At 38.4% G+C, this 576716-nt stretch overlaps 1 protein-coding gene across 1 annotated transcript; it reads left to right on the top strand.

The window, feature by feature from the left end:
* Positions 1–98072: 98072 nt before the first annotated feature.
* Positions 98073–473024, top strand: LOC133996982 (CUB and sushi domain-containing protein 3-like). Its single transcript, XM_062436511.1, has 72 exons — positions 98073–98313; positions 181394–181616; positions 213942–214054; positions 243173–243370; positions 280236–280443; positions 305308–305420; positions 328102–328179; positions 332497–332584; positions 332732–332856; positions 342658–342779; positions 351876–351979; positions 359897–360009; positions 374378–374560; positions 374895–375221; positions 376963–377157; positions 380871–381009; positions 383939–384126; positions 384505–384693; positions 391121–391237; positions 391637–391852; positions 395379–395567; positions 401775–401875; positions 402809–402877; positions 403016–403172; positions 404802–404993; positions 407441–407567; positions 408088–408290; positions 408764–408955; positions 409231–409369; positions 410094–410281; positions 411236–411354; positions 412600–412675; positions 412848–412964; positions 416734–416847; positions 416959–417054; positions 417469–417672; positions 417799–417923; positions 418476–418572; positions 421377–421481; positions 421582–421700; positions 423498–423567; positions 424115–424231; positions 424479–424688; positions 425849–426037; positions 427202–427379; positions 430233–430378; positions 435239–435319; positions 435595–435708; positions 435838–436026; positions 436495–436653; positions 438950–439138; positions 440093–440278; positions 440753–440947; positions 441826–441999; positions 445852–446025; positions 450291–450476; positions 451245–451430; positions 451977–452150; positions 457252–457434; positions 457622–457798; positions 459377–459556; positions 460221–460394; positions 460835–461008; positions 464733–464806; positions 465821–465932; positions 466034–466213; positions 467899–467958; positions 468951–469109; positions 470538–470674; positions 471295–471382; positions 472129–472264; positions 472865–473024. Exons 1-72 carry the CDS (start codon positions 98073–98075, stop codon positions 473022–473024), a joined length of 10920 nt encoding a protein of 3639 aa, XP_062292495.1.
* Positions 473025–576716: the final 103692 nt, after the last annotated feature.

The raw sequence follows: 576716 nt of genomic DNA, 5'->3' as shown, positions 1-576716 counted from the left end.
TTTTTTCAAGGTGTCTTTTTTTTTTTTTAAGGAGTTTAAACAACTTTAAAGGAATAGCATACTTTCATGGGTAGTTTTACTGTCCTGTCAAGACAATAAAATTGACACTTAATTCTAGTAAATTTTGTATTTCGGTCTGTACTGTAGGACACCAACTCAAAGCTGCTGGCAAAGCATAACAAGATTATGCTGGGAATACTTTGGGTAAGAAGAGAGTTTATTACAGTAAATATGAGATGAAATTTGTACTCTTGTCTGTTCTCATTAAGATCAATATGTGTTTTTTATAGGTCCCTCCTGGTTAAGAAAGCACTACGCTGTAGACATAGTCAGTGGCATTTGAAAAACAAATGAAGCAAAGCACACAAAATAGTTGAGGCAGACAACTCAAGCACTGTGTACAGTCACATGACATGCTTTATTCGATGCATAAACACTGTGCTCTTTGCAGTCGGGCGATATATTAAAGCCTACATGCGCTGATGAACCGTTGTGTCTGCTGTGCCTTCTGCTGCATTGCTCACCTGAAAACTCTGTCACCTGCAATCATTCGCTTCTGCTGCTGCTGTTGCAGTGATTCATAAAGCATTTCATGAGCCAAACCTCCACCACAGCATCTCTGAATCAAAGTTCCCCTGTGTTTATGGTGATGTGTCCTTGTTGGAATGCCAAATATCCTGCATTCGTGTTCATGTAACGATTTGTGAATTCACTGATTGACACCGGTCAATACTGAAGAGACAACTTAAGCTATTTGAACCTTCTTTTCATACACAGTGACTGAAAGCAGTGAAGGTTTTTAATCTGTAACTAAAGTGTCTTTTCCTCTCTCTCACTTTCTCTCGTCGATGTCTCATTAATGTGTGAAGCAGCCCCCAGGTGTTGTCCCCCTATCACACTTTGCCTTGTTATCTCCCCTCTTAATTGACCTGTGCTCGTTATCTCTTCTAAATTGAGGACCTCTAAACCACTGTTTAACGAGGAGAGGAAGAAAGAACAGAGCAGAGGTGTTAGGGGCGTGACCTATGACATCGCAGCTCCCCGTGTGGTTTCGATCACTCGCACGCACAAACGCACACACAGAGAATGAGCAGGAGAGAAATGTAGATGTTCGGCATACACATCTATATGCAAACGTTAGACGCACACATACAGAGTGACACATAGTGACACACACACAGATGTGCAATTATTCATGGGTCAAGTCAGATCTCGGTGTGCCAAAGGTAGGAAACAAGAGGTCACACTCCAAGAGATATAATCAGAACAGAGACAAGAAGCAAAGGAAAGGAAGATGGGAGAAACTAAGTGACAGAAAAAAAGATATAAAATGGGGAAGGTCATTAGAAAGAGAGAATAGTGAATGAGAAACAGAAGAGAGGATTAAAAAATAATGATCATGTGTTAGAACACGTAATCATTAATTAGAGAGTGGGAAAGATTGCTCTTGTGCTTTCCAGTTTTTCCCACTCTGGCAAAAACAGTGCAGTGAAACATACAAAAATGGAAAATGTTATATAGATTATATTTACAAAGCAGTGGACAACTATTACCATTATTGTGACCTTTGCATATGATGCTGCTGCTGATTATTGATCTACTTCTATTTTTGCAATTAGGCTGTTGATATTTTGTTAACAGATGAAAGTACATTTGATCATCATTTAAATACTGAAAAAGTAGCAAATCATAATTACTTCCCAAATAGCAATCTCAGATCCAAAACGCCAGTATTAGCTGCTTCCTACTGTGTGTTGTGGATGTGAGTATCTTCTGTGTGGATGTGTGAGCGTGATAAGTACTGTGTTTCTTTGATTGTTCCCTCTCTTGAACTGTGCTCCACGGAAATCACTTTCACAGCTCAGTTGGCATCTGATTATCTCCCTCTCGCATACAGAAATACAAATACAGACACACACACACTCGATATTTGCATACTGCTTCCATCTTGAAATTGCTATTTTGGTAATCAGACAAACAGAGAGGAAACATAATTATGGAACCGGCTTCCACTTAGTAACAGCAAGGATTTGTGAGCGCGCATGTGCGAGCATGTGTGTATGTGATAAGTGCCATGTTTCTTTGTCAAAACTGTGTAGCAGAAAATGTCAGAATCCGCTGTGTAAACAGGAATCAGCGCTCACTTTGTAAATTAACCTCTAAAACACAATGTCAAGCCAGCTTATTTTCACCGGTTGAACTAGGATTACTGTTGGAAGAAACTGCATTCTTCAGCAGGAGACACAAGATGGTGGAAAACAGTTTGGAGTCATGGTGAAAGTGGCATACTTCTTCTGATATCTGAGACATGCCACAATATAATACAATAGACACCCCCCCCCCCATGTGCTTGTGCTTCTCTTTTTCACCAGTGATGCCACACACACACCATCATATCACCCATTATTCTCATGGTATTGTTTTTTAAAGTTTTATCCAGTCCTCGCAACATTTGGTACATGGTATATCATTTGTTGATATTATCAAGATTCTTCAATATATTTTTGCCATGTCATGGTATTAATGCAGTTTTCCTATACAGATGGTGGTGCTGAAGCAGAATCACAACTTTAAATAGTAATGTGCCAGAAACTTTGAGGCTGTCCTTCCAAGAAAAATTACAGTCATAAATGCCCTTGGCACAAAACAGCCTTTATTTACATTCAAGTGACAGATGCCAGCTAGCAGCTGTAGTAATAATGACCAGAGCAAAGTAGGAAATTAGATGATGTAAATATATAGTGACCAATTCTGCATAGGGAGGGTAGTAGTGGATTGTTGGGTCAAAAGAACACCAGACTTTGCCATGGGAGATTGTGATTTGCACTAGTGTTGCGTGACTTCCACTAGCTGGTTCTGTGTCATACAATGTAGCCAGCTGCTGGTGGTTAGCGGCTAGGCTAGCAGTTTCTAAAAGTTTAAAATAGTACATTTTGGTGACTACTACTACACAATGGGCCATATGCAAGAACCACTCATACGCACAGATTCGTTCTTAAACCATGCTTACGAGTGATTTACGAGGATTTGCCACATTCACCAATTTCCTCGTATTTTGGATTTTCTCTTAGGTACGAACAAAATTTACGAGTGATGCAGACCTGTCGTACCTGTCACGCACAACCAACCTGCAGTCCTCCAAAGCAATAAAACACGACTGTTACTGTCTAATTGTCTAATGGCAGTGTGCCAACGATATCATGTCTTTTGGGGGAACTCCATTTTTTTCCGGGGGGGTTGACATCATATACTATAAGCAAGATATGATAATCACTTAATGAACACATAACACCTCCACACGGGTACCCTCATCTCCAACTTCTTCTTCCGGCTTGCCCTGCGTTGTCATCCCGGGTGTTAGCAGGTCTGTGCTGACAGCAATCCGGCAGCAGGTGTAACATCAGCAGTTGAGCTTCAGAATCAACTGACTTGGATTTTCTTTTTAACATCACTGTATGCTGACTACCACTTAACAGAGAAATGAATAATGTCGATCCGCAGGCTGAGCGATTATTATATTGTCAGTATTTTAGAGACCCCTGAGTAATGGGTGTGAACTACGGGGGATGTAGAGAAGGGGGGGAAAGTGTATACTATCTCCCGTTCATTAAATTGCACTTCTGAATCCATAATCATGATGACATTACTCTGTTTGTAAAATAATTAGGCTATTTAGTATAAAGAAGTAGGCTATTTAACAATTTAGGTAGATATATCAGTCATTTGAATTGACAATTTAAACTATGATATAATGCAAGCGTACAATATAAATATTAGCGGCCGAAACTACAAAGCGACTTGTCCACAGTTACTTTTCCACAGTTACTTTTCCACAATATAAACTGACTATTTATTAATAACTGTTATTCATTTAATTGAAATATTGCTTATCGAAGTAATAGTTTAACTCCCTGACATCCCCTGGCATAAGTCATGCTCAGTCATTTTTGCTTTTATTTCTGTGATGCTGTGGCAGCATCACAGAAATATGCATGCTGAGACAGCATTCACAGCACGGGTCATTTTTCCTCATTCTTTGTCTTTCTCAGGACCTTTAATTCCACCACTAACACTAAATAATAATATGTGTTTCTGTTGATCTATTTCTGAGAGCGGGACCTCAGTCTGAGAGCTCGTAAAGTACTTATTCTTAGTCTTTAGTGCCATGTTCATGAATGGAGCTTCTCCACAACCTGCCGGTCGTCTGACCTTATTTGGTATTTTGGGGGCGTCATTCATGTTAATTTACTATTCTCGGGAACGCGCGTTCATTTAGAACAGGTGGTATTCATCATGTTTACGAAGGTCATTAACGACTGTTTCCTGGTGATACGAGTGTTTGGTGAATCCGACGTGGCACACTCGTAAATTCCACCTCACGAGAAAAGTACGACAGATTTAAGAAGAAAAATACGAACATATTCTTGCATCTGGCCCAATGTACGTACATGTTTTGCCTGCCTTCAGGGGGTAAATATTATCTGATAAGGAAGAAGCAGCTAGATGGAAAATCATCAAATCTGGCAACATTTGATGGGTGTAAAGTTTTGCAACCCATATCCTTTTATTTTCAGTGTGCAGTGTCAACCAAAAGTATGCCTTTTTATTCGATTGTAGGCGGCACTTTTCATGAATCATACATTACAGAAACATGCAAACAACTGAAATTTGTACACACACACACACACACAGACAACAATAACACAAATGATTTTTCAATCAAATATATACCACAAACATCATATGCTATGCTTTTTTAATTTGTCTTGCAATAAATTGACTGAGTCATCTTTTCATATCTAGTTCTCTATTAATCTGTGGGAATAAATCACATTATGAACTGTATTTGTGTATGTACTGGAAGCAAAGGCATATGTACACGCGTGGACAAAATTGTTGGTACCCCTCTGTTAATGAAAGAAAAACCCACAATGGTCACTGAAATAACTTGAAACTGACAAAAGTAATAATAGATAAAAATTTACTGAAAATTAACCAATGAAAATCGGACATTGCTTTTGAATTGTGATTGAACATAATAATTTTAAAAAACAAACTAATTAAACAGGCCTGGACAAAAATGATGGTACCCTTTACTTAATATTTTGTTGTACAACCTTTTGAGGCAATCACTGCAATCAAACGATTTCTGTAACTGTCAATGAGACTTCTGCACATGTCAACAGGTATTTAGGCCCACTCCTCATGAGCAAACTGATCCAGTCTCAGGTTTGAAGGGTGCCTTCTCCAGACGGCATGTTTCAGCTCCTTCCACAGATGTGGGACCGAGGATTTAGATCCGGACTCATAGAAGGCCACTTCAGAATAGTCCAATGTCTTGCTCTTAGCCATTCTTGGGTGTTTTTAGCTGTGTGTTTTGGGTCATTATCCTGTTGGAAGACCCATGACCTGCGACTGAGACCAAGCTTTCTGACACTAGGCAGCACATTTCCCTCCAGAATGCCTTGATAGTCTTGAGATTTCATTGTACCCTGCACAGATTAAAGACACCCTGTGCCAGATGCAGCAAAGCAGCCCCAGAACATAACCGAGCCTCCTCCATGTTTCAAAGTAGGGACAGTGTTCTTTTCTTGGTATGCTTCATTTTTGCGTCTGTGAACATAGAGCTGATGTGCCTTGCCAAAAAGCTCCAGTTTTGTCTCATCTGTCCAAAGGACATTCTCCCAGAAGCTTTGTGGCTTGTCAATATGCATTGTGGCAAATTCCAGTCTCGCTTTTTTATGATTTGGTTTCAACAGTGGTGTCCTCCTTGGTCGTCTCCCATGAAGTCCACTTTGGCTCAAACAATGATGGATGGTGCGATCTGACACTCATGTACCTTGACCTTGGAGTTCACCTTTAATTTCTTTGGAGGTTGTTCTGGGCTCTTTGGTTACCATTCGTATTATCCGTCTCTTCAATTTGTCATCAATTTTCCTCCTGAGGCCACGTCCAGGGAGGTTGGCTATAGTCCTGTGGACCTTACATTTCTGAATAATATCTGCAACTGTAGTCACAGGAACATCAAGCTGCTTGGAGATGGTCTTATAGCCTTTACCTTTAACATGCTTGTCTATCATTTTTATTTCCAATCTCCTGAGACAACTCTGTCCTTCGCTTTCTGTGGTCCATGTTCAGTGTGGTACACACCATGTCACTAAACAGCACAGTGACTACTTGAAACCCTTTAAATAGGCAGACTGATTACAAGTTTGAAGACACCTGTAATGCTAATTAGAGGGCACACCTTAGTTTAACATTTCCCTATGGTCAAATTATTTTCAATCTTTTCTAGGGGTACCATCATTTTTGTCCAGGCCTGTTTAATTAGTTTTTTTTTTTTAAATTATTCTGTTGAACCACAATTCAAAAGCAAAGTCTGATTTTCATTGGTTAATTTTCAGTAATTTTTTATTCATTATTACTTTTGTCAGTTTCAAGTTATTTCAGTGACCATTGTGGGTTTTTCTTTCATTAACAGAGGGGTACCAACAATTTTGTGTACATGTGGGTGTTTAAGTAGCTTAACTTTACTGAAAAGTAGTTTTTCATGATTCATACTTTTCTCAAGGTAGCAGTTCACTTCACTTCATAGACACTATAAATAGAAAATAGGAAAGTACACATGGTTATAGTCAGATGTACACAATAACGTTGGCGCCCGCCTACACACGCACACACATGCATGTTGAAAGGACAAAGAAACCATTCCAGACTCTATTGATGATGCTGCAGAAACTGTAATTGATAAGCAGTCAGCGAATAATACTCCACTCACACACCCAGCGGCACCATCACACACACAACGCATTGTTTCTCAGTGTTTGGTGTGATTATGGCTATGGTTGTTTTCTTTCAGTGACAGTCATGATGGTCCAATTACCATCTCGTTTCCTCTCCTCACACCTCCTCCACTGCAGCTGTCTCCTTTCCTTCCCTCTCCTGTCCTCCCTCCTCTCGATTTTGACAAGGCAACAACAATATCTGTCGCGTGTCCCGTTGACCATTTGGTAAATTGCTGTGTTTTGCCCTCGCTCTCTCGCTCCCTCTCTGTTTTTATCCCATCACCCTGTTCCTTTGCTCTGGATCTCCAGGCCATTTGTTGAATTTTTCAGTATATCTGTCATTCAGCCATTTGATATTATGCTATCTTTCTGTCATTTATGGAATGATTCTTGCAATATCCATTTGCCGGTACAACCTCATAATCATCTTCTCTTCTTCTCCATTTCTCCCGTTCTCTCTCATGCTCTGTTCCTCTCTCCAGCCCTCTCTCTGTTGCTAACTAAATGATTTCCACTACCTCTGTCTGCTATTTGTTGTTTAATAATCATGCATCAAGGTTGTGCATGTATATCCATAGACAATTTTCTCCAGTGGTGATGGGGAAATCCATTACACCCTTGAATGTGTCTGTCTGTCTCTCTCTCTCTGTGTCTGTCTCTCTCTCTCTGTGTTTGTCTCTCTCTCTCTCTCTCTCTGTGTGTGTGTGTGTGTGTGTGTGTGTGTGTGTGTTTGTGTTTGTGTGTGTGTGTGTGTGGGGAGGGGGGAGGGGGGGAGAGAGATGGGACTAGCTATTTATTTTGTGGCACACTGAATGAAAAGGCAAAGAGTTCTTGTGTCTAGAGGGTTGTGTTTGTGTGAATGTGAACATGTCTGTGTATGCCAGTATTTGATCACTGCTGTTTTGCCAAACTGTAAGCTTAAACACAGCCTGAGCGCAGTAAATATGGCCTGTGTTTAAATTGCGGATGATTGGATTTGTTCTGAATTCAAGTGAAATAAATGCAACACTGACCTTGTTAAGAGTTTACCTGTGAAGCGGTGTCTCTTAGCTGAATAAAATATCAGGTTCTGGTGTACAACGGACAGTAATTTGATACGAAATAGGCTATTTTCTCTCAGTAATGTGTTAAACAATGTTGTTACTGGTACAATTTGGGACTGCAGGAAAACATCACCTGTTGAAAATAATGTCCCCATGGTTCTGGCTTTGTTTATTACATGATTTCTTTCACCCTGGCCTTATTGTGATGAACACAAACAGTATGTAACAGTCACTTTCCAGATCCACACTGTTAAGAATGTAACTTAATGCACACCAATTTAAATTATGATGACAAAACGTTATGTTATAAAAATCATTATCATCAACTAATTTTAATTACATGATCTTGACATAATTCCCCATTTATATATCATAATGTTGAAAAATAGCATCATTACCATTGGCAACAGTGTCATGATTTAAGTCTGACACATTATGAAATGATCAATCAAATCTTTCTGGTCTTGCTGCTAAGTAGCCTACAGCATGCATGGAAAATTGGTACAATTTAAAAAAAAAACTGAACATGCAACACGTTGCAATGCAAGGCGGAACATGAATTAAACATGAGCAAATAACGTAAATAATGACTGTATATTACATGTGTGCATGACAACAGATCATCATGCCGTAAATATCATGGGATTCCTTTCTCTGATGCTTTGAAATATTTGTTGATGCATAATCAAGTTCCTATTTACACTCAAATTGTTTCAAGTGACAGTGAGCTAATCCCGTGGCCCTGAATAATGTATCTGGAACCTTTCCCAATAGAGCATAATCAAGTTCTATCAGTATTAGATCAAAGTTTGAGGTCATCTGGTAGCTTAAAAAAAATGGGGGTGCCTGAGGTGCCTGAGGGATCACATCATCCCAAGACATGTGAATTATAGATTGGTTTGGATCTCATAAAGAAATCACAATTGGCACAGACAATACACATGTGAGACACATATGCATTCACACACACAAACATGCAGCCATGTTAATAATACATGTTATTTATTCTGCTACACACCGCATTTCTTCATATTTTATTCCTATGTCTGTTTAGTTTAAGGCTGCATGTAACAATTATTTTCATTATCCAAGACTGTTTATTGTTTCATCTATAAAATAAGAGAAATAAAAAATGGAAAATGTCCAAGTTGAAATGATGTCCTCCAATTTCTTTTTTTTCTGACCAAAAGTCCCAAACCTTAAAATATTCTATTCACAATAAATTAAAACAGAGAAAATCCTCACATTTGCAAATTGAAACTGAAATGGTAGAAATTATGTTCAACAGCTTGTTGAAAATACACCTTGGTTGCTCCATATTACGTGTGACATATGTTTGTGCCCCTACAGCAAACATACATTCTGTACGGTATGTACTTTTGACACGATTCACCCACAGAACATATGCGCAAACACATTTCGACTGATTTGTCTGTTCCAACTGTAAATGTTATTCCACAAAGGACTACATGACCACAATATGAAAACTCAAAACATGTGAGCGCAGCACTGGGATTTATGTTTAATTATGTACCCCACATATCTAGAACTATTAGATTGAATGTGAAGTAACCTTTCCAAGTCTGTCATGTGGAATAGTCTTACTTATGTGTGGACGTGTTGCATGTATGTGTGAGTAATTTACATGGAATATGGTGGCATGCACCGCTGACAAGGATGTCGCATGGGAGATGCCCAGTGAATCAGTCCCAATGCTCAAGTGTTATTCTCTCCTGCATTTGTTCATGTGTGTCTGTGAGGGTTTGTGAATAAATTGGTCATGTCAAGAAGCCTCAGTGGAATGCCAACAAGCCTGAATGTCTGCGCATGAATCATATCAAACTGTCTGGCTGTTTTTATGTGTGTCATGCAGACTTTACAGCAGCAGTCTAATGCGTCTCTGTAGGTTAAGACACACACCAGGTACTTACTGTATCATGTTGAGAGTCTCCAAACCAGTGTCCCTGTGTCTTATTAAAAGCAGGACAGTGAGGTGTGGAGCAGTGTATCATTATGAGGAGGCTGAGAATGGACCAGAATGTTGATTTCGCAAATTAAACGAGATTCTGTAAAAGCAGGAAGTGCAGGAAGTGAAGGAAGTTGGACCACGAATATGGATGCTCTATTTATGGCACTGGAGAAACCTTTATTATGTTTATATATTGAATATTTTCATTCAGTTTATTCACAGCAGTGCTTTTCATTAACTGCCGGTTTTTTTCCATTGTTGTTGTTATTAGGCAGTATTTCTAAAATAGTGTTACATGGTTTTTCAGTAATTATGTAACTACTTGCAAAATATTCAAAAAGTAAAAATGTCTCTATTTGGTGAGTCCACTGTCTTTATCATATTCTGCACTCAGGCATTTACTCTACAAGTTCTTGTAAAATGTGAGAATCCACAAGCAACTTCTTCAAGCAATCTCAGGTTGAGCCCTGTAGTGTTACAGTATAGCTTCTACCTTTTGCCTTTGCAAATCTTCCCAAAGATAAGCAAGGTTGATGTCTGGTGACTGTGAAGGGAAAAAGCCATGCGTGCTGGTAATCTTTGCTCTTTGCTGGACTTCAAACAAGCCTGACACAGCATCATCAGCATTTTGAGCCTTTGTCCAGTTGGAAAATGAATCCCTTGCTGGATGACTTTATGCCAGAAGGGATGGCATGCTTCTGAAGAATAGAGTGGTTCTATTCCATAGTTCATCCTGCGTGAGTCACCAGTTCCTGAAAAGGCAAAAACATCCCTATTTTTCCACCACTATATTTGACTCTAGCCTTTATGCCCTGTTGCATTAACCTCTGATGTGGTGCTTTAGGTCGGCTTGCTTTGGATGAAAATGACTAGGCCTGTGAAAATCTCCCCAGGGTGGGCTGTACTGCCACTGCACAAAGTTTCATTGTAGCTGCAATGTGGAGCTGGGGCAGTTTGAAATAATTAAATCCTTGACTGCTCTCCTGACAACATTACAATAAAATAAAAACATTTTCAGCTGAAATCTAAATTTGTGTTTAATGATTAGCAGGTGCAACAATACACTGCATAGACATCTTATTATTTTAGAAGAATACTTTTTACATTTACCAGATGTGATTTAGATGTACTGATTTGATGCAGTTTCATTAGTACAGATTCTGATGTACTGTATATCAGATCAAAATCATACAGTACAGTATATTAAGACATGATCACAGTTGTATGTATAAAGTATATAATCTACCTGATATGCCTCTCAGAAAATACAGTATTATAAAACATTACCTAGTTCAATATCTCACACAACAAGCATATTTTAGCAGGGGTTTGATAGCATCCAGGAACAAAAATATGAAGCGTCTCACCTCTGACTGTCTGACCTAAATGTGCCTGTTGATGCCCACGGCATTGAAGCGCAGGGGGGAAAAAAGGCTATTTCAGATTGTCATCTGCCTCCATCCATCTATTTTACCTTGCTATTCCAACAAACAAAAAGTGCTGTACATTCTGCTGATCACTGAACACGGTGTCATTCTGCCATTTAAACCTTGTATGTGTGTGCCCCCTCTCTCTTGCTTTCTTTTGGCTAATATAAAAACTGAGGTAAATAAAAATGACACTATCAGAGAATACAAATATAACAAATTTGCTGAAGGGCATCTCAATTTAACAAGCAATTCAGTGGTTGCTGATTGGATCAAGAGCAATTATTGCTTATTTAATGCAATTAGCCAAAATTATACTGATATGATAAATGTGTTATGATACATGTTTGACTGTCTTCTACACAGTGATAAATAAACAATAGAATCACACAGCAAACATTCAAAGTACATTTAGCAACAAAACTCAATTTACAGAGAGTGACTGTAGTTGAAAGCAGTGTATCTATGTTCACTTTACAATAAGGATTATTGTTTTTTGACATTTCATTTATTTGGCTGAATATTGTGATATGAGTTGTAATATTCTTATACTAGCACTGAAGATGATGGTGATAAGTGATAAGTCTACTTTTTAAAAATAATGAAATTATGTATTTTGTTGAAGGACTCAACCTCTTCTCACAACTATGTTGGTGTGCACAGATCATGCTTGATTGACATCTCTTTCCCAACAAATATTTTATTACACTCGTGCAGGACAGCTTCCAACTTTTATCAGTTATAATGGCACATTTAGTTTGTTGACCTCATGTAACTCCCATCATGACTCTGTCCATCTTTAAACTGAGCAGTGGTCTGATCAGCCAGAATAACTAAAAACAGCTGTGTGAACACAGATCAAGTGGGTCAGTCTTATACAGATTGACCCACTTGAATCAATCAAATTAATAATTGATGAATTCATGCAATGAGTGACCATTATAATCAATCATCTTTTCAGCTGCACAGTAAAATTCTGGGTCCTTCAAGTTTTCAGGTGGTGTTGTGGTAGATTGAAAGAGGGAAAGAGAAGTCTACTAAACAAAGAGAGAAAGAGCAGGTTAAAGACTTGATGTGCTGGCATCATAGGGATTTGATAATGGAAAAAAGGTGAATGTTACTCTGTATGCAGTGTGTATGTGTGTCTGAGGGAGAGGAATAGAAGGAAAAGGAAAAACCACATTGTTTCCTGTCCGAAATGTCGACAGTTTAATATTGCATCTGTATCTCATCTTTCTTCTCCTTTGGCAAGGTGTGTGTAAGAGTGTGCATGCAGGGAAGTCCAATCCTCTTGCTCTTTCACATTACATGCTCAGTAAGAGGCTGTGTGTGTGTGTGTGTGTGTGTGTGTGTGTGTGTGTGTGTGTGTGTGTGTGTGTGTGTGTGTGTGTGTGTGTGTGTGTGTGTGTGTGTGTGTGTGTGTGTGTGGACATTTGAAAACCCATCTCAAGCTTTTAAAGCCAATAAATCTTGTTACAAGGTAGGTGCGTATGTGTGTGCACATCTGTATGTGTCTACATGCGAGTATGATTGTGCAGACTCTTTCTGCAAGGTGTACTTACAAACACACAGAGATCAAAGTAACTTACTATCACATAAAATTGAAGCACAGTAGGGTGGAATCAGCAGTTTCAACCTAGCAGGCTTGGCCCTCCAGGGGGTCGCCAGATGCTTGTTGTGGGTTGTAAGAATATTTAAGGACATGGGTAGACATTCTCTTCTTTCCTTTACACTTATCCTTTCTGAAATCATCTGTCCTCTCTTTTTTCTGATGTTGCTGCTTCCACTCTGTTATCAGGCACTTCAATACTTACCAAATAGATCATTACTCACTCACTTTATTATCATCACTGGTGTGTCTTTTTGGAAATCCATACACAAGCAAAACAGACACACAAACACACATGCACACACTTTCCTCAAAGATTCTCTGTTTCTTTACCCACCGCAGTCAAACAGCAGTGAACTATGTGATCATGGGAATGGAAATCAAACAGTAAGCTGAAATGCTCATATAATTAAAATATGCAAGAAAAATGTGAAACATAAAGCAAACAAGAAACTTGTTGGAAGTTATTTTGAATAATTCTGCATACATGAATAGATGAACTGAATTTCAGTACTAATGCATTGTCTAATGAGTCCAAACAAATAGGCATTCCCATTCTGTAGCGATGCAAATCACACACTCTCTTTCATCACAATCTCTTTACGGCAATATTTTTCATCATTTGAAGTCTGTCCATGTTTTGTGCAGATTACACTGATAAATTACTCTTCTTGTTTTTTTTGCACTTAGAGTAACGTAACAAGTTTAGTTGTCATCTAGTCTCCACCACTCTGCTGCATACATGGAGGGCTCAGCCCAGCCCCCACTGAGAAAGAGCAGAGAAGAGGAGAGAAGCAGCGAGATGGTGACTATAAATGACAGAAAAACAGTAGAGACTGTTGTTATTTATGTTATTTACCTAATTTATGTGCATGTGTTTCATTTCAGCTCAGTGTGAGAATCTTTGCTGTGTTTTGCTGTCATTTATGGTCATGCTACTCTCCTCGGGTCTCTATGGTTCACCAGGGGCGGGGCTGAAGTACTTGAGCTGATGACAACTACAGTTGTTATGTTACTGTAAGTGCAATAAATGCCACTGGAGTAAAAAGCCAAGAAAAGTAATTTCATTTAATCCGTGCAAAGGCTAGACATTAAAGGACTTGGATCTGTGCCAAAAAATCGTAATCAGCACAACTCCTCACTTAAACAAATGTGGGAAAGTAGGAAATATAGAAACAGAAGTGTCAAAGTGTACTTTCCAAAACAAAAGTCCCTGCCCAGTCCACCAGGAAGGACATAACTCTATTACGCATATATATTATGATACTGTCAGCAAAAACAGCATTTAGAAAATAGCCAATTTTCACTTGTTAACTATATATTGTCTATTTTCATTGGCTATTTTGAGACAATTGCAATACAAACATAGCAGAAAAAGATTTCACCTCAATATAAGTAAAATCCTTTCTCTCTCAAGAAAGGTAACTGGTACAGTACAATAAGGAAAATATATTCACTTAAAGCTACCCTTACCTTTGTTACATTTTTACACATTTTTTTGTTTAGGTTAAAATGCTATTGATAAGGTAATGGCAATCTAAAATGTTAGAGAGATCCACCAGGCATAGAAACTCATCATTATTCCATTCTCATTATATTTTGTGAAAACTCTGACCAATCATATCATTCAGTCTGAATGATATGATTGGCCAAGCGACCTGCCTGTTTTCCCCTTCCGCATTACGTAATCGCGCACACCCAACAGAGTCTGTTGTGGATCCAAAGCATTATAATACATCCATGATCCACGGAGATAGCAGTAAACAGCCAGTAGCAACTGACAATGACCGACAAAAGCGGGCCACGGCTTCCACCTCCAGCTGCTCCGACGGGGAAAAAGAAAACAATTTGGTCTTCACTATTGTAGTGCGCATTTTTTTTCCCAGCAACACTTCACTCTGACAAACGTTTTTCATAGGAATACTTAAGAAGAACTAAAGCCATGAATTTTGAGTCTCGTGGGACTGCTGAACAAAATGAGCGTCTAATACCATCAACTCCGCATAAACCCCAGAATTACTTAACGATTATGCCTCAATTAACACTAATATACACATGAATATTAACACAAGTGAATGCTCATACGTTTATCCTACGATCAACATGACAACCATGGCTAGCATGGCCAGCGGAGCAGCAGATATGGCTAACAGAGAGAGACACCTCGATGTACAGCTCTTTGGACTGAAAGAAAATCCTGAAAATAAGGTTAAACTTTGGGAGTACATGAAGCAATTTCATTCCGAAGCTCTCAGAATGGATCCAGACAAATTAGAGCTGCAGATAGTGCACTAGTCTATTTATTACATGGGTTTGACATGTCTCTAAGATGGGAAATATTTCTGGTTGTTGCTCCTCACAGACCATGTGTGGGCAGGGATATACTTTCTATATGACCTGTTGTCATGTGAAATCTACCAAAGCAGATATGGATTTCATTAAGGAGACACAAATGGAGGGCAAAGAAGAAGACACATTTAAGTGTCACTGGGTAGGGCAGGTATTTAATAACTCATTTATTAGCAAAAAGAATGGGGTGGCATTATTAGTACATAAGAAGCTGGCATTAGTTGTACTTAATCTAAAAAAGAATGACCAGGGCAGGATGATATGTATACTGGCCCCATTGATGAAGTAAAAGTCAATCTAATAGGTATGCTCTAAACAAAGATGATAGCAATTGTATTCATATGGTTAACAAGACTGTGGGAGAAATTGAGGAGGTTCAGATGTTGATTGCTGGGGACTTTAATCAGGTGCAAGATGCCCAGTTAGACTGAACAACATATCATAAAGGTGTGCCAAGGGATAAATTAGCCATACAAATGATGATGAAAGACCTAGACACATGGAGGGAGGTCGGCCAGTCCCTGAGGAAAAGAGTACACCTTCTTTCTACATATGCATAAATCACACTAAAGGATAGACTAATTCCTGGTCTCTAGAGAAATGATTGACGAAGTGGCAGATTGTAAGATATGGGTGATAGCTTAGTCTGATTATGCCCCAGTGGAGTTAAACATAGTGATTAAGTTGAGTGAAACTATGCTAAATAGGTGGAGACTAAATGCTTCAGGATTTCATATTTAATGCTGCTATGGAAATTACCGTAATTATTTTTTTTAGCATAATATTGGCTCAACGGACAGACTGGGGATGGTTTGGGAAGTTTCAAAGGTGTACATAAGGAGCAGGATAATTTCACACAATCATTCCCTGGAAACACTGACAAACACGATAATTAAAGAACTAGACTCTCATATTAAAAACATGCAGAATTCATTGTCACAACTCTACAGTGACAACCAGTTAAAATAGATTTGTAACTTGAAATATCAAGTTTAATATCAGCTAACGTTAAAAATGAGCTTCTATGAAAGTTGAGAAGAATCTGGCAAACTGTTGGCAAGACAGTTGCAACAAAAAGATGCCGCTTTTTAATTCTAGTGATTAATAATTGGAATGGGGAGTGGGCGAGGGGGGGTCAACTAGGTCTTTAAAAAAGTTCCTGTGAAAATTTGGATAAGTCAGTCATCTGTAGATTAATGCAAATATCAGAAGTGTTTTTTTTGGGTTTTTTTTAAACAAAAAAAACTCAGTGCAGTGTTCCCAGCCCAGTGGAGATATTGGATGGGTCTGAAGTTAGGAAGGTCATAATGTCAATGAAATCTGATAAATCATCAGGTGTAGTTGGCTTTTCAGCCAAATATAAAAATAACTTTGACATAGTAGCACCTATTCTGACTGAAGTGCTGGCAGAGAGACAGCTCCCACCAACATTCAATGTCACAGAAATCCTGGTACTCCTGAAAAATGGCAAAAACCCCTATGAGCCAAGGAGCTTTTGGCCAATTAGTCTGGAAAACATAGATTACAAGATATTGACTAAGGTTTTAGCAATGAGGATGCAGAATGTTCTACCACAAATTATAACCAGGTCGATTTTTATTCAAGGTTGATATTCAGCTGCCAACCTGAGACGCCTACTCCATCTTATGTGGTTGAATTTTAAAGTTGTCTTTAGACAAATCTGTTCTACTGGCTGGATTTACAAAGGCACATTTTGTGTTAGCCATTGCAGGCTTTCTTAATGCAGCTAGGATTATACTGAGAAATGATACAAGTACACTGTTATAAGGTCTGGATCAAACTTATGACGTTTACAGTCTCATATGAGTTCATGCTAAATTCACAAAGATTTGGGGGAGAGCCTCCACAGATTTATAAGTAGCGGAGTCCACTAGATAGTAATATATAATAAAATGCCTTGATATATTTCATGTGTTGTGTGGATGGGGAGATACTCATCATACAGTGCTGTTGTGTTTGCTTTCCTTTTTTGTTTTTGTTCTTTGTTTGTGTATATTGTTACCCAAAGACTACTACGTGTAAAGTATGTTTTGTACTTTAATGTAGCAGGGTGTTTGAGGAAAAATAAATAAATACAAAATTTAAATGACAAAAAAAGGCCTACATTTTCATTCATTATTCACAAATCAGTGTGGATTAAAGCAGTGGAAGACCCCAAATGCAAAAACATAAAAACCTTGGAGCCAAGCTTGTTTAAACATAACATGTTGGGACCAAAACTGAGTAAGCTTTCACCCTGGGACCTATAGGCTCATTAGACAATACCACCATTCTTCTCACAAGGAGATTCTAATGAGTAAATGTTGTCTTCGCATCTCATTAAAACATATTAGCACTCATGTCATTTGGGGACCCAAACGGAGCAAATTAGTCTGTTATCCTGGGCGCAAGGCTCATTACAACATACTAATACTAAATGAGTACATGCATTGTGTCACTGTGCGAACAAGGCTCATTAAAACATATTAGTACCTTTGTCATATGAGGATAACTGAGTCCAACCCATTTTGGGTCCTGACCTGCAGTTTAAAAAATGAGAGCCGGAGTTGGCCATAAGGGAGCAGCAACACTATCTTCTGGTCCAAACTCTTTTGGCACTCACTGGACTATATTTTTCCCATCAGTCATTCTGTTTCTAATAGCGCTGAGAGAGGGTTGGCCCAGAGGTCATTCAACCAATCAGCATCTAACGCTGTAAGTGGAAAGTGGGATGATTATCTCTTTTTCTTCTCGCCTGCTCTCATCGTGATTACATCTTTCTCTCCTTCTCTGATTATCTTTGTCTCTCTCTCTCTATCTTTCCCTCTTTCATTCTGTTCCTGTCCCACTCTTATTTTTCTCTCAGTATATAGTTATCTCTTCATATCGCCCCTCCTCAATATTTTCAAAGTCTCCCTCTCTCCATCTTTCATTAATCACTGTGTCCTTCTCCTATAGAAAATGTAGTTAACAGACAGATGACTGCAATCAGCTCCAGTTCACCCTCAGGTCAGTCAGCACATATAGACTGTGTGTGTGTGTACATAGATGTGCACATGAATGCATGCGCATACACCGGTGTGAGTTTGTGTACGTGCACATGCACATACAGCCTAGTGTGTGGTTGTGCATGCATTTATGGTTTTACCGTAGCAGTGAAGATGTGAATTCCACATATGTGTGTGTGTGTGTGTGTGTGTGTGTGTGTTAGAATGTATGATTGTGTCCATGCTACGACAGTGATTGAAGCATAGTGCTCTCCTCTTCATGAGTTATATGTTAATTCACAGTTCTATTAAATCCCACGGTACACTGGATGGCATATGATCTGCATATATCAGCAATATTATTATTGCCAGTGTTCTGATGAAACCTCTTCTCTTGTATTTAATAATTGAAATATGATTTACATGTATTAAATGTATAGTGACCCTACAAACATGCCAGGCTGTGGTACTTTCTAAACTGTAAAATGTCCATTTTAGAAGCCAGTTTTTGTAATTCATATAATAGAAGGTTTCTACAAAATAGTGATGATGTGTTGAGATCTCTTCGAGGAAATAATTAGAAGAGAGGAGATGAAGAATGAAAAGGAGAGGCACAGAGGAAATATGAGAGAATAAAGGGGGGGGGGGGGGAGGGGTAGAAGGAAATTAGATAGACTTTCAGAAGGAAAAACAGACTAAAAGAGAGAAAAGGAAAGAGGTCACCTAAATCTGGCCTGGTGAATCACGGTCCTTAATTTAACAATATTTAGTCACTGACCCTGAAATGATCTAAATTTTGTAATTTGGACAGTGTAGTCCTCTATGACGGCAGCTGTACAGTCAGAGCTCTGTGGCCTGATGATACCGACATGAAAACAGCAACCATTTCCTTCCTTGATCGGTTGGGAGTAGGGAGTATGATGACACTTAAATATGAATGGGCCAAGAGATGATGAGTTTAAAGAAGCTGCCCCCAAAAGACAGCCACACCAGTAACATGAATTCAAAATACCACATTGTTAAGAAGAAAATATGAGCAGCGGTGGAGACAAATGATTCATGTGGTAGGATCCAGGCTACATGAAAGGAGAATAGGGGATTTGCAATGTTAATAGATGTGGGAACAATATGTCTAATACTTTGAGACAGAGATGGGTGTAGTTGCAGGAGTGGTAAAGAGAAAAAGCAAAACAGGAGATATGACAGGAGATTACAAGAGAAGGGGAACAGAGAAGGAATGAGAGAGTTCAAGAAAGAAAAGGTTTGAAAAAGTCAGGGAAGCGAAATTATTGTAGGAGAAGAGAACAACTGAGAGAAAGCAAGATATAGAGGAGAGATGGTGGGGAAATACAAAGCAAGGATGGGATGACCAGAGAGAACAACAGTAGTAGAACTATTCTCCTCTGAAGGGAGGAGGTAACTAGGGGAATAGGATAAGAAGGGAGAGGATGACGGGATGGGTGAAAAGGACAGAAAAGCCAGATGGAGTCAAAGGAGGAGAAAAGGAGAAGAGTACAGAAATTGAGGAGGGGAAGAGCAGATGAACAGGAAAAGGGTGGAGAAAATCAGGGAAGAAGTGTCCTATTTGAGAATAGATGATGTAATTTATGCTCCAGAAAAGAATCCAGGCATTTTATGGTGACGCCCCCTGAAGTGAAACAGGTCAGTGGAGACTACAGGTCAGGGGAGAAGTTAAGAGTAAAGCAAAAGGGTTGGTGTGTGGCGTGGTGTAATTTAAGTAGGGGTTGCATGACTCCCATATGATTTATAATAACATTGGAGTATAATCTGTTTTTTTTTTTGTTTTTTGTTTTGGGACTGTATAAACATTTTAAGCCATGCTAGCATCATGGCAAGGAGTGATAATATTGGTCAGTCGGTTGGTTCCCCCAGGATTAATCCTAATGACTTTAATGGTCTTGGGGCTTTTCCTTAGGTGCTGCCATGAGATTGACATTTGTGGTTTTTTATGAAATGTCTCAAACTCTTGGATTGAATCCCATAAAATTTGGTGTCCCTCAGGATAAATTGTAATCACTTTTGTAGGTACCGTACATCTAGCACCAGGTCAAAATGTTATTATGTCCAGTAATTCAATTCATGACCAAATACCTGCAGACTTTTCCATCAGTCTCTGCTTTTCTTAGTGGTAACTTGCAAAGGTTAGCATGCAAAAGCAGTAAAGATGACAAATATGTAATAACATCCACATGTTAGAATTGTCATTATGAACACATTGGTGCTGGTAGAAGTATTTAGCCCAAAATGCAATGCTGCCTTAATAAACAGAATTGCTGCTGAAGCTATAGCCCCAAGGTCACTATTAGGTGCACCATGGTCAAGGACCAGACCCAGACATCATCCTATCTGGACAGATACATTATTGAGTAATATTACATTTTAATGCTGCATTTCTGTTTTAACCGGCACAGCTTTAATAGTCTTTATGACAATGGTTTACTGGTCTAAGAAACTCACAGACCAAGTGTATGTGTTGTAAATCATCTCAAGTGTTGCTACTCAGCCAATCAAATCTGTGCAACTAGAGTCAGTGGGTGAGATACACATGCTGAGGGGAGATACTAAACAAGATGCAACAGTCAATAAGTGGCATAATCTTTTATATCCATGCCTATCACAGGCAGTTCAAAACCAGTATATCTCATGTGTTATGTTCAGAGACCACAGTGATTACTAAAAGTGGCAATGTGAACTAGACAAAGCATATATCTTTGGTGCAAACATTCCCACTCAAATCTGTACTTAGGGCACATAAAACAAACAAACTGAGAGCCCAATATGCTCGATCCACCAAAATCCTAACACATTTCAGATTTAAAGGTCAGGACAAGCCAGAGCTCACTTCTCTGACTGAACAAGAGAAAGTGGGGGATTTGGAAAATAAGAGGGTAAGAAAAAGAAAAGGAGATGCTAAAGCTGTTCAGTTGTTAATATGTGTTGAGACAGCGAAGATATAAATGGAGTTAAAACAAAGAACAGAGAAGAAAACTTGCCAGCCTGTACACCTAGTCAGCTACTATCCAACCAGTAAAATTTCATCATGCAGGTAAATGGAGTGGACTATAGCTTACAAAAGAGGATTGGTTTGCAATATAACATGATTAATACAGTAAGCTTTGCTATCTAGGTTAGTATCCTTGTTTATTGTCTGACCTGAAAGCTGGTGATATTGCAACATGGTGCTCTCCTCATTTATCTGTCTCTATCATGCTCATGAAGATGTGTATAATTCAGGAAACCCATATAAAATCAGCTCCTGCATTGCCTCCCATGCTGTGGTTCTTCTTGTTGCTGCATTGAAAAGTTGAAGAAGTTCAACCATCATATGGAAAACTCAGACAGCAGTGGCAGAGCTGTGTACATTAAGTTGACGACCTCCCAAAAATAAGCCAGAACATAACAAGCACTTAACTACATAAACCTTACCCTAACCTGCCTAACCCTTTTTGTAATCCGGACTACTGTTCACCGATTTGCAAAACTTTTCTGGATTAGAGAAGAGAAGGTAATATCGAGTTAAATGAGTAAAAACAAGAGAGAGAAGTAACAAAGAGGTGGTAGCTTCACAGGTTTGAAAAGAGGAGAGAATGTAAAGGATTATAGGATAAGGAAAAAAACAAGGCTTTTCAACATCAGCACCAAAAAAGCAGACCAGACTGTGCATATGAGAAGAAAAAAAGAGAGTAGGGGAGGGCAGTTGATGAAAAGAACACATTAAAAGATGTGATGAGTAGAGAGATGACTATAAATACATGTCAGTGGTAGATGGTGAAGTTGAGGGCTGAAGAGCCGTATTGGGGAAGAGAAGGGTGAAGGGATGTAAGAAAGGAGAGAGGGAGAAGGGGGAGGGGCACAAGGTTTTATATGTCAAAGCTTTCACATGTAATGTGTCAACTTAGAGGTTCCATGTGTCTGGGCAGAAGATGGGATAGTGAGGAGAAGAAATGTCACAATGACAAACAAACACAGTTATAATTTACAGTTAATGAAAAGAACCAAGCGGGGAATAGAAGAAATTGGAGAGAGGAAAGTTGAGACACAGCAGTGGGAAGGGAAGGACAAGCAGAAGCAAGAAATGAGAGCATTAAGATGAGCAGAGGAAATGTGACAATGGGAGAACGAGAGAGGGGAAACAGTAGTCACAGGAGGTGAAGGATGTGTCTATGGTGGTCATATGCATGGTTTTCCCTGCCTATCTGACTCAAAACTCAACTGTGAAGGCAGTGCAGCACACAAACAGTCTACATCACACATTTTTTGATTTAGTGACTTAATAATTACCTTTGCTAGATTAACGTGAAGTTGCTTTCTACCCGGTCACTCAGAGGCTAACATTAGTGGAGCACAGTGGCGAACTCCAGCAGGAATAAATGAGAACAGCCAATGAACACACACACTGCAGCATTAAACAATTTAAACCAATGCTGAGGTGAAGAAATAACTCAGTGCTCAGTCTATTTTACCTCAAAAACCCTGCATCCACTCAGTGTGTTGGAAAGCAATGTTTTTCCCTGGGGCTAACGGTGCAGCAGAGAGGCTGCTCTCCACTGCTGGAGACATGACGTTACTAACACAGCGGAGGACTCTGCCTTTCCCTCAGTATGTTATTCTCAATCTGTAAAATGCTTTCAAATTAAGTCGAACATTGTACACTGTAGCAAGAGGCTGAAAAGAGGCCTTTTCTATTCATTCATATCAGCTTCCAAGTATGCTGATAGTATAGTATAGGAGATAGGCATATAACCCAAGGCTTTACTTTTTTTTTTTTATGCCTATCTTTTATTTTTCATCTTTTTGTTCCATCTTGGTATGAAAAATTTAATCTCTATGGAGACTTTTTTTCTGTAAAATCATAGGTTTTTTTTTTTAACTTAAGATGTTCTAAAGGTGCATGATTGTGTGTGCAAATTGCGTACCGCACCACGCACATTCCCCAGCCTTTGCCACCTTTGTCTCAAAAAATGCGATGTGTGTTTGCTCCACAGGTGCCACAACTGGCTAACCATTCCTTTCTGTATTGATCACTCACATTCTGTCTGAAACAAATTCTTAATTAATGAGCCATTAAAATTTATAAGAGATGGGGAAATTGAGAGGGGGAGATGAGAGAAGTCAGAGAAACAGAAATGTCATTTGTCACCAGAAGGTGTAATTATTTGCTGCAGAGCAGGATGAAGCAGCATTTTTTTCCTTGTATGAGGATGAATATTAATGAAACATTAGTGCTAGAGAACAGACTGATGGGGGCTGTATACTGTAAATATGTGTAAAAAAGCACACAAGTGTCATTAAAATATTGGCTGTGAGCCATACCAACCATTTTGTAATTATTATTTTTTTAGTAATTACAACACTTCTGCAGTTTAATTAATCTGGGTGGACACCAGAAAATGAAACCATCAGTCTAATAAACCTTCAGTTATGTGAAACAGGTTAAAGTTAAGTGTGCAGTATATAGCCACATAGTCAGTCTATAATGAGAGTACTGTGCAAAGCCCTGTAATTCAAATGGTAAATGGACTGCATTTACATAGCGTCTTTCTAGTCTTCCCACCACTCAATGTCGACATTCATCCATTCACACACAAATTCATACACCCATGGCAGAGGTGGCCAACCTGCTCATCAGGATATGATTTAATGCACATTCACACACATACTCCCACACCAATAGCACAGCCATCGTTAGCAATTTGGGGTTCAGTGTCTTGCCCAAGGAAAATTTGACAGGCAGACTGGAGGAGCCAGGGATCAAATTGCAGATCTTTTGATAGTGGAGAACCCACTCTACCTCCTGAGCCACAGCCGCCCCGAATCAAGACAAGATACCAACAATACTAAATATGATACTGATGAATGTTAGGAAAATATGTTAAGACTTGCATATTTGAATACTACCATTGCTCAATTCCAACCACATATGGAAGTACAGTAAGCGTGTCCTTGGTTTGAATCTACTGGCCAACTGTGGCCTCATTCAACTCTAATGTGTCAAATTACTGGCTAGATGTTGCATGCATTGTCTGAATAAATATTACACCATAGTTAATGCATTTTATTCCAGGCAAAATTCTCATTAAATAGGTAACACTAACCCTACTATGCTCAGACAAAAGGATGTCTTTGCATAATTCTGCAAGTGGCTAATACTCACACATATAATACAAAACCGCCCCTGGTGTGTGGGTGCTTTTTTGTCTGCAATCAATATCAAAGTTCACTCGGGGGACAAGCCTTTGGGGTGAAAAAGTGATGAGAAGAAAGGAAAGGCAAAGGATCTGAAGAGGGAAGTAGGGAAAAGGCAGAAAGAAAAGGATCGAGACAGAACTGCAAGAGACTGATTCATAACTTAAAGGAATCCACATTGATAAAAGGAAGATTGGGTGGCAGAGAAAACATTTCAGAACATTTCATGAATTGTTACTGAAATCACTTGAAGCCTTGATTGCCTCTTGTGCTTTTTACCTTTGATGAATTGTATCAAAAGTTCCTATTGCATTCTCTCAGCTTTTGTTCTTTCTAATATTCTGTCAACAAAATTGACTCCCATGTGTTTCTGCTATACTTGAGTCAGCCCGTTGACCCGATGAACAGTTCATTCTCTTTAACGTTCCTATTAAATGTTAAATGCATACATTAGTAACGATGGATAAGAAAAACAAATGCGATAGCACAACCAATAGCCTAAAATTTGCTTGGTTGTGCGTTCCAGTCGACACAATTAGCAGTGATCTTGAATGGGAAGCCAGGGAGAAATCGTGTCCTGGTCTTTTTAATAGTGATTGGTTCATACTGGTTAGGTCAGGCTTTCATAGAACATGTGCAGAGTTTTTGTAATGCTGTGTGGCTAGAATGCAGTTTGTATTCCTCTGATCCGCTGCGATCAGGAGTGACATTTTGTAAATCACATGCACTGTTAAAGTGGGTGCAGACTCAATTTAATAATGAAGCCATTGTGAGAGTGGTGTGGCCATTTTTCAACTGCAGTTTAGGGTTTCCTTTATTCTAAACCTTTTCCAGGTTTTCTGTTTGGCATATGTGCTTTCCAAAGCCACACTGAACCATCATCAGCCATTTTGTTTTCAATTTGAGGTCCGTAAAGTTAAGCAGTCTAGACAGACAGGCCAGCAGTGACAGTATGTGTTAATGCATTCTCATGATAGAGTCAGAGAGTTTAACTTTCAGTCAGTTTTACCTTAACTGTTAAAAGTGAGACCTCACATTGAGTGGTGACAATTACAGCTGTTTTCCCTCTAGTAATAGATGAAAGAAGAGCACACCCAAATTAAGATGATAAATTGAATTCTAGTCAGAATAAAGCATAGATTTGCCTCTGTGTTTAATTCTGTTTCATAATGATCCAAGAATTGTTATGTTTCACTTTAATTCTCGATCTCCCTTGGCTGAACTGAGGTATTGAGGCCAGAAGCAATGCGACTACAACAGCTTGTGTAGGCTAGGTATAGCTCTTAGCAGTAAAAGTAGGGTTAACTATTTTCCATAGCACATGGTAACAACCAGTGAAGTGCAATTGATTGTAACAAGACACAAACAACTGTGTACCTCTGCATGCTTACCAGGATAAAGCCGAATACTCTAATGAAATGAGTACTCTTTATGAGTATGAGTGTCATTTGAATAAAATGTGTCAATATCCACACTCGTGAATGAAGGAAAATCCTCATTGGGTAACTGTGTCTACATCGTTACGTAATAGGCCAGGCAGCCTCACACGGAGCTCCTCCGCTACCCAGAGCCTATTAAAAGCTTCTCTGCTGGTGTGCCACACAACACAATCTTGCCATCAACACAGCGACTCTGTCCACAGGGATTAACGGCTTGTGACTCTCACTGCTTCTACTCTCTTACTCATGCATTTTGATTCATACTTCTGTAGCAAGTCCCAGCCATCAGAATTACATCACCACCCAGAGTTCATTAATGTTTCTCACAGTTAATACCTAACCTCTGGGAAATCCACTGGTGTGTCTCAGAGTTGCCAGTGTTTTTGGTCAGTAGAGGAGAAATACACCAACTTGAACCTCTGCATCAGATCATGTTGTAAAGTCTGTATCATTGTAGCCAACTCATGGTAAAACATGAGCCTTGTCTCTGTATAAGTCTCTGTCTCTGTCTCTCTGTCATATATAAGGAGAATAAATATTTTGGTGGATGTGTGTATTTGGAGTTTTTTTCTGGTCTTGGTGGAGCTAAGGCCAACATGCAAACCTGACTGACTACTGTGAGACAGATTTAAAATAACATATTCCGTAACACAACTAACTTACTGATTGACGGTATCGAGAGACCCGGTGTATACACTGTAAATAACAACTAGGGCTGCAGCTATCTATATTTTGGTAATCGAGTATTCTATCGAATATTCCATTGATTAATCGAGTAATCGGTTAAAACATACTTTTGCTTAATTAAAGCCCAAATATACAACAGAAAACAAGACAGATCACTTAATAATAACCAATTTGTTTCCTTTTTAAGAAAAATTGACATTTATTTATAATACATATTATGCAAAGTTGTAAAATGTTTCATACAAAATTTCCAATAATAATAATAAATACAATTACTTCAAACATAACATTTCCTGAGACACAAAATGAAATAAAAATAAATAAAATCGTGCTGTTCCATCTTGCTCCATCTTGCAATGTACACACACCACGATGTTGTCCTTAATGTTTAATTTAAAATGATCCCACACATTCGACTTCTTCTGTCTCTTCCTCTTATTACTTTCGCTTTGCTGCGTTTGTTCATTTTCGCTGTTTTCACTGTTTTCGGTCCCGGCATCTGCCATTCTGTACAGCAAAACTGTCCACACACGTGTTACCAACAGCCTGCTTTCCTTTGCAGGGGACGCATAGCCTGTGACGTAAGCACGTTGTGTCACACTAAAAAGAATCCGTACGAAACGTGAGCTTTAAATTTTATTAAACGAGGCTTCGAGGCAGAGGAAATTCCTCGATCATTTTTTGTAATCGAGTTATTCGAGGTACTCGAGGAATCGTTGCAGCCCAATAACAATTATTACTGAACTGCAGATACACACACCAATATTTCATATTGTTTTTTATTCCTTTGATTTGGTTTACTAGTGCAGTGCCCATGCAAAATCAGTTTTTGCGTGTGTTTTTACTATATTGTTGGTTTGATGTGTTTGAATGCTCATTGTTACAATTACACAACAAAAGTTCACATTCTGTCTGCCACTTGTTGTCTGCAGCTGGTTGTGCTTTGCATGTGTGGGATAATGAAACGTCCTTAAATTCGGGACCATTAGGCCTATCGCTTGTTTCAATTTGAGACCTTGCAGTCGGAATTGTTGTTTGTTTATTCAAAGTCTAAATACAGTCCAAAGTAGCCTGGGCTATTCAAAGTGTTTTCAGTTTCATCCATATTTTTGAGGGTCTGAAGTGTATTTCACATTTTAGCTGCCAAAGCTTGGCTGCCTTATACCCCCTCTAACTCTGGTCCTGCGCTGTGCTCAGTGTGCTGTGTGAGAGGGGGAGTGGCCAGCGGCTAGAGCGGCAACAGCAAATATGTGCTTCTTTTAACGATATATGTATTTATATCTTTTACATTTCTTATCCAAACAACGTCAACTTGGCACTGCACTTACTTGTGCCCATAGCAAGACACCTGTCACGTTTGAAATCAATCGGATGAACAGACAGACCGACATTCCTATCATTTATAGATAGATGGAGCTCCGCAGTAAAACGTGGAGCTGACTTTTGAGTTGTCTTTCTTTCTGTGGTTTTGAAGTGGATTGAAATGAACTAGTTTGGGGTTGTGGGGAAAACAAAACAGACACTTTAACAAGTGGATTGACCTCTGAGACTGGGATGAGTCTTTTACACGCACACACTCATACACAACAATATTGCTTTGCTTGCTTGATTTAATGCACCTATTTAAAACTGAATTGAATTGTGGTCTCTTTGTTTTTGAAGTACTGGTTTTTGGTGATCTATCGTTCATTGTTACTTGCTGTTTGCTTTATTGTTTTGCATGGTTTGGTCTGCCTTCATTGAAAAGTGTCAGACTTGCTACATTTCCTAACACTGCATGTGTTGTGTTCATTGATTCACTGAAGTTTAGGTCTATTCATTTAAGTTTATAAAAAAAAGCTTGTTCTATAGATCTCTTGTGATCAAAAACATTGATCTGAAGCTCAATTCTGAGGCTGTTCTGTAAATAGTTTTTTCTTTTTTATTGTGCAGTGTAACATTACAAAGAGACAGCACAATTCTCTAATAATAAATATAGCAACCTCTTACCAATCCATGTCCATTTCAGGCTTAAAGGACTAGTGTGTAAAATTTAGGGGAATATATTGTCAGAAATATTGGAAATGGAATATAATATTCATAAGTATGTGTTCATTCGTGTATAATCCCATGAAAATAAGAATTGTTGTGTTTTCATTATCTTAGAATGAACCCTTTTATATCTACATCTCCTCCATAAGCCGGCCATGTTGCACCGCCATGTTTCTATAATAGCCCAGAGTGGACAAACGCAACACTGGCTCTAGAGAGGGCTTTTGGTGTTTTTCATGAGATTCGCAGCCACAAACTTCCTGTAAGACTATGCCCACCTCCAATTTATGCCTTTTCCATTCCAAGTATGATTAGAGATAATTTAGTTGGTGTAGTCGCTCATCCCTAATGCATATTGAGTATTGTCAGTCCCGGTAGAATAGTTTAACCAGCCTTTTCAAAGAATATAGCTTTTGTAACTGTGTAATTTGTACCAAGCACCCCCCTGTTAGCCTTTTTAGTAACCTGTTGCAGCCAATATGTTTCCCAATCCTAACACATCCACCTAGTGGGAGATATTGACCAACAACTTTAAGACCCAGACGAGCTGAAAAGCCGCATACTTGAAGTGATAACAAACACCCTGGCACACCACCTGATCAACCAGCTGAGGCAGAGTGAAAGAGAGATAGCTTGGCTAAAGCAGCGAACTGAGACACTGACTCAGTGTTGCATGTCCACCTACATTAGGAGCTGTTCCAAGCCAGGCAAACGACTCAGGTATAAGATTGACCAGGAATTCAAACACTAGATTCAGACAACAATTCCATGATAACCACTTTGTAAAGCCAGCTTGCAGATGACAGAAAAAAGGCAGCTGACCTTAAACAAGAACTGAAAGAAGCTCATAACCAAATTAAAGACTTTCATAGGTATATCAGGCGGATCGGAATGAACTTGACTCTTTGAGGAGAGACTCAAAACATCCTTTGGAGTGAGGCTTGAGTTTTGGTTAGACACAACTAGGTCCTCACCGGACAGCAGATATCTTTGGGCTACCTTTAAGCAGCTGCATCATACCTCAGTAAACTACAGCCACAAAGACAAACAGCTTATTTTCCCGGAAGCTACTTTCACCTCAACACTAAAAAGAGACTCCCCAGAGGCAAATTACAACGCTTCCCAAGCATTGACACCTCCCTGAGACACCAGCACCAGCATGGAGTACCTACTCTAGAGACCTGGACAAAGAGGCCCACCACATCAGTCATTTCGTGCCACGTCTCTCCAGTGGCCACAACATCCATGCTTACCTGCAAGACATCAATGTCTTCCTCCAGAGGTTAGACAATGCCACCACAGGAGCCAAGGTCTACCTCATTAGGATGGCCTCTAACCCTGAGAAACACAGCCTCCTTGACCGTCAGCCAGACCATGTCTAGGCTGACTACCAGCTGCTATGCCAAGCATTAATTTAGGACTATGGATAATCACAAGCTGGACAAGGTCTCAGGCAGCTCTAGACATCAAGCAGAGCAGGAAGTGAACAGACTCCAGAAATGAACAGAACATAGAAAAAGACCCAGACTTCAAAGCTCTGTTCCTTAGAAACTTGCATCCTACAATGAGTCATCACCTAGGTGTCATGGCCTACCCCCGCACCATGACAAGTGAGCTGCTGCATTACCTAGTCCTTAAAGCCTACAGCAAGAGGAGGTTTAGAGCAGAGAAGACATTTAAACAAATAACTTTCCTATGCCATGGCTCACACAAACAAGGGCCCAGGATAGCCCATTCTCCAGTAAAGCAAAAAACACAACCAATGATACCCCCTGTCATCAGTAAGAACACCTTCCAAACCACATGGCACCTCATGGCAAAAACACAACTTAGACCTCAACCTCTGCATTAAGCTACAGGCAAAAGCAGTCCTCATATAGCTCCAAGCAAAACCATACCGGTTCCAGGAGGGCTAGCCTCACAGAAAAAACAAACAAACAGCTGGATGAAATGATGCAGATAAATGTAGAATTCCTGAAACAGACTGCCCCAAACCTAATCTCTGCACATGAATTGGCATATCGCTGACAGAAACCAAACCCTATCACTACTCTCATAAAAACCACCATCATGGTAAGGTCATGCTCTGTTCCCTCCTTAAACCCCATAACCAAACCCTGAACGACTCGTGTCAACACATGACTTAAAATCTCAAACCCTTACCCGAACCTTAACCACTGACCCAAGTATTCACTAACTGGGGACATGGCTTTTGTTCCTAAGTGGTCTTGAGTTTGGTGTGTGCCTTAAATCACACACATACACACATGTAACACATGGCATGTACCTGCTGTTTGTAGTCAAACCAGAGAGAGCAAAGGCTAGATAACCAATGAACTCATCGAAACTAGGAGAACCTAATCCAGGAGCTCTCTTTCAATGGAAACTTTACTGACTTACTGATACTCATCATTACAAGATCCAGACTCCAGCTTCTCATCCTAGTACATCACACTCTCCACTACATGCCACCCTATGGAGCAAACAAGATTTTTTATTTTTTTTTTATAAAACCTTCATCAACTTATTTAAACCCTGGTGCTTTCATAATTTGTCAATAAATTGTCAATACAAAACTAAGATGAGATTTGACCCACTGCTTCTTAGGTTAGTCATCTTATCTGTTTATCAGGTCTGTCATACCAACTACACAATAGATAACTTCTCCCTCTTGTGTCTTGTGTCTACAATATTGTACAATGTTACAGTGTTTACTACATGTTGCTGTAGTATTAACACCAAGTCTTTGTTTTGGTGTATACTTTTAGAGCAGAGATCAACAGTCCTGTAACGAGAGTTCACAACTTCCATATATTGGAAGGTGATGCCCCAATTATTAATGAATAAAAAAATGTAAATTCTAGTGTTGTGATCATGCTGCGGTCATGATGTTCAGAATGAACACTGAACATGATGATGAACTTGCTGGAGCAACCATTAACAGTGAATTTTTGGGATGAGCTCTACTTTCCAAACCACAAGTGCCATACTGCTAAATATTGACATCAATCTTTTAGCAACTGTTAAATCTCTATGAGCATGCTGTATCTCAGCGGATCAAGTTATCAGACTTTGTAAAAGCTGCTCTGGATCCAGTAAGTTTGCCACAGCAATATTGCTAAAAATTGCGGAATTTCATGATTACTTTGTTTGTCATCCAAAATTTCATGGATGTTTAAAATAAAATTACAGCAATTGAATGTTCATTCAAACTTAAACATAGATGGTGTATTAGGAGAAGCTTTTACCTCATGACAAATACTTGTAAAGATTGGTTGGGCAAATTACAATACTTATATATAATATTTTGGATATACACCCTTGTTAATGCAGTACTTCATACAATATTTTGCTATTCTGCATGTTATATGGTTTTTGAGCTTTCCGCTGAAGTTGTGTTGAATCTAGCTCGCCTTGTAAAATAATAATAATCATATTCTCACTTGTTTAAATTACAACACTACAAGAAACCCCATGTTCTTTCAACTACAGTGTTAAAGGGAACATGCGGTACAGAATTATAATACAGGAAATTTTGAGGTTAGACTGAAATGAAGAATTATACGAGAGACCCAATTTCAACTGCAAAGTATTTCACATATCTTCAGAATGGGAACTAACTTTTATGTTTAAAAAAAGCAAATACATTTTTAATAAGTGATTTCACAAATACATTTGAGAAAGATTCTCTCCAGTCAAGCAAAAACATTTCTGTAGCTGTTTTATGGAACAGATATATATTTATTTATTGTTTGCTTATTCTTATTGATATAAAAGGGACAATAGGCAAAAAGGACAATAGGCAAAGCAGACAATTTGACTTGTCATATTAGTTTTATACTAATAACACTACCAAGTGTTGAATTAACAGTGAGCAAACAAAATGAAGCCAACATCCACAATACCAGGTGCCTGAAATTAAAACAGCTGAATGGAATTCATCCATCATTAATTTTAGTACCTGTGCTTTTCCTACTGTGACATCTCAAAATTCTATCATCAAACAGGTCCATATATGTAGTAAATACTAACTTGTTAAAAACCATCACTGTAAATGTGTCAGAGTAAGTTAGACAGCTAAGTGTCACTCATATTCCTATAAAACAAAACAAAAATTGTGTGTATATACTGTATAGTTATTAGTAAATGCAAGTAATGCATTTCTTTTAAGTTTATGCCTGTTTTTGGTTCAGTGCCATCGGAAGAGCGTGTCCCATGCTGCCTTGCTAAAAGATAGCTGAGGCTATGAAGCGGTCCTCCTTTTAAAAATGTATTTTAAAAAATGGGAGAAAAAAGAAGCATATTCATATTCATAATCATGAATCATGAAGCACTTGAAGCATCCTACTGAGTGTCATATTGTGATTACTCTGCTGATGGTACACACACACAGACACACACACACACACATAGGAAAAAAACACACACAGATAGCAATCATGACAACCCTCCACCGTGTTTCTGTCTCTTTCTGTCTCACTTTGTATCTTTTGCATCATCTTATTTTTTCACGCTGGAGAGAATGAAAGAAAGATGAGGGAGATATGATGGTATCAAAGAGTTGAATGGATTTGAGATGTGACTTGATTTTAAATAGTCTTGTTTAATAGCAGACATTTTATTGATGTCACACAAATTTGAAGGGTCAGAATACAATTTTCTGTTGTTTTTTTTTGTTTTGTTTTTGCTTTTCTGTTTTTTTGTTCTTATTGAGAATTTGTAAAGCAGCTGTTTTTAATGGGGTTTTTTTTCCTACTGGCTGCCCTGATTAAATAAAGGTCTATCCAGTAACCCAAGTGGCCCTGTGCAGGAAGATGGACACAAAAACACGAACAAACTGTTCAAACAAACTGAATGTTAAAAGGCACAACAGAAATGTTATATTTCCCATCTTGAACTTGATGTAACATTTCACAACATACCTATGACTTCCAACAACTTGACTGAGTGCTTCCATAATCTGGAAAGTTTCACATTCATCTTGACACATTTGTCATTTTTCATCTCAGACACCTCCAGGGATATTGCACATACAGTAAGTGTAACATAGCTGCTCGTACTCATAAGCACCTAACCCTGTCTCCTACAAATTACTATTATACACTGTTAAATTGGAACAGCAAATAAGATTTGAGGGAAACATAATGCAGCTTGACTTCAACATGATGAGAAAACATGGTTAATTACGCAATGGGGTCAAGTCGCAAAAGTGTTGATACTAAATGTAGAAATAAAATGTTAACCGACAACATATTTCATTCTTCAATCTTGTGGCAAAATATTTTGCTCTAATGGAGTGTCCGCTTATAGTGACTACAGTATTATTAAGTTTTTTATGGTTATGTTTTGGCACTGAAAGCATTTGGCCGTGGTGAGACTGTGGTCTTGGTTTAATACAGAAAAAAACCCTGTGACTTAAAGCACAAGACGTAACATGTTTATTAACATTCAACATAAACTTTGCTCTTTCACTCAGCTTAACCATAGTGCCATCCACCATGCCCCTTCCCTATAATGTCATTACATGAAGTGCTCAATTTTTTCCCAGAAGCAATATCTGTGGACATAATTCAGGTAGCGATTATGTTTGCCAGCACAACATAATTTGGTAAACTATTGTAACTGTTTCCTAGAAAGCATAATTGTTTAGGAAACAAGGCTTTCTCCTGTATTTTACTGTGTTCGTTGAGTACTTTTCAACATTTTAATTCAGTGATTTCTTCTGAACAGCTCTCTCTGCATAAAGCTTATATCAAAAGGTCTATAGTTTAAAATTAAAAATAAGGTCCTCAGTGGAAATGTTAAGCAAAGGAGGGGAATGAGGTTTTAATGAGTTTGGAGTTAACACTATTGAATACAGTGTCTTCAGTGATGGCTGATGAGATGTGTGGTGTCTCCAAAGTTGTTTACAAAAAGCATTTGCTGTAATAGCATACTCTGTCTCAACTTATTCAGTCTCCAGACTTCTTTTTCTATAAGTTTCGATCCTTCTCTCTCTCTCTCTCTCTCTCTCTCTCTCTCTCTCTCTCTCTCTCTCTCTCTCTCTCTCTCTCTCTCTCTCTCTGTCTCTCACTTGTTGTTAAACAACATGGTTGCTATAACAACTGAAACTAATCTCCTTTATAAGTTGTTGGTATATTTGACTCGATAGTTAACCTTTTTAAATTGTACACAGCATCCACGCATGTATATAGAAATTCAGCTGCACTGACCTTTCGCCCCCTGAGCCCACAAAAAGGAATAAGCAGGCTTAAAGGAGTTTCTTTTGCTTTTTATTTAAAGACCCACTAATGCACTAATTTTTTTTCTTCTTCGCATTTATTTATTGTCATCTATGAATAAATACTGGAACCACATTTGGCTGTAATTGGAACCCATAACGTCTTGGGTTGTATTTAATTACTCCAGTGTCAGGACAAGTAAATAATCATAATTCTGATTCCCATGAATGTGTGTGTGTAAAGGTTATAATGAAAACAAAGAATATGTACTGGCTCTCCCATGATATGTTTCTCTACTCAGTGTGCTACTATAATTAATTCAGCCCTCTGATAATAAAGGTATGATCCAGACTTAACCAGGTTAATGCAACAGACCATTCACAGGCACCAAAATGAAAAACAAAATGCTTGAAAGATTTGAAACAGACTGTATTATTAGTGTGTATGTAAATGCACCTATTGCAATGTTTTATGTCAGGGATTAATTTACTGATTTGGGTAATTTGTATTTGTATTTGCCAGCACACATATTATCTTACATAAAATAGTCATAATAATGTGCATATAAACCCTCAACCATGGTACACCTGCCAGTGTGTGGTTACTCAATTTCTCGTCATAATATTTTATCTATTTATGACACATGCTGTTGTGTCTGTCGAGGGCCTGACTTGAATTCACAGTCATCCACTTTGCACATTCAGCACCCACCTACAACACTGGAAACAAAAATTATGCAGCAGTGACAGATAGACCTCAGGAGAAATGACAAAGTGGTGAAAATAATTTTCATTCATATAATTAAAAGGCAAATTATGTGCAGTGGATTGCCAAATGGTAGGCCACTTTACTGAGCTCTCACTGTGAGACAGTGAGGAAAAAAAAGATAAAGCAAAAGACATGAAATTTTACTCTTCTCACGTATTGTTTAGCTTGCAGTCTGCAGTGTTCTGATATCAAACAAAGTCATGTTTTGTTATTTTGATCAAAGCAGTCTGATTAATTAGCTCTTATCTCATTTCAAAGCAGTGTATCAGAGCAGAAATGTATTGACGCTGTTGTTTGGATGTTGTTTTTGTAGTTTTTCTCATCCGCTGGTTTTGCTTTGTGTGATTCCATATTAGGATGTTAAAAGCATGAGAGAGTGTATATACACCCACACATACACAGAGATCCAAGTATAGCCTTTTCAGTCTGGATTCATTTCAACACATAATTCTTTGTTCAGCAAAAGCAGTGATTTAGCAGTCATTAATATACGATTAATTTCACTCACAATAAGAAATATAGTACAATGAAGGAAATAAGAATGAGATAATAAGAATATGAGACGGAGGGAGAGAGAATGTTATTATTTTATATTTATTCAATTCCTTAAGGATACAACAATTCAGCACAAGTGTGTATTTAACATGGCAAATAAACAAAACGAAACACAAATCAATAAAAAAACTGCAGTTTTCGGAATTGATTCCATTTACACAAGATTGGATGTCATCAAAAATGACAACAAATATCCAGAACCAAACAGTTCCAAACACCCCTTTACTATGTTGGAAAGCTGAGGTCCGAAGCACCCTCCCAGTTATTCTTCTGCAACTCATCTGGTAACTGGCGTTTCCTTACCTTCCCATTGCTCAACCTGCAAAACTACACTTTTTTCCCCAATTCACTTAAGCTGAAGATGCCCTTTCATATCCAAACTACTAACAAATGCATCTATCTGATCCCTGACAATCATCATAATGACAATGAAATAACCACATGCCAACAGGATGCTGGTAACAAGCCTGTCTGAGAACTCTCCTGCAGCACCTGTCTCATCTAAACCAGGCCAGTCATCACTGCACCATCAGGGAGGCGGAGACAGACCATCTGTTTAGTCTGAAAGACAGACTTCTCCTGGTTAGGAGGAGTAGGTTGGAACATCCATGTCTTTAACACTGGTGAACTGTGACCTGACCAAAGTCCCTTTAACTAACCTAAAAATGAACCTAATTCCACTTTCTTTTGTTGAAGTCTGTAACAGTCTTTGCTGTTGTGAGTGTTTCTGCTCTGACCAATTTTTTCACCAGCAGCCTGACTTTTGTCAGGTTCAGCTTCCGGACCTTTTTCACAGCTTTCTTCACTTTCACTACTAACTTTCTCTACTCCTGCTGTTGATACCTCCTCTGCTGCTGTCTCTCTGCCTAAAACAGCTTGTTCCCCAGTCTGACTGTCTGCCTGCTTGCTGCATCCATCTCCTGCCTCAGGCTCAGTCAGCAGGGAGCTGCCCCCCCACAGAACAGCAGCATCCGCCAGCTCCTCAATCAGGGGAGCAGTGATGTCAGTGCACTCCCCGGCCGGGCTGGCTCAGGGAACCCCATAGCCTGCCAGTGAGGACAAGCAGTCTGCTTGTGCCCCATGTCCCCACACTCAAAGCATTTCAAACTGCCTCTGCTTGCGTACACCATGTAATATCCCTCCATTTGTCTTAAACTCAGTACCGTTTAGAAACATGAACAGCTGTCTCTTAAAAGACTGAACATAAACTTAAGCTTATCAGTCTCATTGCCTGAGCTCACAGTCCTAGAGCAACTCACCAGCTTCTTAAGTCGTTGCAGCTCCTGCCACAATGCCTCGTTGGTAATGAACGGTAGAACACCATAAACAGTGACTTGGGTGGAGGGCACTGCAAGCAGGGACACCAGTGGATAGATGCTTTCAGAGATGCGCAGCTAGCTATGAATTAAAAAAATAGGATACATTTTGGTAAGGGGAAAAACTGGCATGGCCATTTTCCAAGGGTTCTCTTGACCTCTCACTTTAATATATCTGAATGAAAATGGGTTCTATGGGTACCTAGTATGAGTATCCCCTTTACACACATGCCCACGTTATGCTAATCCCATGCAGTTTTTGGTTAATACACCCAACTGGTATGGTTTAGTGTGACACATAAAATTCTCTGTATAACAATGAGTAGTAAAAAAGGAAACCAGCTCACCCACTGCAGTTTGATTGCATATACAAGAAGTAATGACTAATATCACTGTGCTGTGGTGGCAGGTTTCCAGACCACAGGGGCTGGTGAGGGCATGAACAGCAGGTGTGCATGCAGAACATACAGAGGACACCTAGCGGACAGGTGAAGAATAGCCGCAAACAGCACACGCACACTTTCACACAGAAAAGGAGCTGAGAGAAATGGAAGCGGAAGGAGATGGAGCTGATGTTGCTGTGACACACACAGTGCTGGAGATTGTAGCCCCCAGGCTTACAATTGGGAAATATTTGCACAGTTCACTACCACTGACAATACTCAGAGCATTTTGGAACCGAATTGCAATAAGCTATCAGCTACAGGCACCTGGGACAGAAAAAAATATGTTATCAGTAATATGTCAGGAAAAACTGGCATGCATATGGGCAGAGTAACACAAATATACCTCTGTCGTATGTTTTTATGAATCATAAACCCACAGAGAAGGAAGTAAGACTTTCAGGCAGGGAATCACTATCCCAACCTTACTCAAATAAGTAGGGTACTTGTCTTACTTGCAGGCGCAGTTTGCAGAAGATAAAGCAGCTCTGAAAAACTTAAACTCCAGGTTACAATAATACACTAGACACTATTCACATAAAATAAATCCTTATCTTAACTCACTGATATCCTGGCTCTGAAAACATCCACCTTAGTATTTGAAATCAAATATGTGCTAGGTCCACATTTATTGTTAAAATTGTCATGGGTTGTTGCTGGAAATCCCAGCTTCAAACAGCCAGAAAAAATCTTTAATCCTTTTGGCCAAGGTCTACCTGTCTGCCGAATATCATGGGAAACCTGTCAGAAGCTTAATATAGCCAAGAGTCAAAACAGACAGATTAACAAACAGGAGCAAAAACATTATCTTGTTGATGAAAGTTTCATTAACAATAGAAGCTGAAAGTAAAGGGAAAATACCACTAATAACTCCATGCCCCTTACTATGTCATTTCAATCTCACCTTGCTCACGATAACTCTGTTAGCCAGCAGTGGCAAAAAGGTTGAGTGGCAGCCAGGATGTGACTGTTTGATTTGTGCAAGTATAAATGGGAATGAATGAATAATAAATGATGATAAATAAATGCGGTGAGTTTTGAATGTTGCATATGTATCTTACAGACGTTGTGTCTGATGTCTGAGAGATATAGGCGCGTGTATGTTTTTGAATTGATTAGTGTGACGAGTTGAATATGTATGCTTTTGTCTGCCTAAATATACCTTTGGGTCTTTGTGTGTGTTTGTATGCCAGCTGTAGACTTGAAGAGGAGACAGTGGATTGTTTTGTGCTGTTACCAGGGTAACGCTAATACTGGCCCCTGGTGTTTTAAAGAACGGTTTAGAAAAGTGACCATACAATGCCTGGAGAAAAAGAAATTGCTTTCCATCTGTTCCCCTGTGTCTGAATACCTGACAGTCTGCCTGTCTGTCTGTTTTTCACAGTGCCTTTCTTCCCCGTACATTTGTCCACTGTCTGACATTTGTGAAAGTGGTAACTTTTTACATCAGAACTGGCAAATTTCGGCCCTCTGTATGAGAGCAATTTCAAAAGTGACTCTATTGGCTTTTCAGAAGTCCACTTATTTGCCAGATGATTCACTAAAAACCCAATTTGGCTGGAGCTGTGTTGATAGGTTCAGATATTATAAACCCCTGAAATAATTAAGAATCAGAATAAAGGCTTTTTAATTGCTCTTGCATGGCTTAGTTTCGACTGCTCCCATCACTGGCAAATGCCTTGATTGTGTATGTCAGCCAATGCTTGAAGGAGCATCTTTTAGATGTCAATTTTTCTGTAGTTTTTATAGCGAGTATCCTATAGAAAGTTGCTGATCTTGTTTTTGTGTCACTGAAATTAAATCAGGAGAACAACACATCAATGGTGATTACAGAGAGACTGAGTGAGTGTAGGAAAGTGAGAGTGATCGTCTGTGTGCCCATCTGTTTGTCTGTTTCAATGTGTATTTGTGTGCCTGTATGTTTTTATGTGGGTACTTGGATAGTTTTCAGTGTGTGTATTTGAGGCGTTCTTTCTGTTTCTGTGGATAAATGTGTGTTTTTGTTTGGTGTGCAGTCCTGTGCAGCATGTATGACTATCTCAGAGGGACAGCAAGCTTCCTTTCTTTCATATTTGGTCAACAAAGCAAGACTGTGTGTCAGTGTTTGCGTAGGCTATGTGTACAGTTAATGCATGTGTGCACTGGGCCTTTACGTAAGACAAGCCTCACACTAAGGTGACCTAAGAGAACTGTTATAATGGTTACAACAAATCCTTTTTATTCCTCTGTTCTCAAACAGATTGAACAAAACTTAGCGTGACAGCTAACATGCTGAATGTAATGTTTATCATGATCATCTCAAAATAATACTACTGACGCTGGCAGGAATGACATTAGTTTTGCAAGTAATTGTTCATAAACAAAATTATTTTGACACATTTGGGATTACCAAAGTTATTACCCTTCATCCTGATGGAGATGTGAATGTTTGTACCACATTTCATAGAAAGCCATCCAATAGTTTTCAAGATATTTCACTCAAAAGTCACAGATGTCAAGCTGATGATTATAAGTTAGGGGATCACCAAAGTCATCATCTGGGGACCATGAATGTCTGTAAATGTTTGTGGAAATCCATCCAATTGCTGTTGAATTTTCAGTCTGGACCAAAGTAGTGGACATTAATGTACAGCTGTGTTGCTAGCTTGACTGAAAAAAAGAAGTTCTTTACTTCACAGAACTACCAAAGGAGCCACAGTTTAGACTTGTCACTAATAAATGATCTAGTACCAAGCAGCTGCAGGGAGTTCAAAGCAGAATCCTGCAACTGCCTGAAACATGTGAGAAAGTACAGAAAACCATGTTCTCTAACAATTTTGTAGGACTGAACTGAATTTGGTGTACATCTGAGTTCATTTCATGTTTGCCATGCTGACAAAAATATCATTTCCTTCCATTTCACATCCTGTTGACAGCCAGAGAATTGTCAGAGTTGACAAAGACAACATGACGTTGAGCGGGTAAAAATAGAAAGCATTTGCCAAGACCTGAGTCACAGGAAATTTAAATTCAAAGTTTTGAGGGGAATTTAGGGGATGAGTGTTGATCCTGCTGACACACTTTTGCCACGTCTCTCCGTACGGATTTGTAGGCAAACTTTCTACTTATAAGGGATCTAACAATTTTCTCACAGTTACTGTACATCATCTTCTTCCTTTTTACCCACCCCCTCTTCTCCTGTCTGTCCCTCCCTCTCCTCTGGCCTACTGCCTTCTCCAGCTCAAAATCTGTGTGCGGATTATCGCTGGATGAGCAGTCATACTATGAGAAGTCTAATCCGTCATTAAGAGACAGAGGAGTTACACAGGATTTAAATGACACAGAACGACCTGACGTGCGCCTAGACACACAAATACCAAGTTCAAGAAGGATACACATGCAAATGAACTGAAGAAAGATGTGTATTCCCATTATTAGTTGCCACATTTTACATTTCAGATGGATGTAAATGAACAAAACACACCCAAAAACGATTTAAGGAATAAAGCACCTCTTTATTCCTAAAACACCTCTTTATTCCAAACACCCTCTTTATTCCAAACATAATTTGTCTGACAATAACTGCATTCCATCAAGAATCAAATAAGTTAATATTAAAGTTTCTCTCAGATCGATGGAAAATCCAACAATGATTATAAATGACATGCAGAAATATGTGGAATGCCGGCCATTTTCTTTTAGATTTTTGTCTTGTTGCTGCATATTATTGTTTTCTGACATAATTGGCAATTTCATACTTAATGTCATGGCTGTGAAATATGGAGGGTTGTGTTCCACCTGTTTAACTGAACTGGTGCACTGTTCACCCTGTTGTGAACTCAGTTACTGATTGCAAAAACTTCAGAAAGAAACATGAACACCTTGTGCTTAATTAAGAACAGCTAAGGAGGATTTTCTTGCTACAGTAGGTGACAGAACTCAACATATCAACCTTCAAATGCATGCTGACACTGTATTACAGCCTGCCTCTGCTCTGTCTCCTCCATTACCAAGGATGAGTTCCAACTTGTTCATCCTGCTGGGCGGCTGATTGGCTGGCAGCTGCCCTTGATGATGGGTGAGTAAAAGGACAGGAAAGACTGCACGACCCTGCACAGCCAGGCAACCACCTGTTCCAAAGCTTTTTTTTTGTTTTTTGTGGAGGGGCTACTGCAGCCATGTTTAAGTCCAAGGCCACCTGCCACCTCCACAATTTCCTCACAAGGGCTGTCACACATCAGTCAAAGTCAACATTCTTTGTAGAACTAATGTTTTATTCTTTATTCCTCTACAGCCATAAAGCTAAAGCTTCCAATTCTCATTGAATGGACACTGCGCTGAGTCATGTAAAAAAAAGAAGAAGAAAAGATCCATGCGTTTTATCTCATTTTATGTACTCACATACATACTGCCAAGTGAACAGCATTAATTTTGCAGTATAAATGAATTGATTCTGTTGTAGAATGGGCTCAGCCACAGATGTTATTTCAGTTACAAAATGAAAGTTTTGAAAATAACTCTCATCTTTCTTAAACTTTCATTACTTGTGTCGGTCGCTTAGGTCATTTAGGCAAGTAATCAAAAATTGTCGACACTTTCATATTCTTCGATTTAAATTAATATTAAATGTTCCTTTCCAGATTTATTGTCATCAACAGACATTGCAAGTCGTCCTCACTTTGTGTAGGGATAACAGCAGTTTTATCGCAGCTTTGTAATATTGGGGTCATGTGTATAGAAGCCAGAGTGACCTATCTCTTCAAGAGAAGCCTGTCATGCATGTCACACACTATTGTAAGGGTTACATTTCTAAAATTCAAAATTCACACGTGAAAAGGTTAAGAGACTTTGGGAGCAGCATGGAATAACAGCCCCAAGGTTGTGCCAGTGTTTGAGCCTGTCTGTGACTCTGTGTCTCTAAGCGTTCGTGATGGTATTGTGCATGTGAGTGGTGTCACAGTCTGACCTTTAGAGAAAGGTCAGTCCATTTGGAAGAGGAATAGAAAGACCATGCACAGACACACATGACGAGCAGTGATATAGATCCACTGCAAACGACAAAACCAGACTTTGTTGACCTTTATCTATCTATATATCTATATAAGTAAGGAGTTATCTGGGAACTGATATAGTTCCTACCACGTTCATGTGTGTGTATGTCTGTGTATTTTTAACCACCCTGTGATATCATGGTTGTTGCTTTTCTCACGCTTCAATGCTCTACCTTTCCGTGCATGCCTCTCTGTACTGCTCTCAAGTGCCTATGCTCTACACAATTAGGGAACGGTCAATAACCTTTCTAAAGAGGCAGGTTTGACACACTAACATGAAATAGTGAGCTGATGATATTATCACATGCCAGAATTTTTATTTATTAAATATCTCCCTGTCTGTCTTGGTCTGTATCTTTCATTTTTTGCTGATGAAACTTACAGTATTGATCATATGAGTTGCATTAATTGTGCAGTAAATGTCAGTGTGTATCTTGTTGGCTTTCATCAGTGTCAAACAAATGTTTATGCAACCACGTGAATGTGCATATTCTGAATGTGTATGTTTGCTGCTTGCACTTTCTATTTGTGGCACTGCTTTTACAGTTCACTGTAGTATATATCAGTAACTTGGATAGTCACTCTGTGACATTGAAGTTGAATTTGTGCAACACATTATGTGTAGTTTTTGCACATTAACAGCCAGTGTATTGAATTGGCATTGTGTTTTTACATATTTTTTTGTTTGTTTTGTTTACTGTGTTACAGATCATGAAAGATTAATATTTATGTGTCTGTCATAGGAAAGCAATGACAGTTGAGATGCTAAATTATATATGAAACAATAATTGCCAGAAAATATTATCTAAACATGGCATTGAAGTATGGTTCATTATGGGGTGGATTATTTGTATACACAAACACGCAGAGACAGAAAGCCAACAAGAAATGCACTGGCGCAAATGATGGTGTAAGGGATGTAAGGGATATGTTTAATTCTCATTTGATGAATCCTTAATTACTGTTATTATGTTTTTTAATCACACACACACACACACACACACACACACACACACACACACACACACACACACACACACACACACACACACACACACACACACACACACACACACACACACACAAACAATGAAGTCATTATGGTTATTTAATTCATTGATATTGGTGGTATGCTAATGATAATGTTATCATGATATATATGTGTTTGTGTTTAATAGGCTGCAGGATAGTAATAGGGGGTTTATCAGAGTCAAAAAGGCATGAGTTAGTTATGCATGGAACACTACTGACATTATGGTAATTGAATGTTGATTATACTTCTATTAACAGAGGTGTGGACATATCATCTTTTTTTCTCAATGACCAAAGATCTATTTGAAATATGTCTTTAGTAGCCGTCAGCTGTCTGTTGAAAATGGTCTTGCAGTTTCAGAATATTTGAACTGTGAAGATTATTAGCATTGGCTAAATTGATTTCTCTGATTTTTTCCCCTGTTTTAACCCATATGGTTTTACCCAACCTAATTGTTTTTCAAATGCACGGTGCCAAAGAAGAGAAGAAAGTCTGACAGAGAACTAGAGAGATGGTGTGTTAATTAGATTAATTAACTGGCTAATTAACAAATGATAAAGTGTCTCGATGCCCCTGGGAGACGCACACAAACACACCCATGCACACACACAACAGCTGTTGAGGTCTTCCACTGAAATTTGATGAGGCCAGTTCTCATGGCCAAGCAAACCCACATCCATGTACAGTCTTAGCACTGATACATATTCATCTTGACAACTAGACTTGTGTATTTTTGCATTTGACATCTGCAGCTTTAATTGACAGCTTGTGTGTGTGTGTGTATGTGTGTGTGTGTGTGTCTGCCTGCCTGCCTGCCTATCTTGGTGTGATTTTCCTCAGTGTGCTTTCTATTTTCAGCTGGCTGATGTTAAAAAATAATGTGCTTTTAGTGACGTTTCCTGGTAAAATTAAGCTGTCTTCAGATTCTGCTCTTTGATTAAAGCCACAGTAAGAAAGAAAACCAGCAAGACAAACTTCCTTTTCCTCTCCCCTCCCTCAAAGAAAGCAACAATTGACACACAGCTTTGCTCCATTAGCCAGATGCAGAAATTGACTAAAAATGTATAGAGCAGTGACACTATTAATATTGCATAGATGGCAGCCTGTGATCCTTCTCATTCATATTTACACAATATACTGTACATTTCTCTTTTTCTGAATTCTTGCAAAATGCCATCTCATAAGACTCACCATCAGTAGCTTTTCAGTGATTTGTTTTTTATGGTAAGTCACTGCTGTTGTGGTTTTGCACAGACCCTTTTTGAGTAATTATGTGTGAGGAGAACTTAGTTACAAACTATATAGCTACATGATCACAAACTGTAAACGGGGTCTATAGGCTTAGCCAGCCATTTTTGGAAATCCGTACACTTAATTTTGTATGTACAGGATTAGGCCATTCAACTGTATGGTGGCTACCCCTAAGAAAAGGCAGCAACAAGCTTACCTCTCATCCACTACATCCTCTGGGAGTTGTAGAACAGCAGGGTGACTTGTTAGACAGCTTTGCAGGGAGTCTGATAGCTACACCCCCTGCCATGACACCAACTTGACAACATAACGTTAAGATGTGTAACATGTCAGGCTGCAGAAAGTTACCAATCTCCTGCTATTCCACCTTCAAGGCAGATGGAGCCCAACAATATCGGTCATGGCATTAATTTTTTTTGAATACTTAATGACCAAAATGAAAGTTTAAATGAGACAGATGGAGAAGACAGAGACAGAGGCAGACACAATCATGTGTGAGTGTGTTTTGTGGATGGCTTTTTCAGTGGGAGGTGTTGGCTTTGTAGTGATGAAACATTTTGTCAGTTTTATCTGACTTTCTTTCTCTGTGAGTTTTTTAAGATAAGCACCATTGCTCTGTTTGCTGGTCATGGCAGTTGCCTCATCAGTGCAAACACCCACACACTGAGACTAGTCGGCTCCATTTAACTCCATGTACATGTTCTAACAGTCTGTACTTTTTCCATTGACCCTACCTTTTGATTGATTTTGCATTAAAGTAGCCTATTAAGACCACAAAATTCTCATTCAGGGGAAACCAGGTCTAAATAAACAGCTGTGCAACATCGTACATGCTCGTCCTTTTATTTAGTTGCAAAGGAGATGGGCACTCCCCTACTCCAGAAGCTGACATTATACCTCTTTATCTACCTCAGATAACCAATTCATAATCAAACCAGTTCCAGTATAACCTCTATCTTGTATTGCTGGTTTGAATAGAAACCAGAGGATGGCTAAAGTAAAGAAGCAATTTCTTAATCTTCCAGAAAAAGGAAACCCGCATCAACTTTATGGGGGAAAGGTCTTTGCCTTAAAACAGCTTTACACAGGAAACCTAGTTAGCGTAGCTCAGTTGCTGCCTTCCTCCCCATCCATCCTATTTTAGTGCCACCACACTCCTGCTGGGATATGAAAAGCCAGATGTGTGGTAAGAGAGCTCCCTCATTTGCAAAGTGTGACAGTTATTGTTTTTGATAGAGAATGAACGGGAGATATAAACTATTCACATATACCATGCACCCATCATGTACCCTTTATAGGAATAAATGACTAATTCCACTACATTTGCTGTATCCATCAAGGGTATGGTGCTTCTAAACATCTGCAATCTTTCTTTAATTAACATTTTAATAAGGTACGTGATACATAGATATATTTAATTCCAAGTTAATGTTATGGTCATGAGTTGTTATGTTTTTAGGTCTCCTTCTCTAGTTTGCCATATTTTCTCAAAACATTTTGCATTGAACGCAGCTGTCAAGGCTTCCATCATTCCATGGAGGCCTTTGTCATATGGAGGTGTGTGTGGTTTCATCTGAACTGGGTTGGAAAAGGGATAGACACTGCCAAGAGATCAGCCCATAGGGGCCTGCAATTTAAAGGGCACTTCCTGTACAGCAGCCAATGAATTCTGTTTAGGTATCGGTGATCATGCCTTTGCTTTCAAGGGACAGTCTGCTCAAACACACCTGCTCACTGCTTAAGAGCCAGCCAGCTTTTGAGAAAAAGGGAATGTCAGTTGGGTGACAATCCTGTCTCAAGAAGCCGGTGCTCAAACAGGTCTGCTTGCTGAACAGCAGAATGGCACGATTACACAAAACACACACAACCCTGTCCTCTTTGTCAGAGCTGTAGGCCTCACACGCCTCCAGGCTAATGTACTGGGGACAAGAGAGGGTTTTTACCCCTGCCTGCTGACGGTTGGCGGTTGCGGTTGCCTCCTTTGCCAAGTCAGGCTCTTGAGCTGAGACCCCATTATCGGCAATGTCCCTCACCCTAAACACTGGTGCCCAGACTCAGTGGAGCATGGAGCAAAATGCTGATGGCAAAAAATGCTGGCAAAAATGCTGTATGCTTACCAGTGAGGTACCATACCAGGGAACAGTAGTCACAATAATATGTCCAAGGTGAGCGCAGTTGCAAGAGAATGAGATAACTTGAAACACCTGTGCTATTGTCAAAGGAGACTTAGAGAGGGGGGGGCGGGGGGCGGGCGATTTGATGGTATTGGAAATTTACCTTAGGATTACAATGTTTACCACTCATCTGCATTAGCCCCTGCTCCCTGTTGGGAGGAGTTGGTACTGCCACCATTAAAAGGAACCCCCACTATTAAGACTTGTATGCCTTAATACATTGTATTTGCCCTCTCCTACTAAAATATGTCATTATAAAACACATTAAATATTTTGATTATTTAAAAATCATTATTCATAATTTAAAAATCCTAATCTCAACGTTTAATACATGTTTTGACATACAGTGTACAGTGCTATCCTCTTCTCCAGTGTTCTCCAAGTAAGACCAATGCAGTTTTATTTTACAACAATAATTTGATCCAAATGCTTATCTTGAACAGCTGCTGACATAAAGCAGAGCTCTTTACAACACACAAACAGACTGGGACCCAAGACCATTGCAACCATTTGATATCACTACCCAGACTGCATTGCGACATAAACAACAATGACGACCTACGAGTTAAATCATTTTTTCTAATTTTAGGAAGAATTAAGACACCAAGAGGGCTTTATATCACATTTATACAGTTGACGACAATGCCAATCCAATAAGGCCTACAAGTCTTAATAGTTGAAGTTCCTTTTAATGCATAGCTGGAGTTGCCAGTCAGGCTACTATAGGGCAAAGCTAACGTGATGTAGCAGTATGGGTGAGACTATACTGCTAATTCTAGATTAAATTGTTTAATGATTGTGTTGCACGTCTTTCTGACTACCTATCTTCTGTTAATTAAGATCTTTTTCCCAAGAAAAATCCTCCACTGGGTTTTAAGGACAGCAATGTGAAATCTTTAAAGGGTGAGTTTAACATCTTGGGAATAGCAAAACAAACAGATTGTATAAAAATGTTGCAGATTATCCCTGCAAATTATGTGTCATTCTTCCCCTACTGGTCAACTGTGCTTTTAGTCAGCCGCCTGGGATTAAACAGCATTGTCAGTCGGTCAGGTTAAATAAGAGTACTTTAAAATATGTTACTATAGCAACCTTCAGATGAGCTTCTGGTTAATGAAGCTACATATACACAAGTTGTAGGATCATAATTAGCTCTGTCCCTCGGGAAGAAGGAGGTGTCAGTTTTACACTGCTTATTTGCTGTGTGAGCTGCAGAGATTTCAGCTGCAGCAGTGTAGAAATATCAGGCTTCATGCTTATGATTAAGAACTATGAATTAATTTAAATCACATGCACTTAAGTGTTTCAATGTTGAAGAGTCTGTCTGTCTGTCTATCTATCTATCTGGTTCCTTTCCTCTCAGTTTTGGTTGCCTACAGTAGATCCACTATGCCTGTCTCTGTAGAGCAACTGTTTTAAAAGACAAGGGAGGGTGTTATCATTTGGATAAATGTCAAATATTCAACACTTAGGGCCAAAATCCAACCCTTGCATCTCTCTATCTCTCTCCCCGTTCATCCCTCTCCCTCCTCATTAGCAGTCTCCTCTCTCTTTCCCCCATCAGTCCATCCCTCCTCATTTCTTAGTCAGACAGGGCTTTGCAAGGCAGAAGGTCACAGAAATGTCTCTCTCTCTCCTTCTCTCTCTCTCCTCTCTCTCCTTCTCTCTCTCCTTCTCCTTCTCTCTCTCCTTCTCCTCTCTCTCTCTCTCTCTCTCTCTCTCTCTCTCTCTCTCTCTCTCTCTCTCTCCTTCTCTCTCTCTCCTCTCTCTCCTTCTCTCTCTCCTTCTCCTTCTCTCTCTCTCTCTCTCCTTCTCTCTCTCTCTCTCTCTCTCTCCTCTCTCTCTCTCTCTCTCTCTCTCTCTCTCTCTCTCTCTCTCTTTCTCTCTCTCTCTTACCCCTGTTTCTCACAGTCTCTTCCTGCTCTCCCTCACATGAGAAGGCATACATTATTACATTTATCTTCTTTGTCCCTCATTTCCCCTATTTCCTAATAGTCTCCCTTCCTCTTTCTTTCTTTCTTTCTTTCTTTCTTTCTTTCTTTCTTTCTTTCTTTCTTTCTTTCTTTCTTTCTTTCTTTCTTTCTTTCTTTCTTTCTTTCTTTCTTTCTTTCTTTCTTTCTTTCTATTATTCTTTTGGTCAGACTCACTGGGCTGATAGAGGTGATACAAGAGGTGACAGACTTTGGGTGGTGAGCTAAAAGCAACACTTTCTGGTGCCTGCAAGCAACTTCACATCTCCACTGTAGTAGCATATTGGTTACAGTTATCTAGCATTCACCAGTTTATGGCAACACGCTTCACCTTTCTTTAACTGATAAGAAGTTAGCAGCAGGATGAAAGAACAGCGTTTTAATGAGAGTTTCTTTGGACAGTACTTACATGCACTTAATTCCCTTTGGTTTGCTTTTGGTTTAGTTTGGCTTGCTAGTGCTTTGGCTATTGGTGTAGGACATTTTGAATATGAAAGACGGACAAAATACTTTATTAAAAAGGTTGTATGGGAAACTTGATCATTGAAAATGGCAAAATAACCCTGCCAAAATCATAATAGATGCACCATTGCCCCACTAAGAAATTATCAGATATTTGAGTTCCTGTAGGGCCCCCCAAAGGTTTGATTCTAAGTCATTTCTTAAATTCTCGTTATAAATGATTTACCCAGTGTATGTCAGAACATCAACACGTTAATGTATGCAGATGATGCTGTCATTTTCACTCATGCCAAAAATGTCCAAGAAGCCTCCTTAACACTTACATCAGCAATGACCAATATCTAGGACTGGCTTACTAATTCATGTCTTTTGCTGAACACCAAAAAAATGTACTCACTCTAAAGTAGGCTAAGCTTAAGAGGGGAGGAACTTAAGACTGTGAATGAGTTGGTAGGAGATGTGTCTATATTTGATACAAGAAACATGAAAGCTCAAGAAGCCTGGCTTTTACATACGGCATGTATTCAGCTGTGAAACATAGGAAGCTCAGACAGGTTACAGTCTTGTATTACATTGTATTATTATTATTATTATATAGTGTTATGTTATATACTATTATTAATAGGGGTGTGTATTAAAATGTGACGATATTTCTTGTCGAGGTGAATGCTGTCTCGCGAAGCAGTATTCAGCTGCAACCACCATAAGTGCCGGATTTAGATATGGGCAATATGAGCATCATATGGCAGGTAGCGTGCACATAAAAAAAAAAAAAGTAAATAAAAAAAAAAAAACGTTTTTCTAACGCTCATTTGCACTTCAGTTCTTCTTTTTATAATGTCACAGTGTGGGTCAATTAACCTTGTTAGAGCAATTTCTACCTGCTGAGAAGATCTGACAGTCAGAAGTAGATGAGGAGAGGTGCAGGGGTAGGTTGTCCTCAGGTCTCTACACTGAAAGCGTGAGATAGTAGGAGCAGGGGAATCTAGTGTAGCTATGTTTGCTTAATGATGCAAACAGTACAATTAGTCACAGTATCTAATTAAAACACAAGTATTTTGTTCTACTTGTTTATTTCTGTGCTATAGGATTTGTGCAATTTACTTTTCTGTTTTATATAGTGTTAAAATCTCATCTCGTCTCCTTCTCATGAACCCAATATCGTGCATAATCTTGTCTCGTGAGCTGAGTGTATCGCCACACCCTTAATTATTAATATTTAATTATATTTAAATTATAGTAGGGAACACATCCAGCTAACTTATGCATAAACAACTCAAATTTAAGATCTTCCTTCTTAAAACAGTAATTTTATCCACTATGTCCAACATCAACAAGGCACATGTAGCTGTGATATTAAATCTAAACTGTGTCATAGCCTGCATTCCCTAATTTTTTGATGAAAAATTATGTTTGGAATTTTTTAATCCTGAAGCACCTGACATTGTATTTCAATGAGTTTGTTTGAAGTGCAATGTAACTTGTGGAATCACACTGATCTTGAAGGTGAAGAGAAAGGTAATTGTGCTATTGGTTAAAAATAAATCAAACAAGCACACACGCACACACAAAAACATTTGTGAGTGACAGGAAAGAGAGGGAGAGGTAGGCATAGGTGTATAGCTGTGTTGCACCAACAAAAGACGACAACAGAGACTAGGAATCAATAGTCCTACTCTGTGTTTGCACTCACTAAGACATCAATGATGTGACCTCACCATAACCATAGAGATTAGTTGTCACACACTTGTCAAGTCTGCTCTCGCCATGTACAATGATGGCCGATTCTGTGTATGTGTGTGTGTGTGTGTGTCTATACTGCATGTCATGCTTTTTTGAAAAAGTTTGAGCCCAATAACAATGATGTTTTTCTGGCCAACTGTCTTCTTATCTGACATACTTTTGGAGGAATCAAAAGCATGAATCAACGCCTTGGTCTCCCAACAGTTAGTCTGTGATCGAGAGATTGTTTATGTCAAATTATGTTTGTTACATATCGGATGACCCAATAAACACTAGGAATTGTATTTGTTTTCAGACTTATTGGGCTGTGCCTAAACTTGACATACTGTAGTTTGATGCCTGTAATTGTAAGATGATGATTAGAGGAAAGCCTTAGAGTGAGTCCCCAATGCATCCTTTGCAATAATGTTGTTTATTTAAGCTGACAGCTGACTTTTCATCTCTGTTATGCTGCTGCTCCACTGCTCATTAGAAAACACTGCTACTGCTGCTCATATTACGTTGCAGCAACCACAGCATCCACCTGAGCACTCTGATTTTAAGTTCTCCACTGGGGGTTATTATTGTCACTCCCCAGTTTTCTCAGTACTGAGCTTGGCGCATGATCAGTAATGGAATGTGATCTTCATAAAAGACATTTTTCAGCTATGGTACATGATTCAATTATATGGTGTTGATAGGACAATTATTTATTTAAAAGATCATTTTAACACACATAACTCATAATGTTAGTTGAGGGAACTACTGGATTTGTGCTTGCATTAGTTGATTGGCATTAGCAGATTCATTCATGCCACTATCACAGGCTCATTCTTCAGCTATTTGGCTATCAGCTTAGTATCAAGTCACGTTCATTCAACTGACACTTAAAACCAAAGACATTTCTTGATAGCTTCCTTCTCCAATGTAACCACTACCTTGTGTGCTATATTTTTTTGTTATTGTTGATTTAATAATGTTCATTTATGAGTTGATTAAAGAGGGGGGTTGTACCATCAGCAGAATCCTTATTGCTGCTTGGACTCTAAAATATATCTGTTGTGCAGTTAAACAATAGATGGATGAGAAGACAAGAAAGATCACAAACATTATCTACGGTTGGTAGATAATGTTTGTGATCTTTCTTGTCATGTCCCTCCTTGCAGTACATCCTCTCATTAAGCAAAAGTGTCTTGCAGCTAATTGTTCAAATATGGTGACCCGCAAGTTTTCTTGCCACCCTGTAACCTAGCAACTTATTGTTCTGCCATTTCTTCTTCGTGTTTACAAACTCTGTGTAAAACCCTAAATGTTGTCTCCTTACCTTAACAACCATGCTCAAATAAGCAGCCTCTGTCCTTCCAAAAGTGCGTCTACGAGTGTGCGCGCCCTCATCCATGTGTACGTGCATATGCATGTGTGTGTTAGCACCAGCAGAGCAAGTGAAGTTAATTGGCTTCAGCTGAGAGGAGAAGCAATACAATAGCTTTAAATACACACATACACAATTACACAAACACCTACACACAATGTAAGAAAAACTCTCATAGAGACATACACCAGACACTTTTCTCAGAAACACATGCACACACACTCCCACTGCGTAGCTCGGCTGAATCCAAACACTGAAGCGTATTGTTGTGTCTTTATTTAGACACATGGCTTACATTGGCCACAACAGCGTCTGATAACAATGTGTGTGCATGAGTGTTGAGGTCACTAGGGTAATATCTGGGCAATAAAAAAGGCTCTGTGGTTAAATGGCTGTGATACATGGCAAGACAATTTTGCTAACCAATTATATTTTTACCTGCCAATCTTAATAGTAGATGGGCTGTTAAAAAAGTCAAATGGAGCCCAAAAATCCCACATATTTTCCAAATACATTTTCCACACAAAGCACATTTCTCACATCTTGTCTATCCTTTCTGATTCTTGCTTGCTGTTTTCTGATTTCCTTTTCTTCCTTCCTAATCCAGCACCACTGCCTCTTAGGCACTGCATGGTGAAAAGAGACAGGGAGAGAGAGGGAGAGAGAGAAATAAGTGAACTTAGAGTTGAGGTGTTTTGTCTGGATTTTCTCCAGTGGGTTTTACTCTCCATCTCTCTCTCTCTCTCTCTCTCTCTCTCTCTCTCTCTCACTCACTCACTCACTCACACACACTCATACATATATACAGACATACTCATATACACACACACACACACACACACACACACACACACACACACACACACACACACACACACACACACACACACACACACACACACACACACACCAAAGTCTTCCGGTGGAAATGACTTTCAGATTGTTTCCTCACAAAAACACTTTAACCAGCAGAAAATCAAACTGGATTCATCAGGGTATCAGATGGCTAAGGTAGGGGTAGATTTCACTTAAAATAGCTGTGCACATTTGTACATTTTAACACTGTGTATTTGCAGAAACAATACATTTTCTTTTACGTTTACTTTTTTTGTAATTCAGTGGCAATCTGAGACTGGATACTACCTTAGAACAAGGCAAAGGTACATGGAGATGACACTCACAGCTACCAGGATCTACCACTAAAACTGAAGCAAACCCTGTTTACATTTGGATTGTCTCTGAAATGTAAATTCATTTCCACTTGGCATCCATGGATTCCATTTAAGTGTTATTTTTTACATTGTTAAATGACTTTGACTGTCAGATAGCAACAGTGTAAGAACTTTGTGTGAAAAGTCTCTTGGCTGCTCTTCCTGTCGCTGCCCAGAATGCTGATCCTGATCCTGTCAGCAATACAGGAACTGTCCGAGGTGCTAGCCCTGGTCTGTGCCAGCATGCAGGAATGCTACTGGTAAGAGCTAATGGCCAATACAGACATTCAGTCAATCTGCTTGTCATTGCTTTCTCCTGTTTTTTTCTTCCCGTAGGACAGTGTGTCTTTTAGTCACTGATGGCTCAGTGTTTGAATAGACTACACCAGGCATTGCCAGTCAAGCCAGTCTTATTAGTTTGTGTCTCCTTGTGTGGTGGGAGGGATAATTAGCTTCTGTGTAGTTGTTCAGAGTGGTTCTTTTGTTTTTCTGTTTTTTCCTCACAGCTGTGTGTCTACAGTCTGTGTTCACTTTTGCTCCTGCCTTGTTGTCAGTAGTGTTTTGTTGTTTTGTATTAGTTGTCCTGCTGAGTCATGTATAAAGAGAATTTAACCTGTGCCAGGCCCCTTTGTCATCTCTGTAATTGGGTACAACCCACGCAATACTGCAGCATGCTCCTTTTTCTACCCAATGCCCTACTTCACATTCTCTCTACATTTCAAATCAGACATTTTGTAATGCTAACAGGCAAAAAGCCAAATCCATGAGTGATTGAGTGAACACCCAGCATATACCTGCGTGGCATCTATAAACCCAGGGCCCGCAGAAACTCCATACTTTCATTACAGCTTTTCCAATGTTCTATTTCCAAGAGAAACCTTTTACTTTTCCCTTTTTCCTAATGTAATTGACAGCTGGCATATCTATGTTTCTGAAGTGAACTAATCATAAGACAACTGAAAATTAATGACTCCTTTCTATTTTTTTCCTTTTTTCGGCTTAGATAATATGCCTTTTCCTTCACCTCCTTTAACCTTTTTTTGTCTTGAGGGAAGATTATTGCATGCCTCTTTGGCTTTACACATTTGCTGTCAACAGCATTTATCTCAAGACAATGTACTAAAAAAATAAAATTTGTGGGACATCAAGTATGGAAGATTGTCTCATGTATATACAACATATTCAGGATACAGTGTCTGCATAATGAGCAGTTTCAATTTATGCACATATATTTGGTACCTTCAGTGTATGCTCATAGATGAATATACACCATTATTAATGACTTAACAAAACTAAAAGGTGATGAATTTTAGCTGGTAAAGTTACTTGACTTGAAATTCAGTGCACAGTCTGGTCAACTATCAGCATTGATCAGGAAAACAGCCTGAGGTTAGGCCCTGCTCCTCAATGCAGAGGTCTGGACGCTAATCCTACAATATGAATCACTGAGACACAGGCTGGGAAATCAGTGTTTGACCAGGATGGTCTGAGTCCTTACAGGATAATGTAGATGAGTGCAGTTGGATCAGTGCTGAGTGGCTGTGGACGGGAGTGTTACTGGGATGCTGGTGCTCTCTGCTTTAGCCACGTGTATCAGCCTGATTTAATAGAATATGTGTGGTAGGACAAGCTCCATTTACAACACCTCACATCACTGGCCACCAAACTTTGAATCATGTCCACTACATGTATGCACAGACCAACAATTACATACAGCTGCTGATCAACTTTTAATTTTTTATTCATCTGCAAGACCTGCATAATATAGCATCCTGTAGTTCAGATGTACACAGTAATACAATAATAACCTCTGAAACCCAACACTCAAAACTACCCTTTACTTTGAGTGTTTGCCTTGCAGATAAACAAACTTGTAACTCCCTGTAATTCTACAATACAAATAAACAATAAATAGTTTATGTTGAACCAGCTTTATGGACTCAGTAATTCATAAGAAAATGGAAACCTGCGGGTCTGAAAATTGAAGCTAATGCAGAAGTTCTTCGAATGGCCACTTGAGGCTGGCTCCAAAAGTGAGCTTTAATCCTCATAGTCTTATTATTATTTTTTAAATATTATTATATTAAAATAACCAACTTTATAGCAGAAATAAACAGGTTTACTGCCTGACTGTTTACTTGATGGGTGACGTCACAGTGGCTATCAATTATTGTTTACAGTCTATGGTCACAAGCCAATTTAGTTTGTTTGTTTTTTATACAATTTTTTGTATAAACCTGTGCGCCCTGAATCTAATTTAATTTTGACCAAGGTAAAATAGATAGGTATAAATATATTTGGTTAGTTATGTCTTTCAGCAAGTTGGAGAAGGTCCTTAAAGTATACTGTATATCTTCTTTCCTTGAAATGCTTACAGAGTCAGAACAGGTCTAAAAAAACCTTGTTTCTTTGTTCAGTGTTCCTACTCTGGCTTTTAGTCAGCTTTACAACTGACTTTGCAACCTGTGCATTCATTGTCTGTGGAGCCTTTACAACACCCTTGGGTCTCTTTGGTAGTGTATGCTTTGGATACCTAGTCAGTGCCATTTTTAAATACTGATGGCAAATCATTTTAGTCCATTTTAGTCCATGGCCATTCAGCGTGGCTTACGTGTTTGTAATTGACCTGTTTTTTTTTTTCTCTTCTGATTACTGCACATCATTTCTTCCATAATGTTGAATTGATTTGAAAGTCAAAAAGGGCATTTTTAAATGTGCAACCAACTCTATTTTTCTTGGAAGAAAATGTTGTGCTCCAGAAATGGACAATGTAATTTAGTATTATGGTTTGGAGTTATGTTAGCATATGCTGCGAAATCTTCATCCTCCAACAGTTTTGTTAGCAGTTGTCTGTCTTACTGGTGAGCACAAGACAAATCCCTGTTATGGTGTAACCGCTTCATGAATCTGCAAGGATTGTTATTTTACTAAGATTTTAGGTCATGTACATGGTTGTACTGAGGACTGTTTTCTGTGCCAAAACTCTTTAAGCCGAATTTTAAGCCCAAACTCCACTATTGTAACTAAGAGCCTCACTTTGCTGCAGCATGTTACTTTTACTCTCTCTGGGTCCTCGACAGGCAGAAAAAATTGAAGAGGCTCTCGTCTCACATTCAGCTCTGCTTACAGAATGATAACTACACACACATGCCAAAGGCTGAGTTAGAACAATATACTGACTGCAAGATTTTGTCCTGTGTGTGTGTGTGTGTGTGTGTGTGTGTGTGTGTGTGTGTGTGTGTGTGTGTGTGTGTGTGTGTGTGTGTGTGTGTGTCTGTGTGTGTGTGTGTGTGGCTGTGTGTCTGACGTATTACTGCAGACATGCTTGGGAGGTTTTCATCTGCTGAAGTCTGTTGCCTAAATCCTGCAGTGCGAGGGATACAGAGGAAGGGAGAAAACAAGAAGGTGAAGCGGAGAAACCCGACAATGGGGAAAGTGAAGAAGAGAGTGGTGGAGAGAGGTGTTTTTAGTGGAATTAGATTGTTCCTGAGTGTGAGTCAGGCTCTGTGCTTCAGCTTAATGGTGATGGATGGTCCACCACTTTGAAACAATGGAACACACAGAGATGTACAGCACAGCGAGGCTTTTCACATACCTTCACAATGCAGTCTTTCACAACCTGTGAAGTTTCAAGCTGAGTTTAGGTTACTTGATAAGATTCCTAGGATCGGTTCATTAAAATCATATTTTATACAAATTTGGTTAAAACACTATAAAGGACATTGACGTTAATACTATTTCTCTAAACTTAACAAAAGTTGGTTTTGGAAACAAATTGTAAGTTAGATGTTCATATTGCATCACCTAAAGCTCACCTGAATGACAATAGATAAAGAGTTTTTGATCTAAAACACTCAGTACAAACTCAGGAATGACTTCTGTAAGACATCAATTTACCACTTTGTGAAGCAATTGTTCACTCCCTGGTACTGATCAATACTGTTGTTTAAAACATAAAAATAGTCTGCAGAGCCAGTATGCACAGGAATTAAGAACACTTGTAGGTATATTGCAGTGAGAGTGAATAGATGAGATGTGGTGCCAGGCCGAGAAGCGGCATGCACTGTGTACATGTGATGCATTCGTCATCAAAGTTTGTGTGTGTGTGTGAACTTAAATCAGGAACTTATATCCAAGGCAAGGAGTGTTAATTATGGTATTCAATTACAAATTATGAAATCATATATTTTATATACCACTGGTAAATATAAACAGATTGGCCACAATAAAAATTAATTGTCTAATGCAGTTTCCTTTTACTTGTGTTGCTGAGCTTTATATTAATGGTTTATATGCACATGTAAACAAGAGGCTGCTATGTAGTATTTGCTCAAGACATTTCAGCAATTACCAATATCCAAATGGTTAGTCTATGATGAAAACTTTGACAATGAAGAGACTTTATTTCTTATAATTTTGAAATATAAAACATACATTTCATGCTTCCCATCTTAGTCTTTGTCTACCTGAAAACCTCAATCTTTTTTATGTGTACCTGCCTTCATTGCATAAGTCATTTTTTTCACCTGTGAGAAATATGAAACCACTTCTGTGCCTAGTCACTCAATAATTGCACATAATGATATGACACGCTTTCGCTCAATTCAATTTCTTTCACATCACCAGTGTTTAATAAAAATATGAACTTCAAAGGAAAATTTTAAAGTTGATATTTCACAGAGATACATTCTTTGAGAATGAATACTTCCTCTATTCTTTGAAGGCAGGTAGACTTTTGTGTAATGGCATATATGTCTGTATGTATGTATTTAGTGTCTGTGGATGTGACAAGGGGCACCGTATATCCTTCAATGAATCATAGCAAAGGCTATGACAAGGCTGCTCGGACTGCTGCTCGACAGAAGACGGTGACCCTGAGACACTGTTGACCCCTTCACAGTAGCAAAGAACAAGCTTATTCCACAGCCATTCTAACTCGAACCCAATCAGTTTCACACAAACCTCACTGCACTGGAAAGTAATGTGAGTAATTAATTTCATTTAACTCATGCATGGGATAAATGACACAAACTTTTACTTTGCTGAGATGTTGTATTTCTGCATGATGCTGGAATACATGAATACATGAAAACTGAAGATAAATATAAACAACTTCTTGTGTGGTACAATTGACAACAGTCAAAACCATAATACTCAACTGGAGTTGTCACTTATTTTTAATACACAGATTTCATTGTATTTATTTTGTCACACAATATTTTTTGACCTTGTATCAGGCAACTTTCTCTGGTATCCAGGTTGTTTAGGGCAACAGCGTGGGCTCTTGTGAACAGAGAGCCAGTGATTTTCTCATCCTCCTGTGTGTGATAAGGCATAGAGTTCTCCTTGGTTAACTTGAAACAGACTGTAAAGTGAGAAAGATGATGTTGTGTTGTGTTTAGTTAGTTGGAAAGGCCAAATATTTTAATATTAGTAAGGTGTTATATTTTTCTGTTCTCTCAGTACACAACATATACGGAAAGATAAGCCCCCATGTATATCAAGTGAGCTCAAAATATTAAAACTTTGGAAAGTATTGATAGGTGGAAAAGTTGGATGTGTAGTGGGAAAAAAAACCCTGAATAAATGTTGAAAGCATTTAAAAAATGTTCTAATATTGTATAGCAGAGCTTTTCGGGAGTACAGCTGTTCTCTCCCTCAATCAGTTGGTGTGTCTGGCTGACATCCTGTGGTAGCACCACAACGAGAGGGAGAGCAGAAGTGGAAATAATTGCACCAGTAGCTCTGTAGCCCTGACACCAGAGAGGTAGAGCTCCTGAAGCCGTTGTGCATGTGTGCTGTGATCATTTGTGTCTGAGCCATCTGTCCCATACTCGAGGAACTAACAAAAATTGGACATGTTGACTCAAATGTGCACACTCAAAGCTGATGAAAAAATAAGAATAATACATGATATAGTCAAAATGTTAATTTAATAAATGTATTATTTTTTGCATTTATATTCATGTACAAAGTGATTACACATTACTAAAAACAAATATGGCGACGTGTATACATGTGTCACTATATAAAATGGATAAACCAAAATCTGTACTACTTTTGGGTGAAAAAATAAGCAATAATGTACAAAAGGTAAACGATGATACAAGGCACAGGTCATATAAGACAAACTGAGATTCCAGGACCAATGGAGGTGAAGATGGGTTGTGTGCAGAAATGATTTAAGTGCTTCAACAGAAAGATGGTCATGTTACTGAACTGCAAGGACAAAGAAGCACCAACCATAAAGAATATTTTCACCAACTGATTCCTGTACGTAGCTGTTGAGAGAGTGTAAGAAATCACAGGGGTTAGCTGGATGCCTTTGGTTCAGGTATTAATATTGAATCATCACATGCTCTTTGGGAATGCAATAGCTGAAATCTCAGCACAATAAAAGAGCTTTTCTATGCAGTGTTAAAAAGCTGCAGGACAAACAACCGTGACGGGCTGTCGCCAAACCAAATCTCTAGAATGTGCTTTTTTTATTTCTGTTAGATGAAAGTATGTGGAGAGTGAGCAAAGCTGAAGAAGCTGAATGTGAATCATGTTCAGTACATGTGTCACAGCTGGGCTCTCTTACTTTGATAACTTGAAAAAGCATTGCCCTCGCTTTCACTATTTTTAGTATTCTTAATGTTACGTTAAAGCTAATTTAATTTCTCACTTATGTAATTGGATGAAATTGGATTAAAATGTGTACATTTGACATATGAATATAGATCATATATTGCATATTATTTTATATGAAAAGCAGGAAACAGTCTTTTCTATTCAGCTGTGCATGTACTCGACCTTCTCTAGCACTTCTTGCTCAAAGCAGCATTTCCGTGTGTCAGTGGATTGCATTGCCACTGTAGCGTCTACAGATGTTAGCGCTGGCTGACGTCCTATCTGACACAGTGTTTCCACCTGGCAGTGGATGCAGGTGCTCGCCTAGCTTCTGTAGATGTTGGCTGAAAGGCCCTCTGCTGCATCATTGTTGTCCATTTGTTCTGTATCTCATAGCCATTGTGTATTTTGTTGCTTTGCATATTTTCTTGGTCAGATTTTCTTAGTGGTCTGAGGGCCTAGGGTGTACTGTGCATTTGTTTACTTCACTGTGTTTTATTTTCATGCAACTTTGCCGACTAATTCTGTACTGTCATTGATTATTGATTAGTAAGCTTGGCTCTTTCTCCCCATAATGATACGTCTATACAAATGAATGAACATGACTAGTTTTGGTTACTGTGGCATGTTGCGGTAGCTTCCCACATCATGAAAAGCATGTTCAGCTAGTTCAAATACATAATTAATTGTTTGTTTCTTAGTATCCTTCACTTCAATGTACACACGGTTTACAGTGGCTTATTCCAACAAGTAGAAATCAGCTGCAAATTCCACATTGACCAGGCTCTCCTTTTTGTCTGGATTTATAGCACATCACAAACCAATTTAACCTCTGCTGTCAATCATGATAAAAACAAAATGACAAATGACAATTTTATCTCAAATACATTTGTACATCCCTCTTACAAGAGCTTTAATTTAAATACAAATTTCTAAACTGTTCAAAGGCAACTCAAGCCTAAGATGTTGTGGGTATATAAACTCTGGTCTTAAAACTACTGTGTCTAAATCAAGTGGTAATGTGCCCTCCAGCTAATCACACTTTTTAAAGGAGATGTCATGTTCAGTACACGTTGATTACTAATTCTATGTCTCTTTCTCCGTCTTTTTAGCTTAACTCTGTGATTCATTTTCTTTTTTCAGTTGTTTCTTTATTGATCCAACCTGGCCTTGGGGTCTGCTAAGTAGATGCCCTCACTGTCAGTCACAGAGTGCAACCCATAACACACAAACCTGCACACACACAATACACAGAGACAGATACGCGCACAGTGGTCCTTCGAAGAGTCATTTCGCCAGGGGCTATGTAACGTGCCACCTGCGTGTGTATCTGTGTGCCCATGTGTGTGTCTGTGTGTGTGTTCTGCCCTTTGCAGATGTATGTCTTATGATTAATTCCTGTCATTCATCCCCATATTCCCAAAACTCATTTTCTGTATCTAGCCCTTTATCTCCTTCTCTATTTCTCCATCTCTCTGTTTCTCTTGCTATTTTGCACTCATTTGCTCTCGTCAGTACCTCAGATTCTCCCTGACATTTTTCCCATAATCCTCCAGTACCAGGAAGTTAAGCCCTGCAGGGGCCAGACTGACATTTAGGAACTGCTCTCTAAGCAGGATGACTGAACTGTGGACTTCTACATACAGAGGCACACACACACACATTAATGCATGGGCACTCAGACAAATGCACACTTGTAGATACGTCCCCCCCACATATTCACATATTCCCACACAAACCTTCCCACATACATGCACACATGCAACTCTATCATAGATCTATTTCAGAAGATTCTTGAAACAAAGGGAATACATCTTGAAAGAAGTAGAGGCAACGTGTGAGCCATATATTATGCTGTCCAAGACACAAAGAAATATAGACTGTTGGCAATATTTAACTGCATCATCTATTGACCATACAGTACAAAGGAGACCTTTAAATACCAAACCAACTGCTCAGACACTTCTACAAGGCTACAGTTGACAAACTTCATCAATAGCAATAGCAGTTCAATTAATCAAGTCATTAATGAAGAAATAAATGTATCCATATCCATAACTGAAAAATTACATCACTTAATATTCACTTAAAATAATGAATAGAGGAACAGCAAAAGGAAGCATTTGAGTTTTCATTGCATCTTTTTTCCCAAAGTCTGTCTCAAATTACTTGAATGAGGCTGTTTTTTTTAATGTATGTCTGTCTGTCTGTGTCTGTCTGTCTGTCTAGTTATCTGGCTATATATCTAGCTAGCTATAGATATAGATCTATTATATATATATAGGGGACATTTTATGTTTTCATTGTAGGGACAGTGGAGAGATGACAGGGATTAAGGTGAGAGAGTAATGGGGGGGTAACATGCAACAAGTTCCAATATCTGAGACTTGGCATATAGGAGTGCCTGAAAACCAGGTCAAGTCAAGACAAAGTCCATAGTTCATTTTGTAGATAGAGTATAATTTGGCCAATACACAATGAGCTACTCAGCTGTCATAAACCTTCCTGAGTTGTCAGAATATGTGAATTCTCGAATCATTCCCATTTATCCAACATAGTAATAACGGGGCATAAGCCTGTGTCTGTTTGTCTTTATGTTCTCTTTATATAATTTACAATTTGACATTTGGATCTAGTAAAGCACAAAAACATGCCTTTTTTCTGTATTGTTTAGGTCAAGTGTCACTGACCCTTAAGTGAGCCAGAATATCAAAACAAACCTCTTGTGCTGTTGGTCCAAATGAAGTTTACTGTTTACAACCTTGCTTTTGGAGTTTAAGTTGACAAAAGATGCATTAGACCTGGTTTGATAAAGCAGTTAGCTAAGCATCCCAACATTACAACTGCATTTAAAAAAGGAAATCCAGCCATTTTAGGCTGTGTTGACTACGCTGTGCTGTCATCATATCAGTACTCACAACTACTCTAAACTGCTGACACAGAAGGTAAACAAGCCAGGATAAAAGACAAGAAAGGACAAACAATAGATTTGATGAAATATGAAGAAAATGTGCAACAAAACTTGTTGAAGGCTAGAAGGAAATAAACATTGTGAGAATGAAAGATGTGACTTAAAAGTATAATGGCAGAGGAAGCAGAATGGACGAGCAATGGATAGAAAGGGAGAGATTGAATCAGCAATACGAGAGGTGAATGAAGAGAGTGGGATAAAATGGGCTTTTAAAGTTGTTGACTGGCCAGGTCGAGTAAATATTTCCGTTCAACACAAAAACACTCACTTTGTGAAGCTCTAAGGAAACTAAGTGGTCACTATGGTTCCATTATCTACTGAATTCTAAAATATTACAAGCTTGAAAATCACTGTTTCATTTCTACTACTCTGATTTAAGAATATGAAAAAAGGTGGCCACTGAAATTAGCCTTACTGGGTGATATATCTCCCATCCTTTTCAGCTTCACCCTCACCACCCCCCCCACCCCACCCCCCCCCCCCCCCCCCCACCCCCAAATAACAGCCTCTGGACATGAAAAGTTTTACAGATGTGAGTTGGCAGACCTTGTGTGGTTCGGTTTCTGTCTGTCTATGTGTGTGTGTGTGTGTGTGTGTGTGTGTGTGTGTGCGTGCGAGCGAGCATTTGAGTGTGTGTGTAAATTGGCAGACCTTGAGACCTGTCAGTGTCTCACTGTGTCAAACGAGGACGCTGGCATCCTGCCACCCCTCATCTCCCCTCTATCTCTCCAACACACACACACACACACACACACACACACACACACACACACACACACACACACACACACACACACACACACACACACACACACACACACACACACACACACACACACACACACACGCAAACCCAGTGACAGTTAACACATCCCTCCACAGTGGCCTAAGCTGGGAACAGATCTGAATGCTACAAACTAGTTGGTAACCGCCCTGCAGATACTATTTTTTCAGAGAGGCAGAGTTAGCCATAAAATGCTATTTTGTTGCCTGGCACTTGATTGGGTGAGCCGGAAGATATGCCTTTATGCAATTCAACTTGTTGCCCATGCTTTGCCTTTTTTGCCAGCAGTCATTTCTACATGTGCTGCACTCCAATTTGGCCTGCAGAGTGATGGCAATTTGAGACCTGCACTGTTAGGTTGAATTAGAGTCTGGTTTGTTTTTTGGCCAGGTTTGAATACAGCAAACTGGTGTCGACCAAAACAACTGTACTGAGACCCTTTGAGATGTAGTCTCAGTATCTGTGGAAGACAAACTCTGAAAAGGCTTGTTCATGATGGAAAAGTCTACACATTTATGCTAAATAGCTCCTGTAGCCAGATATGCCTTGCATACTGGGGTGTGGATTACTCTGCAGTTGTAATCCACACCAGGTCTGACCTGGTCTAGTGCAATGAAGAATGTTGCATTTGGCCAGAGGATTTTTAGACCTTCATTTAATTAAATGCAGCAATCCACAGATGTTGTCAAACCAGAAACTGAATGGGTCAGGATGCTTCAACCAAAGAGCTTCTCAGATGATCGACCAGCAGCTGACACCCCCCCCCCCCCCCCCCCCCCCATTCATAGTTTTAAATATTGTTGTAATTCAAGTGGATGGCACAGTCCACACCACATCTATAACGACAACGATAGAGGAGAACAATATCCTTGGGATCACTTTCAGAGCAATTTGATGAATGATAAAACACTTGACAGCCTATCAAAATCCTTCCCCTGACTGTATGTGGAGATGAAAAGGTAGACAGGATTGATTGATTTCAACTAGTTAACCAGTCAACTTTTGTATAGTAGCGGAACACAATGGATGCATTCAAGAAGAGCCTGACCATCCTTGACTATGCATTCAAGGAGGGAATAAGGTATAAGACTCATCATATGAAGTAGACTATTGTTAGTCTAGCTAATGTGCGGCACAAGAGAAAAGTGTACCTATCATCTGTTCATCCAATTTGACCACCGGTGGAAAATCTTCTCAGCAATCAAGGATAAGGTATCCAATGAATCAGTGTGCCATATCATTTTTTATGTTTTGTTGTATCTTGTGTGCTTCTCTTTTTTGTAAGCCTATCGTACGAAAATGGTGAGACGATCTCAGCTGAAATAACGACAGCCTGTCAGTCACCCCAACCTGCTGCTCAGCTCCAACACAGTGCTTTGCACACACACACAGCCGACTCTGACTCTGTGTATATACAGTTTTTCTATTTTCCACTCTCCGAGTTTAAATTTGCTTTAGTGAAATGGGACTGAACCTGGAAGAATTGTGCTTGATATATCCTCACCAGAACTCTAAGTGATAGTATAATGAAGAATACCATGTAGATTAAATTAAATACAATCTAGTCAATGGTCTTCATCAAATTGATTTTGGAAAGATAAAAAGGACAATAAACCATTTGTAACTCACTAAAGTGCCAAGCTGTGATTTACATGCAGGTGAGAGCAGCTTCTTAGGATACACAAAAAGTGCTTGCACAGCATTTTAGGAACAGTTTTTATGAACCTTAAAAATGGGCCCAGACCTCACTGCCAAGAAGAGAAAAACAGTTTAAAATATATTAAGTTTGCTCTTTTTTTAGGAGTAAGGACATGTTAAGACTAAAGGTCCTCACATTTTGGACCAAATCTGAAACTGACCCTTTGAAAACCTACTCGAACATGACATACATACATTAATTAAAAAAACAAAAAAGACAGATGCGGTTGATCTGAACAGCCTCACCCTACCTGACCTGATTAGACTAAACTTGAGCATAATTTGGACTCAGTCCAGCTGGGGATCTGCATCAGGATTTGATGGGGAGCTGAGTGGACCCATGAAGACAGACAAAAGCACTGTGTGTGAAAAAAACAAATGCAAGGGGCTGCAGTGAAAAAGCACAAAGCTGTCCAGGCAAAAAAGTTGAACCTGGCTCAATTTTTGCCATAATGCAATGCTAAGTCATCCAGCAGGACTGTTTGCCAATCAAATGCCTTCAAGTGAACATTCCCGATAGACTTTGTAATGTGGACTCTGCATGTCTACTCACCTCATAATCATCACCAAAACAAAACAATGGAATAACTGCCATTGTGATAACTGGCCATAGTTGTAAAATCCCACCTTATTATATTAAAAACTCATATTATCTCATATCTCAAAACTCATATAAATGTACTTATTGTACTAATGCTAGTCAACCAAAATGCTGGGTATAATTTACATTTATTTAGCTTGGTCCAGTTTTAAATATGTCATATACTGCAGAATGTAATTTATTCTTGACAAACTCCATCTCTCACACACTTACTTTAACATCATGTGACATCTGGACACTGATGTGACCTTCCAATATGAAACAGACAGTTGCCACAGGGAAAATAAATTTATAGTCATCACGCTCCTTTTACATCTATTATCTCTTTCTCTCTACTTTTTTTGTGCCTTCTTTCTTTCTACTTTGTTCTCTTACACTGTCATTTTCTTATAATCTTTCTTTCCTCAACCTTTTCTTTGTGTGTCTGTCACTTTATCTCAGTCTGTCTCTGTTTCTCTCGATCTGGCTGCTGGGAGAGCAGATGGCACTGATCCATAACTTAGTTAAGTGACTGACTTTAATGAGGAAGGACATACACCCAGAAAGAAAGAGACAGCAAGAAGGATGGAAATTAAGAGAGAAAACCAGATGAGAGTCGGAAGATTCTCGATACGTGGAATCATAACCCGGTCAGGCAACACTTCACTTGCAAAGTTTAAAACCTTTTATGATAACAAATGGTAATAAAGAAATATCTGGCCTTCAATACTCTGCTCTCCAATGTGCCCTACACAAACCATGCAGCATACTGAAGTCTTGGCAGGAAGCTGCAGTGTATAGATATAACTCTCATACTGTCAGAAAAATCATTACACACCGCTCAGGGACAGGAGCAGTGAGATGAAGTTAGATAGCTAGTGAGTTAAGTCAACTAACGTTAAGAGGTAACTGTTTGCTTTACTAGTCAGTTTGGTGTGCATTGTATATTTAGAGACTGCAGTAATGTTTAAAATAAACTAGATGACAGGTGTCCATCACTTAGGGTTAGGGTGCTCCTGTCTTCCATTAACTGATAAGATGGACAATGCTAAAATCAGGAGAGGGTCAAGGCAGCCAGTAATTACAGAGTTTCCCCAGTATCAGTATAGAAATAATACATGACAGGGAAGTTAGAAAAGCTTCACAGATGCAGATAATCAGAAACATGAATAATAAGAGCCTCATTGATACAGGGATTTGCTTTACCAGGTTTATTGTATGTTCCAGGGAGACATCATAGTCTGGAAAAACAGGATCAAATTATAACTCAAATACTAGAATACAAAACACTCAAAAAACAAATATGCAAAGTATCACTCTTAAACTGGTTGATTAGCATTGAGAATTAATAAAATATGTTTGATGTGGAAAGAAAGCTAAGTTTTTTGCATAAATTGAGGGGAAAAAACTGCATCAGACTACACAGTGTTGGGTAGATATTTCCAGCGGTGTGTTGAAACGATGCTGCATGATAATTGCCTTTTTGTCATATGGAAGATCTGCCTTTTAAAGCCACTAAAGGTTTCTAGTAGTAATTCCCGTTTCTTTTCATTGAAATTGAGAGTCCACTGCACTCCTCATAGAGGACACACTGTTTGTACTGTTCATACTTCTTCTAGCCAGTGTGCCTTTTGAAATTTCTCAATTGTGTATCAGTTCTGCAGGTTTTACATGCTGCAGTCTGTATCCTCTTGCTTGATACCAAGGTTTAGTTTTGTCTTCCCTATTCTACTGCAGGGACTTGCAGTGCAGTCTCCCATGGGGAATGAACAGGCAGGGGCTAAAACACTTTCATGGGGGTGTGTTTTAGACACGCTGTTCTTTGGATCTGCTGTGTTACATGTACAATAACTGTTATGGACCTAAGCTGTTTCATTGGGATTTGGTCAAATTCCAGTCCTGATTATCTGATCAAAGACAGGTCAATACTTTCATCAAGAGATTAGACACTGAGTCTGCCTCAGGGCTGCAATCCTGCCTTCAGGGGAGCTCACAATGCTTTCAGGTGGACTGCAGCTAATGGTCTGATTTTTTCATTTCATATCACACCTATATGAAGTGACTTATTTCAGGGATTCTCCTGCCAGAAAGTAATGTAGGCATCAGGTTGTTGTAAAAAATAAAAGGTGCAGGGACACCACAGCAACAGAGTGAGATCAGAGCTTCTCTGAACAGTACCTGTTTGCAGTGAAGTGGGCGTGTATATTTAGCCTGCCAGTTACATATAGGACAAGCAAAAAGTAATGGAGTGAAACCTCTGAAATTAAACAAAATATAAATATTCAAAATACCGGTCCTCTGTGTGTGGTGATTGGAGTCAATAAGAAACAGACAATAGAACAGAGCTCAATAATAGGTGGATCGCTGTCCGGATCAGGACCCAGATGCCATCCTATCTGTACTTGGACTTGTAACTGATGAAATATTGAGGATTGTTAAATTTTGTCCAAGCGTTTGTATATTAACGGGCGCAGCTTCTCCAGCTATTATGGTTAAAGAGGAGTGGCCCTCGGAAACTCATAAACCACTGTGCATAGCAAATCTTTTCACGTGACGCTAATCAGCCAATCAAATCCATGCATTCGAACATGTGGAGAGACTCGACTGTCAGTGAGATACACACAAAAAAAGGAAAGACATAGAGGTGGCTGATAGGAGGTAGTTATTTCACATGGCGTGCTAGAAGAAAAGGAGAATGGACAATGGAAATAGGGGTTTTAATCCAGAATGGATAGAAAGCTAATTAAGCTTTCTAAATTAAATTGAAAATTAAAAAGGGATTTTTTTTTTTAAGTTTCTAAAACTAAGCAATTTATTTAAGAAGCACAATCAAAAGCTTCCTATAATGCACTGTATTTTAAAATGACATGGTATAAGAAAATAAAACGTATTTACCTTATTCTTTTTGTGTTCTTATTTTATTTGTTTTAATAATTTATTTGAATCCCACAAGTTCAGTGTAAATACTGATAAATGTTGTTGCCATACTATAGAATTGTACTGCATTTATTTGACAGTCTATACAATTTACCCACTAGACACAGATGCTGATAGTCTACTGAAAAATAACATGGACATTATGATGTTCCGGACCTTCACGTGAGGAAATTTTCACAAATTGGACCTCAGTCAGTTTTAATTGAATACCCCTTCAATAGAACACCATGTTCCTCAGGAAAATAAAAACATCCCAGAGCAGACTGGAATAATAATTATATCTTTTCATTTCATCTCATTTCCTTCTTTTTATGAACCATTCGTCTTTTCAAACTGTCCACATTTCTCTTCTCACATCTTTCTTTTTTCCACTCTTCATTTTCGTCGTCGTCTGCTACTCTCTCATCTCTTTCACACCTCCTTTCTCCCTCCTCAGCTCTCTTTTTCTCCTAACAATGGGCGGCTACGCTTGGAAAAAAAGGATAGTGTGTATGTCTAAATCTCTTAGCAGTAAACTGAGAGCTAGCAGTAGTTATAAACCTTTCTGTTTCCTTCTTAAACACAAACTTAAAGAGGTTGTTAAAGGATGGAAAGGATGTCATGCTGCTGCCTCACCATCAACTTTATCAAATACAGTAAAACATGAGATAAGGATGAATATGTAATAGTATATTAGCTCAGCAGAAGACAGAGGACATGTCAAAACAGATAAAAAAGACGTTTCTTTAAAGATCAAAATGTTAGTCAACTGTTTAGAATCTATAAACACTCCAATATACACTTGAAGAGCTTTGAAGGATTTATTTTAGACAATTTAACATCTCATTATTTAAAAGTTTTACCAATCATTGAAAGGTTCTCACTTGGGACATGTTCATCTCCCTATCGCATCATGCCAGGCTTGCTCATGGCGCATGAAAACAATTCAACCTGATCTCCTGAAGCATAACTTAAGCTGTTATGTTCAGTTTATGTTTCCCATGTTGAAATAACTCAAGTTGAAATGTGAGCGATTTTGTTAAATTCAGTTAGTGGTAGAAAAAAGATAACACTTCCTAATTTAAATCAGTGCTTTTGTATTCTAAATGGCAACATAAAGACACAGATCATGAGCCTTTTTAAGTTCATAACAGTATTCAACCCACGCAGTCAGAATATAAAGGGAAAGGTGTGAGGTGGGCTATGCATACGTAATATTTTTGAACACCCTCCCAGCTGGCAACAACTAATGCTGCTGCTGATTTTGCTGTGGGAGGAGGCACTGTAGGGTTGGCTGGTAGTTGTCGCCTGATGGGCTCTTTGGCATAACTTTGTGAAACGAGCAAATGACTGAAGGTCCTCCACTGAATTGACAGCATGTCATGGAGAGGTATAGAGGTCATTGCCCATTATAACAGAGAGTTTTGCTAACATCCTTTCCTCTAACACTGCCAGTAAGCTCAGGCTCGGTCCAATGTCACAGCTACTGTCTTTCTCTACAACTCGTTCAGACTCCATGTGTCCCCTGAGCTGACGTTGCCAGGCCTGCAGCATACAATAGCAGAAAAAGGACACTGGCTGCAGCAGTGTGATAGAACATGCACAACACTGTATTGTACAAGTTGAGACACAAGAGCCTCCTTAAGAAAACAAGCCTGTTCTTTGTACATAACATTCCCGCTCTAATCCATTTTTTAGTCCAACTGTAAAACACTTTTACTTGTCTTTCCTTAAAAGTTTATACTACACTTTTTTTTCAAATGTTAATGAAGTTTGCACAAAAAACGTTAAGTCAAGTATACACAGTCTCCAATGAAATTGCTCTCAGCTGGGAGTAACTTTCTCCAAGGATGTCAACATTAAGATAGATAAAATCCTCAAATTTCATTTTAATCCATTTCCCCTTCATTGGAAACATAATACTACATAATGCTTTATTTCAAACACTAATAATTATCTACTCACCTTGTGTGCCTAACAGGGAGAGAGAAGATAAGAAGAAAATGAAAGCTGGTGGATGACCTTGATGTCATTTATGTCCAAGTGGGGGAAGGTACAGTAACTCATTTCTATGTGAGCCTTTAGTATTACATTTAGTTTCACTTTTTAGGTTCAGAAAAGGTCGAACTGAAAGTCTATATTTGATGAAGATACACAAATAATGAATAGAATGACCTATGTAGAAACAAACTAATTAAGAATCAACGAGGTGAAGGCACAGTATGAACTGAAGTAGTGTTTTCTTTACCATTTTGGTCTTTCTTTTTTGTTCTAGTCAAAGTCTATTATTTCATAAGTTGCCACAGAAAAACAAAGAGTCTTTGAATAAAATCATCTTCCTTTGAAGACAGTTTCAACAGATCTCGATATACCAGATACATACCAATGCTAGTTTTGAGGTATTCTGATTTATGATCTCAACAGGCATCTTCCAGCCAATCAGAAAAGAGTATCTCCTGTGAAATGAAAAATAATTGCAGATTTGTGTAGCATCTAAATCAGCAAACGAGCATGTGTCATATGTTTCTTAAACTTTCATATATGTCATGAAGTAGACTCTACTGGAATTAATTCTAACTGTATAGCATACATGTGGTGAATATACATACACTGAATTGCCATTATTATAAATATGTTAATGAAATTGCACCATATTGATGATTTCATGTATATCGTATAAACAATTTCATAGTAAAACAATTTATTAAAGCTAGAAAAAAACAAAAAACAAATATGTCAATGAGAAAAAGGATTACTGGTATCATGAAACTTAATCACCAAAGCAATAGTGCTTAATGATTGATTTACAGTCAAATCTAATGCTTTCAAGGTTTAAAGCCTTGAAGACCTCCAAGCCCTTTATCAGTAGACCTTAAACTCATTCATATTCTCATCCTGTCACTAAACAAATAATGTGAGGACAGCTATGGAGTGTAAATGTTTAAATCTATACTGTAACATGCATTGTATACCGGCAACGTAAAGGCATTGACAAGAGTAACTTTGAGTGGTTATCGCAGCATCTCTGTTAATGGAATAAAGGATTTGACTTTGAGGCTTTAGGTTCTACACTGTTAACCATCAAAACAAAGATTATTGTTGCATGAATAAATAATGGAACAATGTTTTAAGAACTACCTTGACATTTTTCTTCAGTAGTTACCTTCAGGTTTTATTGAAAAAGCACAATCTATTAATAATATATTAGGGAGGCATTGAAACACATCACATTTGTTCTTTTATGCCACAAATGAACATCAATCAACATAATAATGAGGCATTAACTGTGAAAATGTAGAGATGTTATGTTCTTAAAAATCCATTCAATTGCGACTGATTTAAGTAATAAGGTATTATTTAGCTAAACTACATTCTTTTCATCTCAGCAGCACAGTAAAGGAAAATAAGCTGTGGAGTGAAATGTTTGGTTAATGAATGGATAGATGAATGCAGGATGGATGGCAGTTTGACGGAAGGGAGAACCAGCTTTGAAGCATGGGGGAATGGATGGATATATGGATGGATGGAGGTGAGGGTAAAGCAGGGAGGCATGAACAGACGGAGAGTGAGTCACAAAATCAGAAAGTTGGTGAAGTAGGGATTGAGATGAGACAACATCAACAACTTTCTCATCTTTCTGTCTCCCATTTATTTTTTGAAAGTGTAAAATCTATGACATCAGCAGGGTTTTGTGAACAACATGAAATAACAAAAAAAATCTATCTGTTTGAAACCTGTCAACCAGGGTATATGCAATTTAAGTCAGAATTATTATATATTAATAATTACATATTCTGAGGATGCTTAGAGAAACAAGTTTCTCTAAGTTGACCACACAAACAATTACATGGTTGAAATCTTATCTTGGAGAGATTGGGAAACTCATATGCATATTTATTTATTTTATATTTTTACCACAAGTGTTGGTTGCAAAGTTTCAAGTTTATGTCAAAGGATGTGTCAATTATCCCTATAGGTTGTAGTTGTTGGTGATAGCCTTGCTACAAGGCAACCATACATGTAAGAGTAGAAAGAAATGTGTGATACAAGAACAGGATGCGGATGTCACTGCCCGATTTCCGGAGCTGCCCGATTTGCTGTACGGACCGTCTGCGCATGCGCGAATGAGCCGCCATCTTGTATGGTAACTCCACCAGGACAAACTTCATTCCGTCTCTGCCCGATTTCCGTACGGCCCGTTCGCACCCTTTTGGACACTTCATTACATATATTAAAACCTCAATTTTAATAGCTTTGTTGTGAATCGTTTATATGTATATATGTGTATATATATATATATATATATATATATATATATATATATATATATATATATATATATATATATGTATATATATATATGTGTATATATATATATATATATATATATATATATATATATATATATATACACAGTACCACCAATTATTAAATATTATTATTTAAAGTCCCTGCTATTGCTCTAGTGCAGAGAAGGTTTTTTTTCCTTTTAATTTTTAATTGTATTGTTGTATATAGCCTACTATATGTTATAACTGCAGTTTAAGGTCCTTTTTTAGTTTTAATTTTTATTGTGGTATACATTTGTTTTGTTTTTTTCTCATATCACTATCTTTTTGAGCTGCTGTAGTGGTGAATTTTCCCCACTTCATTCCGTCTCGGGCAGAGACAGAATGAAGTTTGTCCAAGTGGAGTTACCATACGAGATGGTGGCTCGTTCGCGCATGCATCCACATACAGCAAATCGGGCAGCTCCGGAAATCGGGCAGTGACAGCGGATGAGGGACAGTTTCCGCTGAACAAAATGGCGCAAGGGCGCCGACTCGTGATCAAAGCTCCAAAACACACCGGCTCAGCAACACACACGGCGAATGAATGAGGCTAGGATGTAGCTTAGTTTGTATCCTATTCTACCTCATCGACACCGGGTGTCGGAGTGGTGTGGGATGTGAATATGTGTATGTGTGTGTGCGTGGTTAGTAGGAGAGAGAGAGAAAGAAAGAAGATGGTGATCAAGAGAGCGAGAAAGTGGCAAGCTTTGCACACAGATAAACGTGCACAGCAGGGAGCCATGGACACACATGTTACCTGATACTGGCCGACAAAGCAGTTGTTTCTCTTGCTCAAGGTAGCGTTTCCCACAAGCAAGCTAACCTGCTAACACAGATAGAGACGTGATTGTAAACAAAATGTAGTTGATGGTCTGCCCACAGATATTCGTGAGCCACAGCGGAGCCTGTGGTGGCTTTATCCAATCTTTCCATTCGACAGGGCGGCTTAATTCCTCTACAAAAAATATTAGCGCAAGCCCTGGTGCGCTAGCAGAAACAGTTAAGCATATCACTATGACAACAACTGTAAACAAAGACTCGGTCGGAGTCAAACAAAGCATATTAGGGCCAAGAGGTCCTAAAACATAAGCTTAAGCAGCAATACAAAATAATATTAAGCTAGAATTACACACACTAATAACCCTACCCAGACAACAACCTCTTACTGTCCATTGATCTACCAGTGTAGATAGATGGAGAGTGGTGTGTTTAATCCGTTAGAGGGATGTCCAACGCTATCCTCAAGCGTTCCGGTCCGTCGGGCTAACAGCACTGATTTTGTCTCTTTGTTGGCAGAAATCAGCCAGCTCTCGTTGGAACGAAACATCCACGGGCTCTCCATGGGAATTAATCATCCACGGATTCAAAATGGGGATTAATCCAGCATTTTCTTCTGCAGGAATAAAGTTTCTAGTTAGCGGCTCTTCAGGATCCAATTGCTTTCGATTGCTTGTTACCTTTCGATCAAACAGATGAAATCTTGTCTCGTCCAGCGAGGGTGGAGATGCTCCAGAGCAAACGAAAGAAGGGGGAAGGGTAAACACATGTTCGTACCTTCTTTCAGTCACCCGCTTGGCGGAGTGACGAACGTCTCTCCAGCGGAATAAACAATGAACAGAGTTTTTCTCTCCGTGCAACACACTTTTGTAAACACGGGTGACATCAACGGCCGGAAATGACATCAGTTGTCTCACAGCCAATCAGGGACGAGAATCCCCCGGGGGGGGGATTATGGGATTTTTAGTTGAGCTTGATTTTACCCCAGGCCAACTGGGCTGGGTGGAAAGGGCGCTGCTTGCCCCCTGGGGATGAAGATGGGGGGACGGGTCACTCAAATCAGGCCATGATCTTCCCTGCTAGGCCGCAGCTTGTCTTTCAGCAGACAAAGAAAAGCCATGTGCTTTGGGCCATGGCACTAACGCCCAACATACTGTACATTTTAACTTTATATATTGGCCAATGCATCTTTTTGATGCTATTTATAGTACTGTTTTGTACACGGTGGTTGGAAAGCTCACCACCTTCTGTGTTCATATGAATTATTAAATGGTGGGAAGGTTGAGAGACAGAGAGAAAAAGAGAAAGCATGAGAGATATTTCAGAGTAGGGTGAGATTAATTTTCTGGGAAACATGTTTGGAGGAAATCCAGTTATTCCAGTGGAAGTGTTCTTCAACCTCTGCAACATCACTGAACACAGTCTGCCTGTAATCTTTACACATGCATCCCAGTCATTTTATGCATATATATATCTGCAAACTTGACGTACACTTAAATATTTAGTTTGACTTGTTCTAGAAAGTAAAGGTGTTTTCAGCGATTGGTTACCAGCAGCAGTACCAAGGAGTTGGCTGCTGCTCGGCACAAAATAAGTCTTTCTTTTGTTGTGGTGTTTGGTCTATATTGTTTGCCAACAGCTATGTCTCATACAACTTATATTTGCATTTATACACTACTAATTTTCAACAGCTAATATATTTTGTGTAGCAGTTTGTTGTGTCTAGGCAGTCATGAAACTTGGATAAGGTTAGAAGGAGATTGTGGTCTTGGTTAAATTTTTAAAAAGTTAGAAGTTGTTTTTTTTTTTTTCTCTCTCTCTCTTGTGGTCATGTATATTTCCCGTGGCTTCTTTGAAATGATGTGTATGTGGTGATCTTGTTGGGTTTGTGTTGTATTGTAACACATAGGGGTATAAATCATGCCAAACATTCAGATTAATGAAAAAGTCATGAACAGTGTGCAGCTTTGAGTAAGACGTCATTATGTATGTGCAGGTTCCACTCAACACCTCCAGCTCCAACTGCCCGGCAGTGCTCCTGCTGTATATTTCATGTATGCACAAGGCAGCAATTTGCAACTGATATCACAAGTTTCAAATTCTACATGCTGAATTACAGAAAAAGTAAATGGGCTGCATGGGTTTTTTACACCTCCTATCTGGACTGTGCAATTTCATCTCTATATGTGCTGTAATACGCTACCTGCATATTAATGCTTCAATCTAGATTCAATGCACATTGATTCTAAGCATCGGTATTGTCTGAAATAAAACATCCCCATAAAAAATAACAAAAAAGATGTGCTTTCAGATTGATGGGTATTGAGGTATAAAACATAAAAAGAAGGTTTGGATGGATTTTGTTGAGGTCAGGGATTCACTGAAACACCAGCACCACCTTTAACATCTTAAAAAACATAAAAGCTGGTATTTGGATTGTTTAAAGTGTTTTGCATTGTATTTTGTGCTATATACTTTAACTTTAACGATTAGCAAATTGTCACATCTTATTTGACAGGTTGGTTTAAAGTTATGTTTCATCAAAGGAAAAGAAAAGGGACTGAAGGAGGCACATACAATACTTGGACATACACACAGGTCCCTTGGCTTGACATAATAGCTGATATGCTGGGTCACGCTCAGAAGACACTGAGTGTGCGGTTGTGTGTGTGTGTGTGTTTGTGTGAGAACAATTTGAGGACATACAGCCTGGAGCAATGAATTCCAATAGCTTGGTACCCTAAGGATACACACATATACACCACCATATTGAGAGTGCACACACACGCACACACTAATTCAAACTATCCCACTAACACACAGCTTTGTATACAGCTGGAAACTAAACAATGTTTTATTCAGAACAATACGGGTGGCTAAAGAAAATGCTAATGAAGAACTATAAGATTTTTTTTTATTTTTTTTTTTTACATCCTGCATACTCAGAGATGGATTGATTTGTTATGTGAGTTTGTAAGAGGGTGTGTTTTTTGTTTGAGTCCTTGCATTGCATTATTCAATACATAGCCACAACTACACACAAAGCCGAATACTCAGTGGAGCTTCAGGACGAATATGAATCCATGACATTGCTTAGAAGGGCTTTGGTGTTTGTTGGCTTTGTTGGAGTAGTCAGAGGTAAGTGCTTTGCTTCAAGGACAGATAACAGGTGTTGAGGAAACTGGTTTAATCTCAACTTGTCTGACTAGGGCCAAATATCACATTTCTGAAATTTAACCCACTGTCATCCCTCATAAATGTGATTACAGTAAACTGAAGTTTAGTTGGAGGAGAGACAAACGGATGGGGAGAGATGCAGAAAGAAAGGCCAAGTACAAGGTAAAATATGACATTTTCCCTTATTAAGGTAACACACAAAGATTTCGGTATTTGGGCCTGAAATATCTAGTGCATGATGGGGTTGGCTCCCACTCATATTGACGCTTTTTGAATTGGAGTAAATTGCAACCAGGGATGGGGCTGTTATGCACACAAATGCACACACACACACACACACACACTTAAACTCCAAGCAAAATTGACATTGTTTCTCATCGTTAGGTTGTGATCTTAATGTTTTTATTCCAATTTGCTTGGCCCACAAGCTTGCCATTAGCAGTGCCTCCAGCCGTGTGCCTTTTGATTTGAATGAGGCATGCTAATAATGCCAAGAGGCTAAGTGAGATGTAATATTGAGATATCATTTTTTTTTTGCTAGTGAATGTCACAAAAACGTCAAAGTTTTGTGTCTCTCGCTTCATCCTGCAAACTGCACACAATCTTTGTGTGATTCTACAATTCTGCATGAAGACTGTCTGTGTTTTCCTTTCCAATGTATGGTTTTGTTTGAGTGTTCAAAGTGCTCTAGTTGTAATTGTTATAATTATGATGTGAGCAAAGGAAGAAATCAGGTGAGACAGGTGAGTGAGAAAGGAAGTTGGGATGGGGCGGGCTGATATGGTCAACTGAACATCAGACCATGTGTCAACATTGTTGTTGTTGTTTTTTTAACCATGAGCACTTGATCATCCCCTAACCTTAATCATATGGTTATTACTTCAACCAAGTCAACACAGGTCCCTTAACAATGTTGCTATTTGAACCCACACCACAATTTACTTAATTTTAACCAAACCATTCCCTAAAAGTCATTTTTGTGCCTAAACAAATACTAGAAGGCACAGACCAATTGTGTTGTCCTGTCGATGGGGGCGACATATCAGTAAATGCTTCAGTGTTTTGCTTTGGAGTGCATAGACCAACATCGTATTTAGTCATTTACTTTGGTGGACCTGTTACATTTAAACGGACAACATGTAATTTCTGCCGCTAGGGGTGTCTCAATCCAACAGTAACAAAAGACAGAGCTTGATGATGATGTGAAGTAGTATGGGATGGTGGGAGTTGTATTCATTATTACAACAACCAGCTTATCCTGGTTATGATTCCTTCAGTGTTTATTGTTGAGGAGGCTTTTACTGGAAGCCAAATTTTCCACAGTGGAATCGGTTTCTCCAAGGCTGTTCGATGGAGACAAGATACAAATGTTAGCAACATCTCACCTCACACAGGGCATCTGTGTGAGCAGAGATGCTGCTAATGTTTGCTCAGCTTGTTTCTCTGATAACTTAAGATCCAGATGTACGATGGCTAATATTCTCCATCTGGTTGGGGGACTTAAAACAACCAAGATCTAAAAAATGTAGCTTGAAACTGTATAAAAGTGGGCAACCACAATGCTGACATATTTGCTTGTACAATGGCCTGTTACCTTGATTAAATTACGGATTTCTCAATTTGGAAACATTTGTGATAATGTAAGACAACTGAACAAAATATATAACATTGCTTTGAGACATTTAAATGTGGAATAGTCACATTTTATAGCTTTAATGTGGGTCAGTGTTTGATTACATAATATTGTACATGGGTTTTAGCTTTTATTTCTACCCCTATACATATACAGGTATGTTTCAAAAGCAACACCAAATACAACAACAAAAACAACAGGAAACCTATTGCCAAAATCTTCCCATTCAGATCATGTCTCCAGGAGGCCACACTCTGCTCTCTCAGACACCTCTGCCTCTGATCATCAATTACATATTTAAGAGCCTTGAGGTTTCTGGTCTTGACCACTGCAGCACAGAACACCTTACCTCCTGGAGGGTAAGTCTCGCTGGCTACGAATCAGCCACATTCAATATGTTCCTTTAAAAGAAAATGTTGCTGTCTGCACCAACTATTTGCAGGCTGTAGCTTCAGCTCCATCACTCATGCATTAGCACTACCTGAAGCATTGTTCTATTCCTGAAATCTGTGTTTTTCTTTTACATGCATTCATAAACCAAAGTCTCTGGCCTACATTTATCTCCTATTCTTATGATGTTCTACTCTAGACTAAATGTAGTCATTAGGCCATGGAGAGGGCAAGTGAGGGAAATATGAGGCAGACAGAGAACTAAACAAAACCTTCAGTAACATTTGAAAATAGTTTTCAATACACAAAGCACACACTGCATTTGGGAAATTCCATGGACCCTGAGGTAAAGATGGTACCAACACTGGAAGCATATGTTATTAGCTGTCTGTCAGCATTACTGGTCACTGCATTGACTGGAAAGGGGTGAAGATCATGAACAAGAGGATAGTGGACAGCCTTAGAAAACAAAAGGAGACCATACACATCCAACACTACAGACCAACCTTTAAGAGAGGTACTCTAGGATTTATGAAAGCAAGTATGTGAACCTTTGAGTTTGGATTCGTTTTGACATGTAGGATTTGTAGCAATTATATCATGGCTATAATTCAGTTACATGTTGTCATGTACCTCTGATTTGATAACACTTTCAGATTTATATACATAATTCCCCTCTATATCTGGCATCTAATAAAAAATAAATGTTAACTTTACAGAAATCTATAACTCATACTTAATTCAGTCTTCAGTTTATATTTCTTCTCTCTCAAGCTTCTTTATACAGTCAGAATAGTTAGTTGCATTCCCTAAATATTTGCTAGACTAGGCACACTACTTTGCTTGGTGGCTACACACAAAATAAATAAATAAATAATTTAATGATATGTTAACAAAATGATCCTGGCCATGGAAATCCTGGTGATTTTCTTTGTTACTTGGGAGTGTGGGAGAATATGTATTAATTTTTGGCTAATTCTCAGAAATTCCTAGAGCATTAAAGCATCTCTGGATGTTTTTTGGAAGCACTTGATCCCCTTCCGACCAAAAAGGCCAAGTGGGTAGCATAGTGTAGCCACTGCTGATGCTAAAATGTAGATAAAATGCATCTCAATTCTCTACCTTGACTTGAAATAAGTATGTTGTGAAATGAAGGTATAGGTCTGTATCCCCCAGTCATATAGACACAAGCAGATGCCAGACCCAAGCAGTGGGAGTTAGGGATCCTTGTGATGTTTTAGCCTGTCAAGTTACATCCAAACAGGCTGGCAGTCCAGCTCTAAACACGCAGTACTCCCTACCGGTGCTAAAACATGATCTGCCAAACCAATGACTGAACAATAGAGCTGCCTGGAGTATTAAAGTCAACGTCTTTCTCTCTGGTGCACAAACCCCTGCCCTCAGTCATGTACTGGCAGGTGTAAGGCTGCTTCGTTAAGTCAGTGGTGTCTGGTTCAGAGGTTTTCTCTGAAGGCTCAGCAGGAGGATGGTAGTTCAAAACAGCCAGCTGGTGTCACAGTCATGATGCTGCCAGATTATTAATAATCTGCACCCATCCTCTCTATGACAACTTGGAAAGCAGCCACTTTCATTTAATCAGTTTGGAACCAAATTACAGTAACATTCCTTCTACTTCATTTAGATGCCAGTCTCTGAGCATTGATACACCCCAAAATCTTTATCTCCCTTTATTCAGCTGCAAAACCACTGACTTTTATGGCAATGCTCTCCCCTTTCAACATTGTAACTGTTTGTACTCCAAGAGAGTCCTGAAAGTGGACATCACTCCTGAATACTTTGCCCCACCTGTACAGGCCCACTTACCTTAAATAGACATGAGGCTCCAGCATTCAATAATTTATTTCAGAGACACATTTGTCTCCAAACTCGTAAGCTGAATAGGTATGACAAATTCAGTTATATCCAGATCTGAAAGACCAAAGATCTCACATGACAATGTTGCAGACAGATTACATTTAAAAATACTCAAAAAGCAAAGTCACTGTTCTCCATCTCTTCATATTGGTACATTCATGCAACACATTATGCCAGTACTGTGCAGTGCTGCCTCAGACCCTTTAAAAGGTCCTTGCAAGCATTGTTTTATTATTGTTGTTATTAATTATTATTATTATATTTTTAATTCATGAGAGGCACTGAGTAAGTTCAGTTCAATTATTTACTGATATATATGTGTGTGTGAGCGTTTGGGTGTTTGCGCGTTTGTGTGTGTGTGTGTGTGTGTGTGTGTGTGTGTGTGTGTGTGTGTGTGTGTGTGTGTGTGTGTAAGGGAGGTCAGGCCCTGTTCAACAATTTGACAGCTTTGTGGATGAAGCTGTCAGTCTTTTGGTGTGTGCATGTATTGTCCTGTATCACGATTAGTGAGAAGAGGTGATGGGCAGGGTGGGTTGGGTCATGGATAATGTTGTAGACCCCGCCCTGACATCGGGCCAGGTAGATTTCCTCTACTGCCAGCAGCAGCTGATGTTTTGGGTTGTCTTGTTGACCCTCTGCACAGCTTTCTGCTCTTTCCTGGTGCAGCTGGCATACCATGCTGTGATGCAGTAAGTATGTTTATCTGGCAGTTGCAGTTCTTGGTTTCTTGATTTCACATATTCCATGAATATGATCAGCTCATTAGGAACTATGCATTGTCTGGAATACCCATTAGTAAATACAGTATACATTTTAGTACCCCACTGGTAACTGCAGGAATGTCATTTTTATGTAGTTTGGAAATGAAAAAGTACTATATTTCAGCTTCACATCTTGAATTTTAGAAGTTGTGAGTGTGTCAGATGTCATGGGCTAACTGACAAGAGAGCTCCTTGTCCAAAACTTTGTCTTAAATTAACAGAGGGACGTGCCATATGACATCTCTTAAAGCTGGAGCACTCCAAGTACTCAAATACCACTGCTTTTACCCCATCCTTTGTAGCACTATTGACAGGTTCTCATCACTGTCATTGGCAGAGCAACACATCCTCCTTTGTGACCAGACTCTGAGAAGCCTTTAACAACCCTGTTCCTAAAGTGCACCAAATCTACTACTTATACCAATGTAAAATAACCTTTCAAGTGAAAGTAAAGAAGCTGGAGTTCCTCTACAGTTTATATACCTGTAACCACCAGATCAGTCAACAGCAGGTGTGAGACAGAGGAAAAGAGTATGTGCTTTATTTAGGCTTTTTGGGGACTAATTGATTCAATCCTGCACAGATACCTTTCCACCTTAATATAAGTGGGTTTTTTTAATGATACCTGGCAAAATGTCTGAGCATGCCACGGCCTGGTTCCAGTTTACTGTAGAGGATGAAAGGTAAAACATTAACTGCAGCAGGAGCACCTGACCTTTCAGTAGGAGATACCCCCCCCCCCCCCCCCCCCCCCCATCCATCTATATTTTCCTCCTCAGTCTTCTGCACCATCCCTCACTCCCTCTTACTGTAACTCTCACCTTTCGATCCATTTCTTGTCCCTTCTTGTATAAACCTGTATCTGTTTGATTGTATCCTTCTATATCACTCCTCCTATTTTGTTTAGTAGGAGAGACATTTGATCTACAAATTTGTTGATAGTTGATGTGAAGCTAATTATTAAAATAGATAAAACAACATTTTGGGAGCACTGTTCTTTCGATATTTTAACATTGTGGAATTAGTTGTCATGCTGCGTTAACACATTCAGATACAGAGTACAGCAGTAGGTAGTCTCTGACCTCTCATGAATCTGTAGCTCCTTGGGCGTGTTGCATTGAGCATGTAATTTATACTCTGCTCCATCTGAAGTTATTTTCGGATGTAGCCATTGTACGGCATACAAGGAACTATCGTAGCACAGAGTAATTGTTTGTTTTGTTTTTCACCTTTTGGTTCATGTTGAATCTGGTTTAATACAACGATGATGCCAGAGCTTGCAAGACAGATTGGCATCGTTATCCTGTGTTTTCACTGGAAGCGATCTCTGTCCCGGTGTTGTTCAGCATGGGTCCATCCTATTTTGCACAGTCACAAACTACTGGCAGACTATTGCTGACTGGTTCAGGAACTTTTTCAGCAGTATTTTCAGCTCGATGTTGACCAATTTGATGACCTGCTGCAGAGAATCTGACCCATAATAGAAATAATGAATATGAGGTGGCAACAAGTAATTTTCTCAATTTTGGCTCCACAGTTTCCTCTCGTCTGGTTGCCGCTTGCCAGAGGAGATTTGCATGAAGTTTCACCTCCTTTACTTTTCCCCCATAGTGTCACTGAATACCTTTTGAGGCTCTGTGGCTCAGCGGCCAGCGTTGGGCTACAATACAGACCCCATTCCCAGTCAATAGCAGCCCAAATCAACATCCCAATTATTGAGTCTGCATATGTGAAACTCCAGTGTTACATTTCATCCATCATTCCCCTTTAATGGACACCCACACATTAGTTACCCCGCTGTGCCACTACTTGTTTGAACATCCAAATAGATTTAATACTGCAAAAGTTGAATGTTCTTTTATTTCAGATGTGTGCCACTTCACTGCTGCGGGTTAAAGGACCATATAATGATAATACTGTCTTTGTTGTTGCTCTTTTGTTGGTGATTTCAAACCCATATTGTTTGCTCCTTATCCAGCATGTGAATCGTGTCATTCTTCTGGTTTCACCAAGTGAAACCAACTGGAAATGAGAAGCTATATTCATTTTCACTGGGCAGAAAATTACTTTTTCTGAGTGGCACATTATCACTCTGCTGACCAGGTATCTGTCTATAGGTGTACTTAATATGAGCAAGCCTTTTAGCACTCTAAGTGAGACATCAAACACCCTTTCCTGCACATTAAGCCATTTTTGATGAATATAAGAGCCTGCATTCAATGCAGTTTCTCTAAGAAAAACAGCTCCTGATTTGAAGGTGTGAAAAGGAAATGTGTTTAAAGACAGGGTGTAACAGTTCAGTCACCTCTGTAACAGAACATAGTTTGATGAATGTACAGGACATCATGTTTACCATTGATGAACTTGAACTGAGTGAGCAGGCAGGCATTTACTGTCTATCTCAAGGACCATTTGACAGGATTCATGGTTGTTGATAGACACACCTTGACTTTTTCTGTGATCAGACCTGTGACCTTTCAGTAATTGGATGATTTCTTAAACCACTAGGTCATCCTGCCCCCTTGATTTTTTCCTGTGGAGAGTATTATGAACTGACTTTAGAAATAAAACATCAGCAGTAGTTTTTAAAAAAGATATGTATTTATTTATTTATTAATTGTAGCCTGTTGCTTCTCTAATTTCATATTTATTATGCTTTCTATCTTTTATTTCCAGTTTTTAAAACCTCAACCTGAGATGTTTTTGCAGAGTTTTATACACTTGCATTGAGTGGCTGCTCGCATAAGAGCATGCAGAAATATGAATATTTCTGGTATTTGTGAACATTTTAGTATTAAGTTTCCTCAACCTGGCTTCCAGGAGAGTCCTCAGGAAAAGTTTTAGTTATCTTTTCTTTGCAAAGTCCTGAAATGTACAAATCTAAAATATAGAACTCGTATGATTACACACTTCCACACATGCATAGACTCACTTACACATGTTGCATTCATTTACAAACTAATTGAAAGTGATATGGAATGGGATGGATGGAAATTTGATTATGATTGTATTTCTAAATGTGCTTTGTTGGGTTCCGACTGTCTGAGAAGTGTGCTGTTGTGTGATAATTAGATCAATTATGTGTACTCTGGCATTAGCAGGTTGACAGGGTTGCCGACCAACGACCCTGAACACTTGAGCACCTGCCTCTTCTTGTCTTTGATTGGCTTTGCTTCTCTTTTGCGTAGCTGTTCCCTTTCTGTCTGTCACAGTTTCGACCACATCACCACACTTCTCACACCTCATCTTTTCTCTCTTCCTCTCCAGATAATTCTCATAAGTCCCTTACGCAGATACTGTAGGCCTTTGTGGAGAATGGTGCAGTGCACACTGTCCTTCACTTGATGATGTGCTCCCTAACAATCGAGATGATGGGATACACTTTAGCAAAATGTTAAATAAATGTGACAATATATGTGTCAAATCAGGGATTGGAAATCCCAGAAAAATGATCTAATCTGTGATCATGTAATACAGTGCATCTTTTTTCAGTTCAGAGGGTGGAAGGGAAAGTATTTCATTTACTAAAGTCAGATCTATGGAGGCAATTTTTGTAGAACTGTAGAAAGTGTAATAAAATGGATGCTTATGGTTTTACACCGAGGAATAAAATCATGAGAAAATGGGATTTGTGCAGCAGTAGGATTTTTTTGTACCCTTGGTGTAAAAAAGAACAATTCTTTCTATGAAGTTTAGCGAGAGATTGGATAGATTATTTTGATGCCTCAGGTGTAAGTGTGGAGTGAATAGAATAATTTTAGTGTTTTCAGTCTGTGGGGTAATAAATAATTTGGCCTAATATAAAAATATAATATATAGAAAATGGAAAATAAAATGTTAAATATCAATATCACATACACATCTTAATCACACACAATACAATTTAAAACACATCAGCATCTCAGCATCACTTATTCTCAGACTCATGCACTGGAGTCACCACATTTCAGAGGTACATATGCAGCTTTGCCAATGCTTCTGTTATGCAGTTCTTTCCCTTATACAGCCTTACATTTACACACAAGGTTGCTTATCACCGCCTGACATATGGGTACATTTATGCTGACAAGCATAAGAGTCACAGTGTAAGATCTTTGCACACACAATAGCATCTTCATGGCATCCTTGTTAGCAGCTGTAAGTCTCTGCATAGTGCTCTTTTTGTACCTATACCGTAGCTGAGCAGGGGGCTTTAGTAATCCCTGAACAGTGAGATCTTGACATGGGCTGAGCACATATGAATTTACATACAACTGAGTCTCAGCATATATTTTTTTAACATACAGTGATGAATATGTATTTTTGTTATCCATCAAGTTGTAGAATTGATGACCAAAATAACTCAAGAAATAATTTCCCCTTTCTATCATCTTGGCATTTAATTATAATATAATTGTCTTTTTTGCCATTAAGTCTTAAAGGATTGGTTCACAATTTTGATAACTGACACATGTTTTTCTTGCTGTAATCATTCCTCCTGTTCATTCTGCCAATTAAGAGATCCCTTCATAATTCACTTTAATTGTAAATGATGGGAACAAAATCCCTCTGTGCAAAAATGTATTTAAAAGTTTATTTGAAGCTAATATGAAGCTTCAGCTGTCCAAGTTAATCAAATCAAGTTAGTATCTTTCAAAGTTAGTGTTTTTAGTGCTGATTCCCTCTTTTTGATAAGACAGCTGGACAAGAAATAACTGTCCATAGAGACACTCAGACTGTAACTGTAGAAGATATCTGCTTTATTTGAAGAACTCAGATGGCTATAGTCTCATATTATCTTCAGATAAACTTTTAAATACAATTTTGCACAAAACGAGGACTGTGAATTTTGTCCCCCATCACTGTTAAACATTTTTGAAGGAGATTATCTAATGGTCGGTATGAGCTGGAGCAATAATTACAGCTAGCAAAACCTGCTTCAATGTTCATATAAGGCACCTGAGTATTGTTTCAAAACAGATGTGACAAATTGTGAACCTATCCTTTAAGCATGTTCTAAGCATTTGTCATACCTCAAGGAGAGCTATCAACCTATCTGCATTTTTGTGTTTAACTACCTTCACAAGTTATTAATATACACATTAAACAAGAGTGCAGATATCCCACCCTGCCTAACCCTAATAATGACATCAAAGTCTAATGCAGCCCTCCCCCATCTTGCCCATGTGGGCTGATAGTCATACTACCTTAACACTCACTTTATAATGATTAATATAACATAACAAAAATCCTGTTATGGCGGAAGGGGTAAAAATAACTAAACAGGCAGGAAAAAGACATGTTGCACACATTCAGCAAACCCATTGTAACACAATTCACACCAGAGCTACAGAGAAAGTGACTTCCAGTTTTCAGTGGCAGCATGGTTGTTGCTAGGTAACTTGTTATCCTGTGCTTTTTGATCTTTAGAAATTGGTCATCTCGACATGACAATGTCACTGTGGTCACTGCTACAGTACATGATTGAAGCTCAAACTTGTATTTTTCCGTATGGTCAATCTGGACAGTGATATGGTGTCTGCAGCACAATGGATCTGATTCAAAGAGCTGCTGTATGACTCATTCAAGGACACTAAGGTAGTTGATGAGCCTTCATGCACATATAATGAGTCTTCTCAGTGTATAGGTTGTCTTGTAAATATTCATGCTTGGGATTTGGACCTTCAGATCAACACTGGCTGAGTTCTTCTGTTAAGGCAATGATCAGGCCAATGATTAGGAGATTAGGATCATAAGTATGTAATGTGCACATACACTTTTAGTAATGAGGACAAAAGAACAAACACAATGTTGAAACAATGACTATTTATTTACATACAAGTTTCACATTTTGCTTTACACATGCTTGCACTGCAGATATTAATTAATGCAAGAGATTTCCACACACTTTGGTCCATGCAGTGTTTCACTATATTTTGAGCTTTAGGACTGAAAGTGCAATTAAAAAACCAAAACAAAGCTCAAATAAACACTGCATAGTTCTAAGTGTGCAGACATCTCTTCTATCAGTTTTTTATTCATTGATGCTTTCAGTACTATAGCAAAGATTTAGCCAGGTGGAGCTGTGATGATCCTGCATTATCTAAAATAGATAATAGTAATTAAAAGATTTGATTATTGCTAAACCATTAGACAATGGCTTTCAGCTTTTACCTTAAGTTCATCATGACAGAGCTGCAAGCACAACACATAGTCTCCTGTTTTCCCTATTTGACTTGTTGTAATGGACAGATGTGCTTGTACTCCACTCTCTGCGCCTCCCTCTCTCTCTCTTTTGATGATTTTCTAAGTGTGACCTCATTGTTCACTTCATTAAATTGAAAGCTATAAATTTGACCCCCCTCATCCAAAACCCACACAGCCCTACACATTCACACACGCGCACACTCACATACACTCCTTATTTATCAGGTGTGGCTGGTGACAGCTTCTCGGTTGGTGCTGGATTTACAACCTCAAAATGCACTTCTGGTGAGTGCGTGTTTGCAAGTGTGTGTGTAATTATGTGTGTGTTTGTGTCCTACTCTTGATAGTGTGGAGAGGAAAGACATAGTGAAAAGAGGGAATGAGATGTAGATAAATAACCGTTTTAGAGGATTCTTCCTTTCCTGTGGGCAGTGTATGAGACTGAAAAAGAGAAAACCAGTGAGAGGGAGAAAAAGTGGGAGTCTAAGGGAAAGACAGGGAGAGATGAAGTATCAGAGCAAGATTCAGACCATCATACCACAGTCCATCATTGCTTTATTAGAGATTACACGTAAAGCACCTATGACCACTCACACACATGGTGCAATGGGGTGCAGTAGATTGCATCCAAATCACCACTATCTGAAAGTAATAGGAACTGATGGCTAGGGGCCACATCCCCTTCACCCCTTAAAAAACAGATGACATCAATATCCCACTTCGATGAGCAACAGAATTGTTTAAAACTCAGAATGTTTTTGTTTTCTGGATCACTGCCAACAAAACACCTTTCCTTTTATCACTTGGATCATGCTTTTTGTGATTTTTTTGTGTTATTTTTATATTGTTATGATGTTGAATGTCTGTATTAAACATGGTCAAAGTTCAAAAACGTGAAGTAAACACAATGTGAAAATGCTTCCTGCAAGTCAAAAGTCCTGAAAGTGCGTTTGCAGAGTTACCTGTATTTCCTCTGCATGGTATTCAGACATGCCCACAAACAGCTGTTCTCTCAGTAGCCTTTGTTTCAAAGGTTGTCCCTTTATTGTTATGGTTTATTAAATAGAGACAGATACAATATATATAAACAGACTGAAACAGCTGTCCGAAGCAAGTACCAGTGTTTATAGTGGATGCTAATTTGCAACACCCGTCCCTAGAAGGGCTTTTGTGAAAAATAGATTAAAATAGTAAAGTAAGAGGGGGGTAAACTGATAAGCAAAGTACAACACGATACAATAAAATACCTATAAAACTAGACATGATTACAGGTTTGTTTCTGGATTAACCAGGATTTGGTGAGTCTCTTAAAATTGATGAAATGTGCAGCACATTTCAAAAGGTCAGGTAGCGATTTCAAGATCTTTGCTTATTTCACAGAAAGAGCTGTCTGGGCAAAATATGTATTGCAGAATGAGACTTTACTGTTTCCACTTGAAGCTCCTTTTTTTTTTTTCAAAACCTAAAATTTTGTATTTACTAGGAATGTGGCAATGATGGTACCTTATTTGCTTTTCATTGATGCTTGTCAGGACCTGATTGTAAATAACGGATTGAATTACTGACTGGTTGGCCTGGTACCATTTGGTTAAACTATAGGACAGATGTGAGAATATCATTGAATTTAGGAATATTAAGGCACAGTCAAAAGTGAGTCTATTTTCATCTTGAAACTGCTGAAGTTAGCCTTAAACGTTCTACAAATCCTTTTAGCATGACTTTTAAGATTTAACTGAGAGTCTAAAATTGTCCCCAAATACTTCACCTCTGTTCCTTGTTCAGTAAGCTCACCTTTAATTCTATCATTCAGTGATTTTGTTGCAGGTAGCTTTTTAATGGAGAAACAGATGGACTTTGTTTTCTTAGTGTTTAGTGTCAAACAGGAAGCGTAAAGCCAAGCTGATACTTTCCCACATGTTGTCCGCGTTGTCTACTATCACATATTGGATCAGATCATGCACATATATATTTGAGAAGTTTACATATTGAGTAAAGAATGAGAACATTTTTTAAAATATAAATTACAACAACTGTCATAGTTTGAAAATGAACATGTTCTTACCAAACAAGGCTTCCAATAATTAATTGTAAATGTCAAAAAGATGCATATATAGTAGCTCTACTCAAGTTCTCAAGGAACATTTCTTTGACATGCATTTTCTTGCATCACATCAGTGAGGTCCGACAAGGGTGAAATCACTAAAGAAAACTTTTAGAACATATTTTCATCAGTCACAGGACGTACTCAGCACACACATTACTATAATATTGCCCTTCATATTAACATGAATATGAAAAAATGTTGTCTGAGAAACCTCTTATCACCACTGAAAAGAAGAAGAGGACAGGAATGGCATTACTGTCAATGTTCTGCACAAACCAGCATGTGCAAAATTTAATCAGATGGCATCTGTATCTATCCTCACAATATCCGAGGGTAACACTCCTGATGTTGTCTGCCATGTGTGAAGCTAATCAGAGTCCTAAACTGGTCTGTATGCCTGCTTATAGCCAGTGGCACCTTGTTGCAATCTCGATGCTGCTGCTTGTTGCACATTGCCCCTCTTCACACAGTCAGACACACATCCATACACCCATCCATACACCCATATACAATCTGTCTCTCTGCATACATACCCCACAAGCAACATTGCTTATACACAGGCAGCTGGTAACAAACAAATATTCTCTCAGTTGTAGAGTATGTGAGTATAAATGTGTGTGTGTTTGCAGAATGAGAATCACTCTATCGTGTCGACAGCAGCCGCCTTCCCGCCCTTCGGCACTGTGGCTCCTGATTGGATATCTCATTAGTCAATTACCTCATTAGTGGACGTCCCGTTGAGGGACTGTGCCTCGCTGATAAATAAATAAATCTGTCCCTTTGTTTTGCTTGGCCGCTGTTCTTCAAAAGCTTTCTTGCAAAATGTGATGCCTAAATTCCACCATTGCCCTTAAGCCGCTTGCTCATTTACAGCTTCGACCGGTTTATGCCAGTCCCAGATGGACTTGAGTCAAATAGTTAGAATATACATCTGGCGGGGTCCTGTTGGTACCCTGCTGTGAGAAGGTCGATGCCCCGCTGTTCCTGAGCAGTGTTACTGCATCTGGATGGAATATTGTCAGCAGCAAATATGCTTGATATTTGTGATGAGTCAAGGATCCTGTCACTCAGTGGCATTTTAGCATTAAGCAGTACATAAAATCAACTACCTGACTGTCTGCTTATTGGCCAATTTTTCAACTACAGCTTGCTTGTTAGTTTGGTGAGTGGATAAATAGAGGAGATGAATAAAGATATAGAGCCAACCAACACATGCATGATTTTTGAAAATACAAGTACACTTTTATTCCTTATGGAGGGGACTCTGTGTCATTCACTGTTTTCCCAGAGTGTGTAATATTTTTGTCTAAAATGAACAATGATATTTGACGAATCACTGTTGAATGGGCTTTAAGCCATTCACGGACCTTTAAGTGGTTGTTGGATGGTCAAATAGTATCTGAAACTACCATCTCTTATCTAGCCAACGTCAAAATTAGGATTACTGTATCTGTTACCGATAATCCAAAAATTACTCCTACTTTACACAGCGATCAGCCAGGTGTGTGGAGAAGAGAGATGGCTAGATTTGAATACCTCTCTCAAGCCCTAGTTTACATTCTTCACACAACTGCTTCTGTCAATTTTCATATGCGCAAACTAGTGTGAATGCCTTCTAGGAGAGAGTGTCCCAAAATGTGTGCATGCAGCTATCTCAATTTTAATTATATCTCACTTCTTTCTATGGAAACTGTTGCCTTTTGACTATGTCCATTGATACATTTTGTTTTGTAACTGGTTAAATGTATAAGGCGAGGTAAGATTATACAGAGATCCAACAATTGAAATCACTCACAATTTGTGAATCGGCAGCTCATAATTATATAATCCACCTAAATGACAATGCGAAGTATTGATTATAACATATACTTTTTTATACGAAGGAAGCATTTTATTTTTGACTGAAAATACGATTGTCAGTTCATGGAAACAGAGGGACAGTGCTGCTCCTTCATGCATGTCACTAATAAATTCCCTTTAAGTTTTGCCTGCTGCACTGTGCGCTTTGCTTCAGGAAAATTCGGAGACATGACAAACACAATACAAGCCTAATCTGTGTAAAAAGGTTGTTTAAAGATTTGGCTTGTTTCATTGTTCCTTTCACTATAACAACAAATAGGGCAAAGAAAAGAAATTGCACACTGATTTAAAGTCAACCGTCAGCTTCAAGAGCCACATAGACAGGATGTGTCATCTCAAATCATATAAACAACGCTGATTGCTAGGATCAGAGAAATTGCACAGTAATGGACACAAATAAATAGGCTTTTGAAAAAATAAGCATCACATATGTAAACTTGAACCCAGGGTAACACTGCAGAGTTTTAAAATAGAGATAAACAAGGACAAGTTGACAGGTTCAGTTCTGTCAACAGTGTTACTTTGAACAAGACACTGACACCTCTACCTGCTTGCAATCTATAAACTGCTCTGGATCAGGCTTAATATACAGAAGCATAAGTTAAGTAGTAATGTGAAACTTAGATTCCTGGGTCTCTAAGACATGCTGGAATACATTACATCTGCCTGTTCAGTCTCCTTTTGGGGCAACTGCAAAGAGCCATTGAGGAAAGTGGATTACTAATGCAAGTCTCTCCAGCTCTATACCAGCCCGAGCATTTCATTCCTTCTTATTTTCTCTTTCCATGGCTCTTTCTCCTCCCTCCCTCTCTTTCTTTCTTTCTCTTTCTCAAACATGCATTTTTATTTAATTTTTTTGGCACAAACTTGTTCTCTTCGCTCCCTAACTAGAATTCTCCAACCTGAATGTTTTTGAACATTTTCCCTTCACCATCTTTTCTCTATCTCTCCTCCTTCCACCATCCTTTCCCTCTTTTATCTTTTTTCCGATACAACTTTCAACCTCTTTCTCCCTTGTTTCCATTTCTCTTTTTTATTCTCCTCCTACTCTTTTGCTTCTCCCCTCTTGTTTAATTGCCTTGCTTCTCCTGTTTGCTCCCTTCCTTCTCTCTTGGGTCCCTCTCCTTGTCTTATCCTATATTCTTCCCTCCTGCTTCTTCATACCCTTGTATATCTCCTACCTTACACCCCTCCCTCCTCTCCTCTCATCTCCTCTCCTCTCCTTTCCTCTCCTCTTTAGCTTCCCCTTTCCCTCCGGTCTCCTCTCTTGTTCTTTTTCCTCCTGTCTCTCTCTCTCTCTCAGGACATGGACCTCACACATGGCTTATTGATTTCTGAAAGCAAGAACACGCAGATGTACAGCCACTGTAGGACCCACAAATCTGCACACAGGGGCTTTGAGACACATATACAGTTCGGTACATGCATATACAGTGGTTACAGTATGCAAGCGCACTCCCAAAGACCGCAGCCGTGCGATGAATATTTAGATGATGCCAAAATGATTAACACCAGTGTTTGTGATGGGGGAAAAAGAGAGAGAGAGAGAGGAGGAGGAGGAGGGAGACAGAAATAATGTGCCTGTAGATGGCAGAAGAGTGCTTTGAGGAAACGTGTAGGAGCACACACACACACACACACACACACATGCAAGCACACAAACGCTCAGACACTCTCTCCCACTCATTAACCCTCATACAGGCACATTTATCTATCAACACCTGTGAGGATATTTCACCAACTTCCAGATATTCCCTAAACTGATTTCAGCCCAACACGCATACGATGCCCCCATGACCCTTCAGCACACACACACACACACACACACACACACACACACACACACACACACACACACACACACACACACACACACACACACACATAGCCAAACGCACACACACACAAATGCTTTGGATCAGACAGATGATACACTCAGACTGAAAATGCATGATCAAGAAACCAAGAGCAGCGCTGCTGATTGAACACAATAGTTTAGATATGGGAGTAAAATTGACCAATAACGTGACTGGTTGGCCAAATGAAGTTTGGAATTTCCCTTTGTGACAAGGCTATGAAAGCCTCCTAACATTTCACTTATACTTTTTTAAACTCACTATCCTACTGAAAATCTATCTATCCATCTCTTTTCTAACATACTGATTTTAATTTGTTCATGTCTCAGGCTGGAATTAAAAACATTTTTATCGTATGTAATGTTATGTCATTATCTTTATGGTTCCCATAAAGGTAACGACATAACATGACACTATAGATTTGTAAGATCCAGACACAAAGTAGAAGGTTGACTGACAAGTGTAATTAAAACTTTTACCCTTTTTACAAACATCTGAGTCAGATTATCCAACAGCTATGCCCACTAAACTCTTAGTTCTTTAAATTGTATGGCCTCAAGATCAAGGACTCACCATCGTCTCAAGTCTGAACACAGTCCATTCATAACCTTGGAGAAAACCACATGCCATGCAGCAAGAAACGGATGGTCAGAGATGGGTTCTGCTGCGATGACTTCCTCTGAGGGTAAATAAAAAATGGATGTATGTGAAAAATAGATACCCAGAAACTTGATCCAGTGGTTAAAACCAGCTTAGAGAGTCTCAGAAACAAAACTCCACATCAAATTGAATCGTTTATTGTGTGAATACTCATGTCCACAATAAGTTTGGTTATATCATGATGACAAATACAACTTATGCTACTGTTTTGGGAAAGAATTCCACAAATCCACTCACCTTAAACCATGAAAATGTCAGCTGACATTCCTCAAACACAATTTCCTGTTATGACTAATTTCCTGTCTTGTCGTCTTGTACATTTGTTTAGCCCATTAAGTGGGCAGCAGCACTTTGACTCTTTGTTGTTATTGACTTGACAGTTACTTCAATGCGTTTGACAAAAAAGGAAACAAGCAAATTGCAACACTTAACATCATATTTCTTTCCATTAAACTGAAATATGTGATAATATTTTGAGTTTGAGATGAATGAAAGTCTTCCCTTCCCTTAACCACTGAGTTGTAACTCAACGCAACCAACTTTAATAATGACTAGCTATAGAGATGACACCAACAACCCAACAATGTCAAAAATGTAACTAAAAAGGTGCTATAAATTTCGAGGATATATGGTGTTGCTAAGATGTGACATTTAAGGCTCAGTGAACATACAGTTTTAACAACTAATATAATAATTAGGCTATTAAGCATAATTGATATTTGTATATTTTAATGGAATTAATAATGAGTCAAGCTGTATGTAAGTATTTGGAATATCAGACAAATTATGAATATGATAATGGTCCTTTGTTGACATAATGCATTTGCAATTTTGCCCATGACTGCATTAATACCAAAGTTAAAGGACCCGTGTGTAACATTAAGTGGCATCTAGTGGTAAGGTTGCAGATTGCAACCAAGTGAATACCCCTCCCGTTTCCTCCCCTTCCAAGCGTGTAGGATAACCTACATTGGCTGCGAAAAACGCCAATGACCCTCTCTACAGCCACTGTTTAGTTTGTCTGTTCTGGGTTACTCTAGAAACATGGAGTGCAGCATAGCAGTTTATGTGAATGAGGACCCACTCGTTATGTAGATATACAGGGCTCATTCTAATTTAACAAAAACACAATGATTTCTTATTTTTATTGGGTTATACACTAATTAAAACATTAATATTAATCAATTTCTGCCAAGTCGGTTCCGCTATATGCAACTAAATTCTGCACACTGCTCATTTTAAACATTGGTCATACAGTTGAACTGTGTTGCTGCTAAACATACACAAGTATTGGCTCAAAATCAATTAGATGCCACCAAGAACTCTGGAGTGTCAATTCATCAGAACAATAGTTACTATCAAGTGTCTGTATCGATCATTTTACACCAAATTCCAAACTCTTCCTTGTACTGACTTAATTTCAAAAGACAAATGGAGCAACGAGTGATGACCAGCAGGCCAATATTGGTTGGTCAATGCCATTAGTCATTGGACATATTGCTCACCACATCATGTTGCAGAAACTGTTGAAGTATTCTCCTTATGTGGATTTTATTTTATTTTAGACTAGATTTCTGGCTATAAATCCTTCCCTCTTTCTTTTGATCAAATTTGGACTTTTTTAGGTAAAGTTTTAAAAAGTGCCCATTCCTCAGTGCCAGTGCCATTAATTGTATCCTTTCCATTCATCTGCTATGGCACAGAGTATCCTCTGCGTAGCTTGGTATTCAAAATAAACCAACATCGACCCAAACATCCTAGATTTAACAGGTCCATTTTAGGCTATTATTTCCGACCAAAAGCACGTGAATGAAAGCGGGAGCTTACGAGCAGTACTTGAAGGCAGCATCTCTATACCGGCGGGGAGAAGGAAGAGACGCACCAGCCGCTACACCGCGAGGAAAGACCTGAACCAATACACCAAGCAGAGGGGATGATACACGTCTCCTCTGGTTTCTGACAATAAGAAGGATTGACATTTTATCTTTCCTCGTTGGACTTCCAGAAATAACTAAAAGAGGACATTTCTACAAACCGTAGCAAGCTGGTTTGGCTTGTTTGGTAAGGAAATTAAAGAGACTGACTGGTGGTGATGCTGCTGGTTTGAAAAATAAGTCAAACGAATGAAAGAGTGACGAGAGAGTGACTCATTTCTCTTATTTAAGGGGATAAAGATGCTACATTTTTCTCGTCGTTGAGAGGAAAGGAGGAGAAGAGGAGGAAAAGAAGAGGAAGATTTGACAGACGCACGAGACAAGAGACGGAGGAGAGGAGAGGTATCCGGCCGGGGGGTAAAAAAATAAATACAGAAAAGATATCCCCTGTCAATTTTTGAAATACCAGGGGAACAGAACAGAGCAGAAGGGATTTTTTTTAAAGACTTACACGGAGGACAGGAGACACACAGGACCAAACGGCGCAAGAGGAGAGGCATATAAGGAGGAGAACAAGCCAGAGAAAGATGGATATTTCATAATGAAGAGGGGATGCAGATCTGAGGAAGTGTGGATTTGAAGCTCTCCCTCCCTCTCAATCACTCTTTGCACGGGAACGGGACGGAATAGAGATATTGACGACAAGCATCGCTAAAACCCAGCGGAGAGTGGATTTAAAAACAGAGACAACCTGTGCACTCGTCCCTTCTCCGGCTTGTTTTTCTGTGCTTTTCAATCTCTGGATGTTGACTGAAATCATTTTTTTCGGACATGAAGGATTTAACTAGTCTATGTTAGAAGGAGGAGGCAAAGAAAACGCACGCGTCCCCCCTCCCTCCCTCCCTCCCTCCCTCTCCCCTTCACTCTCTCTCCCTCTCTCCCTCCGTTTTCTGGATGTGAAGCAGCATGCGGCCCGGTGAGAGCTTAGAGGGCTCGCGCTCGGCTCGCGGAAGATGTATTGATGCTAATAATATTACTAATAGCGGCACGGAACGCTGTCTCGCGCACCCCTCGTCGGAAAAGAGGAGGATGACAAGGGGGACGACGATGAGAGGGATGAACGAGGGGATGACGGACGGAGGACTGACGGTGATGCGCTGTTTTCTGTGGAGTCTCGTTCTCTGCTCGCTCTCCTCGCGCGCGCAAGGTAAGGGGATGCGACACGCGCACGCACACACACACACAAACACACACACACACACACACAAACACACACGCAGTGAGATAAACGCCCTCACCCACGCGCGCACAGTCACGGATTGGGTGAAACTGGTTTCTGACTTTTTATTTTTAATTTTTTTTTACTGCAGTCTAAAGAAAGATGCTGCTTTTTCTGTGCATGTTAGGGTGCGTGTAAAAGAGAAGAGTTGGTGTGTGTGTGTGTGTGTGTGTGTGTGTGAGGGTGTCTAAGTGCGCGTGAGAATGTCTGTTAGGTGTCTGTGCATGTGTGTGAGTGAGAGGGAAGGTGTGCGTGTGGGCGCGCGGGATGCGTGCGTGGAGTATGTATGGTGTGTTGCAGAGGAAAGCGGAGAAATTGGCTTACAGGGAGGATGAGAGGAAAAGAGGTAGATAGGGACAGAACCTGCAACAGCCTCTTTCCCTCTTTTCTGTTTGCTTCAGTTTGCGCTCTCTCTCTCTCTCTCTCTCTCTCTCTCTCTCTCTCTCTCTCTCTCTCTCTCTCTCTCTCTCTCTCTCTCTCTCTATCCTTCTCTTCAATACAGCCATTGAGCTGGTAGCCAATAAATATTCTTGCGGTAGCTCTTGGGCTGTGGCAGCGAACGTGAGCTGCTTATACCAAAGTGTGTGCGTGTGTGCAGCAGTGTGTATGTCTGCTGAGTGTGTGTGTGTGGAGGCGTGCGTGTGTGTGGATGTGTGCATGTGTGTGTGAACGTGAGTTGTTTATAGTGATGAGGCCCAAGGCTTACACAGCATTTTCTTCCCCAAATTTCTTCCCATATGCCCATTTATTAATTTTCTACTGTATTTCAGTCAAAAGATGTTATATAATGGTGGTATCTCTCTCTCTCTCTCTCTCTCTCTCTCTCTCTCTCTCTCTCTCTCTCTCTCTCTCTCTCTCTCTCTCTCTCTCTCTCTCTCTCTCTCTCTCACATTCACACTCACACACACACACACTTTCTGTCCTTGTCACCCCCTTTCTCTCACTCCCTCCCTCACTCTTTCTTTCTCTCTCTATCTCCCTCTCTCTCTGTCTCTCTCTCCCCCTCCCTTTCTTCTCTGTCTTTCTCTTCGTCTCCTTTCTTGAGTGAAATAAAATGTTAAAATATTCACAGAATAGCACACGCTCTCTGCCGCTTTCTTTGTCTGTCTGTATCTTGGTCTTCCTCTGCTTTCCATTTTTAGTTTCTCTTTATGATCTTGTTCAAAAATGTATGCTGTATGAACTTCCACATTAACAAAAGCGCACTTCCACACACATATGATTATGTGCACTCTGGCAAACACACCCAGTGCTTTGTCAGGTGAGTCTCCTGTGGCATGGAAACAAACTGACCATTGATCACTGCATCTTGAAATGGGGAAAAGAGAGGAAGATGGAGTATAGAAGACGGAAAAGAAAGAGAATGAGAGAGAGGAAAATGAGCTTATAAGGAGCAAGGCAGGAGAAAGAGAGAAAGTGAGTGACAGAGAGAGAGAGGAAACAAGTTTGGAGACACGTGCAGAAACAGGACTGGGTCTTCATAAACATGCACCAAGGTCTATGAGCTTCTGATAATACCTAGCCTGGCTGACTTTGTCAGAAAACTTGCCAAAACGGTTTGCAAGTACAAATGGGGAGACAGAGATTGGGAATTGTACAAGAACACAAAGGAAACCTCAAAAAGCCAAAGACTTTGATAACTATTTGTCATTTTCAGTGTAAAGTCTGCATGATCCTCCAGTGTATGGAGATTGTGTGTAGGCTGACTGAGCAGAAATACTATGGATTTATATAGTGATTAAACAAATCAGCACAAGGAATGTCTAGACACTTGGCTTTGTACCATCACAGACTATAGGACTGTAGATTCTCTCTAATAAAAACAGGAATCTCCTGCCTTTTTGTAGCCTATTTCCAAAGTTTTGTTTTAATGGTTTTGTTTGATGGACAGATGAGATATTGTGATTTTTAGGGTGTTGAATGAAGACAAGACAGGTGGGATTTCTCCAGGCATAAAATATCAAATTTTAAACCCTTTGGGACACAGATCCTGGCACTGATCTCCTCATGGCTGTCTGCATGTGAGAGACCTTATAGTATCAGATATTTTTAAACTCCTCATGGCATAAGTGTGGTATATTCAGAGCTGGATGAAGAGCAGTTTTAGTTCAATGCAAATCGCAACAAAGATTAATAAAATGTCAAACATTGATATAGAAGTTGGCCAAGCAAGGAAGCGAATAAAAAGAGTAGAGGCTGAACAAAAATAGAAATAAATGTGTAATTAAATGTCCCCTTGATCCATGCTGACATTTTGGGGACCAAGACTTTAAAAGGAGGCTGGAAAATTAAAACCAGCCAACAGCTGTTATGTTTTGGCTGTGGCTAGTAAATTAATCTACTCTACCGGCCACTGGCAGGTAACCAATCATTGTATGGACCTGCATTTTTACTCTAAAAAGCGATCTACAAGGGTAAAATAATGTAAGTAATGGATTTGCACGCTGCTGTAGCTTGTGGTCAAAAATGCAGAATTTTTAACTTGTTGAACAGATTTGACTCAAATTAGTTGCATATTTTGTCATGCAACAATATTTCATTCTAATTGAGGAGTCTTTTTGTATTAAAATGAGGACATTGATGGAGATGACTGATGAAACGTTTTAAGACTTCTTTGGACCCTGTCTGACAGATTATTATGAATGTGTTTGTATATTTTTGAATTCCTTGTGAAAATGTTATTTTAAAAATTGTTGAACTTTCATCTCAAATGAAGTTTCCCTCTGTCAAATGTTGAAAAACTGTAGTACTTGTCCTTTGCTTTTTTCCCTCCCCTGATCCCCTCTGTTTTATCTGTTCTCCTCTCCTCCTCCTCATCCTCCTGCCTGCTGCTCTCCTCAGCTTAACTCTACCTCTCCTCTCTTCCCTTCTACTGTCCCCTGCTCCTCTGTTTTCCTCTCCTCTGCTCAGCACTTCTTCTCTGCTCTCATCTCCTTCTCAGCTCCCCCTCTCTTCCTGTCTGTCAGATTTGTCCTGTGGCTCCAGAGGCTTAATTTACTCACCAAACATACTAAATCGCACATGTGCACATGCACGCAAGGAAGAAGAAAAAAACCCACACACATTTTTCACCGTCTCCCAGACCTAAATGTATTCTGGGCTACATTCAGCCTGTCGGAATCGAAACGAGAGCTGTGTCCAACCTCAAAACCTGCACCTTTGTAACATATCTATGTTTGAGCCTCTTTTCAACACCATCCATGAGATTAACCTTAATGCAGATTTTTACTGACAGGATGTATTTCACCAGGACTCAATCAGAACACAAATCAATCAACTAGCACTAATTATTTACTGGACAGCCGGTCAATCTATTTATGGTCATCAGTGGGGTGAGGAATTGCAACTAGTTCTACTGATGTCTAGTCTTTAGCAAGTGACCAAGCAATTAACCCAGAAGGTTAAAAATATCTAATTTAATTTATATTGACAAGCCATGGAAATGTAGTGCTTTGTTCTTGCAACATGGCTAAATTGAAATTTATCAGTCATCCCTTGGTAGCGTCTAGTAATTTAATGCTGGTCATCAGTGTTAAATTGAACAGGCTGTCAGACGCAGTGAAATGGTCCTCCAACCAGGTTTTATAACCCATCACTGGATATCAGAGATTGATTGGTTCGGTGTGGAGCTTTGATGCTGATTATAAGTCATTGATTGATGTTATCCATTAGTACACCGCTACTAATCATTTACCCGGTTTAGTATTTTGGTAATAATTTTTCTGTCAGTTATCGATTGATATTCTCCGTACAATGAATACTGTGGGTTACTGGTGAGCTTGGAAGCAAATAATGATTGCTGCATGAACAAACACATCGTCTTTTTGTCTTTCTCTGTTACATTATGCACACACATTTGGTTTGTTAGTACACTGTTACACACACACTGAGGCAGAAGAGTACTGTCACGCTGAACATTAGCGCAAGACTCTCTGCCACACATTTAATCCTGTGGCTTATGGTTGGTTTCTCAGGGAGGGAGATATATCTGTCGCACAGTCAGCCTCTTGATCATATAAATACTTGTGACTTACTGAGGGAGAGTGAAAGAGAAGGGGGCATGATGAGGGGAGGCGAGACTGAGAAAAAAGGGGAACTGGGAGAGGGTAATGCTGTTATGTGTGTGTGTGTGTGTGGGATTGGATTGAGGATTTTAACATTTGGGATTTCACCTACATTCAGCACTGGGCATTGATATTACCAGCCTCTTACCTCTGTCCTCTCACGCATTTTTAATCCTTTATTCCTACCTTACTCTCCAATCTTGTCTTTTATGCATACACTTATTTTATCCATTATGTACTGTTGTTTCATTCTCAGCTCTGTTCTCTCTTCATTTGTCTTGACTTTCATTCACCTATTCCTTTCATCCACTGGGGCAGCTGTGGCTCAGGAGGCAGAGTGAGTCGTCCACTAATCCGAAGGTCGGTGGCTCAATCCCTGACTCCTCCTGTCCGCGTGTCGAAGTGTCCTTGGGCAAGATACTGAACCCAAATTGCTCCCTATGGTTGTGCCAGCACCCTGCGTGGCAGCTTGCCACCATTTGTGTTTGTATGTGAGTGTGTGTATGTGTGAATAGGTTTAGTGAGCAGCAGAAACATTGTAAAGTGCCGGATAAAAGTGCTATATAAATGCAGCCATTTATCATTTTACCATTTCCAGCCTCAAAACGGTTAATTTGTAATTACTTGTTTTTTCACCCCCTTAAACTATCCTCTCCTCCTACTTCACTGTTGTCATTTAATTCATTCACATAGCACAAATAAATGTAGAGTTAAAAAGAAGAATTAAAAGTTTTCTCTGAACCTTAAATTAATGATTTTAGTTCCATAGTTGTAACTTGACGTGAGTTTCCATGAGCAGTAAACATGTTACAGATATGTTCAATATACAAAATACATTTGCATACTAACTACTCTTCAGAGAGAGAGCAGACATAACTTTTGGGGACCTGCAAGGTTTGTCCAGTTCTTTTTAGCTTTTATATACTACCACTTGTTGATGTCAACAGAAAACGTAAAATTGAGTTGCATAGCTACACAGATGACACCCAACTATACATTTGTGTATCCCGAGATGATTTTAGCCCCATTGATAAGTTGGTACAATAAATGCATGGATTTTTTTTATACAAGTTTCTACAGCTGACAAGACAGAAATCATAATATTAAGGGTCCAAAGAGAGCAACTGCCAGTGCACTTCAGTCATTAGCCCCTCGTACCAAGGACAAGGTCAAAAACCTTTGAGACATCTTTGATTCTGACCTCAGTTCTGAAGCCCACATATGAAATGTCACCAAAGTGCCCTTTTATCCTCTTACAGACATTGCTTTCTCTCTCAGGCTGACACAGAAAAAAACTAATGCATGCTTTTATAACCTCTAGGCTCAACTATTGCAATGCTCTCTTGTTTGGTCTACCTAAAATGGGTGTTGGCCGCCTACAACGTGTTCAGAATACAGCAGCCTGGATACTGACAAACACCAGACGGACAGCACATAACACCTAATTTATAGTCATTGCCTATCAGTTTTAGTATTGATTTTAAGATTTTCTTACTAGTTTTTAAATTACTAAATGGCCTGGAACCAGCATATCACTCATACAGGCTTTTTAGATATGTGCCTAGTAGGTTCCTTAGATCCAGCTGGCCTAGTGATCCCAAGGATTTCAACAAAAATGCATGGTGAGAGAGTTTACCCCCTGTGGTCCTGGTCTCTGAAACAGTATGCCTGGGGATCTTAGAGACTCCGCCTCTGTGAACATTGTTAAAAGAAACCTTGAGTCATATCTTTTTTAGCCTGGCTTTTACTTAAAGTGCCTCGTTATTCGTTTTACTCATTTATTGTGCTTCATTATTTTATTTGTTGTATTACTCTTTTGTGCCTTTACTCACCACTGTTAGATTGCTTTTGTTTTTGTCACAGTCTTTTGCTCATGTGCTGTACATTGGGCTACAAGCCTGGCATGAAATGTGCTATAAAGATTGATTGATTGATTGATTGATTGATTGATTGATTGATGGATGGATTGAAAGTAAGTAATCAATTACATTTAGCATGAACCTTCAGTACATGCAAAATATGTTGGAATTGTTGTCATATTTTCGTTATGATCTTGGTCTGATAATAATCTGTCTCAAAATGCCATTATTCCTAATGCAAAATAGTTGCATATGAATGTAACCTTTCTTAGGATAATGGTTGCCCCCAAACCTTAGAGCAAGTGCAAGTATGTGTTAGTTCATATTTTTTAATGAAGCTTTTTCTGAAGCTTTTGATATTTTCCAACATTAGAGGGCATTGCACTTTGACTATGAGTTTTCACCCTGCTATGTTTTCTGTTTCAGTTGCGCTCTCTTTTATGTTTTCATTGCCTCAAAATCTTGTATTCCGCTTTTTTACTACTGTTACTAGATTTCTCTCTATTTATCTCCAACCCTAATTGCCAATTCATGTCTTCTCCTGCCTCCTCCTACAAACGTCAACCCATGGTGACTGTCTTATGACCACCTGTCTTTCTTTCCACATCTGTTGTCTGTCCTCTCCCCCCTTCCTCTCTATTGTCTTTCCATCTTTTCTATTCTCGATGAGTCTTGCCTGTCGTCTTCCTCTCCCCTCTCCCTTCTCCTCCCTCCACCCGCTTTCCTAAGTGAATTTGCTGTACGTGTTGATTGTAATAGGTGGATACTCACAGGGTAAGGCTCTGTTAATCTGTCATGTGTGTTTCCTCTGTTTCTCAACAAGCAGGGAGCACATTTAATTCAGGCACAAAGATTGCCACCCAAATTGTGTGCTTTTAGATTGCTGAAGAGCCAAAGCTACTCAAGTATTTTAGATTTGTTTTTGCCTGCTATACAATTTTTAGAAATGTCAGCTTGCACACATTGGGCTGGCTATGCCATCAGCAAACTGTTAAATTGCAAGAAGTGATAATCTTCCCAGGAAATGGAATAAATCTAGACCGCACTCCAGTTACCTATTCCAGCTGTTCCTGGGCCCTGTAGATCCATGACAGCTTTTTATATACAATCCCTGTTTTTCTCCAAGGTCTTGTGCAAATGTGCATTTACAGAATGGCGTCATGAGGTATAATAAGTATAATTATAATTCATCATAATTGAATACAAAGACACGGTGGCTTCCTGCAGGAGCCATTATTATGGTAGCACTGCAATGGGGGCTAACTGTAACTAAGTGACTAAGTGTATAATGTGTAGTTCTAATGTGTCTTCAGTGTATTTCTTCACTGAAATCACATTGTGTATTTCATCCAAATATACACTAAATGCACGTATACATATGCATACACAATACAAATGCTAAGACTGTGATGAAACAGCCCAAATATGAAACAAACTGATTAAATTGGAAAAATCAGTGGTGTTTCACAATTACGAAGATGACTTTTGGGAGATGTGACATTTGTACTGAACTCTGGTACTTTGCACAGCTCTTTCTCACGCACACACACACACACACACACACACACACACACACACACACACACACACACACACACACACACACACACACACACACACACACACATGCATGTACACATGCACACGCAATCTGTCAGTATTCCATTGCCTCTTCATTATTTCAAAGATGATTAGAAGTAGACATGACGTGAACATGTTGAATAGGCACACACACACACACACAAACTAATAAATACACACAAATATGTTGGGCACACCAAGATAGCATGTGTTACCCTGAGGGTGTGACTGCAAACACATAGGCACAGGGACAGGAGACCCAAACACACATACAGACACACACTAACATGCATACACACACACTTGCATGCATGCACACAGACTCTCTCTGATGCGTTACGAGAAAGGCAGATGAGAAATTAACAAAGACAGACAGTCTTGTATCCAGCTGGTGCTTCCTTTTGGTGTGTGTGTGTTTGTGTGTCAGATATTCTAGCCTATGTAAAGAAACACGCAACATGCCAGTATAGAAATAGGTGTTTAATTGAAGATGGAAGCTTGAAGTAAAATAGGAAATAGTGTATATAGGAAAATTGATGGATGGACACATAAACAGCAGTGTCGGTCAAAGGTTCGATCCCTGGTGACAGCCAGAGTCTGTCCCTGTCAGACTGTCCTTGAGGAAGATACTGATGCCCTTAATAGCCGTGTGCCGCCCTCTGGGGAAAATACACAGCTGACATGAAATTCCTACAAGACCAACACTACAGAACAGGACTGAAAATACACAAATAAGGAAGAATAGTAGAGATATTGTCCATAAATAATTGTGAAAGCAGGATGTGTTCATCACAAAAGCACCCCTCCTCTTTAACAGAGCAAATCATGTTGATGTCATGGTAACCAAAAATTACCTTGAACTAAATAAATTTGGTACCAGTCTTGTCAGTATGCCTTTGATTTGTACCTATTTTTGCTAATTTGTCTGACAGTTTCTTCACTGCCTGCTAGGTTACTCACCCTGGAGGTGGAGGGTAGAAAAATGTCAAGCAGCATTTCTTTGAGCCATTTGTTGAAGCCAACAAATGACTAAAATTGCACTAAATACGAATTACTTACTCAATAATTTTACTGCTATTTTTGACAGTTAAATATATGCTTTGTACTGAATTGTGATGTGCAAATCAACTTCATTGAAGTTTAGGATTACCAAGTTTTAAGGCTTACATATGGCTTACAAACACTTTTTGAATACTTGTGAATTATACATTTCAGAGATGCTGCAGAAACCTGTCAAACATGAGAATAGTACATTTCAATAGATGTCTAAAAATCTACTTGCAAAATGTTTAATGTAAATAAAAAAAGAATGCAATTCATCATTATTAATACATCAATATTCATATCATCAGTAATTTCTATCTTGTATCCTTAGCATAGGTAGGTTAGTGTTAACTGAATTACTAATGAATGAGTTTACTACATGTCTAGCCACAACTGTACAAATGTAGTAGGTAATAATGTGCAAATGATGTACCAGCAGTGATTATCCTTACTCATGCATGATATAACACTTTGATTAATGGCATTACTAATGATGTGCTATCCTCATTAAAAATGTTTGTAATGTGATTCGTAATTTGACATTGTTATTTAACTCATCATTAACTTAACTTCTATTTAAGATCTATCATCATACAATTCTGCAAGTCCCCAGTTTCTTTATCTCTTGGAATAACACAAGTTTATGTATGCTTATTTTAATACTTTTTGGTACCTTGCTCTGGTTGTTATATCTTATTTTACCCTGAGGTATTTCTCTAATTTAGCATTGAGATTGTGGATATCACATTTTTGGAACATGTTGCCACGGTGACCATGTGAATAGTGCATTACTTATTACTAGCATATCCCATATACTAACTCATATACCGTTACTCCATAAGAACATGTTTGTCAATTGTTTTACATGCAAATTAAGTATGTGAGACCAGTATGTACTTGAATCTAATACCAGAAAAATCTTGTGTGGACACTATCATGGTTCCTAGTTACTTATATGCAAATTAGTGGCTGATAAGATTTTTTAACAAAAACAAATGTTGAAATGATTTGTGTCAGTAAATACCAGAATGTGATGTGAGTGCTTTAACTACATGTAAATGTAAAGCCTTAAGGGACTTCAGGGAATTATTCAACAGTTGCACTCACTTTTTTGTTTATTCAATCTTATCTATTTTTTTAACGTTTGTGGAACGGACCAGTTATTTAAATATTTATTTAGTGGTGGTAAAGAATAGTCGGGTCTCTAAAGACACAGACGACTACACAATACACAGACACACAAGACACGAAGACACACACGCATGAAGGTAATTTGATTAGTCATTTTGCTAGACCAATGAACCCTCCATGAACCCAACCACATTCTTTGCTGTCAGTTGAGAAAATCTTTAGGAATCAAGTTTTCAACAATTTTAATTAGCTTCATGTATGGATTACAGTTGACGCATTTTTTAAAACTAAATAAAGTTCTGTAATTAATCTAATTAATCCTGTGAGGGTCGTTGACTACCTATAACAGTGTTTTGTTTTTCCCAATTTTAGAAAATTAATAGTTTTTCTGGCACAACTGTGTACTGGGGGTGGGTTGTTCTTATGTGTATGTGTGGATCTGGTGTGATGACAGATATGCCCATGTGCCCCAAACCCACAGAAACATGGCTGTCAGCTAACATCACACACAGCTTGCTATCTATACAAACACTCTCAAGCTCATCTCTTCATGCAGTAAATCCCATGAGAATAGTAGATTGTCTTATTATACTGTTACATTTATTTGTCATTCCCTGCTCTTAAAGGTGCTATATGTAAGAATAGCCCCGTCCCCATCCTGTCTTGTAATACCACTTTGCACCTCATGAGGCAATAATGATTCACTGTAGCGTCCAGTCTGCCCTCAGTCTGACATGAGAGGATGAAGAAGCCTGCTGTTCATAGTGAATCTATGCTATGCGGTTGTCAAGATATCAAAATGCTACAGAGACATTAGAACCAGTGTTAAATTACCAAAGAGCTGCACAGATCAGTTCATCAGATCATGAGATCATGTTCTCCCTGGAATGTTGACAGATGTTGACCGGCCAATCATCTCAGGTGTTGGGCTGCTTGTGGCTGAGGTGACCGGCTGGTCTCACCTGGCCAGTGGCTCCTACTTGGAATTTAAATGGTTACTCTCTTGCCTAAAAAAAAAATTAAAACTTAATAAAGTGGAGCGCTTGGGTTATCGAGTGTTTAGAGAGCGTCACACATGGGGGCAGTGTTTCTGGTTCGAACCCGTCCAGGGACCTTTGTTGCAGGTCTTTCCCCCTCCTTCTCTGCCTGCTTCCTGTCGGCCTCTCTGCCACTACCACACTTATAAATGAAGGCAAAAGCCCAAAAATAAATCTTTAAAAAAAACTTAATAGTGACATAATAAGGGTCCCAAGTTGAAAATTAAAACTGCTTTTAGCCTGGCTCAAGATGTCTGCCATTGCTGTGAGTTTGCTCGGGGCAGTGTTACTTCTTCATCGTAGTTGTTCTGAGTGCAGACTGGATGCTACAGTGACTCAGTATGGCCCTGAGGTACAAAATGGCATTACAAGACAGGACAGGCTGGGGCTATTCTTACATTAAGCACCTAAAGGATTGAGAAATGAGGTGCTTGCATGTGTACGCACACTCACCTCCTGCAGTCTTATTGGCTATGCGTGTCAGAGCACTGCAGACGATGCATTTCCTCCCTGAGTGATGATGTATTTCCTGCCTGGTTCTTGCGCCTTGGGAGCCTTTTTATACTGTTGTTCATGCTGTTTATGTATGTGTGTGTCTCTCCGTCTACAGGATACCTCTCTATATGTATGTATGTATGTGTGTGTGTGTGCATGTGCATATACACACATGCTTGTCTGCTTCATTTCCAGAGAAGACTCATTTCCCCAGCAGGCCCTGTCAGGCTGTTTCTGGGCACACTCAGTTCACAGCTGGAGGCTACTGCTGTCACCTGCTTACCTAACATCTCTCCTCTCCTCAGTTTTTCATCATCCACTTACCATCATGTCAGTCAAAAGACTGGTGAACTACGTCTCCCCATATAACACCCACTAAGTCATTTAGGGCAACTTTCTACAAAACAAGTAAAGTGAAGGGATCTTTTATAGTTGGCAATAAAATTACTCCAAATAGACTGTTCAGCCAAATGATTGCATGAGTCCAAAATACCTATTTTTACACCAGTATTTAGTGCAAGTCTTCACTAAAACTGCTATTTTCAAAAGCTTTCATGCTTCGGTAGCCAACAACATGCCCCAAAAAGGAGGACATCTCGGCAAGCAGAAATGGTAACTAAGACAGCCACAATTGCTTCTAGTGTGTGTGCACATTTACCACACACACACACACACACACACACACACACACACACACACACACACACACACACACACACACACACGATTGTGATGAACAACAACACACATGCCAAATAGGCTTTCTATTTGGCTTCTGCATATGGACACACACAAGCCCAAACAGCCTAAAACAGATTGAAATTTCCACGTGAGCAAAAAAAGGACAGAACAGAAAGTGCATGCCAGCCAATTAAAAAATGGAAATGATTGCATTTAATAATAATAATAATGATAATAATAATAGTACATTGTTTTTATTAAGTTTTATTAGGTTATTAACATGTAGAAACATAAATTTGTAGGTGCAAGGAAACATTGTTTGTATACACAAATATTGTACATCCCAGAGGTGGCTTTTGTCCAGCTCGCAGACAAAAACTCAGCAGGGTGATGCAGTGGACAACATTAAACGCTTTGATCTTTGACACTGACCGTCTGGTTCTCTCACACACTGACCCCACTGCTACACCCATCACGCACACTCTCTCTCAGTCTCCCTCAACCTTCCTCGCTGAGGGTCACTGGGTCAGACAGAGAGCAGATGCTGTACCACATGACCCCCAACCAATCATGACACCACAACATGCATACTGCCATTCTGTCATATCCCCTTGTTAAATGTCTGTATGGAAGACATTTGTCAACTGTTTTATTGTCCATCTTGGATTTCCACAGACATAGAGCAAGCAGTGTTTAACTGAATGCATTGCAATTCGATTGTGCCCTACTGGTTGATATATCTGTGCTTTGTGTTGTAAATGGTTGACTCAGTATTGATATTTTTATTGCTCCTTTACCTACATGTGTTATGTTAAGATGTGGATACAATGCACTACTTTATTGTTTGAACTCACTCAGTACAAGCAAAGTTTTCAGCTGCTTTCTCTTGCTATTTACATGCATCAACTCTCAAAGAAGGTTCATGTGAATACAACAGGCACAAATAAACAATATTGATAATCATTATGCTAAAAACATGTATTTTGCCTTTGGCAACTTCATGCTATACACATTGTTTCTGTTGCACTTGTAGCCAATGTTCCTTTAGGTTTTATGTGATTTTACAAAAAAAAAAAAAAGAAGAAGGAATCCAAGAATGAAGTGCCTCTTTGGCTTGAAAAGCATGGCAAACAATTTAATTACCTTTTTATTGCTAATAGAATGCTGTAACCATGTTTTAATTGAAGCAGATCCATGAAACTGTGTCCTGTTGTCTAGTGGACGGTAGAAAAGGTTTTTGAGACGAACAGAGATCTTCCCCAGGACGTCTCCGGGACAAAATTAATTAATTAATTTATTCATTCTAAACTATCACATGGCAGATGACAAACTGAACCGAGCGCTGACTACAACAGAGCACGTCTTTTCATTCTGGTATACTTACAAGCGATGCACGCCTTGCACTTATATCCACGAGCACCGTGGTTAGTCTGCGGGATCAGATGGGTCAGGTCATAAAAATTAACATACTGACTTATCGCAGATAGGTCGCGGGTGGTAAAAAAAAATACATCAAAAACTTAATTAATGAGGAAAATAATGGTATTCCTTAAAATGTGAACATAGCAGAGCAAAGCTGAGATCATCTGCTACTATTTATGTCATATTTTATATAATAATAATAATATTAATGCATTTTATTTAAAGGTGCCTTTTAAAGCACTCAAGGACACCTTACAAAGCACACAAAACCCAACAACAGTACATCAAACAATATAAATCAGGTAACATTTAGTGCAAAGATAAAGAATAAATATGAATGTGACTACAAAGTGCATTAGTACAATAAATAAGTTAGTGTGAGACATAGTATGCTACTCTGAATAGGTGCGTTTTCAGGCGGGATTTAAAGGTGGAGACAGAGTCAGAAGTGCAAATGTCTGGTGGGAGAGAGTTCCAAAGGCGGGGGGCAGATCGGCTGAAGGCTCTTGACCCCATGGTAGTTAAGTTGGCAGATGGGGCAAAGAGCTGGTTGGCAGAGGAGGATCGAAGTGATTAGAAGTAAATCCTCAAAGAAAAGTACATACCTGTAAGTATATATTAAACATCATAGGATATCTCATAACAGTTTATCTACAATATCAAATACTTTAAGGAAAAAAAAGATTAAAACATTTAGCATTAAATATACTGTTTATTAGGAGGAAAACAATCTGAATCAAAAGCAGAATTATAATAAACTGTATCATCCCATCTTCTTTTAAAGACTGATTAGTATTGTATTAATTGAATATTATTCTGTCCCCTGACCCTAACCCTAAATGTATTAAGCACATCAAGAAAATCCTAATGTCACAAGTAATATGGTCTCAAAGGAACTGATAATTACGAAATGATGCTTTCACTTTGTTTCTCCAGTCTTCTGGAAGTAATTTACTGTATATCCTCAAACAAACAAAGGAAGCAATTCTAAGTACAAGTCAATGTCGACTGAAATTAGTTTCTGAGATCAAAAGAAACAGAACGATAAAAGGGATTGAAAGATAAAAGGATTTGAGTCACTGGATCAGAATTGTGCCTTTATAGAACAAAAATCAACAGATTTAAAATCCTTTCGACCACAAGGTACGCTGGCTTTCACATATGTGTTGAAGGTCGCTGCGTTCAAAGGGCATTCTGCTGTACTTCACACAACTTATGAGGTTCAGTATCCACATATTGTTTTCTGTTACTCCAGATCAAGATGATAAAAATCATGGTTCACAAACCATCTCTGTTCAGATCTCTATCTGAGATATAAAGTTTGAGCTCTTCAGTTTTCCTCTTCTGTGGTTTTGTTTTTTTCATTTTAAAGAAACAGGTGATGGGAAAAGGGATGACATCAGTGAGAAAAAAATCACAGTGGAGGTTGCTGAACTGAAAGGTCTTTTACAATTGAAAGACATGTACCCTTTATAATGAGTCCAGGTTATATGGATTTTGTTATACATGCCTACTAACATAAAGTGGTTGAATTCAACATAATAGCTAAAAGTGAAATGTGAGTAAATGTTTACTGCTGATGGGAAACAAGCCAGCATGTCTGACTAGTTTGTTCTGTGATCTAAAAGCCACTTCAGCTGTAAATCAAACAGGCTGGGAACATTTAGACATTTAGCAACCAATGTTTAAATATTAATTTGATGCCCTTTGCGTACACATGCAGTATTTAACTTAAATGACTCTACACATTTAAGCACTCATGCTGTTCTGCTTGAGCCATTAACCTATTTCAGCAATTACAGTTATAATACAGGCCAACTGCTGTCCCACATGATGAAATCAAGGAGGATTATGGATTATATGAATTACATCCATTAATCTGTTCATTTGTCCTTCAAATGTATGTAAGACCCTGCTAATTGGAGAGCGATGTATCTCACCCTTTTACATAAGCTGATGAGAGGAGGTGCTACAGGTCAAACTAAAGTGGTTTATTTGTTAATGATGGGAAATTACATGTTGACTACGTTGGCTTGTGTTTGATACAAAACAGTCGTCAAACTACAAATAAAATGATCTATGTTCAAGCTGAGGAGAAGAGGTTTGCGCTTTTGTGTCATAGACTGAGCATGTGAATTTATGTGTTGGGTATGCAGTACTAACTGACCTGTCCACTGCATTTACGAGGGAAAATACACATATAGTAGATGCTGATGAATTCTGATGAATGACTTTTGTTTCCCTGAGACAGTTGTAATAAACTGTGCAATGCAATTTACACATTATACTATATTGCTTATTAATTAATATTGCATACCATTTTCTGACAAAGTGAAATGTTAGAATCAGCTATTGTGGAAAAGCTTTATTATAGACTATAAAAATAAAACAGCATTGAGGTCAATAGATGGGAAAAACTACATGAGGAATGTGGCTATAATGAAGTGACATATTTATAAAGACAACATTTAGAAGTTGATCATTAAGTGTCATCGTGGCAATTGAAGAGGAAGTAAACACAAACTATTTAAAAAGAATACTGCCTGAGTTCAAGCTTCCACTTCAGCAAGTACCCTGCCTGCTTGAGGGTCCTTGAGCAACACAGACAAATTGAGTGAGAAAATGGAGTGACAACAATGTCAACAACAATGATCATGATGTAATAATGTGGCCTCATGTGAAGATTTTGAGCAGCTTGTGAACTCAGCCTTGGAAGTGCCACTGTGTAACGGTGTCTTATTGTCTTGCAGGCTTTGAGCAGTGCTGACAACAAGCCAGTGGCTTAAGGTAGTTAGGATGGGTCCCAGTGCACACTATTATGACATACCCTAGTACACACTAGTAACTAGTTGTGAAGCCCCTGCGTGTGTACACACATTTGTCTTTATATCCTTGTGAGGACACTCATTGACATAACGCATTTCCTAGCCTCTAACCCCAATCTTAACTATCACAACTAAATGCCTAAACCCAACTCTTATCCTAAACTAAATCTGAACTAACCTTAATTGCCATTTGAAGTTGTGAGGACTGGCCAAAAAGTCTTCTCAACACAGAAATGTCTTCACAAGACTGGTTTTCAACTGGTTCTCCCAAAGATAGAAAGACATCCACGCACACAGACCCCATTAGGCATATATATGTGTATGTATATGTATGTGAAAATATATATGTATATTTTTTTCCTTTAACCAATAATGTCTTGGATTTTACAGTCAAATGAATTACTTATTTCTTGTCACAAAGTAGCAGCAAATGGGTCCAAATGCAGACGTAGGCAGGATGGACTGAAGAATAGTCTTTATTTAGCAAAGCAAAAGCAAAACTAAATAACAGAGAACAAAGAATCCAACCAGACTGAACAGAAACACAACTGAAATACTAACTGCTCTAACAAGGAGATGAGGTGCAGATGAGGAGATGTGCGAATAAACTCAAGTGAAAAAAAGCTGATAGGCTGGGGAAAATACTGGGAAAAGGGCAGGGCTAACACGGTTGATGTAGGGCAAGTGTGGAGAGAAAGGCAGGCTGTGGATACAGGAGGAAAAAAACCAGCAAACAGAAACTATAAACCAAGAAAACCATAAGTAGGCTTAAGAAAGCCTAAAATGCCACCAGGCCAAATTAACTCTGTGCTACAGAGTCAAGTGTGCCGCAACCTAACCTGAGAGACATGCAACCCTTAAAGTCTAAAACATAGATCTGTTCCATTACCCAGGAACTGATTTATCACCATTTGGCATGAGAATTTCCTTTGCCCTTTAAATACATGTACATATCTGTACTGTATAGTAGTTAGGGATTCATAGCTAGAAGTCCAACGGGTGGGGCATAGGTTGCTTCAGTGTTACATGCGAGTGAGCTGAGAAGTCTGTGCAGATGATGACAGTAAGCATGGGTCACCTTTTAATACTGTGGCCAAAGAACATTCACAAATGTTTTGAGTGTTATACAAACTGTTCCATCACTGAAAAAGTTTTCACTTATTCTGTCCTATACCCCTGAATAAACCCCACTCATATTGGCCACTCCATCATAGCCCTGCTCATGACATTTCGAAATATCAAGGCCATTTTTCGTAATGCTGCAGATTTTGTATTCCAGCTCACTTGCAGATGTGTCATCTGTGTCCTCATATCCCCAAAAAACCCTCAGTTACTTTGATATCGACTGATATGGATTTGATATGGAGTCCATACTATGGTGATGTGTCTGTGTACTTGGCTAAGTTGGTCTTGCTTGGGCGGATCATGAGTAGCCTCCATAATCACTAAAAAAATGGTGCTTCGTTTATTTCAGCCATAATGTCATGTTGAACTCGCTGTAACAAAATATATATTAGCTTATTCAGGATGGAAGGCCTGAGGTACTTAACTGATGCCTCGGGCCGTTTGATCAGCTCTTGCAGCACTGGGTCATAGCTTGCCAGCAGCTCGATAATGGCAAGGACTTCCCTACTGTTTGGCTGCCTCAATATATCCCTATGCCCCTAGAACACTAGGTTTCAAGTAGCCATTGCATTTCAGCACCGTATCCAAAAGAGCACATGCACATCCCTCTCCGACTGCACATCAATGGTGCCATGGAGTTTCAAACTGAGACTTGACTTTGGACAACGCCATACATATTACCCAGAAAACATCACTGCACATCTGTATATATCAAAGATACCAAAGAAAATACATATAAAATATTGATTTAATTGAATAATGTTTTATAGTTTATTCATAGTTTATATAGAATAAGAGTATAATTTTGTTATAGATTGCTATTGACTGTTTTACCAAGAAGATCGATGAAAACTGTTACAGGGAGAGGTTTGCATTTTTGATGGCATATATAGCAAGTGGCACTAATTTTAATTTAATATAGACACTGTCGTCTTCTCCTTTAAGTACAGTTCTTCTTTGAGCAAAGGCGTATTTCTGAAGTGGTAATCTGAATCACTTGTAAGGGCCTGTTCTCTACCCAACTCATTGGAGGGGCCCCTTTCTCCAAGGGCCCCAGTGCAACTGCGCTGCCTGAGCTATCTACATTTACCCTATTTGCCCCTGGAACAAGCAGTCATATTCAGTTTTAGACGGACAGTGTTTTGTTTATTTTTGCTATTGAAAATTGTTAGTTATGTTATGTTGCTACTGATGTGCAGCCATTCAACTTAATGCACCATGATATAATGTCAACTGAGTGTGAGCTGTTGGCTATCTCTGCTTGAACTGCAGACTTCTTATAAGCAGTTGGCAACCGTGACATTTTATGTAATCATCATGCTGGTTAGTTTACACAACACAGGAAGATCAGGGGTTAAATTTAAAGGCTTTTAAACCAAAAGCCATTTAGGAGTCGATTGACAGACTCAGAGGGTGAGGCACTGGTATATTCATCCGTCCACTCCAGCATTTGTGACTGTGTCTGAATATATAACAGTTGTCATGTCGGATCTGTGAGATTTTATTACAGCTTGGTTAAAGCGTGTCACCTTGCTGCATAGCGTGCTTAGTTGCAGATAATGTCATTACAGGTAGTTTCTAATGCGCATCATGAAAATTCAATCATGCAGTATTTTAGTCTGTCAGAATAAAGGAACAAGGTTAAGAGTAGCCTCTTAATAAACCTCATTCTCTCTGCGGGGGTATCCCCGTCCCTGCAGCTTCAGTGTATTTATGCCTACCTGCTTGATCTTATCTTTTTCATTTCAACAGCAAAAGGCTTTGTATGAAACCCCCATGTAACTTAATAGCCCAGAAATCCCCTTTGAAATGGTTAATACTCTTTCTTAATTGGTCCTATTGTTGAACATTTTGAAAACCAAAGTATGTATGAAAGCCAAAGACTTTGCACCCTCCTCAGCAATCCTGAAAAACAGAATGTAGATAAACTAATTCTACAACTAATAACAATATGATATCAGAAATGAGAAGTAAGAGTTGGTGAATTTGTAGAGGTGATAAGAGAGGGAATATTACTGTGAATTTGCAGCTCTCATTTTGAATCTAATATTAGAAAAACACATTTCAGTGAATGACTAGTGGTTCCTGTCTATACTTGCTGATCGCTGTAGTTGTCCCCACTTTAATTTGGTCTAGATGGAAGTATATTGACCCCTGATGTTGCTGTCTGTGCCCTTGGAGGGAAGAGTTATGAGGAAGATCACCAGGGGAAATAGGTGTAGCAGGTACTAAGTACCGATGTAACTGTGGTGGAAACAGTGGGGAGCTGAAATTATGATCGCACCTCCTCTTCACAGCTCAGCGGGCTTTCTGGAACCTGCCAAGAACACATTTAACACACACACAGACACAGACACACTCAGCCACTTATACACACATGTAGAAAGCGGCAGACAGTCCGCTTGGAACACCAACAAATAATGTGCATCCACCCCCACACACACACAGACACAGACCTCCCACTAAAGTGATATGGCTGTTCAGTCTTTGGCCATTGCCCTTGTTTCTTCTGCAATTTGACTCAAAACTATCAATGGGAGTCAATATTGAATATATTTGTTCGTAGCAAATATGTAATTTCATTCACGCAATAATCTAACTGTTGCCAGTATTGCGATTAAGGCAATACTCTGATTACTGAAAGCATAAATCCCCCATAATAAATCTGTTTATTTTGATTATCTGAACCATACTGTGTGGGTGGCCTTTTTATTTATTTTTTAAACCACATCATGCTTATTCAGTCCATGTGCTTTCTGTAATTGTGAAGTGCCATCAATCAAACACTGCTGGATATATTTTGGAAATCTGCAGTTATTTTCACTCTCAGCAGTTCTATGTTTTCTGGTTTAACATGTAGGATCTAGGAGATCTAAAATGTAGCATCTTACGAGAGTAAAGTGGGTGTAACCGTGGGCACATATATCTCAGTTGCTTTTGTTTAGCAGACACTCTTATCTGAACTATAAATAAGGCCATTTTTTTTTACATTTGTGTTCTTCCAGAACACAATGGGCCAGTGGAAATAAATCTTAATGAACACTAAATGTTAACATGAAGAATTAACTTACAAGGGATATCAGATTGGGAAAGCAAACAGGGTAAAGCATAGAATAAAACTAGGCTTGAATCCATCCATCTATTGTATGCAATGGATGCAGACAACATATGTCTTACACCAATCTGATGTCTTAAGTTTTTCTTTTGTTAGTTAATTGAAAAATAGTATTTTGTGACGATATTTAAGTGAAACCTAAAGAAATGTACTAATTATATCAAATAAAATGACCGGGTTATTTACCGCTGAAAAATAAACTCCAGTTCTACTCGTTACTTCCATCACCTCCAATATGGTGTGTGTACCAAAGACAGGCTTTAGTATTGATTTTCTGTAAAAGTTTGTGTGTGTTTCTGTGCAAGTGGCTGCTTGTGAATGTGTATTTGTGGTGTGTTAGTGAGTATATGTACATGTGTTTGTGTGTGTCAGTCAGGTGGTTTATCTGGGCTTTGTGAGAGAAGCAGCAAATCTCCCTGTAATTACAATCTGAACAGCCCTGACATTTTAGCAAGACTCCCCCCGGGTGTGTGCATGTGTCTATGTCTCTGTGTGCGCGTGTGTAGGTGTGAGTATGCTGAAGGCCCTTTGTCTTGTGGGGCTGAAACAGCTGGGTGCTCCTCGCTAATTAAGGAGAAACCTCATAATTACTGTTAACTGGCCTACTATAGCTGACAGAGAGCGAGAGAGAGAGAGTCTGGACAAAAGAGAGAAAGACTGAAGAGAAACATTACAATAGGCATATATTTCTTTAACATCAGCTTACTTTAGTGTCACTGTTTAGTGGGCTTGAATGTCAGGACAGTATGAAAATACAGCACAAATAAATGACTAGTAACAATTTGCAACATGTAAGAGGAACACTGAACTCATTAAAGAAGAAAAAAAAAAGTTTTAGGTCTCAAACTTTAGGTTTTACACTCAAAAGATTACAGTGAAATACAGTCATGAACTTCCAAAAGATCATTACATATTATTACCAAAAGAGTCTAATTCACATACTTTTAGCCATAATTGATTATAATAATGCTGTTCTCATTAAAGTAATTGCTGAAATCTCGTCATTAGAATAAAGTCAAAAGGGGAAATAATAGCAGTCAGAAGATTACAGGTTATTTCAAATAAACCATCATGTTGCATATATTATCTACCATTTCATATCACATATTAAAGTAAAACCAAAACTTAGTGCATTTGTCTGTAATAGCCCCTTGATTGTAGAAAGCTGAGTATGCACATAACTACAACAAGTAAAGCCAAAAGTTGGGCCGTAAACACTTATGGATACTTATTAGTTAGGGTTTACACCACCATTTTAAAAAGGGTGTGTTCAATATACAGTATGTTGCAGCCAGAGGAGTATGCCATAGGTGTGAAGTGGCGACTGGAGTTGGGCTGCCTGAACTGGATCGCAGGCTTATATTCATATCAGAGTCTTTATTGATACAGGAAATGTTATCAGTCTGAGTGTCTGTTGGTGTAGCCAATCACAAAAGACTATCCAATTAGGAAGAGCTGTTGAGTTACAGTGAAGAACAGATGCACAATGAAAACATACCCCACAGTTGATGCCCCTGGGAAATGATATAAAAGGGACACACAGTAGCAGTGCTGCTGGGAGAGAAAAAGAAAGAGACATACCAAAAACCGACAGAGACCAATATGAATATAGAGATAAGAGAGAGACAGAGACAGGAAGGGTGGTTTTCTCCCTGGGCTAAATGTCACTGCTGCCACATTGTTTTGGTCACTTGGAGCAGCATTACTAGCCTCCAGTGTGTGTGTGTGTGTGTGTGTGTGTGTGTGTGTGTGTGTGTGTGTGTGTGTGTGTGTGTTTGTGTGTGTGTGTGTGTGTGTGTGTGTGTGTGTGTGCGTGTGTGTGTGTGTATGTATATGTATGTGTGTCAGCAACATGTAATGTCAGGTTTACCCATCTCACCAACCCTCTTATGTTGCCCCCAGAAGACTTATATAAACTCTACCTTAAAAGGTCAAGTAGATCAGTTGAGAGTTGCACGCACACTCGGATTCCATGTCATGAAAAAATAAAAATCACATTCAGTTATTTTTTTTTAAATTTTTTGAAATTCACACAATGCTGACAGCAGCATCTAACCATAAAGGACATTTTCATCCAAAATAAAAATCTCATCCTGCACAAGAAGGCTGAAACTTGTATGCACATATTCACTGTTTAATCAGAAGCTTGTGAACTGAATGCATGTTTCTACTGTTGTTGTGAATCAAAGAGGACACTGAATCGTCCTTGACTTAATATATGTGTGTGTGCCTATGTTGTATACATTTCTGTCTGTTTTTTTTTTTTCTCCAAATAATTTGCCCGAGGTCTAAGCAGTTGGCTATTGATCTGTGTGTGTGTGTGTGTGTGTGTGTGTGTGTGTGTGTGTGTGTGTGTGTGTGTGTGTAATGGTCATGTCACGCTTTGTTGATTTTCATGTCAGACAGCAGCGTTCTTTCCTCACTCCATTACTTCCCATTCTGTCGCTCTGTGTGTGTGAGTGCGCTTGTGTATATGTCTGTCTGTCTGTGCCTGTGATTTCTCACCCAGAACAGTTCTTGTGCTTTTTTTTCTCTTCTTCTTCTCTTCCAGGCTTACAGCTGTTTAATTGTTCCTTTACCCGAGCTCTTGCACACATTCACACGGACACACTATTACAAGGTGAAGTAAATGAAAAGCTAAAAACACTGCGCCACATCATTATGCAAGCGGACTGTACACTGTCACAAGAGAGTTGCAAAAACTGCTGAATTCAGATAGTTCCAAAACAAAAATGAGCAACTCTGTACAAAATGCTGTATTTAAATACAGAAGCACAGCTATTAAAAACACTTAAAATACAGCTTGTTCTTTATTACACAGCTTAAATTTACTCAACAGTTTATTATTGTCCCCTCAAGATGCATCATCCATTCAAATGTCGAGCTGCAGGTTTCCACTAATCTGTTTTCATGTTTGAGTTGTATAAATGTATAAATGTATAAAATATAAAACATGTTCAAGGAGAGTGCAGGGAAGATAGAGATTGATGAATCATTAAAAAAAATATGAAGATACTATCATGGTAGCAGCCATTTTAGGTTTTGTTTTAAATACAGTGTCTCTACTCTAAGAAATAGCAATTTTATGTGAATGAAATTAAATGAAATAGCTTTTTACCATTCTACTGCTCCATGTAGATTCAAACTAATTACAGTTTATATTTTTATATTATATGATAAGGGTGCAACAAATTATTTTCCTCATTGCTAATTAATCTATTATTTTATAAAGTAATGGACTTTTTAAAGACTAACAGTAGTATACAATGCCTACAAATGGTAAAAATGTTTTCCTTAAGTCCAGTAACATGGTCAAATGTCTTCTTTAGCCTAATTAACAGTTCAAACCCCAAAACTCTTCAGTTTACAATGATATTAAGCAATGAAAAGCAGTGAATACATACAATCAGATTATTATTATTCTTAAAAGTGAGTTCAACAGTAGCTGGTGATTCATTTTCTCTTGATCAATTAATCAATTTATTAACCGTTTCAGCTCAACATTGGAACATCTTAGTGCCCACATCACCCAATTTAAACTGCAGTGATGAATTAAGAACACAGATAATTGGAATCAGACGAGCCATGACCACAGTGGACACAAAGGACGATCTTTTCCAACTTTTGAACTTTTTTTTTCCCTCCATGGAAAGTACACAACAAAAATGAATTCACATCAATGTTATATTTTGGACAGTGAAGTCAGTATCTTCAAAAAGATTTTGAAATCAAAGCCATGCTTGACTTGATGAAGTCAACAGGTTACACTTGTCAGAGTTGTTCAATTAACACTCAGTTAGGGACCTAGTCAGTGGGCCCAGTGGGAGTTTTTGTTTGATATGTTACTCCCAAAGGAGTTTGACTTAAACGTACAGTATGGCTTACTGCTGTGACTCAGAAATCTGCCACATATTCCAGTAAAATCTCCATGGGTGCTGTCAGAGAGTCCAAGTAGTTGATGCATTATTCACTGTATGTGGAGCAGCTCCAGGATTCATCTTAGGATGACATCATCACCAGAGCCTTTCTCTTTAGCTGCGCTCCGTTACACAGTGTACATAAACAGTATTCCCTGCTCTTTGTTCAGGGATTTAAAAGGAACTTCCCTCAACAAAATGTCTCCATTCAGAACACTCTGTAATGTTACCAGTGCAGATATAATTTCCTCTGTGTTATACCCTGGTAACCTAAACACCCTGGATACCTGTTGCTGCCACTGTGGAAATTTTACACTCTTGAAATAAAATATTGAGTATATATTGAAACAAAACGGGTAACAGTATAAAACTTATTTTATTGAAATATCTAATAAATAAATATATTGATTATTTACAGATTTTGTAATATTATATATTGATTATTTACATACTATTATTATTATTATTATTATTATTATTATTATTATTATTATTATTGTTGTTGTTATTATTATTATTATTATATTGATGTTATGTTGTCCTTGATAATTTATTATTTATTATTCATGCTGTAAATTATTTGAACATTGTTGTTTTTAGTTTACTTAACCACTTAAATAGTCACACCAATAATGATAACATTATTTACAACGACAGGGGTTACAGCTCCTTTTTTTGTTTTTGATGCTCCAGTGAGACACACTGATTGATGTATAATCTTGCTTGTCGACTTTGGGTGAACTGATGAACCGTTCTTCAGTTCTTGTCTACACAGTTCACAGTTCCCTTTGAATGGAGCACTTTCTGCTCCCTACAGTTTGGAATTTTACTCAACATGGCTCAATAACCTGTGCAGGGAACTACTATGTCATTGGAGTGCACCTTTTGTGAACTCCTGTGCCTTTCAGGGGTTCTCTTGTGATGAAGTGTTGTAATTTACTTTCATGGTGTATCTTCTTTACCTTTACTGGCCTTGTCTACTTCCACTTCACTTAGTGATTGCCTACACAGAATGCCTTTCAACAGTCCCCAGACAATAAGCCTGAACTTCTTCTATTGCAGGTGGAGAAAGCAGTAGCACTAGACTGAAAGTTTTCCCTCAAGACAAAGCAAGAGTCACAACTCTTACAATGTTATTTGTCTCATGGCTGTGTTGCATTCATGTCTATGGACGCTGATGTCAGGGTTAGGTATTCATGTGCCTCTTCTTGTATGATTTTTAAATGTTGGTTCAAAATAAATCTAGCAAGAATACTGAAGAACTAAATTTTACATTAAACTCTTATACCCATGCCCCTTTTCAACCTCAACTACAGTTTTCTTTGGATAACATACTCTATCATAGTATCAACATTAATTCAGATGTCAGTTCTAAACCTCAAACAAAATTGATTAATAAAGGCAAGATGTGCCTCTTCACCCTGAGGTTTTTAAGAGGACTGAAATGTTTTAGGTTGCATTTTCTTCTGTAATAACATTTTCTTGTGGGTCTTATCACTTTACACAGCAATTTACAGAGCCCTCTCCTATAATATAAAAAGCCTAGTCCTTGTAAACCTGTTGAGTCACTAGTCTTCACAGAGAGAAACCTCAGGTCATTGGGCTTCATACAAGAAAATGTTCATATCTGTATCCTAAAATTCTCTTACCTTTTTCTGTGAGGTTTGCTTGTATAAGTGTTCCAAGTAGGATACCACAAACTCTCTTAACTTCCTGAACTTGTAAATTACTCGTTTCAGCCTGATGTTACCTGTTAATGATGCGCATTCATTAGATGTGATCATTGGCATATCCACGTCATAATCCACTCCCCTAAAATTGCAGTAGAAGGGTCACAAACACAACATTAATAAATACCGGATGCTCACGGTTTTAAAATAGAAAACTCCAGGTGAATGCAAGGTGCTCTGTCAACTATAACTAACACCAAGCCAAGGATGTAGTTAAAATGCCTTTATTGATCAGGACACAAGAAGAATAAAACTCCTTATGTGAGCATTCAGAATTACTAATGAGCTCCACATGTGCTTATTATCTGTGTAGAGCTGCCATTAAAATATGATCTTGCACTTAACATCTATAGCCGTTTTCATTTGCTGGCTTTTTAACAACTGTAAGGGATCCTGAAGACCTGGACTAATATCTATACACAGAGCACTGCTAATATATAGTGATCCTTCCGCTAAGCCCTTTATCGCTGCAATTAGCTGGATGTCTCTTAACAGCCAGAGGAGAAAAGGGCTTTAGAGGGGCCGGCATAGGTGTGAGGGAGAGGCAGGAATGAAGAATGGATTTGGGAACCGATTCATTTACTGGATGACTGACTGATTGAGTGACACATGGGCTTTTTACCTGCTGACTGACTGACTGATGCTGTAGCAGGTTGGCTGGCTGGGTAGATGATGAACAAAGTAGAATAATGACTACCTGCCTTGTCTTCCATAGAGGTCTTACATCAGAGGATTTGGTCCTTAGTACTAAGATACTTTTAGAAAATCAACAAGGCCAAGGGGAAATCTGTTTGCTGAGATAATATACTCATTTTCTTCACATCTTATCTCCTCTTTCTCCTTCTCTTCTCTCCTCTCCTCTCCTCTCCTCTTCTATTCCCTGCTGAACAGGCAGGACACTGTACAGAATGTGAAGGTCTGAAGCTTAATGTGAACACCACTTTTGATATATGAAGATAAATTATTTCCGTACATGAAACAGGAATAATACAAAAAACGACATATATTGCACGTACAATTATGCCATATGTCCCTTTCTTCTTGGCTTCTAGTTTCTATTTCAGCTCATAGGACAGTTTTAAAATACTAATTTCTTTCTGTTTTTTTCTATTCTGTGGGGATTTTATCTGCAAGATTTGTGATTGATTTGTGTGTGAGTGATTGAGTGTGTATCTGCACTGTTGGTATAGATGCTTGTTGTGTATAGCAATGCTTGAGTGGCTGTTTTCTGAGTGAAATTTAAATGCTTGAAAACATGCACAGACACACACACACACACACACACACACACACACACACACACACACACACACACACACACACACACACACACACACACACACACACAGTCATTTGGTATACCAGGGGGACTATACTTGACTAAGAGACAAACTATGTTTTCTAAATGTGACACCATATTGCTGTTAACACACACTCTGTGTTTGTTTGTGTGTGAGAGAGAGACAGAGGAGGGAAGAAGAAGAAAGACGAGACGGACAAAGAGGTGCGATTGTGTGTGTGTTGTTAAAGCAGAGTGACGGAAGATTATATTTGTGCAAAGTCGCTGAGGAGATACAAACACCAAACGAAACAGATAAGAACGTACAGTACGTCGACTGGTTATCTGCGGTGAGAAAGAAATTCTGATTCAAAGAAGGCGAGTTCGGCTTGTGTATCTACTCTCTCAGACTCTCTTAATCTTGGCCTGTAGTTTCAGCACTTTTAAAGGTTCATGACACCACACTAGCAGGCTGAATTAGATCTCTGGAGTCAGATTACTGCTGTGATTTGAATCTGGTTCATCTTGTTTCTTTTTTCTTTTTTTTGTCTTTTTTCTGTCTATAGATGTTTCCAGTCGGTATTCCCTCCTCAGCCGCATTGTCAGTTCTCTTGATGTAGTCATGTTTGCATTGCCAGTCAGTGCTATCCAGGGACTCTTGAAAGCGTCTTTTCAATCAAGCTCATTTCTTTAAAAAAGCACATTCACACTCATTTCGTTTTAGCTTGAAGCTGAATATTGAACAATATTTGACTCTGTCATGTTGGTTATGTTGAAACATTAAATCACCCATAAGTGCTGTGTTTGTTTATTGTTATCAGTATGGTTAGTTATTGTTTATTTGGGGTAATTAGGTTAGTTTCGTAATTTGAATAACATGGGTTCTCATTATGTGATTATGTCATTTTATGATAATTTAACACCACCCAAATATGCTAATCTTTTCCTCTAATACACATTTTCAGTTTAAATTTCAGACTGATTTATACTGATAGCCATGCAAAGCAAGTAGTGTTCTAAAACATACCTAGATTATTAATCAACCAACCAAAGCACAAATGATAATTAAACAAACCTATATTTTGTGACTTTAGACATTTCTTTGTGAAAACAATGCCTTATTACAATGAGTACATCTTTTGGTTTTAGAAATGCGGTAGCCAGGTACACGAGTTTTAGGTGTTGGTGGTTTTATGTGTATAGCGACCCCTGGCAGTTCTGGTGATAAATATGTCAAGAAGATGCATAAATAAGCTAACCTAAGATTTACATTGTATAATCCTGAATTTTCTAATTAACCAAAGCCATAAATACACAGTTGATGTGCCTGTTTTTCTCTCAGTCCATCTGTCGACTGGGCTTTCCAGTTTTAAACTTGACCAAAGTCACTTCAATAACACAAACACACACACACAGACACACACACCCACACACATACACAAAGAGACTCCCCAGTTACATCTTATGCCTCCTGCAATACACTGATAAGGCCCTCTCTGTCTCTCTCTCCCTGTCTCTCTCATTTTCTTTGTCTCTCTTGCATTTTCTCCCTCTCTTTTCCATTTTATTTGGTTTTATTCCATTTATCTCCCTTGTTCTCTGTCTCTCCTACTGTATCACTTTCTTTGTGTCTCCCCATCTCTGTCCATCTTTGCCCCCCACCCCCCACAATCTCTCCCTCTCTCGAACTCTCATCTTTCTCTCTGTCCATCTCTTTCCCTGTGTGTACACTTTTTCCCCATCTCTTCCATCTTTCATATTTTTTCCCCATCGTAATATTTATTTCATAGAGAATTCTATATCTATCTTTCTGTTCTCTTGAAAATATATTAACCATATCCCTGATTCCAGTTTTACACATTTACTGTTTTATATGAGAACCTTTTAGACTCAGGGCATGGCAGTTTTAATGTCCAGTAACAATGCACACTTTAACATAATGTAAGGTATTATTCAATGAGTAGAATTGAGTCCTGTTACACTGAACATATCATTAAAATCAAAATTTTAATGATATGTTACCACTCAAAGAGAAAAGTATATCAGTGCCAATATTTACATTTCAAAATGCTTTGGGTTAAAGATGAATAATCAAAGGTTTTAAGTCAATTCTGCACTTGTGCCCTTTCTAGTACATTACAGTCATGTCAGGATCAAGCTCAAATATCATTGTATGAACTAATATTTACACATCAAGTAGTTTCAACAAATGGCACCATTTATCTGTAGACTATAGTGGTGTCAGTGATGTGAGAATCACACCCCACAAGTACATTCACCTCAACTTATCTTCTTAAAGTTATTCAGGAACTTTCATTCTGTGTTGAGCCCCTATAGACAGAGCTGTAGTGTTTCCTGAAATGAAAAGACTACATTTCCCATGAGCACCACCACCTTGTGTCATAAAGATCCTGTGCATTTGTTTTGGAAGCGAGTGAGAGACACAGCTTATTTTTTAGTACTGTTTTACTTTTTTAAGCACAACTGTATGCAGGATGAAAAGTGATGAGGTAATGTTTGTATTTGTGGATATGTAAGATTAACAATTGTAATATGATGATGGTGAAACAAAGTACATTTTGTTTTAGTACTGTTTATACACCTAAGTTACATGTAAGGCTGCATTCACAATGCAGCACCAGCCGGCAGAGTTTTGCAGATGTGTGTGGAGTTGTGGGCGTGTTTATTTGTGCTTTAGAACGTAACTGCTGTGAAACAATTAGACAATAATGTTTTATTTATGTGATGCTCTACCTTGTTCTTGCTACACCACTGTCTCTTTTCATTCTAGCTTGCTCAACCTCTGCTGCGCTTGTTCTCTTGGCTTGCTTGCGCTCTCTTTCTGTCTTCTCATGTCTTTTTTTAAATGAGTCAGAAAGCCGACAACAAGTTTAACCTGACTTTTAATGTCATCAAATGAAGATAAATTACCTCTTCTTGTCCTCTTACCTAGCTAGTAATGTATTTGTATTCCATCATAGTACAGTGCTGCATTTAATGTAGACATAGGCTCCTCTGGTCTGCGTGCCTTAAATTGTTTTGTCTGATTTTATGGGGGATCCAATCTGGTGGCAGGTATTATAATTATAAAGAAATAGCCAATCTTCTCGCTGATGGTCTTGTTTGCTTATGTGAGTCTAAGAGAGGCATCAGTATTAAATTGAGATTATTTCATAACCAGTTAAAAACTCTGTGTAGTTTTAAGTCACTCTTGCTTAGTTGGTCGCTTATTTTACTGTATTGTTCCTACTAAGCAAGGCAAGGCACATTTATTTGTATAGCACATTTCAACGACAATGCAATTCAAAGTGCTTCACATAAAACATGAAATGCATCAAGACAGGATATAAAGGCAACACATAGCAAAATAAAAATACATTTAATACAATTAAAAGTGCTAAATTGGAAATAAAATAAAGCTTAAATAGAATAAGTCAGGAAAATAAAACAGTGCAATTTAAGATGTTAACCTGAACATTTGGATTTAATAAAAAGCAGTCGCAAAGAGAAAAGTCTTGAGCCTTGATTTACAAGAACTGAGAGATGCAGCAGACCTGCAGTCCTCTGGGACTTTGTTCCAGATATGTGGAGCATAAAAACGGAATGCTGCTTTTCCATGTTTAGTTTTGACTCTGGGGACAGAAAGCAGACCTGTCCTAGACGGCCTTAGAGATCTTGATGGTTCATAATGTAGCAGTGGATCAGAAATGTATTTTGGTCTTAAACCATTCAGTGCTCTGTAAACCAACAGTAGTATTTTAAAGTATATTCTACTACTATGATTTAACATGCAGTATACATGCTTTCCCAAGTGTATTATTATATAGACAGCTTTTCATTGAACATTGGTGGCTAGTGTTACTCAGAAATACCCACAATTGTTTACTTAACTCAGCGTGTGGGTATTTTGTTGTCTCACCTGCTGCAGCACATTAATACCTATAATCACAATAAAGAACATTTTGCGTATTATTGGTAGAATGTTATTCAGCTTGATTTCAGTGGACTTTAGTTTGCAAAGGACACGTTTAAGATTTTCATGCACTTCTCTTCCGTCTTCCAAATGGAAAATGCATCATTTGCCAAAGCTCTTGCCTCAAAGATGACTCAAATTATGTTGACTGCTGCAATTATTTTGTCTGTGTGGAGAAAATTGCTGGAAATCAAGCCTACAGCGGGACAATCAGCAGCTTGCAAGAATGATCACCACCACAAATCAGATAGTGCACCATCTTCCTGACTATGAAAAGAAGGCATATTTGTTCTATGTGAGTTGAATCTTGAATTTTCAGCCTAATGTGCTCATCTTAAAATTGCTGATGTAACAACCAGTGATGTGTAAATGTCAGTACTTTGTTGTTAGTATGTTGATGGTGTAGGATTATCTCTTCATTAATATATAAAACCTTGAAATCACCAGGACACCACCTTCCTTTAATGTTTACCTGTGCCAGAAGGAAATACAGTAAACATTTAAAAAAAAATCTCACATCTGAATTAGTGTGTAATGATTCAGAGATCTAAATCACTGCTTTAAATTGAAGCCACACACAACAACATGCTGGTAAATGCATATTAATTTAACTAAATTGGTTAACAGCTGAATAAATGAGGTTTCAATGAAAGCACATAAATGAATAATCAACCAGAATAGAAGAGTGTAATAGGTTCTAAATGGCAAATTAGAGATTATGAATGAACGATAAAATAATAAAAAATATTTAACTAGAGAGTTCACTTTAAGCAACACAAACTATTTAATCACGGATTAAATGAGCAGGAGAGGTTTGTTTGTCCTACTTTTCGTAGTTGTCCTCAGATAAACTGACTCAGTGGGCTGTCTACTGAGTCTGGGCGATGAATGGATCAGCTGGTTGGGCTGTGTTGTCTCAGCGGATGTTTCCACTCGTGAGAGTTGCAGGAGCCTTAAGGAGCGTCGTTTTAACAGTTTCTTCAGGTGATTCACCAAATCACCACAGGGTTTAATTGTTAGATGGAGGAGCCTAAACCAATTTGGAGTAGTTGTTTCTGGGGACTGCAGCATTGATTCTTCACTCATTAAACTTTTAAATGTCTGGTATCTAGTAAATATGAAGAGTGGACCAACACTGTAATATGACTGCAGTTTGTTACACACATGCATAATGTTGTTATATTTCTATTGGACCACTGGACATAAACACTGGAGGGCAATGCCGCTACATGCAATGTGTGGCAATTTAATCGATTCATGATTAACTTAGCTAAATATTACCATAGAACAATTCAGAGTTGGACTATTTTGATTGGTATTACTTCATGACCAATAATATAAGTTGAAAGATGATTATATCTTCAATAAACATTGAATCAAGCTTTGCCTTAAGACACACATAAGACTAAAATAAAGACTTCCTTTAATCTATGACTGGCATCTGGTAAATGTTCCTATCTGAAATGGTGCCAGAGTGAAAAATCAAAGGGGGAGGATAGTGTGTTGGTGTGTGTGCGTAAGCATGGAGTTAGAGGGGAGAAAAAGAAAATTTGCACTAGATCTGAACTGGCACTGGATCTCCTGCAATGGTAAGTTGCATAACAGACTAATCCTGGCTGTGTTGAATGAGCATGTGAAGCTTTAAGGATGTTAATATTGGTGTGTGTGAAGTTTTTACCTTTATTCAATATTCTTCATTAATCAGGAAGAATAGAAACTTATGAAGAAAGAGAAGGACATGATTATATTCCATGTGTCTTGAGAGCAAAATAGCTTACACAAACAGTTGCTAATTGAACTCTTGTTTCAATAAAACTGCATATGCAATTACATAAGTATTTAGACAGAAAAGTATAATAAATCTATACGAGCAGAAATTTAGAGCATAAAGAGACCACATTCTAAAAAATGAAAGATGCACAGAGGATTATAACGCTGAGCTTGTTATAAATTGTTAAAGAGTTACTGTTACTCATATGGATCTTGGTATCAGATAACTAAACAGAAAAGAAAAGTGCAATTTTAACAGGGCCATATTTCACAAATGCAACCCTTTATCACAATAATGCAGAAAATGAGAGAATGTCAGATAAGCTTTTCTGCAGTCATTTTTATGTGTGTACAAAAAACTGAAAGATCAGTATTATTACAGGATATCCATCCATATTTACTATTTTTAATTCATGTCACAGCTAATAGTTCTTAACTTACAAACATGTTTTGTATAGTTTAAATACTGTGGGGGGGGGGGGGAATGGTCTATGTTTAAAAAGACAAACTATCAATCACATAATAAGATAATACAGATAGTTTATCATTCCCTTGTTTCAATCAGCTGCACTGATTAATCATTGCTACATGAGCATGGCATTTTTAAATGTGTGACGGGAACACCGGCATATCTGTGTATTTTCATTTACCTGTTTTCATATGGCTCATTCTGAAGACGCTGCTTAAGTTGCTTAACACCAGAAGTTCATACAGCTGTCACAACTCACTGGCTACGTGTGCTGCTCTAAATGGTCCTGCGAGCCAATAAAGTTTACTCAAGGTTACAATGTTGCAGCAGCTGTTTCCTGAAGAGATAGAGTAAATTAAATGGGCCAGATGAGTCAGCAAAATATTCTCTCACACAGCCTGATACACACACCTACACACATGCAATGATGCGTTGCTATACCCACACAAAATGTGCACATACATACACCAACAATATGCAGAAACTGAACACTCATAAATGTTGGTGATGTGTCACTCTAAAATGCGTGTGCGCGCGGAGACACACACACACACACACACACACACACACACACACACACACACACACACACACACACACACGCACGCACACACACACACACACACACTCAATATGGCTCATAGCGCTGAGAAAAATGACTAGTGAAATGAGTGGCATGTATGTACAGCTTAACTTTGGCTTTGGTGTGTGTGTGTGTGTGTGTGTGTGTGTGTGTCTTTGTGTGTGAGTCTATTTGATGTCAGCAGGGTTGATTCACACTCACTTACCCCCCGACAACTGGAATCATACCACCCGCCTCTTGATGAGCTCACATCAACACACACACACAAAGCTAATTAGGAGTCTTCATTATTGTTGGATTATGCTGTTCAGCTCCGCAGCTACATACTTTTCTTTATGGGTGGAAAGGAGCTAAGGACTCTTAAGTACATTTAGTAGGCTGCTAGTTTGACTTAAATAATGGATTTGTGCATACGACTAACTAATGAAGCAGGGTAGTCTTACCCATATTAAATGCCACAACAGATAACTCTCCAGTCTTATTTGCTGTGATGATAGATTTTTGTCTTTTGGATGAATATGTGAGAATTGTAGTTTTTCAACAGTATTTGGAAGCACAGCTGCTATGCATGGTAAATATTTTGGGTCATATAGAGGTATTTACACATTCCCTTCAATTATAGGATTTGTCAAAGAAACAAATCACATACTGTATATGACAACTATGGTCTTATTTTTGTAGCTTTGATCATCATTCCTTTTGGTAGAAATAATCTGGGAACACATCAACAGTCCAACGGGACAAAAAACCTGAGCAGTTACATGTTAAAACTGACCTCTAGGTAACTTATGTGAAACAGAAAATGAAGGCAACGGTAAAAATGAACCAAATTATTTACTCACTGCTTTCCTGGTTCAACTTTGATGTGTCACGCTTGTCATAGTTGAGTGGACACAGTTTTCTAATATTTTGCCAATAACGTGGATGCGTTCACTGTGGGTTTCACTGCCAAATAAACTCTACTTATTCATCTTCTGCTGCTTATGCATTTCTGGGTCATGGTGCTATAAGGTAGGCCAATCGTCCGTCTTCTCAACCTAGTCCTCCACTTTTTGACATCCCTTAGGCATTCCCAGGCCAGAGGGGATATATACTTGCTCCAGTATGTTCAGGAACTACCCGGGGATCTCTCAGATGTCCAAACCAACCTAACAGTCTCCTTTCAGTGCAAAAAATCTGAAGATACTCTGAGCTGTCTGGTCTCCTCACCTGTCCCATAAGAGTGACCCCAGCCGCCCTGCAAAGGAAACTCATTTCAGCCACTTGTCCAAATGAATAGATTTAGAAGATCTGGATAAATGTTGGTGATTTTACAGCCTTTCTGTCATCATCTGAGCACACATTTGTTGCCATGTCTGACTTTGTCATAGTGATATTAACATATTAACATCTCAACAATTACTTATGTGAGTAGAATATCTTAACTGATAAAATTGATGGCTAATGCTACAAAAATAAAACCCAAGTTGTAATAAACCAGAATTTTGCACATGGTGGAAATAATTCATCAGGCAACTTATGAAAAAGTAAGTCACACAAGTGTCTTTGTGCTTGAACCAGGTTGGCACATACAGTGTAGAAATTGGTGTTAGGTGTCATTGCTCAAGGGCACTTTGGTAATATTGTGAACTGAACCTTTTCATTATGTTGGCTCTCATAACCAATCTGCCACACTCAACTGATCCTCTCATTTGCTCTCCTTCCCCTCTTAAAACCACCCTACTCCTCTCCATACCTCTCCCCGATGCTCTCAAAAATCATAAAGTGAAATGTTTTGCATTTTGTGGTGACAGTGTGTGTCTACATGTCTTTTTGTGTATAAATGTGACAGTACGTATTAGTGCAGATGTGTTTGCTGCTGCTCATGGCTGCCAGGTTGTGTATATGTGTGGGTGTTTGTGTGTACTTCCTTTCTATGTGTATCTGTATGTGTATCCTCTTGATCACGACTCTCTCCTCAGCTTATTGCTGCCTCCTTACATCATCAATCCAAAAGATCTTAAAATCTCTACAGCTGCTTTTGATTAAAAACAGCAATTACTTTTAGTATAACACTGCAAGGGTTACTCTGGGTTTCTACTTAGATAAGATATCCTCTATATATTGTGGTATATTTTTCACAAAGAAGGAGGTTGGCCTGGAGGTGGAGAGACAGAGAGGTGGTTAGTTTAGCCTGCCACTGACTGAAGGATGTACTCCAGCTGTGAACTGGAGGGTGGCTGGTATTAAACCTGCTACGCCTACTATACCTGCTAAAGTGCCCTTGAACACTTTGTTGACACTTTCTAAAGTTGTACCATAGCCTACTGTGGGTGACCCTGCTCTCTGACGCAAAGATCTTAAACATTTCCTGTCCGCCTTCAACGCCAAACTAGTTTTTTTATAGATGAAATGGAAATAAAAAGCACCTGGGTAGACCCGACTTTAAGTAACTCTGTGACTAACAGTGCATGGTAAACTCCAGAAAACTATTTTAGTCTCGTACCCGTCATGATGACAATCAAGCTGTGTAAGAATGACAGCCATGCTGTGCAGTGTCCAGCATGACTCTCAAGATGCTAGCAAAATTAGCAATAATGGCAACAGCAACATGTTCTTTGTTATGCATATGTCTCTAATTTTGCCAGCATGATATTTTATGATGAAATATGCATACTGCAGTTATTTTCTAGCAATCTGCCAAAACTGCTACAGTAGATAGCAAGGTGACGAGCAGCTGGCTGCTGAACCAGATTTAATTTGGAGAAGGTGGCAGGCTTTAAGAAAAATGTCTTCATGTCACTGCAATCAGTTAACGAATCAGTCATTTTTCATGCCAGATTATGAATTGTTTTAATATTGTTAGTTCCGTTCCAACACCCTGCTGTGCGATAATATCTGCTGAATTCAGAATGAATGCAGGAAAAGGTTGTTTTTTTTTAGATGAAGTCATGTTAAGTCATGTAGTGTACAGTGTGTGGTTTTGTTGGTTCGAAGGTCAGTGGTCAGATATACTGTACTGGATGTGATACTGACTTAAAAAAGATGGCCTTTGTTCAGTACATGATGTACTGAATACTGATTCAACTTATACGATAGCAGCCTCCTTTGAAAAACAGCATGGGGGTGATTGCTTCTCCACTGCAGTGTGAATTAAATTTTCAAGATATTCACATTTGCTTTAAACTTGTGGGAAAAAAAGAGAATCCACACTACATGTAAAAGTCATTCATAATCATATAAGATATGGAGTGCAGTGAAATAATGAATCCCAAGACAAGCTTACACTCTACAGTACTGGTGGAGGAATGAAACATTTCCCTGCAAGTGTGTGTGTGTGTGTGTGTGTGTGTGTGTGTGTGTGTGTGTGTGTGTGTGTGTGTGTGTGTGTGTGTGTGTGTGTGTGTGTGTGTGTGTGTGTGTGTGTGTGTGTGTTCACGCATACACTGTACGTGTGTGTCAGTGTTGAACCCTCGGGTATGAGCTAGCCTAGTTTAAGGTGTGATGCACATACATGCACTGAGATAGCATCATTCCTCAGGGGCAAAGTTGTGCTGACCGGATGAGTTTTTTTTCCTTTCATCTAACGTGTATTTTTGGTTGTGGTTGAGGATTTGGTTGTGGTTTTGGCAGTGTAAGAATGATTTGTTTGTGTTATTTGTATGTTTCACGGGCCACTTAGGGTCATGAAACTGACTCAGCACTTTTAAATTTGTCAAATCCTAATTTTCCTGTTTAGAAATGCTTACTGAATTACTATAATAAAATTAATTTCCATTCGCTTTACTAAGAAGATTAGGTATTTGAAATGATGTGATCTGTCTTTTTGTATTTGTGCATCAGTGTGTGTGTGTGTGTGTGTGTGTGTGCTCAGTATGTGTGTATGCCCTTCTGTTTGTGTGTGCTTCCCTTTCAGAGACTGAGAAACTGCAACTGAGATGAAAGTGGAAAGAGATAGAAGAGAAATATTCATCTAGTCCAGTCTCCCACAATCCCTCTTACTGTTTCAGGCCCATTGCCAGCTCTCTCTCTCTCTCTATCTCTCTCTCTCTCTCTCTCTCTCTCTCTCTCTCTCTCTCTCTCTCTCTCTCTCTCTCTCTCTCTCTGTTCTCCCCTCTGTGTGTCTTCAAGGTAAAAGCTGCTCCCTCATTATTTGTGTGACTGCATGTTTGTGTGTGTGTGTAGTAGAGAGAAAGTAAGATAGTTTGACTCTGTGAGTCAATTTGCTGACCTCATGCTGTTATTCAGTTTCCCTTTTTTTGCTCAACCTATTTGCTGTGATATATACACACACACACGTACACATGCATACACACAAATCGGACTCTGTGACTTGACTCAATAAGAAAATTGATATATACAAGTAACACTAAAACACATGCTAAGCAAGTATTCAATTGTATCTATCCTTACTTTATGCTCAAATTTACTTTTTTTGTTGTCAAAATAGGCATAACATGCATGGGAGGAGTGGCTTTGCATGTGATTACTTTACATCAGAAAGCACAGTTTAATTTTAATTTGCAATTTTGACCCAAGTAATTTTGGATATGACAGAGGAATGAGAGACAAGAAGTTAAGATAATTCATAACTAGTATATATAATAATGTGACATAACATGACAGATACAATGGAAGGAGGAAAAGAACTAAGGATTCCTATGAAATAAGAAAAAGAGAAAGACGGTAATGAGAGAATAAATAGGGTGCACTCAGCAGAGAAAGAGCAGAGCGCAGTGCAGTATACTCAAGAGAGAGAAAAGAGGAAGAAACGAGAGGGAGAAATGGAGACCAGTGTACAATATACTCAGGAGAGAGAGAGTGGAAGAAAGAGAGGAAATACTTTTACATTTAACCATTAATAGCAAGCTTCAGAGGGAAAAAAACATCACTGTTAACATGTTGCTCGAAAAGAGAGAAGAGCTTGCAACTTGCCTCCTGCTGAAAGCCTCCAGCGGCTCAACACAGCTTCCACACAGGAAATCAACCCAATAGCTACAGGCTAAAGGATTGATAATAACAGCTCTAGTTCATCAAAAGCTCCCGCTCACAGGATCTTTACTGGAACTTAGTTGGAGGTGCTAAACCTGTTTTAATGTCAAATGTCTTAGTGAGTAGAGGAGAAGAGGATAGTAGTGGGAAAGAGGAGGATATAGTGTGTGTAAAGGCGAGAGGGCTTCTGGGAAATCAGAAAATGTGAACGTCAGTGGGGGAGAAGGATGTTTGATATGTTTTCACACATATACTTGCTCGCGCACACACACACAGAAGACCTTTTAAGTGAATTTGTTGTAGTGTGCGCTGAATTAAAGTCACCTGCACAGAAGCTGCAGTGGTTGTGTTATTATCTACGTCTGCGTTTTAAGTCATTTTTAGTCACATGGATTTGTTTTTGTTACACAAGGATGCAGATGTTTTTAAGTCTCCTAGTATTCAGTAGTTCACTGACACCTCTTCATACTGCAGTCAAGCATAGATTGTACATTTTTTGACACTCTCTTTGGCACACAGAACAGTTTTTCAGTGTACAAGAGGAGCTTTTATCTACAGTTGTTTGTATTTGTTGTTTTCCCATATGTTTCTTATTGCTGTCTCATTACCATCATACACTATTATCAAGAGTCACTTACTATACTTTTATGACGGAATTATACAACTAAAATAATTCCATACAAATCTGTGTTTCACCATTTACTTTATTTGAAAACCTTTCCGGGATTTACTTTATCCTTACCTTCCCTGTCCTGCCCATGCTGTGAAGTTGTTTCCTACCCAGCTCACACCATCAGTGCTTCGTAACTCCTCCTGCCTCCTATTGCCTTTACCTCTGTCTCGCTCTGCATGACCTCAATTCTCAGGCAAGCTCACATCTATTGCTCTCCCTGCATCTCTCTCTGTCTCTTGCCAGGTGTAGCTGTGTTGAGCTTCAGGCTAATGTGTGTGTGTGTGTGTGTGTGTGTGTGTGTGTGTGTGTGTGCGTGTGTGTGTGTGTGTGTGTGTGTGTGTGCGTGTGTGTGTGTGAAGAAAACAAGGTATGTGTACGTGTATGCCTTTACGAAGCATGTTTGTAGTATGTGTGTGTGTTTCTCTCCTCTGTCTGTCCTCAATTCCCAGGCAACCCTCAACTCCCTTCTCTTTCTTCTTCCCCTCTTTTCTTTTTTTGCTGTGTGTGTGTGTGTGTGTGTGTGTGTGTGTGTGTGTGTGTGTGTGTGTGTGTGTGTGTGTGTGTGTGTGTGTGTGTGTGTGTGTGTGTGTGTGTGTGTGTGTCTCTCTCTCTCTCTCTCTCTCTCTCTCTCTTGCCAGGTGTATTTAGTTTTGAGCTTGAGGCTAATGTACTGTATGTGTGCAAGTGAAAGAGTGAAAAAACAGGGAGAGTGAGAGGGAAGATGCCCTAGTTATTGTAGTAAAACCAGAGGGGGAAATAAAATAAACTGCAATCAAGGCAATAACAGTAAAATCATCACGCAGAAAACTGTAAAACAACACAAAAACAAAGACACTGGTGTGTGTCTATGAGTGTTTCTCTGTGTGTGACTGGTTGTGATTTTAATTGTGAAGGAAGTGTACACCCCTCCTTCCAAGCTGTCATCACTGCTCCTCCAGAATCACTGACTGGCGAACCCTAGTCGTGCGGAAAAAAAATTGAAAGAACTCAAATTACATTAATCAAATGATCTGCTTCTTGGTTTCATTTGGTCCAGTCTGGGAGGTTCTTGTGCTCAATTTCCCAACCATATCTAAGAAATCCCCTCTAGCAAACACATCAAATACTGAAAAGACTTGTTAGAAGGGAATGTAATGGGAACTGTTGATGGAAAAGTAAAATTAATACCGAGGCTTCAAGTGAGCCTGTGCTGAATGCTGCACTCATGGTTATCATAATTCATGTATTCAGTATGATATGTTGTGCAGAATTCCACATAGGTTACATCCGACTCACGGAACAAAAAATGCAGCCAATCAGTGAGAGTGTTAATTAAATATATGGGTCATTGTCCAATCACCAGGGGTGTTGTTTGGCCTCAGCAGTGGATTATGGATCCAGTGATTGTATTTAGCTTGTAATGAGCCAACAAATATTGCTACTGAGATTCACTGAGCATATGGTTGACACTTGGGAGAATAAGCAAAGCTCTGCTGGAGAAAGCCAACTAAGTGGTGTTAGTAAAAGAGATGAGTATTTATGGAGTGAGGGAAAGAGAAGTGTAGGATGGAGATGTACACATGACCAACAGTATATGTACACCTGAAATTCTGTTTCAATTGACTTTATTTCACAGAGATACATTCAGTAGCAATACTGCTTTGTATGGAGTCCACATATTAAAACAAACAATAAATCAATGAAAACTAATCAAATGTATATTACACCCATATGTAATTGTGAAAGGAATAGTTTGTCATTTCGGCAAATTATTTTCTTTATTGCAGAGCGGTAGATGAAGCAATACCACAGTCTGTCCCTTATAGCCCCCTCTCTACTCAAAAATGGGTTTTGTATATTCTTCATTAAAATATTTAAGCTTCACTGTGAAGAGTGACACTAGAGGGCTGTTTTCACATTTACCTGCTGAATGGGGAAAGCTCCTCTGTGCTCACTGAAAATCTGAGTTTAAGGTGTGGGTCTAGGAGCAGGATTCCTGGCATCACAACTAGTTTGAAGGCTAATTGTGGTCCAGTATGCAACTTACACAAGTGTGATGTACTTACTTGAAGACTCCAGTGCTCATACACTGAGAATGAACTTTTCAGTGAAGGAGAATCTTTTGTCAAGCAGTTAAACTTTTGAAATGTTATTTGCATACTTATAGATTATGGATTTTTCAATGAGGGAGAATAAATAAATTGAATTGTAAGGTTCTTAATGAACTTAATGTACTCTTTTTGAGGGAAATCACATTATTATTCCAATCAGATTATTTTTGAACATCCTATAACATGTAACAGGGTTGGCTGGTTAGCTTAGGTTAGCATGAAGACTGGAAACAGAGGGAAATTGCTACTCTCTTCTCTGTCCAAACATTATTTGTATAATTTGTATAAAAAACTAAGTTGAAAAAATACAAGTAGGTTTTGTGCAGGGCTATTTCTTGAAAAGTCATTATACATAGTGACACATCCTTGCTCTATCCAAATACCAACCGAAACTGAACACAAATTAGCCTCTAGCAGTCTCAATGAGTCAGTTTAACCTGCTGAACATTTGACATCCATGGCCACTTACCCCATCATGAAGCAACAAATTGCATCAGTATGTTAAACAAAAAAAGGAAAATAAATTGCTCACCTGCTGGATGTCCATGCTGGTTTATAATAACCAGGTTACTCCAGTTCATGTAAACATGTCCTATTTCCTGAACACTACTTCTTCTTTTTTTTTTTTTTTTTTTTACTTTTTATCTTTTTCACACTCTGCTGGCAAAAAATTGGCACACTGCCACTTATTCATTGTTTAGTCTTACTTTGACACAGTAGGAGGTTAAATGATTTGAATGTAAAGTACACACAACCTGATTACGTCTTAAACATTTCACATTTTATGACAAGTACGTAAATGCAGTATTTTGATACAAACGTTGCATTGTGGTTTGAAATTAGGTCCCACTGAGATGTATTGGTTTTCCCAAGGCAATGGGCTAATGCACATTCACCAGTATGCTGACATGGGGGCCTTGTGAATGATGTAACCCAGAGAAATATCAGCAATCTGGGAAAGCTGCTGTCTATTCTCCCCCTCTCTCTTCTCCATCTTATCAACTTCTTGTTTACCCCTCCCTCCTGGGTCCATCATTGTTCTCAGTCCCTTCCCTCTTCTCCCATCACTTCCCCTTTCTCTGTCTCCCCATTTCTTCTATTTGTTCCTAAACACACCCTCTCCTCTAATTTTGAAACTCACATAGTCAGTCCCTTTCTTTCTGCATTTCCTTTTGTTTGTTCACCCTTTTCTCCTTCTGTTTTACTTCCCTCCCTCTCTTTCTCGCTCCATCCTATCTTCCTTTCAATCCTGGAAATGCAAGAGAGAGAGACTGAAAGGAAGATGAGATGGAAAAAGAGGATGAAAACCTGAAAAGGATGGATCGATGGGGGGAGGGGGACAGTGAAGAAGAGAGGGAGGGGAGAGCGAGGGGACGATCAAAGAAAAGGAGACTCCAGAGAGAGTTCCTGAATTAAATAGAAGATTAAATCAAATTAATATTGAATTGAGAGAAAGAGAGAGCGAGAGGAGGGGGGATGGGGGAGCTGGTTGATAAGAAAATTGCTCTGTGTAACATATTTAAAGTGACTGCTTAATAAAAACATGTTCTCAATTCAGCAACAGGGTCTACATTATATTGTTTGGAGAAAGATTAACTTACTTTCATCAGTGATGTTTACCAACAGTAATGATTTTTAAATTAAAACATTGAGCCTAATGTAATCTTAATTAGCAGGGAATCACATGTAAGCCAGTTCAAGCATCTTTCATTTCTAGCACAGTATCAATTCTTCAATAGAAAATCAGCAGATGATTGCAACAAGCTTAATGAAACAGACATCACATTTTGCAAGGGCCTTGTCAACTGCTGTAATCCCAAAATTCACTGTCAACTTTCATGTGTTTTCGTGCTAGCCAAGTTTACATGCTGAGGTTTCTGGCTGTGCAGACAAATGAATTTGCCAGGCTGTATTTGGTGACTTTTTCCCCCACTTCTTTCCAGATATACAGCAGCTTATTTAGACAAGCAAAGGAATTTATTTGGAAAAAATTGCAATTTACAACTCCATAGCTGTATACTTAATGTGTATTACCAGGGCCACAAAAAATATGCTGTATTATTTCTCAGTAACCACCTCAGGAATTGTTGGTAACTGCAACTCTACTATGGTTCATTCTCACTACTGTCTCTGTTCTCTCTTTAAGTGAAAAAGCCCCAAAAAAAGAAATTACACACTTCCTGGCCAGCACCAAACAGCAGACAGCAAAGTTAGCGATTACCTGGTGAGCACAACTGAGTATTAAGCAGCTAAGGAATTTGACATTTCCCTTTAGAATTGGTGGAGCCCAAAACAGAGTTTTGTTGGACTTAGAAACACAGAAACAGTTAGTGTTTGCTAACAAGTTTGTAATATTAAAATTAAAAGTTGGTCAGTGTTGTATGAACAGCTTGTTTCTGAAATGTCCAAGTGGGGAAATAAATCAGTTAATGCAGGTTTCAATGCTAAAGCAAACTTTCCAAACATTTTATAATAAAACATGGCAGACATTTTAGTCCAACACAATGTTTCTGTGAAGGTCTTAGTTACCACATCATTTTTGACCAGCTTTGCTACTAAGCAGCCAAACACAGACTGTGTGTTCAAGTCCTACACCCTCACAGCAGCTAGCCATGTATGGACATCTGAGGGAGTCATGGCTCTCAGAGGACAACAAACCCCAGCTGTGGCAACCGACTAGAAGTTGAACAGCCTCGTGACCGGGAAGCTGTCAGCTTCACTGCTGGACCAGCTGAACAAAGTGAACTCTCTCACCTCCTTTTTACCTGCCTCTGTGGTGAAAGAAACTTCCCCAAGCTAACTCCACACCAACCAACAGAAGACAATCTTTGTACTCTATATTTCCCAAGGGTGAACATGTGTAACTCTTACTGCAAACATTTCTGTACCCTTCAAAGGCTTCAATGGGACGAATTCCCTCAACATCTTAGTCGTCAGTTTCAAAGCAATTTCGTATTTTTAAATCCTTCACAATCATTTGTTCATCAATCAAAAAGTCCTGATTGACAGCACATAAACTCTTGATATGTCAAGCTGCCTGGATGGTTTTTCTCTCATGCTCGCCTCTCCCTTCCTTCAACTCCCCCTTACTTGTTCCTCTTTTCCCACCTGACAGTCAAGCATTAAAGCCTCACCAGCTTTTCACAATATACCTCCATTTTTGCCTGTCTTTTTCTCCATGCAGATACTACACATGAGCCACTTTCTCTTATCCCCTCTGCCCTCTCCTCTGTTCATTTTTCCCCAGCTCTCTCTGCCCCATCTTTCTTGATGACTTTGGGGAGCAGTGGTCGCTTTGGCCATCAGATAACAATGTCCATGATCGATATATTCTGTGCATGCATGCACTCACACAACCATATATGTCTGTGTGTTTGTGTTCATGTCCTTCATGTGTGTGTGTGTGTGTGTGTGTGTATAACCTTTTAAGGCATATCTCTTCAGGATCAGCATGTGGCTGAGCAATGATCTTTTAATACCCTTGCTGAAGCTATAGGGGCCAATATTCCTCTCCTATCGTCCTCCCTCCCTTCCTAATTAAGCTTTTAATACAACTTAAAAACCGTAGAAGACAACATTACTACAGTATTCGTAGAAAGAAAGAGAGGAAATGGGTGAAAGACAGAGGAGTAGGAGGGTGAGGGGTAGGTAAGGGAGGGGGCAACACAGAAGTAGAGCAGGATTACAGAGAATAATTGCAGTAGGTGAGGGATAGTGAAAGAGAAATGGATTAAACACACAAAAGATGGAGCATACATGGAGACAGTTGGCTGTCATACTGATTTAAAACAGCGCACAGTATTTTCCATAATGCTGACAGTTTTAAAATGCTAAATTAGCTGAGAAAATGTCACAAGGTCTCAAGGGATTGTCTCAGGGCAGACAAGAGATGGAAAGTTTGACTACATTTTCACTGAGGCTGAGTAACCGACTAACCTACCTGACTGGGAAATGCCAGTAGATCTCTTAGGATAATCTCAACACGTAACACAGATACTGTAGCATGTCTCAATTAATCCTGACTGTAAGTTTTAAAAATGTTATTGGACATGAATTACAAATATGTCTCCAAATGTTCCTGAAGTGTGAGTCTTAGAAGGAAAATAACTTGGCTTAAAAGCATTAAGGGAGTGAATACAAGGAAAAGTAACTCTTCAAATGTACAGTCATCACTTATATCCTGAGATCAGTCGACTCGCAACACACTGTTTTAATTACAGCACAGAGTAGGGTTTAAATTTTGAATATATTTCAGCTTCACTTGGTAAAAAGAGTGGTGCCAATTAACAAATGTTTTAAACATGGTGAACAATTTGGATATTAAATTCAAGGAAGTCAATATTGCAAGCTAGCTGCAGGAAAATTGAAGAGACACATTATTGTTGTAACTTTATACCATGCACAACATGTTTTCAAGTGCTTTACAGCAAACAAAAATAAATGCAATAATGCACAATGAGGAGGAAAATAAAATCAAATAAATACTTAATGTAGTCTCAGTGAAGTAGTGTATTTTCATCACATATAATTTATCATTTAAAAGCACATACAAACATGAGATTTGAAAGTGGCTGAAAGTGGGTAACCTGACGTGCCAGATGGTTTGTTCCATTGAACCATTTGAGAAGCCGTCCATGGAAACTAATTGGAAAAAGGCAGGCACTTTCAAAAATATACTTGGCAGGTGATCTAGAGAACCTTCTAAGTTTAATATTCTGCAAGTATATCAGAAATGCAGACTGTAAAGCAATTAGCACTCAAAATATATTCTTTAACTTACTGGAAAGTCAGTGTAAGACATAATGTTCTCTGTTCCAGGTGTGTTGCAGCCATGGGTTTTACAGCTGTTGTGATACCCACACTTTCACAGAAGCATGTTTCCATTCTTGCCACTTTTTCCTGAGGTAGTCATTGATGAAACAAAATTGATGAAACAAAAACTTGTAATACATGAAAACCTTTTGTCAAGTTAAATTCACACACACAGCTGTTTGACCAACCCAGCAGTTGAAATACAGTAAAGTTATGTGCGTGCATTCAGAAACTCTGGTTCTGTCACTTGTCATCGCTCTATTCTCGTACAAACTCTGACACCAGCATTCTGAATGTCGAAAGGTCTTTTTGGGAAGATGAGACATGCTTTGAATGTACGCACTAGTTTTAATGATGACAGCCGCTAGCAATGCTAACAAGTTTTTAGGATGGTTTACTGCCTGTTTAAGGCCAATGTGAGGTTAAATGTCAGGTTGTGCATCACATCGACTAACGGTTTAAGCATCTCCTGGCATTTGATATGTCTCTACATGACTTGCCTGGATTAGATTTGATTAGTTTGAAAGTTAAAATAAAAGTAGATGTAGTGCAAGGAAGAGCCACGGAACAAGATGAAATATACTGCAAGCGCACAGAGAAAGGTCAGAGACTTACTTCCACAGTGGGACTCTGACCTATAAGATAAAGTAAAACACAGCATGTAAGTCAAGGAAAAGGCACAGAACACCACACACTTTGAGCTGTGTCTCCCCTTCTCTTCTCATATTTCCCTGTGTCTCCCTGTGTATCCCTAGATGAGGCACTTGGAACAAACAACTGTGTTTTTTCATTTTCGTCCGTTAACGTTGTGATGTGTGTGTCTGTGTGCGTGTGTGTGCGGTCTTCAAAGCATTTCTTTTAGGTTATTTTAGCATCAACAGGGTTCAACTTTCATCACAGTTGGATACTGTTTGATCAAGTTCCTCATCTGTCTGTCACCCCCCCCCCCCCCTCCTCCCACAACATCAAAGAATTGAAGTGTTCTTTCCTCTACGTGTTGTGTTGTTGTTGTTTGTTACACAGTTCTTAACTAAAGGTCCACAGACAACTGATCCCTTAGTTGATGACAGCAAAGAAAAACAGCAAAGATGAAATATGAATTTAGTCAGGGTCTTTCAGTGAGCTATTTTAGGAGTGAACTGTTGAGACTGTGTAATGATTTCTTTGCAATTATTGTACAATAAATTCTTGAAAAGACTAATTAGCTCATGCTGTACCACAAGGGTTGCAAACTTAAGTAAATAAAGTCATGAACCAACCTTTTCCTCCTCTTATACAGATGTTTGGGATATTGTCCATCCCGCTCTAATACTATCTGATCATTTTCATTCACAATGACATTTTATTTGGACTTTTAGAAAGATACAGTAGGTAATCAAGGTATTTTGCTCAAATTTCCACATAGAGTCCCATACTCTTAGGGTTAGGTGACATGATATGTAATGTTCATGGACATACTGGCAGCAGCAATCAAACCCCAACAAACCTGTGTGACGTTTAAGCTACTCTACAGCCTAATTGATTTAGAAATCCTGAGTGTACGGTTAGGGTTAGGGTTAGGATTAGGGTTCATGACCATACTTATTGCAACTCAGTGGAGTCTCACCCTTTTTTATTCATTTTAACAAAAAATAATAAATACTTAAACAGTAAAAAAGATATAAGTATTGTGTGTGAGTGTACAGTATATATATTTATGTTTACTGAAATGCATCATGGAGATCCTGCTTCTGCTATGAAGGATGATGATAATGATGATTGTAATGATGTGAGATGAGCAGAGCTGGAAGTACAATTAACCAAAACCCTACTTTTGTTTGTTTTGAATTCATTATATTAAGGCTAAGAGCTGGTCAAACCAGTGCTTCATGTTTCAGTTATGTTTTTTTAATATTAAGTAAGGCCAACAGCAAGGATTTGCTGCATTTGCTTTTACAGTATTCTGGAAAACACCATGAGGCAGACGTTGTTTACAGGTTCCAGTGGTACTGGGCATTAAAATGACACTGTAACATATCAAAATGACACACCCCAGAGAAAGAATTAAGCATAAATGACCCGTTATTGCTTCATGAAGACTTGAAACCTTTTAACTGGATTAATGACCTTAAGGATCAGCTTCACTTTATCACCACAGCCATTATAACAGTGTAGATATTTTGAGCTTTCCTAAGCAGCTTGTGGTTTAATTTATTTGCGGAAGCAAACACCTCGCACAAACAAAGCTGAACAGTCAAAAAGGGGACATTTAGTTTAATTATTTTAGACTTAAAATTTCCTTCCAGCATTTTTTTTACCAACCTTACAGATTAATTGGCCATTTATTCTGTAAATGTACATAATAAATTCAAACAGCAGCAAAAACAACAGTGCAAGCCGGCAAATTTGTACTTAATCACATTTTTGAAAATAGTTTTGGTCATTGTGGTTTCTTTCAAATCTCTGTCAGGTGGTCAAAAATTGCTGAAAAGAGCTGTGAGCTTTGGGCAACTCTTAAGACGTTGACTTTACACTAACCCCTGACATTTATCTGTAAGAGTGACTCACATTAAACAAACACACACACTGTCAGACACACACACACACGCACACACTTACTTGGACTTTTTAAGGCTTAGTGGTCTAATGCGAGCTGTCAGCTCTGCCACATTGTTTTGACTTGTTACAAGGGATAGCGCTGGAGGGTTTGAGGCGTGTGTGTGTGTGTGTGTGTGTGTGTGTGTGTGTGTGTGTTTTCCTTTATGTGAAAATGGCTGCATGTGTACATAGTTTCTGACATAAGTGTGTGTGTGTGTGTGTGTGTGTGTGTGTGTGTGTGTGTGTGTGTGTGTGTGTGTGTGTGTGTGTGTGTGTGCATGATGTGTGTATGTAAACTCAGGAAATTATATTTATGACAGAAATGGACAAAGAAATATGTTTGTTCACATTATGTTTGTTTGGCATATGTGTGTCTGTTTATATCACATCATTGGACATACACACAACTGTGGGCGTGTGTAACACTACAGACAGATCATTTTTTCCTCATGCTCTTTTCATCTTCTGTTTTAGGTTTTTCCACAAAAAAACAGATTTGACATGGAGATCACACACATATGCGCACATGCACATTAAGAAGCCTTTAAGGCAGATTATATCAGATTGTTGATTAGATTTCCAAAGAGAATATAAGTCTTTCAGTCTACACACAATCTGTAGAAGAGATCACATGCACACACATTCAAATAATCTATTTTATCTTTGTTTCTCCTTGCTCTTTCTCCTCTTTCCAGTAACATCTTCAGATTGGTCATCTAGCATATGCATACTCACAATCAGATAGAACAGTGGCACTCTTCCTGTGACCGCTTCCTTTCCGTATAGGTCTTAATGCTAATTATACAGTCTGATAAAGTAATGTAGAGGAAAAAACGCCCTCTGGCAGCATGTATGCATATGTTTCTGTGTCTGTTTCAGCATTTTAGTTGGAATGAAGAAGAAGGAAAGCTAACAGGAGACTAGGTGACATGTTGTACAGATGTTGTCATATGGCTGACACCATGTCTACATTGAAAGTGTCTCAGCTGCATTTTTCAGTTGTCTATGTCACACATGTCTGATGGAACAGTGCGCTTCTCAATACAGCTGTCTACACAGGCTGTGTACCGGCTTGTGTGTGATGCACATATCCACGATTCGAAGTATATTTTTAGACTTGAAGTTTATTTTCCTCTGTTTTACTTGCCTTTCTACAGTCATTGTTTTATGTGCTCTGAGCGCTTGTAAAGCTTGGGAGTCATACACTCAACATTATACCTGAACACTTCCTGTATATACACACAGATGGAGCACTTGCTACTGCTGCTGCCCACGCTATGTTTTTCTGTGTAGACACAGGGTCACAGGCCCTTTAGGTCACTTCCACGAATCACTTGTCTTTAATGTGAACATCAATGAGACTTTATATCTGTCACAAGCTATTTCTCATCCTTGGATCAAATAAAATATAACTTAAAAGGCAAAACACCAGCTCCAACCAATTCCGGACAGCTGCAACATTCAATCCTCAGCCTCATGATGCAATACATGTAACTCCTGTTTTGACATTAGATAGGTGGTGGTGGTGGGTGGAACAGCCAGTGAAAAAATACATGTGATTTTCCAAGGAAGGTGGGAAAATCTGGAGGCAGACAGTGACACTGAGATACCCTCTCCTCCCTAAACGGTTACTCTGAATTTACCCGTGAGCAGAGTACTTAACCACCAAATGCTCAGGTGAAAGCTTGCAAGGTGCACCAATTACAAGAGAATAAAACTGTGGTTGTACTGGGCAGCCCTCAGGTCTGAATATGCTTAGGTGTATTAAAACAGAGCAGGGATTTACTGTATAAGGGCATACATGTTGAGCAAAGCCCTTCCTGGAATAAGTAACACTTTAAAAGAAACTGTGAAATTGAGGTCAGAAGAAGAAAGACATACCAGGATGCAGCGGAAATGTTGTCAGCTACGATTTAGATTTTGCCCTCACAAAACATTCTGACTTTTAAGATACAAGCAGAAGTAGAGTCTTTATCTATTGTCAGTCTTTTAGTCTTTTGCTCTCTCTCTGGTTCTCTCATCATAGCAGTGGCGCCCTTTGCTATCTCAGTCGCTATCTGTAATGGGCACAATGTTCAAAGCCAAGCAGTCATGTTTGTGTCTGGTTGTTAAGTGTCTTTGCATGCCCTCCCGTGCGTGCATGTGTGTTTATCCTCGTGAAATGTCTTTTCCATGGCCTTGCATGCTCTCCTTCTTCTTTGCTGTCTCTCTCGCGTTCTCTCTCTAGCCCTCCAGAGTAGTTGAAATCTTCCTTCTAGTCAATTGAAGCCGTTTTCATGTCTAGCACCCTGCGCTGCTGCAGGCAATGTTCATGTGTATCTGTTTGTGAGTAGGGAAGAGTCTGCATTTGTGTGTGTGTGTGTGTGTGTGTGTGTGTGTGTGTGTGTGTGTGTGTGTGTGTGTGTGAGCTGCAGGCTGGCCATGACTGTATGATGCCTGAGGAGCAGAGAGGGAGGGAAAGACTATCCTACTGTTTGTTTGCAGCTCGGCAACAATGTAGATGATTTGTGATAAACTGCATAATTTAACAACAGTTAAATCATCCAGTGCAGTGTGTGTGTGTGTGAGAGTGTGTTAGGAGTTGATTAAAGCTGGTCATGTGAATCCCAATTTTCCATATGATAATTAGATTAGTCTATTTAAATATACAACCATCAGCACAAACTCATAATTCTGAAAAATGTGTCTATGTGCGTATGTATGCGCTTGTGTCTAAGTGTACAGTTGCACTATACTATATAATGCAAGTGACATTTGTAATTACAAGAGCTCAAGTGGAACTCTACATATTAAACCTATTTAAATAAACTGTCAAGTTAGCGTGAATTATACCAGCCAATGCTTATTTACTGTATAATAACTTGAAGCAAAGATACAAGCTCCAATACTCTTATGCATTTTTATATTTGCAAAAATGCTGCAAAGTCCATTGCACTGTGGCCAAAATACATAAAAGTATAAAAAAATAACAGGAAGTGGCTCACAGTGACCCTCTCTTACAAGCTACAGTCAAATGATGTGTGTGTTTCATTTGTATATATTTTTCACATTCTTTACTATACGTAGTCATCCAGTTATCCTGGTTTAGTACTCCTGCTTGATTGCTCTAAGAGTACACTGACATGGTGTATGATCTTACCTGCATACATGCGTGTGTAACTCTGTCTGTTCAACTTTTTGCCTGCACCATAGCAATCATGTGAATAAAGCCAATCATGCATAACGTTTCACCCATCAGAGCTGTGCAGTAATTTTACCATAATTATACTGGCCTCAGGTCTTTTATTCCCAAAACGGTGTACTTTAGTAGCTTCATCGGCTTACAAAATGAGAGTTACAGCAAGCTTAATGTCTTGAGGTGCAAACACTGACACAATGTATTTCATTAGTATTGGTTTAAATGAGGAGTTTAAGAATCTCATTATCTAGATGTTATTTTGTAGTTATTTTATTAATATTGGCATCAATGAAAAGTTTTAATGTTGTAAATGTTATTTGACCGAATTTCATTAGCATTACTTTAATTGAATGCATTTAGCGACACATACTCAGCCTGAATGTTATTTGAAAGAATTTCATTTATATTTATTTTAATGGGGACTTTTACTGAAATAACTACTAATTGCTGTGTTTAATTGTTTTATCAGCATTGGTTTCAAGGAAGCATGTAGGTGTCAAATTAACAGCTAGAAATGTCTACCAGCCAAATGCTATCGTTTTGGATGGTTTTTACATTTTCATTGAAGTTAGTTCTTCTTTTCCAAAAAAACACTTTGTCTTTGAGTAAAATTATGTTAATTATATATACTCTCAGCCTTGTATACAGATTATTCATGGTTCATATGTTATTTTCTCACTAGACCAAATATTGAAACTAGACAAATAATCATATTACTCATAAGTGAATAAAACTCATTTTAAATGAGAAATATTCACATTTAATCCACTAAGCCTGAACAGCATTAGTTTGATTTGCTGAAATGCCATCTCAGAGGCTTTTCCACTTGAGCAAACAGCATATATGTGGCAAACTGCAGCATGACAGGAGATGGACTCAAAGCAGGTGTTTCCAAACAGGTGTGTTTTCTGACTTGGTTAAGTTAATTACGTTAATTGGTTAATTAAACAATTAATTATTCCATCACCCACTGATGCCATTACGGCCATCGCACTACACTCGGCCTCAGTCCAAATACTCCACTTGGCTTAAAATGATTTAAATGAGTGCATCTGTCTCCAGGATGGATGGATGGGTGGATGAATGGATGGATTAGATAATGAAATGAAGAGAAAATTATGGATGTGTGCATATACTGTAGTGGGAGCATTGATGGAAAATTGGATATATGGATGGATGAATTGATGAATGGATTAAAACAGGAGCGGGGGTAACTTTTTTATGATAAGCAGTGTTCCTGGTCCTGTTCACTGAAATATTCCCCATACTCCTCACCAGGCAAAAATTTACTAACCTTTCCTCTCTTTTGATGTCACTGCTCACATTTTTTGCCATTTTTAGGTTAATTAAAATGCCACAGGCTTTGCAAACATCAACCGTACACCACCACCACCCCCAACCCCCCACCCCACCCCCATGCATGCCTAAAAATAATACTTAACACTAGGTATATTTTTTCAAGGGTTTTGTGTAGCCACCGCAAAAAACAAGGTACAAAAGAGAGGAGGATAAAAAAAAAAAAAATCCAAATTAATGTACCACACAAAAAGAATTCATGACAGATTTGACTTTTTTCAGATACAAGCAGGTTAAAATATTTTTTTGAATTTAGGATGGTTGACTCTTTGTTGAGAGTGAGTCACTTTCAGTCTTTTAAAGTAGAATTTGTCGTGGAAACAACATTCTATTTTAGGAGGAATTTTTTAATCCTTTCCCTTATTTTCTACACCTTTTCTCCACCCCCTCTTTCTCACACACATGCACACACATATCTCACACCCTCCTTTCTTCTCCTCCCTCCCTGTATCACCTCTGTGGATATAGTAGTCATGCAGACAGCTAATGTCAAACCACCAATTACACAGTCAGTCGCTTTTTATCCTTTCACTCATGCTTGTTCTGCCTCATACATCCACAACCACCCACTGACACACACGCAGAGACACACAGAGAGACACACACACACACACACACACATGCAGCTCCTGATGTCAGGCACTTTTGTTTATCAGTCACATCAACAACAAGTATTACAGGATGGTAATTGCTGACAGACCAAGACCCTCCATTTGGTCTACACATCAAGCAAACACACACACACACACACACACACACACACACACACACACACACACACACACACACACACACACACACACACACACACACACACACACACACACACACACACACACACACACACACACACATTAACCCATCCATACATGTTAGTCATATGTTGATACTTGAAAAAAAAAATATATATATATATTCTCCTCTTCTTTCTGCACTTCTGTCACAATACATACATTTCCACCATCCCCCTCACTCTCTCTCTCCCTTGCTCTCACTTTCTCTCTTTCTCTAATACCATTACTGGAACCATCAGCCAGAGTGGTGGCATTTACTGGCCCTGACTTTCCCAGACACAGACATGCAAACATAGACACACACACACACACACACACACACACACACACACACACACACACACACACACACACACACACACACACACACACACACACACACACACACACACACACACACACACACACACACACGCACACAGTAGTGTCTATCCAGGCAGGTTGCCCACTGCATGCTAAGCTAATGAGATTGGCAAAGTGCCACAGTACCAATATCAGCAGCAACCTTCCTTCCATTCTCTTTCAAATGCACACACACGCATGGAGATTTACGCTCTGAGACACAGAATCAAACAGACGCAGAAACACCAAAAGACACGGATGATCACACAAGAAGAAAAATTCAACCATGTGCACAAATTTGTGGCCACAACAACATTTCTACAGTTAAATACAAAACAGATTAATGGAATGAGAGGAAGGAGGTATAATTAGCTGGCAAAGGTTTAATGTGAAAGGAAGGGATGGGGGGATGATGAATAGATGGGGATGATATTTTTTTCAGGATTTCGGTTATTATACAGTGTCCTCAAGTAACTTCATATTTTCAAAGAGTCGAATTAATAGGGAATTGAGTAGAAAACATTATTTATACTGAGCATATTTGGATTTGAACATGTATTACCCAAAAGAAGCCTGGCCCCACAAGCATGTATCTGTTTCTTCATTTTCCATGTTATTTACATTTCTGTTAAATTTAAAGAACTTCATTGGCATGACCATAATCAGATACAGTGCACTGCATGAATTCTCACAATAATATACAATATATAAGAACTTGAGTGTGGTTTTGGGCGAACTTTTAATCTAAAAACTTGAGGTGTTGAATATGAATTGTTATTAGGATAATGATTAAGGCTTTTTTGTTGTAGTATAACATAAGGCATGATCAATTTTTTACCCAGGCTATATTATGTTGGAATATTTCTTTCCTAATTCCTTCCTTTTGTAAATTTGGTCCAAGCAGACAGCTCCTGACATTTCCATTAAAAATTCACACTTTCATACTTCCAAGTTGGAGAGAGCAGTCACATACTGTATGTCACACAAAACTTGACCTCGGTTACAACATGGTGCCATTGTTGAAACTTCCTCCCCAAAAACAACACCAAAAGTGGGTAAAAATCACTTTGAATTTGCTTCATTGAGCTTGGAAGCACTGATATAACATTTTCATGAAGTGGTTATCCGAAAACCATAAAACTTTAATTTGAAACGATACACTTGTTATGGATACAAAGTGCATTCTGACGGAGAACATGAAAACCAGCAATTTTGAGAGAAAGCACAGAAGACTTGTATGTATGTTTATTTGTACTTTTAATCCTGTAAGAAGGAGTTTGTGTGGGGCACACAAGAAGAGAAGACTTTTCAAAAAAGCGAGAGTGCAAGGCCTTGAAATCATTGGTTCAGTTTGTACAACAGTGTCCCCCAGTGTATTTTAAAAAGCTACTGCATTTGCGTTTTTCATAGCCAAATTGTTGCTGTCTGAAAAAAACTTCTAGATCTAAGACTGCCATTCTTTAAATTGAAGTGAAAAACACTGTAATACTGAGCTATTTATGTAATAAATACAATCTTAAAATCAAATTGTAATTTAAGAGGAGCCAGTAAATCCAGGCTAAGTCTACAGGAGTTTCGGGCCGATCTTGGTCTGGGATCTTGGTTGTTAGTGATGTTTTGCCCAGATGATCTATTATTACGAAGGGTGTACATATCAAATATTAAACCTCCAGAACTCCCCGTCGACTCATTTGGACTGCCCCGATAATTTCAAACATGTTTGGTATTTTGGTTTTAAAATCTGGATTATTATGTCACTACTTTTGCCAATGAGAGGGACAAGTCTACAGCTTTCGGCAAGAACGTCATGTCAACACTGCCTACGTAACATGTCTTCCAAGACATGTCATAACTGTATGGACAAAGAGAAGAGCTTTACTATAGCAAGTTGTTGCACCTTGTCAGTCTCCATCTGCTTCAAGTGAGATCATGTAAGATCGATAATCATAATAATATCTTGTAGTGTGCCATTATTTTATAGGTAATGGTGCATCACACATCAGGTTACAGATAGTATGTGTAAGTACAGTTCTTTTTATCATTAGAGCTGTGCCTCCTTGCTAAATTCCTTTTTGTAAGTGTAGGTGTGTATGTGTATGCTTTTGTGTGTGTGTCTGAACAGTTTTACTGAGGCTTTTTGCAGTATCTGGTTTCTATCTCTTTGACCAGACCAACAATGCTTCCAGCTGGACTATTTTTTCAAGTCATTCATCATTTACTGAATGAAATAAATGTTTTACAGGGATCCCGCTAAAACGAAGGAATATTGTTCAATCTTGGCTAAGAGCTGAGTGAAAATGTCCCAACATTTAAAATTTGCATAACTTCATTTTCAGGAAGTGATGTGCTTGCATTTCAAGAAACATCTAGTTGCATTTTTTTGCATTCTATCATTTGAATATGTTATTACAGTAATGAAATATGTCATATATGAATGGATGCTTTGAAATTACAATCAAGAAACAGGCACTCAGCATTCCCATTTGCAATTTGAATTAATTACAATGACTAAATGAAATGTATCAGACTGCAAATTGTGCAAGTATGTTTATTCAATCTGTGGACTGTGTTCTTTTGTCAGTTGTCACTTACAAGGTGTAAATGTTTTTTAACAAACATTGCGGCCAGACGAGCAACAGACATTCGGTCTAATACCCACATATTATTCTATTTTGAGAAGAAATACAAGGTCAAGTTGAGTGTTGAGACTGTGAAAAGACAGCAGGAGACTAGGAGACTCTGTTAAACATCTATACAGTTATATAAACTGTGAAATGACTCACTTGTTCTTTTGATATCCTTCATTTGCTACAAAATTAAATCTCATCTCGCTTTGTGTATTCGATTCTTCATCTTTTATTCCTCAAATCCTTCCTCTTTCTCTTACTCTCACTCTCCTTATCCCCAATTCTTCTATTTCATGTCTCAGCTGCACTCAACTCACTTACACAATGAATATTTTTCATTTATTTTCATTCATCTCCTCTTCCCTAATTGTCTCAATTATTTTCTATATTCTTCTTCCTATCTTTCCTCCCTTACTCTGTGCATCTTTGTTGCTCTCTCTTTTTTTCCCCCTGCCACTTTGGCAGCCTAGCCCTCTGCCTGTTGCTACGGTTACCAGACAGCAAGGGAGGTAAGGAGGAAAAAGAGCAAGGAAACGAGGAAGGAGAGAGAGAGTTTAAGATGGTTGAGAGACACACAGTGACACTGTGACACTGTGTGTGTGTGTGTGTGTGTATGTGTGTGTGTGTGTGTGTGTGTGTGTGTGTGTGTGTGTGTGTGTGTGTGTGTGTGTGTGTGTGTGTGTGTGTGTGTGTGTGTAACGGAAAAGAGAGAGATGGGTGATATGGAATTGATGTCTAAGTGTGGGCTTATTTTCTCCATTTAGATTAAACAATCATGACAGTTCAAGTAACACACTCTCAAACTTTGCTGTTTTAAAAAAAAAAGACTGAGTCATCAACTTGATTCAAAGAAAGACACTCAAACCCTCTGTCCTGAATAAGCTTTGATACTGCATGTGCTCAACTGCCTTGCCTGTCAAGGTTGCTCTGTTGGATTATTATCTTTACTCTGCCATTAAAACAGTTCAATGATGTGAATAAGGGAATAAAAAATAGTGTTAGTACAGTTATTTTTTTAGTGTAATTGTCAATAAATTGACATAAGTGTAAAACTTTGGTGTTGATAACACTAACTGTAGCACTTTAATAGTTGCTGTTTGCTTGGTAGCTGTCCAAGGTGCTGAATTAGCTTTAAGCACATTGTCCATTTTCCACTAAATTATTAGGGGGTGCTTTAAGACTGCTGGGAATCTACATTATGGAGGAACAACACCAATATCACTGGACCTCAAACAGGACACATAGCTAGATTATCTTACATATATTTTTTCTTGATTAATAAATTAACCAACTGTATATGACATGATTTAAAACTGAAACTAAACAAAAAATAAAACAAAGCCAGTATGCACCTACACTTGTGTGATGTGGAAACTCGAAGCCACCAGTGCACATACACTGACAATGGGCTCAGTAAACATGGATACATCTTGTGTCCAGCTGTTAATCTTTAAAAACGAAACCTTTCTGCATTATCAGAAATTATGGCAGGAGTAGTTGTAACATGGTAACTGAAATTTGTTTTTGAAAAAACATGTCGGGCATAATTGATTGTTTTAAGCAGAGGGTTTCAATACACCCTAAAACATGTCTGGATAGGATCTTTAAAATGTTGATCTCAATGTCCTTAAACCGAGGTAGGGTCTTCAAACTGATTGTTTTGTCAATCCATAACAAACAATAATTAATTTACTGTAATATATGAATAGAAAAAAAGTAGAAAGTCCTTGAACAAGCTTTAACCAACACATTAATCTAATTATGAATGTGTTTTAGGGATTGTGAGTTTTTAGGGATTAATTATCTTTTGGTCAATTAACTGTTTTAGCCCTGGTTCTGTATGGTTTAGTCAAAATATTTGTCTGGAATTCACTCTAGAATCCTATGAATGTTAAGTTTACTCCAAGGCCACTAGTGTTAGGTTATTTTTTGTGTAATTATTCCTCAGTTATGTAAGTATTATATGCCTTGGTTCAACATAAGTAGATAAAAAGGACCACACTTCAACCCCCACTCCATTTTCACCAACACAGAGGATGTTGAAGAAGAGCTGCTGAGCCACAGAGGCGTTTCCTGTCTACAGTTTTAAAGCAGGAAAGCCACAGCTCCATTTGCTTTGTGCTCAAGTGTCTGTTGCCCACTGTTCCCACTAAGGTGTGCATCTTGTGCTAAACTCTGAGCTGGTTACTGTTGCTTTTCTGTATGCTCCTGTATTCACACTGGAGGGTCGGAGGTAAAAACATATTTTTTCTACAGAGATCAATAATGTCAAATACTTCTCTCAGTTTGTAATTAGCTTCTCAAGGCAGAGGCTCCTGAGGTAACTAGATCCCAGCCAGTGACTTGTTTATTTTTGTCACTGCTCTCTACTCATTAACTGTATCACTGTCATAATTCATTGGTTTGACACGCCTGTCTTCGGGGTTCATTTTTGTGAATTAATCATTGCCTGGAAACAATCAATTCTCAGTCTAGACTGCCTGTGATCAATCACAGTGGCAATGAGGTGCTTCACCCATGTATGTACACAGTAATCAGTTGATGCCAATACAGTCAATTTGGCTCCAATTAAAGCTTTTGGTGGGTTGAATCCAAAATCAGTGGTCACCTTGTTAGCTATAGTAAACTGGTTTATGTAGGAAGACCATTTCCTATTTAAGGTCAGTATATTTATATTTAGAGTAGTGTATGTAAAGTAAAGAGAGTTGGCAGATCATAGTTTTTTTTTTTAATTTAACACTGTACTTTTATTTCTAGATTGCTTTTTTTACAATATACAGACACAGCAAATATATGAGACAAAGAAGATGACATGATTTGATAAAACTGCTCGTACTTGGATGCTGTTTTGTTTTGTTTTCATGTGAATTTAAGAAATGTTGAAATGTCATAACTATGTTCTTTCCCATCTGGCAGTAACTGAGTTACTTTCACAGATTTGGAAAACCTTCACTGTTCTTTTTAGGGCCTTCAGATCTTTGCCAGGTTTGAGCAAGAACACCAAATATAAAATCTGAGGAATAAAGAAATTGAATATGGGAATGAGTAGCATGACCTAATTACGTTTTTCAGTTGCCAAGAAAGATTCCCCAGAAATATACCCAAATATAAGAAGATAATGGAATTTTCTGAACCAAATGGATGCTGAAAAGAAGCTGAGGTTTACAAAAAATGTTTGTATTGTGTATGTCTGAATGAAATAGTACGTGCACTAGGCATACTTTCCCATAACAGCTCAACTTCAAGCTCCCTTAAGGGCATCCATGCCTTGTTTGAACTGTCTTTGAGCAGGACGTTGAATCCGTATGTAGTATCATGTAAGCCTCATATAAAACTTCCCTACAACACAATCTAAAAAGTATTTGGACAAAGGTTGTATGATAAATTAAGGCTCTCATATGGTGATGTGCTCTGCAGCTTTGTCATTGAGGCAGATGTTCAGTGTTAGTTAGGCATGAAATGTGTCTTTTTGTTGTTCAGTGCAAAGTGCAAAACTATGCTTTAGTGTCCTAACCTCAACCCATCACCAATTCCACACTCAAATCACTCTCTTTATAGTGTTGTTGCTAATTTTGTTTTTCAAGCTGTTTTCCTAGCTGTGTATATAGTATACTGTATGTTCATCTAACTATTCATATGACTATATATATCACAGCTCTGCTTTGACTCGGCCCTGTTGCTATGTGTATTTTCATGTTGACAAATATGTGGGTGGTATGGGGACATTTTTATCATGTACACATATGAATAGAAATATTAAGGGTTTGCCAGAAATGATAACATGACAGATTTTCAACCTGTTCAAATGCAAATGTCAGTGCTCAGGCATTCATTTCCACAGTTCCTGCTGGCCTGTAAGAAGTAAAAAAAAAAAGTATTGAAAAATGTTTTAAGGAGTGGGCAGCCTAAACTGTTTTTTTTTTTGTTTTTTGTTTTTTTTTTACAGTTCCATGGTTTAGAGTGATTACTTTTATTTAATTCAGGAATGTAAATGGGGTCTCTTAAAGGGCTAGTTCTTTCTGCAGTATTTTACAGCTCATTGTAAATTGTAAATTTACCAAGTCTCTCCTTAAGCTAAAAAGGAGAGACACACACTGTGGATATGGAGTCATATATGGACAAATCCTGGATCTGCTCCATAGACAGTAAATAATGAAACACCTCCGAGGACATTATGATAGCACCAGTGGTGATTTCACTGGCATGAGGAAAGAAGTCACAGCTGTTAGCCCGACAGTCAGCTTCAGCTCATTTGGATGTATTATTTCAAACCAAAGCTTTTGAGCCCAATAAGAGTCAATTTCTTATTCAATTACAGTGGACTGACTCAAAAGTCACCTGATGACATTGTGTTTTTACATTTTGCTCTCATCTCCAGCTGAAGAAGACAGTTGTGTTTGTAGACACTTCTTGTGGTCTTGTGGTTAGGTTTAAACGTTCCCCTTTAGGGTTTGGACTAGCAGTGGCCTGCAGAGTAGAAGTCTGGTGATTTAAATCCCCATATTGACAGGAAAAAATGTGATGGAGATGGTGAACAAGTAACAGCCACCCTCCACAACATGCTGCTCCCAGGAGCAAGCGTCTTACCGCCCCTGCAGATGGCAGTTATGAGTCACCTGCTAGATTGTGTGTTGCCCTGCAGATTTAATAGAGGGTGGGGTTTAAAAAATTAAAGTACATATACTGTATGTGCTCAGCTAAATCCCATCTTAAACTAAGTATCATAAAAAGACTCACACTTTTGGTGCAAATCTTTCTATGTGTACCACTCAGATACCAGTCAACTAGCTCTAGCACTTGCACTCATGCATTAAACATTATGTTTAAGTACTATTCTGTGTCTCATCTTACCATTGCACAGGCATCATATTGTTTCTCAAGATTATAAACTATAATCAGATATCTTTGATGGAGAGAGTTGAAGGAAGCATTAAGCCTATTCACAGAAGTCTGAGTCAAAGAGGGAGCAAAATATCCCCTCACATCTATTTAAAATATGACGATGATGATGAAAGTGGTTGCTGCAAACTGTATATCTCAGTAATACTTATCATAGCTGTGTAAGGTTTAAATATCTATCTAAATTATTGTACCTTGGTAAATCTTCCTTTCTCTCTGCCTGATGTCCTTAGGGACATATTTCTTATATTTATAGATGTTATCATGTTTTATAATATGCCATGTTACTGTCACTTCTCTAGTGACAGAGGTGTTGACAGAACAATATAAATAATAATAAAAAAACAATATTTCTCCATAAAGACATATCAATGCCTAATCCCTCCTTCTGACCAATTTAAGATCCATGATAGCAACACTATCAAAGCTAGACACAGGATTTTTCTCATCCCTCAAAGTGTTATTGAGATTAACAAGAGAAAGGAGTAAGCTTTACTTGTTGCCTTTATATTAAATATCTTGGCCTTTAGGGTGCTCCCAGCCTTTAGGGTGCTCCTGGCTTCAACAGAGATCCATATTATTCATAAATAAGTAGGGCGAGCACAGATACATTTTGTGCTCACCCTATCATAAATCATTGTATACTGGGACACCGTCAACATTGCCCAGGGCTGTATCACATGCCTTGAGCTGTTCATTTTGTTCATACTTTGAATTTATGCCACTCATTGTCAGAATGCAAAGTTGCATAACAACAGTGATATGAGCAAAACATTATTATATGCATATAGTTTAATTAAAATGCGGTTCTAGCCACATTAATTGCAATAATTTGATTAGTATGTGTATCTAAGTCTGTGTGTCAGGGTTGCCAAATTTGGTACTGAAGTGTTTCATTGATCCACCCTGGCAGGAGGAGGAGCAGGAAAATCTGGCTACCCTGGAAATGTCAACTGAGGAATCAGTATGTGTGTGTGCGTGATTGGTGTGTCTGTTTGGCAGGCTGGGAAAGGGGGCATGTGTGCATCTATGCACACTGTATGTTTTGATTTAAAGGACTATTTCCATCTGTGAAATGAAGAATAGTACTACACACATTTCTACTGACAAACACACAAAAACTAGCTGATTTCAGCATGATCAGTCAAGTGCAGCTTAGCCTATGAATTCAACTCTTGACCCAAAACAATTAAAATATCGACATCAGAAGATATCATTTTTTAAACTTGTAGTTTGGGAGCTTCTGTTTGATGATTTCTCTCTACAGACGGTGTCAAATTAAAGGAAAAAGTTGGATTAATGAGTGAGGAAACAACAAAAGCAAAGAAATGCAAGAATACAGGAAATAACAAACTACAAACTTTATTAGTGGTTTTGTTGCTGCCAAAGACAGCATAACCTGAATTCAGTAGGTCTAATAGGAATTGCAATAGACCATCCTCGTTATTATACTCGTACTTAACCTGTAAAAATGTCAGATAACAATGACATCATCATGTGGAGACACAATATGTGTCTCTATGCAATGATGTCGTGATATAATATAATATAGTGAAAATGGAGTTGGCGTGCTACAACTTTTCCCTAAGCCGCTGTGGTGGGGTTAATCAGTTAATGAACATGAGGTTGGAAAAGTGTGTTCAGCTGATTTTCCCTGGATGAATCAAGGTTTCAACTAAAGGGAAAAAAAACAACAGCGGAGCAGATGAACTGTCGCTCAGAGCAATGCCACGTTGCAGAGCCCTGGTCCCATGTCACTCCGTTGTTTTTTGATTCCTCTTAACGAGACTTAACTTCCTGAATCCTCAATCCAGTTTATATCAAAGGTTTGTTTTTCCCCTTTTCCCTGTGCTCAGAGGCCCCCGGTTTCACAAGAAGTGTTCATTGAATATTCATGTAAAGAGTGATTTGTGATGCACTTTTGCTGTTGAGAGTTGACTGAGTGAATCCAAATGGTGTTGCTCGAAGTAGCTATGTCATACACGATGAGTTTGAGCGCTGTGATTCAGTGAACATACATTACAACAAACTGCAGCCTTTTAAATGACTTCTCTGACTCACTGTATCAGAAATTAAAACAGTTTAAACATGTTACATATACTGTTACATGTACATTTATGTAGTTTCATGAATATATTGATATGCAAGTTAAAAACATTTTCAGGTGACTGAACATCTCTTTATTAATTATGAAGATGCAATTTTATGAATGCTGATATTAAACCGTTTTTCTCATTGTTGTAATGTTGTAATTTCTAGATATCCAACAGTCAACCCTTTCAGTCACTGTGATAGCTGTGGAGCTGGGGTTTGAAAATGGAAATTAAAATATAAAAATGAATATAAATATATTGATCATTAAATTCCTTTCTGGTAGAAAGGCTTAACTGGATTCAGTCTTTAAAACAGCAGGATTGCTATATAACTAATGGTTATTCAACTACTAATTGTGACTCCTTTCTCCGTTTTTGTTATTCACCAAGTGCATACATATATTGACAATATGGACATGCTAACAAATATAAAGGCAACAAGAGATAATATTGGTTTACAAAACATAGAAGGATGCATATAGGTAACTAGGGACAGCATGTGAAAGAAAAATAATAATTAAAGAAATAAAAGTAAATGAGCGGAGGGCGTTATTTTTGCAGGGTGGGCTATGTTAAGTATTAATTATTTCTGTTCATACATACACACATACACATTCCCATCTACCTACCCCACAAAAAAACAAACAAACAGGGAGACTGGTTTGTTACTTTTGCAGTTTTATTTATGATGTTCCATAGTGGTGGTTGTTCCAGGTGTTTCCTTAAGAAATCTATTGTCACCTTCATTTAATGTTTTAATTGGATGTATTGTAAGCATTTCTGTTTCTCAATGCCATATATGCCATTAAGCTTCTGGAATTTTCACATGTTGTCATGTTCATAAATGTGATGTAGGTGTGCCCTTTCTCTTTTCATTTAGTGCCTCTTAGAGGTGATTTGTTTGCAGTGAAGTCTAGATTGTGCCATATGGGTAGGTGACAATGTTGTGTTTTTTATGTTATTGACTTTCCACCAAGCTGTCAGAGTTGTGGCAACTGAAATGTTTTTGAAACTTGATTGTGTCATTGAGAAAGGATAGGTCTTTCATTGCTATGTCTTGGCTTTTGATTTGTTTGATGGGTGGTGATGGGTTGCGTGGATCCATTTACTAAAGTACTGTAATTGATTTGCTAAGTAGTAATATTGGAAATTTGGTGCTTATAGGCCTCCTTGATATTTTGATTGTTAATGTGGCTAGTTTTATTCTGGGGGGGTTTTCCGATTAAATGTTGTTAATAGTGTGTCCAGAAGGGGTGATTTTAGACCCTTTTTAGGGGTGCTCCAGAGAACTTTATACCTACATTTGAGATGTTGCCAGTAGTGGGGAATTTGTGATGTAGAATGAGAGCTATCTCCATTTATTGGTTGAATGGTCGCTTTATTTCCGACTATTGTAAAATCAGAGATATTAGAATATGATTTTGATTATTTGAATTATGTAGGAATAAGACAACATTGTCTGCATATATGAAGATGTTATGTATTATCTTAATGATGCAGATGCCTGTGATATTATTGTTTTAATGTTATATTTATGGTTCGATAAAGAGAGCAAATAATGAATGCAAGAGTGGACATCCATGTCTTCTGGCTCTGTTAGGCATGAAGTTTCACAAAATTAGATTGTTAGCCATGATTGCTGCATTTGGTGTGTTGCAGAATGTTTAAATCCATTGAATAAATTACTCTGCAAAAGAGTTGTAATAATAAATCATCATCCAATGAAAGGATGATAGTTATAGTGTTACTTTGATGGGCTGTATTTATCAGGTTGGATACATGGCATGTATTATTTGATGAATGTCTGCCTTTCATAAGTCCTGTTTGATTTGGGCAAATAAGGGATTGGATAACTGATTCATTTCAGGCTGCTAGTGCTTTGCTGATGATTTTGATATTGTTTTTCATTGAGGAAAGGGGTCTGTAACTTGTGCACTGAGTTGGGTCTTTATTTCTTATAAGCAGTACTGAAATTAGTGTTGTGTTCATATGACAGGAGATGGATTTGTTTTTGTTTTTTTAAACTTGCCATTCTGTGGTACAGGCCAACCAAAGTGGAGGCAGACACAGAAGGCTTGATCAGTTGTTCCATGGTCATTTATTATAATACAAAGTGTCACAGGTGTAACCAGAAAAAAATATACAAAACAAAACTAAAGAAAAAAAATAAACAGTTAACTTAACTCATAAGTATAACTGAAATCAAGTTTAAGGAATGTGTCCACAGCTACACTACCAAAGCAGTCTCTCCTTGAGCAGTCTTAAAGCTACTGCTTATATAGCGCTCTCATCAGCCTGCACTCTGCATGAAGGTGGACTATACCATTCATCAGGTAAGTCCTGATCCCCTCCTGAAACAGGTAAGCACCAACAAGATTAACATTTACATCACAGTCACATGGCATCATTTTTATAGAGTGTCCCTATAGTCCATCTGCAACTAAACTTAAATCAAATCAAAACCCCCCTTATTATGTGGTACAATAATTCTAAGACCCCCCTCCACATGGTTATTCCCTAGTGACATCACTAATGATGTCACCAGTCTATAAATCAAGGAAACATAGGCCGCCTCCTCCCTTTGTCTCCTGAGCACATGTAAGTATATGAATAACAAAGAAAGAAAATACTAAACTTGTGACATTAAACTAAACCAATAAACTCTAACTAAACTTAATACCAGTGTGTGCTTTATTTTAACCAAAAGTCTGCTGAGTAACTTATAACCAAATATGCAAACACAAACAAACCCGGGATAGTAAGTCTCTGCAAAGTTTGATTACTAAACTAACTTATGGTCCAAACAAAACAACAAACAAGTATAGTGAAATTAATAAGTGATGGCACAACGTGTTTGGGGACAAAGGCTCTCACCCACTTTGTCACACATTCTGTTGAATAGTGATGATAGTGTTTGCCAAACATGTTTATAAAAGGTCCAGGCTTTATTGTTTGACATTGTTTTCAGTGCATTTTCATATTTTGTGGATGTTAATGAAGCATCTGATATGTCTGCTAGGTCTTTTTGTTAGTGAGCGTAATTTGATGCCATCTAGAAAAGGTTTCTATTTCTGCTGAGTTTTTTTTCCTTGTTGTGACTATTTAAGTCACAGTAGCATTGCTTGTAGACATTGTTTATAGTTTGTGGATCATTGAGCCTTTGATTGTTGAGATGAGTAATTCCTCCTTATTGTATTAGAGTTGGTTTACCTAATACTGTATTTGCTGGATTTGTCATTATGTAACATGAGTTGTGGCAACAAGTAACACAAGTTGGTGTTTAGTTTTCTCTAATCTGTTTTCTACTTGTTCTTTCTTGTTTATAAATGTTGAGTATGAGATGATTTTTTTCTATCAGTATTGCTTTTGCTGTTTTCCAGATGAGTGTTGGTGAGTTATTTGCTGAATCGTTTGTTTCCATAAAGAATGTCCACTATTTATTAAAGTATGAATCACATTGTTTTATCTTTAAGTAAAGATGTGTTGAATCGCCAACTTGGGTTGGTTTTGGTTTCTGTTTCTTTGTGCATCATGAAGTTGACTGGGGCATGATCAGATATGATGCTTGGATGGATGGTGAGGTCAGTGATATCTGCCATCATTGAGCCTGTTAAGAAATAGACAATTTGTGAAAATGACTGATGGACTGGAATGAAATAAGTATATTCTCTGGCTGACAGGTTTTGTAGCCTCCAACTATCACTAAGACCAAGATCCATTATGTACTGTTTGATTATTGGTCTTGAGTGCCAGTAAACCTATAATTGTCATTTTGATGTTATTGACTGCTCCATCGATAATAACATATCATTCGTCTGGGTCTGGTTTGGTGTGTGTGACTCCTTTCTCTTGATCAGAGTTTTGTGTCAGAACAGCATGACTGTGTGTGTGTGTGTGTGTGTGTGTCTGTGCCTGTGTGTATGTGAAAGAGATTGTGAAGGAGACAGTGTGTGTTTAAAGAAGACATGCCAGTTAGTGCCAGTGTGTGACAACTTCACAGAAAAAGACACAAATAAGGGAAGAAAAAGAGACTGCATTCATCTAATGTTTTTGTTTTATTGAATGAAACATTTGTGCAAATGTACAGTATGTGTATGTCTTCAAGTGTTTTTGTGCTTGTATGTTTGTTTCGTATGGCTCAGAAGCAGATTAGACTCATCCATTTAAACATTTTACCCTTGCTTGTGTGAGTGTGTTTTTATGCTTGAGTGAATAGATGAAACTACAATATGTGTTTATAGACTTTATCAAGGACAATTCTTTTGACCACTCCCGTACAAAACAAAGTTAGTGTCCTCAATGTACGACCCCCACAGAGACTGTGGGGGTCAACATTAGCCACATTTGGAATCCCCTGTTATTAACTGTTTTCCGGTTTTCTAAGACATATTGATGATTTATGAGTATGCAAAATGACAGATTTTAACATATTCCACAGTACAAACAGACAAAAAAAAAGTGTTTTGCTCGCTTTATATACTGCCTTACCATGACATTCATTTGCAGCTGGCCCACTTTGTGAATTTCAAAAAGGTGCAACTATATGGAGCTTCATCATAAATACATATTTGAGATACAAGACTGTTCAGAATAACAACAACACTGATCATTTGTCTAAAATGATAAATGCTCACATTTAGCTGACAAGGGTCAAGTGGCTATACAAATTACAATTGCAAAGCAAAAGCAGAAGTAGTGTAGTATTAAGCTTTACAAACCCTCTGAAGGAACACGACAGGATGAATGATTGGGTCAACACTTTGACATGGGAGGGCATCTGTCTCAAACCTAAGGAAATCATTTTTTTAACCAAACAACAATTTTTAAAGCAAGTATTTTTACAAACCTCACAAAACTGAACTAAACAGTCTTACGGTAGTTTTATATGTTTTGGGAGACCTCAATAAACATTGTTGCCCCGCCAGAAGAGGAGTCAGATAACCCTAACCCTTACCTTGAATAAAATGTTTCAAACAGTTAAAAACATCACTTTTTGTTTGTTTTGTCAGGAGGCAGGAAGGCAGGAAAAACAAGGTAGTTTACAGATGATGTGGCAATGAATTAAGACTTGTAATGGGAAGTCAGCAAATTGGAGACAGATGTTTGCCCTGTTGTCATTTTTGTCACCTCTACTCCACCTCTTTGCATACACTGTATCTAGAGAGAGGTGGAAATGAAATTTGAATCCTGTGAGTAATTCCTGTGTAACTGTCTTCTGAGCGAGCTCATCCTGTAGTGGCTGTATGTATGATATACCTGCTGGTGACACTGAGGATGGTGGAGGGGAAAATAGTAACAGAAGCAAAAAGCATGGGAGAAAATGTGTGAGGGTTTGTGCATGTGTGTTTGTGGCGTCTGCAAGGTTTAAGCCCCAGGAAAGATGATGAAATTACATATCCCACATCATATTTTTCCTCTTGAAATCGTTCTTTCAGAAGAAAAATGACATGTTAGAGAAGCAGAGAGAAAGAGAAGAGAGACTACAGCAGGAATTTGAAAAAACAAAAAACAAAACAATCAGGACAGCAATCGAACAGACAGAGAAAGACAAAGATATGTACAAGAGAAAGAAATAAGAAGAATGGATATACATGGATGGTGTTGTTGTTCTGGTACAAAAGTTGAATGGAGATCCAGGTAACAGACTTGTGGCAATTTACCTATAAGAAGGCCTTGAAGAGAAGGCTGTGTATATTCTGTGTGTGTGTGTGTGTGTTTGTTTGTGTCTGTCGGACCTCATTAGTCAGTTTGGAGATGATGACACTCAGCAGACACAAATCAATACTAACCCCCAAAGACAGCATCTGTCTCCCCGTTCCACTCTGTCTCATTAATCCTTTATGCTATGTGGTACCTGCCAATCATTGAGGGTTTATGTATCTACACTTTGTTCCCTATATCTGTGTGTATCTGTGTGCATGGCAGAGGGCTCATTAAATGCTGATTGATGAAATCAATACCCAACACTTCAGATATTGTAATAACAGTCCTTCCCTTCCTATTCGTTTTTTTTTGCTCTTCATTTCCTCTTTCAGAAGCAAAATGCTCAATTCTCAATATGTAAATACCAAAAAATCTTACAATGACAAAGTAGTCACTCACCCTCGCACTCCCTCACTGCAATGCTCAGAAGCTCACACAAGCTTGAATTTACCCAAAATGCCCTCTGCTTAGCATTCTTCGCCTGCTCTTAGTGACCCACTTTCTTAGAAAGCAGATTTTTTAAAATGTATTACAGAAAGTGAGTGCTTGCTTATTCCCATCGCTTCCTGTCCTCACTGCTCACTGCTCCTCTCCCCCTCCTGTATGTGGTTGTGCAATGCCAGAGGTTCTCTAAGCTTCCATTTAGCCAGCCGCCATTAAAGCCAGCATGCTGCAGTTAGAAACATATGCTGCAAATATTATGGCTTATTACTGTAATTTTACTTAATTTCAACGTTTCAACCCACAACTTGCTGCATATAATGCCCATTTGTCCCCCAAAGGAATAGAATACAACATTTATATAATTACCTTTAAATTATTACAATACAGTATTATTAACATTATGTATTTATACAGCGATATGTACATCATATGTTATTTCAAAAATGTAGACTTCCTGTTCATATTCAGAAGGGGGAGTTGAGCCAAAATTTGGGACTCTTCTCTCAGGAGAATCAGTGTAAGCCTATAACGTCTGCAGGCGAGTAATCAGTTGTAGTCATGTGCCTGGACCTTTTGATAAGCAGTGGCTTCGTTTAAAAAAAAAAAAAAAAGGAAAAAAAGTAGCCCCTACCTCTAGATGCACTTCTGACGTTGATATGATTTAGCAAACACACACTCATCTCTTACATGTTTGTGCACACATGCATGCACACACCCACAAATCATGCCCTTTCAATCTGCACTTGGATGAAAAACTGATTAGAAGATACAATATACCTTTTAAAGTGTTTTAAAGCTGTTAATAGAGCCATCAGAGAAAGGCACAAGTGCAGAAATTGAAATAACTGCTATGGGCCACTGCAAATGCGACCGGACTATGTATGATATTACAGAGTAGCAGATTAGCAAGAATGCTCAATGGATTTAAATACAGAAAGATAAAGAGATACACATTAAAAGAAGCAAAACAATAGAGCTAAAGAAACCTTGAATTGTGTTAATTCATGAACACAGAATGTCATGTGTTTACCAAAACCAGTGGTTTCCTAGCTTGTTAAACAGTATCTTGGAATGAACATAAACTTTCTTACAATACAGATTCTGAGAACATTAACAGCACCAGTAAAAACAACAACAAAAATAATATCATCACTTATTATTGATTTGGTCTAAATAGGCTACCTGAAAAAGCAGAAATACTAGCTGTACTAATGCTATGAGAGTAGTATTGGGGTAGTACTAGTGCAGATATAGAAGAGTTAGTCTTTAGTGTATTAAATATAATAAACCATTAGCACCATATAGAAACATCATCATTAACCATCCATGTTCAGAATAGTTGGAAAGCACACTACAGGAACAGGTCAATTGAGGATATGTATTTTGACTTTGAAAGCCTAATCACATTTAAAATGAAAAACCATTATGGTGAACTAGCATTAAGGTGAAAGTAACAATGAATTGAGACGGTGTGGTATAATTTATAGCACTTACATATAATTTCCTAGGAGGACATAAAAGCCTTTCAGAATTTTAAATTGCTACAACAGTAAATCTGTTTCTACAACTCACCACCAATATGGCATACTAATGGTTTCCATTTTAATCTGAATACATTTACAGTTAAAGTATTGATTGACTTGACTAGTTTTTTTCAAATGCTGAAGAATTATTCAGCACAACATTTTGTTTTTTCTCGTTTGTTTTATGAACAAATATTTCACGGTGTCTGAGTCTTTTGTGCAATAGCTGTTACAAAGTGTTGCCTTTACTTTACCAGTACAAAGAATGTGATGTAACCGTTCTTTGTGCTATTAAACTACAATGGGTGCCCACATGCTGCAGCAAGCTAGTTTGAAGTTTTAGAGCTTCAAAAAGACAGTGTGAGTGTGCGTATGCCATTGGGTTACAAAGGTCCATTACATTTATTTTGTCAAAGAATTTAAACTAACAACTCCCCCACATGTTCAGAGGTATATTCCGGTTTACACAGACTCATCTTCCTCCACACTCTCTCTCCATGCTGATCAGACTCACCTACGCTACAATTCCATTGCCCTACCGTACCAATACCTAGGCTTATGCTAAACTTGCATCTCACCCTATAATTTGTACCATCAGTACTCTAGACAACAGTTGGCCTAATTGGACAGCAGACCTTGTCAACTCGAAATGGACATGCAATCAATTCAGAAACAGCATTTTAGGGACATCAGAGGCTTTTGGAAGGGCTTGCCCTGCTGGCTAAATCATACCTCAGTATCATTCATTTCCCTGCTATTGTTGAATGAGTGTTGTGCTGAATTAACACTGATGAACAATTGGTATATGTTCAAAATGCAGCTGTACAGCTGTATCAATCAAGGAAGTGCTATGTAACTATATTCTTTATTGTAAATGTCAATGGATAAAGGATATGGCTAGGAATTTTCTATATATTTAAAAAATTGTCAACGAATGTCATGTGCAGAGTCGTCTGTACATGTTAAAGTCTACACAGTTCAAACACAATCTCTGTTGACAGTAACATGCTCCCAATATCTTATTTTTCCAGCTCAGCCTCACATTTCCTTATTAATCTTTAATGTTTTATGCTGTGGAGTCAGATGGTAATTTCTGATTTAATTTTGTTTGCATCCCTATTTTGGTTATAGTTTTTGCTGTCGTGCGAAGGTACAGAAACTCTTCTTCTTTGGAAACATTTATTACATACAAGTCCCCCTTTGTGTTCAGAGAAAAGTTGGGATAATTAAAATGTCTTCTTTAATAGCTCACATTTCAAGGGACTGGAGGCAGTGCTTTATTATGAGTTTTGCCATAAAATAGTGGTAACAAACCCCTGTATTAGATTTGTTTAAAGTAGGTGAAAAATAATGTAATTACAGTACGTTATCTATTTGCCAGGCAATTCATGAACAATAGTGTAGTGATTAAAAACTGACACAAGTGCTTTTTGAATAGTGATTACAGGTTAGCTTATTAATATTTAAATGACTGGTTTTGCAGTCACAGCATATGTTCTGAGAATTTAAACAACGGTTTAAACATGACACAGTTGATCAGGCAAAAAATTAACAAGTTATCCAGTGTTTCCAGTCACGTCTTCATGTTTTGAAGCAGAGGTTGTTCTGGATGCTTTTAGTTTAGATGCCAGGATTTTCTAGGTCTTTAATTAGTGTAGGCTCATAATTTCTCAACAGAAGTGCATTATTTGAAGAAGCTCTGCCACCTGCAATCCAGCTTCATTCAGTGTTTGTATCCAAGTACCATGTGTCTGTCTGTTTTGTCTGTCAGTCTCCCTGTCTCTCCCCTCTTCACCACTTCCCCTTCTCTTCCTCTCTGATTCCCTCAATGCAAAAAAGAGTCCCCTCTGTTTTAATCATTTCTTGATCATTTCTTGATCACTCCTATTTGTTTGCTGTTTCCACAATGTTGTCTTTGTCTTTTCCTTATGTGTGTGTCCCTCTTTCTCATCTTATGTTTCCCCCTTACTCCTGTTCTCTTTCTCTTTCTCCTTATCTCTATCCCATCGTTCCCCCCTGCCTCTGACTGACAGTGTTATAAATTGATTTTCAGCCCGGTGTGTTCCCTCTGTCTCTCTCTAGGCATTTCCCTTATTTAGCCTGAACCACTCCAGGGTATAGTCTAGACCACGGGCTGACTGTCAGTCAGTGGCAGCATGGAGCAGTCTAATTCTTGGCAGACAAGCTCTCCTGACAGCAGGAAACAATGGGATGTTTTAAACATGCTTACTCTCTCTTGCTCTGTCTCTCTCTGTTGCATTTTTGCCATTGCTGTCTCTCTTTCTTCTCTCATTCTCTTCCCTTCTGCCCCCCCCCCCCTCTTTTTATTCTGTCACCTTTTTTCTTTTGGTTTGTCTACATTACTGTCATTCCTTCTGCCCCCTAACACCCTCCCTTTCTCTGACATTCCTCTGTCTTTCTCCTCCAAAACCACCTCAGGAAAATGTACAGATACAATAATTTTCCAGAGACATAGACAGCTCATTTAAATTAACTAACACCACACTCATGCACACATATGTGTGGACCCAAATACACACATATGCACGCACATTTCATTTTGCCTGTGGAGTGGCTTGAGTGCTGCTGTGATCTGAATACTTATTGGATGGTTTGTCTGTCTGCGATGATTTGATTGGTCAGTTTAGTCCACTGGGAAATCCATTCTTTAATCATAAATGAGAGTCTGTAAGATTAGACGGAATAGCCCTTTAAGCGAATCGGGTATCACTGAGGTCCCCAGAGGGAGACAGAGATGGAGAGGGAAAGAGAGAGGCAGAGAGATGAAAGAGAGACAGACAAACGGAAAGAGGGCGACACAGAGTGAGGCAGAGAGATGGAAGAGAATTTAAAGCATATTTTTCTCAGAGTTGGACAGATGTAATGTCACTATTCTGCTGAGGAGGAGAGTAATATTTTATATCACAGGATGTGTGCACACTCACACAGATTTGTGTCATATGGAGACAGTTTTGGCCCCCCAAGTCGAAACTGGGGATGCCCAGCAGTCCTTAAGAGTTTTCTACTAGTCCCATTCACATGAACAATAGGGTGATTTCAGTGTTTCCTCATTTAGCAGTCAGCACCATGTGAAAATGGGCATATTGATCATAGGGTTCCCCTTGGAAAATGACAAGCTTAGTAATTGATTTCACCCCCTCAGAATCATCAAGCTTATTTCAGGATGTGTGAAGTCAAATAATCTTACAGTATGGCTGCGGCAGGTTTTTATTCACTTATTGTGGATGGGTTTAAATAATATCCCTTGCTTCATGATAATGTTTTACTCACTGTCTTTAAAGGCTTAAAGGGGATGGAGACTCTCTGCATATATTAGCCTGTGGGCTAAGCCAGAATACATAGCATATATACATATAAAAATGCAAGGGACTTGAGTGTGTTGATGTGGTTACAGGTTTCCTTAAAGGTGCAGCAAATCCTACAGATTTAGTGGCATCTAGTACTGAAGTTTCAGATTGCAACCAAGTGAATACCCCTCCCCCATCCCTTCCAACCATGTAGGAGAACCTATGGTGACCTCAGGAAAAACTCAAAAGGCCCTCTCTAGAACCAGAGTTTGGTTTGTCCATTTTGGGCTACTGTAGAAACATTGTGACACAACATGGCCAACTTTGTAGAAGAGGACCCACTCCCTATAAAAGGCTCATTCTGAGGTAACGAAAACTCCAGGATTCTTATTTTCAGGTGATTATACACAAATTAAAACATGCTATATTCCATTTCTGCTAAGACAATTTTGCAAAAGCAGCTTTCTCTTACATCTCAGTGCATGCAAGGGGTAATTAGTACAATGATATATGTACCCTCTACAAGGTACACATAATCTGCTTGCAGATTGATTCAATTATTTAACTTTTTTTTGGTAATCTTCAGCTTTATTGCTAGAGCCCTCTGCACAAGCCTCCAATTTTTTGGAACTGGGGACATTGTGGCCTAGGCAGACAGTAAAATATCCTGGATCATTCACCAGAGCCTCCAGTAAACCCTTTTGCCTTTTTGGATTACACTGTGCATCTACAAATGAAACTTGTCCGAACTACTTTGAAATATGTTTCTGTAACAAGTTGTACTGTAAAAACTTAAAATGGTGTGACGATTGCAGGCATAAGCCACGTGTCAAGCTTGTATTTTTTCTGCAGTGCATTGTCTAAGACATTCAAGATGAGATATTGCTTTGAGAAAAGATATCAAGCTTATATTGCAGGCGAGGGTCCATTAAATCCACTCAATTCAAGAAGCAGATTTTCTTCTTTGTCTTTAAGCTTCTTTTATCCAGGGAAGGTTTTGCTGAGCACGCATGCTCTTTTCCGGCTAAACCCTGTTCCTCATTAGTACCATTGCATATATTCACACCTTGGAGCTACCCAGTCCAACCACAAACCTTTTACTGTTTGCCAATTTGAATCTGTGTTTAAATCTTCGGCTGGGGGTGGGAAGGTTGGTATCTCTTAAGCGATGCTCCACCAAAGATCTTTTTAGTGTTAAACACAATCTCCCTGTAGACTCAATAGGTGGCTCTAAAAAAGTTTGTAGCTCAATCCTCAAGGTTATCCTTGGATCACAGTAGTCATTTTTCAAACACACATACTGGACAGTACAGTAGTCCATTTCAGTTTGAGTGCCCAATATTTTCCATATACTCCAAAATATAACTATATACAATGATCCTGTTACAATCATCATGCAAGACCCTCTTGATCTTCAGAGATGGCAAGTGCTTATGTTGCCCATCTCCTGTTTTACCATTGGTCAAAACTGCAAAGTGCTTACTTATATAAGTGAGTCTTGTATACATCTTGGCAGTTTAGTGTGGATGCATACAATCATGGATATTGAATAAACACAGAAAGGCATAAATGCTTATTTAGAATAAAAATATATCCATACACTGAATGTGTGTGTCTGTAAGGGGCATTGAGGGGGGAAAAAAGCACAGTAAATGGCTGCAGAGTCAGTAGGTTCAGGAAAATGGGTTAACTTGTCGTGTCAGGGTTGTTAAAGGGGCATTTTGTGTGCCTGTGTGCTTGAGATGTGTGTGAGCGTGTATGTGTGTGTGTGTGTGCATGCGAGAGAAAGATTGAGTGAGAGGTGAGGAGGTTAAGAATGAAAAACTAAGCAAATGGTGGATTGAGTGAAAGGTTCAAGTGGTCGGGCTTGCTCAAATAGCGTGTGTGTGTGTGTGTTTGTATGTGTGTACTTCTGCATGTGTGAATTGATGCATGGTACGTCCCTCAAAATCTTCCTGTATTTGTATGTGTGCGTGTGTGTCCTTGTGAGTGTGTATGTGTGCGTGTGTGTCCTTGTGAGTGTGAGCCTCAGTGTGTGTGTGTGTGTGTGTGTGTGTGTGTGTGTGTGTGTGTGTGTGTGTGTGTGTGTGTGTGTGTGTGTGTGTGTGTGTGTGTGTGTGTGTGTGTGTGTGTGTGTGTGTGTGTGTGTGTGTGTGTGTGAGAGAGAGAGAGAGAGAGACAGACAGACAGAGGGAAAAGAGTGTGTTCCCTTATGCCTTTCTGTGACCCTGTGCTTGTGTGTTTTTGTGAGTGTGCATGTGTCAGTATGTGTGTGCTTGTGTGTATGTGTGTGTGGAGAAAGGCTGTCAGTTTCGGTCTGGTAGTCAGCATAATTAGAAGTCTCTCTTTTCCCCCCGTCTCCTTCTCGCTCTTTCTCTCTCCTCCTCTTCCTCCTCTCCCTCTCCCTTCCTTTTACACCCCCCTCTATCTTACTATATTTCTCAATCTCTCTCTCACTCCCTCCCTCCTACACGATCGCGCCACTGTGGCTCTGAGTGATGAGTTTTAAATCATCCTTTCATTCTTAGCATAATGATGAACGAGGGAAAATCTGTCCCTTTCTCTCTGTTTATTCTGCATTCCATCTCAGTCCTTCTGTCCCTCTTTTGCTCTTTATTCACCCCACCCTTTTTCCTAGCTATTCAATTGAATTAATTTACTTCATTTGGGAAAGGCACCCAAATCTGTTGGGTTCAGATATAACATTTTGATTAACGTAATCATGTTTTCCTGCGTGGACTCTAGGCTACAGATTGTTTTGTTTCTGATAGCTTTACAAGGCTCCTTATCGGTTAATTGAAAGAGAAGCAGCAAAAATGTAAAAGACAGGCTTATTCCAAATGGTCAGCAGTCACTTTAAAATATGCTGTTGGAATGGAAATCTACACAAAGGGAATGAATTAGTACTTCAGCATCTTTCGCTGTACTTTAAAATCAAATCAATAGAAAGGCACAGAAATCAAAGTTAAAAATCCAATTTAAAATCAACTATATTAGTCATTACACATCAAGTCAGTTAGAACTACAAACACTTTCTCTTTTTTCTGTCATTACTTATTGAACATGTTATTGGCCTGCTTGCACACACACTTGTGTCAAGGTTTAATGCACTATGTGCAAAAACATACTTTGTCCACTAGAGGGATAGTTTTTAAAATAATACATCATGGAATACACAGACCACAAGGGATAACACGAACACACTGTAAAACAGCTAAAGACTAATGGAAATCTAGCTCTTGATACAGTATGTCATGATCACTGGGATCATGTCTGTAAGAAGAAAAAAAGAATGATTCAGTTGTAAACATTGATGCCAGAAGATGGAAACTAGTAAAACCATTAGATAACATCTAATAGTTGCAAAAATGTACCTGAATCGATCAAACCATGTGACTATCACCCCTAATATCTTACACCTGTCACTTTCATTATGGAGTCACAGCATGCAGGGCAGTCATGTAGTGCCTGGCTCAGGAAAAACCAGGATTCACTGCACTGCTCTGATACTTTCCCTCAGCATTCTCTCAGTTTGACCAGCTGCACTGTATATAAAAACACTGACAGGGGCACTGGAGCCTGTAAACAAGGTCGCTGGTGTTACAGTTTACAAAACTGGCAACAAGCTTTCTTCTCTTTTTTTTCTTTTTGGTAATGAGAACATTTTTAGAAGTGTTGCTTTTCACCACATTCCCACTGTCATTACCATTTCCACAGAAGATTACCCTTGGGTCGTCAAAGCAATGTGTCCTGTTTAGAGGTTGTTAAGTCTAATTGTAGGTGCATAACTAAAAATCACCCCTGGGAATTCAGTAAACACCTCATAAAGAATATCATCATTCTGAATGAAGTCCCAATTGCACTTTTATTATGCTTGATTTACAGTGTCCCTGCTGTAACGTGTGACAAAACAGGGTCTCTGTGTGTGTTCCAGTCTTTATTCAGGCAGAGCAGTTCATACTTCTTGAGTTAGGCTTCTGAACCCCAAATCTTGTGTTCACATGTCATGTCATGACTGAGTTACAAAATGTTGATTGCACTCACATATGCATCAGCCAGTCTGTGTTTTTGGCTATAGGAAATATTGTCATCCATTGAGTGATATTGTGGTCCAGTCTATGGTTTTCTTACTACAGAATGATTTAAAATTCCTTGTATGTTTTCAATTCATAACAAACGTGAATACTGTCTCCGACATGTAGGGATTGTTACACAAGGTTTAAATAAAAAAATGGATATTATTTAATCTCCACCAATAATAGGTTTACTTTTTTCTTTGTTTCTGTGAATATCTGCTGTACTCAAGTGAACCATTGTTTCCTGGAGCATAAATCCATCCTAACTTTAATCATAAAATTGAGTTCCTTTTGCGAACAACACTATCTTCCCTTTCTGGATTGGGACAAAATGGCAGATTGATAGCTTGTTTTCCTGTTGTGTTTTCTGCAGTATCTTTTAGAAGAAAGTTGGCTGTGGCATTTCCGGGCCTTTATTTTCCTTAAAGCAAATTGAAAGTGATGTTTTGACTGTGTATGTCAGATCAAATACAGTGCCACTCAAAGATTTGGATGTAATGTCCCATTCATTTGAGTGAAAAAGTGTGTCCAAACTTGGTACTGTGTACTGTAAACCAGTTTTGTAAGTATGTGTATGTGCATATTTGTGTGCCTGCTATGCTGTGTATCTCTCATATGGCTCTGCCTGTCCCTCGCGAGTCCTCAACATCTCAGCTCTGATTGGTTGCGAAGGGACAGAGATACCGGGCCTTAATTGCAGCTCAGACTGCCATTGGTCATTATATCCGTCACTGTGATGGCCTTGGAATTGTCTGGGTAAATGAGGGTTGGAAAAACACACAAGAGGAGATGCATACATAAAGACACTCACCGGTTTTTTGGTTGGGGTTCTGTCTTGGATAATTGGTTGGAAAAGCATCCAGCGGGATTGCCGTGCCGTCCCTGTGGCCCTGGCTGCCATGGTAAATAACGAGGCTCATAAACATGAAAGGCAGGGGGATGATTATCCTGATTTGAGCTATGCACTCAGAGGAGATCAATTAAGGTTCAAGGACTTTAAGCATACAGTAAGAGTGATTTTCAATTAAACAGTCATTTAACACTTGAAATAACATACCAAAGGCAAAGACCCGCAGCATCAAAATGTACTGTAGCTTTTTTAAAATTTCTTCTTTTCTTTATTTCCGGTCACATAAAACTGATGAGCTGCAATACACAATGATAAATATGATTTTAAAACACTGAAAAAAGACGCACCAACAGTGCATGAGGAAATGATCTACAAACCATTTGTCAGCAAAAAATACATTAGATCAAGCCCATATGACTTCAAGTTTCTTCTGTGCTGTATTGTCCTTAAGCAGGCAGATGCAAAATCCCCACCAGCTCTAAAGGTTTCTGCTCTGTAAGCTGACTTTGCAGAAGTGAAGTGAAGATTTTCTCCATCGGGGATCAATAGAGCATTGCAAAAAATGGAAAATGCCCTGTACCGACTGCACTGCTGGACGTTCAGGTTTTCATCCAACACCTGTGGTGTGTCTGATATAAGATTAAGATCAAAGGGAGAAGATAATTATCCTAATGTTAATCTTAAAAGTCCAAGGAGATCAATTACATTTACATTTTACAATTTAGGGTTTTAGCAGGCGTTCTAACCCAGTGAGATTTAGCGGAAGTACAACAGCAGAATTAGCTTCACTTCTAATTTATCAGTACATAAAGCTGGTAAAAGGAAGTCCAAAGGGTAAAAACAAGTTTTACATATTCCTCCTCAAACATCACAATTATTTCCAAAGTCTGATAATGCACTCTGATGAAGAAAATAATGCATGTACAGACATCCCAACACTCCCGGAAGTTCCGGGAGTCTCCCGCATATTGATAACGGCTCCCTGACACACACAAATGAGATCCAATCTCCTGGAATCTGGAGCGAGTGAGTAAGAGTGCACACTAGAGAGTGACTGCGCGTGTATGTGTGTGCGCGCGACTATTAATGCAGCGTGTGTGTGAGAGCAAAGCGTCCTTACAGGTCTGTGTTGCCGCTTATTAGAGCAATCGCGCCAATCGGGTGAAATACTATGGTGACATGTTTTGTATGTCGGGCTGCTGTCCTGTACAGAGAAATAAAGCCAACATACTACCTGTTGCAGTTGATTTAGTTGTTAGTTTTGCATCTACTACTCTCCTCCTACACTTTCTCTGTCTCCTCCTCCTACCAGCCTGCCACCCCAAAGGCAGAGCTGTAATGAAGAGCCTACAGGAGCTCATTAAGATCTAGTAGTATTTACCCTCTCCCTCCCTAAAGAAATCATTAAAATTATTTGATGCTGCATGGTGCGTATGAGACTTTGCATTTCAGTCATCTCTGTCATTTTCAAAGTGAGTTTAGCTGTACAATATTCCTCTTTTTTTTTTTAAAACACAAATGTCCCTACATTATAAAATGCTGAGTCATGATCAAAGGTGTTACTCTGGCTGACTGACACAGGCCTTTCCTTGTAGTGCATTTTGACATGTCACTAATTAATAAGCAAAAACAAAGGAAGCTTTTCATCTTGTAGAAGCACACAGAATGCTCTGGTCACTTATCAATTTCACTTGTTAAGTCAGGTGGAATAGTAGCTCAGTGGCAACTGAGTTGGTTCCCTTAGTCAGGGGACCCAGTTTCAATCACCTCATGCTAAATGTGAATACCAGCTCTTGTGATGCTGCTCTGGAAGACACCCTGCACTGTGCCCTCACTGTGGAGGGAGCCAGTGTTAAAGATTATGTTCCTGGCAATAACTACAGATATGTGAAGCTATACAAGTTTCTGTCAAATACTTAATTAAACAGTTCTGACTCTATAAACACAGTATATATTACATTAATATGTAATCATACATAAGCATCAAAGAAGCTGGATATATCAGAACAAAGCTGACCTACTTAGTATCAAGCATGCTGACTGGTGGCTTATTCCTACATTAATGTAAAGTAATAATTGGCTTCAGTGCCAGGCTGGTACTTTAAATGCTAACTAAAGGAAATAATGTCAGTGAATCACCAATATTAGACTGGACCAGGAGGCCATCACTGTTCACTCAATTTATAAAAAAGCAGAATAAAAATCCTAGTTGTAGTGCTATCAGGATCAGAAGTATACAGCACAGTAGTGTGTGTGCTTTGGTGTAACTAATAGTGCCTGTGTGTGGTTCTTATGTAAGCTTTCTCTGAAGTTGATACTGTCTGTCATACCAACACTAAGCCTCACACGTCAAAAGACACACTAACTTACTCTAACCATTTGCACATACTGAAGAAACACACTTAGATGCACATACATAAATAACTCCTATGTGCCTACTTTTGCTGTCTCTTCAAATTAACTTTCCTTTGAATTCCTCTTTGTTCTCCTCTGTCTTCCTGCCTAATCATAAAGGTTGTCAGCATTTTATTTAAGAATGAATGAATATAACTGTGTTAAGATAAATGAACTGTTTTCTCCTGTCTCTCTTAGGCTTCATCTACACGTGTGGTGGTACAATGAAAGGAAGAAATGGCAGTATAGAATCGCCAGGCTTTCCCTACGGCTACCCGAATGGGGCAAACTGCACGTGGGTCATTGTTGGGGAGGAAGGAAGTAGAATCCAGCTCATGTTCTTGTCGTTTGCCATAGAAGAAGAATACGACTTCCTGTCCTTGTATGATGGACATCCCCATCCTGCTAACTTCAGGACCAGGTAGGACCAGTGACTTATTAAAAATTATGACCACCTTTTCAAAGTAAAAAAGTGCTTATATCTGCACGGCACCATCGAAATCATGGTATTTTGACAACAAAACAATTATAAGGTGGAAGGTCTCTGCTTCTGTTGTAAGTCATGGAAATGAGCTGTAAAGAAAGACAATTTTAGACTGTATTTAACACACTATTTATGTTCAACATCCTCTAATATCCATGAAAAAGTTGCATGGCACAAAAACCTGTCATGGCATATAGCCCATTGTTTATTATTAGGTTACCACTGATGTGTAGCCATTTTTAGTTGAATCTATGAAATTACCTTCCTCTGTATTTTTGCCAATTAATGATGAGTTTCAGTAAGCCAATATGTCTACATGATCAAACATTGGGGATCACAAATTTAGAAAAAGACTGAAAACAAATTGAACCTGAGGAATGTACTGAGGCAAGATCAGAAATGAATAATTCTCATCTTTTTAGTTATGTCATCATACATTTCAAGTGCATGATGTTTAATAAAAACTTAAATGCTTGCTGTCACATAGACAAGACAAACATAGACAAGATATTATCGTGCTGGGCTAGATTCTCTCAAGCAATACTATTGCAGCGGAACAAATGACCTTGAATAGCAACAGGGTGCTGTCCCGCTGTAGTACACAAATCACTAAGGCTAAGTCAGTGCCACACTGCTTTCCCTTTAGTTATTGAACTATTTTATTGAGCTGCTCTTGGAAGACACACAATACCCAGAAAGAATGGCATTTCAGTAAAGCTATTAAACTCTCCTTGCCGTATGATTTTATCAGGCAATCAATAGTGCCTAATAGCACCTGTCTGTCACTATTCACATTCAACAAATTATCTTAATCCTACAATGAAATTATTATAAAAGTATTCTATTAGAGGGTAAATCTGGTATTTTCCTGGCCCTGGAATTATGGGACTTTCCCACAATTTTGGGTCTAAGTAAGTAATGGGGACAAAAAGTTTTGGCGTTGGTCCAGTATGGAGTGAGATCTTTTCAGCTGACAGCCACTAAACGGGCTGCAACTGAAACTGTGGAAGTATGTCCACTAAAAGTGCAGTGACATCTGTCTGTGTTCCTGCCTGTGGTGTTATAAACTGTCTGTTTTATATTTCAATAGGCCTTGTAGTGACTTAGACTTAGACTATCTATTTTATGTTTGAGTAGGTCTTGTAGTGTTTTATGTGTATGTTATTCCTGTGTAATCCACCTAGCCTGTCACTGTCTATCAGTGGTGGTGTTGTACCGTTTGTTTTTCAATGCACATAGAGCGCCTTGTGCTGTCCTCATTGCTCAAACATTTGAATGTGACTTGTAACCTGTTTTCTATTTTTGTTCTTCAGAACAAGTTAGTCTCACAAAGTGGCTTAACTGTATGTTTTCTTAGAGGTAGGTTGCTTGGCTGAATAAGTGACAATTTGCTTTTATGTATAGGAAAGAATATGGCAGCTATTTTACAGTTGTGAATTTTAAAATGACTTCATCAGAAGGGCCAACGAGAATGCTTCCCCCTCTGTGCTGAGAGTGTAGCTCCTCCCCTGCTCATACATGTAAACAACCTAGCGTGCACAGATGAATGTGTTGGTGGTTAAGTTAGCCAGCAAGCTGCCTCAGGCATCTAGTTCCTGTTAATACTTGTATCATCAAATACCTGTAATAACAATCTGAGACTGTCAGTGGAAAAAAACAAGCAATATTAGTGGATGCACTTTCACAGGAGCAATTCCCCAAAGGATTACATTGCAGCCCATTTTGCAGATGCCGCTGAAATGATCTCGTTCAATACTAAACCCACTCCAAAAATGTTTTGTCTCCATTAGTCCCTTAGAAACTAGGGTCTAGGTTGAAAAATACTGGAATTACCCTTTAACTGTGAAATGTGAGAGTTGTCTTTTGAAATGTTTGATTTCCATATGGTTAAACACTGATGAAGGTGAGGTAAGTGCTAAAGTTTTTTGGAAGGTATGTCTTAAGATGTGTTGCACAAGATGGTGCACACAGAAGTAACACTACAGTTTCTGAGCTGAAGGAGTTTTGAAATATCCTACTTTGAGTATATTCTTCGTCCAAAAAGAACATTTCCAGCAAAATGTCTTGGATGAAAACATCATTTTTGCATCCAGCCACAGGGACACAATCACACACATGACAGTTGATTGTTTTTCTTCACATGTCAGCGACTACTGTGAATTAGGCACTTGATATAATTTTGGATCATATGGATGTGGGCATCTGCCTGCAACTAAAAATACCATCCTGGAAGTGTGAACATCCAACCTGAAGCCAAAGGAAGCCCCCACACAAAAGGCTGAAACGGTGCCTTCTTTTCTTCAAAGGAAACATCGCTTACAGCAGCCATGGGTAGTTTGGTTAGGAATATACAAACTAGGGGAGAAAGCTGTGCATCTGGAACAGCTCCACCCAACAAATGAAAAGACAACCTAAAAAGATGCCAGCTCTGTGCCTCGAGAAATGTGAAGACGAGCATTTGTGCCACAAACACAACAAGTTCATTGGCAGGGCACATGAAAACACCCTGTAACTCAAATTCAACCTTGGTTCAAATACTACAAGAAATTATTTTAAATTGTAATATTGGTCTTCATAATCAATTTGATGTAGAGTTCACCCAATACTAGATTTTTCGGGCCTGTGCTGATACCAATAATATGGAATAAAAACAATTATGTTATCGATATATCGACCAATAATCTTATATTTATACATATAGTATACAACATATTTTTTGCAGTGATCCATACAATGTGGTTATCTACTTGGAGGCATGATATTTTATGTTACAGCTTAAGAATAAACTTTGTTTTATAAAATGACATCAGTGCACTGAAATGGTAAACTTTACTCCAAATGTAATAATTATAAATAAAAAAAGTAACCATATGTTAGAACTTGAATTTGAAAAAGGATCAAATATACATACAATTATGCCTAACTTTAACTAAGGAATATCGATGCATATTGGACAACATATACACCAATTTCAATATATCTGTGATAGGCCAATATTGGCCAATACAATCCGCTGAAAGATATATCAGTTGGAACTCTAGTTTGAAGTCATTTTTGATCATGAAAGCACATAAAATCAGTCTTGCATGCCTGAATTATAGCCTGACTATACACTCAAACTGTTACGTGGGGTTCAGGCTAAGGTCTGATTTCTTTAATTACATCAGACATGTGTTGCAACTATCACTGACATATTGCTCAGCAAGAAAATCTGGTTTGGTTCAATTGAGGAAAAGGGATTTGGGTTATACAGAGATGAAATGAGTCCTCTTAATACTTGATCGGTTGCTGAAAAGCAATTCTTTTGCTGTGGGGAATGAACCATTTTCCTTTGGTTCAACGGGCATAATTTCTAATCAGCCAGCTGCAATAATTAACCTTTCTCGGACAATCCGGTGGCTTTTAGTGTTCAAATTGCCATGCAAAGTTAATTAAACAAGGGAGTAAAATAATAGAGTGGAGTGACCATGAGATTTTACCCCTTTTTATGATTCCCAATTCTGCAGAGAGAAACAAAGCAAGAGAGAGACAGAACAAACACATATAGAAGGGGAGAGAATGTGAAAGATGTCCTCTATGCTCTTATTGGTTGATTAGGATTTCCTGCTTATCTGAGATAACAGGAAACGATGTGGCGTGTTAGTGTGTGTGTGCGCACACATGCATTGGTGCATAGGTTTGTGTGTGCCCACGTGTCTGTGTGTGAGGAAGATTTATGGTCTTCACAGTTACAATCACCCCACTAGTTAAGCCAAATTACCTCTGCTGTCTCATTCTCTTTCTCTCTTTTCTTCTTCACACACGCATATAAACACACGCACACAGTCACAGGGCAAAATGGTGATTAAAAGGTCAGAAGCATTAACAAGAAAATGGTAATTATGTGGAGAGTGATTATCATGGATCACGCACACACAGACACATTTGTGCCTGTGCACGCACACACAATACACAAACACCAGACACACACACTAGTCCGATCTCTCTTTTTTCTGTGTCATTAACATAACCAAAGTCTTGTATTTTCTCGAATTACAGCGTTTAATATCAGACACTCACATCTTCGAAACCTAAAGCAGCCTATTATATCCTTCAGTTTGGACACACACAACAGGCAATCAAAGGCCTTTTTTTTCTATTTTAAGTTTATGACATATTTCCTGCCAGTGATTTTTTTCAAGTTATGTGTAAGATGATATTGCTGGTTCTCAAATCAGGGTTGCATCTATTTATGAGTTTTCCCACTTTAATCAAGATTCAAACGTGTTTTCACCAATGCTTAGTTTTCATAAACAAGTAAAGGGCACCTCTCCTGATTGCTGCATGTTGTAGAGCCATGTTCCAACTTGGCCTGTTGACAGCACAGCGAGCAGGCACTTGTAGTGTGAAATGTTTGTCTGGCTGATAAATCATATTATTAACTGACTTTCATGTTAAACGTTCAAGGACTATGAAATGGCAATTCCTCTCAGCCCACCCTTGATTGTTTATTGACTCTAGTTGGAAGTTGGAGTAACTAACTGTGACAAAATTAATGTTTTGAACTTTGGGTGGGACTTCTCTCACCTGCCCACTGTCTATGTTGGTGCCACAATACAGATATGATGAATGGCGCAGGCCTTGTTCACACTCCCTGTGTCTTTAGAGTTTTAAGGCCAGAATGTGCTCTCATACACATGCACGCACACACACAGTAACATACAATATGAAAGCAAAGGACCCCACGTGGCTTACCTCCAACCAAGATGAAAATACCTGAAAGAAATATGACCTAATAAATATGCAATTCTACTAACAATTTCCACTCCACCTCTCTCGGGGAGAGTTTTCTTAATTTAATTGATAAAAATGTTTTAATTAAGTGGATTCAATTATTTAATGAAGCATAGTTCCTCATTAAAATACGTACACTTATCTAATTGACTGTGTTCTGTGTTGATCTCGTAATCACTATTGTATATGACTGGTCCAACCTACCTTCATTATGATACATTAAAAGGACAAACAAAGCAAGAGATTCTAGTAAAATATGACTATGTTGTGAGTAAAGCAATGATAGAGAACCCAAGACATGTTTACCTTATTTTAACACAGCCCAGTCTCCCCTGGTATAAGGACAAGATGTATGTTGACAATTTTAATATGACAATAATCTTTACTAAAGTCACCTAGGGCTGATTAACCAGACATGAACATGAAAATTGCTTTGCAAGCCCTCGAAATATCATAGTTATATCAGGCTTTAATTGCATTTTCTTGACATGAACTATATGAAGCCCAGTTATTCATAACATTGCCAAGTTTTCTGAAAAAAATGTCTGTACAGATCTCCAACTTCTCGATGTCCCCGCCAATTTATGCCAGTGTGAGGATGAAAACTGTTGGGTTTTATGGCTATCTGTACACCAGAATAATCCAATAAAGCATTAATAACCGTTATACCCATGTATACACTAACATACTCATTAACAGTGAAGAGGCAGAGAAACAAAAAGTGATGGGGAAGAAAAAGAGTGTCAGAGAGGCATAGTGTAGTTCAGAGGCAAAGACACAGTGTGTTTGTATGTAATCATTTTGAATTATACTGGAGCCTCCTGAGGTGTGCTTGATTTATCCTAAGAGACTCTTAAACAGACAGTGTGACATTTTGAAATGAAATCTGCTAATTGTCTTCATTGGTCATTTGTCATGTCATGTTGGCTCTTCAGCTTGCGGTAATCCTTTGGTTTGAATGTCTATTCATTTTTCATTGAATAGAAATACCAGGTCAGTACTTTTTCTTTCTGATAATACGGCAAGTATTAAACTACACTTAAGAATGTCAAGGTAATTTATTTTAACAGCATTAATAAATCCTTAAACAAACATAAAAATACAGTATGTAAAAAGCAGAGATAAGTTGCGTTTCATGGATTTCAGTGTCTAATAAAGTATAATAGTATAATGCGGTATAATGTGTTTATTCAAGTATTTATTCATGTATTTATTTTTTAAGAAGAAAAGTTGAATCACTGTCATCATCTGTTTCTAAACTTTCCCCTGTCGCCTCACTTGCTTTCGTCTTGTCACTGTGTGCAGCTGTAGTCAATGTTTTCCCATGTCACAAACTGGCATTTGAAATGTCATTCAATGATTTTTTGTCATAATAAATGTGAAAGCCTGGTAAGGTAGTGGCACATAAATTGTTGGAATAGAGGACCTGAGTGGGACAACAAGTAGACTTCAGAGAATTTAACTGCTGTCTGAGAATTAATAATGTGTGAGTGCCAGGAGAGCGTCGGAGAGTTTTGGGCATGGATGGATAGATGGATGAAATGCAAGTACTAAACGACGAGAGGCACTGTACATGTCTTTCTTTGCCAGACTATCAGGATTAAAATAGAGGATAACCAGATTGAGGATTTGATCCCAGTGGCTGGTTGGACCTACTGCATATTGCTGACAGTTGAAAAGATTTGACAAAAGCTCAAACACAAATGTGTCATTGCTGTCAACATGCAAAATGAAATCAAAAGGCAATCATATTTGGTAATTGCAAGATAAAGTGGGTCAGAGAATAGTGAAATAAAGTCATAATGGGGTTTTGGAGGATGATAAATAAATCCACAGGAAACAGGGTAATGTCTCAGAAGAATAATTGATAGCAATTCAAAGGCTTTGAATGCACCGCTTACTGAAATACTACATTCACACTCTTTTGTGAATAGCACCAACCTTCCCACCCAGACCTAAAATTCTGGTTATATTTAAAAATGTATAACCTGAGAGACATGCTGAGGAGGTATCTGCAGCAACCCACATTTCTGTTAAAAACAAAATCACGACAGCTTGAGGATATACAACCATTAGACAGACATTTTAAATTTACCATGCTACATTTCACACCATCCAGGGCACAACATCTTTTGATGTATGTAAGGTTTGGTGCAGTGAGAAACATTGGATTGAAGATTGTTATTAAACTTAAACAGAGGCATGAAAGCTGTGGTTACGTAAGTGTGACGCAAATTGATACTGAATTATGATGTTGCTATGTAGATATACAGGCCCAGATAATTGCCATAATTTCCACTGATATCATGACAAAGTATACATAGTCTCTTTTGATGTGTGTCCATTTCCTGAACACCTTTCTTTTCAAGTCAGGCGCACAAATCAGCCACTGAAGTTGTGTCAGGTCACTGTATGAATATTTAATCAATGCAATCTATCAATCTGTCCATTTCTTCTCGTGGCCTTATTCATTTTATGCAAAGATAACTGTCCTTAAACCATTGTCCACAGAAAATTAGGTTTGTGCGGATGCATGTAAGCAGTCTGATTGGATTTGACCTGGATAATCTCAGACTCTAATACATAGAATGTGGTTACAATGTCTAGCTCACATTCATACAGTATAATACAAAGGTGAAAGAGGTGGACTTAAAAATAATGTTAACTTGTTTGTTTTATCAGTGAGATTCAGCGGCAGGTTGTCAAAGGGTCGTAAAAAACAATTTATATTGAACAACACCTCTCAGTAATAGTCTACTATTGAATATTATAGTGTTCATATAGCATTCATCTCTGATGTTCGTGTGACTTATGCACCTGTTGTTGTTTGTTACCACTTTCCTTCAAACATTTATCTTGCACAATGGCATCTAACAACCTTGAGGACATACTTGATGTTGTTACATATTATTTATGGTGTATAGTTTTAAAAAATAACTTTTTAGATTTTTGCTAGTCTAGAAAAAGTGAAAGCATCACGATGCACTCAATACACAACGAATCCCCTCTACGGTTAAGCAGCTTGGGGAAGACGAACAGAGAGATGGACTAGAAGAGAGAGAGTGAAAATGTTGACATGTAGTCATTATTTACAACAGCTTAAAAATAATATTTGGATATAAATTGTTGGATTTTTTTAAATATATAAATGCTGATAAAACATTATTTAAAAATGATTACAAATCCATAAGTAAAAGCAACAATGCCCCACACAAAGGCCACTGTGAGTATTTAAGTATTAGGTCTTTATTATTGATGCCTAATGTGTAAAAGGCATTTTAATGTTGCAGCGGAGCTGATATTAACTGCTTAATACACTGCTGGGTAGTTCAATCGATAACAATGTAGGCTATCATTTTTTAATAACTGATCATATTTTTGTATTTAGACACTTATGACAGAAAAGTATCTGGAATGATAATTAATTAAATGTCATACAGCACAAATTAAATTACACCCTTACTTATACTTACGTATTGGATAAATCAATTATTGACATTATTATTATCCAGGAATAACTCGATTTTCCCTATTTCCCTGAAAGCACCTTAACATCTACTCATTAACATGATTCAGTGTGGAAAATCAGGTATAAAACACTGTTTCTCCAAAAATAAAAGGCTCTTGAGCAGTGGCGTGCACAGATAGACCCTAGGTGGTGCTATAGCACCTGCCCGTTGCCCTCTGGACCAAGCAAGTGCCCTTTTGAAAGTTTGTTGTTTTTTTGTTTTTTTTAACAGTGTACTGTATGTGGCCCATGTTGACATGATAATCTATAAATGCTCTACGATTAGAAGCGTGTGATAATAATAATTTTCAGTCAGCATTGCGTATACCCACTTCTAAATCCCCCCTGATGCGCACCATTCAGTAGTATCTGCGAGCCAAATTGCCCATTTTTTTCCTAAGATGGTGAAGCCATCACGGTACTCTGCCTCTAATTGGCTAGTACACGCTGTCAATCTAATCAGTAAACTGATGAGCCAATCGGAGGCAGAGAAGGGCGGGCCATGCCGACGTAAATATTGCTAACCGACAAATTTACTTTTACAAGTTTCCTTTAAATGATTTGCCTTTAGGTTATGCAATGAACCGGTAAGTTTAGGCAGATTGCTAGTTTGGGTAACTTCTGAAACATTGGACACAGAGAACAGTGCAACACAAATAATACAACATGTTGCCAGTGAGATGCAGAGCAAAATCGTCAGTAGCATTAGAGCATCACCCTTAAATTAGCTGTCCTAATTGATGAGGCATCTTCTTTAAGTCACTAAGCTGTCATGACAGTTTCTATTAAAGCATCAATTCAAGAAGAAAGCACTTTTGAGTTTATCTGATTGATTTTGATGTGTGGAAGAGAATGATATGTTTTTATTTAATTTAAGGTGAAATATGAACAAGGATGCATTGTCAAATTCAGATCTGATCAGTATTTTATTTAAATACATATTCAAAAAATAAGTGAAACACCATGTTTGCCTCATTTATATTGTACATTCATGCAGGCTGCCTGTGTGACCATTAATACCTACAAACTGCTCCTGATCAGGTCATGTTAGTTTTATAATAGTGGCACATCTGGCCCACACTATCTGTTGCTAATCAGCTGTTCAAAGAGACAGTTTACAAAAGAAACTACTGACTTGCCAAGTGAGAGAATAGGTGTCATTCCTTATTCCTAAACTAATAGTTTATTCAAAATGCATAGTTGTCTCTCACTAGTCTGTGGGCCAGTATTGGTTTAGTCATTTCATAATCCTTCCTCCCTGAGATAAAGCAGCAGAAATGATGTGACAATGAGCAAATGCAAAAAAATACTACTGACAGTTTTTTGGGTAAACTCAATAGAGTAGTCTTACATGTCACTGTTTCTAAAACAGGGCGTTTTTCTGGTCTGCGTTAAAAAGGGGCAAAATTGAGAGTATACCCACTTCTCCAGGGACCACTACACCACTGATTGTAGCTGCCTAAATTGCTAAAAACCTCTCATGTGTGTATGTTCCAGAGAAATAAGACAACAATGATCGACTGATCAGTGTTATAGTCCAATTGAAAGGTCAAGTAATTTTATTAACATATTGACATAAATAAATATGCAAATACATTCAACTGTAACCGTAATGTAACTGTAATGTTTTTTTGTTTAAAAAAAAAAAAATCTCACACTGCTATAATAAGGCAGCCGGCAGTTCCACCTACCGCACAAAGTGCCCTTATTTTTCACTGAGCACCTGCCCCCCAGAATGTCTGTGCACGCCACTGCTCTTGAGTAAAATAGACAATGGGCCAGATGCAAGAACCACTCGTACGCACAGATTCGTTCTTAAACCATGCGTACGAGTGATTTACGAGGATTTGCCGCATTCACCAATTTCCTCGTATTTTGGATTTTCTCTTAGGTACGAACAAAATTTACGAGTGATGCAGACCTGTCGTACCTCTCACGCACAACCAACCTGCAGTCCTCCAAAGCAATAAAACACGACTGTTACTGTCTAATTGTCTAATTGCTGACAGCAATCCGGCAGCAGGTGTAACATCAGCAGTTGAGCTTCAGAATCAATTGACTTGGATTTTCTTTTTAACATCACTGTATGCTGACTACCACTTAACAGAGAAATGAATAATGTCGATCCGCAGGCTGAGCGATTATTATATTGTCAGTATTTTAGAGACCCCTGAGTCATGGGTGTGAACTACAGGGGATGTAGAGAAGGGGGGAAAGTGTATACTATGTCCCGTTCATTAAATTGCACTTCTGAATCCATAATCATGATGACATTACTCTGTTTGTAAAATAATTAGGCTATTTAGTATAAAGAAGTAGGCTATTTAACAATTTAGGTAGATATATCAGTCATTTAAATTGACAATTGAAACTATGATATAATGCAAGCGTACAATATAAATATTAGCGGCCGAAACTACAAAGCTACTTTTCCACAATATAAACTGACTATTTATTAATAACTGTTATTCATTTAATTGAAATATTGCTTATCGAAGTAATAGTTTAACTCCCTGGCTGATGACATCCCCTGGCATAATTCATGTTCAGTCATTTTTGTTTTTATTTCTGTGATGCTGCGCGCAACAGCTGAGACAGCGTTCACAGCACGGGTCATTTTTCCTCATTCTTTGTCTTTCTCAGGACCTTTAATTCCACCACTAACACTAAATAATAATATGTGTTTCTGTTGATCTATTTCTGAGAGCGGGACCTCAGTCTGAGAGCTCGTAAAGTACTCATTCTTAGTCTTTAGTGACATTTTCATGAATGGAGCTTCTCCACAACCTGCCGGTCGTCTGACCGTATATGGTATTTTTGGGGGCGTCATTCATGTTAATTTACTATTCTCGGGAACGCGCGTTCATTTAGAACAGGTGGGGTTCATCATGTTTACGAAGGTCATTTACGACTGTTTCCTGGTGATACGAGTGTTTGGTGAATCCGATGTGGCACACTCGTAAATTCCACCTCACGAAAAAAGTATGACAGATTTAAGAAGAAAAATACGAACATATTCTTGCATCTGGCCCATTGTTTATATGTATAGTATGGGTCAAATTGGCTTGTTTGTTGAATTGATTTATGCATTCAACCCCCAGCCAAATACAACAGAAGATGTGTTCTATGTCACCATTATGGAATAAGAAGCATAAGTGAGGTTTTGGGGAAATGGCGAGCCTGGAAGCTTATTTTGTCAGATGTCACATGAGCAACCCTGTTACCTGAGAGACCATTGGGAGTCCCGGGGCTGCTGGAGGAACTGAGGAAGGACAGGTCAGTGAAAGAGTGAATGGGGTAACTGGTGGAGAAAAGCAGGAGAGGTGAGAGTGCAAAGGTACACTTCGGAACTCTGGTTACCTACTCTCAGTTGTTTTACTCAGGACAAATAAGCATAGTGCAGTGTTAGATGAGCACAATATGTTTCTGACTCATGGTGTGACTGCCAGAATTTCTTCTTTTATGGTAATGTTGATTAGATTTGGGATAGGACTGCTGTGGAGATCGGGTGTGGTATAGCAATGCTGCCGCTCTCTGGTAGCATAGTGCAATTGGTCTGATCACTGTCATTGTCTATTATGCTGTTATAATGATTACTCATAATTGTTTTGATAACCATGAGCCCCACCAGCTAAAATGAACACATCATAACATAGTACCATGATAAATCATGCCACTGAATATACTTTAATGTAGTGTCTCTCAAGGCCCACATATTTGGCATGACATGCTTTTATGTTCTATGTTACGCTGTTAACACCCTAAATGAATCAGACCACATTATGTATATGGCCAATGAAGGGGCAGTCTGAGCATAATGATGATCTCTGCCTAATGATTTTTTATCATTGCTGATTCAGCCTTTTTTTGACTGCCTCAACCTGTTTATGTCAGAAATGTACAGCTCCAAATGTAGCACCTTTTTCACTGAGGGGACCAAAGTTCATGTGCCACTTTCAATTTTGTGTTAAGCAACTTGAGTTAGAATTATGTGTACTGGCTCTCCTGGCAATCCAGAAATAGTACTGATGTATAAAATGTTAAACAAAACAAGGCACATAATGTAAATTATAAATTAAATGTAGATAGTGTAATGCCCATCTGCTTGGGTACAGTATATAAATGATTACATTGGAAGTAAAACAGAGAGGAGATGGAAATCTTTGCCCAGCCTCTAATCAATAGTCAATTTTTAGGGCTAAAAAGGTGTGTAAATGTGTGTAAACATGCATACACAGCCCAGGACTTGTAAATCTTGGGATGTCACAGCTTTTTGTTGGAATGTACTTTCAGGGACACAAACCAAATTTAAGACTGCTTGAATAGGAAAGTGCAATCGGGGACAAAATCCATGTCCCCAGTTGGCAAAACTTTGATTTCTGGGAAATGGTGAATTTTTTGGTTAGGTTAAGGTTATGGTAAGGGTTAGATTTAGGCAAGTAGTGGTTATGGTTACGATAAGTCTACAGGAAATTAAAGTTTGTCTATGTTAATACTGCAAAAGTGACTTAAGTAAACATGTGTGTACAAGTAAGAGTGAAGCAATCTGTGTTTCCTGTTTTAATACATAAAAAAACTAACTGTTTCCAGACAAATGTAGTTGCAGCTCTGATGCACCATTGCATAAGGTGAATTGATAGGTAAAAGTGAATAGATACTGTATGTAAAGCATCACTTTACATGATGGTCTAGTCATTTGATCACACCAGGTCAACTAAAACCCAAATTATATTATTTTTATTATTATCATAATCATTTCTGCATCCATGTACCACTATGGTCATATAACAAAAGAAAGCCATTACTGGATGTCATAAAGGGCTAGATCTGTTAAATCTGTTCTACCTCTATTGAGTCCCCATACAGTGGCCTTCCTGTTCTTGCCTTGACCCAGTTTGTATCTGCAATCCTCTCTAGCACCAATTTTACACGTGGCTAAGTCACACCCACATCCCCCGACACAGAGATACACACAGCAGACATGCACAAAAACAGAAAGACACATACACACAGTGACAAAACTAAACATACACATAGCTGCATAAATATGCATACACACACATACAAAAAGACCTGCGCATGCTACACACGGACGATAATCACGCACAAACACAAAGGCCATGAGAATCAGCAGTGTGTGATTGGTGTGAAGATAAGCAAATAAGGTCTTTGATGTTGGGACAATATTCCTGAGCGGAAGTGAGTATACCAAAGACTTTTTCGGGAAAAAAGCAAGAGGTGTATATGTAGATGTATATGTGTGTGTGAGTGAGCAGGGTGTGAGTGTGAACCGAGGTGTGTTTACCCCTGAGGTAGTGCTATTTCATCTCTTCCTGCATCAGTTCTGCCCTGTAGGGGGTAAGAGGTGTGTGTGTGTGTGTGTGTGTGTGTGTGTGTGTGTGTGTGTGTGTGTGTGTGTGTGTGTGTGTGTGTGTGTGTGTGTGTGTGTGTGTGTGTGTGTGTGTGTGTGTGTTAGAAGATCCAAATAGCTTTGCTTAGGTTAAAATGACAGGAAGGAAGAAAAAAAGGAACTCTTTTTCTTTTTGTGGCTTTTTTCAAGGCTTTCCTCCTCACATGCTCCTGTATACCAGGCTCAGACCAGCATATTCTTGCTATGGAATATGAATTACTTTACATTTGAAAGAGTGCAGAATCTGTCTTTGTGATTTTGTTGAGAAATTAAACATGCAGAGGCTCAAATACAGTGTTGACAAGATTCTTATAAATAGATACAGATGACAACAGCCCACTGGTGCTGGAGAAGACTTTACCTGTAAAAACTAAAAAACTCTGTTTGGATGACTGTCTCACTGCACCAGTTTTCAGTGCAGTAAACAACATTTTGGCCCAGTGGGTGTCCATCAGGTGTCTAATTTGCTGTAAAAGATCCCTGAAAGTAAACTTGGTGGAGCGAAAATGTTGTGTGGACCTTGATTTGTGCATAATTACCAAACTTTGCAAAGTGTGCAGGAGAACACTGTGGTGTGAATGTATTTGTGCTTCATAGCGTAATGTTTTCATTTGAAGTTGCATAGCTTTTTTCAGACATTTGAAGTTACAAAAAGGAACTTTCATTTTGTCTGGATTTTACCAGCCCGTGTGGACAAAAGCGGAGTGTTTCTCCAGAATGAAGATTTCCTATGAGCACCATGTTGTAAAGATCTTGGCTAGTGAGAGCATTTTTTTTGGAGGCGAGTGAAAGAAAGGCATTACTTATTTTTAATACAATTTTTCTTTTTTTAAATGCAGCTGTTTGTAAGATGCATAGCAATGAGATAATAAATCTATTTTTGGCTATGTAAGATTAACAAAGCTTTGGTGAAAGTAAGCTTTGTACCGTGCATACACCTAGGTTACACATGAGGCTGCATTCACACCAAATTGGGCACAATGCGGCACTTTCCTGTAGGGTTGAATGCAGGTTTGGGTATATATTTATTTGTGCTATAGAATGTTAAAACTGTTAAACAATCAATAATAACATGTAATCTCTCAGATTTACTACTTTGTTCTTGCTACACCACCACTTTCTTTGTTCATTCACTCTCTTTTTTTCTCTTGTTTTGTTTTTTAATGAGTCGGGAAGCCGGCAACAAGTCTGACTTTACTTTTAGCATTCTCGAATGAAGAGAAATGTGACATTTTTATGCTCTCCCACACAATCTACATGTCATGTAAACAAAGGCTTTTCTGATCTACAGGCTCGTTTTGTTTGATTTCCGATCCAGTGGCAGACATTTAGAATAACTATATAGAAATAGCCAATGTCTTATGTAGGTCATATAGAGGCATCAGAGGCAACATGAGAAAGGTTAAAAGTTCCTTCTGGGAATCACTAATGTTTCTATTTATTGTGAAATTCAGTGCTGTGAAAACGGTACATGGCATTCAATTTGTGGCTCCACAGAGATTATGTTAAAGCATCATGATTGCAAACTGATTTTTAATAAATGTTTGTTTCTCTCTCTTTAATACCTTCCTCAATATAATATCTTATTGCAGCTTTCTGTCAGTTTATTTATGTCAGAATTTACAGAGACAAAAATGTGGGAAGACAGAGCAAGGGGTGTTATATGTTCATTGAAATATAATTTCCAGATGGATTTAGCTCATCCATCATTAATCATTTTCTTATAATGACATAATCTTTATGTCTCTCATTTTTTACTTTCTCTCTGAACTTAAGCTTTCAGTTCATTATCACTCCTGTCGCGATATACATTCACTGGTATCATATATCTTTCTCATAGTCTGTCTCAGTCTTTCTGTCTAAATCTGCCTTCCTCTGAATGAATGTATCGTTCATCTCGCTGTTTCCTAATGTCTGTCTCTCAACCCCTCTCTGTGTCTCTCTTTTCAAAATATTAATTCAACCCCCCACCCCCACCCCATCTGCTTCTCTCTCAGTTCTTCTATTAATGTCATTTATTCAGTACTGATAACCAGCTTTGTTCTTTTCAGCTCATCCTGGCACAGATTATAATTATAACCATTACAATAACGTTAACACTGCAGTACAATATTCAGGAGCCAAATCCCCAGGTGATATATCTGTCTTGAGTCTTTAGAGCGCCTGCTCTTTGTATAATATTATGGCCACTGTGTCCCTTTGAGATTATGTCTGCATGCATTTAATACCCCTGGGGCAGACGTTAATTGATTTAAAAAAGAAAAAGAAAAGCACATTTTCCGTGAATGGGTCTATTCAGCTTTAAGTGAGAAAAGGTGCACTATTTTACATCCTTGGCAATAACCCATCCATTTCAAAATGATAACTACCTATCATTGTTTGATGAAAGTAAAACTTTTACGCAAGTAACCGCTGTAGACAAATACCTTCCTGTGATTGTCCATGTTTATGTGTTTTATTTAGAATAAAGTCATAATAAAAAATAAACATAACTAGCCAGCCAAGAAAACTTAATATCCAGACTCTATGCCTATACAGTACATGAAAACAGTTAGAGAGGATGTTGAGATAATGTTCAGTAAAATCTGATGAATATGAACTGGAAAACCTCACAAACTCAGCAAACTCAAGTCATACTCATGATTAAAAACCATTATAATGATTCAAATAATACAAATTAACTCAAAAAAATATAGGTTGCAGCCCCATATACTGTGTGCTATGCACCAATATATAATAGTACCACCTCATAGTAGAAACATTTGACTTATGATCTCTTGTAAAAGGGTGCTGAATTTGCTTTGAAATGTGCTCTATAAATAGATTGATTTGACTTGATGGCACTAAATACTAAGAAAAATGAGTCGGTGTGGTTTAAAGTGTTTTTTTTTCTTACAAACACTACTATAATAGTTCTAACTCAACATTTTCCAAAGCCTATCATCAATTAGCTAGTTTTTGGCACCACTTATTTGGAAGGACAAAGACAATAACCTGCAGTTCCCAGTTCATGAATATTCATAGGTGACTTCACATAATGTCAACAAGGCACGCACAAACACTTATGGCAGTTGGCACCTGTCGTGAACCCTTTACCTTGTCATTGCAAATCTGAGTGTGACAATAAACAAGGCAATTGTGTGTGTGTGTGTGTGTGTGTGTGTGTGTGTGTGTGTGTGTGTGTGTGTGTGTGTGTGTGTGTGTGTGTGTGTGTGTGTGTGTGTGTGTGTGTGTGTGTGTGCACAATGGTCCCAAAAAAAAAAAAAAAGTGAAGCTCAGGGTCATAATCTATTCAGTTTTTTCTTGGCAACAGCAAAATGTTCCTTTGAGTTTAAAGTGGCACCAGTACAATACCAGAGGTTCCCAAAAAATATACTGTGTATTACAGATTTGATGTATGCAGGTTATAATGACATTGTGGGTTTATTACTCTAGGAGTTTATTGCCATATGAATTTATTTGTGATATTAAATTGTTGCACGGGCCTTACATTTAGCTTTTTGCTGCTCTAAACTGCAAACAGACTACTGATACTGGAAATGAATGGGCTTTGATTCTGAATGCTAAACCTGTTGAGTTGTGCATGGCCATGCTGAGACCCACTTAGCCCTGGCCATGGCTAGATCTTCTTAACCCTGTTTGTTTTGGATGGTAGGCTAATGAGAGCCAGGACGGTCTAACAAGTCAGCCAACATACCTTGGATGACTCTCTTGTGTGGTTATATTGACAGACTCGTGTGTATATGTGTATGTCTGTGTGTGTTTGTGTGTGTTTGAAGTTTCAGTAATCCCAGTGGCTAAACTGGTAATCCCCTCAAGCTGCCCATTAGCCCCTTGACACACGCACACATGTAGGAGCACACACACACACAGTTCCTTTGGGGCAGTCACCCAGGTGTCAGGCAGACTGTTCCTTAGGGAGGGATCACCATGATCAGCCACAGAGCTGGCCCACTGCCCCTGGAGGGAGGAATGGAGACACTGGCTGGCAATACATACAGACTAAAGAGAGGGAGACAAAGACAGAGGGAGAGATTAAGGGAAAGCAGGGAAACTGGTGGTGAGAGGGAGGGAGGGCAGGTTGAGACAATTGGAGGGGAGAAGAGGAAAGGAGAAAGCTAGAAATGGGCATATGTAGGAGGGACAAGTAGCAGGATGAGAGAAAAATAATGTATTTTTCTGTCTCTTCCTGCTTACTGAACTGGCCTCCTTACTGGATGTTTTAATCTTGATAATTTCATCTTTGTGAAACTGTCCCATCCACTATTTAAAAAAGAGCACCACATTTCTGTTATGGTTGGCTGTTTTTTTTTTTTTTTTTTTTTTTTTTTTTTTTTACAATTTTTACAAAAAACATCCCCCCATTTCTGTGTATTTTTTGTTGTAGTTTCTGATTGTTTTAGTCTCTGAAATGTCACCAGTTGATCTGTGTAGCACTGTTTCCTCTGAGTTAGTATCTTCAAATACATGATTCACCTGAGCCACAAATGGTCTTTCTGGAAAACAGTGTCTCTGTGGATATGATGTCTCTGTTCCTGAAATGCTCTTTCTCCCTATTCAATTTGATTTCATAATCAGTGTTTGGACTCTCATGGCCCTTGAAACCTGTACAAATTGTATGACTGTCAGTAATGAAATAAGCACTTATTTTTCTCTTCATATTCAGAGGGCACACTTTTTATAGGTATTTGGCATTTGTTCAGACAACAACGTCTTGCTTGAGTCTCGCACCCACCGTCCCGCTGGAGTTTAGTAGTGAGATGCGTGGGCAGGAAGAGACATGCTTCTCTCATTATAAGGCAACCACAGTAAAGTTCTACTATTGTGAGTCATTTAGTTTGAAGGCTGAAACCATCAACCATCAGTGCTCTATGGTGACGTGGGACGACAGAGGAATCATTCCCTTTAGTATGTCACATAACACAAATAAGGAGGCGCAGCAATGACTCATTCACACGTACACTGCTTCTGTCTCAGTTTTCCAGCACCGCTTTTTTGTCTTTACCTCCATTTCTAGGCAAAATGTTAGATATGGTAAAGATTTGTTTCCTGACTAGGCTCTGAAGGGATTCATTTAAACTGCATTGTGCTAGTTCTTCAAAGTTTGTATGGCTGTTCTATTCTCTGTCTCACTTTCTTTTCTCATTTACATATTTCTTATTTTAATTTTTCACATGGTTTTGTCTATTTGTTCCATCTTATAGTGCAAAGAAGTGTAGACCAATTAAATTTTCAGTTCAAATAATGAAAAAAGTGTTGTTCTACTCTGACTACTTTAATATTCATTGAGCAACCAGTCATTATTTTGTTGTTCACGGCTATTCAGCCATTTGCTAAAGATAATTGTATTTAAACCAAGGACACAATAAAGTTACAGCACTTTATTTCACTGACTAGGATTCCTTTTAGCAGAAATTAAACAAATTACCCAAAGTTGTTCTCAAAGAAATAAAACACATTCACAAATATTTTGACATTTTATTCTCTTATTTATTTTTAATTAGAATGTGTTGAATACCTGGTCTGTAACCCTGCTTCACTGTACAACTGAGTACTGATAATTGCTTACAATGAGCACTGTCACTCCATGACAGCCTGAACGACATTTTACTCCTTAAATATGCCAAAGCAAAAACAGTGTGCACATGGTTTGGAATTACAAATAATTACTCAAGTGAAATAATGTTAAGATTCAGTTCACTCATGTCCACCCATTCAATCATAATGCTGTACTTTCCATTTCTCTTTGACTTGCTTTCATTCTATTTGCCCCTCTTTGGGAAGTGTACTAAGTATTTCTTTCAAGCTCTCCACACCTTGGAGAAAGGAGAAAGGTGTGGAGACAGGTTGTCTGATGCAGTTGACCCATTCATTGTGGCCACCAATGCAGATTTATAGCGTGGACCTAGTGTGTCTATTTGAGCTGTTGTTTACAGTCTGGTATTTTTACCTGAAAAAAGATAATAATCTTGAGACCAGACCCAGCTTGTAATTTTTTGTAAGCAACAGGTGCAACTGAGATGGTTGGGTGGTAACACATTAGAAAATTATAGGTCAGACAGTGCAGATCTGTGCCACTGATCATAAGCTTCTATTTTGTGTTTTTCTGTGGAAAATGTCACTGATGTGAGACTAATGATTCACTGATTATTTCATCAGACTTTTCTCACATTGGGCTTAAGGCTTCAATTTTTTATCAGAACACCTGCATTACAAACTAGGAGTGTAGAGTTTGAAAGACATGCACATTGACTGCGATGGGAGGGATTGCATTTTGGAAATTGAAAGATCCAAGGCTTTTTAGAGCTGTGTTTGCTTTGATTGTGGTCATTCCTTTTTAATCTGTCTCTCACATAATGTCTTTCAGTTGCACTACCTTGTAAAACATTTAATATAGCCATTGTGTTAATTGCTTAGGTGTGTGCACATTCAGGTAGATGGACATGTTTAAAGATTACATATAGTGGCCTTGTAACATTTTCAGTCTCCACTCAAAAGGGAGAGGCTGAGAATAGAGTAGAGACAGTCAAATATGAAGGCACAGAGATAGTTAGAACAATGTGTTTCTCTCTGCTCTATTGCTCTCTCCATTATCCTTCAAGACAGAAACACAAGAATTCAATTAAAAGACCATGTAGTGACCTTAACACACATACACATGCGTGAATACACACAGTGTTGATGTATCAATTAATCACTGTCTGTCATTTGACCATTATATCCTTTGTATCCTCACTGGACCATGGGAATTATATACACTATGTGTGTGTGTGTGTGTGTGTGTGTGTGTGTGTGTGTGTGTGTGTGTGTGTGTGTGTGTGTGTGTGTGTGTGTGTGTGTGTGTGTGTGTGTGTGTGTGTTTGTGTGTGTGTGTGTGTGTGTGTGTGTGTGTGTGTGTGTGTGCTACAGTGACCATTGTTATTCCCAACTCTTTAAATGTTGTTAACCTCAACAGGCACTCTAAAGGGTATTTTTGTGTGTGCGCACACATCTGTGTGTGTCCAAGTCATTAGTATGCTGTACTGTGTACTAGCCTTGTGTTATTAAACATAAAAACTGGATGACAGAATATGGCCAGAGCCCTGGGGCGAACGAACATAGTACATGCTCAGGGAAACACACATACATCCCAACTCACATCCACACACAAAAAAGCATTTCAATGACTGTTGGGAGCTCAATCTGTTTTATTGCTGATTCTTATATTACTGATTTTGAAAGAATAATGCCATTTATTTTCACACAATAGCAAATTAAACTCACCAACTCTGGTCGTCCATTGCTATTGATGTCATGGTCTGCTCAGGAAATGTATCCTTTCATAAGGATACATTTAATGATTTTCATATTCATCAACAAAGCATATTCATTCAGTTTATTTGAATGATTCAGTTTGCTACAGTGCATGCAAATGCTTTATTTCACATTGTATGTTCAGTAGATTATACCACACGTACACCTACATACATATTGTGAATGTTACTGGTATTATTTAGCACCTCATTAGCCATGACTAACAAGACTATGAGGAAGAGAGCACTCCAGGGTGATTTTATGGATAAAATATGTTTATTTAATTAATGTTGTCCCGTTCTCAACTCTAATAATGATAACAAAGTCTATTCAGATATTAAACATAATAATCACCTTCTGTGTCCACAAGTTCAGTATGTGAACTGCCCCAGTTCACTCCAGTGCTACCAGTGGCAAACAGAGACTGGTCTTGTGTCAGTCAATAATTTGCTTTTGTGACACTAAGGCGGGATCTGCCTTTAAATAGTACAGTGTTTACATTTTCATGCATAAACCCAGGTTAGAATTATTACTACAGTGAAGTTAATACTTGTAATGTAAATGCTTTCTCTTATTTTCTGAAAATATAATTGACTTTTTGTATACAATTGTTGCCTTACATTTAACATCACCATCATTTGGTTCATTGTCTCACAAGTAACACATGGGTTTGGGGAATATGCTTTTGGTTTTGTTGGCTTTGTTCTCAATTTGGATTTGTGTTTGTCATGAAAGTTATTTTCCTTAAACAGAAACAGTGAGCCAAAAGCCTCTGGGCATCAAGCCATGTTAACATTTAACCACTCGCTTAGTTCATCAGAGTATTTGCCAACATTTGTGTGCCTCGTGTGTGTGTAGTTTTGTAATGTGTGTGTGAGCATGTGTTAGTCCGCTATTTGGCACTGTGACACTGTGTGTGGTGTGGGTGCTTGTTGCCTCTAACAAGTAAAAAAGGTAGTTATTACCGCAGGCAAGCTAATACACCTCAGTACGGTAATATTTGGTCGTTTTTTTGCAAACAAAATCTTATAAAGATAACAATTACTAGTTAACATCTGCAATATAGCATTTCAAACAAACTTAATATTATCTAAGTGTCTCACTGAAAATAAGCTGTTTTTACAGAAGTTAACTTGCAAACTAGTGCTCAATTTCAGTTGTGTCTGGCATGGATTTAATGAATTGATTTGCACATTAATATATTATTTTCTGAGAAGGGTAGACTAGATATTTACCCCAAAGCAAAGTCTTGTTGCTCAGTGACATGGCTGGTAGTCAAAGGGAAGTGTACAGACTGAATAATAATGGCATAATGTAAGCAACTGAAATACAGATACAGAAATTATTACAAGTAGAAAAATTTAAAAACCATATATCCTGCTTGTGCCGCCATCAAGTGTCTGCTGCTTGCTCTCTTCATTATTGGGCACAATATTGATTATCATAATTTATGTACAAATATATACCTCATATACATGTATACATCTTGTTTTTCATAAATGTATATTCATAATGTGTACTAATGACACTTATTGTTCTTCATATTGGGAGTAGTAAGAAGTGCTACAGATTTGACCATTTACACTCATCAGTACAGCACTGCTGATTGAATGTTTTATTGTGGATTTGTGTTGATATTCAAACAATTTTAAACCAAATCTATGATTTATTTATTTATTTATTAACAATTTATATTATGCACATGTCCTCTTTAACAATTAATTCTCAGCTGCTGTTAAATCAGAATCAGAGTTGACAGCAAATTGAGTATGACAGCACAGTGGACTTTAGCTCTCTAGTGTATGAGACATAAATAGAAGGTTATGAATTTACACCTATGAAACATTATATTACATTTTTTATTATGAGGCCATTTATCATTTATGCAATTAAATCATAAATGCCGGGTAGCTGGAGTCATTGGTTTATTTATTTCACAAAAGCTTTTTTCTACATCTTATCTCTTTTTTTAATACAATTTCTATTCTCCATAAAATTTGTGTTTCTACTTGTGTTTGGTGTGGGTGTATTCTTTCCCATCATATGTTTTTCTCCTACATTCCCCCTCTTTCTGTCACCCTCCCATCTCATCTTCTCTTTCTTTCTTGTCTCCCTCCATCCATATATCTCTGTAACGACTGTCCCTTTAAGGCACTGTCAGCCCTGACACATCCCCTTTAAATGCCAGCAGACACATGCAATCTGTCTTTACCTATCTACAAAATACAGGTGTGTGCACTTGCATGCACGTACATTTGTGTGTGTCTTGCATTAATGTGTGTGTCTCTTCCAGTGTGTGTGTGTGTGTGTGTTCAAAGGCTTCTTTGCCCCTTTCTATGTATGCATGTCAGGTTTAATAGTAAGTGATGGGGTAGCCGGCAGCCTAAACAAGCTTTTGCTCAGGGGGGGCAGCACTTACTATCTATCTAACTGCCTGAGAGAGAGAGAAAGAAAGGGAGAGACAGACGGACGTAGGGAGAAGGATGTACACAACATTTATCATTTAATAGTGAAACCAACAACTTCTTTTTCAACAATACCAAGTTTGTTCAACAAAAGCAGCTCTTCTTCAAAATAAGTCTGTTTTCAACACAGCCAGGTATTGACTGGTGTTGTTTCCGGTATCTGTTTGTGTCTGCTGACATTATTAATTAAAGTTACTCACGCTTTCTGAGTATGAGCCTGGTATTGGGCACTCAAAGAGAAAGGTCTATGTACAGCATAGTTTGTTGGGTGAGTGACAAGTAAAGGATTCTTTTGAGTATGTGAGATAAATGTGGGTATCAAAAGGGTATTCCATAGGCTTTTGCTGCAAAGATCTGTAAAATATTTATCTTTAATTTCTCTTTAATCAATTTCTACTAATATAGGTTGAAAGAAATAGTATCATGAGTGTTTATAACCTAAAGATCACAGTCAAAAACGTTCAGGGATGAGGTTTTCCAGATTAATCTGGAACCCAGATACGTAAAAAACATTATTTTTAGCTGTTATTTTGCAGTAAATAAGCAGCTGTGTGTCTGACTGTGGATGGTGGAGCTGTTGGATGGATTTGGAGAGTTTTTTGGAGTTAGCTCTGCTCGTTAGCCACTGAACTGCAGCAGCAGCATGCAGGCAGAGCGAGCAGCAGGACTCCAGGACGGTCTAGAGAAGGTTTATGGTTTGTTTGCTGTTTGACAGGCAGGTAGGAGGCTCAGTAATCTGTGATTGTAGCTGTGCTGTAAGTAAACAGTCTGAACTCTGCAGAGTTTTCTCTGACAGAGCTGAAAGTCCAGTTTTCATGCGGTTTGTGGTCCTGGTGTTAATCACCAAAACTGGGACAACATGAGTTCCTCCAGACTAACAGATGTAGCAGTTTTAGAAAGAATTCAGGCTGAAGTAAAGTTTTTTTTCTGCGTCTGTAAACAGTGAGATTGATAAGTCAGTTTACAGTGAACCTGGATACAAATATTTTATCTAGTTGTATCAAAATGATTTATTTATGGTCTCAAAGTTTGAGATTTTAAGCTTTTCAAATGATGATCATTAGGTGTGTGCTTGTAAATCTGCATTTAAACCTGCCAAAAACCCTGGAGAAATGAAAGCAGTTTGTAAATGTGTTAAAATGATTTGTAGTTAAAATATGTCAAAATGTTTGAGCACAATAATATCAACAAGGAGTTTTCACAAACACAGAGTGCTTTTGAGAACATGTGAGTTAGGGCTGAAACATATAGTTGAGTAATGTATTGTCTCTTGATGGAAACGTATTTGGCAACTATTTTAATTACCAATTAATCATATGAGTTACTTTACAAGCAAAACACTTTTTTTGCCATGCTCATATTTTCCCTTTTTAAATTTGCAGAATTCCACTCTGCAATTATGTATTGTGTCTTTAATGTGCATCAGTTCATGTCAGTCTGACTCTCTGCATGTTTGTCCTGGAACCTCTGGGGCTAACAGGTAAGTTAATCCACTATTCAACCCCAGTCAGTGTCTCTCCTCAGGTGGGCACAGAGAGCAGCGATGGCCTTTGTCACCTCCAAAGCTCTGGGATGAGCGCCCCCCCACCTCCTTCCTTCACAATGCACCACAAAAGAGCTTATCGTCCCTGGGCATCAAAGCAATGTTGAGGAGGATTGGAAGGAATGGATGTTTGCACTGCTGGGTGCCAATAAGTGTGACAAACAGTGACACACACATCCACACATACACACATATGTTGTTGGACACATAGACTCACACTGATGACATATGGGAAGAAAAAAGTAGGGAATGCACACATAGGCTGATGCACAGTTTTTTTTTTTTTTTTTTAGGCACACATGCACACTGACAAGCATGCACACATGCAAACAGACAAAGTCATGCCATGGTAGAAGCACTGGATGCTATCGGCTGGAAGGAAATTGCTTTTCTCCTTTCCTACTCTCAGTCTGGTGTCGCTGAGAATGTGTGTCCATGTGCATTTAAGCATATGTGTATGAGGGTTTAGGCAAGTTTTACTCTGCCTTTTTGTGAATCAATGGGTTTGTGTGTATGTCAATGTCAATGTCAATGTCAATGTCATCTTTATTTATATAGCACATTTAACACAGCCAATGGCCTACCAAAGTGCTTTACAGCAAAATAAGTAGAAACAATAAAAACAAACAATAAAAACAATAAAAAAAGTATGTGTTTGTATGTGGGTGGGCGTCTGTGTGTTTGTGTGTGTGTGTGTGTGTTTTCTGAGGCCAGTGAGTCAGAATATTTGTTCTTTGATTCAGTTTCAAGGTGAAACATTTACTTGTCTTTTTAGCTACAGTATTTATTTGAACATATTGATTCCCTCTCACTCTCTTTACAGTGTATTAAATATTTTATTAAGATTATTAGAGATTTCTCGTGGGTTTAAAGAGTTAACATGTCTTTCTGTTTTTATACTCTTTCTTTGATGAATGGAGGTCAATGATTGGGGTGCAAAAGTGACCTGCCTAGGGGGCTGTGTGTTTGTGTGTATCTGGTTGTCTGTGTTTCTGAATTTATGTGTGTGTGACTAATTTAATGGATAGCATGCCACCATGGTCAAGGACCCTCCTTTACACACATAAAAACACACATGCAGACACACAGGCACACTGAAATACACACACAGAGTTCAGGGTAGGTAGAGAATGAGTGATCTACAAGACACACCAGTGACTATTGACCACATGTACTGTAGCCTGAAAAATGACTGTGTGTGAGTGTGTGTCACTCAGGCTAGTGTTGTTAATCAATCACTGGCTACAGACCCTGAACTTTGGACACGGACAGAGGAAATAAATCTACTGGACATGAAGTGGAAGCGAGGGAAGGAGGACAAAAGAAAGAAGAGATTTAACCATGCTTTGTTGATGTCACTTGGAGTATTTCACTAATACTAACAATTTCTATTAAGTTAAACTTGGTATCGGAGTAGATTAAGATATGGTTCTTTTAATCACACTAAATGCATTTTTAAAATTATCTAACTATATATCTACAAAGATTCTGCAATCCAGGTAATGGTATTCTATATCCAGAATCTAAATGAATATTTTTAAAAACTTAGTTGCTGTTGACTACTCACCAGCGTGAAAAATTATGATCACGGTATGTGAACAACCATTGTGATCTCTAAACGTCTCACTCCTTCTCTCATCGTGTGTGTCCTGGTGCGTGTGTGTGTGTGTGTGTGTGTGTGTGTATGTGAGAGAGAGAGTTTGTATCATGATCAAATGAATATAAACTATACAATGTATGATGTTACAGCACTGAAATAAGAGGAACTGACCTTGAAAAAATAAAATACACCATTTACAACACTAAATAACAATATTGGAGTATATGCAGCACAATCAGACAGTGTGTGTGGCTGTTAAATTGATCAAATGTGACAGGTTTCATTAAGTAATAACTGCCTTCAAAAACTGTATGGGTAGTGATTTGAAGCACTGAAAGCCATGGTTAGTAGTCCCTGATGACTTTCAAAATACACTAATTTTAGCTAAATTTGTTGTTTAGCAAAATGTTTGACTAACACTTATAACATTAATATGTAGCACAGTATCATCTGCATACAGATATCTTCTAGTCTGTCATGACAGTCATTTGTTTGGGGATTTAAAGTGTTCATAAAAATAAACAACTAATAATGAAAACTGCAAATATCAGATATTATAGTTATGACTAACTAAACTAAAAGTGATAAATATCCAGCAACAGTTATCTCCAACTTTTTTGAAAAAGTATTGACATCCAATTTTACTGAAAACAATATCAAAATTATTACAATAGAAGAGGAATAGTAATGTACACACATGAAAAAAAAAAAAAAACTTAGAATAAAGTTTATATTTGTCTCATTTATTTACATCTTACTATATATTATATATCACATACTCTTTAATTTGGTTCCTCAATTCCTCTTCAATCTTCAAGACAGCTTTCATTATGATTCGTGATTATATTAACCCTACACACTTTACATACCCGTCATACCACTGCGTTCACATGACACTAAATAATATCTTAATCCAAAAACTTTAAAACAAAGAATATATAATGTACACATAGTCATGCTGCTCTGAGTGGGAAGACAGGCAGAGAAAAGGAGTAGGAGAGGAGGCAGAGGGGATTTATTGATGTACTGCCTCACGGGAAAGAAAGAAGAGTGGAGAGAAAGTAAATGGCCGGGACATTGACATCTTCCCAGTGGAAAGAATCAAGAAGGAAGAGTGGGAATGGATAGAGGGAATGAAAGGAAAAGATGGATGGAGAAACATGGAGAGAGCCTGTGAATAGAAGTAGTTCAGAACATATTGGTCTGTGGGGTCAGGCTTTGGGTCAGTATCAACTCAATAAAACACACATACACACTCACGCATACAACCACAAATGTAGACACTTTCTCTAGCTCACAGACAAACACGGCCAGTGGTATCTCAGCACTGCTACTTTGGTGGTTAGGGACTGGTAGCTGCACATACTGACACTAACTGAGGGAAAACAAACAGCCTTTAAGGTACTTACTGTTACTTCTGGACATATGTAAATTTCCATCCATATTCTATTTTCCATTTAGCAAGTACAACATTTGGCTCAATAAACTAGTGTGTGAGGGACATTTTGTCTTATTTTTACAGTGAATAAAACGGTTTCTAGAATTAATGCATGCTGTTTTTTTCATTGTTAAGTTAAGGTGTAGGCATTTAGTCCATGTTGCAACACAACTCTATTTTCAACCTTTGACTGAAAGCTTGGTTAGCCAGGATGCAGTTCAAGTGTGTTTTGTTGTTGTGTATTGTATTGTGGTGAATTTTAGGCCTTGGAGGGAACTCACTACTCACACTTTTCCCATGAATATCTATCCCAAACATATGTGAATTCATGACATAAGGTCCATATTGAATGACTCATTGTGTACTGTGTACTTCTTGTTTAATTCTGTCCATCCCTCTTTCTTTTGTTTTTGCAGTTTATCTATTCAACCCTGTCTCTTTGTCTTTCATGGCAGTAATAATATGAAAAATCTATTTTCCCTGTTGGCAATAAAGGCACCATCAGATACAAGGAAGGGAGGGAGCGAAAGAAAAAGAGAAACAGAAAGAAGGGGTCTGACAATCGCATTAGCCAGACTTCATGGTCGCTTTTTTCGGAGAAAATAAAGAGACTAGTGTGTCTTTTGTTTGTGTTTGTGTTTGCGTGTGTGTGTGTGTGTGTGTGTGTGTGTGTGTGTGTGTGTGTGTGTGTGTGTGTGTGTGTGTGTGTGTGTGTGTGTGTGTGTGTGCGTGTGCGTGCGTGCATGTGTCTGTCTGACAGAGAGAGAAAGCACTCTGCTGATATTAACTAGTTCTTCACTCACTTGGTAATGTGATTTCACTCTATAAACTACAAACACATACATACATACACAAGCACACACACAATAGTCCTTGAATGTCAGGAACCCTCTGTTTCATCTTTCTGTCATGTTCTATAAAATAACTTTGGTTTTACCTCATAAATCGCAAAAAACGTCTCTTCAGAGATAAATTGATGCACAAAAAATAGAATATATTTGATGTGTGTGGGTGTGTTTGCATATACATTGAAAGTTTGTTTCTGCAGGAGTGATGCATTACAAATAAGATATCAGAGAGGAATCAAGAGAGAATAGAACAGTTGGAAGTTTATTTAAATAAGATGATATTTGCATTTTTTATCAAGAAGCTCCTTATAATTGAATAAATGCATACACTGTTTCAATTGCTTTGGTTTCATTTGGACTTATCTTGACAAACTGAAATGAGCCACATAATGGAAGAACATGCCGTATTGAAAAATAGCAAATATTTCTATTTTTATGAATTTGCTTTTAAGCACAGATGGAAGCTCAAAATACAAATGTGTGTGTGTGTGTGTGTGTGTGTGTGTGTGTGTGTGTGTGTGTGTGTGTGTGTGTGTGTGTGTGTGTGTGTGTGTGTGTGTGTGTGTGTGTGTGTGTGTGACCAACTTACTTTTACAATTTTGATGTCCATAAGTATAACTATGACACCAAACACTCTGGAAAAGGGGTTGAAGCAAGATGAATACTGTTAGAAAGAGGAGAATCTTATTAACGAGGAGTATAGAGTTGCTGAAAACATATCATGCTAATCATATGCTATTCTTCTACGTCAACCTTAATACAGGTTGTCATATAATACATAGAAAAACAATTAGATAGATGAGAGATAATTGAGGGAGATTGTCCAAAAATAGGATGACAGCAGAACCAACAGAGAAATACAGAGAACATATAGATTAGAGAGATTAAAGTAAGGAAGGAAGTGGCCACCATTTGTGCTTTGGAGTGGATGAGAGAGAATGAAGGAACAGAAAAAGGTAGTAAGTCAGTTGAAAAATGAGAATCGAGATGTAAGGGAGGGCAAACTAAAAAAGATGGGGGGAACTGAAAACAAAGGAAAGCAATAGATGGCGGAGATGGAAGCATGCACAAAGGAGTTGAAGCACAATTTAGATTAACAGAAAGGTGTACAGACAGGGTGATTAGAGGAAAGTGCATGTACAGGAAGGGAACTAATTCAAGGTAACAACTGGAGAAAAATAAGAGAAGGGATGGAAGAGAGATAACATAAAAGAGAGTAGACACAGAGAAATATAGATATATAAAAGGGAGGTTAAGAGAGGGCACAGAATAAACACAATATGAAAGGGGGTGTGAGTGTGAAAGAAATAGAGAGGGGGATGGAGAGATGAAAAGATGAGAGGAGAGGTGATAAAGCAGGTTCATAATGGAGGATAAAAGCAAGGAAGAAGGATGAGAAGAAGTAGATGAAAGGGCTTGAGAGGAATAATAGAAATAGGGCTGAGAGAGGGCAGGTTCTTAGAAGAACTGTGGTTGTTTTTACTGATTGAAAGCTTTATAAATTAAAATGTGAAGACAGGAAGAAAGATGAGAAGACAGATTGAGAAGAGGGATGGGGCAAGATAATACTAAATTAAAGTATGAGCCACTGCATTGTATGAATGTTTTCAAAAACACAAACTGGAGTTGCATATTATGCTAAAATCTCTATTTGTTTTTGAAAGGTGTGAAAGATCACAGACAGACATTCTTATTCCTCAATCACAGGTAAACATTTGCAAGGAGGACACTTAATTGGTCTCCTATGCCGAGATGTCTGACAAGTGGTCTGCTTTGTATTATGAAAAGATAAGGCAGAAAGCACAATGTGTTAGGGGTTAGGGTTAGTGGTAGGGTGATGGTTAGGGTGGGTGGTCGGTGAAGGCCAAGAAAATGAAATAAAGTGAACGAGGGAAGGGGGTGAAAGTAGGTGAAGGGTAAGAAAAAATTGAAGTGAACATAAGTAGTAAAGTAAGGCGAGGAAATGAAAGGAAAAAAGGTGAAAGAGGAGGACTAGAAATGAAGTGGGAAAAGGTAAGGATGCAAGTCAGTCGAGGGGGTGATACTGAAGTAAAAAAAGGCTGTATGGATACCAAGGAAAGGGAAAGGTGGGTAGAAGAGGAAAAACAGAGCCATTGGTGAATAAATGCCACTGAGAGAAGAGAGGAAGACAGAAAGAGGGAAGAGGAAGTATGTGAAAGTGTATGGAGGTAAAGAGGGAAGAAAAAGAAAAAGTTAAGTGACTTAATGCTGGAGGAAAGGATGGTATGAATGGATTGAGGGAAGAGAAAGATATAAAAGGAGAAAAGAAAGAGGACAAGAGAGAAATACAGAAGGAAGGCGCGAGGCCAAATAAAAAGGATTGTAGCTGCAGGACAAGAAAAAAATGTGTCGCAGTGGTAGCAGGAGGGTTTGTTTTTTTCCATACCTGGAAAAAAAAGCTGGCCTTACATCCCTCTTCCTCTCCTCTTCCTCATTTATTTCAAGGTATCTAAAAGCTGAAGGCACACCTTGGTAGTTGTGTGTAGGCCTATTTTTGGAGGACAAACTCAAAAGTATGGAGTACAGATAAAGGCAGTCTTACCTTTCTACTTGACTCCATTTTGGGGTTTTTTGTTCTTGTTTTTTTTACCTATCTGTGTACTAGTCTATTTTTGTATTACTGGTCCTCTGACCAGGGCTCACTTTTCTGTTGGTACACTTTAATCTTGTGGCTTGATTTACTTAAAAGCCAGTAGACGGTTTTACTGCAGCTCCTCTTTATATTTTCAGATAATGGAGAGTTGTTTGTGTTCTGCCTCAGAGGCTCCACGTCAGGCAGTGGCACTTGAAGGAGCAAACAGCAGGGATAGGGGTCTAATCAAACAGGCAAAGTTTGAGAAGATGATCATTTCCTGGAAGCCAATGTGTGCAGCTCACGTAATGAGCAGCTGTTACAGTTCATGAGAAGTTTGTTGTACAGCACAAAAAAAAATACAATACAAGAGGCATTGTATTAAAAGTTTATGTTTAATTGTATTAGGCTGTTATTTTTTTGTGTCGCAAAAACAAAAATACTTACTAAAGATCGCAAAAGTTAACAATATATCCAGCACAGAATTTACATTACTGGATATTAAATGTGTGGCAGACTTTTCAGGAATTTTACAGAATTTGGTTTGTGAGTTTACTTACCAATAATCAAGTGGTTAAATGAAATGAAATTAACAAATACATATCTTCTGAGCTCATCTCAGCATAAGATTCACATCTGTCTTGTATTGATTAATGTGTATTGTGGTATCAGTTAATCAAAATACCAATTTCTTTGTTGCTTTAGGTTTAAATGCTGCAAGGCCCTCTTTTGTTGTTGGTGCAGTTTTTCCTGAATGTGAACATGTTATGTCTTTTTCTGTGTTTCTACAGGTTAACAGGCTTCCAAGTTCCTCCCCCAGTCACCAGTACAGGAAATGTCTTCTCTTTGAGGTTGACCAGTGACTTTGCCGTCTCTGCACATGGCTTCAAACTCAACTATGAAGGTCAGAATGTGTCTGTGTTTTATGCGTCAATGTATAGGTTGTGTGTCAGTGCTGATCTCTATAGTTCAACAATATGAACAATGTAGAAACCACTCTTGACACTGTAACGTGGAGCTGTTATAGGTGGAGAGAGCTAGCAGCACGTGGTCAGTTAGCAGGAGCATACTGTGCCAAGTCTACGCGGGACTATATTCAATAATCATACATGAGTTGTAGAACATAGACAGTGTAACCTGCACCAACTCATTACTGATGATAATTCTCTCTTGTGGAAGTTGTTTGGAGACATATAGTGGCACAGTGCGCACAACTCTCAACTCTAGTACATCACAACAAAGAGAGATACCACCGTGTGACACTATTTGTCATTACAGTGATACCACATTTACTGGACTCTGACTGTTACAGTACTTACTAAAGGTTTGGTAAAATTCTATAGCTCATATAGGAATGTAGTTAAGAGCCATGTGCCTAAGTAAGGACATCCAGACAACAAAACAACTGATCCATTTTAGCATTCCCAAAGCTAATGTATTAGGAGCCAGTTCACATCATGTAACTTCAGCTAATGCAGCCAAACTATTTATTTTTAAGACATGGAGTTTTATTAAACATTTAAGACATGACATCATGTTTGCATTACTAGTTAATATAATTTAAACTTATAATGTTAAATTTTCTATTCTAGAGCTTTATTTTATTCAACAAAGAAAAATGTTGCTTCCAGAGGGGACTTGGCCTGTTCCACGTGTAACTTCTTTTTGCCCTTTGCCAATAGGCCCTGAGTAATTTGACAATGGTTGTGTTCTCACAGAGGAAAGACGAGACATGAATGGTTAAAGTGATGGTTAAAATTAGAACTCACAATGTATCAGCACCATGTCCTGTGTGCATTAAAGATTTCAGATTAGATTTAGATTAGAAAAACTTTGATGTCCTCAATGAGGCAGTTAGTTCCGGAGCATAAAATAGAAGAGAATAATTGTCTACCGGAGGCGCACGCACAACACTGAGCAAACCAGCAAAAACAAATAAGTAAACAATTATGTAGATGGTTGCTATTCACTGAAACATATATTTGAGACTGCAGACAAGATGACAGTACTGTCTTTTGTGTATACATAATCCATATGTCATTGAAAAGGACATAGTGTTAGACATTAATTTAGTCAATACATTATGCACTCTAACAATTATATCCATATATATTATAATCATCTATGTATCATTACACATTAACATCATTAAACATGCAGAGGTACAGAGATAGTGTGTGAGATATTGGGCAAAAAGTAGTCATTCTGTTTCTTGCTGTGTTATTAAAGTCGAGATGAAAAATGCCTTTTTATCCCAGTAAGATGATATCTCTGGTCATTATGTGAACCAATTTAACAATATAAGCTAAACAAAAAATTAAATAATGTTCTTTGCATTCTTATATCTAAATTCAATGTCGTTTTCTTCCTGTAAAACAAATTATGACGTGTAGACTTGAACCAACGCATTTCAGCCATTACTATGATGACATTCACCCATCAATCAGTCTTTAACTTTTAGTGGCACAGAGCCAATAATTATTATGACATGCAAGCTTCCATCGTTATATCCCACCTGTTTATCTTGTTTCTCTCAGAAATATGTCACAATGCTAAAATTGAATACTCTCGAAATGCTGTTCCGTTTAGACTTTAACACTGAATGATAATGGCTCATTACAGAATACTGGTGATAGGTTTTCAAGAAACTAAAATGACAAAACATTGTTTCAAAAGTGAATTAAAAAAAAACGACACAAATATATAGTTCACAGTGGGTAATATTCCCTCTAAAGAAATGGTGTCATGTAAAAACTGTTCATGTTTTCATGCCGACTATACAGGCTTGTTTCCCTAATTACTTTCTAATAAAGTGTAATTTGTGGTAAGAATGCAAATTCCCAAGATTCCCATGGCAGAGGACTGGTTAGTAGTGGTAACCACATAATTGATGGTACTCATATGTCAAAAATGTTGTAATTTATAAAAAGCACAGGTAAAAATAATACAATGAATTATGGATGAATTTCCATTGGTCTACTTTGGTTTCAGGGTTTTGGCATTTGTGCATGTTGGTTCACTGTCATAGCTTACTGAGAAACTTGAATAGAACAGAGCCATTGTTATGGTTATGAATACCACCTGTGCTTTTCCAACTACGAGTCAGAGTGTCTGCTGTGGAAATGGCCTATTGAAATAAACTATGGTTAAGGTTACATATAAATTGTATGCGTGGTTCTAAACATGTTCACTAACTTGCAGACGACAGACAGCGTATTTACATTTCACACAGAGAAACACACAGACAGACAGACACACACACACACACACACACAAACACACACACACATGCAGTGTTTGGTCACAGCTGGTTGCTGTTGAAAATTACACACTGCTTAACTGCCTTTCTGTGCATCCCTTTGCTTCCTTCTATGGGCATCTGCAGTGCTTGTTTGTATGTGGGTTGGTGGGTGTTCATCTTGTTGATATGTGTGTCTGGTGTGCCACATAATGACAATATCACTGATTGCAAAGTGCCTTGGTATAAATCTCCACACATGCTGTGTTTATTACTGAGTGTGTGTGTATTTGTGCTACTTGTGTTTCCAAGCAGTTGTCCCAGATTCATTCATTGGCACAAGTTTCTCTTTGCTACTTGGCCCATGTTCATCGGTGTGATTTTGCGCCTTTATGTGTGCGTGTACATTTGTGTGTGTGTGTGTTTGTGTGTGACATGGATATTTGCTCTCAGTAAGAGCGTCCAGGGGACTTATCTGAAGAGCCCCTGCTGTTGAAACATTCAGCTGTTTGACTTACTCTACATGTGTGTGTGTGTGTGAGGGGGAGTTGGTGAGACAGAGAGGCAGACCACACTTGACATTTGCAAAAATGCAACATTATGCTGATGATGTGTCTACCTTTCCATATTCAACATATCTTAGTGTCCACAACACACAGCTAGGCTGTAAATGTATACAGCAAGGAGGAGATTTACTCAGAAGGAATGATCCACCCAGATTTGGACAATATTTGGCAAGTCATCCTTAGTCCATGTAATCCTTCTGCCTAATCTGTTACTGGAGACATTTCAGATTTTATATTTTTGCAGGTATTATTTTAGCACTGTCAACAATACATTTCTAGAATAGAGAGAAGAAAAATAAAAGACAAAACAAAACTGTGTGTCCTCATTATTGGTGGAAAAAAAGTCCCACATTTCATAGACATAACTACTTGCTTTTGGTATAGATGCAGATAGTATTCATAAAAACATTTTTAAAAGTAAAGTGACTACAATGGTAGGGTTGCACAGTTAATCAGTTAATAATCATGATAATGATTTGCCCTCCTTAATTACTTAAAAACTGAATGCTTGTCTCTGGTGTAAGCAGTGGTTCAACAGTTGGAGGTGTTTTGTGGTTCAGGTTTTGTTTTATTTTCTGATTGTGTTATTACAATGATATTTTTATTTAGCTGCATGTGATGTTTTTGAAATTGTTTGGCGACGATTCTTTTTATCCAGCAAGTTGAAAGATCATCTAATTCTGCCTCTTCCTGCTATCTCAAGCAAACATGGCAGAAGATGAGCAGTTCCCCAGCAAAGCAAAATAAGATTCAGAGCTGATGTACCATGTTTGTTGACAGAGCCATCAGCTCTGCCTGACTATTTTGCATATCAAAATCTGCTCACAATACAAGTAGAAGGTCCAGAGTCGGACACACCTTGATGTCAGTTCTATCAATTGAGGTCATTTGGCAATCTGATTAGTATGCTTCCTGGACCTCCATCTGTGGATGCATTCTAAACATGTCAAACTAGGAGGATACCCTAGGCCAGAGCCAGAAGATGCTTGGGGGCTTTCATACCCCACCTGGCCTGGGAATGCCTCAGGATTCTCTCCTCAGAAGCCCATGAGGAGCTGTAAGATGAGGATAGCAAGGAGGGATGTCTGGATAACCTTGTGCAGATTGCTGCATTGCCACCCTGGACTGGGATATAGAGAAAATGGATGAATGGGTATATATGGACAGATGGATGGATAATCATAAAATCTAAGTGAAAAAGTTGTACAGAGGTAAGCATTATATACACATTATAAAACAGAAGTCCATGAAAAAAGTTAAGCAGAGGTGATCGCACTATAGGAATGGGTTCCGCAATTGGTAGGGCAAAGGTACAATAGAGCTGCTGCATCCTTTTCAGCCTGTCTGCTTGGTGGGATACACTTTGATGTGATTGTTGGACTCCATGAACATTTCTTCCACTTCCTCTGAAGACTGTCAGGTCATAACTAATTCATAACACTGACACATACCATATAGTGTGTGTGTGTGTGTGTGTGTGTGTGTGTGAGAGAGAGAGAGAGAGAGAGAGAGAGAGAGAGAGAGAGAGAGAGAGAGAGAGAGAGAGAGAGAGAGAGAGAGAGAGAGAGAGAGAGAGAGAGAGAGAGAGAGAGAGAGAGAGAGAGAGAGAGAGAGAGAGAGAGAGAGAGAGAGAGAGGGAAAAGAGTGATTTATTATTTAGTGTGATGTCAAAGGCAGTTTGATTTGTGCTGATGAGACAGAATCACAGATTATCACAGCACTTAGACACACACATGTGTGCGCGCACAAACACACACACACACACACACACACTCTCACACACACAGTGTCATGTTTCCATCACTTCAGAGGTCATTACATTGAATCACAGATTATCACAGCACTTGCACACACACACACACACACACACACACACACACACACACACACACACACACACACACACACAACACACACACACACACGCACACACACACACACACGCACACATTCACCACTCTCTTTTGTCATTCCTTCTCTGTCTTCCTCTGCTCCACCATTTGTTTTTGCTAATTTTTATATGATTGGATGTTACCTGGCTTGTGTTAAATATTCTAGCCGTATAAGAAAATGTGTTTCCTTCATTCAGGCCAGTAGTTGTGATCTGATAAGAAAATGTTGGAGCTTGGTTTGACCACATGTACATCAGTGTGTATTGTAGAAATAGCATATTGTAGACATCTAACAGGCATGAAACATTAAACAGCCACATTTTCTGATATTAATGCAGGCCAGAAATTCCCACATTGAAGTCCGTGGGAATTCAAACACTTGCTTGTGCCACACAAATAGACACACAATATAAAATAACATCGGTATATGTTAGCCTCAAAGCATGAAAGTACATGGTCTACTTTCATACAATATACAGTACATTGACATGTCCATGAGTCCAGAGGCATCTGCATGCCTAAAAACACAAAGAAGTACAGACATGGACATACATACTGTACAGCAATAGACACACAGCTCCCATTGGTAATAATTTCCTTCAGAACATGGACCGAAGAACTTATTCTTCATCCTAGAACATGCTACCATGTGACTAACAAGTCAGCAGTGATTTCATTTAACTCCAGTCATTCCCAACCTATTTTCACTTCTGCCCCCCACCCCTCTCCTGATATCATAGTAACACATTTATTTTGCCTCCATTTATACTTACCAGAGCTTACATAGTGCCTCAAGAGAAGGCATAAACAAAGACTAATACAATATAGAAAGGGGAGGCAAAAAAGAAACACATTCAGTGGAAAACGACCAAAGGTGTTTTCCTCTTCTGTAGTAAACAAAGGCAGAATTAACATACTTCTACAAAGTCTGTCAAACACAAATGCAATTCAAACAGATTACATTCAATCTTATAAACATGTTTGTTTGGGTTTTTTATTTTAAGAAATTGCTTAAATTCCTCGGGAAGGTTATTCAGTTGTACTCTAGAGGAACTGGGGCATAAATTCTGACTGAAGCAGGGGTACAGAAACTCTAAAAGAAAGTCAGTCTAAATGAGATGAAATAAAAGGATGGATGACCTTTCAGTCTGTCCACTCCTTACCCTTCATTTTATTTTTTGGGGTTGAAATTGTATTTTTGCAAACAAACAGAAGTCGCTGGCAGCAGGTTAAACACTCTGGGAGCTCTCACCGGCCAGATGTCAGCGGCATTGATGGACCCATTTCCATCTGGGCATGTATCCATCGCTTCCATAACATCATGAAAAGCATTTCTTACTCACAGAGGTTTCCAGCCAATCCAGTGGCCTTCTGGTCATGCAGTGATTCCCTGAACCTATTCCTCTACCATCATGATATACATTATTTAGATTTTTGAGAAGGGGGCAGGTGGAAATCTTCACTTCACTTACTCTAGAGGTCAGGACTCTCTATCTATATAATTATCATCCATTATTTTATTCTTCCTGGCTGGTCAGCTTCGGACAATTTTCTCTTTAGTCTGGTTAAGTAAGATCTTTTTTTAAATATTACATTCTGGTGACATTCAAAACACTTAATCCTGTTCTGGATTTGGGCATCACAAGGCAGCACATACACTGTACAAAACACGGAGGTGCTTTGGTTCATATGTTTTCTAAAAGAAGTTTTTTTTGTTGTTTTTTTTACAAAAAAAGAGACTGCAGACTCTGATGGTATATTGTTGTGCTATTTTCTACTCGATCACCTTCACCATGTAAAAATTAAATGTATCTTTTTGGAGTCACTTTTTAGTCTAAATACTGCACTTACATGTTTTTGATAATAGCAGTTCTGTCTCTTTGAAGTTCAGATCTTTAGGGTCAGACTAGAAACAAAATTTGGTCCTGGAAATTTTTGTTTGGACCGGCCCTATTTTTCTCCATCATGCACACTTATGAGTTGCATAAAGCAATACCAAACTACCCTTTATAGCATATAGACAGCTATAGATATTAAGTTGGCACCTACTTAGAGGGTTTCATAGAATAATGCCCAAAGGAAATGTCAGCTCCCCAAGAGGCGTACTTAGGATTTTATTTATTTGACAGTTGATATGGGCACTTGTGCAACAATCCCTTACTTCACAAATAAAATAAATATGACATAATAATATATCATGGATGTAGTCTGGGGAAAAAATGCAATGCTGTCATCATAAAACAAAATAGCCAAAACTTAATATTCATCTTGGACAAAAGCTTTCCCTTTAGGCCTAGCCTAATGATGATCTGGAAATGTGTCTGAAATTGGACAGTAATTAACAGCTCTCTATAGTCAATCATCCAACATTGTGTTCACAGCTGATCTGATGCAATTCACACAACCGGCTTAACAGTCAGGATTTCATGTTACTGACCTTATTTAAATGTTCATTCACTGCTATTGTCTGGCTGTGATAAGCAGCATGTCTGCACCCTATTGGAGCAGGACCAGAGTGACTAATGAGCTAAGCCATAATAACAGTCATGTCAAAAAACAGCAAAGCACAACAGCATCAAGCAACAAATAGAATTGAATAACATGTCCTACCTTGGGCAGTGAGAAGACGTCTCATCAGTGCACTCTTCTCATGTTAATTATTCCATCAGTGTCCAAAGCCATAACAATGTATTTTTTCTGTAGCCATAAGCATGAATGCTTCAGGATGCTCTTGAGATATAGTGCTTTGTGATCTATTCTTGATCAATTTTCAATTTTCAATTTGAAAACATTGAAAAGTTGTGCTTACATAATGGAGAGGGTCTAGAGGAATTAGTATCTCAGTCCAATAAGGTGGTAGCTATCAGTCAATAAACTATATCGATGGAGGACCTGGTACTAACAGACTTATTCACCAGATCCCATTCTTACCATTTCCATCTTCTATGTCCTTGGTGCTTGTTCTTACCACATATTCTTCCAATACGGATAACATAATTCTGCCCCAGTGGGACAGGGTCCTCAGTATGATGAATCCCCTCTGGCATAGCTCCGCTGTTAACACTGTCACTACATGAGCTAGCAGTTTCACCTGCTGGGAGGTTGTCATGCACCTTTTGCTCTTCCTCAGCAGTGGCCTCCTCTTCTTGCCCCTGCTCTCCACTGGAATCAGCCTGTTCATCTGTCCTGTCCTCCTCCTTTTCCTTTGGCAGTGGATTGTTAATGTTATCACTGCAGCTAGGCATGCTGACAGAATTTTGTTAGGCAGCGGCATCTCAACTTAAAACATTTTGCAGCATCAGCCTCAAGATTGTCTTTATTTTTGTCTCTTACCTTTTCCGCTCCGCTTTTTGCTTTTTTGGGACTTTTATCTATGTGTATTGGCTAGCCTTTCTGTTTTGATTTGATGATTTACTGCTTAACCTCTGACATTACATGGATGGATGCATCCACATTTGGATGTCAAACTAGGACGATAGCAGATCCAGAAGATGCTGGAGGGTTTTCATATCTCACTTGGCCTGAGAATGCATCAGGGTTTTTGATCTGGTGTGGGGGGAGGATGATGGTAACACTCCATGCATCTGCCTCACAGTATAGGTGGTCTATTGACTATTGGGACCATGTAACCCCCAATCAGATGGGCTGTTCCAATAACTGTTCAAGTGGGCCGTTGCTGCTGTTTTTTTTTTTCTTTTTTTTCTCCACAATTATTTTTCCCACATTGCTGGTGGCCATGTTTCCCACTAGGTGAACTGACCCATCTGGCATTTACCAGAGTTGCCAGATTACCCTTAATTTAGAGTTCCCTTATTTGGCACAAATTTCCTCAAATTCACAATGCTGAAAAGCTCATTGTTAGGGAGACATTGATGAGAGGAGTTAATTTAGTCAGCTCAAAACTTGCAGAGACAAAGTACAGAAACAAATACATAGTAGTAGATATTTAATTGAATTGAATGAATTTATTGAATTGACTGGACAAATGCTACGTATTGGCTGTCTCTCAAGTCTAGACTAACTTTGACACTTGATCCCTGCAAATGATGGAAACTGAACCAAAAAAAAGAAGAAAAAAACCAACAAAGTGGTAAGAGGCCAAGATTAAATGTTTTTTTGTTTGTTTGTTTTGACAAGAGCAATGCTAATATATGGGTAATTAAGGAAATTGTTCTATTGAAAGGTAATTGCAAATCAGAAACATAGGATGAACAATATGTGAGATATTTAGTGGGTTTTTATTTTGTTTTATTGTACAGGGATCGTTGTGTGGCAGTATTTTGAAAATACTGCCATGGCTGAATGATGACACAAGGCAGACGAGTGCTGATAAATGTGTGGTTGTTATCATTCTATGTGTAAATCAGAACCCACCATCAAAATGTTTCAACACATGAGCCGTCATTATATTATTGTGTAACAGTCAACTGTAGTGGAACTTATGGAGAGTGATCAAGGGCAGTATGTTTTGTCTGACTTGACTTGCAACCTAAAAATTAGGAGGAAAACTTTGTTAACTAAACCAAAAAGGACCAGAATTAACAGGATAGTAAATTTGGCCTTTTCCTGGAAGGTCATTGCTCCCTCTTGCTCTATAACACACAGGGTTATGAGCCACTGAGGTGCTTTGTTGGCAAAATCTTTGTTAATACAATGTTTTTAATTGTTGTTTTGTTTTTTTGTTGTTTTTTTTTGTTGTTTTTTTTTTTGTTTTTGGGGGGGGGTTAATTGAATTTCAGCAGAGTTCAGCTTTCACTGAGAAAGTTTTTCTATTTTTTTCATCTCCTGCACCAATGATATTTCAGGCTTGATAAAGTCTTTGCAAGTCACATCAGTGAACAGAAGCCAATGAATGATTGTGCAGCTGATAGACAAAGTTCCACTGAAGACTGAACAGTAGCATCTCATGGGGCTATTTATCAGTTAGAAAACTGTTTGCATACAAATTTAAAGGTAGCCATTAAAGGTGCATTTCACCATTTGTTTCTCTCAGTCCTTGATCCCTTATCAGCACTTGGCTGATTGATTTTGACTCTGGTCTCTTTGACTTGAACATGATCTGAGTGTTAAAGTCAAAGTAAGTGAAGGTGTGCCTGTGTGCACACGCTTATGTAGGCATACATCAGTGGTGTATATTGAACAGTGTTTGTATTTGTGTGTGGCTGTGCATCCTCAGGATTGCGTATGTGAGTGAGGTTCTGGCTGCAGTTGCTCTGATCTTTATCAAAGAGACCCGAGGGGACTGACAATATCCACTCTTCTATCATCTACCATCCATCTGTCTCTCTTCTCTCACTCTTTCTGTCACTTAGTCTATTCTCCCTCCCTCAAATCAACAACTGAATCCAGGTTAGTTAATGGCATCGTAGGAAAGAGAAGGTGACCATGATAGTAGAGGCTGGTTGACAAAGCTGTACCTTAATGTAAACCTGACAGATATATTTGATAGTGAAATTATGAAATTACAAAAATTGGCAAAAACATAAATGTTTTGTCCATAAATAGTATGTTAATAAATATATTGAAATATGTTGTCTAATTTTTTATACTAACGTAGCAAGAGGAGACAATTTGGGTGTAGCCATCCCTATTTGTGATGGGAGTATAATTTTCTTCTCCTGTCTGGTTGTTTTATTATGCCTTGCCATATAGATATTGTTATATTTTCAGTTTCTACCACTTAGTTGATGCTTTCTAATTTATTGAAAAACCAAGATTTGTTTTATCCATTGATGGTACTCGGGATAACAACATAGTGTCATCAACAAAGAACAAACATCTAATTACTTTTTTTCTTCCAGGTTAGTGTATTGCTGACAAAATATGAGTTGATATTTAAAATGTTCCCACTATGTGATATGCCAAGAGGCCAAGAGCAGGAATACAGATACTAGTGACAACATCATGGTGTGTACTAGTAGTTTTAACACAGCTATCAGCTTTTCTTTCTTCTTCTTTCTTTGTATCTGTGTTTATTTCTCTCTGTCCTATTTTGTCCTACAGAGTGTACACTGCTCACTACTCATTGTCATCACCTAAAGTACACACCATAATAAGCATATGTGTGTGCATAGAAACATGTACAGTTGTGGCTCAATTCATAAATTAAAAATGAGAAGGTATATGTCAGTTCTGGCCCTGGAGAATAGTGGTTTTCCAGTCCTGGATGGTGTGTGTGTGTGTGTGTGTGTGTGTGTGTGTGTGTGTGTGTGTGTGTGTGTGTGTGTGTGTGTGTGTGTGTGTGTGTGTGTGTGTGTGTGTGTGTGTGTGTGTGTGTGTGTGTGCCCTATGTATTACCATGTGTATGTAGTAGCCAAGTGTGAGAATTTGAGAGGAGAAGGATATAGTTTGTAAAGAGTAACAAAAAGCAGTGAGAAGAAGAGGAAAATGAGAAGAAAATAAAGGGAAAATTAAGTGATAGAAAAGCAAATTTGTACTGAGAGAGCAGAAGAAGGGCCATGACATTATAAATGAAAAGAGGTGGAGCTCCCCCTAATAATGCAATGTGCTCGGTGCTTTCTAGTTGTAGTTGCTGTTTAAAAGCTGTGTGTGACTTAAAGTGTGTGTGTGTGCTTTTCTGTGTGTGTGTGTGTGTGTGTGTGTGTGTGTGTGTGTGTTCCTTTATCTACATTGTGAATGCAGCTCCTCACTGTTCCAACTGCTGCAAGGTCAGCTTCAATGCAGCCATCAATCAAAACAATCACACGCACACACATGGTGAAAGTAGATGTGGAGGACATAGTATGAAACACAGTTTGTTTTTTTAGGATGGACAGTACATGGACCAAGTCCCAGAAGCATCAAATACAATGATACAGAAAAGAGTTGTGTCACTGCACTTTTTAAAGGGCCCCGATGTCAAGGAAAAATGACTACCATTTTTGTTGCAAGTATGGAGATCATCAAATACTTAAAACTTGCACTGTGTTGAATACATCATTGTCTTGATGGGCAAGATAAGTGTGTGATACCAAAGAACGTCCATATAAACCCTCTAATACATAAAGCAACCAACAATGTGTGAGCTTTGCAGTGTAATTCAGGAAGAAGTTGGACTCCAAAAGAGTATCATCTCACCTTTGTCAAAAGCAAATAACATTAGCTTGTTATCCAGATCATTGTACATCATTTTATAATGGTATGATACGAAAAATAGCTGCCAAATCTCTCAGTGTTAGGCCTTCACTGACTGTCCACACAATGTATCAATTTGATGCCTGCATAATGTAATTACAGTAAATGGCTGTCAAACGTCTTAGTAGCAGGCTTGGCAGGATACTGTCTCACGTCACAAAAGTCCAGCAAATGACAAATTAATGTGTTACCTGGACACAACGCACTAATATGATGATGGATTTCTATTAACAAGCTGCCAAATGTTTAAGTGCCTTGAAAGGATAGCTGTCTTAGAGTGTCCACACTTGTCATCAGTCTGGTACCTGGATAATGTAATTAAAGTGTAGAGTAAGGTCTTTCAGTGACTAGATTGGTAAGATATACGTTTGACACTAGAGAAAGTGCAAGAAATTATATATTGACCTAATATCTGAATGATATTAAATACATTTATGATGGAATTATAGTGAATAACTGCCAAACCCCTCTGCGCTGAGACAGGATAGAAATTACATCAAATCATATTGATTTGATATTCAGGTCTGTCAGACAACCACTGGCCACCTGACTAAAAATATAGGCTATCTTGGTACATAGTTATTATCTGTGTGTGTGTGTGTGTGTGTGTGTGTGTGTGTGTGTGTGTGTGTGTGTGTGTGTGTGTGTGTGTGTGTGTGTGTGTGTGTGTGTGTGTGTGTGTGTGTGTAAGTAAGTGTGTGTGTGTGTGTGTGTGTGTAAGTATGCTTATGTGCTGCTGCAGTAGTGTGTGTGGAAGTGTGCATGTGAGTGTTTGTTGATAGTAGTACAGCCTCTTGGCCAATGTCAGTCCATTATTCAGCTTTATATGAGCCAACCAATCAAATGGCTTCCCTCCAGGGTCACCACCTCAGCCCATCCAATCAGCACCACCTGCCAAGCAGGAAGGGATGTCACCTGATTAGCATAACCAGCAAATAAGCGTGCTGACATGGCAGTTTCTGATGCCATGAATCAGGCAACAGTCCGAGGCAGAAGACAGACAAAACATATCCCTCAAGACTGTCAGCCAATCAAAGAGGATTTTCACCAAATGTATCACCATCCCATAAAATGTGATAATGAGCATCGACAGAATGGTCTCTAACCTCCTCAAGCTGCTTCTCATCAGCAGATTTCATTATTTAAGGGCATTCCATGAGGTTTTTCTCTCAATATTTAATCATCTAATTAATTGTTAAAATGACTATCAGTGCTGTATTCTCCAACCCCTGTGCTCTGCTTTCTATCAGCACATTTTGTTATTTCCTTTTGCCACTACTTTTAATATCTCAGCTACTGTCTCTTTGAAATGAGCATTGCAGTGTAGCAGTGGAAAATTAACACAACACTACTGGCTTTGTTCATGTTTATTTTTTTCTTTTCTTTTTTGCCCTCTCAAATTGATGGCTTAGCATTTGATTCAGTTTGAAGTCTAAATTATAGAAAAGTTTCTCCCCACAATTAATATGTTAACATGATTTTGATAGTGATGCGTTGATGATGGGGCAGTTTTTACCCACTTTACAATACATGTTGTGGAGCATTGCACAAATTAATAATTCAACTTCCACTCTTACAGGTTGCATTACAACATGTAGCCTTACTCACAGTATTAAATATCAGAGCTGACCTTATTTTAAAGTTGCAATATTAACTAGATATACTGGACATTTTAATTTTGTATTGAGTATTATTTTAATTGAGATGATATTTCAATTATTTGGAAGTTCCTATGTTTTGAATTCAAAGCTGAAAATCATTTTATTTTCAAGTCAAAGAGACAGTGAGATGATTGTTTTAAAAGCATTTACTTATATGACTCAGGAACAGTCCCTCACTTACTTCTAAAAATACAGATTATTTTTCAAATGTTTCTATTAATTTTAATGCTATCAGATAGTCTGAATTTCTGTCATTTCAAGCCATTTCTGTTTTGATATCAATGTAAAACTAAGGGGGGGGGGGAATGTATAAAAGACATCTGCAATTCCCATATTTTAATCTTTGGGGAAATTATAGTATAGTGTAATAGTATATTATAATATATAATATAACATATATAATTGTATCTTAACATCAGATTTTTGAAAACCAAGTGCATTTCATCAAAATCAAAATCTTTGTAGTGGATAGGAGACTCAGTTATGCCTTGTGATGTCTGTGTCTGTTATAACATAGTTGCAGTTATTGAAGTTTTGTCCTGTGATGAAAAGGACAACTTCTTTACAAATTAATTCCCCAGCGACTGTGCACCCCCAAATACACAAACACTAACAACATAGTCGCGGTGCCCTGTTACTAACTGAAATGTGGTAGTATGGTGCTGGGGGAACACATGTTGAGTTGTGGTTGATGCTAGGCTGCACTGCACTAATAGTACAAAGACTGGTGGCAGCGGAGGAGACGAGGAAGAGGAGCAAGATGAAAGAAGAAGAAAAGATTAAAAGGGACAGGATGCAAACGAGTTGAAAACGAGTTGAAAGAACCGAAACAGGGCTGAGGTCAGCTGCTTTTGTCTTCAAGTGTACTTCACCATAAAGGGTGCCACCATGCTGTACATTTTGATATCACTTCCACAAGAATAGTTTTGAAAGCTGCTTTTAAACCTCCCATTGATCAGCTTTTGGATTAAGATGCATGTAAGGTATGGGAAACATTCAACCATAACAGCAATAGCAGCTTGTCTCACAAAGTCAAAGAATATTGTCATTGATCCCTATCCTTGTTGAACCTCAGTACTCACATTTTTCTGCAAGGTAGACCCTGTTTATTTAGGTGTTGATTTTAAATACATACATATCAAATTGAAAAACATTTGCAGTGATTGACTGTGAGCAAAACCATACTATTTTGTTTTTCTTCTAGATCTGGGTACAAAAAGATTGAATGCAGATATTGTTTGATGGGAGATGTTTCGGTACTACTTGGTACTGCGTTATTTTGGCCTGTACCATCAAGGTACTGAGTATCAATACCATGCCCTTGTAATTTATTTCTTACTGTAATTTTGTTGGCAGGTAATGCAACAATTATGTTCCTTAGTTTAAATTCTATTTGGTTTTCAGACACTATATAATCACTGCCTTATATGTATGATGATTATTCAACTGTGTCTGTGTTGGTTGGTTAGTTTTGCAGTTAAGATGGGCTTGGTAGCTTTACATTTGAGCGTGTGTGTGTGTGTGTGTGTGTGTGTGTGTGTGTGTGTGTGTGTGTGTGTGTGTGTGTGTGTGTGTGTGTGTGTGTGTGTGTGTGTGTGTGTGTGTGTGTGTTTGTATGTGAGCGGGTATCTGTCAGTCAACTTTCTAGGGGGTCTCTTGATGTTAAATTTAATAAGTCATGCTACAGTAACCACAGCTATTAGATATCACACACATGCTGGCACACACACCCACAAAGCTAGCTAGCTAGCTCACCTGAACTGTGGAACTAAGCAACACACACACACACACACACACACACACACACACGCGCGCTGATTTGATCAGCAGAGTGAAGACTATCATACTCACACACTCATGGATGAACTCAGTCCATGTGTTTTTTTTTTAAATTTTTTTTTTATGTATTTCTATTTTTTATTAAATATGCCCAGTACTCACCAGAGTATGACAGAGCATGTCTGTCACTGAAAACACACACACACACACACACACACACACACACACACACACACACACACACACACACACACACACACACACACACACATTAACAATGACAGCCAATGATCTGTACATGGGTACCGGTAAATGTTTCATACACCACTTAACAGCATTAACCATGCAGAGCCCTCCACTGATGTCTGCTCAGTTGGTTTCAGTTTGACTAAGGGCAAACGATAGATCTGTCTAAAGGTATTACAGATATAGGAAAGTGACTAAGAGCATCTCTACTAACCCCTACAGACAGTAATGTACATTACACCCTTAATACAAAATGTAAGATGGAAGGATCAACAACCCTAACAGTAGGGGCACTTCAAACTGTCTCGTTTAGATTGAGCCGGAGGGAAGGCCATGGGGTCATTAAGATGTAAATAACAATGTTGATGTGCAGTGTGAGTTTCTTGGTAAGATATCTTGTGTGCGGGAGGGCCAATGTAGAAAAATGTCAGAAAGAATGTGATCATTAAATTCCATGGAAATCTGCCAGTACATTTTAATACGTCTTGTGTACATAAGGACATTATGACCTGACATTGCCAATAGAAAAGTGCATTAAACAGAAAAATGGACGAGCTGGTAAAAATCAAGACAGTTCTTTTAAAGTATTCTCTCCACTCACTCAGTATCCAATAACAGTTTATAACCCAGGAACTGATTTGCAGCAATGGATATGTTTTTAATCTGCACCTGTGTCAAACATAAAGAGAAATTATGAAATTGTGAATAAGTGGTTGGTTGGAAGTTCACAGTCTCACAACCCTTCTCTTCTCTTCTCTTCTCTTCTCTTCTCTTCTCTTCTCTTCTCTTCTCTTTTCTTCTCTTCTCTTCTCTTCTCTTCTCCTCTCCTCTCCTCTCCTCTCCTCTCCTCTCCTCTCCTCTCCTCTCCTCTCCTCTCCTCTCCTCTCCTCTCCTCTCCTCTCCTCTCCTCTCCTCTTTAGTCCTCACCTTAGTTATTTTTTTGACCAAATATCACACTGACAATGGTTAATAGTTAGAATCCTGCGACTAAAGGGAAGGGAGAGAGAAATTCAGGGGGGCAAGTGTGTATATGTGGTAGGTTAGAGAAAGAGTGCTCTGGTATTGATCAGCACATAAAGGTCTTTTGAGAGGACACACTCATTTACCCAGTTCTGTTCAATAACAGCTATGGCATCTGATTCTTTTTTTTTTTTTTGAAAACCTTTCTATCCCTCTCCCTTTCTCTTGATCTTGCTCACTTCCTCTATCTCACTGTGTCTCTTGCTTTCCTTAATGGATATTGATTTAGTTTTAGGGACATACTGTAGGTTTATATCTATTGCGCCAGTTGTGTCCTGCTAACCTCCTCATCTTCTAAACTTTCTCTCTGTCTCTCTCATAACCTTTGAGGTGAACCTATCTTTCCTGTAGTGTAAGTGCAAATCTCTCTGTGTGTAAGTGCAGTGCAGCTTTAACAGAGTGACAGTGATGTCAGACACATAACGATTTCCCATTGGCTGTCAGTCCCTGAGGCCTAACGACCCGTTATTGATCTGAACAATTAGCATTCACACCTTTAATTAATACTGAAACCTGATGTGCACACATAAGCGTGCACACACACACACACACACACACACACACACACACACACACACACACACACACACACACACACAGTTTTAATTAATAGTAAGGAGAGGGGTAGCTGTGAGAAGAGATAAGAGAAGAAGAGAGGGGAAGAGGTGGGAGGGAGAGATAGACGTGTAAGACAGAGAAGAGAACGGTCAGTTAGAGAGAGAGGAAGGCAGATCAAGACCCTAACTTAAATCAGCGCAACCCCTTGATTTAAGGACTAATGGCATGTCAGAGCTTAATGGTATACTGACATTTGAGAATATAAACAAGCTTACCTTTGTGCATGAGAAAATTGGTATTAGCTGTACCTTGATAGGACTGATCTTTCATGTGATACTGCAGCCATGATTTAAAAATATAAATATATTTCAAACATACACAGTTTGTTATACTGCAGTGAACTAAATAACCGCAGTGCTGAACACAAAGGGTCACCTGTATTTCCCAATGCTAAGCTAATCAAAAATCCTAATCGACAAAACCCCAAAGCATTACTTTCATATGACTATCATCTACAGTCAATCAATGTAGTGAAAAGCTTGTCTATTTTTGCACTGTCTGTAAACATTACATCTTGTACCATTTTGTTTGATCAAGTGAGGCGGAGCTGATTTGTTCTGGTCTTTAGGAAGGACAGAGTCAGCCCTTTCAGGTCAAACCAAACGGTACTGCTGTAGATTCTAAAAAGCATAAGCAAACAAACTAACCCATGATCTCATTCAGTCCTGATGGAAACTGCCTGTAAACACAGGACAATTAGTCAAAGAAGGGGGTGTATGTGGTATATTTTGTTTTTCTTTGTGTGTATGTGTGTGTATCTAATGAAGTTTTGTTGGCAGGATGTCTTTAGGGGGAAATCTAATGGTTTATTGAACAGGGCCTCAGAGAAACATTGATCACTGCATCAAGGAGCTATACCCACACAGACACAAACACACACCTTCCTTGTATAAACACGTGCAATGACATGCACACACACAACGACACTAGAGTGCACACACACACATTCACACCGGTGAAGTGGAGGTAAAGGGCTTATAATTGACATCCCCATGTTTCTTTGTGAGCAGTCAGACAGCCGTCATTATCTGCTCATTCAATTACATAGAGGGAAATTGCAAGGCTGGAAAAAACCTGAGTACATCTATTCAGTTAATGTTCTCAGATGGATATTCTATCACTAAAAATGAGGTAATTGTGTCGGACAGGGTTATTTTGTCTTTCTCCAAAATGATTAACTTGTTTCATGAAGTATCATTAAATTGTATCCACATACGGCTGACCCAAATTGTGTATTTCTGTATGAAACTTAAAGGACCAGTGTTTAGGATTTAGTGGCATCTAGTGGTGAGGTTGCAGTTTGCAGCGAACTCAATAGCCCCACTCCATCCCCTTCCAAACGTGTAGGAGAATCTACGGTGGCCACGGAACTTGCAAAATATTTGAAAGGCCCTCTCTAGAGCCAGTGTTAGGTTTGTCACTTCTAGGCCACAATGTTGCATGCCCATAATTATATATATTTGACATTGAGCCGACCAGTATCTTGAAAATCGCATGGAGAATAAGTACTTTGCAATGGTTGAGTGATACAAGGTTTAGTGAACATCAGCCACATCTGTATTTGTGTGTTGTGCTTATAGAGCATAAGAAAGGATCACCAATATGGTAACGCAGCTGCTTGAAGTTGCTTCAAGATCATACTGAATACAGATAATTGTTTACATAAAGCATAAAGCCACTATTAAGGCAAACCTCAAGATTTATTCTACCTTCAGGTGGAGTGGTATGTGTGTGTATGTGTTTGATCGTCTGTGTTGTGGCGTGTAATAAACCCAGAGAGACATTTGTGGTCTGCTGCTCTGAGTCCATAATGTTTGATCTCCACTTGAAGCTAAGATCATTAGCAACACAGTTGTGTGTGTATAAACTGATCTTCACAGCTGCCACATGATCTAATGCTTTGAACAGCCGTTACTCTATCTGGGAGCCCCCCCCCCAACTCTCCCTGAGAATCTCTCCGTCTCACATGCACACCCTCTGCTGCTACTTAGTCCTTTTTCCCTCTATTAATGTTTTCATAATTAATCATAATTGCTTATAATTACTCCATCACCAAGCAGCTACCAATCAAAATTGGTTTCTGAAGGGAGTTGCAAGAGTAATATGTGTGTGCCTGTATGTCTTCACGGTTTATTAGAGAAGTTCATCTCTGTTCTTTACTCTTTGTAAGGGCAGCATATTCAACTGGAGGCCCGCGGCCCAGGTCCAGTCCAAAAGCCAGTTTTGTTTACGTAAAAAAATCAAAAGCTGAAGAAAAAAAAAAGATGGACATATATAATAATGAACATTTTTGCCGCAATAAATCCTTAATACCAGCAGAGCGCTCATGTGTAATGTAACCTAGTTCCTTTTCCACATACTCCGTACATTAAGTAGTAACTAAGAGTAAAGGAAGGACCGTTCCCGGCTAGTTAATATTGAATTTGGATAACAGATGGCTCAATGTCATTATAAATGCTGAAAAAAAGAAAAGTTGATGCTCAAAATCATCAAATCAGCAGCACGCTGGACTGAGAAATGACTGTGGCTCCATCAATCCAAGACAGAAATATGGTTATGAATCTTTACAGAAAATGTTGTGATGTACAGTAGCTAGATAAGAAATATCACAACTGACCAAATTATATACCAAATGACTGACATTTCATTTGATTCAAATATGCTTGTGGAGCTATTTCACAGCTTATGTTGTGAATACAATTAAAAGTACTTAAAGGTACTTAAATGCCCATAAAAAAAAAAAAAAGTAATGCAATAAGATTAAAATTTTAAAAAATGTGGTGGCACATTTTGTCAAGTGTATGTATTAAGATAATAATAGCTCAGGGAAATGTCCGTCCCCCGGGAAATGCTTGGTTATGGTCTAAGGAAAGTAAAACATGAATTATTATTTAGAAACAGACATACAAACTGAGGCCTCTGTCCCCTTTCACTAGAGGACATGCTACTTTCTGCAATAAGATTGAAATATGAAGCTCCAGTCTTGTTGATTATTTAAAATGTAATAAATGTAGTAAAAAATAACAAAAACACTTTGTAGCTACTGCACAGTTGTATTTTGGATTTAACCTTTCATGCTGTTCTTCCTGTACAAATAATGAAGTATGGCTCTAACTCAGTCCCTCAGGCGCCAATTAGGCAACTCAAATATTTTGGCAACATGATTAAATGAGTTAAATTGTGCCAACATCATCACATTGTCAGTTTCACCAAAAATACAGAGTTGTGGCAAAGCATTTTGGAACCTTCAGGTTTAAGTGGTCATGTAGTAACAAAATGGATGATTGGTGCAGAAATGGAACTCAGTATGAAGCAAAATACCCTCAATGCATTCCCTGCTTTAACCTGCAGAGGTGTAATATGGTCATTATCATTACACAAATACTGCAGATGGACTGTTTTTAGGTACTTGTGTGAGGTATTGCTAATACTATAAGTTTAGAACTTTACTTACCCCATAGTTATCTGGCAGATTACTCTCACAGTGACTTTGAAAAAAGTCTGAATGATAAAAATCCACCATTCATTTGGCTGGACAAAAGTAAGCATTATTCTTCAAGTTTATCCTTCAAGTAAAAAAAAAAACAACCTTCCATCTTAAAGAATCAGGTGGAAAAAAAATCTCTTTCAGCTGAATCTATCCAGACCGCTTTGTGTCAGTGTAAGTGACTAGCCATCATGAATCTAATTTTACTTCTTTGGAACAGGATATGAATGTGAAAAAAACCTTGTTAAATGACTAGTCATGTTCCTGTCACTTCTGCCGTGCTTCACTGCAGGGAGTCAACTCGAGACTCAAAGGGAATTTGTCTAGAATAGAGTCTGTAGGCTTACCCCCTGCAGTTCCTCTCATTGGACTGTGGATGGTGATGGGTGGAGGAAACCAGAACTGTGGATGCTTGTTGTATTATTACATATCTTGCCAGGCCTCTTGTTGTCTGTTTTGTCCACTTAATCCACTGTATTGCCACAAACAGCCAGAGTTATACCTTACATAGAAGGAGATGTTAGTTGGGGCAGACTACACTTGCCTTGGCCACTATTGTCTAACTAAACTCTTTTCTATTAGAAATAGATGTAAAATGTATTATATTTCCCCTTCTCTTAGTTGTTGTATGACATATTATTGCCTGACCATTAAATGATGTGTACATGAAAATATGTTTGTTTATACACTTTTGTGTATCACCACACCTAGGAGGAAATGTTCCATTCTTCCCTTCCTTATTTTCTTCCTAGCGGTCTTTCTTTTGTTCAGTATCTGCCCAGCATGATCCTTAATAATGGGCTTTCCTGTGGCGTTAATGCTTTTGTAGAGAAAGGTGTCACAATTTTCAAATGGCAGATAACTCATCTTGGCATTAATCTCTTCATATTAAAATGCACACAGCCTTGTAGAATAATTCCATTATTATCCTTTTCATGAATGTTGAGCTGTCATAATTTGAATTTGAGGAAATCGCTTGAATCCCTGTATGAATGACAGTTGCTTGACAGTTCAGCAGCAACTTTCTAACAATGGAGGGATTGTTTGGGGAAAAGTATTTCCATTGTCAGTATTACAAAAATATGGTTGTATTATAGTTGAACAAAATGGGCACAAAAAAATACCCTATTTTCTTCAACCATAATATTTCAATATTTTCAAAACTGCACTCTAACCTCTTAAACCTTTGCTGAACTTTCCTTAAAGTTTTGTCAACTAAATTACAATAATGTATGCACATGTTGGATAGTGTTTGTTGATGGGTATTTCGTGTACTAATCCCAGCTAGGTAAAAGTTCATCTAACATAGATTTCTGAAGCATACGCAAGACAAATCATTATATTTATATTGTATATTTGTTTAACTTATCTAATTGGTTGTATTTGTTTTGTGAGAAATACCAAATCTGATTGCACTTAACTAGCAAATAGCATAAAAAGGTGTGGTGGCACATTAAAATTTGTCTTATTGCCATTTTTGAGATGTTAATGTGCTTTTGGTTGTTTTTTCTTTCTAATCCCTCTTCCCATTCCGTCTCTTTTTAATATTATTTTTGATAGTACTGCAAGTGAGGATATTTTTAAATCTGCTTTTCCTCGCCAGTTCACTTTCAATTCCAAATTACATTTTACTTCAGCAACTCTAGACTCTGATTGAGTTGGTCATGGTAATCCATCACTGTGAACATGTAGCTGGCAGTCTCGTTTTGCCAAGCTGTATCAGAGTGCTAATGCCAGACTGAAAAACCTCCACAGAAAAAAACCTTAAGAAACGCAACAGAGGAGGAATTCTTGTTCAGACAAAAAAGTAACAGATATTGTGTGCACAGAATAGACCAGATAGCATAAATATTAGGGCTGGGTATTGTTAAGAATCTCACGATTCAATTTCGATTCTTTAGGTCCCAATTCGATTCGATATCGATTCAATTCGATATTGATTTAAATGCTTCGATATCGATTCAGTAATAAGTAGAAATACACAAATAATTCATTAGAGTACCTGTTGGTAATTTTAAAATAATTATTTATTTTCATGCCCATATGAACAGCCATGGTATAACTCATAACATTTATGAGCAATAAAACATCTGAAAATAAAGCATTAGCACAATAATTCTGAAAACGGAGTACAAAAGTAAACAAATATGACAGTACTGAATTAACACTGAAGTAAAGTGCAACTAAACTTAAATTATATTTCTTTTCTCTTGGCAATTGTGATATAACTCACATAACATTTTAGCCAGTGACTAAGGTGCTTCGTTGAAAGCACTATGCCGAGAAGCCGTGTGTCCGCAGGGATTTTAAGAGCAGCCTGTGAAGCCAAATTGAGTATATGGGCAAAGCAGCCATCATGCAATGACTCAATGAAACTAACAGCAAGTAGCTTGTTGCAGACATGGTCAGAGGTCAGATCAAGCTATGGCCCTGTGAAGTTGTTTTCATAACTAAAACTACATCTAAAAAAACATGTGTTTTTTTTTTTTTTTTGGTTTGTTTCGCGCTAATAAGTACTTTGCTCTCACATACGCTGCATTTATAGTCACACATACACACACACGCAGTCAATCTCTAGTGCACGCTCTTGCTCGTTTACTCCAGATTCCAAGAGATTACGTCTCATTTGCGGGCGTCAGGGAGCCGCTATCAATATGCGGGAGACTCCCGGGACTTCCTGGAGAGTTGGGATGTCTGATATTGGCGGCATTGTCGATGACAATTGCCGGTACTTTCTCCATTAATCCCCATTCATTTATTGACTCAGTCACATAGACTGTATGCCGTCAACAAGTTTGGTTGCCATGTTGTTGTTGTTTGGTCGAGTGCTGCCTCCGTCCGTACAACGCGAATCACACAAAGGTGTTGCTCACTGCGCCCCCACTGGCCAGGGGCTTGAATCGATTCAGAGTATGAAATGAATCGATATTGAATTGGGAAAAAAATATATTGCAATGCATTGATGAATCGATATTTTTACCCACCCCTAATAAATATAGAAATACAACATGGAAGAAGAGGATGACTTATAGACAGATTGATAACATATGGGAAATCATATAGGGGGACATATCAAACTTCTCATGTCTGCTTGTCTGACTCCTGTAACATTCTTTTAAAAATTAGTGTTTAGACAAAAAAAACAAATAACCCACATCGATGTGTATTAATAGTGTGTGTGAGACAGAAATGGAAATGAACAATAACTCTCATCTGGACCGTTTTTCAAAGCATTTTATAACAAAAATAGAAAAGAAAAATGTCATTCTTGTAGTGTGAACTATCATTGCGAAACTGTATCTCCGCTTTTGTTTCTGATATTGTCAGAAGGAGGCCACCCAACCCACAAATATGTACAACTAATGCCATAAAATTTCCTTAACTTAACTGACTATAAATGTTTTATGACACACTTTTTTCACAAGTCTATAAAAAGAGTTGGTCAAAGTACTGAATAAATCAAACTGACAGTCAACCAACTTGAAAGTTGACAGCCTGTGAAACCTTTTATAGATCTTGTTGCACCAGAACACATATCTGTTTGTTACAGACCTCAGGACTCATTTATCTGACCTGTTACACTCCTTGTGAATCTAACATATTTTACAGAAAATGTCTTGAAAAGAATTTCATTTTTCAGATGTAGTTAATAGAAATCCAAGAACGCATTTTTTGTAATAGATTCTATGCTTTATTTCCAAGCGTTTCAGCATCTATTATTTTCTGGTATAAAACTTGGTTCATCTTTTATAGAAGTTACTGCTGACGGAGGTGTAAAACCTCCAAACTCATTGAATCATCCCTCTTTGTCTCTGCCTCTCTTTCTTTTTCTGTCCTTCACTCCCCCTCTCTGATCCTCTCGTCTGCAGTGTCATCTGTCTCACTAAAAACTCTGAAAGCATGGCAGCATTCTCTCTTTTTTCCTAGCGTTTTGTGCTCGCTTCTGCTTCTTTTTTTCCCCATCTTCCTTCTCCGTCGTGTGCTCCATGTACCTAGACTCAGCTGTAATTGCTTATCTAGGGAGAAATAAAAGCAAGGTAAATGGTTGTGTGTGTGTGTGTGTGTGTGTGTGTGTGTGTGTGTGTGTGTGTGTGTGTGTGTGTGTGTGTGTGTGTGTGTGTGTGTGTGTGTGTGTGTGTGTGTGTGTGTGTGTGTGTGTGTGTGTGTGTGTGTATGTGTGATGCAGATGCAGAATGCAGATAGTTCTACAGATGGTCCATTAAAGCAGCAGTTTGTAATGAAGCAACTGAGACTGAAATCATGGTTATGGTAAACTCTGGAGAGGAAGAGATAGGAAAAAAAGAGGCAGAGATAGATAGATAGATAGATAGATAGATAGATAGATAGATAGATAGATAGATAGATAGATAGATAGATAGATAGATAGATAGATAGATAGATAGATAGATAGATAGATAGATAGATAGATAGATAGATAGATAAAGAGAGTGAATAGAGAGAAAAAATAAGTGAGGGTAAAAGAGAATAAATAAGAGAAGGCATGTAGCAACAAACCACGAAAAGCAGTGTGGTGTAGCCGCTGGCTACTGAATAAACTAGTGTAATGAAACTATGTGATGTTGACAATAAACTAGGGACAGAAAGAAAGAAGGGAATGAAGGGATGGACTGAAGGGGTGATGTACTGTAGTGGTGTGGATGGAACAAGGGAGAGATGGAGAGGGAGAAGACAATAAGTTGGCATTGAAGTTTTTAGTGAGGAGGGAGCTTGTGAACAGACAGGGAGATGATGGGTATAGAGGGACAGGAAGAGGCATTGAGGAAAATAAGGGGAAAAGACAAAAAACATAGGAAATGAGAAGGAAATATGTAAAAGAAGGAGCAAGTGAAGCAGAAATAAATTGAGAAAAGAAGAAGAGGAAATAGATAAATAGGTTGAAAATGAAGAAAGAAGAGTAAAACTTTGTGGAAAAGATAGATAATAAAGTGAAGAATAAAAAGGTTATGAAAGAAACTAATTTTAAAAATTGTGTGCATTTCTGAAAGGACCCATCAGATGGGCACTGTCTGTGTGTGTATGCGTCTGTGTGAGTGTTTACGTGTTGGCGAGAGTAAATGTGTCTGATAGGACTGAACCACAAACTGTTACTGATACTGAGCTGGGCCACACTGACTGACAAAATCGATAGGCCAACAGGTCGCAACACCAGGCCAACCTGACATCCAATCACAATACAGCACAGGGGGTCGCCACAGTGATGGATGACCCTGTGTGTGTGTGTGTGTGTGTGTGTGTGTGTGTGTGTGTGTGTGTGTGTGTGTGTGTGTGCGTGTGTGCGTGTGCGTGTGCGTGTGCGTGTGTGGCATGTAAGTGTGCGTTTCTCTGTAAATCTGTGTCTGTGTGGAGATAAGGAGAATAAGGGTTTGAAGGGGGGGTCTATCAGGGTCTTTAGCAAAACGATTTTTGTCTCTCAATTATGGTGTCCATGCTCTGTGAGATTTCCCATCAGGAGTAGAAACCTTCTCTGAAGAATCCCTTAAACAGGAACTTTATTTTTTTTTCAACTAATGACAGTACATGAGGGGATGCTTGTTTTTTCTCCAGTGGAAACTCATTTGTAGGCATGGTTATTTCTGCTATGAAGATATTTATGTCCTAGTTATATCTTTTTTCATTTGATCGAAAAGCTTTGGTCAAGTGGACCCATTACTTTCATAATGGATGCTAATAATAAATGGGTAGCACATTTCATTCAGCCCTTACATTTGTTCATATTCTGACCCTTTCAAAGCATGGAGCTCAAGTATCTTTTCATAATTTGTACCCATACCAAATTGTGTAAACACCAAATGGATGTATTTTGTATCCATGTATCTTATCAGTCATTAATAAATGGGTGATTACATTTTCATTAATGTTACAGAGAAAAGAGATATATATTTTTTTTGGGTTTGACACTATTAGTTTTTAGAGAAAATACATTCAGAATTGCACTATATTATGATTACATGTTAATATAAAACAGGAGAACAAAATAACCATAATTATTTCTGTGATTTAAATTGAAAATGAAAGATGCAACAACATTAGTAAATTGTAGGTTTCATTATTACCATTAAGACTATCAATCAACACTGCCCGTAAACCACATGCTTTTCAGTCAACTGTGCAACTCTGCATTGAGTGTTTTTGTCATAAAACAAAGCAACAAACTGGTTTGGAAATTTCAAACTAACAAAACTATCAGAAAAAATAATATTTTACACTACTTATTTGTCGTGCAAAAGCTGCATCTTCCTCTATTTTGTCTCCTTGTGGCAACTTATAAGCAGTAGATTGATCAGGGCAAGATTTGGACTACTGTGCTGCAGTGGCTGGTGTGTGGGGAAGGTGGTATTACCATTCATGAGAGAAGTCACAAAGATGATTGCTCCATTTTCTCAATGTTGTCCTCCTCTTCTAACTTTCTCTTGAAGTCACTGTCTTCTTTCTCATATTGTATTAAAGGATCCACCAAATCACTCCCTCCACTCCACCAAATCAGTAAAATAGAGGCTCAGGTACTTTTCTCTAGCAATAAGAAAGCTGTCCTCCAATACAGGGAGAACTGTATTGGGAAACCACTATGTTGGTTGTGTGGGAATTGATGGGTTTGTATAGGCTTGTTTTTAGGTGCAGATTCCCACCTTGGTGTGAACCCTGGCAAATGTAGCAATGTATTAGGAACACGGGCAGTTCTCTGACAGTGTCAACATCCCCCTTGAGCTCTGTCTCCACTGTCCCAATGACATAAATAAACAGAAATACCAGTTTATAGTTTCAGCATTTTAAGATGCCACATAACCACTCTTTACTTTGATTTGACCCCTTCTTGTGACATTAAAATCACTTTGAATAAATGTGGGTCAAATTTGACCCAGAACATACTGTCATTTGGCAATGGGTCAGATTTAACCCAAATAGTATGCAAGGGTTAAAGCAACTGAAAGATTGTGTTTGTGTGTGATTACTGAGAAATGCAAAATTACCAAATAATCCTTTGAGTAAACAGCAGCACTGTGGATACACCTCTCTGACGTACAGAGATAGAAAGGGCAGAGAAAGGGAGGGGATCATAATTGAAAAGGTATGAAAATAAAGTCATTGTATAAATGAATCAATCAGCCAACCAATCTAAGAATCACTCAATCGTTTCATTTGCTGACATCAAATCTTCTCTATCTTCTCTATCCACTGTCTGCTTTGTGAATCATAATTAGACATTTTGGCCGTTAGCATGGGTAAGATTCCCCTGCAACTGTACTCCAGCTTTTCATTTGAGGATTACTGCACACATTTCAGAAGTTTGTGGAGTTAAGTGCTGTAAGGTTTTCAAACTTTCTGATGACATTGTAAGAAAATTTGCCACCTTTCATTTGGTAGCATGCTGAGCATAATCTTTCTCACTACCACTTTTGATTTCTGCCTTTCTTTCCCTTTCCTTTCCCTTTTCCTTTTCTCCATCCTTCCCTCCCTCCTTCCTCTGTCTGAGTAGTTTCATAGTTCTATCTATCATGTTGAAATAATAGGGCTGGAGATTGGCGAGCGTCCTCTCTCTCTCTCTCGTTTTCTCAACCCTCCCTCCTCTTTCTGTCTCTCTCTGCTTTTGCTTCACCCATATGTCTTCCCCCCTGCACACCCTTCCCTACCCCCCTATCTGTCTCAACAGTTTCATAGTTGTATCAATCAAGTTCAAACAATAAGACGAGAGTTGGTCCCTGTTCTCCCATCTACTTCCTGGTTTATGGCCTGTAATACCGCTTCTTTCCCTCTGCCTGTCTCACTTCCTCTCTCTGCTGTGTGTGCGTGTGTGTGTGTGTTTTGTATACGGATGTTTTATGCACACTTGTGCATATGTCTTAGGCACAAAATTGTAAATGTATCTAGGGAATAATGTGATTAACTATAAAACACTCACACTGTCTCCCTCCCAGTCTCTAGGGATGAATTTAGTCTGCTTTGACTGGGAGTACAGTCAAAAAGTCCTTTTACAGCTATCATGCTTGCCAATTTGTATTATAAAGAACCAAAGGCAGAAGAACTTCAGTATGTATGTGCTTGGAGTAACAATTTAGAGCAGGCTGTGACAGTGTGTCATTATTTAAATTGCATCACCACATGTGGCTCTCTTTTTTGACCATGAAACTTTGTTTTTAATAGTAGATGCAGTATGTGAACAGGCACTTTAAGAGCAGTCTGGATAGGATGCATCACTGACCAAGAGCTGGGTTTATCATTTGGTTGAGTGATGGCTTAGTTAGGGGTAATGCATAGTTAAATATTTTAGTAAAATGAATTTGAAAAAGAAATTGAAAAAGAAATTGAAAAAGCCTAACTCCCTCTCCTTCCTTCTTTTTCTCTCTTAACATCTTCCTCTGCAGAGCTGCACAGTACATCTTGTGGAAACCCTGGCATCCCACCCAAGGCAGTGCTAAGTGGCGGCGGACGATTTGCTGTGGGAGACCGTGTGCGTTACAGCTGTGTACCTGGTTATGTCTTAGACGGCCATGCCACACTCACCTGCATCACCAATGCTGGAAACACTGCCGTCTGGGACTTTCCTGCTCCAATTTGTCGAGGTACGGAAGACTAAACCTGTATGTTTATGTGCACGAACTTATATGAAGAGTTTTATTCCAAGATGAACATTTTCAGAAAATTCTGTCAAAATGAAAAAATAAATAAATAAATGATAAAACACATAATACTTGACCAGATTCTTATCATCTACACAACTCTTAGAAATACTGGCCTTCTAAATTACTTCTCAAAATAAAATGTACAGAATTTTGGAAGAGAACCCTTCATATATTTTATATTTATATGTGTTTCTGTGAGAGACGGAAAGACAGACAGAACATGCATGCATTTGGGTGTAAAAGAGAGCGAGCCAGGCAATCCAAGAATGCTTGTGTGTAGAGTGTGTGTGTCTTTTAATGCTGCATAACTGACTGTGTAATAAAAGGTGTGTGTGGGAGAGAAGCAAATATGGAGAGTGCACTGTATGCTATTGTCTATTTTTGGATTCCGGGGTAGGTGTAGATGGTCTGTGCACATGGTGATGTATGCCACACTATGTCACACAGTATGTGTGCTGAAGAATTCTGTTTCACGTACATTTGAACCAACAGACATTCTCTATATAGTGTAGGTGGATGCAAATCAAGCAGCCTGTATGTATGCATATAAAAAACATGTGTGTGTTTGCATGATTGCGATTCTTTAAAAAAAAAAAAAATTAAATTGAATTAAAAGTTAAAAGTAATTTTTGTTGAATTGGAACCACAAGTGAAAAGGGACTGAGGACTATGCTCATGGGTGACTATGCCCATGAGGGCTTTGTGTCTTCCCAGACACTATGCATCGAAAAAAAGTGCAAATTTATACAAACATTAGCATATGCCATGAATACAGGCATACATTAAAACTTACAGGCAGAAAGGTGTCCAATAAAATAAAATTTTAAGTAGCTCCACTGGACTTGAGTTGAGGATGTTTTACCACTCATCAAAGCAGCTTAATCAATGTCTACTCACACATCCCTTCATGTGATTCCAGTAACTCTCATGACTGCCAAGTGACATCAGTGACCTGAGCTTACCCAGACAGAGACAGTAATTTACTTCAGAGATTGAACTTTGCAGCTCCACCTAAATGCCAGTGGTAGGTCTGATAAGAAACAGAGTCATCCATCCAGAAGAAGAACATCCCTTAACACACAGGAGAAGGAACTTACACTTCTCAGAAGGGACCCAAACCTCACCATTTTCTCAAGAGAGAGGGGGCATATTCACAGTATTGAACTTGGAGGACTATCAGTTCATGGTATGTGCATCCCTCAGTGATGCAAGCAAGGTGATAAACAAGAGAGATACTACCTACCGTTACAATTTAAGAAGGCAATTAATTGCCTACAATCAACAGAAACACAGAAGGCGTAGATCACCATAGCGTCTTGGGACAACTGCTGTAAGGAGCTGTACTGAGACTCACTGTTAGCAGCAGTGATTTGGGAGACTCTGTCAACAAGGTTCAAGGACTAACAGTGGAGGCAATCACACCAATATTGATGTGTGGTTGCAGTGGATAGAACCATAAGGGAGTATAAACAGCAGGAGCCCAAACTGATCAAACAAACATAATGCAATCCAAGCAAGGTATTTTTCTTGCTGGATCTTTGCTTGAACACTACAAAATAAAACATGAACACTTTGTATAGATGGGGCCTTTCTCCCCTGTATAGTCAGCCTGTACATCAAGGAAGTTATTGCAATTCACTCCAACATATTTCTCTCTTATTAAGTTATGTCAGAATAATCTGGACCAAACACCACACAAGACAGGGAACCAAATCAGATCAGCAGACCTGTTGATCTGCTTTGTTTCTCTGTTTATCCCAATGGAGTGATGATGAAAACAGCAATCTGGTATATACAGTAGCCAGACTTCTCCAGAATATCTCAATGTTTTTCAATATTGTCAATACAAAAATGTTTATCAACATAATAATACTGTCAACCAACTAAAGACTTGTACATTGGTGAGATCAAGCACCCCCTTTGGAAACAACACAGCATATGCAAATCAAGCCCTTTTAAGATTTACACTAATATTCATTCATCTACACAACAAGAAATACAACTTTGAGGATCATTACTTACACATTACTTTGATTGTGTAGAAAGAGGGTTTAATAAACACACATTTTTTACTCATCAAAGCTAAGGACGGGTAATTCATATTGCTGTGGTATGCTGTGCTGTCATAACATCTTTACCTTGGCTGGTACAAAACATGCCAGCTAACTACCATGGCGAGGAGTCATTATCATAAGGACAAGACATCTCATCTTGGCAGTTTGACCTATTCACACCTCTATTCATTTAACGCTAATGACTCATGCAGCTGCCATGAGACCTTAGATGACTCATATGACCTTTTGGTCATTCTCAGAAGATTAACACAAGTGATTTATCCGCTCAGTGGAACTGATAATGTATCTTTGAGGAGCGCTGAAAATGCAAGTCCAGTGGATTTTGTTTCATATATTTGTTTGATGTCTGACTAAAAGTGTTGGGGGAAAAAAGAACACTTAGTGCGCTACAAAAGAGTTTACAGTCAGCAGCCAACAGGATTACATTGATCATAGTCTCGCTGGGCCGGTGCTGGAGAAAGACTTGGCTGCACACTCCATTATTCTGCTATAGGGGAAAAAAGGCTCTGACTTGTTTGTATTTCTTTAAACCAATCACAATTGTCTTGGGCAGTGCTAAGCCCAGAATCAAAATAGTAGAGGGGGTGGGGGGGACTTGTTTGATCTGGCATTAAAATGACTAAATCCCTGCAAAAGAAAATACCAAGTAAAACAATAAAAGACACATACATACATACATATATACATACAGCTATGACAACTATGACTTTTCTTGATAAAATATATACACATAACTTGCCATTTTATGTATTTAAATTGCTAGTTGGGGTTATTGTTTCACATACATAAGCGACCAACCCAACAGGAACTAGGTTATGGAGCCAGTTTGACGTAGAACCCAAACCGTGTAATTACAACATCATGTGATGCTATCGGGCCCAAAAATACTTTTTCCCAAAGACTTAAATCGTGAAAGAGATTTCTGTAAATCAGCGGATAATTTGGTTTGTTTGTTTTTTTTGTTTGTTTTGTCTTTTTTTTTGCATCACAATCCCTGCTTAATGACATGATCAGAATTTGATCCATTTGGTGTAGTTGCATCGAGTCACACGATTAAATAGTTTTATCCTGATTGAAGTTAGCCAGAGGGCTAAAACGAAAATAGTAGGCTTGGCCAGCAGAAGTTACTAGTGCGCTTGCTCTACTGGACCTACAGATGCGTAATCTGTGCAAACGAAATGTAACTTTTTTGGCTTCAGGAGCCACTGAGCCACTTTCATAGGAATAAAAGGGGCCCTGCCTCTGACACTGTAGCCAGTTCTCTTTGTACATTCTTGGTAGTGACAGGGATTTTGAAAACAGTAACACATAGATAGCAGAAGTGGAGGAAAATGCTGCCTGAAATAGGCTCAGTGAGTCAAACTACATTGATTCTAGTCACTAATTGTACAATATTTATCTCCAATCATTTTACATTGCGTGAACAACAGGCACTGTGAAGTAAATAATACATAACGTTTGTATTTCCAACATTACAAGATGGAGCGAAAATGGAAAATAAACATGTACATTTGCTTCACCTTGAATCTGAGAAGACTCAGTTTGGGTGGGATCCTACAAGCATGTATAATACATGTAATTTTCTTAAATTTGCCTTGCCTGTGGATGCAACACTGTGCCAACCAAAACCAATCTAATACATAGAACAATATGAAGAATTGTTACACACCATATTTCACTGTGCAGTAAACTGTAATTTGGGTCTAGGGAAGGAAGAAGGCAAGGATGGGGAGGGAGGAAAGCGGGGGAAAGCCGGGGAAATGGCAACTTGTCAGTGCTGGATTAGCAATGTCTCTGTCACTCTGTCAGTAAGGCTAAGAGGAGCTAAGCTACTAATACTTTCACAGCAACTCGGAGAAACACATTTACACAAATATTCACACCTTCTTCCCTTATAAACACATCACGCAAAAAACAACAATATACACCCACACAAACACACGCATATACACACAGAGTTGGATACTCTCTGCTTTTGTGTATGTGTGTGTGTGTGCGTGAGTGTGTTGTGACACCTAGAGGCATTCATACCAGCTGCAATAGCTTTCTATCAATTATTCAGCTGTGCAATCAAATGACTTGAAATGCAGTGCTTTTAGCAGTATTACCGGAAATGTGTTCTTGCTCTCTTTTTCTTTTTTTCTCTCTCTCTCTTTCTGTTTGTGTGTGTGTAATCTTGTCTTTTTTCTCTTGAAGTTAAATTAATGTAAACATTAGCTCTTATCCACAGTACACATTGTGCTTATCATGTCCATCATGTATCGAATAGGTAAGAATATAAAACTCACTCACTCAGACTGTTAAGGTGCTGCTTCTTTCACCTTTTCTCTTCACATTAATCTTGCACATTCATGACCAAACATGTTGTTGGTGAAATCAATACACCACATTTTGCTTTTACATTCAGCAGTACAAGAAGGGGACAGTGGTTTTTTAAACAGCCTGTCCTCACAACCAAGGCCGTAGCCAGGATTTTTCAAATACCGAGGTCAAAAATTAGACCAAGATGTATACATTAGTAAGAACTAATCCATGATGTATTTAGACCCCTTTCTTGCTGTGCATTTCTCAGTCATGGTCACTTTTGTGGTCCAGTTCTTTCTTATCACTTCCAATTTCGCAACTTAAATCAACTCATATTTCAGTATTCTACAACGTCCATGGTCGTATTTAAAAATTATAACTGCAATATATTATTTTCTTTGTTTGTTCTTAAAATGTGGAATGGAGCACGGCCTGCTGGGAAAGGGAGAAAAGGGCTCATCCAATGAATGAACAGTTTGCAAAAATTCACAAAAGTAGACAATATATTTCTGTTTCTATTTTCATGTACTGCAGCAAATATTTTTTCTGGAAGTGAGCACTATATAACTGCTACTTAAAAATCTCCAGTAATATGCTGCTGGCTGTAATTTTGTGAATTTGTGATGAATCTGCTGACGGAAGCGCAACACAGCTGGAGCTGTTTGGTAAAGAAACCAGTTCAATTGGAAACCAGTTGGGACATAAGACCGGAGGATTTCATTGCCTCACTCCGCCGCTGACTATAGCCGACTACTTTCATTTTGACATGGCAGCGGTATCTGCAAGTACGTGTCACGTGACGGTCCGTTGATGCAAGGATAATTGTCTTGTCGGCTATTTTCACTTCACAATGAAACAAAACTTCAAGAAAAAAATAAAGAGGACATGACCTCGGTGTCCTCAATGGTAGCTACGGCATAAAAAAGACTGCTATCATATAATGCCATGTAAGTCCCCTAATGATGGCTTAAGTAGTTTAGAAAAACATACTGTAATTTTATGATTTAGTTGGTATGAGGGGAACTTATAGTCCCACTTCTAATATGCTGAATACCATGAATTTTTGTAGCTGATCTGGTGAGTAAAAATTTACCACAGGTGCAATACTGATTAATAATATTATAATCCTTGCAGTCTCCTTAGACTTGAATTCCCCTTTTCTTATAGACGATACAGTTAATTAACCTACTTCTTTTTTTCTTTCTGTTGGATCTTTATGAGATGTTCTCAAACCCCACAAAAATGATCAATTATTTGCTGCAGCAGGTGGTCAGCCCAGTCCTCTGACACAGCAAGAGCAACTAGAGGTAGGCATGGGGAGTTATTTTGTCATGTACAAGACTTGGAATTTTGAGTTATAAAAATAAACTACAAGTGACTTGACAGGTGTATCTTTGGCAACAGTGTGGCAACAGTCTTGCAAACACCCTGGGCTGGTATCACAAGGGTGCTGTTTCACCAGACTTTTATTGTATCCAAAATCAGCTTTAGTACCAGGAGCAAAATATAATGGAAAAGCATACTGCACAGCTACATAATGCCACTCTAATAGAGTAGAAAAAGCATTTAAGGTATGGAGAGCCTCTCTTGTGAGTTTATGTATGAGTGTCAGTATTTGTGCTTCCACTAAGATGGTGCAGAATTATTTACAGGACAGAAATATCCCTCAGCATTCAAGGCATCCATATTCACACAAATACACACATGCACATAGTTGGCCCTGAGAAAAGATTATCATGATCTCACAGATACAGAATATGCTTATGAATATTCATGAATTGGGTGAACGCGTATGTGTGTGAGTGTGTTTTGAGGGGAGGGGGTGGTCTGAACGAGAGAGCAGGAGAAAGATAAACAGAGATGGAGCATCTGTGAATAGAGTGTGCATCTCTCTGTTTGCTGGTGCAAGGAAGAGCGAATTTAAGGAGGACTAGGTTTGACCCTGTGCAAGTTTGTGCATGTGCATTAATATGCAGTGAATAACTATGAGTATATCATAAACACAAATTGATTTTGTATAATATCTTTAAGTCACGATAACACCATGAGAGAGAGAGAGAGAGAGAGAGAGAGAGAGAGAGAGAGAGAGAGAGAGAGAGATGGGCAACACAAAAGGGGGAGAGAGTGAAAAGGGGGAGAGAGTGAAGAGGGGAAGAGAGGTGTGGGAAGAGCTTAAAGGGGAGTGAGTAGGGGTTATTGTTGGAATTGAAAAAGTAATAATGTGCTCTGACAAAACTTGAAATTAGACTGGCTGACAAACGGAAATGAAATGAGTGTGTGTGTGGTTGTTTGTGTGTGTGTGTAGTCAGCATAACAAGATTGAGGCCGCTGCTGCTCCTGCTGCTTCTGCTGCTCCTTGGATGCATGTTTTTGTGTGTTCACAGGGGTGTGTGCATATTATTGGTTGAGCTCATAGTATTAATTCTGCTGCAGTCTGATCAGGCAAATTTTCTCTCTTGTGAGCAAGAACGCTGCAGTCATACTTTGGCCCAGACAAAACCCTATGCCCCTACATAACCTTTACAGTGTGTTTAGGCAAAACACGAGGCTAATTTGTGTGACTGCATTCAAGTCAAAGAAAAAAGGTGCAAATGCAAAGAGACATGTCCGTTAGTTGAAAGTAGCTAGGTACAGTGCGAAGGATTCATTATTTATCCGATTCATTATTTTAGCCAAGGAAGGAAGGAAGGAAGAAAGAACACATCAAATAAATAATTGCTTCAGAATCTGGTGACACTTGTTGCTATGGATACAGTCCATATGCTAATTAGGGAGTCACATAAGCTAGCTTATTTTCAGTGGAGAGACTGTGTTGTCAAAAACTGTGTGCAAACATATGTGTGTGAATTTGCCCATTCTGACTGAAGTTCACGGATAATGATAAAGTGTGAAACAATGACCATGTAAACACACTTAGCATTTGTAAAGACCAATTTTTGTTCTTTTCTTTCAGGCCTGACCTTTATGAAGATACTGTTAATGTGTGTGCAATCGTTGATCTAAAGTAGCTACAAATAACTCCTAATACAGTTTAGTGAGTTATTTTGCAGCAGGATTCAGGACAGAAATTTATTTGTCTGTATTTGCATCATATTCAGGTCCTGGTACCCAAACCAGAGGACACTGAAGCATATGTAGGAGAATACAACTCTTCAGCTTTACAGCACTCTCAAATTGACATACTGGCCAGATGGCCTTCCATATGTAATGGTGACTTTGTGTGTGCATGTGTGTGTTTTGCCCCAGGCTGACTAGAATTATTTCTAGGTGAAATTGTGAGATTGTCATGGTAGTATTTTTTTTTCATCACCACATCAGTGTTAGTTTCCAGATGGCATTATTTGATTTTCTTCCACTGTCTTTGACTCTTTAACCTCTTCACTTTCTCCTGCTGTCCTCTCTTCTCATGTTGCTTTTCTTCATGTTACTGTATGCCAGGCAACAGTGGAATGGGAGCTGACACTATGTCTGAACTTTTCCTTTACCATGGAAATTATCTTCTCACCCTGTAACATAGTGGATAACATACTAACAGATAAAGAGAGAGAGAGCTTCTATAACAGAAAACACTGGAAAAACACAATAGTTTAAAGATGTAGAAAGTTTCGTTTTTTCTATTCTATTTCTGGTGCATTTTCTCAGTTTCAGTCTGTGTAATGTTATTTCATGCATCAGATACCCACACAAATAGAATTAGAGAGGACAATGTTGCCAATTTGACATACTGTATATATTTCTGTGTGTGTGTGTGTGTGTGTGTGTGTGTGTGTGTGTGTGTGTGTGTGTGTGTGTGTGTGTGTGTGTGTGTGTGTGTGTGTGTGTGTGTGTGTGTGTGTGTGTGTGTGTGTGTGTGTGTGTGTGTGTGTGTGTGTGTGTGTGTGTCAAGTAGTATAAACTGTAGTTCAGATGAGTTTTGACAGATTATAGTGTTTATGCTGGCAGTTTCCTCCATCTAGACACACAAACACACACACTCCCCCCTGACGTGTAGAAGATTCAAGCTGAGCAGCAGTATTGATTCAAACATGCTGCACAGATACTCAGACTGGATGTATGTTTATGTATTTATATCTGCATAGGTTTGTGTGTCTGTGTACATGTGCATTTGTGGACACAGTAGTTTTTATATGTGTGTGTAAATATCATCTCTGTATTTCTCTATTCATCTCTATTTATCCTGAAACTTCTGAAATTATCGAAATAACTTCTACATATATATGAGTTCACATGTCTCATCTCTCCAGCAGTTTCAGGAAATGTGAATAATAAATGGTAATTTTTCCCCAGTAACTACTAGGAGTGGTGACAAAAGAGGAGTACCAAATCAGTATAGAGACCTTATCCAATTAGCATTAAGAATTAGCGGTTAAAGCAAGGGTTAAAGTAGCAGTATGCTCATGCTGTCAAGAAGATCAGTAGCTACAGTCAAAGAGCTCTCTAGCTGATATTCAGTAGTGTTGAAAATCTGCACTTTTATTACTGAAAGTGTTGACACTCTTACTAATTAAATAGCTTTATATGAGAAGCATCTGTTCCTAATTCCTGTCGCTTCAGCTAATTACTTCAAAGCTTATGTGAGTGCATTTCCAAAGAAGATGTTTGAATCATAACAAGACAAGAATAGTCTGTTATAATAAATAATTTGAGGCTATGGATCAGTCCAACAGATCTTGAGGTATAGAAACCAAACTTCTTCATATGCATTAATGAAACTTAAAAGAATGGCAAGATCATTAGTACAACAAAGCACTTCAAAAAGTGCATTCATTTGTTTGTTTAAATCCAACAGAAGACCTTTCTGCTACCTACTCAGAAGCTGTCTAACCTCATTAGTGCGAAAAGCTCAATCTACAGTACCTTATCCTCCTCACCAATTAAATATTTGCCTATTTATGTTCATGTTAGACTTTCTACAAACAGAGCTGAATGTAATGTTGTCTGACAGTCAAGTGTCATATCTAGGGTTTGGGAATATCCCATAAGTGTATGGATGCCAGTTGGCAATATAAATTGCTAAGACCATTAGCAATGGGGTTCGATAGCATTTTATCGTTTTTAATTCCAACATCAAATCCCCTTATTGAATCTGAATACTTTCAAATCCATTTTGAAATCCTCTTCAACATTTACAAGTGATTACAGGCTAAAATAACTCAAGACATTCGATGGCTGAGGAGGCAGAAACACTACCTATTTTTAGTGGCAGCCTAATTAGTGCTCACAACCTGTACCTACAACCTGAGATGAGATGATATATGCAGCATAATGTTAGTTAAATGTATCTGACACATTGATTTAACAGCCACAGCCTAGTGAACTTCATAAGTGACTCACTCCACATACTGACTATTAAAGTGATTAGATTGAAATGTACCAAAATTTTATTGGAGGATTCCTAAACTGATGTGAGATGATGAGTTAGATCATTTATCTAGAGAAGAGTCTCTACTACTAGTTCCTGTCACGCTACAGAAACAAATCTCACTCTTGGTTGTGCAGTGAAGTTACAGAGTGATGTGTCTTTCATTCACAATCAATCTTTGGCTGAGTATAGACACCAGCTATAGTGAGCCAATTAACCAGAGAGCAGCAAAACTTTTAATTTGAGCAGTTATAAAGAATTAACATTAATTAGCTGCAGCTGATCTAAACTACTGTCAGTAATGTCATTTTAAGCAGCTATTGCAACAGCTGCATAAAAATGAAAAGGCTGATACCTATGTGATTTTCATTGCTCTTGCTAATGAAAAGGGTTAGGAGCGATAAAAGATTTGGTAAGAGATGTGATAGTGTTTGAGCTTTATAAATCCCGGTATTTTGACGATCTGGAACTGGATCCAGAATTGAACAGACTATCAAAAAACAGCAGTCTCTACTTTCAGTAATAGGCAGTGATCAACAGTGATGAACTTTAACAAAAATACAGTAAAATCAAGCATGTTGTCCATGGTGATGGATTACAAGCACTCTAAATACTATACTTTTTTTAAACAGAAGAATGATCCTTCAATAGATTAATCATTTTGACAGAATTTGGTTGACCAAACCAGTGACAGGAAAAAAGCCTTTTTCTATTTCTGCATTTGTACATTTCAGAAAGTATCAGATATCACAGTAATGTACATTAGACATAAGTGCTTTAACTTTCAAATGCAGATTTTGTTTAGACATTCTGACACTCCTTAATATCCCTCATGACAAACCCAAGTCTAATGAGTTAGGAGAATGATAAAACAAAGCAGAAAAAAGCATTTCCTCAAGATGTTTATGTCTACGACTAAAGCAAATTAGTTTTTCTCCCTTTCTTTTTTTCTCTGTCCCTTTCTCTAACACACACACATAGACATGGGATGTGACTGTGCATGCGTTCGTGTGCGTGCATTCGTGTGTGCGCGTACGTTTGTGTGTGTGTGAGCTCCTCCATGGTCTCATTATTATTTTGCTAATGGTTCCCTGTGGATATAAAGCTTTGCTGATCCAAGCAGCTGGAGACATACGCATACACACCACCAAACAGACAGACAGAGAGTACAACACATACACACACACACACACACACCGCATAAAGTTGATGCCCAGGTAGATACTAAGATAATCCACGACCATATGTTCCCACCATTGCGGAATGTTTTAATACTTATATAATCTAATACTTTGTCCTACCTCTTGCCACACACACACACACACGCACACACACACACCCAGAGAGAGAGAGGGAGAGAATGGGGATTTAATTTTTGTAATCGTTGCAATTTCTGAAACACCCAATTATAAGCTTATACTATATTGTCCTAACCAGTCCAAATATAGGCATATTTTAATTAAGAAAATAACCTAAATTGAAGAAGTTTGTGAAATAGAATGTTTGCCAGTTAAACTGAAACCTTACCTTAATAAAGATTAATTGAATGCTATTTTAAAGGGAAATTATTCATGCTGTCTTCAATCTGTTCTATGTTTGAAATATGCAGACAAAACGCTAAATATCAGAGCTCCTGACTTCCAGACACTCCAAAATGTATAAATAATAAATAAAATATAAAAAATCCAATGCAATATCCTGATCTGAACTTTCAGAAGGCAGAATCATGTTGTATATTGCAGGTAGTTACAGTGTTTACTTTCTTTATAACATAATAATAGTGCAGCATTTGAAATTATATTCAAAACACTGTGTTCACAGTAATGAAACACTTTCTCTGCACTTCTCTGTCTCACTCTCTCTCTCAGATCAATGTACCAGTCTTGTAGTGACACTTGAAGTACTCTTATCTCTTCTCTGCAGACCTGCTCAATTTTTTCTACCGCTCCCCTCTCAACTTCTCTCCCCTCTTTCCCCTTCCTGTCATCTCTTCTTTCTTGCTCTGCACATTTTGTATCTCTCCTCTCCTCTCCTCTGCTCTCCACTCCTCCCATAACATTGATGCTGATGATGGTGCTGTCAAAACTTTGGTTAAAAATGATATATTAAGTTGCTGCTGTAGCTCATCTGCAAGTTCCTCTCTTTCTGTTTTATAGCATTACCCTTTTTATGCTCTCTTGATTACAAAGATGTGAGCACTTACTTTGTGTGAAATCAAAATGTTGTGTTTGTAGTAAAACCCCACCCACTTCTTTATATGCAGAGTAGCTTCCATGACCCCAAGGCTGTGGCTAATAGTGTAAAATGCTCTTTTAGCAGAATAGCTTTGCTTCACAGCTTATTGTGTCATTGCCATTTAAATGCCAATTTAAAGTCTGCCCACAGCCTCTTCTCATTTGTGTATTTTCAATTCAATCAAAGCATACAACAGCTAACAATTTTGATGTTGTGTTGAAAACAATTTAATTTGCTTTTTTGTGCTACATGAGACAGAGAAAATATTTTTGTCAAACATTTAAATATTGATCACATAGTTATTTTTTATTAATGTGCGCATGTGTTGTACAATGTGTACCTGCCAGAAGCTCGGTCAAAGTTACTTTTTATCTAGTTTTTCACCACATTTTTTTCAATACACTCTTAAATTTGGTCATCTTTGTAGCCAGTGGTGACTTACCTGGCTGCTGCAGATCACCTGGATGCTGCCGATAATCGGCACCTGCTAATGCCACCTTTCCACAACATCCCTTGTCTCCGACAACACTAATAATCAGAGATTTAGTAATTAGAAACGTAAGAGTTAGAAAAGCTCATACTCGCTCATATTCTGCCAAAGTGCTTGACACTGCAGATAAAGCTCCAGACATAATAAAATCCCATCCTGAAGTAGAAAAACATTATCATTCATGTCTGCATAAATGACATTACCAAGTCCAAATTTTTAAAGCATGATTTCACCCAACGGTGTAACATCCTCAAATCATTCAAAGGTAAAATCCATATTTGTGGACCAATCCCCACATATGGCCGTGGAATGTATATATATATATATGAATGTAATGCATTTATGCAGCCTGATTAGTGTGAACACCTGGCTGTCCTCTGCTTTTGATGCTTTCGGTGGGCATTTTATTGATCATTTTTACATCTTCTGGACATGGGGTAACTTTTTTGGCCTAGATGGTCTCCACCTGAACGAAGCTGGAATTTGGCCAATTTAGCTTATTGAATCCTCTCTTCAGGCGTTCCACAGAGAAACCACCCATACCATCCTGCAACTTTCATGACTATAAATGACCAGTCCGTCAGATACTGATGTTCAACATTTAACACTGGTAACTTTTATATCAGACTCGAACAAGACAGACATTTTCAACATCTCTGTGATAATCACTTATACATGCCCTATGAGATTTGCAGTCAAACAATCTGGTACATGTCCCAGGAACCTCATTACTGTTAATGTTCAGCCTCAAAATTGCCTGAAGCCAACTCTTTCAGCTTTTTCCACTCAACTACTTCTGGGTCTTCTTTACTCATCACTTCAGACACTAATTTAAATGATATAAATGATCCAGAGGCTTTTAAGACTAGAACTGTTTTTGGTTTCTTACATCTAAATATACGTATTTTACGAAGTCATTACAAATATGATGACTTAATTATCCTATTATCTCTGTTATTATTTTAACAGAGATTTGGCTGAAAAAAGAGATTGATCATCAAACTGTCTTTTGGGATTTCAATGCTTTCAGAGCAGTTAAAGGAAGCAGTGTGGAAATATATGTAAAATGATCTTTCTCTGAGCTTAAGCTGACATCAGTCTCAATTCCTAAATATTTTGAATTTATTTCGTTGAAAATTGCTCTAGGGCATAATAATTCAGTAATAGTAATTAGTGTCTAAAGTCCTCTTTATGTCCCTTCAGAACCCTTGAAAAGTATAGTGAATGAATTGCACCATTGATTGATCATTAGTCTTGTTGATCTCAGTTTGGCTTGGCTTACCTTTGCATCTAATAATCTTAAAGCTAGTGATAATAACAATCTATAAAATCCTAAAAATGTTGCTGCACAGTCTTAATTTTACACAGCTTATTTCACAACCATGAATAACCTGAATGATTCCTCGAAATCAAGCTTAATTGACTTAATATTAACAAACAGATCAGATAATTATCCTGCCTGCGGTGTTAGTGACCATTGCCCAATTGTTTGCTTTAGAAAGATGAAACAGAGGAAAACTAATTCACACATAGAGGTCATAAGCTATAATTTTTAAACTTTAAATGTAATGACCAGGCCCTTCTAAATGACCTTAACTTCAATCAAAATCACTGACGCTGTAACTGATCCTGAACTAGCTTTAAATAATTTATGTTTTTAACAAAGTTTTAGATAAGCATGCACTTTTTAAAAACACAAGAACAAGATGTAGTCTCGCTTTATACCTTATCATATTCCAGTAATAAAGCATGGGCTCTGGCTAGGTTTACCAAAGACCTTTGTCATTGGCTTGACTTTAGACAATTGAGGAATAAGTGCAGTGCCACTGTCAGAAAATTTAAAACTGGCTATTTGGCATTCACCAATTCCTCTTATAACCCCACTCATCTCTGGAAAATAGTCGAATGTACCTCAAACAATTCTAGCAGTCCTCTATCTAAGGGCTGTAAATGACCTAACTCGTATAACTGATGCAAACTATGCAATTTGCACTGCTTTTGAAATCATTTTGCTGCATCTTGTCATTTATTTGACAGTCTTACTGTTGATCCCAATGGCTGTGTGGAAGAACATAGCTCATCTTTCCTTGATACTAGTGCTGAAGTAAACCACTCCTTTAGCTTATCTCCTATCTCCAGTAAGAGATATGCAGTATTGATGCACAAAAATCAATAGGTGATGACAAACCCAAACTATTTTGAAATCACCAGCACAGCTAATTCCTGAATATATAACTCATATTTTGAATATATAGGTTTAATTACTAATTGTATTGATTGTAACTGTCATTGCTTTTAATTACTTATTTTTTGTTATAGTTTTATTTATCTATTCATTTGTCCCAGTGTCAATTCTTACGTTTGTAACTGTTAGCGTTGTTAATTTTACCTTATTAGTGGATATAGCCATGTATTCTTCTTTTATTGCTATTTGATTTTAGTTGTGGCTACAATGTGTGTCTAGAATAAATGAATAACCAACCTGCCATGGTAAACCTAGTTTATTTTATGTAACCTTTCAGCACTGGGTACAATTTTAACCAAAAGTATTCATAATAAATGAAGGCAGACGTTTATACAGCAAGAATGTGGAAAGTTAAGCCAACATATTATTCCTCCTGCTAACACAAAAAAGAAAAATCCAATATTTAGCAACAAGACTTGTCTTACTATCTTTAATTACACTTAACTTACCCAGACATTGGATCACTGAGCTGACAAACACCGTAAAGATCTGCAGCTTCAACACTGTTGCCTGTGTTGAAGCCTGTGGCACCAAAAAGATTTGACTAAGAAACTATTAATTTATTAATAGAACCTATTAAGTTATTTATAAAGATGCAAGTACTTGCTCATGTAAGCACCTGAAGCTGGTGCAGCAAAAGACCACCTGTGGCACAATTTTTTGTCACTCTTCAGAGGATGCAGAGTAGCTAACTGATCTTTCTAGATTTACTTAAATTAGATATGATATGACACTGCATGCAATGTGATATGTGATTTTCTGTCAACAAACCATAACAGTCACTTGCTTTGTTGAAATTGTAGTATTTATAGTCCCATGAATTGCTTCGAACTGATCCAGTAACAAAAAAACAAAAAAAGCAAAAACGTGCAAATTTACATTTAGACACTAAGGTTTACCAAGCAACATGTTAGTCATTAGCACTTATCAGCATGCATCAATAGAAGACAATATACCCCTGCAGCTGCTTCATGGCACCGTCACAATTACTTATTACTACAGCGTTCATATGACACTTTCAATGTATCATAGTTATTATATATTATATACTCTTTTTTTGGATGTTTATTTCCTTAAAAACTCTACAGAGTACATATTTATCACATTAGTGCTTTAAACATTAATGTAGTATTAAGTGAATTCAATGGCACATTAATAAAAAGGATGTTGTCTTTTCAAATTCAGGAAAGTTTGATTTAGTTGAATCATCATGGTGGTTTTACTAATTTACTCACAGGACACAGATTTCAGTGGCACAGAATGAGGTTTTTGTCAGGCAACAGAAGGTTTATGTCAGGTTACTTCAGTTAACTGCAATGTGATTGGTTTAAAACTGTGTTTACCATGATGGCTTCTTTCCCTTGTTAAGTCTGCTGACACTGCAACACACACACACACACACACACACACACACACACACACACACACACACACACACACACACAGTGCATTCCATGAGCATTGAGACAGACAGACAGACACACACACACACACACACACACACACACACACACACACACACACACACACACGCAGACATTGTGAACATCCTGAATCGTTTAGTGGCTAAATGAGCCCCTGCTGACTACAGCACTGCAGCACTGCCACTATTGCATCTGGTGTGTGTGTGTGTGTGTGTGTGTGTGTGTGTGTGTGTGTGTGTGTGTGTGTGTGTGTGTGTGTGTGTGTGTGTGTGTGTGAAGGTTTGCGGCCAACATTGCTGTGTATTTTCAGGACAGCAGGTTTCTCCTACTCTTTCCAAACCGAACTGGCACACAAAAATTTTAACTTCGGACCAGACCAGTGCAATCTTTGTATTTGATACCAGTGAAATGCTCTAGCTGTTTTCTGGGACACAGTTTCCTTAGGGATTGTGTGAATGATATATCTGATTGGACAGGGTCATCAGCTATTACCTGGCCTCCATCAGAGAACCTCCCCTCGGAAGGATGTAAGAAAATAGCAGTTTACCTCTGGCCAGGCCCATTCTGACAATCTGTTGTTTCAAAAAAAGACTTTATTTGGTCTATTAAAGAAACACTCAAACCTCAGCACATTCTGAACCCTTTTATATTGTCCACGAGGGTGGCCAGTACTTGGCTCTGCTATGGCACCCAAGTTTTCTTTGCCAACATGTGAGTAATTTTACACAGCTGTGCACAGCCACAGTGCCTGTGTATTACAACAATTTATTTCATACAGCACATCTAATTTTATTCAATAAGCTCCTCATGTTGCTCTTGACCACTGGAGTGTTGCTCATGTGCCTTAATGTGCTCTTCTGCTGCAGCTGCACTGTTTGTTATAATGGTCAACCACAAACGGCTATTGTTATTTGAATGTTGCACACATGCATAAACGACCTCCTTATGCATGCTTTGTTGTTGCCCTCCTCTCCGCTATTGTGTGAGGTCCTGCATTATGGATTTGTATTTTAATCTAGCTGTTTTCTGCAACTGTGTAAGAGTCCTGGTTTAGGTACCTTTATATGTTAGCAAATTCATAGACTGCATGTGTGCGTGCTATGAGTATGTGAGTTTGTTTATGTGTAACCTTTGTATATGTATGTCATACATTGATAGGAGGTAATTAAAGATTGAAGATTAGTCATGCCTGCTTTGCCACATAAATAAGATACACATGGTTGACAAGTGAAACAGTCGTTTACATGGACAATATATGACAATATTCATGGCTGCCATGAACAAAAAGAAACTAGTGTATATACAGATACATTTTGTAATTGCGTTGTCACATAGGGAGAGCTTTGTCAAAGCTGTACAGAAACATGACATACTTCACAGTTATTATGATTGTTAGTCACAGTACTGTAGGACTGGTAATATTCTGTGTTAATTGAATAATTGCAATATTAATTGAAGAAATGTTCTTTTCTTGAATAGTAGGAGAAGTCACAGTGTTGATTTATGTGTGTAAATTATGCAATTTTAGTTCCATCTAATTGTTACAGTTGTGGGTATGTTGAGTTTCATGATCCAGAGGGTCTACAAAACAGTTTATGATATTATAAATATGTAGGTATCAGCAGTGTTTTCTGGAGCAGGCTGATTATACATCTTACTTTGATAACATGATATTTTTCTGTCAGCACTCTGTCAGAAAGCTATGTTTGTTTCAAAGTACTGGCAAGGCAACACACATACATATAATTACACATATAATACATTAATACATACATATATATATAAATACACATAATTTTGTCAATTCATGTTCTTCTAAAAGCTCCGTTTGGATACATACTTGGATACACACAAGTTTGTGTAACAGCCAGACAGTATATGCGGTATAGATCCAGTCGAGAAAATGTTACCATGGGAACAGAACCACCTCCACTACCTAGCATCGTGTGGAGTTCTGGGTCTGCTGACCCACCCAACTCCCTGTGTATTTTTCTCTCTCTCTATCTCTGTCACTTCCCCTCGCTCTATTTCTCTTCTCTGCTCTTCTTTTCCCCTGTCTCTCAATACTTTTCCCCTGTCTCTCAATACGTTGACAGGTTAATGCTCAGCTAGCATGTCTGGCTTATACACATGCACACACACAGCCTGGGGTGGTGTGTAACAGGGGATTTCAAGGGGACAGCAGGATAGACAGTTTAATCTGAGAGAGAGGGAGGGATGGTGAGAAAGCAAGAGGGAGAGAGAGATGCAGAGAGATAGAGTGAGGGAAGGAGAGACCAGGGGGGGGAAGGTTATGGCCAGGATATGTCTGTGAGGAACTGAGAGGAAGCGGAAAAAGGGGAACACTTTATCAGTCTTCTACTCCAGAGAGGAAGCATGAGTGACATGAAGGGAGCTGTCGACGTTCATGGCAAAAGTTTGCGTTTGTAGGTATTTTGTTACAGAGAGTACAAAACAGAGAAGCAGGGTCCGGATCAGAGTTAATTCATCATACAACCAGTTGTCATTTTACTTAGGCTAGGTAATAACTGAATCTAAATCAACTAGAATATTTCCATTTTCTGAAGAAAATGCTTGTGACAGCTAGAAGCTTTTAGCTGTCGCTGCACCTGATTCAGTATGTCATGCACATACTCAGGAGAACTTGTGTACCGAGAATTGAATGAAATGTTACACTTCTGCAATGTGATTGTATTTACAACATTCCCAAATATGATTGTATTCAATTTAGTATTGAAGAGTTATGGCCCGTTAAGTGCATCAGTCCATGCCATAAAAAGCTTGGGAACCAATTACAAATGGTAAGTGATACCAAAAAATAAAATTTGTTCTGGGTCATTTAAGTATGGTATTTTTAAGATTAGATGAAATATGTGCCAAAAGAAGCAAAAAATCCAAAATAGCAGAAGACTTTTCTAGTTGCAAGTAGGCGTGGCCTATATCAGTCTAATCATCTTTATCAAAGGAACACACTGTGCAAATATTGTTTTCCCACACTTCATTCATGGGTTATTAGCCAAAACGTATAATACATAATAACTGACCACATGATGACACTATTGGTACCATGTTTTAATATGTTAAGCATTTCCACACAGGGCAGCTGTCCATAAAGCATGAATACTTGTAGTTTTTTACTTAAAAACATTCCTCACAGTCTTTCCATTATATTATTTAATACTTTAAAAAATGAAATAAAAAGTACTAAATTAGTATTAGTATTAAAAAAGTTATAACATTCTGAATGATACCAGTACTGATCATAAAGAACTGAACATTTTGATATATGAATGATTTAGGAAGTGATGAAGTCCCTGTGGACAAACCTTGAAGAAGTTGGCTCACTGCGTGTAAGTTAACCTGCTGGTTAAGACACATCCCACATAAACGTAGGGTCCATGGTTCGATTCCAGCAGAAGGCACTTGTTGCCTGTCATTCCCTGTTTCTTAATTCCCCTCGTTTCCTGTCATATCTCACCTGTCACTATCTAATAAAGGCATAAAATATGTCCCAAAAGACATAAAAAAACGAGTTGGCTTGTTGTGTTTTTAAGCCATCTGTTCATGAGCCCCTTCGTGGCAAAGGGCCCTTGTGCACCAACCTGCTGTATGTCAGTTTATGATGGATCTGGCCTTGCCCAACTCCAGTGTGTGTGTGAGAGAGTGTGTGCAGAAAGTTGTGTAATCTCACAGCTGATGGAGTGTGATGGTAAATAACCTAGACAACATAGTTTTCTGTGTGTGGGTGTGTGCCTTTTCCTGTCTTGTCTGTGTCCGTATGTATGTGGTTGTGTGTGTGCATCATTTGTGTACATGTGTGCAGATGTGGGTGTGTGTTTTTATATGTATTTGTCGGTGAAGATGTGGGTGTATAGGCTTATCCTAGGTTCCCTTGGGACAGTGCTGATTGACAGCTCTATCCCTGGTTGTCATGGTGATGATGATGGATGTGTTTTAGGTTACCACGGAGACCACTGTTTAGGCGTGCTATCTGCATGCATAATATAGTTTTTGCATAAAGAGATTCTGTAGCTGACAGAGATCGAGAAAAGGAGACACATGGAAAAGACCAGAAACAAAAGTTTGCATTACATACATGCTATAGACATAATGCATTAGAAGGAGGGATACTCAGTGGGATACATTGGATAGTCAAAATGAAGTTGTCTTGCAGATAGAGATGACAGAAAGACAGACAGCCAGAGAAACAGCGGAGCAAGTGTTGAAAACAGTGCACGTCCTCCGATAAAGATGAAAGCATAAGTACTGTGGAATTATAGAATTTTACCTATCCTGCACCTGTAGTGCTGAATTTCTAACATCTTAATCTGCAGAGTTATTCAAAAGTTATACTTTTTACATTGAAAGCATAAGAAAAAGATCCGACCCCCAGTGGGTTCAGAGACATGAGATGTGTAAAAATGTAGTTTCCCAAAAAAGTTACATGCAGTTTTCAGGTCTACACTTTTTATGACTTACAGCACTGACAAAAAGAACAGCTTCTCTTTTTCCTCTTTTAAAGTACTCCTACTGGTGAGGGGGATTTGAGTTTTGACAGCACATTTGCCACAATTTTGAAGACTGAGCAGGCTGCAAAGCTCACAGTTTATACACAGTACCATGATGAACAACACATTGTAAATATTGAGCTTTTAATGTTGTATGTTAAATTATGTAAATGGATCTTCCAGTGTCACGATTAGACAATGTTGTGGCTCCCAAGGGAACATTATTTAATACTACCACTAGAACAACTCTGAATTGTTGCATTGTCTTAAGCAGTCAAGATTGTATTCTTGCTGTGGTTGCCTTCCACCATTGAATGAACATAGATTAAATATCACACTACACCATACTGACATGAATTCAGTCATTCATATTCATTTTCATGCGCCAGCAACACACAGCAAACACACACGTTTACACGAATACACAGACACACAGTCTCTAAGGAGATGCTAGGCATGCATGATTTGCTTGTTTAGTGTGGCTTCAGGACAACCACTTAGTTAACTAGGTATATATGTATTTTAAATGCTATTTGAAAATAAACACTGAACACCCATGTACAACAAGAAACAGATAGAGACATATGTGTGTAGTATGTGTGGACATACATGCCTTTTTATACAAAAACATGCACATTGATGCACGTACACATACAAACACAGAGATATGACACTCAGGTTTACACACACACACACACACACACACACACACACACACACTCCATTGGGTTTTGGTATGTCTATCAGTAGTCAATATGCATGAGTGGTTCATTCACAACGTAGCAGGCAATCAGGTTGTTCACCTATGCATGACTCAGAGATACACACCCTTTATCACTCACACACACACACACACACACACACACACACACACACACACACACACACACACACACACACACACACACACACACACACGCACACAATATTTAACATACAAATACAACTATCTGTGTTTATAAAACAAAGACACTATCGAACATAATCACAATTACAATCACAAAAATACCACTGTTTAGTGCACAAAAATACATACAGATACATGACAGTCCATTTTTTTGCGTGAATGCATACAATTGTATGAGGGGCCGTTTAGGAAATAATTCATAGTTGCTCTCACATGTTACATCATACTCTCTTACAAACACTAGTATAGTCACGCACACATACTATCATACTCTCTCACATACACTACTATAGTCACACACACTTACTACTATAGTTACACACACACACACACACTTACTATCATACTCTCTCACATACACTACTATAGTCACACACACTTACTACTATAGTTACACACACACACACACACTTACTATCATACTCTCTCACATACACTACTATAGTCACACACACTTACTACTATAGTTACACAAACACACACACTTACTATCATACTCTCTCACATACACTACTATAGTCACACACACTTACTATCATACTCTCTCACATACACTACTATAGTCACACACACTTACTACTATAGTTACACACACACACACACACACACACTTACTATCATACTCTCTCACATACACTACTATAGTCACACACACTTACTACTATAGTTACACAAACACACACACTTACTATCATACTCTCTCACATACACTACTATAGTCACACACACTTACTATCATACTCTCTCACATACACTACTATAGTCACACACACTTACTATCATACTCTCACATATACTACTATAGTCACACACACTTACTATCATACTCTCTCACATATACTACTATAGTCACACACACTTACTATCATACTCTCTCACATATACTACTATAGTCACACACACTTACTATCATACTCTCTCACATATACTACTATAGTCACACACACTTACTATCATACTCTCTCACATACACTACTATAGTAACACACACTTACTATCATACTCTCTCACATATACTACTATAGTCACACACACATACTATCATACTCTCTTACACGCTATTATGGATGGAACAACATGATAGTGAATGTATGAGCGAATAATATGCGATGTGTGCGAGTATAGTAGTACGTGTGAGAGAGTTTGATTGAAAAGGAAGTCAACTTGAATTCCCAGTTTCTGATTGGCTCATCGCGGATGTAGGTACCGGATGTCCTACTTTCCAGCGGGATCTCAAGGACAATGTCCCGCCTCCTCTAAGATGATGAATTATAAAGTTGTACTTATAAAGTTGCCTTCTTGATTTCAGTTCTCCCACACAGCTTCCATTTAGCTAGCAGTAAGCTCCCAGAGGTGTGCACCAATCAAGGAATGAGGCTTTATAGTATTTCCTGTTCAAACAAACTAACTTCCTGTTTTAGTAATTTTGAGTATAATAGTGTATGTGAGAGAGTATGATAGTAAGTGTGTGTGACTATAGTAGTGTATGTGAGAGAGTATGATAGTAAATGTGTGTGACTATAGTAGTGTATGTGAGAGAGTATGATAGTAAGTGTGTGTGACTATAGTAGTATATGTGAGAGAGTATGATAGTAAGTGTGTGTGTGTGTGTGTGTAACTATAGTAGTAAGTGTGTGTGACTATAGTAGTGTATGTGAGAGAGTATGATAGTAAGTGTGTGTGTGTGTAACTATAGTAGTAAGTGTGTGTGACTATAGTAGTGTATTTGAGAGAGTATGATAGTATGTGTGCGTGACTATACTAGTGTTTGTAAGAGAGTATGATGTAACATGTGAGAGCAACTATGAATTATTTCCTAAACGGCCCCTCATACAATTGGGATATCAAACAATAAGGACACATTTCTATGAGCATCTAGCTCCAGCACAGCTTTTCTCAGGGTTTTATTGTTTCCTGTCTCTATTCATTCCTTCATGTAGCATGCAAGTGAGGATGTGTTTAGGTGTACAATCTCAGGTATTGCTAAGTCACTGATTCCATCATCATTTTCTCTACCTAGATGGTTTGGTGTGAATAGATATTCGAGCCTAGGGAGATGCAACTAGACAGTATTTCAAAAGAAAATATTAACATTTTTAAAAATAAACATAATTTTAGTTACATCTGTAATTACTTCATTTTCTCTACTATCCCATTAATCATGTCATGACCCTTAAGATTTATTTCAACCCCAACCCTGACGTCCAGGTAGCAACCAGTGTCCTAAAGGCTCAGCTGTGGATGCAGACAGTAGACACGCATACAGTTCCATCTATACTACATGGGTGTCTGCATAGGAATGCAGTACGCATAATTTGCTTTTAACTTACCAGCTGTACTTGATAACTTGCTGTGAATTGGGCTGTAAATGTATAATATATTGGAAGAGATGTTATAGCCAAATCCAGATATTGACATACAACTGTGCAATGTGACAATATACCAACTACCTTCAATACACATCCCTTTGGACTGTTGCCTCTGCCTGGGATCGAAACCCTACTTGAAGGTTACATTATATTAAACAATGTTGCCATGGATTGAGAATCATATGACAGTTCTGGAATATTAAACAGACTGTGACAATATCAGATGATTCTATAATGTACTTGCCAGGGTAAGATACATGATTCTCTACACAGTTCAGTTGGCTGTATAACTACTGTCTAACAAGCTTATAGACATGTGAAATTGACATGTGTTCATGTGCAACATTGTTTTAAGGATTAACTCTATATTATTGAAAGGGATTACACAATGTCCAGTTTCAGGCTTTGAAAACTTCAGCTTTGAAATCCCCTTAGGCGTTGCATGTTTTAAACATAGATAGACATGTTGTGAATAAGATAGTAGAATCGTGTTGCATTGCATTTCTCCCAGAAGAGCACTTTAGCTTCATAAATAATTCAACCACACACTAACTCACAGACATTCACAAATGCATGCTTCCCATCAACAGACATGCACGGATGCACATGCTCACGCAGACCACGTATGTGCACACACACGCACACACACACACACACACACACACACACATATACAGATACCCAGCAGATCCTTCTTTATTCTCTGAGTATTTAAAACTGCTTGAAATGGACCTTTCCTGGAAGAGATACGAGTGATTGGTGGAGTGAACATTTGCTGGTGAAAACAAAAAAAGAGAGAGATGGAGACAGACACAGAATAAGATGTAAAGTAGAAAAGAAGACAGAGGAAGATGACTTCATTTGTATACAATCATTCAGCAGTGCTGTGCATGCAACATTCATGTGCAAAGCCACACTGTGTTTACAACAAAAAGAATGGTCCGAAACTGAGAGGGTGAAGAGCAGAAGTAAAAACAAAACCTTGAAAAGGGATAGAAAATGAAAAAGCAAAGTGCTTCGGGCAGGAGCGGAAAGAAAGTTTCCAGCACTTTGTTCTCTCTCCTTCCATTGAACATTCAAGAGAGACAGATTGAGACAGAACCACAAGCAGTAAGGAGTTCAGAATACTGTTTGAGTATCAGCCAGATACACACATGCTGAGAGGCCTGCGCAGACAGACCGACCCACAATTTCACTTAATCCCTCGGTTTTCCATTTTGTGTGCTCTTTCCCATTTGTCTCATGTTATTGTTACACTTATGTTCACTATGATAAACTTTGCTTAATTAAATAATTATCCCTAAATTCAAACCCTACCCAAAAACTAACTTCTTAGCAAAATAAGCGCTGGCAAAATGTCTTTGTTTGGAGGATTTCTTTCAGCTCTTTCTGGCCTTGAAAGACATTTTACTCTCAATCCCTATGAGCTTCCACCTCCTCCCTCACCTCATGCACACATCATAACACTATCTCTTTTTCAATGTGATATAATCTGAAATTCTTATCTTTAAAGTGTTCTATCCATAGATCTTTCTTGCAATTCTATCTTTCTCCTTGACTGTCTCTGTCTGCATCACAATTTTGTCTATCTGCATCTGCCTCTGTCGTTGGTGTTGCTCTTTACCTGTATTCATATTTATCTATATCTCTTCTTATGTCTCCATTGTGCTCACTAATCCTCTCAATCGCTGGCTTGATCCATCTCTATCCAATATTCATCCGTCTTCCTCCTCATTCCTTTCTTTCCACATCTTTCTCTCCCTCTCTCCATGTTTCTGTTGTGTCTTCTAATTGGTTTTCTTTCCTTCCAGCCAGTCAGTTCTTCATTAAATCATCTGTCATCATCTCAGTTTTGTCTGTCATCTGTCTTTCTCTCAGCTAACATCTCTCTCTTGCTCTCCCTCTCTCTGGCTCTCTCACATATATCTTTATTAGTAGTCATCAGAATTTTATGACAGCTGGATGATAGATACCACATCTCAAATTGCAACTTAATGCATCTGTATGGATGGGTCTGTATAGTTGCTGCTGTTAACAGTAAGGAGTTATGGGGATAGATGGGAGCACAATAATTGCATCTATGTAGAAATACATTAGATGCAATTATTGAATGTCATTCGTAAAACAGACCCTCTCTCTGTCTCCATGTCAATGTCAGTATTGATGTCACTGCATAGGTTGTTTACAAGTTGTTAAAAACATTTTGTCTATTCCAATTCTAGAGAAAGAAAAAAAAATACAATTTTATGTGTTATTTTGTCTTTCTCGTAGGTCAGGTTGAATACAATTTATTCATGAGGTAAACTGAGGTTTAAAATATCACTTTAAAATGCAAAAAACCCATAAATACAGATAAGAGCATAGACATCACCATTATCACAGTCACATTACAAATACACACATCTCTTTGTTTTGCTGTCACTCTCATTCCGTTACTTTGTATTGTCACCAATGAAAAACTAATTGGATGAGAGTCTTAAAGTCATCATATACTTTTATCTCTTCTGATCACTGTTTGTCCCTTCTTCCTGTTTCTCCTCTCTCTGTTTTTTATATACCTCACAGTTTGTCGTTCTTGCAACATAAAGCTTGTTCAAATGCAAATTCTCAGTAACAGAACCAGTTGACCAATTCCTATTTCTTTCATAATGTAGTCCTTTGACATTTTTCACACGACCTTGTATATAAATAATACACATTTACATGGTAATTTGCCTTCATAATTACCACAGCCCACAAAGATTAATACATAAACATCTATTTGTTCTATCAAATGCTTTAGTTTTTTGTCATTTTAAAGAAAATAAATCAAGCAAAGTAAAGTTCAGCATTGCTATTCATTAATGGATAGATGAAAGTAAATATAGACTTTATATATGCACACACACACACACACACACACACACACACACACACACACACACACACACACACACACACACACACACACACACACACACACACACACACACAGACATTATAAATCTTTTATACCAATTTTGATGGCGGAAGCAGAAGCAGATAGATTAAATGATCAGTTTTCATGACTAACAATCTCACTGAAGTTTGCTATCCATGCAGTTTGACATTATTGAAGGCAAGACAAGACGCACAGGTAGACACCTTTGTCCCGCTGATCTCTTGTGGCTTATAACATGTTGTACTGATCTACATTTTCATACCTAAATATTGATTATGGAAAGCAAAAAGGGTCATCTATACACATTGAGAGGGAGTGAAGCGGTTTGTACATGTGATCAACTTTACATGTGATGACTTTTTCTTACTGATATTGATCAGCATGTCCCTGTCTATACATTGATTGCCTAGGTCTAAATGTCAACTAAATATAGACTAGCATACTGGTCTCACTTTATGGCAGAGGTTGATCTTTGTCAGGACATATCACTATCGCCATTTCAATTCTGCACAGACTATAGATGGCCTGTCAGAAACTATTTGGAAATGGGCATTTTAACTTTTGTCTAATAAGCATTTTTGAGAGATTGTCATCACAAGAGACATGTGGCATTTGGCTATCAAATTCTTTGTGACAGTACCTTATTACTGTGACTATACTTGGTGACAGTAATATAATAATCCTCTATTTAGAAAGACACATCACTTTTCATAGCATGTCATCTATATTTCATTTGATAATTTTATGTCTGTCCCCTTCTTCATGTAGTCTAATACATCAATTAACTCAGGTATCTTTGTTCATCACACATAAAGAAAGTTAAAGGCACTTATTTATGTAAACCAACACAGTTACATTTACATTTAGTGTTTTTCACCAAAATATACTGTATGTCCTGTACTGTATAATCCCTGAGGCTTAATGATATGTTGAATGTATTTCCTCCATTATGCAAAAAAATATCTGGTTTCCTAGATACAGTACATACTTTTGGACAATCAATCAGTTAAATAGTGTGTAAGTGAGGAAGTGTCACATATGTAGATTGAATGCATTAGTTCAGACAGAACACTGGTCATGCTTCTATATCACTGGCTTATTGATGCATCACCTGTTCGGCTACCAGCTTAGTTTTAAAATCCAATCACATTCAAGTTGACTAGCATAGTTGGTTATGTTTGCTTTTTCAACACATTATGATTTTGAATCTGTCAACCGATCTTTATGTAGGTAGCTAATTAGGAAAATGTACTTGTGTGTGCCCTCAGAGGCCACACAGGAAAGAGAAGGATCGATGAGGAAAGAAGGGCAGGACAGGAGAGGAAAAGTGAATATGACTGTCGAGAATAGAGACAAGAGTGGAATGTATTTTGTCAGGGCTGCGATGCGTTAAACTCTCAGTATGCAGCTATTTGTTTAAGATGTCAGGGATGACATTTAACACTCACCGATACCTAGGGTCTCTCTCTCACACCCCAACCCCATTCCCTCCACACACACACACACACACACACACACACACACACACACACGGATGATAGCACATTCAAATAGGCAGACACATACACAAAACCAGGGATGGACACAGGTGAGCACACACACACACACACTGTCAAACCTGCATATCAATAGAGCCCGCTATCAGAGAATAAAAGAGAGGGAGAAAAAGAGGGTGAAATAGGTAATACTTATAAATCACAACTTTAGGAGTTTGTCGTTACGGTTGATAATTCAGTAACTCTGTTTAATGACCAAATGAGAAAATGGCTCATCCATCTCAATACTACTCTGGATTCAGACAGCGAGGGAGATGGAGAGAGTCTTACTGCTATTTTTGTTTTGTTTTTTGTTTACCCTCAATTCCCCCCTATTGTTGTACCTCTTGTTTCTTTTCTTTTGATTTGCCATTTAGTATAAAATGTCTAACCTCTTTCTTCTCCACCCCTCTTATCTAGTACTATATTTTTATTTGTACTTTCTTTTTGTTGGGGCATGGTGGTTCAGTGATGGTAACCACTATTCTATGACCAGATGGTCTATACTGCTGAAGTATCCCTGAGCAAGACACTGTATATCCACCACTTCTAGGGGAATTATACTGTCCTTTGAAACCAGTATAACTTTAAAATGATTGTCTTGGTTGGCGAAATATACATTATGCACTAGCTGAGGCATTTATACACTCTGACATTAGTTAAATGAGGTCATAGTAGGGTTCAAATGGTCTAAACCTTAGGAAGAGAATAATCACAGTATAATGAGTGTCAAATGTATCTCACTACATCTTTTACCAGTAAACTAAATATAATTTAGTTACACAGGGTCAAAGGCTATTTTAAGGATAATAATCATGATAGCAATCTATCTATCAGTCAATGCATTCCCACTTTGTCTCTTTCTGGTGATCTACCGTTATATTACTCTTATGCCCTAATTGGTCTAAATGTCAGGCTGTTAGTTGACTGGCAGACAGCATCTGTTCTTTGATTTGTAGACAGATGGTGGGAGGAGCTGAAGGTCAGTGTGGTTACTAGTTGTGTGTGTGTGTGTGTGTGTGTGTGTGTGTGTGTGTGTGTGTGTGTGTGTGTGTGTGTGTGTGTGTGTGTGTGTGTGTGTGTGTGTGTGTGTGTGTGTTTGTGTGTGTGTTTGTGTGTGTGCAGGCCCTAAACATTATGACTGTTAGTCTAAAATGTAATGCTGGCAAGGATTGCAACCAATATGTTTCAAACAAGGTTTAGAAAAGGGATAGAAAAATATGATATATAAGTGAAAGCAAAAGTAATGGGAATGCCACATTAAAAGGGGCTGAATTTGAAGTTACAAAATCACTTTTGCAAAAGCAGCTAAACCGATAATATAAAGGTTATATAAAGTTGAATGTGGCTTTGAATATGTTCTGACAGTCATCACTTTAATGAAAATGTGGCAGCAGATCTTTGAGGACACAAAACAGTTGATACCTGTATACTTGAAGGGGAGCAGTCTCCAGACATGACAAGCCCCTGCATCAACAAACAGTGGTCACAAGTTGAAACTCACAGACAGGAATACATAGAACCTAAACAGGATAAATGTAACCCCCCCCAAACCCCACAGCTTTAAAAATTGTCATCAAATCATCAGTTTCACAAATCTGGTATTTATGATACATCTGAAATGACACTATAGCACTTTTTGGTTGTGAGGTGAATTTCTTTCTGCATTCAGATGGGTTTACATTTGGAAAACTGAAAGATGCCTTTAGCCCACATGTTTGCTGCATGGTCAAATAGTCGCCAATGAATATGAGGCCGTTTTACAAGTCCAGATGGTGCAAACACTGATCTTCTGATGCATAATTTTCCATACACACTACTAAATCAACTGAAAAATAATTTCCTGAACAACAAGATTTAGTCTTCCCTAAAAGTTCTGAAGGTGGATTTGTTTCATTTGTGCTTCAAAGAGCTGCAGCCTGTGCTTGAAGAATCCCATTACACACAGTTCAGGACCAAAGGTAAAGCATCTCAGCCTTTCTCCTTAGGGAAGTAAAAGAAATAAAAACCTATGGAGCAAATGGACAGACTAATTAAAACTAATTAAAACAGGCCATTATACATATAAGCATTTCATGGATGGAACAGACACCTGGGTCACTACTAGAAAATCTCTTGTGTGTACGTCCAAAAAAGGGCACAAGTAAGTGTACAGCACAATTACATTCTAATGTAGTTTGTATCATTTTAATGTAACCTCTTCAAAATCAGATCCTTAAAATCAGATTGTATGAGCTGCGATCACATTTCTGGATTTTCTAAACCTGCCTCTTTCTTTTATATTGCTTCTGTGCACATTGTGACTGGACCGCATTCAAAAACCGACTTGGATTATGATCACATTGCAACCAATTCCATAGCTTTAGAGATCTGATGGATATGTCTGCAATATCTGATTTTTATGCAACCAGAACTGTTACTTAATGCATCCTGGCATGACTGGATGGTGAAAGTGACATTGAGACCACAAGTGTAAACCACACAGACACACACACACATGCAGCTGCTCAGAAAGCCAGATTAGTGTCCGGTGACTTACTGAAATAAATACATTGAAATTCATTAAAAATGAATGCAGAATCAGTGATGTGCACATGTTTAAAACCCATACTGCTGTCTGTTCAGTCATTCATGGCAGGTAAACAGAGGTGAGAAAGGTATGGAGGGAGTGATGAGGGAGAAAGAGAGGCAGCTATATATATTCAGCTTTACAGCATATGGGGGGCAAGAGGTTGATGGATGGGTGGGTGGATGTAGATAAGAGAGCAGAAGGGATGGATGGATACAGCCTGAAGACAAGGAGAGGAGAGGATGATGTAGATGGCCCATAATCCTTAGAGGCTGACAGCACACTGGGTCTTCTGTGATTGAAGTTGGTGTGTGTGCGCGTGTGAGAGAGAGAGAGAGAGAGAGAGAGAGAGAGAGAGAGAGAGAGAGAGAGAGAGAGAGAGAGAGAGAGAGAGAGAGAGAGAGAGAGAGAGAGAGAGAGAGAGAGAGAGAGAGAGAGAGAGAGAGAGAGAGAGAGAGAGAGAGAGAGAGAATCTGCTAGTGATAGTGATCTGCCTATCAAAGTGATGCAGGAATGAGATGGAGGAAGGGATAGGAGGAAGGGAAGAGGGGGAAGAAACGGCAAGTGGAAAAGGGGGGAGAGAAAGAGATGAGGCCAGAAAAGCCATTAAACATAAAATCAATCAGCGGAGAGGGAGAGAGAGAGACGGAGAGTGAAATGCAGAGAAAGTAAGATCTTAAAGAAAGACAAGCCACAGAAGGATAAAGAAGGAATCCTCAGATGACTGCGATATTGACGACAGCACAGTGGGGAAGTGGGGATGAACGGATGGGAGAGGAGCCTAAGAACGAGTGATCAAAGCACCCTAGGCCATGGGAGAGAAGGAGCAAGGGATGGTGAGATGTGAACAGTTAGGAAGGGGAATGATGAGGAAGGAGGAAGGAGAGTGGAAGTGTGAGAGGCAAGGATCTATGAGGAACAGCAAAGGAAGTATAAAAGGGAGAAGAGAGGGAGGGAGGTGAGGATAAGGAGAAAAAAGGTGGGAGGAGTATAGGGAGTAGTGTAGTGTACTATAAAAAATGATCTTGATGCAGAAAAGAGAGGAGGAGGGGCACAGTGAGGAAAGGCCAGTAGGAAAGAATACAGAGGTGGTGGTACAACAACAACAACTAAAGAGTGAGCGGGGGACGGAAAGGCAAAGAAAAGGGCAACACTAGCTCACTGATGCGAGAAGAAATGAAACAACATGGCCAACACTACCACTTTCTTTCCCTCTCTCTTCCTTGAACAAACACACACACACAGAGTTACACTCAAACTAACACACATAGGGCCCTCCTTCACACACGTTCCCTCCTCCTGTGGGTCAGTGCGCTGGGGCATGAGCATGAGTTCAGCCTCCCCAGGTTTCCAAAGCCATGCCGTTTGAAAATAAAAGCAGAGAACGGAACTTAGCAGATCAGTGCAGCTGGATAACAATGCCTTCACTTACCAATAGATTTACTCAAGTTGGCCCCCATGATGAAATTGTAGTAGAAAGACTGATCTGATAAAGATCGTCTTTTTTTTTTACTTTGTTTGTTTGTTTGTTTGTTTGTTTTCTGGGGTGGTTTTTTACATGTAATATCTCAGGTAAAACATGGGCGTGTTATGCATCTCATAATGCAAGTATTTGAAAAAGACACAAAGTAGCCCAAAAAGGTGTCATGTCTTTAAATTAGTTTTTCCATGTATAATACCCCAAGAATTTGAATGAAAAGCAACTAAGCCTCTGTTCTCTGCATTTTTTGTCTTTTTTCTATTGTCTTTTTCTATATATCAAGGAGTAGCACACGTGAAACCCTAAATCAAAGCAAAACAGTGGTACATATGATATTTGTAACCAAGAGGACCATGTAGTGTTGGGTGTTTATTCTCAGTGAGATCTGCAGTACAGGCCAAACTTTCACTTTACAAAGAGCAATTTTAAATAATCTTAATATACATTTCTAACTTTGAGAAGGCACCCAAATCGAGATGCGGAACACTGTCTATCAGAGATAGAAGAAAAAACATAAAAAGCTGGAATTATGACATTTTGAGATAGCGATAATCCATTACACAATAGCTTGAACATATTTTATTTACTAAATGCAGCATGAACGTGTCTGTTTTAAAAGGCAACCACAGTTATTTATTTATTTATTTCCCCTAACAATCATTGTGTAATAAATTTTAAAGTAATTATTATGCATCTCATTATCAAGCAAGCTCCTTTTAATGGATTGGATGTAGCTGCAGTGACCTCAGTGCTCCTTTGTTGTCAGATACAGATTAATTTAAATGCTTATTGGATTTAAAGATTTTGGCTATAAGCTGATCAGACTTGTATGCAATGAAATTCCATTCTTCAACTCTGTTCAGATGTAGGATTACAAATTAAGATAATCTATTATATAGAGTTAAAAGGCAAGCTGTTTGATTTATTAAAGACAAGAAATAATATAAAACAAACTGCAATCTGCTTCTGAAAGACACAATCTTTTTGTTCTGCATGTGGCATATTTATTTCATAATAAACTGCAGCTGTAAAGGAAAGGCAACTGATGGCAGCAGAAAACTGTAGAGGTGCACTCAGTAATATTTAACACTGTCACACGAGATGTCCCATCATGATTGATGGAGCAGGAGGGAGCTTTATCCAAAATTAGCAGGTGCAACATGGAAAGCTGACTGGTTCCATGTCATGTCTGATGCACACACATTTAACAGAAGGCAATCACTGTTGGATATAGGTATCTGGACTTCTCCCCCTCCCCCTGTGAACACGCAACAAATGTCACTTTTTATTAGAGCAGCTGCTCCTGAAGCGGTCTCTGCACAGCCCTGCCATTACTAGATGACACACAACAGACTTCGTGACGATCTTAATTGCATTATGTGTCTACTAAAATTAACACATTGAGTCCATACATGACTTTCAGGTTTTTCTCCATGTATACATCACACTCTTCTTCCTCTAAACATGATTGCTGGAGGCCCTTAATGCTGCAATATCATAATGTCAAATACACCATAGCTCTACTGCACATATGAGTACTGCTAACTTGTTTATTAATCCTTTTTTATTTTACAAGTTAATTACCTCCTCTTTAATAAGAGCCACACGTCAGTGCACCTTGAGGCCTTTCTAGCTATCTGTCAACTGTCACAGGCACATAAACCAGAGGGCTAGAAGTGTGTGTGTGTGTGTGTGTGTGTGTGTGTGTGTGTGTGTGTGTGTGTGTGTGTGTGTGTGTGTGTGTGTGTGTGTGTGTGTGTGTGTGTGTGTGTGTGTGTGTGTGTGTGTGTGTGTGTGTGTGTCCATCAGTGCTTGTGGACGTCCTGTTGTTGTGATAAACCTGTGACAGCTGTCATACTGCAAGCAGCACCGTCTCCCATGGTGTGGACACACAGACACACACACACACACACACACACACACACACACACACACACACACACACACACACACACACACACACACACACACACACACACACACACACACACACACACACACACACACACACACACACATACTAATTACATACATACATACATAGATAGATATGTGCAGACTACTGTATCATACTCTCCTTCAAATGTGATAGGGTCTCAGCAGGTGCTGATTCTGGGTGCTGAGTGATTTAGACAAATCTCCTTCACTGTCTAGCTGGGGAATGAATGTCTTCTTGGAAAAATGAATTGGCTATCTGTCAGTGCCTGCCTGCCCGCCTGCCTGCCTGCCTGCCTGTCTGTTTGTCAGACTAACTCAGAAGCTTACATGAATCTGTTTGTGCGAATGAATAAACAATGCTTTTCCCTACTTAATTTTCAATACATCAATGCCTGTAGTTTGGGATAATGCACATCTCATTTTTCATCTCAAGTGTTGAACACCTGCTTTTGTCAATGCATTTTGACACAAGCAACATTCCTAATGAGACAAAAAAGTGACACGTGTGTATTGTTCCTAACTTCAAACTCAAATGATCTATTGAAAAAAGAAAATATCTTAAAATTCATTTCAAACCACTGCTTTTGTTTCATCCCGTTTCTCGTTTTGTATTTGACACAGCTTGCACCAACCGTTTTACTATTTCAATCTGGTTGTCTTTTTTGTTTCACTGTAGTTCTGTTTGTCTCGGTTTGTTCCTGTCTATTTATGTTCCCCTGTAAGGCTCTATGTATTTCCTGTCTCTACTCAGTGCACTCGATTTCTAATATATTTTGCTAATGTCTCTATTCATTTTTATTGGTTATCGTCTTTTGCTTGATGTGACTCTTGGACCACAGTTATTCTCTTAACCCCTCCTGTGGGTGGAGTCTGGCTTGGTCCCTACCTTATCTCTGTCATCTGTACATGCATCCCCCAAGGCAGCACTGCCTGGATGTGCATGTATACCTGACAGTGCCTGCTGACACTCTTACAAAGGATGTGTCTTTTTCAGCTTATCAGTGAGTGCAGTTTAGGAGAAAACACCCATAGTGTTTCTCTGTCCTCAATAAATGCTGATGATATCAACACATGGTGTGTTGTAGAATGATATAAATCACGTTTCATCTCAAATTGCACTCACTGGTGTGTAGGAAAATACATGTCTGCTGTAAGAGTGTGTTACATACAGTATTGCCTCTTTTATGTATAACTATAAATTATACAGGTATAATTTATAACATGTTTACAGTTGGAGTTGTATGCTCTCAGAATAAAAGGTTCAACATTGTATCTTTAATCGCTGGGGCAGTTGATTCGTGGCTGTGCTCAAATTGTTTTGCTTTCAATGAAAACAAAGACATGCATTTCCATTAAGAAAAGGATATATGTAAATATATTAAATCTTGTTTCAAAACAGTATTTTGAAAAAAGTAAATTGAGCACAGTCTTCTTAAAAAAACAACAACCAAAGTCCCAGTGATACAACAAGGTCCAATGTAGTATGTTTTTTCTCTGTGAGTGTACCTGTATAAATTATATGTGTATAATTTATGCCGTGTGCACAGCGCAATCCATGTGTCTTTATCTGTTATACAGTAATCAGTATTACTGTCAATTATGAAAAACACTATCAATCAGATGTGATCAACAATTAGGAGAAAAAAAGACAAATTATCATCACATCTGGTCTATATGTTCCAAACTAATTGAGGATTAATTGATAGACTGACACTAAACCAGCCAATTGGGACACAGTCAAATCTAAAATTCCTTGGTGGTGATTGGAGGAGACGAGAGCGGAGCTCTGTGATTGGAGAAAAGGAAAACTCAAGTTTTTTTTATTGGAGGAGAGGACAGCAGCTCTGAGTGTGACAGGAACTGCAGCCTAACCCCTAAACCTCACCCTAACTAAAAGACAACAAGGTCCAATGTAGTATGTTTTTTCTCTGTGAGTGTAACAAATCAACTTACTTAATGGCAGAGAAAATATTATCATTACCACTTTTATACTATTTTTTGCTACTTAATATCTGAAGAGTGAAGTAAGAGCTCCATATTTTCACAATATGACTAGCTAGTATGACTTGACAATTTATAATTTATATCATAAGAAAGTCATTTATTGCTAACATTCAAGCCACAGAATAACATTAAGAGTTGAGAGCAAAGAATGTACCTGCATATATACTTAAATTAAGGTGACTTAAAAAATCACCTCACATAGGGAGAGAGAGGTGGGGAGGCTGGCTGGCTGACCTGCATTCAAAGTAGATGAGAAGTAACGGTAGTACTATTGAGAATCAGATCTTACTTGCTAATTTGGAAAATAAATTCCCCCCAACTTATATAGCTGTGGAAATTTAACCAAAATCAAAAAAATTAATCAAAAAAAGTCCGCCCCTCAGTCCCTCCTCCTCTCCCTAACCCAGGTTTTCTATTTGTCACTCTGATTTGATTGACAGCTGAGGACACATGTGGGGGCACTGTGAGGGGCGGCAGTGGGGTGGTGACCAGTCCCGGTTACCCCGGCAACTATGGTAACCAGGCCGACTGTACTTGGATCCTATTGGCCGAACCTGGAGACACCATCTCTGTCATCTTTACAGACTTCCAGACAGAGGAGAAATATGACTACCTGGAAGTAGAGGGATCTGAACCACCAACCATTTGGTGAGTTACCCTATTTATTTATTTATTCATTCAGTCTTATGTGTGTCGGTCCTGGGTATTGTGCTGTTGAACAATGTGATAATATGGACGTGGCAAAACTGTCCATGTATCTTGTGTCAGATTTTGTATTTTAGGTTTCACATCTCTGAATTACAAATGAGGGATAAGTCACAGTTCAGTGTTAAATTGCAGAAGGGTACAGGACACATCTCCAGCTGTAAGAGGCATACATTTAGTCAGATGTTGAAAATGAAAAATACAAAATTATCATAGAATAAGATTCTAGGGATGGTTGGCAAGGTTCAGATCAGATAGCCCCATTATTAAAAATGTATTTTGTGAACATCCATTATTCTGTGGCACCAAGTTAAGTAGGCTAAAGTTGAAATATCTAATCTTCTATTAATGTGTTTAAGATTAGAGCCTTTTAGAGCCCATTGTATGTAGCAGGACAATGCTGTCAGTGGTATAATAAAGGCCCACTGTGCTTTGGCTGTTTTATGAAATATACTGTACAGATGTTCCTTGTTTCATCTTTTGCGGTTACCGCAGTGGTAAACCAGCACGGCGGCAGCAAATAGAGGGGTATTTTGTGAACATCCATTATTCTATAGCATAAAAGTAAGTATGTGAAATATCAAATCATCTGTTAATGTGTCTAACATTAGAGCATTTAGAACCCATTGTATGTAGCAGGACACTGTATTTGGAAAGTGGTATGATGGAGGCCCACTGTGCTTGGGCTGAAGTTTTGTGACATATACTGACATCACTGGTTACATTTGTCGCAGTTACAGCTGATTTCAGCAACAGCTGCAGTTTGCATCAAAAAACTAACAGGTGGCTAGCGAGCAGTCCAGATATAGGCTAGTGTCTGCAGGCAGAAGTCATTGCAGTTACTCACACTGAGTGGCAGAAAGTCTGAATGTCCACAAAAACACAAAGAAAGACATATAGAATGGGAAAGAGTTGTTGTGCAATTGACTGTAGAAATAGATTAAACAAGAAATCAGGACTATCTGTGCCAAAAGCTAAAGAAAAAGAAAATAGATCACTGCAATTTGCATAAACAACTGGAATATAGTCACCGAAAATGGAGTTTGTGTCAGGTATATTGAAATTAAAATAAAATAAAATCATATCTTAATTTGTATACAATGGAAGCATATTGACGTTACAATGCAGTAACTTATTGTCATAATGTGAAACACACACACAGGCCTTGTACTCATTGGTCTCTGTGTGAATTCAGATAATAAAAAGCTCCCATTACTCCTACTCCTATTTAAAAACTTGCTTTATTGACTATCTAAGGTAATGAAAAAGGAAAGTAATTTTAATTTGGCCAGTTAGCAGTTAACAGTTTCACTTTAAAAGTTGAATGTTGTATTTTGAAGACAGTAAATGATAGCCAGCATTAACTTAGAAGCTATCATAGCTACAGTAAGTATAGTAACTAAAGCTAACTTGCTAGCAAGACATCTCCACCTTTCACAGTTACTGCAACCAAGTTAGCCGGATATAACATTAACTCTGGGCATCCGTTTGTTAATGTTGAGCAGATTTTGTCAAAAGCTTAGGATGATGCTTAACAACATATTCATACTGTAGGGAGACTGGGGTAAATTGAGCCAATGGGTAAGTTGAGTCACCCCTTGTTGCTAGGAAATGGTAAAAAACATTGATCATGTGACCAAATATTTAGGAGGAAGGCATCATTTCATGGAGTCTGTGAAGGTAAGAACCACATGGGTAAAGTGGTTAGATCTTTATTTCCAAAAAAACATTTTTCACTCTTGAAAGTGAATTTAGTCTATCATAAGTTTCATGAGAATTGTGTTTAGACCAAAATAGATAATTTTAAATTTGTTTTATAAATCAATTGTGGTATCTATGAGCTACAACATGATGTCATAAACCTAGCATAAAAGTGCACCATTTTAGCTGCGGGGACTAATAAAGTCAAAATGGTAGCTCTGGGGTAAGTTGAGCCATTTGGCCAGGGGTAAGTTGAGCCGGTGGGTTGGGGATAGATGGAACGAGAGGAAGATGGAGGGAGGAGTTTAATGAAGATGGATATAAGAGAGGATAGATAGACGAAGAAAGGAAGGATGATGAGAGGATGAGAGTTTCAGTTCAGATTGTTCAAATGTGTTACTAGTCCATTACTGACCACAGCTGTTAATGTTCTCTTCCCAAGCGCACTTTAAGGCATTCTCACTTGTTCTCTTCCTAAGCGCACTTTAAGTCATTCTCATGTTTAAGTGGGGAATGCTCAACTTACCCCGCTCCTATGCTCAACTTACCCCATACACGGGGTAAGTTGTGCCACAAGTCCACTTTTTTTGGACATGCTATATTATCGAAACAGTTATGTTTACACTCATTCTGTTTGTTTGAAGGGATGCACAACATCCTGAAATATATGCAGATATATTAACTATATTAACTGAAGTTGCTAGTGCGCTTGCTCCATGGGCCAGTGACATGGAAGCAAAGTGGAAGAGGAAGAACCTGTAAGAACATTTTTTTAGCTTCATGTGCTACTGAGCAGCTTTCATAGGAATATACGAGGGCCAGCCTCTGACACTGTATGTCGGAGCTGAAAGCTGAAGCATAGGGATGTGAGGCAGCTAGCAGGCTGAAGCGCTGGGACTCACTTTCCAAAGAAGAGGGTAGGGTACTGACTGGTGAACACCATTGTCTGTGGTCTGGGAGACTGAGGTTCAAGACCCACTGAGAGGACAACTCAAAAATGATTTATAATTTAATTTAAATTAGGTCTTTTGATCAATTTTTTTTTTTTAAAAACAAAAATGGATCCCGCACATAAGTACAGCATGTGAAGTGCTACAAGGAAGACAGCAACCTCACTGCAGTCCAGGGTTGCCTAGTCTGTGGGATAAAAAAAAAAAAACAGCACAATGGCCAATCAATCAACGGACCAGTACCAGAACTCAAATATGCCTCTGCCAAAGCATATACATTGCTTTTACAGTCCAGTGCTGATCTGGAGTCAGTTTGGTAGTATTTGGTCATTAAATTATTTCATTTAAAATATGAATTTTTAATAAGCGATAACATTCCTGTCATTTGCTTGCAAAATAGATCTATAGCGGCAACACTACATATGTAACCCAATTCTGCAAGAAAACTGTGGACCTGGCAGCCCTTCTGTAGTCAGTCAGTTGCTTCACCTCCAGTTAAGTTATTAAGCTAAAATATAGAGAGCACCACGCTGCCATTGCAACTACGTTGTGGTCAGAAAGGGGGACTTCAAAAACCGGTCAGCAGGATTCAAGCACTCTGCTGCCACCCAGCATCTACAGTACAGCTTCCTCTTTAAGCCCCGTGACACAAACTATAGTAACACAGTTGTAAAGCAGACCAAAAAAACAAACTAAAACAATAGTGATGTCTGTTCTATGTATTAAAAAAATAGCTGTTGCTCATGAGGTAGCGCTGGTTGTCCACAAATCGGAAGATCTGTAGTTTATTTCCTGGCTGCTCCAGTCCTCATGTCAAAGTGTCCTTGGGTACCCCAAATTGCTCCTAATGGCTGCAACAGCTTGCCACCATTTGTATGTGAGTGTGTGTGAATGGGTCAATGTGGCTTGTAGTGTAAAAGTGCTTGTTGTTGGAAGACTAGAAAGGTGTTATAAGTGCAGTCCATCTACCATTTAAAAGAGACGGATTTTGTGGACATTTCTATCTGGCATTTCTGGAAAGATGCAGCAGTCACGTACCTTATAAGTTTATGGAACACTTTAACTACACTTGGAGTACAGTAATAAAAACTACGTTAGAACTCAAGTAAGAACAGGTAATAAAAAGAAAACATTAATACAGAAATAAAGTAGAGTTTTGAATCCCTTGTTCTGGATGTATTGCAGTTTTTTCTTACAAAATATAAAGTGTGTGTGTGTGTGTGTGTGTGCGTGCGTGTGTGTGTGTGTGTGTGTGTGTGTGTGTGCGTGCGTGCGTGCGTGCGTGTGTGTGTGTGTGTGTGTGTGTGTGTGTGTAAGCATATGTTCATGTATATTCTTTCTGGCACAGGCCTTGTATTTTATAGCGGAATGAACTGATCCATGCTATTTAGCCTTTTAGCTCTGTTTTGCGCTTTTCTATTATTTTCTCATCATTTTCAGATGGTTCACTCATGGTTCACAATATGTTATTACTGTTTATTGATTGCTGGTAAATTAGCGTATTGATCAGCCATTGCTCTGTTGCTGTAACCAATTTGAATCTAATCATGGTCAGGGATATTAGTGTATGTGTGTATATAATTGATTTGGAAGTAATAATGGCCTGGCAATTGCTTTCAGGAATGTATTAGTGTTTCTATACAGGTGCATGCCATCACTCATGTGTACCCATGTGTGTATGTGTGCGTAAGTTTCTACTTGCAATTATGTTTCAAAGAGTACCTGGGGCCTGTGCAGGTAGGAGATTATTGGTACAAAACAAATTAAGACTGATCAGGATGTGTTGGTCACATTTCGTCACATGCAGTCATTCACATGAATGTTTTATGAAAAACTGCATGAAACTATATTGGATGAAACTTTTTTTGAGAAACTTTTGGCCAAAATGGTAATACATTTGTTTATGCAAGCCAACAGTAAACCCAAAAAGTTAGTCACTAACAATTACAATCTGACCGGTGTCTTGGCTGTTGATAGATGTGTTATATTGCTATGTAGTTATTTACTTACTGAATTGTCCCTGGACTCACTGTGCTGAGGTGTCTCAAGCTGATGATGAGAGCTGGCTGCTTTTCCAGCAGCCAGGATGATAATGTGGTTAGTTTTATACTGAGTAAAGAGCTGTGACATTTAGACATACAGATTTTAGTAAAACTTTTTAACAACTTGCCCCAGAATGTGCTAAACTGACTCTATTTAAACCTGCAGTGTGGAACTTTTACATCAATGAACATTGTTACATTTAAGTCCTTGTCAAATGAGGTCACAAAAGGCTGATCAAGCCTATCACTGCCAGATATACAGTACTGAGCAAAAGTCTTAGCCCACTATGAGTCTAGGAACTATGTACACACAATTTAACATTTATTATGAATTATTATCATTAATTAAGGTTCCATTCCATTTAGGTTTAAGAGAGCCAGGTACCTGCTATTGCTCAAGTGTAAGGGGAGGTCACACTAAATACTTTCCACTTTAGCCTATAGCAGCTGATTTATTTTCTATTTTTTTCCTGTTTTTTTAATACTGCATACACATATCCTGTATGTTCTGGTTGTATTCTATTAAAGAGACTGATAAATAATTATATATGGTCATTATAGCATTGCTAAAACAACAAATCTAATGGTGGCCTATGACTTTTGCACAGTACTGTATGTCTCTGTATTTCACAGTATATTGATTTTTAAAAATCTGGCGTTGGTGACGACATTCCCACACTGCCCTATTCAGTGCACACCAGATTTCCATGGCTAAGCAGCAAACTTCTGGTATAAAATAATTTAATTGTGCGGCTTTCCTAGATTTTCCATTGACCAAATGGTAGAGCCTGTAATGTAAGCAGGTGGTTGACAGTGCTTTTGTAATTACCCTCACTGCCTAAAGTCAGAGTTTTTTGACTTTTCCTTTGAGGAGTTAGTACAGTACAGTTAATATATAAAAAAGAAAATATATACTTTCCCCTATTAAAAGGGCAAAATAAACATGTAATAGTGATTTAGTTAAAAATGATAGGTATACACATTGATAAACCATATTATCTATTTTAGCAAGACTTCTGTGTTCAGAAAAGTTTTCATAAATGTTCGTACCTAGGAAGAAAACAATGTAGTCCTGTGGCTAAGTGTTCATCAGTGATATTATTAAAAAAAGTATTGAAACTGTTTAAGATTATGCAAGGCTGACAGGGGCATTGCAGATAGAACAGCTTTTCAAAGCTAGCGTTAAATGTGCTACATTGTAAAGGTAATGGATGGTTTCACCCCTGTCAAAAATGAAGATCAAACAACACTATCAATATCAGTAAAACTAAATACCCAAAGAATTGGATAAATATTCTTTTGGGACATCCTGATGACAGATTCAGATTTGGGGTTGATCACCATGGATGCTTTCATCCTGTAAATAGTGTTGTTGGTGTTGTAATTGTCCAAACAATGTTTTTTGACATGGACTAGACCACACAAGAGATGTGTTACGAATTTAGCAATTTTTCACTACCAGAATGCACTTAAGCATTGTTGCCATTCAGATGCATCCCCTTATGGTCACAGTATGCCTTTTATCAGTACTTCCAGCAGAATAATGCACTGTATCGGAAAGAATACATCATCTCTAGATGGCTCTAGGGAAATGACAGGAATGTTAGTTTACTCCTGTGGCCTACACAGCCAGTACAGCACTTCGGGAATTAGGTTGAATTGTGTATATTTTCAGAATATATTTGCTATGACAGCCCACTCTCTTACATTACACTTTCAAATGGCGTGCAGTGCATATGCCAAAGTTGAATTTTGCATGCAGGTGATATGCCAATCCTTCCTAGGGAAGTTACATTATATAATACAGTTCCTTTTATAAGGTATTTTTTGGCTTATTAAGAAGAACTGGGTTGGGTGGATGGCTAGATAATCAGCTAGCAAAAAGTTGCACTGCACATAACTTGAAAGTGAAAAGTGTAAATCCGCGTTAATTACCAGACTGGACTGGTTGACGTATGTGTCTCTGCTGGGTATGTTCAAAACAGTATTAGGGAATTTAGGACATTCATCACATAAAAATAGCAAATATTTGCTGATTATCACTTGTTGAATATAAAGATGGTTTTCTCAATTTACTATCCTTGTAAATAAATATTTTTTTGAGTGGTAGCCCGGCAAAATAGCACCTTTAATTCAACATCACTTTGGGCTCAGTAACTCGTCATGGACATTACTGGAGGTCTACCCCTTAGCCAAATCAATCAGTAAGTCCCTTAAAGCATTTCTCTTATAAACGGACCTGAGACTGCCTTTCATCAAGCAGGGATAAGTTTCCCATTTCATGGCTCTAAAGGGGGCTAAAACTGGTTGGAGGTTAAGATGGTTTTCTAGTGAGGTTTGATGCAAAGGTTGAAGATCAACCACTGACACTCACATATGTATCTTTGACTGTGTAAAGTGTGTGTTTGTTTGCATGTAAGAATATGCATTCATAACTGAGTGTAAATATGTGTTGCAGTGATGTGCAATCAGGTGATGCGTATGTGTACGTATGTGTGTAAGTTTTACATCCATGTATGTACGGTTGAATTATGTCATATTTTTGTCCTCTTTGTCCCCATTAAAACTCCTGGAGCCTGATGTTGACAAATTGTTACTCTGTAAACATTACTGTATCTACCATCCTTCTCTGTAAACAGCCTTTATTTATCTCTCTTATCAGAGTGATGATGATTATGGAAGGAAAAGACAAATTGAAATGACAATGTTAAGCAAGTAGCAGACTAAATACTTTAAATGACAACATATATTGAACATTTCAGCAACAAGTAACAGGTAGGGAAATTGTTTTTAAGATGGTCTAGATAACAAACTTGCAGCAGTGTGAATGCTTTTAGCACTGGTGGCACTCAGCCGCCATAGAATTAGGCTTATCCGTTTATGCTTGCATAATCAGGAATCTGTTGTTGTCAGTCTCATTTCACTTTGCAACTCGTGTGTTCCAGAGGCCTATTTGACATAATACGCACACAATGAAAATCCTGGCCAGGTGCTGTTTAAACAAAAGACAATAAACAACACCTTTGGAGCATGTTCAGCTATTTTTCAAGCCAATGATAACCATGTCTTTGGTTTTTGGAACTGTTTGATGGGACTGTTAACTGTGTCATTAATAATAAGCATCTCTTGTCATAAAATGCATTCACCTGAAGCAGACTTTTTTCCCATTGTTTTCTGTACCACTCAGACTTGAAAATGTCTCCAGGTTTACAGAGTGAGATTGACTTCAATGGCAGTTTCCATACTGTTAATCCTTAGAAAATTCTTGCATCATTATTCTCACATTTGAAAACAGTTTGTTATCTGTATTGGTCGTAATCTTTGATTGGGTCCCATCTGCTGTTGTGCACCCTTGTATTTTTTCATGGTATTCATATTGTAAAGTTGACTTACATATACCAACCAAAGGACAATTCCAAAATGGAGGAAATGGTGAACAAATATATATTCTGAAGATTACATGCCAACTTAGGGATGCATTGGAGGATGACTTGGCTAATGACAATGGCCCTGAGAAGTCCCCTAACATCATTCCCAAACAGCATTATGTGAAAGAGTGCAAATGAGAAAATCCTTATTTACTGTGTGCACAATAAACAGCCAGCCAATTGGAAATCAAAGGATGCTTGCTTTCACGAAAAGGTTTCAATACAAGAATATTCCTCACAAATACAAAAACATTAACCATCAACTATTAACCTTTTTGGTAAAGCCCTGGTAGCTCTTTACTCAAACCTGACCTAACTTGAACTCACTTGGCGCCCTGTTCACTCTTTCCCCAAACAAAGTTTTTCCAACATTTGTCATAAAAACGGATGGTTCTTCTTCACTTTAAATGATTTTTTGAAAGCTAAGCAATGCTGATGATTCCGTAGCAATTCCCTCACAAAACTGAGTACTATGTTAATTTCAATTGGCAATTTGCAGAATGAGCTAATGACTAAAATGTTAATTTCCATTGGCAATTAGCAGAGAAAGCTAATGGCTGATTTGCTAATATGTGAGTGTGCAGGAATTTGTCATGTGTTTATCAGTTGCTGCGGGGCTGACAATAGCAGTCTCACACACAAGGACATACAAAGATGTAGCCCACATCCGTGTTCACACATGACACACAGTGTAGTTTGTTATACAGACACATTCACAAATATGCACACTCACAGAGACTCACTTGCTCACTCTCTCTCACACGGACACTTGTGTCTAATCAGTATGCAGAGAGGTGTGCTCCCGCCTATGAGAGTAGTATATCGCTGTGAGCTAAGTGTCTGTAATCCTACCCTAACGCTACACACACTTATACATATGCACACACACACACAAACACACATACGTTTTATATATTGTTGTTTCAGAATTAGTTGCCCTTGAAACCAAGTAGAGCATCTTAAATAGAATGATCTCTCTTCCTCTCTTTGTCTTTCTTTCTGTCTGCAGCTCTCCCTTTCTATGTCCTCATCTAGTTATCTAGCTGTTTAGCTATCTGTCTATAGCTGTCTATTCTGTCCGTCTGTCTCTGTCTGTTTCTCTTTCTCCCATTCTCTCTACATCTTATGTGTTAAGCGTGTCCACATAAGTCCAGGAAATAGCCTGCTGTTTAGTTCTCTTTTAGGAACACCTACTTGACAGCCTGTCACTAAATTCATGGTAATGCTGGACAAGGCTATTCAATGTCTGTCATTTACTAGTCTCCTGCTTGCCTGGGATTTGTTTCTAAGGGCACTAAGAATTCATTTTGTCAGGTTTGAGCTGGAGCCTAAGCCTTGTCACCAAGTGCCTGAAGTCATGTAACTATGGGTGAGTTGATTTGACAGAAGGTTAATTCAGCCATGATGTGGCACAGATATTCATACAGCCACATACATTGTACAATATGAGAGTCATCTCTGCAATTCAAATGAAAATAGCAAAGCCATTGGCAGGTCACCATTTGTTTATTAATGACAGTCATGAATGACATACGTGTACTAAGTCAGTTCAGTATACTGTGTTTCAGTAGCTAACACTATGAGCGAAGGGCACATAACAGCATTTGTTTTACTGATAGCTTGGTAATATATCATTCCTCCCACACTCAACCCTTCTATTTCACTTGAACAGGACAGTGAAGCCTATGATCAACACCAGCACATCATTATCACATCTGATACAGCAAAACATGAATAAAAACTTCCACTTAATAAAATTGTGTTGAAATAGAGAAATGTGAAGAATCTCTTTGAGTCCTGGGCAAATCTGAGCATCTCAGTAGCGTATGATGTACTTGGCACACACAAGACCGTATGGGTAAAATCGTCAAACACAAACTGAATATTGTGTGTTCATTGTTTGTTTGTTTTTTGTTACTGCTTATTTAATTTTACATTATGAGTGTTTAAGATTTGTGACATCACAACTAATTTTGAACCATTCATGGTCCAATAAGAAACTTACACACTTCAAACCTGACATACACTGACTGATAATGGACTATTCAGTAAAATAGGAGACATCCTTGTGTCCAGTAGACAAACATTCATTTATTTATTTATTCATTTATTTATTTTTAAATGCATGTTTACAGAGTCTGGATTTTTCAAAGGGGTATAAGGATTATGTGTAAAATGTGTATTTTCATATTTCTCAAAACATGTCTTTAGGATCTTCAAAATAGGTCTTTCATTCACACTTTTAATAAGAATACTCATGTCAATATAAGATGAATGCCCAAAAGATATGTGAATCAAGGCTACTCTGGATGATTTGGTGGGTGCCAAGAAGCTTGTAAACAACATATTAAACTATGTTCCTCTTTGAGTCAAGTGTTTCAACAACTTTTTGTGATTAATTTTAAAACTGTTTTCACAAAAATAAAAAGTTATATAGCTTCTCCTCTACCTAGTACCCCATTGTGACAGGTATGGCTAACCCACTGACTGAGTTTTTAATTTGATGGAGAGAAACAGATAAGTACTGTACCATTTCAATAAGTCCATGAGAAACAAACCAAATTTCTTCAAGAAATCATGAATAAAAAGTGACTAGTTCTGTGCCAATGATGAAATTGATCTGTTTGTTCACTCAGCTCAGTTTTGGACTATTCTGCTATGTCAGTCTGTAGTCTTTACACATATCATCGCACAGTGGTGCATGAGAGATCTCAAAAGTGATGCATTTTCACACAACTCTGCTCAAAGCATGAGCATTTGTCTGAGAGATGTACAATTCTGTGTGTGTAAGAGATAAAGAGAGTTTAAGTGCGTGTGTGTGTATGTGTGTATGTATGTGTGCGTGTGTGCAGTGTTGCATACTGTATATGTGCAAGTGTGTGGTGTTATGCTTGCAGAGTGCTAATCAATGCTGCTGGTAGAGAGGATGATGGGAGAGCAGCCACCATCCCGAATAGGAAATTGAGCGGTGACCTTGAACACAAACACACACCCCCTTTCTTCTCACACAACAAACAAACACACATATCAGATTATTTCAAATATGTATCTAAAGATACTGAGAAAGACAATTTTGTGAATACACACAAACAGGGAGCCAAGTTAGCCTCGTTTCAGACCTCTGAATCAGCATCCACATCTCACATTTTCTCTACACGTTCAAAAAAGGTTTCATGTTGCTGTTATTACAATAATGACTGTTACCTGCTTGGAAAAACATATTTTCAGGTCAGAGCCTTTGTGAATTGTATTTACAGATCAGTGCATTTGACCATAAAAGTTTGGCAAACCATTTCCTTACCGCTCTAAATCATCAGTCCAGATGCATGTAATCTTACACTTGTTTGAGAGAGGTGAGTTCATATTAACCACCAGTAAAGTTATAACTTAAATAACTCAAATGATTCAAGTGATGATTATCACAGTCTGTTACTTGAATCTTTGTTTTATCACATAACATTATGTAGTGTTGAGACAGTAATCACCATGATACCACTGCTGTGTTTTGACTGCACAAGCTGACGAGAAAAGAGAAAAAGCAGCTGGGGTGCTTTAGACGTAAAGGGCAAGCATTTGGTTATGTATGGCTAGCCTTTAAACATATACCACAAAGGTATTAGCCCACATGGGAGCGGTTTATAAGGATGAGTATCTGACACTTGCATCGGTAGGTAGTTTTTAATGGCACTTATGGATGCGATATTGACGCAGTTTAATAAAACTTGAACAACATTCTTGGACTTGTAGGCTATAAAAGTGGCAGTAATAGAACACCAAATAATAATAAATTGTATAAATTGCTTTTTTCTGTTTCTTGACTCAGTTAGATAATCACAGGATTGTTAAATGTGGCTCTAATTTCCACAGCACTCCACTGCAATTTGTCGCCAGCATTGTTGCATCTGTATTAGTGACTATCACCATAACAATATAATGACACCTCAAACACATTGAAAAAGGAATCTCATTTGTTGTTGTTTTTTTGTGCTTCCCAGAATGGACTGCTGCGAACCAACAGTCATTTTAGTGTCAGGAAGGACTCCAGAGAATCCATTATGAGCCACATTCATAGGCCAAATGACTCTCATGGAAAGCCTGTAAACAGGTTCGCGATTCAGACTGTTTTCCTCTGGGTTGGTTATACCACTGACCTTCACACTTTTTCTCTGGGGGCACCACTTTCTAAATCCAATTTCTGGTAGCACAAAGCATAATTTAGGTCTATGAGGCTATTGTCTTGGCATGTCTTAGTACATTTATCCCAATATTAACCAGCACCTTTGATAGCCTTTGAAACAAATTACTGGAATATTTTGGAACCATACCTTTGTATTCGTAGGAGAGGAGAGGAGAGAAAATGCGAGGACAGCTTGAGAGGTGTCATCGTGTTTTAGGTAGGCAGTGTCAGGTCACGCAGAAGAAAAGAGAGGCAAAGAGACAGGAGACAAGAGAGGAATGGTTGAAAACAGGAGCAGAAAGGGCAATTGGGGTGACATGAGGACAAAGCAGAGAAGAAGTGAAGATGAGAGGTAAGAAGGTGAGGTAGGGAGGAGACGAAAGCAGAGCTGCAGAATTAGGGACAAGGGAGGGAAGATGAGAGTTGACAGGAGAAGAGAGGTGGAAAGAAGAATAAAAGGTATGGAGGGGGAGACACAGGAAGAGAAAGCCATCAGGGGGACTCATGGGGGAAGAAAGAGGTTGTAGAGGGAAAGAGACAGAGAAGGACAGGCTGAGACAGACAAGCACAAATAAACTTTATCTGACAGTTGCTACCTGTACACAAATCTAAATGTGCCAAGGAAACAAGTGTTTGCTTTGTATGATGGTAGGTGTTGAATTTACTCATTACCTATAGGGGAAAAGGCACATGGCAATTAATTCAATAAACACACAGATGGGTATATTAAGATAAATCTTCTTCTGCTATGCATGTAAACAGCTTAATCAAATTACTCTTAGAATGAAAGTAAGATTTATAATTAGATTAGTGGATGATAATTAGATTATAGTGTTTATGCAAACAAAGTCACGTTAAACACATTTACTCAGGATAAAAAACCCAAAATAGGTCGCCTCTACTATAAGGCTTTAAGGCATCTGCAACTTTTGTACTTAATATACTGAGCACCATGACAGAGATACATCTTGATTATCTTGCATGTTTTTGATCTTTGCCACTTTTGTATTTGTTTTAACTGTCATCCAAACTATTGCTTGTGCCTTACAGAGATTCTAAAACACAATGCTAAGGGTAAAAGAGGTAGACAGAAAAGTAAAATATGTACTGAATGGAGTCTGCAGAGTCTGCTTTACTTTTGTCTGTTGCTCCAGTACGTTAGTAGGAATCATAAATATGTTGGCTTTGCCTAAAGGCTGTGAAATAATCCTCTGTGAAATATTGCTTTCATGTAGACCGTCTTGTCAAATATGAATTACAGTGAATGCATGTCATTACTACTAGATCAGTGTTGTGCAGGTGAAATTTGATATTTACCATTCCCACAGCAAATAACCTTTCCAGGAGGTGCAAAACTAAACCCAAGAGACCAAGCCAGAGGTTGAGCACCAATGGAGCACAATATGTAGTTAGGCTAGGCCACAACAAATTACTTTTACCAACGTTAATTATCATCTGTCACCATTCTCTGTACTAAACCCAGACTGTGTGTGTGTGTATGTCTTTGTTTGGCTTTATGTATTACTGGAAAGTGAACTGTATTGGATAGTCAGCCACCAGTAGTGGCAGCTGGGGTGCTGAAATGATAATATAATGCAATGATAATAACATCAGCTCCCTCTTCTTGTCTCCGACCCCCTTCTCTCCCACTTTCTCTCCCATTCTCTGTCTCTGCTCCGATTACTGCACTGTCCCGCAGGCTACACACACACACACACACACACACACACACACACACACACACACACACACACACACACACACACACACACACACACACACACAGTGGAAAGAGAGTTTGAGAAGAGACAGGGAACCTCCCGGAATTGCAATGGCTTCTGGGAGGAGGTAAAGCTAAAAGAAAGGCGTGAACACACAGAGTGACAGAGAGTAAACCCTGGAGAGAAAGCGAGAGAAATGTGAGAGCAGAGGAAGACATGAGTAGAAAGAGAGGAACAGACAACAGGGGGAGGGAAAGGGGTGAGACAATAGATACAGAGTGGTTTAGGGAGAAAGAAAAGTTATAGTTTTAAATTCTATTAAGTTCCTGTTCACATTCAAAGGAACATAATTGTGCTAAAATAACTGCATATTCAATTTCACTGAACATCACATCTTCACATTGTATTCAACACCTCAAAATATAATTTTGAATCTGGTTTGTAAAAGTATGGTGTAGCAAACAAAAGCCAGTGAATTTATTAGATGTATTACAATATTTCAGTGCAGACTCTTGACTGGCATTGTGTTTTCCACCACATCAAGAAGCAGAAGAAGCTAGCTAAATTTGCAACCTGCTTGCTCTGCCATCACATGCATAAATTACCCAGCAGATGGTATAAAGTGTTTTACTCAGAGCACTTCCCTCGATAATAAACAAAACTCAGCTGTTTCTGCCTGGAAAACTATATTGTTTAGTTTAGGTTTTATTTATGTAGCAGTAAATTTGTTATCCACTCTTTAAAGTGGCTCTGTCAGAGGCACTTTAAATAGTCTCTTGCATGATATAAACACACCATTGTATCCTCACTATAGGATTTTGTAGAGCTTCTCAGCCATCTTGTTCAAAATAGCACAGTGAGTAGTGACGATTACAGTACATGATTAAAAGGACAAGGTTTCCCAAAACTGAACCAATAACTTTTGGCTCTCCAAGCAGTACTAAGATATTTCAGTTATTTCAGACACTCAAGTATTACACAAAATGTTGAATTTTTCATTTTCAAACCATGGATATTACAGGATATATTCACTTTTTTTCAAGTCTTAAAACAATAGTAACAAATAAACATTGACACTTTGTTTATTGCCGTAATCAGAATGTTCTAGTATCCATTTTATCTACAGCCACCCACTCAGTTCACCCAGTCCATTTCAGTCCTCAGCTGTCGGTGTGAACAAGTTGGTTTAAAAACTACTTGCTGCTCTGTGAAGAGGCGAGCAAGGAGGAGGAGAGAAATTTAGATGAGATAAAGGGAGGGGAGGGAGAGACAGAGCAGAGTCCTGTTGTGAACACTGATTACTCTCTGCCCACTTGAGATTGATGGATAGTGACACAGCAGGCACACTCACACAAGCACACTAACACCTACACACACATGAATATCACATACAAACACATATACACAATGCATATAAACACTTACACACACATAAAACTTGTCTTTCTCTATAATCTGATTGATGATAGTTCCACCAAGACTACATTCAGCACAACATTCATGCAGCGTGTGTGTGTGTACATTTATGCATGTTCATACAAGTATGTGAATGAGCATTTGTATGTCTTTCTTTCTCTCAATCTCTGTGTGCATGTGCATGTGTCTTTGTGGGTGTATGTGTGTGGCAGTTCCCACCTGTCTTAATTAGAAGAGGCTATTAAGACAGATTGCCTGATTAAGTAGCATTCCCCTACTGTCTAATGAATAGTCACACACATGCACACACAGGCAGACACACACACACACACACACATATGCGCAAGTTAGTGCTGGGTTGAGTAGCTCTCTAATCCACATGACCACTGATGTAAGGTTTCTCCATGTGTGTGGAAAGCCATCCATTAGACAGCAGGTAAAAACTCTTAACCTTCACATAGACAGTCTCACGAACATCCATCACAAGCACATCCATCTTTCCAGGCCTGTGCTGTGAAAGATGTCACTATGAGATTAAACACCTTCAGTAAAACATCCCAAGTGAACAATGCAACTGCTCACATGAGAGTGGAACTGCACAGAAATATTACATGTTGATAACTATGATTGCATTTTTCACCAAAGAGTAGTTGAAATCTATCTTGTGACCAAATGTTCTATTCAGTTTTGATCGTCTCCACAATCTCCTCAAGTCGTACAGTGAGGAGATTGTGGGCCTGATTGAAACCGTGATTGCCAAGCAATTTGAAGTTATTAAATGCGGGAGAGTACAAAGTGCAGACTGCACTTTGTCTATCATCATAGTAAAGGACAACATAAGTGGAAAGAAAGTTGACAGAAATATTGTAATGATGATGTCACATTGCATCGAAATCTGATCTAGATCAAGTTGAATAACTCCATCCATCCATCCATCTTCTTCCGCTTATCCGGGGTCGGGTCGCGGGGGTAGCAGCCTTAGCAGGGAAACCCAGACTTCCCTCTCCCCAGCCACTTCGTCCAGCTCTTCCCGGGGGATCCCGAGGCGTTCCCAGGCCAGCCGAGAGACATAGTCTTTCCAGCGTGTCCTGGGTCTTCCCCGGGGTCTCCTACCGGTGGGACGTGCCCTGAACACCTCACCCGGGAGGTGTCCGGAAGGCATCCTAACTAAATGCCCGAGCCACCTCAACTGGCTCTTCTCAACGCGGAGGAGCAGCGTGTCTACTCCGAGCTCCTCCCGGATGACCGAGCTTCTCACCCTATCTCTAAGGGAGAGCCCAGCCACCCTACGGAGGAAGCTCATTTCGGCCGCTTGTACCCGCGATCTCGTTCTTTCGGTCACTACCCAAAGCTCATGACCATAGGTGAGGGTAGGAACGAAGATCGACTGGTAAATTGAGAGCTTTGCCTCTTGGCTCAGCTCTCTCTTCACCATGACGGATCTGTGCCGATTCCGCATTACTGCAGACGCCGCACTGATCGCCTGTCGATCTCCCGCTCCATCCTTCCCTCACTCGTGAACAAGATCCCGAGGTACTTGAACTCCTCCACTTGGGGCAGGATCTCATCCCCGACCTGGAGAGTGCACTCCACCCTTTTCCGGCTGAGGACCATGGACTCGGATTTGGAGGTGCTGATTCTCATCCCGGCCGCTTCACACTCGGCGGCGAACCGATCCAGTGAGAGTTGGAGGTCACGGTCTGATGAAGCCAACAGGACCACATCATCTGCAAAAAGCAGTGACCCAATCCTGAGGTCACCAAACCGGAACCCCTCAACGCCCTGGCTTAGCCTAGAAATCCTGTCCATAAAAATTATGAACAGGATCGGTGACAAAGGGCAGCCCTGGCGGAGTCCAACCCCGACCGAAAACGAGTCCGACTTACTACCAGCTATGCGGACCAAGCTCTGACACCGGTCGTACAGGGAACGGACGGCCCGTATCAGGGGGTCCGATACCCCGTACTCCCGGAGAACCCCCAACAGGACCCCCCGAGGGACACGGTCGAATGCCTTTTCCAAGTCCACAAAGCACATGTGGACTGGTTGGGCAAACTCCCATGCACCCTCAAGGATCCCGCAGAGGGTGTAGAGCTGGTCCACAGTTCCACGACCCGGGCGAAAACCACATTGCTCCTCCTGAATCCGAGGTTCGACTATCCGACGGACCCTCCTCTCCAGTACCCCCGAATAGACCTTACCAGGGAGGCTGAGGGTTGTGATCCCCCTATAGTTGGAACACACCCTCCGGTCCCCTTTCTTAAAAAGAGGGACCACCAGCCCAGTCTGCCAATCCAGATGCACTGCCCCTGATGTCCACGCAATGTTGCATAGTCGTGTCAACCATGACAGCCCCACAACATCCAGGGCCTTGAGGAACTCCGGGCGGATCTCGTCCACCCCCGGGGCCCTGCCACCGAGGAGCTTTTTGACCACCTCGGCCACCTCGGCCCCAGAGGTAGGAGAGCTCTCGCCCGGGTCCCCAGACCCTGCTTCCTTACCGGAAGGCGTGTCGGTGGGATTGAGGCCCTATAGGACTCCTTCTTCAGCTTGACGGCATCCCTCACCGCCGGTGTCCACCAGCGGGTTCGGGTATTGCCGCCACAACAGATACCGACCACCTTGAGGCCACAAGACCGGTCGGCCGCCTTGACAATGGAGGCACGGAACATGGCCCACTCGGACTCAATGTCCCTCGCCTCCCCCGGTACATGGTCAAAGTTCTCCCGGAGGTGGGAGTTGAAGCACTCTCTGACAGGAGACTCTGCCAGACGTTCCCAGCAGACCCTCACAATGCGTTTGGGCCTGCCAGGTCTGACCGGCATCCTCCCCACCATCGGAGCCAACTCACCACCATGTGGTGATCAGTTGACAGCTCCGCCCCTGTCTTCACCCGGGTGTCCAAGACATGCGGCCGCAAGTCCGACGACACGACTACAAAATCAATCATTGAACTGCGACCTAGGGTGTCCTGGTGCCAAGTGCACATATGGACACCCTTATGCTTGAACATGGTGTTCGTTATGGACAATCTGTGACGAGCACAGAAGTCCAATAACAGAACACCACTCTGGTTCAGGTCGGGGGGCCGTTCCTCCCTATCACACCCTTCCAGGTCTCACTGTTGCTGCCGACGTGGGCGTTAAAGTCCCCCAGCAGAACGATGGAATCCCCAGAGGGAGCACTCTCCAGCACCCCCTCCAAGGAGTCCAGAAAGGGTGGATACTCTGAACTGCTGTTTGGGCCATAGGCACAAACAACAGTCAGGATCCGTCCCCCCACCTGAAGGCGGAGGGAGGCTACCCTTTCATCCACTGGGGTAAACTCCAACATACAGGCACCCAGCCGAGGGGCAATAAGTATCACCACCCCTGCCCGGCACCTTTCACCAGCGGCAACTCCAGAGTGGTCGAGAGTCCAACCCCTCTCGAGAAGACTGGTTCCAGAGCCCTTGCTATGCGTCGAGGTGAGGCTGACTATATCTAGCCAGAACTTCTCAACCTCGCGCACCAGCTCAGGCTCCTTCCCCGCCAGAGAGGTGACATTCCACGTCCCTAGAGCTAGCTTCTGCAGCCGAGGATCGGACCGCCAAGGTCCCCGCCTTCGGCCGCTGCCCAGCTCACTTCGCACCCGACCCCTTTGGCCCCTCCTACGGATGGTGGGTTCACTTGAAGGGGGTCCCATGTTTTCTCTTCGGGCTGTGCCCGGCCGGGCCCCATGGGTGCAGGCCCGGCCACCAGGCGCTCGCCATCGAGCCCCACCCCCAGGCCTGGCTCCGGGGGGGGCCCCGGTGACCCGCGTCCGGGCAAGGGAAACAAAGGACCATATGTTTCACTCATCATAAGGGGTGTTGTGAGCTACGCTTTGCCTGGTCCCTCTCCCCGGACCTGTTTGCCTTGGGTGACCCTACCAGGGGCATAAAGCCCCCGACAACTGAGCTCCTGGGGTCATTGGGACACGCAAACCCCTCCACCATGATAAGGTAGTAGCTCAGGGAGGGGAAGTTGAATAACTATCTTTGTAAATACAAATGATACTGTATTTGAAATATTAGATACATTGCATTAAATATCAATAAATATTTGAAACAGAGGTCAATTTTGAAAAACATTTTGCTGCTAATTTTTGTATGTATGTACAATCAGTGTAAACTGCTACAAAATTCCAAAACGAAGGTCATTGTGTTATATGTTTCCTGCCAATGTGTTCAACGTGGCAGAAAATGTCATTTAAATGTTGTTTCATGTTGTTTTCATAAATTACCTTCGTTAAAACCTGCTCACTTGAAATGCTGCTTTTGTGTTTTGTGATTATATTCTGCTTAAATGCTTAAAACTAATAATTAATAAGTTAAGAAATGAACCAATGTACCTCTGTCAGCCTCTGTGGGTCCCCCCCTACCGCACCTGCCCTCCTTGCTCTCTCTCCACATGTCACCTACCTACCTCCATCGATCTTTGCCTCCTTCCGCCCACTTACCACCCCATGCTTCTTTATTTCCTCCCTCTCCTTCTTTCTAATTCCCATACTGCCAGTTGGAATAGCTGGTTTGTATTTCCGTAGAGGAAGAGAAGCACAGAGGATGGATGGGAGGATGGAAGACAGAGAGATGGAGAGAGGGAGAGATGCTCTTTTGGTCTAGTGTATTTAATCAATTATGTTCTCTTGCTCCCTCTGGCAAGTCTCCACTTGATATCCTCTCTCTTGCAGACACATACACACATACACACACATAAATGGTCACACACTCACTCTCCATCTCAGTATTTACTTTTTCCATTCTACCTCGCTGTAGCTCAACATGAAACACGGGAGGCTTTCATTCCTTTTAGTATATTTACCTGATAATATTTTTTTAGGGGTATGATTTTCAGAAGATGGGATTTGACCTCCCTGCACATATCTGGAAATAACCATTGTTGGTGGTTAATTACTAACATACTCCTATGAGGTTTTAAGGACTGATTATGAAACATTTTTCTCCCAAAAGGAAGTATTATATTGGGATCTGCTGTAGTTTACACAGAAGTGTGCAATAGGGAAATATCTCGGAGCAAGTCATTTTCTAAGGTTCTCCAGAGAAGAACACCAATTTACTTTATTTTATAATACTCAGGAAACAGGAAATGTAAATCATCTGTTTTTTCTATTGATTTCCTTTATTTATGAAAAGTCACATTTTATTAATGAATATTAAAATATGTTGCATTAATTCTGTATATAAGATGGAATCCAAAACAATTTAGTACACCCCTAATAGCCCCTTGTTTAAACGTCTTTTATATTTAATATGTCTACTATTTCTTGCAAGTATACTGTCCCATGAGCTTTGTTTATGGTCCATGACATCTTCAGAATACCTAACAGTATCTTGTACTGTCCCAAAATCTCTCTCAGAAGAGGTGTTAATAGCCCTTAATAGCAAACCTGGTTTCACCCACTGAGTCAGACACCCTCTCACACTGTGGTATAAGAAAAAAATCAAAAATCATGGAGCCCATCTGAAGATGATCTATAATACCTCAAGGCTCCTCTGAAGTGCTTTATAGCAGGTATCTTGGGAGAACACTTAACAGTCACAGACAAAAGTCATCAGCATAGATTAACGGTTTAATAATGCATTACCAGTAGTCCACACAAGGAAAATCAACTAACTTCTCAGAAGCTTAGAAGCTGATGTGTGTGTGTGTGTGTGTGGTGTTTCTGCTGAAAGCTTCATTTTAAGCTTTAACTACCTATGTAAATACATGGTCGCCCATAAAGTTGGAATAATGTTGTTTTCAGACACATTCCTCTTTTTATTTTCCAGTTATACACATCAGTAATCACCTTTAACCAGGTGCGATGAGATTGATCAATACAATTTGGAGAATATATACACTTTATCTATCAAGAATAAATCACATTTTCACAATCATTTCATGGAAAGGGGTAAAAAATATTTGACTCCAACTTCATGGGCGACCGTGTAGTTGATAACCACATATTATCTTTTTCAGTTTCATTGTCCTTCAATTTCACGTGCATTCATATCTGAGACCAGTAGCTGTGCTCCATCATGACAGTACTTGTTGACACAAGCACCTGCGGGAATCCAGATTGGTGACCTTTTTAGTTGCCAGCTTGTTTCTCTGACCTTCCAGCTACGCCTGCAAGACAGAATTTTCTAATTATACCTTCATCCTGCAGCTAGAGTTGTTAAGTGCTTCCTGAGCGCACAGTTTAATATTTTAAGTTCACACACACACACACACACACACACACACACACACACACACACACACACACACACACACACACACACACACACACACACACACACACAGGCTCTCTGTATAGATTTATGATTTAATTCCGGTTTTAATATTGGAACAGATTGAATATGCACACACTCTACCCTTAATGATGCACTCTGGGTAATGATGTCATTGCAGGAAGTGAATTAAGAGCTGTAAACATGAATAGTGTGTGTGTGTGTGTGTGTGTGTGTGTGTGTGTGTGTGTGTGTGTGTGTGTGTGTGTGTGTGTGTGTGTGTGTGTGTGTGTGTGTGTGAGAGAGAGTGTGACAGAGATAGTGCACATATGAAGAGTGACAGAGAGGAAAGCAGAGGAAAGGAAAAGAGTAGAGGTCAAGGGGTAAGGATGAGAGAGGGAACGCTTGACCTACAAACATAGCTCTAGTAATAGTATCAAGAAATGAAATGCTGTGTTTCTTTGCTTCTTAGCTTGCATCAAACTGAAGTATTGGACCACACATAAATAATCTATAGAAAGATTTATGAAGAACTGGTACATTGTGATCATTATCGTTATCCTTGTGTCTGACATTAACTGTCTCTGTTGCTTTGGTCTAAGCTGAGGCTAGCATCCAGAATTCCCTTTCAGGAAAAGGTTAATTTATTTTGGGTACTTTTGGAGTTTCTTGAGTGCTGCTACTCATCTTGTTTCTATGCCTGTGTGTATTATTCATTCATTCATTTATTCATTCATTCATCCTGTATTTTCAAGAGATTATTGAGGGGCATATCTCATATACAACGGTGTTGAGTCAATTACAAAAGAAAAGAAAAGGAAAACAACAACAGAGGGATATACAAACAGAGTAAACGCAATACCACAATTAGCTAATAAAAATCCATTAAAACGTTCTGATTAGAGAAGGCAATTTGATACATAAATTAAGATAATTAAAATGTAAAATGATAAATGTTTTAAAAAGCCATGATAAATCCAATTAAGGTAGATCATTTGACAAATAAATTAAAATAATTAAATGTAAAATACAATTCAGTTATGTAAAACAATTGCAACAATTGGTGGTTGGGAAGTCTAAGATGAATTCCCTGAAATGTTCAAAATGGTTTGAGGAGGTGCTGTATTTTGTGATTGTTGACTATGCATGATAATCTGTGTGCGTGTGTGCGTATGTATGCATGAGTGTGTGTGTGAGACTAATAGCAGACATCAGATAATCCTACTGATCGAGGGCACAAGGTGACCCTCTCATTCTTCATTCTCTCTCTCTCTCTCTCTCTCTCTCTCTCTCTCTCTCTCTCTCTCTCTCTCTCTCTCTCTCTCTCTCTCTCTTTCTTACACACACACATACACACACACACCTTCTAAAACACCTGCTCAGCATTCTTGTGCTCCACTTTATACTGCTGTTATGTTGTGTTGGAAAGTATTGTATGGACACTGTACAGTAAGCCACCATACATGTGTGTGTACAGCCTCTGTGTGTGTATGTTGATATTAATGGGCTGCGAAGGTTGACAGCAGGTGTTTGCGGAAGGGGACAGGTGAACATGAGAGGGCAATGACTTCATATTTTACGTGTGTGCATGCCTGTATCTCAAATGTAACAGCCAAGGTGATATTACTAAAATAGAACACTATGAAAATATATTGGGAGAAAAATAGCACCTGTTGGTTTTTACTACTACTACAAAGATGAAAGCTCCAATACATCAAAGGACTGATGTATAGAAATTGATTATTGCCAGCAGAGATTGTATTTGAGCAGCATTCATTTGAAGTTGTACAGGAACAACTGAGCACCGAGCATGGAACAGAACCGCGTTACAGCCAGAAGGCGATGCAGCCCTGCTCAGTTCACTTTGCCAACCACAAGAGCCTTGTTCATCTCCTCAGCTTATTAGACGATCTTATACTCACCGCTTGATGAAAGAGTTGCAAGTTATGTCCTATCTACGAGCTCTGTGTGTCATCAAAGCCTCAGTACACTAGCTTGTTTAAGTGGAAAGAAGCTAATATTGTTTAAAGTGATATATTGCAGTCTGAAACCTCATCATATTTGCATGTATCAGTTAATGAGGTATGATGTAGGTAAATAGTAGTGGGTAAAAATATTAAAAGTGGTTATAATCACAATAGTGTGGTCCAGTACAACACCAGCTACCAACATACAGAAACTATGAACATTGAATTTGTGATCAAAGTTGCAAGCTTGCATCCCCAGCTGGGACGTTTGTGGCAAGAACCATGAATAAGAAAAAAATATGTCTTACTTTAGACATTGAGGGACTCTTGAGCATGCAGCATAATCCCCAGTTACTCCAATAGGAGAGAATACTAAAGAAACAAACTGGTTACATTGGCCCTAACACTATATGTAATTCAGTCTGCAGGACACAAAGGAGAAAGGTCTGCACTCAGGCTCCAAATAAATAGTTTAATTGTCTTTCCTCTTTTCAAGGCAATGTTTTGTTTAGAAATGTTTGCCTGAATTTGGGCCTTTTCATCCCTCTTCTGTAATTTAGTATGCGCTATTACAGACTCAATAAACTCTGTCCTCACTTCATTCTAGACAGCAGCTACATAAAGACACAATGAGACAAGTTTTTGAGCACTGTCATGTTGTCTTACACACACACACACACACACACACACACACACACACACACACACACACACACACACACACACACACACACACACACACACACACACAGGTGAGATGGGGAAAATAAAATAAAACTAAGGTAAACTAAACCTTAGGCTGATATGTAGTTTCTGTTGTTGCAATGACACTTTTACAACATCACAAGCTTGTTTTACAGACTTCAGCTTTGTTCACACTATAGGACGACACATTTATGGGGTGTCTTCCTAATGACATTATTTTATTGAACACACGCTGAATATATGTGTTTATTTATGGTATGTACTCCTATCCTTAGTTAGTCAGTTTAAAATGTTCAGAGAGGGCAACGTTTAGTCTCTCTGCTCATCCTAGGGGTCTATTATTGGATTTTGTGGTAAAAAGAGTAAGGGCAGAGATTTTGTTAGCGTTTTTATGTTTGTTCATACCATTTCTTACAAGTGTTCTTTTCACTTTCTATCTTCTCTCAGGTTGTCAGGCAGTAATGTCCCCTCTCCCATCGTTAGCAACAAGAACTGGCTCCGGCTGCATTTTGTGACTGATAGCAACCACCGTTACCGTGGTTTCAGCGCCCATTATCAAGGTAAGATTGGTAAAATGTGATTACATCTACAGGGACGGCATCTTAATGCACGCACAAACAAACATATATGTAAAAAGGGTCAATTTGTGATTTTGTATACAGGGCTCTATATATACATTATACACAAATCTCTTTGTGTTTGTTAATGATAGTTCTTTCAAGTTCTTTTGCTTCTTTGCTTTCTTTCCTTTGTTTTTGTTTTATGTTCTTCTTTGCTGCTTTTTTTTCTTTTCAACTGACAGTTTTCCCCTATCATCTTGCCTCTAACTCCCTTAAATTACGCCTGTTGACTCCAATCTTCCTGTCTCGTCTCTACTACAGTTTCTCTCACCCTCCACGACTCCTGCCCCCACCATTTATTTCTCTCTTTGTTTGTCTCTCGGGTAACTGCTCATACGCGTAGAGTTAGATTTTTTTGACACAGACCCTAACTGGTGGAAAACATTTAGAAATTCATTTGGCAATGTCCATGTCTCCCAACAGCAATAATGAGAGTTGAATGTGTGGAACAACTGCACAGACAGGCTGGAACCAATAGGGTTTATATTTTACACTTTTCTTGTCTTGTCATACCCTCGCATGTTTTGTTTTAGTCTCAGATTACTTGTTCTTCCACAAAAAGGCTGTGTACTTTGCACCACTAATGGCCCTTTTTTGTGAACCATCAATGCATGGTGCATAAAGGTCATTCAACTTCACAAAGCAAACAGGATATGCAGGAAGTATTTTCATGGCCAAAGGCCTGCCGCACACCTGTGGAAAAAAGGTGTGATTGAAATACATGGTCTAATCTCCTTTAATCTTCAATACTAATTTTAAAAAAATCCAAGATAAATTTTATATAATATTGGGTTTGCTTTAATTTTTATAAAGTTAAGTAAACTAAAGTCAGGGAAACAGTAGAGACTGCCTTCCTCTATGCGTCCTTGACCTGGTCTGAGTAGGCGGGCAGCAGAAGCGTAAATCATGGTCATGCTTGACACCAAAATTGCACTGTGCCACTTGATTATTATTGACACACTCCCCACTGTGCTTCGCCTCTCACTTCAGCACATTCAGGTTCACAGCAAGTCACCAAAATACCAAGCAGACTCTGACAAGAAAATAAAGAAAGAAAAAATAAGATGTGCACCCATTTAAAATGCCACTGCTCGAGTGCACAGCATGTGCCACGTTCCCTCCTGAAAATCGCGCCTTGCTGGAATGGTTTGTCAAGGAAATTCACTTGTGTTAACATATACATATCACTTTGTATATGTCATGTGCTATGCACCACACTGAAGGACAATGTGACACAATGTGAATGTGCTTCAGTAGTTTTCTTTTTTCCTCCCTCCCTTCCCTTTTTTTTAACATCATCTCTTTTCATGTCAAATCTTTTTCTCCCAATCTCTTTTTTCATCATCTTCCCCTTAGATTTTTTTCACAATATGTTATTATTATTAGTAGTATTATCATTATTATTATTAATCACAATATATTATTATTATTAGTAGTATTATCATTATTATTATTAATCATTATTATTATTATCATTATCATTATCATTATCATTATTATCAGTAGTAGTAGTAGTAGTAGTAATAGTAATAGTATTTGTATTTTCATTGTTATATTATTATTATTAGTAGTAGTAGTAGTAGTAGTAGTAGTATTAGTATTGGTATCTATCATTCATACACCCTGTTTGACACTATGGTTGCTTTCGACAGTGATTGTGGTCATTTGGCCAGTATTATTGGGCTATTGCCAGCTGTCATTGTCATCATTGTTAAACCTCTCTGAACATCTTTGAATAAACAGACAAGTCATTGTTTCCCTACAAAAGAATTAAACAACTAAGACACTGCCAACTGACGAAGAGATGAGTGTCACTGCCTCTCTAGAGCTTGATAAGGCCACTTGATGTATTTTACAGAACTAAAGAATGAATTGTGTTTTAATTCTATAGTAGTACTTTAATTGATTCCAGCTGTTTTTTTATGTTTAAACGTCTTCCCGTCCCCTCCAGATAAAATTGTTTGATAGAGGTTTCTTTATGATCTCATGTGTTATACTTGAAGTACTGAGGTCAGTCAGGCCAATTTATAAAAAGTTAACTGTGACTAATTAATTAATTACTACATATTGACTGAATAATTTTCTAATCTGTGCATATGATGATCTTATTAGGCTGGATATGACCCCATATGTACGGTGGCCGACAAGGGCCAAACGCACTGCAACGGCCAAACGCGTCTCCGTTAAGGAAAACAGCTTCAAGTACAGAAACGATTCAAATGTACAAACTCAAACACAAGTCTAAACGAGGTGCAAAAAGAGAAACGTGTTGCAAATGAAAAAACGCGCTGCAAAAAAAAAAGACAAATGCAGCATCATCAAACGCGCTGCAAATAGAGAAACGATGCAGAGCACTAAACGATTCAAACCAAGAAACCTCACTTAATGTGTGTTGTACAGTGATATAAACATAACATATAAATATAATCAAATAAAAATCACATTACTATTCCCGCTGAAACACCGTTCAGTCAGCTGTTCTGTCTCGCTGCATCCCGAGCGCCCCCTGCAGGTTTGGAGCAGTGACCGGCTATGAAGCGTTTTGCTTTTGAAGAAGGTTTCTTGGTTTGAATCGTTTAGTGCTCTGCATCGTTTCTCTATTTGCAGCGCGTTTGATGATGCTGCATTTGTCTTTGTTTTATGCAGCACGTTTTTTCATTTGCAACACGTTTCTCTTTTTGCACCTCGTTTAGACTTGTGTTTGAGTTTGTACATTTGAATCGTTTCTGTACTTGAAGCTGTTTTCCTTAACGGAGACGCGCTTGGCCGTTGCAGTGCGTTTGGCCCTTGTCGGCCACCGTACATATGACACCTCAAACCAAATGGTTTTAGTGTTAGGGAAACCTTTGCTTGTGCAAAATTTAAATATCACATCTTGGGTTTGAATCTGGTCCAGAGCCTTTGTCAATTGTACTTTATGTCTCTACTCTGAACTATCTAGTAAAGGCAAGGTGCCAAAAAAGAAGAAGAAAGAAATTACAAATGTGATTTTAGCCAACGCATTAGTGGTGGGGAAAGCATTGATTCATATAATAATTGGGATACAATCTTCTATAGTTCTGAGAGTCGAGTCGAATCGATTTTTGTGCATCACTTATAGTGTTGTGCTGAAGGAACAAAAAAGATTTTGGATGTAATAACTTTACAATAAGCTTTGAAAGAAGTTATTTATAACCTTACCAAAAGTGGGCAACTGAACTCCAGCACCAACCCACAAGTCAAATCATACATTTCAAATGTATTTGTACAATCCCCTGCTAGAGATAAAGTTAGTAGCACATCCTCCCCTACACACACACCAACCTCTATCTAACAGAAGACATTTATAGGTCTCTAAATTACACTTTCATTGCATTATTCTCATACAGGCAGAAGAATGTAAGATGATCCCAAATTATTTGTCAAACTTTTTAAATAAAAAAGCTGTACTGTCTCACACCTTTCCCTGCTTTGTTCTGTCTATTAGACAGTGACTTTCATCTAGATCAATGAGTTTAATTGCCATTATTACTGCAATTAAATGAGTAAGAAACATAAGAGGACAGTTTGGCACAGAGCGTACTGGAGTAAGAGCCTCGACCTAGTGCCCTCTTTTTTGAATTGAGAATCTATTCTGAATTGAATTGTGACACCAACAATAGGTATTAAATAGATTTGTGAGATTCCCATCCATACAAGGCAGAGGCCATCAAAGACAATGTGTGAAAAGAGCTTTTAAAAAGTAAATTCCAGTCATTGTTAAACCTCATCCCTTTTCCCATACTTCCTTATTCTGCAAAACAACTTTCATCTCTCTCATCCTTATTTTTTCTTCCTCTTTCTCCTCTAATATTTATTTTCCCCTTTCCCTTCTTGTCCTCCAATCGTATCCTCTTGTCCATATCCAACCTCTCTCCCCATCTCTCCTTCTGGCTCTCTCGGACATTGTATATGATTGACTGACAACCTTACCACTCCCCATGAGATTTCCTTTAATTGGTTTAATTGATCTTAATTGGTTTAAAAGGTTAATCAACATGTTAATGAGGGGTGTCAGTATGATAGGTGAGTTGATTAATTAGTGGAGTTCTTATAACAAGCCTGTGATTGATTGACTACTTCCTGTCAGCTGTCAGTCATCTTCAGCACCTTGCTGGTGCTTAAACACTAACAGAAAGGCAGATTGGGTGGCTGAATAAATAACTGCTAAAAGGAATAGTGATGTTGATTCAAAGCCTTCACACATTTGTCTTTAAAATGTGTCATATTATAGCACATCTCACATTACATGAATATGCAATATGGATTGCAATAACTAATCTGAATTTATTTTTGATCTACTGTATGTTTAACATTATTTCACTGTAAATTAGAAAAAGACTGGCAACAGTGTCAGTATGAACTGAGGATATATCAATATTGTCACTGCAGCATTGCCAATGGACACAATGGACATTTCAAGATGATTGATGGATGTCTATTGATTTCACCCCTAGTAGAACTACTTGCAAACCACTGAATAAGAGAGGAAACTTACAAATAAATTACATTCAAGTGTTCATTAAATGTTTTGTTGACCTAAGAAGATTATATTATGTTGTATTTTATTGTTCTTGTTTTGACTATATTTGTGTCGCCTTCCTTCCTACTGCAGATTTACTATTTAATTACCATTCTTCAAATGTGCATCAGCTCCACTTCATTATAAACAGTTCCACATGATGATATTCCCCCTTTTTTTTTTAAACCTTTGACTATTCTTCCCTGCAAACCATATGTTGTTCTGGTCTGCTAAATTCTATATGTCTCCAGTAGAATAAATTATAATGGCAAAACCCAAAAGCAGGGTTAGTTTAGTTGCAAGAACTACATGAAAACAATTCAAATTTGGTCTCTGAGAGACTAAATAAACAAATCTGCTTTGGCAGGGTTGGTTAAGTTTATAAGACATTGCTATGAGACGTTAGAAGGAGACTAGGGAGCTCTAGGTGCTGCCAGCTAGCTGGACAAACTGGCTGTGTGTGTGTTTGTATGTGTGTGTTATAGGTCAGCCCCACTCAGCTCATAAAGACTTACTCCCATTGCTGCTGCCCAAATTATGGAGATCTGAATAAATAATAATCACTCATTGATTTATATCCAAGTTTGCATAAACTTAGGGGGGTGGGGTGTAGCGAGGCAGGAGAAAGCAGACAACATAACAAAGGAATAACAACACAGAAACAGAAAGGGGAAGTTGTATAATAGTGTAGAAATCCAAAGAAGAGATTTCAAAAAGAAGAGACAGAAACCAACAGGGAAAGAAGACTAGGCCAAAACATATTATATGAAACACTAGAGGGCCTTTAATTTGAAACAACAGATACAGGAAGTGGTGGCACATGGCGACCAAAGCTCCAAACTTCTGAGGACAAGAGGACACACTACAATCATTCTGCCTACTGACAGCAGCTAACCGACTAAACTGTGACAAAATAATCTCAACTCAAAGCTCCACTGACACTTTTTCTCACAAAAAATAATGTAATTGACAGAGAGATGTAAGACATTTTGTTTTTCAGTCTGTGATGTAGTTATAATAAAAATACAAACTTTTGTGTCACATAAGAAAATAATGCAACATTTAATGTGGACTGATCTGTTATGTTTATTGAAATGTGGTTATATCTGTACGTATAGAGCCCAGAGGCAGCGCTGTTGTTCTGTCCAGTAAAAACATGACGCTTCACTTTACTTTCAGGCAAACTAATGTGGCAGCTATAATTATTGGATTTAATCGGTGAGATCAACATTAATCTTCCAAAAGGAATTATATCATATCAAAATGCTGTGGAGACATCTGACCCAGCGGTAAATCACCAAAGAGCTGCACAGATCAGTTCTGTAGATCAGTATGTGTAGCTGGATACATTGTATAGCTGTGTTCTTGGACACAGAAAAAAGCCTGTTCATGTATTAGTGTGTTTAACGCAAAGCCTGCAGCTCCACTGCATGGTTAAACCAAATTTACTGAGTTAATTGTCTGTTTGAATGCTTAATTGATGTCAAAAATGATACATAATGGTTATAAAACATGCCATAGGCCATATGCTGACAGACTTAAATTAAAGGAATTAACTCTTTCAATTCAGATATATCTCCATAGGGCATGGATTTCTTGTTAAAGGGTGAATTCACTTCTATTTACATAATTTACATTTTAGTCCTACAATCTCATGCAGCCTTATTAATATGAAATGGCCAAGCATGTATAACCATTATCAATTTTAAATGAATGTTTATGTCATATTTTAAATAGTACAAAAAGGTAAGTAGCATCAATCAGAGTAGATTACACTCAGTGTTTTTTTAATTAATTAATGTAATGTTCACTTTTATATCATTGTTAACTGAACTGATAATATGTCATACATCTCTCCGCTCTTTACTGTCTTCTTCACAGCTAAATACAAGCACAGCCATTAAGTATCCATTAGCATGTTTAATTGAAGCTCAGTAATTATTCAGCTATGTCATAGTCTATGAGCAAAAGTAAATGCTTTTCACCTCAGGACTAAAATGCTCTCTCTAATATGTGATTACTGAACGTGTTTTGAAGCACACTGTATGCCTTTGCTGTAGTACTCTTGGAGGCAAAGATTAAATCAGAGTGGATGTACTTTCTCACCATGGGAACAGCTGTAAGTTCATTTCATCATCCTTGTACTTGCATCATGTCATTTGCGGGCTGTACCCAAGCTGAGTGAGTGTAGCGCCTCACTCTGGGACTCAGGCCCACTAAAACACTTACAGTAGCATGTTTACTATATGTCTTTATGTGTACTGTAGGTCAAAGCTGCCATAAGGGAGATTCCAAAAGATTGGGGGGTTTGTTCAACTGTATTTCAATAAGTAAAGACATTACATGCAAGACAAAAAAAAACACTTTAATAACTAGAGACTGTGTTACTGTCTATTACATTAATTTGAATTTGTAAAATCCTATAAATAGCAGCCATTTAGACATTCCCCTTTGGAAGCCATACAAGAGGCCTTGACACTTGGGTGATGGAGGAGTGAAGTGCCATAGACAGCAGAGGGTGTATAACAGATAAGATAGTTTATATTTCCTTCAGTGAGGGTGATTATTGGTTGACATGAAAACCTGAAAACAATTCCCATTGAAATCCCTGTATTATAATTGAGGGAGCTCCAGTGTAATGAAATTAGAACAATAATTGTCTTTCTGCTTGAACTTCTGTGAAAAGCTTCATTAGCGTAATTACCATTTGAGACCTGAAGGCATTTACACTGAAACAACAAATCAGATAGGATTACTTATGGCAAAAGTTTGATCTTTTATGCATGTAATTTCTGAAGTTTTGATAATGGATTGTTGGTAGCTTGAGGGTAATAGAAATTAAACATTGCTGGTACAAATCTGTGGGCTGGCTGGGAACTTTGCTCAAAGTTCCTTTGAGCAAGTTGGTGAAACCCAGCTGCTCCATTGCCAAGGCTATGGTAAAACAAGCAGTTTCCAGATGTAACTGGGTGTGTTACAGTATACTCCCGGCCCCAGCAAATGCATCCCTAAGCTGTATCTGGAATTGGGAATGTGTTCTCATTCATCTTGCTTGTTAAATAAAATGAGAACATGAACAGATCTCCCTCAAAGCAAGAAACCACTGAATCATGTTTCCAAATAAACTGAGTTGTCAGTGGCCACTGGAACAATCTATGAAAACACAATTTTAAAGTGAATTTACCCTTTAAATAGGTCAACTTTCAGGGTCATTTTCAGGGTCATACTTTTTCCAACAAAAACATTATTTCCATGCAATTATTTATATCTTATTATTATATACATGCACTGCAGGGAAAGCCGTGGACACCTAGTCAGCAGTTGAGTCACACATTCAGCCAGCAGGTGAGTCACACACTGCTAGCTGCTGGTAAGCTACAGCCTTTCATCAGCCACAAATACATACATCAAGTACAAAAATACGAAGGATGTTAAAAACCATTGGATATAAATGGATGTGGTATATACAAACTTTGAAGTGATAAAAAGCTAAGTCGTGATGTGACTATTTTAAGGTGATTAATACACTGTAACAAATTTCACTGTAAAATAAAAGAAAATTACTGGCAGCAGGGACGCCAGAAATTTACTGTTATTTTACAGTCCATAAACTGTAATTTACTTTAACAGTATATTACTGTATTTTGGATTACAGTATATTACTGTAGGATAACGGTGGGTGTTGCGGTTATTTTACAGCGCATCTACCGTCATTCATTTAACAGTATAATACCAATTACCAAGCTACCTCAAAGTCATGGTGACAGCCAGTCAACATCCAAAAGTCCTACAATAAACACACAGCTTGACGTTTCTAGTATTTACTAAGGTCTTGCCTTCTAGTGCTCAGAAACACATTCATCAACAACACGTATGACTGTCCTCCTGTCTGCGCTCAACTGAAGAAAAGTAGCAGGTTAAGCTAGCTGAGGACACGGAGGACTAGAGTAGCACAGAGTGGACAGTATTACGAGCGCTCACTCTGACCCTGTTTTCAAGAACCAAGAACCACAACTGACAGAGCAGAGCACTCACTTTAACTTAATAACTTAACTTTAAAGCAAAATAAAGTTACCAAACTGTCTGAGATGTGTCTGGCATATGGTTTCTATGCATGCTGGCTCAATAAAGAGACATTATCATAACTGAATTGATTAAATTTCATTTTGTTATTGCCAATCATTCCTGAACTCTGACCTTGAGACTTAAAGTAATACGTTTGAGATCCCTTGATAAAGAACACAAAAGATTATACATTCCATAACATAACAGTAATTTATTTAAGTTCTAATTTGTACAGCACTTTGTAAGATAAAACAACATTTAGAACATTTGTATTATAAAAATGACAAGGTAGCCTATATTGCATTACCACATTTGCCTCCAATAAAATCATTAATGGCAGGCTTTACTGAACTCATGGGCAAAATAGTGTCAAGAACAGTGTAATACTGCATTTAAATAACATCGACAACATTGTAACAGAACAGTCCAGCTTTTGCATGTGAACAATAAAAGTGAACGCAAAGAAAGAGAAGAGAGGGAGAAAGAGGAAGTGAACAGTGAGACTACTTGACTGCAGCGTTTGGCTGGTATCCTCAGTCACCAATGACGAGAGCCTGTAAAACAAAAAATGAGCAACACAACATACTCGTACTATAAAAATATGAAAAACTACTGGAGGGAGGGTTAGGTTACTACAATGGACTACTTAATAAAATGTGTTTGGTATGATTTTAATGTTACTCCTGGGAGGAACACACTGGCACATTGGCACACCTTACTTCTCCATCTGGTGAGAGACGATTGCAGGTCCTCAATCCTCCCGTTCCTTCCCGTTTGTGGTTGCACAGCCAGCTCTATAATGTCACAAGTTAACACAAGTTAGTTAAATCTTAACATTGTAATTAGCGATTAACTTTAATTATGTAATATTCTCTAAGATGTTCATTTAAATAAATGCCTGTTAAACCACTATCGCCGCATGGAGTAACACAATAGTGAGAGCCCTTGAATTTGCAGCAATACGACGAGTATAATTACTAACTGTATGATCAGTGGTGACTTTCCCGGGACTTTTTCAAAGACAGCGCACAGTTGGTGACGTGTTTTACCTCACCCAGCAGCGGTTGGTCCGCCAAAGAGAGTATATTAGCTAATCCGCTGCAGACCTAGCTACCTGAAGGTAGCTCGCTCCAGGTGAAGCCGTTTGGCGTGTCGCCTACTGTTTTTTCAAGTAACGTCGTCTGCGTGACGTCACACAGCCGACAGCCGCCACAGAGAATCAAACTGAGATCTTAAGATATTACTGCCTTTACTGCCTTTTTGGTCATTTCAAATGAGTCAAATGATGTCCTATCTTATTAACAAAACTATTTACTGAAAGGCTGGACAACTAGTGTGCTGTTAATAGACTGGCCTGTATTTGTATGAATTTTTAAATGAAGTTAAATTAATAAATGATAGGATAATGACACAAACTTTAATATAAAATAACTTTATAAAGGTCAGCAAAAGCTATAGCTAAGTGAGTTCAAGCTAGCAAGAGAGCTTGCTTCTTTTAGTCCTATGTAGCAACCTGAATTAATGAAACAGTCCTAACAAAACATCTGAAATGTCAACAGTTCAATAATCATGCAGACAAAACAACACTGGACACTACCAAGCATAACTTTACTTTACCTGCTCTGTTGAACTCCACTTGGACTTCTCTGGCTGGTATGATGACAAAGCTGTGCTCTCCAAAGTCAAGTTCTTGTCACTCAAAAATGAATAGTTTAAGGACTTTGAGCAATAAAAAAGCACTATCATCAAAATAGAGGCATAAGACCCAATCATCAGTTAGATGATGATGGATAGTGACTGGACTTGAGAAGGGATGATAGCACATGTATCCACTGCTTGACAGAAAATACTGTTTAATGCTGTTAAATGACAGTTTCTTATTGTTAACTGAACATTAACTGTTAATTTACATGTAAACACGAATATTTAACAGTAATTTACAATTATTATAAAATACAGTAAAATACTGTTGTAATCCACCGTAAATTTACAGCAATTCATTATAAATACTCTTTAATGCTGTTCAAATACAATTATCTACTGTTATTTTTAATTGACCGATTTAACTGTTAATTTACATGTGAGGGATGAATATTTAACAGTATTTTACAATTATTATAAAATACAGTAGGATACTGTTGAAAATCCACCGTAAATACACAGTAATTCGTTACAGTGTAGATATAAAACATAGTCAACTGTACCATTTACAGACATCCCAACCTGCAAAAAGTCATTTCAGGGAGGTCCTCCTCAAACCACCCCATGGTATACCGATTGTTCGGACAGAAGTGCATGACAAGACAAGATTATTGTGTGATACTTTGATCTTGTGATCTCTTGAGTCTAGCTGACTTACAAGATAAATGTAATTGTGCAGCTATTTTCTTTTTACAAATGTATACATTCTGGAATAGTGAAAATAAAATTAAACATGTACATATTAAAATACACATGCATTTAATTACTGTTTATCTCCCAATCTCTAAATGTCCTTTTAGTTTGGACATGCAGAACAACAATGCAATGGAGATGATTTATCATTTAGCAATGGTCTTGCACCTACAGTGCATATCAATTAAAACCATTAAAACAATTACAAAAAAACAGGCAATGAATCTCATTCAGTTGTGCGTTGTAACTGTCAACAATGGACTCACTAAAGGAAATGTATCTAAGATATCTATTTTAATGATATTGTCTTTGATTTAGTCAAACCCCCTAACTTTATGGGACTCTAATTGTCATTCCAGGTGTTATTCAACAGTATAATTGTATCTTGCTCAACCCTCATTCAGAGACATACTGGTCACTATTGAGTTAGTCTAGCAGTCATTTTTTGTTCCAATTTGACCCCTTTGAAATAATTTGCAGTGTGCACCATCACATGCTGGAACCCACCAAAAACTAATACATTGTACAGTAATTGTCATTTATGAAGTCATCCAGTCAATTCTCCAGTCAATCTAAATTTAAATACTGTTGCACGTACTTTAAATAGCTCAGTTAACTGACCTAAGTGTCAGGTAAAAGCCAAGAATGTTTAGTTAGTCAGCCATTCAGTATGGCGGTCAGCCAGTTAGTGGGTCAGTCAGCCAGCCATCTAGTCATTGAATGGTTGCCAGAGTTTCCATTTGCAGTATGTATTTTAGTCTGAACACTGAGAAATAATCCCTGGTTCTTATTAATGAACATTAACATTACAGAAGGTGGAGGTGGATATAGAAAGCTGCAAAGTCAGAATGGCACAGTTTACCTGAAAACATGATAATTCTAAGTACAAAATGAACTTTAATCTTACAAGAATTCCCATATCTAAATTTGTTAAGTAGACTTAGAAGAATAAGGAGTGTCAGTACTCAAAGCAGAAAAACGCTAAAACAGAAGGAGAAGAGTTAAAGACAACTGAAAGGATATGGTTCAGAGAGAGAAATATATAGGGTCTTCTGAGAATCCTCATTACTGCATCATTGGTAAAATATTTTCTCTGAAAGATGTTGGGGCTTCCAGACAGAGTCTGTCTGGAAACCCTAACATCTTTCCGTCTGATGAGTGTTGTGCTCCTTAAAATAAATACTCATATTTGATCATATTGCTCTTATTTTGTGCATTATCCTCTTAAAAGGTGTTTCTGTAGATCAGTAAATACTTAATAATCAAAGTTTTGACAGCCTGAAACAAAGTTTTGAAACAATACCGAAACAAGATGAACAAGAGTTGGAGTGCCTGCAGAGAGGCAGAGACTTGTGCTAGACATTCCAAGCAACAACAAAGAAAGATATAGCCACAGCTAGCAACCAACATGTGGTGCTTCAAGCCATTAATACACTCAAAGAAAATCTAGATAGCAAAACTAGAAGAAAATGCTGGAGCTAGGGAAGAGTGTGGAATGAGAAGGAAGAGTGGATGTCACATGACATGGAAGAGCTGAGGCAGAGTTGGCCTTTTCCTAATCTTTCATCATTCAAACACATTGTGAGAATTGACTACGCATGGACACATCTATGAAAATGTTGGCCATTGTGCCAAACTTGCAGGCAAAGGACCAGATGGTCTGTACCCATAGCCTTAAACTCCCTGCATTCAGGAATAGTAGCTGTGGCAAAAGGAGCATAATATACCTTTAAAACAACCATTCTAACTAGTTTTACTGAAGTATACATAATCATAATCTATTTTAGAATGTCATAAAACATGCAAGCCTTTTCTATACTTTGCTGTTGTTCATTGGCTTGACATGGCTGCACCCCCTGAGTTAAGCACTAGCTCCAAGCTAAGCTACTGTATTTCCTTTTTATTTTCACACCTTAAAATCAAGGCTCAGTAGTATCACACTTTGCTAGCAGGCCCCTTTTCCAAGTTTTGCCATGGTAGATTCAAACCAAACAAACAGCAGGCTTCAACAAACAGTTTTGCAACTTTTGCTTCAGGCTTAGCACCACTGAACTATTTCAACTTTAAAGCCTTAATGCACCCAAACTCTTTATTGCATCAAATGCTCACAGCCTGTAGGCTTGAGCAGTGGTTAAAAGTTAACAGTTTCATCTGTCACATACCCCTTTTCCACTGAGCTGGAGCTAGAGCTTGCTGGGAGCTGGTGCTACAGCGAGTGCTCAGTTGGTGTTAACCCGAGCAACTCTTACGAACCTGTTGTGTTTCTACCGGCAAGGAGCTGGCAAGGAGCCACGCGATTACGTCACTGTATAACGTAGCCAGCGCGCGCCTTTGAAGCACTTCCATGATTCACCAGTGAGAGGCAGCAACATGCCGCAAGGCATCTAGCCCGCCGGAAACGAAGAAGAAGAAGAAAACTAAGAAGGAGAAGAAGAAAACAAAAGACAACAAAGAAGGAGGAGAAGACGACGAAGATAGAGGAAATTGCGGCCGCGATGCAAGTGCTGTTCTTGTGTTTGCAAGCCTACATAGAAATACAGGAACGGTGTCGCGCCAAAAAGTGATCGTCTGCCAGAATCTGATTTCTGGCCGCGGGAGCACGCACAGCAGTCCGTTGAGCGGTAGCGCTAAAACGGTCATAATATGCATTTACATACAACTGTACGTCCGCAATTATAAATTAGACTATAATGAATGTGATTTATGGGTGTGTGTTCAGTAAAGAAATTATCACTTTTGCAATGATCCTCGTGACTCTGCGTTGTTTTTTATCTGATCTGGGCCCTACGTAGTATTTGATTCCCATGTGGGGATGTGTTTTATATCTAATATTATTGTTTATGCCTACTATTTGGAGACAAGACTATAAAAGACATGATTTATGGGAGGGTTACATACGCCTATAAAATAACGAACAGTTTTCACCTGCCAAAAATTGATTAAAGGCCAAATACAGTAACTGAAAGCTGACTTCTGCCTAAATATGACTTGATCTCATTCATAAGCTTCATAATATAAACACTAGAGCTCACAGGACAGTTTGGAACTCTTTTAAAGGACCATTATAACACAAAATAAGGCATTTTCACCTGCCAAAAATTGATTGGAGGCCAAATACAGTTACTGAAAGATTATTTCTGCCTAAATATGACTTTATCTCATTCTTGAGTCCTGCTCACATAACCACGCCCCCAGTCCGCTGACGTAATCGGGTCTTGCTTTAGACCAGCAAAGACTTGGTGCTCGCTCTGGCTCCCGTTCTGAGGCTCGGGCCTGGAGCTTTGGCGGTAGAAAAGCAAAGAGCAGGTGCTTAGTCAAGCTCTAGCTCCCAGCAAGCTCTAGCTCCAGCTCAGTGGAAAAGGGGTAACAGAGAGCAGCAACTTTGGCCGGCTTGTTAGTGAAAATGCCTTATAATAGCCACTGAAACAGTGTGTTTCAAGCATTATATAATATTTTTGGTGTTTGTCGCACTCTAGGTCACATTGTATGATGGCAATGAGCTTGCAATGTTAGCATGACACAAGTCTGTCTTGTTCAGAGTGGAAGGAAATGTGTATCAGAGGTTTTGGAAATTGCCCAGTCAGTTTTGTAACAACCATATTCTTTTTCAAGAGGGCAAAATGTGATCGAGCCCCAGGACATGATTGGAAGTAGAAGTTGGACTGACTGCTCTCGCTGACCTTTGATGGCCACTCTGTTTGAATTTCAAATGGTTTAGAAAGCATTTTTACTCCAACATCAGCATAATGAAAAATTTCACCGCATTCTTCTGATTGCTGAATGTTAGTGGGACCTTAATCCTGACCCTAGGCTGTGACGGTTTTTGCAATGACCAAAGCACAAAAAAGTAACAATTCAATGGCAGGCAGCAGGCTTCCTTATGAATGTGAATGTACATTTAACAGTAACTGAACATAGCAATGTCTATTTTGATGCTTACAAGATCTATGTATCTACTGCCTTCTGTAATAATTAATTCACGTACTCACAGTTAGCCTGTCTGCCCCCGAGTGACCAATATGAGGTATGCCAATCACTATGGATGACGCACTAAACCAATATTATTGAATTACTTCCTGAGTACTGTATAGAACATGTAGGGTGCTTTTACATCTGTGATGTTTTTTTCCTTGCTCAGACACTGTGTGTTGCAGTAATTGGCAGGCACAACACATATTTGAAGGGGTGTTTATATGCAGGAAAACTTTCATTTTATATTTCATAAATAAGATACATAGTTCTCCTTCTAGATCCGAACTATAATATCTTTCTTCTTTTCGCATGTGTTTGAGTGTGTGCCTGTTTGTCCATCGTCTATGTGTGTGTCAGGTATGAACAATGTGTTTCCTTCCCCGCGGCACAACCTACCAATCACATCCCTCCATCATCTCTCTTCATTACGTATTCATGAGTTTCTGTGTCTGCGGGGCTGTGATTGGCTCTTAATGAACAACTGACGGCATTATCAGTCAGCCAATGCTATGGCAACCAAACAAGTCAGTCAGTACAAAAGAAATACCAGTCAACCACTGGAATAGAAACATTATTCAACTCGAGCAGTGAGACAGTATACCCCTCAGGGAGGTTGACATATTGGGTATTGTCGACTGCATGGAACCTTTGATATGACTCTCATAGTGTCTCAAACAAACTCATTATCAAGTCATGCATCTTGAAATGCAAATTGCATTGGGTAATTACAGCCAAGAAAAAAAGACAGCATTTAGTACATTTGGACTATACCATTTAGTTTTTTGTGTAAATAAATCCCCAACTGCTTTTCCTTGTCAGCTTTGGCTTAAGTACCATTAGTCAAACCGAGTACAGAGACACTGCAAGCCTCAGGGGGTTCATATGAGCTCATAAATCTATGAACTACTCCTTTATCATCTTTTATATTATTTTGAGAGCGTGCATTTCACCAGTGCTGGCTTTCATTGTTGAGTCGGTGTTCAGTTCTGCTGTTTCCAAAGGCCATTAGCATTGGGATCTTTACAGCACTGTAAGTGTACTGTAGCAATGAATGTAGTTGCTTGAATGAATGCAGCTAGTTTGAATAGACACAATCTTGTAATGTAACATTATGGCTGTTCTGTGGTTACAAAATAGCTCATCAAATGTGGATGATGTGTACAGCACTGACAACTGTCTTCACCCACTGATTGCACTCACAACTTGCATACATTAAAAATGTGATTAACTCAGAGATGCAGAGATGTATATTTAGGATTGTAACCTACCCAATCATTAATATTTCTATCAAAAATTCCTGTCTAGTTATATTAATAGTTCTCAAGTTATATCAAATAAACCCCAACACAAAGCAAATGTCGTCCGGAATATCTTCTTTTGTATCTACATTATTATACCTTGTGGAACTTGCCAGCTTACTAAATACACAGTAAATCTTCTGGTCTCCCTTCATTCTATTTTTTTCAGTAGTAGTTGTCATAACATTGGAAAATTACTATAAATGTCATGTGACTTAAAATTTAAAAAAGGATATTACCCATTTCCTAGTATGAGCTAATAATTTAACATATCATGCAGCATGGACTGATTCATTTATGATTCATTAGTAGTTGTCTACACCAGATCTCATCTCTTTTACTTAAACAACCGACTAATTAAATTTAAACAGCTCAAAACCATACTTATCCTCTGTTCACTCCGATGAATCACTTTGACATATCTGCTTGTTAATCATGTTATTCTGCATGTAAAACTCTGTAAATCTGACTGATACTATGAACTATGTTTGACGTTCGATTTCTAAATTCCTCTGTGATACGCTGTAAAAAATCTATCACCTGTAATTGGAAATACAAATGAGCATTGTTTACTTTACAATAATATTTGTATTTATTTATAGAAATTATTTGATTATTTGTAGAAATTACCTATTACTGTAGTTTAAAGGCAGAAAAACCATAATACAAAAAGCAATATAATGCTGTTTAAATTACAACATGATAGTATTAAAATAACATTGTTTGTAGATTTTGAGGGGAATTTACAGAAAAATTCAGTTAAATATTGTGGCATAAAATGTCTTATAATGAGGCTTTTGCAGTTAAATAATGTTGTTTGTTTGGTATTTTTAAGTGAAATGGGATTCTATGTACATAAGCAACAACTAAGATCAGGCTGCATGGTGGCGTCTTGGTTAGCACTGTGTGGAGTTTGTATGTACTCCAGGTACTCCAGCTTCCTCTCAAAGACCAAAAACAGGCTAATTGGTCACTCTAAATTGCCTGTAGCTGTGAGTGTGAATGATTGTCTGTCTACTCTCTGTGATGGACTGGTGACCAGTCTAGGGTGTGCCCCGCCTCTCGTCCAATGGCAGCTGGGATTGGCTCCAGCCCTCCTGCAACCCTCTAGAGAGGATAAGCAGTATGGACTTTTGATATAAATTGGTTAAATAACATAATGGTCATGCTAATTCAGCAGAAATCCAATGTTGAATTTATTAGATTCAAATGTAATTTTATACATTTTTAACTGTTAATATTACGGGCTCTTCTGTAAAGATGATTACATTTTTGCCGTATTTTTTACACAATTATTCGGGCAACCACAGCTGCCAGCTTTTTTCCGTAAAAACGACAGGATTTTTTTTTTACAGTGTTTTGTAGGTCTCAGTCTATATTGTGTGTTACTATACTAAACTGTGAATATTTGATTTCCTTATGTGGGTACATTAAAACACCAGTGACAGACATGCAGCACAAAAGCTGGTGAGTTCAACCAAAGTGTGTGATGACCCTTCTTAGAGCATGTGTCACTGCTCAACACCACCAGTATTAAAAAAAAGAAGAAAGTATGGCTAAAAAAAATGAGTCATTAAATAATGATAATTGTATTATGTGGTTTTTTTTTCAATTACATGTTGGTATGTTTTACAAATAAGAGGCTTGACCTCAGTTTGGTTTTGAAAAGATAAAGCCTACATCCAATTGCGGCAAAATGTGGTTCAGCATATATTTTATTGAGCTAGGTTTTGCTTAAGGGTGTCTTCTCTACTGTTAAATGTTAGTTGAGCTCCGTATTTATTCTGTTGGTAGTTATATATAGTTGTGTTAAATATGCAACATTTTAGTTCATAAATATGGTTTATTTAAATGCAGCTGCCCTTCCATCTGTTGTTTGCAGTGGAGCTGCTGCTTGTAGGCTAGAATATTAACATGGGCACATTTAACTTTGATGCATATTCACACAGGACAGGTTTTATGATGCATATTAACAGTGTCTTGATACAGTGAATGAATTTGCACGGGCAAAAACAAATTTGGCTTTAAACTATTTTTGGCCCGGATTCTGAGATTTATTTTTTTATTTTTTTGTGGGGGGCGGGAGGTACTTTTCAAACTTGATTGTAAGACTTTGATCTTGATGAAAGCTTCCCTTGGTTTTGGAAAAAAAACGAGTAGACTCATGAATGTTCTTAATTTCTAACAATTGGGACATTTTCAAATGCGAGTTTAATCTGAAGGCGGTAATTCAATGTACAATATATTGTTTATCACCTCTTTCTGTCCTGTTGACTCAAGAGAAACTATATTAAACTTAAGATGAGATCTATGGGTTGCTTTTTTAAGGTTTACATATCTACATTGTACTATCCAATGTCATTAAGACATTAGGTTTTACGGATCCAAAATTATTGTTGTCATGTTTGCAACTCAGTGGAAGAGAAAATACATTTTCAGGGGCGGCTGTAGCTCAGGAGGTAGAGCGGTCGTTCCTCCAATTGGAAGATTGGCGGTTCGATTCCCGGCTCCTCCAGTCCACATGTTGATGTGTCCTTGTTTAACCCTTATATGGTATTTGTTTTTTTGTTACACAGGGAGTCCTGCTGGGTCTGGTGGACCCATTGCATTTTGAGGCTTTTAATTCAACATAATCAAACCTTTTTTTGTTAAAATACTCAGCAGATCTTTACTTCATCCCAATTGCAAGTAATTTAAACAACACATATGTTAAATTTGTTCCCTTTACCTTTGTTAAATCACATTTATGAATAGAAATGTCGCTCTTTTTTTTTATTTAAAAAAAAAAATGCAACAAAATAAGAAAATGCATCATAAAGCAGGCATAACTATAAAATAATCAACACTTACATGTACAAATGAATGAAGTTTTTCCAAAACTAGTGTTTTATTTGAATTTTATTAGAAATTTAACCTAACATCTGTCTGAACAACACATTAGCCCCATTGAAAATGGCCATTTTCATACCAGACTATACCATACAAGAGGTGCACAGTTTCACCGTGTGTGCATTGTAAATGTACTTCTTGCACTGGGTGCATGTATATTGTGTTTTTCTGTCCATCTTGGGTCCACACACTTCACAGCGCTTCTTTTTGTTGCTGGCCACAATCTAGAAAAATGAAAAGCTTCTGAGCTGGCTGATGCTCATCCTCCTCTTCCAACTCAGTGTCAGACTCTGAAGTTTCAGAGATGTGATCCTCACACTCTGAAACTTCATCCTCTGCATCACCATCTAAACCTTCTCTCTCTTCCAAAATCAATTGTAAGGCAGCCTGAACAGAGAATCTTGATCAGTTGTGGTATGGAACCACGCTGACACAGCTATTCATAGTGTCAGGTCCCCAAGATTGGTTCCCGCAAGACAAAGGGTGAAATGTGTGGGAATGTGGGTGCAGATAGTGTTGGGTACTCCAATTTTGCAACAATTTTGCAACCTTGTGCAGGAACAGGTGGGTGCACCTGTTCCCGCACTCTCCTTCGCGCTCTCACACACGCACACACGCACACACGCACGCACGCACACACGCACGCACGCACGCACACACACACACACACACACACACACACACACACACACACACACACACACACACACACACACACACACACACACACACACACACAGGCCCAGAGAGGAGGAAGGGAAAATGAGGGTGCACAGGATCTTTTACACACTTTCACTAGACCCGGGTCCAGTGGACCCGAAGACCCTGTATGTAAAATAAATGTGTAGGGGGGGTATACAGGGGGGGGTCATCGAAAAAAATGTCTGATTCATGTTCCTCACAGAAAATGAGCCAAGGCCAATGAATCTTAGTTTGAAAAAATTATTATTTGTATCATTTTTCTTAAGCTAAAAACTGAAAACGGGTCCCACAGACCCGAATACCTTATAAGGGTTAAGACACTTAACCCCAAATTGCTCCCGTTGCTGCGCCAACGGTGTATGAATGATTAGCTTCCTCTGATGAGCAGGTACGCAGGGTAGCTCCTGCCATCAGTGTATGAATGTGTGTGAATGGGTGAGTGAGTTGTAGTGTAAAGCGCTTTGAGTGGTCGAAAAGACTAGAAAGGCGCTATATAAGTACAGTTCATTTACCATTTACATTCTGTTCTTTCAAGCTTTATGTTCAAATGCAGTTTTTCCGAATTGTTTGTGAAAATATATGTATGAGAGGGGGCTGTATAATCACTGCTCCTAAATATAATAACAAATAAAACCCAGTAAAATATGCTTTTCATCTGAGTGACAGGAGATACTGTATCAAGTATGTGCCCCCTCATTTTGAATGGGTATGACATCAGTGTCAGGAGAAATACATTTCATTCTTTGTGTAGGTGGATTTCTGTGAAGTTACTTAAAGTGTTGTTGCATTCAGTTTATGTGTGTTGCATGTTGCTGAGAGGCAGCCATAAGCAGCTATGATGCATTTGTTGCTTTGTGCAAACTCATTAATGGGGGAATTTATTTAATAAATTATTTTAAAATGTATTAGTTCTAAGCACTATTAGTTGTATTTATTGATACACATAATTGCATAACCTTTTGCAACTTAAAGCATTGTATAAGTCTACTTGAGAGGTGATGGTGAGCAAATAATATACAGCATCAAATATATTCAGACCTAAAATTAATATGCTTTTAAGCCAAACTATCAAGTTTAGAAATGAATTACAATATAACAAGTGTTATTGATCAGGAGGTACAATACTGTATCTTTACAAGAGCAACTCTCTTTACACTAAACTTTGTACACTAATAAATGGACATAATTTCCTATGCTTAAAATACAATGATAATGTACTAAAATGTATTAAAAACTGGTTCTACAGTACATAAAGGTCTAAAGAACTATAGGCCACTAATGCCATAGCTACAGGAAAAGTTGGACCAACAAAAATGACTGTGGTTAGCAAGTGTATTCATCTTTGACTCATCTACGATATTAAAATTTGTTTTACAATGATTCAATGAGTGACTACAGTAGTAATACAGCTTTAATTCAAATTAAGTATTATGGAGGGGATTCTTATCTTTGCCTTGGCAGACATATACCATCTCCATCACATGAAACATCATGCCGGTAAGTTAACACAATAATGCACAAATGGATTTTGTGGCCATATTACATTAGATTAATCATAAGCACATTCATTGATTTGATGTAATCTCAACATGATTAGTAGAATGCCACTAACATATGTGTGTGTGTGTGTGTGTGTGTGTGTGTGTGTGTGTGTGTGTGTGTGTGTGTGTGTGTGTGTGTGTGTGTGTGTGTGTGTGTCTGCGTCTGCCTTTTTACAACATTAAGATCATTATTGGCATGAAATACACATGCTGCAATTTAACCATGTCGAACAAAGCACCACTGATGTATGTGCATATGTAGCCACTGTATAACATGAGCATAATTGTAGCCCATTAACGCATCTGCCATTTGTCACCATTCAATGGATTAGTCAGGTCATTATGAAAACGACGTCTGTAAGCCACTGTATCAGACATTCATTAAGGTGATTTTTCACTGTACTTTGTCATTCTGGACAAGATATATTTGTCATTATTTATGTTGGTTTTCATGTTCATTCATTTTGATGGAGTAGAGCACCAAAAAAATCAAATCTCGACCACAGGGAGTCAAATTTACATTAGCCCGGGGTGTTTTGTATTCATTATCATTGCATGGATTCAAATACAGCTCTCGCCCACTCACTTTGTCTTCTGTACTCTATCTTCACAACCAAACATGCTGAGATATAGTAACATACTGTATAAACACAACACTGGTGACCTTGTAATGAAATGATGTTACCCATTTCAGAAAACAGAGTTCATGCTGACAGGGATCCCTCTGTCATTTTGTCTCCTCTTGTCTTTGATTTACTCTTATAAAAGGAGCTGTTTATTTTCTAACATACTATTATCTGAATGCTTTGATTACATTGTAATTTCCCTTACCAGCTTTGTTCAGAATATGATGGAGCTTCCGGCAAAACACCTTGACATCTGATGTACTGTATGTGTCTGAGTGACATAAAGAGAAAAAGATTAAGCTTCTTTATGAACAAAAACTCTTCAATGGTGCCATTGTTTAAAATGGTTTGTCCTACTTTCTTGCTTTCTTTTTCTTTTTGTCTCTCTTACTCTGCCCCTCTCAGTGTTTTTTCCCCCACCATTTTTTTTTTACTTTGCCTGTATAACTTTCTTTTCTGCTGTAGTCTTCTCTCTCAGCATTGAGAAGACTCTGCCAATTAAAAAAAAAAAAATTCCTTTGCTATATCTCTATTTTCTAATCTTTATCCAATCTGCTCTCTGATTTTTCTTCTCTTTTCTGTTCTCCTCCGCAGTGAAGCGATCAGTAGATTTTAAATCGCGGGGCGTTAAATTATTCCCTGGCAAAGACTCCAGCAACAAGTTTTCAATATGTGAGTTCACATCTTAATGTCACTTTGGCTAATGAACTAACGTGTGATGGCTTGGTTTGACTTGGACTGGCTTTGTTTCATTTTGTTTTTGCTTTTATTTTAGTCCCTTAAAAAGGCTGTTAGTTTCAACACTTTTGTGCCTCTGATCATTAAACAACACAAATCTTGTGTTACCTTTGCAGACAACACATGGTAACATCAACTCAAAGAAACGTAGTGCCAATATTTGTGACTAAATATTTGTATCATTTTTTGAAACACAAATATGTTGACACAGCCTTTATAAGAGTGTGCTTCTTTATTCTGCCTGACTTGCTGTATCTTTGTTGTTTGATGTTTTGTATATGTATTTTCGGTCATGGTGTCTTGGTTTTTGCATGCCTCTTCATGGCTTGCCCTGATATATTTAATCATGGTCTGTTTTGATAAGCTTTAATTATGGTTTGTTTTGGCTTGCTTGGGGCTTGTTTAGGGAATGTGAATCAGCTGTTATGAGATTGTTTTCCGCCCCCTCATGCTGCTTCTCCTTTTCCCCTCATGCTTCTCTTCTCTTCTCTTCTCTTTTCTTCTCTTCACACACCTACTTTTATCACTTCTGTAGACCTTTTATAGACAGGTCATTGTGCACATCAAAACAGCCAATGAAAATAGAACAACACTTTTGTGTGTTTCTCTGTAGGCTCTACTGCATAACTGTTCACAGTTGAAGGCATATTGAATCACTATTGCAAATGTATTATTCTTACAAAGTTCAGAATTAATCATCAAAGGTGGACCCCTGGGCGAAAATTCAGGTTTACATCTTTGATAAGTAAAAACATTTCCATTAAATGGCAGCTCTTCTTTAGGAGCCATCAAAATGTCCTTACGTTTTCTGAAATCCCCAGTTGTAAGAAAATGACACTTTTAAAGAACCAACTGTTTAATCAGACACCATGAAGTGAAATTATCAAGTGTAGGACTGTCATGGTTCATAAGTCATTTGAAGTACAGTAATGCAAAAATGGCTCCATGAATATTATGTCATTTCATTCAAAGCCTTTTCAACTCTCCAAAAGCATGAAGAATATCCAAGAAAAAGAGCATTACCTTTGTTACTGAGGTTTCACTTATTGAAGCAGTCTGTACCTACTTTAACATCACACATTTAAGAGCTATTTTACATATTTTTCTTTGTCTCTTTATAATACCACTTTCACTCTCTCTTTGTCTCTCTCCCACACACATTCCCTCACACATTATACTGTGTATGAATATCAGTTGCAGATAATAGTGATAGAAATAATAGTGATGATATTGACATGCTTTTATGTTTCCCACCTACTGCAGTTTAATCATAAACAGCACAGCTTTATTACACTTATGTATATAGTATACACAAACACACACATTTCCACACCCAGGGGTACATTCTCATGCATAAATACAGTACATGCATATGGAAATATTTGAACGTCTACAAGGGCATATGGAAACACAAGTGCAGTAACATCAATACAAGGACACACTGTATGCTATTGCATGCCAAAACACAGAGATGTGCACACACATACACATACATAAACCTGTCATTAATTGGTTTGCATGCTTTGTAATGATGCATTTTTGAATGTTTATGATTTATTTGCTTGTCCACTTTGTGTTTGTGTGACTGTATGTTAATATGTGAATGTCATTGATTCTGTATGAGTTAATGGAAAGGCGATGGCTGACCTAAGCAGAGAAACAGAGTGCATGACAGATTAATCAGATTCCCTGACAGGTTGGAGAGTCATGGTTGAGGTTTGATTCTACAGATGTGGATTTGTATGTTAATTAGTCTAGCTCTGATTGGTTCAGATGCTGCTTTGCTCTGCTCTGACTGGTTTAACTCTTCAGTGAAGCACAAAACTTTGTGTGTCTGTCTTTGTCTGCGCCTACAGTACATATAGATATGTTTATGTTTTTGTACACGTGTTTCTGTGTATGTGTGTAAGTGTTTATTGTGAGTGTGCACAGAACACTGATACTGTAACCAGTCCCTCTGGTATGGTGTTAATAGTCCAGATGGTCAAATTAGCCGCTCCAACAAAGCAACAAACTATCTACTCTAACAAACACACACACACACATACAAACAGACACACACACACACACACACCACCTGCTGGGTTTGTTGATACGGACTGCCCGTTAGATACCATGGGTTGGTGGATGTTTGTGTGAAATCACACATGGGCAGTATTATCACGGCCCACATTTGTTACACCTGACTGAGTTGACTGTTATCAGCATTTTTGTTTAAGATAAGATAAAATTCTGGGCGCCCTGGTGGTCTAATGGTTCAGGCCCTTCCATGTAACCGCAACATCCATGGTAAGATCCCCCGCTGGGGTACCCCTGCAGCATATCACTCTTCCCTTCCTTTGTTTCCTGCCCTGCTACACTGACTCTCAATAAATTATAAAATAAAGGAAACAAAGTTGACTTGAGGTGAACAGAGACTTATTGCAGCAGCAAAACACTTTTGAATGCACTAGAACATAAAATATAGGTGACAATATAAGATTAAAGCAGGCTTCTCCTTTTTTTCAGAATCTGCAAAAAAAATTTGAATATTAAAAATGTTGAATCTTAAATATATTATAATCTATATATAATCCTGTTTTTTCCACACTTAAATAGCCATTACTCATACTAAATTGGGATCAACAAAATACCAAAATGTTATCTTGTTGCTGCTTTAAAAAAACAAAATATCATTCCACAACAAAGTACATGTTTTTATTGTGTTTCACATGAATATTAGTCCATGTATTTGAATATCTAAATACACCATTGGTTGCTTTGTTTGCTCTATAGCTGAAGTAATTGAGCACACCAAGACAGTTTCTCCCTTGAGGAATATTCTACTGACACCAGGCATTAGGAAAGTATGAACGCCTGAAAAAATACACATACAAATCCTCAGAGTGGCCTAAATTTACATTCATTGATGTGAATGAAAGATGAGGGTACCTCAAGGATTATTCATATAACTTTTCTCTCACCCTGATTACATTAAAGAGTACAAGAGATTTTGTCATGTGGGGCCCTAAATTGTTTAAAAATAGGTCATCAATGGACTCCGGCTCATTAGGAGTCTGTATTACTTCTACATTGTATGTGTGCCTCCATAAACAGCTCTGTGGCACATGAAGGATCCTTCTCAGTATTAGAAAAAAGTACAGCAGAAAAGAAGAGCTTTAAAGTACAATGTGTTTTGAATGGGCAAAAGTTTTAAAATGGAATAGAGCTGTTTGTGTTTTGCATTCTTTCTCTTACCTGACAGCTATGTTTGGCTTTCCTTGGGAAGACACAGAAGCATTTCTCCTTTTTTTCTTTTCGCCCAATGCGCACACAAAAACACACATATACACGCTTACACACTGTCCTTTGCTCAAAGTTAACCCAGCAGCTATGTTTCTTGAAACTTTTTTAAAACTTTTAAATGCTCAAGAGAAAGAGGAGAGTGGTTGAGGTTTGCGGAAATAAAAATAATTCTTTAGTGCTCTGTCTTTTAAGGAAAGCCATTGAAATATAGCCGTGGGGATATTTGAATGGAAAAGGAGGCAGGAGAGACATAAAAAAGTGACAGAAAAAAGTAGTATAATGATGACAGCAAAAGAAAGACTACATACGTACAGTACTGTCAACAACTGTATTGTAATTAGAGACAGAGGAAGCGAGTACAGATGCATCTTGTCAGGTGCGTGTTTGGTGTTTGTCGTGATGTTGCAGACTCAAAGTATTGGTACAGTTCTGTCTGTTGTCTCTGTTTTACCACTGTGATGTTTGTAGTGTTACTGTCAGGATTAGCTCTCATGTTTCTGAAAGAATTAAGATCGTATCTGAAGTGCTGTGTCATCCCCGTCTGCCTAACTCGTCTGTCTCTCTATCTCCTGGTCTGTCTAACGTGTCCCTCCTCCCACCTGTTTCCTGCTCTCTACAGTGAATAAGTGATGAGGCAGGCAGACTTCCAAAAACCAAAAAGTGGAGGGATGGAAATTTCCTGATTCATGCCAGTGTGCATTTGAAGCAGTTCCGTGGTGTTGATTTGGCAGTCATGTGTATACTTTGGCTAAACTTTATTATTCACTTCCATGAACACATGAAACATAAAAAGAAAAGGGATTTATTAAGTATTACAATAAAGCCATGGATCCACCTGCATCTGCATGAATTGCTGTCTCTAAAAGGAGATTTTCCTTTCTGGAACCAATACAACTTGACTTAATGTGTGTGCTTCACTCTTACCTGCCCGTCCCTGCCTCTCCACCTGTCTGTTTCTCTGTGTAGTAAATGAAGGTGGTGTGAGACAGGCATCTAACTCTTGCCCTGACCCAGGAGAGCCAGAGAATGGAAAACGCCATGGCAACGACTTCAGGTACAATTTGCACTCACAAACATTGCATATTTACAGACAATTCTACTACAGACAAGTAGGAACTTACATACAATTTCCTTAAACACCTTTTATTCACATTTTTCTGTTGTGTTTTCCCTCTGTGTGCAATTGTTTGTTTTTTTGTAGCATCAGCAGTGTGGTTCAGTTCACTTGTGGAGAAGACTATGTTCTTCAGGGCAGTAAAACCATCAGCTGCCAGAGAGTGGCTGAAGTATTTGCAGCCTGGAGTGACCACAGACCAGTATGTAAAGGTAAGAAATAGCATCTGCACAAGCAAACTAATTACTGACACTGCAGTAACAGACACATATAAATAGAAAGAGAAAGAGGCAAATGTGAAGATAGCAAAGTTTCCTATGTACACTGCCTCAAAATGATACCCACCTTGATTTGGCCTCTCCTCGACATGTTATGGAAAAATCTCTAATTTCTGTATCTATCATTTTCTGTATCTATCATCTGGCTATAAAATTATAAAACAAAACACTACATAATCCAATGTTTGCAGTGTAGCGCGTCACCAACTTGCTGTGGTTGTATGCTTTTATCAAGGGAGTTACGTCATTGTTTGGGACCAAAAATTACACTCTGCATCATAAACATTGTATTCAGCAAGTAAACACTACTGTATACAGACACCAGATCTGATCATTATTGTCCAATGTACCATACAAATCAACTACCAATTTGCAATACAATTTTAAAAATGACACAAGATACTTAATACATACTGTAAATGTGATATTACACATATTCTTTTAATTGTTCAACTTGCCTAACTAGTTCCAGTTTCACATCCGCTGCTCTTTTAGTCTCAGACTTTCAACACACACACACACACACACACACACATAGAGGGAGTGAGACAGAGAGGGCGTCTGTCATGTTAAATGCCAAAGTCGTTTGTCATTTCTCCCCTCACTAGGCTACACACTCTGGCTGGAGACATACTTTAACATAAAAAACGATATTCAGTGAGTGTGGGTCTGAGTGTGTGTGTGTGTGTGTGTGTGCGTGTGTGTGTGTGTGTGGGAGACAGAAAGAACAAGAAATAAGTACTTTAACACCCAACTAATAATCATGGAAATATAGAACCAAAAGGGAGAAAGAAGTAGGGACAGAGAAGGTGAGGGCAGGGAAACTGAAGAAGGAGACAAGGGAAAGCTGAAGCATGTCACACCCACTCTTTCTTTGTTAATTATAGTTTCCATGAAAGTAAAACTCACTAAATCAATCATGAGACATTAGCATATGAACACCACCTAAACTTTTGACTAATTGACACAAAAGACAATTTAGAAAAACTGCATTTACAGTTGAACATAACTCTCATATAGACATATTAAATTGAGCTACTTTAATCAGTTTATGTAGGAGGCTCACTATGTTATGTATGAATGTAGCCACATCTGAATGATGATTCTGTGATGTGATAGTTCGTTACCCTGAACATAAATTATCTTGTTATCAACCCTAATCCCCCATGGAGGTCATAATGCAAGACTTGTAGGAAGAGTGTGCTGTTGCTACTTCACCTGCCAACTACGTGCTCAAGCTACAAAGTAACAAATGTGAAAAAAACAACAACTCTGCAACACTAAACTGACCTCTGGAAAAATCTTCTTTATTTCACGTATTGGTCATAGTGCACGGTCAGCTACAGAGTAGTGCCCCGGGAGTCTGTAAGGATTCAATATCTTTCTCAGGGACACTTGATAGTCAGCCAGTCTTCAAGGACACATACCCCTAGCCACCACTACTGCCCTGAGTTTCTCCCAAGAGTCAAGACTGAGGCAGACTGACCTTCATTAGCCTTTTAGTTACCGTGACAGCACAGATCCTTGTAAGCAGGCAAGACATAACCTGCTTTATACATATAGGATATGTCTCAGTCTCAGGGCTCTGCTTGGTCTTTGCCAATCAACCATATTATCCAACTCATTATTAGAGATATTATAGTGCTGATAACCTTTGATTGGCCCCTTAAAATTGTTAATGACTGTTAGGAATTAATCATCACTAAATATTTTATAATGAGCCATTAAATACAGATAGTGACATTAAGCCTATCAAGTCTTACATTTACCTGCATGCGATGATGGGCTAAGCCTCCCTGAAGGGAAGTTGCCAATGACACTTAAAATCTCTGATGTAGTCCCCTTAAGCAGTGAATGGTTAAAACAGAATGACCCATATCACTGTAAAATACAGCCATCAGTTCCCAGTCAGCAGGGATCTTTGAAGGAAAAGTATGTGGGCAGTTGGAGACATTTTTACCAAGCAACCAGCTTCTGAGTAGCAGGTGTGCATTGTGAAATCTCTGCTGAATGTAAAACATGGTCGCTGGTATTCCCAGCACGAACAACTGTTCAGTGAGCAACTTTTTGACAAAGCCATGACAAAGTACACCATCCTACTCCATGGTTGTTGCTAAGTAACTAGTGATTTTGTGCTAGTTGATCTTTGTTATTTTAAGCATCTCACAATGGAGGGCACTGTTACTCCAGCGTGCTTCCCTCAGTGGAGAGCTGGATGAACTCATGTTTTGCTATCTAAGGTAAACAGTAGGAATAACTACTCATGATAGTTATTGTTTACAGTTCATAACATGACCTCTGATAAATCTACCAACAATATTGTTGTTTATTTCTCTATAGCACTCATGCAAGCACTACTTTTTGTTATGGTTGTTCAGTAAATTTGTGTCCTACTTTGTTGAAAAAGAAAGGAATCTTCAGAAAGCTTCAGAGATCCCATGAATCCCAAAATAACCACACTGAGGTTGCTTGAAGGACAAGACTTGTGTGTGTGTAACACTGGAAAAATATCTGTTTGTGAGGCTTTATATGAGCTATATACCAAGATCCCTTGTCAGAAAAGAAACACTGCAATACTATGCAAGTGTAAACATTGTAAATATAACTTTAAAGCTTAAAATGAGATGTTTTGATGGCAGTGGTTTAGTTTAAGGGCATATTGTAAAATATAGAGTACTCGTCTATTTTTAAACCTAATCACAGAGATCGTGTTTCCCCGTAGGGACAAAATATAAAATCCAATATTGAAATTCTGAAGATAAAAATGCCTCAAAGGCAAGATAGAAAGGCAAATGTAAAGCTAATAGACTGTGAGTAGAATACATTTTTTGCTGTTTTCTAAGTAGCGGTCTGTGGCGCTTATATGATTATTGTAATAGGTTTTATTTTACTACCCTCTTGACTTGAGATTATTTTGACATGTCCAATCATGAAGTGTAGGAGCTTTCTAGTAATGTAACACATCACATACCTACCACAAGTATATGTGTTCCCAGGTCATTTTTGCAATTTTAGTGAGAAGAGGCTTTAGTGAGGAGATGTTTTTTCAAAAGCAACACAATCTGGAAACACAGCTTAAGCAGGATTAGATTGTCAGCAGGAAGACTATAATATCAGCTGGTGGAGTCATGGTGGGCTTCAGTTATGGCCAGTCACATGAGCTCATCTTATTTCTGATCTAAGCTGGCCTCTTGGAGAGAACCTGCCTATAATTATATAGCCTTTGACTATACACTCAAATTGCCTTCAAAACCTTGAGTTTGCACAAACACTACATGATTATGCACAGAAATATTTTAAAGTTGTCGTATAAATAAAATAAAATGTTTCTAGTGTCATTGTTTGTTGACTATATTTCTGTTTCTAAAGACTGCACATCAAATAATCCACACTGCATACACTTAAATCAGTGTTGTTTCCCACTCTAGTAGTACAGATGGCAGAGGACATATTTTAATTGATTCAATTAATGCCACTGCAGTATCATGCCAAAATGTGTAGACCAATACAAAAAAAGTGCTGCACCTGCATAAATAAACCTGATCTGTGCCATTCCATCCACCTTGGCACCACTGTGTTCATGTGGAGCCACAAATTACCGAGCAGGCACAAGCACAAAAATATGTACAGAAGTTTACACAAGTTTGGATACACTTTGTCATTCAAGTTATGGGAAAGCCTGTCGAAACTTTTGACAGGTACTGTACTCTGCTTTGCTGTGTCATTGAAATAACAAAACAGATTTATCATGTATCATGACATTTATCAATAAAATAAATACAGTTAGAGTTCAACAGGTGCGCTACTGCAATAGGGGAGAGGGAGAGGGAGAGTCAGCCATCAGTGTGCTTCATTGTATGTACATTTGATACCCAGTATAAAAACACTGTGCTCTTCAAAGTACACTGTCCTTATTTAGCCTACTTTGTTGCACCCTGATGAACAAAATTGGAATGAGAGAGAGGCTGCATCTAGCTGAACACAGCTGAGATTTGACCTTTACATCCAGACCAGTCAAAAGCTTAAGTGGAAACTCATGAATAACATTGAGAAAGAGGCAATCTGTCAAGAAGCATCAAGCCAGCTGACTTATTAAAAGGGTCACTTCTGTCAAAACGCTTAAATACAGCTAAATGCATCTTTTCGAACATTAGAGAGAAAATAAATATGCCCTTTATGCCATATCAGTGAACCAATAGAAAGAAACAAATAGAGAATTAAAACATGAGACACAATACAATATTAGATACAATACAACAATTACAAAACTAAATAAAAAGAAACTATAAAAATAGCCATCAAATTGCAATGTCCTTCTGTCCATGTGTACAACAGTTTATAAAAGATGGAGAGAAAGAGAGAGAGGGAGAGAGCGACAGACAGACACAGAGAGAGTGTCCATGTGGCATCTTGATTAATGGACAGATGGCAAGGCCACTGAGCCAACTCTCTCTCAGCCTTTGTGTGTGTGTATGTGAACTCCAGGGGAGTTCAGTTGATCTGCCTGAATATACTGACTCAACGAAGGGTCCTATATGTCATCCTGATACACACACACACACACACACACACACACACACACACACACACACACACACACACACACACACACACACACACACACACACACACACATATGTTAACATCAAACAGGAAAGAAAGAAAAATAAAAAAGGAACACAAGTGGCACTATACAACAACTACACTAAATGAATGTCTCTTTATGTGTGCTTTTGTGTTGTGTGTCTCTAACCAGAGCGAGGACCATTGGAACGCTGCATGCCAGCTTAATGATGTCATCAATCATTCTCTGTGTCCAGTGGTCAATCCAACAGCTCCTGTAGGCAGTCTGTTAAAACAGCCGTTTGGAAACTTCTGATCTCTAATCTGTGTTAGCACCTCGATCTAAGCCTCAGTGTGACCACATTTACTTTATAAAGAGTTTTCACTTCAACAGTCTGATTTGGTCAAAGCTCACTCAAACTTAAATTTGAGTTGCTGGTTCCATTAAAAAAACAAAAGAAAAAAAAAACAAAAAACTCCTGCAATCAAAAATGAACCTGATAACCTGACAAGTAATATTCATATTCTTGTCATCAACAGGAAAACAGAAGATGCCTCCCAATCCTTTCTGTCAAAAATAAGATTTAAGGTTTTCATTTTAGTTTACCTGTCTAATTAGTTATACATCATCCTTGTCAAAGTTGCTTTAATTAGAAATGTCCTTTAATGGCGATGTTCCTTTAATAATTAACTTACTTTAATCATGAAGTTCCTGTGATGAAGAAATTTCCATCATAATCATTCTTAAAAATCACGTAACAATTGGCTTGCAGGCATTTTGTGATGGACTGCTTTATATACAACATCATCAAGGCCTGTAGCACAGCATCTGAATGCTATATGAGTTTACTACTACAGTATCTAAATAAATGACTACAGTCTATTCAATGACAGCTGGAAGGTGTCATCTGAAGTTTATCTGACGCAGGGCATGTCAGATAAACCAATAGGAATGTAATGGTAAATGTTCAGATCACCAAAAGGTTTGTCTACTTACAAATGGGCTCTTCGACCAAACTATGTTTTTGAACCAAAGGAACATTGTTGGTAAATTTCCAAATCAGTCCATAAATTGTGTACTTTTGAAAACTCATCCGTATGATTCAGTTTTATTTTCTATTTGATTTATTTTACCTTTCCAGTTCTCTTCATGCTCTCTGGTTAGGGTGCAGGGTCAGGTGTAAAATCTCTTAACAGGTAGGGGTTAAGTGTCCTTGGTAGAGTATGCTTCAGCAGGTATTGCTGTATGGATGATTGAACCTGAGCCCTCCACTGGGGGAGACGACTCACTAACCACAAAGGCCATCCTGCTGAGAAAGCAGTAGAGTTTATAGACCTTGAGTTTGAGGCAGAGTTCAGACCGAAGGAAGCTGCTATGCTAGAACTGAGAAACAAGTCAAAACTTTGTGCAGCCTTAAAATTCAAACTCCAAAAACATTTCGCACAGCAACCTTCTCGGTGCTTACTGGGTGCATTTATACTCTGAAGTCATAAAAAACAAATTTGGAGAACTGTGAGCAAGGGCTTGGAGCTATAGTATAGGTTTTGGCAATGTGATCCTCGGCTGGAACCATTTCATTTAATTTTGGTCTGCATCCTAACTGTGTGTGTGTGTGTGTGTGTGTGTGTGTGTGTGTGTGTGTGTGTGTGTGTGTGTGTGTGTGTGTGTGTGTGTGTGTGTGTGTGTGTGTGTGTGTGTGTGTGTGTGAGAGAGAGAGAAAGAGATGTTTTGACCAAGAGCAGACAGAGAGAGAGAGAGAATCCTGGGGGAATCCAGTTGATCTGAATATATGAAACCCAAAACTGGATATATAACACACACACACACACACACACACACACACACACACACACACACACACACACACACACACACACACACACACACACACACACACACACAGACACACACACATAGTGCTATCAGTTAGATCACTACCAGATAGACCTCATCAAAAATTTTAATTTGATCTAGAATTCATTATCGCTTCAATGATAGTGTGGCCCTTTTGGCTTGAAGCCCTCTATACGATGTGCCAGTATAAATAATGATGAGAGGGAGAGGAATAGATACAGAGAGACTAGACAAAGATAAAAGTGAGTCTGCATTGTAAAAAATACTCCTTTACAAGTAAAAATCCTGCATTCAAAATCTTACATAAAGCTTCACAATATAGCTGTGTTTAATATGAAAGATGTTGCTTGCAGTGATGAACCCACTAAGTGCCTCACAGCCTTTTATTATCTTTTACCTCATTGTTTAAGTTTTCAACCTCATTAATCTGATCTCATTTCCAGCTGCAACAGGTAGGTTTTTTCAGTAAGACAGCTTTTGTATGTCACTTGACCAACATCAGATGAAAAACAGAACTAAAAGGAGAGTGAATATTGGACTCACATTCATCAGGGAGCCAGAAACACTCTGAATGTATGCTAATGTTGCTTTGTGTCTGTTTGATATTTAAATAGGTAATTTTGTTTGCAAACACATTTGCAGCTTGAGAGGTTATGATATGTAAATGTTTGTGTACTGTATATAGCTCTTGGAGTAGCCAAAATAATCACTTTTGCTTTGAATAAAACAGAAGTTTTGTCAGTTGAATATAATTGAAGCATTAAACATTTTCCTTATACACAAAAAAACTACCTTTGAGTGGTGCACAATACTGTACAGTATATTATATGATTGGATTATTGATTTTGATGCAAGTAGCATTTTCTTATTGCAGCATATTTAGATACAGTAAAGTTAAAGTCTTTACCAGAAACGTTACTAATAGCTAAAGCTGTTAGATATGTGTAGTTGACACTACTTAACAGTGACATGTAGTGAAGTAGAAAAATGAATGAACAGCATACCATAAGATGTCAACTAAAACACCAGGACCTACCTCTGGTAAGTGACACAGGTTGAGAGAAAAAAGATGGACACAAACAGAGAACGAATAATTGAGCATAATGTAAATCATAACCTACAGACATCAGCTGATTGAGGGACCAAGACAGCATGAATAAAAGGCGCAGGGAGTAAGACAGAACAACGGAGAGAGATAGACGCAGGCCAAGAGACGGATGGAGTTTAATATAAATTATGGGATGTTAGCTCCTCTGGTAATACTGGTGATAACTCTTGGCGCGATCGCTATAGCAACACTGTGCCCATTCTGCTGTTGGCACGGTGATGGGGCGGCCATCCGTTCAGGCCACGCTGATTGAGCTGTCAACGCACACAGTTACAAAGACACGCACACTTTGAGACATGTAGATAAATCATGTCGCACGCACACAAACACACACACACACACACACACACACACACACACACACACACACACACACACACACACACACACACACACACACACACACACACACACTTCATCTCTATGTATCTATCATTGTATAAATTGCAGTGAGTTGAGCATAAGAGAAGGTCAACTGAAGATGCATTGAGAATTAGAGAAACAAGCATCAACTGGGTTCAGTCAGGGGGAACACAGGCAGTGATCCAGCAGACAGAGAGACAGGGAAACACTGAGACACAGACAGAGCGACAGGCAAGGGAGATATAGGTTGTCTGTTAGGGTTCTTGTACTTGTTCTGACACTGTCTTTACAACATTTCACAGACACACCCCATTACACACTCCAGAAAAGACACACAAACACACTTTGGTGTGACTCTTTTCCTTGTCCCTTGCCTTCTTGGTGATCGTTAAGTCACAGTAGCAGCTGGGGTGTTTGTGTGAGTGGAAGTGATTTTTGGGGAATTGTGTGTGTGTGTGTGTGTGTGTGTGTGTGTGTGTGTGTGTGTGTGTGTGTGAGAAAATTATATTTGGATGTCCTTGTGTGTGCTCTTGCTAATTGCGTGTACATGCAAGTCTATTACTGTGCATGTTAAGTGTGTTTGTTTCTTGACTGAGCAGGATGTGTCACTGTGACTGCACATGCCTGCTTATAAGATGTGACCATGTAAGTGTTGGTGCTTAGGTGTGTGTGTGTGTGTGTGTGTGTGTGTGTGTGTGTGTGTGTGTGTGTGTGTGTGTGTGTGTGTGTGTGTGTGTGTGTGTGTGTGTGTGTGTGTGTGTGTGTGTGTGTGTGTGTGTGCATGGCTGTTAACTGTACATGTTCCTGCGGCCTACCACTGAACAAACTAATTAAGGAACAAAGGCTGCTTCAAACCAACCAGAAAATTACCTCCCAACTCTAACAGGACGACCCAAGGACAGACAAGCAGGTTCTCTATCACATCCAGTCAGAACACACAGCCTAATAAAGGCTCAGTTCGTTTATCGAACAACTAGCATGTGTCATTTTCAACACCCCATTGACTGTAGCTTCAGAATTAGTGCTTGTGAGTTTGTATGACTTTTTAAACCCAAGTGTCAACATATAGTAATACACTGTCATGAATATTCATTGAGATATGTAATTGGGGGGGATTATCTAGGTTTTACCTTACCTTTCATTTGTAAGTCTCCACTCAAACCACCTAATTTTACACATTTACATCACTAATAAACCAAATCTACAGAAGTTTCATTGCACAAGTAGACACAAGCCATGGAATCCTCACACTGTAATACATAATGTAAGATATGTGTTGTCCCATGCTGAGCTGTAGATGTTTTACATCTTTTTAAGAATGTAATTACTACCCAGCTAGTGGTTGGAAGTTGTTGACTTTCAATAGATTTTAAGAGTAAATTGCTGGTGAGTGTCTCTATCAGTCAATACTCCAACTCTTGCTAATCCTGTGGTATTTCACAGCCAATAGCTTCCAATTAAGTACTGCTATCCAGGGAGATGTCACTGACAGTATCAATAACATCTACCTGACCTTCTGTTCCTCTTTCTGCTCTTGTCTGCACTTGACTCTTCTCTTCTTTTCTGACACCACACCCTTTCTTGTGTAGCTCTTAGCATTATATGTGTCACTTTTAATTGCAACTGCACTGCCACTGTGACCCGCAAATGCTATATTTTGCTGTTGGATTTATTCTGAGAATTTCCAGCTAAGCATCACCTAAATGGTTTAATTATGAAGGTTATTCTCTTTATTGTAGTGCAGAGACTCAACAGTGTACAGCTGCTATTGCTTATCCCCTACTAATTCTGCAGTTGCTGCTATTAACAATTATATAATGTGGGGTTTTTTTTTGTCTGTTTACAGTGAAGACATGTGGCAGTAATCTTCAAGGACCGTCAGGAACCTTCACGTCTCCTAACTTCCCAATTCAATATGAGAGCAACGCACAGTGTGTCTGGATAATTACAGCTTCAAATCCTAATAAGGTAAATCTCTTTCTCTCACTCCCTCTTTGATTCTCTAAGTGAAACATGATGATTTCTGTTTATTGCTTTAAAACATTTACCAGTGTCAAGATAAATAAGTCATTCAATGGTCAATCATTACTGTAATTGTTAAACAAAGCTTTAAAGTAGGTAATATCTGAGATATACTCACTGGTTGGGTTAAAAGTGAAGACTGTGGGTGCATCTGGAGTGTTGAGGACAGTCTATTCTGGTGCAACAAGGTGCTTCATTCTCTACAATTTGTTTGCTTATAACTGGTCTGCACATGTGTCTGTATCTATGTGTGCGTACAGGTTGCACACACACTGATGCACTCCAGCCATACCCATGAAAAAGAAACAGATAGGTACATTGAATTAGTTTGTAAAGACTTTGCTTGATTTTGTAAAAGTTCTCCCTCCCAGGAGAACTTTATGCCCTCAGGTAAATGATGGAATAGAAATGGGGCTTATGAAATGTTAAAAAAGCAACAAAGGCATTGGCAAAGCAAGACTGGGGAGTGTGTGTCATCTTAAAGTTTTAAATATACAGTATGTTGCAGTTAGCGGGGTATGTCATATTTGAGTGTGGCAGAGCAGCTTGAGTTGTCTGCCTGAACCAGCTTGCAAGCTTTGCTCTATTTGAATTATTTATTCATTTGAATTTATAAAGTTCTTACAGGCATTTACAAAGTTAGTTTAGCTGCATTTTTACATAATTGAAATGCCACTTGATAATAATGTAATGTAGGGAGTACTGTAAATTATACACCAGTCAGAGCATATCAGTGTCTAATTCTGTATGATTGGTTAATCCTACAAAGGGTCATATGATAGGCTAGAGGTTAGATGGATAGCTATGATTGGTCGCTTTATGTCCCAGGAGAAATCCGATTGGTATTCAGGAAACACATCCTTATTCCTCTCAGGGTCACTGTGGTGACCGCTCTGTTGTCAATGGCAACACCTGCGTCAGCACTGTAGTGACACACATACACATATGCAAGCACACTCAAACATAAACTCATGTGTGCTCAAATACATACTATACACCCTTTTTAACGCAAATTCACTTTGTTGGTCTGCTCTTGGTCAAAACCTCTACCTCTCTCTCTCTCTCTCTCTCTCTCTCTCTCTCTCTCTCTCTCTCTCTCTCTCTCTCTCTCTCTCTCTCTCTCTCTCTCTCTCTCTCTCCTTCTTTGCCTCTCATACTCAAGCAAAACTCTCTGTTGGTGCCCAAGGCCTCTGGTTTATTGCCTAGAGCAATACATTCTCTGTTGAAGGCTACAATGTGCATGTGACTGTTGAAGGCTACAGTACTAATGCCCTTCTGCACCTTATTGTGTGTGTACATGAAAGAAATTGAAAATGAATGTGTATATATTATGTATTATTATGGATATTGTCCCAACCACCTGAACCTAAATGATGAGCATTTCAACTGAAGCCACTTCAAGTAATTTTTTATCAAGCAGTTTATTTTAAAGGCCTTTTCAGATTGTACGTTATATTGTAATGCTTCACACTATATCATGTACATGTCATGCACAATACTAGTTCACATACATGACATGCACTATAATGAATTGTATATACGGTATGTGTGTTTTGTATCACATCACATGTCATCTACATGAACCACATGAACTGCAATCTTTGTGGGCTTTTGTTGTATTTCATATTTTTGTCTCTTTTGCTAAATTGCCTGTCTGCCGCTGGACTGTATAATATCCATTTAAGGGAATAATGCACCAAAAATAATATTTTTTTAAAAAGAACAAAAATAGACCCAAACTCAAGCTGACATGAAATCAACTTGGTAACTCTTAAGTGTTACTTTTAAAGATCCCCTACCGACATGTTTTATGTTAGACATTTAAAAAATACTCTAATTTGAATAAAAATAATAACAGTAAAAAATTCACTTTAGCACTACGGGAGTCGTTCATTTCCCTCTTGAAACTATGGCAATTATTGATATTCTCAGTGGTAGAAATTCATATTAAGATGGTACAAGCTAGTTTTCAAAAAGGGAATGACTGTGGTGAAATTCACAAGAGGAAGAAAAGTAGCCAGAATGGATTGCTTCTGGCAAAAATGCAACACTTTGAAAATAACAGACATCTTTAACATGATTAAGACATCCTCGCAGGTAAGTTGTTGTGTCTTGATCTCTTAAGTAAAAATACATTATGTTTTGCTCCAACAAGATCCTGCATAGGCCACGACTATATCAATTTAAAGTTAAATCTACTCTGCTGCTAAGGTTGACTAGGTAGTAGAGAGATGTATACTCAGGCTTCAGGGGTCAGATCTGCTCATAGACCTCTACATCAAACACTTTCCAACTCACTCGACCTGCAGGTCTTCAGGCTTCGTGGGTAGCTGTCATCACATTTGTCAGTTAGACACATAATAAAAGAAAGCTGTGTAAGACAGAGGAAGGGAGACTTTTAAAAAAAATATAATCCCATTTAAAGAGGCAGATGAAGATATTGTGCAAGAGAAAGGGATGAGCTTGACAAAAAGTGACATCCCTTAATTTAACCCCAAATAATCTCCCATCATTATCAATCGTATTATATTTGTGCAAGTTGTATTCATATGGGACCCCAACAACAGACAAATACTAAAGCATTAGTTAAAGCCATATCATGCACAAATTCAGTCCTCAATATGTAAATCTACATTTTGCCCGTGGATTATCTTTAGCACTGACAGAATTGTCACACTGCCATCAGATAAATGTCATTGCTTTCCAGTAGAGTTTTTGTCAGAATGTAAAGAAAGATGCTTTAAAGTTTATAAAGCCAATCAATCAATTTGAAGAAATACTTTTCCAATAATGTTTTTTAAGTTTAAGTTTAGAAATTTTACACTGATTTGCATTATGAAAGGACACAACCCTGTAGAAGGAACTTATTTATTTAGGAAGTTATTCCAAGAAGAGTGGTTCTTGAACGAAGCCATTATAATACATTTGTTGCATTTATTGAATTAAAGACTGGCATTAAAGATTTTAAAGGGTTTTTAATGTATTTGAAAATAAATCACATAAATGGCCAATTATAACCAGCCAAGTCCTGGTCACACCAGTATTTAAAACAGCAGAAATGTTTAACAGATTTACTTGGCCCCCTGGCAGACTAATTACAGCAATTCCATTTAAATGAATTTAATGAGCTGCTATCTTTACTGTCAGGGGCAAATCCATGTATGTATATATTTTATTTGGTGAATTTTCACCATTGACCCTTTGCTACCTGTGTTAACAATGTTACCCTATGAGGGTGTCTAAAATGAAAGAAGCTATTGTAGCTACTTCCTCTGCTAGACAAGCTTAAATACGTACAAATAAGTCTAATTAGCGATGGAGCTAAGCTAAAGACCTAACGACTTTGCTAACTGGTGAACAAAATGTCAGCACACTAGTGAGTTAGCAGTTAGCTCACCAGTTGTAGGAGTTCACCAACTAACACTATTATTACTGTTACAGTAACCACAGCACATGCAGATTCATTTCAATAGTTTTAGATAATTAACTTTGAATACGTTTCAGTATTTGTAGGTTCACAATGGCATATGAATTCATGTCCTGTGATGTTCATGTGATTGATGGCTACAGAAAAATGCAGACTCAGAGGCCCATCTAGCGGAGTCAATATAGCAGACTTGTGTTCTGCAGGTGGCAGAGGGAAAAACAAAAGGGAATTGGCAGCTAGACAATAGGTTACATGCAAGAACGGCTATAAAACAGACTGGCAGCACTGACGATCTGGCGCACTGGCAGTAAAAAGCTGCCTTCAGTTAGAAGGCTGATGAATGAATGAGAAACAGTTTAGAGGGCAGATGAGTGGTCAGTCTTTCTACTGAGGAGGAAAGGGAATAAGTGGAGTGAAGCCATGGAATTATATGTAATATTCAAAAACATACACTGAGACCAGGGATAAGGGGCAAATCTGAAGAGGAGGAGGAGGAGGGTAATGATGCAAGCACCACAACACTTACAGAGTAAGGGAATAATCCCAACTGATCCTGCCTCTCCCACTAGCTGTTTTTAGTGCTTGTACACGTCTCTCCCCATCTTTACTCCCTTTCTCTCATTCTCCTTGTCTCATCTTTCTTTTTCTCTTTTTTTACACTGCCCATCCCTCCTCCCTCTTTCCCAGAGGCACTCAGAATTACCCAGATTCTTCATTAAAGAGCTCAGACCGAAACCATCAAATTACTATGGAGAAAGAGAGAATACAGGGAGAGAGGAGGAGGAGGGCTCTCCATTGCACACATTCTCACACATATTACATTTCTCACTATCTCCCTCTCATACTCTGATGGTAAAGATACATGAGGTCCCTCTCTGGTCCTCCATGCCTCTCTGCCCACCCCTCTGCTCCTTCTCTCTCAGGTTAAGTGTTAATGGGTTTATATAGCTCTCTGATGTTATTGCTTCATTTAGTTTGGGCAGAATGAGCCTTTAGAGCCAATTCATTCTCTCCTGTTCTCATTTAACCTTGAGGATGGCAGGATGAGATGGCCATTACTAACTTACTCCTCTCCTCTCCTCTTCTCTTCTCTTCTCTTCTCTTGTCTTCTCTTCTCTTCTCTTCTCTTCTCTTCTCTTCTCTTCTCTTCTCTTCTCTTCTCTTCTCTTCTCTTCTCTTCTCTTCTCTTCTCTTCTCTTCTCTTCTCTTCTCTTCTTTTCTCTTCTCTTCTCTTCGCTTCTTCTCTTCTTTTCTCTGCTCTGCTCTTCTCTTCTTTTCTCTTCTGTTCTTCTCTTTTCTTACTGTACAATTCTCATCACTTCCCCCTCATTTTTTTTTTCATTTTCTTTTCTGATGTTCCCATCTCCTGTAATATCAGCCACCTCTAACCAATCACCATCATGTGTTTATGATGCATAAGATAGGATAGAATTGTGGCAACTTCTATGTGAAATGTATGTGTCCAGAAATGATTTAGTCTGCTAATACAACTAGACACACAGCTTGCATATTCAGCTGCTACTGTAGGTCATGTTCTCTTTTATAAATGGACAACATTAAGTAATAACTGGCTTTGCATCACATCATAGATGTTTGCATGGACTGTGAAATACATAACCTCAACTACTGCACTGCTACCATGTTGAATATTCAACACCATCACAAGGCCTACAAAAGTCCGATGTGCACATTTGAAACACAACGCAGAATGGACAGAAATTAGTCTGCATGCACAGCACCAGTGTCTTATCTCACTTGGTCATTAAAATGGTATGCTTCTGTCTAGCTTTTTTTAGGGCTTATGTTAAAAATGTTAAATATTTAGTAATATATAAATATTAAGTACTGTGATTCAAATGTATTTTCTAGTTGTTGCATAGCAACTGTAAACCGTTTCCCACAGATTCTGGTCCAGAGTTGGTATGTAAAAAAGAGGCAAAAGAGGCATGGTCGATGCAACTAAATGAAACAGAAGTAATGGAAAAACACTTAGTCACAACGGGCTCAAGTCATCAGTCTTCATCAGCTAAAGCCAAGCTTTTCTCACAACGGCACAATTTATACTATCTAGACAGAGGCACGTTCAAGGGGATCGAGTGGCAGAGGGTTTACTGTAATACTGTCACAGACAATCTATTATTCCCCAACCCTGTCTGTGCCTGCTTTACATCACTGACTGTATCGCTTGGCAGGTATTTCAGATATTCATACAGTAGCTGTATGTTCTAAGCGTTCCTAGATCTTATTATGGTATGGGTAGGGAGGAGCCTCCCCCAACCTTATTGTCTCCACGACAACCAAAGGAAGTGCTTTATCAAGCAGAAATCCAATTCTATCGCCTCATTGGCTAGAAGCCATAGATGGATGGAAAGAAGGAATGCAGCGGCCAATTAGAAAGAGAGAGACAGAGAGAATGACAGCAAGAGAGAAAGATAGAGAGAGGCAGGATAACTAGAGGGAGAGAGAGAGATGGATGAGATGCATGAACAGCAACCAATTAGAGGAGAGGAGAAATATGTAGTGTTCAGTTTGATCTATCATGCATGCACACACACACATGCGCACACACACAGTACATTAAAAAAATACAGAACGCACACAAAAATGTACCCACATATTGTCAGTAATGAGGCTCCAATCTAAGTTGAGTTCAGCACAGTGTTCACATTCATACAGTAGACACACACACATGCATCAGACACACACGCGCACAGTGTAATGTAGTTATATTCTAGCTCTGTTTAATGCTGTGTGAACAGTGCTGATGTGGCATTAGGGTGTTATATAAAGGACGTAGACAAGGAGATAAATATTCCAGTTTCCATCATCCCAAAACACAGGCTTCACTCTGCCTTTATACACCACATGGTGAATGTTTTCTATTTCCTAGCCAGCTAATTAAGCCTCTAACAATTCACATTACATTATGTGTAACTCACTCAGTTTCTGCTCCCCTCTCATTAAATTTATTCAGCAAAATTATTTTTCTTTTTATCGTGTTGTAGGCCAGAGTTTATTTTTATTTTTTTATCTTCTTTGCAAAAATGTTTAATATTTCCCACTGCATGTTCCATTGTAAGCCAAATAGCACAGATTATAATGTAGGAGAGGTTAAACAAAGTTCATCTCTTAAAACACCCAAAAGAGACGCATCTGTAGACAAAGAGCTTCTACCAAATTAGAACATCTCATTTGTTTCTTACACTGTGTCGACACAGAAAGCGTGGCGTGTGCTTAGGGGAGAAGCAGGAAGTCCTCTGTTGTGGGCCTACACTTGATGCATTCAGGTACAGTGTTCAGTGTAGGTCCCCCAGGTTTTAGAAGCGCTTAGAGCATAATACACAATCAATGTAGTTACACGCTTAAATGGAAGGACTTCAAGCCTGAAAATATGATTGGGTTCAGAGTTATATATGTGTATATGCTGCAATGCTGTAAAAACTACATGCATTTAAACGATGCTGACTAAACCATGTGCATGTCCAGAGACCTTGGTTTTGCTGTATGTAAAACATGAAAATATGTATATTTTGTTTTAAAATCAGAATTTATCTGTACTGCCAAATTCCTGTGCAAAACTGCATAGTTAAACAAAGGACATATGAAGTGTGCTATTTACTGTAAATAATCTTTTGGCATGCCTTTCTTACAATTTTAACTCCAGCACGATAAATAAGTGAGCTTACAAAACATAAATATATTAAAAAGATGTATCAAAAATGGTATTTTATTATGACAATCATATTGTTTGTCAGTTAAAGTGCAAGATAGATGATGTTTTGATGAAATGTGTAAAGTCTGCTTTCAGCTGACAGCAATATTGTGATAACTGTGAATATAATGACTATTAATTACATGAAAAAACATATATGTTTTACTTGTATTTATTCTGGGAAGTCTCAATGGGAGGAATCACAGTCACACAGGTAGACACAATCACACCTAGAAGCTGCCCATTACAACCACAGTCTGACCTGCCGGCCACTGAGCAGCTCCTCTGGAGCAGTTGGGGTTAAGGGCCCTGCTCAAGGGCACCTAAGTTTTAGTAATGAGGGGCAGGCACTTCTTTTTTCACTTACCCCACCCAGATTTATCCTGCCAGTCTGGGATTGAACTGACGACCGTCCTGTCATTAATCTCCACAAAGCTGTACTTTTCTGTGTGAGTGAGTGTGCCTCTGTGAGCGTGTGCTCGTGTGAGAATTTAGCAGGTTTGTAGGTAAGGCTTTAATCAAATCTGCTGCCTTACATGCCGATAAGACTGAGTCAGCATTGCAAGCAATGTGCGATCACAGCTTCATCTCTGCAGCGCCCCTCATTTAACTCTTTGCTGTTCATAGCGTGTGATTGTTGTGGTGATGCTCACTAGCTTGCTAAATTGTTTTTGTCATGGCTATATCAGTTGTTGAATTTATCTCATGTAGAACTGATGTCAGACTAAAGTGTAGGTCTGCCTCTGCTCTCACATGCAAACTCAGGAAGTGATTGAGCTCCTTGGTTTGAAATAGATGAAAATGAATACCATGAACAAATGCAAATCAGGCTACACTGTTAAAGATAAAACAGTAAAACAGCAGGTGAGTAGAAAGGCATGGCTACTGCTTCTGTAAGCTCAGTTTGTTCTCTTCTTAATAGATTCAATGGTTAAGGTCATAGTGAGGATAAGCTGTTTATACTCCAACATAATGGGTATCATGTCCCCAGGTGTTCAAGCTGTACATAGTGAAGGAGAAAACTAAATCTATATGTATGATGTCTGACTAAAACTCAATGTTTAAATACAGAACAAAACCAGGTGTTCAAAAATAAGAAGGTATTGATATGTAAACATGTGCACTATGAACACACCAGCGTACAGGAGACTGAGATCATTATGATGTTTTTGAAGTGTTTCAGTCGAACATTGAACCTGGAAGTCTGAAAACTCCTCACAAGGAGAGAGGAAGAGGAGGAAGGGCAGGTAGAGTGAGGTTTCAATCTTCCCCTGAGGGTAAAGTCAGAATTCTAGGTATATTATAATATCAATATTCTAACACTCTACATTGCTAGCATCAAAGATGTGCTCACTACCCCCCCCCCCCCCCCATTCCTCTCTGTTGCCTCCTCCTTCTCTCTCCTCCCCTCTTCCATCTGCCTCCATCTCCTTCCATCTCTCTATCCAATCCTCTTTTCTGTCTGTCTCCTCCTTTCTTCCCCTCTTTTCCTACCCTGCCTTCTCATTTTCTCTCTTCTCCTCTGCCAAATGTGTTTCTCTCTGGTACTAGATGAAACAGAACATGTTGGTTAAATAATTCCTGATGAGAGTTTTTAGCTATGTGCTGATTCTCACAGCTTCCAGTGCAGCACAGGAGGTGTTCCTCATCTTCCTTGTTCTTCTTGCTACACTGAATGAAATCATACCACACTGTGTGATGAATTAATTCAGTGTGTTTAACATCTATATGTTCTGTTTTAAGGATCTTTGTCTCATGTTGTGGTTTTGTTGTAGTAGCCCAGGATTTTGTGACCTTAAATCTAAATGTCCGCTCTAGATCAACTTTGATTGGGTTGATTTAATAACTTGACTGATGATACTGACGTTTGTGTATTTGTTTGTCTTTTGTGTGTGAACTTTAGGTAATCCAGATCAACTTTGAGGAGTTTGACTTGGAGATAGCCTATGATACCCTGACGATAGGAGACGGAGGGGAGGTGGGAGATCCTACAACTATACTACAGGTGTAAGTATTACACTCTCCTAATATACATTTTCCTTATCTAAAACTAGTGTGTAAAGATAAAGGGTGTAGAATGATTTGTAGACTGTGAAGCCTGCTGAGACAAATGTGTGATTTTGAGCTTAATCCTAAATATATGAACTTGACTTAAGTACTATATTCACCTATGAATCAAATAAATCCTACATTGAATCAAATATCTAACATCAGTGGTGCTGGTTGTAACACACAATAGTACAGTAACTGCTTGTAAAGTAATAATTTCTATAGCACCCATGTCTATAAGGCATCATAAACATACTTATTGACACATTATAATCTTCTTATAGCACTGTATATCATACAGTAACTATAAGCATTTATAAATATTCATAATGCTTTATAATAATGATCATAACACATTGTAAAGCACTTTATTGTGACTTGTGAGGTCAAGTATCATAATTCTTCAAAATTGCTGGTCAATCACTGCCATTTTGTTTTTTGGCAAGGATCGTTGTGTTTTACAATTCTTGTAGTTGTAATACACAACAATAATTTTGTAATGTATTATAATCACTGTTATTATGCATTATAGTGTGATTATAAGTTACTTCAAGAGGTCATTGTGTGCTTTTAATAAAGAGACAAAAATATTAAATCTATATGTAGATAGCAAAGGAGGGTTCCTTCTCTGGGTCTTGAACCCTGGTCTCCCAGACCACAAACAGCTACATTAGCCAGTCAACCAAATAATTGGGCTGTTGGCAAAGGGCCAGTGCATTTAGTCATCCATGGTCATTACTCTCTATAAGGCACTGTACACACAAATCGTTGTACAGAAATTGAGCACTTCAATTTGACACAACTTTTTGATTCTCTCACCCACAAGTATTCACCCTAGCTCCCCAGTTCCCTGCCAACACTTTTCTGCCAGAGAGAAATGCTGTATGGACACAAACCATGAGGTTGTGATTTACCAAATGGTAGTGTGTACCAGTGTATGGTTTGCCACTTTTTTTAAGGAGTCACTTGTGTGTGAATTGTTCATCATCAAAATGTTCCGTGAAATTGGAGTAGTCAGTTTTTGTTATGACCTGTTAAACCTATTAATTAATTTTACATCATTTTGTGTGTTGCTCTTGCATAGTCTCATGGTGCAGGCCTGTGTAGCCACGATACCACGGTTCTACTGCAGGAGCAAAACCGGGGGCTGCACTAGATAATTGTGGACACTAGGTGGCAGTAGAGTGCTTGACTCCCACAGGACATAATTTTAGGATAATACCCCCTTCAACCACGATGTAGGTACAATAGCAGAGTTGCACTGTCCATATTTCCGCTTAATAACTGCATTGAAAGTGAAGCAACTGCAGAATAAAGTGACTGCAATTGACTGTTCTTCATGTAGCTTAGCGCCATGGATGTTCTATAAGATTGGACACCAGACCAAAAAACAGCACCCTTTCAGTCCATTAATAGTGGCTCAGCTGGCGCATACGCCAAAAAAAAAAGTTTCTAGCTTCCGGGCTTGCTTCTGCATTGTGTGGCCCACTAAATATATGCAAATAGTAAAATAGTACCACACTAACCCTGCTAGCTTTGCCATTTTTATATGTGATTTCCCATTATATTCACATGTTATTAGGATCATGCTAATAACAATAATAATAATAATAATAATAATAATAATGATAATAATAATAATAATAATAATAATAATAATAATACTAATAATAATAATAATAATAATAATAATAATAATAAAGCACCTTTAAAAACTGACAAAATGCTTTGACAGACAAAGCAAAGGCAATACAATATAAAAGCAATGACACATGAAAAAGAAAGCAATAACAAGGTGGACATTAAGAAGACAACAGTAGAAGACAATGAAAAGCAATAAAGTTGATAACAAGATTAAAAGATGAAGAAGACATCACATAAAAGCAAGTCTGGAGAAATGAGTTTTAAAAAGTGATTTAAAAGAAGTCACTGATTGTGTGAGCCTTATCTCCTCAAGCAGGTCATCCGAGGAACCCTCACGGTAAAAGCTTGGTCACCTTTAGATTTCAGCCTCGACTTTGAAGCCAGAACATTCCCACCTGAGGATGTAAGGCTTGCTCATGCAGGGTCAAAAATGTACTGTTATATAGCTTGGAGCCAGACTTAGATGTGCTTTAAAAGTAATCAATTAAATCTTAAAATCAATTTTAAAATGAAGAGGGAGCCAATTGAGAGAAGCCAGGATTGGGGTGATGTGATGTCTTCTATCAAAACCAGTAAGAAGCCAAGCTGCTAAAGTCTGTACTAGTTAGAGGCGAGAGAGGGACTTTTGTTTTATGCCAGAAAGGATGAAGTTACAGTTGTTTAGACTGGAGAAATGAGAGCATGAATAACAGGTAAGTGTGGGAGAGGATTGGATCAATTCTAGAGATGGTTCCTGTCATGTGGTAAAACAACTTCAGTCCTGCATTCAAAATCTAACAATCAACATTTTTATTGGTTAAATGATGATTAAATATTATTAGATAAAGCATTCAAGGGTTCCTTACTGTTGGAGGAAAACCTCTGTTGACATATTGATAAATTCAACTGAGCTGAGCTCACCGGTATTCATCCACTCCCTCTAAAAGATTATTTATGATTTCTCATAAACAGACACTTTCTCATTCTGCAAAGATTTAACATTTTGTATTAATTTTACTTTCATTACCTGAATAAATGTAATGTTTACCCATTTTTATGACAGCTGATTTATTGAATTGGAGTTCAACTGAGAGAAACATGATGTCTACACAAAGGAGGTTTTCTGAGAATAATGCACATGCAGAGTGTTTCAGAGTCTGTTTGAACTCTGCATATTGAGGGAACAAATGAAAGACACTTTATCAATGGTATTCATCCTGAATTTGGTTAGTTATAGTTAGGCTACAAGGAAAATCAATTTACAGTTGGCAAGTGGGGAACGAGTGGTGATAAATGCATGTAAATATCAGAACCCAATTGCTTATGTTGGTTCACTATATTGCTTTAAAATGAAGTAAGTACCTTTTACAAAATAGAGTAGAACCAACCCCTGCAATATTACAATTAAAAAAAAAACATAACCCAAATTAAATTTAGTTTAACTTTTGGTTTTCCACATTTGAAATATTTAAAGTTCTTCCATGTAGAACATGAATCACAGTTCCCCTACTACTTTCATTGGCTGGTTTGCATTTGTATGGCTTACCGCAGGTCATTTCTATGTGAAAGATGACTACTCTGACAGTGCGGGTCGTTATGAGAGGGTTTAAGCTGTTTTTCTACTACATACTGGCTCGGCTCAACTCTACTTTTACTCAACTCTGTCTTTACTTCTACTGGATTTTGTTTTCCACTGCAGATAGTAACCCCTCACATTAGGGCGGGTAGTTATAATGAAGAGAGGAACGCGAGATGAGTGTGAGAGTTTCATGAGACAAATCTGAGAAGTATGATTGCTCAGAGATCTTATCATTGCCTCTGGCTGATCTGATTTATTTCTCTCAAATGTCCAACTGAAGCTAATGTATTACAACTATGAGAATTATAATACACTATGATCCTTGCAAAAAATGTCAATGTGTGACCAAATATTGTGAAGTATTAAGGCATTTGACCTTATAAGTCACTATAAAATGCTTTTAATGTGTTATGATTATTGTTAGAAAGCAATATTTATGAGTGCTTATAACTATAAGTACACAGTGCTTTAAGCTGATTTTGCCACATTATAAATATGTTTATAATGCATTATAGACATGGGCTTCATAGAGAGAGTTACCGAAAATAATTTTCACTGATATTTAGAAATGATAATTCAAGCCTTAATGTGAGTTTAGACTGACTAATGCTAAGGCAAAAAGCAGGCAGGACATGAAAGCAAAAAGTTAGCAAAAAGCTAGTGTGGCTAGTTGGCTAATAACAGTATTCCACAAGCTGTAAATCACACAGCCTTTTATCATACACTTTGTCATTACCCTATTTTATTGTCCTTGCACTTACTATACCCTTCTCTGCTGATTGTATTATTTATCCATGTAGTTATATAAACAATCGATATCAATAACAAAGTTCAATCACAATAAACCAACGCTTTGCTTATTTTTTTCAATGGGGAGTGACAAAGCCCAAAAACGATGTGGAGCGTTGATGGAACTCACATTTCTCAGCCTTTACATAAAGTTGGTTCTCTAGTAACCGCTGAAGAACTAATCGGACATGATGGACATGGTCACGAAGGGACTTGGAAAAAATCAGAATATCGTCCAAATAAACAAAAACAAATTTGTTTACCATATCCCGCAGTACATCATTGACCAAAGTCTGGAACACAGCTGGGTCAGTCCAAACGGCATTACAAGGTATTCGTAGTGCCCTGTGGGTGTATTAAATGCCGTCTTCCACTCATCTCCCTCCCTGATTCTCACCAAATGATAGGCATTACGAAGGTCCAATTTAGAAAACACTGTGGCACCCTGTAACAGTTCAAAGGCTGAGGACATCAAGGGAAGAGGATATCTGTTCTTAACCGTAATATCATTGAGGCCCCGGTAATCAATGCAAGGTCTTAATGATCTATCCTTCTTGTCCACAAAGAAAAACCCTGCCCCTGCTGGAGAGGACGAGGGACGGATAATACCTGCTGCTAGGGAGTCCTCAATGTACTTGTTCATGGCCATTCTCTCAGGGGGCGCCAGAGAGTACAGACGACCTCGAGGCGGACAAGCTCCAGGAAGCAACTCTATAGAGCAATCATATGGACGATGAGGTGGTAGAGAAGTTGCCCTGGACTTGCTGAAGACGGGTCTCAGGTCTAGGTATTCCTCCGGAACTCTTGACAGGTCTGGAAACTCCTCAGGTAGCTCAGGAAAAACAGGGAATCGGTTAAGGGCAGACCTCAGACACTGGGAATGACAGAATGGGCTCCAGCCCAAAATAGAATTCTTCTCCCAATCAATGTGCGGGTTGTGTTTGACTAACCAAGGGTGACCAAGAACTATGGGAATCTGTGGTGAATCAATAACATAAAGAGCAATCTCCTCAGTGTGATTACCAGAGAGCATCAAACTCACCGGGGATGAGATATGGGTTACCTTGGCGAAACAGGTCCCGTTTAGCGCTGAGGCAGTCAATGGCACTTGCAGGGTGGTTACTGGAACTCCCCATCTGGTGGCCAGTGATACGTCAATGAAGCTCTCTTCAGCTCCAGAGTCAATGAGGACGGAGGTGGTGTGATGATGGCTCCTCCACATCACAGTTGCTTGCAGAACAGTGCGAAGGGATGGGGAGATCCTTGAGGGAATTGCGCTCACCAGTACTCCCCGCCTCACTGGTGAGCATTGTCTTTTACAGGACAGGTTGAAACAAAATGGCCACGCTGACCACAGTACAGACAGGCACGAGACTCCAGCCTTCGCTGTCTCTCAGCTGGTGAAAGACTAGTCCGGTCTATCTTCATTGGCTCTGGAGGAGCCGGAGTGGACGACCTTGATCCCCCCTCAAGGACCTGAAGAGGAGAACTGGACCCTCGACGAAGCTCAGTCCGCTGAGAACTACTGGTTGTCTTCAACCAATGAAGCTGACCTAGCCGAGTGTCCACACGGATAGCCACATCCACCAAGCCATCAAAAGATGAAGGCAAATCGCGGGGAATGAGTTCATCCTTAATCCCTTCAGAAAGTCCATTGAAAAACGTATCATACAGAGCTTCCAGGTTCCAACCAGTAGAGGACGCCAGAGTCCGGAATTCTATTGCAAAGTCGGACACTGACCTGCGGCCTTGACGGAGGTTAAGGATCTCACGAGCAGCCTCCCTTCCCTGTTTAGAGCGATCGAAGACCTTCTTCATTTCACCAGTGAATTGAGTGAAGTCATCCTGGATCGCCACCTGGTTGCTCCAGATGGCCGTTCCCCACTCACGAGCTCTTCCAGACAACTGGGTGATGACGTAGGCAACCTTAGAACGATCGGAAGGAAAAGTCAATGGCTGTAGTCCAAAAATCAGCTCACACTGAGCTAGGAATGACTGACAGGATCCTGGATCTCCTGAGTAAGTCTCAGGTGGAGGCAGGCGAGGTTCTCGGGCTGGAGCAGCTGGAGGAGGTGGTACTGAGGAGGCTAACTGGAGCTGTTGCACCCTAGCAGCAAGGTCCGTCACACTTGCTGTAGCTGCCTCCAACGTCCTGGAAACAAACTCAATTTGTGCCTGGTGTTTCCCCAGCGTTGCTCCATGCCGATCAAGAACCTTACTTATTTCTGCTGGGTCCATTATCTGGTCAGATTGTAATGTCAGGTTTTGTAGAAAGTTCGGACCCAAATGCAGAAAGTTCCAAATTCAAGAGTTTTTAATTGAACAGAAAAAGTCAAAAAAACAACTCCAACAAAGAATGTCCCGTCAAACGGTGAAAAAACTCAACAAAAATGCAGGCTCTTGGCCACTAAACTGAAACAGGAAAAGAGCTGACAAACTAGAGGGCAGTCCAAAGAGTGGTCTAGAGGCAGGCAAGGGTCAGGTCCAAATAAGCAGTCCAAACAGGCAGATAATCCAAATCGGCAGGCAAAATCCAAAAACCAGGTTCACAGGCAGAGTACAAACAAGCAGGTTGGCAGACAGGAAAAGCAGGTAACAACGGTAGATGTGCTCAGAACAAAAGACTGGGACAATCTGACAAACTGGGGCTGACAGAGCACAGAATAAGTAGGCCTAATCATTAGGAGTTAACGGAGTACAGGTGAGCACAAAATGGCCGACAATGACCACATGGAAGCATGACAGGTGAGGGCGGAGTCATTACCCAAAACAAACAAAAGCACATGGTTGCAACACACAAAATGTCCAGCAGGTGTCAATGAACATGCAAGGATACTGACAAGTGAAAGCATGAGCTAGTATATAATAAACTCCCAATGTCCATCTAATTAAAAACAGGTAGTTAGCTAAAACATACTCAAAGCTTCTTCCGCACTTGAAAAATCATGCATTCATGCTGTACCTCCATCCCCACACAGTTTGCTACTTACCTGCTGATAATGACGACCTTGAATGTGCTCTGAATAATCACTTGTTGTGCAATTGTCGGCATGTAGCTTTGTTGAGTGAATACATAGGGAGCATGTTCTGTTGTCCTAACAGGCATATTACTGCAACAAAACACCTTCACTAAAGTAATGTTATGAGATAAACTCCTGAAACATGAAAGTAATAACATTCAGAAAAAGGTGCTGCCTTTACTGCATTTTTGCATTTTCTTTCAGTGATGTGATAAAGCAGATTGTGTTTTTATAATGGCCAGATGCCCTAGTAGGCAACACCACTTTTGTCAGTATAGCAAATGCTTTATAAACCAATTGAAATATCAGGTCTAAGTGATCAGTAAAAACTACTATCAAGTTGTCTTCTAGTAATATTTGTCACTCTGGATCTTGATGTAAGTCATCAGCGGCCAATCCAGCATAAAACTCTCCATCTTCTTTTTTTGCAATTAGTCTCATTGTAAAAACAGCAGTCTGCATTATGCGTGCCCCACTTAAAAAGATGAACTGTTCTTTGAATTTTCAAAATGCTCTGCTGTGCCCAAAAGCATAACAGATGTAGAGTCTTTATACGGATGATTTCAATTCACTTTGCAGACTGTCACTGTTAACTTTCATGTGTAAAAGTCGCTGGCAATCTCAAAAAAGGCCAGATAATATGAGTGTACTCTGAGCAATTTGCTCTCATGAGGCAGCGTTCTGCAAAACCAAAGCAAACCAAACCAAAGTATTCAATTTCAGCACAGTTTGTTCCAGCAATTTGTTCACACTCAGAACAGCACTTGAGAATTCATGGCTGTGATTGCAGTGATGAAAATCACACGTTTTTACAATGGTAATTATGAAACCAGTCATTTAATAGTAATATAATTTGTGTTCCAGCCTATCGGGTAGCTTTGTTCCTGACCTGATTGTCAGTATGACCCACCAGATGTGGCTTCACCTACAGTCAGATGAAAGTGTCGGATCTATAGGATTTAAGATCAACTATAAAGGTAAGTACTGAGCAAGTCCTTATATATGAGAGAAAGAGAGGGGAGATTGAGGGAATTATTTCTGTATGAAGGGGCTGGGAAAAATGAAACGTTGAGGGTTTTTTGTGAACATTGTGTTTGTAGACAAAGGAATGTCTTTCATGTGGCCCAATGTACCTTACATGTAACTCTCAAATAAGAAATAACACAGTGCTCCTCTTACACAAACTTGAATGATGTAGCAGTAAAACTCACTCTTGCTCCACCTCATCACTCCACTACTTTTGATTTGAACATCCACTGAAAAGTTTGTATGGCACATTCATCCTGAGCAACGCTCTCAGAGAGTTCAACCAGGACACTCCTCAGACACTGATCCCTGACCTTATTCAAGCCATAGATTCTCACAGACAAATTGCAGAAAATAAAAAGTAATTTTTGATCCTGTCAGGCACAGACGTGGCAAAGCAAAATGAAAGAACCTTTGTATTTACCACTTGCTGTTGTTGTTCTCTCGGGATCCTGCTGATAATGCCATTATGTGAATGAAAATATTGATAACTGGTAAGAACTCGTAAATGCAGAAACTCGAAGAGATATGGACATCTTAAGCAAAGAGATTTATTGATGAACACAAACTTGATCAACCAAGTAGACAACAGTTATATATCAAAATGCTGGTGTTGACAGAGTGAAATGCCACGTCACATCTGAAGGAAAAGAATGGAATCGCTCTCAGTTATTCAGGCAGAGCCCAGGCGACCTTGTCCCTGGTCGCAACATCACTATACAATTGTTAATTTTAGCAATGTCTCTATGGCAACAATTGTATAGCCAGGTCGGCTAGACTATCCCTCAATGTGTGCTTGTCTAAGGAGCTTTTCATACATGGCACATACAGTGTATGAAAATGGGATCATTTGAAAAAGGAACAATGTGAAGAAACACATTTCTTGCACAGATAGATGTGACACTGATTCTTCCATTGATTCTCTTTGATTGTCTTGTTGATTGTCGTGGAGTGGACACAGTTAATACTGTCATATAATACTGTCCCACAGAGAGTTCCGAGGTGAGTCATCTTCAATGAGTCCAGCAGTACTGATGCTTTTGTTCACAGATGATTTGTTTCTTATAACATGCCTTCAAAAGCAGGAGTCAACCCACTATTCAGACACAGACTACCACCTATGGGAGACTCCCAGTCGGAATGATCCTGATGCCTCTGGTATTATGAGATGAATTATTAGATTAGAATTAAACAATTTGCCCTTGTGGTCTATTAGAGGTGTTGTTGTGACAAATCTAGGAAAAGACAACTTTGTAACTTTGGTGTCTTAGGATCTTGCACAGAAAAGCCCTTGAGAGAAGAGGGCAACTTTCCAGGATCAGACAGTACTTATTTCATTTTTAACTATAGAGTATATGCCACAGCAAAATACCTTTTTATATCTGTTAGTTTACCGTTTAGTTTTGAAATTAAATTATTTTTTTTCACAACACCTGACCTTTATCTTAATATCAACTACGAGCTAGGTTTTTGTCCATTCTGATGATTCAGCTCTGACCATACGAAGAAATATTAACCTTTCCAAAGTTCTCTATTTGATGGATGTAGTGTGAATTTGATAACAGTCCATGAAACACAGAGAGGTGCTTTGCTGCAGAAATGAACTTTGTGTGCCTCATTTGAGTGTCATCATTTGTAGATTTATTGTCATAATGAGGTCACAGTGCTGAATTGCAGTGAGTTCCAAAAGTGGTGTGAAGATGACACATTGTTTTGATATATCTTTGCCCTTTTGTACTCCTTGAGTTTCACAGTGAAATATAAATGATAGTCACTACACAGTGATTAATATAACCTGCGGTCGTAATGAATTGTAGGTTTTATACGTTTTTTTACATTTTCAAATATGACAGCAGCTCATATTATATAATACATTTTAAACATCTCATATCATATAGGGTACTTAACTAATCAAATACCACAAATCTATCTTTTTACCAATGTGTCTTTTTTCTTTAATTTTGTTTAAGTAGTGTAAGCCTGAATGTGCTATAAACCATGCTATAGTTTAAAACACATAACTTGATAAAGAACTGCATGTTTAACAAATAGCCAAGGGGTCAAACCAACTTCAAATCACGAAAGTATCTGCTTAGGAACTCAATCACAATAGTTTCATGTAGCTTAATTCATTTCTCCTGGGTAATATCCAAACAGGGATCAATAAAAAAATGAATGGAGGGAACCACCATTTAAATCCATCCATGCTTATGATAATGCCCCATTGCGTGAGCATGGTGGTCTGATGTTCTTTCCTTTGCAGAGATTTAACTGTCTGTATTCAGTATAGTAGTTTTATTCCATACAGACCAATGTGATATATGTATACTGTAACCCCACAAGGTTAATCAAATGACAGAAAATTGTCGCTATTGTAGGTGTTAGGTGTTCTGGATTGGCCAGATTTTTCAGCTGTTGTTAGCATCCCACAGATAAACTGGTTTTGGTTCATATTTTGGCTGAGAAGTAAGAGGAAACTGCAGTACAGAAATGCCAAAAATAGGTTTATGAAGATTACTTTTCTTGCTTGTTACATAATGAATGATCACAGTTATTTAATTTACCAAATTTAAGTGATCCTTATTAGAATTTCTGTTTGTTATATATTTATGTTTGTAATATTATTACTGTATAATATTAATATTGTATCTCCCTAATGTACATTTTCATATACTAGTTGTCAAAAGTATCAATACTGTTTAAAACAATACAATATCCGTTAATTATACAAATATATAGTATTGAAAGTACCAAAGCTATAAACAAAAATTAAAAAAACATAACAAAAAACACCAAACATATCTATAATCATATTTTCCACCCAAGGCTGCATAAATGAAACAACATTATGACATTCTCTCCAGCAATGGACCCACCACGTGGGTTTACATTTAAAAACAAACAAAAACATTATCCTACTTTGTGTGCCTAGGACTTTTTCTTTAATTTTCAACGTGGCATCGAAAGTGGTATTGAGTATAGTTTATTTATACCAGTATTATATTGAAGTTTAAAATTCTAGTATTGTGACAACCTTACTCCAGTGACAAAAAAACGCAGAAAACACTCACACCCAAATACCTTGAAATAATTCTACCAATACTTAATGCATGATAAATGTGTTTGTCTGTGAGTGCTGGCTCCATCAACCACAAGATTTACTATAAAGTTGGGTGCTTTTGTTATTAGTGGGTGGCTGTGCGAGATGTGCGTGTGGTTTTGAGAGATGTGAGAAAGGGGCAATACTGTGTGTGTGTGTGTGTGTGTGTGTGTGTGTGTGTGTGTGTGTGTGTGTGTGTGTGTGTGTGTGTGTGTGTGTGTGTGTGTGTTTGTGTGTGTGTTCCTAAAGCCACATCCCATAGACCTTGGCTATGAAATATAAACATTATCAGTAACTCTAGCCTTGCTGCAAAGTCACTGATGCACTACACACTGTATGTGCGTTTGTGTTTTCTTTGTGTGTATGTGTCAGACAGGTCCTCCATCAGTGAGCCAACGAAGCCCTACCAAGTCACTCACCTCTTTCACTCCTCACATGCTCCTCCTTTCCCTTGTCTCTTTCTAACTCTCTCTCCATCTCATTTTTCCTCATTAGCCCCCTCTCTATCCCCCATTCTCTCATTCCTTTCTTTCTGAAATCATAATACTTTCTCTGTCAGAGGCCCTCTAATGCACTTATGTTATGTCTCTCTGCTTTCTACCCTCCTTCATCTCAGCCCATTTCCTGTATGAAACACCCTTCTTCTCTTCTGTCACCTGTCAAATGACCAGTCCTCTATCTATGTTTCTATTTTTCACTCAGCTTTTTTCTGTCTCACTCTCTCTGACCCTCTCTTTGTCTTGTCACCATTCATCTATTATTAAAGCCAAGGTCACCAACATGGCAACACTTTGACTCCATTCCCTGTTGTAAGGCATACAAATCACACACACATACATATACACTTTCGGTGCAGCAATCCTTCAGTCTACCCTAACCAAGGTATGTCACAGCCATAGATTTAAGTGAGCACTGCAACATTACTGACATCATTTACATTAAAGTTTCAGTGAGTTTCTGTCTACCATATAAACAAATGAATTTATCAAAAGCTTATATATTTCTGCACAGTCCATAAAGAGAAGTCATTGAGGTTTTAGAGCGTAATAAATCTCTGTGTGTGTATGTTTGTCTTATACAATATCTATATACATAAACCTTCTAAGCATACTATTTGCCTTAAATATTCTTTATGGTTTGAGATCAACAACAATAAAAGAGCGTCACAGTCATTTATTTTATTTTTCTATCAAATGAAAAAGGATATTGAATGTGTTAATGCATGGAAGCAGGCCAGGGTTTCTCCATGTGGTATTTTTAAAAAAGGTTATCTAACTTCTTTTTTTCCACAAGGAATAATTTACATATTAGTTATATATAACTTATTTTACTTATATTTATGAATGTACTTTTGTTGTCGTTTTCGGGGGGTAGGTATGACTATGTTATACGTTTTGTGTACCGCATGTTTTGGTTTTGAATACATAACCTCATGAAATGCAGCACAAATAGCAAACAGATTGCAAATAGACAGTTCCATTGTGTTGTGTATGGAATAAATAGTGCATATTGAATTTGTGACTATGTGTTATCACTTCATAAAACACAAAGCCGACAGAAGAAATGCACATATTTTTCTTCTTGTAATGGTCGCAGAGGAGCCCATACAGATGTAAAATACGCTGAAAAGTTTGTCTCTTAAAGCATCATATGATTAACAGTTATATTTGCATTTGGTGTGTGGCCACAGAAGTGTTAGGAAAAGGACAAATAATATGCACTTGTCTTACTGTCACTTCTCCTATATTTGTTTGTAATCTTTGTTTTGGTTGCTAAGTCTATTTTTCAAAAATGTTGTCAGATCTCTGACCGGCTTCAGCAGTATTCTATCACCAGCTTGTCAAATTTGAGGTTTTAAGGGCAGCCACAGAGTGGGATTTTAGGGCGCCATTGCTTTCTATAATTTAAATGCACCAGCTGCCAGTTGGATTGATGCGGGATTCACACAGAGTAAACCTTCTGGTCCACTTAGAGGCACCAGCTGATTCCTGACAGTTGGATCAGGCACAGGTGCTCATTTGCCCTTACTCACCTGCTGCATAGAAAAGCGACATTTTGACCAGAGATGTGGCAGATAAAGACACCTGTACATCACAGTGATTGAACTGTCACATACACTGTGATGTATGATGTCAGATGTGTGTCTTGTGTAACAACACATATGGTTGTCACAACTCATCAAAACTGTCAGGTAACCAATCAGTTAGTGAGATTAAATGAGAATGCTGTGCATTACATGTATTTGAGATTTGGTGACACCTGTTGTTGCTGTGGCAATATTTAATACTACAGCAGCCAGGCCTTTGTCAGAAAAACAACAGAACAGCTGGTGTACTCATTTATAGCGAAGCCAAACAAACACACCTTCTTTTAATAAACAAGACTGTCAATAATAATTAAAGCTATTTTCATGCTGTACACTGCATGAGTAGTTTTCCACACAGTAGCAGAGCATGGCTCACTATGGCTGCTCCTTCTTGTTCCTCATTGTTTGAAAACGAAACGCCATATTACACATGTTTGATAGTGAATGATCATGGTTAGTGCTTACAATCCATAAATAGAGCTTCTTATGGCTGCTTCACAACAAAAACCACCCAGTGTTTCCCCAGTTGACACGCACAATGATAGCCAATAGCCTAATGTTTGAGAGAAATATGTGTATGAGAGAAAGCCTTTTTTATATAATGGTCTTCTTTCTGGCTTTTCTGCTCAAAAACTTCTCAATAACATGGTCTCTGATTATTTTTGACTCTATTGCCAGTATTGATAGAGAGTTCAAGCGACGTTAACTCATCCATGTTGTCAGATCATTTTTAATCCTCATCCTGTGGGAAAATGAGCACTCTCCGTCGCAGTTTGTCACCAGTAAAGTGAGAAACATCCTCAAGGCTACACACACGTTGGGGAAGGCGGCTCCAGGCTGGCAGATAACAATGTGGCTGCCTTTCGGGCTCAAGTGGAGATGAGGGTGGGGCAGTTGAACAGGTGGCACTGGCTCTGGTTCCCTGCCTCAATTTCATGCTGATGCTCAGCTGAACTTGTAGTGGCTCCTGCCATGTTACTGTCCTCTTCCTCTTTGCTGTTAGCATTGTCCTCTACAGGCCTTTTGCAAGCAAGCCAACTTTTGAAAAAGTGGAGATAGACGTTTTTTGTTGTGTTTTTTAGATTCAATGTGTCTGATATCCTTTTCTATTTTTGTCTTTCTCTTTGCTCCTCCACTGCTCCAACGTTTGTTATTCATGATGTTCAAAGCGTCCCCTCACACCCTAAATTCTCACGGTCACCACCTGGCCTGATTTGTTTCATCAGTATTATCATCATACAAACACAGCCAGGAAGCCAATCATAATCTTTTACTTATTTGCAAATACACACACACACACACACACACACACACACACACACACACACACACACACACACACACACAAAATTAATTTATTTGATTTGATAGCAAAAAGCAACTCCAGGATGAGGGCACAGTTTGGGAGGGTTTGGAGGCCCCCTATAGGTCGGAGACCCCCTAGCACCGACCAGGGGATAAAATCTGTACTTGATTGGGGGCATGAAAGGGGCAAAATATTAGTGACACTTTTCAACATAATGCACTTAAGCACCGACTACGACCTCAATAAAAACTATACAATAAAATTTATGGCAGAGCTGTGTTGGCTTGCTTTGGTTTGTACAGGTGTTCCTAATGAAGTTCACGGAGAGTGTAAATATGCCTGCAGGACATATGGAAGTGAGTAATTACTTGCATTTTAGTATTTTTTCAATAAGGTAGCCCCTTAATTATACAAAACACAGAACGCTAACTTCAAATATTTGCAGTTAGTCTTACCCATTTGTATTGAAATACATGTGAATGGTGATTCTGAGAAATTGTTTCCGGCTATGACTCATTCCAATGAGCTTTTTATAAGTGCATCCTTCTGGCATTATCCCATTATGCTGTGTTATATAGCACTGTGCTAGGAGAGTACAAAATGCAGCATAAACGTCAAGTGTCTGCTTCATAGCCAGTTGTAAAAGAGGGTCTGATGATGCACATGTTCATCTCATGACACATTTTTCTAGATTTATCTCATAGCATGCTATTAGCTTACCTGATATTACTCTGCAGCTAAGGACTATGCATCAAACATGTTAAATCACAACTCCTTGACAAGTAAAAATTATCCTCACTGAATCTGAATGTTTCAGTGCCATCCGTCTTTTGGCATCTGTTTGTTTGGTTTTTTTTTCACTTCTCTTCTTTTTTCAGTATCCCATCACACGGAACAATGTCAGCTCTTACTTTTGAGATTTTATTTTAGATATTTCATCTGCTTTTAACAGTTTTTAATATGTGATGTATTTTATGAGGTGGAAAGATGTCAAGGTGGATTTTTACTGCCCAGTTGACCCTTGGTTTGACTGGTGGGTGTGTGTATTGTTGCGACTTGAGCTAATTCTACTTGCTAAATCTTACGCTATGTGTTAGCTCAGTCCGTGTGTTCGTTAAATGAAAGGATAGGAGAAGATGAGCGGTCTCACAGGCTATTTTATTTAGCAGTAAATGAATAAAACATACAGAGCTCTGGGTCGAGATCTTCCTGTCCCTGATGAACAACAGTGTGTGTCAGTTCATGTAGTCTGACTCCTATCCTTTCCCTGACCCATTTATACAAAAATACAGAATGTTGATGTAATGTGTGAGGTGTTGTCGTCTCCTGATTGGCTGTTGATCTGACTCCATCCTCCATCTTCTCACAGTCCAGGATATGTGACCTTCCTGTGACCTCCTTTAAACAGGCGCAATAGTGACTTCCATGTGACCCCCTTCTTCTGAAACTACACAATGCTGTGGGGGGTTTTACGGGTTAGTTCTGCATCGTTTAACACAGGATGGTCAGGGCTCTGACTGAATGTTTGACCCCGATCTCCTGTTAATAATAAACCTTTAACCTATACAATTGGGACGTGTCAACATCAAGAATCTACCTATTTAATTACACTTCAGGGTAAACTGTCTTCCAGCTGGGATGCATTCTTATTACACAACAAGCTTACTGCTTTCAAATTGTTACACATAGGACCACATATTTATATGAAACAAACGACAAAGTAATTAATCCCCTTATCTGATATTTTAGCAGTGGCCAATTCATAGCATATATCTACAGTATGTTGAGAGGGACCAAGAGACTGCAGTCTGTATGTACGTATGTATGTATGTATGTATGTATGTATGTATGTATGTATGTATGTATGTATGTATGTATGTATGTATGTGTCTGTATTTTCCCTCCATTTGTGCATTCATACAGTTTCTCTGGTGTAAATTTAGAAAGCAAGACAGACAGAGGAAGCAAGTTGGTGAAAGAATCCATGAGGGAAACAAATTGAACTAAAGCTTACATTTATTTTAATGCCAAACATGTTTAATAGATGGCCAAACTTCATTTGCATCATTAGGCTCAATAACAACAACCTCTCATATTTTTATACAAGTAATCTCATCCTGTTGACCATCCATTATGACCAGCATTAGTATATATTTTTCCTGCACCCCTAAGATTTTTGGGTTGCCAGGACCCAAAGGATCTCAATCTCGTTACAATACTGTAGTCAAGGTACTGAGCAGTCTCTTAATCACAGCAATAAACCGCTTTTCATTCAAAATGACTGAAACACCATGAAATATGAATTCATGAAATATTCATTCATAACATAACCAGACATGTAATTGAATTTTATAGTCAACCTTAGTATAGGGGTGTTGAGCCAAAGCTGGCTGCTTGTTTGTGTTGGTGTGTGTGCCTGTGCAAATCTGTGCATGTGTGCCTTAGAGGTAACCTGGGAAGGGCAGGGCTTACTTAATCACAGAACTGTAAACAGCATTTAATTTTCTAGTCATGAATGATTGACTCATGTAATATTCAGTCCTCTTGTAGCCACCAGTGTTACCCATATTGAAATACTATATCTTTAGCTCATTCAGTCGAAATTCATTGCAAAAAATGGAGAGTTTCTCTCATTAAGACTTAATAATATAATCCATACATTTCAAATCACGTATGCATGCATTGGGCAGCTGAGCTGGTCCAGTGACTGTGACGAATTGTCCTGTTTCTTATTCTGACTGATGGCCAATTCAAACATCACTGGCAACTTCCCTATCCAAGGGATTTCCTACAATACAAAAACAGATTAAACTGACAAGTTTTGACTATGCACTGCTGCACGTATGCATAACATACAAGATGTTGTTTAAGCCCTCATTGATCATGAGGTCATTCAAAAGGCTCATCAAGAAGGAACTCCAGATGGTTTAATACTTCTTTAACCTTTCTTAAGTGTGTCTTGGCAGGCTTTTATAGGTTTTATTCACTTGTTTTGATATCACACAGTGTACTTAAAGCAATTGTGTGTTTACTTGATGCAACATTTAATTAGTTATTTATTCAGATTGTGTAACTTGCTTTTCTCAGATGGTGAGAGATGGTGTTCTGTTCTCTCACATGTACTTTCTTTACATGGATGATTGTAGGAATCTTTGTGAGGGCAGGCACATCCTGAAATTCACTGATGATATTGGAATCACAAGCCTATTACAGGTACAAGGTCATGAGACAGAGTGCGGGTCTGTAGTTGAGGAGGAGGAGTTTCTACAGGAGAGCGGAGAGAAATATTTCCGCACCGTGATATGTCCAGATCAAAGGAAATAGCCCAATTATTATACGTGATCCTGGAGACCAATTTGAAGAAAGTTACATTTATTGCAGAGTTACATCATCGATCCCTTTTGTGCACTTTGTGTAACAAGAGCCAACAGAGATTGTGTATTTTAATGAGAACAGAAAATTGATGTCTTTCTTATACACATCACTTATCAAATCAATCTCCAGAAACTCCTCAGTGGCCTGCTTTGGAAGCTATGAGAGGCAGGAAAAATGTCTATAAAAACGTCTTTATTGTAGAGTAATAAAGGTGGCAATTTTCATTCAACAGACCGTCTTCAGTGATGTCTACAGTGTGAACAAGTCAATTTGAGTCACTCCCTTTAGGTCACAGATTCAGACAACCTCAAGCTAATTAGACAGGCCGAATTTCTCATTTCATCTTCACAAAGCAAACCTACTTGAGAGCACATAATAGACTTTCCACTCAGTTTCTCTTCTCTTGTGACTATTATAGTTACCTTAGATTATTATTTTATGTGGTTTAATGAGTTAATGTATCTTGGCTTTGTGTCAGTGCCATTGATAAGGGATACACATATTCTAAATAAAGCCCATCAACAGCCAGAACTTGCAGTAGACAATTTATATGATAAACATCAGACTCAGAATGTAACTGTACAACTATACATTCAGCATTTGATCAGTATTAGCACCCTAGCAGTAAAATCAATTTTGCAATGGTCACAAAAGAGAAACCAGCCAATAAGCAAGTTTTATTTCCTCTCCAGTCTCATTATTTTCCCAAAAATCTATTATCGTACTCTTGTAGATAGTGCATGTGTGTTTGTGTGGTGTGTACGGGTTTGTGTATACATGTGTATTCCCATGGACAATATATTGTGAGCCTGATAGAACGTATAGATGGAACAGAATGGAATAGGGGCTTGATGTGCAATCATAAACATAATATTGAAGTTGCACATGTACTGTATACACATTCACACGCACATACATATGCTTTAAGGAGCGTAATCCCCTTTGTGAATTTATCAGACTTGTTGTTACAAACACAATAGGATTATTTGTGCGTGCATGTGTGTGTGTGTTTGAGAGTGAGAAAGATGTGTGTCACTGTGTGATGTTCAGGGAGTGAAAGTGTGTGTGTGCATGTGTGTACAGTATCTGTGTGGCAGTACTATAGGAATGTTCCAACAGTATGCCTGTTTTCTCTCCCAAGCAATTTGCTCTCCATTCTTCTGCTGGTGTGTGTGTGTGTGTGTGTGTGTGTGTGTGTGTGTGTGTGTGTGTGTGTGTGTGTGTGTGTGTGTGTGTGTGTGTGTGTGTGTGTGTGTGTGTGTGTGTGTGTGTGTGTGTGTGTGTGTGTGTGTGTGTTCAGGCACAAGCATGTGGGTTAGGTTAGGTTGTGATTGGTTGAGTCTGTGGGTCTCATAAAGACGGTGTCATGATGGAAATTAATGCAATACATCACAAACCAACACTCAGACACACACGCACACACAGGCACACACCTTTGCTTGCTGCCATGAACCACTCCTGTAAATAATACTGAAAATGGGAGAGGATAGCAGGGGAATAAAGGAGAGGAAAGCTGGAGAAATAGTGGGTATATTTCCAGAAATACCTTACCCGAAATTTTGAAGAGAATTATAGTGCCACAGTGGTACCTTTATATAGAATAAAAGAAGGATCTGTTTTATTCAGTGTAATCAATTCTGTTCTCAATGGTCCATCCAGCACAGATCTTGTACCTGAAAATGACTGGACAGAGAGATCACTGCTCATTTTAGTGGGAGGATAGAGAGCATTCGATAAGATAAGATAAGATAAAATATTCCTTTATTAGTCCCACAATGGGGAAATTTGCATTGTCACAGCAACAAGTGGAAAGTATTTTGTCTCAAATTGTCCCTGATCTACAAAATCTACCCACAAAATCTCCCAACAATAATCTTGTTTCACTTTCCTAGTTTCAAGCCATCAGCATATCAGCACTATATGAACTAACTTTTCAAATGAAATCATTTTCCTGTGTTGTAGATATTTTCCTAAATAAGTTTTAAAAAGAGATATTCACATATGATGGCCATTTTATTCTTTAAATTATTAAAAGTTCTTTACCTTCTGGTTATTTTCCCATTTGTTTTAAATCATCTACTATGACTGAAAAAGCCTGATTTGGACCCCGTATTACTAATAATTACAGACCAATTAAATTGTCATTTTTATGTAAGGTGCTTGAGAAAATTATTTCCACTCAATTAATATCTTTTATGAATTGTAATGATACTCTTAACAGCTTTCAGTCAGGTTTTAGAGCTCACAGAGACAGCCCCATGAAGGTTCCTAATGATCTGCTTTTAACAGCTTAGCATAGTATCTCTCACCACTGTTACACAGATGACACACAGTTATATGTCCCTCTTCAAACCCCAGCAGCATTGATAATCTGTTTGCCTGCCTCAGTGAAGTTAAACATTGGCTATCCTAAAACTTTTTATAATTCAATGATGATAAGTCTGAGGTCATAGTTGTTGGTACTCAAATTCTACCAGCCTGCTTCACAGTAAGCTTAGTTCCTTGACCAAAAACAGTAAGCAAACTACTAGAAAATTTGGATTTATTTTTGATAGAGATCTCTCTTTTGATGCTAAAGTGAAATATGTTGTCCAGTCATACTTTTTTCAGCTCAAATTTCTACTTATAAGCATCAAATAGCATTGTTCCAAATTATACCAAAACCTTAGTAAACCCCTATGTGCCAGGACGCTCACTTAGATTGATGGATGGGGCTATTTTGGTTATTTATTGGTCTATCTATCGAGATCAGACAGCCAACATCATTGGTGTATTTTAAATGTCTTCTTAAAGCATTCTTTCATCAGAAAGCTGTTTTGAGTGTTTGATATGTTGCTGTCTTTTATTATCCCACCTCTGATTTTTGTGTAAGTCCATTTTATGCACCCCTGTTTTGTGATCTCTGTTTTTCTTTTGTTTTAAATCGCCTTTTCTTTTTTCTTCTTTCTATTAACCTTATGGTCAGACTAAATGAAGAAAAACATGTTGCAAACTCAGGGGAAGGAAGGTATACAGATATATATGGATACAAACTTGCTCTAGGCTACATGAACTAAGAAGTAGAAGCATTCTAGAAATTTGCCCGAATCAGCAAACCAAGAGCCAGTCGTCTTCAAGCAAGAGTCCATCGTGTTGTCAGTGTATTTCTGTTCAAAGTGGATGATGTCTTGAGCTCTTGTACTGTAGCATGATTTTTCACAGCAGGAAAAGTTGACCATTGGGTATTTGGGGCTGATAACACTCGATGGTTACATTTGCATAAATGTTGTTGAAGCTAGATTCCAGCAACAGACACTGAAGGAGCTGGCTGCCAAATGTAACTGACATTGCTTAGTCATGGATTTAAGTCATCTTTATTATCTATCATTTTAACATTTTTCAAAAAACAAACACTGGAGAGATGTATAATAGTAACTTTCCATGTGGCCCTAACTGATTTCTTTTGCCTCACATCGTGTGAGAACATACAGTTTCAGGGTATTCAAAATATAACACTTGATGATAATGGACTCTGGAAAAACATATTTTGAAGTGAGCATACTGAAAATACTGCACCTCAGGTCAGCTTTACAAGTCTGCATGCCAGCTGGCACAGTCTATTGTATATTTCTCATGTGTCACTCCACTTTGTTTTTACTTGTGAACACTGTTCATTTTTATATGATTTTCAAGATGAATATTTTCCTCCTAACAAATATTACTTTTTGACAAATTACCTCCCAACAGAAAATTGTTACTAACTGACACATTAAAATGCACATTTGTGCCAATGTTATTAGTTGTGATTAAGCTTAATTTTTCTACTCAATTGCAATTAACTTTATTTTGCCAACCGCTGTATGTCAAATAAAAAAAATTCGATAGAGATACAATATCTATGAATCTTAAGTCAAGATCCATGTTGAAGTATTAAGAAGTTGATATTCTATATTATAAATTTCAACAAATCCCATGAGTAACCTAGTCCATTTTCCCTAGTCAGTTTGTGATTCTCAGCCCAAAACTGCTTGGTCTCAATGTAATATTTAAAACTTAAACATGAATATATAATATACTTAATTTTTCAAAAAGACCTACCAAACAGTAATCTAACAGGAGTAAATTGTGAATTTGTTGGGGGATATTTTGTATTAATATACATTTGGTAATCTTGTGAGTATTTACATCAGGGCTGTGTATGTTCAGTTTAACGAAGGAACTAGTCACCCAGTGCAATGGTGGCACTCAATGATGAATTTTTAGTAGTTTTTGGACAACAGTGTAAGCTGACAGCACTGAGGAGTAGGCTTTTGGCAACACAGACAACGATTGTTAACAGGAATCCATTCAATTCATTATTAGTGTTGGTCTTTTGACATGATTTGTTTACTATGAGAATAATACAAATATCTCCAGACTTAACGAAGGTCCACAAAGATGTTAATATCCAATTTTGAAACTGTGTCTTTACAGAAATAGACAAGGAGAGTTGTGGCGACCCTGGAACTCCTCTCTATGGAATAAGAGAAGGGGACAGTTTTTCAAATGGAGGGATTCTTAGGTTTGAGTGCCAGTTTGGCTTCGAGCTGATTGGAGAGAAAACTATCTCCTGCCAAGACAACAATCAGTGGTCGGCAAACATCCCCATATGCATATGTAAGTATTACATAAAAGTATTATTTGTAGGTAATGTTCAGGGACATGGCTGCAGAGGAAAGAATTTTTCAAAAACCATGTCATGTGCTCTGCTGTGATGTTGATAACATTCAATCTGACCTGTCACCATGGTGACAGTACAGAGTTTATTATGGCCTGGAGCAGATGATGACCGATGATGCTGTGGAGATGAATATTTAACAGGAAAAAAATTGTCTGTGTATCTCTTTCCCCCTCCTCCCTTTCCTCTCATAAATTTCCATTTCTCCCCCTCTCTGACTGTGTCCCTCTCTTTCTTTTTGTCTCTGCCTCTGTAATGGTCTTCTTCCCATAGTCCCCTGCATGTCCAACTTCACAGCTCCCTCAGGCACCGTCCTCTCCCCAGATTACCCAGAAGGCTATGGGAACAACATGAACTGTGTCTGGCTCATCCAATCAGAGCCAGGCTCCAGAATCCACTTGGCCTTTAATGACTTTGACCTAGAGGCACCGTACGATTCCCTAACAGTGAAAGATGGTGAGACAAATGATGCTGGTGTTATCGGGAGGTTCTCTGGAGCTGAGAGTCCTTCCCATCTGACGTCCAATACCAACACATTGAGGCTAGAGTTTCAAGCTGATCACTCCATGTCAGGAAGAGGATTTAATATCACTTATAGCAGTATGTCATTTTCCTATTTCTTTTTTTAAAAGTTTCAATTTCAATACAGAGAAATTACCAGTTTTATTTGTTCTGCTACAAAATAGGGTTAACTTTCCTAGTTGAAGTTGAACATGGTTACAACAAGAATAAGAATGTGATTTAAGATCATATTTTTTTTGTTTGGTGACAGAATAATGCAAGAGACTCTGAGGCTGACGCATTGTTCTATTTTGAAGTTATAAAGCAGCACTTTTCATATAACCATATATGAATTTTATGCATGACTTTCAGCCTAGACCTCTGATGCTTGTATTAGGGGTGAGGTGGTTTCATTGTGAAACTCGATCCTATATCTTAACCTATAACCATCCAACTTTAAACCATTTTGCGACATAAATGTCATTTGTCACAATCAAAAATCAAACCATTTTCTAAACAATGTTAAAATGTAATAATTTTTATAGCAATCACTTGTGTCCATTTAGATAGTGGATGTTTCATTTTATAATCAAGCTGTTATCAAACACAAGAAGGTAGATCTGATGTTAGATCAGACTGGAAGCTTTAACAACACAGAGAGTTGTTTGAGAAAAGACAAAAAGCACACTTTATTGATTGAAGAAGGGTTATGTGGTTATTACAGCAGCTAAGAATAGGGGTGTAGGTTGCAGAACAAAGGAAAATGTGGAAAGCAATGCATTAACAGAACACTTTTTGTGAACTTTTAAATTGTTTATTGTCTGATATTTTCATCTCTGTGCGACGTCCAGGATGTAATTAGCCTTGCTTAGCACAAAGACTTGAAGTAAGCGGAAACTTCGTTCTTCGTTTCTTCGTTCAGAAGTGAAACAGTACACCTTCCAGGAAATCAAAAATGGTCCTTTTGAACAGTTTCTTGTGTCTTTAACTTGTCAAAATAGAAACCAAGACATAAAGGTTTTAGCAGCAGTTAGCATTTCAGAAGTTCACTCTTTATTGTAAAGTTGGCAGCTGTGAAAACTTTTATAACTGATCAAAACCCAGGTGAGTCTTAGTTGAATTGATGACTAGCTTGTCAGACACCAGGATACAACTGTACAGTACATAAAGTAGTTTTGGATTTGTTGGAAAGTATATTTGTTCACTTTAGATAGATGTGTACAATTTACCTTGCGTGCAGTCTTTGAACAAATTTAGATTGAAGGGTTATGTCCACACGTTTCTTGTAGTCTATCTGTGATTTCAGCAAATATTGTTCATATATAACATTTTTTATTTTGTGGGACACTGCAGTTGTCATTTTTTATCATGTCTGTCACATGCTCATACCATATTGTTGGTGTGCTGGAAAACATGACATTTCAAAGTTGGACTTGACAGCCTTATAATCCAATGGGCCAGTTCATGTCCTGAAGCAGGCACGTTTTATCAGAAGTCACATCCAACCCAAGCACAGTGCAAATATACTCTCGCATGAGAAAAGACCAATATCAGAAAAAGTATAAAAAGACATGGCTGGAATACAGAACAGACAGATTACAGGAGACATTTAGTCGACGTTTCCTGGCCAGGACTGAACAAGACATCATGTTGCAGCAATGCATCTATGACTGGTTCTCAGAAAGATCAAAATGTAGCCTATGAGTGCCTGTAATGTATAGGTGTCATATTCTCTTATAACATTTCTTGTGTACCGTATGTGTCTGTCCCTCTCTGTGAGTAACCAATCTCCAATATCTTCCCTATCATATCTGTGCCTCCTTGTAACTTTTTACCCCAGCATTTGGCCATAATGAGTGCCCAGACCCTGGCATTCCCATCAACGCTCGCCGCTTTGGAGACAGTTTCCAGCTTGGCAGCTCCATCTCTGTGGTCTGTGAAGTTGGTTTCGTCAAAAGCCATGGAACCGAGACCATCTCCTGTCAGTTAGAAGGAGGAAAAGTCATGTGGAGTGGGCCAATCCCTAAATGTGAAGGTAAATATTGACTAGATTGCTGATTAAACTATTAACTCAGGAACTATATGTCATCCAAGATATCATCATTACTGCAGCATAAAGACTTGGGATTGGAAATCATCTGCTGTCAGCACAGCTGAAAGAAAAAACTGTGGAGGTGGCCAGTTAACCTAAATGTCCAGGGAAATAACTGTTAATACTCTGCTGCACAGCCACTAGCTTACAAATACTTTCTGCAATAGTATATGAGAATAAAAAACCCTTTCTCTTTAGCTTTACATGGGGAGAGGGCTAGGGCTGTCAAAGTGAATGTGACAATAACGTGTTAGTACAGATTTATTTTAAAACCACTAATTTGCTATTAATGTTTCTGTTATGGGTATTTAAATTGTAAGTCTATTGTCTGATCCACTAGAAAAGAAGGTAGTGGTAAGGCACCAATAAACTAGATGCTAACCGCCATAAAAGAAGAATAAGAAGATTATGTGTTGATGGCCCCTTGCCTCACCTGTCGATCTCTCTCAATATTTGTTTTGGTATTTCACTATATGACACGCTTTCTGCACTGTCCTCCAGAAGCTATTTTACACTAGGCCATTCTTGACTGGCAGACAGATGTGACATTGTTCCGTAGAGGAGGGACTTCCTCTCTCTATTAAAAGCCTTATCTAATGTTCTCATTTCAGTCTTAAACCTCTTCTCGCTTCCAGAAGAAAACTCTCAGATGGTTGACATGGATAACAGACTACAAATACATTTCATAGAGCAAGCTAACCATTTGGCTACTTAACAGTGCGTGCATAGCTATCTGAGTTTAGTAGCTGGGCTGTCACCAAACAGTACCTACTCCTTGCCCCCATACTAGCTGCTTACCACTTGTCATATACAATGAAATCGACTCAATGACAGAGCCTGAACCTTCCCTCACCATTGACAAGGTCAAGTCACCAACTAAGGCGTGCACATTTGGCAACAAAATGGCTGGGACAGAAACCCATTCTGCATGTGCTGCGTGCTAGTGCTGCAACATCCCCAGCTACTTGGGTATTTTGCACATCCCTCCATCATGACTGATGGAGGCTAGCGCACCAAGCTTGCCTGTTGGTGACAGATGCTAAATGCCCCATCCAGGAGTTAGCGACACACCATCTCCATAGGATGAGTCAACAACTTATTTTATTTTATTTGTTTATTTGACAGACAAGATGTTGGAAATAAGCCAGAGTTAGCTGTGTGCGCTAATTTTCACCCATTGTCCCTAGTCAGTTCTTAAGAACTTGACGCCATCACGATGCTAACTGAAACCCAATGAGCTAGGCATGAGAGAACCCTATCCAAGGAGAACTGGCACTATGTTGATAAAACAGCTTGATTCAGGAAATAAGAGCAGCTCTGTTTGTCATGACCTACACATTTGGGAAAACCTCTTGTGAAGTGGTGTTTTTCACACTGGATAGTGGGGACATATCCTATAATAGCAAGGCGCTGCAACCCCTTGTAGGTCTGTGTGCTCATTCCACTCTTGGTATGGTTACATCCTGGGCACTGTTTCAGGGTGTTTTTGTTTCAGAGATATGTGTGGCTAACAGCTGGACAACACCTCACACTTTCACCAGATTCTACAAATTGGATGTTACTGCGCCTACACTATCTTATACAGTCTTGAGTGTGGGTTCAGTATGAAATATGTCTATCTAACTGGCCTTGCGTTAATGACTAGTCTTTCAGTTAAGCTTGTCTGGCAATGCAGGAGCCTCTATATCACATAATGAGATACGAATGTTGAAACAAATGTTGAAAGAGATCTTTAAGTCAAGAAATTAACTCTGGTTTTCTGAAATATGACTGAGACGTCTTGCTGTCCTTGTCTGGAATGAGGACGAGGTGTGTTAATTTAATCTGTTACTTTCTGCATCCATGAGTAGGCAAGGGTCTGCAAGGGTCTGTGTGATGCAAATTTCCTCATCAGAGGGTGTACATGTAGGCTCTGTGCAGACATCTGGGTGCCTTTCCTTAAATTTTTTAATTTTCTGGTTTTTGACTTTCTATTCTTGTTCAATTGTTTGCCTTGTACAGCACCTTGTATCTGGTTTTGAAAGGTTCTTTATTAATGAATTTTACTTCAGATTGGTCTGTCGACAAGATCAGTTATTAGTAATTACTGTTAATGTGAAGGGACAATCTTTGTCATTTGTTTTGTGATTTCCAACAATGAATACATACATTAGCAAAAAGCAAGCATATTTTGTCCACTCCCATGTTGATATGAGTATTAACACTTGAAAAATGTCCCTTGACAGTAAATTTTAAATGGCCAAAAATAGGTTATTAATCTGCAATGAATTGCAATTAACTATGGACAGTCAGATTTATTGTGTTTAAATATTTTAATCGATTGACAGCCCTAATATAAATGTTAGATATAATTGGATACATTTATCATAGCTGTATGTTGTAGTTACAAGGAACCACAGCCACTACCTTGGGAAGTCAAGAAAAGTATTTGCATTAGTTGTTACATGTCTCCACTATGACTGCTGCTATTTCATATATAATTACTATTTAAATTATATATATTATAATTAAACCCATTCCTGACTATAATATTTTCATTTATTATATAACCATTAAAATATATAATAATTTGTCAAGGTAGCATTAGTGCAGAGTCCAATCAACACTTTGTATAAAAGTACAAAAAAAGACATATGACTTTGACCTGTTAATCTTAGATGGAATAAAAAGTACACTTTACACTTTATACATGACTTTACTACATCTTCTAGAGCGGGTATAATTAACTGGAGATTTTTGTAATACAGGAGCTACTATTAATCATACAAAGGAAAGTCCAAATTAATTGTGCTCCAGGTCATTTAATGCCCATAAAAGCATTGTAGTTAATGTATAACTATTTCGATGGAAAAACCATGTGTATTCAAGGGGTGCCAACCAGAACAAATACACAAAGTTAAAAGCTGAACCAGATAAAATTTGAAAGGCAGCTGGAACACATTATTTCCTGTCTAATGTAACCTTTTAAAAGCAGATAAAGTTCTCATTTCATCATGAATATGCTTGCTTGTTTGTGTTATTTTAAGTGTTTATGTTTGTTGTGCATACCATTTAATACCATTATGTATGGCGCAATTAAGTATATCTTTATTTTCATTAATGAAGGAGAATAATAAAAACATGCAGTCCATCTGTATTTTTAATGAACATGCAGTAACTAATCTAATGATGCATGTGTCCATTAGTCTATGACCTGATTGTTGCATACAAAGTTATTCTAGTTAGTTATACAAAGTAATTTCAAGATTGTTGCATCCGAATCTGCTGTTCCTCTCAGCTCTACTGAGCACTTATGCATCTTTAAGCAAATGTTTGGGTTTTAGGGCAACTTTACTGAACAATATCTTTTCCAGGACCAAAGAGGCTATGAGAGAAAGTGAGCTGGTGAAGATAGTAGGGCATTTAAACTACTAAAGAGACAGATATTTCCCATCAGTGCACAGTTTGTTTGTTTTTTGTTTTTTTGTTTTTTTGGGGAGGTTGTTTTGTTTTATTTAAATCAATGTTTATCAGACAACAAGATTACTTTTTTTAAAAAGTGCAAGTTTCTTATATTTTACTCGCTCATCAAGCTGGTTTTAGACTTTACTTTTGAAACAAATCATCTCTCATTTTTCTTCCCACACTTTCCTCTCTCTTCCCCTCTCCTCCTCCAGCCCCATGTGGAGGCCACTATTCAGCCCCCAGTGGAGTGATTTTGTCTCCAGGGTGGCCTGGTTACTACAAAGATTCCCTCAGCTGTGAGTGGGTGATTGAATCAGAACCTGGTCGCTCCATCAAAATCACATTTGACAGGTGGGTGGAATAATTATTTGATCCTCTATATTAGAGCTCTGAACTGGCAGAAGTGCGCTGATGCATCAGAATCCCCATCTATTACTTTGGACAAGGAAAGATTTACAAGATTATAGTTTATGGGGGTTCACCAATAATACAATAATCTGTAAAATTTTATAGGCTATAATTAATACTGAGAGTTATTGATCAGGAAGGCAGAGTATTATTTGTTTTATATTGTTTTGTATATATTATCTTAGCTGTGAATAGTAACCTCAGGCATGGTGCCACCATTGGCATGCAGTAGTTTAACCAATGGCACACTAGCAATAAATGTAAAATAATAAATAAACCACATTTGGCTGTCATGGCAAGACACTGTGATTTGACTGCAAGGGAGGAGCTCTGCTTCTTAAAACCAATGCCTGAAACAACAAAATGACATAGCCAATGTTTTTATGGAGCATTCTGATGAACAAGGGATTGACATTAGCAACAGATGGTGACACTCATGGTCGGGAAACAGCGGTGAGTGGTCATCGAGGAACACATCAATCACCCCATGATGAAACTCCACTGCATAATACTCCAAGAAAACCACAGTGAAAAGATGTCAAATTCAGATCTTAATGAGATCCTGGCTACAATGGTCAATGTTGACTTCCATAGTTAAGCGATCCGCTCTGACACCCCAACAGTTCCAGTCCCTGCTCGAGGAAACGGACTGTTCATACAAACATATCCCTCTCCACTCAGTGGTTAGGTGGCTAAGCTGCCAAAAAGTTTTGGAGTGGTTTGTTGGCTGCTTTGATGCCTTAAAGACCTTCCAGGCTGAAAAACACAGGAAACCAGGCCAAGACTATCCAGTACTCATGGACCAGAAGTGGGTTGTGAAACTGTTTTGGTCATGTTGGACACATGGGTGGCTTTGGTTGGAAATCTGGCAATGTTTTCAAGCAACGTTGTTACCTCCACTTCCCGCTACTTCAGTCACTTAGAGCCAGTGGAAACCAAAATCTGCAATTGCCTTCTAACCATGTATTTAGGGTCATATGTACATAATAGTAAACATCAATTTTTTATGGATGCTTAATGAGACATTCAATTTTCATATCAGATATGCGTTTTTACTATTTTCTAGGCTTTAAGGGAGCTGTCCACACAGCACAGTATCACCGCCACCTACATTTGAAAATACAATCAGCAGGTTTGAGTCGGCATTCAGAACACGATTTGCGGAATTTAATAAGTATGGACCAACATCCTCTTTCTTGATCAAATCCGATAGATTTGTCTGGATTTATCTCTGACAGACTGGCTGGATACACAGGACATGGTAATGTAGCTGATTGAGCTGAAGAGCTCAACACTGTGGGTGACAAAGTTTGCAGAGCCACGGAAACAGCTTGAAACCACAGCAGGGCATGATCACAGAACTTGGATCTTCACCTGCTGGATATCTCTACTGGAGAAGTTTAGCTGTCTCAAGAACATTGCATTGGCTTTGCTGACAGATTTCGGCTCAACTTATCTCTGTTAGCAGACATTCTCACATGTGAAGAGCATGCTCAGCCCCTACCGCAGTCATTTGACAACTGACCACTATGAAGCTTGTGTGCAATGCAAAATGACTGCAAAGAAAAGCAGGGCCAGGGATCGCACTGACTGGTGGGCATCTTTTCATTTGTAGCACACATGGTTTTGCATAATGGAGCTCTTTGTCTTGGTCTTTTTTTTCATCTCAGATGCAGATGTTTTTACATGGCAACATTCTTGTAGAGTGCCCACATTTCTGTTTGCTACACTTAATTCTCCATTTTTGACATTTGCTGCTATTGCAACAGTTTGTAAATGAGGGGATGTCATTGAAAGCAGTATCCTGAAATGAGAACTGTACATATAATTTGTAACCACATGTGGTAAAAAAGGTTGGCAGGGTTAATGATTTCAACTCAGATGTGGATGTTTTCATAAGGATGGCAGCATTCTTGGATAGTGCTCATATATAATTACAATGTCCTGATTGTGGGAGAAAAATGTTTAATTAAAAACTTGGTATGCACATTGCCTATACGGATGGAATAAAATTACAGATCTGTGGAATGAAATACGATCCAGCAAGTATGTTAATTGTTACAGATTATTGTGTTTAATGGCTGGTCAGAAAAACACTGCACAAATCTGGAAAGTTATCACGCTGCAGCCCTGTTTACAAGTGAGCATGTAAAATGCATCTGTGTCTGCAGACTCCAGAAAGTATGAATGGAACCGTATGTACGTCAATGATTCATGTTCAAGTTCACAGATATCTGTGGAAGTAGAATGCAGAAAGTATGAAAAGACCTTAACACACACACACACATACACACACACACTTTTTGGAACCTATACTTTTGGAATGAATCTGGAGCCCCTTGCACACTCATTAATAAGAACATTTAAAAATGGCACTTCATATCAAAAAGGTTGCTGACCCCTAATTTAGAGGGTCCTTTAAAATCATATTCATTGGTTTGTGTTTCTGTTCCAAATGTATTTCCTTGTAAAGTGCATTTAACAATATTGACTCAGCAACCTTTAGACGGCTTGAAAACCATTAAAGACTGGAGCTCCTAAAGTTTTAATCCTGTCCATGTTCACAAAAAAAACTAAAAATGAACAAGTACAAGTACGATTTTCATTTCTGAAGTTGTGAATGTTTATTCTCCAACAGTTATTTTAAAGCTAAGTTAAATTTGTAAATGTATCAGGTTTTAAGGATTAATTGGCCATCAAATTGATTCAGTCACAAATAACGAGGAATGAATACACCAAACAGACCCACCATTTTGTGAAGACCATAGATATTTCTGTCATTTTTTGTCATTGACGACATTGACAAAATAAGATATCACATCAAAGTCCTGATAACATATATGTATATGTATATTCTGGTATTGTCTCACAGATTCCAGACAGAGCTGGGTTATGACTTCCTCGAGATCCACGATGGACCAAACGTTGTGGCTCCTCTGATTGGATCTTTTAATGGGACCCAGGTGCCACAGTTCCTGTTCAGCAGCAGCAATTCTCTGTATCTGTTCTTTACCACTGACAGCAGCCGATCGAATGCTGGCTTCAAAATATTATATGAAAGTAAGTCAGAAAACAAATACAGTACATTTATGCATATACGCATTCAGATATGCATACATGAGAACAAGATATCATTCTCTATGCTTGTCCATCTACATATCAAAAAATACATTGAACATGAATCCATACACTAAATGATACCTCTATAGTATATAGGGGAAACAGTAAAAATATATATCTTTAAAAAAAACTTTTTCACCGAATGTCTCTGACTTCACTCATTGTGAGTGTGAATGATATCAGGACTCAACATCACATTAGTATCCCACCAGACACACACACACACAAAAGATCTGAGCTGTAGATTAGGCAGATCAGCAAAACCAAACATGATGAAGCTGAATACCACCTAGACATTATACCCCTTTTGTTTTTCAGGTGTTACAGTGGACAGCTACTCGTGTCTGGACCCTGGTATCCCTGTCAATGGTATTCGGTATGGACAGGACTTCTCCATAGGATCCACAGTGTCATTTGGTTGCGATTCTGGCTACAGACTCAGCCATGAGGAGCCGCTAGTATGTGAAAAGAACCACTGGTGGAGCCACCCTTTACCTACATGTGACGGTAAATAACTGAAAAGGTCATCTAATTAGAGGCATTTTGAGGAAGATGTGATTTACCACACTGAAAATATAGGACAGAAATATCTTAGATATTGACACATTCTCCATCATAATTATAGGAGCTCATGACTGAAGTACTAATGTATGGTACTTAGTTGATAATGGTACTTTCCTTGCTTTAAGAAAAAAATGGGACTTTTTTGTACATATATATATGTATATATATACATGTAAATGTAAGACCACACTGTTTCACATTATTCTAGTGCAAAGAAATTACATCAAATGCAACACAACATTTCATCTGGACAATGACGCATTCAAGGACATTCTGCCATGACACAGCAAGGTCAACTTTACTGCTGACTTGCTCATCATCATGCACGGACAATTTATGCTACAAATGAGGATATTTGTTCCAAAATGTAATATCCATGAAATGAAATTACTTTCCTTCTAAACAGATAAATTAAAATGAAAAAAAAATATGATGAAAGGTAAGATAAGTCCACAGATTTTGTTATCATTTCATTTGTCTGAAAGATCAGCAGTAGAGCCTGCCGTCCCTATATGGAGAGCTGAGTCACTTAGAACATGTTGTTCTGCGACAAAACCACTAGTTGAATCCCAAACACACACATGTGCATGCACACCCACATCCACACACACACACTTGGAAGCACACAGGGGCAATTTGCAGTGACGGCTACTGTGGCTGATTGAGGACGGTTTGAAAAGAAGATTAGAGATATGTGGGCGTGTGTGTGTGTGTGTGTGTGTGTGTGTGTGTGTGTGTGTGTGTGTGTGTGTGTGTGTGTGTGTGTGTGTTTGTGTGTGTGTGTGTGTGTGTGTGTGTGCGCGCTCTTGCGTGTGTGCCCATGTGCACTATATGTCAGCACATCCTCTATGTGTACTTGTGCCTATGTGTGTGGTGCTTTTATCCATGTGCCTCCTGTCACCTTCTCTCCTGTGTGAACCAAGAACACGGGAAGGTTTGAGGTAAAGTTGACGAGAGCCTGTGTTGGCTGTCACCTTCTCTCTCTTCTCTCTCAAATCAAGGAGTGAGAGAGGGCGCGGGAGTGGATGAAGGGAGAAAGGAGAAAGAGAATCTCTCTCTCTCTCTCTCTCTCTCTCTCTCTCTCCAGCTCTCTGCCCCCACCCCCCTACCCCCTCTCTCTATCTATCTATCAATCACTCTCTCACTCTCTCATTCCGTTCATGGTGGAGCGGGGATGAAAGAAAGAAATGACAATGCTGCATCAGTTTTGTGGCAGCTTGCTTGGTTCAGCTTGTTGGCTCATTTGCTTGTCAACCACATTTAAATTGCACAGTTGCTGGGACTGGCAATGGTTTCCTGTGAGGAGGCATGCTGGCCAGGATTTGTGAACTGAATACCTGTGTTGGTATGTATCCATACAACAAATACAGGAACATATAAAAACTAGAAATTATCTAGCCTAATGATTGATAAGTAGTATTCAATGAATTAAAGCAAGACAGCACAAAAAGAAACTCACTCAACCTTGAACCTTGTGTTTGAGAAATGAAATGTTGCTCAAACTGTATATGCAGAGAGACGAAAGTAAGCAACATTTAATGTAGTATGTAATTTGAAACAAGTACATTAGCACATTGACTAAACAGAACATCTTAAACATTTCTAGATTTTGAACAAAAAATAGTTTATGTAATATAAAATATTTAAATAATGATCTAAATGATTCTGGTTGTCTGTGAATCTGAGTTATCCATTTCCAGTCATAAATCCATCAAAGTACAGTATAAACGTTGTTGGCCTTTTTTAAAGTCCTTAGACTGACGTTATTATAGAATCACTCAACACCTTTTATACAGATATAGAAAAAAGACAGAGAGGAAACCTACTGACAGTGAAACGTGGAAGGAGATGGAAAAGGTAAACTAAAAAAGAGGGCAAGATAGGGACAAAGAGAAAGAACTGGGAGAGATTGAAATGTAATGCAGTCTTTCAGATTCCTCACATACCTCAGCAGTCAACATTAAGAGCTTCCTTGCAGAAAAATATTAATAATTAATAGCGTTGGGTGTGTGTGTGTCTGTGTGTGTCTGCGTGCAAGCTTGTGTGCATGAGTGCGTGTGTAAGGTTGTGTGTATACAGTCTGTGTGCGTATGTGCACACATGCCTGTTTGCATCTATGTATTTGTTTAGTTTGGAAATGTTCTCACTACTAACTCAGCCTTGTTTTGGGGGAATGCTGATGTTGTAAAAACTGTGGTGGTTAAGTCTGAAGATACTGATGCTCTGTTGTGGATTGAGTACATCAATGTGTGACTCACCTGTTTTTTTGCAATTGTAGCTTTTGTCAGCAGTGATTATGGTACAATGTCCTGCTCAAGGACACTTAAGCAGAACATTTTGACTTGTTCCCTAATCATGCCATCCAACTGCTCTGCCACCATTGCACTTTTAAGGGAATGTTATGCCATATTATAGGTTTATTGTAAAGGAAAATGACAGGCAAGTTGTCTAACTATAAGATGAACCAACTGGAGCGAGCAGGAATGAAGCACCAGCTCATTCCATGCATTGGTATGTATAGAATGAGCAACAGATTTGACCAAGCTTTTCTGAGGACCTGGTTTCAACTCTGAGCGTCCCTGGCTGCATAACAATGTGCACCGCTCAACCGTGTGCAGAACTTGCAGGGTCATCCTGGGGCCGTACTGTGAGGTTCAAAATGTTTTAAATAGTCTCTGAGAAACATTTGTATTGCTTCACTGCTCTACTGCCTTGAATAACTTGAAATCAAATTGTATTACCAGAAGATAGATTTCAGAAATAAAAGACATGTTATGGTTCTTGCACATTATGCACATTTGTTAGACTTTGTGTATTGGTTTTCTTCCTGAAAACAGAGCTCAGAGAGTATGTCCCCAGGCAACCAAATCTTACAAATGGGATTCAAATGTCCCACATTTCTTAATTAGATAAATTACACCTTTTTGTCTAGATGGTCACTTTTTATATAACAAGCAGCTTTGCAAATTACTCCAATAATTTTGTTTTTCTCTACTTCTTTGTCACATTGTTTGGCTCACAATACATCTACTGAATATATTAGATTTGTTTATGTTTTATTCATTTGTCTCCTGCAGAATTAATGATAAAAATGCCAACTGTCAACTGATTCTTAACATTGTACACCAGACGTGATAATACATCAAATGTGTCTTCAAATATAGTACATATTTAACTTACACAGGAATATGATCATGGGGACAAATTGGCAGTTGTGATAAGTCACTGGAGTATGGAAGGTATTAGCAGATTGAATCTTGAAACTTTTAATGAATATGCTGTAGTGAACAAAGTATGGACAATGTAAAACTTTAACACTTTCAGAATGTGGATGAGCGCACAGAAACCTCGTCTGAACCCAAGCTATTCACATTGCTGCCGTAATTAAGCGAGAGCCAGCCTGTCCTCACAAGAAAATCGGCGGTATAGGTGTAAAATTCAGGCTGGCAAACATCTAGGAGCTGTAGTAATTAAGACTCGTGGAGGTGATGCCATTCAAATTATGTCAATATATATATTGATATTCTTACCCTAATCCTAACCATGTCGATCCTAATGTCAAAACCTAAGCAACCTAAGTAGGCCAGGACTGAAGGTTGGAAAAAATAAAGCTGCAGGAGACAGCTGTTAGCATCCCATTTGCAACAGTTTGTCATGTTTGTCTGGACAAAAAAAACAAAAACAAAACAACCATTGCAACATGATGTTCCATGATGATAAATGTTGGGCAAGTTTAAACAAGCATAAACCACATTCTAAGTGATCATTTTAACCCAAACTATGATCTTTCCCCAACCCTAACCATGTGGTTTTGTTTCTAAACCTAACCAGACCTTAATCACAGCAGGCATGCAGCCGTTAATTGACCTAGGCAGCACTGGCCCACCCAGCCAAGTTTCATCACAATACATTTTCTAACAATAAATATATATTATATAGCAGTATAATAAATATATGGAAATCAATCAATATAAACTTAATTTCTTGTTGACTTGATGTGTTTGTTAAATTTGTTGTCTGATAAACAGAACTGTTGAAATAAGCTGTAGGAAGTCTCCGGACTGTAATTCCTGTAGTTCTGACACTACCTGCTTCTCAGGTGATGTAACATTAACTCTAAAACAATGGTCAAACAAAGCTTTTTATGTGTTATTTGAAAAAGTTGAGGCAGAGGAAAATTTACTGCCGCCATTAACACAGTCCGCCAGACTCATCAGCCCACAATGAGGTCAGCCCAGCTGCTCACTCTCTGGCAGTAAAGCACTTTCTCCCAGTCAGCCTGATAGGGGTTCATCCATAGCTGTGGGAAGCACGTTTACTGTGGGTGCTGCAGAATACAGGTGGCTGGCAGAGTATAGGCCCATTTGTGTTGTTGTATTTTTTTTTTCTTCTGTCGAGCCAGTCCAGCAAAAATATACTCTGCACATTAAGATAGTGGAATGGGGAAAGGAAATGGGTGTGAGACACGTGGCTCACAGACACATGCCGGTTAGAATTGTTTCCAGTAACCTGACTACTAAAAACTGTAGTTATCAACTTGACAGGACAGAGGAAACTCTCCAGAGGAAACAGAATTAAACTTTTAGTTACTGAAATATCTTTTAGACAGCTCTGATGGACTCAGGATTTATCAGGAGGACGACTGCTTAACTTCAAACTATTTCATTGTATGAACCTGGATTGTGTATGTGAAAATTTAGATGTGCAGAAGAACACAGAATATTAATTAACATTAGATTCTGACCGATCCTGTCAGCGTGTCGGGAGATTTTAATAATCAACAAAATTGTACTGCTGTGCCTCATTTGTAGATGCACACAGCGTCTTTCTCAATGGGGAGACACGCTTATGGTTTTTGCTGCGGTGAAATCGCTGCAAGTATTCAATGAACTCAAACATTTTTTGGAGAGGTGGTGTTTAATAGTCAGCACCCCCACCTCTCCAACTGAAATCATGTCCTTGCCGCCATGGACTCACACATTGATTTATGTGCCATTTATGAACCACATTCACAGCCAATTAATTTCTCAGCATAATCAAGTATGGAAAATCAAGGTGGTATGGACAGTTTTCTTGATAGAGCAGATTTCTGTAAAAATGTACAGATATGGTGTTTCGTGACCAGTACTGAAGAAACAATGGCTGTAGGGTATAACAAATGAACAGGGGATATATTAGCCTACATGTATGATTTCTGTCTAGGTTAACACTGTCTAGTTGCCACTTTGTGCACTGGACAGGCTATGTATTTTTTGTCTATTGTGTAGCCTACAGCCTTTGTAGTGTGAGGTTCTGTTGGATGAGCATGTTGGATAGGCAGTGTTTTGCTGTTATTCCCTTTGTGATGCAAAACATTGCAAAGTAAACTGGTTGTTCACATTTTTAGTCTGTCTGTTTGTTCTTTTTTATTCTAACTTTTCATAAATCAGTTTTTCTGGGAAAAGATGGCCCTCCCACTTTTAAAATTGCCCATGCCTATAAGCCACTGAACCACATCATTGTCAAATCATAAAAGATAATGATTTGAAACAGGGATTTGTAAGCGGTTTCTGAAAGCAGCATATTATGGTCCAATTGTGTTGTTCTGGAGTGCATTATTGCTGCTAGATGGCGTAAATGTAATTATTGGTAATTTTTTGCGAGCTGAATTTAGACTTATACTGTCGTTTAATAATGAGGATGTGTTGTCAGAAAATGGTTTCTCTCTGCTGAGTATGTAACAGTTCAGAGATGCAGGGGACTATGATCACTGTCATCACCTCTACAACACATGCTGACCTACAGTTGATGTGTTGAAGAACTGTCTTATACACCACTGAAAGAATAATTGCATAATTAAAATTCAGGCAACTGGATTAAGTCAATTTTCATAATTTTAGTTACTACAATCACCCATGCAGCACTCATAACCAGGTGTTTGTTACTTTCAGGGACATAAAAATATATAAATAGGGAATAATCCATCATCGTCATTATTCACGTTTGTGCAACAGTGAGAGGAATAAAAGAGAAAAGTCAAGCTTAAACAATTAAAGCAAAGCTCTCAGGGAATACACATTCAAACATTTCCTAATGGATGACAAGATACACAACTGTCAGTACATACAGACATCTCTATCCTAATAATCTAGTGTGTGTGTGTGTGTGTGTGTGTGTGTGTGTGTGTGTGTGTGCGTGCGTGCGTGCGTGCGTGCGTGCGTGCGTGCGTGCGTGCGTGCGTGCGTGCGTGTACTAGTGGTATTAAAGGTCCACAGGGAAACATTATCTGTTTTAGCTATCAACTATCTGATCCTAACCCTCTATCTGCCTCCGTCCCCTGTCTCTGCTCATATCTTTCTCTCTCCCACTCTGTCTCTCTCAATCTATCCAGCTCTATGTGGCGGAGATATTAGAGGTCCCTGGGGAACCATCCTTAGCCCCGGCTATCCAGACAGCTACCCTTCATCTCTCAACTGTACCTGGACTGTTGAAGTCAGCCACGGGAAAGGCAAGAGATGCACACTGATCCATACTCCTTAATAGAGAGAGACAGAGTGAGAGAAAGTAGCAAATCATACACACATCAGTGCAGCAGTAGATGTACTAAGAACACACACACATGCACACATCAAGTAATTTGTAACTACAAACTTCAACTTCAGGTTTTGCAGTTGTCAATGCAAGTACTGTATACTGAGTAGTTGGTTGAAAACAAAAGATACTATAATGCCACTCATAGATTACAATCCAATTAATGTTACAATTACAATTGTCATGTATTTTTAGAATGTAAGCTGTCGTGCAGAATTTGTATCTGCTGTAATCAGACTGTAAAGTAATGCTTACTGATTGTTTTATTATATCAGTCTCTTGTTCATGTATGTGTCTCTCTCCTTGAATCTAACAGGAGTCCAGTTTCAATTCAGTTCTTTTCATCTGGAGGACCAACACGACTACCTCTTGGTTACTGAGAATGGGAGTTTCCTGCAACCACTGGCTCGCCTGACCGGCAATGAGTTGCCTAGCAACATCAATGCTGGTCTCTATGGCAACTTCAAAGCCCAGCTACGATTCATCTCTGACTTTTCTATTTCATATGAGGGCTTCAATATAACTTTCTCTGGTAATTGTAACTATTATTCTTCAACAAGGTCTAGTTTCCATTTACCCCCAATTTGGGCAATTCAATAAGTCAGTTTTTTTTCCATCACGCACTGGAACAATTTAGTATGATACTGTAGAACTATTGAAAGTTTGTAAATCCAAACCAGGCTAAAATTAAAAACCATTAAGCAGTAACACCCTTATCAATTTTTCATAGGATCAGCCTAGAAACTCATGCAAAGAAGCTCCATAACAGTTAAATAATAGCTTCTCTTTAAAGACAACAGAGAAGAGCAACGTTTCTAGTAGGATGAAGTCATTTACACTCTACATACAATGTACTGTGGTAAATGATCTGTCTCAGCCTTGCCTCAAGCAATGAAGGTATAAAATGTTGTAAAAGTACTAAGGTAACACAAAATATAGACACAATATTAGTATGGAAAGCCAAATGAAGGCATATGTAACAGTGTGGGTCATCAGCTGCTTTTTGAAAGTGTCCACAGGCCCTAAGGTCTTACAGGTCACAACAATAAAAGCAAAATCAAAAATTATTTAGTTTGAAGCATGGCGTGAGTTACAACCAGCAAGCCGTCTCAGTGACCTCCTAGTGACAACCCTAACCCTAACCCTGTAGTAGCTCACTAAGGCCATATTCAGACCAAATCAGGCATTGCAAGGTGGGGGTGGTGGTGTGGGTGTATTTATTTTTAACAGTTAAAACATCATAAAATAAAGTTTTATCCCCATCACCAAATTTCTCACTACCACTGCTCACTCTCTTTATTCACCCTCGACCACCATTACTGTCTCTCTCTCTGGTGCTGTCAGCTCACGTGAACTCTCTCTCTCTCTCTTTTTCAAAATGTGTTCGGAAGCCGTCAGCAAAACCTAACTTTACTTTTAGTGTTATCAAATGAAGAGAAATGTCATCCCCTCTTCCCAGTAACGTGTTTGTACTCCCTGATGGCAGGGTTGTACAGTTGTACTCAGTGTAGTTACCTCCTGTGTTTGGCCACCGCAAAGTGATGTCGGGTTGCGTTTCTCCAAAAGTTGATTCTGGTTCAACTTTCTCACTGAATTCCGCTGCAGTGCCCCTGCAGCTCCCACCCCCGCAGCCTAAATGCGCTACCTCCATTCAAATGAAGGGGAGGACTGGTGTTTTCACTGCAACGCCTGATTAGATGTGAATTCAGCCTAATGTAGACGGGTGCTTGACCTTGCAGAACTAATCAAAAGGATCTTGAATTGGATCATACGTAACAGATGATGAAAGAGAGACTGCAAGGCTGACTGGGACCCAATAATAATAACCCAATAAAGGTTAATAAAAGCCTTCTTGCTTGCGATCCAGCTCTTGATTGAGTTTAGGCAATTCTGAAAACATCATAATACAACAACATAACTTTTTATATTTTTAGAGTTAAATGAGATGTATATTTGAATCTGAAGTCACAGCTGGGTATGATCACAAGTACAACGAACCACACCTGACCACACCCAGCTGTGTACTGTTTAAAGCTGCAAATGATCATCTCAAAGGGTTGCATATACAATGCAAGTAATGGGGTCCAAAACAGAATCTTGGACCACTAAATTTTACTAGAGTCTGCAGGGCTGACCAAGGCCACCACATTCCTCCAAAAGTTAACATACAGCGACCAACAATGTCAAAAGCTGCACTGAGATCCAGTAAAATCAAGCTCCTGTATAACCATGCATCAATATGTAATTAGAGATTTTGACAAGTGCTGTGTCAGTTTATGCAACTAACAGCAGCCGTGTCAGAAAATTGTCAAGATTCCTGTGTATATCAAGCTACTTGGCAAAGACTTTTTCTAAAACTTTGGCTTTATTTTGCTATTTAAAAAAGGATTGGGGTATCAGTACTGCTTTACAGGGAGTACTGGGTATATGTACTGAATTAAAAGCAAACAAGAAAGCAAAAAAGACCAGAAAAGTGTTGTGTTTTTGACAAATGAGTGAACCACCATGGAGAACAAGTGGAGGAACCACCACACAGCCTGATGGAAATTTTTGCTGACCTCCTACATCTTATAATTCAGTGGTGTCCTATTCAGTTGTTGACTTCATAAAAATGTGGAGGGTTTTGCATACCCAACACAAAACTTTGCTATGTTAAGTGAATGTTTAGTTCTCACTCTCCCTCTACACTGAGATATTTCACTACTAGCCTCAAGGATTACCCATGAAACCTAGATCCCAAAAAAAGGTGAAAAGAGGTTACACAACATTAAACTGGACGCAAAAAGAGATGGATCTTTGCTGCGTCCTCAGGGTGTGTAAAAATCACAAATGCTACCGTAATCCAGAGTTGTGTTACTCCAATCTCATTCAAAATTGAGTGAGGGATTAAAAAGTATAATTAAGACAAAATTCAATCTGCCCCTTATAAATTAAATTCCTTTACTTAACTTCACTTTCAGCGCTGTCATTGACTTTGGTTAAAAGGAGTACAATGTTGTTATATCATCCATTCCCAGGAGAATTAGCAACCATTTACATTTGGCTTCATGCAACAACTCCAACGACTGTCATTTACACTAGGCCTCAGGTGACTCCAATGACTCTCGTTAAAAGACATCGTTACATCAGCCATGAGCACTAATGAACCAAGTGGTATCAATGACCTTGATAACGATCCCACAGAGATTAAATACCCGAGACTCCCTGCCAGTCAGTTTGAACTGAAGAAGCCCCTTTTATGAGGCTCTTATGAGTCCTCTTCAAGTATCTACAACCAAGTCAAGATGCCCTCGATTCATCCCTTTTTGGATAACTATGACCTTGATGACTAAGAATCTTCATAGACAAAAAAGAAGTACTTAGATCTGAGTCTACTCTGATGGATGTTTCACTGCCTCCCAGATGCATAACACATGGGAGGTGTCAACATGCTGTGTCATACTGCAGCATGCTCTAAAATACATATCACATTATCATTATCAGCCAGAAGAAAAATTAAATCCCCTACAAGTGTATTTCAGCACAATTCAGACTCTGAATGTGTTTGCTAATTGTTAACACGAGCTCTCGGGCAAAGATTATATTTAAATGGAATACATTTTCAAGAGTTTATTTTACAAGAGTTACTGGATTATTGGAGACTTTTAGAGATAGAGAGAGGGAGATTGTGGCCATGAATTTATTGTATGTTTCATTTAATATTTAATGGTTATGGTGTCAGATTACTATTAGCATTTAAGTGGATTTTGGGACTTTCAAATTGAAATGTATTGGCTGTCTGATTTTAGACTCTTATCATCTCTCACATCTTATGGTACTTATTAGTTGTGGATCAAAAACACTAAATACAGTACTAATTTAAAAAATGTAGATTCACCCCTGTAGTCCTGGAGTAGTTCCTACAAATATAATTATACTCTATGGACGTGCATATATCTTTTTGTTTCTCATTATGAACTTTAATCTAAAAGCTTTTTTTAGTGCTAACCCACTTTTGGTAAATTGTTTTATATTTATCCACATTTGTTATGTATTCAGTTTCACCTTATTTTCTGCAGAATACACCTTGGAGCCATGTGAGGACCCTGGTATGCCTAGGTTCGGCAGGAGAAACGGCTACAGTTTTGGCGTTGGAGACACACTATCATTTTCCTGCAATATGGGGTACCGCCTTGAGGGGGCGCCGGAGTTAATCTGTTTGGGAGGTGGTCGCAGAATGTGGAGTTCTCCTCTACCAAGATGTGTTGGTATGTATTGATATGAAGCAATACTGTTGTAAGTAAGTAACTTCACTTATAGCGCCTCTTAAGAGAAAAGATGTCACAAAGCACATAAGAAATAAGGGATAAACATACATACAGACGTAAAACACAATAAAAAAAACAGAATTAAATAGAAAATGGAAAAAATTACATAAAGGCAAATCTAAGTAGATGGGTCTTGAGCTGATTTTATATGTCTACAGAATCTACAGATCTTAAGTCCAAAGGGAGAGAGCTCCGAAGTTAGGCAGCTACAACCTCAAAAGCACATTCTCCTTTAGTTTTAAGCCTAGACAGACAAACAACACAAGAACTTTGAATTGGACTCTGAATTTGATGGGGAGCCAGTGAAGGGCAATCAGAATCGGTGTTACATGAGACCTTTTGGAGGACATGGTCAGGAGTTTAGAAGCAGCAATTTGGACCAATTGTAAACGATCCAGGGATGTTTTGCTGAAGCAAGTGAAAATGGAGTTACAGTAGTCAAGAGGGGACACATATAGAATAGTTTGTCTAGGTTTGTGTCTGTTCAGCTACCAGTCAAAGTTTTTGATTTGATTATAAGTGCAAATACTTTATGCTACTCTTATAATTATCTCTGGGTTTCACAAACAAAGAGAACATAGAGCTGTGTTGTTTAGTAATTAATGTAACAGAGTGCGAGTCTCCAGTGACAATGTGTCTTTAAAACAGGCTGCTGCTTTGCTGCTAGTGTTTTGAGGTTCTTTGCAAACACAGAAATGTTTGCACAAATTATTGACAAGCAAAAATATGCATTTCTGAATGTCATGTTATACTTTTATGAACCTGGACAGCCTCAATTCAAAAGCCAGCAAAACTCAATAACTTCATCGTCAATAACTTTTTTGGTTTTACAATATAGTGAAGAAAATGGTACAACTCAAAGGTGAAGGAAGTATTGAGCCCATAAAAATATTTTATGCTCTCAATTTAGTAATTTATGCTCCCGTTTTAACTAAGTTTGAAGAAAGCAGTAAGAATATGTTTTTCCTCTAACACCAGTTACTGATCCAAGCCAAGCTGGATCAAGGAAGCACTCCACAACCATCGAGGCACTAAGAGAATATAATAAATAATATATGTGTCTATATACAGTACATATATGTTTGCATGTTCTCCCTGTGCCTGTGTGATTTGGCTCCCTCCCACAGACCAGAAAAATGCAGGTTAGGTTAATTGGTGACTCTAAATTGCCTGTAGGTGTGTGAATGTGAATGGTTGTCTGTCACCGCATGTCAGCTCCGTGATTGACTGACAACCTGTCCAGGCTGTACCCCGCCTCTCACCCAATGTCAGGTGATATCAGCTACAGCTCCCCCAAGACCCTCTGGAGGATAAGCAATAGCCTATAGAAAATGGATGAATCTACAACCCTGAAGCTGAGTTTTTATGAATTAAAATCACTTCCACTGGAGCAGTAAAGTGTCTATGGTGAAAAAGCCCATTATACTGTATTCTATCCTGTTTTCAGTTGAAATATATCAATATATTTTGGTCTAAGATCAAAATGAAACCATATTAAATCCAAGCAATCTATAGTGAGGATGTACACCAAATGAGTATATGGCATGTGGATGAGAAATCAAGAGCATATATTACTAAATCGAGAGCACAAATTATTCAATTGAGTTATTAAAAACTGAGGGCATGGTGGCGCGCAGGTGGTTGAGTGGTTAGAGCGCATGCCATGTACGTAGCCAACCCCGGTTCGAATCCCGGCCGGAGGTCCTTTGCTGCATGTCACACCCCCTTCTCTCTCCCATGTTTCCTGTCTGTCTACTGTTGAATAAAGGTGTCTATGCCGAGAAAAAAAAAACAAAAACAAAAACTGAGGGCATGAATTACTAAATCAAGAGCACAAATAAGTAATTTTTTATTCTGTGACTCCTCTTGGGTTATGTAAGGAAGTGATTGAAAGAGGATAATTTTTTTCAGGGTTATTAAGAGCAGAAAAGGAGCATGTCCACGCTTTATCTTCCACCTTGGATGTAGATTTGTACAACAATGTAGCTCTGTCCAACAGTGTTAACTGTTAAACAGTGTCCAAAATCTATTAAACACAGAGAACAAAATGGCACTGAACTGAAAAGGAGTCCCATAGACAGCACTGTATTTAAAGGCACATTTATACAAACCACATTTCAGTCAGTGGATGAACAATACATGTCAGTGATATTACTTGAACATGAGTCACAAGTGGGCAGAGATTTTTTGGCCTGTTAACAATCCTGCACAAACCCTTATAATTATGAGTTTTACAAGCAAGGACATTAGCAGAAATAACTATAATTATTTTTTATTTAATATTACAGTTTTTTAGGATGTGTAATGCTGTTACTGCGGATGCTTTTGAATGACTTGTTGAATAAACTGAAGTGAAAAGGACAGTTCTGCAAGGAATTCAATGTAAAACAAAATAAGGCCTTGGAAGCAGGCATACATATACTGTTTATAATATGTGAACATGATAAAGGAAAGAGAGACTTAGTTGTTTGAAGCAGGCATTGTATTAAAGTTGCCTACCTGTAACTTGAAGGACAATTTTACATTTACTCTTGAAACTAGATGAGTCAGAACATAGAAGCTTTTTATTGAACTCCAATTTACAATTGTGTTGCCTAAGAAGTCAAAGGGGGGTGAAGACATGTCCTCTAAACATAAATGTTTTAACTTGAGGGGAAAAGTTTTGAATATCCTGAGATGTATATCAGTACAAAACCTTTATTGACAATCATTTTAAATATGGGCCATCATGGAAATAGACGAATGCGGCAGCTGCTTTATACATTATGCTCTTCAGCACTACCGCCATGACTGCAGTGGAAGAGTGGAACAGAACGCATATAGACTGACAGTAGAAGAAGAGGTGCTTGGGTTAATCGCAGTCAGCGGTCACCGGTCACCGGTCACCCCTTTAACAGATGAAAGTAGTCTGTGTAAATGTGGAAATTATCAGGTCTAAAAGCAGGAGTCAGAATTGGTTATAACACAGGCGCAGAGGAAGAAATAACGCTTCTGTCCAACCCTCAGAATGTGGATGTGAAAGTGCTGTGTGGAGTAGCAAATGAAACCCAAGTTATCATGTTCTAAATCATTAAACTCCATGATTTCTTGCATTGTAATCAGAAGTAATGCACTATTCAATAAAAATTGGAAACACATGATAGATTGAAAAAGAAATTTCGGCCAGGAAACATAGTATCAAGTTGCCAAGAAATATGCAGGGTGGCAGCTCACCATCTGTCAGCAGATCGCTTGGTCTTAAGTGCTCAGAATGCGATCCCAACATGAAGATTTAATGGAGATTTACAGGAGTTAAATATATTTTATGGAGCAGAGCCTTGTGGCTTTTGCTTTCCATTTTTTTTTTTAATTTATTGCTGGGACAGCTGATAACAGCACAGCAGTCTTATAAAATGGGACCAAATTGAAAAGTTGAAGCTTTATTTATTATAGGATCTCCTGGACATATTTCTTGGAAAAGGAACCAAAGTCTGAACTCCTTTCCCATAAATTATAGTGTTATATGTGTGTTTACGTGTGAAGTGCCACCGCAGTAATGACGCCTTGTCTGCTTCTACCTCAAGCAGAATTTGTCTATAAGGATACATTTACAGGCTCAGTGTAAAATGGGGATGAGCTTGTCTTCTCAAAGCAAACATCAGTCATTTAAAAATGTGCACTAATAAGCCGACATGAAAGTAAAATGACAAAAAATATATATAGAAAATGGTGTTGGAGGGTCGTGACTTTAAATTCCTGTTTGCCGAATCTCCCTGCATTTGCACTGTGTTCCTCCAGCTTTATTAGGAGTATTCAGACTAATGCTTGCCTAGTTTCTCTCAAAAGTTGGGATTAGTCAAATGCAGAGCATGTATTTCCCTACAAGATCAATATCCTGCACTGTACCTATAACTTTAGGGTCTTTGTAAGCAAGAAATTTGCAAATGAGATTTGATTTGGGTGCAAATGTCAAATCAATACGGAGCAACATTAAATGCACAGGAAAAGAGACAAGACAAAATATTCCTGCACTCCTTGTAAAGATGTGTTATTTTTAAACAACGCCAAAAGAAGCATGATAAAATACAGATGCAGAGAGACAGATATTACCATCCATATTTTGTAAAAGAGGACATTACTTCATTTTAGATGTTGATTGCTGGTGAGAACATTTCACAAACTGTTAGCAGTGGCAGTTTTTACATCTTTGGCTCTTTGTCATCAATACGCAAAGAGGTAGGAGTGGTGTTGCTTTCTGGTGTTACATGGCGTAGTGCAGTTTGCTATATTTAGTTCCTGTGTGTTGTATTGCATTGCTGCATGATGTCGTGCACATCACGGAGGAGGAAATGAAGAGGAGAGGAAAGAGAAGATTGGACGACCTATAAAATACTATTTCGTAATAGCTGTACGATACTTTAGTTTTATGAACTTTCACTTGTTTGATTGCTTCTATTGTTGTTGTTCCTCTATTGTCATTAACCTGTAAAGTCAAGAACTCTAACCATGGAAAGACACATAAAGCCAAATGTATGCCTTTCTTCAGTGATTTTAATTAACTAAGTGATGTACTTTGTAGATTAAAAGTTTTTCTTTGGTGGCTTTGTGGTTTATATCAAACATATTGTTTTCAATACTGTCTAAAAGGAAGTTTTTGGTAGGACCAGAATAGTTTCTTTTGTAGAATCAAATGTACCTTTGGCTTTGTTTCCTATACTCTTCTGTAATTTGTAGACATTATCCTCTATTTACCACTGTGAAGAAAAAAGAAAGAGTAGAAGGAGGAAAAAGACAAAAGGGGAAAAAAGATGAAGAGGGATGAGAAAAGAGGAAACTCGAGAAAGCGGAAGAGGAAGGTTGATTGAAGTAGAGGAGAGTAAAGGAGCGCTATTCATAGAGAGAGGGAGATATAAAAGAGCAAGAGTGAGGGAATTAAGGGGGAAAGAGGGTGGAGAGGTAATTTTCTAAATGGAAACTGTAGCAGCGTGATTTATTGACGATATGACAGCTGTAATATGACTATTACACCAGTAGAGACACAGAGAGGTGAAGAAAGGAAGGGAGAGAGAGGGGAAAAAAGAGAGTAAGGGGACATATATATTGTAGATAGAGGGCACATGTGAGAAGTGCATCGTTAGGGAAATTAGTTTCTGAATTTTACTACCCGCTCATTCGCCTCAACACAAGTAGATGGCTGACAGTACAGCTGTTTAAAAGTGCTATTAAATTACTCCCATGCACACAAACATACACATACACACAAACATACATTAGAGGAATTCTTTCATCTATGGAGGAAAACGGAAGCATCATCTAAAAAATCTTTACACTTTGATGTATTCTATATGACTGCTAATACAATGTCCGAAACATTTACAGTTTGATAGAGCTTTATAAAGACAAGGAAAAAAATGCTAAAAGTTAGATTTTGTCAAATACAATTTTAAGTAATTCTGTTTTGCTCCATGAACCCAGCACATCATTATAAAACTATTAAAGTCAGTGTAAAGTAAGAATAAATATGTGTTCTGAGTTTGACATACTACAGAAAAGTGTGTTGTTAACCACCCTGCCAAATTTTAATGATTAAAAAAATCGCCAAACATATGAAATTAGGCTTCAAAGTTGTGTAAAAAACAGCCCCTGTCTCTGCTCCCAAACGCTGTGGGGGTGTGCCCGCCGAGTTCGCTGAAACCCCGCCCCCTACCAAGTGTCACCTGCCAATCAAAGTCACCACCTCTATCCGAAACATGGACGCTAAGTCTGAGGGTTTTCTACTGCTAGCGGCTAGCCCAGCGGCTAGCTCAGCTGCTAGCTCGGCGGCTAACTCAGCTAACTGGCTAACTGTAGACTGTAGTAGTAATAGAGTGCGCTGAATGTGTTTATACGACTACAGCAGCACTCAGCGGTGAATTTCAGACCCACCCACTAAATCCTGAACACAGAAATTTTATAACACAGTTTGTGAAGCCTAGCTCCACAATTCAAATCTAAATGATTGAAATGCTTTTTACACCTTTTTTAGAAATACATTTATGACTTATTTAATGTGTTTAGAAGAAAATGTCTGAATTCACTTTACACGGTCTTTAAACATCTCTTTAACATTTGCTGACCATTTTGTTTATGTTGTTTTTTTAATGATCTGTTTTCTGTCTTTGTCATCAGCGGAGTGTGGTTCTTCAGTTATAAACAATGAAGGGATCCTTCTCTCTCCAAACTACCCAATGAACTATGACAACAACCACGAATGCATCTACAGCATTCAGGTAACCAGATGGAGCAGATTTAAAAATACATATAATGTGTTCTCAATCAATCAATGCAATGTTGTCACTGTGCTTTGTAGTTTCCTCATAAAGGGTACTCTAGGTAAAGTATTTGCAAACTGGGGCAAACTTCCAATCATGATCATGATTTTTGTTTCTAAGGTGAGGTAGCTGAAGAAGACTGGTTTGTTTGGTCCCTCAGGCATACTACTTAACATATAGGTATTTAGCTTAAACTAGTTAGCTAGCATGTTGTTAGGTCATGATTATGAAACAAGACAGAAGTTTATGTCCGTTTTAAGGTGAGGCAGCCGAGGATGATTCGTAGGTTTGTTATGTGGTGAGTTGAGAAGAATGCTGCCAGTGATAGCAATGCACTGGTTAACTGAACATGCCATTAGCTGATGATGTTGTCTCGTCATGTTATAGACAGAAGGGAATATGCTTCAGAGGACTGTGCGCAGAGTGTGTGCAGTCAAAAAAAGGAGTAATGGGGGATGTGGGTTCTGGGACACTGGAACAGACTGTTGAACCTTCTTAGTGCTGTTTTAAATAGGTTCCCACCTGATTACCCTTGACTTGTTTGCATTTTTACACACGTACACAACCTCATATTGAATCCATCTTCTTTCTTTGGTAAGTCAGGTCAAGGGACATGATTCATAAAATGTCTTTCATACCAGAAGGATTGCTAACTAGTTACTATTGGTCATGGAACTGCCTGCCACACAGCCACTGTAGCCTGAGTAGATACAATGTTGATATAGTATAAGGTCAAGTTTTGGGGTATCTGCAAATCATTTCTGTGAAAGAGGAATTCAAAGGCAGCTTAAAGGTGTTTTAGGTCCACTGCAGGGTCTAATGATAGATAATACTATAATTTTCAAAAGGGATGTTAACTTTTGGCACATTTCATTGTGTATTGATAACCAGGTGCAAGCTGGGAAAGGCATCAACATCTCTGCTAGAACTTTTCATCTTGCCCAGGGAGATATACTCAAGGTAAACACACATGCACACATATTTGGATATCTGTCATTCTTATTGCCTAAAATCTAAAACTGATCACAATGGACTATCTCAGGTTGGTCATTATGTTATACTTGCATCATCACTATATTATACTGTTGTTTTTTCCAGATTTATGATGGTAAAGACGACACAGCCCAAGTTCTTGGAGCTTTCACGGGGTCATCTATGCTGGGCCTGACCCTGATCTCCACTTCAAACCATCTGTGGCTGGAATTTTACAGTAATGCAGAAAATACAGGGGAAGGATTCAAACTGGTCTACTCCAGTGAGTGCACACAGCCAACCAGTATGAACTTTACTTGCAATGCACACAACCTAGGCTAGTCGAAACCAAATGTATGCTGTTGAATGCTGTTATGAAACTATTTTATTCTTATACTAAATAAGCTGTAATTTAACTTTATTTAACTTTAATCTAGTATGAACCCTTTTAATAGAACTTCTATTTCAAACTGATGTTAAAACATTTATCTTGAGTAGAAAACAAAATAAGTAAATGTTGCAGAAGGCTTCAAGCCGGTGTTGATCTACACATACAAATAGATTGCATGTAGACAAGATTAGCATGTAAACAAACAAACACTTATGGACAAGAAAGCACATACATGCAACAGATCGGTTTGAACATGGCACATTATTAACAACAACTAGGGCCTGCTGTAAGTGTTGCTGTTCATTACTACAGTTAGTATCAGAATCACATCAATTCAGCAATTAAATACCATGTGACAGCTTTACTAATTCCTGACAAATGTAACATATTTGCTGAGTTGATTTAATTTGAAATAGTTCTCATTTCCCAAACCATAACAGAACCGATAAATTCCACAGCTGAAATTATCACAGGAAACTTTAAATTAACAAAGCTTTCAGTGAGCTATGATTTCAGCGTAGGATGGAATGTTAAAGGTGCATTCTGATGCTCACCAAAGCACACCCACATTTGCCAGTGCCCTCTTAGATGCATAGTTGGATTTAGAAAATCTAATTGTTTAAATGGAGTCATTCAGGCTGATTTGCATACCACTTTGAAGTTGTATTGTCTCTCTGCTGTGCAAGTAGAGTGGAACATCAAGTACGTACTCCTCTGCACCTCACCTTCCCCATAATGATGAAAATAGAAGTTAGTTTTCCATACAAACTAAAGGACATCAGCTGAAAAAAGATTGCAGCAACATTTTTCAAGTTCAAGTTAAGAACTACTGTGTCACACCATATGTTTTTAGTTATGTTTAATAGGAAGTCTAGAGTTCAATGAAACTTAAGTTGTGTATAAATTATTCACAATGACTTATTTTGTCATACAGTGAACCATTTTAGATGTCAGGATTATGGTGGGTGTGTTCAGATTGGCAAATGATTAAAGTGCAGCTTTGCAAATGCCCACTTTTAAGGATTTAGACATGAATCTACTGCCGTCTTCCAGAAGATAGCTCAAATTCGTGCACACCTCGTCTTTCAGGTAATACTGTAGATCAAACCCTGGTTAGGGTTTTATAAGGATAAGCTATTTATATAACTCTTCATTTTCCGCTCTCCAAAATGGTGCACATGAATAAACAGAAGATTCTTAACATTACCATGGAAACTGAGCTTACATAGACTGTGAAAAACAACATTAAGTTGGATAAGGTGTATACATGCCCCAGTATTACTCCTAATATTGTAATATTGCTTCTGATATAATATTTTTTATTAAATTGGGATGGGAGCTTAACAGGCTCTGTGATATCAGAGAGCACATAAACAGAATACATGAATGTGCCAAATCTTAAGGGAATATTGCTATGCATTTAAACAACACAAATTCAGTTTTCTACAGTGCATCTTAGTTGTTGCATAGTGAGTATTTTTTTAAAATACACACTGTAAAGATGTTTCTGTATCTTTCTAGGTTTTGAGTTGTCTCATTGTGATGACCCAGGCGTGCCTCAGTTTGGCTTCAAGGTCAACGATCAGGGTCATTTCTCCGGAAGCAGCATCACATACAGATGCGAGCCCGGATACACCTTGCATGGAGCTTCCACGCTGAAATGTATGACAGGCGAAAGGAGAGCCTGGGATAACCCTGTGCCTTCTTGTATCGGTATGTCTTTTACTACAGGAAGCTGTTTACACTCTAAGAAGATAAAGATATACAGGCACACAGAATTATGGGTTAAACCTTGAATAACAAAACTTCCACATACAACCATTATCATGTTTTTTTTTTTGTTTTTTTTTTTAATAGCTGTAAATGTATTGGTAGCTGCACAAGGCAAATTAACGCAAAGTAACAGCTACATTGGTGTACAGCACAAAACGGCTCTATGGTTGTGAGTTGTTTTCTTTTGTCTTATTCTTTTCTATTGGCCTGCATCCATGCCTCATGACTGTCAACTATCTGTCTGTGAAAACCAAACAATGGCTGATTCCGTTTATTCTCAGTGGAAAATGCAATATTTTTTAGATAGATTTGCCATTAAAATATGTTTTGATAACATTTCTAGTGAGAAATGTGTATTTTATTTTCATAATCTTCGTTCAGTGATTGTATATGTTTGGTTTGGGAGTTATTAAGTCATCTGTTGTGGACACAGGTCAATAGGAAAGAATAGGCCAACAAAAATCTGACAGAGCTGTTATTGTGAAACTAATACGTTTTGCGCTGTGAACCAAGGTAGCTAATGCATACTTTGATGTGAGACTGGGTTGTAAAAGTTGGTTCATTTTCTCTTGTCTAGGTTCATTCTTCCAAAATTGATTAAGGTATCAACCTATTCTCTGGCTGGAATATCTCATTTACTGCAAAGTCACCTCATATGTATACACATTTTAAGTAGCAGTAAGCATTAATCTACAGGGACCAGCCCACAGTATAATGCAGAGTCACTTGTTTCTGCTCACAGAACAGTTATTCAATAATCTTGAAAGAAAACAGGAGGAGGCCAATTTCCTGTGAAATCATCATGATTTTCGGAGGATATCACACACTGTGATGGCTTTTAAGTCTCAATGATAAGCTTATTTATTTAAGCGAACCCCCCCCCCCCCCCCCCCCCCCCCCCCGCACAATGCATTGCTATGTATTCACACAAGATACCTACTCACCTGTGAAAATATGTGCAGATTGTGAACCTGTATTTATGCCATTCTTACTCTATTAAGGGCCAAGTGACAAACCTGAATTGTTTCATAAACATATTTTAATCGATTTTGTTTTTTGCTACAAACCACTGTATTAAAGCATGGCCATTTTAGGTAAACAATGCAACCTACTGGGAAGGAACTCCCCTTTGAGCATTGATGTATTTCTAAATATTCCATTATAACATCATTACCTTTTTAATTCATTTCTCAAAGCTTCAAACTAATGGGAAAATACAAACCACAGCTCTGAATATTGATGTCAACAAGTCAATAATGGCCATTTACTTGCAGTTCAATTTCAGAGTGCCATAACTCAGGCACACACACATAAACACACATCCATCAGTGTGTTGGTATGTTATACCTGAAAGACTTTGTATATTATTTGGAGCTTATTTGGAAACATTTTCATTCCTTATCAGTAGGTATTTGGTTGGGTGATTACATTCTCTAATAAAACTAAAAAAATGCTACATGATGACACATAAAATCCCTGCTGCAGCTGTGCCACAGATGGAAGCTATAAGCATAACAGCAAACCCAATGTTTTAAGCACCCTTCTTCCTTCATCGCTGCCTCTGAACTTTTGATTTTGGATTCGACTTAATAAGTCTCTCTCCTTCTCACTATCAATAATGAAACACTCATAAAACCACTGACTGATATTCCCTCACTTTATATTTTAGCAGTGACATACTATGACCTCAGCTAACCTCCAGTCTTAATATTATATTTCTTATTATTATTACCCGTAGTGTTTTGTTCTTTACCCCATTTGATTCTCTCCCTTTTCTATCTCTTTTGCTTCTTCTCTTCTGTGTCGCCCCATTCCAACTCTTAATATTGCTCCTGCTCAAGATAATATATTCTGGCGAGGGAGGAAGGGAGGGGAGCCTAAGGGAGGAGGAGCATGGGGAGGGAGGGGAAGCAGAGAGGGGATAGAGATTGGGAAAATATATAACCGAGAGAGACAAAGAGAGAGGAGGGGATTATTTTCTGTTATATAATGTGTGGTGATTTCTTTAGGGAGGAATGCAGAATCAGCACTTTGTCTCCTCTCTTCTGTGAGAAAGAGTGGGATAGACGGAGATAAACACAGGAAGAGAGTTGGCTTATTCCTTAATCCATTTGTCTCTGTAGTGATCGTTTTATCACTTTTCAGTGGCTACTGAAGTGCACTTGGTGAATCTGATTGCCTTGATAAACAGTTGCCTCAGATCGATAGATGGTTGATTTGAACACTTAAATACACATGTAAACATTATTTGGTTGGCTTGAGTTGATTGTATTTTTAATGTTCTGACAATTGTCACAGATAACTACAGGGACATTTTTCTGAGTTTTTATGGGGTACATCAAGTATTAAAAGTATCTAATGTTTCTCATCTTTGCATGTGTGTGTAGCTGAATGCGGTGGTCGTTTTAAAGGTGAGTCTTCAGGGAGGATTCTCTCCCCTGGATACCCATTTCCCTATGACAATAACCTACGGTGCACCTGGACCATTGAGGTGGACTCAGGAAACATTGTTAGGTAATGTGGGCATCAAACTCCAAAACCATTCCAATATTTTAAAGAGCATGATTTATTACAGTGCATATTTTAAAATGTTTGCAGTAATGTGGAAATAAAAAATAGAGTTGAAGTTTAAATAGCTATTTTGAAAGTGTGATGATGTCCAGGTGTAAAAATCTCAAATAGAATTATGATTATACCTGCTGAGTTACAATAATGAATGTATCTGTTTAATTTAATAAGCATATTGTAAGCAGAAAAATGTTTTTATACAAACACTAATTTAAAATTTAAAATGTAATTTAGCATATGATTTGGCAGTTTTATTACTCATATTAAACCACCACTAAAAGGTATCAACATCCTAAAAGTGCCATCAAAATAATTTGTTCTCATAATAGCTTTTTATTGTGGGTCTTTCATTGTTCAACCTTCTAAAAAGGTTGGATGGAAATGTATTTTTAATTTAATAAAGAGATCATGTTTACACTGTTGTCTATATTGTTTCTTTATTTTTTTCTGTCTTTTCGAATTACAGTCTTCAGTTCTTGGCTTTTGACACTGAAGCCAGCCACGACATGCTGAAGGTTTGGGATGGGCCGCCTGAGAATGAAATGTCATTGTCAGAGATCAGTGGTTCTCTGCTACCCGAAGGAATCCACTCTACACTGAACATTGTCACTGTTCAATTTGAGACTGATTTTTACATCAGCAAATCAGGATTCGCTATTCAGTTCTCTAGTAAGTAATACCTACAAATATAAACATTAACACAAGGACAGGAGTTATGATATTCACTTGCTACTGTTGTATTTATGATTTTTGGTATGTAGTTTGCTGAGTTTTACATGTGTCCTTTGTGTGTGTTTATATGCATGAAAGACTAGACCAAATGAAATTCCAAGAGGATAAATAAGAATGTATAATTGCTAATGGATCCACATCTGAATTTCAGCATTTCTAATATATAAGATTGAATAACAATCGGTATGAATAATATAATTTCACTTGTCAGAAATTATCTTAGCAGATACTTCATAATAAAATAGTAAACAGTGACTTGAATTAGTAATATTTTTAGATAGGGTTGTGCTCCGGGTTAATGCATTGGCTTAATAGCAATGGATAACCGTTGTGACACAGATTTTTTACAATTCCCCTCCTCTCTTTCTCCTCCATTTCCCTGCTTTCTCACTGCCCCCTTTTGTGTCCAGGCTCAGTAGCTACAGCCTGCAGGGACCCAGGGGTACCAATGAACGGCAGTCGTAGTGGAGATGGCCGTGAGCCGGGGGATTCGGTGTCCTTTCAGTGTGACCCAGGGTACGAGCTCCAGGGGGACGACAAAATCACCTGTATACAAGTGGATAACAGATACTACTGGCAGCCCAGCCCGCCTGTCTGCCTAGGTGAATAGTCCAGCTTCCTTATATTTATAGGGACATTCAATAGATGTACTGCATACACAACTGGATATGTTTAGGTCTCAGTACCTTACTCATGGACACTCCTGTGTGTGACTTGTAGGAGAGCTGTGTAAAAAGATGTTTAGAGGTCTGATCTTGCTACTATATGCATAAAAAAAACATATAAATCCTATGACTTATAATCACTAAATAAAATGAAGTAAATGATGTAAGACTTTATTAGAATGAATGTATATTTACCTGTGTTCCCACCATAGCTCCTTGTGGAGGAAACCTGACAGGCTCCAATGGATTTATACTGTCTCCTAACTACCCACATCCCTACCCCCATTCCAAGGACTGTGATTGGCTTATTGCTGTCAACTCTGACTTTGTCCTGTCACTGGCCTTCATCAGGTAACCTGCCATTTGTTTTGAAACCTTTATTTATGCAGGGTTTTTCTTTACTGAACTCCTGTTACAGTACAATGAAATGTGTAATGACAATAGACAAAAGACATTGCAACATTTGAAGATATAACTGATATCTCTCCATTTTGGCTTTTTAGAGTTAAAGTTCAGAGATATGCCATTAGTTTTGGAGATCTCAAAGTAATTGGTATTAATTCTCTATTGAAAAGAACAACCTTAAGCTTAAGAACTAACAAAAAATGAGTTGGCGTCCTGGTATCTTTCAGACTGCTTCAGCTGCAGTGGCCATGGAAAGAAAATAATTACTGCATATATGATATGATTAAGAGCTTGTAAATGCTAGTCCTCTTTTTCTTTGTCTCGTAACAAACGCATAAATCAAACATTCAAAAACTGGCTACTATCTTACTGTATGGGGGTATAAAAACCATTTGGGAACACAACACTTTTTTCTAAAAATGTAAATCATAACTTTTATCATTCAGTGCTCTGAAAATGCCCTGAAAATCTTCTAAGCGCTCATCACTCTCAGGGACTTTCTGCACATGCTTTCTATTATTAAAGAAGAAAAACAAAAACAACTCTGTAAAACACCATGGCCCTGGTGGACACTCAGTACTAAAATTTTAAATTGTCTGTGTGCCCCTGTTGCCCTCATTTTCTCCCTTACCCCTTGTTCCTGTCTGCCTTTTTCTTCATCTCTCTCTAGTTTCAACATTGAGCCAAACTATGACTTCCTGTATATCTACGATGGTCCAGATAGCAACAGTCCTCTGATTGGTAGCTTCCAGGACAGCAAACTTCCAGAGCGGATAGAGAGCAGTTCAAATACCATGCATTTAGCATTCCGCAGTGATGGGTCTGTTTCTTACACTGGCTTTCACCTGGAATACAAAGGTAAAATATTCTGCTCAAAGAAAAACACAAAAAACACAGATTTTGCAGAGACTTCTTATCAGATCCAGTACAGTATGACCATTAAATACATTCACAATATAAATCATGATTAGTCATTTTTTCTACATTCACTATTTAATGGTTTAGATCTTGAACTAGATGTCACCTGGAAATAGACTCAACACATATATGTCTTGTTTGATGAAAAGTAGACACAGATACCAACTGGGAGTATTTTTAGCCACTTTGCAAATGTCAGTTGTTGAAACATGATATTAATATACGCTGCTTGGTGTAATTACACCAGGGGCTGTTTTCTGTTTTATCCTTTTTTCAACTTTTCGAAGTTAACATGATAGAAAGTTTCAGATGTCTCCTGTGATGACAGTATGTCTCCAAAATGTGTTTAGAAATATCAAACTTTCACATTTTTACAAAGAAGACTACTATACTATCCCTAAACATTCAATCTACATACACACAACACTAGTGGCATGTGGTTAGTCTTCCACATGATGTCAGCATGCATTATGCTGAAAAATAATGATTGCTCACACCAAATACCCTGTTGAATTGGTGTCTGTTGAAGTAGTATGTCAGAGGGATGAGTTTGATTCATTTGCACAAATGAATCAACACTGACTTCATGTAAACTCAGAAATTAAGTCTTCTTAAGTTGATATAGAATGGCCGGTAATATTTTGGGAGGGGGGCCAAAGCCATAATTTACAAGGTTCATTTAGCATACAAAAGCCAGGGGAAGTTATCGTTCTTGCTTCATCTTTGGCAAAAGAAGCTAAGTCAAACAGACTGTTAAAAAGGCCAACGAAATGCCTGCCTCATTTGATTATGGCTAGGGACTTAGTTATTAATAATTTGCCATATTATTCATGTGTGCCTGTCGCTTTTTCTTTGCCTCATGCCCTCACTCACACAATCTCTCTCTTTTTCTAGCCAAACTGAGGGAATCATGTTTCGACCCAGGTGTGGTTCTGAATGGGACCAGGTTGGGATCCGATTATAAGCTTGGCTCTACTGTCACCTTCTACTGTGACGCTGGATATGTTTTGCAGGTACACAAATTGGATAGCTGGTTATTTTTTTGGATGGGTGGTTGGATAGGTTGGTAGTTTGTTGGTTGGTTGTCAGATGGCTGGTTGTTTGGTCGATTGGTTGGGTTGGTGGTTGATTGGAGGGGTGGTTAGATGGATGGGTGGCTTATTTGTTCATTGGTTGGTTAGTTGAATTGGTGTTTGAAAGGGTAGCTGGTTGGTTTGTTGGTTGGTTGTCTGGATAGATGTTTAGATGGGTGGCTGGTTGGTTGGTTGTTATGTTAATTTTGTTAATGAAAACTATGAATAAAAATGTTCATCAGTGACCATTTTTTCCATGACAGACGAGACAAAGAGATGCCACCGATATCATTAAACACTAACTGTGACTATATCAACATGCAAAATTGTCGATGAGAAAAGACAAGACTAAGGTCTTTTCTCATCGACACAGAGTGACTAAAAAAATAAAAACTTTACCTAAATCTCTCTTTATTTTTGTTGACAAAAAAGAAGACATAACACTTGTGAAGTGTAGCAGAGTAGCATCAGGAAATGGTAGTGTTGGCAGGTCTGACAGTATTCTTTTGAATTGTTTAGCTTAAATAGTTTTAATTCTCTCGTTCAGAACAGACAGGTGTGTTTGTCTTGTACTTTGGGTCCCAGAAAATGAAATGTTTTATTGTCTGTACTCATTGTTTTCTGATAGTTTTAAAGAGAGCATTGGGCCCCAGTTATTGAATAGTGTTCAAAATAAATATGCAAATCAGAGCTCTTCCATTTCTGGATGTATTCCTTGAATTGATATCATCAGACCAGACACTTTCTGCAAAGCTGCATTCTTAATCATCCAACCTGTTTTTCATCGGATAATGATAAGATAGTTTAACAAAAACGAAAACATAAATATAAATAAATATATATATATATATATATATATATATATATATATATATATATTAGTATTGGCGAGAATAGATTGAGTGGAATATCCAATATATTTTGATATAAAAAGACTAAAATGTCAAAAGTTTTTATTGAATGAATCTATATTTAAATAATAATCTTCTTTGACTAAGATTGGAGTAAAATATCCAGACTTTTATTCAACTAAGACTTGACCTAAAAACACAGAGTGACTAAACATGATAAACACTAACAAGGACATGTTGGTTGGTTGGTTGGTTGGTTGGTTGGTTGGTTGGTTGGATGACTCTTTGGTTGGATTGGTGGTTTGTTGGCTACAGTATTTATTTTTTTCTTCAGGGCTATTCTACTCTAACCTGCAGCATGGGAGATGATGGCAGACCTGGATGGAACAGGGCATTGCCTAGTTGTCAAGGTAACACACACTGAAGCACACATGCACTGGAAGAAAGAATCCATGCACACATACAGACAATAAACTTAGTTTATTTTCAGGTCAACAATCTGTCTCTATATCTTATCTCTATATGTCAGACTTCACCTCCTGTCCTTAAGTGTTTGCACACATGTGTATGTTCTGTCTTCAGCTCCCTGTGGAAGTCGCTCTACAGGATCAGAGGGGACTGTTTTATCTCCAAACTTCCCCAGGAATTACACCTCTGGACACACATGTGTCTACTCTATATCTGTACCTAGAGAATTTGGTAAGTTCATTCACATACACAGTATAACAAACACGTTGCATTACCGTTGCATTCAAAAATATTTTATATGACAGAATACCTTTTGATTTAATAAAAATGATATATACCTGCCTGTGTGAATTGAGTTTGCTAGAGTGAAAACTGCAGTAAAAAATAGACATTATTAAGTTAATTTATTCCTTGTTCTTTAAAAGATTTTAAATGCAAGTGCAAGGTGCTCTGAAGTGTAGGTGAAGAGACAACAGTCAAGAATGAAACCTGTGATCACATTTTTTCTTTGACATGTTTTGTTTGACATGCTCTTATTGTTCTTTTACGCAGTGAAACAAAGTGACATTAAAACTTGTCTGATTTATAATGGGGATACCCTGGAGGCCCCTGAAGGACCCCTTTGGTGTTTTTTAAACCATAGTGAGAATCAGTGGAAATATTATACATGATTAAAAGACAGTTGCTGGTCATTGATTTGATTCCAAGTCAGAGTTTCATCTTTGAAGTGACATTTGAAGATGAGGCAGGGGTTTTTGTTTGTGTTTTTTTTTATCTTGCCACATTTGATCGGTGGTTCTTAAGCCAGACATAATTGATGCAGTGTGAATGTATGAATATTGTAGAGGATTCTTCTCGTTTAGTGAGGCTCTAATGGGAACTTGGGGTCATTTTGAGGACATGTGAACCTCTTCTGGTTATGGCAGGTAACAGGAAGGATGCTATCATAAATAGTGAGTAAGAAATCACTGGTCATTGGTATTGCTAGTAACATTGTCTGGAACTGTTCATGTTAGTAACATATACCAATTATTTATATAAAATGTCTCTCACACTCTGCAGAAGACAGAGTTAAATGTACAGTTAAATTGAATTTACCTCTGAGTTTAACATTGTTCTAATTACAAACTGTGTCAATATCAAGTATTGAAGTTTATTTTTGCTTTTGGAAATAGTAGTTTGACAAAACAATCCCAACTTAGAGTCCACTAACTTGCTCTTTCTGGAGCTTTCAACTGTAGCCCGCTTTTCGTCAGAACATTTAATTTGCTCACTTGTCATGGAGATGGTTTGGTTGACATGCACATTTAGTAGCTGTTTATTGTTATTGTGTTGCACTGTTAGGACTTCTCATATGTGCTTGCTAAAAATTAAGCATAACATTTCATTTTTGACATAGTTTGACATGTCCTCACCAGCAGATGTGGTTGAAACCTCCATAAAAAGCTTGTTAGTATGCTTTGAGTTAAGATTTCCTTGTGGTATCAAGTATCAATTATTAAGATGTGCACATTTTCATTAATATGTATAATATGCCATCTTAATATCACATGTTAAATTATAGGTTGACTGAACATTAGCATGACTCATTGGGTCTGACTTGAGCTTTTACAAATAATCAGTAATTGGTGGTTCAATTATGCCCTGTGGTGTTATGAATAAATAGCAGCTATCCCTGAGGCTGTTGATGGTTACTGTCTTATTACATTTTTGTAGTAGCTTTTGGAGTGTCATCTTCATGTAGACATTTTGACTGAGAGGAGCTAACATTTGGTTGGCCTACATATTGTATGAGGCACACATAGAGCTTCCCTGAACCTCCCACACAGAGCAGGAGACAGACATTGTTTTGTTAAACAAAGCTTTAGCTTTGCAGCATGCCCAGATTTTTAAACAACTGTCATTCTCATGAAAAATGTCTGTAATTTGTAACCTTATAGCAAATTGAGGGTTATTCGCTTTAAAAACTGCTTGAAATCCTGCTTGAAATCCTAGTACAGGACTGGTTATTAAGTGGTTGATGATGTTTCCGCAATCATACAAATTGCTTCTTCAGTTATAACACCAGGTGGGGAAAACTCTTGGCATTTATCCCCATGGAGATGCCATACCGCCTGTTGCATGAGGACGTGGTTGAGGACACCCACTCATGCAGCCCATCAGGAGGCATGGCAGCTCCACAGGGAACGATGCCCAGGTTTCTCCATCTGATGCCAAGAGCTGTAGAAGCCTTTCAAATGAATGGTGAAACATTTTCAATCATTTGATAACACGTCCAGTGGATTGATTATAACTTTACTGGACATGTTGCAACCAGAGTGACTGAACAGATCTATAGGGTGTATGTGACTGCAGTACAGAGGGATATCTCTCTCCCCAATAAGTTGTGGGGTTAACTCAGTGTGGGATAACACTGCTGTGATCACTTGTGTGTGCATGAATGTGGCCTTGTTTGTGTATCTTTGTGTGTTCATACGTATATCTCAGTGTGAGAGAAATCCACTTTGAAACCTCAACTGTGCATAAGCTATTCCCTGTGTGTGTTGATGCTTAATGAATGTGTGTGAACGTTGGTGCATGCATGTCATTTGGCTTGAAATCTGGGCTGCGAGGAATGATGGAAACCTTAATCACCCTGATTTCCTTAGAATCTGTATACAGCTGGAGCTTTTACCTATTTTTGCTGACAGGCCGAATTTTGTCATTCTTTATGTCCACACAACAACCTACTCTTATAGACATCCTCATGTACAGCTATGAAAGGATAGTAAGACATAAATAGAGTTTTTATTCATCTACCCTTCAGAATTAAACTCTCTCGATGATTTGTTTGATTGTCAGATTCCCTTTCAATCCAAAGGAACCATTCAGTGCCAATGTGAAAGTCCTCAATGCATCTTGTCATTATTTTAACATGAAAATTAGATTTTACGTAAAAGCAGAGTCAGAGCCAGAGCCATGGTTTAGCAAAATGCGGATCATGTTTTAAAGAACTCCCACAGAGAGAAACAGCCTTGTACAAAGTGACCAGTGACCTTCTTATAGCCGAATATCCTTGGCTGTGTTCAGATTTAATCCTTTACACCTCAGCCTTTGGGGCCTAAGAGAGAGGCGGAGAGGGAGGAGGAGATGGAGAGGTGATACCCGTGTGTGCATGTGTGTGTGTGTATTTTCCAAGTACTGCAGATTTGCAAGTACTAGAGCTACAGATTTACATCTTAAGGTGACTTATGATTGGTTTAAAGTCACAATGATCATCCGAGAGAGAGAGAATTGTGCTGGTTTGAGCAAATACGGGGCCTCAAGCCTCCAGAGGGTCCTCTAATGCTACCTGCCGCTACATCTACACTATAAAATTCATGGTTCAGCAGTAGAATCTCCGGCTATTACATGGGATTGCTGGGTTTAATTCCGGGCTACTGCAGCAGTGTTTTCAACAACTTGTCAAATAACTATAGCATATAATTAATCGCCCAGGTCTCACATTCCCTCCTGTTGGGAAACACAGGATTGATTTTAAGCCAACATAAGACATCCTTCAGGGTCTGTAGGCTAGCTATACTTGTGACATAGGTTTGATAGGTCCCAAAGTGTGCCATTCACTCTACCTGCTTGAAATGCAGTAGAGGAGACAGAAAACTATCTTGCCATATGGTATATTTTGATTAAAGTAAGAGGGGTTCAGCAAACACTAACATTTCCCTCTAGCTGACACTTAATCACCATAGCCAACAGATAGAGGGGTGGGTTAGACTAGCGCACAATGAAGACAAAGTGATGTTTTGACTATTAAATGTCGTGATGTGTAATTTTGTGCCAATAGTTGGCTTCAAGTAGAAGTGGACACTGCAGCTTATTAAAATTGATATGAGGTATTACAGGTTAATTGTATCATTTGAGGGTCAGGTGCAGACAGTGGCATAGAATAATAAATTGCCACCACTCAAGTGAGGTTAACTTCTCTCTTTATCTGTCTTTTCTGTCCTTTTTTTGTCTGCAGTCCTCTTTGGTCAGTTTGTGTTGTTCCAGACCTCTCTAAATGATGTGGTAGAGATCTATGATGGGCCCACTCAACAAAATACACTACTGTCATCTCTCTCTGGGTCCCACTCTGGTAAGGATGGTTAGATGGATGGATACATGAGCAGAGGGATGGATAACCCAAATGAGCTTTAACTTTTTCCCTGAATTTTTACCTCCTCACTCTCTCTCTCTATGTTTCTAGGTGAGTCCCTCCCTCTGAGTTCGGGTAACCAGATCACCATCAAGTTTACTACAGTCGGACCAGAAACTGCTAAGGGCTTCCACTTTGTCTACCAAGGTCAGCCAATTAAATGTAGCCAAAAGGGCAAGGGCAATGAAATAGTAATTTATGGTTAAAGGACTACTTGTATTATTCATAGCAATAGGAGTAGTAGTAGTAGTTGTAGTACAATATTTCAGCAAAATCTGCATATTAGCAATCTTCAAACTAATAAAGCAGATTTACAGTAGCCTTTGGGGTTTAGCTGGTTTACTTTATGGTAAAATGTTTCATACAAATTTCCTCTCAATAGCAGAGACTATAGATGTTTTGTGTAAAACTAGTTACTGCTTAAAAAAAAACTTAAGTGTTAATGGGTTAGTAAGGATATTTTATAGTGATGGATCTTTTATACACAGTACCACAGTTAAACTAATAATCTGCTGACACTGGTATGTTTTAATAATTGTATTGTCTTATTTCATTTACCAGCTGTACCTCGGACCAGCTCCACCCAGTGTAGTTCAGTCCCTGAGCCACGCTTTGGGAGACGTCTTGGCAATGACTTTGCAGTTGGCTCCTTGGTGCAGTTTGAGTGCAACCCTGGTTATGTCCTGCATGGCTCCACTGCCATACGCTGTGAGAGTGTACCGGACAACCTGGCCCAGTGGAATGACACCCTGCCAACTTGTATAGGTATGTATGAGTCCAGAAAGTAGATTGAATACATGTTTTGATACAACCCACCTTCTCCTGCTCTACCCTAACTTGCTGCTTTCTATACTCTTCTGCTCTATGTGTCTACTCTCCCTTCTCTCTCAGTTCCCTGTGGGGGTGTGCTGACCTCTCGTCGTGGAACCATCCTTTCACCTGGTTATCCAGAGCCTTATGACAACAACCAGAACTGTGTGTGGAAGGTCTCTGTCCCAGAAGGAGCTGGAATACAGGTAGCACTCATCGCACGCTGCTTCCTGGCTGACCTATGTATCATTGGCTTAAAAGCTGAGCAGGCACGATGTCAGGGAAGATAAGATATTATTAGAAGGATAAATGGATGGATGGTTTGTGAAAGAGGGACCACCCAGAGATAACTAGATAGGATCAAATTGTGAGAGATAATGCCTGATTGCGTGAAGCTAAAGCGCTCTCACGGACAAATGCAAAGACAAAGATGCTGCTGGCACAAAATGGAGTCTGTTAGAAATAGTTGACAAACAACTCAGGACATTTAGTTTTTCATCAGTTTAATGATTGTTTTTGGTAACGCACACACCTACCTTACATCTCAAATTTTCAGCTGTTTGACAGTTTCATTGAAAGTTGTGTCAGTTAAGAAAGCATGTATTTTACAACCTTCATGACTTTGTTCACAGAATAAGCTCATTTGTCCATCTTTTTACCAAATTACAATCTAGTTGCTTGCATTCAAGACAACCTAAAGAGCTAAGTAAAAACATTTTTCACTTTCTTACTTACCATTTCACTGTCTGTCTCTCCAGATACAAGTTGTGAGTTTTGCCACTGAGCATAACTGGGACTCTCTGGATTTCTATGATGGTGCCGACAACCATGCACCAAGGCTGGGCAGCTACTCTGGTAAATGTTTTAGAATTTTACATTATTATAGTATTTTGCAGAGTTATTTATGTGAATGTTATTCTTGCCAAAATATAACCAGGCAAAAACAGCTGTTTTAAGTACACTAAAAACACTAACCTCAATTTTATGGCACACAGATTTCTAGAAGTCAATCATACAGTACAATTAAGAATTAAATTGCAATGATGTTAGTATTTTTAATTAGCACTAAATTGTAGATATGATCAAAAAATACAGATAATTTACCACTGAAAAACAGTTTGCAAATTCATTCAACCTTGTGATATCTTCTGGTGAAATCCTAACAAACATAGAAGCAAAGAAGTAGAATTATATTCATGAAAGCTAGAATTAGAGTCACTTATTCTACTGCCCAATTTTAAAAGCAGCAGTTAATTTCGAAATAACTTGTCTGACTAAGTGGAAGTCAACAGCAGAACAACATTCAACATTTCATCATTAAGACAGGCCTGTTGCAACTGCACAGGTTAGCCGTGGTGAAATAATCATTTTAAAGCCAGAGACACTCTACAATTATTCATACTCTGTAACTAAATAAAAAAGACACACTGTTGTAACCTGATCACAGCAAATAAATATTGACAGCTAAATGCAATAAAGTTTGAAAAGCACTTTATGTTGTCATGATGTTTTGAGTCATACAAGAGGCTGGCCATGTGGCTCCCTGCTAAGATTTCACTTAGAGCTGCACCGGTCCCACCCTGCATCTCACAGCAGGGGCCGAGGAACAAACGCACTGACACCTGCTTTTTTATCTGTGATTCCTCCAAAGACATATGAGAGGTGTTTGTGGTATAGCTAATCGATCCTCTTGCAATCTAATTCGATACTAGGAATAGATATTTCTTAAACAACCTATGACATAATGTCTCAAACGCAGAAATTCTAAAAATAATGAAACCATTTGTTATTTAATTCTTTTTTATATATATATTTGGCATTTTTGCCTGTGTTTGAAAGCTGTAAGTGCACAAAGAGAAGAAACAGGAGTACAGAAATGCATGACATGTAAAAAAGGTTTCCAATCAGAATTGAACCACGGATGTTGAGATTATTTTCATTAGTGAATTATCTGTCGATAATTCTCTTGGTTCATCAATTATTCGTTTGAACTATAAAATATCAGCAAAACAGTGAAAAATGACCATGACAACGTATATGGTGGCATCATTAAATGAGAATTAGGGTTAGGGTTTGCCCAACAAACAGTCTAAAACCTGAACATATTCAATTTACTGTCATGTAAGACTAGGAAATACAGCAAATTCTCACATTTAAAGTCAAGATGAAATGAAAAATGCCTTTTTAACCCTTTTAGATCACATCCTTCATCATATTGTGTACCTATTTAACAATACATGTGCTTACATAGGCTTGAATCAATAATATCATGACCACCACACATTTTGTGCTTTCTTTCTTCCTAGCCCCAACCCAGCTATCTATAACAGCTGTGTCAGTGATGTGTCTTGTGTGGTAGCAACAACCTTTTAATTCAACAGCTCTGTCCATTTTTCTATAATATATTCTTAAAACCTCTAATCCAGAAAACCAAATGTTGGTAGATGAAAACACATATTTATGTATGTATGTATTTTTGTTTTTCTTCCATAATTCTCACATCCTGAAGAATGAAAAAAAAAAACTACACACTACATTTATCTTCTCATCTTATCCTGCAGAAAGAGATTAAATCAAAATTGAGCTCAACAGAGAACAAGTGTTAATGTACCATTAATGTGACCTATTTGGATGGCAGCGCTGACTTTGGATTCATTCACTCATGTAATTCAAGGAGCGATTCAAAAGGTGGAGTCAGCATCTTCTGGGGTCTCTAATACTGCTTTTAGGGGAGTCATCTGGTTATCTGCAGGTTATGTTAAATAATCAGTGGAACGGCTTGGCATCTTTATGAGAATCAGGATAAGATATTATATTATACAGTTGACAATGAAATGACTGTGACAGTGATTTCACTTCCATACACTGTAAAATATCATTATTGATTAAATACATGCAGGGTGAGGATAAAAGTTTTTACAAGGGTTAATTACAACAGTTAATTAATACTGTCATACATTCCAAAATAACTATTATTTAACATTTTTTATTTTCCGTCATGATAATGAATGATATTTTCCTCTGGAATGTGAACAAGACCCGCAGGGGGGCGGCAGACTGTTCAAAAACCTGATAATTAATTCCCCTCAAACCAGGCAACCAATAATATCCATTAGCCTAATTCACTGCTCCTTAAGAAGGATTTCCTGACACACCTGACACTGAACAAAAAACGGGCTGGTTCAATGGCCTTGAGGAAAATATAAAACTCCACAAGTGGCTAACATCAGAGGAGGAAGCAAGCCAAGCCAATGACATTTGCATTGATAAAGAGATTAGAGGAGGTTAATATTCATTTACATTACAGTACATCCATTATGTGTTTTTATTGTGAGGGCCCCTGACAGAAACACACTGTTGAACTGTGCCAGCTTTGCCTCAGTAGTGCAATACAGTTTTCACTTTGTGCTTTGCCTTGCCACACTAAGTAGGTCAAGCCAACATTTGAATAGTGGTTTCGAATAAATCAGATGTCTCAAAAATAAAAAAAAAAAAAAATAAATTCCCTTCTTCCTCCTTCAAGAACACCTCCTTTGTTGTTTCTTTTACTGTCAGATAACTAGGATTATTTGCTTTTAAGCCTCAGTTGAAAATTGAAGAAAACATTGTGATCATGGTTCTCTGTTGCTCTTTCGCTCACTCTCTCTTCCTGCTTTTAGGCACCACCATCCCACCTCTCCTGAACAGTACATCTAACAACCTCTATCTCAGCTTCAGCTCTGATATTAGTGTCTCAGCTGCTGGTTTTCACCTGGAATATACAGGTAGGATGTTTGTCTTCACAGTTTTGTCTGTGGAATATGCTACACATACACACAAATGAAGAAACTTTTATAATCTTGTTTATTTAAAATCTCTTTGTAGCTATTGGTCTGGAGTCATGTCCAGAGCCCCAGACTCCAAACTATGGAATAAGACAAGGAGACAGATTTATGGTGGGAGATGTTGTACAGTTTTCATGTGAACAAGGATACTCTCTTCAGGTAAAAATACAACCCACAGGATATAATTCTGTACAGATTTATGGCTCAAGAAGCACAGATATACGGTGGCCGACAAGGGCCAAACGCACTGCAACGGCCAAACGCGTCTCCGTTAATGAAAACAGCTTCAAGTACAGAAACGATTCAAATGTACAAACTCAAACACAAGTCTAAACGAGGTGCAAAAAGAGAAACGTGTTGCAAATGAAAAAACGCGCTGAAAAAAACAAAGACAAATGCAGCATCATCAAACGCGCTGCAAATAGAGAAACGATGCAGAGCACTAAACGATTCAAACCAAGAAACCTTCTTCAAAAGCAAAACGCTTCATAGCCGGTCACTGCTCCAAACCTGCAGGGGGCGCTCGGGATGTAGAGAAACAGAACAGCTGACTGAACAGCTGACTGAACGGTGTTTCAGCGGAACGGTAATGTGATTTTTATTTGATTATATTTATATGTTATGTTTATATCACTGTACAACGCACATTACGTGACGTTTTTTTATTGTAGTTTACATCAGACTCTACAAGGCTGCACATTTGCATGTAGATTAGCCTGCTTAATAAAATGATTAGAGATTGATATAAGCACCCGCTTTAATAGTACATTAAAAAAGCCCTCTTATCACAGTCTTCCATACCTAAACCCTGTCCTTTCCTTTTGCAGATGTACTGTCCATTCTGTGGATCTGCGCTTGCAGCTTTCCCTGCCTTTTGCTGTAGTGCTGTATGTTATGGAAGACTGTGATAAGAGGGCTTTTTATTATAAGGGGTGCTTATATCAATCTTAATCATTTTATTAAGCAGGCTAATCTACATGCAAATGTGCAGCCTTGTAGAGTCTGATGTAAACTACAATAATAAAAAAACGTCACGTAATGTGCGTTGTACAGTGATATAAACATAACATACAAATATAATCAAATAAAAATCACATTACCATCCCGCTGAAACACCGTTCAGTCAGCTGTTCAGTCTGCTGTTCTGTCTCGCTGCATCCCAAGCGCCCCCTGCAGGTTTGGAGCAGTGACCGGCTATGAAGCGTTTTGCTTTTGAAGAAGGTTTCTTGGTTTGAATCGTTTAGTGCTGTGCATCGTTTCTCTATTTGCAGCGCGTTTGATGATGCTGCATTTGTCTTTGTTTTTTTCAGCGCGTTTTTTCATTTGCAACACGTTTCTCTTTTTGCACCTCGTTTAGACTTGTGTTTGAGTTTGTACATTTGAATCGTTTCTGTACTTGAAGCTGTTTTCCTTAACGGAGACGCGTTTGGCCGTTGCAGTGCGTTTGGCCCTTGTCGGCCACCGTACAGATACACATTGGAGGACAGCCATTTCAGATGCACAGAACACACACATGCACCAGAAATGTACTATATGTGTAGTCATTAAAGGCTTCTTCTGATGTGGCACCATTCACTCTTTTTATCCCCTGGCTGCACAAACTAAACGCAATTTAAACTGTAAATCAGAAGGAAACCCCAGTCTCTGGTGGTTTTCATAGCTCTCGCTAAACATACAACTCTGGTGTGGTTTGCACAGCTCTTGAATAATGTATGTCTCTGGTGTGGTCTGCCCAATTTCTGTGTAGTATACAGCTCTAATGGAGGTTTGCCTTGCTCACACCTAACATATAGCTCAGCATTATTATAGCTCTGGTGCTTTGATACAAATGGTTTCAGTTCCAGTCACTGCAAAGCATGAACTACCTACTTTTAAACCTAATTATTTAAAGCTCAGTTGGGATGATTATCTGAACTCTTAGGTGGTAATTGATTGTGGTTGCTTTTATATTTCTAGGGAAATGCCCATATCACCTGTATGCCAGGACCTGTTAGGAGATGGAACTACCCTGTACCACTGTGTCTTGGTAAGTGTTTTCCAAATGCACATACTGTATATGCAGACACCCACATGCATGCCATCCAGCCTGATGTTCTAAGGTACTGCACGTGTAAAACCTCAGTGCTGCAGAAATGCCTCTCCTTTGCCTTCGCTGACTCTCTGGAAAATAAGCTGTTTGATCAATTTGCCATTCTCTGATGAGCTGATTATTTAGCATTCAGTGCAGAATATGATTAAGCTCTTAAACTGATGCAAAGCTAAGTCAGAGTCTGCTATAAACACGCACAGCATGCAGCAAAGCAAACTAGAGGAAACAAGCCCTGGACGCACATCGACTTGCATAGTGGTAATTTATTCAATAAGGGAATTTATTAAAGCCTCAGAAAATTAGTGCTTTATTTAAAATGATGCAAAATGTCAAGTTGAAGATACTTACATGTGTGGTCAGTAGCAGTGTGTTTAAAAGAGAGAAGCGTGTCTGCCGTACTCCGTGAGGGCATTCTCCTGCTTTTGATGTGCTGCTTTCAACACTGAACTACTGTTTCCTCTTTTTTCTGTGTGTGTGTCTCCAGCCCAATGTGGTGGGTCCATGACAGATGTTAGTGGAGTGATTTTGAGTCCTGGTTACCCCGGCAACTACCCCAGTGGATTAGATTGCACATGGACAATCAATTTACCTGTCGGCTTCGGTAAGAAACACTGTCAGCTTTTGACTTGAAGGAGAAACTGTGTGTGTGTTCTGGTTCTCTCTCTGTTTCTGTCTCCCCTTTGTGTATCTCATTCATTGATTAATTTAATTACTTACTCTCCCATGTACTCAATCAGTGTCAGTGGCTGCAGGTGAAGTTCACATGCATCAGCATTTATTGACAGCTTCTCTGTCAACCAGCTGATTGCTGTAAATATCATAAACTGTCTTCTTTTTTTTTTCCTCAGGCATCCATCTTCAGTTTGTGAACTTCTCCACCGAAGCGATCCATGATTACTTAGAGATCCGTAGTGGAACACTGGAGACCGGCTCAGTCATTGACCGATTCAGCGGTCCTGTCATCCCAAAACCTCTTTTCAGCACAACACACCAGACCAGCTTTTTCTTCCACAGTGACTATTCACAAAACAAACCAGGCTTTCACATCACGTATCAAGGTAAATGTTGTTATAACTACAAGCTTCATCCTGACATCTTGTTCACTTGTACACCGATCATTCGCTAAGCAAAGAAAACAAGAGCAGACGTCTGACTTTGTTGCCTGCTTAGCTGATATTAGGGAATGCTACCAACCAGGAAACTTGTTTCATTAGATTTAGACGACTGACTGTGACTTAATTTCTCAGAAGGAACTAAGAATAAAATAATCTACTTTTTCAGCCAACAATAAAAAAAAATATCTTGACTTCTTCAGAAATTAAAAGGTGCAAACACATCCTCATCTTTGGGTTATTTCGGTAATTAAAAAGCTCTAAAAAGGTTTTGAGCAGTCTTATATTTATTATGACAAATCTTATAGATAGCCTAAATGTGTTAAGGCTTATTCCATTGATGTGCAAATTAGAGTGGCTGATGATTAATAGCTTTTATCTTGTGAGAAGGGCTCTGTCATAGTGTTTTAAAACAGGAACAAATATTACTATGACTACAGAAACTACTGCTTTTGCTTTGCAGAATGTCATAATTAAGTTAAGAAAATGTCAATGTCTCTTGAACAAGTAAGACCTTTTTTTGGTACATAATGCCCTTGTCAAACACATAGCATAATTTATGTCCATAAGTCTATAGCCCATATATGTGGGAAACATCTGTTATTTCTTAATCAGATACTTTCAGTAGAATTTATATTTCAGTGTATTTCTATGAACATTTTGAAATTTGTGCAGCCAGAGGAATTACGAATAACTCATTTGAACTCTGAAAATAACTACTGGCAAATTATTTTTAAGTAGGAAAATCAAAGTACTTAATTGAAGAATATGTTCCATTTCCAGGATTTTAAACTTAATCTTAAATGTGTTTGGCCAGTAAAACTTCTTCAAATTACTAACAGAATTTGTATGGCTTTACTGGCTGTTGCGCCTTGGGTTGACTGTTCTTTCAGCAACTTACAGAGTGATGTATTGTTATTTATATGGCTTTTTTTCATTTCATTGTCTCCCTCCTATGCCCGACTTTCTACATTTCATAATTATTGGATATTCAGTGGATCTATCTATTGTATCTATGGAAAAACATACTGTATGACTGACATACAGTATTGCTGCTCTTGGTAATTTTCCTTTGACTAATTTGGGGTGGCTCATTATTGTTCCAGCCTATCAGCTCCAGAGTTGTCCAGACCCTCGTCCATTTCGAAACGGGATTGTGATTGGCACAGATTTCAGTGTTGGGATGACGGTGTCGTTTGAATGTCTGCCTGGATATTCTCTGATCGGGGAGGCTTCACTGACATGTTTGCATGGAATCAGCAGGAACTGGAACCATCCACTCCCTCGATGTGAAGGTAAGTCAGATGTTCATCCCTATATCTATTACTATGACAAAATGACAATGTCTGTTTATATGCATGCTTTAGTGTTTTTCTTCAGAAAAAGAGGCTTCATATGTTCAAAGCTAGAAGTGAAACTGAGTTGTATTGTGAAGGGAATATAAACTGTTAATATAATCCTTCCTTAGACAGACATCATTTATTTTTATATGGGGTATGCAACACATGAGACTATCATGCACCAGATCCCAATAAAATTAGAAATATGCATGTGTACTGGTAAACTGCCAAAAGAGAGTTTTTTTTAAAGAATATGTATTCCCTTATCCCCCCTAAAAACAGCCTCACTTGTAAATACTTTGTAAAAGCATTTCAGCACCGATTTTATCGCTGTTGTGAGTGTTGGTAATGATGTTTCATATTTCTCCTGACTCTGTCAAAGTATCAGTCCATTATTAAACAGAGTTATCTTACTAGTATTTTATCTCACTCCTTGCTGGAACTATTTAATGTATTTTTATCCCTACCTCCCAACGGTACTTTAGGAAAATAAGCACAATGTTTTTTCTTAATATTTCTGCTATAACCAGGTGATATTGAATGTTGCTCTGACAGCAAAGTGGGTAAGAATCTATGATGCAATTACAGCCATATGCAGCCTGTAACTCAATACTTCAAAATAAGAAAATTGTTCTCAAATAAATTGGAGAATACATTACTTCAGAAAGAGGGATCAAATAAATCTAGAGAAAATTAGAAGGTTGACAGGCATGTTGTTATTATACATTTCCAGCTAATTGCAGGGGTGACATTATATCATGCAATTATAATATTCTAACTTTGTGACATTGCAACTGGACATTAATCCAGTTATATTCATAATTTATATTGAGGCTAGACTTAGGAGCACTAACGCTTATAGAAGGACCCTTAAATGAGAAATATCATAAATATTCAGTCTTATAACTCTCAGCAGTGCTAGAGGAATATCTAAGCTGCAGGACTGAAATAAAACTGTAATGACAATTTATTAAAGGTATTAAGGTGTTATCCAGTGGTCATTATGTGACTGATAGCATTCTCTCTCAGTCACTCGGGCTATTATTCAAGCTTCAGAATTATAATACTAATTTCCTGGTTATTTATTGAGGGTAATTCTGCTAATATTCTGTCCCACAGCTCTCTGTGGCGGTAACATCACATCATTAAATGGAACCATTTACTCTCCTGGTCACCCCGAGGAATATCCCAACTTCCAGGACTGTGTGTGGAGTGTGAGAGTTCCTCCTGGACACGGGATTTACATCAACTTTACCGTACTTAGCACTGAGCCCATATATGACTACATTACTGTCTGGTAGGTGTTACTTGGTTGTTTAAATGATTTGTCTTTACACATATTTATTTATTTACTAACTCAATTCATGCCCATTAAAGTGCCTCTTGTTGTGTAGAAGAATACTTTATATAATTTTACTTATAGAGCACCTTTCAACCTTATACAGAGGAAGAAATGGTAAAAAACTAAGACTTCAGACTAGCAGTCCTTTATCACCTTCTTCCTGCTTTCTGTTTAATTTGACTCAATATTTTTTGTGCCACATTTTCAGGAAACTTCTGAAAAACACTCACACAGGACGTCATGCTCTTTAACATCTTTTCAGAGCTGGTCCCTAATTGGCCAAATTCCTGCAAGGGTTACTATGACTACAGACATCTCTCCTTGAATATAAAGTTGCTTTGACATAATTTCCTTCTTGTCATGTTTTGCTCGTCTTTTTTGCACATAAGTCTTTCTCTCCTTCCCTTCGTTACTGACACTATCCTCTAAGTCTGGTTGGGTCTTATGTTATACACATTATATCTTCCTCTCCTGTTACATCTTTGTGCCTTGACTTCTCACCTCATTATTCCTCTTGGGGTATGTCATTGGCAACAGAACACATTTTGTTAATGTATTGAATGTTTTTAAATGGTATTTATATACCATGTTGCAGCACTTAGTTATCTGCAGGTACGAGGTGGCTGCAGAACCATAAATAGACTTTACAATCTATTTCGATGGTTGCCGTGTTGCTGCCCCTTAGCTGAAGCAGGTGTCCTATAAATAGACAGCAGTTTAGAAATGTCACCTGGCATACAGACATGGAGAGGCAGGGTTAAGCAGGGAAAACGAAACAGCAGTGTAAGAAATTGTCTCCTGTGTGAAATAATGTATTTTTAGACCAACACAGAAGGACCAAATGTCTGTTTGCTACTTGTGTTAGCCTCTCATGATGTTAGCAGTATCAGATTTACAGGTTTGGCTGTTCCCACAGCTGTCAGCACACTCAGAATTAAAATAGCTAAAAATGGTGCTGTCTATTGAGAGTCTCTGGCAACATAGTGTACCTTTTCCAGACAAGAACCTGAATGACCCACAACTGTACTATAGAGACCTTATCAAAGAATGACATCAATAGTTCTCTGCCTCCAGAGAAAGACAGGCACTCCAAGAAACGGAACATTGTATCTTTAAAGCAGTTCCCTTACCTTCTGCCCGGATGAATGATCCTATTCAGTGACCTTAGGTCAGTTACTATAACATCTACAGAGTCTCAAGTTAAGTCTAACTCTCCTTTGGGAAGACTTTCCTTTATAAGGCCCTAATTTAGATGCAGAGATGCTGGTCCCTGTTCACTGTAGCACCTAATCTTTCAGGGCCTAGTTAAGTAAAGCTGCCAAATACAATCAGAACTAACCGTAAATTTGCCCATTTGCCTTCCATCATGGTAGTCGCTGTCGTAAGCATACACCGTAGATGAAGCTCCGAACTGCAATATCCAGTCTGTCCATCTCTCACCCTGCACCACAACACTATTTGAGCCATGTGCCGTCCGCCCACAGCCGATTCTGTGAATTTCATGAATTTGGTCGCATGGCATGTTCCTCACCCCGCTGTCAGGAAAAGTGGACAAACTGCTGAACTCACACAAAGCAAAGACAGCAAACACACACAAACACACTAAAAACTCACAATCGTGGTCACACAGCCACAAAGTTGGCTCCCTGTAGAGAGCACAGTGTCAATGGTAAAGGTGTGATTTTCACAGCGGCATCCTCAGCCAAGAGCCAGCCAACCTGACAGTCTTTTAGTCTGCTAATTGGGCTCATACTGGGAAGCTTACTACAAGATTTCACCTTTTAAATGATCATATATGTCACAGATGTTACCTTTCATTGTGCCGTATCACACGTTCAACCCTTTTCTGTACTGTATATGTTGCAGTAAACTACTCAAACTTAGTGAGTTGGAGCATCAGCAATAATCAGCAGTGAGTGAGGCTACTCTGATTACTCTGAACCACCTAATGTGAATCAGAGTAGGGGATGATTCCTTACATAACCTGACAGGTATAATTGGTCTCATCCAAAAACACTTAACAGCAGGAAATAATCATTTCATTCTACTTCATGATGATACTTTTTAATCACTGATAATGAGCCCGCTATTGGTTAGCTCCAGTCTGACAGCTGGTGGGGCTGTCGTTAAAGGTGAATTATGCTCACAAAATGACACAGAGAGCCTGACCTGGCAGGTGATAGACGACTTCCTGTCTGCCCGCTGTGGAAATTGTATAACTTTTCATAAATGCCAGGCTGATACTAGTGGCTAAACTAGTCAAGTCAAGCCAAATCCACAACAGGATTTACATTTGTTATTGTTATGATCTGAAGACAGTTAAATCAATATTTATAAGCTTGAGCACATCAAAGCAAGAATAAGAGGAGCCAGTTCTTTTGAACTGGGATGTTATCAAGACACAAAAAAGAACTGCTCTTTTGTCAGTTTGGGAAGGTTTTATAGGCTTTGTGACATTGTAGCGTGGATTGTTTTGAGAAGGAAGATGGCCCGTCTCTATGCACAATTACTCTGGGTGCTGGTACTTTGTCACACAATGTCCATCTCCATTCGCAGTCAATGGGGCAGCTCCACGTTTTGTCTCATAAATGTCGTCAAGTCTCTTCTATCTTTGTTTCTTGCCTCGGAGAAACCATTTCCTGGTCACAAATAGCTTTTTAACTGTCAGATATGACAGCAATAACTTATTCAAATTACATTTTCAGTTGACTTTTCTCTGCTATTGTTTTTATTAAGAAAGACCAACCCCATTCATTTTTGGATCTTCAGTCCTAATTCAATCTTCCTGTATCTCTTGTTTCTCCATAGGGATGGTCCAGACCAGTCATCTCCTCAGATCGGACAGTTTAGTGGGAACACAGCTCTGGAGTCTGTGTACTCGACCTCCAACATCATCCTCATCAAATTCCACTCTGACTTCTCTGGAGCCGGCTTCTTTGTCCTGAGTTACCATGGTACGACAGTAACAATATTATCAACATTGTTCACATAGGTAGTGGTGATATCAGTCTGTGATATAAATGGATCACATAACTTGTGTCTACTCTTATTTTTTCTCCAGCTGGCTTTGCTTTCTTGAGGTTTTCTTTGTAAAACTATAATGCTGCCATTAGCGTTAGCTGCAATGATGGCATCGATCTGTTTGTTGTTTGGTGTCTTAGACTCTACAACTTCATCCTCATTAGGTTTCTTTCAGACTTTTTCCTTTGTTGCCTTTTGACTCACAATGTTTGCTCTTCCGCTGGAACGTTTTACGATCTGACTGAAGTGAGTTTCTTGTCACATCCGCATCATGTCTCACTAATAATGGGACTCTCCACAGTGATAGTGATAGCTTTTGTCGTCTTTGAGTGTACTGAGGCATTTTGAAAGCTATTGCTCTTGCTAATGTGCTCACAATCAGTGATGGGAATAACGTAATAGTAACGTAATAGTTACTTTTCCTGGTAATTAATTACTTTGACAATGATGTAACTCAGTTACTAACTCAGTTACTTTTTGGGAGAAGTAATGAGTATATGAGTGTATGATTCACATATGGGTGATATGCAAGTCCATTTTTCAGATTCTACTAGCAAAGTATACTGTATAGAAATAGTAGACTAGTTGGTTTATTGTCCACATATATAAGTACTGTTTTAATCCTTTAGATCAGTGATCGTTGTAAGGTAAACTGATAACCAGTGCAAAGTAAACACATTACCAATGCTACATATGATGAAAATGCTGCTATTGTTGGACGAAAAAGTAGCAGTGCACACAGTTGATTTGTTAAAAACAACAATCACTCTGGCAAAGGTCTGTATCACTCAATGCTTGGAAAATGAACAGCCGAGAGTGTTTGCAACATTCACTTATGGATATCTTTATTTATTTAGTGTTCATTTGTATAAGGACAAGTATATAGCATGAACTAATGCCACACTCTGCAGCAGCTACAGTATAAGCCAGTTTGCAATGCCCATATCCAGACAGCCCTTTAAAGAACACAAAACTCAATAATACATATACATACAGTTCTAGTGAATGGAAAGGTTTGTGTCCAAACTTTTGACTGGTACTGTACATTAAAGCACAAAATGCAGAACTCAACAAGATAGAAAAAGAAAGAGACACAAGCAATGCGCAAAACACAAAATGGGAAATGTTTCTTTTACTATAAGAATAAGGCTTTTCAATTGCAATTTTTTTGCATTCTGACCTTCCTTTCTTGTTGTGGTTCGTGGTAGCTTTGGTAAAGTGGTTTGTTAAAAAATAAAAAATAAAACATTCACTGAAAAGTGTATTGATCCAAAAGTTAAAAATATATAACTAACTAAGTCCCAACCACATGACATCAAGTGAAGCTAAATTAACTTTTTGATTTTCAAATTACTTTAAAATGATTTAGTCTTAATATGTGCTATGGTGCTGTGGTCGTGCAACTAATTAGTCATTTAAAAGGAAAGGGTAAACCTGCAGTATGCAACAAAAACAATTAGGAAAAAAAATTGGATATTTTCATGAAGATGATGAACACGGTTTGTTCATTAGTAAGACTCTCAGCCTGAATATAGAAAGGGTTCTTGTTTCTCTGTCTCTCGCGCGCGTGCACACACACACACACACACACACACACACGCAGACACGCAGTCATCTTCTCTCCACAATGTTGTGGAGATTGTATATTTTCTTGTCGTAAGCTGCTCTTTCTCCATGCAAAAACTGCCTGTGCCATTCAGTTTTTCATTTCATTTCAGTCTTTTGCTGAGGTCCTTCAGTGCACTTAGATTTCCATTTTGTTTTCTATCACTATTTAAGATAGATTTCTCTTTCTTTTTTTCACCCGACTGCCATCAAACACCAATTTCCAGACACTACGATCTGTTGTTTGCATCCATCTACTGTCATATAAAAAGATTTAGCTCCTCATAGGAGGATAGGTTTGAAGAATCACATGATTGTTCATTTGCTGACCACATGAACTCAATTTGTATAATGGTGTTAAAATTTAAATATTGGGTATTTTATAAAACAATGATAGAATCATAATACTGGAGCAGGGTACTACTTTTACTATCATTATTTATGCATTTATGTATATACTGTTACATTCCAGCATAATTAGTATTAATATAACTTAGTACAGTATGTATTCAGTCTAATGCTCATACTATTACTCTCATTTTGGTTGTGTAATTGGTTTAAATTTGGCCATAGGTTGAGAAAAGTACCTTTTGTGCCCTTGAAAGTCCTCAAAATACATTATCAATCTAAAAAGTCCTTTTTTTTTAATGAAACCTTGTATTTTGGCACTTCTTGGATTTCACTAGCCATAAAAGTAATGCTACTGCTGCTATTACTCATTCTTGTCAGTTTAGTTCCTGAAATAGTTGCCTTTTTGGATGAAGCTTTAATTTTACAGATTGAGTCTAACTAATGAGTCTGACTGTCTTTTTTTCTTTTACCCTTCATGATGGAGTTTGTCATCACCCACATACCCACCTTCGTACAGTACATATACATGTATATCCCCCACCCTCTTGTTCATGCAGCTTATATTTGCTTCATTTCAAATGTTCCTGTTCAGTGCTCTTTAGTGAAAACATGTCAAGTTGTTTTTTTATAGCAGGCTTTCCTTTTTTTCAGACAGATGACATGTTGTTAATGAATTTCTGTTGGCAGGTTCCGCTGTCAGCTGTCACACTCACATAGGAGTAGTACCATCTGATAGATTCTAGTCTATTTTCAAGGAGGATGTACAGCACAGAGTGACAGGGAAGATGGATAAGAGGGAAAGGCGATGACATGTATGGAACTGGTTGTGGGCATGGTTTTGTCACTTCTCTTCTATTAGTCAGTATAACAAGAAAACAAAAAAAGACAATAGTGAGAGGTAGGTAATGTGAGTGAGCAAGACACAGATTTTGATCATTTTGGAGAAGAAGTAAAATCTTAGTCGATAATTACAGGAAGAATAGGGACCAGAGCCGGCACCAGACAGTTATCAACAGGGGGGCACAGGTTTTCATGCGTGGGTACTCCTTTTAATATGGTCATAGATTCGATTTTTTTTTTTCAGAGGAATGGCTATTTATACATAAAAGACGAAAAACATATTAATTCATTCGTTCAATTTCTTTACTGCTTATCCTTAGCGAAGACGGTCACGTAGGGTCTGGAGTAAATCTCAGCTGACATTGGGCAAGCAGACCCAGCACAGGTCACCAGTCAATCATAGGGCTAACATATGTAGAGACAGACAACCATTCACAGTCATATTCACACCCACAGGCAATGTAAAATCACTAGTTAGCCTAACTTTCATGTTTTTGGTCTGTGGGAGGAAGCTGGAGTACCTGGAGAGAACCCACGCAGGAAAAGAGAGAACCTGCAAACTCCACACAGAAGATCCTCAGGAAATAACATGATGATAACAAATCCAACACTGCATAACACTTGTTACGAAAATTGCTACAAACACAAATTAAACAAAAAGATGATAATATTCAGAACTTCCTCACAGAAACCACCAATTGCCCAATTGCACAGGCATTGCCCCCGAATGTCCAACTGTGCCACTGGCAGTGATAGAGTCAGGCTTTTCTCCAGCAAGACCTTGTCACAGTGAGGAACGACATTTCTACATTTCTTCTTCAGTGTCCTTCAGTGACGCAACTGAAATTCAGAATGTCAGAGTTTGCATCTGAGGCAGCTGCTAAAGTGCAGTTTTTGTTTGAAATGTCAAATAAATCCCAAAAGAAGCATCAATGCACTGTTCGGGGATATTTATCTGTGTCATTGTTCCTCTATTTATCTGTGAGTTAAGGGTGCTTCCATACAGAAATGAGGACCATGCAGCGATGGATAATGTTGTCCTGGACGTGAGATTGAGAAAGCCAATGTGACATGAATGTGGAAGTAGCTATAAAAAAGGGTCTTGGAGATTAGTGAGATCAATGACTGCTCACAGTGAGCCTCTCCTCTTGCGCACACAGAAGCTTAGATACTATTGCTGCATACGTACAAACATGCACACAGACACACAGACACACAGAAACATACTGGCACACACACACACACAGGCCACAGGCTTTGATATGGATGAGAGCAGGAGATACTATTGGCAGGTCTCATTTTCATAGTCAATTTCATCCTGACTTATAGCCCTCAGCCTCTCTCTCTCTCTCTCTCTCTCTCTCTCTCTCTCTCTCTCTCTCTCTCTCTCTCTCTCTCTCTCTCTCTCTCTCTCTCTCTCTCTCTCTCTCTCTCTCTCTCTCTCTGTGTGTCTCTCGCCTCTGACTCTGTCTGTCTGTCTGTATTTTCTCACTCTCTCTCTCTCTCTCTCTCTGTGTTAGTGAGTGATCTATCGTCATGCAGTAGTATTGATTACAGCCTTTAGCCCAGTAGCTGTCAGGTCTGCTCCTTTTTTATGATTCAAGGTAGTGCTGTATCTGTTTTTGATTTTATGTATTGCTGACCCGACCACCTGCACTTAAAAAGGGAAGTTAAACTGAAACAAGATTAGGTAAAAGAATAATATAAACAGAAAACAGGTTTTCCTACCACAACTGAGCAGTCCATGATGCAGTCATGAAGGCACAGGCAACTAGAAACATATCCATTAGTGCAGGTGAACCAACAAGTAACATTAACAGTTTCTCAGTAAGAAAGTAACTTGTTGCCAGTTTTCAAAGCAGTGTACATTCCTAAACTTCCCCCTGTCTTGGAACAACCCAGGTTAGGTTTAATGACCACATTTCCTCTGACATATTCTCATATATTGTGTCTTTTCTTGGCCTCTCTCCTCTCTTCTGCTGTGTCTTTTCACCCAGCTTACCAATTAAGGGTTTGCCAGCCTCCTCCAGAAGTGCCCAATGCTGACATGCTGATGGAGGATGGAGAGCTGGAGATAGGTAAGTTGTTTGTGTGCCATGCGTCTAGACATGTCACACTGATGAAGGCTGCAAATGAGCATAACTTTTGAGTTTCCAACAAGATAACAGTGATCGTCTTCTCCATAAACTCCATGGAGGACGTGCATACAAGTACCCTGTTTGAGTAAATGTGCTAACTTATATTCCACTATTAACTGTAAATTGTATGAGAGACTAGCTAGTGTTGTTTCCTTCTCACTGCCTTGAACATCCTTTCTAAATACCTTCCTCATACCCTGACTTTGGGCCTCTAGGTGACATCATCCGGTACCGATGCCAACCTGGATTCTCGTTGGTCGGCAGTGAGATTCTAACCTGTCGCCTTGGAGAACGATTACAGATGGATGCACCACCTCCTATATGCCAAGGTGTGTGTATGTCAGTGCAACAGCAATAGCAATGTTTTTAAATTAATATTTCAAATACTGTTGAGAAGATTGAAAATAACCAAAACACTTTGTCACATCGAACATAACCCTTGATTTTCTTAACCGTAGTCCAATGTCCCGCACATGATGTGCGATACGACTCGTCAGGTGTGGTCTTGAGCCCCGGCTGGCCAGAAAGCTACCCTAATCTTCAAATGTGTTCGTGGAGTGTTACAGTCGAAAAAGGATACAACGTCACCATTACCTTTGAAAGTTTCCACACTGAGAGAGAGTTTGATGTGTTGGAGATTTTTGACGGTAAAAAAACAGACCCATACACACAAACACACACACACGCTGTCACACATTATAGTAAGACTTAAGTTAAGAAGTGTTTGTTCCTTCAAAGGTATAAATATGTTAAGATGACACTTTAATTGTCCTCATGAGAAAACTTGGCATACAATTACTGTCACAAAATGTAGAACAATACAAAGTATTAAAATAGAACAGATGAGTTTATTTTCACTGTCTTATTCATTGTCTTTGTCTCTCTACCCATTTTGGAAGCATTGGAACGCATGTCTTTATTTGTTTTAACCCTGTATATATTTGTACTGTCTTGTCCTTGTATTGTTGCGTGTTTTGTTTTGTTTTGTTTTGTTTTGTTTTATTTTGTTTTTGTTGATGTGGACCTGCAGATGTGTCCAACAATAAAGTTTCATTCATTCATTCATTCACTCATCTCTTCCTCCTTCTCACTTTCACTGTTTTGATCTCTCTCAGGTGCTACAGCAAACAGTCCAACATTGGCAACACTGAGCGGTGACCTGCCAACACCCTTTAACATCACAACCTCTGGTCATCAGTTCCTGGTTCGCTGGTCCTCAGACCATGGCACAAACAAGAAAGGCTTCAAAATTCGCTATGTTGGTGAGTACCAAAGTATGTATCCCAACTTTATTTTACTACTACTTAACATTATTATATTGCATGGATATAAGGACAGAGGTAGACAGAGACAGACAGAAGGACCTGCTAGGTGACAGCTGTTGGAGGAGACAGATTATGATTTGCATAATAAATATGCAAAAGCTGGTTGAGAAAGTTACTCAATTTGTAAGTTTTTGGGGTGAGAAATTCATGGAAAACAAAGCATTTACAGTATTGGTAACTTCAGCTTACCTAAGCATTTTGTTTCTTCATCTTCTGCAAACGTTTTACCTTACTTCTGTCTGTCTCCTAAGCAGTTTACTAAATTGTATAATGGGTTAGTTCTTAAGCTTTATTCACCCAAGGAAAGCTTGATGAGCACAGATGCTGTTTTACACCAAGCTTTGCATTTAGACAGTTTTGCACCTGGGTGTGCCGAGTGTAACTTTATACTCCTGGGCATTAAGCACCTTCATTTGGGAAATGGGGCTTGAGTGCGTTGTTCAAGGGCATTTTTTTTTTTTACAGTTAAGGTGGAGCAGACAGTACTATCTTTTTTATTCCTTTTTTCTTTTTTTTTGCTTATTTGCTTCGTACTTGTAACTTCCTAGTCAGGAGTTCTGCTTGTTTAACCTTTAAATCACCACTGTTCTCTGTGATTAATTATACTCTGAATAATAACAGAATCACCTCCCATGACGCTTCCACTCTGTAACCTTACTCAGTAGCAGTGATTAATGTGAGCATCTGTATGGATTGTTTAACATATGTTTTAGGCCCTCTAATATCAGGATTCACTTTAAATAATGTTTTTTTTACTTTGCACAATAAGGCCAGTGTATGACAGCAGACTCAGTAAAAAATCTGCCCAGTTTGTAGTTAAAAAGATAAAAATGTACTATAAATGTATTAATATTAACACATACTGAGTTTTTATAATGTCTACCAAGTATTTGTCCATATAAGCACAAAAAGTTTCCATGTGTGAATGTAATCAGCAATTGACGAGCACATTCTGATAAAATATTGTTCTGTGGCTGTTTTACCTACATGGCACTTTGGTGATACCTGCTTCTTCTGTGAGCATCATTTGTGTCTGTGCAGTTACTTTTAATGCTTTTAGAAATAAGCTGTGTCAGTGCCTTAATTGGAAATCACTGACATACTGTGCCAAACTTGGCCGGCAGTGACTCTGAATGTTTAGAAACTCAAGAAAAATCACAGTAAAGAGCCTCTCACTAACTCTCAAGTGGTGCTTGGTCACTACACAGATGTTACTGGGCCGACTAGAGGGATATATAAAAGAACCAATAAATAAGGCCTCATTGACCTTATTAATCACCCTATTTTGGGCACCTGCCCAATGTGGGGAATTACAGACCAGGCAGCTGGCCCAGATCTACATCTTACTGGACCCAGGCCTAGTAATCTTTATATGCAATGACTGAGGAACATAATGAAACTGCTACTGGTAACATATCATTTGACATATTGGCATCATTGTATAAGGGCTTTATCTAGTCCCATAGAGACAGAGGCTGCAGCATTTCAGTAATCTATAGATAAACAGAGCTGATAGTAAATTTGTTGCCAGGTTGTTTCCGGTTCCAGCAGCATTCCCTCCTGTTTTGCCCACTGCCAATATTGTCTGGAGTAAAGGATTAATGTTCCTTGGAAGAAAGAATATTTCATCATCTTGCATATAGCCATCCTCTTGATGACTTTGCAGGCTGTGTGTTCGCCTTTGTCTGACATCAACTGTAACTCTGCTCATTGATTATTTGATCAAAAAAGGACTCCTAAAAGAGACAAATTATTTAGTTTATTTGGCCTTTATACAGCTTGTCGCATAGATTTTAATCACCATTATGAAAGTGATCATTAATATTTCTACTCACCACTTCTATTTAGTTTTGCCCAACAAAAAGCTATTGTACTTACAGTGATAACATGAAACTCCCATCATATGCCTTTAATAGCACAATTTAAAGTACAAAATCTAAGTCATGATTAGTCAATAAAATGTCTACTTTACTCACAAATGTGACACTTATGCCATTAATCCATTGTGTTCAGGCCTCCTATTATGTCATAAATACAGTAGTGACCCACATTCATTTGGTTACAACATAGTATACTATAGAATAGTAACTTTATAGTAGTAGAAATACTGAAGCTATCTGCCTTGGTATGTCTTGTTAACAAGGTTGTCTTGCTTAGTTTTAACTTTCAAGTTCTAGTTTAAGTAAACACGCCGTGTTTAATCATTTCAAATCTCTGTTTTTTAAATGTGTTTCTTCTACTCCAGCCCTCTACTGCTCCACTCCAGACTCCCCCTTCCATGGCTCCATCTCCTCTCAGAGTGGTGGCCATGTTAACAGTGTAGTACGATGGGCTTGTGACCGAGGTTACCGTCTCATAGGCAACGCCACAGCAACCTGTCGCCGCACATCACTAGGCTACCATGCCTGGGACTCTCCTGTGCCTGCGTGTCAAGGTGTGTGTCTCTGTGTTTGTGTTTTTGAACTGTACTGAAAAGTTTTTTATATGTAATATTGATTATTAGTATCAAATACATCAGTCAGTTCCATATTATTTTTATGACAACATCTTCCAAAAAGTGTTATGCGTTCTACGGCAACATTATTGAAAATTATAGTTTTATTAGAAACGTTAGCTTCAACTAATAGTAGCTACTTTTTTATTTGAATTCTGTTCAGATTGGTTGATAATTGTATTTCTTGTGAGCTATGACTCATAGCTAACACAGCTAACACTGATACCATAAAATGCACATACCTTAGATAGCACAACTACATTCCTTTTAACAACAAAACCTTGAAAAAGTTTTTCTTCCTCATCTAACCTCAGTCAGTTTTTGTATATTTAAAAACACATTCCACTTAGTAGTGAGTAAATGACCACAACCATTGTTGAGGATTAGGTATGTGAATGTCACATAAAATTGATATCCATTTGGTAAATTAAATAAAACATGTGTATATAAAAAGTTACTACTATTTTTAGGTAGCGCTTTTCTTTTTCTCTCTCACACATATATATTTTTAAGAATACAACTACAAATATACTACAATAAACAAAGACTTGGAATAATATTTTCTTGCCGTTGTCTAATGCCACACATCAAGTAGGCATAGGAAGGTTTAGCACAGCTGGTATTGATAGAAAGTCAAATGAAGGATGCACAGCAGATTGTCGACACTGTGTAATAACACGGTGCAGTGCTCTACAAACTAGTCTATTTAAAAACACCTCGGAGCAGCATGTTCAGCAAGATGGATGTATTTTTGTAAGAACTGGAAAAATCAAGCATCTCTTGTTTATGTTTATGACATACATAACATAATATACTTGACAGACATAATTGTGCATTAGGGCTTCTGTGTGTGTCAGTTTATATCTTAACCAGTGTGTATCTGTCCTCCCCAAGCTGTCTCATGCGGGGCGCCCAAGGCTCCGATAAACGGCGGTGTTTTAACAGCTGACTACTCTGTCGGAACAAGAGTTTCCTATTTTTGTAACGACGGGTACAGACTCTCCAGTAAAGAACTGACGTCAGCCATCTGTCAGCCTGATGGAACCTGGAGCAACCACAATAAGATACCACGATGTTCGGGTTAGTAACACATAGATATCAGTGGAATATCAACAATGTACTGTGAGTACCAAATCTGACTTTGTTACTAATTTGGACACATCAAAACAGTAAAGCCACAGCTGTAAAAATGACCATGAATGTGAATAAGAGACAACAATGAAAGGCTCATTGCTTTAGTCACAAAAATCACAAAATATTAAATGATATATTGTTTAATTAATGATGATCAAATAATGATTTCCCACCAAGTAATATACTAGTTTCTAAGCAGCATATATGATTTGCATTGGCTAAGGCATTGCTATTTAAATTGCCAGTTATTATTATGCACCAGTGGGATATTTTACATTAGCGTCGTCTGACTCTAAGCAGGCTATTAATTATCTGACATTATTTTAAAATATTATACACAATGGTAATTGTGGCTTTTTTCTAATGTAAGTAAATGTTATAATGCTTCATTTTCTCTTTCTCTCCACTCTGTCACTTTAGTGGTCGTGTGTCCCAGCATCGGATCATTTTCTTTGGAGCACGGCCGCTGGAGGATTGTTAACGGCTCCCACTATGAATACAGAACTCGCATTGTGTTCACCTGTGATCCGGGATACTACAGGTTAGGCCCTGCTCATATCCAGTGCTTGCCCAATGGCATGTGGAGCTGGAAAAATGAGAGGCCACACTGTCAAGGTGAGTAACTGAGATGTGTGATGATGTAATGACCACTGCAACTGAAAAACCAAATCAGCAGGAGTTAGGAGCTATTATTACAAATTTCTACATGTAGGCATTGATGCTGACGCTAGCATACATTTAATAAAAAATAAGGGTATATAGATGATTCCAATTTTAAAGCAAAAGCACATGCCAGATTAGGTTATGTTAGCTTATACAATGTGCAAACACAAATGAAACTGCCTGGCCTGTACAGTAAACATGTGTTGTTTTCTAAGTATACAGGTGTGTTTAATGTTACTTTAAGTTAGATGTATTTTTTTTCTTTATTTACACCAATCTGTTGAAACGATGACTGACTTGCAGTGTGAGGATAACATTTTTTTCATTTTTCAATTCATATTCTGACTCCAACAGACTTTAAGACTTTCTGACATTTTTAAACTGCCATCTGTTATTTTTTTTCTGGGGATTTTTGACATTTTGAATGAATGCTATGTTTCTATAAAGAATTCCATGACATTTGGAAATTTACAAGTATTTTCTTAAGCCGGGCCTCTCTGAATGTAAGAACATGCGACTAGGTCAAAACCGAGTATATGTCTTGATGGTGGGTGAAATGCTAGAGGGCTTTTAAGTTGAAATGACAGACATAGGAAGTGGCAACACTCATCCGAGGCGTCAGTCAGTCCATCAGGGGCAGACTTATATTTATAGGGATGGTCCTGCTATTGTAGCCAAGCCAAAAAGACAATATTGGCATCACATTTGCGTGATAAAGAGGTAGCATTCCTCACTGAAACCAATGAGCTCTACCAGCTACTCAAATTAACTTGGTGCTAAATTGGTGCAAAACTGCTTTTAAATTGCTTGTGTCTGGCTGTGTGTTTCAGTTATCTCCTGCAGTGAACTGCAATCTCCACCCAATGGGAAGAAGATTGGTACTCAGGCATCATTTGGTGCTACAGCCATCTTTACCTGTGATGCTGGCTTCATGCTGGTTGGGTCAGCTGTCAGGGAGTGCCTGTCATCTGGGCTTTGGAGTGGAATGGAAACAAGATGCTTAGGTAAATGGATGTTAAAACAGTTCCAACTTATATATTAAATGATGTTAAAATTGTGTAGTAATCTCGATGACTGAAATTCAAGGCTTGTGAGATAAACTGCATGTTAACACACACATACACTGACACACCTGTACTTCCACATGCTGAAACATCCCCTGTTAGAGAGGGAGTTTCAAAGGTGGGATTTGTCAAGTCAATCTAATGAGGACAGGTATCAAAGGTAGGTAGGTGCCCTACACCTCTTGTCTGGTTGCACAGCTGCTTTCCTCTGACCCGTCCACCTCATGAGAAAAACCATCACGAGTTCACTTCTGCTGTACACTCACTAAGTTCATTTTGAATGTACATATATATATATATAAAAAACAGCTACTTTCTTCTGTCAGCGTGCAAGCCAGAGGTAACAGATGTTATGACATGGTGCTGTCACTTCTTCTATGAAACCTCACTACCTCAACAGCGCTTCCCAGAATACTTCACAGGCTGAGGGGGATTTGTGATGCAGTGAGGAAGCATGATTCTGTCAAGAAATAAATAAATTGAGGCCTAAAAAGGTGCTATAAACAGCATTTTCATTCAATAACTTTTTTTATTATCCTTCAAAACACAACTGGCTTGACTGTGAATGTTTTGCTTATTTAACATGCAGGCCTGTGCAATTATTTGGCTGTTTCCATCATAGTGATGAAAGCTGATATGATGAAAAGGATTAAAAAATGACCCATGTTTTAACGATCCCCAGTCAAAAGATTTGTCTCAAGATCTGCCTCAAACAGATCAATAAAGAGATAAAAAAATAAATAGATATAAAATAAATAGATGAAATTCTCTGCTAGGAGAAGTTCAATTGATTTCTTTGCACTGCTTACTTTTAAAAAAAACAACGCACTTGAAAGTATTTTACTTTATTTTACTCATTTATTGCTCTTAATGTCTCTTTATTGTTTATTGAACAGCAGTTATAAAGTATGATGAAACTGTGTGATAACTTTCTTTATAGGAGTTGACTGTGGGGCAGGTTCTAACTGTTTTCCAAAGTTGTGCAATATATTCAAGAAAGTAAAGTGTGTGACTCACTTGAGTGATGCCCTTTAACTCCAGTAATCAACACCTCAAAGACAATGTGAAATGACAAAGGTGATATGAGTCAACCCCTCCTTTCTTCTCTGTCTCTTCCACTTCCTCGGCTGCCTTTGAATTGTGAGCATTTGTTGACATCAGGGACACAATGCAGGTGTTACCTACTGTAAAGAATAAAATCAATACTCAATACAAACTCTCTGACAAGTGAAAATACACTTTTCCTCTCCTCTTTGTAAAATGCCATTTCATAATCTTGCATCAGCTCTCCGCATCAATCGGTTCTCTGGGAATGAATCTGATCTGGTATTTTAATTTCCCTTTGGGATTAATAAAGTATCTATCTACCATCTGATCAGGGTTTAAAAAGGTTTTGAAAATCCTGTTTGAACTCAAATTCTTTAAAAGCACAAGGACATCTTCATTTAAAAATTGGATGCTTTTGAAGGAACAGTGAACACTGAACACTGACACAGCTGTGAAAATGTTGTTAGGCGGCAACTGACCATCTGAGCCTTCATAGTACATGAGAGGCAATCCAATTTGTGACAAATCCTCCAGTACTTTGTGAAGGTAGAATGCTTGTTATGCTTTCACTTTGATGTTTTATCATGTGTGTGTGAGTCACATTTCTCAAATAAAATATGAACCCTGTTCCAAGCTGCAATTCCCTACTTTTACACATTTACAAAAATTTTTTAGCAGATGTTTCACATTTTAATACCCCACACAAAAGCAACAAACTGCATCTTAAGGTGCGTTTAAAACTCCCAGACACACGCAAAATGTTACTGTTTGTTTTGATGATATTGTCTTTGTATCAAAAAATATAAAAAGGTAGCACATCTCAGATAGTTATAGTTAAATCTGATTTAAACCCTTTTACATATAATGTGAAGCTTCGCAAAATACTGTTTCGGACTATCATTGATTCACTATTAAGACCATTCACTAGATGGCAATAGAGGGACATAGATTACAGGTAGATAACAGTCCTAATTTAAAAAGCATTCTAAACTGTAGTCTTTATTGAGTCCGTTCACTCTTCTCCACACTGGGAAAAAACATATAAACTGTAAGTCAACTCGTGTGATTTACTTGCTATTATGTCCCTCTGGTCTAGCGTACGTTGGACAAACCAAACGACCCTTTAAACAACAAATATCAGAGCACAAAACTGCAATCTGTAAAAAAGGCAAGATGGATTATGCAATTGCAAAACATTATGCTGAAGCAATTCACAGTTCACCCTCCTCATTAAAATTCTGTGAGATAGAGAAATGTATGATGCCTACTCGAGGACGTGATGTTCTGAAGAAACTGTCCCAGAGAGAAATGTTTTGGATATACACACACTCGGTACTATGACACCAAATGGACTTAATAATGACTACAGCTTAAAATGCTTTTTAAATTAAGACTGTAATCTGCATCCCTTTATTGCCATCTAGTGTACCGCTTTAATAGTAAATCAGTGATGGCACGAAACAGTGTTTTGTGAAGCTTCTTATTGTATGTGATAGGGTTTAAATCAGATTGAACTATAACTGGATTGTTCAACATGCGCTAGACCACTGGGACACAATAACATGTAAATAAAATTCCCAAATTAAAATTTTCAACCCAATGTGGGGACAACTGAACAATTTCCTATTAGTTGTATTGTTGCAGCAGACACAGTTACCACACCTGTGGTTACCAGCTATTGTCAGCTGTGTGGTCTTATTTTCAGTCATATTTTTGCACATGATGTTGTTTTTAATTCCCCCTGAGCAAGAAAAATGGGTGGGTATTTGCAGAAATGCTTTGGATATCCACACTCAATACTACAACACCAAATGGACTTAACAATGACTACAGCTTAAAATGCTTTTTAAATTAAGACTGTTTGTAATCTATGTCCCTTTATTGCCATCTAGTGTATGGTCTTAATAGTGAATCAATGATGGCCAGAAACAGTGTTTTGTGAAGCTTCATTTTGTATGTGAAAGGAGGTTAAAGTAGATTTAAATATATACTTGTGACTGGTCCCTGTATCTACAACCATGGGATAAGAAAAATGAGTGGTTCCTAAAGAACTGTGTCCAACTCCTAGCTGTGTATTAACTCTGCCCTTGTGTATATTACCGAATTGCACCTGCATATTTCAAAGGCACTGAAAAAGGCTCTGTGCCAGAACATGTAAGCGTTTTTCTGTTGTGAGCAAAATAATCAAGTGAAATGTTAGTATTTTGTCCTGCTTGACATTTGAGATGTGCAACCTTTTCATATTTTTTTGGAACATGTTCACTGGATCTTGGGTTTAGCACTCCACTGAGAATCCCATTGTTGAAGTGCAGCCTCCCTTTCCAATTCATTGTCATTGTATCCCTGAAAATGTCTGAGAACTCTTCTCATGGGTACAATAGGTCTTTAAGGTATAGTTTAGTTATGACAGAAATATTTGCATACCCGAAGGACAACTAGCTGTCCCTCTAAGTAAAATAAACTAAACAAGCAAACAGAACAGACACAAATCATAACAAAAAAATTCTAATTTAATATAATCTTAGAATAAAATTGCAAGTAGACATTCAATGCAGGGTCTTAATGATCCCCATTAATGTCTTTTTAAGCAAAACAAGTGCCAAAACCTACTACTTTTTGATGTTCTGTCCTGTCTGCTAAAGTTAATGCAAAGTTTTTACATTAACTATGGTTTCATTACAACAGCATATCTGAGGCAATTTTAGTGTTATCTACAGTCTAAATCTGTCCTTGCTTCTCTTTCAGCCGGTCACTGCGGGATCCCAGAAAGCATCGTAAATGGCCAGGTCATAGGGGAGAACTTCGGTTACCGTGACACGGTCGTGTATCAGTGTCTGCCTGGCTTTCGACTAATAGGCTCATCAGTTCGAATCTGTCTCCAGGACAACCAGTGGTCTGGACAGCTACCCGTCTGCATACGTAAGAAAAGCACACAACCACGCATTGAATACGTACTAAAGATTCATCTGAAAGAACCAACTAACCTAAACCTTTACCACAGAGATCACAGTCTCCATGACAACCTGTGTCTGTACGGCTGCCTGTCTGTTCAACAAAATACAAACACTCACATATTGTTTATACCCAGATGCCATTAGTTTTTATACATATTTTATAGAAATAGTGTGATCCAAATGCTATTAATGCACACACTGAGCTAAGCACACTAACTAGCTCTTAAATATATCTCTTTGCAAATTATATCTGCTGATATAATTTGTTCCTAGTTAGCAGTTGTAAGCAGAAACTCAGCTTCCCCAAACTCCCTTAGGGATGCTCGTCTTTCTGAAAGGGGAAAGTTTATAATGCTGAAACATGGTGAAATGGACTGTGTGTGGGCACATTTCAAAATCTTCTGCCATCTATCCTGTTGACGGTGAAAGTGTGTAGGGGATAAATCATCTGCTTTCACAACTTTGTAGTGATTCAGTGATGAAATCCAAGAGGAAACTTTGGTGCAGTTGTGTGATCAGGAATTGTAAATGTGCCCATAAGATGAAGCTCTTCATTACCATACAGATTGTTTGAAGAACCAAATATTTTGGCATGTCTTGAAACCGTCTGCTGTTGGGTAGATACCAAATAAGGAAACTGAAGTCTTTTTCAAGTAGACCCAATTTAGGAATAAAATTTCGACATTCTTTTGAATGTTACTGTGGATGTGGAGGTGAAAAATCAATATCATATATTTTACAAATGACTCTCGAGGCTTACCACTGAAAAATCCTGCTTGACAAATGAAGATGTACTATGTGATACAGTATTTGTGAGGCACAAGTCATGTTTGATTCAACCAACCCTTAAGATAAACAGATCAAAATGTTATTTTGGTGGGTTTTATTGATAATGAAGAGTTGGTAGAATGCCTTGAAAATAGCATAGACATAAACAGATGGCGATCGACAAAAATGTCCTCGACAGCTGAACAAGGTGGACTGACTCCATGGGAAGTAAAAAAAATGAGAAGTGTAGCCTTGGATGTGATTTGATCTAACATATCATTAAAAACCACCTGCCGTCATACATTTGCTGTGGTTCAGTAATAGAAATAAGAATTCAGGGAATACTAACTGGAAATGATCCTTTGGGGTTTCTGTGTGTTTCTGCGTCTGTGTGCGTGCTCAGTCATGTGTTTGCAGCGGATGGATAGCAACACAAAAAACAGAATCCAAGTTGTTGTTATTTTTATTTGTGTATTTGAATATTACAAAAACAACCCGATCACAGTGTAGAACTGTAAATAAAAATACTTTTATACTTCATCATCAAATTACATACTTTAGGGCAGAATTACAGCGTGTGATATTGTGTTACAGTGATCACTTGCTGGAAACAATAATTTGATATCCTTACTGGGAGGAAAAATGATGATCAGCAAAGAAATGTATTGCTACCCTTGTCTCATATAATTTTGAACAATGTCCAGAGCCAAATATTTTATGTGAAACAAATAAACCTTTTTTTCTCTCTCTTCGCTTCCTATAACCCGAACAACACAACAGCAAAGTCTCCAATGAGGGAGTTTGTCTGGTAGAGCTGATAAACCCCTGTCAAGTTTAATCAAGGGCAAAAAAATCCAAATTAAAAAAGGAAAGGAAATAATTTAGAATAAACCTTTTGTTTGAAAAGTGCCAGCGTGAGGTTCCCATTTGAGAAATATCTCTGTCTCAGAGGTACTTGCCCAATAGTGATGGTTCTGCAGATTCACTCCAGCAGTCCTATATAAAGGGCTAGGGGGCCCAACTGCCAGTGTGGCCTGGACGAGATAAATAGCTGGGCTTGAGGATAAAACAGAAAGCTCTGACATATCCAGGCTACTGTGAAAATCCTCTAAAATTGTTCACTTGCTGTGAGCATCATGAATGTTTTAGGCAGCAACTAGGCACAGTTTAGGTGGTGATGATGAGTGCTATCTCAAGCCTATTACAGGCACTTTTTTCCAAGAGAGACAGTTTGTACGCTAAATTAAGAACAATACTTAAAAGATGAAGCGCATAGTGTTACGTCTACATTTCTTGAGTGGAAGGCACATGAAAAAGGATTTATTTTCTCTGTGAGGTTGTTTTTGATTATGAACCTTGAAACAAAAAGAAATGTTCAATATAGAAACTTCAATTCAGGTGTATGTTTTTGTGCGTGTATGTGTGTTTGGGCAGTGCAGACATCTGTGTCTATCTGATTATGAGAGTGTGTGTATCCATCTGTGTGTCTGGGGGTGTTTCTGTGCTATGCTGTTTTTATTGAGGTTTATTGAGGTTTTTATTGAGGTTATTCATGCAAGAGTTATTGAGGGAAATCATTTTACAGCCAAATTATACTGTAATTATGGAGATGAGAGGCTCTTGTTTAGAGACACAAACACAAAATTATGATGAGAATATGTTGTGCGTGTGTGTGTGTGTGTGTGTGTGTGTGTGTGTGTGTGTGTGTGTGTGCGTGTGTGTGTGTGTGTGTAGCTGCAGGGCATGCTGACGGTGTCAGATAAATTTGTATCTTTGGAAAGCAAACAAACTTCTGATTCGCACTGATCAACTAAAAACAGACCTTGGCTTCTTCTCTTTCACTCCCATATTGTCTTTATCATCTCCCCTCACCTCTGCTGTTCTTTTTCTCTCTTGTTTTGTCTTCTCCTCCACTAGTGCTGTCTCTTCCTCTCTTTTCTTCGGTTTCTCCTTTTCCCTGTTCACTTCTCCACCCACCCAGCCTATGTTTTTCCCATTTTCTTTGGTCAAGCTCCTTTCCTCCTCTCTTCTGTCCTCTCCTCTCTTCTACTGTCCTTTCCTCTCCTCCACTCTCTTCTGTCCTCATTACAAAGCAATACATTTAAAGGGGGAGTGTTTGAGAGAAGGGTTGGCAGTGACTGTAAACTCTGTGTTTACATAAACATCAAAACGCTGTTGTCAGCACATTGAAGACACAAAGAGATACAGACAAACTTTTGAGAAGCCCTAGTGAATGAAGTTAACAGGATGAATAATTATAACACACAATGCCAGACAGAGGACACTCAAAACTAATACAGACGATTGAGAGTGCTAATGTTTCCAAAATGATGAAATTGTGATACCAGCTAGGTCTCATGAAGTCTGCTAATGTTTTTGTGATTATTTATGAATTACTTTAGGAGTTATAAGTGGTCCACATCTGGGCTTTTTGTGGTTCTCTAGACAGAGAAGTGTCTACATGGCATTTACAGTAATTTTCAGATCTGGTTTAGGTTCTTGTCTTTGTGGGGCTTTATATCAAGAAGAAATCTTACTGAATAGGGATGAGAAGTTTATGAAAAGCTAAAACTTTAAGAAATAGTGTTGCTTCTAAATCACATCAGTGGTCAGCTTCACCTACCAGTATGTGGCATAGACTCCAGAAATAGCGCAGCTCGGTTTTACTTACAGAAATATTCATTCAGGACTAAAGCCATGTCTCAAATGGCAAAAATGTACTCAGTGCACTGAGAAAAACACTTAAGCTTTGCTGCTTTGTAGAGCTAGTTCAAGTTAGGTGATATAGCTAATGCTTTTGACTTCTATCATGCATTAATTCACTCTCTAAAGTGTTCAAGTGTAAAATGGTGACTGGTATTCTATATTTTTTCTATTGTCAATAAGCCATATGATAAGCCCCAAACCAATGTTAAATCAATTCAACTAATGTGTAGATGTCTCTGTGCCATAGATTTTCATTATTGTCCAAAACTGTAAAAACACATCAGTAAACCATAAAGTTGCACTGGGTGACTTTTTCCTTTGTTACCATAAACAATAGCACTATAGCTTATATAAGTATGAGTTAATCACACATATGTCCATAAATATTCAATAGAGCTGTAAATGTGTATTAATCCACAGCTGAAAATAGTCCTCAACATATGCACTACTCAATCCTGTTTGTGTAAAAAAACTACAAATACAAACCTGGCTGTTTTAGGAAATGACTTACTGTAGACATTTCTAAAAAAGAAATGAAACTGTACATTTGTGAACTATTTTTTAGAAAAATGTATGTCTTTAATACAAACAAAGGGTCTTGGTCTTTTCATTAGATACAGTTCATTTAGAATGAGCCTAACCATATCCTTTAAAATATGCTAATTGTATTTGTTATGCACAGTTTTAAGTAGATATGATTAAATGTAATAGAGAATATGTATGCAGGTACATGTGTTCATACTGTGTTCCCTACAGCAATCAGCTGTGGCCATCCAGGAAGTCCCATATATGGTCGTACGGTGGGAAATGGCTTCAATCTCAATGATGTGGTCAGCTTTGTCTGTAATCGGGGTTATGAAATGGAGGGGCCCGCACACGCTAAGTGTCAAGCCAATCGCCAGTGGAGCCACCCGCCCCCAACGTGTAAAGGTGGGGAGAAAAGTTAAGTGTATTCACCCCTAACCTTATTTATCCCTAACCTTTTTTACCACCTCAACTCTTATTCTTATTTACTCTCATCACCTGTTTACTATAACCACCATCCTTATTCATCCCAATCCTTTCATCCCCATTTTGCCTCAATTATACCTCTAACTTAATACAACTTTAACATCTCTGCCATCTTAACACTGAAAACTCATTATGACAGACAGAAATGTATTTTCAAAAAGTTTTGAGGTAGATTTAATCATCTGCATCTCTCTCAACCATTTCCTGGCTCCTGCCCTGTGAAAGAGTTTTATTTGCAATCAAACATAAATCTCACACACTGATTGTTCTCCAAAAATTGTAGCAATAAGAACATTTACACAGAAACTATCAGCATCCTGCCTGGTGTGCAGCATGACAGGCCAATGAGTCATGTAACATAAAAAAGTGCAGCACAATGATAACAAGCCATTACTCTGCACGAAGGCTGGATCCAGGACATACACACTATGTCTCTACCATGGAATCATGTAACATTTACCAATATTTTTACCCTTTTAAACACAAAACCTAATCAGTCCTTCCTTCTTCACCACAACCTTCCGATCATGCCCTATATTATTTTGCAGAGCTATAATCCTGGTGCAGTTTACTGGGAAAATAAAGGAGAGGTGGGGGAAGAGAAATGACCCTCCCAGGTTCATGCCAAATAACACATGCTTTTTTATCCCTCTGTTTGTGTATTTGTGTGTGTCTATCTCTGTGTCTCTCTGTGTATAGTGGTCAATTGCTCTGATCCAGGCATACCGGCCAACTCCATTCGGCAGAGTAAAATAGAGCATGGGAACTTTACCTTTGGCACTGTGGTTTTCTACGACTGTAACCCTGGGTACTATCTGTTTGGATCACCTGTACTCGCATGTCAGCCTACTGGACAATGGGACAAACCTTTACCTGAATGTATAGGTTAGTATGACCCTTATCGCCATATTTTAACCTGATGGGACTATGGGACAGACAGCAGTGGAATTGGATCCTGATTATATATTCTGACATTGTTTCCTTTTGTTCACCCTCTGCACCCAATGGACACAATTTGTCTCAATAAGCACACCGCTTCTCCTCAGAGCCATAACTCAGTCAAATCTGAACACACAGGCATGATATATATCTTGTTAGATTCAGTGGGACTTACACTTACTTGGGCTATGGCTCAGATGTGGCGATAAAAGTTTATAAATCCACTTTGAAGTACATTTTTAAAAATATACTCCTCATAACTGCAGGTTCTTATCTTCTTATATCTTTGTGTTTTGACTTTTATTCAATTTTATTCAACTGCAATGACTCTTAGGGGTAGAAAACTGTAGAAAAATCTGAGCGTATAGTGTGTCTAGTTCTTAGCAGCAGTCACTGCAGCTCTTCTTGCAAAACTGTGTTGAGCTGAAACGAGCTGTCTATCCTCCCTCCGTCTCCCTGCATTTCTCTCTCTCTCCCTCTCTGGATCTCTAGTTGTGGACTGTGGTCATCCTGGCTCTCCCCCTAACGGTGTGCTGAGTGGAGATAAGTTTACATTTGGTTCAACGGTTCGATACTCCTGTCTGGGTGGAAGACAGCTGAAAGGAGAATCATCCAGAACTTGTCAGCTCAATGGGATGTGGAGCGCCCCCATGCCCTTCTGCTCTGGTAACCATTTTAACCTCTATTGAATATACAAAGTTCAAACTCCATCCTATCAGAAGAAGAGATGTATGGATAGGAGTTGTAGATGAAAAGGGGAGACATCTAAAATATGTAGAATCAACAGACTGTGGAGCATTTCATGCCTTTACATCCTGCAGGCACACTTTTTTTACAGTCTTGCATTCAATTGGAGAGATAATCGGAGCGATGGATGGACAGATAGAGGCTAGAGTGGGTCCATGAAAAGAGAATATATCAGTAGCTGTCTGTTAAAAGAGCTGTGGAGCATAACCTTCCTCTACATGTACACACACACCTCAGCCGTGGACCTTTAACCATGTGCATGTCTGTTCTGTCAAGAGACTCTTCTTAATTGAATTTAACCTTGTTGTAAACCTCATTTAATTCTTAATTTAAGCAGTTTTTGTGGCTTTTCTCTGAAAAAGGGAAAGAGGAAAAGCACTGGAAATATATTTGTGAAAGGAATGATTGGCAGATGCTCTTTAAATATTAAATATTAATATTTAAATTATTAAATGTATGTAAACACATTCCCTACATTTTCTTGCTAGCATCAGTTTCATTGTCTTTTTTGGGTGAGTGGATTATAAGTGAATTTGCTGAGCTGTAGATGCACCACTGTCATTGTTCTGTAAACTGCTTTACACAAGCATATTTCCTCCCTGCTGGAATCACTGTATATGCATACCTCACGACTTATTAAGGTAGGTTGTCTCTCCAGACAGAGAGTGCCCTTACCTTCCATCATCAAACCGTCTAAGTTAGATGGTTCTCAGTTGGCTGGCTGGGAGCTTGATTATGGCTCTCCACACTGAGAGGCTCCCAGGTGCCACTTATATAACAAACTGACTGAAAACACATTCCAGACAACTTGAATAAGAATACATTGTTATTTACAGCAATTGCCTGGGGGAGATACAGGGTGAGGGAGGGTAATATTTTAAGAAGTAGTGATTCATGGTTTTTACCTTGCAGGTCTGTGCCAGAGCCCTGCAGAGATATGAGCTCAGCACAAGTTACCAATGCTAGCTCCACAATTCAGTTAATAAGCAAATAATGTTTCTGATGTAATGTTTGTTATGCTACCACCCACATTTTAAGATGCATTAATATACTTACTTTAAACAAGTAGGTCCACTGTTTGCTGTATGGTTGTGTTTGTTTTAAGGGACATTCCATCCATCCATCCATCCATTTTCCTGACACTTATCAGGGTTGTATCACAATAGAAGCAGGGTAAGCAAGGTACTCCAAACATCTCTCTCAAAGATTTGTCTTCCAGTTCCTCCTGGGAGATGCAGAGGCATTCCCAAGCCAAATGTAATATATATTCCCTTCAGCGAGTTCTCAGCCTACCCTGGGGTCTCCTAGCAGTTGCACATGCCCAGAAAATTCCAAAAGGGAGGCGCCCCAGAGGCATTCCTATCAGATGCCCGAACCATCTCAGTTGGCTCCTTTCGAAGCAGATGTCTAAGATCCTTGGCTTATCTCAAAGGGTGAACCCATCCAGCTCATTTCAACTGCTTGTATCCACCATCTCACTCTTTCCGTTACTATGCAAAGCTTGCGACCATAGGTGAGGACTGGAACATAGATCAGATGGTTAATTCAGAGCCTTGCCTTCAGGCTCAGCTCTCTCTTCACCATAACTGTCCCGCACATGAACCCACTTCATACCTGGAGGGAGCAATCCACTGTTCTCCTAACAGTAGGGGAATGTCAGAGCTGCTGTACTATGCCCGGAGCAGGGAGATTGGGGCTTCCTTCTGGAGCCAGATATGCGAAGGGAGCTGAGCCACGAATTCATAAGCCATTGGGGTCATGCTAAGATAAGCTAACTGTCTCCCAGCTGTAACTTCATGTTAAATGGTGAGTGGTATCGAAAGCGAATAAGTATATTTCCAAAAATGTTTGACAAATTCCTTTTAACTCTGGTTACTGCATTGCCACTTGGAAAATAATTATAAGAAACTACATCACACTCATCATTTCTCGTCCATGCTCAACCTCCAACAGTAAGTCCTTGAATCAGATGATTGAAAGTGTTATAGATTAGTCTTTTTTTCAGATTTATGAGTACCTGTGTAAACCTGGGCAAAAGAGCTTTACATCAGTAGCCTACCCAATGAATTTATTCAATCCAGCATATAGCCAAAATCTTTCAATCCAATAGATGTTTTTGTGTGAGTGCAGATGAATGTGTGTGCCACTGATTAGTGGGTTTTCCAAAGACACCTGAGGGAAACAACAGATTAGTTTTTACAATGCACAGAGACTTGCATACACACTTGCACAGATGCACACATACGCTTGCACCAGTGACACCAGGTAGATTGGTTGTTTCCCTGTTGGGACCAGATTCGCCTGAGGCTACATGGTGACTTTGGAGCTGTGTGTGTGTTTGTGTGTGAGCATGTGTTTGTGTGTGTGTGTGTGTGTGTGTGTGTGTGTGTTTGCATTTACGTGTGTGCACATCCCACAAGAAGTGTAGATGCTGTGTCCTGAGAAGATTCAATGTGGTCTGATGACACCAGCAGAGGCTTTTTTGTTTACACCTAAAACCCATCTGAAGTCCTGAGGCAAAAGATGTTGTAATTATTTGTTGTATCTATGGAATGTGTAAGCTAAATTTGGCAGCAAGCCTCTAGATATTTTCAGTGTAGAGACATTTTTTTTCAGTGTAGAGACATTTTTGAATTAAGTTATTTGTCAAAAGTACGAAGAAAATCACAAAAACATTGCAGATACATTTGGAAAGTTCTTAGGATACTTGTTTATCACACAATGTATTTTGCTGCAAACTTTGAATTAATTGTGGATAATGCCTGTAAATTTAAAATTACAGGGAAAAAATGTAAACTATTCATTCTGTGATCTATTTGCTATCCAAAACTAACAGAAATTACTCAGGTTCCGACATTAATCATATGCATGGTTAAGTAGAGGCCAGCAACATATTTTTCCACACTTGTGTATTTGGGTGATTGTGTGTGTGTTTCTGTGCAAATGTGTGGGTCTATGTGTTCCCAGGAGCGTGCTCTGTCTGTCAGGCAGAATTTGCTGACCGGGCGGCTCCACAAGGGCAAAACAGGGATCACACACACACACACACACCCCATCCACCTACTACGCAACCATCAGTACACATATACACATATACGGTCTTAAGGCAAACATATGATCCTTGTCACTCTGTAGCTCTTTAACTCTCCAGCTGTCTGTTCCTGCAGTTATCAGCTGGTAAAATCTTGATTTAAAATGTTAAGTCGCAGTGTAACAGTAACTATCACCGAACCTGTCCACAGCTCTGCTCTGCAGCAGACAGGTTCAACAGACAGACAGGACAGAAAGTTTAGACTGGGATCCAGTTACCCTGCGATTTAGCATTTTAAAACAAGATTTTACCAGCTGATAACCACAGGAGCAGACAGCCGGAGAGTTGAAGAGCTGCAGGATATCTTCTTCCCGCAGACAGTCGCAGACTTAAAGATGTCCTCCATCAGGCCAGCACTGCTGTTAGCTGTTGAAGCTAAAACTGTCTCTTTCGATCAGTATATATTTGAAAATGAGCGGGTGCTGGGGAGGTGGGCATTATCATTCTACCATTAATATAAATGTTATGATGTAGAGATCTCCCAAACGGTCGACAGTATCATGTCACCATGTCACCATTTTCAGGGCTGATTTTAAACAGCAGATGACAGGTTGAGCCATTTTCAACCCATTAAATGTTTCTTCACAATGCAGTCATATAGTTTAGGTTAGAGCTCAAAAACACATTTTAGTGTGTAGTATCTTTTTAAGGACGTATTCACTTCATATATGGAAGCAAATAGTCAACTTTCCCTTTACAATGCTGTGTCAGTAACTTATTGATGTAAGTTAGTTATTGTATTGTTTAATTTTATTAGTACAGTTAATCAAGTGTTACTGCATATGCAGTTAATAGTACAGCAGTATCCCTCCTGAAAGGCAGTTTATCAAGGCTGTCATCAACAGAGAAAAGCCCCGCCCTCCAAGCTGTGATTGGACAGTTGATTTTCATTTTGGCATGCCTCTCCATCTCGAAAAAAAAAAGTTCAACTGCACCTCCTAAAGAAAACTAATGATAAACGTTTTGTATTTAGTATTGGCAGGTCTATTCTGCTCTGTTGGACAGCACTGAAATGCAGTACATCTCTTCACTTTGTTTTCTGTGTTGTGAGCGTAGACTCTAAAAAACATGGACATATTCACCGTGATATCACCCATCGGTTTTGCTGTTTTGATGCCTCAAGTTTGCAAAATAACCTTCTTTAATTTGGAGCCAGAAATGACCATATTTGGACAAGAGGTTGGAGCTTACCCTCTCAATAGCTTCTAGCTTGGTTAGCACGGTGCATTTACACTCTATGGTTAACTGTGGCCATGCTAATGTTAATACTAATTTTCACTATTGAAAAACAGGCTTAAAATCATTACAACAAATGTACTTACTGGTCTAACTGAACAGCCATCTCCGTCAAGGGTCTTTTAGTACAACTAAGCATCGAAGACCAACACAATTTTACAACTACCTTTTATGAACTGAAAACACACTGTGAAATAGCAGCAGCTACACATACACTCTGTGAATCTGGCATTATGTTATGGTTACATTACGTAATCAACGTTGTCATTTTCCCATGGCCTTCCATACAATCAGACTTCATTTGCAACTGATAGTGTTGCCCCCTGCTGGCCATAAGAGAAAATGCAGGTTTAAGGCACTTCCAGATTGGCTTCTGGACCTACCCATTTGGTTGTGATTTGATTTAATGTGGCATGGAAAATCCATGCCAAACAATCCATTTACTTATTAAAGACAAAAGGCTCAATTACTGTGCTTTTAACATGTTTTTTATTTAATTATGACACATGAAATGCATACATAAAAAGGTAATACAAATTTCAATGTGTATTGTATTTCATTTTATTTCATTTAGGCATTGAAATAGCCCATGTTATAGAGGGTGCAGCTGTTGCTTGCGGTTGATTCAAGTATTCTAGTTTTGATGAGTTTTATTCTTATTGGGTTTTTTTCTCCCCGTTTCTCTCCCTTTAGGCGACACAGCTGGTTCCTGTGGCGATCCTGGCATCCCCTCCCATGGTTCAAGGGAACAAACTGATTTCAGGATCCGTTCCAAGGTTTACTTCAGCTGCACAGAGGGCTATGACCTTATTGGTTCTTCTGAGAGGATGTGCTTTCCTAATGGGACCTGGTCCGGCACGCAGCCCTTCTGTAAACGTAGGGAGAGCCTTTTTACATAATCTCAACCTCTCCTAACTAGCACCTTGACACTGACCCAGTTATAGATCCATCCATGTGCTGCATAGTCTACTTAAAGAACTGAATGAGGACAGTTAGTCATAGAGCTGAAACTCAGTTAGATGCACAAGACTTTCTCTCCCTAATTCTCTCTTTTTTCCCCCAGCTGTCCAGTGTGGTAACCCTGGCAGCCCCAGTAATGGCAGAGTATATCGTTTGGATGGAACAACGTTTTCTCACTCTGTCATCTACTCCTGCATGGATGGCTACCTGCTCACTGGTGCCACCACCAGGTTGTGTCAGGCTAACGGAACCTGGTCAGGAGCACAGCCCAACTGTACCAGTAAGATATCTTTTGTGTATTAATGGATGGCTGATACATCAATTCATAGATAATTTTAACAATATCTGATGCTACATTAGATCTCTGCAATACACTTTTGTTACATCCTTCTAATTTTAAATTCAAACTCATGAAGCGAGTTAGAGGCTAAAGAGCAGAGTGTCAGCTTTAGGTATTACTTAGTATACATAATCAGAGTGTTAAATCCTTGCTTTGCAATGTCGTCAAGTCTGCAATCCATAAACCTCTCCAAACTCCTGATGTGTGTTCATGAGGTTGCCTTTTGCAACCATTTTGTATGCCTGGTTTTAAATTATTCTGCGACAGTATAGGCTCTGAGTAATGAATTCAGCCTCAAATCTTCACGCTCCTGCCACAGACTAAAGAGTGACATGAAAAACCTTAATTGTTGTTTACTTTAGCTAATTTGCTTTTTGAAATTCTCAAGCGTAAATAACCATAAACCATAACATTCTGTTCCCATGTGAAATATCCGTTGAATAATCAGTGCTGTATGTTTCACAGTCTTCTTGCTATGAATGGCGTATAACATTGAAATTAATATACTAAGCAAATACCTTGTTAAATACATTTCTGCATTATGTCTTAAGGTGAGTTTCACTTTGCTTAGTTCCACATGAGGAGTGGTAGCTTAATGTTTTCCAATTTTCAGTGGCATTTCTGACTTTAATACACTGTGCAAAGAAATTACCTTTAAAATATCCATCTGGAAGGGACAAGGAGAAGAAGTAGAAATGCCGAGGAACCAAAATTAAATATTGGAAAGAAAAAGTTTAAAGTAATCCATGCCTTAAAGGAAATGGCTTTTACAGTAGATTACACTACATCTATTAACAGGCATGACAGTATCTGGGGTGGGTTTGAAGGCATTTAAACCACTATTAGACTATGAAGGACAGTGCTTTGTATAATCGGGGGAATCCTAATGCTCCCTAAAAGAGTCCCAGAACAACCTCAGCCATTTTAATATCACTGTTGTTTCATTCATGAGAAGAGAAGCCAATGAAGGAATATGAAGACATCATACACGTCTGATCATAGATTCCCTACACATGCACACCAGTGCAGTTATTATATATAAATAATATATTATATATATTATATTATATTATATTATATTATATTATATTATATTATATTATATTATATTATATTATATTATATTATATTATATTATATTATATTATATTATATATATTAATGTGGACTTTTATCTCTTTTATCTCTCTTTTGTCACAGAATTTTTGTTTGGACAGGTTCCTGAGACAAAATCCTGTGAGATTCATTCATGATCCTGTAGTTTGCCAATCTAATGTCTGATATATTTCAAGTTTTAAAAACAGTGATAAAAATGACAAAGAAATGTAAAAGCAAAAAACAAACTTACTAACTGATGTAACAGCACCTGTTCTCTTTTAATAACTCTACGGTTGTGTCTGTTTCTTTGCTTCTTTTACCTTTTTGTCCCTTTCTTTGTCCTCCCCCCCTTTTTTCATTCCTTATCGTTTGAATCATCGTTCATTTCTTCCATTCCAACCGCCTTCCCCATCTCCATAGTGATAAACTGCGGGGATCCAGGTGTGCCAGCTAACAGCCTTCGCTATGGTGAAGACTTTACAATTGGTCAGAATGTTTCCTTCCAGTGCCAACCAGGATACAGGATGGAGGAGGATGGATCACCTGTGAGGACATGCACTCAAAATGGGACGTGGAGTGGGAATATGCCAATATGCACAGGTAAATTAAACTTTTTAAGGTAAATTATGGACAGTCTCAACCATGTGTATTCTACATCAAAGCTAATTACATTCTTATGATTTATTAATATCTATTATACCTAATACACATTAATTCTGCTGTAATGTATACTATGAAACCACCACTAACGCTAAAGCATCCTGCATAGCAATACTTAGTAGAGAAGACTTTACTTTGGTAGTGTACAGGTAGCACATTACAACTGCTGTATTCATCAATAATTTCTAAAGACATTGTAAGCCTTTGCTGAGACACCCACAGTATAACCTTGGTTATAAAGACTGACTCAGAACATTTCAGTCAGTGTCTCTGTGAAGAAAATCAAGAAAAAGAAAACAATTAAGACAATATAAGTTACATATATGGAACAGTATTGCAGCCATTATGTTCTAGCTAATAACTTGTAATCACACTGATGAAAACTTTGTTGAGTAGAAGTTTCTGAGTGTCTAACCAATTATTTATATTGGTCAATTGGCAGGAAACATTGCAAATACATTTTCAAATTAGCAAAGTACTCAGCCACTCATCTAGTCTCCCTTTCAATTATCAGTGCATTTAAATGACAGAGGTTTTGTATGATGCAGCAGTGTCATCTGCAGCTGTTTTCCTAACCCTCCCCACCCCTCTCTGTCTCTCCCAGCGGTGACCTGCCCGGCTTCCCCTGCGATCAGTAACGGGGTACTGCAGGGCAGTGACTTTGAATGGGGCAGCAGTGTGAGCTACAGTTGCTCACCTGGATATGAGCTGTCATTCCCAGCTGTCCTGACCTGTGTGGCTAACGGCACCTGGAGTGGCATGCTACCACAGTGCTTACGTAAGTACACACACACACACACACATGTATAAGGACACACATCTACATGCACAAATGTAAACACATACTCTGGCACGCACACATTTAGCCGCAGGTACACAGAAACACACACACACACATACACACACACACACACACACACACACATACACACACACACACACACACACACACACACACACACACACACAAACACACACATACACATTTCCTGTTACCATTCTTTGAGAATTGACAATCACAGTTGGAAGCAAATCTACATTTGTCCTTGAGCTGGCTTGTCAGCTATGTTGGCACCACTTACTGAAATGGGATTGTGTGTGTGTGTGTGTGTGTGTGTGTGTGTGTTTGTGTGTGTGTGTGTGTGTGTGTGTGTGTGTGTGTGTGTGTGTGTGTGTGTGTGTGTGTGTGTGTGTTTGTGTTTGTGCGCGCGCATGCAGCCAAGTTTTGTGGAGACCCAGGCACTCCAGTTGGTGGTTTCAGAGAGGGACGAAGTTTCATCTATCAATCAGAAGTGTCCTTCAGTTGTGCCCCACCTCTCATTCTGGTCGGCACAGCAACCAGACTTTGTGAAAGTGACGGTACCTGGAGTGGGACCCAGCCACGCTGTATCGGTAATTATATTCATTATAACATTTATAGTGGACTATAAATACAAATGCCATTTTTTATTGGGCAATACTGCCCTTGAACCTATCAGTCTTTTTTTCTTTTGGAAAGGCCTATAAAACATTCAAACCTTACGTACAGTATTTTGCTGATATGTGAACTTCTTCTTGTGCTTTCCAAGAGGAATCAGATCCTCTACTTTTTTCATATTCATATGATCAATCAGCCTCAACTGCAAGACCATGTGCTGTAAAAATGTGCCTTTATCAAGCTTGATATCACCATACATTTTGCAGTACCAGTGCCAGTATGATACCTTTTCTGTATCGATAACCAAATTATACTTATATCTTAGGTTGAGAAATATAAACATGTTTTCTCCATACACACTGCAAAACATACATACACACTACAAAACAACTAAAAAAAGTCTAACTGCAGGCAGCTGTAAAAGAACTTTGTCTAAATAAAGTACAGTAGATTTATTCAAATTTCTGATCTAAATCAGGAACAATATGATCAAAAAATAAATGAACAATTCATGAATTTGATCAGCTATTCAATGCCAGCTCCGTCAGTACCAAAAAAGTATTGATATTCAATACGCAGCCCTCGGTCTTCAACCACCAACTTAAAATACTGTCAAGTCAAAACCTTGGCACTGTGTTTCTCCATATATTTATAAGTTAAGAAAGTTCCCCTGTACTACAGTACTTCACTAGTCTCCAACCTGTTCAAATAAAGTACCGGGGCTTTTAACCTCCACTAAAAATTGATTTAAGATTTTACTGATTACTTTTTAATAGTTTCTGACTACATCATCAATCATTTATCCCCACATGGGCTGGAGCATAGCCTGGTGTCCAGAGGCAGGGGTGTCTTACCCACTTCAAAGTCTGGGTTCAAATTAAAAGCGGTGATGGTTGGTCCACTGGAGCCCCCAGACTTTAGAATGAGATCTTAGAATGACATCTCAGGAGGTCATTCTAGTAAAATCTTCTTTTAAATAACATACAAACTTGCTTTTATGTAATAGTCCCACATGTGAATTTGTCCCATTGATATAGAAGTTGTTTATTTTGATTAATGTTACTTTTGTTTATTTTAAATGTTTACTTCCCTGACTGGCAGTTTGTGTGGGTTTGTCACCAACAGTACGAAACACATTATTTTAGTTATATTATCTTGCTGTTTATCATCACTGGTTTGTTGCTCACCAGGGAGCCTGGACTGGTGTCTGATATCCCTCTGCCTAATGATCACAGCAACTAATAAGCTGTCATTATGGAGTTTAGAGCCTTATTTCAGTTTACTCATGGGTTTTAATGTGCAGAGCGACTACTGTTCTGTCAAAGTTAAAGTTACACAGAGTTATTGGAATAATAATGAATAGCGGCTGGAGGCTCATCTGAGGCAATCTTGTAAATGAACAGGGAGCCTTAGGGGGACTTTCCTTAAAGAATTCCTCTGATGTGACTGAAAGTATAATTTCCAGAATGGCAACTTTTTCACCATTAGAGAGAATGCATGATTGAATATGCATTTGATGTCAGTTATCAATAAATATAGACATTTAAATACATTCCCAAGTGAATTTCACACGTAAGAGATCCAAGCTGCTTCAGCAAAAAGAGACAATGAAGAAGAGGTGGAAAAAAGAGCCTGGGATGATCACGTTGCTCTTGTAATACAATATTTCCAGTCAGACTGACAGTGGATTTTCTCCAGCAGCCACAGTGAGCGGCTACTGAATGAATGAATGATCAACTTGAATCTAGCCTGTACAGCAGAGCATTCACCAGAACAAATGTTTTTTGGGAAGCTAAATTGCATACTGTAGTCGAGTCAAGTCAAGTGAATTTTATTTATGTAGCGCCAAATCACAACAGAAGTTATCTCAGGGTACTTTTCACATAGAGCAGGTCTAGATCCAACATTCCCCCACGAGCAAGCACTTGTCGACAACGGCAAGGAAAAACTCCCATTTAATGGGACGAAACCTTGAGCAGAACCGGGCTCTAGGTGGGGGGCTATCTGCCTTGACCAGCTGGGTTGAAAGAGAAAGAGGGAGGGGGGCGGGACACAGAGACACAAAGCTACGACTATATTAACAATGATAACAATAATAATAGCCGAGGTGGTTATCAAGTAGGACCACAGCAGCACAGGGTCCACAACCACGACCCATGGAAGATTAAGTAAAGCTATATATTGTGATGCTTTAAAGGTGGAACAAGTTAATGTAAATCAAAAAGCCATTATATAATAAATTCCTTTCCTCTAAGAGAAGGGCTCATGTCTAATTACTAAAACAGTTAGATTTAGATCAGTTTTGTCTACACATTTAGGCCTTAAAAAGTAACAGTCTCATGTGAGAAGCCCTATTCAGAAATTAAAGAGAAAGCACTTGCTCATAAGGGAGACAATGCCAGTACATGCTGTAACTCACAGTATTTAGTTAAAGGCTTGCAGAGACGGGCATCCACGTCCAACTTCAAACAAGCTGCTGCAATCCGGGGATTAACAAGAAAATTAGAAGGGATATTCAGCACACATTACAAATGGTCCCAGTGGGTCATTTCACCACCACATGTGATGTTTAGAGCACCACTTCACATGTCTGATTCAGAGCAGGTGCTTAAACATCAAGTACAGTGATGAACTGTAATAAATGAGAGCTTTTGTAATGCGAACAGACTCTTGACTTTTTATTCCTTTGTAGCACTAGATAAGGCAAGCATACAGCACTTGTACAGCTGATATAAAGTGGAATGTGCCTTGTGAAATAGACAATCTAAAAATAAGAGGTTACCTCTGAAGTATTACTTTATTGATGTTAAGACTTAATTTATAAGTGTAGATACAGGGTAAGTATGCTGCTGGTGAGGTGAAATCTTTCTGGTTTGGAGCCCTTTTTAAGATTGAGACTATGAAACATACATGAGCATGCAGACAAAAAGACTCAGTGTTGCTTTATTTTTTTCTGTGAAGGAAATGCACTCCCCGTGTGTGTGTGTGTGTGTGTGTGTGTGTGTGTGTGTGTGTGTGTGTGTGTGTGTGTGTGTGTGTGTGTGTGTGTGTGTGTGTGTGTTTCAGGTTGATTTATTAGTGTGTGATTGCAGTGGTATGTTGGTGTGTGATGTGTATTACTACATGACTGAAACAGAATGAGTTTTGACCTGAAGCAGCCTGCTCTTTAAATAAGACAGACAAGGGGAGGGGGGTGGAAAGAGGGTGGATACAGTGACTTGGAAAGATAGAAAGAAAGACAGAGAGATGGGGAGGAAAGTAGGGAGAGAGAGAAGGAGAAGGCAGTTAGAGAGGTACAGGAAGAGAGAGAGAGAGTGAGAAAAAAAGAGAGAGAGAGAGAGAGAGAGAGAGAGAGAGAGAGAGAGAGAGAGAGAGAGAGAGAGAGAGAGGTGGAGAGTGAATCTGTCATTTCGGAAGCTGTATTGAATCTAGCTCTGCGTCAGGATGTGCTCTACATGCTGATGACCCTGCCACACATAGACACACTCACACTCACTGACAGAGCTGGCCCGGCTTCGTTTTCTGATAAAGCACTACTGCCCCCTGCTGTCATGCCGGGATAGGTAGCCTACTGTTACCATGACAACAGTGGAGGAAAGGAGAGTGGAGAGAGGGCATATAATGCTTGTGCTAATTTATCTTTCATTTAGATTTTGTGTGTAATTACCTGCTGCTTACTTGTACTGCTTTACTTTTCAGAACCCACCAAAACCAGCTGTGATAATCCAGGAACTCCTCGTTATGGCTCCTTAAACCGGACCTATGGTTTCAAGGTAAGATATCTACACTGATAAACTAACTCCATTACTACTTTCCAATCTAAGTAGCTAACTTTATAATATAGAAGCTGTTGTTTTGGTTCCTTTAATTGGATCTGTCAAGGTAACTTGTGTATCTAATTACAAAGAGCGAGAAAGGAAAGGAAGACTGAAGGAAGAAACACTGAACTAATGATGGGTTATGGGAGCTCCTTAAAGGATGTTTCAGAATTTTTATGAGAAGGGATGACATGTAACAAAGGTCTCCAGTTGGATGTGAACAGGGGTCATTGTAATTACATGGTACATAGTTAATTTTTTATGTTTCTCTAAATACAATATTTAAATGCCATGTAAATGTCTGTTGAAAGAGCAATTGGCCACTGTCATCCATTCCTCCTCAAAATCCTCAGTCCTTGTCCCATGTAAAGCTAATAGAAGGCTTCAAGTATCCAAATCAGCCAGATTATGTGTATATGTTTGTCCTATCAGTGCATGCGTTGTGTCGCAGCAATACACCTACATGCAGCCACCAGGATGTAGCCTTCCCCTGTGGCCCAGCTGGGAAGCACTATCGGGGAAAACACAAAAAAAAGGAATTTCATACTTAAATTACCGGCATTAGCTATCTTAATTTTTAACTGCATTTTTGCAGTAACTAGAGGCCTACTGTCCCTTCAGTCCCTGAAATTTCACAGATCGTGATGATGAAGTTAGTATTGTAATACAAGGAGGGAAAAAAATTCTATCCTTGAAACGCAATGGAGGAAATAAAGAAAAAGAACAATGCTATTCACAAGAAAGATACCGAAACAGTTGACTTCATTGCACAGTATATACGTCATCCAACCATCACAAATGCCCACTCATAAAATGCTCTGAATAGAAAAAGAGATATTACAGGATTATGAATAATCTTTCATTTGTTATTTATCAGACCCGTACTAAGTCATAGCCTTGCACCATGAACACACAGTTCTCTCTCAAACTCTCTTTATCTGTCTTTGTGTGTGTCTGCTTTTCTCTCAGGTGGGGAGTGTGGTGTCTTTTCAGTGCCAGCCAGGTCATTTGATTCAGGGCTCCTCCTCTAGAACCTGCCAGCCTGATTTGACGTGGAGCGGAACACAACCTGAGTGCATTCGTAAGAAACATACATGCTTTCAAGTTGTTAACGTCATCCTACCTGTCTATCAGACTCTTAACTCCAGTGCTCTGATTCCCTCTTCCCTCTTCCCTCTCCAGCCCATGCCTGTAAGCAACCTGAGAGTCCGCTCCATGTGGATGTAGTGGGGATGGATCTCCCTGGTTTTGGCTACACCTTGGTGTACAGCTGTCAGCCAGGCTACTTCCTAGCTGGGGGCTCTGAACACAGAGTCTGCAAGAGTGATGGCACTTGGACTGGAAAGATGCCTATATGTCGAGGTAAAAATTTTTTTAAAAATCCCTGTATTTTAAATATTTACTAAGTGCATTTGATTTATGAGCTGATTAATTGAATATGAAAAAAGTGTTAGGTGTGTCTTGCTCAAAGAAACCTTTTCAGCACACATACAGGGACATACTGGCCATCTGGAGTAGCATGAGTTTTCCTGATGGGCAGGTCGGCCTGTGGGTCGGTGGTGAGTCTGGCAGTACTGATCCAAAAAGATTTAGAAAATGTCCCATGGTGTTTCATCCTGCACTAGGTCGGCCAGGCCAGGCCAGGCCAGTTTGGGTTGTGTCCAGTTTTTTGTGGATTTTATTTCAGTCCAACAGCACGTCCTTATAATGTATAGATGTGCTAATGCAGGGATTCTGACCCAATGACAATCCCTCTTAGCCACATCTTGTAACTACTAGCATATAATACTCACCATGAGGCTGAACTCAAACCAAATCAACAGTTGCCAAAACAGTCTGAACACAATGTCTCTTTCGTAGCTATTCTGGAGCTTTCAGTGTCTTCCACAGCACTTTAAGGACAGGATTAATCCATTGTTGACTCTAACACTAGTTGACAAAACAATCTCACCACAGTGTTTATTTAGTAGCTGTTCTGTGGCTTTGGATCGTACCACAGAATATTCCATTGGTATTTTTGCAAATAACAAGGTATAGATTCCAAGAGTTGTACATGCAATCCCAAGTTGTACATTTTTTGCATCATAGAAATGCTTGAACTAGTGTTATGCTAGTACCAGCAAATGTTAACAGATGAAGTTGTGAGGCCACCACTGTACAAGGAAAAAACTACAAGCTTCAACTTTAAAATCATTCCACCAAGGCCGGCAAGCGTGTGGCCTGAAGTAGCCTTTAAAATGGGAGCATTCCCTGATCCAATTTGAGATTGTAGGACACATACCCTCTGGCTTGCTTGCCTTTCTTGTTGGTAACAATGGCTGCATCTTGAAGCGATGATAGAAGCTATTTTAAATGGTCAAACTTGAAGGCCACACTTAAAGGACCAGTGTGGTGGATTGAGTGACATCTAGCGGTGTGATTGCAGATAGCAACCAACTGAATACCCCTCCCCCTCCCCTTCAAAGTATGTAGGAGAACTTAGGGCTGCTGCAAACCTCACACAAAATGCCAAAGGTGCTCTCTAGAGCCAGTGTTTGCCCATTCTGGGCTACTGTGGAAACATGGTGGGCTCTGTAGAAGAGGACCCACTCCCTATGTAGATATAAAGGGCTCATCTAAGGTAGCAAAAATACAACAGTTCTTATTTACAGATGATTATACACCAATTAAAACATACTTATTAATATTGTATTATATTTCTACCAATAGATCCCCTTAAATTACATGCACTGGTCCGTAAAACAAGTCTAAGATGCACTACAATTATTTGTCAAGAGCTTTATTGCCTTGCTCTGCCTACAAATAATCATTAAAGAGATTTATCATTGGTGACCCCTTTTCAACACACTTCCCGCTCATTATAGGGATGTGCGACTAATGGTGACCAGCACTGCAGCCTAATTTGGTAATATAAAGTGCAACCTACCCTGTATAAGCCGGTTTCTTAGGACCTTAGCTAAACATTTTAATATCTTTTCATACTGTGTCACAACAATCTGCTCATGTTTTAAGAAGTCTTTCACCCTCTGTATCTCTGTTGTGTGTAGCTGGAGAGAAGAAGAAACCTGTGAAACCAGCAACAGGAACCCCCAGCCCAAAACTTAATGGTCAGTTCTATTACAGTCTTGTCTGTTTCAGGCTGTCATTCCTTGTCTATTCTCGACTTTTCTTGTCCATTTTATTTCGTTCTGGTTTAGTCTTGTCTCCTGTAGTTTAATAATCTGCTCTGCTTCATTCCACCCAGCTCTTTCCTGCTTCCACAGTGTTGTTCTTCATGTACTCTTGTCGATTTTATTGTACTCTACCCCATTCCATCATGGTTCTGAATAATTTATTTTTCCTCACTACACATAGAAAGGTAAATTAGCTACTGTGATGTTCTCTACGCTCTTCTCTGTGCTGTAGTTTTGTTCGCTTCTTGGTTTTTTTCTTCTCTGTTGTAATCTGTTCTATTCTGTTGGAGTTCAGTAACTCACACTGAGTTCATCTCCTCACACTGAACCACCCAACCTCGGGGTTTGCGCTGACATATTCTTGTCATCTTTTACATAATCTTGCACTTGTCAGCTCCTACATATTCTTGCAATTGTCACTTCGAAGTAGTTACATATCAGGTCTTAGACTTTTGGCTGCTATTTATATGTGTACATTGTTTATATAGACATTCATATGTTGTGTATGTTGCCCAATTTTTACTTGTGGCTTGCTGCTGTAATGCTTACATTTCCCTTTATGGGATCAATACAATTTCATCTTGTCTCTCTTATTTTATCTAACTCTTCATTACACATGAAACCTTACAGCTGCAATATGTGCAAGTTTCTGTAACTATCAAAGCAGGAGATAGCTTTTTAAACTACCGAAAGAGTCTGTCTCAAGCTACATGTGAACTCTATGTAACTATAGAAAATACAAAGGAAAACACTTTCACTCCTATCTATTCATGTATTTATTGTACTTTATTGCAATAAGGCACACATTATATTTTTTTAGAACTTATTTTGCAAGATTGTTTATTTATTTTTATTTAATTAAGATTTTACTGATACTTACTAAACACACGTCCTACATGTCTGTTTCATTCTGTTCTGTTCTTTAGTTCCAGATGACGTCTTTGCTCCTAACTACATATGGAAAGGATCCTATAATTACCGTGGGAGGAAGCAGCCTATGACACTGAGCATCACCAGCTTCAACTCCACGACAGGGAGGGTCAATGTTACCCTTAGCAACAGCAACATGGAACTGCTCCTATCAGGCATGTTGCAATGCAGCAATTAATTATCTGTCCTAATTATACCCTACATACTGTATATAATGTATATTCAACTTTAAATGAATAGACATGGCAAGGTCATACTGCATGTCATGTTTATGGCACAGCACTGTATGTTAGACATTCTGTGTAGTATGAAGCTTCTACTTTCGACCCTTTGTATCACACACTGTGTTGTTTTATGTCAAAATAGTGCTGTATGAAGTTCACTCCCTCCCTAGAGCTGCCAGCTTCTTTTTAAATGTTTGTCACTGTACTTCCCACCCAAACCCTCATCTACACATACACTTATTCACACAGAGACCTCCTGGGGTCCTACAACAACATCAGCAGGGGGTTAAGACCCTTTTAAAACACAAATCCTGTTGAAGCTAGAATTGGTAGCAGATAGCACTAACACATTACTAACATTAAAAAACAAAAAAAATGCAGCTATCAGGCTTTTAACATCTGTCTTCTGGCTTAAAGGAGCGTCTTTAGATCAGTAGCAACTAAAGCAGCACTCATGCAGTCACCAAAAGGCCAGTGCCAAGTTGCATTTAACTTCAATGTTGTCTTAAGATGTCATTTTTTTCCTTACTGAAGCACTGTACTTGAAGGAATAGTTCAACAATTTGGGAAGTATACTTGTGTGCTTTTGTTCTGAGCCTCAGATCATAGGATCGATATAAATTAAGGATGTACTGATCCCACTTTTCAGTCCTGATACCAATACCGATTTCACGGTCCTGGGTATCAACCAATACCAAGCACCAGTTCAATACCAGTGTTTAATTAATAAGCTGTATGCCTCACTGTGTGAATGAAACTGGATCATTCTTTTATGTTTAAGGCAAAATCAGAATAGACTTAAATGTTGCTTTTCTAAATGTATAAAATAAAATGTTAAAAAAATAAATACACAGACATACATTTACTGTGTTCTAATACCAGATTGGCCGATTGTCACCGATACCATATCCAGCTATTAGTTAGTATTGGATCGATATCCAGTATCAGTATTTGTTATCTGTGGATTTTCTAATATGAATCTAGTGTTTGTGCATTTCTTAACCCTTATATCAACAATGAAGAATGTTTTTTTTAAAAAGCAATGTGATTTTACAAGGAGTAAGGTGTTGAGACCGTTTTGATCTATACATGGTTTTAAAGTTTTACACTCTCCCAATTTTATACTAATTTTACTGATTCTTCTGTACATACTGTAATGTTGTTGGGTTTTTTTTGTCTCAAAACATGTTTCTCTCTTCTGTTTTTTATAATTTCCCATTGGATACTGATATTGTATTCACAACGTGATGCACCAGTGGAAAAAAGAACACATTCTTATATATAGTAATGTTCTGCAGTAGGCTAGCATTTATATTCCCTGGGATATTATAAACCATATGTTTTTGATGTCCTCTCCAGGAGTGTATAAGGCTTCTGAGGCCAGGCTGCTCCTGCTGATGTACCAGGTGAACTATGTGAACCAGGGAAACCAGCTGAAGGATTCAGCCATCTCTCCAGCCAAAATCATAGATGACTCCTGGACCATGGATGGATTTGTAAGTCTCAGTGGACATAAAGGAATCAACTTAATTTAATTCCGTCATCAAAACTACCGGACAAACATATTCAGTGCTATTCAGTTATCTCTCTGATTGACTGAACAGACAAATTGAGAGTGAGACAGTCACTGCTCCACAACTGGGAGAGTGTAGTTCATTTCACATATCTTATTTGTTCAGAAAATCACTACAATGATTACCTTCTGTGAGCTGGTCATCTGCTTCATTTTTCTAGGTTCTTGTACAAATCACTTTTTTCCCTTATCATGCCTAATTCTTTACATTGCACTGATGCATTCAGTAAATATTCGTCACAGGGTATCTGCAGTGTTGCAGCACCAGCTGGTCTAAAAATCTTTGCAGAAAAACTGGATCACTCACAATTTACAGCAAAATGCTCAATAAGTTTTTTTTTGCCCAAGTGTGTAAACATATGTAAATCTGATGTTGTTTGCTTATCAGATATTTCAGCAATAGAATAAGAAAAATTCAGAAGTATATCGTGAATTTGTATGTTGCTGTGTTGACACAAAATGTTATTATCTCTCTCTTCTTCCTTTCCTTTTCTCAACCATTATTTCTCTCCTGTCTTTGTCATCTCTTCATTTCATCTCCAGGTATCAGCAGAGCCTGATGGTTCTAGTTACGTGTTCCAAGGTTTCATTCAGGGAAAAGACTATGGACAGTTTGGACTTCAAAGACTGGGTAATTCTGTGTTAGGTTTAGTAACAGCTCCAAATATTGCATGTTTGTGTTAAGTCAGCTTTGACTGTAAATGATAATAATGAGATGTGAAAATCTCATGAACTGCTTGTGAGAATTGCAATGATGGAGTAATTGATCAGAGAACTCCTTTTTGCTGGCAACAGTGACTTAACTGCCCACACTGAGTCAGCCTTGTGCTGGATAGATTCTCACTTTGCAAAAGCTGCTCTCCACACTTGAATTCATCTTAAAAGGGCTAAGCCCTATCAGTCAGCATCTTCCATTGCAATCAAATTTAATTGAAAGGAGTCATTTACTTTAGGTAATCAGTAACTGATCTGCACAGATGCCAAAATCAGCAAATAAGCCAAAGCAAATGACACCTATAGTAGGCTCATTATTTTGGGATTAAGAAGAAATTTAACGCAATCTGACCAGCTTTCTCTATATTATAAGTCTCAGCTCAACTGAAAATTCTGAGAAGAGAAAATAATGGTGATCTTCCAGCATCCACTGTTGACAAGATCTGACTTGCAGCTGCTGTGGAGAGAAATGCCAGTTCTGTTTAGACTTTGCCACTTAGGAAGACCTCCTTTCAAGCATGCAACAGAACTTAGTTTTTTATTTTTCCAAAAATAATATGATCATAATTTTGCTTATAATAGATAAATAATTCTCAGTCGTTTCATCATATGATCCTGACCAGTTGTGTGGCCAATGACAATTCATTTCTTTGTATGCAACAGGTCTCAATATGTCGGAGAGTCAGAACTCGCCACCGCCTCAGCTTGGTACCAACAGCAGTTCTGTGGCTATCGCAATTCTGGTGCCTTTCTTCGCTCTAATCTTCACTGGCTTTGGCTTCTATCTCTACAAACAAAGGTGTGCTAAAAAAAAAAAACTTACATGAATTGCATTTAAGTCATGTCTGTTCTTCAGCAATAGGAAAAAAAATGTGTTCCTGTCATTTAATTTACATCACTTGTGTTTTTTGTACTGTCATACAAGACGTACAAAGGCAGCTGTCATATTTCATGAAAAAAAAAAAAACACTGCCCTGGTCGTTTGGTTGTTTAGATGCTAGGAGACAGTTAAGTCATTGCCTATTGCAAACTATGCTGCAAAACAATTCAGTTTAGCAGGTTGTAAATTGGATTTTTCAGACATGTGGTTTAAGCACAATTGACTGGTGTTGTCATTGTTAACAGATGCAAATGTCTCCTGTTCTGCTGGTAATATCTCAAAAAAAAGCTTGCTGAAGGAATTAGTTTTGGATGGGCTGATTGGAATCTCACTAAGGCTTTCTATAAGCAGAACACTCCTTCTAATCCTTCTTAAAAGTTGTTTACTATTCTTCCACTCCCAAGGCTCCCCATAGCTATTGTTCACCAGTTATGATAATATTAACAGACAATAAGAGCAGTTTTATCATTCTAACGCTGTATTTATATTTGCTGTTCTGTTTTTTCTTCTTCTTCACAGAACCACACCAAAAACACAGTACACAGGCTGCTCAGTCCATGAAAACAACAATGGCCAGGCTGCCTTTGAGAATCCCATGTACAACACCAATGCCAAGGCAGTGGAAGGGAAGGCTGTTAGATTCGATCCAAATCTAAATACTGTCTGCACCATGGTCTGAGGATTGATTATCCTCACTTGAACTTAATGACTCAGATATCTAATGGGACCACAATTGGTACAAGGTTGTGGAGGGGGAAAGCCGTATGCTTCGACTCAAACCTCAACATCGTCAGCAGCATGGTCTATACATTAATTACAAAAGACCTTCAGTCCCAGTTCAGAAACCTCATCTTGCCCAGTCGAGGGAAAACTATCCACCTGAAACCAAAACTTGGCTTTGGTTCCTTTCACTCCCGGCATTTTGTATCCACAACTGAATTTGCTATATTTGATGGTTGCAACACAACCAATGTTAACTCAAAGTGAGATGTGACATCAAGAAAAGGATGAAAACCCAAAGTCGTAGTGGTCAAGGATCGTTCATAATTTGATTATAAACCAAACACAGCTAGTACACTTTGGCCTCTTATTTAATCCCACTCACTGTCCTTAATACTAGTAATAATGATAAAGCCATGACCTGCTAGTCGAATATATACTGTCGTGTCACCGTAACCCAGTGCCAATTTTGTATTTCACACAGAGCTTTGGAGAGAAGGACCCACTCTCCGCTCTGTGACCGTTAGTCCTTGCCTGGGGAGAACGAGAGCACATTATCAGTGTTCTGGCCATGGTTATACATCATAAAGATAAACTGCACTACAAAACTGGGTTGATTTCATTTGTACCATGTTGTCTCCCCAACTGTACTGAACCAATACTTGCTGTGAGGAACACAGAAGCAAAATGGCTACTGAGAGAGTGGGATGTCACAAAAGACACTGTGAAGCAAAGAATGCTGTTTATCTGAGTTCAACACTTGACAGTAACAGACACTGTTACCAGCAAACCATAAGTAAACTAGAAACTGACTAGTTGTGAGCAGGAACCTCTAAAATTTCTACAATGACCACGGAGTATAACACTTTACCAACCAGAGAGGACAACCTCCTCTCTCCATGATAACCAGAGACTGCTATTACCAGTCTCTTGTCTTTTTCTATTAAAATGGAATCTTAGACGGCTAATGCTAGCAGACAGTAGCAAAAGTTGCTTTGAAAAGGGAGTAACTCCTAAGCAAAGGATAAGGGGGAGCCCTGGAGACGGAGCTATAATCCTAACTGAACTGGGATTAGAGCAAAGCAAAACTAAAAGGAGTCTAAAGGGGAGCTAGCACTAATAGAACAGATGAGAAGAAACTGACTCATCTAATGGATAAACTGCTCCTTCACATCCAGTGGATAAGAGAAGTGGCTGAGGAGTTGGAGTGAACCCCTAACTGAACTGGAAGGAGAGTGAGGGTGTCATGAAAAGAAAAGATGAGATCTTGAAATCCCAACACAGCAAATCAGAGCCTGTCTAATCTGAAATCAACTGCTGAGAAAGGTTGGCCTTCTCTCTGTATAACAAATCAGATCAGACAGAATAGGGCCTTGAGGAAAGATGTTCCGGATCCTGTGAATTTCAATGGATTCTGATGAGAAAGAAGCTGAATGGAAACAGAGGACTCTGATGGACTAACAAAGGAAAAATACTTTGAGAAACAGAGAAAGCTCTGGCACTAAAGCACATTCTACAGGAACACTACCTGTCTACCCACTGAGAGATGGACACATCGAAAGGTTACACAGACAGAGACACTGACAGGATTGAGTGACAAACATAAAAAGATGACAGGTGCACACATTCACGAAAATCTAAAGATGCAGAGAGCAGACAGGTGACATTAAGAGACAAAAAAACCCATAGTTAAACACAAAAAATGATAGACACATTCAAGAAGACAAGCAGGGTCTTAAGACTGTTGCAGACGTCCAGTGTCTCCACTCCACAGACAGATAGACAGGTTAAACACAGATTAACAGGCTTACACACAAACTAAACACAGACAGGCTGATAGACAGGAGACACAGACATACATTGACAGAAAGACTAAAAGACAGACAAACAGGGTTATAACCCTATGATTGTGGACACTGTTCCACTGTAATTCTGCACTCTGCGAGTGCTTCTCTCCTTTCTTTGTTATTGCTGCAGAATCTTCTGATCTGTAAATCTATTGCATATATATTCGGGAGCCTTCACCACCTATATTTTTGTGCTATATATTTACCACAGGGGAGGGGCTGAAGGGGAAAGACAGATTATAGCAGAGAGTTTTTAGGGGAAAAAAAGAAATAAATATCAGATATTACAATTATGTGCTGTTCACAGAAGTCACAAACAATATTTTTGTTTCCTTTGTGACACGAAATTGGTTTTATTTTAATTTCTTGTGTAACGTGACGTTCCTCACACCTTCACTGTCTTTCCCACAGAGGCAATCATGATAAGTGTCGGTGGTATTGTTGTTGTCATTATTGTTGAGATGCAAGGTTTGCCAGCAACAATCATGCTGTTTCAAGTTAATGTTTCATCACACATTCATTACACATGGCAGATTTCTAAGATAAGATACAATGAGCCTTTATTGATCCCTGGGGGGAAAATTCTGGTTATTCTATAATCATTAATAGATGGAGTTTCTGCTGTGGTTGCCATTATTTTTCTGCCCCTTCACTACAGTTGCTGATCACTGCAGATGCATAATGGTGTCATCTATAACTTATAATTTAACAATCAGATGGAATAACATCACTTTTTTCTTACTTAACTGATAATATGAAGCCAGAGATATGTTCACGTCAAAACTCAAAGAAAGCCCAGTCCATCCACTGTTTTGATAATATATGGCCAAACTCTCATCCAGCTCTGACTATGGTTGAAGTTAATCAATCTCAAGCAAGCACTGTAAAAAAGATATAATAGTAATGGTAAAGATAATTACTGCTGGTGAACTGCCCAACATGTAGTCTGTGGATGATGGACCACATAACATGTTTTGACCCATGTAGAAAATGTGCGTTGTGTATCGACATGCCAGTTGTTATGTCTTATACTGATGGGTAAAAAGTGTCATGAATGATGAATTTGGTTTGGAAAGAGTGGCTTTTAGGATGTTCATGGGTTTCTTTGTGAAATGTTACTAAAATTATGACCCAGTTTACTTGCAAAGCATACAGGTTGTAACCTTATAAGGTCTTCAAACCTCAAAGATGTGTTAATCTTCAAAGGATCATCACCCCAAGTTCAGCTCCGGGTTTTATACCACTGAGTGTTGGTGCTCAGGTTGGTACCTCTGTCAAAATAGCGTTTTGTTTCACAAATCAATCTGAAATGTCTGAAATCATGGTAACTGAGACATTTCAAATGATTCAGATTTGACATTGTACTGGAGTCCACATCAATTATAAATTGGCATACTCAATTTACAAATCTTTAATGTGAAGAAGGAGTTTGTACTCTTTTTGGCACTTAGGAACTATCATACACTTGTGTGTGGTGCAATAACATATAGATCTTAATAACTCTTGTGCAGTATTTTGCATGTGCACATTGCATTTCAATGGCTCTAAAGGTCCTTGAACATAATTTATTTCAGAGACACTGAAGCTTTAAGATGAACTAATGATTTGGGAAAAGATCTTCAAGGTTTTCAAGTTGACAACAGCGTAAATTCAAACATATAACCAAGGCCACTGATATTTGTTATTTCCCCTCGCACTGAATGCTTATTTTTATTTCATAAATATATAGCCTTTTAATCTCAGCTCACTGTTCCTTGGCTGGTAGCTGTTTTTCAGATCTGGCCTGCTACCAACTCTGATAAAAAATGTTTATAGCTGGCAACCTTCACTGTATTTTACTCATCAGCCACAGGAAGCCGTTGTTGCACAAGCTTTTGGCTTCTCTGACCGTTTCATATGCCATCGATAAACCACTGCTGAGAGAAGATGTTGGATATGAGTGCACATAACATCCATAGTAGTTTCTTATCGTAAGGGTTGGGCCTGAAAATGCACCATATATTGTACCTATATTAATTGGTCCCCACATGACAGGAATACATATATCAATGAGCATGACTCACTGTTTTTCAGCTTTGGTCCCCATTTAAAAACAAAAAAAGTACTTTTCTTCTAAAGAGCCTGGTTTAAGGAGTGAGGGATTCAAGAGATTGAGTTTGTGTCCCAACACATGATGAATACTAGTTGTTTTTAATGAGTCTGGGTGCCAGGGTGAGCAAGAACATTGACTTTGTTTTAAGAACCCCCCGCTGTCGTGACCACAGGCGCTGACTGAAACCAGCTGACAGAAAACTCCTTTTAGAGTCATTACTGATTTAAAAGCAACGGTAGCTACGGTTCCCCTTGTTTATCCACGCTGCGACTGTCCTGCACTGCATCGCTATGGTGACATTATTTCTTATTACACTTTGGATTGATTGTTGCTGCTGCTGTTGTTGTCGTCGTTGCTGTTGTTGTTGTTTTTCGGTATGGATCTGATACAGTGCCTACCAAAAACCATGGGACTCCCCCCAGCTCCCCTCAACCCTATCATCCACACGAGCTCTTTAAAAAAAAAAGAAGAAAAACACACATGCACACACACACACACACACACACACACACACACAAACACACAAACACACACTTGCTCCGGTCCTCCCCTTCATCAGAAGTCATTTTTTTCTAAGCTTCAGTCTATTTTGCCACAGGCTTTTCCTACTGACTGACCGCAATAAGACCCATGTGATTTGAAAGACTTAAAGCCGTTCCTGCCTGGGGACATTGGAAATATTCACCATTTGAAAAAAAAAGATGAAATATAGAATAAAAAAGTGTTTTGTACAGAAATATATTTTTATGATGAAATTATTTGTAAAATGTATGAATCTATTATGTAAATTTTCAATGCAATGTAAGATTAAAAAAGGCTAATCGCTTTTGTATAAAAATGTGCCTGTCTTTATTGTCTCTTTACTTCCTGCATATTGATGTGTTGTGACCATTTAGGTTGATTAAAAACAGTAAAACTAAACATTGTATTCAAATGCATCTTACTGTCAGTGTACATTTAAACCCCTGAACCTACTATCATTTTTTAGTGAACACATAAAAGTGCACAAACTAGAGATTATACATATCATGTGATGTTCAAATGTGACCGGAAAACTAATTTTCAAAGTCAGGATCTGCCTTGCAGGGGAAATACTGCAGACACAAACTATATAAATAATGGTGCAGCTATCTCACCTTGAGATGAACTCCCTAAACTGCGTCCATTCGTTCCCTGTGGAAGTCCTTATCACTGCGAATGCAACATTATTTCTGCTGCTGCACCTGTGACTGCTGGTCTGGCTTTCTGCTACAGAGCTAGATGCAGAGTTTTCATGTTGCATGTAACCTGAACAGATACTAAAAGACATGAGATTTTACTACAGTTTAGAGGTGCATGTCTGGGTTTTTTTATTTCACTATCTGCAGCTCCTGGTCGTCCCTGAAGACGAATAGCTACATCTGAAGTGAAATGTGCTTATGTCTTAGCTCTTTTTAGCTCCCCAGAAATGTTTCAGCCTGATCAATAACTCCAAATGATCCATCAATTTAAACAAGCATTGCATGTGAATCAGCACTAACCGTTTTAAAATTGGTGAGCAAGGCACTGTTCTGTTCCTCAAATTCCTAAAACCACACTAAAGCGACACATTCTTTTGTTAACAAGCCAGCTCAACACCTATCACGACTTTAATCAGTGACATATAACTCAGTAAACAATGGGACCGCCCGTCCTTGTGCCATTTTAGGAGACTAAAATGTTTCTTCACTAAATAGATTAAGGCCACTGATCAACAAGGGATCCAGACAGCTGAGGTCACATTCTAATTAATGTCTTATTTATTCTGTGAATTAATTGAGTTTATGCAGCATCACCATGGGATAACAGACTACACAGTGGATATGGACAAACGCTAACAAGAACAACTTGGCAACCAGTAAGAATGCAACAACATTAACTTGTCTCCTGACATTTACCTCTTGTCTTTTGTGACCGCCTTGTTATGGACACAGTTTTGCAAAACAAATGAGCATGTTGATTTGTGCACAAGATAAATTGTTGGTCTTCACAAGATTCAAATCCTCAAAACTAATTGAGGTTAAAGTCCCCCTCCACTTAGATTTATGTTTTGCTTCTTGTTCCCTCAGTTGGATGTTTGAGCTCGACTCAACAATGTATGTGCATAGTTTGACACTAGAAGGCTGTTTTCACATTTGTCTGCTGAAGGGGGAAAGTTTCTCTGTGCTCATTTAATATCCAATTTTTAGGGGTGGGTCTATGAGAATGATTTGAGATATCACTAATACTGTAGTTTCAGAGCCAATCCTGGTCCAATATATTTAACTTACACAAGTTTGATACATAAACTTGAAGATTCAGTGCATATACACTGTGAATTACAAATATTTGCATATTCATAGATTTTGGATTTGTTGATAAGAAGCAGATGCCATTTTAAAGATTTTCAATGTGGTAATTAGACATTTTGTTTGAGACAGTTATTATTGTTCCTAGCAGAGTATTTATATTCTTAATACATTTCTGGAGGGGATCTTTAAGTTTCCTTTAAATGCTGTACATTATTTTCAATTCCATTCTGTAACACCAGACTGTTTCTTCAACTATAGATTTTTCTGTGTTTTAATAGGTTCTGTCTAATTACAGAGAAGACAACTGGACTAGTAACCACTGACAGTTTCTACATTTGTCACTTTTGAATTGATGTTTCAATTTAGCTCTGTTACTAAAATGGGCAACCAACTTTTATAACTTTTTAAATAATTATTGTTGTTATTCAAAACAACTTTTTGATATGTATGTATGTATGTATGTATGTATGTATGTATGTATGTATGTATGTATGTATGTATGTATGTATGTATGTATGTATGTATGTATGTATGTATGTATGTATGTATGTATGTATGTATGTATGTATGTATGTATGTATGTATGTATGTATGTAAGAATGAATCTATCTATCTATCTATCTATCTATCTATCTATCTATCTATCTATCTATCTATCTATCTATCTATCTATCTATCTATCTATCTATCTATCTATCTATCTATCTATCTATCTATCTATCTATCTATCTGTCTATCTGTCTGTCTGTCTATCTATCTATCTATCTATCTATCTATCTGTCTGTCTGTCTGTCTGTCTGTCTGTCTGTCTGTCTGTCTGTCTGTCTGTCTGTCTGTCTGTCTGTCTGTCTGTCTGTCTGTCTGTTTTGGAAGTGCACATGATGCACTGTGTAGATTTCCTCATGGGGACAATACATATAACTGTATTAACTTATTTATTTACTAATTAATTTTTTACCTGAGGTTCATTCTTCAAAGTCCATTTAGTAGTTATTCAGGTGCTTTTAATTGTACCACATGATCTGCTTCAACATAGAAAAGAGGCCTGAAAAAAATGGAAATGTATTTAATAAATTATACATTTATTTGTTTCCACCACATATCACAGCATTTAGCCTAGTTTGCAATGCCCATCCCTAAAATGGCCTTTAAAATACTGCAGCTCCATGAACAATGGGCAAACTCCATCTACAGATGAAATGATATGATTTAAAGTTCCAGAAAAGCTATTAAATAATGTTATGATTTTCTCCATTTTTAACTCTTTAAATGGTAAATGGACTGTACTTATATAGCACCTTTCTAGTCTTTTCAACCACTCAAAGCGCTTTACACTACAACTCATTCACCCCATTCACACACATTCATACACTGATGGCAGGCAGCTTCCACGCAGGGTGCCAACCTGCACATCAGGATTCACGTTGGCACAGCAACGGGAGCAATTAGGGGTTAAGTGTCTTGCCCATGGACACATCAACATGTAAACTGGAGGAGCCGGGACTCGAACCGACAATCTTCCAATTGGAGGACGACCTACCTCCTGAGCCACAGCCGAACAGCTGTTTCTTTGCTGTTTCTTAAGCTGATGACAGGAACAAGTATAAAGCCTTGCTTATTTAGCACAAAGACAGAGAAATGATATAAAGTTCAAAATAAAATAAATTGTATTCATAATCCATACAACATTATTTCATTTGGGGACACAATTTTTGGTTGTTTTGGATGGTAAACGCATAGACTGTATATAAAATGGACGTAACATCCGTGACGTCACCCATTGGTTTGCGGACTGCTGCTTGGAAGCGAATAGTATCGGATCTGAGCAGCGCCATCTTGAAAATTTCAGGTGCATGCTGGGTAAAAAAAAACACGGATTCGACTTATATGGGCATCAGGAGGAGCATGAGGCGCCCTCCTGAACCTGTGAACCAATCAACCTGTCAATCACAAAGTAGCCACGCCCTAATGCATACCCTGCTTTATCGTCAAATATAAAATCAGGGAGGCCACAATTTCACAAATGAACATCATACTGCATTGAAGAAGGCTTTAAACTAGCGATTGAGACCATAAACACATTTGGAAAACGTTTACTGAGGTTATAAATCAGGTGAGAAGTTGGTGAATTCTCCATTGACTTGTATAGAGACGGAAGTCCTTTTGACACCAAAACGGTCGCCCCCTGCTAATGGCTAAAGTTTGGTTTGTTGCTATTTCTTGCTAGTTGTCAAACACACAATTCATAGTTGGTGCTCTAATTTCTTGTTTGTTTTTTTTTTCTTTTTTAAACGCTATTTTTCCCCGTAAAATTATAATTGAGACGTCTGTGACGGTGTGTCCTAGTGGTAGTAATTAACTTTGGTGCTCAACACTCAACAATAGTGTTGAGTCTCACTATTGTTGTGTAATGAGTATTTTAATCTCAGTCTTAAATATTTTATCAAGGATATCAAAAGGCTTTTCCGTGATTCTTTTCAGTCTTATTCTGTGGTTATTTATTTTCTCGCTTCTTTTGTTCTAGTCTTCAGCCTCAAGCATACACACCTGTAAAATCTTGTATTTTTGTGCAGTGTGACCTAAAACTTGTGTGTTTTGAATATTGGTCAGTGAGTAGGGTAATGGGGACACTTATATGGGGTGTACTTTTTGCAGTTATTTGCGTTATATGGCCACTAGATGGAGCCATCTGACCTCTGTAACTTCTACTTGAGCAGTTCAGTCAGTCTGTGTTGACGTGTTACTTTACATGAATGCATTTGAAACATTGATGAAAAAATTAAGGTTAGTGATTTTGCAACAAAATATTTTTCACCCAGAACAACAAAGGCAGGAAATGAAATGCCAAACCAAAACAGTTTTTTAATACCAGAATTTCAGTTTATTACAATGTTCTTCTTTCCTGATGGTTCAGTTTTCAGAAACTATGTACTTGTGCTAGAGCCTAGATGAAGATCAGCACTCTTCATCTCTCAGTCAAACTAAAGCAGTTCTCTGTTATCTGTGCTCCAAATATGAACATATTAATTTAAAAAATCAAGATCATAAAATCTAAGAATGAGTTCTGATAATATTCACAGTGTTTGATGTGTGCAGATGCCTTTGATTTTCTTTTACCTTCCTGTGTGTGATCAGCGGATAGAGCCAGTTGACCCGTGAAACTGGCTTTGAGCTTGGAGTTTAATATTCCTTTGCCAGTACTGTCTGCCTTGATGGTGCCACCAATACATTAGGTCTGGAATATGAGTGTATATACTGCACTTACTATAAACATCCAATAATATATTCATTGAGAATAGAGCACATTGTCAGATGCAAAATGTGTGACAGTCAAAACTTTTCTTTAGAATAAAAAGCAGAAATTTTAGTCAAATGATCAAATCCTGAGTCACAGTATTACATGCAGCTTGAGGATTAGTTTGTCCATATTCAAAACATTCTGATTATATTCCACAAATTAAGTTTCTTTTATCTTATTTTTATAATCCCAGTTGTATGGTGGATGACTATAGAAGAGCTCTCGGTGCATTTCATTGTATTGGCCATAGGAGAGCAGTAGATGGCACCAGCTGACCTCTGAATTTCTTTCTACTCTGACTTGTTCAGTTGAACTGCTTTGTCAGTGTGGACCCCATGCAGAATCATAAGATCAGTGTGGCAAACAAAAGTTTTTTTCTTTTCTTTTTTTAAAATTGAAGCATTGCAAAATACACGTCAACACACACATATTCATAAATAAAGTGAATTAGAAGATCAAACTAAAGTGACTCAGAAAGATATAAACACACACCATAACCAACCACAAGTTCAATGTTTGTCTTGTAGATGTAGGTTGGATTGTAAATACAGCTGCAATCCAAATTTATACAAACACTATGCTGCATTTTTCATGTAGTTTGTCCCAAGGAAAATGAATGAGTTAACAATCAAATTATACATTGAAAAAGATGCGAAAACAATTAGGATTGCAAGTGCTAGACTAAATTATACATGTTTTTTGTCATCTCATGAAGAAATTGAAATATAAATATAGTACATATAGCTATTGCATAAAAGGGTGATTATATCGTTAGTTATTTTTTTAAATCTAAAGAGAGGGATGATGAAACATTCCTGTTTAAGTAAACAGTGTTTCTCAAGAATGGGGAAAAAAAAGCTAAACGATGAATACATGGATGTATCATGTTATGTTGTGTGCATTTTACCTTTGATTTTATTGGCCAAATGTTGTCAGTAGATGGAGCTTGATGACCTACGATACTTGAGATACACATTCCTGTACCGGAGTCGAAACACAACACCACAAATAGTGTTGCTGAACTTATTATCTGCATTATTTATCTTTTGTTAAAGACAATTGATGAGAGGAGAGAACAACAAGCGAGGAAAAACATTGACTGACCAAATCTTATTTGAATTAATCTCTGTTAAAATAGTTCTTTGATTAAAATAGAATTAGTGCAGAGAAAGTAATATGTTGATTTTTCTTTTTGGTTCAGTATCATCATGCTTCAAACCTTTTTTAGATTCAGTATCATTTTTGTTTGTCTGGTAGTGACAGAGATGGTACAAAGAAGAACATCAGCACGCTGTGTGTTAGTCAAACTGGGACAAGCTGAGGCTGCAGGGTCCGTGGGAAAGGATAATTATGCAGTGAAGCTCCTCAAGAAGTCCTTTCGTGTATGAAGCGGCTGTGTAGCCATGTGAGTGTGGAGGAGAGTGTGTCGAGAGGGTAATTGTGACAAAGACAGAGACCATAATTTGTCCCCACTGCTCCACTAATGGAAAGAGAAAGGTGGTCACGGATCAGGTTAACATTGCGGATTTACATGGAGCGGATGCTTACTGTTTGGGGTAAAAACTGTATTTTTATTTAAAAAAAATAACCATCCCAACTGTTGTTTCCTGCAAAAATGAGTAACTGCAGTTTTTCTAGTTTTAAAACAATAAGAGAAGCAAAAGACAAACATCCCAGTAAATCAATTTTTAAAATGCTTCGCTTGAGTATTCCCACCTTCACCGCCATTACTTGCAGTTCATCTTTTTGGCTCTAAAATACAGCGTGTATGTCTTGTATATGAATCATACCAAAAAAAAGAGGAAATCATCTTTTTTTCTATCACTGCTTGTATTGTTTCACATCTTGTTCTCATAATCAACCATGTGCTTTCTTTAGCCCACTGTTCCTGTCTTTGCACTATCCTGGAATCTCAGCTCTCCTCTTTGTACTCTCTTTCTTCCAGAGACAGTGCACAGCTTCAGTAGTCCCAGAATACATAAATACACACAAGCAAGCAGAAAGAGCAGAGCTTTAAGATGTATCAGCTAAATTTAATATATAAATAATTATAATCAAAAGGGGCAGATAATGTGAATTAATTTGAGAGTAGCTGAAACTATCATCACCCTTTATTCTTTTGTTAACTGTCAACATTTTTCCCAGACCTATTTTATTATCCTGCCATTTGAAACCGGAGCTTTAAACACTTTCTTCCGATCACCCCGCAGCTTCCCGCAGTCTTCCTCCTGTGACAGAGCTTTCCCAGATTTCTCCGGCTTTCTGTCTTCCACTGCTTTCAAATCAATCTGGGATTAGGCTTGATTACACGGGTAACCCTTTGGGACTCTTTATTTCAATGAATTAGTCGAGTGAATGAACAGAACTGCAACAGAATGGTATTTTGTACCAGCCACATAAATTATGCATAGTCTGTGGATATCAACGAGCCTTGATCATCTTTTTTTATAGTTTGAATTCAGAGTGAGAGAAATTGTTAATTGCCAGCGTTGTCACATGTAATCTTGGCTGTGTTTGATGTACAATAGGGATGCAGTCTATATGTTTGTTATTTATTTATGTGGTGATAGAGATGCAGCGTGTGATGAAACAGAGACCTAGATAAAATGTTTGTGTGCTGTTTTATGTTTTGGACTCGATGGCTATTGCTAGAATCATGCTGAGCTCAACAAATAAGAAAATTCATTTCAGAAAACAGAGACTTTGCACATTTAATGTTGTATTAATCAGTATAATCACACACCCTATATATTTTTGTATTTTTTAGATATCTGTGTCATTCTCTGTCTGTGTCATACCGTTTTTTTTACACTCAGGTGATGCAGTGGTATGAAGATAAAGAAATAATTGTTTAAATAACACAAAATGTGCAACAGGGTAGAAAAGCTGCACCTTTCAATCCAAAACATTTTTTTACACTTGTGTTGAATTTGAGCGGCTTCATAATGAGCAATGAGCAGTGTTAATGTGCCTTAATTCAAGCTGACCACACAGACAGTGAGAAAGGGGTAAATATAGCTTCATAGCTCCATAGTTAATAGCTGTAGAAGGCATAAAGGCAGTTGTACCAACACACATATTTTCCTTACAGGGAAATAATTTCACTCGAGGAATAATTAAATGTATACACATTCCTGAGTTATTGTGAAAAGCGTATAAATGTTGAAATATGACTGACAGAGGTGCATAAATCTGTGATCAGCGTGCCCCGAGAATCCAGTGAATCCGAAGGGTTTGATATATTTAAAAATGCAAATCGCATGCAACAATTTGCATATGGCAGTATTTAAACCCAGTGTCCTTGCCTAAAGAGGGTTTTGTAGTAGACAAAGAGAGGGATTATGGGTAGACACCCACCCGTGTTTTGATGGCAGCACTATTGGTCAAGTCAGATTTCTGTAAACAATGGGCTACTCAAGAGGCTTGATGGTGTGTTTAGTCAAACATGTACAGTAGCTTGAAGTGCGATGACAAAATGTAAATTATCATCTGGGTTAAAGGCTTTTACTGTAATATAATCCCGAGCTCCTCTGCCCTTATAATGAGAAAAATCAACAACATGAGAAACTTGTATTGTTCTTCAATGTTTAACCATACTCTCATTATATTAAGTCATTGTTTATATGCTCAGATAGATAGATAACATATCCTTCTCCTTCTCGTCAACTGAGGTAAAGTTAAGTGCTCAACCTACACTGGTTGCTGTGACCAATCGATTAGCATGACATGCTCAGCCATGTCCTACAGCGAGGGGGTTACAATGTTAGATTAAATGCCGGCTAGATCCTCATCAGGAAAAAAATCAATGGTTGTTGTTAAGGGCGAATAGTGTCCGAGGGGGGTCGGGGAGGGGGAGGGGAGGGAGGATTGTAGAGTCACTTTACATGGTGTGTCCTGGGCTGTTTGCACTGTGGCGCCTGATTATATTGACCAGGATAGGAAGGCCGGGTAAGGAGGACAGAGAGAGAATTTGTCACCATAGTTCTTCTTCACTCCTGAGAGCCCATTTACTCTTACACTGCCTTTGGATTTCTTACTAATGCTCATATAACTCTGAGCTGAACAAAGGTACCACAGAGAAGGTAGCAGAATGTGTTTCCACACTTGGCATCTCTCTCTCATTTCAGATTTAGTCAGTTACATTGGGAGAAGAGAAAAAGAAACATTGTTATTGGTCATAGATCTATACGTAACAGTTATTTTCTGTGAACAGTACATTTTGAATCTTTAGTTTTGTAAATATGAATATTTTGTATGTTTTAGCAGAAGATGTTTGCTTTTTAAAATAGTGGTATCTTGATTTTTTTTATTAATATGAGCGCATTTACAAGTTCACAAAACTATAATTTCATTACAAGTTAAAGTGTGGAATGCTGCCATTTCTTCATTTAAACACTACTTTGTGCAAGAAGCCCACGCTGTGTCACAGTCCTTGTGGTGCTGAAGGTTTGTCTACTTTTGCCCTTGTGTTTTTTTCATGGAGCAGAAAAAAGTTAAGTCAAGTTTCAAACTCCTTCAGCAATAAAACAGACAACAGACACAATGACTTCATAGATTTTAAATTGCTTTTGGGAAGTTTACAAATATGGATTTAAAATTCATGGAAGTCATAATTGACCTTATTTGCAGTTTGAGATGTCCTGTCAATTTTATAATGGTGGTCTATGGGAAAATGCTTTTTGGGCTGTAGGGGATTTTTTCTCTGCAGTTCCTCTCTGGCCACTGGAAAAAACTGGCAGCAAGGCTGTACGGCAGCACCTTATAATTTATCTTAGTACATCAGTGGTCCATTGTCTTACAGAAGCAGAAGGCTGCAGGAAATGAGAGATTAGAGAGCAGTGTGAGCTGAGCAACTCTGAAGAAGGGTTGCTTTTGTCTGACTGTGAAGGTGAAGGAGGCGATTCTATAGTGATCACCTAAAAACCTCACCAACCTACTCTAGAAGTCATAATAGATCAATTTATTTGTAAGAAACCAATCAGTGAGGAGTGGTTTAGAGGCTGTGAACAAGATCTCCCATCTCCCAAACCTTGTCAACAACTACTTAAACAAGAATTTTATCACAAAAACACACAGTTTTAAATTTAAAGAGTCCAGTAAGGTGGTGTGTGTGTGTCAATTATGATTCAGACAGGTTTCATGGTGAAGTCTCCAAAGATGAGCACTTATTAATAATTTTAATTGGTTAGAAACAATCATCTGCAAAGTCCCTTTGGTTTGTCCCCATTAACACCTCTAGTAAATGTAAATATCTCTTGAGTCACACTAGACCACAATGGGTAGAGTGACATTTATGGTCTGAGGACGATCTCCCACAGCTACTGTGTTTTGAACACGCAAGTCATGTGTAGTTGCTTGAATGTTACTGCCTGTCATAATGTTGTGTCATTTCAGCAAGTAGGCACCGCTAGCTGGCACGCACTAATTAGGTAGCATTAAAACAAAAATAAACAGGAAAAATAAATAGTTTTACTTGTAGCTTACTGTCTCCCTTCACGTTTATTTCTGTAGCCTTTTAAATAAGATTTTTTTATTCCAAATTCCAATTCCAATTAATTTAAGCCAATTTTCCACTTGAAAAAGGTAAAACTGGTGTTCATAGAACAAAAGGAAGAATTAACAAAACATCTGTTGAGAGGAAATGAATACAGACGATGATTTACTGTTAAAGGCCTAAAAAAGTTCAGTTATGGCCAATAAAACATCAAGTTTAGCCAGTTACTTTGTTATTCAGGAAATAAATGTCAGTTGTGGTGACATATTGATCATAGTTGTCTTTCATTCCTTTTTAACATAATGGATAAACCCCAAAATTGAAAAGTTATCTAAGAACATCTGGGGAAATTCTGCATAGTTGAATCTGAGCTCTGAGGTGTAGAAGTGAAGCTAAATTCCCTTTTAGAGTCCAAAAGCTTCTCTGCAGCGGGTCCAACACACCATAAGTGTTGTCTTTCCCCCCCCAAACTAGAAAATGCAGCATTTTGACAAGAATTTTGATCACTTAAAGTGCTGAATACCTTTCAACATAAAGAGTACATTCAAACAGTGGTGAAACAGGACTGACTACACCTGTGTGTTTGAGGTGGATAAACCTCTGTGATACATTCTTTATTTTTTATCAGTATGTCTTTTTTTGTGTTTAGTTTTAAAAGTGATGTCCACAGCATACAGTGTTTTAACACGAGGTTCATAATATCTCTTCTGTCTAACTGGCTCTCAAAATGACACACGAACACACCATCTACCCAGTCGAGTGTACAGTAAATAACATTACACCGTTAAATCATTCTCATCTAAAAAAAAGAAAGGAAAAAGATTCATGACTAATTGCTAATACCTTCTACTGAATGCGTACTTAAAGGCCATCTCAAATATGATTATGCATCTCGACCAGCCAAAAGACCTGCAAAAATAATCTCCCTCTCATTTCTTTTTCTACTCTGCTCTGCACATCTCGCGGCTTCTCGACACCACGACTCACGGCGACTCAAGGACAAAGAGGGAATGACTTCACTGTTTTGCTGGTGTGTGTCTCGTGTTTCTGGGGCAACATGGAGATTATTACTGCAGCAAGAGCTCTAGGTGCTGCTGGGGATGCCAGATAATTATGCATAACGAACCTCCAAAGGTATACTGCCAAGGCTCTCGGGCCATATCAAATGGCAAAAAAATGAAGTGAAAAAAACACAAAATACAGTTTAGGAATATTTTGAATTAATGGACATAGACAGACAATTAAATGACTCTGAAGCATTTACACGTTTCCCTTTTTATTCATGAAAAAAAAAAAAACATAAGGGAGCTGATTGCAAGTGGTGTGCAGCATTCTGCTCTTATTACTATTACAGGTGAATTCAGTCATCTTAAATTAGGACCCAGTTGTCTCTATAAGATATCAGTCGTTTATTATGCTACATAAACATATTAAATTTAGCCTACGATTATAGGAGTACTGTAAACTATGTTACCTCATATTTCTTCAGTTGTATGTTGTGTTACTGAGAGTATATTTTTGTCTTGTAAAAGCTTGTATTCACATGAAGCAAACACATTAGACCCAGAAATGTAATTTTCAACAAAAAAATTATGATTATATTTTATTTCCAAAAAACATGTTTTCCCCAGTGTACCACCTGTTAATTGCAAAGACTGCCTTTGATTTATTCAGCCAAAATAATTCACAACTCCACATTATATTGACATATAATACAATAATAATATAGTAATAGAGTGACAGTAGTGCTTTGTGATATAAAAAAAAGCCTGTTTAAGAGACTAATCCATAATGGTAAACAAACAGTCAAATTTCTATAAAAAGTGCGGTCTTGATTTTATGTAATCGACTGCAAAGCAATCTGACATTTGCCTTTTTTATGTTTTTACTGGCAATTAAGGTCTCACAGTATGCAAGAAGTGTTTAAACCTGCAACTCAACCTCACTGCTGTGAAGTGCTTGTTAACAAGTGATTTATGAGTCTGGCTTATTACTGTGAGATTTCATTGATTTGTGGAAATTACCCACCCCCTGTTATTGTGTGCTTTTCACAGCAGAAGTGAGGAGGTTGGTCAAAACTGATTTACTTTATGTTTAATGAGTTTTGTTCTAAATCTTGCACTCACAAACACACAGGAGGTTCTCTGTGGTTTAGGTGGAGATAAGGTGAAGAAACACATCCATACAAAACAGACAGTGGAGAGTTTTGAAACACCATGTAAGAAAAAAAAACCAACTTAAAATCTTTTTCTTCTCAGTACCCTACAGTTTGTACCCTCCAATTTCCCTCGCTGACTTCATGCTTGCTTTGTCCAGAAAAACTCTTCCCCTTCATCGTAGCATGGGGGATCTCCAGATAAACAAAACGATAGGCGGGGAAGGACTGTAGGATTGCTTGTGGAGAAGCACCCGAGCGCTCGTCTGCAGAATTTGTTTGACTCAGGTAATTGAAAGTGTTTTAAACTATTATAGCAACTGGAGGGCTTGTTTAACTGTCGAGCTGCCAGTCAAGCGGGTGGGCCAAAAGCCCGAGCCCGTCTAGGCCTGTCAGTCAATGGAAATGAGAAGTGTCGGCTTAATGGATTTCTCCACACCGCTCCGTCTGCACACCCAACAGAGCTAGGAGAGGGGGGGGGGGGGGGGGCAAAAAAATAAAAATCAATGCATTGTCATGTGTGAGTGTGTGAGCCATCAAACCACCAGGTGGATTGGAACTGCATTTTGGTTTGTGTAGATGTTGAGATGCAATACTGCGAGTGAGCACGAGCTGTAGCTGTGAGTATGTGTGTGTTTGTGTCTGTATGTGAATGCTCTGCCAGTATCTCTTACACCAGGCTCTGTGTGTGTGTGTGTGTTTGTGTGTGGCAGCCTAAGAGGAGCAGGCTTTCTGAGATAGACGTTCTCTGTCTGTCTCCAGGGGCTTTTGTTGTGATTTAATTGTGTAAGAGGGGTCACGTCACCTTAAAAACAAGTTTGTTTTAACCCTGTAGTCTACAGGTGGAAAAGTGTCTTTTGTCTGGGTATTTGTTCTGTGGTTTTCCCACAGTTTGCTCATCAACACACACACACACACACACACACACACACACACACACACACACACACACACACACACACACACACACACACACACACACACACCCACACCCTGCTCACTATTACTGGCCTTTAAACCAGACATTTTTCATCCATGCAGCAGCATGGCTCTAGTGATGGAAATGTTGGTCATTCAGTCGATCAGCCATTCAGTCCACCACTTTGGTCCAGCAGGTTTCCCCACAACTATTTCATGGATTGGCATGAACATTTGTACAGCCTTTCAAGATGCTGTTGACCATGACTTTGGTTTTAGGGACTTAGCAAAGTCTGTCCGGGGACTTGTTGCATCTCTCTTGATCTCATTTTCTGTTTCATCCCCACTGTCTGTAAATAAAGGTTGAAATTCAGCCTGGTTGTTCATGGTTTGCTAATGATGTATCTCTATATCTCTTGTCGCCCCCCTGACTTGTAGTCTAAGACTGACATTTTCCTAAATGTCTCAACAACTGCTGCATGGATTGCCATGAAATTTGGTGCACACATGTTTGTCCATTTCAGGATTCATTATATTAACCAGTGTGATACTTTGGATATTATATATTACAGTTTATATTCCTAAACTTGGAAGTTCAGTCAAAACTGGTGTAAGAATGCAGCAAAACACTTGGTCTTTCCTGCTATAAGGCTCACACACAGTACAATCAAAGCATTCACACACACCCACTCACACACGCACACACACACACACACACACACACACACACACACACACACACACACACACACACACACACACACACACACACACACACACACACACACACACACACACACCTTGCAAACGCCCCTCCTTTTGAGTCCTTCAGAGATATATTTATTTTATCATTTCTAGTGTTAGTCACAGCGAAAGGCTGTCGTGGCACATACCTTCGCTTCATCTCAATACCACCTTGTGTGATTTATGGCCAGCAGATCCGGCTCCAGCGCCATCATTTTTAACCGCCCCGCCTTTTATCTCCAGCAAATGATCGTATTAACCACCGCCAAAGACTAACACAAGGCAGAAGGAGATGTCTGTGTTGAGCTAAACCAGACTACCCTCTGAAAGGCATCAAATCATTTCACCATGTTGAGAGTGAAAAGTGGTAATTACTTGTAATTGGGGCTTCAAATTTTTCTCTCGCTCGTCCCTCTTTTGCTAAATTGGATGATTTCCTTTTTTTTCCTTCTGGAGGGATGATAGATACCTCTGAACCTTTGAGAGGGGCTAAAATTGAAAACAGTGTTTGTTCCACTTGAAATGTATTATTGTTGGTGTTTCTCTCACACACACATACTCACATTCACTCTCTTGCGCCTCCTCTGTGCTTTCATTTTAATGCTGTTGCATTTTCTTGTTCGTATGACTGCTCTCTTTTTCTCTATGTTATTTGTTGTTCTTTTTATACATGTGTATGTGTGTGTTGTAATTGACACAGTCTTTGCTGGACATGTGTGTGACTCTGCAAAGCCAAAAGCACCGCGTAGTCAGTGTTACCACAAGCTTCCCCCAACACGATGGTTATGAGTAATAAAATGGGGGTAAATGTTTGCAAATTGGAGTGAACAAAGCTTTTTGCTCTGTTTGAAGGTTTTTAATGTTCATACTTATGTGGCACTCTCATCAGTCGGGTTTGCCAAATATCTGTAGGATAGTTCCTGTTTACAGTGTTTTGTGTTTCAGTGTTTCAAATTAATCTCTTTTAAAAAAATATTTTCAGGGATGCGACTAACAATTATTGTCATTGTTGTTTATTCCTTGTTTATTTTTTCTGTTTCCTGACGAATCATTTAGTCCAAGTCACTTGTTTTGTCCTACCGGCAGTCTGAAAGCCAAATATATTCAGATTGCAATGATATAAAGCAGAGAAAAGCAGCACATTCTCACATTTGAGAAGCCTGAATTAGCAAACATTTATCTTTTTTGCCTGATAAATCATTTTACACTGAATTGTTATTTTATGTTATTATTTAATTAACAATTTTTTTCAGCTCTACAACCTCCCTTTTGCTCTATTTTATAACATCTGAGCATCACATTACATTACAGTGTAAATGCTAAAATATACATGTCTTATAAAGAGTGTCTTTATGAAACGGGTTATAAAACATGTTGTGTTATTGGTAATGTTTAGTACCAATAATTCTGTTTCTGTCTGAGCGACGCAGAAGATAGTTAACAGAACATTTTAATTACAGTAAATCAAATGACTTATTCTAACACACAAACAGATGGTTCAGATTTGCAATGCATGAAATGTACATAAACATTTGTAATTACTGTGAATGTGTCCATGTTTTAACACATGCATAAATAATCAAATTATTCAAGATGATTTGAGTAGGAATTTGCTCTTTTCCAAAAGACTAAGACACAAATAATTGGTGTATTGCTCATCTTCTTGTGTCAAAGAAAGAAAAAAAGGGGGATGTAAAGTGAGGATGAAAGAATATGTGGCAAATGAAAGCCAGGAAGAAAGAGAGCAAAATATTTGAAATAGTGCTGGAGGTGTATTTCCCTGTCTGACTGAATCAAGTAGTGGTGTCTCAGCAATATTTTAATCGTGCTCTAGCATGAAGTTGCTGTTGTTACTATGTGTGCCCCTCTGTTAACACACACACACACACACACACACACACACACACACACACACACACACACACACACACACACACACACACACACACACACACACACACACACACACACACACACACACACACACACACACACACACACACATGCATGCATATTAATACTCACTCAGACGGGACTTATGAACAACTGACCTTGTGTAATGTTTTTAGATTATAAAGCTGAGGCAGACAGTGCTCTGCACTGGTATGAAACTAATAGTAAAGAACACAGAGGTTCTAAACTGAGTAATCCAATTTGACCTTGTCTATGAGATGACGGTCCGTTGAATAACATTCTTCTAAGTACGGCTCTGGCAGAACATCTCATGACCCACTTTTATGGTCTCAGCTCACCAGCTGAAAAAAAAACTGCTCAGTGACATTCAGATTGGCTGCGGAAAAGAAAAGCTAAGGAACACAAATAGACTCCACTTTGTTAAATCTCTGTGAATGTAAGACTAAAGCAGATCCCACTTATCTCATCTAATATCCCCCTTTGGATTCTGTGAGAATAAAAAAAGTTAAGAGAAATATTCAAAATGGAAAAGAGAAACACCCCCCCTGTAAGGGAAATGGGAATGGCTCTGTATATACACAGTATGGCTGTGTGGACTCCATATGCTCAGTCTCACTTTTTCCCTACACTGTATGATTGTGTGAAGCTGAGGGTAAAGAGCCCACTATGTCCTGCCAGCAGTGGAGATCAAAAGGGGCTATTTGGCAGAAGTTGGGGGGCCTGTGCACATAGGATTGCAGCAGGAATAACACAGGGTGAGATGTTATTATTACAAGGCTGATTTAGGACTATTATGGAGAAGCTCAGTGGGGGTTTCAGTGCTAACCATTCTGACACGCACACACACACACACACACACACGCACACGCACACATCAGACATAAATAATTTACATATGGACCTCGCTAGCGTACATTCAGAAGAACAGCCTAGAAAATACAACATAGCATCATAGCATATGTTGTTGGCTTAAATTCCCAGTATGGAGGAAATATTTAACACACCCTCCCTCCTCGGAACACACACACCCACACACACACACACACACACACACACGCAGGATTTGGAGGGAGATAGATTTGTACACTGAGAAGGGAGGGGTGTGAGGTTGTCTGACGCCGAGTAAATCACATGTGACAGACCCCAAACTCAGCCGAGGTGTGTCTCTTGACACGGTGTGATGGGGTACGCCCTAATGCATTACTGTCCACCAGGGCTTTGTGTATGTGGCCGCCCATATGTGTATGTGCGGGCAGGCGAGCATAGGTCCGTGTGTGTGTGTTTGTGTATGAATCTGGGCCCTCTTTACTGCGATGTTGTGAGCAGCCAATCATTTCTTCCAGTCTAATTAGCACACATGTAAATTCAGGGTAACCGTGGCGCTCATCCAGGGACAACCAACTGCGACATGGCCAGTGTTCATGATGGGGGGGTGGGGGGGGGGGGGGGGGGGGGGGGGGGGGGGGTGGACTGTGTTTGAGTGTGTGTGGTTCACTGAGTTTACACATGACAATACAAGTGTAAGAGGGGTGTCCACCACTGTTGACCAATGGAGGACAGTCTGTGTTGTCACAAGTACGTGTGTTGGACCCCCTGCTGCCAGTAACTGTTTTGAGCGTCAGCCACTGACCCTGTTCATCACCACCAGCAGCCACCAAGCACATTTCACCTTCTGCTATGTCAGACACACTACACATAGAATAACATGTGCAAAAAAATAAGAAACTTGGGTTGTATGAAGGTCAGCATCAGTTAAACTGCTCCATTAGGCTGTGACACAGGTTTAAAAATGTCATGACATATTCTTCTAATATCAATACAATAAAAGCTTTAGTATTTGAAATAGTTGATTTTCAGGTTGACAGATATGTTTTTTAGGTTGTGATCAGGCTACAAATTTAAACGTGTTTTTGTCTTATTATTTATTATTATTTTTAAATGATTTTAAAATATAATTTTAAGAAGTATTCAGCTATCCGAGACTGTTAAGGACACACAGTTGCAAGCAGGGGTCGGGGTGGGCACATATCACACCTGATGTAACAAGACATCGTTTCCTCGTTGGCACCTGGGGGAGGGGCAGGAAAGGATGGAGGGACGCTGTATCAGAGGGGATAACGACAGGAAGAATAAACACATGAATAAATAACAGCAAAAGGCAAACAGAGCCCAGCCATCAGTTCGATTTGGCCGAGCCTTGTCGCTCGCTTGTTCACTCACAGCTGGGAAATTCACGGTAACTTGGTTTGGTCGAAGAGAGGACGGGGGGAGAAAAAAGTCTCTCTGAACATTGGGCTCATGTTGGCGGCCAAATGCATGTGGCAGATGTCAGCATTCAGATGTTTTTCTTCCCATAGTGTCTGGCTGCAGCAAGGAAGGAGCTGTGTGTGTGTGTGTACGTACTGTATGCTTATTTGTAAGTGATTAATATGTGTAATTGGGTTTTGGAAGAGGTCAAAAAAGCACAAACAAAAGAAATATAATCCGAAAAAGTTAATTTAGGGGGGATCACTGCTGAAAAAATATTGATATAACATGAAATATTGAAAGACGTTGAAGTAGAGGAGCTGAGAGAAACTTAAGTGCAAGCAGTGAATGAAGTTGAAATATTAACATTAAAGTGAGACAATATAACTTTTGCTGACCAGCAACCTCTGCTGCTACAAGTGATAATTACATGATGCTGGCATGAGAGAGAAACGCTATTCAAAGAGGAAAAGACTTTGACATGAGACCAGCACGAAGAGTGAAGGAAACATGTCTTCAAGTGAGGTGAAAGACTTTCATTTTACTGTTATGACGTCCTTTTGTCGTGCATATGTCTGAAATGATTACTGTGTGTAAGAACCTGGCAAACAGTTATGTGATGCACTGCCACTATCAACTGCTATTCAGTGTGTCAGTGGTGTCTTTACTTTCCTTAAGAACATTCGATGATACTTTCAGTTGACATATCGGAAAACTGGTCATATCCTATATCTATTTTAGAAAACAGCTTTTATTGCCTAGAAATCTAACTTGTTTTTGATAAGAAATAATATACTTTTTGGTACATTTTATAGTTACATACTTTTACTTTAAGTGCAATTCCTTTAATCTTTTCTTATAAAAATATTTTTTTCAGCTGTATGTAGCTTACAGATGTAAGGTAGTGACAACTTTTAAGAGGAGGACCTTTTGAAAAGACTTAAGACTACAGTTCACACTTGGTCAGCAGAAAGGTTTAAGGGCAGTTTATGTGCATTGTATAGTTATATGTATGAAGAATGAGAGGTGCTTTGTAATGCCTGTCTGAGAGTCTGCCCCTTCCTTAAATGATATACAATTGTTTTTCATATAGTAGAAGATGGTCAGGAGGGGCAGATTGGTAGAAAGGAAGCAACACAGCAAAGCATGTACCAAGATTTAACCTTATATTCAAACCTGTTAATACTGATTTCTACATTACAGAGGTCATACAGTCCTAGTGTATGTATGTATGTATGCATGTGTATATGTCATGTAGTCAACATTCACTCATAAGTTAGCAGAAACATTTTTTTTCCCTAGGATCCTAGCCGACAGTTAAGGCTCTTGTATGTAACTCCCAGAGGAGAGCTATAGGGATCTGTTTCTCTGGGCCAATCCATGTGCACCAGCGGTAATAAATACACATCTTATATACGTGTGTGTGTGTGTGTGTGTGTGTGTGTGTGTGTGTGTGTGTGTGTGTGTGTGTGTGTGTGTGTGTGTGTGTCTGCATGGCTGACTCAAACCCGACCCTTTGAAGTGAAGTAACGATGAGGGGAAGTTAATTACGTCCCATTATGCAGGCTGGGCGCGACCATGCACCAGTTAAGGCCATGTTTTTCCCTTTAATTAACTAGAAAGCCAAGCGCTCGCCTGTCAGGGAGCTGCTAAAAGAGCATTTCAGAGGAAGAAACCCTCGGGGCGCTGATGAGAGGGCGCTAGGACTGGCCACATGTTAATGGCGAAGTGTTAGCATCTTAAACCGCGTTATCACTCGCCACTCTCAGTAGTCTTGCGGAAATGTGCAAAGGGAAATCTCGGGGATGGTCTCCAGAGGGAAACTAGCAAAGCTCCTTGACTTTGAGAGTTGATGCTGCAGCACTACAAAGTGTACAGGACTGGAGGAAGTTAAGGAACTTTTTATTTTTTTTTAACTGTTTAAAAAAGCACAGAAAGTGCCTGAATGGTAACTTCTTAATTAGAAAGTCCCTTGGATGGCTTACGGATATGAAGCAGTGTAGCCAAACTGGAAAACTTTAGAAGCTTGATTATCATCTTCAGCCAGAGGACGGCTTCTTTCAGTTGATTAGTTGCGAGATTCAGGTTAAAATTTGGTCCATCAAAGCAGCAGATAGATGCATTCACAGATGAAAGAAGTAAACAGATTTTCAAGTTTCAGTCATCAGGTTACTTTCACAGGTTATATGTGACATTTTCTTAAGAGCTGCATTTAAAGAGGGAAAATATTTTCAAATTTTAACCTGTGCCCAAATACAGATGCATTTCTTAAGAGAGCAAACACATAAACAAACCTTTACTTCAGAATACTTGAAAAACTGATGCTTAGATGTCATATTATATTAAATGCTCAAAAACTGTATTATTTTTTATTAAAATGTGCTGAAAATGCAGTACAAATATATCCTTGTATATCGCAAAGCAACACAAAATAAACGTTGTGTTATGCTCATGTCATGCAGGACAAGGAGTTATTGTTGCAGGACAGACTAGTGGCCAAACCAGACTAAGTTGCTCCTAAACATTATATTCACACTCCCAATTTGTTATTTCTTTGTTATACTCACAAAGGCTGAAACTGATATTTATTACAGTAGGTGCAGGTTCCAAAAAGGTGCCTTTTCCTCCAGTATTTGTGAGTCATTCATACAGTGAAACACCAAATAATGCATAAGACAACATTTCATAACTGGAGATGTGTTTTCTGTTAATGTATTCTGTTAAATAGTTTTAAGTGTACAAATGTATATGTTAATTTATATTTTAATTAATATATTTAAATTCATTAATTTACATTAATTTCAAAAAGGCGGTTTTCTTTCAGTTCAGTGTATGTATTTAAGTTTATTTGCTTGTTTGTTTGCTTGGTTTGGTAGAAGACTTGAGGAGACCAGCCTGATGTGGCCAACATGTTTTAAGTCAGTTGTAAGCTTGATGATAGATCATTTTATTAATGTTTCTGAGCGAGTGGATACAAATTGTTAGTGCTTGATCGTCTCATTTGCCAACCTGTCATCATTTCAGTTGAGGTTGGAAATGAGGCTGCCTCGCTAAAAGAAGAAATCAAACCCTTTTTTGCACTGACAACAACTGAACATGTTGTTTTGAGCACCACCTTCAAACTTCACAGTGTTCACCTGATAGTTTCCATGACTTTAATTGAGCGTTGTTTGCCACGCACACTCAGAATATCCCCATCCAGTCCTTGTATTGTCGGCTGCTTAAGAAATGACATGATTGCAGAGAATAAACTTGTCAGGTGCTCCTGGTGCAGGTAACTAAAACTAGGACTGGAGTCGCTGTAATTGGTGTGTGTGTGTGTGTGTGTTTCTGTGCTGTACTCAGTAGGACAGCGATAGACAGGGAATCAAGTTTCTAAGGAAAGTGACACTGAAATATGATGATTACTGTGAATTAAGAAGGTTTTTTGTGTGTTTTTTTAACCAGTACTGTTACTTTGGTCAGTTCACTTTATTCACTCAGCCAATGCTCTCTGACAATCCTCAGTTTTGGACATCATAAATTGTCTTGTGTAGTAATAATAATAATAATGATAATATTTTGTCTGATATATATCTATGATTTTTGAGTGTTCATTACAATTAAAATATATCTCGACAGTCTTCCAAAAATACTGTTTTTCTTTCCTCAGGTCCTATTTTGCAGAATCGAGTCAATTCCCTCAACTTAACATCAGATTAAATGTTGAACACAATCAAATCCAATCACATCTATCGATTTATGTTTTCATTACTGTATCTCTCATCAATAATAAATTACTGTGTACTCTTATTGTGGATGCTGACAGTAGAGAAAAAAGTTGACCTACCAGCACAGATCATTATATCACCAACACATGTACTCTGCTTAAGTTGAATACATAATGCATGCAGTCTTCATGCAAGGAGATTAATTAACATAAACCATACATGCAAGTGTTGCCAATATACAATACTGTGCACTGCCAAAGGGTGGTGCTAACCACAAAGTGAATTAGCCTCCTGTTACACAGATATTTGAGTCTAGAATACCTTCACTGAATGTTATGTTTTGTTATGAATATAAGGACACAATAAAATATATGTATTTCACATTTATCTATGTTTTACAATATGTGTTGCCGTTTTCTCTGATATTTTTTTCATGATCAAGCAGCAGCAGCAGCTTCAGCTCATACCACACACATGCACACGGGAGACTCTTTTTCTCACTCTCTCCACACATATTGACCGGTCTGGGGTTCAATGGCTGTGCAGATGACAACTGAGTTGTTATTAATGGCCACTGCGTTCCAATATCTCCGTATCTATGCTGGGAAAATGGTCTGTAGCCTGCCCACACTCCTTCCCCCACACTGGGCTCCAGTTGTCTGGCTCCACTGCGTAAAAAGATCCAGGCTCGTCTCTCTTCTTTATCCTCTCATAACCTCTTAAAACCAAGGGGAAGCAGGGAAAATCAATAGTAAAAATGCTTCTGGAAGTTCCCAACAAGTTGATAAATGTTACGGGAAGTCATTACAATACTACACATTTCTTAAGTGTTTGGTATGCCTTGGTGAGCACAAGAAAAATGCATTTCAAAGGAATAATACAGTAGTGTGACATATAAAATACTTTTCAGTAGAGAGCGTTTTCCTTTTTACTCCTAGTTAAGCAACGTTTCTGTTTGAACCGCGTTAAGTGTAGGAAACTCAGTAAATGAATCCAATAAGAGCAGAAGTATGGCAGCAGAAATCAGGGCAGCATTTGATTGTGTGTCCTGGATAGAAGACGAGGAGCGCTGAAGTAGGAGGAGGGCCTGCAGCTTCACACACTGTCCGCTTATTGGAGAGCTGTCGTCTGTGGCGGAACTCCAGCCAGCCGTTTTATTCTCTCAGCGCTCACAGTATAGCCTTCTCCTCCCTCTTATATCTCATGGCACCGGCCTCCCTTCGTCTGATCATCTGTAACCATTATGTTGTTTTTTCGCACTTCTCTATCCTCTCATGACTGTCTGTGGCCCCCGTTACCACCCTGACTGCTGCTTTTAACTCTCCGGAGCCTCAAAAATCATGAGGCATCCTTCTCTTTCTCAGCCTTCTGTTCGATCCCAATGAACTCTTCTCTTTGTTTACATTCATATTTTTTTTCTATTTCTATTTCACTGCTGAAATTATTAGTTGATTAACTAGTCGTCAGGCAGAAAAGACGTTACATTTTTTTTTAAACAATTTGTAGACTGAACGATTCATGAGTGATCAAGAAAATAACTGGCTGGTAGTTATAATAATCGTTCGTTACAGTCATAGTTCCTTATTTCTCATAACTGTGACTGAAGATGATTTTCCTGCAAAACTTTGGAAAACTACATCACATTGTTCTGGTGTATATTAATAGATTTGAATAAATTATGCAAGGTTAAACACTCCTGTGGTAGAAATCAGGGGTTGTTCTTATTCCTCACTCCCTCTCCCTCTTTCTCTCTACACACACTTTAACAGTATCACACACAAACATAGTACATAGCAGTTTGTTTAAAATATACCAATTTAGTGCATAGCAACTGAAGTAGTGCAATTAGTTTTATCTTTTTTTATCATTCAGGTTCTCAGTTCATCCTTTACAACCATTGCATCTCCTGTCCCACTTATTATCTCTGTCTCTCTTCTCAGTAGGGTCCCCCCCCCCCATGTCAGATTCTCTCTCTTGTTTCTACCCAGCTCTCACTCCTCTTTTAAGTCTCCATCTTGGTCTATTCTTCCTGTCCCCTGTCCGCTTTCCATTTCCCCCTCACTCTTTCAATTCTCCTGGTCCCTATCCTTTCACCCCTCTCTGTCTGTCTCTCTTTCTGGATGGGTTCCGGCTGTTGAGCTGGTGGAGCTGGTGGCCGGCGTGACGGCTCGGCTGTCTGGTGTCGCGTGCGATCAGGGCGGACGTCGCGCGGCGAGGACGATCGGAGCTGAGCGCCTCCGCCTCACCGCGGGTCACCTTTCACGGGCAATTAGTGTCGGAGCAGAGGCACGCTCGCCGCTTGTCGGCCCCGCTTATTGTGAAGATCAACGGCAATCAGTCTCCACACTCCACTCTGCACTCTCTCCCTTGCTCCTCTCACATCTCTGCCTCTCACCCTCACTCTCTCTTCCCCCTGTCTTTCTTTGTTGCCTCTCTATCTCTTTGAGTTTTCCCCTGATGTGCTTTCGCAGCGCTCTGGCTAATGGCTGCTGTCTGACAATATGTTATCCGACCGTTCAGCTCTCTTTTCATTATACACTCTTTGACTTATTTTCTACTTCTGTTGAGCTAAAATCATATAATGCTATGAAGACAATCCACAATCCAAAGCTCTGTTCTCCTCCTCCCTGCACATTATTTAATTTACTGCTTTTTCTCTTTATAGCTGACTGTGCAAGATGCTTCCTGTGTTTTACTCTCAAGGACTTTTCTCCATCCTTCCTGCTGTTTTACTCTCACCTCATCAATCTGCGGGCATCCCTGAGTCAAAGGTCTCTGTTTTCACCAAGTGATCCCAGAATAAGGCCACAAGCTTCCTCAGACCCCAACATTTAAAAGTCATTAACTGTGTTTTCACATCATCCCAATGCAGTCGATCTCTAGATTTTAAGAATTTATCTCTTACAAAGGGTCTGTCTGAGTTCACTGGAGGTCAGTAGCAACTAAGAATTCGCAATATTGTTGAAATCAATGGCACAAAACCAGAGCCAGTCCAATAAATCTGCAGAGCTGATAGATTTCCTAATGACAAATTCATCAGTATATTCATTTGTCAGAGGATCACAGCATAGAAATGCCCAACATGTGTTTGAGGAATTTTAGAAATGCTGACACCTTTTACATAGATCACTGATTTTAGTGATTATGTTAGTTTTTAACTGTAACATGTCCTGCTCAGTACATTTCTTTAAGAACTGGTTTATGGGATCTTAATAAGAAAATGCTTGTTTATGTAGACTTACATAGAAAATATTGTGTCTTCTGAAATATTGATATTCATCCATTCATCCATCCAACGGTGAACTGTGAACAGTTCCACTTCGTCGTCTTCATGTGATCAGATTATCACAGTACAATTATAATGTTGAATACTCAACCAACACTACTTGCAACTTTATCAAGGCAAGTCACATGATTTTAACATTACATCCCAAAAACCCCATCAAGAGGTTTTACAGATCAAAGAGATCATCACTTAAAATATATACTTTTAAGTGGCTTTTGTTTGTAAATAGCATTTGGTTTGTGTTCCTACATGTAATCCAGACTTCAAAGTTGTGCAAGTCTGCTGCACTAACTGAAAACATTTTTTTCAAAGATGAACAAAGGGCCTGGTGTGTGTGCGTGCGTGTGTCTGTGTGTGTGTCTGTGTGTACAGTGCCTGCAGTTGACTTTGTGCAAGCAAAGTGGAAATCTTGGGTGACACCGTGTAACTGTTTTGTTAGGACCAGTCCAAGATCCTGATCTTAGACTGACCTTTTCATGTTTCTGTGGGCATATTTATTTGGGTAATGTTTTGAAAAGCCAACATTTATACATTCTCTCAAGATCAGAAACCCAAATTCAGTTACATTCTAAAGCTTTTAAGTGTTGTCTGTTGCTTCTTTTGATACATGTGGGACCTCACATTTGATCTTTGATGAAATGTTCACATTATACACAATCAGATGTTTAGTCTGGTATCTGTATGATACTGTATTTTAGGTACATTTTATAAGCAAAAATGGCAATACAGAAACATTGTCCACAAATATAGGCCTCAGTTTCAAGGCAGTTTTTATCTTTGATGATACAATTATAAATCTGAGTATCAGTATCTTAAATTCCAGTATCAGTATCTCATCTTGTATGAGAGAGGCAATTTTTCATCCAAGTAAACACACTTGTTTACGGTCATTTTTATATACTATACTGTGTGTACATGGAAGTGTGTTGAGAATGCATTAAGACAAACATAAACTACAAAGATAACAGTGTCATACCAAAGGAGGGGAGTGTCTTGGTTATTGTTTGTGGAGGAGCCTGTGTTGATGAACATGTGATAAGCTTTGTATTGCTACTGCAGTGTGTGTGACGCACAGTGTGTCCAAGAAACATAAAGAAAGGAACATTATGTGTTAGGTGATGCCACCTGAGCTGTGTGTGTATTGTTGAAAGGCAGAAGTGTGTAAGAACAGCTGTGAGGCATCATGCATGGTGGAGCTGTCCATCTTTGGTGTTGCATTTTACATTTCTAACCCTTATCTATGAAATTTGGTTGTTAAGCTCTATACACTGTTACTGAAGCCAAGCCTCAAATTTGATTTGATATTGATTTTTGATGAATGTCGAGTTTGATCATTTAGTTTGATAACATTTGAAAAGTCTTGAAGAGCTGCATGATTCAATTATTTTATCCTCATTCAAATAAGCAGAGAGCTAAATGGAAGTTAGCCAGGTTGGCTGGCAGCAGTCTGTAGTGTGCATGCTGTACCCGCAGAGCATGTGTAGTATGCATTCATCCAGCCAGTGTGGGAATGGCAAACCTGACATCAGATTAAAAACTCTGGTATACTGTGAAATACAGAGAGATGTGGTGGTGAAAGGATTAGGAAAGCATTATGTCAAATTGTTTGGCAAGGGCTTGAATGTAACAGACGTTCATTTATATGTAAAAGTTTTACACTGCAGGTTTAAAGTTATGCAACCTTTGTAGTCATGGCAACACTTAACACCACAACATTATGTTATTTAAAAAGATGTCCCAATTCAGGGTTGGAAGAATGAAACGAAAAGTGAACAGTGGTCTCCTGCAGCATTTAACTATGTAGCCATCCGCCTAACCCGCCACCACCTAATGTGGCAAAGTCATCCTATCAAGTCGTTGTCTTATTGACATCATCTAAACTGCGTCACTTCCTTGGGTCATAATTACTACAGCCGCAAGATGGCAGAACCTTACTATAGGTCATTCCTGCCAGCCTAAATTTTCTATTATTTTCTAAATTGACCTATATTGTAATTTTTCCCTTGAGGACAGCCTGGACAATAACTTATTATGTTTGTGACAGATTTGTTTCAGTCTGGACTCTGCTAACAGCTCTAAAGGGCTGTAATATAATGTGGAAGCAGTCACTCAGTGAATGCTGCAAGAGATACACCTGGAAGAATAGTAAGTATATATATATATATATCGTGTCCTCTATCCATACATTATCTTGTGAATTTAGAGTGCTTGTGTTGTAACATTGCTGCTGTATTGTTACACCCCTTTCCCACATTCACAGCTGTAAACATAGAAGAGGAAAAATAAAGGAAAAGGGACAGGCTCATTTGCATATGGGGGCTTCATTAGATAAAGCTAAGGACAGTGATGAGTGCATCTTCAGCCACAGTGATGAATAGCTGCTGCATCACAAAGTCGCCTCAAAGTAGTCTCGTCGTAACCCTCATTTGCATTGGCGCTATTTTTTATATATTTATTAACTTGCTTAATGGTGGACACTTCCGTTATACATGTGTCCTCTTGAGAAACCTCTGCAAGTGTTCTGCAATTTAAATAGGCTACATGTGACAGTGCTAGAGAGGCTCTGACTTCAGGAAAAAAAAAAACAGGCAGTTGTGATGAGAATGATGATCAGGAATTCAGAAGTGGAGGAAAGGTGTTAATTACATGATGTTTTAATAGAGACGCCAGTGCATGAGTTCTGCGTTTAGATTTCATCTGAAGAGACATTTTTCTTGAATTGTCTGTAAGAAAGTGACTTAAGTTAAAAAAAAAGTATGTATTTACTTTAATTTGGTAAGAAACTACTTTCACTTGTCCCGCTGTTAAAGGACCTACTATCTGCTACACCTTCTGTTCATGTCATTCATTTCCCAAAACATGCAGCCGTATTTTAGCTTTTGCAATAATATGCAGAATTAAATTGTAAAACAAAAATCCTGAGGTGATACACCCACCTTTTAAAATTTAGTGACTCACTCATCAAAACACACATCTGCATTTATAACTCATGGTAATTATGATGTCGCTTATAAAACAATCTTTTATCCTTGGATATATTTCCCTGGTGGAGATGTACACTCTTTCTGTGTAGTTCCGTCCCACCTGCAAGTAATTCTCTGCTCTCTGTGAAGCAAACCAAAATTCTGATCAAAACATAGCTAGGAGAGATGCACAATTTTGTCATGTTGGTTTATTCTTTGCATCCTTGCCATTGGCTAACCTCTTTAATAGCGGTTCGGAAATCTCCTTCACGGCAGCAGAAAAAATCTGTGTGTGTTTTGCTGTTCTGGTCGATCCAATGATGTAGCCATAGTGTCCTCCTCTCGTTGCTCTTTCTCCATCTTCTTGCCTCAGCTCCATTTCCTCCTCAAGCTGGTACGATACAATGGTCTTTTTATAGAAAGTGTAATTGTCCTCTTGTTAAAGCTCCCTCATCATTATTATTAACCTTTTATTTAAAAAAATCTCTAATGCAAGAGAGACCTGAGAACACATATGTACATACACAGGATCACAGTAAGATGGTTTGTTCACACACAATCACAAAACAATCATATACACTTACAGACACTACTATTTTGAAATGTAATTGTTTAGTCCAACCTTTCATTGTTAAAAAGCAGTTCTCAGCAGCTGACGCGACACTGAACAGAGAGTCTTTAATGCATGTGGAGCAATTCTCATATAGGCTCTACTTGGGCCTGATCGGGTAGATACAATCCAAATTCAAAACAACATTTGTCCTGTTGTCTTTGTATTTACTGCTGCATGAGATGGATGGAATGAATGACTGAAAAAGAGAAATGCACAGGAGCAAAATTAAACAGAAACATTAAATCAGTGTGTTAGTCAAAGTCTTATTCATTTGTGCTTTACAAGGTACCTGCCACAAAACAATCAGAAAAATGTTGTTATATTTCTCTGCTTTGTTCTTGCTACCGCCGCTCGCTCTCCTCAGTCAACCACCGCCGCACTGTCTCTCTCTCTCACTCACTTCTGCTCTCAGCTCATTTGCGCTCTCTCTTTTTCTCTTGTCTATATGTCAAACAACAACAAGTCTAATTTTATCTTTTATATAATCAAACCAAGAGAAATGTGTTCCCCATTGTCCTAAACTGGTCCTAAATCAATATTGGAGCACTTCCTCATTTTTTTGTCGTGTACTTTTGGAAAGTACAACCCCCCAACAGGCAAGGCAATAAAGGTTTTTGTATAGCGTCAACAACAAGGCAATTCAAAGTGCTTGACTTTGTCTTTACTATCTGCTCCACTGACGAAGGCCAAAAGATGCAGGTGAAAGCTCTAAAAATGTTCCCAATGAGAGGACCTTGAGTTTTAGTAATTGTGTTTTCCTACTAAGAACTCTGTAACTTTGTGACTCATATATCTTTGTTTGACTAGTTTATTACTGAGCCTGTCACACACCACATCATCCCCAACCACAATTAAATCATAGCTGTGTAATTATTTTTGTACTGCACTGATATTCCTTTGTGAGGCCTAATCAAGTGAGACTGTGACCTGTTCACTCTGTAGTATTAACCTGAAACCCCAACCTCTAACTCTTCTGAATCGCTGATGCTAAATACAGAAAAACTGAAAAAAACTGAACTTCATCATGAAGATGGAAGGCGTCAAAGTCTGTCTTTTTAACAGGTGATCTGTGCTGACGTCAAATTCAGGAATCAAAAGTTCATACATTTGGGTTTTCATATCTATTTTATGCTTAAAAAATGAATCTGCTCTCCAAGAAAAAGTAAACCGTAAACATGCTGAATAAATCATGTTTTTCTTTTTCCATTCCTCACTACTCTTTTTTAAGCTCTCTTTTTTTTATATATATATTTTTTTATAAATGCACCCATGGGCAGTTGCGTCTCCCAGGCCTCATGCCATGCTGTCTTTTGAAAGCAAACCTGTGTGGATGGGCCTTGAACGGCTGTTTCATCTAGTCATCCAGGGCCTGACGAGATTTGACTGGTCCAGTCCCAAGTGAGTCCTGCATCTCAGCGGCTAGCCATCACCCTCCATAAACAAACCGAGCCCAAACAGCGTCAGATGTTGGCTTGCATTTAATCGATGATCGTTTCTGCTAGGCGGGTGGGAATGAAGGGAGAAATAAACAAAAACAAACAAAAAATAAAAAAAAACACAGATCATGAACTGAAAGTAAAAAATCTCAAGAGGATTGTTTCTGGCTTTGAAAAAAAATCATATCACTGATGATAGTTTGAGCTGAAATTGATGACACATTAATGCAGTATCATTCTCCTCAGTTTCTGTCCTTTATTTGTGGTGATGTTTTTAGCAGGCTTTTTGTTCGGGGATGTATTGACTCTTTTCTCACAAAGGGAATCTGCTGCCTGGAAAGCTCTTCATTATTTAACAGTAACGTACAGATTAAAGCTCTTGATAAGAAGCTGCCAAACATTTTCTGTCCGCAGTCACATAAAAATGCTTAAAAGTGTGTCATTTTATGGCTGAAATCGAACTCATGCAATTGAATATAGTATTCATTTTATTTGAAACTGTCCTAACGTGCAGTTGAATGTTTATGACTGCATATATTGTCACTATCACACCTTTGATTGGGTGATATGGATAAAATCCTGTATCATGGTATGTCATTTTATATCAGAATATCATTTTACAGAATACGATTGTCACTTGAGAGACTGTTGGTGGATAAAATAACCAGATGTGCGTGTCTGTTTCTGTCAAAGTCTGTGAATTCATTACTGTAAAAACCAAGAAACTTTATCATATTTAGGGGTGTGGGGAATAATCAATTCTTAGATGTATTGTGATGCAGATGTGGATGCTTCTGCATTGATTCATAAAAGTCAAAAATCGATTTCCTAGATGTGATTGTGACGGAAAGAAAAAGGCGAAGCTCAACTTCGAGGGCAGTGAAAATTGAGGATATGATACGTAGAGGTTCTTCGAGATGCATCGTGATGCATTGTAGAATCAAATGGAAACGTGAGGAGAGTGAAGGTTCACACCACTTATCAACTCTCAGTCGATTCATCTGTTAGTTGATCAACATAAAATTAATCTACTTTACTTCTTAAGTAGCTTGTCATCTCAAATGTGAGAATTTGCTGCATGTAGTTGTCTTAACATCTTCCTTGTCTTCTTTTAAAAAGATTTTTTGAATAATCCATTATTTGAGTATGAAAATAATTGTTTGTTGCATTACATCCAATACAAGCAGACACATTTAAGGCATAGCTACCATGATATAAATATCACCCACCACTCATCTTAGTATTTTTTGGGCTCTATATTTGCCTTTATTTGTAGTAATAGTCAGTAGAAATGTGACAGGTGTGGAGACATACTGTAGAGGAGAGATGACATAAGCAACAAAGGTCCCATAATGCACAATGCAATTAGATGATCAGTGTGTTAGATCCCAAGGCCACCAGAACACTCTGTACAATGCCCCCCCCCCCCCCCCCCCCAATCACACCTCTGTTTCAGTTTCTTAACAGGGCCTGTTCTTAGCTGTAATAGCCAATACAGTTTGTCTCATAACACGTTCATGTTTCCCCTTATTGTGGTGGCACCCAAGGGTGAAGCTAAGCCAGTCTTCAGGACTGCAGTACTCTAAATCTTAAGTATGGGTTTTCTTTGAAAGGAAGACTGGAGAAAAAAAAAATCCCAAGAGCTTGCAGGCAGGACTTTAATTTCTATTCCCGGGCACTGATTTATTTGATTTTTGAGGAAGTTTTGCTAAGCGGGCTAATGAGAAGCACTGTGCTCTTGAATGATTTAGTAGGGAGATGGAGCACATACAGAGATAAAGTCTAAAGACAAATTCTCTTTTTATTCCCTAATTGGTGGAAGGAAGAAGGAGGTAGTTTTGCAATAAAAAATGACAATTAAAAGTGGGTTGCTTACTCCAGTTGTGCTGTATATTTCACAATTAAAGCACAAAAACAGCAGAAAAAAAGGGAATCATGTCACGTCTTTAAAATTGCTTTATGGGAAACCATTTTTTTAAATAAACAAAGCCTTGTGGTCGTATTCTAGCAAGAGATATTTCTAAATTAGTTTGAATTTTACATTTGGACTCAAACCTACAAGGACCACCACACTGTTTTGTAGCATGTAAACCCTGATTGGTGGATGTACCACTGTCAGTCATCTGGTTGGCAGATGAAAGCAGTAGGAAACATTGCTGGTCTGTTACATTCAAAGCTCGTACTGCACACTTTGGTAAATTAATATTTTAAGTGACCATTTAGATTTTTATTGTATGGATTTTTCATGTACTTTTGCCAAAAGTAATGAATCTATTTTAATCTCATGCATATGGGTTGGGATGGCTACACTGCTGCACTGATTACTGACCATCATGCCACTATAAAATCTTAAAAAAACAAGATGCCCTGAAGAAAATGTGAGATATATATTCTCTCAGTATTAAAAGATTATGTGGATGATCCTTGAAAAAGATGGCTGCATGGCACTGAATTTGCAAGGTGGAAAGTAAAAGATTGTGGTAGATTTTTATTAATGGATACATTTACCTTCAAAGCCCATTAACTGGCTTAATATCCTTACTCTTGCAAATTTATGGCTGTGAATGATGTTTAACTGTTGTTGTTTCTTATCTAACTCTGACCAAAACTTTAACCTAACCTTAACAACATTGTTGTAATCCAGTTGTTGCAGCCTTGTAAATCATCAGATTGCACATAATTGTCCACAATCATGCAAAATCACTCTTGATTAGCCTCTTGAGTGTAGTGCTGTGACATATAATTAGATATTGTGACGTAGCATCATTTACTTTATGTTTTGTAGGTCTAAACAAGGTTTTAGCCAGTTTGATGTTTGCTATCCCCATCGAGTATTATCATGCACATAAGTATTCTAAGTCCAGCCCCTGTCCAACTGTAATTTGTCAGTGCTAACTGGCCTTTAAATAGAAATCAATGTCTGAATATTTTAGCTTGCACACAGATATCTTTGTTTGAATGAATGCAGACCCTTGTTAATTATCATTTCTGTAACTGTATCCTTGAGAAACGTTTGGGTGACCAAAGCCTTATTAAACCATGACCAAAGTTCTTCTGCTTCTTTAAATGTAAATAGACATGACGAACAATTGTAAATTATAGGGCTATAAATAATGAATATTGTCATTATCAGTTAATTCAATCATTATATTAATAGTCATCACAGTTTCTTGTATTTTCAATGTGCTTGTTTTGTCAGAACAGATTTCTGATATTGAATTTACTATCATAGAAAATAAGAAAATTGGCAATGCTGATATTTTTCAATGTTTTCTTCCTTTTTGGCCACAATCATTAATGAATTACCATAATAGTCATGTAATTAATATAATTGACAAATAAGTTGAGCTAAAATGCATTTCCTGTTCTGTTTTTGTCTCATAATCCCAGTCACTGTAGAGGAATGTGTTGTTCACATTGATATTTAAGCATACAGTTCTGTTTCAAAACTGTTGTTGATTTGGTCACAACTACAGTTAGTTTTAGAAAGTAGGAAGTCAAGTTCTATAAATTACATGGACATAATTTGTCTTCTAATTAGTTCTATAATAGAGAGGTCTATCATATAAACCTTCAACCTTGCCCAGCCAGCATTTTGGTCACATTTCAAATCCCTTTCACCTTAGGAAGCCACAAGACAACCAGATTTATCTGAACACATTGCAGAGGACATGCAAGATGTTAGTTAGGGCACTCACAAACTGACGACTGACAAACCCTCCCATCTGTAAACAGAAAGCCATTCGTCTGTTTTTGAGATGAGAGTGCTATTTGCATCATTTATTCGCTCTAACACTCCCTAAATCCTAAAGAGGCCAATATATTTTCCCTATCTGCTTAGTATCCAGAAGATGCAGAGTTTCTTTTAGAACAAAAGATTATCTAGAGGCCTAAAGGAATATTATCTTTGATGGAAAGTATTTGATACGCATCTTGATGAGAACACTCAAAGATTAAAGCAATAAATGGTCCAATTACTTTATATCGCTATTTAAAGTTGTACCATGCTAAATTGCAACACATTTGCTGCTGCAGTTCATAGTTGGAACAGATTGGAGACATTTACACTAAGATTGTAAATGAAAGAAATTGGCTGTATTCTTCCTTGAGTTGTGTTGATACACTGCTAAAATCCTAATGATGAATTACTAAAAAATGTCCAAACATTCATTTAGGCAAATGTCACGTATAATGTACATACAGAAGAAATCAAAATGTTATGTTGGCTAGAATGTAGTCTCTATATAATGGCCCATTCTCAAAACACATTTTGATTGTAAGTGGATTTGCTGTTTGTGTAAATACAAACTTTGACCCCTTACAAGTGTAGCGGAAGGAGGATTAGGCTCATGTTTATTCAGCATGTGTAACAGCCCCTGGGACAAATCACGCTCAAGAGTGGCTGTCCCCCCTGGAGACTGAGAGAACCACCTAAGGGTGTGGAGCTAAATATGGAAATTGCAAGACATGCTCCAATATGCATATTCACTAATATGTGCAGTTCCTCAAAATAAGATCCTTGTTCACGTTACCCACTACCCTGTCCTTATACCACATGGCAAAAATTTAAAGCCACCATTATCTGAGGCATGTTTCATTAATATAAATAAACTCAAGTCATGTCTTTGTTAAATTTCATCCCTTTCTGTTTTGCCTTCATGCCTGTGGAGTGACTGAGAGCTGTGTCTGTTTCGTGCCTGCCTACCACAATGCTCTGTTTGCTCAGGTCTGCTTAACTGCAGCTGAAGTTGTCACTGTTAATATGTGCTTGTATTCAATCATCCTGTCAGCTTCTGAGAGGCGTATGAGTGACAGATTTAAGAGGCAGCCGAACCAGAGGCTAAACTCAAGGAGAGCGATTTCTTTCCTGTGAGCGTAAGATCTCCGACAGACGGGCGTTAGCTGCCGAAAGTTAGACAACACCGTCTGGTCCAGTAAATGCATTGACAGTGATCAACAAAGAAGTGTTGTCTTACTTTTTTTTTTTTTTCTTAAATAGTCTTCCTGCGGCCTCAAAGATCAACTACTCCGGGGTTTTTTTTCAAGCATTCGTCAAATGTTCACTGTCTTTTTTGTGTGTGTAAAGCTGTTGAAGTAAATGAGATTTCCCAAAGAGCTGTGTTCGCTGAGAAGCACTCAAAGTGATATTGACATGTTGTCAAGCTGGTGCCTCTCTCTGAGGACGTCTTGGGTTGTTGATGGGCCTGAGCTGCGATCATGATTTTTTCCCCTTCTGCTGTTGAGTAATTTCAGCTTGTCTCCCAGAAATGATTTGTTGCTCCTATTTTTAGTCCAAACTCCAATCTTCTTCAGTCAAGTCAGTCAGAAGTTGTCTAGAAAACATCTGCTGTGAGGTTCCTTAGAGATCACCTGTCTAAAATCTGGCCAGTTGAGGGTTTCTTGATTGAGTTGAAAATTATGATCCTGATAGGGTATAAAAGGGTAGCAAGTTTGGGTGAAGTTTATCATTTGAAAATTCTACTGATACATTGGTAACAAATTCCTTGCTGTTCAGCTTTAAGTGCAACCCGTCTGTGTACTGAGTTAGATATTGAGAGTCTAGCAAAGCATAGCGATGGTGCCCAGCATAACTGTGAAACGGTGGCTCAGAAGTTAGATTATCATTCCAAACACAGACTCAGGTTCCTCAAGAAAAAGATGCGTAGTCAATACATACATATGTATTCACCTTTTTTTATGTGTGTCATGTATTTGGTCTCTTCTTTCGTCTTTTTTGATATGTTTGATATGTAACCCTTACCCTATAACCCTAACCCTAACCCTATGTAACCCTAACCCTCTAACCCTAACCCTTCTTTTAAATTATCCTCGAATATTGTCTTTTAACAATAATGCTCTGAGTTTGGTAAGGATAGGAAAATGATGCATCTTAACTTGTTCCAGTTGCACCATGGACGTTACTGGTCAGATTTTGACAAAATTTGGAGCAATGTTACATCGTTATTACTACTTTATGTACAATCTGTATACAAATATTTGCCTAATGATTTCAAATTTAAATATTGGGCCAGCTCAGCCCGCTATGAACATAACCTGACATATTGCCACCTTAAAAGAATTTATAATTTTAACTGTGGCTCAGGAGGTAGAGCGGTCTTCCACCAATTGGAAGATTGGCGGTTCAATTTCCAGCTCTTCCAGTCCACATGTCGATGTGTCCTTGGGCAAAATACTTAACCTGAAATTGCTCGTGTTGCTGTGACAACGGTGTATGAATCTGTATGAATGGGTATGAATGGTTAGTCTCCTCCTGATGAGCAGGTTGGCACCCTGCATGGTTGCCCCTGCCATCAGTGTATGAACGCCTCGTAGAAGTGAGAACAGCGAGTTAGGTGATAATTCTCTCACTATGAGCGGCCCCTTTCACCTACACTAGTTGTTTGTTTGTTCATATAAAACAGTTGATTCATTCAGCTTTAAAATGAAACTGTCACCATGAGCAACAGATGATACATTGTGTTGCCTTTTTACAACTGTGTGTCACCACATCTACAACTGCACACAGGCAAAATATCTATTTATGCATTCAAGACCATATAATGTTACCCAAGTTGTGTGTTTTGATAAAATATGTTTTATTATGGAATACATTTCAAAAACAGGGAATTGGCTTAAATTGCAAGAGATGCCCGAGGCAGCCAGTGTTGGGTGCTGACTGTGTCATGGACCTGTATGGGAATCATGTGATAACAAAGTAAGAATATTTTGCTGTGTGAAAAAGATGTATTGCCTTCATGTTGCAGCTACCCTCAGGATGGGGATGCACAGTCAGAGCCCTGCAAGGTTGAATGGTCGAGGTCATCAGGCAGCTGTGTGACATATTGTTCTGATGTTTGGCGGTATAGGCACCTCGTGGGCCTTCACCCCCTCATCTACTCATCCCCTCCTGAAACACATGAGGCCAGACTAGCTCAGATGAGGAGCTCGTGGCTGTTGACCATAAAAAGAACATCAAGGCAATGAGCCACAAAAGAAGACGGCAAAGTGAAGGAAGGCTGGTGAATGGGGAGTTTTTTTTTTCTTTTCTTTTTCTTTTTTTTTTTAAAGAGGATGTTGAGAGCAGGTTGGTGAATGAGTGAGATGAAAGTATGAGAGAAAGCATAGACTAAGGGAAAGAGTAAAGAAGACGAGAACGAATAAGGCAAAGAGAGAAAGAGAGAGCGAGAGAGAGAGAGAGAGAGATTGTGCACTTTAGGCCAAATGGGAGCTGCACTGCTCCAGCTGTGACCATAAAACAGCAGGTGGATGCCATCATTAGGCCTGGCAGATAAAGCAGGAATCCCAGAGTCCCAGCTCTCTCAATGCGTCTCTACTGGCGCCAGGCACTCATCCACTTTAGGGTCATGCATTGATGCAGTGACATAAAACATGACTCTGGAAAGCAAACGAAAAGCCACTTCAAATTTAACGGTGACTCAACTTCAAGTTATTGATGTAATTTAAGTAATTTAACATAAAAAAAAAAATCCTTTTTTTTTTTTTTTTAATTCTAACAGCTTTGTGTTTTTAGTTTTGTCTCCACAGCTTGTTTCACTCTCTGCCACAAATAGGTGCTGATCAGTGACATTCAATTATATAATTTAAAAAAAAAGAAAAAACAATTTCTGTATTCTTTTGGAATTATAACTAATTGAAATGATTTGGTAACAAATCTGTCCACATACAGCTTTTAAGGATTTTTCTTTTTTTCTTTTGTGCTTAAAAATCACTCACAATATAGGCTGGTTCTAACAATTCAACACTCTTCTGAGTGATGCTATCATGATAAATACATGCTTGTAAAAGTCATATACATACTGTATGCCAGATTTTTCTAATTGCAAATTTTCATTGTCTCTCAATAATTCAATTCAATTCAAAACACTTTATTTGTCCCAGAGGGGCAATTTAAAAGGCATGAGGAGCAGCATCATTAAAAAAGGGACAAACAGAACATCAAACAACATAAAATCATACAAAGTGCTATAGTCAGTATTTTCAGCGACCGTCACAGTCAAAGTGCTCTGCTTTATGCTAAAGTGCTGTGTGCTATTTGCATTCAGTCAGTCGACATGTTTACACCTCTGAACCATTGACAGCCATACTTTCAGGTTGTCCGTCTGTCCCATTTTTGTAAACGTGTTCTCAGGAACACCTTGGAGGATTTATTTCAAATTTGGCTTAATTTGGTACACTTGAACTCAAAGATGAATTGATTAGAATTTGGCCAATTTTGGCCAACTCGAGAATTCATACACAAAGTTTCACACAAATGTCTAATAGGATAAAATGACATTATGATATTTTATATCCAAAAGGTCAAAGGTCAACTTCACTGTGATATATGTTTCTGCAAAAAACACTTCTCTGGCTATTACTCACCATAACTCAGGAACAGAGGAGGAGATTGTGACCATACTTCACATTTGGTTGGATACTGAATTGGATCGTGGGTGCCCACCTTGAAACTGTGGTGATTGTATAGATCTTCTGTGCCACTGGGGTGAACATGTGTGTGAAGCATTTATATTTTAGAATTTGTAGCTTCTTTGCAGTAACGTCCAAATCTGAAGCATCATCTACTGTCATATCTACAACTTTGTATTTTATCAGAACCAGATTTATTTGACAAATATGCAAACACATACAAGGAAATACACTTAATACATTTTATTAAATCCCTTCAAAGTCTTAACTACAAATATTATATAAATCTGGAAAGACATGGATGTAAACTGCAGCTTGACTGGTTGGCAGAGGCATGAAACCATGAGGCAGTTTTCCTAGTTTAGTTCTGTTAAGATGTCAAAAAATGACAGTTAACTGTATTTTTAGAGTTGGAAATGAAAGAGGTTTCCATCTTTGTAATATTGGAATTTGCCCATTCTGTTCCACCTGATTAACATCTTATATGCCATTACCCATGTTCCTCATCAAAGTGCAATAATTAGCTCAATTTCCCTACAATTCATCTCTTTTTGCTTCTGTACATATGGAAACAGAACCCTCAGCTTTTGTGTTTTTACAGTAGTGCAGCACTAATGCACAGTTGAAATGATGGCAAGATGGTGCGCCCCTCCTCCTGTTTTTTGTCCATTGTAAGCCAGTGCAAGAGTTTGGAATTTAGCTGGGAGTGTACCTAAGAGCTGTCATCTAGGATGATAGTTTGATGGCAGATGAGAGCTGCCATCGCAGCACCCTCCAGGTCCCCTCGGGGCTAAATGGATGGCTGCAACATGACACTTTTAGAAGGTGCTTCTTTGCTCTGATTTGTCTTCACTCTCTGTGTTTTTCCTGCCATTAGCAGACATGTCTATTTGGGATGCATCGTTCTCTGAAACTTTCTCTGTCACAACTTCTCACTGACCTTTCCCCGTTGATCTTTCTATGTTCATATACAGAATCCATGGACGAAATGCCACACACTGATAGCAAATGAAGTAAAATATGTTACTTTATTTGATGTTAGCTGTTCGGAAGATGTTTTGAAATATTCCGATGAGGTTTTTAGCTCTCTTGTCTCATTTGGAGTGATGACTGAACTCCTCACTTGACGCATAATGAGAGAAAGTTTCTTGCTGAACTTCTTTGTTTGCTCATGTTGTTTTCTTCTCTTTTATCAATACAATGTATTTATCCAATTAATAACAGTAGACAGGAGTAACTTGTTAAATTGAAATATAGTCAATCAGTGTGAGCAGCCACTCACTGGGAATCGCTGTGATGTGGATGATCTTCCTGATTCTGTTGTTTTGGCTTCGACAGCTCACGATGCATCTTTTGAGTTTTTGATTGGTCTTTCACTGGAGTTCAGTCTTTTTTCCCTCTGTGGCCTCAGCAGGGAGCGAAGTGGTGTGTGGAAGCATGTCATCCCCTGATTTCCTTTTAAAAAGCCGACCCTGATGCTTTTAAATGCATCATCAAGGCAATGGGCTGTCCAAGTCGGTTACAAGTTAACCAAATAAACACTGACAATGAAATTAATAATGCATATTGTTTGTGAATGCCTCAGCTGGATGATTTGACTGATGTATGCAAAGATGGTAATTTATTGAAAGTAAATTCATGTAATTGTGCAGCGGAACTTGATGAAGCAAAAGAAGGTGTCAGCACGGCTTCCATCATCATCAGAAGAAAGAAATCATTAAAGAGCAAAAACAAATCCAACTTCAAAGGACGGTGCAGAACAAACACTTATTTTATGGATGTGTTTCATTTAGACCAAAGTTCAGAACGGCTGTTATGGTAAATATGTCAGATTTGTTGTTGGTTGTTTGCGGATGTGATAGTTTTGGTTTATTTATTTTTCACACAGTCCACAGGGATGTAAACACTCACTCTGTACGTATCAAAGTAGTCAGTGTAAATTTAATTTGAAGATGAGGGGGAACAAGAGCTAAAATGTAGTTGTCATCGTCAAGTCATATTTCCAGGATGAGGAGCTCAACCGGCAATACACTCCCAGTGCCCAACTTGGTAAAAATAGTTTGCAAGTAGCCTGTCTTTGTAATAATTATGATGTCAGCAAAGTGACATGATGTGAAAAGGATGCATTTGGCTGACTTGTTTCAAGAAGCCAAAGTGACAAACTCATTTTCATTGTGGTACCAAGTCGTACTGTTATGTCGTAGCCATGAACTCAGAAGTAGGCCTGTCTAAAATGTATCATGGGAATGCAGTTAGGGCATTCATATTTATTTGTGTATGGTACAGTACCTCGCTAGAGCTTAATGATATAATGTAGGCCAGCTTTGCTGACCTTTATGTCTACTTACTCTCTTAAAACAGTCTTAATCCCAAGATGTCCTTATAGTGTGTCTGATGCAAAGACGCTCAGACATCCTCTCCTAATTTTATGTCATGTGTGTCCTTTTGTTTTTAACCGGTAAATCACTGTGGTATTACATTTTGAAAAGAAAGAAAGAAAACAGCTTTTGATTTGTGTCTGCCTTTTGTAATTAAATGAATTGTGTTATTTTTTAAAACAGCATCAGTATGATGGGTAAGTTACAATAAGTAGAGAATTAATGTTTTTGTCAACATATCAAAAACATGAAAAATCAGGTGTCCAGTTTGGATCTATGTGTCTACCCACCCACTCTATAACTGCTACATTCTTACTTTTCTATGTGTTAATTAAAACTCGTGCTGCTTCTTTCACTGGAACAAAATAATACCAATGACCTTAATTTGCCATTGCAAATACGTTGTAAATGAAAGTACTTTGAGAATCAAAGTAACCTATTGCAAACAGTATATTGTATAAGTAATTAATTATGTTTTCAACTGCTGAAATCTTTGAACATAATCTTGAACTTTCACACTAATCAAATTCTTTCAAAACAATGTAAATTCAAGCTTTTTACAAAAATACATTTTTTGTCATTTTGATGGTGAGCAAATGCAAGCAAGTTACAGATTGAAAATAAATATTTTGGGTTGTGATGGTGTTGTTGGTTGGCAGGTTCTTTTCAGTCTTTTTATGTAGGCTATGGGAAGTAGCAGGAAAAAGTAAGATTGAAGGAATGTGGATTTGAAAATACAAACCAGCAATTTGTAAATGTTGTGTAATACATTATTATATGAATAAATAGCTGACAAAGTGTAGCAGCATGTAGGCTCATTTACTTCTGTGGTCTAGTATTAGAATATTTCTGACTTTGGCGGCTCTTCGTGGTAATATCAAATTAAACAGTTGTAAATGGCAAGGCACATCAGCACCACTACACAGTTGAATGTTTGAACATTGTCACACAACTTTACATCGTGATATTATTTTCTCTTTTATAATGTGTCCAATATAAAGGTAATCTTTGTTTTTTCAAATGTGTGAGTTCAAAGTGTTTTGTCTTTCACTTGAGTGTTCACCAGATTGTAAATGACTCAAACAGACAAATAATAGTATTTGTATACTGTTATACTTCCATATAACAATATACTGTTGTTGCTGGAACAATCTGAGTGGTCTGAAAATCATCGCTGAACTCGTGACAACATGCCTTAAACACTGACAAATAGTTCTAGGCCTGCGTAAACATAGTTAAGAGTAGAGGGACACCAAAATGAGGCTAATTTGTGTCTTCAATGAATAGACAATATGGCTGGTTAATGCTAGCTAACTAGCAGTTCTAGCTTGTAAACTGTCTTGTTTGCTAGCGCTGACTAAGCCCATGTTGGCAAAGCCTGCTCATATACTTAGCATGCCTCTCTGCCTGCTAGATAAATTATATTTCCAGGAGCTAACCAACTGGCTGGTGGTGTTGACATTAGTGCTGATGCCTCCTGTAGACAGTTCTGGAGGCCCGTAACAGCGGCTTCGACAACTTTCACTACATGTTCAAATGTCAGACTAAACTACTGCTGTTTGTTTTCACTTATCCATTCCCTTTTCCGTACGAAGGTTTTATAAACACATGTAATAAAAACGTACCTCTGACCAATGCTGAGGCCAGATGCTTGAACCATTGAACTCAATCTGTAAAGACAGACTGTGGAGACATTTTTATCGTTCACAATCTCATATCATCGTATCGCACACCCTACACTCAAATCCAAATGTCTTTTATCTAAAAGACTGTCTGTCAGGCAGGATGTCACAATTCATGTTGCATATTAATAGTCCACCATATGTTCTGGACAAAACATTATCCATGCATTATTAAACATGATTCTTTTTGTCAGCTGTTAATTAATGCTTGTTAAAACACAATAAAAAAATGAGATGTTGGACATGATTGAAGAAATTGAAGTTTGTTGTAAACACAGAAATCGTATAAAGGGTAATGTGATGAGAGAGAATAAATTATTAGCTGCGAGTGTCTTCTATTCTTTGTGAGCACTGGTAAGAGAGCTACTTCTGATTGATATGGGCTCTTTGTTGTAACTAATTTAAATATTTCCATCCCTTGCATATTAAATATTCCATTTAAAATACTTATTATGGTGCTGTGTGACTGTATGTCTGACTGTATCTGTCTGAGAGGCAGAGAAATGTTAGACTGTTGCTTTAATCGCCAAACCATAAACTTAAGAACATGTAACTTACAGATAGATGGTGGAAAGATAGTGTTCACATACAGTATAATCAGGGTTTCCCACAGTTCTTATCTAAGTTCAACTAGTTAATTACTTATGAATATGTAAAATACTGTTTCAGTAAATATCTTTTTCTACATTGTGTTTTTCTTCAAATAACTAAACTAACTGTCTGCTAATCAATAAAATATTTCCAGATGACTTAGTTGATCAGGATCAGAGTTGATTTATTTTACAGATGGAAATAAAGAAGATCTCTCATTATGACTTTTTAAACTGAACCAACTAAAGCAGTATAAAACTGCTGCTGTGTTTTAAACAGCATGCAGGTGTTTCAGATTCAGAGGTTTGAGGCTGAACTGCAGGGTTGAGTGGAGGTGTGTGGGGAAGTTTATTTGTGCTGTTGAACGTAACCATTGTAAAACAATCAGAAAATAACGTTTTATTGACCTGATTCACCAGCTTTCTTACTGTCACCCCTCCCTCACTTTATTCACTCTTTAGCTCGCTTGACCACAGCTGCTAATAACAGCGTCCTGTAGCCGCTTACTGAAGGAGCAACTCTGTCCGCTATTCAGTGTCGAGACCTTTTAAACAGAACAGTGAGGAGGAATAAAGTAGTAGTATTTCCGCATTGAACAGCCTCTCTGAGAGCAGAGGAGAGCAACGCGACTGGAAGTGACAGCAAACAGCAGCAGAGGCTAACGTTAGCTGCTCCTCTCCTCTGTCTCAGCGGGGCGGAGTTGAACCCTCCATGCAGCAGAGTCAGAGACGGTGGAAAGTTGTCACAACCTCACTCAGTAATTTAACAATATAATCTGCACAAAAGAAGATAATGTCTCGTGCTATATCATGTTTGAAAATACATTGACATGTGTTAAAAACTCAATATACCGCTCATCCCTAAAACAACGTATCATTTTGGAGAGTGTACAGATGTGTTCAGCTCACTGTGAGACTGTGGCGCCACACATTAGACTATGGCGGGCTGCCACAGGTTCTAAATGTCTGAGGAATTTCAGAGGGAGTACCTAGATCCTTCACTTGGGTTAGTCCAACAGTTTGACTAACAGTTTGGGCACAGAGGGCAACCTTTTGAGACTGGACACTGTCTCAGTTTGGGTGATTATAGTAGTATATTGTTGTAGAGATTTGGCTGAAAGACTTGGGAGACCCTGAACAATCATAGTTTAGGAGATCAGACATAAGGTGTTAGACTTCTCTGTTCCACCCGACAGCACCGACAACATAATTCTTCTGTTGCTTTGTCATGTTTACAGTTGTGTGAGGAAGACTGCTTGTGGCTCCTCTGGATCAACATCATGGAACATGTCATGGAGGGTGTCAAACTTAGTGAGAGAAGGTAAGAGAAGGCTTTTTGTTGAAATGTCGTGAGGCATCCCAGATGCTGCATCAGTTGTCTTCCCCTATGGCACACTGCAGAGGATACATGAGAAACTGTCGCACCCAACACTCATTTATGTTCTCTATGCCCTCCATCTGGTGGGTCGATTCATGTCAGGCTGATATTGTGTAGTAAGATCCTGACATTAGACTAGTGGGACCAGCTGATAATTATAGAGCTGAGCTCGTATTAGCTGTTAATGGGAGTAAAACCTTTAGCTGCTGGGTTTGATTCCTGGCTTATAAACTTAACCCTACTAACTCTGGCACATTACCTTAAGTTCTAACACTGAGGGACTCTAGTTTTCTCTTATCCAATCTTAAACAATTTGAGGAAATATGTCTGAATAGCTAGTTGCTTGACAAATAATAAAGACATAATAATTAATAAACTGAGCCTGTACATCATTGCTAGGTTTCACTTGATAGCATGTCTTGGTTGACAATGCAAGCTGGTTACAAGTTAAGTGATTGGTTTCAAAATCCAAATCCAGATTTACCATGTTCCCCTGTCAGATGAAGAATTGGACGGGGTAGAGCAAAATCACCCATCAGATTTCTTGTGTGTCTTTTAGCGTGTTAATTTGATTTCAAACCGCCAAACATGGTGTCATGGTTTTCTGACAGGGCCTTGGGAGAGAGTTTATCTCATCATTAATTAAGTATCATATTTCCCTACATGCTGCCTGTGCTTAATTAGGAAGAGGGGGTCATTTGGGAGGGCTTATTAACTGGAACAAATTTGTTAAAGGAAGGAGACCGAGACAGATAAAAGAGAGAGCGAAAGAGGGGAGAGGGAGCGCCTCTGGGTTCAGTCGTCCCTGACAAGGCTTGGCTTCGGTGATTGATAACTGCACCAGTCATGGCTCGAGTCAAACTGGGAGAGATGAAGGAGTAACTGGGGGAAGAGACAGAGGGTGGAAGAGAGAGGAAATCTGTGAGGAAGGAGAGGGCGGAGGGTGGGGGCTGGGAGGAAATGATTGGAGACATATGCTAGCTCTCAAGCAAGATAGAGTTAGACAGCGAGGAGGGAGGTGTAGGACGGAGAGGGAGGGACAGTGAGATATGAAAACAAAGAGAGAAACGCAGAGAAGGGAATGCAGAGAGATGGTGGAGATTGATTGCAGCAGTGGGCCACGTCACAGAGACTTTATTTATCGTATCCCAACCTCCCTACCATTCACTGGGTATTTTTAGAACGCTAGATTTGATAGAAGTTGAGAAACATATGTTAGTAGGATGTTTCTGTAACTCTTTATACAACATTACAAGAGACTGTGACAGATTAAGTTTGCAACATACTTAATCTGTCTACAGTCCTGTTCAATAGGTTCAGTGGTTTCATCATCTTCAAGTCTCTGCCAATGACTCAAATAAGGATATAATGCACAATTGTGTGTATGCAGGGTACAAGCCAATCAGGCAATGGTGTCAGATTCGTGGGTGACACTGTTTCCCATTTCCCTAATTCACTGCGACAGAATGGTTTTGGCCAGGCCGGTAAAACAACAGATGTTTTGCTCGAATGTGACACCCGGGTTGCCAGAAATTCCCAGTGGAAGTGCATGTGTATGTAGCTGACCTAGCACAAGTTTCGGCAATCAAGCAACAACAGGGGACAGTGTGACTTTCGGTATGACAGGTGTGACAACTTCCTGAGTATTCATACAAAATGGTACGTACATTCAATATATTTTATAAACCCTCCAGAGAACACTTGCAATTAAGATCTTACTCATTGATGTCCTTAACTGTGACAATATAATAGTAAGTCAAATGTCATGTTTCAGATATTCCATAAAAAACTTTGCCAAATTTCCTTCTTTTTTTTTTTTAAAGTCATCTAGGCACTGTTCTTCAGTAGTATTGTGTCATTAAATCAGATTTTCCTGGCATTTATAAAGTGACATTCTTTTTGTCAATTTTCAAAAACAAGTCCTGATAACCAAAATTGACATTATTGAAACTAGAGAAAAATTAACTTTATTAGTGTGAGCAACATTATCACTTTGCTGCGATGAAAACTTCTGAGAGCCATTAAATCTTGAGTGGACTGTCTTTGAAGGCAGGGGCAAACGCTACTTCATTGATTGACAGGGTTGGCCTTGCCTTAATAGAACATAATTGGGCAATTTTGAAGGGTCTCTGAAAAATGACCAAATAATAACATATGACTTGACTTGAGACTTGTTTTCGCAGATAATTGTGCAAAAAGCATCTGGCACACCATTAGTTCCATTTTCACATTAGAATAATAATCCTTTTGAACTAATAAACTCGCTCAAACGTCTGTGCTTGGGTGGTGGGGATTGTGAAAGGGGGTAAATACTGTATGTTCCACCCAGAAAGTGCACAGAAAAGGTAATTTGGGGGTAGTGGGAACAATAACAAGATGTAGACTTCCCTTAAATTCATCATGTCAAATGAATTGAAAGCGTTTTTTTCCACTCTTCATATTTCAGAGTAATATATCAAACTACTCCAGCAATGACATTAAATGTTGGAATTCACTCCTTACTGTTCACCTATCGATTTCAACACTTTGTCTATTCAACCAACCATTAATATTGAAAAGTACATTGTGTAAATATTTTGTGATAGCACTAATAGTGATCCCTAACCCAGCTGCAGACAAATTTTCCTGCAAGTGTGAAAAGTATGTTTGAAGTAAAAAAGCAGGTCTCGTACTTTTGCCCAGTGTTCTTACCTTTAATATGTGGAACAATAACGATCCCCAAGGGTACCATTATTGTTTGGGTCCTTCTTCCAATGAGAGATTGCACCAATATCACGTCTCAAATTAAAGGATAATTAAAAAAATGTTATTTCAAAGTTATTGCCATCCATAAAACTTTGATTAGGCAAACATTAGCCACATTAGGGCTTAATGGCCATTGTTCCTGTGATTACCGTCAACAATTGTATGCACAAAGCATATGAAGTAATGAATAATTAAAAATGCAGAAAAAAGGGGATTTAAACAGCAATATGCATGGTTAATGCTTGACTGTTTTTAAGAACAGCCTGTGGTAGGTAAACTGAGTTTGTGAGATTCAAACGGATCTGGTCTTATTCTCAGAAGAACTCACACTATGTTGGAGAATCAATACACGCAACAGAAAAAAATGAAATCTTTTGCACTCACATAGGACAGTAAGCCTTCAATCTTACCTGTAAACTACAAGGACATTAGTTGTGAGTTGTAGTTGTGAGAAAGCCCAGTGAATTTCACACTTTTCAGGTTTGTTTTTCATACATATGGCTTGTCCAAGTGTGTTACATCTTAAATTAAGACATAACCATTACAATGAATACACTACTGTCTGTGAAATCTGGTCACAAAGGAGCTTTCCTCTGTTGCAACAACTTCTTAGTTCGTAAATCACTGGACGTAAAAGACAGGAATTCTTTCATTATTTACATAGTCTTGTAAAAAAGTAGACTTTTTCAATAAGTACTGTCATTGTTATTAACTGTTAATGTGGCAATTTTTTATTTATTTAGTTCTCAATTAATTGTTTAGTTAAAAATAAACATCCCAACCTCTGAAATGTCATCTTTGGATGTCTTGTTCTGTTTGAATACCAGTTTAAAACCCAAAGATTCAATTTACACTGACAAAAGAGAGAAAAGCAACAAATCTTCACACTGAGAAGCATTTCTGCGTAATTAATGATGACTCCATCATATAAGCTGTAGGTGATTAAGTTTCTGTCGATCAACTAATTGATTAATCAACTAATTATTTAATCACTTTATGAAAATAACCTCACAACATCCTATCAGTGTAACTAATGCAATAATCTCAGTGTGGAGGCCATGTCCTCTTACTCACTTAGTGACAGCTTATTGAAATCATCAGTTGTCACAGCAGCTCACAGTAGCCAGCCGTGCTCTTGATCCAGCACAGTAACTCTAGTAATAATTACTCATGATTATATGGGCTAAACATGTATATCAGTGCTACATAAAGCACATAAAGACCTAATTATGTATTCTCTTGATGAAAATGTATTTCATGTCACAAAACAAATATTTTAGCAGCAGCTTAAACATAACTTATGTAGTGGCAATAATCAAGCTGTGTTCATTATGCTCAGAAGATTTACAAGTGAGTATTGGTAAAATGAGTCGTTAGCACCTTAGGTACTGTTAGATTCAAACGACATTCCAGCCATTTTCATAAAAGCAGTTTATGGCAGTCTTGCACCATATGCTTCCTTCCCATCCCTCTGTCTCTGCCAAAGCTTCTGCATGCAAAAGAGGCCGACGCTTCAGTCATCATGTGTACCACAGTTTATGCTTTTGATAGTATTTATGAGCTGTGTCAGAGCAACGTAAAGTTGTGGATTAACATTTATTACCGTGACGATATTGCCAATCCATCTCTCTGCATGTCTCAAACCAGGAATGAATATTTTTTTATTAGATAAGCAGGGATGAGCTCTTTGACAAGGAGGGAAAATAATTGCAGATTAGTGGGTTTATAAAATATTTTACATTGTTTTACACTGACTACTGAGCCCGCTTCATTTGCTGAAGAAGACCTAAGATGTGGTTATAAATGGAACCTTTAACACTTCCCAGAATAATGTCAAGAATGAACTAACATGCCCAAATATTTTATACTGATCAGAGCTGCCCCCAACGATTTTCCTAGTCAACTAGTAGTTGTTAGTTCAAGCCATTAATACACCATATATATTCAGTATATAGTACAGTATATTTGCATTAAATTTATATGGTGACTCAAAGGTATTGCATTGTAGTTGTTTAAATGTAAATTGTTGCCTTTTTATTGTTAGTCTTGGTTCATTTTAGCATTCGAATATTAGCTTGAAACTTCTGCAGTGGAAATGTGTAAACAACACTAGAGATTGCTTTTTTAAATCTTGTGGACTACCCAGATCACCAAAGTCAAATTAGTTTTACCTTAACAATTAAAAACATCCTTTATTCCTTTAAATTGTTAGAGTGCAACACCCACAGTTATCAAAACCAAAGCAAAACAAACATTTTTACATTGGTTGGTCTGTTCAAGTTAAGCTTTAGTGGCTAAGATTCTCAGTTTTACACATGGTATTCTGCAATTGAGGGAAATAATAACGTTCTTTGTACCCATCTTGGAATGCATTATTAATTGTGCTTTCATGTTTTTTCATGATGCTAATAAAGCAAGAATGCTCTTCCAAATCACCTGAAAAATGAGTCCAAGGACAACGGGCATTGCATAGGAAAGGCGTGGCTGTCCATTTTGAGAAACGATGGGACTCAACAACCAAGATTAATGGAACTCAGATGGCTTTTAATTAGTGCAGCTGTGCTCATTAATTATCTACCCACAACACAAATATTTTTATATTTGGGGAAAGTGTTGATTTATTTGATTTTGTTTGCCAGTGGATCTAGATGAATGACTCTTCATTTTACATTTTGCCAGCACTAAAAGGAATGGAGAGGAGAGGAAGTCTTTGCCAGTTAGCAAGTCTGTTTCAGGCATAATGTTATTGATGATGCTGTGAATATGACAGCAATCATAAACATAAAGAACAATAGTCTTAAATGCTGGGAATGAATTGTAGGCTGAAGTAGACACTTTTGTTTTTATGTGTAGCACAGACTTACTACTGATTTAAAGTTGTACTGGTACTATTTGCTGTAACTTTGTGGAAATACCTGACTAGAGCCTCTGTGATTTTATTCAGGCCTTTTTACTGTAACATATTAAGTACAGCGAGTAAACATGCAAACCAACTACCTTTTTTGAAGTGCAGTTTATTTAATGTCTAATCCCATGTAAGTGCTTTCAGTTTTTCTCCAAACAGTTACCTTTGGTTAAATATCTTAACATACCAGGCACAGCTGCACTTGAGAGGAATTGGCACAATTTTAGTTTTGTCACAAAATGACAAAGTCAGTGATAGTATGTGGACACCAATGTAACGTTCTATTTGAAGATTTACTTGAAAGAATGGAAGAAAGCAAAATGCAGTCACAGGGAAGCTTTTTAGACAAATAGGTGCTGATGACAGACAAACCAGCAATTATACAAACATGAGACTTTCATCATATGATTAAGGTAAGACAACCATTTTCCTATGCCATGTGGAAAAGCACAACATCAATTCTGACTATTCTAATGTGGGTGTAAAGTGTTACTTTAAAGTGCTTGCATGATTAGAGTTAAGACTATAGAATACATAATTTTGTGAACAATATAATGTTAAATTTAATTCTTTAAGTTCATTATTGAACTTAGAAACAGCAGTTGGCAAAACAGTCCCACTTCAAGGTCCATCTAAAAGGTTTTCTGGAGCTTCCAATCATACCACGAGGTCTTCATCAGCAACTGGAGTTTGCCTCATCATCGTGAAAATTATAAATGTGAGAATTTTCATTTGTTCTGACATTCAAGATCAGGGATTATTGACTTTTTATATTATATTGTTGGAATATCTCATTTTCTCATATTCACAACCCAGCTATAACTGGACCATTTAAAGTAATGGTTGTTGGTAATTGCTGTTGAGACTTTTTAGTATTGACTGATTAGATAGTTCCTAGTGAGCAAAGTGACAACATTGCTCATAGATGTGTTTTACAAAATGTTTTTAGAGCAAATGAGTATGTGTTCATATGATCACTTTTAAGGCATTTATAAGATTTAAATTAAGTATTTGTAGATATAGTAGGTTTTGATCACCTTTTTAACCTAATTCAAAACCTTTCAGCCAATTACTCATCATATTGCTCAAATAGTCTATAATAATCTTTTCTCTCCGTCCTTTCTCTTTCTTATTCGCTCATTCCTCCCTTTGCCCTCCAGTTTAATTTTTTCCCATCAAGGCTGCAGTAAATTTCTTTGAAACATTCATCTGAAAACAAATGAGGAAAATGCAATGGCAAGAGTAGAAATTAAAATTTCATTATTTACTGCACTTGAGTTTGGGAATGCAATTAGTATCTGCACTCTGTGGCCCAGGGATATTTACTGCTCTGGCCTCTCCTTTCTTTATTGTGGTGTTTCTTTCATCCCATCTACCAGACTGTGATGCTATCACTTGCTCATTACCTCTAGCAGTCTGAGACACAGTGGACAATTACACCATTTCCGAGGGTCCAACATGTGAACTTGAGGATGGACACAGAGATGATACATCATGCAATGATTGCATTTCAAGACACTGACAGGAGAAATGCAATCATTTTTACTAGTGGTCGACTAATATGGGTTTTTCAATCTCCAGTGCTGATATTTAGAGAGCAGAGTGGCTGGTGACTGATATATATATATATATATATATATATATAATGCTGATAGCATGGGGGGGTGTTTCGTTTTGTTTACTTCTGAGAATATAACAATTAATAACTAACAATTTAATAAAAATAACAAATGAGACACAATAACTGGGTTAATTGAAAATTTAACACTTACTGTATTGTCTGCGTTGTCTCTGTTAGCTTAAACTAAGCTGTTAGCTTTTGACTGTTTATCTCTGATTGCTGTTAGGAAGAGTTTACTTATTAAAAATATGTTGGTTGAAGTGTAACAGGTGAAACATCTACCTCTTATGTCAGGACAGTTGACACAGATTAGGTTTGAACTGTTTTACAGAAATACTTGTTTTGTCTGTGCAAAACAACAACAACAACAACAACAAAAAACTCCTGTTAGTCAAGTCTGCACAAGTAATTAAATTACGCTTAGTCATAGTTTTTGTTTTATAAAGTTTCAGTGTAAATTATGGGCGCTAGTGAGGTTTTAATGTGAATTTGAATGCCCAACATGATTAAATAAGGGAAGTACCTGTTTTTATAATAAAACACCAGCAGCAAACAAAACAAAATGAAACCTTATTTACATACAACATTCCCTAAGCCACTGCTTTTCTCATATGTGCAATTAAGGACAAAGCTGCAAGTGTTAATTTGCTTGATGTGCACTTCTCACAAGCAGCAGTGCCAGCTAAAACAAAACACCACCAAACAACAACAATAACAACTAGAGGTTTTCATATTAATTCTGGTTAACAAACACTTTCTTGAAAAGGGACAATGTTGTTTTTCCTCTCACCATTTTTTCCCCCTCCATTCTCCATGTTCCTAGACATAATATGCATATGAACACTGGAGCCTGTCGGATATAGGAGATCAGAAGAATCGCAGTGGGGGATCAAAGGAAGCTATCTGATCTCATAAAATCATATTAAAATCCGTTGCCTCATTCCAAGACACCACGTATTGATCACAGAGGAGACAAGTAGGGGTGTTTTGTACTAAATAAAAACTGGAGGCTGGCGAGAAGTGAATCAGGAAATCTGCGCGTGCTGGGGGTCATTAAAATTGCATGGCACTCTATGTATTCCACAAACAATTGGATGTTTAACTCGAGGGCAGGAAGGGGAAAACAAGAGGAGCGTATGTTTATAAAGGCTTTTTGCTTTCCTCCCACCATCCCAATAATCCCCCATCCTCTCCGCCCCATTCACCCTTCATTGTATTTATTTCCGTTTGTTGATGGCGCCATTTTCAATAAGTGCGTAAGACAATAGGCAGGCAACGTATCAGCAGAAATAACACTCCTGTCAAGGTTGCAGGGTTGGCTGCTCCTGAGATGCTGTATTGCAACTAGGTGTATAGAGTGATTTGATTATATACCGTGCGGGCGGCGCCGTTGTTACCCAGTTTGACTAATAAGTACTTTTCAAACCTGCCCCTCTTCTACCCATTCAGCAGGAGTGCCTCGGTTTCTCTAGGAGTTAACCTTCACACACTATCATTACTGTCACTCTCCACTGAAACTTCACAGAGCAGCTCACGTTCCTCAGAGTGTGTGCGCGCTTGCCTGCACGAGAGTTGAAACTCGCTGTTTGTCTCTAATTCCTCTCAATTACAGGTTCCCCCTGATGTTGAAGCTGGCTGTTTCTGTGAACTGTTTCTAACATTTGTCTTATACAAGTGAAGGCAGCCTTTTTAGATTTTTAAATTTCATTATTTTATTTCATTTTATTGTTTTTATTTGAACTTTGAAACTATGCTGATGGGTTCATCTACAGGACCTCGTGGTGTGTAGACACCCTTTGTTCAAACTCTCATTACTTTACAATCTTGACAAGAATTCAAATAAAGAGAGTGTGCCAGACTGAAGTTTGAGAAAAGGTGTATAACATGATGTACAAAATATTTCCATTGAATATAATTCTAACAGCCATTTTTTGGAATATTTAACTCTGTGTGACCATCAATTACTGCAGCTTCAGCCAAGTGATTTGTATGTCATTATCATAACAGTATGGAAGAAATATTCTCTAAAGTTGTATGTCTTTTGTTATCCATGTAGACTAACATTATCAAGTCTACTTCACTTTTACTGAGAACCTGAATGCTGTTAGAGCAGCAGTGAAGAGAGGAGACAATACTGTATACAGTGCTGTCCAGCATCAAAACAAGCTAATCAATCGGACGACGGTGAAAGGAGAGAGTTACAACAAAATCAATTCACTCTTGTCAATAGCATCTTAACAAGCTTAAATCCTAAATGAAAATATACTGCTTAGGATCCCACAAATACGAGTCAAAGGCCAAGAGTATTAGCTCACTCCTCAAAAAGCTATGACAGATGCCCTCTGAAGAAAAATGGAAAGTATACTCTTTGAATGTATAGGAATACCTTAAATAAGTATGCAGCATTTATATAAATGTTTATAGTCCTTATTGAACAACTTAATATTTGCCATCATAGTTTATAAGACTAGAATAAAATAATATTATAGTACACAGTATTTACAGAGCCCAGTGTTGAGTTGCCTTATACTTGCATGACTTCTCCAATACTCCCAGATGTAAACAAGCACTCTTTACTTCCTTATATGAGTCTGAAGTCTGAGTCTGAAAACTTTGTATCACATGTACTGTCTGTTAAAAAAAAGCTCGACACATAAATTCAAGTGTCCCAGCTCTTATACTGTAAGTTGCATTCCCCAAATATCTAGTAAAACAAGATATGCATATGTAAACTGATACATTGGCTTAACATGGTTAGGGCGAAACTACTGGCTTGGCAATACTGTGGTATTATATGTAATCAACTTCTAAAATATGCTGTTAGTGGATGAAAAAGCTGTTTCTGATTATCTTAAGTAAATCTTGGCAGCACTCAACAATCATTCAATGCTTTATACAATCAATGCAGGCAATGCAACCATCAAAATTGCATCACCACACTAAAATGATATGACTTCCCAATAACAACCTTAAAGAAGATTTTGATCACTGTCAAGCATTGCCTCTCTTAAGCACTTTTCAAGTCGCTGCATCTTAGCAGGCCTGGACAGAAGGTATAGAAATAAATGAATCAGTGTAAAAACCCTGGCATACATACAGTAGTTGTCTTCACATTGCTCAAATTTCATCCAAACTCTGCACTCTGAAACATGTGCCGTATTGTTTTAAAAGGCTTCATAATGAGATGAACAACTAGAAATGCCACACAAGGAAGAACATTGTTTTTTTATGGAAAAAACAAGCTGTGTGCACGCTCCTCTTGCAATCAGTGTTTCTTCTTTTTTTTTTTTTCTTCCTTTCAAATGAGTTAAACTGTTTCCTACTTTTTGGCTCAAGATGCAGGGTCACAATGCTTGTTAGTGTCACACAATGACAACTGAAGTGGACTAACCTTCACTATTTTTTTGTTTTAGTTTTTGAATTATGTTGTGTGCATACACTTTTATAATACATCATTTTCAAAACGCAGGAGAAACTGCTTTTTAAAGAATCATAAGGACTGAATCTTTACTGGGAGTTGACTGACAAATGATTCAAGTTGCGAAATATTGAGCGAGAGTTGAGTTGATAGGCCTCTTTTGGTCATGTTGGGTCATGTTTCCGTAACATGCAAAAATGCCTCCAGCCCAGACATTTTTTTTGGTATTTATTGTTAGAATATCTTCTTGTTCATGCCCCATTTCCTCAAACAATTTGCATTTGAATGAATTGTTCCTCTGTGCTGTTTTCTTCTTTGTGCTTGCCTTAAGAAGCTGAAGTAGTTGACAAAATGAGCAACGTCTGGTACAGCAGATTTGAGAGGCTGTGGGACTCCTGGAGTAAACTAGAAGCTCTTTTTATTTAGTAAATGACATTTAGGGAAAAGCTGATGTCACAACAGTACGCCTTGTTCATGCATGTTGTCAGAAAATCCAGTAATAAAATAGGAAACCCTGAAACCAGTTTTTAAGGGGGAAGTTTCAGACTAAAAATCTTAATGTGGCATTCAGACGTTTTAATGTCCATCACGGTGATAGTATTAGGTTATATTATGTATACTTTACAATATGTTGTATGAAGTTTAAAATAATAATAATTTCCATTCTTTCATTAATTCTACTCATTGCTTTAAACACCTCCTTTATCTCTTTCCCCGACTTCCACAGTATCAATCATTTCTCTCAATCCACTTATTTCATCTTTCTCTGTCTTTCATTCTCCCTCTCTTTCCACAGTATGTGTCATTATCCATCCAGTGTGACTTCACCCATCCTGCCCTCTGGTGACACAGCCTGCCCTTGTTAAGTGGCTCCAGTCCCTCTCCTCGTTTACAGGTGAAATCTATTCTCACACACAGGGCTCAAGGGCCCAACTGGACTGTAACAGAATTTCTGCAGCCCCGCTGGGCCCCAACCACAAAGCTGAGAATAAATGGCCGAGGTGCCAGGGCTGGACAGAAAAATCAATGCCTGTTTATACAGACATGACAGTCCCGGCGCCCAAGCAATTCTCCTGCTTGCTCCTCTAGACGCTGTGTTATACTCTTTTTTTTTCTCCTTCTCTCTCTCCTCTGTCGTCCTCTTTCCTCTGCTGAGGATAAAATGTTTGCCCTCTTGAGAGGATGGAACAGTAGGTGATGCGCTGTGGCCATTTTGTCCTCAATTTGTTCTCACCATGTGTTGAGGTATTGCACGAAGGTCAACTGAATGCTTTTGATAGACCGACTGTCAAGCAAACTGTTTCGTGTATGCTGAAGAGATGAAATGCAGACAACCAGGGTCATGTGTTACCGTAGGATCCTGTTTTTCAACCAGTGGGTCGCAACCTAAAAGTGTTATGCAGCCATATGCTGACAGGGTCACACAGGCGTTCCTATTAAAGCTATTCAGCCAGGTTTTCATTTTTTTTAGAAGACATAATAAACTAAACTGGTTCAGCTGCAGTTTGGGACCCTAATGACCTTCTGGCCTTATGACCATTACTTGATACACCTGAGATAGTCCAGCTGATGTCAACTCATTTCCTTTGCCGTCCTCCAGAGTGACGAGAGAATAGATTTTTCAGACATTTTCTGTTTCAAAATTGAAGACTGAAAGGTAACATTAAGGAATCTTTGATCCCTGTGCATGACTGTAAAATCAATTAATTTCATTATTGATTAATCTGCCTATTTTATAATCAATTAAGAAGTTGTTTCGTCTATAAAATAAATATAAAATATTCAAATATACGCACAAGTTCAAATCTAAAGGTATACCTTTTATTATCATAGAAACCATACATTACATTTTTCATAGGATGGAACCAGTGAATGTTCATCATTTAGCGTTTTAACGTGCTAAAATTTGCTAATTAGCACCAACCACAAAGAAGAGCTGAGCATGATTTAGAATGTATCTTGCTGATATTTAGTCATAAACCAAAGTAGTAGACAGACTGAAATTTTGACTTGTTGACGGTGGAAGATGAAAAGTTAAGGCATCACCAGAGTGATTACAATTCACCCTGAGCGGCATATGAAGGTGTGTCCCAAACTTCCTGGCAATCCAACCAATAGTTGAGGCCGCAAGCATGTCTAAAAACACCTTAAACAATTATCAGAATTGTTGCAGGTTAATTTTCTGTCCAACAACTAGTCTTTAGCAATCACAAATGAACCATTGTGTCTATAATCTTGCATTCTACACAGGACTTCTTTCACTGAACTTGTTTCATTCTTCACCAATACTTGTTTTTTCCTCAGTTGATCTATTCAGTATTCTTTGCTTTGTTCTTATTGATTTTTGTGGATGTGTTTGATTATATCTTTTTCTCATTCCTTTGTTTGTACGTGTGCGCCTGTGTGTGAACTGGGTGTGGATTGCATGCGCTTTGTGCAGGCGATTGTGTAACTCTCAAGGGGAGGTAGCGCCATACTTGTAACTCATTCTGATTTATGCCTCCTGTCTAAATAAAAACATAAATCACAGTACCTGCCACAGAAGTCACTCTCACAGTGGTCTAGCTCGTCCAGCTCTGTTCTGGGTTGCGCTGTTGCACCCCCATGACAGAAACACAATTGATTCCCTCATTGCATCAATTTGTCGCCTAATCTGGTGATATGTTGATAAATTTTACCGCTTTGTCAATTAATTTTCCTGAAAAATGGGCCTGGCAGTGGTGGACACATCAATACTAAGGCAGTGGAAATATCGGTGACAAAATTAAGTGATAAAATTAATTGCCCCCTATCCCGTCTTGTGAAAACATGACTAATGAGGGAGGCAATTATAGTTGCATGTGGTCTCCTTCGGGAAAGATGGAGGGGGTGTTTGAAAAAAGACTTCTATGGTAATTAGACAAGTGGGAGACGAAGGATCTTGGGAAAATGGTCATCTGAAATAGAGGGTGACTTCAGAAATATAGCACAGTAGATAGATGTTTGTTTCAGCACTCAGTCACAGTTGTAAAGGACAAACAAATGGAGAATGCCTTTCAAAGAAGACCATAAGTCAAATCAAATGATAGTAACTTGTGTTTATACAGCCTGTGCTGTGCTACAGGAAGAATTCCTCTTGTGACGAATGCCTGTAAGGCTGCTTGGTGCTTTTGCACACGTTGAAGTACAGACAAAAATCATTGTCAGTGTTTCTTCACCTAATGATTTCTGTGGTGACTTTGATGCATGTAGTTTTTTGTCCCTTTAATCTTTTGGAGTTGTGGCATAAATTAGGTATAGACGCTAGTTTCATTGTTCTTGAGAAGGGAAGTGTTTGTTAGCAGGTTAGTTGAGCAACATTATTCCCTGAAGCTTGAGAGATGTATCCAGTGAAAGCTCAGACATTCACATCAAACCATATTATTGTGCTTTATTTTAGCATCAACAATGTGCCTGTTATCAGCAACAGAAGTTGCATTTCACTGAGCTAGTCAATTGTTTGACATGCAGTACGGGATGTCATACACTCCTTGAATCAGGTGAGAGACCAGTTCTTTGGTTCACATTTAAGCAGTTTGATTTAGAGTTAATATAGTCTGTTGTCCCAATGGGAATGCAAATCACAGTCTCACAGGCTCCGTGGTCAGTGATCAAGGTGTCAAAATCACGCTGAGTATAAATAATGATGTTCCTGCAAACATCATAAGCCAAAGAATGTTGTACTTGAACAGTGCTCATCTCCACATGATGACAAACTCTCCCCATACTTTGTGCTAAGCAAGCAGGATGAACTGCACGTAATAAAGTTTCACATTCTCCTTCCGCCTGTGTCTTCCTTTAATATGAATTTGGTAATTGTGTAGTGTATGTCTCTGTGGGAGTTTGCTGCAGTTTACAGTAAACATGAACCATTTTAACTGTATCACTTTAAGATCAATGCAGAAGTCTTACTTACTTAGTACAGGCAGTACTTGATAACTGAGTATTTTAAACAGATGGATTGTAAATTTCAACAGCCTATATTAACAGTTTATTTGTTTTCGTGTAATCTGACCCTAACATGCCATCCATTGTAATGGCAGTTCTGGTACATTAATTGTAACAATTTTGGGAGGTTTTAAAGAAGGTATCACGGCACGCTGGGGAAGCATTAAGAGAAAACACTGTATGCTAATAGAGAGAGTTCAATTTAAGTCTCTAGTGCCCACAAACGACCTGGAAGGTGACTCTCGAGGATAAACATCATTAATACATTCATTAGGAATAGGTTAAGGTATTGAAGAGGTTTTTGAATGCTCAGGATAGGCAATATGGGAAGCACGTTAACGTTTTATAATCGCTGTTTCTATGCTGCTGTTGTTGGCATCTTTTGTCCAAGGTAATGAGATCCCTCTATCAAACACATTCTCTGTGGGAAGGCACCATTTCTCAAAGGGGTGCTACTGAAGGGTCATAGGCAGTGATCTTCTAAACTTAGGCTAACTCACATGTCAAAATGCAACAGTCTGAATATTGTAACCTACACCAGATCTCAGAGTTTCAATCTGTAAAGAATAGAACAAATGTGTGTGGGGGGTGGGTGGAGGATGGTGTTCTTTTTTTTCTTTTAGCTGCTAAATATGCATTAAAGGTGTGTTCATGCTTCAAAGGAGATTAAGCAAATGCTTTTCATGATTGATTAATAAAACCAGGAAGCTGTAATTTGACAATTTATTCAGTGCTTAATAGAAAATCTACAGTATGGGTTGTATTGTGAAAAGATTTTCTGTGATTCGTCTTTATTTCAGGTACTAAATTAAAGATCTTGCAAAACCGATCTTGAAGCTGGAAAACTTGAACACTGACAATCAGTTAAGGTTTTGCACCAATCAGCAAACATTTAGATGATGATGTGACTTGTCACCTTCATAGAGTCACAAAATCTTGTAAGAAAAATGTTGGTTATTATAATGGCTATCAGAAGATCCCTTTATTATGCACTGACAATGTAAGTTATGTGGACCAAAATCCTCCGTCTGTGAAAAAATGTATTTTAAAGTTTATCTGAAAATAATAAGAGGCTTCAGTCAATATCTTTCAATGTTACAGTCTTTTTAGTGCCAAAGTCCCTCTTTCTGTTACTATACTTCCATCACAGCTCAACAGGGAAACATTGTCTGAGGAAACACAAAGAGAAAATTTGATGCTGAAAAGACTAAGTGTGGCAGATATCCACTTGATATGACTAACTCAGACTGCTGAAGTCTCATATAAGTTTCAGTAAACCTTTGAAAGCATTTCTGCAAAACATAATTGTGTGGACACTGTGGATTTTGGCTTCCATCACTTGCATTGAAAGTGCATTTGAAGGGGATCTTTTAATAGCCAGTATGAACAGGAAGAATTATTACAGTGAAGTTTCAGTGTTCATATGGGCACCTGACTGTTGCTTTAAGACCGACTTGGAAAAATGGTGAACCTATGCTTAAACCTCCGAAATACAGAAAAATCGAAACAGCCTCAGTATAGATGAGCCTGGCAGGACGATGTCTGTGCCAACTGACTTTTTTCTGTTTATTTGTGCATTTTCCTCTACTGTTGTGAAAAAGGGCTCTCCTGCAAAAGCAAGAAAAAAGGAGAGAGAGAAATATGCATGTCAAGAGAAAGACAGGATTGCAGCAAGTCAACTCTCCTAAAGGATTAAGCAGAAGCTGCCATTAAGAATAGGTGTCTGTTTTAAATATGAATCACCCCCCTTCTAGTTCAAGTTGTTAACTAAATAATTCAGTAACAGGGATGCATTATCGACTTGATGTAAATGTGATATGAGTGGAAATCAGGATGTGTGACTGAGATGATAATTTATATGATAATGGAGCTAGGAAAAGATGGAACAATAGCAACAAATAATAATGAAAAGCTAAATAAAAGATGGAGGTAAAACTGTTAGTGCAGTCGACTGACGTTAGAGAAGCTTCACTGAGGCAGCAGTAGGAAGAGGGGCAGACAAGAAGTCTAGTGTACCAGCTGCCTGAGCAGTTGTGTAGCCAGAAATCTTACTGTGAATGAGCACAAAGAAACAGGCAAGCTGACCTCTAAGACTTTTAGGTTCAGCATTCAGATAGGCTACTGTTAAAATCTTTGTTAAATTAACAGTGCTTAATTAAGTACCATTACAGGCACCAACACGACCAAACTCAGAAAGTCACACACTTGATGTGCAGTTGGCAAATAACTACAGCAGCATTAAAGTTGAATCATGTCTGCAGATACACAGGCAACAAAACACAAGCAGTAGAAATACATTTGGCCACATAAGCAGACAGGTACACACATGCAGCAGCAGTGAAATTCACTCTTTACAGAAACAGCAACATTAAATTCTGCACCCAGATGATGAATAAACTAAAACAGGCAACACAACAGGGGATGTAAGTATCATACCTGTGATATTTGCATGTCAGCACTGGAATTATTTCATTATAGTTATCAAATTAGTTTCAGCGCAGAATTAGCAATCGCGTTTGTCTGCTTATTAGCATTGATATTGAAAGATTGCACGTAGGTTGCAGGATTAGGTATCTTTGAGAATGGCAGCTGAATTTAAACTTTTCTATTTCTGATTGTTGTGTTTGTTGCGTTAAATCATGATATCAGTGTCCCTTTCTGCAATTTTCATTCTCTGCAAAGTTATCCAGTGGGCTGGATTGGGTCTCTTGGCGAGCCGGTTCTGGCCCACGGGCCGTATGTTTGACATCCCTGGCATAGAGAATAAGACTCTTTTAAGTAAATTCCACAGCATTCATTATCTTCAATATCAAACTTTTTTAATCTTTTGCCCTTCTTTAAAAATGTACTATAATCAAGTGGTAAACAAGATCCAGTTACAGTCATTTTCATTAGTTGCATAACATAGAGAACATTTAAGAAAGTACCGACTATTGTTACTGTCATTGAGCTTTGAGCCTATCATGATGACCTCTGATTGAGAGGGAACCAGGCCCACCTAAACCCACCCGTGGATACTTGGTGCACTGGTTCAGTTATCCACAAGTTGTGCAATGGTGAGCAAATGAGAGATTATGTTGAAATATTCTCTCTTGTTGAAAAGCATCAACTTTCAAAGGGAATGAGATAGCTGCCCTCTTACCCTCTGCATCTTTAACATTACCAACTTTTTGATTTGCGTGCAATTCGGTTCACAATGGAGGCCAGTATCATTAATGAGATCAAAAACTTGTGCTATCAGACACAGCTGATGTCGTGTCTCAACTCTGCCATAGACATCAGCTCCTCTTTCACTCTCTATTCCCTCAGCATGGGAATAAAGGGATGAAAAAGACGATGGTGTGTGTGTGTGTATGTTGGGGGGGGGGGGGGGGGGGGTTGTTGCATAAAAACTGCTCAAGTGCAGAGAGCAGCCCCATCTGGAAGACATCGGGCCTAAATGAAGTTGTACAAAACCATTCCATTGATAATAAAGCTAATTTTTATGACTCTGACAAGTATGTAATTATGTGCAGTGGTGCTTTTCAGATTTTATCACAGTCAATAAACTAGCACGCTAATTTCATTCCTGTTTTGACATATTTACATGGAAATATTCGATTTGGGGGGAATTAGAGGTCTTGAAAGCCGCTGATAGATGGCTTTTAATGATCTGTGACCCTCGGCCTGTGGGCTCATCTGTTTGTCGGCCCGTCGATCTCGCAGGAGATGTGCTTGGTGTTCTGATCTCTTTAGACAGAGCGCCATCCAGACAGTGCTGGCCAATAAGCCCTGAACACTGCCCCTTTTTCTTGTTGGCTGATCTGTCAAAGCCGCTGATCTGGAAAGATTAAGAGGAAATAGATGTTTAAGTGCTCCTTTTTATCTGTTATTTATACATCATAGATAGAATCAATGCACATTTTTACTGACCAGCCTGACAGTTTAATATTCACTACATATAAAACTCCTGAACTCTTCTGTTGTCCATTTTCCAAACTTACCCCTCACATCCAAACACGCACACACACACGTACACACACACAAGAAGGTCATGGTCCAGTCGACCCATCTTCAGCCTAGTGGTGCAGATAAAGTACAGCTGGCCTCACTGGTCAGCCTCATTCTGTTGAGAGAACACCACAGGGGTCACTAGTGATGACAAGGTCCACTTCTGGGAGGTGGGAATTGGTGTCAAAAGTGGGAACTGCTGCCCCATCCTCTTGCAGCAAAGCACGTACAACGTCTCGCAGGAGGGGAGCCGGTGTCATAAAAAGTCCATCAAAAGCACCAGTAATTACCCAGGAAATTGACAGTGAAATTGAAAAAGTTTGTGGCCACTAAGACAGCCCATCCTCCACCTTCTCCACCCCAAGTTCCGTGTTGTGTGACAGCAGCACCAGCAGCTCTGGTGATAAAAGCGCTGTCCTCAACATCTGAGTGAACACACAGCCATAATGTGATTATGTCACTGTTTTCTAGAATAACTTGGCTTTACGCTTTATTTCTGTAAGTTCATCGGTCTCTCTCTTTCTCTGTCAAGTGCGAATGAATCGTAACACAACCCTCGTATATAAATCCAACATTGTTCTGGTGGTTCATTCCTGGTGCCTTCACTAACCTGCCCTAACAATTTAACACTTTCTCACATTACTTTTTAGACAGTTTGATGTCATTATCTGTTCAGCGCAGCTTGCTAGTTTTCTCCAAGTTGCGTTAGGCTCCAAAACAACTTGGGGAACAAGAGCTTAGTTTACAGAAGATCAACAGGACATACAATGGGTTTGACTAACAGTGCAGTTTACACACATTTTCAGCTGAAGTTAGAGGCACAACCTGAGAGTCTTGAATGCAAATCATCATTACAGATTGCATATTTCATTTTTTTCCCTGTTCAACCAATAGCTTGAATTTTGAATTAAAACGTGTCTCACTCAACAAGAAACCAAATGTGCTGTGAAATCTGAAGTAGCGGAAGTCTGATATTTTGCTACTAGAAATATGGGATTGTCTTACAATTTTTTAAACAGCCTATTTAACGTAGATTCTGGCATAAAATCAAAATGTTACGGACTTATTTTCATTCAAAACTCAAACTCTTCAAGGATATTAATAAATGTAGGCTGAACAACTGTTAGCAGACTGCCATAGCTAGCGTATTAACTTATTTAGACATTTGCAAATATAAAGCATAATTGTGCTTCAGACACTGAAGAATATGTAGAATTCAAAAGAAGGTGAAATTTCTGGAGGGCTCACTGTTCTTCAAGCATTTGACTCAAACCCGATAGAGACGAGGGCGACGCATTAGTACATTATAATGCAGCTTGTCAATAGTAATGAAATCGTGACATGTTCAAGAACGGCGATGCGCGAGGAAGGCTGTATTGTTCTTCTGATTTTAACGCCAATCTCCATAATCAAGATGAAACCACACACGTCCAAAACTGGCAGAACACAGGCGCTCGCCGATGAGTGATTGATTGAATATGAAATAATGAGGGTTTCTGGTGCTCTACTGGTCATCTAAAATTCTGAATACAAATCAAATGAAAATTTTATGCAATGAGATGTATTAATGGGATTCTGGCGGCGTTTTAAGGTCTTAATGTACAGCAATAAGCAACATAGGTTGTCTCAGGGAGATGAACAGTTGTTGCTGTTGATAGGCCATTTTAGTGCATTACTGTCAAAATAATGCATGTCTGTCTGCATATATTCTACGGCTATGGTGCGCTTAACTTTGGACAATTACAAGAAGACCAGTTTTTGTGTGCATGCATCTCTCTTTTAACCTAATAAGTAATGGTTATTGACTATACCATTACTGCCACTAAAATGAATGCCAAAAGCTGTACCTTATAAAATTGATTTTAATCTGGGCTCAGTCAAACCTCATTGGATTTTCTTTAGCCTCCATTACAATTAACATAAAAGTGTCTTCTGTAACTGTATGTGTGTATGTTTCTTTTTTTAATATTTTTGTGTATTTTTTGAATAATCAAACCAAATTACTTTGTTACCTAGTATTTTATTAATAAAACAATTGCTTAAATGCTATTTACTGTAATATTGAGAAATATTTTATTAATATTAATATTTTTCAATGATCACAAGAAGCAACCACTATTATCAGCATGGAGGACAAGAGGCAATGTAGTTGGGGATGTCACTGTGCTTGGTTTATTACATTGATGTTAAGTGATATTTACAGATTGTGGCCAGCAAAATTGCATATTAGAAGCCCAATTAACATTTTTGTTGCCCAGGGCGTTGTGGAGTAGATCGCAGCTGGTATGGAGGGCTACTGTCAGGCTCCCATGTTGCACTTGTGTACTGCGCTTCCCATGCAGCAAGAGGAATTTAACTTGGGTGCAAAGGACAAAACCCTCATTGTGTGATTAGCGTGTTCGCTAATCTGTCTGCATTCATTTAAATGTCTATCCAAGCAGTTAAATTGACTTCAAAGCGGAATAATGTTGTGATTTCTAAACGGAGGGTCATCTGTTAACCAGCTGTTGTCTTTTAAGAGGCGTGGCCACTATACAGTACAGGGATAGAGATGTTGATCGCATGTATTGTTTAAGGAGGGTATATAGGCCATCAACCACAGCCATTTAGCATTCTGAGTTAGTACATGCGGTGCTATCGTGTAGTTTTAAAGAAATAATTCCAAGCAATTATTCACAATCTATTTGTGTTTGGGTTTTTTTTTTTTTTTTTTAATCATTTGTTGAGATGTTGAATTTTTAACGTAAATACATAAATATAAATTATGCATCAAAAGGAATGGATGCTTTTCCTCTATTGTGCTTGTTGGTGCAACATACAGACTGTGTACATTAAACAAATAAACCAGCAGGTATAGTGTGAACATCATCAGTGGAGAAAGTTTCATATTTTTCTGTTTTTTTATTACAGACTGAAACATAACACGAAAACATTCAACACTGACTTGTATCTGTTGGACTGTGTGGATCATTGTACATGTCATCCTAACTATACCCTGTGTTTATTGTTAAAGGGACCTACCTTACAGTTAAAAAATCTGATGTTACAAAATCCAGAGAATGAGGACTTAAATTCTGTGATGTGAACGCTACATTGTGGAGTTCCACCACTGACTCTGAGAAAATGTATGTTGTAGCTTTTAAAACCAGTTACGATCATGACAAATTGAGTATGTGTCATAGAAGATCATCTTCTATGAATGTATAGATCCCAATGACGACACAGATTAAGGAGAAAGACTTTCCGCTCTACTTTGTTTTTGTGACGGCAATGAAGATTTACTGACTTAGGATCAACGTAGGTCCATCAAAATGTTTACACTACATATGAAGAATTTCATGTGTTGTTTGTCCATGAATGCAGATCTTTTCTTCACCAATCCAATCTTTATAAACACACAATTTTACATTGTTTAAAAAAAAAAAAAAAAAAATTTTAAATGGTTCTTTCAGTCATTATTTTCTAAATGGTACCTCACCCTTGTCTTAGTCTTGGATGCACTGAACTCATTTGGCCTGTGTAATATTTCTTAGTGCATCCCGCTCTTTATGATACTGACGTAGGTTGAATCTTAAATACTCTTTTATGCATGTTTTATGAGTATTACAGCAATTCCACTTCTGAGCCAGTTGTGTGCCAGTGATCTCAAAGGATGTACTTCCCAGACTCCACCTCAGCGTGACACTGAGGGAGAGTTTAAAGAGATTTGACTGATTTTTTTTTTTTTTTCTCCTCCTTCACTGCAGTCATTTAGACTCAGGGCAGGAGGAGATTTAGTTTTACATCGCTGTCTGTATCTACAAGTTTCATTGAGCTTTAAATGATCTCATTATCATGAAATATTGGAGACCATCATTTTATAAATCATCTTATAATCACAATAATTAAAGTAAACATTCTGAATATTGATAGCCAGTATTTTTGAAAGACGAGTGTCTGATTTTAATGCAGAACGCCAAAAGTACATCCCACTAACTGGCACCTTAATGAAATAGACTTAATGTCTCGTCTTGAAATTGTGTCAATATTCAGACACATTGCAGTTTAATTCCTCAAATGTTATATCCACATTTTCGCTGTTATTGCCACTAAACAGAAAAATAACCCATTTGCACCCAGGCATACAGCTAGAGAGAAGACTGCAGCTAGTACATTGTAGGAACCTCAAACTCAAATTTTGTATAGTTTTTGTTCATATTAACAGCCTGCAAAATTGCATCCAACTTCCATTGTGTTACATTTTTGTCTACTTACAGCCTAAGCACTTTACTTTTTACCTTTGAGTGCAAATTTGAAGTTATTTAAGGTTTGAATGAATTAAAGAATCAAATATGAAATCAAAATGAGTTGTTATAGTAAAGAGATTAACAAGATACTGAAATAACCCGTGTGTGATTGTGTCCTGTCAGGATGGCGCTCGAACGTCCTGGTGAGAAGCAAATGATGTCTGATGGCCATCCAGGTTTTTCCCTCTTTGAAAAGCCCAGATCAAATAGGCTCACTCTTGTCAGTGCCTAAGCGGGAGAGGTTCCCATATGAACAAACGATTGATTGACAGGTAGACATAGGCTGGCTTTTTTAATTTCCATGCCTCGCTTCAAATTAAACCTCCACCTGGGATGAAAGCATAGGCTATCCTGCATCGAGAACTCCCAAATGATAGGAAATGGAAATTCTGATTAGCAAAGGACGAAGGGATTTTCATTTTGCTGGATCTCCAAATAGTGCTGATGTGCTGATTTTTTAATTCTTTTTTCAAGCAGATAAAATAGTGATGACAGTTGTGTTTTAAGGGATTTTGTCAGCATTAATTGAACTGATAAAATAACTATGGTTTGGAATGAAGTATGACATTTTGTACAGCTGTGATCTTACGAATATGTATCAATGTCTATAAATTAAAGCGATGCCACGAGCGACACATTAGACAACTTAGTCAACTTGTGTGTTGAATCTTTTATCATTTTAATGTCACAAAATACACTATTTGGTATGTATAAATCTAAACTTCTCAACCACACAAAGACACACACAAGCTTGAAATCAATAAGATGCAACAAAGAATAAATTGTAGGCATCCCCAATTCAATCTAAAACACACAATGTCCTTAAACAGCTGTTTGTTGTGTGGGCTTCTGTATGTGTGACAAGACTGAACAGCCACCACAGTATTAGTAAATGTGCAGCTACTTTTATTGTTGTGTTTTTTATGAGACAACATTACATTAATCCCGCTGTAACTGCAGTAAATAAAGTGTGTTGTAAAACTGTGTTCGTGAAAGAGCTTGTAAACATAAACAGCAGCAATGAGGTCAACATCAAAGTAATTGTAATGCCCTATGAGCAATGAAATACAACTTAATGCTTCTGGACAAAATAGCTTTGCGGTGCACCTGAAGCAACTGCAACCTGCCGTAGTTAAGAATGAATGAGATGAAATGTGCGGTGGGATTACATACAGCTCACAACCTGAACTGGCCTTTCTTATTCTGTTCTTAACCTGAATTACAACCCTGTACAGATTTGTATTTTCTTATCATGTGATGATTTGGGGCATTTTATGACTTTATTAGATAGTGATAGTGGGGAAACGAAGGAGAAAGAGATGCAACATAGGTCCCTATAGCCAGATTCAAATGTTAAAGTTCCTACTATGTGTGTTAACCTCTAAGCCACAGAAACACCCAGAAAATGTTAAAGTGCTGTATTTACCAAGAGGAACACAAAATGAGCCAACAATGAATCACTGACCACTCATAAATATTTACAAGCATCCCAATTTGTTTCTTTGTATGTAACTGCTCAGCCCAGAATTGCAGCTCTATTAGACAGTTTGATACCTCACGATTTATGTCCAATGCTAATGCAGAAAGTAGTTTGCCCTTTGTGTAGCAAGACAGAAAGTAAGGCTGTAGAGGTTGGAGTGGTGGATGGATGCATCTGACTTTGATACATGACACCTGAAACCTGCATTAATTGTGGGTATATTATGGGACATACCATTCAAATGTACCTTTTCATTTACTTTAATGATCATTCCCTGTTTTTAACAACAGATCCTTGAAAGTAATCTGGGGATTTTGTTGACTTGTCCAAAAAGCACAATGGGCATACATATTTTTTTTTTTTTTTTTCTTCAGATTTTTGCTACTCATCTGACAATGGCACTCTTAAATTATCCATATGGATGAGTTTTAGCTGTTAACATGTCTCTACTTAGACTGGAATGTGTTTACTTCTGACTTCAAATTGACGCAAACAGATTTGTTGAAATATCACAATTTCACAAACGATTTTTAAGAAGCCAACATTTTTTTCACCTTCTTTGAGGATTCATCAAGATATTCCTGAAAAAAGCCAGCCCTCTGCAAAAGAACCCATATTGTAACGTACAGCTGATGCTAATTGAAGTTAATTGATTAATGTTTTAAAGCTAGAATCCACTTAACCGTTTGAGATGTGCCTCAGAAAAAGTTAGACTTTTGCAAGGAGATCAAGGAATTTAAACATTTGATTTGGAGCAACGTACTTACATTTACTCGCTCAGACAGAAATGACAGCCAAGTTTGAGATTCCTTTTACTGATCACGTTTCATTATGTTTGGCAAAAAGGCCTGCGCCATTACCATGAGTAATATCATAAGTTATGAATGAGGCAAACGGCAAATGGCATAACACATCAACACTCAGGGCATCAGTGCTCATTTAGAGCTGTTTGAGTGTCACTGAGCACTACACAGGCTTAGGCAGCATTAGACAGAGAGCAAAATGAGCTTGACGTACACTTCTCTCCCTTCAACATGACTTCATCTTATAATGTGACGCCGGCCTTGCTGCAACCCAGCTCATATCAAGCTGTTACGGACCATCCGACTTCACCCCTCCTCATACACAAACACATACACACTCACTCAGATAATCAGTGGAAAAGTTGACTCGGCCCCATCACCATCAGATGTTTTGTTTCTTTCAAGCATGTTTTAAGGATTAACACATAAAAGCAAGTGAAGGCCGTGGTCTGTCATGATCACTGTAGGGGGATTTGTGGATCATTATATGAGCTGCTCGCTAACATGAGGCTTTAGGGAGAAAGCTGGCCCCCCTGCTAGGGAACTTAGTCAGGGGGCTGAAAAAGTTTTGTCATTTGATGTTTTATATTTCGTCATTAGCAGCCGTCTTTTATGATTAACAGCGTCGCCCTTTGGTTCACCCCTCTTTGCTTGCTTCGTTTAACTCCTTCAACCTCCTTGTAGTGGAACATATCACTTAGCAGTCCCTACAGCCTAAAACAGCTCAGTCTAGATTAACAAGTATTAAAAACTTCTCCCTAGAATGACAGAATATCCATCTGGTAACACCAAACTGTGTTTTTCTAAGTGGATCTAAGAGGAAGTGGAGCAGAATGAGACACAACAGTGTTGTCTGAACAAATATTTATATTTGACTTTTGTACCAAAATAAAAAAGACCTCAGCTGTTTACTCAACTGCTCACAAGATCATTTAATGATTTGAGGTGAAACCTTAGCTGTGCCCATCACTCAGCCTGATGATGAGATGACGTCTTTTCAACATCTAAAAGGGAGATCTGGAAGGAAAAGTGTGCTTTTATCTGTAGACTTGTGGGAAGAATACATTTTTTACAGTATAAATATCAATAGACAGGTTTTGCACCCACTGCTGGTCACAGAGTTTGATGTATGGATTAAGCACATAAATCTTCTTTTTAAAATATACTGTCTTTGTCTTATTTCTTTAAATTTTAGACCCACTATGATGGGGAAGTTATGTATGAATTTGATATTGGAATGCAATCACAATTTCTGTTTGGCTGATATGTTTGTGAGCACCTGACCTGCCTAGTGCAAAAACTTGCTTTCTTTGTGAAGTATGTGTACAGAAACTTCCTCTTGAATATCTGTATGTTGCAGAGCAGCTGTCCCACACTAATCTCTTATTGTCTAACAGCCCACACGAGTTTCACCTTTTACCTGTAGGATTGACGTATAACACCTCTGTTCACCACCTCTGATATGAAATCATGACTTCTCCCTACAGTCAAAGAAATTGTGAGTCCTGGAAACAGTACAGTTTTAAAATCCTACAGCATCTCAGAGTGTCTCCCCTGTGTGGTTGTTTTCAGCACTGTCAGCTGAAAGAGAGTGTCCATCACACTGGTCAGCAGAGGGGGTTTGCACAAGCGACTTAGCCAACTTAGCTAACATTCTGCACCAGAGCAGAGCTGGACTGTCCTCTGTTTCCATCACCCCCCGCTGTATCCATCACAGTTATGTAGCTAGATACTGTTATGTGTTAAGACTTTGTACAAGTTTACAGCATGCCCTGCTGTTATCCAGCCTGACTCTGTTTACAATGACACAACTAAAAAAAAGAAAAAAGAAAAAGACGTGTTACTTCTGACAAAATGTGAATTAATTCAACTGCGTATTTAAATCATCAAAGCTTTAAGCTCTAATAGAAACTCAATAATAAGAGCATGCTTGCAACAAGCACACTGGAGTCAGCTGACTACAATATTAACTCCTTGTAATCGTGTATTCATCCACAGAGTTTGCTATTTCCCAACCGAAGCAGTTGACAGTAGTTAAGTAATAATATATTTTAAAACAGATTGATTATTTTAAGACCAATGAGATTTCTCAGAAGTTTTTGAAAAGGTGTTTCTAGCTTGTCCATTTAAAATGTGGGTCAAGCTATAAAAAGTAAAGCAGTACTTTTGATTTGCTGGTGAATGATTTTTGGGTTGTTTGTAACATAGAAACAGACACAGGTACGCATACATACAGTACAAAGCATTGTCACTCATTACAGGACAGGATGTAACAGGACTGCAAAAATCCCAAACGTTGTCCAGAATTGGGTGGGTATTGGCATTGGCATGGTTGAAGGTAGCCAGATAAGCAATGGAAGGAATACACCTTCCTTTAACTCTTAATGGCCTAATTAATGGGCTAAGAAAGACACTCAAATGAGATTATAATGAAGTGGATCAGTCAAAAGGTTGCATGTCATTCACACTTCTGTACATTGTATGAAATTAACTTTAGGTGAAAAGATATGGATGAATTTAAGGTTTTGTTTCAGAAGAAAACCCCATTCATGTGTAAATATGGTTATCCACACATACTTTTTTTAGGGGTAAACATAAGAATAGCTTAATACTTAAGTTAATAATGGTGAACATGTACATTACTAAATTCTAGAAGACCTGATTAGTGACCATAATAGGCTCCACCATTATGGCTTTAAAATTGATTTACATGAATAATTAAGAACAATCAAAAAACAAAAGGAAACTAATTGCCTTTTCTTTCTCAGGAAGTATGATCTAAAGCAGACATTTCCCTCTGTTGTTTGGTGAGGAGTCACCTGCAAGGCTTGCCAATCAATGTGACTGGCAGTTCTCAAGTTAGAGAGTCTAATTTCTGTCTGTTTTTGATTGGTTTGTCAGCTTTTATCTGGGGACCCTATTTCGTACATTTTCTTACCCTGAAAGGACATGTCTGTCAAGATGACTGACAGGCCTCAGGCCCTGTGTGGAAAAGCAGCGATTCCCAGCAGCTCTCTCTGCAACTGTCCTCTGGTATAGTATAAATCAAACTCAGTTTACCACAAAATGATGCACAGTTGATTGCCAAAAGGCTGTAGGTGAATTTAGGAAAGGTTTGACATCAATGTTGTGCTTTCAGTCATTCAGTTGGTTAAGAACAAGTGAACAGTTTAATTTCTCAGAACTCAACCATCCATAACTCCGTCCTATTGCTGGTTTTATGCTTTAAAAAGCAGATACTTTTTCATGACCATGCATCTTTATTGAGTCTTTTTTTTAGTTGACAGGCAGGTGGTATAATATGTAAATCAGAATGCACGCTTATATCTGATAAACTAATAATAATAATCAACTGCCTCTGAAGGGACCCGTCTTACTCCTGGGAATAAGGTAAAGGTTTAAAACACATAGAAATGTTTGTTAATGCAACAAAGCAAAGGCATTTTCTGTAATGAGAAAACTGGCAGATGATGAAAACTATTAGAAAAGGTTCATGTCTAAATATGGTTTGTATTATTATTTCACCCTGAATTTCTTTTCCACAGTAACCTGAAAACTCATGAACCCACTGCCCTTCTCTATATTGCCCCCCATGTCTCTTCCCTGTTGTACACAGCTCAGCAAAGCTGTTCATTAGTGATCTAGTAGGATCATTAACATGGTGTCACTATTGGACCTTGCTGTTAACATAAAGTGTCCAAGGTGAACTGGTACACAGTGTTCGATTTCAATTAATATGTTGCTCAACTTGGATTTGGGAATGGAATTGGAGCGTGCATCAGTGAACGAATTTACTTGGACACCTTGAGACAGATGAGGCCATCAATGCATTGAATTCCATTGTGTTCTTGGCAACCGTGGCTCACAGAGCACAGCTTGCCACTTATTTGTGTAACTTTTGAACTAGGCTTAACATTCCTGCTCACATTGCATCTCAGTGGTTATTTCCAATATGCATTTTTAAATCATGCTATTTATAGAGGAGTCTGCATGTGATTAATCATTAAAGACTGTGACTAATCTTTCAAACAATTGTAAATCAGTTTCAACTTTGCCGGATATTTCAACCAAACTTTATGTATTTGCCATGTACAACAGATGTGCAGGCATTTGTCTTGGTGACATTAGTGCAGTGACGGCCTGCAGGCTTACATGTCTGGTACCTGGTACAAAGGATAAATACATACAGTGGGAACATTATGATACATGATATACTGATATACTATGCATATGACACTTTGCATCAATCAGTGTGTTTTATTTGTCAATAAATGTGCCTGTAATCTTTTTATTGGATATATTAAATTTGAATATTTGAGTGAGATTTCAGTATTGAAACACCATTATCTGTACCTTTGAAACACCACTGCTAATCTACTCTGCACATTTCCATTTTTGCACTTTTGTCCACACTGCAATTCTACTTTGCACATTATTTTTTGCACATCTACATTTTTCTATTTACTAACTGTGCATTTACTATTAATACTATTTTATTTTATAGGATTTTGTATATTTGTACTTATTTACTTCCTCTTTCCTGTTAGGGTTAGGGTTAGGGTTAGAGAGCAAATGGTGTATATTGTCTGGTAGTGGGTATATATTTACTTTTTTGACAATGTAAAAGACTGCTCACTTACTGTATTTATAATAGACTTAGACACTATTAAATAGTACCAATCCTACTCTGCTTAACTGTAGAGCTGCAACTAATGATTATTTTCATTACCATTACCAATATCAATATCGATCTGTCGATTAATTTCTCTATTAATCCATTTGTCTATATTTATGTAGATAATATCAAAAATCAAAAAATTGTGAAAAATGTTAATCACTGTTTCCCAAAGCCAAAGATGACGTCCTCAAATATCTTATTTGTCATAACCAACCGAAAGATTTTTGGTTTACTATCACAGAAGAGTAAAGCAACCAGAAAATATTCACATTTGAGAAGGATTTGGACATTTGTTCTTTAGAGAAATAACTCAAAATGATTAATCGATCATCAAAAATAATTAATCGAAGTGATTTTCTGTTAAACACTAATAACTGCAGCTCTACTTAAATGCAACCAAAGCAGACTGTTACACCTAAACCCCACCATTTGCTTTTAAAAACAACAAATTCTGATGAGTAATATGTCTGGATGTAAATATAAGAATCTGAGCAATGACCTTTCAGTCCATACTGTCGCAGCTAGAGCAGAGCACAGTGCGTTTGAGAGTGAAAACAGCACATATCTGTATGTCAGTGTTTGTGTAATATCGTTTTAAGAAATATAAAGGAGAGAAATTTGCCAGTGTGGAAATGTGTATCCGTGTATGCCAGTTTGTGTGTGCGGTCTTATCAGCGTGTGTGTGTGTGTGTGTTCCTCAAGCAGCAGGAGAGGACGTTCTTCTATCTGACCCACAGCTCCACAGGGTTTTATCTCTGCCGGTGTTCCACATTATTGATAGCTGCAGTGATATTGACAGGCGATGTAGTGGTAGGAAAGGGAAAATAGGAGTTTGATATGACATATTGTGCTTCTCAGCAGGTCCCATAAATAACTTTGACACGTTTTTGTATGCATGGGAAGGCCTCTGATTCAGCCTCCCATAAAAAATAAACTTCTATTATGGAATGTATTTGTCAAGTGGTACGGTGATGGATGGACTAGTGTTTAGCCCTTGGCAGGTGGATGGGACCCGCCACAGCAAGCAGCAGCAAAGGCTTGTGGGGAGGATTTGCTAAGCAACTGGGGGTGGGAGGTGGAGGGGTGTCAGTGCAATTATTCAGCATGAAAGGGGATCATTTCAGCACCTGCTTTCTCTTTCCCATCATGCATTATGGCGACAGGATCTTTTCCTGTTGTTCAGTCACAGTAACGTAGCTGAGACAGAGGACAAAAGAGACATGACAGAGATAGCCATGAGTCCAAATGAGTGAGTCTGTGAAATGGGCTTAAGTGAACACAAATGCGGCAATGTGAAGATACAGTTAATTGATTGATCAGACTGTAAATCTGTGGTTCCCAACCTGGGGGAAGGCACCCCCACAGGGGGCGCAGATTGAATCTGAGCGGCCATAAAATGATTAATGGGATTGTAAATAATCAAAAACATATTAAAGCTATGACGAAGAATCACAAGGAGACATTGCTTCTGTAGATGTTGGGAACAGACCTTTTTTCACAGCAAACATTTTGACTAATCATAGCAGGAAAAGCACAACTGGAACTGATGACATTAACACAAGCTCAATTCCATTAAAATGTCTAAGGACACCGTAATTCAGGCATCATTCATTTTATTAATTGTACCTGTACTTTTCCTGCTTTGACATGTCAAAATGTCTGCTGTGAAAAAGGTCTATTAACTTGCTAACATTTTCATGTTAAAAAGTATGCAATATTTCACAACATCTTTATTTGTATTTCATCAGTAATCATCTAATCAATCTTGTGATTAAATCATTCTCCACGACCCATTCTGCTCACTCATAATACTCTTGATCTAATACATGTTGCAATGGCGGTATGTGGATACATGTATTGTGTATCCGCTTGCCTTTTGTATGCACATTGTAGCGTTGTGCTTTTTGTTGTCAACAAGACAATGAAAGGAGAACAACCTCCCACTTGCCCCCTTAAGCCGTTCTTGCTTAGCGTCATTGATTCATTTTTCTGCTTCAGGGCCCCACTGAGCACGTTGGTTTTCATTTCATGACTTCATCTTCCATGGTTGTAAAAACATCTTTACACACATGGGGGAAAAAAATAAAAATGACTGCACATGCCACAAATAAGAATCAAACTCTGCATGTATTGTATAAGTGAACAATTGTATCATAGGTTTCTGTGATTGTGCTTAAAGGCTGTTGGGTTAGGGTGGTGTTTTTTCAAGGATTCTCCACTGTACATTGTGTTGCACATACAGCTTTCAGGTCAATAGATCAATTTGATCAGTAGGTTTATTATTGGAGCTGCAGTGGCTTTGATCTTTTCCTTACCACACAAATTAGCAAAGTCACACAGACTGCTGTAACCACCGTAAAAAGAAAGTAATAATAAACTTTGACTTTGATTACTTGTTTTTGGAAAAACAACTTTTTGAATACAATTGATCATATAACTATGATAATATCATATCATAGTTATATTCTCACACACTCTTCTGTCAGGCTCTTGGAAGTGGTCAAAACTTATTTTCTCCAGCAGTTTGCATTTATAAGACTTTCTGTTTGTCTTTTTTGATCTCCTTATCACCTGGTGGTATTTGACAGCTTGACATATTCCTTTCTGCAATAGAGACATTGGAAGATGCTTTGAATTTATTTCCTCTGTGGCGGAAAAACATGTTACACAACCCTTCAGAAACTCCTGCAGGTTAAACTGGACTAACAGAACATTTTTAGGGCTAGTCTAGCAACATTAAGGCTAAAAACAGCCCATAATGCAACACTCTGTGTTAGAGGCTGTTTTACACCGGTATGTTTTCCATTCACAAAGATTTGATATTGTGAAGATGTAATTGTCTCATTACTGAATATAAGATAACCCCACTTTTTCAAATGAATTACCAGGAGACAAAAAAAACCACATCTTATATTTGAACCAATAGAGTAAACTTTTCAATTGCATTTATTCCTGTAGTAGTCTGTTCTTCATATTCTCTAAATGTCCAGTTTTGTCATTAAGAGGCTGACTTTGCAGCAGGAATATTGGTCAGCATTCAGCAGGCACGTCATACTTGTCAAGCCTGAGAGAATAAGTAATGACCCACCACTTGAGCCGTCGTGACGTGATTGCGTTACCGTGGTAATACAGTAACCCCAGAACCTCTATTTACAACACCATCAGTAACTATTGGTTGACTTTAGCTAGGTTACTTCTCTAATAGTTTTTTTCTTCACCTCACTAAAAGCAAAAAAAGGGAAAAAGTCATTTTTATATAATTGTTGAGAGATTTTTATAGTTATATTTAAAGGTTGTGCCACAGTCAGTTGTGGTCGATAATCATTGGGGATGTTGGAGAACAGCTTACACTAAGCTTGTGTAAACGCAGACTCACATAGAGGTACTTAGTATAGAGTCTAGCGGTTCAGTAATAGACTCCTTTATTGTCTCTGTATTGTTGACATTTGACACTACAGCCTACAGCATTACTTGTGTACATCAGGACAAACTGTCCTTTGAATGCCCTTAACATGTAAATGGCTCACTACTATTACCTCCACTCACATGCATAGCAATCAGATGATATAAAAATCAGCTAAATCTGTGCAGTGGGACTCCTTTTTGAGCAGTCGCCCGTGAACTTGCTGAACCAGAAAGCGTGTGATGGAGAACACTTAGACCCTCTCATCCATTTCACATTTGTTCCAATCAATTATTGAAGTAGACAGCCAATTACAAATGAGAGGATTTGAGTGCCCGGCTTTCGTTTCTCCAAAGGCTTGCATTAAACGTCTCTTGGTGGTGAATAATTGGTGCGATTAATTTACTGTTGGGCGCAAGAGGTGTTTTCATCTGTCCGTCGGCAAACGACCCTCCCTTATATGATTTAAAGTATTAAGATCAGGGAGGGGGGTTGGGCTCGTCAGCAAGCTATAACAGGTTGAGATGAAGTTTTAATTGTGTTTTGATCCATGCGATTACATATAGCATTCTAGTTTTTAATCTGCAATTACTCCCTTCTTTGTCCCCCTAATTGGGATGGTTGAGTAGCATTGCATGCAAATGAGGATAGTTGTAAAGGAGTTGAGTGCAAAAATACATCTATCATTTGATGCATTCATGGCATAGTGATTAAATAAGGAGTTTTTTCATCTTTCTGTTTGCCATTGATTACTCTCACAATTTGTTTAATTTGACGGCCAGATTGACAGCAAAGTAATTTATCTGTCTGCTCTGAGTGACAGGCCATAACGGACTGACATTGCATGTTGACGATCCAACTCTGGATAATTTCCAGTTCACCACTCATCAAGAACACCCACACTATAATGTAGGCTTGAAAAGTGACGTGATGAAACACCAGATTTATTCTCAGTCACAATGAGGCTTTAAGTGATGCAGTAGGGGTTTTTTTTTTTTCATTTTTCATCAGCATGCTCCAGAAAGCCCATCATCTCTCTCTTTTTTCAGTTCCTGCCCATTAAAACAGAAGGTGGAACATTTAGAGTTCTCCAGGAAAACATTTTGTCCTTGGTCTAAATTATGATCCAAATTAAAAGAACAAACAGGGAGAGGACGGGGACAGCAAACTCTTAGGTTAGTGAGCCTCCCCCAGCATCAAGGGAAGCACAGGTGCACAAGGTCAGCACCTGTTTTCTCTGGAGACTCCCTTAAGGGCAAATGTGCCTATGATGGAATAGAGTGGCAACAGAACAGACAGGACGACTGCTGTAGGCCCGCGGCACTCAATCATTCTCCCAGTCCCAAATAGAGCTCCATATCACTCGCTCCCAACAGACTGCCAGCAACGAAACATCCACCTGCTAACTTCAAAATTTAGATATACTTGTTCTTTCTACTGGACGTCTCCAGAGACAGAGTTTATAAAACCAGGACAATTCGTGGAATATGTTGTCTTTTTATTGCTTCTTAATAAATGAACAATTTTAGTGTGTATTATGTACAACACGAATGAAAATGTTCAGTTTTACTTCATCTGCTTGAAAGGATATTGGAGGAGTTTTTTTGTAAAGGACTCTCCCATTTATGCTAAAATTAGACCCTTTTCAGTTGACCATGAAGTCACTGATAATCACAATGATGCTTTTGGCCTTTGTTTAACAGAACTACACCTAGAACCCCAGTGGAGGGACCGCACCTCATCTCACATGTAGACTACATCTTACCTGTGGTAGTAGTAATGGTAAGAATAATACAGTCACACTGTATCCGTTATCTCCATAAGAAGGTCTGCTGATGCAGTTGAACTTGCATGTACACATATATATATACAATTGGTATACATATAGTGTTCTCCATATATCACAAATAAAAACAAAACTGCACCACCGTTTCAATTTGAGCTAAACATATAAATCGTCCTCGCAGATATATCGGCCAATAATAGCTTGTTTTGGCATGTTTTTTTTGTGTTTTTTTTTTTTTTAACCTTACCTTGTCAGGCACTGAGATCACGGGATCATGTGACAATCCAACCTATGTGCTTGTGCCAACAGAGATTCAACCTATCAGCATCCTATGAGGATTCACATGTGATCTTGCGAATCCATCTGATGGGTCAGGTAAGCATTTTTTGGCAAATAAGTAACAAAAAAGTAGTGTAAAAATACCAAATATGTTCAGAGTGACAGTTTAGATACAGTGTCTCCATTACATACAGTAGTTTGTCTACCAGAGAACACTAACAATAAAATGTCCTGCTCACCACCATCGTGTTACACCTGAACTGACACCTAAATACCTTTATCTGTGCATCTAGTTTAAAAGCTATAACATAGAGGCAATGACTAATAGGACTCTATCCTCAGGATTAATTATATAAGCTAATTTTAAATCCTTACTTTATTTTAATCCTCAGCAACTAGAATGATGTGCTGGATAATAGAAACTCAACGTACTGTAATGTTTACAAACCATTACAGCAACAGATGACAGCGGAACCAAACTCCCATTGTTGTTCATACAGTATATAGACATGTCTGTGAATGCAAAGACACAAGAAGGGTCCCACTAAATTTCATTTAGTCATTCAGGCTCACAGCGTGAACGAATGTGATGTGTGTAACATATGCAACGCTTTGCATGCAGATGTGACGCCATATGTCTTTATTTGACGGAGGGCTGTCTCTCTGTCAGAATCATATCATCTTAATTTGAAAATTTGGACCTCACATGTGCACGTACACCATGAGGAAAATCAGATATCTCTTTGTATCGTATGTGTGTAGTAAGATCTATAGTCTGACATCACATACATTGACACACACACACACACACACACACATTGCATCGACCCTAGCCAACTTGTTTTATTCACATCCCTGAATCCAACTAGCTAGTATTCAATCATTTTGATTAAAAGACTGATTTTGTCCTGAAACTGTGCAGGAGTTGGGACACCCACCAGCCAATGACATTTGAGGATTCATATATTTTCATAAACTTTTAACAATGTCAATGGGACATGTCTTCAATCTTAGCCTCACCATGGCAAAGGCAATCAATCTTTCTTTAGCTCTCGACAGAGTATTTGAATATGAGCATAGGATTATTAATGTGACAGTTCATAGGGGAGGCATCATGGAGAGAATCAGGTTTTTTTTTTGCAGGTAGGTTTTAAAAGGGATGTGCATATTGTTGACTTCATTTTAACTATTCAGATGTGCTTTGGGCAGATTTTCTCCTGAATTCACATTATGACTTGGTCAGTTATATGATTAGTAATATGCTTATATACTGTTGTTTTTCACTTATTATATCCTGTGCAGTGCAGCTTGCTTGAGTAGTGATAGTATCTGGAGAAACTTGAACTTAAAAATTAAGTAAATAAATAACAGATTAATTTCTAAAAGGAGAGTAAGCGTGCTATAAAGGATGTTACCACCAAAAGTGAACACTAGCACTGCTTTAACAACTGTATGTACTATATATATACTACATTAAAGGGGAAATATTGTATACATTTCCAGTCTGGCCTTCACAGATTCACGGGTTTTCAAAAAATCTCTATTTATCTTATACTGGCTCTTTATGCAGCCCCTCAGTTTAGCCTCTGTCTGAAACAGGCTGTTTAGCCCCTTGGCAGGCGGTTCCACAGGCTACATAAACACACAGTAGTAGTGAATTCTTTGAAAAGTTTCCATTTTGAGTAAAGAACAAGATGAATACATTCACACATGCTTGAGCCTGAATCTGAGTGCAACAAAGTGAACAACCTGTGGAACAATCTTAGCAACAACCTCAGCAACAAAGGCGACATAACGGCCAGGCATGTGGGTGCATGTGTTAACAATGTCATCGTGAGGAGGAAATAGATGTAATTTAGAAATAGATGTAATTTTGAAAATGAAGCATTCAGAGCAGAGCTGAATCCCTGGCATTTTTACAGATGTTGACCTCAAGTTTTGGAACTTACACCATGTTAAACACAGATATCTGACATAATAAAACTATGAAAATAACAGAATCACTGAGATTTCAGCCAAATAACTCTGGTAACATAAATTGACTTTATTATGCTTTTCAATCAAATAAAGATTCTCTCTGACTGTCAGCATTATTCAAGTTTTTTTTTAAGCTCACTCTCTTCTAACATGACATTTCCAGAAAAATTACAGTAATTTAAATGCAATTCCTGTCATTTGTTAAAGCTGTAAGTAGTTGCTGTCTCGTTGAGTTCTTGATTGCAGTCATGTAGTAGTAGTAATAATAGCATACCAGTTTATTTTATGAGAAAATTGTGATACGTCTATGTAGTGCAGACTTCACTGATTCTGTAGAAAGGGTCACTTTTAGGGACAGACTGAAATTAAAATTTTCTGTAATTTGAAGACAATTGCTGTAGAAAAATCCAGCCTTGTTTGTTCGAGGTTAAAACTGTGGCGTTGATTGTTGCAATTCAGATCAGCAAAGCAATTTTTAACTGTATTACCACCTCCTGGACAGTCACATCTTCCTACCTTTGTGCCTCCTGTCTCCTATCTCCCATCTCCTCCTTCCTCTCTTTATTTTTTGTGTATCACAGCTTTCTTGTCATAAGAATGAATTGAATTTGTCCCCTTCAGTGCAAACAACAATAGACAGAGTAGGGACCTTCAGGAAAACAAATCGCCATCTCCTGTCCCTGTTGGGGATTGGATGTATGTGTGTCTGTGCACATGTGCACGTGTACTGCTGATGAGGCTGAGGGGGCAGATGAGGAACAGGCCTATGCCAAAGAAGTACCCAGGGTCATTTATTAACATGTCATCCTCACAGTGTCTGTTGAACCAGCAAGAGATCCAGACAAATGATGTTAATAATAATAAGTAGCCCTGTGGTGAGACTAGGAGGTCTGCACTGCTGTCCATGCTGGGCACCTGGTGCTTATTATTAAAATAAAAAGGTGCTGAGTTAATGTCTGCGATACTGTATGCAGCAATGCAAAGGCCTTCAAATGCTAAACAAGACTTTGGTATGTACTTAAAATAGATACTTCTTTGTCCCCTCTTTCTTGTCTGTATATAATTGTTCTTGTGGCCTTAAGGCATTACACTAGGACAGTCTGTAGGTGAATTCCCAGCAGCTTTAGTGCCATAAAAAGTCCTCCTTGCTCCATATACATTACCTGTGTCAAAAGCTCAAATTAAAGGTACATACAACTTTAACGATAGACTCAATGACAAGTACCTAAAATGTCAGTGATTCATGACCAGATGTTCCATCACCTTGGGAGGGATCACAGAGTGTGACGTATTCACATTCAAGGACGGTTCTTATATCCTCATTGTACATGATGAAATATGCATTGCTCAGGCATCTTGGATTCATGTGAGCCAATGATTTGTACAACCGTTATCATAGTTATAACCACCACAGCATTTACACAGGTGACATTTTTCAGAATCAGGTTGTGTTTTCCTCCTGCCAGTCTGGGTTATGCCACTCATCCCTCCACTCAGAATGTGCTGGTAAATCTGTTAATTTGATTCAGTGATTCAACACTTTTCTGAATACATACTTCCGTTATTCAGTGTATTATACGTATTTTCTGATGAGATCACTCATTTTCAAATTAGTCAAGTGTACAAAAGGAATTACTGTAGTAATGTCAGGAACTTGGTAGGATTAACTAGCATGTTAATTTTAGTGTCACTTTAAAAGCTTCAGTTGTCAAGAACTTTCCTTTTTGTTTTTTGTTAGATTATTTTTTCATTATTATTATTTTCAGGTTATTCTGTCTGTATCAGTTTGGCTGACGTTATCGGCCAAATTGAGATTATTACAGACTGTATCAACCAAGTTAGTCCGTAACTAGAAAGAAATGCCAGAAATGTTCTCATAGATATAAGTATTCGTATAAGTAATCTAGAAACAGCCATTATACTTTATAATGTAATTTGCACTCTAATTTGCACTTTCAACTGTGTTATGCTCAGGTCGTACCTTGCATCACAGTTTAATTTAAATTAATGTAATGATTTTTTTTACTAATTTAAAGAGTACTTATCAAGAACGTTTATGTAATTTATGTATATCACAAAAACACATTACATACATTGCGCAATTAAGCTTAAACTAAAAACATATTTTCCCCTGTAAACTCACAATAAAAACTGCATAAAAAAGAACAATCAAATATATATATCTGAATATACATATACCGATAGCAGCTATAAAAAAATCCAGTAATGTATTTTCATCATTGTTGAGGGCTCTGTTTTATGGTGCTGGTGCTTTTAGTAGTGCATAAATTGCAACTTGCCACTTAAAATATGTTTCCAAAAGTACCTGGACACACAAACCGGCTCAGCCCATAAAAATTGAAGATGCTGTTGCAAGGCCAATCTTTCCCTAATAACTGAATGAATTAATCGAGAAAAAAGTTAAATTGTGCTTAAATATAAAATATAAATTAGTACCTAAACATAAATGAAAAGCAGCAGTAAAGTCTAAAACATTCACACTAAATACATTAATTTATCATCTCAGAGAGACTAATGTAACCTCTTGGGTCATCTATTAATAGATTGTTTTTATTTCTAGCCACCACTAACCAGCAACAGAGTATGAGAAACAAAGGCTGAGCAGAATAAGTTGATTAATGTTAGAGGGAGAAATAGGTGAATTTCTTTAAACCAGCTTGATGGAATTAATAAAATGTCAGAACATGTGACTTAGTTTCAATAGCATTCAAATCCGAGACTTGTAACATTCTCTGGAGTCAGTCATTTTCATGCAGCATTCATAATCGTATCATACAATAGCATTTTGTAAAGGGGCCAAGCTCAAACCTAATTCTCACATAATAGCCCCCATTGACAACATAGTAATTCAACCTTAGTACATGACCAGTGGAGGGCTGTTGCAGGCATTCAGACCACAAGAATATTCCTTTTATAATCACATTTAATTAATTGCAGAGGAAGGCAAGACACAAAGACAAAATGGCTCTGCTTTAATTGGCTTGACCGAACATTTTCATTACAGAGAGGGTATATCTCTCTCAGTCAGTTTCAAAGACCAAACTTGTTCTTTTCAGGAATTATTGTGCGTCATACATTCAGAGTATGGATGATGTGTGACCATTTTGTGCAATAAAACAGGGAAAAAGCATGAATGGCGAAATACAATATATTTCTTTGTAAAGGGTATCAATAATATGAGGTCACTTTAATTTGTCATTTTTACTATTTTCTCCTGTATATGTAAGAGGTTTTGTTTTTTTTAGCAAATTATTAAACCTTAAACATAAACAGTGATTGTGTGACAGCTGTTTCATTCACATGTCAGCATAATTCACTTTTGTGGAGTGCCATTATTGTCACATTACAGGCAGGTTGAATACACAGAAAGGTTTAGCTGCTTTAATGTGGTATTTTGTCTTTGTGCTTATGCTCTAAGCTTTATCAGATATCAGTTTCATTTATTAGGCAAAGGAGCCTGGTGAATCTGCATTTCCTGAGGCATCCTGAGTGAATTTAGCATTCCATTAGCTGCTACATTTTACAGCTGCCATTCAGATTTACCTGTGGTTATGAGCAAATATGCTACACTGCCATTGTAAGCCGTATCCCAAAGCAATAAACTGTATGTTCATGCAAATTCACAGACGTTCAATGGTGATTATGATAAGTGCGGTAATCTCCTTATCTCATCACAGTCTCTTTGGTTACTGAAATGTGCTATGAAATGCATCAATAGACACAGAAATTGAGCAAAACTGCAACTAATGCCACAGTCTCTCTCCCTTATGTTTCCCTTTACAACATTATGCTGATGGTGTGGAAGTACACCAACTACATCAATCACAAAGTTGGAATCTGCTAAGTGCAGCTACCAGTGCAGTTATTTTATCGCAGATGCAGAAGAAATGTGTAAGCGTTGTTTCACACTTATTTTACCACCTGGCTCCTTTATATTTCCATACAGCTCCAATGATGACAAATATTTGCACGGTCCCTTAGCCGTTTTTCATCGGTCAAAGGATTCCTTTGTCAAGAGTTGGTCAGACTTGCACTGCACGATGGAGACAACAACAGCGCATCTGCCCAGCAACAAACACACAATGATCAACATCAATATTTTATAGCATTTCAGTCACAAACTTCATATTTAATGGCACGTCAGTCAATGCTAATTACACGGTGAAGTAACTCAGACCTGCTGTTGTAACAAAGCTGATACATTCTGTTATTTGCTTGTAAGGCACTCTGTAACCTCTATAACCTTGCAATAAATCACACCTTTCCTTCAATGTATGACCAGATATCTGTTATATCATCTGTGCAAGGACATTGGTTACAATAGCAGTAGAGTGGCAGACGCAATAAATATTATTTAAGGACTCAACATGTCACTTGTAAATACCCATAAATGCCATTACCTCACTTCATAGCATGTAGCCATAAACAAGTGATGAATAGAGTCCTACAGTGCATCAGTACAACAGGTTTCTAAGAGCCCATTGATTTTGGATTTGAGTGTGTGTTAACGTTGAACACTTACAGCAACTTGCTGACAGTACAGCAAACACTCCCACAAAAGCTATTAGCGGCTTGTTAATGCTTTCAACGCCTTTTCACATAAGCCAAGGTCACATCTTCTTCTTAGTTCTGCCATGTGTCACACACCATCTGAGATTATATAAATGAAAACATACCAAGATGGGAAAAAAATAGAAAAAAGTTTTGTAGTTAATTATGCCACATAATTCAATTTTGATTAATAATTAATGTCTCCTTTCCTAACTAAATATCTATAATTAATCAACAAGTCATAGCAAGAGAGTAGGCTAATTGGTTTGAAAACACAAACCTGAATACTTAATTCATAGAGGAGGTTGACATCGCTAATTGCGGGAGTAATCAAAGCTCCGCCCTTTGGGATTTGACGAAGAGATTGCTAAATGGGGGTTAGCGTGATCCTTCATAGCATTATCATGACAGCTCCATTTATAACCAGATGGATATCCCCAATGACAAAAACAGTAAATGGCAAAAGCCTTGCTGCATTAGGCTGTCTGAATGATAAACTCCACTGATTGAATCATTCGAGGAGTTTCACTTGAGGCTAACTTGTAACTGTTTTACTTGAGTCTCCCAAGCAGCATGCTATCACGTTTAATGTCTTTGTCAACATGTGAATACCTGCATGTGTTTCTGTCACTGAATGAACAAAAAGATGGCTTCAAGATTCAAAGCAACAATAAAATATGGGGTAAGACTGTTTGTTTGCTGATGAAAGTCTTGCATTGTAAAGGATAAGTAGAGAGGTAATATTTTATCTTTACATTATTGTCAACAAATCCTACAAAAAACAAAACTAGTAAAAACTGTGTGTTGCCAAAGTCTGATACAGCTTATTAATTTGTGTGATAGACCTACATTGTCATTCAGAAACTATTACAAACACATCTGTGAGACACACTATTGCGCTGGTTCTTCATTACAGTGAACACAGCCAATGTAGTTTTAATCAGTCCCACCTATGCTGTTCTGCTACCATAAATACTCACTAGAGCACCAAATGTATCTTCATCCATGACTATTATTATTAGTCTTTATTAAACAAGGACCATGCAAAAAAAAAAACAACATTAATCTCAAACTGAGAAGATGAGAAGATACTTTATGCCAGATTTAGCTATTAGCTCATTTCCATCTGTAGTCCTTTTGCAGGGACACAAAGAACACTCACCAGACACTAAAAACATTAATTTACATGCATCCATTACATAGTCTCTCACAGTACAATTATATATACACATTTAGCTCATATCAACATGTAAATGCCAGCACATTTATCCAGTGCAACTATAAAATTACAATTCATCACAATTAAAAATTCTGAATCACGGTCAAAATTAATGGTGATGTGACTTGTTGCTCAATATCCTTTTTTTTTTTTTGCACCATGGGGGGAAAGAAGAATGAAAGTCTGTGCAAGTTTTAAGCTCAGCTGGTAGCATATTCCAATGTTTGATGTCAGTGAAGGAAAAGGCAGATTGTTCGAAGGCAGTCCACCACAATGGGATGTTTAAGTCTGAGTTTGGAACAGATCAAGAGGTTCTGCTCATGTACTTAGAGTGGAGCTGAAAAAAAACTCTTCATTAGTGGAGAAGCAGCACTGTAAATTATCTAAAATACCAGTCAGACTTCTGAAAACTAAATGAAATGTTCAAAACTTAAAATGGTTGTATTTCCTATCCTATTAAATAAAATGTAAAGCCTTGTTTGAAAAGAATCTCCGTTGGTTACAGCACAGTCTTACTGGCCTGGGATCAGCAGGACATACAAGGATGAAGATGTCAAAAAATCATAGCATGCAAAAATGCTTTTGATGCTTCTATTGTTAACAAGTTTCTGTCTAATGTCTAATTTTAACAATTTTGAATCCGATCAGATTTGAATCCAAAATCACATCTAAATATTTAATGTCATTAACATTTTTGATTATTTGCCCATTAAAGTGTATTATTATTATTATTATTATTATTATTATTATTATTATTATTATTATTATTATTATTATTATTATTATTATTATTATTATTATTATTATTATCATTATTATTAGCAAAATACATTGTCGCTGTTTTCTTTACGAGTCACTCAGCCACATTAATAAGTGTTAATAAGAGCTGAGTCCAGCATCTCTTCCATGAGTGTGTACAACTGTGTCATCAGCATATATCTTAATATCCACTTCCCACAAACAGATGGAAGATAATTGATGTATAGCGTGAACAACAGCGGCCCCAGAACTGAGCCTTGTGGCACCCCCATTGAACACAAATTTATTGATGACGATTTACTATAAGGAACATTGCTCGAACCACCACTTTATCTAATTAAGTCTTGATAACTTCCAGGAAGTAGGAACATGGAGTCTCTGTAGAATAATTATTCCTACATCCGAACTGCATAGGATGGAGTAGATCTTTGTTATTAAGATGTGACACCAGCTGTTCTGAAAGTCGTCCCTAGCAAATACACTATTTAATTCTTATTGAGTAACATTTGCTAACAACTACAATCATAGACTGCTTAAAGAGTCCCCTTAGCCTTTTTTTCTTTTTGTAAAGTATATAGTATTTTTGTGACACCATTTTTAAAGATTTACGTTGTCAGTAGGAACAAATTGATACAGACTTTAGTAAGAGAATGACCATGACATTTTTATTTGATTTGTTGACATTTAAAAAGATAAAGTTATCTTTTCAAGTAATAGATGTCCAGAAATGTAAAATTAATATACAATCCGGAGTCTTTGACAATTGCAATGAAAAGTCTTTGTGCAATGAAAAAACTTACTGGGAACATCTGCCCACTACACCTTTGAATGAAATAGTACCACGACATGAGGCTTCAGAAATTACCTTGGAGTTGAACACCTCTTTGACATATTCACAACTAAAATGTATTATATGCTTGTGTTGTATTGTACAGGTGTTGCTGTTATAACGTCTTTTAATTTTTTCAGGACTATTCCAATGTTACCTTTTAGAATAGCTTTACAACCTATTCAGATGAGATTAGTTTCAACACAGTGTGTGAGTAAAGTAACTGTTAACACATGACTTCTGTTATTGCCAATTTGCACTGGATAAGTGTCTCCCAAATTTTGGTGATGGGAGCGTCATACTCCATTTATGCATTGTAATCACACTAAAAATCTACCACCCGTTAAACATACCTTCTTCAGTCGACACCGACACACTTGAGTAGTTACATGACTGCAAACAAAGCAAGTCACAGCTGCGTAAACCAGAGTTGAGACTGTGGGTGTGATCTCAGTTCGAGGTGAAAGTGGCTTTCAAGTGCAGCTTGACCTTATGGAACACAGGTCACAGGTTTGGAAAGAAATGTGCAGTACTTTGCCAAAAAACTCAAGAATGTCAATTTAGATGAAGCCACTTGAGGTTATATTTACTGGGCAGTTTAAGGAGGAAGAGAGACTGGAAACTGTTAAAATAATCCAACCTAACAAGTTAGGTCTCTAATGCTACCCACACCTTTTCATGTGTACTTTGAGGAAAAATGTTACTTGATTACTCTGATTAACTTCTATTAACTCTATTCATTACCTGGCATGTTGTCCTTGAAATCTCGCTCCTTCATCCCATCCATTTTTGTGTCAATTTCTGCTTTAATTGGACATCTATTTTTGTCACTAAACAAGATTTATTACAAGCATACAAGTGAGAGTGAACTGAAATGAACTGAAATTAGAATACTTTTTGCCCATGACACGGGCACATCCGTGGAGGCCTGCAACCTTGTAGGTTGTTCCCTGCTGAAGGGGAGGTGTGTGTGTGTGTGTGTGTGTGTGTGTGTGTGTGTGTGTGTGTGTGTGTGTGTGTGTGTGTGTGTGTGTGTGTGTGTGTGTGTGTGTGTGTGTGTGTGTGTGTGTGTGTGTGTGTGTGTTTCAGACAGTATATACATATATAGAAAGAGCATAATCCTAAAAAAAAAGTGAAAGGAAGGCAGTGTGTGGGAATATACACGAGAAAGGGAGTGAAGGGATCTTCTGGGCCGGGTTTAGGGGATACTGCTATCTCACCACTGGCCTGAATTCACAGTTGGGGTGTTTTATCTGCTTAGCAGTGTCACCTTCAGTACCTGGTGGATTTAAACAGGTACTTCCAGTTTGAAATGTCATTCAGTATTAATCTAGTATAGCTGTCACATGTGTACCCACCTCACTTGCTTTCATGGTGTTGATGGTGAATATTCACCTGGTTAGTGTTGGCATTGCAGATCATATACATTTCAAATTAACATTCCCAACTGTGAACATTACAGCTACACCACTGAAAATGTTCACTCTAAAAGAAAAATATGATCATCTTTATCATTCATATATTATATTGATTTCAATACATTGAGTGGATTCATTTTCTTTTTGGATGTCATTTATCTGACTGCCCACAATGACACACCCAACCAAACACATGAGCAAATCTTCGGAATTTCTAACTTATTATGCATTCTGGTGGCGGTTATTTGTGTATTTATGTTTGTTTTTTTGTGAGGCACTATTATGTCCACTGTATGAACTGTGCTAAATAGATACATCTTGATTGATTGTTTGGATCAGTGGTCTACAGTGCAACACACACTAGCTGTGTGGTGTAATTTGGCCTGTAATTGATGTCCATAGTGCACACTGGATACGTCCTATAGACAGAAGAAGTAGTCGACACACAGTGTGAGATATGTGCTAAATTGAAGAGTGAATGTGATCAAATTGCTACTTTGCTGGAGAGCTGACACTGGGGGAAAAGGGCAGACACCAGTGTCAGTGCGTGGGCTTAAGGTTGTGATATGCAAGAAACAAGGTCCCTTAAGGCATCCATGGTGTTGCCCTTGTTCATACACCTAAAAAGTGACATAGTTATGAGAAGAATAAAAAAGGGAGAGAACAGAGAAGTCCTGCCGTATGTTCTTACCTTTGTACATCTGACCAGTCAACTGTAATGTTTGTCAGATGGTTTCAGAAAGTTATAGAAACGTAACTCCCTCAATACCAACATCGTAAATGTGTTGGGGGAGTGGGTTTCAGATGCTCTTCAATGATCCATGAAGAACTTCTAACCCTTTTACATAGAAAAAACAATGGGCACCATTTTTTTGTTTTTTCTACATCGCCACTGTGTTTTGTCTTTAGACAATATATCCTCACAGGTACCTTTTACACCCCCTTCCATTCCATGTTTCCTCGTACTACTCCTTACAGTCTAAACTAAATAAAAATGTCCAGACTTTATCCTTCTCTCATCAGCTCCATTGGAGTCCAAATGTTTTCCTTTGTGATGTCCATCATCTCTGGGTTTGAATACAGTCTGGAGCACCACATGGGGGTTAAGGGGCTAATTTCTGTAATTGATTGTAAGTGTTGTATGACAGCTCCCCTGATGCTGGTGAACAAGTGTGACGTTGGCACTTAAAGGCCTGCGCACCAGCAGCTAGTGATTGATCCATCTGATCGATAGCCTGGTCGGTGTAAATAAAGGGTATCTCAGAGAGGGGTCACATTCAGTGCTAATGGTGAGCGACATGTGTGGTTTTCCTGCTGGTGTAATTATTCTGCATGCTTAATGCTTAGGCAGCTAGTAAACCTTTGCCAGATGTCTTGATTTTTTTTCTTCTTCATACTATAAGTCTTAAAGGTAGGAAATGACATTTGGAACCTCCATTAAGGCAACATTCACACAAGGGACAAAACAAAGAACCAGGCTGTTATTCCATTCGGAAATTGTTTTTATTAATGCAACTAAATCGCCTTTTCACAAACCAGCCCACTTTCTGTCATGTTGTTTACAACCTGTAACCTTCTATCAGAGCAGTGAAAAGAAGTTGATAAGAGGGCTGAGAGAGAGGATAGTATTACAATAGAATGTAACATGGCCATAGAGCGACCATTAATCTCCAGCTCTACCCCTTTTCCTCTTCACATTCTACCTATTTGACCATTCCCCCATCACTGCCAACTTCAGGAGCATCAGATTACAAACAAACAACAACAACAAAAAAATCAGCTTTCGTCACAGCTGAGGCTCGCCAAGTTGGCAGGCTTTGGCGACGGGCATCGTTCGAATGTGTCCGCTCTGATATTTCCCCTCTATCTCTCATGACCTGATAATGTGAACCCTCTAATGAAGCTATTGTGTGCCTGTCTAAACCCATTGTCTTCCACAGGGAACTTTCTTTTCTCTCTCCGACACACGCTAGCCTTGGTGATGAGCGCACCTGTAATGGCCACATCTCTCTGTCTTCTGTCCCTGTTCGCTTTTCTTTCTCTCACTTTCTCTGTCTTATCATTGCTCTCAATTTCAGACAGTTTCCCACTGACACTCTACATAGGCAATTTATTTTTCTCTTTCTCCTCGCTTTTTCAGTTTATCCTTGTAATAGCAAGTGTAAAGTTTGAGATTATTGGTGCAAAAATATGACTCTTAATTGCACATACCAATTAAGTGTTAATATTAAATATTACTGTTTTTTATCATTAGGATTGGTTATAAATAATAAAGTACATTCAGGATACTAATGTTTGCATTCTGTGTGACATGTTCCTTATGTCTAGATATTATGTTAATAAAAGATACTGAGTAATAAACAATCAGTTAAAACGTAATTGCTTTTATCAAAGAAACTGATACCTAAAGCTTTTAAAGTGGTATTTCAGTGGTTTACAAGGGAAAGATTGAAAGAATAAGGGTCAAAATTGAAGTATGCAGGCTGAGTTATGCTGACTTTTAATCCCTAGTGTGGGTCAACCAAGAAGAATGAAGCTCCCAAAATGCAACTGGATAGCATCTTTTATAAGCTCGTTCCAACCTCCTAAATGCAGTCTTCTTTCGAACCTCACATATACAGTTTGAAATGAAATCGTTTTGGTCTGGCTGTAACCAATTAGTGTTGAGTGACTTTCTGTCCTGCTGACATAATTTCCATTTTAGCATGGAAGCTGTGTTTGCAGTCAAATTTCTGATATTGAAGTTAAGTTGTAAGATTTAAGTTGTCTCTGTACAAAAACCTGAACACCTGCATCAGTCTTTTTCCTTATTTTCCTGTCTCTATCATTCTATGAGGTAAATAGGTAGCAAGCTAGGTATGCAGAAAGATTGTGTCCCTGTATTTAATTCCATCTGCAAGATTTCTCTTGGTCAACTGTTTCTCCAATTGGCGAAAACAGCATGATATGGTGAATGTGCCCATCAACTTGCTGAGCAAATTGGAGACGTGGGCGGTGATTCAGGCTACATGAATGTTGGAACCACTACTACAATTCTGACCAATTAAAAAATAAATAAATAAATAAATCATCTACTATCACATGCATCAGGTAGTTAGAAGTTTTACAGATTGCTTAATATTTTGCGTACTACTGACACTATAACTTATATGATTGGTTGATTTGTTCAGATTCATATGTGGCTGTCTAAAATGTAATCATGTCTCATCCTACAAGACCAATCCTGACCACCACTGATTGGGATTTACCCTCCAGGACATGATAAATATGGTGATCATAGCACACTCAAGACCCAGATGCTTTCAGCTATACAGAGCTATAATTCCTACATTACAAAAATGCACAATGGATGATGTGGAGAGCTCAATTTGATGAAATGTCTATTGTGCTCTACCGCCTGTGAAAATACTGCTCTGACTGTGACCATTCTTCTTTAAATTAACAGCAGTGTTAATGAGCACTAGCATCTAAAGTTCATTACACACTGTGATGACACCAACTGTTCCTGTCTGCTCTGAAAGTGCATCAGATATTTGAGTTTCCTACTCGAATAAAACAACCATACATTCAACAGCAAATTAGATCTGAGTTGCTTTATTGTGCTCTGAACTCTATTTGGAAAGAAAACATGTGAAACTGATTTACATTCACGTCTGACACACTTGTCACTGACTGAACTGTCTCCTCACACTGGTGTTTAAATGTCATATTCCACTACATTCCTCCTGAGAAAGCCTTCTTCTTTACCCATAAACAAATATAATACGGGTGTGTGTGTGTGTGCGTGTGCGTGTGTGTGACTGCCTACTTTAATTTCTCATTTCATAATGTAAACAGCGTTGTGTTAGAGGAATATCACTTTCTTGGATGCGAGAATAAATTTTTCTTTCATGCCAAGATTTCCTGAAACTCTTACCAAGAGTGACACACTCACAGTGCGCTTGCAGACAGTGAAAGCCAAGCAACGAAGACACCTTTGATGAAACAAGCTAAAGAGCCTTTGATGTTGAGCAAGTTTATGAGGCTGATTCCAGCTGCTTTGTGCTCTTCAAGGCCGTCCTCCTACGGCCTTTCCCACCAAATTAGAAATGGCACCTGTACACCTCCCTTATTCTTAAACAATCAGCAGTTACTGTTTTCCTCTTGTTTGTCTACCACATAACATATTTGTTCCATTATGCACAGCTCACTGTGGGGGTTGTGGAGAATTGAATAGTGGCAAAGAGAGAAGCACATTGATGCGTTGTTAGAAAAAAGGGGCAAATGTCCTAAATAACTCATTTGTTGAATTACGCTAATTATTACCTGATTGTTTCATTTAAATGTATGCACTTAATCAAACAAATAGCAGTGTTTAAGTGGAAGAACCAGGCTGGTGTTGTGTATAGTAAAGACTCTTTACTAAAGTGTTGAAGCACCAATACTTGAAATTCTGTATATTTTACAGAAAAATATGTCTTCTTTGTCTAGTGGTCTATTACTTTTTTAAAGTCATTAATGTTTTGGCCTTGATATAAGATCACTTATTTTACAGAATTTACAGTATCCTTAGTCATTATGCGTCTAGTAATATATGCTATTAGTCAAGTATGACAAGCTTCCATGTTGTACCATCTTGAGGCCTAATATGCATTTCTAAAAATATAAAGCACAAATAAGTATCGTTTTATATTTCTGCTTACTGCCATAGAACTGCATAGCAGCACAACATAGGGCACACAAGTGTTGCAGCATTTTATATTTTTCAGGTGTGCCTGCTCATGATGAAGCCACTACAGAAGCCTCATACTATCAGGAAACAGCTGTCCAGCTCTAATCTTTTTATGAGCGATATGCTGTTTTTAATGAAAGCCCTTGCAGCTCTCCACAATCAGCTAGCCATATCAGAGCTTATATTTCATCCTGCTATTGTGATGTCATCACCGGGCGCAGGCATAATACATAATTCCCTGTGTTATGACAAACTGTGGCCTCGGGCCAGAAAGGTATATGAACGCTTTTGGGCCCATGTCAAGTCCATGCCATTTGTGCGGGAATAATCGCTCTTGGCTTGTTGGTGGATCATATGAAATAGAGGCTGGCATCAAACAACAAATAGGTCAGGGCTATTTGAATAAAAAGTGAGGAAGTCAAATGAATGGCTGTACAGCTTTTCACATGCCTGTAGTTAACACTCGCTCTCTTTTCTCTCACTCCTTCCCATCACAATTAAATACACCAGGACACTATGATAAGAACAAGATGATTTAGTTTGCTTTTGAGTGTTGCCAAACCAATTATGTATTTTTTAGCCTTAGGCCAATATCACAAATTAGAAGTTTAAAAAATGTGTTAACTATAAATAGCTAGCAGATAATTGATTTTTATACATACACATAATATCATTAATACATGTGGTTATAGACAATATGTACTCTATATTGTCATCTACCCACCACAGTATCAACTGTGGAAGGAGCAAACTGCTAACTTGAGATATTATTAGACAGGTTTCAGACTGATCTGATGTTTTGAAACATTGTTGTTGAACCTTTAGTATTTTATTCCCTATTCAGAAGGATTGACAGCAGTCATAATGGATTCCATGTTGTCAAAGCGGGAAAAAACACCCCTTCTCCATAATAAACATCTCTGCTTCCCATCCGCATAATGGACATGTTCCAATTATGTTTTACCCAAAATATGGCAAAATACAGTGCCTCTTTATATCCTTACCCATGACCCTGTAGAGCTTGTGAGCAAGTACCAACATTGGTTTGTACATGTTATAGCCCCCCACCAAAGGCACAAAGGGGACACACTTACTGGTAAAAACTTCGTCAGTGGTCTGCAGTGGATAAATTATGTAACTTTTTAATACTCATAGAAAAAGTATGTACAGAAACACTTTCTAAATGACCATAATCCAATATTTGGCATTTGTACTGCAATTTTCCTGTTAGTTAGTGGTCAACATATTCATTGATACAGATTAATTTGCTTCTTAAAAAGCTTCTTTTGGCTGATACTATATCGATCGGTCTGACCAATTTATCAGTTTGGCTATCAGGCTTAAAGTGATGCTGGGTTTTGAAATCAGATTACAACTTGATTTAACAATTTATTGAGTTTTTATATTGGGGAAAAAACTTGAAAAACAGGGAAGAAACCCTGTAATAAAAGGTCACCCTCTCAAACTAGTGAACAACAGTTTTTCCATATTTATCTTGGACTCCCCTGGTCTGATTAGCTAAGTTACCAAGAATAAGAACTTGGCAAATTCACGTTATGTGTAGAATCCTGATAACTGACTTGATTATACCAGAAAAACAACATGTCCTTATAGCGCATCTGACACCACCCAAATTCAGACTTTGAAAACACGAGAGTGAAGACGTGCAGATGGTGGCTCCTGAGACGCAGGCTGCTTTTTCCTGTTTGCAGTGAACTATCCCCCAACCTCCACTCTCTCTAAGCCCCAAAAATCTTTATCTGCTACATGATGCATGAAAGCACACTGTCCTCTCATACAACTTTACATCACCTCTGACCCCATCTGCACAGATGCAATATGACCTAGCTGCCACCATCCATTTTGGCCTGCAGTAGATTCAATGAATTTTTATTATGCTGCATGTGTATGTCACTAGGTTTGCCTCTTTATTTTGATCCTCATCGCCACCAATGTGTCTTGGAAATACATCACTTGCTGCTCCAGAGTGAAGATGTTGAGCTACTGTGAGAGAGATCTTAACTCTTATATTATGTCTTGGGAATTGGTATTTTGAAATCTGAACCAATTTGCACAGTAGGTAGTACATATTGGATTTGTTTGTTTGTTTGCTTGATTTTTTTCTCTTTAGATGACAATTCCAACTGGATTGTAACAGCCAGATTTACAACCCATCTTTCTGGCAAACTAAAGAGTGTAAATGGATATTTGAGTCCATGTTTTTTATAAACGTTGGCCATCTTTGTTGAAAATTTGGCATTTAAAAAAAAAGCTTACATGTGTTCAGATTTGTTCCTTCCAACATTCTCAGCCTATTCTACTCATATTTTGGAGGCTCAGTGATGATTGTTGAGTCACACTAGACTGTAACTTCTCTATAAATTGGAGAACTTCTGAAGTCACATTTATTATTTAGGGTACTTTTAAATGCCCGACAGCCTGCTCACTCCAAATGGTAATTTCATGGGACCACGCTGGTATGATGCTGTCTAGGATATAAGGATGGACCGTCTGTCAGTCTGCACCACAGACAGATGCTTATGTGCTCATCTTCCTTATTCAGCGACTTTTTTTTCTCTTTTTTTTCCCTCAGGAGCCTATCAAATTGTCAGTGCCAGGCAACAACTATACGTTCCCCAGAGGGAGCCCAAATATCCAGGGAATCAGGCGTCATTTAGCCTGTAAGAGCCTTTTTCTTTGCCTGACACTCTGTATTGCCTTTTATTTCCCCTTCTCTTCTTGTCTCTCGATCCTCGCTGCCTCTCAATTGTACAAACATCCTATCTCATTTGTTTCTCCTTGGCTTCACATTAGGTGGTCTCATTCATTAATTCTTTCTCCAACCCCTTCAGCTCCCAGTCAATCATAGTGATCAGTTTTGAAACTTTTTGGGTCTTATTGGACACTGATATATCATTGAACATAGTGCAATATTGTGTAAGTTCATAAATATATCTTTAATTTTTTTAAATTTGTCTAACTTATGAAATGTTTAAAAAGAAAGATGGAATAACCATAAATAACACTCCAAACTCAAAAGGTTTTGTTGTCGTTGACTGACTGGACATAATGTTATGCTGTTAGCCAGATTAGCTTGTGCCGTTAGTTGTGCTAAAGTTAACCACCTAACTCTTCATCCTTCAAGGGTACAGCTGACTTTGCATGTCTTTTTTCAATTTTCGTCCCAAAATTAATTTAACATTACATCTTCTCCAGAACAACGGGAGGTCCATTTGAGCTCTGCATGCTTGCTAATAACTTATTTGAAGAGTTTGGTTTATAAGACTGTGTTAAGAACATAGACTAACTTTAAAAAGTTAACTTG

Source organism: Scomber scombrus, chromosome 16, assembly GCF_963691925.1.
Source record: "Scomber scombrus chromosome 16, fScoSco1.1, whole genome shotgun sequence".
In the NCBI taxonomy this organism is placed as follows: Eukaryota; Metazoa; Chordata; class Actinopteri; order Scombriformes; family Scombridae; genus Scomber; species Scomber scombrus.
This window is presented reverse-complemented; position numbering and strand designations above follow the sequence as displayed.

Excerpts from the sequence above, each read along its gene's own strand:
- LOC133996982 (XM_062436511.1), top strand. The coding sequence starts at position 98,073 with ATGCGGCCCGGTGAGAGCTTAGAGGGCTCGCGCTCGGCTCGCGGAAGA. Across the intron at positions 328,180-332,496 it reads CAGCAACAAGTTTTCAATAT|TAAATGAAGGTGGTGTGAGA; the intron begins GTGAGTTCACAT and ends TTCTCTGTGTAG. Across the intron at positions 384,127-384,504 it reads CTTCAAAATATTATATGAAA|GTGTTACAGTGGACAGCTAC; the intron begins GTAAGTCAGAAA and ends TTTGTTTTTCAG.